Raw genomic sequence first — 571,373 nt, forward strand, 5'->3', positions numbered from 1 at the left:
GCAGCGATTTTGTAGCTATTGCCAGTCATTGACAGCAAGTACAGGGAGTCTTCATTCCTCTGATAGAACCACGTCTACTCCTCCTTAGTCTGAGTAGAGCGTAGCTCTTAAATTTGTTGAAATAAGCATTGTATCATTTGGAAAGGTTTAATTTACTTTTAGTTACCATAACATTTTCTTCTATTTTTGATACTGTATAAAGAAAAGAGGTATCAACCCATGCAGACACCACACTGATACTAACAATTATGGTGCTTTTTCTATCACCCCCTTTTCAGGGTGATAGCGTTCCTTTCTAATTAGTAAACTTCTGGCTAAATACCAAATAAAGACTAATCTTCTACAAACTAGATTGAATTCAACTCCTTTCTTGTTTGCTTGTTTTGGTTTTGTGGGGCTGCTTTTGTTGGTTGGCTTTTTTTTTTTTTCCTGGCTGGCCTGATGTGGCATGATCTGCTTTTGCACATTCCTGGGGATCAATGAGTTTAAGTAAGGACTAAAAATGAAACATGTGAGCCAGGTATAAATATTTTGTTTGCTTAAAATCTTCAGCTGGATTAAGCTAAATCTTTCTCAATTAAATTAATGTAGCTTTTGAGTGCAAGTGTACTCAAATTTTTTTCCGCTTTATTATTTTCCATTTTTGAGTGCTCAAGATACTAATATAATTCATAACTTTTTTCCTCATCCAGCTCTTTCTTATACTTTCTTGGCTAAGTGGAAAGAACTAGGGTTGCTCCAGACTTACTTACGCATTTATACTGAATGGTTTGGGATTGTTTTAATTAAAAAAACACTGTGCAGTAAAACCAGAAACTTTGGCAGTCTGTGCTATGTTCTAAAAGCTTAACTGGAAAGAATTTGTGGTGATACAGTGATGAATAAAATAGCCTGTTCGATAAGGTTATCCTGAGAGAGAGCAGAGATCTGGATCAGTCTGCTTTGCGTAAGTGATTTACGCCTCATTCACTTATGTCTGGGTGAGTGCTCTAATGTCCGGAATGCTAAAGTTCTTGACAAATTTTATGGCAAAAACTTAGAGTCTGTATCAAGAAAAAGATGGAAGAGTAGAAATGTCTGAAATATTTACGGATGATGACATAATTTCCCACCCAGCTAACTCTAGAAAGATTCAGAAACATTCATTGGGATCAGAATGAAAGAAAACCCAATGTAAAATATGGCTTGACAGAGAGTAAAAGCAAAAATATTAATGCAAATATTTGGCTGTAATCATCAGCAGAATCAAGACTTTTAAAATGGATGCGTGGGGAATTGATGAAACACAATCTAGGTGTAATCTCCTGTTGAATTTAAAGCAGAATACAACTCGAAATAATCCCCCAAGAGGTGAAATTTCATTTTTCCATTGCTTGAAGAGAACTTATTGCCTGAAGATAACTTACCAGGGATCATAGAATCATAGAACGGTTTAGGTCACCCCCTTGCAGTGAGCAGGAACATCTTCAACTAGATCAGGTTGTTCAGAGCTCCGAGATTGAAAACGATGTAGAACCAACTGTTTGTTGGTAGAAAGGCTTCTTCCACAGATAATGCCTGGCTCTGCGGTACATGAAGTATAATGAGAGAGCAGTGCTCAAATCACCATTAATACCCTCCCTCCTCTACAGTGTTTTGGTGCTATTTTAGCAGACAGACTGTGAAGGGAGACAAGGCAGACAGTCGCCTTTTTATTTTATTGAGAATGTGATATGAGAAGCAAATTGGACAGTAACTTTTCCTTATTCTTCCATCTTTCTTTTGGTCTTTATTGCACCAGGCTCCTTGTTTCAGTAAAGTGGAAAGGATGTGCTTTGTAGCAGACCTAGTGGGAAAGACATTTTCTGTCTGATTTTCTTAAGTGATAGGGGTCCAAAGCCCACCTTTCACTTCAAAGAGCATTATAGTAGTTTGTACAATAAAATTTTATCCTTCAAATGATCTGGATTGACTGTTGAAGAGACTGGGAAGCCTGCTGAAAGTGCTTTCAGAATCAAAACCTTAAAATTTTGCACATGGAAACATCAGAATGTACTGCTGCATTCACTGAACATGAAACAGATTTCTTGCCTTTTTCTTTCTAGGAATTCTTGTTTCAAGGACTTATAATGTTATATTCACAGTGGCTTGTGAAGACTCTGCACACCATATGGAGAATTAGAGTTCAAGTTTAATGCTCATTTAATTATAATTTTTCCTTGCTGAATGCTAAATTTCATTAAATCTATTTCTCAAATGTTTGCACAAGTTCTTCATCACTCTTAATGTTGTTCAGTGGGAAGAAATCAGTCTAGATAGCTTCCTCGCGCACCCCTTTCCCAGCTCTTGTATTATTGTGTGAGGTGCCCTATCTCAGTAAACAAGAAAAACCCGAGTTCAATCGACTGTACTGACAGTGTGTTTTTATTTTTAAATTGTGCGTAATTTTAAAAGGTTAATGATATAACTAAAGAAAAAAAGGAAAGAAAATAACAATATGAAACTTTATTGGGGAAAAAGGTCTATATTCAGTTGTTCTGATTTAGATGTATTTTTGATAAGCTATATGAGTATTGTGCTTGAAAGAATGCTGTGCCATCTCAAGATATGAAGAGTTTAGGGGTCCGCCCACCCCTCCTTGAAACCTGACTGACTTATTAATTTGGATAAATAAGATAGTAATGCTAGCAGAGCCAGTGTTTCAATATCCATCTATGAAGACATGTATTTTTTTGTACGTTTCCATACATATTGGAGGTGTGTTCAACTTTGAAGAATTTTATTAAAACTGCACAAGTTTTACTAAAACTCTAAGTTTCTACTTGAAGTGCTTTAATATGAGTGAGTACTGTTTGGTGGTAGTTATTGGCACTTAAACTTGCTCAGAATTTCTGCGCTTTGTCATAATATTTGTCTATGTTCTATATTCTCACATTTTAAATGCAAGACTAAATGTAAAATTCTCTCCTATAAATCATCTGGGAAATCTATACTTCTGTATTTGGAAATAGAGAAGTAATTCCTGTCTAACTCATTTAAATTATCAATTTTTTGAATAGATTAATCCCTCTCACTATCTTCATAGAAGAATTTTTAAGAAGTCTCCAGTTTCTTTTTGAAAGCAGAGGCATGTTGGTCACAGTAATGATTTAAACGTACATCTTGCACCTACGTTCCTTCATGAGAATTTGGTTTGTGATAACCTGACTACTAAACATTACCATTCATATTGAAGACAGCATAACCCATATGAATGCTCCTAACTACCTTTTAAAACCTGTTGATATCAGCTGTAAATATGATTCTCTGTTGCTTTTTAGGAACAGGTAGCTTTAGAAAGCCTGTGAAAGTATTTTGATGAATAACGTAAAAAAAAAAAAAAGTAAAATACAAATAAATACCTGTAACATAAATTCTGGTATTATCTTCCTTGAGAACAACAATACTTTTAAGTACAGGTGACTTGATTTTAATTTGTGGGTCCTGATTCTTCATTCTTTATTTGGGGGGCAGCCATAGAAGTCATTTCAGCAATCACCAGTGTTAACGGGACTAAGAGCAAGTAGTAACGACTGTCGGATCAGACATAACGATACTAACCATTTCCACGTTGTGCAGTTATTAAAAGGCATACAGTACATTTTCCCAGATGAGAGATGATGATCATCTCATCATCGCAGAAGATGAGAAAGTGGTTTGTTGTTTTGCAATCATATTGCCATATGGGTTTTTTTAGAAGATGAAGACAAAAAATGAGAAATGTGATCTTAGTCTATCAAACTAATACCCTATCACTTCGAAGATGAGGAGGAGAGATTAGACGAACATAAAATAGATAAAACTGCGTTCTTTTGGGGAGCAGATATGCTGTGCAGAGGCCCGTGTCTTAAGATGTAATTCCTTAGTTGTGATAATGATAGCTTTTCGATACAAGATCATAAAGAAGTCAGTAATGAGGTGCTCCCCTACAAAGTAAGAGCGCAAGATTCTCAAGCAATTTGGACTTCATAATTCTTAAGTTGGGAGAATTAAGGGAATACGAAATTATAAATATCAAGACGTAATAAACTTTCTTTTTGTAAAGTACTCTGCTAAAGGAACAGCCTTTAATATTGGGGTTAGCCTTTGTTTAGAAAACATTACGGAATGAGAACCTTGTATTTCTGCAGGCAAATTGCAAAGGGATCATCAGGTCATGGATGGCGCCAAAGGAACTTTTGTCAATGGTGATGGGATATAGACCTCAGGTGACTTCTGACAGCAATTAATTGCTATGTAATTATTGATAGTTAAAAAATAATAATCATTCCAGTGAGTATATTTAGAGAGCAATATCACTGTAGTGGCAACCCCCCACATCTGACCTAACACACAGAAACTGAAAGAAAGAAAAATAATTAATTAATTGAATTTGCTGAAGTTTACAAATAATACCTATTAGTTTAACAAAAAAGCTGCTTGTTGCCAATGTCTATAGTAACAGCCCAAGAAGACTTTAACAGTGTTTGTTGGTTGGGAATTGTATGTACTGCTCCAACAGTATATTTGAAAAACCTTCAGACCATTGAAACTTTTGCTTTATCCTTAAGTAAAGATAGATAATGAGCTCAAATGAAATATTTATAGTTCTTCGCTTTTGGTTGCAACTCTCTAATCTGTAACACACCTTAATTTTTTTCAAAAGCCAGGAAGTATTATGGAATATGCCAAAATTGAAATGTGTTTTACATTTGGTGATGGTATCTATTTCCTCATAATGTGGGTTACTCAGAGTAGGGTGATTTTCTTGTTGCTGTATTACAGTATTTTGGTTGGAAAGAAACATACAGCAAAAAATCTGTTTATCATTTGTTTGCATTTGTGATGCTTATTTGCACCATGAACCGTGCTATACTTGATTTTTATACCTTTTTAATTGCCTTTTACCACAATATTTTTACATAGGCAAACCTGAAAATACAATTTGTGGTTTTCTATGAAATAAGAGAATTAAACTTGTTCTCAGCTATCCTGTGATGATCTAAAATTATCTGTTTTGCATAACAAAGAATCCTGCAGCATTTTAAAAAGTATTCATGCCCTTCTGCAGCAATGTTTTTCTAATTCCTAGCCACTTGTTATGGAACTGTTTCCAACTGATCCTGCTTACCCATGGCAATGGAAACTGTCACCATTAATCAGTAGAAGGTATTTTACTTGAGCGTAACTGGTTTACAGGGTTTATATTAGAAAGAATTCCATGCCTCTGGAATCATCCCTCCTTCTTCATCCTAGACAAAACAGGAGCTACTATATATACAGAACAGTATCTCCATTGCCAGTATAGTCCCACCAGGGAGGAAGAATTCACTGGGTGTTGCTGGGTAGAAGTATTTAACTGCTTTTTGTAAAATCTATGCAAGTGACATTTCGGCAGCATTTGGAACCATGTATCTGTGTGAGTTATCCTGCTGTTTCCACTCAAAGAAAGACAGATTTATTTTTTTCCTTTCAGTCACTAATAAGGCTTGAACTTTAGCAACACATAAGCAGAGTTAAGATTCTGCTGTCAACGTCAAAGCGGGTGCTTTTAGTCTTTGACTGGGAATAATGCTTATGGTGTGGGGTACTTTTTGGTAGTACTAGAGCTGAGTTTTTTATTTTACACACCCTCCCCACTTTTGAGAGCAACTAATTCAGCTGGTATCAGTAGAGGCTGCAGAATATTAAATTGGCACATGGCTTTCAATATCAGACATGATTTAGCAGCTCTGTTTACTCTCTTGCTTTTGTATATTTATTTAATCTGACTTTCATATTAGCAGATCTTAAATGACACAATGAAATGCATATAAAATTTGTATTTATGGGATATTTAACTAGTAATTCGCATTAGCTCCTCTTTCCATGTCTTTGTGATTTCAGTATGAATAGCCTTGCAACAAGGAATACCAGTTGTTTTACTGATAGGGACTGGAGTGTCTATAAAGAAACGTGATCTTTTTAATAAAAACAAGCAAGAGTGTTTTTTTAATGTATCTTGCACTCCAAATGATCTTTCCTCTGATCCACTGAACCTTCATATTAATTTCCAGCAGAGGGAGTATGTGAAAGGAAGATGAATGAATCTTACTTAGCTTTGTGGTATTAACATACACAGTTATCTGAACATGGAAAGGTATTTCACAGTTGGTTTTACGTTTTGGACACTCTCCACACAGAAGAAAATAGCTTGATGAGATGGATAAAATTTTCACATGACTTAGGTCGACTATGTCAAAACATATGTCCTTATTTCATATCATTGATCAGATCTTTTTTATTAATAAACTTTGAAGAAACAAAGTTTGCTTATAATTAAAGCATCATGTATAAGACATGGCCTGAAATGATGTTTCCATCCAATTGATTTTTTTTTTTGACCTGACTCCCTAATATATTGCCATTTGATTTTTCTTTAGGCTGTCCCACATTTGACTTTTTTTTTTAAATCCGTGAAGCAGGTTAATAATTTATTTCAAGAGATGCAAAAGTCCAAGGTTAGTTTTAAGGCTCCTAGCTTGTGCTTCTCATCTACATTGTATTTTCAGTGCTTTTATTCCCTGAGGTGGGAGAAGAACAAACATTTTTTTATCTTCAATGCAGCCTACACCCAAGCAATTATACAGAGTACACAAAGCAGAAAACTACTTTGTCAGGGCCACAACACAACCTAGCAGGTGAACAATGTGCTTCTCAGATTTCCTTTACATAAGGGTATGTCTTTCCTGCACACGGTATTATTTTTTAAAATTACTGTTGCCAGAATATCATGCACATTTTAAAAACAATGCTACTTAACAGAAATAAAACCTATAATTGAATTTTTTTTGACCCACAGTGGCTGCTCTAGAAGCGATGTTGATATGATTTCTCATTTTAAGACTGAGTGTGCACCAGTTTTCCACTTTCATTTCTGCTCCCCTTACCACTGCCGTAAGAAACAATCAAGCTCCACAGCATTTTTCATTCTAACATTTTTACCTTGGATTGCGAGGAAATGTAGTGTGGTATTTCTTTTTTCAGGCAACACCTCTGTTTTCTATGCAGAACTGCTGTCCTCAGGCTCACTGACTACACCAGAGAGACAGTCTGTAGAGACATAGATGATATGTGCTGAAACTAGAACTCATAAGTTTGAGAGAAATTTATTGAAATAGATGCCAAAGTGGGAAACTATTCCCTTGATGTTATTTTTGTAAAGTCTTCCATCCCAGTGGTGGAAGCTTCAAATACACTATATTGACACCCAAATGTACTACTGTTCACAGCTGCAAGAAACTTCAGCTAGAGCCTTTCGCTCTGATACCACTGTAAGGATCTTGACTGATTCTTAATTTGGGTCTGATCTGCTTTTAGCAGGTGTACCTACTGACTGTACCTATATACTGCAACTACCCCGCCAACTCCAACAGTCTGTCACTCGCTTGAGAGGGCCAGTTGCTGCCCTAAGCCGCCACGGCTGGGCGAAAGGGAAAGAAAACCCAAGGCAGAACGCTCGGGGCGGGGAGAATAGCGCTTTGACAACCGCTGGCCTGCCCTCTCCTCCTCGGCCCCGGCTTCCTCAGGCCGGGTCAGCGTCTTCCCAGGGCCGGGCCGAGGCGGGGTCCCGGGCCGCCGCGCCCCGTACCTCAGCGCCGCGCCGCACCCCGCCCGCCGCCTCCCCGGGCAGCGCCGCCGCCTCGCCTCAGCCTTGCCCCGCGGCTGCGGGCGGGTCCTGCGCTACAGGTCGCTGCCGGCCCCGCCGGGCCGGGCGGGGAGGAGTGAGGCAGGGCTTCGGGCAAGCGGCTGCAGGTCAGCGGCTCCGGCGCGGCGCGCTCGGATGGGCCGGTGTCGCCTGACTCGCTCCCCCGTCGCCTCCCGGGCGCCGCCAGCCGCGGGCACCGCTCTCCGGCGGGCTGCCGGTGCCCCGGGCTGCGCCGCGCTCCTCCCACGGACCCCAGGTGAGTGGAGGCAGCGGGGAGCCCCTCGCCGAGCACCGCCGCCGGCAGCCTGTAACCAAGCGTCCGCGGACCGGGCGGGAGGCCTCGGCCGCTCCGCGTCTTGCCGGCGGCCCCGCACGGCGCCTCCCCCTTGCCGGGCGGCGGCGCCCCGCTGACCGTGTTGGAGCCGCTGGCGGCGGGGGGTGCTACGGTCGGGGAAGGGTTCGCTTCCCCGTCGTGTTCTCCCGAGCCTGTTTTTCAGAGAGTATAGCGACGAAGGCAGACGCTTAATGTGAACCAAACCAGGCGTTTAGCTGGGGGCTGAAGGCACGGGGTGGGAAGAGGCGGGCTCTGGTTGCCACGTACGGCAAAAGCCTCTTCGCGATCGACAGTTTGGGGTTTATCCAAGGTGTGAAGACGACTGAGGTGAACCAGGCTTGGCGCTCCCACCCGCTCAGGAAGGCCGAGTTTAGCTCGCAGCTGCGTCTTCTTGCCCCAAGAGGCCGTGGCTTTCCCTCTCCCGTTCCTCAGATGTCTTGCGAAATGCTAACGGAGCCTACGGCCTGAAACTGCCCTTAAATATCGCGACTTCTTCCCCCTTCAATATATTTTTGGGCATGAGACCTGAAACATCACAAGTCAGGGTTTTTTGTTATATTAGCTTCTATTCACAGACTTTACTGTCAATAGAATATTTAGTCTATTGAATTTTTATTGCCACTGATGGATCTTAGGTCACTGTGTGGGAATCTCTTCAATTAAGCTTTAAGAGTGCAATAAAATTTTAGTTGTGAAGACACCATCCTGCCAGTTTTGCCATACCACTGACTGAAAACAACCCTTATGCTTAATACCAGTACAAATACTAATTATTTGCATATATTCACGCTAGTTAAAAACCTACATTTTTTTGACAGCTAGTTTACTTGTGTTTAATTTGCATAAAATCATGCATGTCTTGGGCTTTATATGCATATAAATACCAAAGCAATATAAATATCAGCTAGTGGACTATATGTTACATCCTTGGTCAGAAAGTAAATTGTTATTCCAGGTTGACACACACACAAAAGATCTTCCAGAAGTTTTCCACTTATCCTGTTTTTCCGTGATAAATCTAACATACCATAACTAGCTCCATAAATCCTTCTTCAGTTGGACGTCATGTTCTCTGCTCAGTGCTGTATATTCTCCTGTATTTGTCATCATTAAAAAGTTCATTTGCTTTATCACTCTCGTATCATTAGCCTCCAAAAATAGTAACCATGCATCAAAGCCTGTTTGATACTGATACAAGGCTGTATATCATCTTTGCATTGGAGTAATTTCTCATTTCTCATATCACTGTGCCAATAAACACTGGGGCACCAGTCCTTTTCCGTGCAACATGATGTGGATTGTTTTTATGTGAATTTTAAGTGGAAGTGAGCTCTCATCAGCAGTTTCTACAGGGCAAAGATTAGATTACGGAAGGAAAAAATGTAACATTATTACTGGTGCTTGCCTTGAAGCTCTTTAATCATTGAAAGAAGGCAGTTTCATGGTAGGAGTTGTCTTATCATTAAAGGAAAGGGAGCAGGTCCATTTAGCTTTATCCGGTGATGAAGCAGGAACTTTCTGCAGTTGTAATGATGGGTAATTAATTTGTTTATGTACAGGTATCAGAGTTTATAGACAGTAGAAGGTCCTGTGTCTTTGCTTTCACAACGACCTTGTGAACTTTACTTCTGCTGTGTTTTTAATTAAAAATGTTTTCTTTAGCATGGAGTATACTTGTGGATATATACAGTCTGATTCTTCTCTGGAAAAAAAAAAGGTAACCTGTGCAGTAGTGGCTGTGGTGGTGTTGCTCCTAAGGTAGTGCACAGGAATACGAGTACCTTCTGCCTGCCACTGAGCTCTCTGGAGAAAAGGGCTCTGCTTGCATGTGACCTGTAGTGGTGCTGACATCCTCTGCTATCCCTTCGTGCAGGACATTTACAGCCGTAAGTTACTTGGCTGGCAGATTTAGTATTTATAGTCATGACAGAAGAGTACCAAAGAGGAGGAAAGAGTGAGCTCCGTAATAGCAGGGACTGGCACTGAACTGTTACTGAGGAACTGAGAATATGATTAAGTTATGGGAATGTCTCAGGCAAATATTTATTGCAGTAGCGAAGCTACATTTCGGATTCAGCAGGACTAAAGTGAAATCATTGATGCTTAATAACACAGAGACAAGTTCTCCCTGTGTTTGTGTGAAGATGTAATAGATGGCTGTCGCCTCTTAGGGCATCCAGCCATTCCCCTCTTGGTTTCAGATGTGCATTGCCAGCACAACCAGTCTCTGACCGGGGCACTAGAACCAAACCATGTTGTGGATAGGGACCCTGCAGAGCACTCTCTGTGCAGAAAGAAAAGGTGTCTCTGAAGTCTGTTTTGACCAGTGTCACAGATCTCTTGTCCAGGTGCCCTGCTCAGCTGGAGTGCATCAGTTCTCTCTCCTTCTGAGGTCTTGCTTCTCAACAGCAAGCACTGGCTCTGGCTCATTAAATGCAGTATCTATCCAACAATGCACAATTCATTTATCTGTACACTTTCAGATGCCTAGAAGTGCCTTTCTGAGACCGTAGGTGCTCATGAACTGAATGTGTCTGGTTTGTATCAGTCTAAAATACTGAAGGACATCCATTTGAACATGGAAATCTTTGTTAGAAGGCAGTAGAATGAAGGCTGTATGTGCCAGGATTGTAACACATTCATATAGAAAAAGCTACTTCATTTCCCAGCTTTGCATACTCCGTAAGAGAGTTAACAATCACAGGAGAGATGGAAATTCAATCATAAGCCACTAAAATGTAATGTGTGCAAGGTATTAAATATACAGTCTTCTCCTACTGAGAGATTTACTGTTCTGTATTATTAAAGAGAAAAGAGAGAATGAGCAAAAAAGGTCCGGGAAGGAGACTGTTTAGTTATCCGTTTTGTTATAGTGAAATATCCATTCATGGACGAAATTGTCCCTTAAAGAAGATGGCTTTATCTGTACCAAAGCATTTCTGTGGATCGCTACTCATCCTAAATTCAGCAGAACTCCCTCAACATTATGTTTCTCCATCCTTCAGCTTTGGATTTGATAAAGTTGGGTCCTCTCAGTTTATGTTTTTCAGTCAGCCAATACTGGCACCAGTCCTTCCCCAGTGCCTTCTCAGTCTAGCACTGCAGCCTCTCTCACTCCATCAGCCCATGCGAAGAGCACTAAGCTAAGATATGCTCATTAAATGTGTGTGATCTCATATAGTCGTTAATGGAAAGATCTTTCTAATTCAGTATCAAGCTAGATTAACATTTTGCAGGTAGATGTGGATAAAACAAAGTGCAATGTAAGAGGCAAAGGGGTCCTTGGCTGCTCTGAAATACATTTAAAATTGAAGATTTTAAAATTAAAAGTGAAAAATGCAATCGGTACAGTAATTCTGGAGTACTTTAATTTTTGGTGTCTATAAAGTGTGAACACTGTGCGTTATAGAATTCTGAGTGCAAAATGCCTACATCTGTTTGATGAGTTATAACAGGGTGAAACTAAAACTCTTGGCAGTTCAAAAACAAGCACATGGGTCTGTCAGCACCTGGGAAAATACAGACAGCAGCCTGGGAGTATAGCATAAATGTATTTGTAGATGTTTCTGCAAAAACAATCAGCAGTGATGTTTTTAATGAAGTTGGGACTTAAATAATCATTGCCTTGGTTTCAAGGGTAATATTTTATTGTGTTCACACCTCTTGCAAGTCCCACTACTCCCGGTGCCCATATTCTGTATAGCCTCAGCTGGAGCCAACAAAATTCCTCTTGGCAGTAGTAGCTTACCCAGTAGCTGTAGGAATTTAGCTAACAGAAAGCTGTCTTAGGGCCCTTTAAACAGCAGATGGTGTATCTGCCTTTGTATATTGTGTTTGAAACGTACCTTGGGAGCAAGTTTCACTGTGTGCATTGGTGATGCCTTAAATTCTGACAATTTTTGAAGTAATTCAAGAGGAAAATTGAATCAATGACTCTGAGAGATATGCGTCAAAACAGGTATAAGAGAGGTGGTAGGATTTCTTAGCACTTTGTCACCAGTGACTCTTCGTGACCTTGAAAGAGTCTAGTGAAGTGTAATTGCACGAGTATTTACTTAGGGCAAACAGGTTTTTAGCCTGTCTGTTGTTGTTCAAAGAGAATGAGATAAAACAGGACACTTCGGTATTTCTTCCAGTACATTTTGTTTCCTAGAATTCTCAGGCCCGTGGTTCTCCGTGCTCTCAGCTTCTTCAGAGCAGACTTCCTCAGTCAGCCCCAGGCGTATGGGAAACCCCTGTGTGTACAAAGCGGTACGTACTTTTGGTGGTGTCCTCTATCTGCTCGTTTTCTGGTGAAGTCTGTTGCTAAGCTAAGACAGAAGTAGCTTTAGAAAGAAACCTCCAAGGAACATACCTTGACTGTGCTGAAGTAAAGCTTTTTCTTTTATGGCACTGCTTACGGTTTTAGGTATGATGTGAAAATCTGAATTTACAAAGGAGACGCACTCTTGAGAGTACACAGAGTTATAAAAAGTGCTTCAGCACGCACTGCTAAGCTAAAGTCTCCATAAACAGTTTATTATATTCTATGGATAAAAATACGCAATAGCTCTCCTTTTTTAAACAGCAAGAGAGTTTGGGGTTATTTTTTTTGAAAGTCAATTTATTTTGAATGGTGTTGTTTAATATTGCTTCCCTGAAAAGCTAAAAACTCAGTGTGCTTTGGGTTTTTGTTTTTGTTTTTTTTTTGTTTGTTTGTGTTTTTTTTTTAATCTGTAGGACATGAAGGTAGCGGGCAGGGGAGACAAGTTGCAGTTTTACCCCTTTGTATTGAAAAGTGATAAGGCGAGATGGGAAGATTACCCAGTTTCTCTTTCTTGGTGTCATTCTTCTTTTATCACATCAGCTTTGGCAGCTCTGCTATTTAAAGAGAAATAGAATAACAAAGGAACAGCTTAATCTTCCAACTCATTGTCTAATACAATGCTATCAGCTACCTGTATTTTAGAATTATGGGGTTTATTTGATTCTACACTTGATTAGATTTCTTTCCTTCTTAATGGAAAATATTCTAGAACTGAAGAAAGAAGCTATAAATGCAAGATATATATAACATGGAGCTTAAAGAAGGACTCAGATGTGTAGATAAAAGGGCACCGTATGCATCAGAATTAGTAACTCCTGAAATCTTAGAGTTGTGACATTCTTTCCTTAATACTGGAATCAGTATCGCTAAGATTTTTGCAAGGTATTAGGGGTTTGGGTGAAAGCAGGGGCTGCGCTGCATCAGCTGACCATGGAAACATGCAAGAGAGACATAGGTACTTGGACAAATTGGAGGTTAAGAAGGTACACACATGCTGTCTGTCCTTCTGACCACTTCCACTCCTAGAAGAAGAATGAACTGCTAATTTCTGTAGCTATGGGCGTTCTGAGTTGGTGTAGCGTTTAATGCATCACCGCTGAGTTGACAGTTTCATAGCTGGGAATGCTGTTCAAAACATCCATATGGCTTAGGTCTCTGCTTGTATGACTCCAAAGCAGAGAGATTCTGAGTTTACATCACTTTGTGTGCTGCCCTGCGGCAAAAAGGCATACAAGTCTGGTCTCATCAAGATCCATTTTGTACTTATACTGTTGTACATAAAAACATTGGGAGAGGAAGAGGAAGAGAATTAATGTCTCTGTATAGCAGTACTGATCAGTGTACAGAAGCAGAGCACGAATTACCTGTATATAGGAGTAGCTAGTGAGAGGTCTCCATCTGGCCTCACAGAAACTTTAGATTTGGTTTCCACCCGTGTCTTCTGCACTGTAGGCTGGTTGTGTACTGTGCACAGGCATGCTCTCTGTTGTTTGGAAGAAGCCGCTCACACTAGTTCGGTAAGCATTCACCTCAGAGTCATCTGTTCTTCTCAGACCTGCTGACGGCAAAGTCTTCATCAGAGAATACCAGAGTGGGCAAACTGGGAAGATCTTTGGGGCTGGAAATCACAGAGGAAAGACAACAAACGTTTGTACCTCCAGTCCTCATGTTTCTCTTTGGTGGGGGGATGGCACTGTGGGTTTTGTCAAAGGATGAAAATGTAATTTTTATAAATTTAAATAAAAATCAAAACTGTGCAGGGGCAGTGCAGTATTCAGAAAGACTATAGGTGGCAATATCGTAATAAAATAGAGTTTAGTTGAAGTCTTCAGCCAAACAGAGATCAGTCCTTAGTTTCTTCAACAGCGTGTCATGAACAAATATACAAAAAGAGTGTGAATCAAAAAGAGCAGGTGAGAAACTTCTTGGGGCTGATCACTGGTTAAGCAGACAGTTAAAACAGGTCAACCAGTCTCTTTAGGTCTGTGTGTCCTCAGTTTTGTAAGCATGAATGAACATGCAGACATGCAGAGATCCTCTTTCTTGGTGTCTTATGTGGTCCATTCAGGCCAACAGCGGTAGCTGGATTTTGCTACACTGGCACATAATCCAAGCATGAAAAAGAAAATGCTGTCCTCACCATCAGTATTATTCCAGGATTTTGAAAGGCAGGTTTTAAAGAAAAATAAGGTAGCATGTTGGAGTGAAGTGTCCTGAATTTTCCTAAATGGCTAGTGTCTTTGGGACACTGAGGGTAGATAGACTCTAAAGACTGATTTTTTTTCAGGGAAGAGTGCTCAACAGTTTATGAAAATGGAGCCCATTTCAGGTATCTTAAATTTGGCTTCCAAGCATGAATGCATCCAACTTACTTTTGGTAAAGACAGACCTTGTTACAGTAAGGAGGATAACATTTTTTTAATTTCTGTCTCTCCTACTTACCATTAAGGTTTATGGGAACAATTAATGTGGTGTATTACCTCGTGTCAGTGTGTACTATCATTTTCTTCTAGTGTGCTAATTGCTTTAGGGCAGATATGAGAAATTTTCTTTCCACAGCCCAGGGAGAACTGTCAGACCCATTTGGCAGGGCACAGATTCACTTTCTTTCTTGTCTAGATGCATCCCTCCAAAATCGCTCAGCCCCAAATTATAAAAGTGAAGTCAGAGGCTGTATCTGATCCATGGGTTTCTTGTTCCTCACCAACCCACTTTATAAGAAGATACTGTTCAGTTTACTGCTCTCAAATATTCACTTCAAATATGTACTTATCTCAAAGGTTACTTGATTCAAAATAATGGGAGCTATGATAGACAATATGTACGATTTTTTTAATCATATAGCCTAGATCTTCTTCACTTCTTTCTGTGAGATGAAAGTAGGAAGAAAGAGTGCTGCAGACTGCAAAGCCAGCTTATCTAATTGCTGCTGAACTAAGGGCTGTGATTCTTTACTAGTTTAGTTTTTTAAAGTGAAGTGATAACTGTATATTGGTGTTTTAAATTGACTGCACAGATTATAGTGTTCTGGATAACATGCATCAGTGAAAGGATGCTGGGGAAAAAAGTAAAATCTCTCTGTGAAAATTATTTGTTCTTTCCAATGATTTCCCTTTTTTGCTTACTTCTGCAAAAACCCTTTGACAGAATGCCAGTGTGAATTAAACTGCTTTACTATTTCCACCCATCTTCTGTCTCACACTACCAGGCAATGTTGAAATTTACCTCAGCAGCTTCCACAGGACTTCCATTTGTTTGCTCAGAGATAGACTTGGAGCAAGATCTCAAAGCTGAAATATGCAGGTGATATTTTTTATTTACCCGTGAGGAGAAAGAAACATTTGCTTGTAGTATTACTTCTGTATTTTTTTTCTTTTGTAAGCCTGCAAAATAAATTAGAGATATTGTACTTGGGTGCTGAGGGACAACAGAGGCATCTCTCTTACACAGAGGCCTTTAACATCTTCAGGGATATAATTCCAGTCAACTGCAATAGGATTGAGGCACCTAACCTGAAAATCCCACTGTACATCTTATCTGCTAATGATTCCTATTCATTGCAAGAGCTGATGGCTCCCATCTGTATCTTTAAGCATTTAATGGCTCTGAAAACTTGACTCTCTAGAGCTATGTATCTAAACAGTGGATGCTTGGAGTACTTCTGAACTTCTGAGTACAGGGTGTGCTATGTCTGTATCATAGCGCTGCCTGGGTGGTAGCTGTATGTGTGCTATTTTCACACTCTTTCCTTGTTCCCCTGCCTTGGTTTCAAGGAAAGGAAATTTGGTTCTGCAAGCCAAGAGGCAGCTGTCATGCAGCTTGGGCACGCCCCAGGTCTGAACAGTTTTGGGGAGCTGGACAGGGAAGATGCATCTGTACTATGAACAGCTCAGGGGACCTTCCTGAGTGAGGCTGTCACTGAGCACCTATCCTCTCAGGTTGTTAGAACAGTCAGGGACACCTGCCTGGTTAGACAGGCAGGTGATGGTTTTCAACAAGCAGTGTAGATGTAGTTGCCTTCTTTCAAGGACTGCGTGAGTTTAGCCATCTGGTTTCAAGCCATTGGCTCCAGTGCCATAGAATGGTCCTGAGAGCATTTCATTTACAAGACAGATGCAGCCTGAGACATGCCACAGAGTCTCCTAAATGTGGGCTAGGCTGTATGAACCATACCAAACAAAATGATTTTGTCCTTACCCTGAGAGATGTCAGTAGGTGAGGGTTTAGTTATATTGATGGGGAGGGGAAATTGCCTCGTCTGTTTTGATGATTTTTTTTAAAGCACAGTTCTGTTTTCTGTGTCAGCCTCTAGTGTGTTTTTATAGCACACTAGGAATGATTTGTGCTTGATCCCACAGTTAGAGATACCACTTCCAGTCTGTAAGGCAGTAGAGGTCATTTATATGTTGCTGTGAAAGGCTGTGGGAGCAAACGCCAAGCTTCTCACAGTCACAGCTGATGCTTCTCTTAACATTTCAGAGCTAGAAGAGGTAAGGTCAGTGGACAGCAGGGTGCTGATGAGGGTGGGAGTTCCCTGGAACAAATGAGTATCCGCCCAGTTGACATTTGTTACTGTCTTATTTTCCCCATAAGATTATAGCCCCTAACCCAAAGGTGATCTACCACAGTGCTGTTCCAACAGCTGCTGTAAACAGAAGACATTCTGGGTATAATTGGGCTCTGTAGACTGATGACTGATCACACGAATCTGATAAATTCTTATGACAGGATTTGTGGCTTTGAGGTTCATTGTAGAAGCCAGATTGTGCCTTATTTGCTGTTAAGGCTTAGTGGAATTGCCCATTGATTTCTCTGCAGCCAGGTCCCCCAAGGAATTTATTCATTCAGGGATTAAAATTGTTCCACGGTTGTCTGATTTGTTTAAAGCTCATGTGTTACTCTTAATTGGAGACAGTGACCTCAAAAATAGCCAAAACCTTCCATTATCCTTCTGTGGAAGAAAAAGGTATAAGAAAAAATCATATTATAGCTAATGAAGGCTTTTATACCTCTACTTTTGTCCCTCCCTACTTCTGATTGCTTGATTCAAAAATGAGTTGAAATATCTGCCTGATGAATTTGTTTGGAGTGGAAGGAAGCCAAGAATTATTTTAACAAATGTTTTAGATTGACACTGAGTGTGGAGGCTCAGTTTGCTAAGCTGGAAAAGTGAATAACTAGGCAGTTTTTTGCGAGGCTTATATAGGGTGTGGGTCATCTTAAATGTCAGTTCCAATCTGTGTTACATATTTGTAGAGGAGCATATATTATGAATGAATTGACACATTCTCCTTGTAAGTTTCATGCTTCTCTGAAACAACTGATTGGTTTTGAGAAACTGCGGCACATACTGCAATCAGCTGAGAAGCCTAAGGGACTTGATGAAATCTGCTCTTCTGTCTGCTGGACATAATTTCACAGGTACCTCCTTCCCCTGTACATGTGTCCGAAGGAGCGCCGTGTTGGGTGCCGTGATGGTGTGAAGGTAACGTGTCTGGTAAGCTGGGCTGCAGAATACGGTGAGGACCATTACTGGCTCCTGTGAAAGATTGTCAGAGTTCAGCACAGGACAAAGGGGCCTTCTAGCACAGCTCCTGCGAGTGTTCGGTCCTGCTGGTTGGTGTGGTGCAGAGCTGTCCTCCTGGCTGTGGCCTCATGGTTGTAGAACAGGCTCACCAGATTCTTTAGACAGGTTTGCCGTTATTAATTCTTGCCGCAGCTGTGAAAGACATCAACAAAACTCACATGAAAGTGGATCTGCTGCTTTTTCCACTTTCACACAGGGATTTGAGAACATGGAGTAGAGTGTAAGAATGAAACCATACTTGGGCAAGACAGAACGAGGAACTGCTGCAAGGTCAGAATTGGGGTTGTGACCCTGAATTCACTTGAGTTCAGGCTGTCAAAACTTAGGTCAAAACCGGGCAATATTTAATAAGTTTTAGCTAATGTTAATTTCTGGTGATGAAGCCAGATCCAATCCTGATAACTTAAAAAAAACCCCACAACTCAAACCTTGTTTCCATGGATGAAGTAGAATTCAGCTAAGAGGAGGGAAGCTTCTCTGGGCATCACTTCCTACTTCGTTCCACCACCAGTGAGGTGGTGCTCTGTCATTAGGTAGGCCTTTTGGGCATGTTTTTCCAACAACTGTTCTTGCTCTCAGACTTTCTGCTGCCTTTCCTGTATTGTTTTCCTTTCCTTTCCTTTCCTTTCCTTTCCTTTCCTTTCCTTTCCTTTCCTTTCCTTTCCTTTCCTTTCCTTTCCTTTCCTTTCCTTTCCTTTCCTTTCCTCTTTCCTTTCCTTTCCTTTCCTTTCCTTTCCTTTCCTTTCCTTTCCTTTCCTTTCCTTTCCTTTCCTTTCCTTTCCTTTCCTTTCCTTTCCTTTCCTTTCCTTTCCTTTCCTTTCCTCTCCTCTCCTTTCCTTTCCTCTCCTCTCCTCTCCTCTCCTCTCCTCTCCTCTCCTCTCCTCTCCTCTCCTCTCCTCTCCTCTCCTCTCCTCTCCTCTCCTCTCCTCTCCTCTCCTCTCCTCTCCTCTCCTCTCCTCTCCTCCCCTTCCTTCCTCCCTTCCTCCCTCCCTCCCTCCCTCCCTCCCTTCCTCCCTCCCTTCCTCCCTCCCTTCCTCCCTTCCTTCCTCCCTCCCTTCCTTCCTCCCTCCCTTCCTTCCTCCCTTCCTTCCTCCCTCCCTCCCTTCCTTCCCCCCTCCCTTCCTTCCCTCCCTCCCTCCCTTCCTTCCCTCCTCTCCTTCCCTTTCTCTCCTTCCCTTCTCTCCTTCCCTTCTCTCCTTCCCTTCTCTCCTTCCCTTCTCTCTTTCTTTCCCACAGAAACATCTCTGCCATACTAATATCTTTATTTGTGATAGGAATTTTAAGGGATGTTCCTCTGGCCCACAACATCAGTTGCTTCTTTGGACTTGCCATGCATCTATAGTTGATGGTTCTGTAGCTCTCCTTATATTGGATAAAGAAGCTCTGCTGCATTTTAAACTTGCTGTGATTTTTAACCATTGCTTCAGTGATGCTTAACTCAATCACAACAATAATTTGGGTTACTAATTTTCCCGTTGTTTTCAGCCTGAAATTTAACAGTGGAAGATGATAGGAGAAAAAGAGGGGCATTTTTTCCTAGAAGCAAGTTGAAATCACGGGTATGTAATAATTTAATACTGCATATCTGATATTTCAGGATCCCCAGGTGGTCTTCAACCCTTGAACAGGCATAGTTCGAAGTTTTTATGGGGCTGAAGGTCGGTCCCTTTCAGAGATATATGAACTAAGTAAATGGCCTGGCTCCTCTCTGACATTTGCAGTGAGTCTGCAGTATACGGCAGGATAATGCTACCTGACCTGCTGTTTTGACAAAATTATGCCCTTTCAGCTGGTTACCATCTCTTGTGTAACTCAGTACTGTTAGCACAAGCATATGAGGGTTTATATTTGGACCCTGGTGGAGTACTTTAAGAAAATGCTATCTGCTATAAAGAGGTTGTTTCCATAACCTTTCTTATGGTGAGGATTTTTTTAGTAAAAGCTGATCCTGTGAATCTGATGCCAAATGAGTCTGTGAGCAGAGAGCACCATAAATTGTCATGTGTACACAAAAGATTTTTGGTCAGTTTTCTTGAAACTTTTGCAGAAATTTTCTCTGGAACTCTTGCAATGAGCCTCATGTAGCAAGTTTCTTAGTCAAAGCAAAACAGATCAATGGGTTTACTGGCAATTAGATGGTAACCTTTAAGTCAAATTCTGTAATTTTTATCCATGTTGCTTCAACTGCCTGGTTTAATAACCAGCTCAGCTGCTTTGCAGTCTTATTCTGAATGAAAGCCACAAGCTGTAGCTCAGCCAGAACAATAATTTGGGTTATAACAGAGGACCATGTGTGCAAATAGGTGCATCTCAGTATGAACCTTCCTTCTGTTGGACTAGTGGGGACTCTGGATCTGTGAATGATGGTGGTGGGAGCCTAGAGCAGGGGCTTCCTACCTTCATCTCCACAAAACAAACTTGCAAATTCCTTTTCCAATCACATCTGCTCCTACAGCACAAAATTTTGTCAGCGGTATCTCTACAATATAAAGCCTCATTCCCTATTAGCTCTTCTTATCTGACTAGTTGTTATTCTATTTCTGAAGCATAAGGCAAAATAAAACTGACCAACATACGGTTGTCATTGTAATATTTATAAATGATTACAGCATTTTATTTTCTCCATCCACGCTTCAGGCTGGAATTAGGCTGGAATTTACAATAGCACTCAGCATCATCCTGACCCTGTTTACTGTGTTATCAAATTTGCAGTAAAGCTGAGTGCTCTTACTAGCTCAGCCCAAGAGTTTGCTGTGGTGTCATCACAGTATTATATTCCACAACAGGTCTGTACATTGTGTAGTGATCTGGAGACAATATCTTCTTTAACAGGTTAAGGTAAGGAAACAAAAGCCATTTGCTAGTGGAGGTGAGAGGGGGCTGCTGCGACAGGAGCATGCAGGTGCTATATTTACACGAGAAGATTCTTAATAAAAATGAACTTCAAATTTTAACTAGTCTGCCTGACGTTTCTTAGTAAACTCTCAGCCACGTCGCTTAGGAAAAGCAGATTGTCAAATACCAGGAGAAACCACCTCAGTTTTTAAATGTTTTAATTAATTGTGTCGGATGTGTAATGTCTGATAACATGCTGTGTGTTAAACCAGAACGCCCTGACAGCTTTGTGCAGACTGCTTGAAAAGAGCGTTATTTACTTTGCTGAGTCAAAGCACAAACTTGAGCATGTCAGAACCAAGGGTCACTGTGCAGCCATAACCTGCCTCTTGCAGGTGGGGTGGACTTCATCACAAGCTATTCAACCTTTTGCCCTCCCACTCAAAGGATGTAAAAGTTATACCACTTGCCGAAGTTAAAAGCAACTGAATATGATGAAGGAAATTAATACAAATAGCACTGTTATCTCACCTCTAATAAAATATCACTGGCTTACAGTGAAAGCCTGAAGGGAAGTTAATCAAGAAATAGAGACAGTGTGTGCTGCATAAATCAATGCTGATTTCATGTAGCTGTAAAAGTGAAGGCGTAAATTGTTTACGTACAGCCATCAATTCCAAGACTTCAAACCCAACTAAAATAGAAAAGAAAATTACTTTATCCTGGGCTTGTATGTCACCTGAGAAGTAAAAGGTACTTAAGCCCCATTTTCTTAAAGACACTGTAGAACTTAAGAATTTGTTCCAGATTAGGAAAGTAGTTTACTCTGCTGTATGATTTTCAAATCATACAATATTTAGTAACAAGACTATGCCCAACTTATTTTAGAACAGACTGTTAGAAAAAATACCCTGTAGATAGTATAGCATGGAAACAAAAGATATATTTAAAAAGGGAAGGAGCTTTTCTGCTCCTGTTTTGATGTTCAGATGGCTTTTTGAGTACATTAGGGCTCTATTGCCTCTGTTTTCTTTCTCTCCCCTTTTCTTTTTGATGTCACTGTTTCTTGCCTCTAGTGAAGCCCAGGGAGAACCTGCACAAGGAATGAGCCAGAGAAATGGACCACGTGCAGAGGGCTGTCAGGCTCGCAAAAGGAATAAAGTGAAATTTGTGGCAAGGGCAGGAGAATAAGAAAAGAAGATTATTAAAAGTAACTAAGTAACTGTACTTGAAATAAATTTTCACCCTGCTACTTCAGAAGTTACATACAGCAACAGGGCAGACTGTGCCTATTTCTCTTGTTCTGTTTGGCTGCCTGCCTGACAGCTTGGCACGCAGGTATCCAGCAGCCAGTCTGCGTGGGCTCAGCTCGGTGTCTGCCACAGCACCGCCTCTTGCCCCAGTGATAACCGGAAGGAAATGGAGAGAGGTGGTTGTTCTGTGAGGGTTGTTTGGGGCACACAGAGGAGTGGGAGCTCAAGGGGTTGCCCTTTAGATCATTCGAGTAATACAGTAGGCACATGTGAGAGGAGACTGGTATTGCTGTGCGTCGTATGGAGATCACAGTCGTTTCATTGCTTATGCAATAGCTCATTCTTTCACTGGACGTTGTCCTTCGATAGTAATAGAACTTTTATGAGTAGTTATAAGATTGTGAGAGCTTGTCTGGAGTGGATGCAATTGCATCACTGTAATTGTATCCAGAACATACTCATATACACAAAGAGAAACGAGCAGTATGGGTACTTCCCACTTAAGTGCTGTATACTGATAGCTGCATAACAGGCCATTATTTCTTTCTTTAGCTTGTGTACCCCAACCGACCAGAGTATGTCTTGGGTACTGTACTGTATTTTGTATGTTATAGTGGGTTGGCTGTAATGTGACTGGGCATGTTTGCATCAACTTCAGACTAGGTGGAACAATAGCTGTGAATGTGCAGAGAAAATGACCACAGTGCAAGCTAGACAAGCCCTCTGAGGACTGAAGATGCTGATGAACCCACACTGTTCTTTCTCCTTATTGCTTATGTTATCCGTGGGTGAACATGGCCCCAGCCTAAATAATCTTGCTATGTAATGTGAAAGCTGTTTAGCCCTATTGCAAAGGGAAAAAGAATAAAGCTTCTTTGTTCCCCATCTCACTGCTCCTTTCCCCAGGAGATCCTCTCTTGGTTACCATGGATATGCAGACTGGTGGTACAGCCTTCCTGTCCTTTATACAGTACACCTACTAACATCTGTACCAGTGCAGCTTTCAAATATGGACCTGGCTTGTGCTCTATCTGGCTAGGTCTGATTCTGCTTTACACATTTCTGTGACACATTGTTTTTGGCTGGTTCTTCAACCTTCTTGAGCAGATGTAACATTTCATAACTTGTCACTGAATTTTTATCCTTCCATTCATGATGGTGACAACCAGAAATCTGATTGTCATTTCTTTGTGAACCACTAACATGAAGTACATAAAGCAGCTTGGGAATTTCAAGGAATCAGCACCACTCCCTTGAACGCTGGGTGGTGTATGAAGTATCAGATTACACGAAGACCTGGAGCAGGCGGGTCAGTGCAATACAGTTCAGTAGCGAAGGAATTTGCTTTGCAAAAGAATTTATATGTCTTCAGTTGCACTCGAGTCTACTTGCACTTGATTTGGCACTCACTGGGTAATTAGGGGATCTTTCTTTTGGCCTCAGTGGGCATTATCAGAGCTGCTGAGACCAAGGACATAGAACAGCTGGGATAGGTTTATTAGTTTCATAACTGAGGTTGGAAGCTCTGGAAAGCTAGGACCAGCTCTGCAATGTCAGCATTTATCTACATGTTAAGAGATCTAGACGCTGCAGACCTCACAGTGTTCCCACTTACTTCACCATGTGATGCAAACCTGAGAGCGGGCAGGCTGTTTGGATGTCAGCTGAGCCACCAAAACCACAGGAGAAACAGAAAAAGGCAAGTGTATATGCAAAGTAAGCACACGGAGAAGCATTGAACTAGGAGTTCTCAAGCTTTTGTTCACTTAGACTATTAGGATAAACTGTTGGTCTTTTGTGGCATTCAGATATGAAATGAAATGAATATTTTTTTCAACAAAAGAATGGTTTTTTTCTGTCTTTAAAATACCTCCAAGAGAGTGCAACGATAATAATGAAAGGATTATAAAATGTGTTTGTTGAGAGTTTTGCTGTGGCTATGATTTGTCCAGAGCTGTGAGAGATCTTCTCAAGTATGGATAGCACCAAGCTTTTTACTGCTCGTATTATTTAATTGTATTCTTGTAGCGTTCAAAGGACTCAGCCAGCACAAGGAGCTATTGTGCTTGGAACTGTGCAAACACTCAAGAGACGGAATCGTCTCTAAAAAATTCTGAGTTTAAAGTTACAAGATGGGTAAAACATGCACGTCCAGGCAACTCAGTAATACCTTGCTGTTAGGCATTTAGGTAAGGTCATTGCAAAGACTTTTTGGCACCGTTCCCTTCCTTCTCCCTCTGTGCTGCCTCTGTCCTCTTCCTCACACCCTTCCCAGCCTGCTGCTGTTGCGGTTTTGCAGGCCCCTGTGCTGGCCTTTCTGCTCTCTCCTGGAGTGCTGCCCATGGGCACGGGCAGGGTACCCATATTCATGTCAGTTGTTTCAGAGTCCCCTTACATTGTCGCTGAGAAGAGCAAGACAGTTGCCGAAGACTCTGGAAAATGATTCGGAGGATCTAAGTCAAGTTTTTTTTCCACACAGCACTTGTTTCTTTTGGAAGCACACGTGCAATTCTCTGCAGCTTCTCAGCAACTATTAGCTGTTGCGCAACATATCTTCTCTTTGTACGAGGCCACACAACACCAGCTGTTGGGGCTGCAAATCCCTGTTCCAGGCAATAGCCATGACACAGACCGCTTTCCATCATCGAGACAACATGGTTGAGTTCTTCTTGGTACTTGTCTTTTGCCCTGGCTTTGTGCTTTTTTCCCTCTTACAGCTTTGCTCCTGCAGAAGTGGCTTTCAAAGGCACAAGAAGAAAATTCCTGTTGGTGGAGCAAGGCCTCACCCAGACCTGCTGGTCTGCCTGCCATACTATTTTGGATGCCAAGTTGACAGCAAGAATGAATCAGTGCCATGAGATGGAAAAGCAAGTGTATCATTTAGCTGTTTGGACCAGCAGATGGCAAATGTAGAAGAAAAAAAATCAATCTAAAAGCCAATCCAGGGAATAGACATTAAATAAAGCCATCTGGCAAACATATGAGGGGAAAGAAGAAGATTAGACCAAGTTCTGCTTTAAATATCTGCTTGCAACCAAGAGGAAGTTGCTGGGAACTCATGCCATGGGAGAACAGACTTTGAACCTGTAAGAAGTTCTGTGGAGTGTCAAAACCTTTGGCAGCATTGAGGGCTTATAAGATAGACCCTAAACTGCCCAGCAGGGAGAGCCTAAGCAGCAGCAGCAGCATTTCTGCCTGTGTGAGATCCTGGAGATACTCCCTGTAGAATAGTGAATACAGGACTGCTCGATGCCCCACGGTGGGACTGCAAAGACCACATCTAGGAATCTGATTTGTAGAAAAGGGCTAAAAAGAAGAGCAAGAAGTAAGCAAAGAGGGTGATCAAATATATCCCAAATTCTGAAAGGCATTGATAAATCTGGTTTTATGCCAATGCCTTGGCAGTTTGTTACTTTGTCCTACTACTTTTATCCTCAGAGAAGACAGATGTATGTGGCTTTGCACTCAGGCTTTTATGTAAAGTTTCCAGAGAGAAGCACAGTTCATTGAAAAGGGAAATGGTAACTTACATAAGTGCCCAGCCTTTCTTTTGGAAACTTGCTCTCAGGGAATGTGATTTCAGAGGCCCAAAGTCTAGCAGATGTTATTACTATTTCTGTTTTACAGGTCAGCGCTTTGGTTTTTTATACTCTGAGAAATGCACACAGCTGCTAGCCTGTCTTTTGCATTATAAGAATAAGCCGATTCTCTATCTTATTCTTAATTTACACATGTGCTTTTTTTTTCCCCCGCTGGTAAAATGGGGGGGTGGGATCTGTGGCACATCTTGAAAATTCAAGTTCTTTAGCAACCAACAGTTTTATTGGCAGACTGTGTCATCTTCTTATTCCGATATAGAGCAACAGTGGATCATTTTACAATGAAGGTTGGTCTTGATGACCAGGCCCATGGCATTAAACAGAACAAATAATCCCACCACTCAATTAGAGGAAAAATTCAGTATTGTAACGTCATTTTTTAATGTCTGTGTGGATAATGAGGCTCGTATCAATGATGATGTGGTAGCTATATTTTGTGCATTGCCACTTTTGGATGCTCAGGTGGAAGATGGTTGCCAGCTCTCACCAAAGAAATTTTTAAAGTGTCTACTTCCTTTCCATCTCATCTGTGCTGCTAGTGATTAGTTATTGTATCTGAGAAAGTTGTCTTTAGTTTCCATCAGCATCTAATAGCCGGACTAACAAAAAGGCAGTATTTCTGTCCCTCTGCTCAGATGAATAATTCATTGCCCTGCACTTCTTGTGTAAAGTAAATTTGAACTGTTTCTTTTGTAAAGATTATTTACAAGAGTGTCGTGGACACACAGAAATTAATTTGCTGCCTTCAGGGATGTCATTATCTTTTTACTGAGAGGGAAGTAACAGTTGATTTCTGTTAAATTTTGGTTAAAGAATTTGCTACATCTAACATTAGAAGGATGGTATCCTTTAATTGGGGAAGTTGGAGTTTGGCAGGTTTTCAGTGCTGTTCTGCTGCTGTTCTCCCCAGCTCAGACGCACAATGGGCTGGAGGGATGCTGGCAGTGTTGCTTGGTTACAATTCATCAGCATGAATCAATGCTTCACGCAGCTCCTTCTGCATCTGAACAACTGGGAGACTTCTCGGTACTGTATTACTGATGTATGTGGAGATGTGACTGGATTACCTACTACCTCAATTACTGTAAAACTATACCTTTGCACAGGGGTTTGGGCAGCAGTGTTTGACTTTCAGTGGTAGAAGTCAGGCAATTTCCAACTGCCTGTTTTACATTGCTTTACAAATATATAGCTGAGCAAAGCAAATTTTTAACAATGTATTTTGTTGCAAGGTGAGTTTGATGTGTTTGGTTCTTTAGCATCCTTCTGTATTCATCAGGAAGATTGAACCCTTCATTAAGTATCTTCCCCTGGAATAGACACGTGCCTTGCTGAAACCTGCCCGCAGGTGAAGCATGTGAGAGGACCTGCTTCCTTCCTCTTAGTGCATTTGGCCAGATCTTAAGCTGGCATAAAATGAAGCTGGTGGAGTCATGCCAGTTTAGACAATAGGAAAATGTGGTAGGTTATTTTTTCACACTATGGAATGGCTTTTCTGTACCCCACCCAGATCCATTTTCCTACTCACCCGTTCTTGCTGCTCAACACACAAACAGAGGAAGTGTTAAGGGGGAGGAAAGGCACCCAGTTTGGGCTCTCCCTCGAATCAGCTTTTCCAGCAACATTTTTCCTGTCTACATCCTTTTTCTAACATTTATATAAAACTGCTTTATTGTTTTGCGGTTCTCACTCGCTTATTGCCTGTTATCGCTCTGCTCCATGTACCATTCACACCCCTTTTTCCGCAGAGGAGAAGTTTAAAACTTCCCATGAGTCTTCACAGTGTTTTAGTTAGGCTTGAAAACACCTAAAACAATCAATGGCTGTACAATAATTGGGAGCTTTTCCAAAAGCGTCAATGACAAATCGCTGACTGAGCTATTTGCTCATCTGTGGCCAGGAGATCACTGGATTCTGGCACCTACCTGAAGGACTGTCTTCATCACCAAGTATCTCCTGTGGCTCCCAACCCACATGACAGTCCTGGTAAATGTCCTGCAGTCTGTCTACAGAAAAATCCAGAAGTATTTTTCTCATCTTCCTCCTCCCATTTCACATCTGAAATTCTTGTCCCTGAAAGGCTTTCCCTTTCCTTCTCTCTTTCAGGCTTAGCAGTTCTCTGTTTCTTCTCAAATCTTCCATACTTGTGTCTTTAAATTTCTTTTTGCTTATAGTAAGGGCATCATTATTAAAAGCTTATAATTGCTGCACCTTTCATTTTGCCAAGCTTCCTCTGTTTTCTCTAATTTCTGTTATTTAGTGTCAGCTTGTTGTGTTGCTGAACATTACGGCCATTTGGAAGAATTTGTAGGAAAAAAACTCACTGAAGTGACATCCACTCCACTTGGTTTGCAAAAGAAGGATCTATAGTAAAAAAAATTAATCTGGCGCTATCTAAAATACAAATATTTCTATGACCATGTTCTCTGCATCTTTCTGCCTTCTGGCGATGGTATCTTTACGATGTCCTTTCATAAAGAAAACTGTTTCAGAATACCTGCACTACTTAAAATACAGTTGCACTGCACAGAGCTATGATTTCTGACTTGCACCATGTTCTGTTATGTGATCAGCTTTTCTTTAGCAGCAAATGAACTTATATTTTCAGTTTGTTTCAAATACCTTAAATTTCTTGCTTCCAATACCTTAGATTTTTAGTTTGTTTCCTCCAAATGTTGCTTGGTTATTGATAAAGATTTTTTTTTATTGTGACTCTCTAAAACCTGGACTAATTCTGCTTTGCTGCTCCTTGGGTCATGACATCTGTAACTATTTTGTTTGGAAATTTAAGTGCTTTTGGGATAGGACTTAACACTGAGCTCTTCCTATTTCTGCAAAAAGATGAGAGAAAGGAAATGAACAAAAGAACGATACTTTTCCTATCAACGTGATGGGCTTTGACTGTTGTTCGGAAAGGTACTTGAAGCACCATAATACTCATCTGCTTTTGGGCAGTTGTAATTGCTGCAGGGATAGACTGATTCCCTGGGTAAATACCGACATTTATGGGGGAGGGAGAGATTTCAAGCATAGCTAAGAGACCATTGCCTGACGCTGAGCCTGTGTTGAACACAGCTTCATTGGGCCACTGTATAACGAAAGGAGAGCCTTTTTGGGGATACACTACACACATCAGCAGTAAACGTTGGGTGTGCCATTGCATAGCTGAGATGGTCTGGCGATTCTGCATAGACACTTGTGTGCATTTCCCTTCCATTAAAACACTGCTTTGTTTTTAACAGATAAAAAGCTTTCGTAAGTTGTGGAGTAATTCCCTTTTAAAGTCATAGCTGGACTTCTCTAGAGATGACAGGCCAGCCTTCCTGTGCCTGAGACATCTCTTTAAAAGAGCTTCTGCTCGTGTGGTGGCTGGGTGGTAGGTATACCTGCTGCAAATCTCGTGCAGAGAGCGTGACCTACAAGGATGATGCTGGAGCTACTGTCCTGGCTGGGCCACAGGTCCTCACAGATATTCCTCTCTGGGACTGGCAGCAACTGCCCAAGCAAAGAGGGAGCCACTCATGTGTGATAACATGCCCAGATGCAGTGGGGGACCATCCAGCTGGATCAAACGGACCTACTTCTGCACTGACACCCCTTGTCCCTCCCAGCCTCACTGGCCCCTCCAGGCTGCAGGAGCCGTGCTGCACGTGGTGTGCGCTGCATCGCTTCTTGACATTATTGCCAAGAGGATGGACTTTCCTCAGAGTCAGTAGAAAGTAAACAGGCTCTTTTTTTTTTTCAGATAATCTGGTCTGTCTGAGACATTTATATTATGCTGCACCTGAGGAGTGATTATTTGCTTTCACTATACAGGATAACTAGGGTCAATTATACATCATGTAAAGGACCCAGAGGCACTTCAGGTCTAATTCAGCTCTTATTTTCCATCTTTTAGAAAAAGCTTGCTGAGGAGGATGAAGCTAAATAGAGTAATTAATACAATGGCGTGGCAGTAACTTAAAATATTTGAAAGGTCAGAAAATACAGAGTTCTTGTATCATCATTAACTTCCCTGATTTGCTTCTCTTCAGATTTTTATGTTATGAACTTGGCTTTAGAATACACTTTGTAGCATACATGTCTGGGATAATCTTAACGTCTTGATTTTTGTATGCTTAATCTTCTGCCATTGCATTTGTTAGAGCTGTGGCTGTGTGCGTGGTGGATGATTTATCTCATGACCAAATTTGAAATACAAAGATATTATTTCAAGGTTAAAAACTTTCTGGTTTCATTGGCATGAAGAACAGAAATTCACCCTCCATTTTTGCACGTGGTCTTCCCATTGTCACACCAACTGCCTTTTGGGTGTAAAAATAGCTCAGCTGCTGTCCTTTTGTCCTGGGTGGTCGTACATGGTGGCCTTTGCAAAGCCAGGAGTAACTTTTCGGCATGTCCCTGCCTTTCCAGGAAGGACCCAGCTAAGCTTCCTGAGCAACACCAGCCTCTGCTAAGAATTCAGGTCAGGATCTCCCTGCTTGTTTCCTAGCAACTGGGGGATACTGGTGCTTTCTCCTCCTTTGGCCTTAGATACAGGGATCATTTGGTGAAGGGATTGGGGCAGTGCTAATAACTCACGCTTCGGAAAGGCAGAGCATAGCCTGGTGCTGGGTAACTGATAAGGTGTAGGGTGCACTGTCCAAGTCGAACCGAACTGAGACATTACAGAATCCTCCCTGCAAACTTGAAAGTGCCTCTGCTGTTTTTGCGACTGCTTAAATGTCTGGCGAGGTGACAGATCCATTTTGAAACACCAGTAGCCTTTTGTGTTACGTTGAATCTGGCAAACAGGAACATATGCAGGTAAGCAGCCAAAGAGAGTTTGTGTCTGAGGTGCTTTAAAGGTTGTTTTCCTACAGGTGTCATGTGTTTCTTGGTTACACAGATGCACAACATTTAGTTGTGGGAGTATTGACCTGCCTTTGTACTTATTGAAGTTTCATCGCATGGTAAGTAAAAAAGTTAAGTAGAAAGATGAGCTGTCTTCCCTAGTTCTTTGTGGTGTCTCTTTACAAAGTGCTGAAAACAACCTTTAAACTTCTCTAGTTAATTTATTGTAGAATTAGCTAATGAGAAATCCTTAGGTGATTGAGAGTTATTGGTTGCCATGTTCTTACTGCAACGGCCTCCTTGTAGCACATTTACAAAATGGAAAGCAGCAAGTTCCTCTAAGTGTTGTTTGCAGAGGCCAGCAATGATTGCCTCTGGTTGGTAACACAATGGGATTTGTTACTGCTTTTTGTTTTCCTTTGATATATTGGAAGTAGAAACCCTTTAACAAATATAAAAAATAAAGGGATGTGTTGTTAAAAAAAATTAGGAAAAAAAAAATTGTTTTCCATGTGCTGTAGCCTCTCTTCTCTACTCACAGATAGCAGAGGTGGTAGGATTTAAACCAGAGGATATTCATATCTTGTGCTGGTACAGGGTTGGTGTGATAGTTTTCTGAAGGACGACTCCTCACAGAAAATACAGTTTTAATATTTTGAAAAATGTGGAAATTAATGTCTCCAGGTGCATACAAGCTATTTAACTTGCCTTTTTCAGACCTCTTTAAAAAATATGTTCCAGCTCTTCAGCGATATGATTTGGCACAGCTCCAATTACCTTCAGCAGAGGCCCGCCAAAAAACGTCAGCCAAAGATCTGGCTGCACATCTCTAGGACAGGTACACTGCAAGCATGTTCATAGCGTTTTTGCACAGGAGGCTGTAGTGGTGGATTCTGAACAGGGACATAAAAGACTGGATTCTTTTTAAGCCGTATATTTTAATTATCTCTGATAGGAAGCTTTTAATTTGAGTGCTGACTCTAAGGCATTCAGGAGCTTATTTCTTCAGAGAGACTGAGTAAGTGCAGTTTCAATTGATATTTTCCACACTTAGTATTCAGAAAACCAGTTCCCAGTCTCTCACATTGCATACCTGATACAGTGCCTGCTTTTCAAAGTGTGCATGTGTAATTCAGTATCCCAAGCTTTTTGTCTTTATCATACATATGGGAGAGCTCATACATCCATTCCTAGGACCCAGAGTGTATATGTCCGCTTAAGAAGAGAGAAAAAGTCTATACTGGGGCAGGATCTTTGTGCAGTTCAGGATGTTCTTTATTACAAAAGGCTCTCCCAAGAGTGTAACTTCACACTACTGCATGTTTAGGTGATGTGGGACAGAGAAGGAGTATCTTTTTGAGGAGGTGCTTCACATTTCATTTAATTGTTCCGGTATCAAGGTCAACAACTTTCAGGAGACAGTTAACAGCAGAGACCTCTTTAGTCACTTTGATCTAGCTGTTTTAGCAAAGCAGCATCCACAGAGGGTAGCATGGGACCCAAGAGATTAAGTCCTCCAGCACTCCCTGATCTTTCTTCTCTTCATAAAGCCTTATGGCGTCCCCTTAGTAATGCTCTTCTGCCAGAGCTGGTAAACATCTCATTCCTTGCCCATTGCCATGAGTCACAAATATTTTCAAAACGTGTGAAAAAAATATTAAAAGGAAAAGGAGGCCCCTAAGCAAAGAGGGTCAGATTTTCCTTGAGCTTGAGCTAGTACGTTTGCCAACTTCATGTAAAAGGCTAAATATTTTCCTGTTGCCCCTATATCAGAGACGCTCTGCACATGTGCAGATGGCTGGGCCTTTGCAAGTCCAGCCAAAGGAACGTACGCTGGTGCTTCGGGGTTTGAAAAGAAGCTGGAATGGGTCCTACAGTCTGGTGTTGGCAGTGAGCATCAGCAGTCTGGGTGGCTGGATGTAGGAAAGAGCCAATTCTAGGGAGGTTATTGGAACATATGGCTTGCACAGAATGGCATTTCTTGATAGAAAATAGCTCAGACATGCCCTTGGATTCTGCAGTAGAGAGCGAGCTAGAGTTGGAAGGTGAATGCTTTCATCTCTGCCTGTCTGCCAACCTGTGCAAGTCTAGCTGGGATCTGAGAAGCGTAAAGCCAGGAGTGACCTTTGTGTCATCTAGCTATAGAGGCCACCTAGGATCCAGTGTCCGATTCTGGGCATCTGGCTGCCAGAGGAGATGAGCTTAGAGTGGGACAGGTGCAGAGCAGGCCAGGAGTAAGGTGGCCAGGAGAATAGAGAGCTTTTCTCTATGAGGAAATTAAGGTGCCATGGCTTGTTTGACTTTACGGATGAAGGATGAAAAGGGAGACGTCAGTCTTCTCTACCCCTGGCAGGAGAGAAAAGCTGCCTTGAGGAAAGGATCACATTGGCACAAAAATGAACAGGTATAGACTGGCCATTTAGCCTGGGAATTTCAGCCACTAGAGTTACAGAGTTCTGGAATAGCATTTCAGTCAAAGGGATGGAGAAAATTGAATAGCTTTTAAAATAAGACTTTAATCAGCCTGTGAAAAGATTATACGGAGTGTTTGCCAGCAACAACAGGGGGCTGAATGCTCAGGAAGTCTTGTCTGGTAGTATGTTCCCAAGTTTTATTCTGACACACCTGTGTGAAGCTCAAAGATTTAAGTGTACCAAAACATGCCATTCTTCAGGAGACTGTGCTGTATGAGAGAATTTTAAAAAGCCCAGCAATGCATGGAGCCCCTGTGCTGGGAAGGGGCTGATAGGTGGGATGCATCTGATAGTGATAGAACTTGCAAAAACACAGAGCTGAAGAGCCTATGTGGGCAAAACAATTCATCACTAAACTATGTAAGACACTGGATAGGTGCTGAGCATCTCTTCTGTTACTTTGGACATGCCCAAGGGATCAGAAAAAGCCAAGAAGTGCTAGGACCCTTCAGAGGTGCCATGAGACTGGTCATTTTGGACATGAGTTTTGATACGTTGCTGTAACTAGCTCTGTACACCCAGATTTTTCACTTGCCTTCCTGGAAAAGCAAACGAAACACAGCAGTTTGAGGCAGGGTTCCCTCCCCAGGAGTGGTGGGATGGCCCTGGAGGTGCCCTGCCACTTCAGTGGTTTTATTCTGTACAACCTTACTTGGTTGGGATCACGGCAGACCCACATGAGGTGGGAGGAAGACCCACCACAAGCAACTTTTGCTCACACAGCTTTGCTTTCTGAGCTCTGATTAGGAATGCTACTCTGCCACCCTGTCTCCCAATGGCGTCCCTTTCGTTCCCCACAGGGAGGTTGTATGCCTCTGCCCCTCTTCCTGTGTCTGGAAGAGCATCCTCTTAAGTTAGATTTTTCTAGCATCTGAATGCCAATGCCATTTAATTTATGAATTCTGCAGTAGATTTTGTTGTGCTCATTTCAATCAGGCAGAGTTTGAGTATTGTACAGTCACGTGTAAAGGTGATGGCAGATGAGAGCTGTTTATGTCATGCTGGATTTCTGCAGCTCACTTACACTGTATCTGCCAAATTGCAGGCAGGAAATTTTTGAATTAATGACAAATATTTCCCAACAGTAGTTAGTTAAGTGCCTGCACATGTTAAATTAACCATAAGAGTCTTGTCGTAGTCATAAATTAATAACCTGCATTTCATTGGGTTTTGAATATTGAAGTAAAACATGGTGTATTCAAAGAAGTGAGCCTGGGGGCAAATGGAATAAGTACCCAAATGGGTCTTTTCCTTTCTGCCTCTTTTATATGTCATTTTCAGGTGCCTGTGTAGCCCTTGGGGCTTACTTGGCACAGGGGATAGGACGGTGGGGTTGGGAATGCAGACCACCTAACCATGAACACTATGTAACAGTGGCTTCCCTCTATCCTCTGCAGAGATGCATCTCCTTGAAGTAAGGTGATTTAAACCTATTATATCTGAAGTGTCTTCTTTTCTTCATTGCCTGGAGGGAGATAACAGCCAGGGACAAATGTGTACGTGAGAGCTTTCTGCCAAAAGGATCTTAAAACAGTGAGGGGTTTCACAAGGGAAGTTTTCCTCAGGTCAGAGGAGGACAGGGAGAATTTCTGCCCCAGTGGTAGAAGTGGGAAGAGACTGAGGGCAAGTGATGATGTGGGAAAGGGGGATATTTCTCCCAGTGTATTCCCCACCAGTGGTCCACGGGACCCATTCCAAGTGAGATTCAGGGAGTGGGATCCAGTTCCCTTTGCCTCCTGCTTTCCACTACACCATGGGGTGCTCTGGGGAGCTGGCCCTGGAACAGAGATGGTACCTCGGTCTGTGCCATCAGCTCCAGCAGAGCTGAACCAAGGGACGGGCTTGGAGCTGTGCACTGCTTCTGTATGACAGACTCACTCTGGTCCCTACTCTGAGAGATGCTTCTTGGAGGGCATCAGGAAAAGCATTTAATCTCTCCATACTTTTGTACCCATCTGTAAAATGCAGGTGCCAACAATTCTTTTCCCCCTTTGGAGAGCCTTTTCAAGTTGTAGGCTGGTTGTCGTCCCAACATTGTATATGTATGGACTGGTGCAGTATAAATTCATCATGGTAGGCTTTGTAGTGGTATGAGTGGAAACAGCTGTACTTTCGTAGTACAGTTTGTTCAAACAGCATGATTTTCTCCACAAAGTCCCATGTGACTTGAGGTCAGGGATAGGTCTGAATCTCAGGTCTTTCAGAGAACCGCAAGAGCTAGCAGCTGCCTCTTTGACTCTCTTTTGTTCTTTCAACCTCCAAGAAAAGCAGCGGCATTATGATAACGTCAGTGTCATTCTCTGAACAGCGGCTGCATTCTTGTAATGCATCCCCTGCTCTCTGCAGGATTTCACGGCTACAGGTGTACTGGCTGCTCAGCTGGCTAGCAAGAGGAACAAGCAACTGCTTTCCTCCTGCTGTTGGCTTTCCTGCGGTGGCAGCTCCACACGATCACCAGTTTTCACAAACCTGGTAAAAGCTTCATAGCTTTGAGATGTGTCTCTCCATCAAACTCAGCTGAAAAAGGCCAATGGCTTCAAGAGCGGTGGGGAAATGGCAAAATGGAGCAGGATAGGCAGTGCAGTCATGTAAGCATTGTTTCCTTAGGAAATTAAACCTAGGGAGTAGCAGCATTGTATAGTGATGTTTATCACCTGTCCTCCTGCACTGGTTTAAGATGAAAGTGCTATCAGGGATGAATCCGTCTGTTTTGCAGATGAGAGAGGATGCACAATCAGTGTGACACTGTGACTGGTAGCATATTATTGTGCTGCTCTGGATAGATAAGGAGCAGGAGCCCTCCCAGTGATTATGTCCCTTACTGTTGTTATAAACACTGCCAGGGAAGGTTTGATCTCTTCAGTGCTGTCCTGTCTTGTATTTTCTCTGGTCCCCTCTCCTCATTTTGTTCTGCAGGTAACATTTTTGCATATAATCTTCTGAATATATGAGCACACATGCTTACTGTTACTTGTTCTGGACAAATTGGCACATGCAAATGCTTTCTACTTCCCAGCCCAGGGCAATGAGTGGGCTCGTGCAGGTGGTGTAGGGCATGCTAGAGGCTTGGCCTTGGACTTGTGACAAGGCAGGAGTAAAAACTATTAAGCTGCATTCAGGGTACTGACTTCCAAAAGTCAGCAAGTCTGAAGTGGCAACTGGAGGTGAAACGTGCAGAGTGACTTGCCAGAAGATATTTTCACTGAGGTTATTGCTGCAGGGGAGGAGCGAAGGGGAAAACAAGAATCGGAGCAAGTGGCTGTTACTTCCAGTTGCTCATATCCTTGTTTTGGAGCGCAGAGTGTTTATTTGGAGCACAGACCTGCAAGTATACGGGCAGAAAAGAGCTACAGGAAAAGACCTCTTCTCTTTCAAACGCAAAACAACAAATATGTCCTGAATGGGTAATAAGAATGAAAAGTTTGCAGCACACGTCTTGAGGGAGTAAATGACAAAAAATTAGGGCTCTTAATTTGTGAAATCCTGATGGTGTTTTTCTTATAGATCATGGAGGAAGGTTCCAAGCAAAGATGAAAGAACTCAGCAATGTTGTTTATTGTGGCGTGGTCGGAAAGCAACCTTCCAGCCTGTTCCCTTAAGAAATTATTTGGGTTAGGAAGACTGTCCAACTTAACTGGACTCCTACCTGAAAGTAGTCATGTATTTCTGTGACCCTGCATTAAAAATCTTGTGCTCTGTTTTTTTCTGGCAGTGATCTGAGTGTTACTCAGGTGGAGGAAGGAGAAAGGAGCCCATGGCTCATCTGTCTCCCATCTGGGCTCAAGAAAATCATTATCAACTGTAAGCCTAGAGGGACTAAAGTAGGAGGGGTCAAAAAAGGCTAAATAAGGTCCTTCCCAGGTAAAAGCCTGTCACATGTACTGCTTCAGAGCGAGTCTTGTACAACAGTTAGACAAGAGGCCGTTCAGCTTTGCATTTGGCCTGTGGGGTTTAACGAAACAGGAATGTGGAATGTGTTTACAAGGTAGCAGTTATTGCTGAAATATGTGAGTGCTGTTGCCCGGGGAAATTTCAGAGGATTGAGATTGCGCTGACAGTGGCTGTACCTCTTGCACAGTTCATGTGGATGTTGAGGAAGAAACTGGCCTCTGAGTCTGCAGCCAGAGCCCTGCAGAGGGAATGCAGGGGAAGATGCTCCCCTTCCCCACCACTTCCCGCTGCTCACCTCCCATGGCTCCAGCTGGATCTCACTCCGTCCTCTCCGCCCCTTCATGCTAGGATGATCCAGGAGGGTGAACCGGTCCTTAGGCTGGAGACATGGCTTCTTGTTATCCCTGCGTCCGAGGCGACTCCAGGTTAGCACATGACTGAAGCTGGTTTGGCAGAGCGATGTGGGCTGAAACGAGGCAAAGCCAAGGGAGTGCTGAGGACTGTGGGCCCCTTATGACACCTTTCATGAGCAGCTCCTGGAAATCAACCTGCTTATGTTCCGGCTAGTCTCAGCTGGTGGGCTGGTGTATCTCTGCCTGAAAGGGCTCAGGCTTTTCTTAGAATATTTAATTAATTCTCTCTGCATTCCCTACATCCTTTCTTTTTTCTCTTCTTTCAATACTCCATATAAAAACTATTCTGCACATGATGCATAGATGATCACAATGCTTACTTCATCTTTACAACATAGGAATTCCCAAGGAAACCAGTAAAGCCCAGCCTAATGTCTTTATTTTGTGCATTTTATTAATTATTTGTGTTCGGCCAAACTGGACTGTATTTTTCATCACATTAATGGCAAAATATTTGGAAGTAGGCCTGAGATATAGCTATATTCTGTGTTCAGATGAATGTGACATTTGCAAAGATTTGTCATTAACATTTAAAAAAACTTAATCAAAATGTTGAAATGACACGCCTTAATACACCACACTTTATGCAGCTGAGACTAAATACTCGTGCACTGTAGATGGGCTCAGAAAGGATGAAAATTGGGCCACATTCAGCTCTGATGTTAGCAATTGCCTTAATTGTCTGGTTAACCTGGCCTACTGAGCTTTCTTCAGAATAGCAGGTAAAGCTGAACAAGGATCTCATTCTGGGTAGTGCTAAACACTGCCTGCATCTTAAGCTCCCATTAACCTCTGCACTGTACAAGAACACGCTTACATTAGGCTAATTGATGGGGCAGCAGGTGTAAGTGTACTGTTCCTCAGGCCTTGCTGTGGTTCCGGGTGATTCTTATTTTTTCTTTGCCACAAAGTAAAGGCGGCGGGAGAGAGAGATTGAGAGAGAGAGAGTGTATGAGTGTGTGCATGGGTGTGAGTGTGAGTGTGTGTGTGAGTGAAGATTTATTGCATTCACGGTTCCAAAAAGCAAAAGAAGGATCAATGAAAGTCCTGTTATGTTTCCTTGAATTTAAAGGCATTGAGACCTTATAACAACATTGAGATTTCTACTCATTCTGAATACCAAAAGACCTGGTATAATTATTTTTGTGAAATAGCTTCAGAAATGTTCCCAGTGCTGAATTCAAGAATAATTGCAATTGTGGCATGTAGAATCAAATGTAATTTTGTTCTACCTAAAGCAAGGCATTTTACTTTCTTTTCTATTGCTTTCCAAGGAGAGGAACAGTGAATTTTTTACTACTTTCCTGACCCTTGACTCTGAGAGACATTAGCTTGCTATTGTACAGGAAAGATTAACTTCTTCAGAACATTATTAGCCAAAATACTCTACGTGAAAACTTGGTATTATTTAAGTTCAAAATACAAATTATTCTTCTATCAGTAAAGGTGGCTGATACAAGCCTAAAATTCCAGTAGTATGTCGAGCTGTTTGTGCTCCTAAATATAGCAGAGGATCTCTAGTAGGGAGCCAGCAAGGGGGAGGTCTTGTGTCTTTGTGTTAAACAGCTACGTCTTTATTATCCCTGTATGCTGAGAAATAAGAAGGAGAGCTGATGTGGCTTTATTACTCTAACAGGTCTTTTAATAATCGTGCTTCCATGTTCGCAGAATAGATCTCCTGGCCCCTCTATTAAATCACAAAAACTAGAGAACTGAAAGAAAGAAGGAAGGGGTTACTCCACAGGAATAAGACATTTCACATGAGTCTGCTTTATTCATTTGCCAGTGTAAACTCCTCCACCCCTCCCTTTTAATTCTTCTATATAGTTGTTTGGTTTGCTTTGTTGGTTTGTTTTTTTTTTTTTTATTTTGTTTTGTTTAAAGAAAGCATGCAAGCTACGGCTTTTCCCAAATATGACTTTGACAAGGTGTATACCCCCAAGTTACTGAGCTCTATCAGGGAAGCAGAGTTCCTTGCACCCTTCTGGGGGACAGCCTATTCCCTGCACTAGCAGGACATCAGGTTGGGCAATCCCAGTAGTGCCTTCTGACTTCTTATGTCTGTATGTTCTGTTGCAATGCACTTTTTTAAAAACAGAAAGCTCACTCTTCAAAGGCTGCTTGGGAGGAAAGTTTATTTTCTGGAGTGTTTCTCATTTCTCTCAGAAACAATGGGGGAAGGAAGGTCTATCAATTTAAAAAAAAAAAACAGGTAGAGAGAGCAGGGTTTTTTTCCTCCTGTCCCTTGGAAATGCATTGTGCTTGTAATAGAGAAAGGAATGTGCTGTTGGCAGGGGCATGGCAGAAGGGCTGGTCAGGATCCAACACAAGAACCTGCATAGCCTTTGGAATAAACAGGGACAGATGCACCAGGGAGGAGTTTGGGCTGGTTAGGTGAAGGAAAACACACACTGCCCAACAGCAGTGAAAGAAGCAAGTGAAAACAACTGAACACTCAGCAAACACATTGAAAGGCTTGGGAAGATGCACCTGCTGCCTCTTCTGTTTTTCCCTGTCATAACTTGTGAGGCCCAACATGCTGATCATGGCAGGTCTCGCCCTGTTTGCACGAAGGCTCGGAAGGGGAGCCCATGCAGTGAGCTGAATCCTGTCTCCCCTCTCCCATTGTCTTTTTTTATTACTTGAGATCCCTTGGTGTCTTTTCTACCAGTGATCACAAGGACATTGGGCACAACCTTATGTTTACACAGTATGCAACGGTGGATTTGAGTGATAGATGTGAGTACTGCAAAGGGAAGGGCTGCTGCAGAGAGAGAGTAGCGTGTGAGTAGTTACACATAGCTAGTCCCTGTGCCACAGCTTGCTACTCCTCCACCAATGTTGGAGGTGGAGGAATAGCAAACTCTGGAACAAGGAGCAGCACTGGAAGAGATGATGTGTTGGTGCGACTAACTTTTGTTAGTCATTTCTGAGAGAAAGGGCAAATCACTCACAGTTAGCTCTATTCATTTTGACAGCGACTGGGAGGAGGATGGGAGGATCCCTAAAAGGCAGAGTTTTAAAGAGGAGGGCATTGACTTCGTGTTCAGGCTAGGTGCTGTCACCTGGATGCCAGCCTAGGACCCACGCAGCCAGGGAGAGGATGCTGGTAGCAAAGCTACTCGCAGCCAGCCTTGTTCGGAGCATGAGGAGCAGCACACAGGCTCTCACCACACCATCGTGGTTGGGACCTCTGTTAGTAGGAGAATATCTGACCAGAGAGCATGTTGAACAGCAGGGTTTCATGCACTGTGCAAACACCTCCGCATCGCAAGCTCTTTACCCTGCTCTCCTACACTTCCTTCTAGCACATCCCATTGTGCAATGTCTTCAGCACATGGTCTTCCCTAGTTGCACAGATAAACCTTTGCTTGGGAGGCAGGTGATCATGACACACTTTTGGACCTGCGCTATGCCAAGGCGTGGTGTCCTGGGGCTGTGTCTGGATGGTGCTCTCGCTAATCCCCGTGCCAGAGAGCTGGAGCATCTCCAGAGGTGTGAAAACTCTGCTGATGTGCCTGCTGCTGGCATGGGATCGCAGTGGGTGCCCTGGGCTTGCTCCCCCAGAAACCTTGAGCTGTCACTTTTCTGTGGTCCATGTGACAGGAGAAGGGGCTGCATGGTCCATGGATGGTGCCTTCATTTCGGGTCTGAGCCCTCAGAGAGGGGGTGGGTGAGGAAAAGCTGCCTCAGTCTTCACCTCTGGTATTTAGGATGTGTTTGGTTTGGTTACTACTGCAGCTAGAGGAGTCTTTCTATTTGGGGTTTCTTTATGTCTCCAGAATCCATGCATTTTCTTTCCTAAATCCACAAGGCTAGGAATTTTAGTGCATATCATGATACTGAAGAGAGAAAAGGGCAGGTCTTCCTCTATGTGAAATAATTTCCCTAAATTTAGATTTTTTAAAATAACTTTAATTCCTGGTGTTTCTTTGCCTACTAGAAATAGAATATTCTTATACGACACAGGAATAACAGGTGTAAATTGCTGTTGTTTGGTTCAGCTGTGATTTTTTTGGATATGTGCTTTTGAGTGTGCTTTTTGGATACATGCTCTTTGAATATGTGCTTTTGAATGTCTTGACATTTGGGAGGGATAGGAAGGGGAATAAACAGCCATTGTGTTGTCATATTCCCTCTCTATTCTCTGCACTCACGTAGTCTCAGCTGTATTTCTTGTATCTTAGCTCATCTGGAAGGGGCATGGGAAGGAAGAAGGAAAGTGGAAAAAGTCTCTGCCGGGAAAAGTTCAATATAGAAAAAATACTGTTATAAGCTCAGGTGATATTTATCAATTTATCATCAGACATTTTGGGCTTATAAAAATCTCACAATAAATTGATAAACCAGCTATCTCTAGTGTTCCGCTGTGAAAAGAACCACACATAAAATGGAAAGGGAAAGAAAAAGGAAGAGGGAAAAGGTACGACTGCCAGCAGTGTGGTAAATCTTGCCCTTGCTAACAGAAGAGAAGTGATGCAGACTGCTCCTCTAGGATGCGAATCCTGGTGAGTCTTCAGATCACAGGGTGATTTAACTTAGTGATGGACTTCAGCAGATCCTTGGGGAAACTGGAAATGAGAAAGCTCAGCAGCCCCGCTATGCAGCCGAGACTCCAGCTCCAAGCATAAGTGCGCACTGAATACCATCCGTGCTGGTGGGTGCCAATTCAGAGCTGTTGGATTTTGTCAGCATTTCATTGCACAGCTATTAAACTTGCAGACCATCATAGATTTTAAGCAAAGCTTTGAGGGAGATAAAATTTAGCTCCAGAGCAAACAATCAAATCTCTTTACATCAGGGGAGTGACAAGCAGTTACAGTCATACCAAGGGTAAATGTTGGCCTCTGGTTTTTTTTCTCCTCCTCTTAAGTATCATCTTTTAATTGAATCTTTTGTATGATGAATGTATTAATACCGGAGGGTTTGTTACAGGCGCAGAAGGAAAAGCTTGAAAGATTGAAAAGTTAAAAAACTGCCTAAAGTTGTTGTTAGAGTAGGTTATACTAAAGGAAAAGGAGAAATATAGACAGAACTGAGTTCATGTGAAGATAGAGTTATCCCATGATGGGTGGTGAGCAGGTGAAAACTGGCATTTCTCTAATAGCGTTCAGCAAAGGAAGAGTTTAAAAGGGAAAACAACTTTCCTCCATGTCAGTAAAAATGTCATCGTAAATTTTAAGGTAGAAATGAATGTGATTGCCTACAGCTAGGTTCGGTGAGACCCTAAGGAGGGCAGCGCCCTGCTCGCAGGGCGATGTAGAGGGATCTCTCGCAGCTGTCTGATGCTCAGCAGGGGCCAGTATCTCTTCACACTGTGTTGGGATATTGCTCCAGTGGAAACCGTCACTCAGCAAAACACTCAAGCAAGTGACTAAGACTCAACTTCAGTATTTGCTTAAAATCAAGGTTTGCCAAAAACCAGTCTGTTAACTTTCAAGCGTATTTCTGAAAGCCTGGCCACCAGCACAGTACCCGTCAAGTGTTTTGCAAGTCCTTCCAGTCCCTCCCCCACCGTCCTCAGGTTAGGGAAGTGGGTGCCCATTCATCCCTTGATGCAAAGAAATCTCTTGGTAATAGCAGCCATGAAACTCCTCCAGCACCCTTGGTGTTGGGTGGGCGGCTGTGCCTTGTGGTCCCTGTCACAGCACATGTTTGCAAAATGTAGTGGCTGCGGTGAGGGCTGCTGCTGCCACATCCTCCTGTGTGTCAGTCAGCTTGGGCCTGGAAGAGTCACATCAAACCCTAGGTTCAGGCTTGCCTTTTGAACTGAAAACCTGGGGTATACCCACTCACAAGGTCTGGGTAGTGCAAGGTCCACACAGTTCCCCAATCCTTGTAATTGCGCGCCGAGTTGAGATGCAGTTTTTATAAAAGCCTTACGGTCCCCCCACTGCAAAACCAGTATTGCCCTTTTGACCCAAAATTCTAGGACTTCTTCACTGTAGTTTAAAATAATCATGTCCCTACTGGGGACATCAGAGTCTCTGGGCTCATGCGCAGGAGGCAGAGGCTGCTGATACTTGTGGCTAGTGCCTCCTCCACCTCAGGTGCCTCTGACCCCCACCTAGGGTCGCTTTCTGCTTCCCTCCAAAGTTGTCTTATGATGTTCCATGTTACTTTCCTCCTCACACACTGCCTGGATCTCTTCGGCAGCTCTCCCACAGCGAAGCAGCCAGCTCTTTCCCAAGGCAACACTGGGCATTTGTCGGGGGATGAATCCAGTAGCAGTGGAGGGAAGTTACACATGCTGGTCACCATAACAGGGTTCAACTCTAGATTTCCACTGAATTGATAAGCCAAAAGATAGATTCCTCTATAAAAGTACTTTTTATTAATCTTGAGCTGGGTGCCTCCGAAGAGGGACCTCGAACAAAGAAATCCCTGGGCAATTACACCCTTACAATCTAAATTCCCCAACCCTCATGTGACAGTTCGCACCAGTAGTAATATTGGGGTCTGGGATCTTCCTGTTCTTCACTGGGTTCTTTCATTGTCTCTAGGTGGGCCGTTTCCTTTCTTATCTGCAAGGTTGCAGCTTATGTTAATGAATGTAGTTTCCTTATCTTCTGGCTTGAACCAGCACTGGGGCCTTCTTTTACTTGACTAGGTAAATGTTCACAGCTTGCAGCCTAAGGCTTCAGCAAATGTAGCTACTAATGCTAAGCCAGTTATGCTAAACAAGTTCTAAGTAATTAGTATATGAAATCACACAACACTGGCCAAGGACCTGGATCCTTCTCACAGGCCGGCACTCCAGCCCTGCGCCCCATGCTGCACCCTTGGAAGAGACATCCCCAAAAGCACAGTGGTCATGGGCTGCCTTCCGCAGGTGTTGGGCACGTTTTGGAAAGATGCACTAAATCTTAAAATGACCTTAAAAAAAGCAAAAACGTGGCAGACCTGAAGAATGCCATGTGAGGTCAGAAGGGGAGTGAGGACCTTGCATCAAGACACACTGCAGGCAAGGAGAGACCTCATCAGGGTTCAGTGTACTGTTTCCTCTAAGTGAGGACATGTATGCTGCACCCCTGGTCATGTACTACCATCCCCAAATGTTTGGTGTGCCCAGTGGAAACGCTCTTTGTGACCTCAGATGTCACAAATCAGTCACATGAATCTTCTCTGAAATTTTGGTGGAGCTAACATTTTTTAAATCGTTTCTATTCTCTAGAAAATTGACTGCTAAGGTTTGGGATGGGACAACAACACATTTCTGGTTTGTCAGAAATATGATGTATTTTCTGCTTGAATTTTGCCAGAGGGAATGTGTTTATACTTGCCTGCATGTTTCAGACTAACATTTCCATTATGTGGGTATTTATCCCCCGGTGGCTTTGCTCTTCAGATCTAGTGAAGTATGGCATATAAACATTAGGATAAAAAAAATACACCCTCACCTGAGTGCAGCCAGATGCAACGGAGCTATGCCAGTGGGCCACAGCTGGGGATCTGAGTTATGGTATCCATAATTTATTTAGAGACTGTAGGATCCCACCTCTGGATGCGTGTAGCTTATAGAGGCTACAGGCCGTGCATATAACAGCTGAAGCTTTAAAGATATTGATTTGTGCTCCTGCCATTGCTATTGCAACATGACAGCATGAATCGGAGACACCCCGAGCCTGTTTAATAATTGACAAGGTATGCCACAGCCCACAATACATATTTATCTGTCACCTCCCAGCAGGCATTTACTTTAACAGTATATGTACCATCCATGTCTGTTCTTTTCTAGAGCTGATTCCTTACCAATTCTCCCTACATAAGGCAGATGCCCTTGACCAAAAGTTGCTCACCCTTGTCTTTGTGTTGAACTCTGATTTCATTTCCCGACACGCGGTGGCAGGGGGTGTTTTACAACCAGCGTGTGGGTCCGGCTGGCAGGGGAGCTCTGGAGTTGCTGGGCAGTGGCGGTGCCTTTGCTGCGGCTGTCATGCAGCCGTTCATCATGGCTCGGCTCAAGCGCTTGCTGATGGCTCAGGTGACACGTCATGTTTTAGACTTGAGTAATAAATGTTTCATTTCCATTTCGCTAACTCTTTGAATTTACGAGCCTCATTACTTAAGTCTGCTGGTACTTCAGGGGATCAAAATAGCCACAGTGTACTCACCCTCCCATCCAGGTTGTGCTGTGAGCATCTGTCACCATTACAGCCCAAAGGGTTACTCAGAAGCATTTAACAGTCAATGGCATCCATTACTTTATTCTGCCTAGACCGTGAAATTACAGCTCTCCAGATGAAGAAAAGAGAGCACAAACAGACTACTGCTCTGGAAATCCATTTTAAATTACAGAAATTCTGCACTCAGGCTTGGGGCATGTACAATTTTGGAAATACTTTTAAATTTAGGAACCTTAATAAGCCAAGTGATATTTTGCTTCCAAAATGCAAAGAAGAGAGAAGAAAAGAACATCAATTGGTTTATTTTTACTTGTGTTTTTCTGTTGTCTATACCAACAAAGTAATAAAAAGAGCTGTTACCTTTTCACAAGTTGCTTAAAAAAGAAGAAAAACTAGAATCTGTAGATTATTTCAAATTGGGTATAAAGAAAGGAAAAATACATGAGGTTCTTTACTAATGTTACTTGTACATGTTACCCAAATGCTGTAATTATCACAGAGACATTTTGTCTGTGCTCCTGAATAGCTGCAGAGAGGGAGAGTCAAAGAAGCCCACCTCCTCTGATGCATCCTTTTAGGAGCATTTGTGAATTTCATCAAATTCAGTTTTCAGTCAGGAGAGGCTAGTCGGTTAACTAAACCATAACGTACTGTTGTCTTATGAAAGTGGAAATATTCTATGGAATTTATTACACCTTAGCCTAATAAGTGTCATCCGATGGGATATTTTTATATTTTATGTATATTTCTATGTAGATATAATACATATATTTAGACATATATGCTCTATGTATTTCAATATAAAAGCATACACATATTATTTTATATTTTTATATTTTAGTAACTTGCCTGCAGATATGTATGCACATGTATAGTGAAGTACTGTTATTTTGTTGATATGACTGACACTTTTTCTATCTCCTTTAGTGACTGTCACATGAGCTCCTCAAGGATAATGGACCCTAAGATGCGAGAGACCGAAGGAGATGGAGAGGACATTTCAGGTAGAATTGCTCCCTTCCCCAGTGAATGAAAAGTGCTGTGACTTCTTGACCTTCAATGCCTTAGCTCTATCACAGAAGTGAATTTGTTTGTTTAGAGAGCACATTCTGCCTTTCTCTTCTCCTGTCTCCAAGAGCTGTTATATTTTTGACATTTCAGGGGCTTGAAATAAGATTTTTTTAGCATCTTGCAGCCAAGTTAACTTTTTTACCCAACAAGATCCAACGGTAAGTGAAATGCTGTCAGGGATACCTTGCGGTGCTGTCATGCCAACTTATATGGGACAGGCACAAGTCATTGGGATGTCTTTCTGCTAATGTAATTTTAAGTAGTTTCCTTCACAGAGCTTGCAACTGATCCTAATTCAGGTCTTTCCTCACTGAGCAGACTAGCATTGCTTTTCAAGATTATTGCTTGATTTCTAGTTTAAAACTTTGCAATCCATTGAGTCTTGTAATTAGCATTCAAAATATACTGGGATATATTATAAAACTGACATTTTAAAAGAATTAGCCTCCGGACAGTGCACATTCCACCTATGTAAGCCTTTTCTACATTTAAAGTGGTTTTGGTAACATTGTCCTTGTCATCACTATTTAGCTTGCTGAACAAAGGCAGGGGGGTTCCAAGTTGTAATTTCTTCTCTGTACCCCAGGCTGTTAATACCAAAATTTTTCTTCACAGTGTAATTATCTCCAGAGGCAAGTAGAAACTCTATTAGGAAAGATTCTACATCATAGCTTATTTCTTCTGTGTCATAAACATTGCTAGCCATTCTCAAAGCTAATAGTAATTTCATGCTATCAGTATAGTTTTGAAAGACATTAACACAAGAGTGGACTGTATTGCATTTTAGAGGAAAAAAATCCACTTATGCAGAAGTTACAAAGGAATTACTATTGTTCTGAAAACTTGCACATGCTGCTGGTTGCATCTTCTTTGTGTTTCTTCACTTAGGAAAGAAAAAATCAAAGTTCAAATCTTTCAAAAAGTTTTTTGGCAAAAAGAAAAGGAAAGAGACGTCTTCTGGGAGCAGCAGTCTGAAGTTATTCCAGTCAACAAGTGATGTCACGGCCTCTCATGACATGCGCGTTAATTATGATTCTGAAGATGAACTTGAGTAAGTCTCTGGGCTCTGGCTGGTAAACACAGAACTGCTACAAAGTTTGTAGGTTAAAGACACCCCAAAATTCCCTCTGCCTCTTGTTCAGAATGCTGCATTCTCAAACAGCTGCCTTTTTCAGGAAAGTACAAATTCAGATGGCTGATGTAAGACAAATCACAAGGGAATTGGATGGGGTACAGCAAGAAATAATAACTAAAAAAGCTTTCATTCAATCATAAATAAGCCTTGGGTTATTGTTTCAAAAGAATGTAATTCCCATCTTCAAAATGAATTAGGTACTCAGCTTGTATCTTACAAGGATTGTCTTATGCCCCTAAAATGTAACTCCTAAGGATTGTTAAAGAAATTTAGATTCCTAACCATTTACACCAGGTTTTGAAGGCACGGAAGGGATAAAGGGCTGACTGCAACTGAAATCAGCAGGAACCAGAGGTTGTGAAGCCTTTATTTCCTCTGTATACTTGGGATTCATCTGACCAAAGGGCAAATGTCTACGTCTGAGTTAGTCACCGGCTGCCTTTTATAATCAGCAGAGAGAAGTCAACATTACTGAGGAAGCTTGTATTGTTCCTGTGTAGATGTCCGAAGTTGTTCAGATGAGCCAGGCTCTAGAAGTGCCTATTTCTCCCCACTGAATGAAAACAGGAGCCAGGGGTGACCAGCTCTGATGCAGATACCTGTGGTTTAACGTCTGAAGTTAGACCAGATGAATCCCAGCCTTTGTACCTGCCTGCCTCTGAAAATCCTGTCTTCATTCAGGCGCTGCCAAAACCGATACCCACTACTGAAAGGTAACCATGAGAAACCCAGTCTAAAGTTAAAATGTATTCCTGGATGGAGAGACAGACTAAAGAGCCCCTTGGCTGCCTAAAAAGCAAGTTCTTGTCCTTGCATTGGTGGACGTTGTGCCTCTCAGAAGAAGCCTCCTGCTCCTCAGGCAAGAGATCCTGCTGTGCCCCGGGGTGGGAAAGGCAAACCATCCCGGCCATTTAAAACGACGTTATACAACGCGGCCACCAGGCAGCGCCAAACATCCAAAGGAAATTATTACTTTTTTTTTTCTTTTTTTTCCTTTTGTGTGCCCGTCTTTTGTGCCATTGGCAGCAGTAATATTAGTACAGCTTGAAGCCCCAGGAGTTCCGGGCTGGCAGCACCAGGTCTAACAGTTGGCTAAACCGTTGTTGTTCGACAACATATTTTTAAGACATGGATGATCAGATTTCCTCTGCCTCGTGCACGACTCAGCAAGGTCGTGTCTGAGTGGGTACGATCTTCTGCTGTTTTGGCCATGTTCCCGTGCCATTACTTGCAGGGTTGTTACATTATTGTTTCTTAATATTTTTTTAGACAGACAAAGACCAGGAAATTCCTTGAAAGGAAGGAACATTAATTTGAACACTCATACTCTGAGGAGACATCTAAGGTACCTCCACTGCACATCCAGGAGGTACGCGTCTGCTAGAAAGAGAAAGCAAAGGTAGCATGCTGGGATAAATGTGCCCATGCAACAGCAGTGCTTATCTGGCTGCCGTTGCAGTCTTTGTAAAATGTCGGTGAGTTGAGCAGCCATCACAGCTCTGACTGGCACTTACTTTGCAAATTGCTATGGATCTGTCTGACCCTGGATGCATTGCAGAGATCACGTTTTCGCTTAGATAAATTGTTCTTCTAACGTCTCTAACGCATTAAGCAGAAGCAGCAGGCTTCCCTTCCTTCTGCAGCAGGAATACAGATCAACTTTTTCCTGCCATTGTTTTATAAAGCATATTTATAGCAGCCGTTACAAGGAAAATATTACTTTCTGCCCTGTTTGTTTGTGTTCCTGAATGTCCCTATGCCAGTATCTAAGATCCAAAAATACACAGTTCTCTTTGTTTTTTTTCTTTCTTTTTTTCTCTAGTATCTGCTCAACTAACTTGATAGTTACATGAACCCAAATGTTTCTGTAGTCTGTACTCTGGTTTGCCATTTCATAGCTGTCTTACTTAAAAAAATTTAAAGAAAGGAGTCGTAGAAGAAATGCCATGTACACGCATTTTTGGTCCCTGCTCAGTTAGGCCATGAGCTAAGCTGAGGAAAATGAGCACAAGAGACCTCCTAGCAGGTAGCTGTCTGTCTGTGGGTCTCCTGTACCATTCCCTTGAGGAAATAAGGTGTTCATGCCCCACAGGTAACATTTGCAAAAGAAGCTATATACCACATGCATCAAAAGTGGGAAACAGAATATGAGACAAGCTACCCACAAAGCATCTCCTGCTTCTTCTCACCAGCCCACAAAGAGTGTCCATGAAAAAATATGACCCCCAGGCTCATAAAGGAAAATCCCAGGGATCTTGATATAGAGCACAGGACCTCATAAGCATCTTGTAAGGATTTATGCAAATGGTTCTGTGCGAGAACTATGTTGCCTGGAATATTTTTCGTAATGACCTGCATGGCAGAGATACATTAAATGCTGTACCACGCTTAAATAGTAAAACGCACTTATTCTTCCTATGGTATTGGTCAGTCATTTGCAGGACACGTACTTACATTAGCAAGAAGTTAGTCCATCTCAGGTACAAGCTCATTTATGTGAACTCCCTTCATTTTGCACCCAGGCTTCCCCGCGGCACTGTCACGCCACCCAGCTGCTGGCTTCTAGCCAAGGAGCTGTAGCTTTTCCATAAGATGTAACACAGTTGCTGGTATTAAACTGTCTTCAATCTTGATTCAGTTTGTTAATGTGACAGATAACAGCATTTGCAAATTTTTGTTTGGTTTTTAAAGGTGTTACCTAGATTAGCCTGGATGACTGTATTGTATTCATGGCGAGGTCTGGAACCTCGCGTGTGATCTATGCTACACACACCTATCTCCCACTCTGTGTTCAACAGACCACCTGGCTTAAGAGTAGGACGACTGGCAGAAGAGTCTGTGTGTTTTCACTCATTTGTTATCTTATTCTAGGACACGTAAAGGTATTATGGGAAGCAGAGCTTTGTCGCATGATAGCATTTTCATTCCTGAGACTGCGCAAGAGCCTGCAAGGCCAGTAAGAGTGTTTTCTCAAGAAAATGTTTCTGATCGGATTAGAGCTTTACAGGTAATTTACACAACATAAGTTTTAAAAGTTTTTTTCAAATGCAAGAGTTGGAATGTCTTTCCAGGCTTGATTTTTTGGGATAATATTTGTCGTTGAACATTTGATTAGTAAGTAATATCTATCTGCACCTTACATTAAATGCTGCATTTGTTAATTAGACAGCAGTATCATATCATGGTTCTACTTATGTGACAGTTGAAAAAATGGATAGGTTGTTTGGCTCCCTAAGAGAACATCTAAAGTGAGATGTTCTGTGCTCTGGATCATTCAGTTGTGAAGTTAAAATAAAGGTAACTCATTGACCTGAGCTAAAAAATATACTGGGGAAACCTCCATCACTATCATGTGCTAATGTATTTTTTGCCACGTTGTAGCTGAAACTCCAGCCTACGATGAAAATGGGACCTCCGCCTCCATTTGGACTTCATGCAAAGCGAACAGAGGATGCTGGGACCAGTTCTGAAGACGACGGATTACCCAGGAGCCCTCCAGAAATGTCTTTGCTCCATGAAAACCTGAACTCAGACACAACAACAAGGGTGAGTAGTTCTGGTGTTGACAAAAATCAGTGTTTAATGACTTGTTTTACGTTTGTGTGGAAGGCAGAATACATTATTTGGTTTGCTATATGTATCACTACTTTATGTCTGAAATGCCTTACTCAAAATGGGAAAATGTTATCTCTCTGTGTAAACTGCTACTTAGAAATTCTGTTCCTGTTAAAATATAAATATCACACCGGAAAATGCAGAACTAGGAAGGAGAGGATGTGTTTGTGTGTGTGCATGGGGATGCTGTGTTTTTTTTAGGGACTACAGAGAGCTGCCAGGCACAAAAAAAAAAAAAAAACCTGAAAAATCTATATTCTCCCGTGAATGTGCTGATAAGAGAGCTATCTTCTTCAATGTTTTTCTAGGCTGTCATCAGAAAAAGAAACATAAAAGAATTTGAAATCAGTTTTTGCTTTTAAATGATAGTTTTGTTATACATTATTTCATTCTTTGTCTGCATGTCTTACACTTTGCGATGTCCTTGCTAATCCTTAAGACTATAGAGAAAAACATCTTAGGTTGTCAGTATCTGTGTGCACTTTGTGTAGATGGTTTCTGTGAGTATATCCATCTCGTTTGTCATCTTTTACTGAAATCTCTTCCTCATTCCATCCCACAGTTCTCTGACTCTCACAAGCACCTTAGCTCTTTGAGTTTAGCTGGAACAGGCAGTGAAGAAGAAGAACAGGTAACTTCTGCCAAATGTATTAAGAGCCAAGCAATTATGCGTAGTAGTCTTTTAAAGAAATGTAAGGCATAAATATTACTTTATTACCCGTCTCTGCAAAAAACAACCTTGTATGTATGTAATTGCATGCCTACCTGTTTGCTTTGCTTTTTTAATGCCTGTCCTTCTAATGTAAAGCTATAATTATTTATCAACATAATTCTGACACCAAGTAATCTCCCATTGATAATAATTAAGCCCTCTAGAACAGCTCATATCCTTTAGCAAACTTTACAGACATGATTTAATCTCCAAACGCGACCAACCAGATTTAGACACTGAAACAGTATCCTTTTTTTTAAAGATGGGAAACTGCAGTAAAGGCTGCTTGGGTTACATGCATAGGATAAGGGAGGAAGCTTGTCGAGGAGCCATGAACAACATCTAGATCCTCTGAAATCTGCCCATCCCCTCACTTCAAGTGCAAGGTTACCACATGCTGATTTAGAAAATGTTTGCCTGCCGACAGCGGCTGACATCGCTGCTTAGGAGTCTGAGGTTCAGGCTTCAGTCAGATTCTGGCCACGTGAGCCAGCACGAGCTGTGAATTTTGCTGAGGTGATGTTTTCAGGACTTGAGTACAGACAAATAGATGGCTTTCTTCAATCAGCAGCCAGCCGTTCTGGCTGATTAAAGGGTGGTTTTGAAAGGATCTGAAGAGTCCCTTTTAGTTGTCCACAGCTGGAGTCATGGTGGAAACAACACAGGGGGTAAAGGGAAAAGCGTTTTCTAGAAATAGGAGGAGGGGCGGAGGGGGATTGCAGAAAGGAAATAGAGAAGCTAGTCCTGAGCTGTCTATTCCTCAGTAATTATGCAAAATGTATTTCAAGGCCAGCTGCAGCAGGGCTCAGCAAAGATTTCTGGCCACACTTGTTAGATTCCACATGAAGCTGTTTGAAAAATTGCTTATATACAGTGAAATTTTAATATTTTAAAGAAAAACAATGGAACACCTGAAGAAGGTATTTCTTGAAAACTGGCATAGGCTCACTGTAAACTTGTCCAGTCCAGGTCCATGTTTGCAAAGGAGGATTTATGTCTCCCTGTTATCCCATTAACATCCCTCTGACTCACTCGCTGACTCCTGAGACATGGTGGTGACTGTACGGTTGCTCAGCTTTTTCCACATGCCCCACCATTTAGCTCAGAGCTCTCTTCATCCAAGTCCTGTATTTTCTGGGGCCCAGAAAGCAGCCCCATCTGAAGGCTTTCCTCCCAAACCACAGGGTCTACTACCTGGCATTTGGAGAGATTAGCCCTGCTTCTAGAAGTCAGAGGAGACCATCTCGCAGGGCTGAGGAGTTTTGCACAATGCAACTCTGAGGTTTTGGGCAGCAGTGACACCCTGCTGTGTCTTGGAAGCTTTCCTGGATCAAAGAAGGGAGAAAGGGATCGCGACTCTCTCATCCAGGCTTTGGGGATGGGGCTCCATCATGGCCCCCACCTTGTGCCACCCACCAGCTGAAGGACAACTGAGCCACGTGCACATGATATTTGGAGAAGGGGGGTCTGCCAGCCATCCCCTCCTCCAGCAGGCTTCACCAGAGCCAGACTTTGTGGGACAGGCAACTTCTGCAGCAGGCTCAGAGCTGGCATTCACTCGGGCTGCTGAAATTCAAGTAACAAACCAGATTCTTGATTTTCCAGTGTAATGGCCAACACTGAGCACTGCCAATGAGAAGACAGGCAAAGTTCTCGAGGAAAAGCAGAAGCCAGAAGAAAGGCAGGCAAATAATGACGTGCCTTGAAAGAGAACATGTGCTGCATCTTTATCATGGAGCTGAAATGAAATGTCAATGTATTCACTGTTAGGTACTAATGTATAATGCAGCCACGTATCGTTTGTTGTACATTAGTCATGTTTGAGTACTAGACTGCAGATATTGTAGCGTGAAAATTAATGAGAGCATCTATTATTCAGCATGGCTGAGCTACTTTTTTTTCTTAAATAGAAAGCATGATCAGAAGCTGTGGATCCAGCCCCCACTAAAATGAATGGAAGTTTTCCCCTGGCCACTGAGGAAGCTGTAGCAGGCCCTCACTACACTACAGAGTATCTTTTGGCTGCAGTGCATAATGCAGAATTCTACTTGCAGAAAACGCTGATGCTTTTTCCCTCCCTAAATAAGACAAACACTATTGTGCCCTTCAGTAAAATACCGCTTCCAGAGAAAGAAGAAAGAAGAAAAGAAGAAAGAAGAAAGAAGAAAAGAAGAAAGAAGAAAGCATGACAAAGGAGGAAAGCTCCTCTAATGAAATGAACTGGAATTTCAAGCCTACAAAGAGAGTGCTGTCACGAGTTGTCAGAAGTCATGTTAATGCCATGACAGATAGTTTAGAAATATTGTTTTGCCTATTTGCGAAAACTGCATCTAAGAGAAAGGAAGAACCCTTTCTAGGGTCATTTTTCATAAATTTCTCAGTCTCCTTTTTGCATCAGCCCTGGGACTAGGGTAGTTTTGGTGAAGCGTGCAGACAAGCTGGATTCCAGCTTCGTGAAAGTACTGCACGCCTTGGAGCACTCAGGAGTTGTTTCTGGATGGGTTATTGGCCTCTAGTAGGAACCGTCCATCATTTCCTTCCCCAGAATAGTCTACAAATGAAGTTTTATGTTTCAGGTGAACTCCCTAATTATTTTGCAGATATAAATACATGAGGAGAAAACGCAAGCTGACTTAAGTGCCAATGCCACTGACGTTGGATTCTTTTGTCTTTAGGAGGGTGTTGTAGAGTTGGAAGGGACATGATGATGTATAGGAAGCTATAGATGCTCCAGTCCAGCATAACTACAGGTAGGAACCTAGGCACAGATGCTGGAGAATAGACCCAGAAAGGAAACTGGCCCTGTAGGTTCTGTAACTGAGTACTTTTCATATATCTGTCTCCTAAAACACACTGTTCATGTATTTGTGTGCTTTAGGTGTTCTAGTTAAGTGTGACTTGGTCCTTCCCTCTGGACAGTATAGCATGATATTCAAGCAGCTAAAATGCAGAATTGCTAACACCAGTACTCCACATGCAACATTAGGAAATGCAATATATTTTAAAGAGGTATCAAAAAGAAAAAGAGGCAAACTTCAAATGCCAATAAACATGTCCCTTTATTTGTAGAATTGTTATTTTCATGTCTTCGTTTCTTTGTTTGATTCTCTATTTGGGGATTATTTTTTTTTCAGGTTACATTGAATCCTTCTAGATCTCACTCTACAGACAGTCAGCTGTTTCCTAGGCATGGAAGTGCTGAAACTGGAGCTCCCCAGATATCTGACAGTACCATCTCGCCTGCAGCCGATTTTGACACTCCACCTGAGCTTTCCTCTTGCCTGGATAATTCTGCTGCTAAACACAAGCTTTTAATAAAACCCCGGCACCAGAGATCCAGTAAAATGAGAAGATTTTCTCAGGTACTTGTGAAAATAAACAGTGTCACCTTTGACGCAAAACCAGGAAGTTCTTACTGGACTTTGTATTTCAAACTCAGATACGATAAGAAAAGTAAGATTGTGGCATGGAGATGTCATTGGGTTTTAATAGCTGTTATTTTATGAGGCAACGTATCTGGAGTAGACACTAGGAACAGATTAAATATTATGAGATCACTTGTTAACTCTCGATGCAGCAGTTTATGTAACAATTTCTTCTTAAATTTACCATGCAGTACAATTTAGCATCTAGTTTGTGATGCAGAAGTTGGGGCTGAGTGCTTCATTTCTTCCTTAAAAAAATTTTTTTGGAGACTGTAATGGTCAACTTGTGTACTTTTCCTAGCCTGAAAGATCCTGTAAAATTTTGAGTTTTTGAGAGACTATTGATGGAAGAGCCGTTTTAATTTCCAAATATAATTCGGCTTATATTTTCAAAAAGTACAGAAAAAATAAGTTGTGAGCTATGAATTGGAGACAAATTCTGTACATTAAGACTGTTTGGAATTCAGCCCTCTCCCTGCTCCAAAACTTGTAAAGCCTTTAGGTGCGCTACAGAGGCTTAAAATAAGTCTCTACAGAAAAAAAAAAAAGGTGTATACTATAAAAAATTTTTTTTAAAACCATCCTTTTAAAACACCATTTATCTGATTCTCTGTCATACCTTATGAAGGACATAGCTTAATTTCTCTTCTCTTCTCTTCTCTTCTCTTCTCTTCTCTTCTCTTCTCTTCTCTTCTCTTCTCTTCTCTTCTCTCCCTCTCCCTCTCCCTCTCCCTCTCTCTCTCCTCTTTTTAGAACTGAAGTTTGCAGCTCTTACTACAGTATTTGCACTTTATTGTTTGTGTTTTCCTTCAATGTTCTAAATACATTAAAGCCATTAAATTGGCTCACTTAACACCAGGAATGTTATTCCCTCTGTCTCTAAATATTACTTACCTGATATTCTGTATTTTCCAAAATCTGTGAGTGATCTTTGGGCTCGGTCGAGCACTGCTGCGAGCAACAATGATGAGGCCAGTTATTTAGAAAAGCATGTAAAGCAGTAACTCACTGATGAAGCCTCCTCTTCCACTGTAACATTGTTACTGAAATACAGTTGCTTTGTCCAGTCTGCCTATAAGCTGCCAGACAACTGAGCCCTCCTGGTTTTCCATGGACAGTGTTCACATCTTTCGATAATACAACTTTTAATATTTTCCTGCCTGACTCTGCCTGTGCACTTCGCTTCTGGCTAACTGATGCCTTCTGCATTTATGATCCTGTGTATATGGATTGTGAATGCAAGCGGCACTGCAGCTCTGTCTTTACAATTGCACTTGCAAACCAAGAAGTTGGAAGAACCCTGAAAGTATCTTCAGAGTGCAAGTTGTTTGTTCTTAGAATTAGGGCCTACATCTGAAGTATATATTTACCCAACAAACTAATCAGTAGCTAATACAGGCACCATCTGGAAAGACGTATTCAGCAGCTTAATAATGTGCTTTCAGGTAATCCTGTATATTTAGCCAGTCCTTACCTGAAGCTTAATCACAAGACCTCACAGATAATTACATATGCATTCATAAACTTCTATCAAATAGTCTAACTTGAAAGAAAAAGAAGACTTCTACACTAAGGAGGCAAGGCTGTAAATGCAGTATGGCAGCAGGATTAGACAGATGGCTGCCACATGGGGGTAGATACTCAGCTGGCATAGAGTGTCATAACCGGATGGACTTGTTAGGTTTCTGCTTTTCCTTCTATGTATCCTTCCCTTTTCAGAGTAATGCAAGAATGGGTTGTTTTATTTTTAATGCTAGTATGCAGTAGCAAAATACAAAGGGACAGATTTTTCTCTTTCAAGTGCTGCTTTTTGCCCAAGAGCAACACAACATATCCAGTATGCTCTGGGGAATCAAGTGCCAAGGACGGTCCAACGGCCATTGTTTTGATGAACTTCCCATCTATAAAGGCATGAAAGCACTAGCTGTGCAGAAGGAAGTGTCCCTGATTGCTTTTATATAGGTTAAATACATTATTCCAGGTTCTGCTTAAATAAAAAAGCATCCAGTATGTAGGTTAAGAAAACAGCGAGCTCAGCATTGGAGGCAAGTACTGCCTTCCTCTGTAAGATCTTGGTTGTAAATGCAATGATGAATAAGAAAAAAAGTAAATCTGTACATGGTGATGGAGCTTTCTGAATTTCTTTTTGCAGAAGGCCCAGTCTGAATCTCTGACTGATTTGAGCTGTACCCCAGAAGAAGAAGAGGATGATGAAAAGGAGATGAAGACAGGCTTGCCAGATGCTGTATTCAAACCCAGCAATCAAGAACCACCATGCGACACAGCTGCAGCACAGGATGTGGCTTCCTGGCCAAAGCCCAGAATGCCTGAGGACCTTCCCCCTGCTTTGAGACCAGCGATGACTCAGCCTACTTCTGAGTCTGCTGCTGTACAGGAAGCCCTGCTACCAGAGAATAAACCAGAGGGCTGCCAACCAACACTGGAAACAACGTGCGTGAAGTCTGAGTCCTCACTGCTGTTAGAAGGCAAAGACTCTTCAACTTCTTCCTACCCCAGTCCAGACAGAGAAGTACAAAAGCAAGAAGATTCCTCAGAAACACTGATTCAATTGTCTGGGGATGTGAGTGATGTGTCAATCAATATTTTAAATCAAGAAAATACGGAGCCTCCTACTGCATTTTCAGTAAATAAAATACCATCTGAAGAAGATATTTCAATAAATAAGAACAGTATTGTTTCCTTGGAAGGGTCAGAAGAAAATATACAGCAGGATGATCAGATAACTCTGGAAATGCCCAGTAATAAAGAGACAAAGATAGAGTTTGCTCTGTTGTCAGAGTCCAGCAAGGAATTTTCCGTAGGTTCTTTCCAGCCCACAGACCCATTCCATATTTCACATCCTGCTTCCTCAATGCAGATGGGATCATCTGCTTCCTGCTCTCTAGAGAAAACAAAGACTGCACAAGAGGCAGCTGCTTCTGGTAAGGAGAACAGTCAGTCACTGGTCTACAAGGAGGAACTTTTGGGGAAGAAAGCTGAAAAAGCAGCCAATGAACTCAATGCCTTGAGAAAGTTTTCTGTCTCCCCTGCACGGGAGAGACCAAGGACCAGAAGCCTACACTTCCCAGAAAGATCAGACTTGGAAAGCACATTAAATACCGGATTCTTCCTGTCCAAAGCAAAGGTCTCCTCAAGAAATGAGAAGTGGAAGGAAGACTTGCAGAAGGGATCAGATCTGGAGGAGGCAAAAAGTAGCAACAAAAAGCAGGCTTTGTTGCCAGAGTCCGACTCGGAGAACAGAGGCCAACCTACAGAAGTTTTGTCTGGCTGCGTTTCTCCAGCTGTTGATGCGGTGCCAGTGCCAAGTGATTCTTCGGTGGTATCTCAGAATCAGCCAAGCTGTGAAGATAAAAGTCCTTTTCAAGTGAAACTTAGATCCACCTCACTGTCCTTGAAATATAGAGACAACTTGTCACCAGAATCAAAAGGGATTAAAAGATACAGTGCAGAGTTTGCTTTAGAAAACGAGGGATTGACTTCCCTTCTAAAAGGTGATAAGGTACAGATCAAACAAACAGTCGATACAAGTATTGGTGATGCTTTAAATGAGAAGATCAAACTCAAAGCAAAGTCGTCTGAACAGCTTAGTAGCAAACCTCCGTTGCCTAAAAAACCAGCCTTGCAAAACAAAACCGCTCCAAATACTACTGCAAACAAGGAGAAGCAGGACAAAGCTATTCCTTCTCCTGAATCCAGAAATGAAGACAGAGACTTGGAAAAAAAGTCAAATCCTTGTAAAGTGCCTGGTAAGACTCCCGATACTTTATAAAGTTACATTAACTTGCAAGGAATGACCTTACCTATGGGAGAGCGTGAGGCAGCCCTACTGTATCAATCACAACACTGGTAAGCGCAAGCTGACGGCTCTGCTTTCGGTGATGTTGCTCCCTGATTCTCCCTTGCTGAAAAGATTATCAGAAGGACAGCAGGGAAGAAGCTGCAGACAGAATACGATATTTTTGCCTGTGATTTTTGCATTTCAGGGCATTATTTAAAGTGACACTCAAAAACTAAAGTGCATTAGCAAGTATCGTGAAACAGAAATATCAGGCCACTAACTGTCCCCATTTAGAGCTGCTGTATGGCAGTTCAGAAGCCAGGAGCACACATTAAGTGCAATGCCCTGCGTGGGATGAGCGACTCAGACCTCTAGACCTTCTTTTTCACCATAGCATTGAGGCAGAAATACTAGTAACTGCCTGGCAGGCTCAACACACCATTTATTTATTGTCTCCTGTGAGCTTTGCTTATTAATTTATCCATATTTATCATTACTCATTTCTTGTTTAAAAACAAAAATTAACTACCCTGCAGCTTCCTGGAGTTTAAAGCAAGGAGAGACTGTAAGATCATGTCTGTTGCAGATTGTTAAATTTCACCCTGTTGTTCTGTATTATATAGTTGGGCTAGAGTTAAAAAAATAAACCCCCACAGTCCTCTGGAGACTGATACATTGTGTGCTACACAAAGCAGAGAACAGAAAAGACTGGAAGTGGCACCACTGTCTGAGGTCTTCGCAATGACAGTAAACAAGTTAGGTGAAGTACGCTCAAGCAGTTCTAGGAGGAGACCTCTGCTCTTCACTTCAGAGAACTGCCAAAAAGAGAAAAAAACCTTTAGGTCTTCTGATATGTGGGAGAAACTTCTTCCCTGCCCTGAATCTGTCTGGTCATGAGTTTGCTGTTAAGAACGTGAGGAGGAGATGCTGGCCAAGCAAATGAAAAGGTTTCTTTGTGCCTTTGCAGAGCTCCCCTCCACGGTTGCTCTTCTCCAGTTGGGGTCAGTCTCTGAGCTGCAGACTGGGGGAACACCAAGCCAAAAGAAGACCTCAGGACACAGCAGGCCACTTGATCTGCTGGGTCACAAAAATCTCTTCCCGGCCCAAAGGCAGCCTGCCGACACCCCGAGTGGCAGCAGATTCCAGGTGTCATCTGCTGCAGCATCGCAGATACTTTTGCAGGGCTCTGGCCATGTTTACAGTTTATTGCTCTCCCAGCAGCCATAAAGGAGGGGATTCATTGCCTCCACGGACAGACAAAGCTCCCACAGTCATCCAGCTGGTGCCTCCCCCACCCTGCGGGCAAGGTGCTCTCCCTTTGTATAATCCCAGCACTCCCTTTAAGGGCATTTTCCCTTCTGCCCTGCCCTGCCTGAGGAGTAGTTGATTATTTGTAGTGACACCCAATCCATTGAGATTTTGGGGAGGGTCATACGGGAACAAGCGAGGAGGAGACTCAGCATGGTAGGGATAGTCTGGCAGAGGACAGGGGAAAGCAGCGGCAATACCAGTGCTCCTGCACACAGAATTTTTTTGCTCTTGCTGAGTCCCAGGGTGCCTGCAGCAGGAGCAGGGTGGAAGATGGCAAGCACTGGAGGAGGGAGAAGGGGAAGAAACAAAGCCGGGCAGCACATTTCTCCTCCAGGCTTCTCCTCTGCTCCTCAGCCCTGAGGCATAGAGGACTCCCTGTCCCCAGGCTCAGGACTGTCCTCTGCAAAATAGGGTGTGTAAGAGCCGTGTCACAGGACACCTGGCAGGGGTGCACACACCTAGAATTTGAACCTGGGGCTGCAGGTCGAGGAGCCCTGTTTTGGACATGTTCCTTTCCACCTGACAGTATTACGCCAAATCTGTATGGCCTGAGGTTGTATGGCATGGTGGTTCAGATTGGTCTGTGATGGTAGTTAGTACTCTTCGTTACCTACTGCCCCACCATTCTTATTGTATCACCTTAAATGATAAAAGGTGCTACGGTTTTCCACATATTTCCAGCTTTGTGTAGCTTTGTAGTGGGTTCTGATATGTGGGCATGCCAGGACTCAGAGTTTAATTCTAAATACAAAGCAGTCTGCTCTGTACTGACCTGAGGTCCTTTCTGCCCCACCACAGACCCTTCTTCTTAGATGTGTGGCCAGGCACCCACTTGTGCTAAGCTGCCATATCAGCCTGAGCTGGCAACCTGAAGTTGTGGGTGAGCAAGGTGTGCCCATCTCCTCTGACTGCCCTGGCAATACACCAGCATTGGTGGGGGGATTTGCACAGTGACCCCAGAAGTGAAACAGAATCACAGAACCACAGAACGGCAGGGGTTGGAAGGGACCTCTGGAGATCATCTTGTCCAACCCCCCTGCTTGAGCAGGCACAACCAGAGTAGGGGGCTCAGGAACGTGTCCAGGCAGGGTTTGAATGTCTCCAGGGAAGGAGACTCCACAACCTCCCCAGGCAGCCTGTGCCACTGCTCTGGCACCCTCACAGGAAAGGAGTTTTGTCTCATGTTGAGGTGGAACTTCCTGTGTTCCAACTTGTGCCCATTGCCCCTTGGCCTGTCATTGGGCACTATTGAAAAGAGTCCAGTCCCATTGTCCTGACACCCTCCCTTTAGATACTTATAAGCATTGATAAGATCCCCCCTCGGTCTTCTTTTCTCCAGGCTGAACAAACCCAGCTGCAATGAGGGCTTAGCAGACCAATACCCCTGCCCAAATGTCATTTTAAGCTCTTTGAAACATTTGCCTGAGCCCAGGGAGTTGGGAGCATGTCTTTGCAACTGCAAGCAGCAGAAATCGGACAAGTGCGACCAGCACAGCCTTTTGTGGATCGCATGGCTTGCCAGCCATTCCTGGCCGCCTGATCTGCTGGGACACCCACTTTTTTTGTCCAGCCACCCTTGCTGGCACCCAGCCCTCTCATACTCCTTGAGTTCATAAGCCCTTTCAAAGAGCTGTGGTCACCATCAGGACACACTTCATGCTGTCAGGGAGTTTCTTCACGTTGCGTGTTAGGAAATCCCTGCACTGAACAAGAAGACAAGCTGTGAAGTGGTGGTGTGAGGGGGTGCGGTTCCCTTCCCGTGCACACTCATCTTGAAGAGGTCAGTTTGCTGTGTCATGGGGTGAGCAGGAGCAATTTGGTTCATTCAGTTCAATTTTCAGCTTTTTAGTACTTATGGTATCAAAGGCAACGGGAAGGCTGGTGTGATGCTGGCTTACCACCCCCGGCAAAAGCAGCACTCCTGCTCTCCAGAGCTTTCTGGAGAACTAGCGGGGGGTTGCCTTGCCTCTGTGAGGCTGCAAGGTAGCTTTTTAATGGCTGTGTGAAATTAGTCACTCCAGGAGGAGTAATTTTTAAGTTTCTGGAGCTAAAGAATTCTTTGCAAGTATTAAAAGGTTAAGCCGTGTTGTTTGGAGCTGTTACACTTTGCTATAAATCCCATAAGGGGCAGAAAAAAATAGCACATACTAACAGGTTAAGCAAGAGCAAAACCATAAGCAATACCTGTGTGAATGTGCATATTAGGATATATAAAAATCAGCAACTGATGAGCTGTAGTTGGGAGACATGCTCTAAGAGAGAAAGGGAACTCAGGGAGGGATGCTGAACGCCACGGTGAAGGAAATTGGTGTGTATTTTCTGGCAAATGCAGGCTCTGAAATGACAAAAATGTTTCTCTACATAAAAAAGACATTGCTTTAATGCTGTTCTGGCTACAGCTGAAAAGAAAGCTGTCTTCTTTCTTTTTTTCCCCCCAAAAGAAGTTGCTTTTTTGGTTGTGTCAGGCTGTTTTGCAATATGGCTGTTTTCCAGCAGTGAAGTATAGACTTTGATGCAAACATAGCAGTTTCTTGTGTCAAAAAGACTCTCCTGGAATTGGCAGTATAGATCCAACCAAAAGTCAAATCCCTTGCAGAGCAGCTTAGAGAAGAAAGAAATTTCAAAAATACTTAGCCAAATCTCTTGGAATAGCTTTGTCTGAAATTAAGGAATTGGGTGTGTACACTGACAGAAATGCACGTGGTGCTTTAATAAAGAAAGGAAAATACGCAGGCCAGGATACAGTAAATGCCGTATGCATTTGTAAATCTCTCCTTAAAATAACTGGTGTTTTATAAATGAGCAAAGATACAACAGTGTGGAATTAAATATACATGCATAAGCAGTGTTGTAAAAGAATTACACTTGTATATGGGGGGGTTATCTCCCTCTGTAAAGTTGTTTGGATTAGTTTTCAGTATGTTTGCTTTTAAAATACGCAGGGAATCCACAAGTTAGCTCTGCTTGCTGTTAGAGGTATGACTTTCAAAAGGCTCTAATATTCTGCCTCTGACCTTTTGTCTGCACAGATGTATGACAAAAGCAACCACTCTGCAGTTCTTGCAGGCATAAGATGTTCACTTTCAGGTACAAGATTTAAATGTTATAAAGAGCTTCTGCTATATTTTGTGCGCTCAAAGGCTTTTAGATTTAAAGAAAAAGGGGACAATATCTGAGGCCATCTCTAAAAAAAACCACATCAATCCCTAAATCTCAGGGTAACGTTTAAATACGACTTTGCTGTGGTTATCTGTATAAGCAGCACACACACACCCAGATACAGTTGAATGCACTGAGTATACCTGCCTGTCAATAGACAGAAATAGGTATGTATTTTCACTTTCTCTGTGTGTGTATAAACCAATGCACAATAACAAGTCAATCATAGATCTCCTTTTGTACACAAAGATAAATGCTTTATCTTCATCTTATTGTTCACACAACCAGTCTGACACACAGTAAAGAATAATGTCCAAGTATCAATGAGAAGTGTACATGTTCATTTCCGTAATATTTAGGCAGAAGAAATTTCACCTAAGAGGTCAGAGCTTTAGTCCGAGAAAAAGAAAAGAAAAAGCTGCTTTAGTAAGACACTGAAGGAAACAGATACCTTTGTTTAATGGGGCTGCAGCGGGGGAATTTCCCCCCCGTTAGGGACCACTGAGGCAGCCAGCCCTGCTGCTGTCACGCCCAGCGGAGGAGAGCTCTGATCTGTGGGAGGGAATTGAGCAGGTGGCTGTGGTTCACTTGGCTTCAGGGCTTATCTTCAGTGGTCAGTCTGGAGGCTGTGGAAACGGTGAAGAACGCAGACGGAGCGGCTGGCCTTGCGAGTGCCCGTGTGTGTTTGGTGACTGTGGGAAAGAGGTGAAGGGGGGGCTTCAGCAGCCTCTGGGTGTGGTTTCAAGTGGCAGCAGACCTTGGCAGCCGATGTTAAATGCTAGTTTTAATATGTGGTGACATTATGCACAGAGCGGCTTGACAAGTTCTGACCTGGTATCTTGCCATTGTCAGTGACTTATCCCCAGGAGAAGAAGAGGCTCGCTTGTCTTTCAAAAAGCCTCAGGCCAAGCCAGCTCAAAGGAAATCAGGGAAAGATGCAATCACAAGGTTAAAACCGAGTGAATGAGAGAAAAATTGCTGCCAGCAATATCCTTTATTAGCTTATGAAGTTATTAAGTAACGAGTTGAATAGCATATTGTTTAACATAACATGTTGTAATAAGAACTGAAGAATATGATTCAGATTTTAAGTTTATTCAGAAAATGTCCCGAATGTAATGTGGAAGCAAGAGGCTCAGCCCTGCTTCACCAGAGGAGAAGTGAAACATGGAGCGTTTGTGGTGGCTGTGGCCTGTCAAACCGGCACAGCTTCCAACGGAGGATGCTGCTGCTTGCATTTCATACTACATTTCCACCCTAAAAGTGGCATTTACCAGTTGACAATTGTTGTGCTAGCTGTTGTGCACATGACGTGCAGCAGAAACAGGAATTAGATTGTGCTTTGGAGTACTTTTGGTTCCATTTGGCTATCTGGTTCCTTAAATGCTGTGCTTAGCCACGTGATGAACTGTAAAAGTGTGCGGACTACTCATGACCGGATGAGACAAGATAGGGAGGGCTTGTTCGAGGTGATCAGACAGTTACTGAACTGATGAAGAAGATGTGCAACCAGCACTTCTCTTGCAAATAGCTGCTTCCTGAGAAAGCTTTTGGCCTCTTGGTGCCCCTCAGAGTACCAAGAGCTTCATAGAACAATCTCAGATAAGCTTAAACTGCCAACTCACTTCCCTGTGCTATCTCATGGATTACTTCACCACTTTTCATTCTTCTGGCTGGAACAACAGTGCACATACACTGCCAAGAAACCACCTCTAGTTGGAGATGGGAGGATATAAAGGACCTCTGGGCAATGGGAAAGATAATAGTGAATATGCCTCTTCTACCCCTTACGGTAATTCTGGCTGACAAATGAGGTAGCAAATCCTTCCGGGGTTGCATCTGATTATTTTTTTTTCTGAAGAGAAGGCATTTGCCCTGCCTTGCCTGCCTGGCTTTCTGCAGCAAAGACTCTCACAGGAGAGTCTTAATTGCTTAAAGAAATAAGAAAGCCCCTCCCAGAAGATCAGCTCTTGACCCTCTTTAGGTCATCCTACTCTACTGTGTGAAGTCAGGCCCATACAGATACATATTAAATCTTTAAAGATGATGATAAAGACCTTTTGTTCCCTACTATCACAGGGACATTCTGATACCATCTTTTATGGGATGATACCTGCCTCTAATTTGGCTGCCTTCTAATTGGCATGACTAGGATGTCTGGCGTCTCAACAGGAAGAATTGTCTGAAGAGTGAAAGTGCTTGATGCCTTCATTACAGTATCTGCCTTGTGAAAAACATCGTTACAGTAGTGGCCTCCAGACATATCACTGTGGGACTGGGAACCCTGCTGTGCTAGGCAATGCACACTGAAATAACAGGAGGATGAATCTTAAATACATGAGGATGACGGAGAAACAGGAGCACAGGTAGAAATGAGACCATTACATGCAGCACAGCCTGGGCATAGCAGTCGTTTTGTCGGTATTGATTGTGTGGTGGGAGCAGAGCAGGGAAAACGTGCGGTTCAGTTGGTGTTTACAGAAAGCTCCTGTGGCGTGACAGGGAAAATGGGACAAAACACAAAGGATGATTTTGAATCACAGAGACTAAGAAGTACATCACAAGCAGCGCCAAGGCAAAAGCCAGGTTCCCAGTATCATGGGAAAGCTGGTGGGTGGATTGAAAAGGGCCTTCAGGGTAAGGATGTTGGTGTTTGTGAGCTCCGAGATACTACAGACAGCGAAGGAAGGTAACAAGGTGGTGGAAAAGGATGCGTGTGGTGTCGTGTCTGTAGCTGTACAGTCAGAGAAGCAGCCCAGTCTTCTCTGACTGAGAAGAGGCCTGTACCCGGGGGAAAGGGTGTGTTTGATGGGATGGATTTACAGGATGAGTTCAGCAGAGCATAGGAGGCTTCAGTGGGGAAGTATCGTCATAATATTGAGCCTAACTGTTGGATAGGCATTCATTACAGGATATAGGGAAATGAGTTGACTAATTTAGACAGAAGGTAACTAAAATGAAAATCTACTTTATGTACTGAGTGAGGGACCCTCACCTCTGAGGAACACTAGGCATCACCATCACTGTCAGTAGTGGCAGTTGATCTGTGCATCACAGTAGAACTGATGAAGTGTGGCACCTGGGCAGTGCACTAACAGGTCCTGTCCAAATTGCTCATGACCTAAAAAGGTGTAGTCGGGTGCAGATGGGTTCAAGGGCATGGTCTACAAGCCAAGGAGGGAACATGATGGCAGATGCATTAGCAGACATCACATCAGTTCAGCTGTGTGGGTTTACTTATGAAGCTCCTAAGAAAGTTTGTCCTAAGATACGCAGAGAGGCTGGGTTAGCAGTCCTTGAGCTGCTAGTGGTTATCTTGGCAAACTGAGGAAGATAACGGAAGGCCCCAGAAGGTGGCACATCTTGAAAAGGGAGGTGAGATGGAGAAGAGAGAGAGGGAGAAGGGGAGTTACATACCACTTAATATAATATGAAATACAGAAGGGAATAATTGAGGTATTTCTAAGTCCATAAGATGACATAGGTATAAGTTCCAACCAACACGGCTTGCTCAACAGCAGTCAAATCAAATGATAACTGGTATCATAGGACATTCCTATAAATTCAGTCTCGGTGAAGCTATTCATTGGGTTGATTCAAAGCTACTGAGTGTGCCAACTAATGGTTTACATATTAGATGGTGGCCATCTTAGGTCTGACACTATTCAGTACATTTAAGGACATGGATGACAGAACTAAGTGTGTGCTTATTACATTTGCAAGTATTACCAAGCTGGAAAGCCTGTGGGCACACTGGAGGACAGGAATAGAAATCAGGGTTATCTAGACTAGGTGACATCTTGAAATCTCTCCTAGCCTTAATCTCTATCATTCTGTAAAATTAGACAAAACAAACTGAGGGTAGCCAGCAAAAAGAAGATTATGGGAGAAACAGCTGCTGGCATGGAAAGACCTGTTGTAGGTAGGATGCAGAGAATTGAAGTAGCTTGCCATGCAGGAGGGAAGGAAGCTCGTTCAGCGTCCAAGGGCCCTGCTTTATCTGTACTGCATTTGCACAGCTGGACTTTTTGGCTTGTTTCTTTCAGAATTTTCCCTGCAAGATCACATGAGGTGAATGTGAAGGGAAATGCAGGCATCAGCTGGCAAAACATCCTGCTTTGGCCTTAAAGCAAAATTTGTGCTTTCTCTTTTTGTGGTTTTTAGCTGACATAGGCTTTACAATATTTTCTTGCTTAAATAACTAGTCTGTCTCTGGTGAGGTGCAACAGTGACTTGAGAAAATCCCTGAGCAAAGAAAGTTTGTGGGCTTTTCATAATGTGCCTGAGTTTGCAGACTGCAGCTCTTGGGAGAGCATCATCCATTTCATCTCCTATGCCTTCATAAGGCATCTCAAACGTGCCTTCAGAGACATTTGCCTGCTTTCCTGATCAGGGCCACTTTCCTCTAAACTAGACTGTAGCCCTCCAGAAACACATCCGACAGCTCCATGGGGTCCTGTGCTGGGTGGCCCAGCTCTATGCCAGCACAGCAGCTGAGCCCCAAAGCAGGCAGGCACACCAGGACAGTAATCCTTCCTGGATGGCTCTGCCATCTCCTGGGTCCCTGCAAAGGATGCTAGCTAGGTAACAGACTTTTCCTAGGGGCAGGACCATGTGTGATTTGAGGATGAGAAGCATAACTTCTGCTGTGAAATAGCCTTCCACAAATTTGGGTATGTTAGTGGCCAGAAACAGCTGGGAAAGCTTAAATCGTCTTTCCCTATGGCCCTGTCATGGCTCTAACACATCTTTAAGGGTGTCAGCACTGTTCTCGTTCCTCTTTTAAACCAAAACATATTTCTGATAATACTGAAAACTGTGCTCATTTAAATGGCATTCACAAATGGATTTAAAAGTAATGGCCTATGGATACTTTCTGAATAGTTCTGCTCTTCATCAGAAACAGTTTTGCAAGGACAGTTCATATTAAGCTGACAGGCCATATCACCTAAAAAAAAGCTATTTTTGTGCAAGTTTTGATGAGCAGAGGCTCCATGTTCTCTGGAAAACTGAGCCCATGAAGACGTGGAGAAGCTGGGGCTGGAGCCAACAGAGGAGCAGAGGTGCTTTTCTTGATCCAGCTCTGCTCACCGTATAGACAGGATTTCCCTTCACTGAATATTTGAATGGAGGGTATTTCACTTCCCCATACCTCTGGGTACTGCTCGTCCCTCGGTAGCAGTTGTGAGGACAGCAAAGTAGCACTTTTGACCCTTTACTCTAGGAAGCGCTTTTTTTCTCTTGTCTTAATGAAGTCTTAGTTCTGGTAGAGCATGATGAAAGTGACGGGCCCCAGAGGAAAGCACAGTCAGTGTCAGCAGGGATAAGTCAAAGTAAACCTTGCGTCAAAAGACCATGAATTAATGCTGTGGTTTTAGCAGTATTTCTGTGTGATGAGACAGACTGTAGTGCTCACACCCACAGTGCATGCAGGGACCAAGGGGCTGTGCAGGGGAGGCTGCTCCTAAAGGGATGGAAGGAAGGCAGGAGCCAGACTAAGGCATTAGCGGCTCTGTTGAGAAGGACCTGGGAGTGCTGGTGGACAGGAAATTGACCCTGAGCCAGCACCGTGCCCTTGGGGCCAAGAAGGCCAACGGTATCCTGGGCTGCATTAAAAGGAGTGTGGCCAGCAGGTCGAGAGAGGTTATCCTCCCCCTCTACTCTGCCCTGGTAAGGCCACATCTGGAGTACTGTGTCCAGTTTTGGGCCCCCCAGTTTAAGAAGGACAGGGAACTGCTTGAGCAACTCCAGCAGAGAGCTACCAAGATGATCAGGGGACTGAAACGTCCCCCTTAAGAGGAAAGGCTGAGAGATCTGGGTTTGTTTAGCCTGGAGAAGAGAAGACCGAGGGGGGATCTTGTCAATACTTACAAATATCTAAAGGGAGGGTGTCAGGACAATGGGACTGGACTCTTTTCAATAGTGCCCAATGACAGGACAAGGGGCAATGGGCACAAGTTGGAATATAGGAAGTTGCAGCTAAACATGAGACAAAACTTCTTTCCTGTGAGGGTGCCAGAGCAGTGGCACAGGCTGCCCAGGGAGGCTGTGGAGTCCCTTCCCTGGAAACATTCAAACTCTGCCTGGACGCGTTCCTGTGCCCCTGCTCTGGGTGTGCCTGCTCAAGCAGAGGGGGTTGGAGAAGATGATCTCCAGAGGTCCCTTCCAACCCCTGCCGTTCTGTGATTCTGCAATTCTATGATCGGCTGCTGCTGTGTGGGCATGGGAAGAGTGGGAGCCGAGGGCCACCGCAGCTGGCAGTGGGTTGCCTTTGCCATGCCACGGTCCGGCTGTGTCCTGCTTTGAATCGGCTGCTGCTTGTCTCTCAGAGGCCATGAAGCAGATGGGAGGAGGGAGCAGAAAGAGAGATCTTGGAAAATAGGTAGATTAATGAACTTTGATTCATGTTTCTGCATCTCTCTCACATGAGGGCAGTGACACTGCGACTGTAACTGAACAAGGTTGTGAAGTGTTTTTCACCAGTAGAATGGTTACTTCAGTGAGCACAGGAAGGTTGCTCTCTGGAGACCAAACTAAACAGAATTCTAATTTACCCAGGCTGGTCACACGTCCTGGGACCAATCAGCATATTGAGCAAGTGCCAGCTAATTACAGCTCTTTCAAATAACCATGTATGTAAAAAATCTGTTGACAGAGAGATACATGCCTTCCCCTGTGGCTGCTGGAGACTCCGGAAGAGATCCCAACAGTCCCACAGAACCAGCCTGGATTTTCATAGCAAGACAGAAGCAGAGGGGCATGCAGCAGGAGCAGGAACTCGACAGAGAAAAACTTGTGGCTCCGGATGTTAAGTCAGATACGGAGAAACAGAATAAAGAGAAGGAACGAACAGAGGTACTTACAGTACAAATTTGTGATGCTTTCATATCACCTTCCTGTAGTAGTCTTTGGACCTACTGCTATATTACCATTCATGCCATAATAATTACAGATACTTAATTAGTATAATAATAAGTAACAGAGACACTGCTCTCGGAAATGTGTTACAGATTCAGAGTTCTCTGATCGTTCAGGTAAGTAATTTTATATCTCAAGAAATCCTGGAACTATGTGAGGTGTGTTAAATTTCTTGGGTGCCCAATACATATTTACCAGATCTAGTGCTAAAATACCCAGATTTACCAGATTTAGTGCTAAATTGTACAGTCTCAGATCTTCCTCAGTACAGAGGGGATAAATTCTCTTTACCTCTCCTTCTAAGCACAGCATTTCATTGAACCTCCTATACCTCCTGACTGATTTAAGACTGAATGAACAGCTTGGTCCCAGAAGCTACTAGGTAACAATTTTTAGAGCCTTGAGAAGTGAAATAGGATAAAAATAACTTTCGCACTTGCAGACAGTGCCAAGATATAAATTCTGGTTCTCTGTATACGGATAACTCAGGCGCCCATGTGGTGCCATGGAATATGGGCTGACGCTGCCTCTTCAAAGATCCCGTGCAAAAGAGGGTGATACCTGTAGCAAGGGATCTTCCCAGATGACAAAGCTGTGCTAGCAGAAGCACTTGGCATTAATCCAGAACACTGACAAGGCTTCCCCGGTACTGGGCTAGCTCACAGAGGCAGCAGCGTGCAAGCGCTGCCTGCATCACCTCCTGCACGGTAGGAACCCTGCACTGATGCAGGAGCGTGTGTGTCGTACACCACTATAGCATTCCCTGTGCAAATGACCTACTTTCTTGATTCATTTGGTGCTGTTAGAAACCCAGATAGCTGTGTTATGCCCTGGAATAAGAGAAGATCTCTAGATGATGAAAAATAGCAGCGGTTAGATTAACAAGAAATAATACCTGATAAGACGTCTAGGCAAGATTATGAACTGCAGTAATGCTGAACATTGTCATAGCACTTAACACACCAAGGGTTTAAATGATCCCAAAATACAGTTTCTGTGTCAGAAGAGGAAACTCCAGATTTTAGCTGGCAATATTCCCCAAAATTCATGCCATGCGTTTTATTTCCCTGTATCAGCTAACAGGGAAACACGCCAAGATGCTCCTGACTGCAGCATGCGAGGCTTGGTGCCACTGCACTACTCCCACTCTCTCCTTCTCCCACATGGCACCAGGCACTATCACTTCAGGGTAGTTTTTGATACTGGCAAGAAAGTCCATGGGAAGACGTGTTCGATTTCTTTTTTTATGGAAAATCCATTTACCGTCAACCCTCCAAAAATACAGTGCCCTAACCCAAAAAATTTGGGAGGTGGAAGGCAAACAGGAGAGAACAAGGCTGTTTCCATATCCTATATATGTTAGTAGAGGTGTGCAAAGGGCTTGAAATACCTTTTGCTTTGAAGACTATAATATCCTACTCATAGATGCCATTACGAGTAAGAGCTGCAGAGGGATAGTTTAACTCTGTAAAGTTGAGTATCACGGACACTAACGCGAAGCCACTGGAGCTTTCTGAACTCAAGTGAGAGGACTGGGACCAATGTGTGAAGAGCGCGTGTGGTTTTGGACTGTGACATGCACCGCATTCACTCCCTTTGCTCGGGTTCTTCTAAATCGGTCTCACTCTCTCTGCATTACTTGGATTTTATCCCTCCCTACACCTAGGGGTCAGTGAAGCAGCAATGGAGCAAACCTGCACACTTGGCACCTAAACCCACTGCTGAAGAACAGGGGAAAGAGGCGAAGTCTGAAGTGAAGGAGCCGCTGCTGAGAACCAATTCACTGTCACATTATGTCCCTGGTAGGAAATAAAATGCTTAAAATGTAGGCTGTTATCTCACCACCTTGTCAGAAGAAATCCTGCTTGAGTGTGCTGGAAAAGGAGCAGGGGCTAGATCGTAATTCCCTCCCCAGCCCCACATCAGCAAGTGCAAACTGTCTTCTCAGCACTCACATCTGGGGTTTTATTTGTTGGCATCTTCTTTTGACCACTTAGATTACAGAACAGTCAAAATTCGTGTTGAAAGAGCTGTGAATCAAGAGTCCTTGGCCATTTCACAGGATGGGGTCCCAAATGCACTATCCCAGTGTAAAACATAAAAAGCACACAAAATTATTTTCAGTAGCATTCAGTTTCAATGTGGTTTCCTCAACATCTGGAATGATGTGATGACAAACTGTCTGCCCATTTGTCCTCCCACAGTAACTTCAAATCTATTTGGTAAATTCAAATTTGAAAGGAGGGCAGAAGTTTGGAAGGTAATAAAATCCCTGTGAGTTAGGGGCTGGCTGAAGGAGGAATTCACAGATGAATGTTCTCGCTAATGAAAAGATTCGCCTTTGTTCGGCGTGGGTGTTAAACACAGGGCATGGCGAGGAATCCAGGTCATCATGTTGGTTTTGGTAAATTTAGGGACCAAAAGATATCATTATTAATAAGAAAGACATTGTATGCTTTTGAGCGTGGAATGGTTATTGCCTCAATAACGTATTGCAGAAGAAGCTTCCATGTGATATGTAAAGAATTTTTACTGTAGGGCAAGCCATGGGAAGTTTTTTAATGAAGGAGCTAGGGGGTACCGCTGCACAGCAAGCAAACATAAAATGTCCGTGTGTTTTATTCACAGTAGCTCCATCCCCAGCACTGGTGGATAAAATGGAAATAAGCCACTTTAAGAAAGCCAGTAATGCTGCTGCGGATCAGCCGTCATGGATGGAACTGGCCAAAAAGAAATCACAAGCTTGGAGCGATATGCCACAGATTATAAAGTAGAACGATGCGAACAAATAGCATCTTTCATAATTAAGTCAACTACTTAACTGAACTTCTACAGACCAGCTAATCACAGTGAAGAATCTCTTGATACAGGAGAAGGGTTTTATTATACAGCTGTGGAGAAAGCGTGCAATAGGTGCAGTCAAAAAGTTTACCTTCAACTTTGTAGCAATCAGGATTGCAGTGGCAATGGATTACTTAAAATGTGCTAAGGACATACTTCCGCTTTGGAAAATAAAACCTTTGCCTTACGTATTGCCTGAATTTTCTGCTTTTAATGGCATCTGCTTCAAAACAGGATCTTTGCTAAACTTTTCTGAACTTCTGTTGTTGCTGGAAACTTCTATTTGTTATGGTTTTCTCTGCTTACATTTATAAATTGTGCACTAACATCCTGATTCTCTTGATGTGCTTCACTGGAATCGCCTGACAATCTTTCTATCAGAGCTGTTTGGACCACAGAGGTATTCATGAATAGCTGCTAGTGAGTACTCCATTAAAATGTGTTGCTTGAGCCATGTGCTTGCCTAGCTGAGCCAAGTGGTCTGGTTTGTGGGCTTAGGTTACGTTTCATGAGGCACAAATATGCACATTTATGCATGGCCATGAACAAAAATTCCTCAGTTCCTTCTGTGAGCAGCCTTGGTCGCACAATGTTTGCAAGCAGGAGAGCAGTAAGGAAACTGAACTGCAGTTGGAAGCTCATCAATGCATTCACAGTTACGTTCCTACCTGAATTTTATCTGGTTGCAACTGGTTTTCCTTGATGTGAAATAATCATTCTTAACTAGGAGGATCGTATTAGTAGCAACGGACGTTATGAATCTAGTTGAAAAATAAGAACTGAAAAGCCTTCAGCTAGAGACCAAACTGAAATGTTGGGGAAAACTGTGAACTCCACTGCAGTGCCAGCTTCACATATCACCCCCTACATAATCTTAATTATTCTTATTAAAAGAATAGTTATGTATAGCACCTCTGTACTTTACTACCTTTATATAAAATTCTCATGCTCCTTGCTCTGAGTCTCCCGCACCAGTTTGGGACTCCCGCTCGTGAAGTCTCCTAGGTTCTTCACTTGTTTAATGAGACTGACAAGAAAAATCATTGCTGCTGATTGACCAAAATCACTCTGAATATATTGTAAGACCTCCCCGTGAGTTAGAGACGTTGACAACAAACCCTGTTAGCTAATTCCTTTGAAATTAAATGCCCGCTGCTAAGACAGACATTTCACTTTGTGTAAGTATATACATGTGAAGTACTACCTTAGCACTGCGCTCCCTAGGTTTATATATGTATATATTCGTGATTTTGTTCTTGTTGCATTAACAGTCTTTTGGGAAAAATGTGGGGAGACGTGAGGAAACCTAGGATTTCCTAACACTTGCATTTGCAGGTTCGAAATCTTGTCTTCTCTAAGGAGATAGGGAGGAAACTCCCTCAGTAACGACAATTGCACTTTGTAATGAGTAAAGAAACAGGGCGTTGGAATATGTGAATATTCAAGACACTGATAACGATTTTCAGACAGGTCACCTTTCATTGTCAAAAACAGGAGGATGGATTGGGTTTGTGTGGCAAGGTTTCGGTAGCAGGGGAACTACAGGGGTGGCTTCCATGAGAAGCTGCCAGAAGCTTCCCCCATGTCCGACAGAGCCAGTGCCAGCCAGCTCCAAGAGGGATCCACCACTGGCCAAGGCTGAGCCCATCAGCGATGGTGGCAGCGCCTCTGGGATAAGGTATTTAAAAAGGGGAAAAAGTGATTGTGTGACAGCAGTTGCAGCCTGAGAGAGGAATGAGAATATGTGAGAGGAACGACCCTGTGGACACCCAGGTCAGTGAAGAAGGAGGGGGTGGAGGTGCTCCAGGCACCAGAGCCCATGGTGAAGACCGTGGTGAGGCAGGCTGTCCCCCTGCAGCCCATGGAGGTTGACGGTGGAGCAGATATCCACCTGCAGCCTGTGGAGGACCCTGGACCACTGATGCCAGAGCAGGTGGATGCTTGAAGGAGGCTGTGACCCTGTGGAGAGAGGAGCCCACGCTGGAGCAGGTTTGCTGGCAGGACTTGTGACGCCATGGGGGACCCACACTGGATCACTGTTCCTGAAGGGCTGCATCCCAGGGAAAGGACCCACACTGGAGCAGGGGAAGAGTGTGAGGAGTCTTCCCCATGAGGAGGAAGGAGCCACAGAGACAACATGTGCTGAATTGACCACAACCCCCATTCCCCATCCCTGTGCGCTGCTGAATGGGAGGTGGTAGAGAAATCGGGAGTAAAGCTAAGCCCAGGAACAAGGGGGGGTAGGAGAAAGGTGTTTTTAAGATTTAATTTTTTATTTTCTCATTATCCTTTTTATTTTCTCATTATCCTACATAATCCTATCACCAATTTGATTGGTAATAAATTAAGCTAATTTCCCCAAGTCAAGCCTGTTTTGCCCATGACAGTAACTGCTGAGCGATCTCTCCCTGTCCTTATCTTGACCCATGAGCCTTTCATTATATCTTCTCTCCCCTGTCCAGCTGAGGAGAAGAGTGATAGAGCAGCTTTGGTGGGCACCTGACATCCAGCCGGGGTCAACTCACCACAGAGGAGGAAATCCAAGTTTTATATTATTTGTCAGAGCCTTCGGATAAAGCCAGTCAGCCTGTGGGGCTGCTGAAATCGGCCGGCATGGCTGCTGAAGGCCTGATGCAGCTGCTGGACTGACATGCTCGTGCCCAGCACAGCAGCTGTCGGTGGTCCCGACTCAAATGGGTTTCTGCCAGCTGTCCCAGCGTTTTCTCCTTCATGCAGATCACAAAAGGCAGTGTGGGCATACCTGCTGAAATCAGAAGTGGCAAGGCAGCTCTCTGCTAAACAGATCCACAACAGAAATAGTAACTTAATTACAGGACATGCAACCTTGGGCTCAATTGCCAGAAGGTTGGTTGTGCAAACAGCTTTCTCATTGCTTCCCTGTGAGCAAGCATGAACAGCCCTTAATCTCGAGTGATTTTTTTTTTGGTATTCAAAGCATACTCTAGGACCTGCAGTAGGTACATTTTTTATAAACAATAAAAACCATCTTAACTCCCTCTCTTTCCAAAACACCCTTTCTGTAATAAATAACTAATTAGCATAAAGTGTAATTTTAAGATATGCTATTACCTTTTGTAGCAATCTTGAAAAAAATATTTCTGTATTATAGGAGTATAATATATAAAAGAAGACCACATTTTTATTCTCTAATTATTGCCACTCCATGCAAGGAGCACAGTGTTTTCAGGAAATGCAGTTAAAGGTGCAGTCTGTCTCCTTACAATTCTCTCCCTGTTTAAGATGATTAAAACTGTGTTGAATCATGACTAAATTCCCGGACCATGACCTGTGCAGCTGTATGGGGAAGAGTACAAATCTCTTGGACCATTTCCTGCTTTCATGGACAGATGCTCAGGAATAACGGAGGCAAAAGGCGGAGGTATCGTGGCAAGACCTGCACAATGTCAAGAACAAGCCCCATGTCCTGCCCCTTGCAGACGTGTCAAGGAGAGGAGGGGGGGACACACCAGCTCTTCATGGAGTGCAGCCCTACTCCTCGAGAAGCATTTGGGATTTGAATTTGGGAGCATGCAGAGGTGGGAAGCACGGGGCGGATGTCAGCCTGCTCTTTGCCACTGAGGGCGATGTGGTCCAGATATCGCTGGCTTGACTCACTTTCAGTTTTTAGCGTGGACTGGTGTGCTGGTTTTGGCTGAGAAGGGGTTAATTCTCCTCACTGTGGGGGTCGGCTACCTTTCCAGCTTCCCGCGCTCTGCCGCGTGGCGGGGGGCGCTGGGAGGGGCAGGGCCATGGTGGGGACGGCTGACCCCGACTGGCCAACGGCAGGTTCATTCCATACCATGTGACACCATGACCAATATATTGAGGGGGGGCAGTGGCAGCGCGCAGGCGGCGCGGCGTCGGGTCGGCGGGCGGCGAGCGGCTGCGGCGCGTGCGGTTTGTTCCGGCGGTTCGTTCCCCCTCTCCCCTCCCTTCCCTTCCCCCCTCCCCCGGGGCTTTGCGCCTCTCGTTGTTCTCCTTTACATTGCATTTCTACTGTTGTTTCTTTTAATTTTAATTATTAAACTGTTCTTATCCCAACCCACGAGCGTTACCCTTCTGATTCTCTCCCCCATCTACCGGTGGGGGAGTGAGCGAGCGACTGTGTGGGGCTGAGCTGCCGCTAAACCACGACAACTGGGTGTGAATGACTGCCATGAGTGGTGGCAGCTGGCTCTGTGGATACCTACAAGCCCATGAGCAACCTCCAAAACCATCTGACCTCCAAAGGAAGAGGCTGCAGCCCTGCAGGTTGCTCAGGCCTACATGAGACAAACTCAGCGTCTTGACCAATTCTGCCATAATTATAAAGTTACTAAGTATCATAAAATATGCTTCAGAGAAGCAGTAACAGTATGTTCTTTTCACACAATGCATAATTACACTGGAACTGATTGCCACAGCAGGCTGTAGACACGAAAGGTTCAGATGACTTCAAAAAGGAGGTAGACGAATCAGGGGAAGACAAAATCCATCAAGTGCCACTCAACATGAAAGACAGGGCCTTGGCCTTTGGCCTGGGAGATCGTGAAAGGCTTTGGGAGGTGGTGTGAGTGGTGGAGTTATCTTCATATTTTCCTACCACTGCCAGTGGCCCTGGCCTTTGTGCAAGAGAGACACTGGGCTACCTGGACCTCTGATGTGACGGCTAGGGGAACTGCTGTTTTCCCACAGTGTCAGTCTGTACCCAGATTTCTTCATTCTAAGTCAAAGGCTCAGGCAAGTAGGTCTTGCTATAGCTGTTTTGTCAACAGGTAGGCAGGAAACAGTTTTAGCTCATTTGTGGCAATGGAAAGATGCAAATACAAATATATTTTTCTTTTCTGTATGGAGTGATTTATGTTTCACACTCAATACCACCAGAAAAGCCTTTCAGATCTGATCGGCTTTCCTAAGGATGTCATTGTACTTCTCCAGCTGAGAAGCAATATGACTGACTCAGGCTGATCCATTTTGCTCTGGCAGCTGCAATATATATTGTTGGTGTATAACGTCTAACAGGGAAATAAAATGTAAAAATTTCCCTTTATTCATGACTCACACACATAAACTAACAGAGTTTGAATTACAGTCGAAGAACAACAACAAAATGGACTTGAAAAGTAAAGTTTCCTCTCCCAGAAGCACTGCATGAGGTGTCTTTGGCTTTCCGTTTAATGAGCAAGGTGACGGTCAGCAAGCCGTTGTCCTTCCCTGCGGTGAAGGACTGCACACAATCCAAATGAAATTGTGTTATCAGGTGTCTTTCAGTGCAAAAACTCTAGACTTGATGACTTATGCAGTTTACTAGTCAGATTATCCTAATTAGCTACCTCCTAATGTTTAGTAATTTTAAGTAAAAAAATTATTATTAACATACAGAAAAGTGTAATGGATTTTTAAGGCCAAAATATCCCTCTTGCCTTTGTTTTGATATGGTGTTTTGCACTCTGTTGCCTTGACAGTAAAAACATTTACTAAATTAGTTGCATTTTTTTACAAGATGAAGAGGAATATAAAATCTTGTTGCCAGTGAAAATACCCACCAGCAGCAAGCAGCAAGCAGCTTGCTGTAATTTTGCAGTGCCATTAATTCCCTCTTAGTCTTGAGGAGCATAATAAACTTGCCAAAATGTTTGCTTTGTATACACGATGAGCACTCTGCTGTGGGTAACAAAGGTTTAATTACAGGATTTTGTGTTTGCGGTTAGAAGATAACTTTTGCACTGTGACAGAGTCCAAAAAAACAAAGCCATTTGCGAACACTGGGCAGTGCTGCATGTCTCATAAAACCCCAGGGGGGAAATGTAACCCTGTGTGATCAAGCACAGAGTGGCTGCATGGGATTAACTCTTGTAGGAGAAGGCACTGCAGTTCCAAGTGGGCACAGGTCTCAGGCTCGCGTACTCCCTATGCTCGCCAAGGTGCTCAAAAACCAACAGGAACCGCTGAGTTTTTATAGCCTGCGATCTTTTATTGTCTTACTTCACAAAATAAATACCACGTGAAGATTTTTATGGATTATTACTCCCAGGTAATTCTCTGCATCCTGTTACGCTTCTAAGGTGGAGACTGATGGGACACGTACTCATAGTCTATTCAGATCTTCTTCCTTTGCAGTATCTTGCAGCATCTTTGCTGCAGATTCTCTGTGTACACTGGCTGTATTCCCAGAAGAAGACCTCTCTAGCTCACCTAAGGTAGCTTAAATGGAGGTCATTCAGGAAAATGTTGAACTGTCTCCCTCTCTGGGATCCCAGACTGCTCTCTTAAGAACTATTAAGAATGCAGCTAAGAGTGCATAAGATATTACTGAAGCAAAGTGATAGAGGGCAATTTTCCTTCCTTCCATCTCACACACCTTCACGTTGACTACTTTCATTGTTGATTTCTGTTTGTTTTCTTTATTTACTTATTTGCATATGAAATGGTATATGTTGCAGGTTCATAATTCTGCTGAAGCCTACTCAAGGATGCTGAGCCAGGTACGGTGGTATCTTAACTCACTGTAGCAAGTAGTTCCCATTTTTTTCCCAAATATGCTTTTATTTCTAACATTTAGAATTGACATGTAATTTATTACCCTGCGTTTGAAAGTCAACTCTGCCTGAGAAACATCTTAATTAAAAAAATGAAAAAGAAAGAAACCTCCGTTCACTGTCTACTGGAAAATGGCACTTTGCACCAACGGGTCCTGCCACGATTACCAGCACACGGCTTCCATGCTGTCACTTGTCACCCATGCCTGGAGCTGCTCCAGGATGACAAGGCAGCCGGGCCACCTGTGCTGCTCTTGGGCCAGACCGTGGGAAATAGCGGCCGCATCAGAGATGGAGAGGGGGCAGAGGAATCCGGCAAGACCCTCCTATTGCCAACCACCACCCGTGCTGCCCTTCCCAACCAGCGGTTGGTATCAGACCGCGTTGAGGTGAAGCAACAGTATATACTTGTCTCTGAGCTCTAACTCCAGTCACAGGACTATTTGTGTGAGTGACAGCCCAAGGTGCTGTAAAGATTTTAGCACCATATCAGCAACTGGAAGCTTCTAAACTGGAGAGTCAAGTTTGCCCCACACCATGCTCTGTTGATCATGTCTCCCACAGAAATCCTATTCCCACGTTACTTTTATTCCTTCCCCCTGTCCCAAATTTAACAAGACTATCAGTAAACCCCTCCAAACCATTGCCTACATTGAAGAACTAGGGATAACTGTCTTGAACGAGCAGAGGAAAACAGGCAGAGTTATGACAGGAGGCAAATTCAGTTAATAACCCTTCAGGAAAATAAAAGCCACCTTTCTCAGCAGAAATAACAGAGACTCCTTAATAAGCTGTTGGCTTATCCTGTCTGCATTCAGCACAGGAGATAATTTTGATGGGCAGGCTGCCTGCAGACGAGGCAGAAGAATAAGGCCCTGAGCCTGTCCAGGCAAAACAGGCATCATCTTTCCCATTTGGCCACTCCTTTAAACATGGGTTGACTTAACTCCTTTGCCTCTTCCTGCAGCACTCGCCTCAAATATGCAAAAGGGATTGCTTTTTGCTTAATGAAGTCTTTTATTTGGTTGATGCCTTTATTTTGAACCCCTCAAAAAAAGAGTCCCAAACAAAAGGAGCTGTGGTGTGAGTCACTCCTTGCACCCCAGCCTCATGGCATTGCAAAGCTCACCCATATGCTCTTACAGACCTCCAGGCTATGTGGTGGTTCAACGGCACAGTAAATCCAGCTCCAGCGCTCACAGGACCTGCTCAGAAACACGGGCCAACCGAGGCAAGGCCCTGCCGGCACTCTGCAAACCATACACAATGCAGTGCAGCACAGAATCATTGAGGTTGGAAAAGACCTCTAGGATCATCAAGTCCAACCATCAACCCAACACCCCCATGCCTCCTAAACCGTGTCCTGAAGTGCCACCTCCAGGCATGGTGACTCTACCACCTCTCTGGGCAGCCTGTTCCAATGCCTGACCACTCTTTCAGTGAAGAAATTTTTCCTAATATCCAATCTAAACCTCCCCTGATGCAACTGGAGGCTGTTTCCTCTTGTCCTATCACTTGTTGCTTGGGAGAAGAGGCCAACCTCACTACCACCTCCTTTCAGGTAGCTGTAGAGAGTGATAAGGCCTCCCCTCAGCCTCCTTTTCTCCAGGCTGAATGACCCCAGTTCCCTCAGCTGCTCCTCATAAGACTTGTGCTTTAGACCCTTCACCAGCTTTGTTGCCCTTCTGTGGACACACGAAGCATCATGCTGGACCATATTATCATCAGGCCTCCCGTGGCCAGCTGGCATAGAAGTACAAGGCGAACATAAATTCTCATGTAGTAACAGGTGGGAAACACGCACGTGAGTGCGCGGTCACCATGGGCTAGATGTGCTGCACGTGCTTTCGTGCAGCACGGTGACTTGGCGGGCACAGTCTGCGTACTGTGATGTTACAATCTTGGAAGGAAGAGAAGCAATGCAAAGAAAAGAAGGTGGAGCTAGAGATAACGGAGGCAACCTTTCCTGCTCAGGAGGGAATTCTTACTGCCCAGTTTCTTTGCTGCTTCCTCCTTCCTCTGTGATCTTCTGTTTGTTTTCCCGGTGCGCTGAGGCAGCGCACAGGCTCCCTGCCGCTGGAGGGTGGCTGCCTTTCTTCAGCATCAGATCCAGCTACTGAGCTTGGTCCGTCAGTGGAGAGCGCGGCATGAGCAGCCTGGGGCAGTGGGTTGCAAGGCACTTTTGACAGTGGATCATGCTGTCAGCTGCTCCCCAGCGAGACATTGAGCTTTTGAATTACCTTTTCATGCCACAATTTCCCCCATTAATGTGAGGATATAATTTATCTTACCTTGCGACCGTGGACAGGAGGCTGGGGAGGCAGGTTTTACTGTGACCTGCTTCCCTAAAGCAGGACGGGAAGGAGGGTTTTGCTTTGGCTTAGGAAAACAGCAGCATTTCCTGTCAGAGCCCGTTTATGTGGGCTTACATTTCATGTGGGGAAAGCAGAGGGTGGTTATTTGAACAGGTAGACTGTGCTGGTTTTCCCGTTTGTTTTACCCCATTGCACAAACAGCTCCTCAAATCTACCCACCAAAGTAAGGTGTATCCTCACCAGCTCCTGTTGGACACGACCCCTGGCACTGTGCTGCAAAACAGTGACGCTCAGATTGAGTCTTAGAAGTTACACCAAGGATCTGGGAGGAGAAGAGGTGATTTCCTTGGCTGCTTTTACATAATTGATGGACAAAAAGGCAGCCCCTTAGCTTATTTGCCTGTCTCAGAAATTGGCTCGAGTAATTTGGAATCCTTGTTAGCAAGTAACAGATGAGTTTCAGAGAGGGCAGAAGGACACAAGCTTAATTTCTTGCATAACGTTATTGAAATAGAACTGAAGTGTAAAGCTGAATTCAAAAGGGAGAATAAAAATATCCATCTTGCTTAAATAAAATAACCTTTGAATTTTATTCTTCTCTTATATGTAAGCTAATAACTTCAAATTCTTAAAATATTTGATTTTAGAGGCAAATGCTTGCTCCCAGGACATAAGACATTCTTCCTCCTAATTTAGTGGGTGATTACACCAATTTCTGGCCCTGAATTCTGCCTTCCCTTCAAGCCGCTTAGTACAGTTTGGAGCTTTTACACTTGGGCACAGAAACTATTTTGATCAAACCGGATTCCAGTGTGTGACAGCCAGTGTCCATCTCTTCCTCTGCAGCCTGTCAGTTTTGCTTGCTTAAAAGAGCCTCCAGTTCTTGCCTGGTGCTGGGGACATCCCCAACGCATTCAGCAACTTCGGCCCAGACTCTGACCGTTCGTTTTAGGGGAATTCTTCTATTTACACACCAGAGTAACTGAGGTCGGAGCCAGCCCCTATTCCGTATCAGCAAACATTGGTTCAGAAATGCTGAGGGAGGAACCCCTTTCCTATGTTGTCAAGGCAGATGTTTTTATACTGTGCCTTTGGCTACTAAATCCTATTTTACTTGTTTTCAGCCTTGTTAGGAGTTGCTTGGAGGAACCCCATGAAGACCCCTCCCCAGCTCCCTGGTCCTACAGAAGGGGTGCAAACGTGGGCCAGTCACCCAGCACGTGGGTCCCACGGCACTCCAACAGGCAGCAGAGCAGAGCAGGAGCCTGCAGATGCCTTCCCCGGGCTGCGGCACCACGCACGTGCCTCCAGCTGACCCCAAATTTTACCTTTCATAGACTCAGGGCTCATTTCAGCTGACTCGGTGTAATTGAGCTGGTCTTCTTAAAATTATATATATTGATTAATGAGTGGATGAAGCAATGGAATTCTGGCTCCCTGACCCCTCCAAGGTACAGCCACTGAACCGTTACACTTCTAATCATATTCCGCTCGGCTGCGTGTGGGAGAAGCTCATGCTGCTGTTTGCCGTGCTTGGGGACCTACTTTGGCATGGCGTATTTCGATTACTGTAGCAAGATGTAGTTACTTGCTTGTTTCTGACTAATACATTTTATGAATCCTCCCTGCTGTTAATAAACATAGTGGTGTTTAATTATTGAGACATTTCATAAAAATGTTTTTGAAAGGAAGACAAATTTTATGTTCTGACTAAATAATTAAACATTATGCAAATGTTCACAACCCCAGCATTCTGGTTATGCAAAACAATACTTGGATGATGGCCTTGTTTGCACACTGAGTTAGTATTGTTGGGCTGTAATTAGCAGCAGATATGGTATTACTGTGATTTAAAAATATAAACAGGTTCTGATGAAACAGCTTGAGCACGAGGGTAAGGCCAAGGGCTGCAGCCATGCTCTGTAAAGGAGAAGATGGGACGTTCTCTCCCAAGAACCACCTACCATCCCAGCTGTGCTCCCTGGGGAGCAAGACCAGCCCCAGCTCACCCTCCTGCAGCTGATAACCTCGCCTAAAGGCAGAGGGAAGAAGTAGGGCTGAGGCTTGTGACACAGCCCGCAGCGTGGGAGGGACGGGGAGGGAAGCCACTGCTTTCCACATAAGCCTTCCTCACCTGTGCCCAACATGATGAGCTCCGTCCAGCGTGATGGTCTCCGCGTGTTTTCCTCTGTGGTGGTCAGGGACAAAACCCAGCCCTTGATGGTTTTAGGGTTTAATTATTCATAAACACGCTCACCTTAAGCTGAGTCGTCCTGAGCCCTGACTTTGAACGCGTCCATACACGTGCCTAACTCTGTAACCTAGGGTTAAGGTGTAATCACCCTAACAACCAAAGGACTCTGCATGTGTCAGCCTTGTAATTTGTTACAGCTCTGTTTCTCTCAGGATAGAATTAAGAGTAACACTACGCGTGACATGCGATTTGCTAGTGATACAGCTATTGCAGTTATCAAACTCATCATCACTGACAATGTTACAAATTTCCGAAAGAGCTTACTAATTGCTCAGCGTGCTCCAGCTGCCCGCAGTACCTCACGGCTTTGATCGGTGTCTGCTCCTGACCCCTGTCCCATTCACTCTCATTACCTGCGTGCTCGGTGGGTGGAATTAGTGTTTGCCCACGCGGTTGCACAGCATGTAGGCTCGCTCTAGGAGACGTCATTCTGAAAAGTACTTGTTGGGAATAAAATAAAATATCCACATATTGCTCTTAAGCTGCTGGTTTCCCTTTGTGCACCAGGAGAGTAATCTGCGTGCAATTGAAAGGAGGCTGAACTCCTAGTTTGGATGTGGAGATGGGAATCTAAAGCTTCTTTTGAGCCTGTGAAGAAAGGAATACGCCGCTTCATTTGAAAATCTGTGTCCTTGGTGTCCTTCCTGGGGGATGGAGCTGTCTGATAGTCCCAAAGCTCAAAGCTCTTATGTTATTACTGTCATTTTTGTTGCCTGTTTGAGCTGCAGCAGTGCCTCGCTTGTTGCTACTTACACGTTATTCCAGATATATGGGTAGGGCTCCTGTCTAAGGTTCATTTCTCTTTTTGCTAAAACCTCAGTATAAAAAGTCCTAAGATGGGGGAAATTGCACTCATCATTTCTAAATGCTGTGACGAATGCTCCTGTCCTATCTACATTTTCCTTGCCATCTACCACCCTCCCACTGCTGCTTGGATAACTATAGGTTTGCTTTGTGGGGAGGAGATGGGATTCTAAACTGGCAGAAAGATAACGCTTGAATGAAAGAAACATCACTAAAGCCTTTAAGGCCGTTCAGAATGACTTAATAGAGCCTGGATCCCTGCTGTGATAGGGCAAAGCATGAGATCTTTTCGTTACAGCAGACTAAGAGCTCCACTAGTTTAAATGGAGAGTGGCTTTGGCATTTATTTTCAGTGCTGCAGAGTTCACACGCTTTCAAGGATTGCCTTGACACTTGCCATGTCTTGGAGGTGTACAAGTTAAGGTTAATGATACGTACTATAGGTAAGTTGAGCAAGTGGGGGGGTGCCTAAAGACATCATTCTCGTATTTCTCCTCTCTCCCACCCCTGCCCCAAATCAACTGCTGACAGAACCACTTTGTCACACACCTTGGGTTCAAATGAGAGCCCTCATCCTCCCTGGGCTGGATTTGAGCCTGCTCATCTGTGGCCCTGCTGCAGTGTGGAATGACATGCATGGTGAATACGCTGCGCAGGGTAAAGTTTAGACTGGGCAGGTTGATGGGGAGACCAAAAACCCCTTACCGATGATTAGGGATGTGCCTAGGATTTGAACTTTTTACCCATATCTGATGTGATGGGACTGGACATGATTAGAAGGACACAAGCTGCAAGGTCATGCTTTGTCGAGGCACTCATTAATCCGTCTCTGCTTCCCTTCAGAGTGGTGATGACAAGCCGGGCTGGACTAGACAAGAAGAGAGGTGAGACAAAGAAAATGATGCAAAGGCTGAAGTGCGGCCAGCCCACCCTTTGGCAGGGGAACCTGCGCCAGAAGTCTGGAGTATAAAGTTTTAGTCTGTGTTTCTTGGCTGTCAGAAGTTTAGTTTTGCGTTGTTTTTTCGGATCTCAGGTCTTACAAATCTCCGCGTCTTTGGAAAATATGCTAAAGCCTTAACTGCACATTATTCAAGTCGGTATTTGGGCATTTGCAGTGGGTGGAGATAAAAAATCTTGACCGTTTGTAACAATTCTGCACAAAATAATTAAGAGTTACAGAGGAGTCACAGTCTCTCTCAAAGCTTCATCTACCAATGAGACAAGGTACTGGATTTTGACAGACCCTTCTAAACACCTTATTTTTGCCTGTGTGAGTTGACTTGGATCCTTTCCCCATGCTGTCTGGACCTATATTTAGTTTTGCTAGGCAAGAGCTAAACAGACCATCAGCAAAGTACTTTCAGAAAACTATACTTGCTGAGGGCCTGATTCAGACTTCCCTTTAACAGCAGCTGTCCCACCGTTGGTGGACCAACCACAAAGTTAATCCCAGGTAAGTGGAAGGAGACATCTATCTTCTCAGCATGTTTTGCTTACAGTGAAGACATCCAATGCACAAAGTCTAGTTCTCAAAATTTCCAGGAAAAAGTTGCTGTCTCTTAAAATTTCCACGAACCGTTAAGCAGGCACGTGGAAAAAGACCTGGCAGTCAAAATCCTTAATTCTTAATGTGATTTCCTTTTGCTTGGACTATCTCTTCAATAGTAACTGTATCTGACTGTTCTTTATCCAGGCGTTGGACCTCAGCTACTGTCAGCAATATTGGCATAATATGAACTTCATGGTTTACAGGTTTATGTAATAGTACGAATGTGTTTAAAAGCCTCTGCCTTCAGAAGAAGATGAATAAATATAAATGTTCATCACCTCTGAGCATATGGCAGGGGCATTTGCAGCTCAGACAGAACCTCCGCAGTGAATAAAATGACAGTGATGTGGGGGTGAGGGTAGAGAAGCATGAGTTTGGAGATCAAGTTCTGTTCCTACCTCCCTGAGAGATGTCTTGGACAGATCATTTGCTCTCTTCCACCTCAGTTTTTACCTTGTTGAAGTGGATCAACAATTCACCTACTGGAAAGGATGGCACCATTGCACCTGACTTTTGGGCAAGACACAGCTCTGTGCGGAGAAGCTGCATCACAACATATAACAGAAGATTATTTCATAACATAGTCACAGAAAAGGCATAATAAAGATTACCTAAATGTGGCATTTTTGGCTACTAAGCATTTGTATCAACAATCATATTTTAATGTAACATTTGACACTTCTTTGTTTGTTGAGTCTTAGCACCAAAATAGGTGCTACACAAGCCACAGGTTAATGCATGAACAGTACATCTAGTAGCTTTGTGTACAAGTTTACTGTACTACAAAAATTAAAACTGTCTTTTGCAAACTAGCTCAGCCACTGAAGCATTCACTTGTTTTGCTTTACATCTGTAAAACTGTAATGAGATTTGAATTTGTATGACCATCAACCCCGTCTGTGAGATGGGAAAACCTTCTGTATTGTTATGCACACATCGTTTTACCTAGTCATAGCAAGGGGATGGGAAAGCTTCCCTTTCCCTTTCCCTTTCCCTTTCCCTTTCCCTTTCCCTTTCCCATTCCCTTTCCCTTTCCCTTTCCCTTTCCCTTTCCCTGTCCGATCCCATCCCCATTAGCCCAGTCTCCTACTGCCCTGCCATGGTGCCAGGTGAGACCTTCACGCCTCCCCTGTGCTGCCCCGGTACTTTAAGCCCAGCCCCTGAACACACCAGGTTTAAGAAGGTGGTTGACGGAGAGTTTGCTTTTCCTTTCACCAGCCATGCACTGCAAGGATAGCAAGTGACCTGACAGCCTGGGGCACAGACAGCTTGCAGGGGCAGCGGGCAAGCATTGCCAATCCTTCCCCGATACACACAGGGTGTTATTTGTGCCCCTCTTTATTGTTAATGTTGATATGGGTGTGCAGCAAAGGCCCAGCAGAAATACTGCTTCACTGAGCGAGGTGCTCAGCTAGCATAGAGCAAAAAGGATACAGTTATGAAAGGCTCATGGCTGACAAAGGCAAAACTGGGGTGAAATGGAGGTAGAATCACTGAGAGCCCCAAGGTGTTTGCTTTGTTAAAGAACAAGGTTAGTGGCAGGCTGGGAATAAATGCCGTCTCTGAGACAGGGTTCAATTGTCAGTCAGGAGACACAGAGAATTTCAGATGGCCATTTTTCAGCCGAGCAACCATTAAGACCTTTTCTGCATCTTTCCTAGTGCCTGGGAAACCCAGAAAATGATCGCAATGACACGCAAGGACAACAACGCTGTCATGCTTCTGAATGTGTCAGGAAAAGTGCCTGGATAAAATGAGCTCTGAATCCGATGAATGGCAACAACCGCGCAGCACTATAGAAATCAGCTGCCCAGGTGTGCCAGAGACAGTCACTGCAGCATACGTGGAATTACGGCAGGCCTGGAGCATCTTTTACCACTTTGTCTTTACTCTGACATTTAGGCAATACCTTAGCAAAAATTTCCCAGCATGAAATCTCCTCTATGTCAAAATATGATTATGTGTTTCTCTCATGCAGTTTTTTTTCCTGCTGGTACAGAATAGCAAGCTCCTGGTCTTCTTTTTCAGCAACCTAACCTGGAACACGAAGGATTTAAACTTCCCATATTTTTAAAGCCATTTTTCCTGCCAAGTCTCCACCATTACAGTTGTTATAGCATTTGCACCTTAACACTTGCATTTATACTCAAAATGTTTGGAAGTGCTTAATCTTCTCCAATTTCAAACTGATACTCCAGCTGAACAGCAGTGGCTGCAGGATGAAAGAATAACTCAGCAGGAAGAAAGAATGCAGAAATTTGCCAGCGTTAAATCTTGTTCAGACCTAAAAGGGAGCTGCCACCCCCACCAGAAGTAAGCGGCATTTTAGTGTGTCAGCCAAACAGCCCCAGCTCCTTTTCTCTGGCAGCTGCAACATTTTCCTTCACCGTGCACTTTTTCCGTGCATTAGGCAGTGGAATATGCCAAGAGGCATTTGATTATTGCTGTAGTAGGTCAGATGAGGGCAATGCCGGCGTTTTTTATTTCCATCTTGAACTTTGCCTTCCTCCTCAGGAAACTAACTTCAGGGGAAGATGTCAGAGAAAGTGAGAAACCACCTCCTTACACTTACTCTGTTGTTTGGGAAAGTTAACAGTTAGTTGGATGCCGTCAAGGTTCCAGTCGGTAAACCTCCCTAACGCAAACACTCAGTCAGTGAAAGAACAAAAAGTAGGAAGGCTCAGACAGCCCTCATGAAATAACTGTCATTAAACTCATCTTGTAAAAGAGTCTTTTCTTCAGCAGACTAAGCTCTCCTGACAAAAGGACTTTTATGTGAAAATGTCTCCACCAGGTTTTTTCAGGCACAGAAATGTAAACATTCATATCCCTAAGCAACACTAATCTATTAGAGGCAAACAATGGTGGCTCTGATGTTTGTAGCTTGTTGGGATCTCTACAATTCTGCTGTAGATGTGTGTGCGTGTGTGCGCACGGATGTGCATGCACCAATTTTCGTTTGAAAGTTATTGTGCTGAATTTGGTTTTTAATAAAAAATCCAATTCATTCTGCTTCCTTATAAAAGGGAGGATTGAAGCATATATTTACATAATAGATTTTCACCACTCAGTGAATAAAATCACAGAACAGCCTGGGCGTCAAGACCTTGCAAAATTCTCCTGAGCTTCTGTTCGTGCTCTGCTGGAGTTGCCACCAGCACCTCTTCGCAAGCTTTGAGAAAGGCAGCAAAAACACTGAGGGGTACTGTGAGGGTACTCAAATGCACAGACAAAAATCCTGTAATGTGTTTAAGCTTTGGAGGCTTGTTAAACATCACTCTTCAGACAGAATAACTAGGAAGATTTTTGCATGGTTTATAAAGTTCTGCTGGGCAACAATTTCACTACATACAGCGTAACAGCCTTAACTGAGAGTAAAAATATCTGCTGTAGACGTTGCCTAAATCAGATGGAAAATGAGAAAAAAAGGCGAAGGAATCCAATCAATCAATCAACTGGATTGAACACTGCTAACCAGTTAGCGCTACTCGGTAAAAGCACAGTTCTTGCAAGGTAGACAGGATTGTACCCTAACCTGAGGGTGCTATTCAGTTTTAACAGGAACTTGCAGACCCCAAAACATGCATGCAATTCCTGGAACACGTGAAACGAACCACTGAAGATCAGGGATTACTTAGAGAACAGAAACATCGCAACCCTAAATAACGAACCCATAGAGTAAAGCTGCCACTGACTTTCATTCACTGGTTGCACAGTGTAGCACTAACAACCCTCTGGAGGAAAGTGAGTTCATTTTCACACCTCCAAAGCCATACCAGTTTAACAGCCTCTGGGGCAGCACACATGCCATTGCAACCTGAACGCTCTGCCCAAGAGCCACGCTTGAACAGTACAAAGAACAGAGGGTTCATTTAGCTGGTGTGAAGCAACAAGCTGCTCTCTAATTCAAACAGTTCTTAATGCAGGCTCCGAGGTAGGATTAGCACAGTATAAACTCAACAGTAAAGTTTGTGACTCTGACTTCGTGTCACTGTCGAAGAAGCGCATCACACAGGGCACCAGTACATGTGATTTGCTCGGCACTGACAGGCAGGTCGAGCAACCTTCTGCTGAGCTCAAGTTCCTTTCAATGCTATAGACACACCCTCACGTGGCAGGCCAGGGGCTCCACCCTGAAATGACCAGGGAGAACCACGTCCGGGACGGACCCCCTGCAGCTGACCGCAGGGCAACGAATAACCAAGGGCTGGGGCAGCTACGTCTTCTTTCGTACTCTTCCAGAACGGTAAACCCCCAAAAGCACAGCCTACAAAGGGGACACGCTGCGGAAAGCGGAGAGCTGAACACAACGCTCCCCTTCCTCTTGACGCGGTTACTGAGTGAAACCTCGCGAGACTGAGCTATTTATAGCCGCAGTCGAACAGAGCGACAGGCAGCTCAGCCAATGAATGGAGCCTTTCCGCGCGGCGCCTATTGGCTGCCGGCGTGGACGGCGCTTGGCCGGTGGGTGGGTTTTTCCCGCGCCGGTGGGCGGGGCGGAGCTCCGTACGGTTCCATGGCGCTCGGGGCGGGGGGGGGGCGGTTGCGTTGCTGACGAGGGAGGGGCCGGCGAGGGGAGCGAGAACCCCGGCGTGAGCCGACACAGTCGGTGTCCGCCCGCGCCCGCCGCCGGCGCCCCGCGGCTCCCCCTGCCGGAGCGCAGCGCGCAGGTGAGGATGGCACCGGCGGTCAGCGCGTCCCGCTGCCCCTCCGCGCCCCCTCCGCCCTCGGACCCGGCATGGGGGCCGGCAGCCGGGTGGCGGCAGCTATCGCCGGCACCGCTTTTTTTTTTGGGGGGGCCGAAGGGCCGGACCCCGCTTCTGTCCGCACCCCCCTTCTCTTTGCAGCCTCCGGAATGGGCGCGCAGCGGAGGCGCTTCCCCTCGCAGCGCCGCGGATCTCTGCGGTGTCGGCGGAGGGAGGGTGGGAGGGCAGACGGGAGGCTGGGGGCTGTCCTGCTCCCCTATCTGCATGCGTGCCCCCTTTCGCGCTCGCATGCACCTGCGTGGTGGTGGTGTGGGGAGCGCTTGCGGCTCCTTCGCGGGACTTACTGCCATCCCCTCCCTTCGCCCTGTGCTTGGGGCTGCCCGCGGGGCGTGGGGAGGGCGGCGCTGGGGTCCAGGGCAGAGCGGCGCTGCTCCCCCTCCTCCGGCTGGGGCGCCCGGGGCAACGCTGCTGCCGCTGCCCCTTCTCTCTCTGTCCACCCTTCCTCTTCCCTGCGTACCGGCAGCCCAAGGGGGCTTCGGCAGAGTTGGCAGTTTCCCGTCCCTCGTCCTTCCCCCAGAGCCTCGCCCCGGTGCACCGGGCGCCGCCGCGCAGCTCCCCGGACCGGCGCTTTCCCCCCCCTTTGGCGCCGTCAGCTCTCGCCCCCTGCCGCCCGGTAGAGCTGGCGGCGGCCGGTGCCCATCTCCCCGCCGGGTTTTTCCGTTCCCCCGACTAAAAACCACCACCGGGGCGGAGAGACATCGGGGAAGGTCCCGACTAACTCGGGGCGGTTTCCGCGGAGGCGGCGGATCCCGCTCACCCCGGGCTTGAGGGGACCGGGCTGCGAAATGGCAGGGCGCCGGCGAGCCGGGGGTGACGGCCGTTAGCGGCGGGTGGCGGCGCCCAACGGCGCGCCGCCGGCTTCGCCGAAGCGTGTCAGTGGAAATAAGGTGGAAAAGCCCCCGTCTAGCAAATCTCCTCCGCCCTTTCCTTCTCGTTTTCTTTCAGCCATGGACCGTTCTCCCATGCCTTGAAGAGCAGCACTTGCTGCCGCGGTGGGTGCTTTTGCATCTCCCGGCGGGATGGGATCCGGGCTCCTCTTTGCAGAAGTCTGGCGCTCTTCGGGCTTTGATCCCGCGCCGCTTAATCCTTCAGCAACTCCGCAAAGAGACTTTGCGGTGGTATTGACGTGTGTCAGTTTTTTATGGTTTGCAGTTGGAAATAAGCATTGTATGTATTCCGGGGGTGTCTGGATACATACAGAAACTTCTTGGTTTATTTAAGATGTGGGTGCTGCTCGGCACCTGGGAGGTGCCAGCTACCATCAGTACCCATGTCCTTCAGCATCTGGCAGGGCCATTCCTGTGTACAGTCTGCAGCAGGAAAGGTTCGGGTCATAACGGCACTGGAAGATTTCATATGCTTCATCTATCTAGTCATACCCTGTCATAACATCGGCTCAAACTGGATTGAGCCCCTCTGTTAAATATGTTTAGTTTGTGTAGTAAATTATTGAACAATCCTAAAGCGACCACCTGGGGGTTAAATAATTTATGTGTCTACACAGGGGTTTCTGCTGTGGTTTAACTGTATGCATTTTTAAACTGGAATGCTTCTGGTTCATGCATGGCCTTGATGTATGCAGTTTGATAGAGTGAAATGCTTGAATAATCATATAAGTACTGCTGAGCTGTAGCTGAGCTGCTGGTGCCTGTGCTGAGAAGAGTGGGTAAACACCAAAAGAGAAGGATAAAAGCAGAACCAGCCAACTCAAAACCATGATCATTATTAATGTGATACAATTTTGTGCGTATTCACTGCTAATTGAATCATATTGCTGCTGGGGTTTGGGGTTGGTTTTTTTGTTTTGTGTTGTGAACTCTTTCAGGCTGTATTTTTTGTGGATTCAAATAGCACAGTGAGAAGCCCTGATCACAACATCTTGATTTTATTGCAGCAAATGTAAAAACGATGCCCGCATTTTCTGGCAAGGCAGGTGATTCACTTTCCTTGCATTACCAGGTGATATTTTTACTTTCCTGGCTGCCCTCTCATTTGCCTGTTGCCCCTGCTGGGATAATCCATCTAGCTTGTAGCCTGGTCCTTCGTGCGTACCTGACCTGCTCCAGAGAGATCTGATTACTGCTAAAATCATAGTAAAAGTAGATTACAGTTTAGGCATCCTTGCTTCAGTGCCACTTTAGCCATGTTAAACTGTTAGTCCGTGTAGGCAGGCCTTACAAAATGTTGGCGTATTGAGATCTTTGCCTCTCCTTGCTATTAAAGTTCACCCAGACTTTCATCTTCTCACTTAATTACTATTGCCTACCCTTCCAGCTTTTTTTATGTCCATCTCCTATTCAAAGTGCTGGTGCTGATGATATTTCTTGGCATGCCGTGCTCTCCGTGGAAGGTTTCTATAGGTCTCTCAGTTGTCTTTATCTTTCGTCGTGTTGAATTCAGGTTCCTCGTATCGTAAGGCCTTTCACAGTTCTTTCTGTTCCTGTTCATTCATTTTGTTTCATACTGAATTTTACTATCCACTCTGTCTGCTTCCCAGTGTACTTGCGTTTGTTCCCTTCCTTGTAGGTACTATGTGATTTCTGAGTTAATGTTAAAGCCGCAAACCTGTCTGTGTGTAAAGTTTTTTTTTTTTGAAACAAAGCACATTACTGGCATTGGGTGTGAGGTAATCTTAGTCCAAAGGTAAACACTTTCTGTAACCTGGATATTGTGACCAGGATTTGAACACAAGAGCATGTAGTTTTGCAACTCTGTTCTCTCCGTTCATTTGTTAACCATGCCTGCTGGTTATGCCTTGTTTGGCAAGCTCTTTGGTAAAGGTAGTGTGTGCTATGGTACAAGCTTGGGAAGAGTAGTTCGGATTTGGCTGGAATCTCGCGGTACCATAATAACAAAAAGTATTTTTTTTTTCCCTGTTCTAGATGCACCCAGGCAAGAGAATGCTTTGAATTTTCCTTGAAAGCAATTGCTGTCAAGTTATTTATTGATGGGTAGCATACTTGTATCGGATGTAGTTTATAGTGGAAAAGAACTGGCATTGCCTTAAAAGAATGTCAAATGTTAATGTTTGAGCTACTGTAAAGGATGATTTAATGCTTTAAAAACAAATCTTCCTTCCCCCCCTGCTCCCTGCTTTTAAAGTTGGTTAATTTATTTCCCCGTTGTCTTTGTCTTGCGCAGTTAGGACAGTGTAGTTAGATGCTGGCTGTGTTTGGCCAGTTGAGGATTTCTCATCCCAGGATATGGAACGTTCATTTGGGATAAAACCAAACTGTAGGTAATTTCTGTTTTGTCCTTGTGCCTGTGTGGTGGAGATAGGAGTGATGTGGTTGTATCGCGGCGTTTTGTGGGGCTGTTGGGTTGTTGCCAGTTGGTATAGATTGAGCAGTCTCTGCATGTGTGACTGTAGCCTGTGCTTCAGCTGCAGCAAAGCTAGAAAAAATGATGTGGATGGATCAAATACTCTTGCATTGTGCAGAGGAAGATGAACTAAGTAGGTTTGTGAATGCTGTTTAAAGCTCTGGTCTCTCAATTTGCTGGGGGCGACTCTGCTGCTGCAGTTACATTAGGCCTCTCTGGTTTCAGAGGGGTTTTGTTGAAGTGAGTACTGCAGAGTGGAGCCTTGAGTTGCTGGCTTCCTGAAAACAGCTCGTGTCAGTTCATAATCTGCCAGAGTGACGCGTGATCTTGCCTTGAGTTTATGATAAAATTGTAATGTTGGTGATATGTATGTTTGTCTTTTAAGGGCCAAATAAATGAGAAATACAGCTCCTCCAGATGTGAGCAGTCTTAACAGAAAACAGGCAAATTAACAAGTTCTATTGCCTGAGCTGAGACTGATGTGGTGTGAGGGGGATGCATGCAAGCCACAGTGATGAGTGTACAGTAGTATTTATTTACTGTATTTTAGTACACGAGGGACTCTTGTAAATATTTTTGGCATAATCTGTTAAAATTTTGTTTCCTTTAAACAGGTCTAGAAGAATAAAGAGAAGTTACTTAGCGAGAACTATAAGAAAGCTTACAACAGTTTGGAATGGATTGATTTATGATACCTCTGATATGTAAGAGCTACATTTCGTGTCACTGTTGGCCAGCTGCTGCTGGTGGACTTCAGCTGACTTCATTGCAGCAAGCCCAACAGACAGGTCGTCATCGCTAATAGAACATAAACAAGTGTGATGCTGAAATGAGATGAGGCTCCGAAATGGAACTGTGGCCACTGTGTTAGTTTTCATCACTACTTTCCTCAGTTTGTCCTGGTATACTGCATGGCAAAATGGGAAAGGTAAGTAAAAGGCTCCAAAACAAAATTGACCTTCATGTGGCTCTATGACAGTAGAATGAACAGTAAGGGCATGTGCGCTGCTGCTTTATGTTAGCAATCTGTAAATTGCTTGTTGACTAGCTCTGCTCCAGAAGGTATCGCCTTGGTGAGGAATAAAAACCTGCTAGTAGATTCAGGAAAATTAATTTACAGTGATCCTGATTTAAAGAGCAAAATACATGTACCTGAAGAAAAAAACAGTGCTGCTCTTGGAGGAAGGGGTTGGTCCAGGCTGAATAGCTGTGTTTTGGGTTTTTTTTTCCTGGTTTATAGTTGTTGGAAAAACATATGGTCTCTGGTTGGGTTTTATTGTTGTGAGGGCTTGTTTTTTTTTCCTTCATGTAACATATGGCCAATGGACCCGGCTGGAGAATGTTATTTTTGGTGCTGCTTTCTGTCTTCCCTGATGATTCAGTGATGGTAGTGGCAAACTGCCAATCAACATTGTTGAAAGACTTTTCTTGCTGTCTTTGAATGAAATGTAAAAAAGCTCTGACAGAGCATGACATAAGAAATAAAGTAATATGAGTAAATTGACCAGGTAATGGGAAGTGCATCTGTTATAATAACATGAGCAATCTCATGAAATAATCAAGTAATTATTGTGTGTAATAGACTTTTACCTTTTTATATACCTTTGCTGATCTTACTGCACTCCACATGAACCTTGGAAAATTCAGTTTTTCTGAGGGTCAAGACTGTTCACCGCAAGTAAGATGTTTCGGTTCTGTCCTTCAGTAAAGCAAATAAACTTCTTCAGCAATGGTTTCTAGAAGAAGAAAGAAATTTTGTTTTTTTTTTTGTTTTTTTTTTTCTTTTATAAACATTTGATCTCTTGAAACATAGTAGACTGTGTCCTTGAAAGATCAGGTAATTTTAAAACACATATTCTGTCCTGGGTGAGATTACTACATGGTTTGTTCTGACTGTTCTGCTGAGAATATTATCTTCAGTTGTGCCTCAGGTCCAATAAGAGGAAGCTGATGTTTTCCAGGAATACTATCTGTTGTAGCATAGCCAGCTCGTAACCCTTATTTAAGCATAAAAGAAGCAGATGAGTTCTGTGGCATATTGATTTTCCCCTCCCCCCACCCTCAAATTGGGCACTTGTCAGAGAAGCAGATGCTTTGTGGTGTGATCTCTGCTGTAGCAGTTGGTTGGTAGGCTAGCCTTCTGAATGTAAGCAATAGGAAAAATGTCAGATTCTTGAGGTTGTGGTGATGTATGTATAGATCTTTTAATTGGATAACAAGAGTGTAGATGTGCCAAAGACTGACAAGAAAAGGATATCTGAATAGCACTGTAAGTGGTATTTTCTTCATTTTGGCTAATACAGTGTTGTCTAGTTAGATTTTGTTACTGATTCATTTCTTGCTGAAGAACCTCACAAGAATTTTGCTTTCGCTTCAGCAAATATGTATCTCTGAAATTTTCTCATGTGTTTTTGCTTTCTTACTTGACATATGATTTACAAGTCTTGTTTTCTTTTGTCAAAGCATAACACAAAGAAAAGTCCCCATTAAAAGAAATTAACAAAATCTGCTCTTTGGAGAGTACTAGTATATATGGCACTTGGTGAGAATTTAATCTTGTTGGTCAGACTGCTCTATTTTTTTATACTTTTTTTCCATCTGAATGCTTAGAATCAATACTTCCTTAATGTTGGTATAAAAGTTCTGCATTTATCTTCTTCCAGATCTTGCTGTTGAGCATTAAGATGGTAATTTGTTAAATAAAAGTCAGTGTAACAGGACGTCAGTACTATGTTAATTGGTCATAAATCACAGTTATGAAACTGAAGTCTTGGTAATTTGCTCTTAAGGTGTTGCTTCAAGAGAAATTTACAGGTAGAATGTTGGTTTTTAAATTTTACTTTTTAACATATGTTTAGCATTTTATTAACTTGCACATGTTTTCTAAAACCAAAACAGATTTGAGTTTGTTTAGTACCATGTTTTCAGTCAGACCTTTCTGAACCAATGGGAAAGGTTCAGAAACTGATGATATGTATTTATTAAGATTTTTTTTTCGTGTTTGATATCTTATATTTATTAAGCAAGCCTTGTGGGATGATATCTTAATTCCTTGATAACATTTTCATTACAAATTATTGGGTGGCTCAATTAGAAGCAAATATAGTGCTTGCTGTTCCCATTCACTGTAAAGCTATGGGATGTCACATACTCTGTCATCATCTTTTGTTATTTATTGCATTTATATGGCATCTACTAGATTCCTGTAGATATTTGTCTGTCTTTGGGCAGCAAAGTAAATTTATGCTCGGAAAGAAAATACTGTTTATGTTTTTTAAAAGAAAAAGCAACCCCCCAAATTGCTAGCTTCTCAGTGATAACTGAAATGAATATTGCTTTTTAAAAGCAGAAGCATAGGGCCTTGTTTCTAACAACCCTAATCCAGTCTTCAAGTGATTAATTTTAATTGAGGAACTAAGATCTTGGATAATTGTCACTTAAAATGCAGAACCATTTGCAGAATAGCAATAAGACTGGAATGATGTGATATTTTTGTAGATCACATCATCTTCTAGTAAATATACCTAGTCCCGGTCTATGCAGGGTAGGATTTAGACACTTGAGAGCAATACAGACTTTGGTACTGGTTTAAAGTGCAAAAAATTGTCTCTGCAGAACAGTGCTTTACAAGCTTTAAGGATATGCTGAGAAGTTGTCAAGAGTTGAAGGAAATACTCTGTCTGAAGTTCCATTACTGGAAACAGCATGGCTTTAGCTCACCCAGTGGTCTGATGATGTAAATAACCTTTCACAGGGCAGATACTGCTATTTGGATGAAAACGAATAAATGGCCAGTTACATGGTTTTCCTTTTAAAGTTAACTGTGTCTGAAGAAGGTTGATTGAAATACCTCTGGTCATTGGAGATAGTCTCTAAAAGTTAAGATCTTTGTAATTTTCTGGACCCCATGCAGTGTCTAGAAGTACTGGAGTTATAAGGAAGCAGTACAAGCCCTGAATACACCTGGGAAAGACCTCTCTTGTGGGATTCATGAACAAGAGTTCTAAGGCTGCTTTCTAGGAGTTAAAAATATGCTGTAGTTAATGCAAAATGAATTAGATGTTAGAAATCAAATATTATCAAAATGCAGATTACTTTGGTGCACAGAAGGAGCACTTTTAAAGGATTTGCAGTCACTTCAGTCACAGGTTGTCAGTTCAGTGTCAGACATCCTTGAATTCCTTGCATGACTGAGCCCTTATGCTATAACTATATTTAACACCAGCCCTTATGCTATAACTATGTTTAACACCATCTCTTTTGACTGAATCGTGCTTTTTGGTACTACTGACCTGCTCAGGGTCACAGGTCACCACCTCATTTGTGAACTACAGAAATGCAGTGGTGTTTTTTTTTTATCCTAAAGGCCCTGCTCTTAAGAAGACCTAACCAGTACAAAACAGCACTGTTTACCTATTACACCACTCACAAAATTTACGTTAAAGCTGTTCTGTGTTATGTAGAGAGTGTAGTCTTGATGCTTTGATCTTTAATGTGGCTAGTAGCCTGAGTACATAATGTTCCAGGAAGAGCATTATGCTCCATAATACTCAAGAACCTCTTTGTCCTGCATCAACAAAATTCCTGATGCCTGTCACCAGCATGGAAATTGGTATGGAAGGTAAATAACCTTACTGAATTAGGGCAGGCATAGTAGGATGAAACTCCTCAGCAAAGCGTTCATCAACCTCCTCACTTTGCTTCCCATGTTAAAGTCCTACTCTGATCCTGCTGCCTTTGATTTAAAAAAAAAAAAAAAAAAGCGCATTTTCTTGTGTAAAGTATGAGTGCATTATTCTCGGTGATAGACAGTAGTTGGCAGTGCCTTGCATCATGTTTGCAAGGCATTTGGCTACTTGAAATGGTGAGGACCTGTATGGAATATGTGTTATGAAAATTTGATGTGACTTAACCCTTCAGGATTGTCTAAACTATGTAGTTTTCAAAGCAAGCTGAAACTAGTAGTGCATGTCATCTTTTTCCCATGCAAAACATTCTTCTTTAACGATGAAGAATTACTTGAAAAAGCTATTTATTTTCAGTTCATCTAAGGGTGGTGGTGTAACAGTAGGATCTCTTCGCTGTATGAAGGTGGCTTATTTTGGTAAACTGATTTAAATTCACATGGGAAGACCTCGTAGAGGACTTTTACTTTTGAGATATTTTGCTAAATATTCCCTCATACTTAAGAAATGATGGTTGAAGCTACTGTTTTAAGCATGATATTTTCTCTCATTTGGAGAGAAAATGGCCTGGGCTGTAGAAGGCTGTTGTCTTTCTCCTTTGGCTGTTTTCATAAAATTGGAATTACTGCACTGTTTGTCAGCCACAATAATCATAAGTGCTGAAAAACACCTAAACTTAACAACAAGCATAATAAAACCTAACTGAGACTAAAACAAAAGGCCTCAGCTGATGGTGGAAAATTTTGGAGTAAGAACCAAGAATATTAATTCCCTGAGGGAGAAGGGTCCAACCGTGAAGGAAACAGGGCAAGGAGGACAGAAGATAAATATATGTGTATATATATTTTTTTTTCTTGGCAGTGGTTATGCAAATAATCTCTTTTAAAATAGATGAGAAATCTGAAAGATACTTGTTAGTATTTTGCAACCATAACCCACCTTAGTTTATGCTTTGATGCTAAGAGAAGCTGTTATTGGAGTAAATGCTGATAACAGTCTTCTGGCTGCACATTCTGATTTTCAGAGTTATGTGCTGATTTCCCTCTGATGTGCATTAAGACTGACCAACCAAAAAAATTAAATGGATTATAAACTGGGAAGAGTGGAGGCAGGGGAAGGGGAGGGATGGGACAGGATGGGATGCTGAAGTAGAAAGCACATAACAGTTTATGCCAGTCAGCTTGTCTGGGGGAGGTGGGGGGAGAGAGAGGGGTCTCTTTTCCTTTTCTGTTAAATAGAAGGGAAGCACTGGTTTCCTTTGCAAATTCTGTTGCAGACCCTTCAGGAGCTGAAATTAAAGGAAATAGGAGTTTCCTTTTTCTTTTTTAACACCAGCACATGAACATTACTCCAGTCTTGGTCTAAAATACACTTCAAGCTTGGTTTCCAAAACTGACAAATTGGCTTATAGCTTACTGATATTAAAAATAGGAGTTGAATTACATTAAGGCCAATCAGGAATGCAGTTTTGGAATGGTTACTGAAAGTCCTGTGCAGGTAGTGAATGTGCTGTCCCAATTGAATTGAGCAGAAGAGGTATGTATCCCAGCTGTTCAGGTGGGCAGTGTTTAGGTCTGCAGTATCTTTGTATCCGTCTTGTACCTGATGCAGCAGAACTCGGACACTGGTGATTTTGGTGAGCTGCAGCGGAAAGGATCACAACCAAAGGGGCTTTTGCAGCACTGCCCTGTCCCCTTGCTTTTTTTGTAACCTGATAGGTAGGTTAGCTCAACAGTTTGTGGTATCCTAAAACTGTGACCAGACTCAGCTAACATCTTGAGCTAGCGCTCTTGATTGTGGCCCAGCCCTCAGAATTGGGAAAGGCAATACTTTTGCTCTGTGTGGCTTCTCTTGATGCTACTTCAGCCTGAGTATTTTATGCTTGCATGACTCCTCCAAAATGGTGGTTGCTCCCATGCAGACACACAAGTAATTTAGCAAACCCAGGAAAGAAAGTTGCATCTGACCCAGCTGCTCATACCCAAACAGCTCTACTGTAAGATATGTATATCTGTGAACGTGTCTACTAAGAAACCTTTGCAATGGATTGTAAGCCAGCATGCATTTATCTTATTGCTAATAACGTGTCTTCGTAGAGTAATTTCACATTTTTAACAGCAAGAGGGGGCTTCGCAATGATCACTCCTGGTTTTGGTGGTGGTTGATATTTTCCTTAGTCAATTTGGGTGGTGAGAGGGGGAGATGTATTACAAAATTTCAAACAGCACCATGCTGGGAGAGAAGTGAAGGTAGGCAGAGAGATTGAAGTTTAAAATAACTTATGCAAATTGGAGACTTAGTCAGGAAGGGGGTGAATGAAGGGTTGAAGGTAGGTGAAAGAGCCCCAGGCAAAATATGAGGTGCAGTAAAGCAGAAGAAAATCAAATGTATACATAAAGAATGGGGAAGAAATTTGATGTTAGGTTTTTAGTTAGGAATAGCAGTTTACTGTAAATTGCACGCTAAGCGTGAGTCACCACATTATTGCAGAAAACAAAAGAAATTGAACAGAAAAGGGTGTTAAGGAAGTAAAGTAGTTTGAGGTCTGCTACTCCAGATAGACACAGGAAATCTTCTTTCTGCTGTGCCCACTTAGGCATGGTGCCCTGCAAATAAAATAGATTCGTTAGGTGGAGTTCAAAGGAGCAACAGGTGATCAAAGATCCAGAAAATCTACACTGTAAGGGAAGGGTCAGTTTCCTGACATTGCTTAGTTTAAAGGAAAGGTATGAGAAGAGAGATGGGAAGATAATTTTCAAATACTTTAAAAGTTCTCGCCAAAAAAAAAAAAGACACAATCTACTGTCTGTGGCCATAGTAAGTAACAGGATATAAGGGACTGAAATTGAAAAAGGAGATCATGGTTAGGTAGTGGAAAAAGTTTTTTGTAATGGCAAGTACAGTTACATGCTGGAGTAGATTTTTGGGAGGGGCGAGGAATTTCCATATAGGCATTTTCAAGAACAAGTTAAACCAAAGATGGCAAGTAAAAGACACCAACACCATATTTGGTACCAACAGAGATTTGGACTAGCACAAAAAGTGAGTTACACTGTTGTTGGTTTTTGTTTTTGTGTTTTGTTTTGATTTTTTTAAACAGTGTGACACTCCCAAAATAAGTCTTAGGTAGGAAGGAAGGACCTACAGCTGGCAGGAATGATCTAACTTTGAACTAGCTATCTTGCTGAAAGTAGTTTTGAGCAGGGGGTTGGACTAGATGACCCCTAGAAGTCCCTTCTAACCTAAGTTATACTAGGTATTCTTGATCTTTGCCAAGATTGTCTTGTCTTGTGCCAAAGGCGTCGTACCAGTGCATTTCAATACTAAATAATATTGTTATTTGCATGAGATATGAGTTGCCCTTTATTATCATAAAATTTGATCCCTTCAAACACATAAAATGTTTTAGCAGATTCACTTAACCTTTTATTGTTAACGTCTGCAGCCCTTGAACTGCTAGGAACCTTGAAAATATTGTGCTAGAAAAAATCTCAAAAAGTGACTTGTTTTTATTTTCAAGTGCGACTTTTTTTTCCTTTTTTTCCCTCCCTCACCCCGATGTTTTAATGGAGTATCTTATTCAGTAACCTTATTCCTGCTGTGTAACTATGACTTTATTTGCTGTCTGGATAACAAAAAAGCTTTTTCCATTGCTGAGACAGTCTTTAGGATTAGAATCCTAAAGTTGTTTCTTTTTAGGATGAGACACTGGTAAGTCTATAATTTAGTTTTGTTTTATAATGCACTATGTTTTGTTCTCCTGAACATAGCAGAAAGTGAATAGAAAGTGGTTTCCTTGCTCACAGTGCAAGGCTTTATTCCAGCTAGTTTCTGCCTAAAAAGCAATTACTCTAGACAGTCTTACAGAGCTGTGCTTCCAGCGGCTTTTCTGGTTGTCTCCTTGGCTTTCACGCTGCTTCTGTCTATTCCTGAAGATGTTTCCCACAGACAACCCACCCATCTATGTAACAGTAAACAACAGAAACCTTGTTTTTGCTTGCGGCAGTCTGTAATTTTACTATCTTATGCTCAAAAAGAATTTAAAAGTTTCCTATGCTTATCAAGCATAAGTATTGCTTTTGTAGCCTGCAGATAGATCATGGTCTCACATATCAATGTCATGAACATCTAAGTTTCCTCAGGCAGTTCAGAGATGGGTTGAACTAAATCTTTTTTCCATTACAAATTACAAGTAAAGTAGTTGTGTGAATAAACAGCCCTCATACTTGGTCACACAGTCTCTAGAGACAAACTGTAGAGGTAATGTTGGAGAGAGATTTGAATAAAACAAATGCGATGGGATCTCATTTGACTTACAAGGTTGTTGTTAAGTTGCAGCAACGTGGGAGCGTGGTGAAGCTTTGATCCTGAGTTGCTTGCAAGGAGGACAAATTAGAAAGAATATGTTCTCAGAAACAGAGCTTGTTCAACAGTTGTCAAGGCACAAAGAAACAAGGAGCATCAGCAACCTCAACCCACTAGCATGTGTGGAAACGATAATCAAAATTCTGCAATGCTTGAATTTTGTGCCCAAGCTAATAAGAATTTCTGAAAGTTTCAGCTCTTAGAATAGCATTGTTAACTGTGAGGTGGTAGCACTCTTCTGACTAGTTATCTTTTGATGGATAACTTTTCTTCTAACGTATTAAAATGTTAAACATTTCGCTGTGGATCTACCATTACTAATCTCATTCTGATTTAGGAAGCTAGCTTTTCTTGTTGTAGTTCCTGGCCTGTATATGTGTATTTTGTTGGTTTCCGAGGGGAGGGAAAGGAATGGTTTAAAGTAAGAGTGTCTTGATTTACACGTACAGAAACTCAGCTATTGACAGTTCTGTGGTAGGAACAAATCATGTTGAAGTTTTCAGAAGCTTCCAGGTTGTCAGAACTGAACGGTTGCTTTTTCTTTCAGTGTCATGGCTCTGCTTTCTTGTGTGCTTTGTTTCCTTGCCACATTGGTCTTTAGCTGAGTTCAATCCATCTGAGAATATACAGAATCTTAACTCTCAAAATCTGAGCCCTGAATGTTCAACATTGTGTGAGCATATAATATGATGATTCATGGAGAAGGTTTGGGATGAATCCACCTGGGTTTTCCTGGGCATGACTTCTTTTTCTTGATGGAAATCTTGCCTGGGCAGAAGGTCTTCAGAGCCTGTTAGGCCTGGATGGGTGAATGCTGCTGCACAGGCATCATGTTGCCAACCAGGTTACTGCGTGATCAGAAATCCCAATTGTGTGCATAGAGATTGTTTATATGTGCACTGTAAGTGACACCTTTGGGAAGTTTTATGTAAGTGCATATTTGTGATTAGTTGCTGAGCAATTGCAGAATAGTCCACATTCTTTTTGGGATGTCTGAGAGGGATCAGCCACTCAGTTACTGCCTGGTTGGTTGGCGTATGTGCTGCAAGTCACATTCTAGAGGATGTGTAGAGGTGTACGTGTTGCAGAGTTTGTTTGTGTGGAAGCGCTGGGATTAAACATTTTCGCTTTGTACAGATGTACCTGTTGATTGGGGAGGCTTTAGATAGAAATAGTGGAGACCTCTCTAAAACTCCTGTGTGTAGACATGTGGTGGTAGAGTAACTGTTTTCTCTCCTGATGTAAATAGGACACACACATTCACAGGTAGAGGTGACTTTTTTTTAGGTCAGTGCTCATTTTCCCCTGTTCTCCTCCACACTGCTTTACTGAGACGGCAGTTGTATACAACAAATATGCAATTTTATAGTATGCGGAGATACTGAAAAGGAGACTAATGCTTGGTCCTGTATTTGTAATATGTTGCTTTAAACCTAACTGTGTTTAACTTAGTTTGATAAGGTCTTTAATTTGGAACAAGCTATAACTGAATGGAAGGCTTTTATCTTGTGTTTTGGGGAGATCAGTTGCATTGGGTTTTGTGGTATTTTAGCTACATGTAGATTGCAGTGGTCAAAGATTTGAATTGGATGAGGTTGAGAGTTTGTCCTCATGCAGGAAAAAAACTTGATGCCAGGACATTCACAATTTGTTCGTATATTCGGTACAAATGAATGGCTTCAAGTTGTTCTCTGGTGCTGTCATAATGGTAAACTAATGACTCAGATAATGAAAGTAGGATGGCTGTGGTTAACTTTTTTGAAAGTTAAAATGTCACTGCAGCTTCTTTTGCCTTAATACATGCCGTTGTATCCTCTTTTTCCCTCTGTCGCTTCTTTGTAATAATTTTTAAGTCTGTCTTCCTCGCTTGGTTCAGATTTGGTGTTGTCAGTAACACTGTATTCCTGTAAATTTTGAGGAAACAGGCTGTTCGGACCAGGACAGAGCCTCTACTTGGTCCCATGGAGGGAAGGGCTGGAGTTCAGAAGCAGTGTTGGGCTCTGATCCACGCAATGGGCGCAGGGCTCTGTCTGCTGCAGCACTGCTGTCTTTTGCTAGTGGTTAAAGGCAGATGCTGTTCCTGTGTGAAAGAATTACATGTATGGGAAGACATACACAGGGGACAACATGAAGAGTTGTGCGCCAAGGGCTGAATGCTGGTTCTGCTGGATGGGGTTATGGTGGCAGAGGAACAGAAGGCCCTGGGGTGTGGACAGGAGCCTTGGGGAAGAGCTGAGGCCACTGGGATAGACGTCCCAAGGTAAGGGGTAGTAAGTAACCTCATGGAACACCTCACGTAAGTGAGAAGGGGTGGAAACAGCTGTAGGAAAACAGATCTGTGAAACTTGTGTGGATGCAGTGTCTATGTTCAGGTTTGGGTGTTCCCTCCCTGCCCCACAATCTTGGCTCTCACTAAGTGCACAAAATTACCGGAGTGCTAGGTGAGAGAGCAGTTTTAAATAAAACTCAAGCAGACTTTTACACATATATATGTTAATCTTTGATTTTTTCCTGATACTGCAAAGTGTAGGACAGGCTCCTTGTGATTGTGTTCATGGGTGTACTTTTGTACTTGGTCCTCTTTTGAATTGGCAAGAATCTGAGCTTAAGCTGTGTTGCTTTTATCTGTGTCTGGTCTTGTGCCTCTTAATGTTTGTACATCTTTACTGTTGTTGTTAAATGTGCCAGCGGAGAAAAAGGCATTGGCTACTTTGCTGTGTTGCTTATTGAGATATTATAGATGCATTTTTCAAATGGAAGTTAAATGTAGGAGGCTGATTGTTAAGGTAAAGGGGGTGGTGGTGTTTGTGGTATTTAAGTGAAACCGTAGAGTTGGTGGCTGATGCAGTTAACTCTACCCTTCATTTTTGAAAAGAGCAGATTGATTTATATACTTCAATAATGGCATAAAAGTAATGGGACACTTAATAGAGACTTCTATCTGATGGCTGTATTGATTTGTATCTTTCAAAAGTAAAAATGGAATTCTATATACAATTTTTGTAATGCAAAAAGTTTTTTAAACAAATCTTTAGCAAAACCCAAAATCTTTCCTGTAAGTAAAAATCAAAATAGTCTTTATTTCAAATTGTCTTTATTAAGATGTGATTTATAACCAGATGATGCTTCTTGGATCTCTTCTATGGAAATAATTCCTACTCTGTGCTAGTTCTTCCATGAACTCTTCAATTCCTTATTACAGAAAGGATTAATATGAAAGCTGTAATTCTACTCAGAAACTTTTATCCCATCTGGAATACAAATGGAACCACATTTCCCTGTGGTGTTGTAGCATCACAAACTAATGTTTGATAATATTGATAGAGTAGTGTAATGGGAAATTAATTAAAATATGTAATTAATATGGTGATTTGGGAAAGTTAAACCAAAATATTAATTTTATGCACTGAGTATTTTGGAGACTCTGACTTCTCACAAAAAACCCCACAAAACCTTCAGCTTCTTATACCATGTGACCTATTCCAATGACCTTAGTCAAGTCTAACTAGAAGCCGAGTAGTGCCTTCTCTAACCTTGTGAAAATGTTTGTTGCTGCTTCTAGACCACTCTTTTCCTGTTTACAGCTTCGTTTGCCACAATTGAAATTCTGATCTGTTAAAGTATATTATTTATTCTAGCAGTTGCATATGATCAAACATGTCTGTTCTTCCTGTCCCCCGCCTTGATTTTTTTAACCTTTTACTCATTTTCTTTTTATACATATGGAAGATCCATGAAACAATGACAAAACAAATATGATACGTGGAGACCATGTTAGATTTGAGATTAAACTAGTTTCAGGTGTCCAGCTAGGGTTGAATTTGGATCTGGTGTAATGCCATAATTTCAGGCTTGAGCTACACTAGTGCTCACAACTGCATATTGATTATGTGATGGTCATCTCTAAAGAATACCTGATTCAGTGGTTTTTTTTCCCTCTTTTTTTTAAATGTAGACCTGTGTGTATTATAATGTTCCTCCTAACTAGAAATTAAGTCTGTCATCAATATTCTCTGAATTATGGTTATTATTTAAGACTTTTGGGTGCTTCCAGAACAGAATTACTAAACTTGCACCTTATTTGTAATTTTTAACCAAGAATTTTTTATTTTATCCTTTGTATCAGGAGGTTCATCAACTCTAGGCACTAGGGAAGGCACTGGCTGGCTTTGGTTCCAGCTGTAAACATTGTGTAATGTTAGCAACATAATTTACTGGTGTAACAAGAGCTGGAGAAGGGGAAAAAAAAAGTTGATTTTTAGATCAGTTAGGTTTTTTTATTTTTCTTATGTGTAGTCCATTATGAATAGAAGGAATAATGTGCATAACTGTTGACTAAAATGTTCTCTTCAGTCTTAAAATATAGCTATAACGGTAGGTGTCAAATCAGGAGGTTGATGTGGGGGGCATCAGATATGTAAAAGATTTTTTTAAAACGTGTAGAATACAGGTTCACTTTATGAATGGCTGTTTGCAAGATGTGAGTGACAGGATTGATTTGACAGGATTGATTGATTTGGAAAATTGGTTTACTATTTGTGCACCATAGTTTGGATAACAAACACTTTCAACAAAAATGTTTTTACTGTGAGCTTTTATGGAAACTTGTTTTCTCTTTCAAATCCGATTTCCAGTTTTAACTTATCAAGTCAATAACAAGGAGAATCAAAGACCCTACTTTCACGAATTCTGTTACTGCAGAGAACACTATTTTAGTAAATTGAATAAGAAATTCAGTAGCTTATAAAAAGGTGGTATGCAGAGAAATATTTTTCATTTAAAAAATATTTAAAAAAAAAAACCTCCAGGGATTTGAGACCACTAGATAGCATGAATATTTTGATTTGATATCTTAATATAGGTATATGTGCTTGTCTGTAGAAAGTAGTGGAAAATACTGTCTGAGGTTTGAGGAGAAGCATGAGATCTCACAGATGACTTGTAGTCAAACTGACTGTAAGGAGCTGAGTTACGTGAAAGGTAACTACATTTGTTTACACTGTCAGCAAATCTAAGTATTTCAGGGGCTGTCTCTTGTTCTCTTTTAACAGATGTGAAAGAATTGTGCTTTACCAGGGTTACGTTTTCCTATTTTTAATGCTGAAATTATACCACACAGAGATGCTGATTGTTACATTATAAAGCCCCACTCTGCTAGGAGCAACATAAGCGGTTATGGCTTCTGTCATATGTTTTGTTAGCAATGAGCGTAATTAGCTATTATGTAGTTTTAAGAGGATATTCTTGTTTATTGGTAGCAATAAAGTGTGTGTGTGTGTGTATACAAACACACTTTTAAACTAAATGATGGAAATGAACATAATAAATGGATGCAACATGTATGCTTAATGCATGCATTTCTGCAGAAATGTACAACAGACTTTTAGTTTAATATGTTAAAAAAATGCAGTATTTTAGTCCTTCAGTGTTGTCAAGAATGCAGGCTAGATATTGACCTGTACTGTATCTTAAGTAAAGTGTGTTTCAGTGCTATGATTGTAACGCTTGCCTGAACTGGAGCTTCATGCTTGCTTGAGCAGTAGATCTGTGTAAGATTTTAGTCAGAGTTGTAGTGTAGTTTTTGATTGGTGGTTAGTTTGAAAAAATGATCATGACATATGATCTTTGTAAAAGCTGTCACTGGAAATTGTGTTCCCATTTTTGAGGTAATACTGTGATGTTACTGTTGACCATTTCCTAGTTGCTTTTGCTGTCATATACTTGGAGTCTTGTGCAAGACAAGTAAGAAATATCAAAGTGGAGGGTTTTGGTGAAGGTCGTTTGAAGGTAACTTTTTTCTGACGCTAAGGAGTTAATGTCCAAATTACTTGAATTCAATGGATTCCATACTCAGCTGAGCTCTTTCATTAATTTCTTAAACTGAACTCTTTGTACTATGTATGTCTAACACAGAAGTTGCAATAATTTTCCTTGTACAGCTTTGCATTTTGGGAATAGAATCTGAGGCTTTTATTTATTCCTGAGTGTTTCTGTTCAGGGCTAGAGAGGTGTTAAATGCTGATTGCTTATTGTGGAACTGATTTAGCGTATGATTTCAGTGACCTTTTTATATGACTCTCCCTTTAAAGAAGAAATGCCAGCAGACTTGACAGTGCTTCTTAGCACTGGGAATAAAGTAAAAACCAAATAGCTGGAACCTGAAAAGCCCTTGGGATTATACTCATCCATAGAGTCCTGGGCAGTGTTTACTAGGTAAAAAAGTGTGAATGCTAGTTAAGTTAACAGTCAGACCAGGACACAGAAATTGCAAATGTGAGATTTTGCCCCCCCTGCCCCCCCCCCCCCCCCCCATCACTGGAGCTTGCTGTTCTTTGTTTTAAAAGAAGACCTTCATCTCCAGTGCTGCCAATAACTCTTCTCAAACAAATCATGTGTTTAATTATCTTTAATGTCTGAAGCCAATGCACAGACAGAACACCATATGCTTCTGTTGACCTGACCTCGTTAGTTGTGGGTGTCTGGATTTTCTGATATATTATTCTTATTCCTTGTGTCCAAAGGAACGTTCAGACCCTCAGTCAGACCTCATCAGTGGAGATTTGAGAATGGTGTCACAGTGGATTTTATAATTTTCTAAATTATGACCTTCCTGTATTGAACAATTTGTATATAGAGTCAAAAGTGAGCAATCACATCTCGGGACATTTAAAACTGTTCCTGACTGCTCTATCCAGCTATTAAAATACCTCTTAAGTAAATCATTGATTAGTTGTCGCAAATCTAGTTTGGCTTCTTTTGGCTTTTTGATTGCTTAGGATTGTTTTTCCTTTAGGAAAATGTTTTATTCTGTAGCTTTTTAGAAAAAAAACCCAAAAAACAACAAAACCAAACATGCCTGATGTACTACTTCATGCTTCCATTTTGATTGTTAAGCTGCAGCATTTTTAGTGTATTTATATTAAAGATATAAGAAATGGGGGGAAAGCAGGTTCTCAGAGTCTGATCTGCTTTGTACTCCAGTTTTTCTGCTTTGTTTATATATGTGGAATCTCTGTGAAAGCAGGGGTTTTTACTTTTTCAAAAGAATGTTTACATGTAAATTGATTCTGAAATTTACATTTAAAATAGGAAGGTTTTACCAGTTGATATTACAAAGGATCATATTCAGATTGCTTTAAATATTTTAGTAAAACCGACTTCAGCTCCTGCTGCAAAGGAATGTTTAAACAAAAGTATCTGGACTGAGATTGGATCAGGCCCTGAAAATTTCAAAGCAAACATTTCAGGCTTGTGCTAGTACATTAGAATTGGAGAGAACAAAAAACATTCATTGGTACAGGTCCTTTAAATGTGAAATGTGAACAAGTTGCAATGAAAAATTAAGTAACTCTAATTCTTGGGTTATTTTTTTTAAAATAAAGTTGGGAAAACCTGCAGAACCTTCACTCAAAAATAAGATGTTCTTCACAGTGAAAGCTACTTGAATAAGCATTTTTAAAAATACTTCTGGTCCTAATAAGTACATTTCTATGTGGAAAACAAGGGCAATAAACAGTAATTCTACCAGATTGTTTTGGTAGATTGAAATACCAGATTGCTGGAGTGAGTGACCTGTCACTTTGAGAAACAAGATTAGGGATAAAAGAATGACTTGCCCACTTGTTTTTCCTAAATCTTGATACAAGGCCTTTTTTTTTTTTATGGAGCAGAAAATATTGTTGTGATTAGTAAGATGCATTTTTTGTATGTAAACCGTCTACTGTCTTCAGTTCCACAGAATAATATAAAACAATTGCATATTCTCTAATCCGTTCAAAATAATAAAATAAGTTTATGAATAGGCATAGCTACAAACTCTCTAAGAAGGCCCACATGATCAAGTGTTCAGAGGACTGATAAAATTTGACCTCGAGCAGTTTGCTTCAGAGCTTTTATTTATAGCATGTCTGTTGTTAGTATGTACAGTATACTGCTTTATTCTGTATTTGCATGGTTGATTACTTTTCTGCTTCGGATTTTGTAACTCATCATAACTCCCTTAAAAGGTTTTAATTTCACTTAAGAGCAAGGAAGCTAATTAGCTTACGGGGGGTAGTCATCCATGGTAATATATTGTAACATTTCAAGGACGCCATGTATCAGCTTTAGGCAGTTTCAAGGCAAAATCAGAATCTGATTTGGAAGTGCACTTGAGATTTAATTTTTGGGGGCAAATTTTGTTAAGACCTTCTTTACTCTTCGCCGTTTGACATTGCTGATTATCAGTATGATTTGTGTCTATGTACAGGTTTTGATGCTTGCTAATTACCTCAGCTTGTTACAATGTTTTGCTGTTTTTGTAAGCCTAAATGTCACAGGTAGATTCTGGAATATCTTTAATATCTTTCTTGTGTGGACAGCGATTTTTGGTCATGCCTGTGTGATTGGTTTGACAATCCCTCTGCTCGCCTCTCCTCAGCTGGAAATCTGAGAATGCAGTGCTTGATATGTGCCCTGTGAGTATCTTCTGAGCTCTGGAGTCACTTCCAAAGGGCAATGGAATCAACGTTTGTATTTCCTCAGTAAATGCCACTTTGTATTTCTTGTCTGTGCATCTTTGCATGGATGCTGAATGATTGTACAGTGCAGTGAGAGCAGGATTTTGTATCACAGGATTGGGTAATTCTATTTACAGTTACTTTTTGCAAAACCCATGCAAAATAGGAAGTAGCCTCTGTCAGATCAAGTTGAAAATTACTTAAGTGCTAGTGTGGTAAAAATGTCTTCCTATTTACTAGAGGAATTCAGTCTTTCTTTTGACTGACGTTGGAAATAATTTGGTCTGCCACATATTAGCGTAGCAGGGTTTTAATTTAAAAGGATATCTGTTTGTGAGGGACGAAAATGACTTTGATCAGATACTAGAAATGTGATAGCTTGCAAGGTACTTAGATATTATGGATCAAGCATGGTCTAAGAAATACATGTTGCATACCTCTCTGTGGGAGTGAACTTCAGGTCAGTGCAGGTATTGTCATGACTTACTGCATACTGACGTACTTGATACCATGATTTCATGGATCACATAAAGCATCTGAACTGATTTTAGGAAGTGCAGAACCTATTTTTTCACTTCATGTAGCTGAAACAAAGAAACATTCCTGTAAAAACTATGCCAGATTGAATTGGCTGGCATGTTGACAAATCCCTAATTCATTGAAGAGTACCTGCTCTTGCCACACCCACTGACTCATATAAAACTCAGTGTGGAAGCTCTCTGTCCATTAAGACATCAATTTTGTATCAACATGTAAATTCATCAACATACTTGATGGAAGTGTAACAAATTAGTATGTGAAGCTTGTGACTGTATCTGACTTGTGGTGTGATGGTAACTACTCGGGGGTTTTAATAATGGGAGTAAATGAGTTGTGGAGTAACTACTCACAAAAGTACTGGAATTAGCACTTACTGCAGTGTATTTTCAGATTCAAACATTTATTGAACAGTGTTGTAATAACTCTTCAACAGAGCATACACAGAAATAGGAGAAATTTGCTGTGGAACCTTTAACTTGTAGCACAATTTGCTTCAGCCAAAGCCTTTTATTTTTTTTGAGAAGATTTTGAGTGAGGGTCTAAAGGGAAGGAATCCTGGGGCTGGAAGAAGAAAAATGAAAAGGCTGTCATTAGGGCGGGCTTAACTGTTCATTGGTGAATTTAGTACTGTTGCCAGTGAAACACTGTTCATTTGAATAATGATTTGGATATCTCCTTCCTGGATAGAGGAAAGGTCCTGCCACATCAGGTATCTGTCCCTGTTTTTACAGGTTTTACTAATTGAATATTTGTGTACAACACATTGTTGTCAACCAATGCCCTCTGTCTGTGTGTCAAATGTTTAACAAACAAAGGGGGTGAAAGGTTTCAAGAATTCAGCTGTGGAAGAGCAGGAAATATAAATCAGGCCTACAATGTGGTAAAGCCTAAGCCCTCTGTATTTGTCTTGCTGTCTTTTATGAATGCCAAGCCTGTGGCTGGTTACCTTTTTCTCTGTGTGGCAGATCCATCACTTTGGGTATTTAGCTGATTTGCAGTTGAAGGAAGGCTCAACTGCCCGCTGTTGATAGGGGAAGGTCATAAAGCTTTTTCTGATCTTGTTGTCTGGTGCATCTGCCTTTGGAGACAACCAGCTGTACCACCATAGAGCTCTTGAGTAAATTATAGCTTGCTTCTGGTTTTTTTTAAAAACAGTCACCTTAGTTCACTTTGTTCTATTTCCAGTTGTGGAAATGGCCTGTGATTTAACATTTTTGTGAACCTGCTTGATTGATAAGATAAATAACAGCTTGCAAAGCTTTCATACTGCTTTTTATGTTGTAGATGGTGCTTCTTTTAGCAGACAGTAAAAGGCTTTCCTTGAGGGAGAATGGCAAGGCTAACTGAGAATCACTGAAACATTCTTGGGTTTGTAAGGGTCTTCATGCAAGTCTGTTTTCCTCTACCTTCCCTCCTCTCCCCCCCAGAAAAAATGGCAGGGGGGCGTATTGCACAGCAGTCAGAGATCCTTTTTTTTCTTGTGGGGAGTGGCAAGGTTTTTACTGGAGTCACAGGCTGTCATAATATGGCCGTTGCAGGCTACATAGAGTCAAACTTTGCAGAGATTGCCAGAAATGCAAAATTCCCTTTTTAGATAGTTTCTGGCCCTTTCGTCCACTCTTTAGCACATTTCCTGAGAGGCATCTCTAGAGGGTCATGAACATCTCTGATTCTGTAGTGCCTGTACCTCCTTTCCCTGCTGCAATGTTAACAAAGATGGATGTGTATGCATATCATCTAAATGCATGCTTCTCTGTGCTACTGTCGAAGATATGTAAATAAAATCTTCTAAATTCTCAAATATTAATATATGTACCGCTTTGGTGAGGACTGTTTTGTACTTAAATGCTCCCAACAGTATTTAATTGCACCTGCAACCTCATTGGTGGATCTAAGTAGTTCTTCAGACTTCTAAATAGTGAATTGAGTATTTTCTGGTGATTTGTTACTTTAATAATACCAATATCTTGACCAGGAATCCTGTTGAACTGTACTTTGTGTTTTAAGATTAATGGCAACATGCACATATGTACAGGTTTCAAAAGTGCATTGTGTTTGAAGGTTAGGTGCTTAGGTTCTTTCTTTGATATTGACCCATCTCTGTTTCCTTTGTGGGTGATTTATGATGAAACTTCAAATAGTCAGAGGCAGCAGAATTTTGCTGATTATATAGATGTCTGTACTCCACTCAACTTAAAAGTGCACCCAAAGTAGTTTCCTCACATCGTTTTCATATTAGAATAGACTATTTCAGTTGGAAGGGACCTACAATGATCATCTAGTCTACCTGCCTGACCAATTCAGGGCTGACCAAAAGTTAAAGCATGTTCTTAAGGGCATTGTCCAAATGCCTCTTAAAAACTATGACAGGCTTGGGGCATTAAAAAACTTCATTTTGTGAAAAAAGTAACATAAACAAAAAACTAAGAGCTATTGATGATTTTTAATGGCCCTGAAGCCGAATAGCCATAGAATAGCTTTGGTTGTGTTTCCAGGGTATTTTTGCTGTTTTGTTGTACAGTATGTGTTTCCTTGGAGCTACGATACAATGAGCATTCTGCCAGTTCAGGTAGTTTACCTACAATTCAGACCTCTTTTGTTATTTTAGGTGAGCTGAGATAATCTGCAAAATGCTTTTGTAGTTTGCTTTCAAACTACAGTGCATTTTCTTGTTCCTTGACTTTGATGCCCTTTTTTTATCCCAAGGGAAAGCCCATGATTTAAAAAAATCATGGGCTGAAGTACATAAACAGATTGGACTAATAGTACAAAACCCAAAACTAAGAAACTAGATGTATGTTGGGATGTTCAGAAGCTCCATGTTGAGTGTAGGAAATTGGCACCTGGTTTAAAACTTATGAGGTGTCTAAATTCGGAGCAAAATCAAATTATGTAATCAAGACTGTCTGTGGCTAGGAGAAGAATGGACTGAGTTTGTAACTTAGGCTACTGGTGTCTTTTTGGAATGACTTTTTTAACAGTTGTTTAGTAGGAGAAGCATAACTAATGCAGAGAAGGAAGAGTAGGCTGAGAGCTGAAATTCCAGCTCTGGTCAAAAACTTGCAATCCTTCAGAGTTTGATTTGAATTTTTAATTTTCAAAATACTGCATCAACTTTCAAGTGAGCTTGTCTAAATTCTAGGTTCTGCATATTTAGGGGAACATCTTGCAACAAGGGAAAAAAGGTTGAGAAAACAAACTACTGAGTGAGTTGACATAGTGTTAACTTTCCAAGAAGTGCATAGCATCAAGCCAACTAAAATATTTAGGTTTTAGCTTCTGGAGTTTTGCTGAAACTACTAGAGTTTAAGAGAAAATGATGAAGAATTAATGCTTTCAATTCTCAAGTAATTTCTTAGCAAGATATTTTCATTTGAAGCATGATGGCTAGTTATTTTTATTTTATATTTTTGCCTTCCAGAGCAAAGTATGGGAAAGCATCACTTTCTCATTTCAGTGTAAAACAGCATTATTCTTAAATAAAAATATGACTGTATGCTGAAACTATTGGAGACCAAATGTGTTTGATAATGGCTACAGCTGCTGTTAAAGGGACATTTTATTTGTCAGAGGACAGATATGTTTGGGGTTCTTCCATCAGCTGTATGAGGCCAATAATTACTGTCTGAATTCTTTCTTCTGTTTTCTTAAATTCTCTAGGTTTCAGCATAATAGGAAGAAAAGTAATTTATAATATGGTAAAAACAAACTTTTTTCTTGATAGTGACCACTGATCTATGTGACTGTTTCCTTTATGGTTTTAGGCTCAGTATTTTTCTTTTTACTCTAACAGGAATGAAAAAAAGTGGTTTGATACTTTTTGACAAGAAATCAGTCCAATTTTATAGGTTTTAGAGAAACCTTTGAACAAAAAACACTAAATGGTTAAATGAGTTTTGAAAATATTGGCTGCACTCTTGACTTTTTTGTATATACAATGCTTACAAGTCAGCTTGTCATAAAATAGGGTAGAATAGACTATTTCAGTTGGAAGGGACCTACAACAATCATCTAGTTCAACTGCCTGACTACTTCAGGGCTGACCAAGCTAAAGCACGTTAAGGGCATTGTCCAAATGCCTCTTAAACACTGACAGGCTTGGGGGCATCGACCACCTCTCGAGGAAGCCTGTTCCAGTGTTTGAGTGCCCTCTCTGTAAAGAAATTATTCCTAATGCCAGGTCTAAACCTCCCCTGATGTTGATTTGAGCTATTCCCATGGGTCCTGTCACTGGATCCCAGGGGCAAGAGCTCAACACCTCCCTCTCCACATCCCCCCCTCAGGAAGCTGTAGAGAGCCATGAGGTCACCCCTCAGCATCCTTTCTCCAAACTAAACAAACACAAAGTCCTCAGCTGCTCCTCACAGGACATGCCTTCCAGCCCTGTCACCAGCTTTGTTGCCCTCCTCTGGATGCATTCAAGTACCTTTAACATCCCTCTGAAATCACAGAATCACACAGAATAGTAGGGGTTGGAGAGGACCGCTGCAGATGACCTTGTCCAACCCCCCTGCTGGAGCAGGCACACTTAGAGCAGGGGGCACAGGAATGCATCCAGGCAGGTTTTGAATGTCTCCAGGGAAGGAGACTCCACAACCTGCCTGGGCAGTTTGTTCCACTGCTCTGTCAAAAATCGTGGGGCCCAGACCTGCACACAGTACTCGAGGTGAGGCCACACCAATGCTGAGTACAGCAGGATAATCCCCTCTCTTGACCAGCTGGCTTTGCTGTTTGATGCACCCCAGGATGCAGTTTGCCCTCTTGGCTGCCAGGGCACACTGCTGACTTGTTGACCAGCAGCCCCATATCCTTTTCCAGCAGGGCTGTTCTCCAGCCACTTCTCTCCCAGTTTATACTTGCTCCCAGTGTTACTCCCTCCTAGGGACAGAATCAGCATTTTGCCTTGTTAAATTTCATCCCGTTAGTCATAGCCCGTTGTTCCAGTCTGCCTAGATCCCTCTGCAAAGCCTCTTGTCCCTTGAGGCAGTCAACAGTGTCTCCCGGTTAGGTATTGTCAGCAAACTTGCTAATGGTGCACTCAACTCCTACATCCAGATCATTGATAAAGATATTGCACAGATCTGGTCCTAGAATTGAACTCTGAGGAACACTGCTGGTGACTGGTTGCCAGCCAGATGTAGTGCCATTCACTACTAGGCCTTTGGGCTCTGCCCTTCTGCCAGTTCTTTACTCAGTGTGTCATGAACCTGCTCATCTCACAGTTAGACAACTTGTCCAGAAGGATGCTGTGAGGGACACTATTAAAAGCTTTACTAAAGTCCAAAAAAAAAAGTGCATCCACTGCCTTCCCTTCATCCACTAGGTGGGTAACCTTATAGAAGGATATAAAATTAGTTAAACAGGACTTTCCCTTTGTGAACCCATGTTGACTGTGCCTGATGATTGCATTGTTCTTTAAATGCCTTTCAGTAGTACCCAGTATAATCTTCTCATAACTGAGAACTGAGGTTAGACTAAGAGGTCTGTAGTTTCCTGGGTCTTCCCCCACACCCTTTTTGTAAAATGGAGAAACACTGGCTACCTTCTGGTTAGCAGGGACCTCTCCAGGCTCCCAAGACCTTTGGAAGATGATTAAGACGGGTCCTACCATAACATCCATTTGCTCCTTGAACACTCTGGGATGAACCCTATCAGGCCCCATGGACTTAGGAACATTCAGCTGATACAGCTGGTCCTTTACACTTTCATTGTCCGCAAATGGGAAGTCACTGTTCTCACACTTGTGGTCCTCTAACTCAGAGGACTGGGCAGTCCAAGGTCTGTCAGTATTTTTAAAGACTGAGGCAAAAAAAGCATGGAATGCCTCCACTTTATCTTTGTTCCTATTAGTCAGGTGACCAAAATCAACAAGTATTGGTCCAATGTTTTCTTTACGCCTCTGTTTGCTATTAATGTACTTAACAAAGCCCTTCTTGTCGTCGGATACAGCACTGGCCAGTTTCAACTCTAAATGAGTGTTGGCTTTTCATCATACATACACATTTCAGAAAGACTGCCTTGAATTTCTGGAGAAGCTTCTACAGTCACTTGCAAATTTTGGTTCCTTCCTCCTTGTGGCGAAAGAAGTGAAATTTAAAATATAGATGGAACTTTTGTGTAATATAGTAACGTGTTCTTCTCAAAGTCCTAATTTTTTCATGAAAAGATTTAGCTTTCAAATGATTTGATATTTTGGAGAGGAGGGCAAAAAAGCAAATACCAAACTTGAGCTAAGTCAAAGTTTAAATAAAAATAGATCGTTAAATTTAATCTGGTAGGCTCATTCCCAAGTACTTAGGAGTCGAGAACTCAAAAAAATCATATTATAATATTTGTAAACTCCTGATGCCTTAAGGGACACTTAACTTTCTAAAGTCAGGGACAGGTCGTGACCACTATTGGTGGTACTATAAGAGCCTAAGAAGTATTTTCTCCTTTGCAAGTGCCTTTCAGTATGAGATGAAGTTTGATATGGCTGCTGTTGTGGGTTTTTGTCTGTTTAAGTAATAAGTATCTGAGCGGTTGATCAGTGCTTTGAAGTACTCCAAGTATGCCAAAGTTAACTGCTAGAAATATAAATTTAATTTGTTTTGTTTCAAAGTACAGTCAGTCATGCTATAAAACAAGTACTAAAAGGCCAAATTACACGTTAATCTCCAAATACATGAAAAGTGTTAGCTTTGTTAGTGTTAGAGAGGTGAATGTTTTAAATTACTTAATGATTTTTACTTCATTTTGTGTAAATATCTAGAAAAATATTCATAAGGTAGTGGACTTATAGTCATATTTTATTTGTGAAGTTAGCATTTTCTAGTTTTACTTTGTTGAACAATATTGTTGCCCAACAAAAAAAAAAATCAGTCATGCATTTTTGAAGGACAGGTTTCACCAGTTTATGTATCCTTTAGAGTAGCCTTCTTAACCCAGATGCCTAGAGGACCTCACCTGTGACAGGTTGCCAGTTTGAAAAGGAGCTGTTTACCACCACACTCTGGGTGCCACCTGTCAGCTAGTTCCCCACCCACTGCAGAGACCATTTGTCTAGACCATAAAACTTTAGTTTTTCTAGGAGGAGGCGGTGGGAAACTGTATGGAAAACCTTGGAGAAATCCATGCACACAATGCCCACCACTCCTCCTACATCAATCGAGCAGGTTACTTTGTTGTAAAAGGGGATCAGACTTGTCAAGCATGATTTGCCCTTGGTGAATCCGTGCTGGCTTCTCCCTATCACATGCCTCATTTGACTTGTGATAGCCCCCAGGAGCACTCATTCCGTAACTTTCTCAGGGACTGAAGTAAGACTGAACCTATAATTTCCTAGATCCTCCTTTAAGCCCTTCATGTAGATGGGGCTGATCCTATGATTCTGTCATTCCATTTTACAGTGCCACAGTTGGGATCCTGTGTTCTTTGCTCAAAAACTGCTATGATAAGTTATGAAAATAAAAGTTTACTTCTACAGATATGATTTTAGATTTCTTTAAAAAGAAACTAATTACCTTTTTTGACATACTATATTAATTGTAAATTAAAGGTGTTATAACAGCTGCCTCCTCTGAAAGTATCATCTCCTCAGTAAGGGATTCTTGTTGGTAGTTCTTAATATGAAACTACAGTTTTCATTTCTTCACGTGATAAAACTGCCTTTTCACTTGACTCTTAAGTTTCTTGTGGTTTAATGACAGAGTTTTAATTTGCTGTGGAATTACAAGGGTCCTGTAATTCCAGTTTATGTACTATGTACCTTAATTAGGGCGGTAGGAAAAGCTTAATCTCTGTTTACAACTGAGTTTAGTTCTAAGATATTTGATTTTGCATTATGGAGTTTGCTAGGTGGAGGTGGCAGAGGAACTACTGTGATTCTCCACTGTTTGACATCTTCCTAGGTAAATTGTTCCCTCTAGGCCTCTGTTGTTCCTCAGAGCACCAGAATCATCAGATGACTGTGTGGGATGTGCTGATATCTTTTAGTTAAGTGTAGGAAGAGGAATGGTCTCTTCCAAGACTTTGTTTAAGTCAAGAGAAGACCACCTGAATCCATCCTACTTGAGGTGCTGGAGCCTGAACCACAGGTTCCATAGGGTTCTCACCATTTTCCCAGAAGTACAGACTCTGCCATAGATGAGTTGAGCCTTTTTGAAGTCAGAAGAACAGAAGTACCAAAGTTTGTCTGCCATCTTGTACCATGAAGAAAGACAAGAAGGGAGGCTTGATGCTTCTGTGACTATCCACTGCTATAGAAGCCCCTGGTAAAACATTGTATGTCCTTTGGTTGCTCACCTGTTCTTCCCCATTTAGACAGAAGTTAACAGGGATCTATATAATCTGCCATCATCCATTCATTTTGGGGAGGGAATATGATTTGCATACTTGTGTGGCACCTACACTAGAACAATTCTATATTCATTTAGCTGTTAAGATGTTTTGTAACGTTACTGTAACTAGTAGACATGGTTCCAAGCAATCTTTGATTTCTTTGGGTTATCATTGGCAAGTAAGAATGTCCTTCATGCCAGAAATTCTGGAAGATTTTCCTGGCCTTCTCAATACTGCTGACTAAAGCACCAAGTCCTGTTTCAAACAGCAGTCTGGATTCAGTTGTCAGTGTGTAGTGTGCCTAGTACCGTATTATGGGCCGGCATCTGTGTTCTGGGTTTGTTGGCACAAAAGCAAATAACCATTTGGTTTTAATGAAAAAAGGAAAACGAGTCTGGCAAGGGAAGTGTTTTTAAGAGGTAGTGAACTATGTTTTTATTTTTCTGTCTTCAAAACAGAGGGCATTTTAGCTAATTATGTTTTCTAAACATAATCAGAACAGTACATCCCAACTACAAGAAAGAAAATAAATGTAAATTGAGAGATGTTGGAGGAAATGCAGCATTATTAACAAGGGAAAGTTGAGTAATTTGGTTTTTACTCCATGTGTTACTGTAATGTAGCAACAGGAAGAGATTCAAATTGCTTGCAAAACTTCTACTTCCCTGCCATTGCAATACTAAAAGGCTGGAAATGGATAGGTAAATAACAAAAAGAAGACATGTCTATGGATGAGAGCTGTGTGGTTGGAATATTGATTGCATGGTATAAAATGACTTAAGGTACTCTGGTTTGTATCTGTAGATTCGCTGAAGGAGAGTGATGGTGGTGGGCAGGAAAATGGAGGAAGTGACCAGTAGGAAGAAGGAAGGATGCACAAACCAGAGATGCTTACTTTGCTGGGTGGCAAGGGCACAGGCAACATATTGGGAAAGGAGTTTTGGTGTTTCCCTTTCCCTTTGGCCTCCTTTCAAAGAAAATATGTATGTATCTAGATTAGCAGGATTTTGATCAAAACTTTGTTCTTGCAAATGCTGACAGTATTATTTAACCCAAGTTAAAACTTGGGTTTGGAATTGGTATGTCTGGAATATTGTAAAATTCCAATTATTCTTACAGAGTATAAAGAGGGGGCTTTCAAAAAGCATAACGTGTGCTTTTGTAAGGCACCGCTCCTATTCTGCTTCTTAAAAGAAAGGGTTTGTGGGCATCTGTTTCAGGAAAAGGTTCAGAATTGCCTTGTGGTGCTGAGTAATGCAGACTCAAAGTTTGCCCCTGTCTGTGGCTACAGTGAGGGGCATACCCACCTCAGTGCCTGCTTTGCATCCCTGTCTGGTGTAGCTCACTTCTCCCTCTGTATGCTGTGTAAATCCTAAGATGCCTAACTCGGGTGGGATGGTGCTGGGCTGCGCCCTTCTTGGTTGAATTTCAGGTGCTGCATAGCTGAGTAGTCCCTGACCCTTGTTGGGTCTGCCTGTAGGTGTTTGCTTCCAAAAATAACCAGGATCATCTTTTTTTTTTTCTCTCCAGAAAAGTTGATTGCCTATCAACGGGAATTTCATGCTTTGAAGGAACGTCTTCGTATAGCTGAGCACCGTACTCTGCAACGCTCTTCTGAGCTGAATGCTATTTTGGAGCAGTTCAGGCGTGCAGTAGCAGAAACAAATGGGAGTAAGAATGCAATGAATAATTTTTCAGGTACATACTGTGGTTGAGCTATTTTTTATAACTCTGCACTACTAATATCTCTTCTTATTACTATAGAATAAGAAATTAATACCCAGAAAGCCAAATGAAACTGTCTAGGGGTACAAATAAAACATCTATAATACCTTATATCTGGTGGGATTTTTTTTTTCCAATTTCTATTCTTAATGATCCACCCACTCTTCATCCATTGACTTTAGGGACTGAACACTTATTCCACAAGTAGCTCCAGAAGTTTGGAACTTCTGGTTACTTATCTAATATACTGAATATATTTTGACAATAATTCACATCACTTTATTTAAATAGTGCTTGAGGGGAAAGGTAAGCAAACAGTGTTTAAGAAATGGATGAACTTTAAGCAATTAAAGTATGTTTAAAAGTCATCTGGAAAATGTAAAAATGTACAGGCGAGCTAAGGCATTGGTTATAATTTGGAAAATGTACAGATAATGTCCTTTTCAATAACTAGTGGTTAAATGTTGAACTGAGGAAGTCTTCTGTAAGCTTTCACCCATTTTGGAGGCTGATGCTCAAGTTTGAGAGCTGTGTTTGGCAATATTAGGAAATGCCTTTGCACTACTCACCAGTTTTGAAGTTAACTTTTAAAATCACACTATTACTGCTTTAGTCACTCTGACTATTCCAGATGGAAAATGAATAATAAATAAATATAAACTTTCTGGTGAATGGTCTGATTTGGTAGGTTGCAGAAATTTCACTGTATTGGCCTAATGAGGAATATGAACCCAAAGATATTTGCAAATCAAAAAACTGGATCAAGCTTTTTGAATCTCTTATCTACTTGCATTTGTGCTATAGCTTACTATCTTCTATAGATGTTGTGGGTTTTTTGGGGTGTGTGTGAGGGTGTGTGTGTGTGTAATTATAGGCCATCAGTGTTGATATTAAGGGTGAATTGCTCTGTCTGACACTAATGGCCTATCCAATCTGATCTCTGTAGCTTCCTGGATCTCCAGGCATGGTATGGATAAAGGTTACATTTAACACAGTCTGTGACTCTTGTCTTCCTCTACTGTGTTTTGCTGGTTTTGCTATTAAAGTAAACAATAGAGGAAGTCATGTAAGTTTGATACTGGATTTATGATTGTTATTATCACATTTATTTCTAAAAATTAGTTAGCTTGCTTATAGACAATATAGTCATATGGAGTTATATTCTGATGGAGCTGAAGTTACTGATTAACATTTTAGACTTTCTTCCATGTCTGGATCCAACTGAGACTTCCTCATTTTTCCACGGGGAGCCATGATGGGAAGTCAGCTGAAATCTGAATTCCTGAGCTTTTGTGCCCTGAACTTACTGTTTGATAGATTAATGTAGTTAAGTATACATAATACTATTTAGTACTTGCTATCTTTGAAGCAGAAAGAATTCCATATTATTTTATATAAATCATTATTCATTAATACAAAGAGTTGCCATATTTTGAGATAACTTTTAGTCCAGCTTTTGCAGTTGAAGCTAAGGGAAATTTTAGCAGGAAAAGTAATATGTACCTGTATTGGAATCTATGAAAATCATCATCTTTACTTACGGCATCTATTTACAAAGGATTTTTCAAGATTATAAGTGGTTAGGAATTTAATTTCACCCAAAAACACTCATTAAAAAGAACCAAAACCCAAAACAAAACTTAAAAGAAAACTGTTCCAGCTTTATAGAAGCTACGCTCAGAATCTGAGAGGAATGACATTTATGGCATTACTTTTCTCACTTCGGTGCAATTCAGGTTTTTTTTTTTTTTTTTGGAAACCATGAGTACAGTTTTTTTACTTGACTTGATATTGTAAAGCCCATAAGTTTTCAAAGGTCCATATGCTATGATATTTGTCATTTGAAGTAAGACTTGTTTTCACACTTGGTGTAAGAAAATCAACACGCACAGCAGGGGAATTTAAAAACTGTTATTTGCAACTTCAGGAGCCACCTGGACATCCTGAGAGGCAGATATTCTAGAAGGAGCAAGAATTATTTTAAGTACTCTAATGGACTAAATTAAATTCATGTTAGCGTTCATTTTATTGCAGAAATACTCAAAATCTTAATGTAAATTTAATGCTATTTTTTAATCTGTATGCATCGGCTGTGTATTTCAATATGTATTTGTGGCTTTGAAAAGTTATTTGCAGTAGCATCACTACATGGTGATGAGCTCCGTAAGCATAAGTAAAAAGTAATATAGGTAAATAAGCCTCCCATTCTGATTCACCAGGGGGAAAAAGTAGCCCCAACCTAAATAAATGGAGCATTCTTCTGTGATTAAACACTAAGTCTTGTGTGATCGGGTAAGTATTAACTATATCTGTAGCAGGGTTACCAAGTGGAAAATAATATTGGCCATAGTTTATTTAAAAAACTTAAAATGAGAAAAGACTTCCTTTGTACAAAAGATATAATGCCTCAGTAAAATGCATAGTTTGTTCTGCTTTCTCACTTAGGACCAAGCTTGGAATATTGTATTATTTACCACTGCATAAAACTTCGTGTTTTTTGTTTTCTGCATTACTGATTTCATCTATGTTTGCAGATGAGACACTGAAATTGTTAAAAGAGCTAACAAGTAGAAAATCTCTTCAAGTGCCAAACATCTATTACCATTTGCCTCATTTGTTGAAAAATGAAGGAAGCCTTCAACCTTCTGTGCAGGTTGGCCTTGGAAGGACAGGAGGTATGCTAATACAATGTTTATTTTATGTGTTATATCTGGAGGACTTGCTAGTTTTAGTAATATAATTTACTGGATTACTTGGTAGATCAAGGACATCTTTAACTTGTGTGATAATGATATCTCTTAAAATTCGCACTGAATCTAAGATGAAAGGAGTCTGTCTTCAGCTGTGCTCTTTTCTGCATAATCTCAGTCACACCCCATGCCATGTTAAGTTACACACTAAGAAGCATTTAGTTTGGATGATTTTTTTTAACTAAGTAAAAGGACAAAGCTCAAGATTCTGAATAACAGATTCTGAACTGCTAATGGACATACCCTTTGGCTTTTCGGATTTGTGGGGCAACCATGCATGGATATAATGATTAGTTTTGATGTTTCTGTTTTTTTGAACCATATATTTCAGTGTATAACTTAGAGTTGGGAGAACTAGAATAATCAGATAAAATTGCATCAAGAAAATTCATTTTTGTGGGGGGGGAAATCAGTGTTGTGCTGCAATACTGTTGATTCCCGCTCTCCCTCCCCCCCCCCTTTTTTTTTTCTAATCCTCACAGATTCTGAGTTTTGGTCATTAGGATAGCTGCATGGAATCCCACTCTTGGAGGTCTAGAAAATTAATGGCATGAAGCCCAACCAAGCTGACACACCTCAAAGTGTGTGCACGTGTGTTTAAGCTTGAAGGCCTCACCAATGAATCCTTGTTTTGCTGTGTGCCATCTGACTTGTGTTATTGTCCACTAGGCCTTTCTTTTTTAATTTTCTACCCCTTCTCGCTTTGAAAGAAGCATTAGTTACTCCTGGCCAGTATTTTTTTTTTCATTACTTTACTAAGTTTGCTGCTTCTTTTAACAGAAGGCATGTCTGTGTGACAAGTATGTGGGCTCCAGCCATAGGGTTATTTTTTTTTGCCTATAAACACAATTTATTTCAATGTTGTTATTCAGGAAGGAAAAGGCTCATGTTCCTTTATTGTTTCAGTTGAAGCCTCTGCTATATCCCACTGGGAATATATGACAGAAGTTTGAAATTACAAAATAGAAACTGGTATCAGGTTTATTTAATTAAAAAGAGGGAGATTATTCTTAGTTAAATTATTTTCCTATCTTCCCCTTCCTGGTCACTGTGCTTTCTGAGTGTTCTAAAAATTCATAACTTGTTAATGTGTAGTTGCTAGGCGAAGCAGGCTCAATAAGGAAGGATAAACAACATTTTTTAATACTTGATTGATTTTTATATATTTATGATGTGGTAAATAGTTTCACACAGATGGCTTGGAATGCTGGTGCTGACTTCATGAAGTCTGCTTTCTTTTACTGTGCTCCTGCTGCTATCTGCTGTGTTCCTAGTAGGTAGCCAGCCCTGGGTACAGGGTGGGGTGCAGAAGAAAGGCTATGGGAAGGTTAAGGAACATGGGAGTCAAATAGCCAGCTGACAGATGGAGTTAATAGCATTGTAGCTGGGGCCAGATTGCTTTGCATTTGAGGTGCTTTTAACAGGGATAAGAGATTTCAATGAGGGATTTCCAGGCAATCCTGATGACGTGGACTTGTTTTTCCAGAAGAACCCAAATCATGTGCAAGGAAAGTAGTAGTGTTTTTTTCAGCAGTGTCATTTTAAAAGGTGGCTTCTTGAAAGTATGGTTATACCAATTTGAAAATAAAACTAAGTTAGGGAGTTTAATCACTCTGTAAGTCTTGGTGCACCTTATCTGATTAATACCATGGATGTTGATTATTTTACCTATGCAATAGTCTGGCATGTCTAGGATTACTTTCTTTTGTTTGCTGTGTTTGCTCTGAGTGTTGTTGGTGATTGTTAATCATGCTCCTGATGGGTGGTATATTTTTAAACTATTTTTAATTACTGTTATCTGTCTTTTAACTTTTTGCATTTCTTAAGCAGTGCTTTATTGTGAGATAAGATTTCTATCTTGTGTATGAAATCACTGAAAGTACATTTCTGGTTTGTTTGATTTCAGTTTCCATTGTAATGGGAATACCTACAGTGAAGAGGAAAGTCAAGTCTTACCTTACAGAAACTCTCCACTCCCTTATTGATAAGCTGTCCCCTGAAGAAAAACTGGATTGTGTTATGGTTGTCTTTATAGGAGAGGTAATCACTTAAATATTTTTACAGAATTTCTAACCTGCCTTTAATCACAAGTGCTGCTCCTTTCAGGAATTGATGGGGATCTACTTGTTCTTCAAGACGTAAACAGATGACTGCCTTCTCCTTCCATGAAAAGGAGACAGTGTCAGTCTTGTGCTTCTGAGAGAAAAGAGCCTCAAGAGCCCAGCTTCTTTATTTATCAAGGGAACAGTGGATGCGGATTCAGTGGATTGGTTATTTTCCAAATCTTGTGATGCTTATACCTGGTGACAGAGATGTGCTAATTACCTTCTTCCTTCAACATCAAAATAATGGCGAAGGAAGTCTTTGGTTGGAGGGAGGATTCTTCCCATTCTCTTCATGCTGCTGCGTAGTCCTTCAAATGAGTGCTGCAGCTTGAAATGTTAGGCACAGATTGTTACTGATTTTATTTTCCGGACGGTGTGGCTATTGTAAGTCCAGACCTTTTTCATGGATTAATTCAAACAGTGTTCGGTTGGTCAGTTTGGCTCTGATTTAGTGGAAATCAAATTTAGGAAAATGATAAAATGCTTTCAGAAATTATTCTGTTGGCTGATGGGAATTGCATATACTTATTTTGGTCTGTATGTTTGTCTCAAAAGCCTGACCTGGAGAGTGGGAAGTTTATATACAGGTGTTTGACCTTCATCCATCTAACCATATAGCCCTCTACTGAAACAGTGTGTTATGAGTCCCCAGATGAAAATTTGAATCCTCTCATTATAACTGTGAAAACAGATTTAATCCTGTGAGCCAGTGTCCATTCAGGGATGAATCGGTGGAAAATCAGATAGGCATTTTAGTGCTTCTAGTTTTATTATCAGCACGTTTTAAAGCTTTCCTTGAAAAGTTTGTAAACCTTTTACCTGTACCTGAGAATGGATTCTTACGGTTTTCTAATACAAATTGCTCTGTTTTCTTCTTCTTGACAGTCAGTCAAAAACTATGTGTCAGCATAGATACTGCTTTCCTGCAGAAAATGCTCTTAAAATAACTCTTGGTTAAGAATACCAAGAGAACAGAATTCATTCTGAATTACTGGAACGATGGGTTTTTCTTCACTGTATTAGTTGGAGTCATTTTATTGCCTTTTAGTGTGGCTACTTTTCAAGGTTTAAAACTGAAGTTTTGTTTTGGTGTTTTTTTTTGCTTAAGGAGGTCTGAGCTATGAAGACTGTGTGTTATCATTGGATTCTCTGTCTTCTGCAAAACTTACAATAGGAGTGAAGAGAATCCACACACTGTCCCCAGCTGTGCAAGTTTCTCTTGTTGCCTTAGACAAGCCATATTGCTATACCCGAGTTTTCCATAACTAAGTAACTTTCTTTGAGGTGGTGTGAAATTCTCTTTCATCATGGGAATGATTCTACAGAAGTAACTGTGAAGGAACTAAACATTTTAACATGGGAGCTATTGCTTCTTTGCCCAAGAAGAATTGTGTGGTTTGCTCTGGAGTGGGATACTGTTGCCCTCTGTATCATATATATCTGTCTCTTTGAGGGCAGCACTATGTGCTTACTCACATATCTGCTATGGGCACTGCAAGCCATGAATGTTTAGGAAAATTTGAGGAACCTAAGTTTAAATTTTTGTCCTGTTATAACTGTTGCTTATATTTGCTTGCATTTTTTTTCTTTACTCCACCTAATTTTGTCATCCCTGTTTTACTATTTCTTTGACCGTGTTTTATATTTTAAGTTCATTATCATATAGTTTGAATTGTAATTGCTACAGGGAACTCTTTCAATGAATACAGTAAACACTTCATCCTGAACTATGTCATGCTTTTTTCTGAGTTATGCTGTATATTTCAGCCTCCTCCTGCAAGATGAAAATTGTAGGTTTATTAAGCATTTTCTCTGGCTGTTTGATGGAAGGTCTTGCTCCCCTGATGGACTTCTGTTTCTTCTTAAACAAAAGGAAAGGCTTTAGCTTTTAAAATATCTTTGTCTGTGGGGTTTCCTAGCATAAAATGTGTTAGACTATTGCTGTTGTTAACATGTGTGCATTACTGAAAGCTTATTTAAAAATATATTAGAACTTTAACCAGCTATGCTTGTATTAAAAATGATGCCATAAGTTTCTGAAAAAAGGTATGGCCTCTGCTCAGTGTTTGTGTAGTTTAAATACAGCAAGAAATTATTGTAGTGTGAGGTTAGGTAATTTTGCTAGTAAGCTTAAAATTACTATCTGTGCTTTGTCTATAGGTTGTACCAACACAACAAAAAAGCGCAAGACTTTACAAAAATATTTTTACGAGAGAATTATATGAAAAATGGTGTTTTAAAAGGATTTTAGTATTTTCTTGCTGAGTTTAATTGAGAAATCAAATTGACAGTGTTTAAAAAGTGTTGCTGGGAGCCGTAGTCATAGACTGTAATCTCTTTGTGCTAAGCACCCTAAAAATCTCCTTTAATCCTGCTATATTTTTTTAGCAGTTCAAAATCACTCCTTGTAAATTTGACTCTTTTTTGCTAGAAAACAAGTTGAAAATTAAGGCTAATGGCCTTCTGCAAACAGCATGAACATGTATAAACAGATGAGTTAGTATATATAGATGCATTATGGTTGCTAAATGAAGAGATCTGCATATTCGTTTACTGTATGGATATTTCTCAGTAATGTAATTATACACAGTAAATTTCCATACTGGAAGTCCAAGGAATTCTAAAATATCTCAGCTGATGTGATATCTAATCACCAATTTAAATAATTACTAGAATTGCTTGACAGTAAACTGTGCAATTTCCCAGTAACTGACATATGTCTGTGTTCTCCAATTTGTTAAAATAACTTTATTGCAGAATAATTTGCAGGTACTCATTAGGATGACTAATAAATAGGCATGCTTCAGTACACCTCTATACTTAAAAATCTTTTTATTCCCCTTTACTATGTAGCTAGTTCATAGGCTCATCAGATGACTTGAAACAAGCAATTCAAATCTCATAAACCTGTTCTGTATAAGAACTTGCTTTCAGAATAAACTATAGGCTTCAGGTTTAAGAAACTATGAACTCCAGCTGAAAATGGTTGTCTACCATTTTTTATTTAACATGGTTTTAATTATAATGGGAAACATGGTTTTGAAGTACTTCACGTCATCATAGTGGAACAACAAACATACATATATAGATATATACATACACACACACTACTGAATATGAGAGAAATTAAAACACTTCTATTACCTCAACAATTTTTTTTTCCAGTGGGGAGATCTCATTTACCATGAAGAAAATGCATCTTAGACTTGTTCTAAATATATCACTAATTATTGTCAGTCCACTTCATTAATCAGTGACTGCACTTAGCACAGCCTTTTGCAAACAGTAATCAGTGTATGTTGGAAGGATTGTAAGCCCTTGATTTAACCAAAAATGTCAGACAAATAATTTCGGTAAGAATTAAAAAACACTACAGGTATGCAAAAGCATTTTGGTAATTCTGGATGCTAGTGATTGCATCTGACTAGGCCATAATTGACCAGCCATTTGTTCTTGGAGCACTAGTCCATATATTACGCTTTCTCACATATTGCTTATTGAAATCTTACTCTGTTTCATGTGTATACCATTCACATAGGCTAGGAAACTTGCATGTCATTAAGATCTTTTACTGTCATTGTGTCATCTCTTTATGTAACCAGTGTCTGCTAAATTAAAAGATGCTGATCTTCAATAGTGTTTTCTCTGTCCCCCTTTTGTGGAGAATCTTTTTTTCTTTATTATTTGTTTGTAAAAGTTTCTGTACTGGTTGGGTCAGTGTGACACAAGCACCCAGTAAGGCACCATCCTGTGCACTGGTGTGAACAAAGCCTCAGCAAATTAAGCACTGAATGCACATACTGGGTCAAACCTTGCTGAACCTGTTTTGCATGTATTAACATTGGAGTCCAATATGGAAAACTTCTCCAGCAAAGTAAACATACCTGTATTTTCTCCTTTTATTGATCTGGGCCTGAATTATACATCTCTCTTATGAGCAGATCTCTTGATAGAAAACAAAGATTTTTGTCGCTCTTGCTCTCAGTGCAGATGTGTTAGTATCATCCCAGCTACAGAGATGTTCCATTCTTTCCACTAATTGTTGAAAACTTGAGAGCAGCCCCTTCCTGGAGCTGCCCTGGAGAATGTATGCCTAGTCCTCAAAAGATCTGGCTGCATATCTCAGCCAGGAGAAAGACCAATAGATCTTAGCATATACATACATATATAGGTATGTAATATGTATATTTTTAAAAAATCAAAGCTAGGCAAGGCTGTTGTGCTAAATGGTACGTTATCTTCACCAGGGAATTTTAAAGGCCTACATGGATGGTAGCCTTTGTTTGGGACATCTCACTCAAAATGATGAGGATGAGCACATCTTCTAGATATACTGTCAGCTCTCGTATCTGGAAGGGTAGCTTGGCCTGTCAGAGAGCATTTGAGATACTTAAGCTGCTGTTGCAATCCCTGCTTCTTAGGCACCTAAGCTTTGATTCCCAGAGTACGGGCTGCTGATACTGGGCACCATCATAGGATTTTACGCTCCTCTTTTCATGATAGTGACTAGCAAAATTTTTGTATGGGATTAAACCAATGATAAAAATCTTTTTTAGGTCTCAGAAAAGATCCTTGACAGAATTTGAAAACTTCCATGTACCTGAGACAATTTTAGTATTATCTGCAAACCAGGATTCATCAGTAATATGCACAAAACTAGTAGAAGGCTGTATGACACTAACATAACTTGTATCTGAGTGTCCTGTTTTGAATTGACCCTTGGTGTTTTTTTGGTGTGGGGGTGGTTTTTTTGTTGTGTGTGGTTTTGTGGTTGTTTTTGTTGTTGTTTTTTTTTTCTTCTCCTGGCTGGTCGTCTTAAAAGCTAAACTTGTTCTCTGATGTGGTGCTGTGGTTCACAGCACAATCCATATGGATGTGTGCCCTCACGATTGAGGAGCTGGCTGCAGGGCACAAGGGTTGGGAGGAATGAGAGTGGAGTGATGCAAGAATATATTTGTATTCCTACTCTTGCACCAAAGGCTTTGCATTGTGAAAGCCTGTCCTGAACTGAATTGGGTTAATCACAGAAATAACTGGTGAGAGAAAGATATTTCTTACCTGTGTGGTAGAGTGAGGACTTTCAGTAAGGGAGAAATGAAGTCATTAGCTCAAGTAGGACACAGAGTCTAGCTTTTGCTTATGTAACATTAGTGAGCTATGTAATTAAAGTATTCTGCATTCCTGATTTTCTGCTTTGCATCTTTTTTTCACATTCCCTTTATTTAACCTGAACTTGCTGCTTCAGATCTGAAAGCAGACACTGTATTCCTGAAAATTTTTTTTTCACCTGCATTTGTTGAACTGATATTATGTTTTTCCACAGGCTTTATTTATATCCATATGCTATTGCAAATGCTGGAAACCACTGCTACACTTTTATTCCTTAGGGCTTTTTCTTCACTGCATAAATATCCAAAAAAAGATCCAAATGATGCTTTAGTGGCAGCTTTTTCCTATGTGAATTTTAATGCCTTGTATGTAGGTAATTATATTCATATGTACTTTCACCATTTCAAGGCAAATATATATGTGCTTTGCCTTTTCTGGAGGCTGTTCAATTTCGCATTGCTTGCTATTTCAAATACATTGTAAAATTATTCCACCTATTCTACAGGGATGATGAAAGATCAGATAAAATTGTAGAAATCAGTAAGCAATGAAATGACGACACTTTGCAGATTAGCATGGTTGTTTCCTGGGGATTCTTTTTTCTTTTCTTTTTTTGGAAGGTGCTCTTGAATAAGTTAAGACTTACTTATAGTAGATTTCATTTAAGAATTAAAATCTGGACAATGTAACAGCCTAGATAAACAACGTTGTTTAGAATGTACTGTACAGTTAATGTCTGAATTTTCCCCCTCTTTCCCTGTAGCTTCTCTTCATGAATTTGTAGCATTTTCATATTCTGCATTTTAATTTCCCTTCCTAGTGGCTTGGGAAAAAAAATGTTTGGAAATTTAGTGTCATCTTTGCTTCTATTTGCACTTATCTTCCTGAAACTGACTCTTTTTGACAACTGAAATAGAAATTTAACCCAAACAAAAATTTGGACTCTTAAGGCAAGATCTGAGATTCAGAGAATCACTGAGATTGGAAGAGACCTCTAGAAGATAGTCTAGTCCAACCTCCTTGCTCAAAGCAGGGTCAGCTGCCAAAAACTTGTACAATTTACAGAGCATTTCAATATGTTTCTTGAAAATTATAGCTTTAAAAAAAGCTAAGGTGGCAAGTCAAACTTCCAGAACAAGAAAATGCTGCAATTATATTGCATGTGCACTGTATCATGGCATTCCATCATGTTTTACTTGCTTTTTTGGCATTTTGGTGGGTTTTTTCCCACCCAATTTGGAGAACCTAATGTGAAAACGAAGTTTTTCACTAGCTAGGTGCCAATGTTGACATATACAGTTTAATGTTTCATGGCAGCTGCTGTTCTGTAGTATTTTATATTGCCAAAGTCCAGTGTTTAGCATTTCTGATCACATCATGTTCAAGCCATGGGAATTGGATTAAGAGTAGTGCTTAGTGGCAAACTAAGGAAAACTTAATTTGTCATGTACCAAGAATCACTATGTAAGTTGTTGCAGGAGGGGTGAGACAGGAAATAAAAGCAGGGGCAGGAATTCCATGCTTCACGATGGAATGTATATTTCTGAATTTAAAGGCTATTTTCATTCCTTCTAGCAGTACCATATCATGTTGGTACTGCTAGAGTACAAGACCATGTCTTGTATGATCTGATGCAAAGTGTTTGTGCGCTTGCTCTGCCTGTGTGTCAGCCTGGCTCCAGCCCTGTTTGGACTCGCTGTTTTGCTTGTTTAGATTTTACATATATGGATTAGAACTGATTCTTGGTTTGACATGGTGACGCAGGTGCAATCCAGTTGCTGCTAAATGAAATTAAGAGGCAAAATCTAAAAGACAGTATTTTTCACTTGGTACATAGCTAAATTGTGGACCTTGTTGCTACTGGATATTGTGAAATACAAGTAAGTAAATGGGTTCTGAAATTAATCAGGCAAATTCACAAAGATCAGATCCAGGAGGAGCTATTGAATGTAATTGTATGGATACCGGTCAGGCCCTAGGAAGTATAAACTGTTGATTACCAAGAACTAGGAGGTATATGAAGGGAAGGAAGGGTCATTCTGTACGTACCCTGTTTATTGCCCTGTACTCTGCACTGGTGTGGCTCCATCTCAAGTACTGTGTGCAGTTTTGGGCACCTCAGTATAAGGACATGAAACTATTAGGGTGTGTCCAGAGGAGGGTGACCAACATGGTGAAAGGTCTCAAGGGCAAAACTTACGAGGAGTGGCTGAGATTACTTGGTTTGTTCAGCTTGGAGAAGAGAAGGCTGAGGCATGTCCTCACCACTGCCTACAACTTCCTCAAGAGAAGCAGCAGAGAGGAAAGTGCTGATGATCTCTCTCTGGTAACCACTGATAGGACACATGGAAATAGTATGAAGCTGGGTCAAGGGAAGTTCAGCTTGGACATTAGGAAAAGGCTCTTCACTGAGAGGCTGTTCAGTCACTGGCACAGGCTCCCCAGGGAAGTGGTCATGACACTAAGACTGTCAGAGTTCAAGGAGCATCTGGACGGTGCTTTTAGTCATATGGCAGTCCTAAACTGCAGGAGGAGCAGGGAGCTGGACTTGATGATCCTTATGGGTCCCTTCCAACTTGAGATATTCTAGGATTGCATCTTTTTTTTTCTATGCGTCTGCTACTGGCTAAGACAGTAGATAGACCTTTGGTCTAAAATGCCATGGTTTTCCTTATGTTTTGAGAAAGTCTACCTTCTGTCATTCTTGAAGGTATGAAGGAGGCAGGATTTAATAGTATGAAAGGTTTAGAATCATAGAATCATTTCTTTTGGAAAAGGCCCTTAAGATCAAGTCCAACCATTAACCTAATACTACCAAGCCTACCACTTAACCACATCCCTAAGTGCCATGTCTACACGTCTTCTAAGTACCTCCAGGGATGGTGACTCAGCCTGTTCCAATGCTTGATAACCCTTTCAGTGAAGTAGTATTTCCTAATATCTAGTCTAAACCTCCCCTGATGCAGCTTGAGGCCATTTCCTCTCATCCTATGACTAGTAACTTGGGAGAAGATACCAACACCCATCTCGCTACAACTTCCTTTCAGGTTGTGGTAGAGAGCGATAAGGTCTCCCCTCAGCCTCCTCTTCTTCAGGCAAAAGAACCCCAGCTCCCTCAGCTGCCCCTCACAAGACTGTTCTCCAGACCCTTCACCAGCTTCGTTGCCCTTCTCTGGAAACGCTCCAGCAATTCGATGTCCCTCTTGTACTGAGGGGCCCAAAACTGAACACAGTGTTCAAGGTGTGGCCTCACCAGTGCCAAGTGCAGGGGCATGATCACTGCCTTGCTCCTGCTGGCCACACGATCGCTGATACAAGCCAGGATGCTGTTGGCCTTCTTGGCCACCTGGGCACACTGCTGGCTTGTATTGAGCTAGCTGGCAACCAACACCCCCAGGTCGTTCTCTACTGGGCAGCTGTCCAGCCACTCCTCCCCAAGTCTATAGCATTGTGTGAGGTTGTGACCCAAGTGCGCATGATACATCTGAGCTATTATGCTGCTTCCTGGGACTGCCCATGCAACTTGTTCTTGGAAATCTGGTCAATACTATGTCCAGAGAGCCCAAGCAATCTAAGGATTCAGCAAAGGAGACCTGAATGTGTTCATTAGATAAAGCCTGCCCCCAAATGAAACAATTGCAGCTACTAATAATGAAAGCAAAGAAGCAACAATCCATTCCCCTTTCTTAAACTAGAAATCTTGGTTTTGTCTGACAGTTGCCTAGCTGTTAATCAGAACTTTCTAACTTCTTGTTCTGTCTGCTAGCTAATATATTCTACTGCTTTGCTATGCGCATGCTCACTCATAAAAATCAATAAAATAGGTTGGAAAGTTCATTGCTGCTCTGGTTCTTTGTATGTTTGTTACGAATAACAATGTTTGTTCAGACAAACCTTAGAATAATTGCAAATTTGAAAGGCAGCCTCACCTAAACTAGAGAAGGTACTTTAGAGAATTGTAGGGCAGCATCTTACAAAACCTGAGGAAATTTAAAAACTTTTTTTCACTGACAGTCTGAAACTTTAGATTGTTCCACAACGGACTCTCAGTTTTCTTTTAGAAAGCACTCTATGTATCTCATCAAAATTGCTGATGCAAGGAGTTAAACCTTAGCTGTTGCCATATTCACAGGCTTATTAAACTCTATAGATCTCATAAGCTAAAAATCTTTTCTTGCTGAAAGTTTAGATAGGCTCAAGGGTATACTGGCGAGGTACCTCAAAGAGGAGTCTCCTGAGGAGTATTAAATACACAAAATCACATCTGTCTCAGGAAATAACTTGAATGGAAGGTAGTTGTAGTGTAGATGGTAGCAGGAAGGAGTATTGAGTATTCTTGCCCTCTTCTAATTGTTCGCTACATATCTGTTCATGGCTGCCACTGCTGGAAGCAAGATCCTAAGCTGGATATCTTTGGTCTGATCTGATATGAATGAAAAAAGGAGGATGTCTTGCTTCAAGTGTTCTTGCTTTCTCTCAGAGATCAGTATTCTCTTATGAGAAAGAAGAAAGAACAGGTGAGAAGATTTGAACTGCTGATATTGAAATAACCACCCCTACTTATGCATCTCATTAGTTCCCAGAGATCCACTTGTAACAGGGCAAACTTGTTTATAAGGCTCCATGTGATTTATTTATAAGATACATCTTTGTGGCTGGCACTGTTAACTCTTTGGTTGTACCCTATCACAAATTTGCATTTAATAGCTTTAAAAGGATTAGTTCTTAAAATGTTCATTTTTGTTTCTTTTGCTTGGGTCCCAAATTCCTAGGGATTATTTAATCTTCAACCTTAAGAGTTTCACTAAGGAAAAATTCTGGTTTCGCTATTGCCTTCTGATTTGGTAGACAAAAATATTCATAGCTGTAGTCTTACAGGTTGTGCTGCTTCAGTTGGGATCACCAGTAGCATTTCCTTTCGATAGTTGCAAGCAGCATTGATATCATGAAAGAGTTCTAAGTTCATTGTAGCAGACCCAGAATTCACCTGGGATCTACCAGATGATCCTCACTGGAAGTCTGAAGAACAGTTACACTTTGTCTTTCATGGATTACTTCCTTTTGATTAATTGGAATTTCTCTTGTCCTGTTTAAGGTTCTTGGAGAAGACAAGGGTATTACTCCTTCTTGTTATATATAGTTCATAATGATTTTCAGCTGTCTTGTGTCCTGCAGGTTGATAAAGGGGACCTTAGGTCTTATTTTGTCAAGGCAGTAAATGCTTTCTTCTTCAAAAATGGGGAATAGATTTTGGTCAATAACAGATTTTTTTTTTCTGTCACTTTTCAGTAACTAGCTGAATTTATTGATACTGTGTGGAAGATTCTTAGGTTAGAGCAATTATCTGGTTTTTCCGGGTTTCCTTCCACTGCTACCCTGAAAAGTCTTCTGTATTGTTAACTCCTCCCTTGGGTATAATTACAGGTTGATCAAATTTATTGCATGTTCTTATATATTTCATGAGGTTGTGTGAAATAACTTACAAATGCCATGTTCCTGGGACATGTCCACAGCTGAAGGGTGTTGGCGAAGATCCCACTTAGTGTTAGGCTGGGTAACGAGAGGAGCTGGTTGCTTCTGGAAGTTCTGATGTGGAAAGATAGCAGTCAACCTGCTGTCCTGAGGCAGGTGTTGAAATCCTGGTTCTGAATCTCCAGTGCTGCTGGTACATATAAATGCAACTGCTTCTTTAGAAATAATGGCAGGATATCGAGTTTTTGATGCATGTGCTTGTGTGAAAAATGGCATCAACTCTTTTAACCTCAGTGTTCTTTTTCACTCTAAAAGTGGCATCTCTTTTTGCATTGTTGCTTCAGAAGGAAGGTTACCTAGTAAACCATCACTGGTATTTGCCATATCTCGTATTCAGTGCAGCTAGACCAGGCTATCTTGACTTTGTGATAGCAGTACAGGTTACAATATGAGGTTGGAAGTCTACAGGCTACATCTCTTTAATGTGAAGCTATTGTGATTGCAGCTCTGACTGGGAAACTACCAACCTTTTGGATGAAGGACACAAACAAATAATGGGAATAATGAAAAAAGCCTTATTCCAGACTTTCTTTTTTTTTCTGTGGTGTCTTCTGTGTAAGTGTGTAAGGTTTTAAAAGCACTAGCAAGGTTTCAAGGTGTATCTGCAAAATAGGTCAAAACTATGTTCACTACAAGGAGACTTGCACTAAGGCAGAGGCTTGTGACCAAATATGTGCTTTCAATTGGGATGAAGTTGTTTTTGCTCTGTGTATGTATATATATTTACATTTGTGTGTATATATGTATAAAATCTTGCAATTTTCTGTGCTGTTTAACAAGCGTTTGAGTTATTAACTCTAAATTGGGTAATTGAGATTTGGCATGCTAACTAGAAATTCAAATTGCCTTTTTCCTATGCTGACTAAACAACAATTTCTGTATTTTTAATGTTTAAAAGTTTTAAAAAAATGTTTCAGTTAAATATTATATTTAGGTAATCAGTGATTTGCAACTGTTGTACACAGCAGAAAACGTTCTGTCTTAAACTCCATCCCAGTAATGAACTGTGCATGAAAAAATCCGTATGTGTATTTCAAAACTTAGTGATATATCAAGGTCCATGTGGACCTGTGCGTCAGCTTATGTGGAAGTCACTGTAGGATGAGTTTTAAATTGTGAACACCTTATCTGCTTATTAGAACTTCGGTCCGGCACTAGGCATAGCACTCAGGACGAAAACATGTCTTAAACTTAAGACAAATGCTTTCTACTCACATGCTCTTCTAGCATTTAGAACCTGCTTTTGGAAGAAGCCGACTGCTGTCCTATTTGGAAAAGTGTGTGTCATTAGCATTATGTGTTGGATGTTATAAAAATAAATCTTTAAAAATAGGAATGGTGATTTTTAAGATCAAAGGGTAAGCACCTTTATCAAACAAGATTAGTGGTTGTCTAGAAACGCTTGGGAGAGATTTATTTTCTGAGTATAATCCTTTAATGATAATCTGCATTACAAATTCATCAGAAAAATTATGAACCGTTACTTTGTTTCCAACATTTCAAAGGCAGCTATTTCTGCAGAATACTCATGAGCCATCAGAATATTGGTTGATTTATAGACTGTAAAATTTTTTATGAAGACTGATAGATGGTGTGTCAAATTATTAGATTATTAAGTATAACAAAGGTTAGGATTTTCAGTCACATCTATGAATTCACAAACTCTCTCTTCCTGGAATGCTTGTGTATGGCCAAGTGAATAGGTTGAATAATCAGCCAGTTCTGGCAAGTTAGGTCATCTAGACTTTTGAGAATGTCATGATTTATATTTTAACCAACAAGGAATTTTTTGAATCCATGCATCTTTAAGAATGGGGTGATTGATAGTCCCTGAAGTTTAATCTCTGATGCAAAAAAGCTGCCCTAGTCAGGAAAACAGCATGTTCATTGCTGTCTGGTTGAGGCATCCATGCTTTAAATGAAAAGTTTAGAAGATGTATTTTTGAAATAAGAGCTTGTGTTCAGTGCCCTGTTTTCAAGAAAGCTTTCCTTGGTAATGTTTTCATATATATTATTATTGTATAACAATAATATGGAGTTCTTTCTACACAAACACTGAGTGCTCATTTTGTCATTAAGATCATGAGAGGTTGCAAGAAAATACCAACAATTGGATTAGAACTGTCTGTTAAAAGCAGATAGGAGGCAAATGCTATTCTCCTCTGTTAACAAAAAACCCCGTTTCATCTTCCATTAGACATAAGACATAGTTACAAGTGTGATGTGTTCCTGTATTACTCAAATATCTTACATGCTGAAATTGATTTTCAAGTGCAGCTACCTCCAATATTTATTTTTTTGTATTCTTCTAAAGTGTACCTCCAAAACTGTTAATTATTCTGTTTGTTTTTTGTGTTTGTTTTTTTCCAGACTGATCTTGATTATGTTAACAGTGTTGTTGCAAGCCTGGAAAAAGAGTAAGTCGTAGTTTTAATGGGGGATTTTGCTTATTGGTGGGTTTGATTTTTTTGTTTGTTTGTTTTTTCCTAAATCAGGTTGTGATAAGTAATACAAAGTATTCTGCAAATAGGAGACGATGCATTTTTGTTTCTTGGGGGTTTGGACTTTTGAGCAATGAAGTAAGAGATGACAAATTAAGGAGCAGTGATTCAGTAAGTTAAACTGTAAAACAATAAATGGGATTAAATTATTTTGTGCAATATAAACAGATGGGATTGGTTTAACATGAATGGAAATTTCTGACGTCTGTGTTGGGACTTTGTATTGCATGTGTTCAAAGAGAACTATAGAGAAAAAAACCCACAAGGTTCTGAAAGAAAGAAAGGCAAAGGTGTTTAAAATTTAGTTATAATCCTGATTATTGGGCAAGGGGCTGTACTGCTCTGAAGAAGATGCTAAGGAAAACAATAATTTCTTATATACTGATTTTATTTTACATGCCTCATTTGAATAAGTCATTGTTGTAACCAGACATCATAACTGTACCAACAGAAAGCAAGGAGGAAGTCTGTAGAACTCAGAATCTCTCAGGTGACTTTAGGATGTTTGTATCGACAGGTTTTCCACAGAGATCAGTTCTGGCTTGGTGGAAGTAATAGCCCCTCCTGCAACGTACTATCCTGACTTGACAAATTTGAAAGAGACGTTTGGAGACTCAAAAGAGAGAGTGAGGTTAGTTTATTCCCCCAGATCTTTTCCCATCTCCTCCCACACCCACGCTTTTGTTTATGAAATGGCAAGTGGGATGTGAATTCTTGAAATGTTTTCTTACTGTAATTCTTGAAAGTATGGAGATTCTAAAAGTGCTCTGTGAATCCATCTCATTCCTATCTGCATGCTGTTTTGTGCATGATCAGGGCCTAATGCTATGCTTGCTTGAATTCTTAGTGTTAAATTTTGGGAGAACTGAGACTTGATATACTTTTTTTTTTTTGCTGTATGTAGACTTTTTTGTTTACCATTTTTCTTCCTGAAATACAGTACAAAATGCAGTAATTCCTGCTGAATTACCGTTTAAAATGCACATGTATTTTTTGTGAAATGTCAGGTAGTTTTCACAAAATCAGATTCAAGTTAAACCAGTTTTATGTCTGTATTAAAGCATAAGGTGAAAGCTTTGTTCCTTTTTTCAGACATAAGATTTCCCGAGAGAACAATGCCAAAAGCATCTGTCCTAACATTTCACTAAATATGCCTCATTCTTCACAGTGAGATTTACTTTGCATGTCCAGCGTGTATTGAAATAACTTTTTTCATAATCCTTAAGCTTTTAATTTAATTTCAGATGGAGAACAAAACAAAACTTGGATTATTGTTTTCTTATGATGTATGCCCAGAAAAAAGGGGTTTATTACATTCAGGTAAATTTATCTTCTTTGTTTTGACACAAGTTTTCAAATGAGTTTCCAGAAGTTATGCTGTTGGACACCTCAGAAGGACCTACCCAGAACAGAGAACTTGATTCCATAGTTGAAGGAGGGTATTAGGTATGGAGGTTATGGTATATGAGGAAGTAATCTGTGGAGGACACTGTCTCTGAAGTAGAAAGCAACTTGTCCTACAAGACTTATTTTATCTTAAGGTGCTTATTAAAAAAAAGTGAAAGGATACAGACAGCTTAACTTACTGTTTTTTTCCTTGTCCCCCAAATGAGTTACCATTGAGTCACCTAGGCAAAAAAACCCACTAGTGTAGTTTTGAGTGGAAATGGAGCTAAAATCCATTTTTACTTTCTTTTGAAGGCAAGTGCAGCATCACTTTAATATATTTTATATACATACATTTTTCAATGTGTTGCTGGACTCGTTTTCTTTTCTAGAGAGGCTTTCAAGAATAGAGTTAAGCAATTCTTCTTAAATTTGATTTAGCTCAGAATTATTTCTATCGTGTCTTGCTGCTTTGAAATAGAAGCCTTACCTGCAGATATAGTGAGTAACTGTGGTTATAATCTTTATTTAGATTTTGGGACTGTGTCCTTTGGGTATAAAGCTTCACTCATCTCATCTAGTTTTTGCAAAGCTATGCTGACTGCTCTCGGAGACCTGTTGGAAACGCTGCTCTCCTGGAAGGTGCACAGTCAATAACGAGACAGTTTTTTTGGAACTAGGCAGTCTCACAAATATTAGTGCCAGCACAAGGGGAAGAGCATGAACACACTGTGACAAAGGACAGGAGAAGCAGGATCCTTAAAGCAGTGGCTGGCATTTACTATGAATTGAAGGGATTGTAGCACCCCATCTTGACAGTTCTGCTGCCCGGACTAGATTATTAGTTTGTACTACGCACCTGTTCTTCTGTTTGGTAGCTAAAGCCAGGTGAAATATATCCCACCTGTGTAGACGACGTGTCTGTTGGCTTCCTGTCTTAGAGGAGAAATTCTTTCAGTGCTGTTAGGTGCGTGAGTAAACAGAGCCATGTTTGTGTACAAGTAATAGAGATGTTCTACTTGTTCTACTGATGATGCCACAGTCTAACATTATTTCATGGATGATTTTTCACAGAAGAGAGAAGCTAGAAAAGACATGTTCTAAAGTAATAAGTTGAGGTACGTTAGTGGAGCCTTACTGCGGAAAGATTCTGGATTATTTCTCCACAAATAGACAGACTGTGATCCCTACAATAGTTACTCTTGGCTATAGCATCTAGGTTTTATAGCAGTGCTTGCATTAGAAATATATGGCTATGTGTTAGCAATATATTATAAATCAGTATTTTCTAGCTGTACTTTTTCCTATTGCTTTGCTGGTGCTTTTTTTATTTATGTTATCACTGCTACCTTCCTTTAGCTTGAAGATGACATCGTAGTCAAGCAGAATTATTTCAGCACAATAAAAAATTTTGCACTTCAGCTTGCTTCTGAAGATTGGATGATTCTAGAATTTTCTCAGCTGGGTTTCATTGGTAAGAAAATGTTTACTTCAGTAGTTTGAAAAAACACATTCATCCTCAGAGTCTGTAAATGAATAGTGATCTGACTTCAAAGTTACCTTCTTTGTACTGGAAATAGACCAAGAAGTAGAAATGAATTGATTTTTTTTAGGAGCTGTGGTTTAACTCATGTTTTTCTTTTTTCCCCAGTTGTTTTGTATACTTTTGTCTGACTGAGGCAAACTCAAACTGTTGGAAAAGAGGGCATTTTTATAACCAAAAGTTAATTTATAAAAGTACTAACAGTTGAACTGCAAGGAATGACTTATTTTGAATTTAGCTGCCATTAAAACAACAATATCATTAAAACACAACTGACTGAAGTAAAAGAAGAAAGCATGAAAACGAACTCTGCCTAAAACAACTTAATTGGTGTTTGTGCCAAAATTTCCAAGAATCAGCAGGCATCAGTTTGTCTTGGTTGCAAGAAGTTATGACAGTCTGCTCCTTCTTGGGTGTCGTCAGAGTCTATCTGTCATTTGCAGTGAACAACAGAGAGACAAGCTAATGGAGCATCTTGGGCTGTTGTGGGTTGACTACCAGGGTGCTGTTGAAATTACTTTATGGTTCTTTGCTCTTACACTAATATGTTTTTTATTGAGAGGTAGTAGACTTAACAGAAAAGCAATGAAAGAGAAGTTTTGAAGGGATTTTACAAATCAAAAGGTTATTTTAAGACTGCAGTGTTATGATCTGTTTAGAAGTGCTAAGTCGGAGATATGCAAGGAAAAATCAAAAGCTAAGGCAGACTGTAGAGATTCCTGTAGGTAGTCAACAAAAATGATTCCGATGGAAAGAAGTTGAGCTCAGAACAGGAAGATGATCCTACATGTAACAGATAAAGTGCAGTCCTGAGTTCTGTCATTCTCTTGGAAATACTTATTGTTCTTTTGGTTTTACTTTGGATCTACTTTCCAGGGAATGGCTTCATTTTTAGCTCAGTGACCCAAAATGGTAGCACTGAGAACAGAGAAGGTTGGTGCTGTGTGAATGCCAAGTACTATCCTGTTTTCAGCTCAGCATCAGGTGTTCTGCTGAGGCAATAGTTCCTTGACTTTTAGGGTCTGAGATATTCACTGAGTAGAAAGGAAGACAGTAGTTACCTCCTAACAAATGCTATGACAGGGTACAAAATGGTACTTCATACATTTGCCTTTCAGTCTAACTTACAGAAACAGTGGAGGGGAGGAGAGGGAATGAGCAGAGGGAAGCCTCCTTATCTAGCTGGCCACTACATAACCGATCTGCTTGGTTGCCTTGGCCTACCAACAGAGATGCACTGTTGCTGAAATAGTTATGGGACTGGTTTTGTGGCCTCAGAGGAAGAAGGAAGAAACAGGAAAAGAAGCTGCCTATCATGGCGAAATAAACATTTAAATAATTTACTGGAGCTTTTGCCCTGAATAGACTTGTCGCTTTGGCTGGGGAGCCTCTGTGATTCTGTGGCTGCAGAGGCTGGCTGAATACCAGCATCTGATTAGGCTTTGTTTCTACTTTTGAACAGTTAAACTTAAATTGTGGGCTTAGTTGGTGTTAGAGTTCTAGCTCCAGTCCTGACTGTACTTTAAATATAAATTCTGTGTGAAGGTTCTAGGCTGCAGAAGTAATTCACATTCATTCTACGTTTGCTTATTTTAGTAGTACAGCATACTTGCTTACAAATTGCAGTTTTGTAAGACTGATGTGTTCAAATGGGCGTAAAACCAAATTACAGTTTAGGACATGCACTGTCTACCCCATGCAGATGCATTTCACATCACTTACTTGTGTATTTGGCACCCTTTTCTATTCTCAGTGTCACTATAGAGGGCACAGTGTCTAAGCCAGGAGGGGTGGGAAGATAGAATCATAGAATGTCCTGCGTTGGAAGGGACCCATACGGATCATCAAGTCCAGCTCCTGTCCCTGCACAGGACAACCCCAAATTTACACCATGTCTCTGAGGATGTTGTCCAGGTGCTTCTTGAATATCATCAGGCTTGGTGCCGTGACTGCCTCCCTGGGGAGCCTGTTCCAGGGCTCCACCACCCTCTGGGTGAAGAGCCTTTTCCTAATATCCAACCTAACCCTCCCCTGGCACATCTTCCTGCCATTCCCTCAGGTCCTGTCATTGGTCACTAGAGAGAAGAGATCAGCGCCTGCCTTTCCTCCTCCCCTTGTAAGGAATCTGCAGACCACGATGAGGTCTTCTCTCGGTCTCCTCTTCTCCAGGCTCAACAAACCAAGTGACTTGAGCCTCATACAGTTTCTCCTCTAAACCCTTCACCAACTTCATAGCCCTCTTCTGGACACTCTCTAGCAGCTTTATATCCTTAATGTACTGTGGCTCCCAAAACTGCACACAGTACTCGAGGTGAGGCCGCACCAGCGCAGAGTGGAGCAGGACAATCACCTCCATCAATCGGCTGCAATGCAGTGCTTGATGCACCCCAGGACACAGCTGGCCCTCTTGGCTGCCAGGGCACACTGTTGGCTCATGTTCAGCTTGCCATTGACCAGAACCCCCAGGCCCCTCTCTGCAGAGCTGCTCTCCAGCGTTCCCCAGTCTGTATGTACATCCAGGGTTGCTGTGCCCCAGGTGTGAAATCCTGCACTTGCCCTTGTTATACTTCATACAGTTGGTGATTGCCCAGCTCTCCTGTCTGTCCAGGTCCCTCTGCAGAGCCTTTCTGCCCTCAAGAGTGTCAACAGCTCCTAGTTTTGTGTCATCAGCAAACTTAATTAGTATCCCTTCCAATCCTGCATCCTTGTAATTTATGAAGACATTAAAGAGTACTGGCCCTAAGACGTTGTTAATACTGAGATTTGACTTAATTGCCTGCACAACTGTTCAAAAATATTTTATAGGGGTTTTTTTTGTACTGTCTATATGCTTTCTTTTTAGTGTAGGCTCTAAAAATAGTTGCAGTAGAATTTAGTTGTTAGCTCCCGCTGCTTGCATCCCTGTTCTTTGTTCCTTGTATCACATTTGCTTGCCTCCTTTTAATTAGATATCAGTAGAATTTCAGATGCATTTATCTATGGCTACACATCTTAATGTTGTTTTTCTACCTAGAAATTTAAATTAGATTTTTTTTCCTCCCAATTTAGCTACTTATTCCGCTTTTAAGTTATGAGAGAAAAATTAGTATTCATGTAAGTGATTAAAACTTCTGGCTTTGAGACACATTCTGCATAGAAATTTTATGCAAGTGATGTAGATTTGCCCTATCTGTGCTATCCCTTTATGGATCTTGATGCAAACTGATACTATGGTAATTCGGTAATGTGGATAGCTATGGAGAAGAGCAAAAGCAGTTGTTTGTAACAGGGGATGAATTTTATGTGTAGATGTCTAACAGAGAAAGTAAAGCACTGAACTGCCTAGATGCTACTGATTTAGAAATAATCTCTCAAAAAGAGGGGTGTGGCTGATTTGCTGTAAGCTGTTGGAAACATTTATCAGCTTGCAAGTTCACTAGGTAGAAATGTTTTTTGTCATAATGTATTTTTGAACTGAAAATCTAATTTATGCAAGTACTACATGAGGAAGTGGCAAATGTAGCTATTTCGGCTGACAGCACGATTATAGAATTCTGTCACCTCTGCCACAGAGCAGAAGTTGCTTCCTTTTTTTTTTCTCTTTAATAGTGAAAGCATAGTCTTAAGTGCTGTCAAGTATCTAATAAATAATGGGTGAGACATGCTGTTTCCCCAAGAAGCTCTGTGGAAGGAGATGCATCTTTTGCTCTTCTGGGTTCTGGTTTCCATTTTGGTCCGTGCTATAACATGGGAAATTCCTGGTAGCTTTTTATGAGAAATATTGTTTTGTCTTACAACTGCCTGTGAGCTGAAATGTTTTTCCAGAGGATCTGCAATACACTGCACTGTAGCTATAATGCCAACTCTCACAGACTGTAAATGGAGCGGTCTGAAATCAGCCTTTTGGTTGTCTAATACAGTTCCTCTGAATCTTACTGTGTTTTAAGGCCTGTTGTTCTGTTTATTTTAAGTTATTCTGATTACAGTTTTGCTCAAGCTGTCCACATAGTTGAAGTTTGGGGAAGAGTAGATCAAGTCAAATATTTGTGATTTAAGTAACTTCAAAGAGGTTCTGGTTTTAATGCCAGTAATTTGCATATCATTAACAGAGAAAGCATTGAAAGGCTTCAACTATGGTTAGAATATGTGCTTGCAGGTATAAAATTATTATTGGTGTAGACTGAATACATTTAATAATGCTTATTATGATGAAAATGAACGATTTAGATATTTGCAGTTCAGAGAACTGTAGAAAACAAAGTTTTTCATATTTTCTCTTGTATTTGCAAACAAAATACTGAGATGGCCAGAACAGTTCACTAAAGATAGCATTTAAATGGACTGAAAATCAGAAAGCTTGGCAGAGGACAATAAATAGCAGAAAATGTTGCACAATATATTTTTCCTAGTCCTGGCTCTTGCTTTTATCAATGCAGATAAAATATAGAAAAAGTCTTCCACATTTTGTAAATCTCTAGGGATTTGTGGTACCAGATTTTGCCTTTGAGTCTCAATTCTTTTGGATTTTGAAGTTTCTTTCCAAGGGCAGGTTCTATCCACCCAGAATCTGAAAAGTCTGAAATTTTGTCAGCAGACCCTCCTTGATTTATGTCTGTTCTCATGCGCTGTATCAAGTACATGAACATGGTGCAAGATGAGCCATTACTTCAATTCTTTCACATTGACTTTGGTTTGAGGCGGTGTGTGTTGACTTCAGTTTTTGCTTAAGTCTCTTTGGATTGATGATTTTTGACTGCATATTGGGGATGGTCAGTGGGCAATTGGTAGGCTGGGTTTGGATGGCATCTTAATGGCTCCATGGCTCATGGTACTTTGCTCCCCTCCAGCTGCAAGGAGGCCACAGGACTGCAGGACCTTGGCAAATGCTTTGTGTTCTTGGGCTATGGCTATGCCCCAGGGAAGCCAGGATGCTGCTGCTATTCTCGCTTAGGAGAGGCTAGGCAAGGGCTTGGCTGGTTTGGATTCAGAGGGGCTGGGGTGTCACATCTGTGGAGTAGAGTTGTACTGGGCTGCTTTCCATCACATAGAGTAGCTCTGGACAGTCAGGGATCCAGAGCTTTGAAGACCTGTTTTACCGGGGGCTTTGCTGAGAGGCCGTGTTTTGAGCTGGTGTAGGAAGAGTGTTCTGGGGAAGAAAAGGGGGACATTGATCCATGGCAGTACTGCTGTGCTGATAGTGTACCGAGACAAATGAGGGATGCTGTGTTATACTGAAGGGCAAGGAGCTGGGGCAAAGCAGTGCCAAGCTGGGTGTGGAAGATGGTGACAGCATTTCAACAAGTAGTGTGTGGACGTCTGTGTCTGTCCTTGGTTACTGAAGGGAGATGAGGGCTTGTCTCGGGAGCAGGGTGTCCCCTGTTCATCTTCGCTCCAATGATCATTACAAAATAAAGTGAGAAGGCTTTGCCTGCACTGTTGAACCCTTCCACAGTGCTGGGCTGTAACATAGAGAGGCTAGTTGGGTCCAAAGATGCTAGTGCAGGTACGTATGCTTACCTAGCATATTCTGACTAGTTGCAGCTGGATGTATCAGAGTTTTCTTTTGTTTGGGGGTCGCGCCCCACCCTGCTGGGGCATCCTGTGACATTGCCATGTTAACTAGATTATTCTCAGAGTCAGGGGTGGTTGACTGCCTGGTTGACAGTAGTACGCTGATCTAGGCCTAGAGGAAAGGGCCTCTGGGCCTAGGCAAGTTTGCCATATGGAAGTAAATTGTTTGTTGATATCCTGTTTCTATTTTAGGTAAAATTAGGATAACTTAAATTAGGGAAAAGCAAATTCCTACGCTTACCTTCAGTCTTGTTCTCTGCTTATTTCACTGTAGATAAGGATCCTGTACCTTAATGTTCAGGTTTTAAGTGACATGGTCTGTGAGTGTCTTTTCACCATAGATGACAACGGAAGACTGTAATCCTTGTGCTCTTCAGAAGAAGAGCTAATCAAAGGAAAAAATGTACAGTGTGGTTCTATTGCTCTGTCCTTTGGTAGAAGAAAAGGATTCCAGAGCAGCATGACTGTATATACCTCCTGGAAGAGGATAAGCTGTCTCTTCAGTCAGTGTGCTTCCACTGAGATTGGAGCAATAATGTGAGGATGATTTTGTCTTCTGCGTTGCATGGTATTGTGCATCTCTGATGCCATGTGGAAAGGAGCGGGTGTGAATGACAGACTACCTCGGCAGGTGTCATCTAGAAATGATGGTTTCAGTCCCATAAACATCCCAGGAATGTCTGGTTAGTCCCATTTTTCAGCTGGTGTTTGATTAGGGTTTCTCATATTTTTCTATTCTCCTGCCCTATGCTACTGAAAGCAGTAGGTGGAGATGAATCACCAGGAAAATTGGGAGCCTGTTTAGTTGGAAGTGTGACAAGCTGAAAGAGCTGTTGTTCTGCATGAATATTTTACACAACATTGTATAAATCATATGATTGTTTCCTATCCATTTTTAAATATTTACTTCCACAAATAATGTTAAACAATATGACAAAAATATAGCTGTACATAGTAACAATATACCAATAAGAAATCATAACATTTTTCTTACATCTTTAAAGAAGAAAGCTTTGCAGTTGTCCCTAGTTTAGCAGTTGTTGTCCCTTGTTTAGTGGGAGCTTCAAATTTTAGTTACAGAGTATTTTCAAGTGGAGATGAGTATTTAAGGACCTTGCTGCAACAAGCACTTAACAAATGATGTCAATGTTTTTCCTTTACAAACAGCCAAATTAAAGGTTTTTATATGGAACAACTTTGAATTAGCAATGTCAGGTCAGTTAAAGTCTTACCACATTTACTTCTCCACCCTACTGTGTGAATGGTCTGCTTTATGAATATAGCATAATTCCAACAGATGAAGTAACTGAAACTTTTGTCAGATGCTTCTTCAATATTTATTGCACTACATCATGATGTAGCCTTGCTCAGACCCCTCCAAATTTACCTCGGAACTCCAAAATAAGTATTATTTCATTGGTTGTGGTGTTATCCAATTTCATACAAGTTGTAAGGGAATGAGATCACATCAGACCTGTTTTCTGGAAAGGATGAGCCCCTTTAGGTGACCTCTTAAGTATTTATCTCTTTTTGAGAAAATAAAGGATCTTGCAACGAGAGATCTTGGTATTCTCAAAGTAAATCTCCATAGGTAAGATTGATACTTGGCAGTGTCAGAGCACATATAACAGGACCCCTGCAACTTTGATGCTTTCCCTTGAAAATATCCTTGTTGCTAATATATGGAAGCTAACAACCTGGTATTCTGTATCTACTCTGAGATATTATACAATGTGCCAGGCTCAGTCACCTGTTTCAGCAGAGAAATCTTCCATCCCTGTTACAACAGGGATTTGAACTTCCAGCTCCTTGTTGTTGTGTTTGGTTTTGGTTGGTTGTTTGGGTTTTTTTTTTTAGTATTGCCTTGCAGTAATCTTCTATGAATTACAGACTTCAGTGAGCCTCAAAAGAAAGAGAAGTAACTGAATGTTTGGCTCTGAGTGATAGTCCACATGCACAGTCGCAATAGAAATGTATGTTCCCCAATCACTTAAGACTAGGTAACTTTTTACCTTTTGTGTATTACTGGTTCAGGGAAGTACTTCAGGAATATCCTCTCTTCTGTTTATATAAATGTGAATATCTTCCTTAACGGCTAAATAAGGTAGGCTGCTTGCACCGTTTCTTCATTTCCACTTGGCCACCTGCTCAAGGAGAGTGCTACACTGCTGATTGTTTTTAAGCTTCATATAAAATGTTCTTCCCTATTTGTCTGTCATCCAGATTAGCCTATACAGCTCCCTAGGGGCCTTTCCAAAGAATTTTGTCTTCTTGTAGGTGAGAACCAAATCCCATTTTCTGATGAGTATGGTAAGTGTGTTTGCCACCCCAGAGAGGAACCTATTCTCAAAATCTACTAAGCTGCTCTTCTGAAATGTAGAAGGAGAAAATATTAGGAGCTGTTCTTAAGGAGACTGTGTTGTAGTATAAAATGAATATTTTGATAGCACCAAGATATATTATAACAAGTTCTTGTTTGAATAGTTGTTTTATTTAGTTTTGCATAGCTGAAAGGTACGGAGTCCTTAATAATGTTGAGATTTCAAGTTGTTCGTTGCTAACATTTCTTGTCTTAGGATAAACTTACTATTTTCTCACTGATTTCAAAAGACAGTGTTATCTTTAATCTAAAATAACTCCAGTTATTCTTAATGTCATCACAGGTAAAATGTTCCAGTCTCCAGATATCACTCTTATTGTAGAGTTCATATTTATGTTTTATAAGGAGAAACCTATTGATTGGCTCCTGGACCATATCCTCTGGGTGAAAGTGTGTAACCCTGAGAAAGATGCTGTAAGTTTGTTTTCATTATAAAGCTTCTAAAATGTTTTCGTGATGGTGAATGAGTTGGTTTTGGTAAGATGCATGTCCTGAAAGAGTCTGTCTTTCTACCAAGACTTTAATCTCAAAAATAACTTTAGAGAGACAGTTCTCAGAGGTGTTATAACTGGTATTGTTTCAGATTTTGGAGATGGATGCAGTAGGATGAACAGCAAAAGTCTAGTTAGCTTCTGTGTGTAACAGTCCTAAAATAAACTCATTCACGTAATCCCCACTGAGGCTCTGCAGAATGCCACTGCTTGGATAGCAGTCACAGAGAGGGTTCTGAATGGGGAATAAACTTCGGGTTTTGGTCCTTCATTTCTCAAGTAGCACCTTTGCTGAAAGACCGAATAAATAGATTCTGTGCAAAAACTTTGAACGGTATTATATTTGCACAGTAGTCTTGGTAGATTTCTGGAATGAAAACAGGAACAACTGGATAAATAGGTCTGTGTTCTTGTTGAGTCTTTTTGGTTCATGTAATATCACATATTTGCATTAAAAACTCAGCAACCTTGTGTTGGTTTTACTAATGTATTGTGTTTTTTTTAACGCCCCCTCTCTTCCAGAAACATTGTGATCGACAGAAATCTAACTTACGGATACGCTTCAGGCCTTCTCTTTTCCAGCATGTTGGTCTCCACTCCTCTCTAGCAGGGAAGATCCAGAAACTCACAGTTAGTAGCTAAAATTTTCCTTACTTTCCAGAGCAGGCTGATTAAAGGAGGAACTTTGTAGCTGAGAAAACAGGCATTTTCTTGCTGTCAGATTTTTCAAGCATGTTGTATTTTACTCCAGTATGAATGAAATCTGATTTAAACGGGTTACTATCAAGTATAAGAACTGCTAATGTCAGTTTATTTTTGTGGATTTTTGCCAGGGGATATTTTTTCTAATTTTTTTACTTTAATGGCATGTTCATCTTATTAATCAGTACATGATCTGATACACCCTAAAATGAGTAATGCAATCATTTTCCATTTGAAGCAAGTTTTTGTTTTAAGTGTAACTGTTTGGGAAAAGAACATAATAAAACAGGTTATCTGACCAGCATGATGTTTGTCTTTCTTTCTATTAGGATAAAGACTTCCTGAAACCATTACTGCATAAAATCCACGTGAATCCACCTGCAGAGGTTTCAACATCCTTAAAAGTCTACCAAGGGCATACGCTAGAAAAAACCTACGTAGGGGAAGATTTTTTCTGGGCTGTCACACCAGTTGCTGGGGATTATATTCTATTTAAATTTGACAAGCCAGTCAATGTAGAAAGGTTAGTAGTAATTTCAATTTGGTCTCATATCTAAAGCTGCTTGTTCATCAAGAATGCTTGAAGATAGAATTTGGGGCTGTTGTCATAAACTAAAGTGAAAGGACATAGGGTCTTTGGAGTTCAGCTGAAACTGTGATCATTAGTTGTCTTCCTTCTAATTCTTTCAATACTGTAAATTTTGTCTTGCTCTTTTAAAAATATTTTTCTTAATTTAATCCGGAGCCTTTTTGATATATGCAATTCAAAACCAGTGCTTTTCTGGCAGTTCATAAGAGAACTGAAAAGAAGCCAATTTGATTCTATTTGTATTTGGTTGGTCTGCTTCTAATTACAGAGCAATTGTACAGCATGGTGTGTGGTACAGTATGTTGTGCCCTGCAGCCTCAGTCCCTTGATTGTCCAGATCAGAAATCTTGCTGGAGCATATCATGATGTTCCCAGACCTGAAAGCTGGGATCTCTGAAGGGTAATATTTTTTAGATGTAGCTTTGGGGCTCAAAAAAAGTCACCAGGCTAGGACTCCAAGTTGACCTATTTTAAAAAATTTAAATTTAACAAAAAAAAAAAGGGGGGGGGGTTTGCCCTTGAAATACAAATATCTGTGATTTGTTAGAGGAGTAAAGGTGACTTCTTTTTAGCTACTAGTCAGATTAAATAAGGATAATAGTTTGCTCTTTAGTGTGTAGTCGTACTTTAGTTTTACTGAGACTCATTTGCTGCTTTGCTTTTTACTGTCTTGCCAACATAGTAGCCCAAGACTTATGAAATAAATTGTTTATTTAGCATCTGTTTAAGTGTTGCTATTTTAGTGGATTCCTTTTTTCTCCCTTCTTCACATACCTTATGTGTTCTTTTGAGGCCGGTACCTATAGTCTGGTAGAGCAAAGTTTCTTTGGATTAGTTTGGCTGGATGCTTTTTGTGTGAAGCAGTCCTTTTTACAGTCCTGAACTGAATCCAATTAGTCAATTTCTGTGCCTTGGTACATAATCAACAGCTAAGTCTTCACCTTGGCTTAGCGCAAGGGTGAGGATCAGTAGTTTCCTTGTTACTATGTTGTTCCAAACGAGTCTGACCTATGAAACTCAAGCTTGTCATTTGAGATGTCAGATTACACTGAAAGACTTTCCTGGTTAGCTTTCCAAGATGCGTGTGTTGAGGAATACAACTGCCATACCTGCTTGCATTAAAGGCAGATTTTTTTTTTAATTCTGTGCCAGTAGTTTAAAACCACATATTTTTCAATTTTGATGTATGAATTAATTGATTTCTTTTTGATCAAATTTTCCTTTTCAGAGTTATGAAGTAAATGTCCAATTTGTGTGTTTGATTTTGTTTTTTAAAAAGAATTATATGCATCTACACTATGAATAGGGTAACTGTAAGCAGCAACGTTGATCTTGGGTGGATTAGGATGGGTCAAATGCACAACTGCAGTTTTGGAAAGCATTGCTGGCAAGTGTTATAGATCATCACTGTTATTTAAAAAATGTCATGCACAGGTCTGAAGAAAATATTTTTTGATGTCTATTACCCTAATGGTTGGGTAAGAGGGGGGATGAGTACTAATTATCTGTGCAAAAAGTGGGAAGATAGGTTTCATTATTGTGCCCTGGAAAATTGTGGCTAGGCCTAAGGTGGTTACGTCTACTTGCTGTGTTAAGAACAGTCCCAGCAGTAGAGGATGATATGATTTTCTTGTTGTTATTTCTATTTTTTGAATAAATGCCTTTTATTTTTAGAAGAAAGGGAACATCTTGTATTCTGTTACTTCCTCAAAGCAAGTCCACCAATTAGAATGATGCTACCTGCTCAGACTTAACTGAAGTTTTACATTGTTTGAGCTATCATTGTAAGCCATTTCACAGTTTATTATGATTTTTAGCTTCTATTGCCACAACGTCCTCAAAAATGCAGTATTTTGCTGTTCTGAAGTCAGTGGCTGACTAGGGCTACAGATGTTGTAATTTCAAATTGTTGGGGACTTGTTTGTTTTCGTCTGCTTAACTTCAGCAGCAGCAGATTTTGGCAGGTGAAGGTCAAGTGAAGCAATGATGTTTCCTAGTATTTCAAGGATGCTTGCTGAGGCAGTCAAAAATAAAGCTGTGACTTGTGTTGGTGAAGGGATGCAACAGGTTTTTAATTTCTTTCTTATTTTTTTTTTTTTAAGGAATAGAGAAGCTCTTTGAGTTTACAGAAAATTTTGTCTACTAAGTCAGTTTGAGGTGTAGCTGCTTAATAACTCCCGCAATAAATTCTTGGTAAACAAGTTTTTCCATGGAAATATTGACCACAGCTCTGACTGAATGAATGGCAGGTCTGTTACACTGTGACAGAGCACTGACTTGTCCCTATAGTTTATTTTTCCAGGCCAAATGTTTTGCTGGACTGAATTTAAATTTTCTGCTGAGTATAGCAGTTCAGTAATTAGCTTTCATTAAGTCTTTAAATATTTAATTTCTGAGATTTGAGAATATTGTCGGGGGCAACACTGGCAAGGATCTCTTAATAGTTTGAAGTGAGAACTGAGCTCTCTTTGCAGAGCAGAAAGTAACATTTGTGGCTATTTTGTGCAAGACCTGCTTGGCAGATCCCTGCTGAATATTGAACAGGCAAATAGATGGTGCTTGTTCTAAATCACACCTGGAGAACAGGGATGTGTTAATTGAAATTATCTAATGCTCATTTTAGTAACAGCTCATGTACTGAACCATTTTAGTTTTTTTCCAAGCAAAAGATCTCCAGCCACAACACTGAAGTCCTTTAATAGTAAGCTAGAATCTCATTTCTGCAATTAGATACATACCTCTTTCAGCAGCATATCTTTGAGAATGAAAGTAGATCCACTGACTTTCCTCTTAAAACCAAATTGCACAGTGGTGTTGAAGGCGTTGTTTGGTTTTTGTTTGTTCGTTTTTTTTGTAAAATAAAGGGATGGACTGTTTTCTAAATGCTGAAAATGGCCTACATTGTAAAGAGGAGAAATACTGGATTTCTGTTCCCTCAGGTTGTTATATAATTATTGAAATCCACTTTGCTGTTTTGGTATATACACTGTTGTTCCGAGCACACATTTAATTATTAAAACTGACTCTTACATTTAAGAGTTTCTTAATGTATGCTTCATAATTACTACTTTAATGCTAGTACTGGATGTAAATTAATTTTCCTCACTATAAACAACAGATACTTCTTTTCTTTACTAGTTACCCTTTTTCTTCAGAGATGTCAGTGAGAAATATTGTACCTGAACAGCTCATTGTGAAGAGGATTTGACTTTAGACATTGCTTTGTTTGAGGGTTTTTTGTATGTAGTAAGCTCTGAAATATCGGTGGATGAGTAGTAAGTCTTGAACAGAGGTATTAAACTTTGAATGTGATCCTGGTTTAAAAAGCCAAAACAAACCCAAACAAACAAACAAAACCAAACCCCAAAAAACTCAAAGCCAAACCGAAACACATCCCAGACAGACGTTCCATTGCAGCACTTAAGCAATGCTGGTGTCCATCATCATCACATATCTTTTTTGGTTGCCTAAGTTTGAGTCCTCCCTATAGATGTGATGGACACAAATCAGATAATAGTTTCAAAGAACACATGCACTAATTATATCGAGGAAGCCCTCGGAAGCACATAGCCTATGGCTGTTTTAATTAGATTATGTTAACACTTGTCAGCTTTTCTGCAATAGGAATTTAGAATGGATATTTATAAAACAGGCTTTGGATCTGTTTCAGTATAAATTGCTTTCAAATGCTGATCTTTATTAATAAAAAAAAGCTGCAGAAAAAGACAAGTATGTATCTTATCCTGTGGAAAGGGAAAAAAAAAACCACCAAAACCTACCCTAACCTCACCAGTGTGTGTGTGTGTATATAACTCTATCTAAATTTCCTTTACGTTTTTAAAATACAAGGCTCATCCTTTCTGGTATGTAACTTCTTGGTAGCATTACCCTGGATATTTTCAAAAGGATTAGTAGAGTTTGGGGTTTTTTTTGGGGGGCGGGTGGTTTATTTGTGATTTGTGCGGTTTTGTTTGTTCGTTTGGTGTGTCATCCCCCCCCGCTTTTAACTCTGTAGTTGCCCCACAGTTATGTTCTTCTTTTAGCAAGTTATTGGGTGGTCACCCTAATGTGACATTGATTATTAATGAAGTGATTTTTGTGAGGTAGAACTTGCTGACAGAATTTAGTCTTTAAACTGAAATCCTAATATTTGACAAACCAGCTTGTAGATTTAATTTTCTACTTTGTGTTCTGATAATGGCATAGATACTGGATGTGCAGTATTTGAGACTAATAATCTAATTTTCCATATTGTTGACTCTGGAATCCTAGGGAACATGTGATGCTAACCTCACCTATATTTTCCGTGGCATCTTCTCACAACACGGAATTCTCACTCATGCAAGAAATATATATTTGACTATTTAAGCTAGAAAATCAATGTATTGAGTGTGAAGAGTATCTTGTTGGGCTTCTGGTAGCGAAGCATACACATTATTTTGTCTGCTTTGAAATTATTGTGACAGTGCTGAAAAACACCTGGATAAAAAGTGACAGTTGTTTGCTTGTTCTTACTGCCACTTCGTTGTAAAGGAAAATAAATGCAGCTTTTAGAACAGCTTTTCTAGCAGTGAAAACTTGAAAGGAATTTATTTTTTTTTAAGTGCAACAAAGTTACAAAACTAAAAAAGAGTATCATAGCAGTTGCTCATGTATGTATCTAAAATGTAGTTAAGTTACAAGATCAAATGCATTATGAAGGAAAAAAGACTCTCTAACAGCTTTCCAAAACTGGCAGTGAAGTGGAACATTCTCATAATTTGCTTTTGCAGTAACAACCACTTAAAACCTGGGGAACTGCAAGATTGTTTGGGTTTTAGATTAGTACAGCAGTAACTTGACTGATGCATAAACTGCTCTTTGTTCATAATCACTGTTCAGTGTAGAAACTCTCCTTCAGCGCAATGCAATACATTGAACCTATCATGGGCAGTTTAGCTGAAGAACTACATATGCACGCACACACACACACACAGAGTGTATGATTTAGAAATAATCTTTATTCTGATTCTAAAGATACAGCTTTTTAAAGTTTAACGACGTCTTCATTTTTATTAAGCTTTAATGGTGTCAGTTGATAGGAAATATTTGAAAGTGTCTGAACTTGTTATTTTAAAAGTTTTGGTGTTAGTGTATTTCAGGTGGGATAGTATTTTTAGTGTATACAGAAAAGAGAATTTGAGGACTTTGGTTTCTGTGTTTGCATAAGCTTCTGTACTAATGAGTAGAACATCCTCAAACGGATGCACTGACAGTGGGGATTTGGCAGGCAGGCTTCCAGCCACTGATGCTGTTTGCTCCAGGCATGGAACTCTGCCCATAACAATGAAGCAAGAACTTCATATGAAAAGGGGAAAAAAACCCAAAGTATGGATCAGAGACTGAAGAAAAGAGCTGCCTGAGCCAAGGACATGCTGCTTCCTCCTTAATGGCACTAATATTCAGGATTTGTGTATTTGGCAGTGTTCCTGGGTTTACAGTTCTTAGTCAGAAATCTTAGAGGCTTAATGCTGTTGCCTAAACATTAGATGTCTAATGCCACTCAAGATACCCTAAAATACTTCACCTGATTTCCAGAAGGGCTTGAGTCTCTCAGATGTCATAACTGCATCTTGCCAGCCTGTGACGAGGTCTCATACCCAAGGGCATCTCAAATGGTGGCAAATGCCTAAGCTTAAGAACACTGAATGGAATTATCTGTGCTTCTGGAGAATTAAGCTGGGAGAAAAAATTCTTTATGTGCACACACATACATATATTAAAATAAAACAAACCCCAAAGCCTTTCTACATTTCACTGGATTAAAAATTCAGTAGAAGTAACCTTGGAAAAGAACGTAAGGGCCTTTTAACTAATATTGATGTGGTGGAAAAATGAGAAAATTCCTTAGAGAATTTCAAAACAGAGAACAGCCCCTCTCTTAAAAACCAACAAACAGCCCAAACAAACAAAAAACCCCAACCCAACCACAAAACTCCAAAAACCCCAAGCAACCTCCAAAATGAAAAATTTAAAATAGTTAAAATGAACATATTGCCAAACTCAGTTCTATTGCAGTTGATGCTCCTATAGTGCAGAGAGCACAGGGCAGGTTTACAAAGCTGATCTCATAGTCCTCGCTGGGAAAGAGAAGGCAAGAGTAGGCCTCGGAATGAGATGTTCTTACTCAGCTATAAATATACATATTGTGCAGCCGAAGAACATTAGGAAATGGTATGTGTAACCTTATTAAAAGATATAGATTGACTTTTAAAGTGGTGGGAGAAAATGAATGTCTTAGGTGTGTGTTGGACAAAAAAGACTCAGACTGCTCCCCAAAAGCCCCCCATCATCTCTTCAGTCAGGCTACTTCATGGTCCTTTGACAAATATGAGAAAGTTCTCTTCTTTTGGTGTGCTGGTTCAGCACTTCTGTAAAAATGGGGAATTCATCCCTTGCAGCTCTCAAACATGCAGCCCAATTTATGTATGGGCAGTTAGACTGGCTGGTTTTGGCAGAAGAAATGAAATCTTACCAGGCATTTTGTATATAAGTTAATGGGATAAATGTTCCTCTCTTTTTCATGTGATTCTTTGAGTTTTGTTTGTTTTTGTTGGTTTTGGTTTGTTGTTTTTTTTTCTCTCTCCCTTAAATTGGTAACTATAACAACAAAATACAAAAAATCCCCTTTGGTTGTTTACCTATTGTACTTGGTCAGTATATATATAGACTGGAGGAATTAAGCAATTTTTGCAAACGAGTGGGTAAGAGGCATAAAGGGTAGGAGAAGAAATTGAGTTTGAGAGAGGGAAAAGAAATTATTCATCTTCCGTTTTATTTTGCACGAGGGAATGATGCATGGTTAATACCGGTTTCCAGTGACAGTAAAATAACATTTCCTAATGAAGATTCTGGGAAAATGACAGAGAGGAGGTAAATTAGACTTCTTTACCACATTTGCATCCAGTGATCAAAAATACTGGATAGAATCGGTGAATAAATAATGACTCCTGCAGTGGATGATAGCATCTGTAGAGAGCCAAAAATCTGCTGACTGAATGTTGCTTTTATAGAAATTCATATCGTGCAGAATGAAAAACTATTATGATGCATGTTGCTATGAATAATTTGCTCAAATGTGGAAGGAAACATTTTCCCTCTGCCTTCCTACCTCTTCCTTTTTTGAAAAAGGGATATACTAAAATATATCAGATTGCTAAAAAGAGATGTAAGGAGAATACGTGGAGAAAAGGATTTGATTTCTGATGTTTACAGAGCACAAAGGCCCGCGTTCATAAGGAGATTCTTAGAATATTTGTGTTTGGCATGAAGTGAGATGTCTTATGTTTCCTTCAAAAAACCCCCCCCAGCTATATTGACAAGTGGATGTGAATTGTGCTTTTTAAAGAATTTTTGTATATTATTTCCTTTTATAAAGCTGTCATAATTTACTGATAAAGTTATTGTGTGCTCTGATCTAATTTTTAATTGCTAAAAAAATAGAAAATACATAGAATCATACTTTCTATATATTAAAAAACAACACTGGCACTTCTATTTAATTAAAGGCAGATTTTTTTAATGCCTAATTTGTTTTCTTTTAGGTAATGGAATAACAGTTTTCTGGGCCTAAATATGCTTTGATGTGAGGGAAAGAAGGGAGATTCGTTCCCTTCATAAGCAAAATAGGAGGAGGGTGAAGAGGTGTGTGTAGCTGGGAATTTGTTTTTTTTTTAAGTACAGGTGATGGATTAGTGCTGCAAGATGGAAAAGTGTAGCTGTTCAAGGAAGATTATTAAAGCACTAACAGCACACATTAGTAATATTGATATTAACTTATACATATCTTTTGGGGGATGTTACAAAAGATGAGAATCTTTCCAGGAGCTCGCTACTGGGATAGTTCTGAATCTGAGTGTAGGCTTCTAAAGTACCGTAACAGTTAACTGCATTGGCAGGCTAATGATATCTCTTGTCAGTGTTTTAATGATAAACATGCTTCTGCCTGCCTCTCCCTTTTTGTGATAGGATGTGTATGAATATTTGTTTCAGCTTATTGGGTTTTGTGGGTTTTTCTCCCTCTACTTGACTTGATTTTATAGGTGATACCTAGCTAGATAGGAAGTCAAACCCTCAGTTTGAGTATATACTCACGTCACTGAATATGACAACTGAAGTTTTCTTTGCAACTTTGACTTGGCTCCATTTTGTTGTTGTTTTTTAAACCTTCAGTGTTCTTTAAATTTTATTATTTGTGTGTTGGGGTTTTTTTGGCCACATGAGATGTTAATGTGTAGCATCCTCTATTCTTCTCATACTACCCTGAGGTGATGACCAGAATCTATGCAAGCTGGTTCATATGTGTAGTAACTTCTGGCATGGGGGAGGTTGTCTCTGGGTTTGAATATCTGTAGTAGGTAGTTATTATTTTTGACCTGAGCATCTTTAAAAAGATAGTGCCAGAGAAAAAGGTTCTCAAAGGTTCAATTACATTAGTATTTCACTTACCAGTTGTAAGTTAGAGTTACTTTTCTGACTTCCTTCAAGAATGTCCAAATGTGTCCACATTAAAGCTGTGAAGTAATACTCCATAAGGTAATAGTAGTCTTTTTTTAAAAAAACTTCAGGTGAATTTGTATTTGTTATTACTATATTTAGAGGTCTAGCACTTTCAGAATTTTAATGTGAAAGAATTATTCAGAAGGTGTTATGTTTGAGCAGCAGGTAGACAAGAATATCTTAGTGATTGCATCCTAAGAAAAATGTCAGTTAACTAGGAGGGGAAAAAAAGCATGGTTTTAGTGTTTAAATGGACTGTCACCTGTACATCCCAGGACGACAGATGTCAGAATAACTTAGCCAAAAGCACAGGTACTTCTGTGTCTTTTAGTCTTTGCATCCAGAAAAATCTTTCATAGTCTGAAAACCTTGAAAAACTTGTAAAACTTGCCTCCCTGACACAATGATAAATCACAAAAGAACAGCTAATGACACTTTTTTTAGGACTTGTAGAATATCTGTCTATTTATAAACTAAATTTTACTTCAAAACAGTTTTTTTAATTTCTAAATTTTATTTCTAAGCAAAAGATTTATCATAGATGTGAACTGTGTATGTACATTCATACTAATATTTTTAATCTGTGTAACTTTTTTCTGTCTAAGTAGGTGTTGTGTCAAACGTTTAAGCAAGGCTCAGATATAAAAATATCCCCTCCATTCTAAATGTAATTTTAAATAAGATGTGACAGATGCATATTTTATGTGTGTGCATATGGGTAGACAGATAGTTATAGAAAACATACTAAAAAAGCAGGTTTGATTACATGGAAATCTGGAAATCAGATTTTATTAATTACTTCCGTAAGTTTTGGCATTGTGCCAACTTTTGAGCGCATTGCCCTAATGCAGTGATTACTGCTTGGGGCAGGAAACCACACTTCGCTTTCAAAAATTGATAGAACGGTAGGAGAAATGGTTGGCTATGGTTGTATGGTCACAGGGTTGTTTTTAAAACAAACAAACCAACCTCAAATAAATAAATATACCACCACCCCCCCACCCCCCCAAAAAAAACCCCAAACCAACAACCCAAACCAATGAAATCTACAAAAAACAACCCACCACCACCATTTTCCTCCTGCCTGCCCCTCCCTTCCTCCCCCCCCCCCCCCCCCCCATCCCAAACCCCTTATCATTCACTGAGAGCCCAGTGATCACAGATCACAGGGAGTTTCTTTGTGGCTTTTTAGGTGTGTCTTCTCAGAAATAAGATTTGTGAACTAGAAAACACTAAGGAAAAGCACTGTGCCTGTGGTTTGGTTAGAGTGACGGCAGCACCCTAGATGTGAGTGTTCGGAGTGTTTGCATTTTAAAATAAGTCTCCTTAGAGTTTTCGGTGTGTTCAAGAGAAAAAAATCCCAGTAATGATTAGGATATCTGACAGACTAAAGGATGGCAAGTTAGGTCTGCTAGGTCAGAAGACAGCAGAATATACTTGTAGTCCTCTTCCGGTTGGCTTTGCCAGGAGTTGTGTTTTTGCTTATTGTTGAAACATAATAAAGGCATCTTCCCAGAAAGGGTAATTAAGTCTGGGGTTTTTTGGTTGTCACTAATGTTTAGGAAAAGTGAGAAGATTTTTTTTTTTTGGAAGAACTGTGGATGTTTTAGGTAGCTTGTGTACCTTAGATTTGACTAGCCTTTACCTTAAACTACAGTGGGGAGATTATTTCTCTTGAAGCACATACAATGCTGAACCTTAGTGAATCCGGTTTTGTTTTCAGTTCAGTCTGTGCAGTTCTGCTGAAACCAGTGCAACAGAAATCAATGTACCTTTCTTATATCAGAGTGTGTGGTTTTACTCCTTTTCTGAGCCTTGATGAAAGAAATGCTATATATGTGTGTGTTTATTTTTGTAAATCACTTCTATTGTTTTGGGATCACAGATGTTTCTAAGTCAGGGTCAGAGTGCTCTGTTTTCTTCTACTTGTCTTGTAGCTATGGAGTACAGATTAATGGCAAGTACTTACCTGGCTTCAGACATACTGCATAAAGGCAAACTGGAATTTACATCTCCAATTATGTCTTAATAAATTGCAAATTGAGCTAATGTTTGTAATTTTAATCAAGTGATAATTTCTGAACTAATTTCGTCCCTGGCTGGTGATGTATTTAATGTCGAAGATGGTGCTTACTGTTAATTTCTCTGAGTTCCAATTGAAGAAAGGTTTGAAATGTGTTGATAGGTTTTTACATATTCATTTAAATATATTGAAAGTAAAATAGGCTTGTTAAAAGTGGCATCTGAGTAGGTGTAATATCTAGGTAGTTTTTGACAGTAATCTGAATAAACTTGGTGGTCCACTAGAAAAAATGGTAAGAGATGAACAATTTTTCAAGCATTGATACCACCTAGTGGTAAAAAATTATTGTTACTTGTTTACATAATATCTATTCAAAAGATCATTAAGTTTGTGGTATAAAGAAGGGAATTAAACTGTCCTTTTTAACATTATCTACACATGCACTGTACTGCAAAAGCTGTGTGAGGGTGGGCAGCTAGAATTTGAACACTTTCACTGCATGGTATATATAGGCATGGTTTTGATAAGTCTTAAACATATTTACCCTGTCCCAGTTAAAAAAAAAAAAAAAAAAAAAAAAGGAAAGATTTCATTAAATGCACAACTGAATGATGGTAACGGGGACTTTGTACAGGTATATATATTAAAAAGGTCCTTTTCTATGTGTGTATACATGTCAAAAACATATGATTTTGTTTTTAAAAAAATCTGTATTTGGAATAGACGTCTGAATTCAGGTAACACTAAGGGTGTGGATACGTTTGGGAATTTTTGGCACAGTCATTAATGAGACTTTGCAGTGAACCAGAGTGAGGAGCTGGTCTTGGGGAAAACTGGCCTGGCAAATGTTGACTTAGATAAGTTCCCAGAACTGCTTCAGAATGGATCTGCAGAGTTCATTCTGTGGGTACAAGGAGGGGGTGGCGTGTGGTGGGGAGTAATGGGGAGAGGCTGAAGAAAGGCAGGGCTCCTCCTTCTGGAGGTGATGGCAGCGCATGCCAGGCCGTAACGACTACAATGTTGGTCACTTTGCCATCTGTCAAGATCAGATTATGGAAAGTGCCTTTCTAAGCAAAATATTCCCCAACTACTCCTCAAAAAATGCAGAACTTCAGCCCTTTCAATTACGGTAGTATGTGGAGCCATCTTTCATTCCTTGTTGCCAGCTGATTGATGTAGGTCCAGTATAACAGTTACGTTTATCACAGTAACATCTGTAATGTGACAGTCTACATACATCACTCAGAATCAGCAGCTAAATCTTGTATGTAGACTGTTTTATTTTTTTCCCCTTTTGTCATTTATAGGTACTTGTTTCACAGTGGCAATCCAGAGCATCCAGGAGACATACTTTTAAACACCACCGTGGAGGTTTTGCCTTTTCAGGTATGAATTCATTGATTTGTGTCTTCTCCATTACAGGATAAAAGCAAAACCTCCTCATTTTATTGACTTTTTTTAACAGGGTGTATGAGACATGGATGCTTTTTTTAAAAAAAACACTGTAGGATCTTGATGCTCTGATGCTCTCATACTTTCTTTAATTGGCTCTTTTAACAGAAAACTATTGTAACTAATCAGATGTTCATTCAGTGTGTAGCCTGCTACAAGTGCTGTCAGTAATTTGGAGGTGAACAAGCTCATTTTCTTCCAATTCACTGATACTGTTAAAAAAAAACAAACCACCAATTTTGGAAAATGGGAAAGCTAAGTCAATCTGCTTTTTGACTTAGTCAAAAAGTCTTAGTCCAGGAATAAACACACATCCAAGCCTTGCTAGATATTTAAATATCTGGACTCTTAAACCAAATGTGTTCCTTTCTCCTGACTACTGTGGTGGTTTGGTTTTTTTTCCATAAATCAGTCTGAGTTTTACCTCAGGAGGGCACTACACTATCTAAAGTATATTTTTGCTTGGAGCCAGATGGTATGGGTTCTTTTTCTTCAACTAGATATTATGGCTAACCATTTATATCACAAAACCCTGTCAGAGGATTAAGACACCACTTCAGACAAGTTTATTTTATTTAGTGTTAAAATAGTAAAGTATTTCTATCTTCTCCCATACACCTGGTGTAGGTATTTTGAAAACTGTGCCTAAATTACCATAGGCTGAATCTCTTTTTCTTTTTGTTTTCCTTTTTTCCTGTTTATTTAAAAAAAAAAAAAAAGTCAGTGATCATGCAGGAGTTCTCCATTCTTGCAGTCTGCCTTTCTGGTAGCGAGCAAAAATAGGAATTTCTGACCACCCTCACACCTAAAAAGAAATTTGTCCGTTTGATTCTAATTATGCAACATGGTATGTGGGTTATTATATCACATTATAAGGTTTATGGGTTTTGTTTTTTAAGACCTTTGGAAATATATTAATATTTCCACATCAAAAGAAAAACCAACACAAAACCCAGCAGCAGCCCTCGCTTCATCTGGGCCCAAGATACCACAAGAATGCACAGCAGAATGAGAAAAAATGTGAATCAAGCATCTCGTTTGGCCACACTTGGCTGTGAAATGTCCCTCAAACTGGAGCATCCCTTAAGGAAGTAATGCGAGCAAGCTTCTATTGCTGTTGGCTCAATTTATGGAAAGGTAAAGACCTGCACCTGGCCCAGTCTTAAGCCATTGGTGTCAACAGAAAATGTCACCAATATGAGGACAGCAGCTGCAGAATGATGGGTGCTGTCCTGAGGGAACAATTTCTCCACCATGGCCTTCAGGAGAGCTGGAAGCCCATTCAGGTACTTCGACCCTGATCCTCCCAAAGCAAAATTCAGAAAAACAAAAAAAAAAACCCTTAGAAACGAGAGTACCGTCAGACCGGATTTGTCTGGGACTTGAATGACATACTCAAAAAAAACCCAACCAACCAAAAAACACAAAACCAAACAAACAAAAAAAAAAACCCACCGCTTTTTCAGCAGCCTCCCTTAAGGGAAGCTTTTAAAAGAAGGAATTTAAATCCATCAGCTTTTTTTTAAATGTTTTTATCTCCCGTTTTGTCAAGCATTTTTAATTGATTCCTAGGAAGCTCTTAACAGTGTGTCTTCTAGTTTTGGATCACGCGATTCTGGTTGTGATTTTCCAGCTGTTTTTGAAGTTCTGGTCTACAATCTTATTTTTCCATGCTTATTAAAGGAACTTATTGATACCCATCCCTCTTTAGTGAGGCAGTAATAAGTGCAGTGCTTCCCTTGCTGGTCTGATGGCTTTTCATCTTGCCCAAATTCTTAACATCAAAAAGTAAGCTGTAAGTTTCATTTGTCCTGTGAGAAATCTCTGGTTCAGCCATAGCAAAAGGCGGCAAGATCCTGCCTTTGCTTTTCTTCTATTGTGTGTGCCAGTATCTGCTATGTTTTCTGTTCATGTGGCAGTTAATGTGCAAGTTACATGGGGCACTTAAAGTGCTTCTTTTTTTCTACTTTGAAGCCAAATACGGTTCAGTTCTTGAGCACTGCTGCTTTTTTTTTTTGTACTGGCTTGTCTAAGGCTATAAATAACTCTTCTAGGATGGTTCGTAATTATTTAGAAAAGGTGGATGCTGAATATATGACAAGAGTGCACACACATTTGTCTTTCCCTGGCAAAGTCATATGTCAAAATAAATGATCTAATTTGTGCTTTGTTGTTCTAGAATGAAGAACTAGTATTAAGCAAAGAAACCAAAGACAAACGCTTAGAGGATGGTTACTTCAGGATAGGTATGTCACAATAGAAAGAAATATTGTTACTATTGCAACAGTTAAGACATTTTCCTTAAAACCACAACAAACCTGAAACTGAGTTTTGATGATTTGGTTTTGGGTACATGAGCTTGTAGGCTTTACTTGATATTGTTTCCAATACTTCTTTTCTGAGACTGATGTACTAAACAAGATCTAGAGTGACTCTCAGTTGTAGTGCAGCTACATCCAACTTCTCTGCCAGAATCTATTGCCTAAATTATTGTTGAGGCATTTCCAGGTTGTATAAGATGGCCTCTTCTGTCCTGTGACTGCATGTGTGCCTGCGTGTGAGCTGTTGTGCTTGGCCTGGATTTGAACGCAGCCTACGGACAGTCAGTCATGTCTCGTCATGGGATGAGATTGGCATTTCCATAGCCAAGCGGCTGTTGGGGAAGGTGCCAGGGTACCTGCTGTCAAGAAAGAGAATTTTTACTCATGGATTGTCTTTAGCTTGCTGGTCATAGCTTGGGCATCCCTGTATAAACAAAAGCAAGATTTTTCTTCTTAATGAATTGCAGTTGCTGTGTACATATTTAAGTGTAAAGTCTAACTGGGCTTTTAAATTGGATTCTTACTCATATAATTGAAGATCCTTTAAATAGGAATACATTAAGCAGGAATGATATCCCTTGTCCTTAATTCTCCTCGAAAATACATAAGCCAGGGGGTCCATGTTTAGTTCCATGATAATAAATGAAAATCTGTGTCAAAATCTTCCCAGAGCTTGAGGTGCTCGTACCCTTAGGCAGTTCCAAAATGTTTATTCATATGTGTAATCCTGTTCAGATTGGTGTGCTCTGATGATACGTCCCATGTTGTTTGCTGCTGCAAAGCTGAATTTAATATCAAAAATCACTGGCTGTCTTTTGTTTCGGGAATGACACCAGTCAACCCTATTGCCACCAGCAATAGGTTTCACCTGAGAGTTGTGATACCACAGATAGATTTTTCTGGACACAGATTTTGTACTCCAGTTCGTTAAACGGGAGTTAATTGAGGAAATACTTCTGCTTCTTTTGCAGGGAAATTTGAAAATGGTGTAGCTGAAGGAACAGTTGACCCCAGCCTAAACCCTATTTCATCATTCCGGCTTTCAGTGATACAAAATTCAGCAGTTTGGGCAATTCTGAATGAGGTGAGAAGTGGTTTAACCTTTTAAAAATAAAACTGGCAAACGTGAGATTTCTTCATTCTGTCAGCATGTTGAAGCTCAAAATATTGGCTAATGCTGAAAACAGTTACCTCTTGTTATGGAGAAATGTAATACCCTAAAACATGACTTCTTTTTTTGTGATTCTCTATTTCAGATTCATATTAAAAAGATTACAAACTGATCACGGAAATCTGCATTAGAGGAAAAAGAAAGAATCCTTGGAAACTTTTCCTATAAAATCTGACATCCTTAGCAAGTCACGAATTGAAAATACTGAGCATGCACCTTATTCCAAATTTCTTTCATTTTCACTTGAACTCTACCTCTTGTGAAATCTACTGTAGATGAGAAGATTGTATTTACCCCTTCTTATCTGATCCATCCAGAAGCTGATGCTCCACACTGATAACGCTCGTCTGAGGCCCAAGTTGTCCTCCACTTCAGTGTGACTTTGCCATCTTATGGTTACAGAACCCTGCTACGCTTAACCTGTACTATTTTGATAGTATGGTAATATAGAGAAGTTGTACATATTGTTACATTCCTTGAAGAAGAAAAGATATAATTATTGTTAAATATGTTTTATGAAGGGGGTACTTTCGGAGTTACATTTATTTTCTATAACAAGAACCCTCTTTTATAGACTGTCAGGGATATATATTAAAATGTTAGGGATATTTAATTTATTAAAATAATTTGAAAAGTACATATTTTTATGCAGTAAAATTTTAAATTGATATAGTTTTTTTTATGAATTCTCTAGTTTAAGTTATCTTTCTACATTTTTCTTTGGAGATGCAAACATAAATTAATACCATATTTCAAATATACTGCCATGTTTAAAAAAAACCCTAGATTAAGTTTCTAAATTATGTAGTTTTGTACACGGAATCTGAATGATGTTCAGAGGCATTAACAGAGTTCTGAAGAGCATTATTCTTTGGGGCTATGAAATTCCGCTATGTACAGTTTGTAGCCACACAAAAAGCATGCTGAAATATCTTGTTTCATATTATGTACTAAATCTGCAGTGATTTTAGACTGAATCCATTGCATTTTAGAAGAGTTTTTTCAATTCCAAACAGTTCTTTCTAAAAATCTTTGTAGACATTTCCTAGCCTTCATTTTCTGTACTGAAAAAAAAAAAAAAAATCATTCTCCAGCTTCGTTTTGGAGTGACAGAGGTTACCTTTTATCAAAAGAATTGATAGTAATTAGATACATTTGATCTGCAGAGGTCTCCTTTTAAAACGTTCTGTTATTGCAGTGTTTATTTTGGATACATTGCAGTGAGTAGTTATGGCTTGTTTTTATTTTCTTCCATTGTTCAAGAACAAGGTTTCACTTTGACTCCTTTATTGATCAGTGTAGTAACTCACACTTACTTTTAATGGGAACTAAATTTGCCCTCAAGTTAGTACTCTGCCTTTTTGTTTCAAGAGAAATGACAGTGATCTTAAATGAATCAAACTTGGTCAGGAACAGAAAGTGGTTTGGATTAAATCCAGAGCAGGATTGTCGCAGTACTAAGGCTGCCGCTGCTCTTAAGAGTTCTTCTGCTTAGGTGCTTATGTGTAAGGCCACAGGCATGGGAAGATTTAAGTTACCCAGTCAGAAATGGTCAGGAAGAAGAGAGGCAGAAATTCCTGTCTTCAATAGGAACGAAGTTCCTGACTGATGCTGGAGGGAGGCATCTACCCTGGCCTGGGGATTCTCAGCTGTGCTGTGAACTGACCTCCTGGAATGGACATCTCAAATGCTGGCCCAGTTTTCCCTGCAGGGTAAAAACCCCCTGTGATCCCCAACATCTTTGTGGTCAGGGCACAGCTGCGCAAAGCCTGTTGCAGGATCCCTGATCTGAGACAGGGTTCTTGAATTCACATCTCCAGCATGAAAGTGCTACTAATAGATTTGTCTCTTTTTCATTACATGCTTGTAAGGAGCAGGAGTCTGACCCTGACACTCCAGCACTGCAAGCTGAAAGCCATCACCACTAGGATACAGAGTCTTTTCTTCTGCCTAGTTAGAAAATTGTGTCGTAGCTTTGACAGTTCAGCAGTATTGAAGTTTAAGAGTTTAACTACTTCTACAGCCCATAGTTTTTTTTGTTCTAGCTGTGTTGTCTAAGTATGCAGGCAAGAAAAGACTTGGGCACAGAGATTAGACCTTGTTTAGACTGACTGGTGTAAGTTGAAGAAAGTAGAAAGCTACCAGGCAGGCCTTGTTGACTGTTTTCTGATTGCATCAGATGGTGTAAACAAAATGTTATTTGGAAAGCTTATCTTCCCCATAGAGGGTGTGGGCATAAGCTAAGCATGGGCCTCAGAAATGGGGTTTATTCTTGCATTTGGGGATGTGGGTGAATAGGCTCAGAATCCTGTGTGAATCCAGCCTGTCGTGGCGCTGCAGCCCAGCTTGTTACATGTATAATGCCGTGCCATCAAATTAGTGCCACGCACACCTTAGCTAGCAACTGTCTAAGAATCTATTTAGGTTTTCTTCTCAGCTGTGCCTGTGAACGAATGATGCAAGTAATGTAAACTATAGCTATTTATTACAATTTAGATTGCAGAAATAGGTTAAGATATTGCAGTTTCTTAATATAAGTAGATTTGCTGCCAGTGACTTTCATCTTCTTCCGTGAGTTCAAAAGTTTACTGGTACCACTTATTAAGAAAGCTGTGTGCTCATTCTCAAAGCATCACCGTTCCCGATGTTTCACAGGAGTTAAGATGAATCATATATCTAAATATATAGAACCCTCACCTCATTGATTGCAGGACTCTGATGATACCAGTCTGTTTGGTTTTCAAAGATGTTGAAATGAAATTTGTCAAAGACAGCAAATTAACTAGTGCTTGGTAAAATATGTGGCTTTTTTCCCCCCTAAAGATTGTTGCATTTTTATTACATTGTTTTAGCGGGAGCTGGAAATACTCTGGGCTGCTTTAGCACTTTAAATGTTCCTGAGCTTATACGCTCCCTAAAAAAACATGCCACATTAATACAAATTATGTTTTGTAGATTCAGGTAACTTGAGAGCTGGTGTAATCAGGCAGTACTGCAAATTTGCTTGGAAATCTTGCTGAGATCAAGAAAAAGCAGCAAAAATATTTTCTATCTAATTATCTCTGCAGACGGCTATTTTGGGCTTTCTACCTTTCAAACTCCAATCCCCAAGTCAGGCTAACGTATGCTGCGAGCCTCCTTCTTGGAATCATGGTCAAGTAAGACTGCTTCGGCTGCATGGCTCAGCAGTCGTTAGCTCGGGCACTGTTTCTGACTGGGTGTATACTCGGGGGCTTGTGTCTTTTACACCTCTCAGCTGTAAGTTACAGTATTACCACAAGAGTTCCTCTTGGCATCCTAAACCTATTACCTGATTTTTTGGGAGTTTTTTCCTATAGTTATTTAATTTCAAGTTATTTTTGTATTGTCCTTAAAATTCCCCTCTAGGCCACTGAATCTTATAGTAACCAAATAATAGAAAGCGTTTCAAAATAAACGGCTTTATCCTATGACCCTATTAGCTCTTTCTGATGTGGTGACAGCTTCAGAAAAGAGAACTTCTGTGAAACCAAAGGCATTACCAGAAACCTTCACTATCTGGGCAAATTATTCTTAACTTCTTACAGTGGATGCCAAACAGGCAGGCTGATAGAAGCACTGGCTTTTCTGAGCTGCTCAGGATTGCACTGGACCAAGGAAATACAAGACTGTCAGTATAATCTCGCTTTGCTCGTTCAGCAGGTAGTCCTACTGACAACTTTGTAAACAATGTGAACAGAATGTGATCCCAAATTAGCACTTTTAATTTTTTCTTTATTTAAAGAGGGTTTCTAAAGCACTGTATAAGGCTTTGCGCTTTTGCAGGCATCTCAACCATGCATTTGCATTGATAGAAAATATTCATATGGATACATTTGGTTTTTCTGAACTGAAAGATGGCTTAGAAAAATTCAGATAACCATATGATTCGTGGACCAATAAAAGACTGGAGACTTCTGTTGTATCGCTGCTTGCCTAGATCTTTCAAAAGCAGTTTTTAAATACATTGAGTCAGTTTAGAGCAAAGCAATTGATACTTTGCCCAAGTGATACACTGTTCCTTGAATGGGCCAGAGTGATTAGTCTTTGGCAAAACAGAACAACTCTGTGATGCTTTCCCTTCTTTTTTTTCTGAGTCTATTATCATTTCAGTAATCTGCTTTTTGTTGGACATATTTGCTCCAGATGAAGTATTGTACTAATTTGTAGTTTGCTTCCAACTTGGAAAATATTATTTTAGTCTTGGGGGGGGGGGAAGAAAGAATTAAGTCTCTTCAGAGCTTGCTTCCCTGCAATAAATTAACCCTAGGGTGTGTTCTGAAAAAGCTAAAGCAAGTGACTGTAGTAGAAAGGGGGGAAAAAACCTTATGTTTTCAAATCATCTTTACCATCACCAGCATGATGCTGAAAGGCTATTAAACAACTGATGTTTTCAGGCTATCATTGATTGATTGCTGAGGTAAAAAACACCCCACACAGACCTGATGAATTGGTCTCCAAGTGTCACTTTTCTGACCTTAGTTGTCTCTTAAGGGTTTTTCTGATTTCTGCTGTAAATGGTGAGCAGCTAGAACTGAAAGGAATAGCTTAATTGTGAGGATGAAGCCTTCTTTCAAAGGGACAGATTTTGATCTTTCTGAAGGGAAGGTACACAGGCCCAAGTCCTTCATTGATTTCAATGGTGTTGCACCACAGGCCCCTAATTATGAAGTATTTTTACTGTTGGACTGAAGTGGGCAACCGCTGGTGCTGGGGTTCCTGTCAGGGAGAAGTTGTACAGCTGCAGAAGCAGCAGCTGCCTGCAGGACAGGAGCTTGTGCTGCAGCTGGGGTGGGAGCAGGTCCTGACTGGAATCCCTTGTCTTCTGTGGGCCAGGGGTTCAGTGCTTTCCTTCTTAAAAGGGGAACATTGCTCAGTGTCTGCTGAGAGGGGAACATGACTCTCTTCAAGCCTTAACAGCGGCTGAAATACACAGTACTGTAAGATGCACTGCCAGCATATTTGGTATTTTAAGATACAGTTTTTCCTTAGAAATCAAATTCTAGTATTGAAATAGTAAGTCTTACTGTAACCAGTTTACTCTTGTGTTGTTCTGGAAACAGAATCCTAGTGCTCATGTTTCATACTGAATGCTCTGTTTTGGAGAGTTGTCATCTTCATTTTCCAGACAGCATTGCTCGTGATGGTCAGTTTATACTCCTGCCTTGTGGACTTCGCAGCTGTAGGCACGGCCACAAGCCCACCGTTGTGGCCAAACTGAACCTGTGCTTTCCTTCTATGTCCATTGACCTGCCACTCCTAGTGGTAGGTGTAATAATACCCATGGGACTTTGAGATTGGGTTTAAAAACTTGCTGCTATATTTGGAAACCTGAGATGGGTCATGTTAATTGTGCCTTTCATCACTGTTCTCCTGTGTGCCACAGCTGTCCATGTATATATTTGAAGTAGTCATTAAAATAAATCTGTTCTCAAGTTCTTTCACAAAAGGAGGGGACAGGTCTGTACCTAGAGCCAGTTGTTGTTTTACCACTGCAACAGCATTAAGATCCCTACTTTCCCCACAGTCCCAAGGCAAGGTATTCCAGTATTATTCTTAAATAAAACTGCTTTTTGGTGTCACTTAAAACCCTAGTAATATAGAGCTTATGCCCATACACGCAAAATATCTGCAGTAAGAGTTATGCTAAATAGACTTGTTGCAGTTAAATTTAAGCTACAGAGATGTACAAGTAACTTGTTTTTAGGAATGTATTGCAAAAGTATTTGAACAAAATTGCTAACATGTTTACTGTTGTAAATATTTTAATAAAAAAGGACACTTCAAACTTTTTTACAGTTATCTACAATAAAGAGAAATTTACAACCATTTACAAAATGTTCTTCACTTTTTTCTTAGCTGTCTTGACAGTAAAGATAGAAGCAAAATAAACAGTAGATACACGAAGTCCTGGTTTTATTTCACTCTGTATTTATAAAAGGAACAAAGCATCTTGGTAAAGTTCCATCCACATGCTAATGAGATCAAATAGAGCATGGTGAGAAGTGCAAATGGATACAAAAGAATAGCTGTGTTCTTCAAAAACGGCAATGCTGAAAGAGAAGCAACAATGAATCAAATGTAAAGTAGTGCTCTCTGTGAAAAGGTGCTTCCTGCAGAATGGGAAAGAGAGGAAGAAAATACAGTACTGATCCCTGCCAGCTGCCTTAGAAGGGTGGGATTGTCATCCCTGCCCTCACCACAGAGTAAAGAGCAACTGAGTTAACTGGTACTGCCCTGGGAGGCTGTTTTAGCCGAACCTATAGTCTTAAACTCACTACAGAACTGTTATGCAATGCAAACGCTTTACAGAGGAACAAGAAAAACAGGTCCAAGGCAAGGGAAGTTGGTATGGCAAAGAACAAATTCTTTGGTTAAGATGTCTGTCCAGGTGGAAACACAGACTGGTAGAAATCTATCAAACAACTTCTATTAGGAAGAAAGAATTACTTCACCACCCAGCTGAGCCTCTGCTTTACAAATTAATAGACTAAGACCAAAGCAGTAGACCGAAGTCACACTCTTGTTTTCAGTCAAACAAGTAGAAAAGAAGTTGCTGTTACTGACCACTGTATCCGAGGAATGTCACGTAGATGTAATAGCCGATCGCAATCAGCCATAATGTATTCCCAACAAAATACCCAATGACAGAATCAGATATGATGACATCTGAAAGAAAAGACTGCCCTCAGCTGTTTTGTTAGAGCATGATTTTGAAGCAGAGCACACAAACTATCCTACTTACAGTTGATGAAAAACAGCTGGATAAAATGCAAGATGACCAGAAGCGGATAGAAGGCATTCAGATGAACATCAAAGGCGTAGCCCCACTCCACATCATAGTCCCTGTTCTGCTGCTTCACCAAGTACTTATTAGAAATGAACCTACAGGGAAAAGATATTTGAGAATATTGTTAATGAGAATCTATAAAGCTGACTGACAAACAGTGGTTTGAGACAGTATGCCATGCATGGTCCTAACTCTGTACCCTGATAAAGCTTCTGCTATTTGGGAGAAAAACATGCAAAAATTACGCAGACCAGCCTATTGGTTTTGTTAAAACTATAATTATATTCCTTTCATTTGACGGGCAGCTGAAATACACTGCCAGTGATACAGCACCAGAACTTTTTTTAAAATAATAGAACAGTGCTACAATTTATCGATGCAGTTACAAGTTCTCAGGCAGCATGCCGCCCTTGCACACGCACAGAGGTGACTTCAGGAAGGTGCTCACAGATTATCACTCCACACACGTGTTACCTCATGCACAGACAGTTTATTTCACCTCTGCAGAAAACGGCACACTTCAAGGGCAGGAAGAGCGCAGGCTAGCGCTCCAGAAGAGGAGCCCGTTCTTAGTGCTGCTTTGCAATAACAGAACCTGCAGTGCCTGGTGTTACAGACTACGGAACAGGCCTCCGGACTTTGTTTTCTTCAGCTAGTTTTGCTGACATCAGAGATTGCCTCCCATTTATAAGAGGAACAAAAAGCCAATACACGCTCAGAAATAAGAAGTAAAGAGACCAGCGCTTTCACAGTAGCTTTCTCTGACTCTTCGTGCCAAGGGCAGGGTCAGGGTCAGGGTGCAAGGTGAAGTGAGGCAAGAAGGGGTTTAGACTCATTAGGAATGGGGGAAGCTGTTGAAAAAAAGGTGAACCTGTGCTGGAAGAAGGGACTTGAACCAAACCGGAGGCAGGTGACCATATTTAGGCCTGTAGGAAGCTGACTAAAGGACAGGGGAAAACCAGCAGATGCCGAAGTCTTTCTGGTTCAGGCGATTGCATCCCAAGTCACACGTTGCTGGAGGACGGGGGAAGCGTTACGATATGCTCTTCCCCAAGGATTTTATGGGTTGCTGTCCCAAACAGGAGAGTAGGACAGATGGATCTTTCATCTGTCAGCTACGCTTCTTGTATGTACCTCATCCTGAACTTTGCCATTACAAGTGGGAGTTCCTGAGGTCACTGAAAGGAATTGATCCCTTTTCCCATCGGCATCAGTTTAAGATACCAGTTCCACTACTAAGAACTCTTTTAAGTCCCCTTGCTTCCTTGTAAATTTTCATTTTCCACCACTACCATGAAAAAGTTCTTGGTAAAATAAAAACCCTTTCTTTGGTGCCCTCCCCTTGCCACAGTGCAGAAGCAGTGACTTCCTGGTGGCTCATGGTTCCCTTGCTGGTGCAGGACACGTTTATAGCATGCTGAGGCCTGGGGTATACACTCACTCAGCACCACCTCTCCCCTTCCATAAGTCTCTGCCATTACAGAATAAAACTGGCAGCGACTACCACCGAAGCAACAAAGCCAACACACAGGAAACAGAACAGATGCTGCTTGTAGTGGAAATAGCTAAAATCTTCAGCAAGAACCATGGGCCAATTGTATATTGCCCTACTTAAACATAATCATCCTCAGCTTTACTCTAGTTCAGCTGTTCAACCAAAATAAGAATTGTTTTTGATCACCCAATTTTTGATTTGGAATTATTGCTGAAGACCAACCAGCTCAAGAAGAAAGAAAACAAGCTGAAACGTTCATCTGAACATCCTCTGTAGGAAATAGTAAAGAAAAGGATGTGTTCTTTTTTAAAGCAGCATTCTGAACCACAATGGCACAAAACTTATAGTCAATACACACTTTATAATTTTGTCCCCAACAGAGAACTGTGTGTCTTGCCAACAGCAGAGGACTCTCAGTGTCCCAACAGCAGCACTGAGCACAGTTTCAGACATCCCACATTAGACATACCACATTAGAGTTGCAATCAGGAGGCCAACGCCTACGCAGTCTATGAAGACAACCCAAAGCAGCAGCTTTATTGTTTCAAAAAACCCCATGTCCAGCACAAATCCAAATCCTACAGTAGACACTGAAAGGAGAAAAAGATTATTAAAGTTAACCATGGAAAAGAAAGGATAAGATCTTAAAATGGTATGGGTTTTTTGAGTATACTGTTATGAAATCTCCAGTTACCTTATTATTTTTCTCCCCAAGACTTCAGTCCAACAGCTCTTTTTTTTCCACCAAGTACTAGGTATAATGCAGTTTATTCTTGACACAATCCCTTTCTCAGATTGGAGAACACTCATCTGTACTTGGGCTTAATGATATAACAGCAAATTGTATTGCTTCCCCCGCTATCCCCCATTTTTTAAAAAGTCACACAATGCTACAATAGCATATTCTCTGTTTTTCAAAAGCTCCTTGTTAACCCAAACCATGCATGTGGTGATATGCACTTTTATTTCAGTGTTAATAGTTTTGATGTTACTAACAGCAATGTGCTATATAACAGAAGATGACTAGGATAATATTGCGTTTACGATTCAGTCTAAAAATTACATGAGACGCTTTGTTTATAGCTTAACTCTGCAACACAGAATTTCACTAGGGCCTTTATTGCTAAACCAGTATTTTATGTGTAATGTTCAGATAAACCAGATATTCAGTATCTTTTAACTAAAGCATTACTGGGTGGCATGGGGTTTTATTACTGTCTGTAGTTACAGAGAACTACATAGTTTGAAACACAATACAAAATTAGTTGCAATAGCGTGATTAATTCAAGACTAGTGTGAGTTATGCCTCCTGTTTTCCAATTCCCACCTTAACCTCCAAAAGGTTAGGCCATTTTCTTCTATTCTACTTTGATAAGAACACAATCCATATGGATTGGTCCTCTGTGTGTGTGTGTATGTGCGCATGTTATTAGAAGGGCCACGAATGTTCACCCCAAAACTTCCCCTCCCTCTCTTTCATGCTGTCTATTCCCCTGCACTCACCACAGAGCCAGATACTGAGAAGTACTAAGAAAGCAGGATCATCTCTTGCCCATTGGTCCTTTGTCTGTTTTCTGTAGTGAAAGTTCCTATAAACCCTCTGTGGCGAAGTAAACAGGTAAAGCATCTGCCAAAGAGCAAACTCAAAGTCCATCTGTCGGAAGTGGAAGAGCCTCCGCAGGTACTTGTAGCGTTTTGCTCCGGCTGTGTGCCTCGCAGCATCTCTGGGGCTCAGCGCGCCATTGCCCTGGCTCCGAGAATTAACTGAGGTGGTTGGCAGCATTTTTGCTAAAGAAGGAATTGCAAAAGATGCATTTGGTTTTGCATGTTAACAGGGAATAAAAACAAAATCACGCAATGCAGGCCACGTCTGTAACAGTGAAGTTACCAGAACAACACACAGGCATATGCTACGACATTTATGGGTGAGTGTGCCATAGCCCGGCAGGCACCTTGCTGGGGGGAGGCACCAAGTGGCAATGGTGTGAATTTTGAGGTTGTCCTGTGCAGGGACAGGAGTTGGACTCGATGATCCTTGTGGGTCCCTTCCAACTCAGGACATTCTGTGATTCTAAGCAGAAAACCGATAGTTGGCACCTCCGCTCCCGGGGCCGCCGGCCCGCTGCTACCGCCGGGCTTCGCGGGCGGCCGAAGGCCGGGGCGAGCACTGGCGGGGGGTTGGTGGCATTGTCTCACCGGCTCCCCCGGTCAGCCCACGCCGCCCGCAGCGACCCCCCGGCCGCTCCCGCTCCCCCACCCCACCGGCAGCCGCCGCCCCCTCCGCAGGACCTGCGCCTCAGCGCCGGGGCAGGAGGCGCCGAACACGCTCCCCCCGCCCACCCCAACGGTCACGCCCCCTCAACGGCCAGGCTCGCGGGCGGCGAGGAGGCGTGGCCTCACCTGCTGCCCCGGTCCGCGGCGCGACCCCCGCCTCGCCTCAGCTACCGGCGCTGACCGCCACCTCCCTTCCGGCAAGGCCCGCCGCGCAGCCGCTCCGGTTTCCTTCCCGCAGCCGCCCCGCCCCTTCCTCCCCCCGCCCCCCCCGCCGCCGGAAGCGGCGGCAGGGCTCCGGGCGCTAAGATGGCGGCGGCCGCCGGTAACGGCGCTTGAGTACGCCGCAGTGAGGTGCAGGGCCTGGTCCCGCTGCCATGCCCAAGTACTACGAGGATAAGGAGGAGGACGGGCGGGCCTGCGGGGGGGTGAGGGAGGACCTGCGGCAGTGCCTGCTGGAGAGCCCCTGCGTCCTGCAGGTGAGCGCCGCCACCCTCCCGGGGCGGAGGCCCCCAGCACCGCGGCGCTGCTGCTGCTCCTGCTTCTGCCGCCCTCGCCTCCCCCCGGGTTAAGCCCTGAGGGGAACGTGCCCTGAGGCCCTTCCTGAGATGGAGGCGTCTTATAGTGGGGGAAGGGGGGTGGAGGCTGCTGCTGGGCCGGGGGGCGCCCCGGGGGCGGGCGGCGGCGGTGGCCTCCCGCTGGCGTGGGCGAGCCCGTGGGAGAAACGGGCTGTTACTTCGTTGTCCCTTTCAAGCCTATTAATTAGTGTTTTAAGCAGGTTAAGAAATGATAGCTTCAGAAGAAAGTGCAAATCACTGTACTGTAGCAAAATCCCGAATAAACCTTGTCTGAAGTATTTTGATGTGTCTTTGACAAGCTGCAGAAATCCGTTAAGTCTTTAATCTGTTATTTTTCATCTGATAGGAAAACAAAAGTCCTAAACAATGTTTGAGGGAAGGACACTGTAGGAGTTTGCAAATGACGTTTTTTGCATGCAAAAGATCAATGGTAAGTGTTTGTAGTCTATTTTCTTCCACTAGCAGCCTTGTTGCTTTCTGTCCTTTTCCCTGCTTTCTGAAGAACACCGCTTAACCACTTTTAACTCAGTAAAACTGGTGGCATTAAGCAGAACAGGTCTTGCCTTTGAATTCCATTTAAAATATGGGTGTTGTATGCTGTTCTCATAAAGAAGAAGTTGTAGACTGTGTACAAGATAGGGAGAAAAGCATATTTAAATTTAATTAGGCTTAGCATGTGACATGTAAATGAGGTAGGAATTTTTTTTAAGTAAAGCTTTGGTTTAAGTAATATTAATTACTTAAAATATTGGTTTAAGTAGATCGGGTAGTTGTAAGATAAGATATTGACAAGTTAATTTTTGTCTATGAACAAAGAACACTAAGTGAAAAGAATGTCCTACTGAAAGAGATTTCCACTGTTAAAGCAGGCTCTTGCATTCATTAATTTTCTTGGAGGGCTTGAAGTGATGATAAAGAACAGTTTTGGGTTTTTTATGTAGTGAGCTATCAAGCATGGTAGTGAGAAGCCAGCTGTAAAAATGTAATTCGATAAAGTTTCTCCAATTTTGATAGGAGTTCCTTGTCTAGAAACATCTTGCTTGTGTGTCCACAACACTTAAAAAATAGTTAAGGTGTAGCAAAGATGGTATTAAAACTTTCTAAGCATGAGTAGTGCAAGGCTCATTTTTATTTTTAGCTGATGTGATACATAAGAATATGCAGCTGAAACTGTACCTAAAATTTTTCTTTCAGTCTGTGTTTTTGCTTAAGCCATAGCAGCTTTCTGTACCTCTCCTATATGAACCATATTAATTATTATTTTTATGGTCAGGAAAAAATGCTGTGTATTTAATGCTTGAAATACCTATTTGATGCTGCAGTAGCAATATATGTATCTCCAGACGATGGGCTTGTATTTCTGTCTGCAGGTTGTTAAGGGAGCCTGATGAAACTAAGTTTCATGTGGGAAGAGGCCTGGCTCTTATGTGATTCTGTTTAACTGCTCCAAGTTTTAAGGCTGAAGAATGGCATTTTTCTTGTCCTGTTAACTCTGTAAATTTCAGTAACTGTGCTCTGCCAGATTTCTTGCTTGGTATAATAGTGAGACTTAAAGGCTATTTAAGAACAAGTTAGACACTAAATGCAGATATAACATACAATATGCTAAAATAATCAAGGATTTTTCCTAGGTGCCATTTTCTTTGAAAGGAAATATAATCTCTTATCAGAGGAATAAACTTCAGTACACTTAAGTTATTGAAGTAGGAAAAAGGTTTGAAGTGGAAGCTGCTTGGTTATTGGACAAGCTGTGCCATCTGGCAGTTCAGCTCTACAAATTTTGCTGCAGTTCTGAATCCTGAAACGAGGGTTAGTTAAGGGAGGTAGAAGGTATGTCCTCAGTCTAATATCTGAATATGGCTGAATTGCAATCTGTAAATGCTGTCTTCAAGACTGACTATCTAAATTCAGAAGAATTCTCCCAAGATCAAAGTATGTTTTTCTGCTGCACTGGGAAAAAACCTGTGGTTTATTTTCAGTAAGCGCTGCACTGTAGCTGTTATTTTAGCTTTACTGCCATTTTTTGCCTCCCATTAAATGCCTTTTTTTTTGTAGCTGGCAAGAAGAGACTTGCAGATTTTACAGGCTGAATATTATTTCAGTTTTTACTGATTTTCTTTTCTTTCCAGATGCTTGTTGCATTTAAGTTATCCCTGTCCTTACTGACATTTGCAGTGACTCCCACTTCAACCCAGTCTGAATTTTCCTTCTTCAGCTTGTCGGTTAAGTTTGGAAAAACACATCTAAGTAGACTTACACTGCCTTGTTTCAATGAGTTCCTTGCCATCCCATGAAGCTGTTCTGTCATTTGTGGTGTTATGGTGTTTATTTCAGAATGCACAGGATGCTTATCATATAATTTTAATTTTGTATGAGATATAAGATAATACAGTGTCTGTTTCCTTGGAAGAGCCCTATGACATGTTGGCTACATCACTGATTTTCTTTACAGTGACTTCTGCTTTATTCTGTGCTTTCTTCTGTTTTATAAAGTGCCAAGATAGCATAAGCACTCTAAAGTAGTTCTTTTGCAAAATGTTTTAATATATTGACTTCAATTTTCAGTTGGATACCAGGGCAAGATTCAGAGGAAGGAAGGGATACTGAAGTCCTTGTGAAGAGACCCAGCCATGGGAAATCAGGGTTCATCAGTACTTTAAGCAAAAGAGAGACTAAAGTAAGAAGATTGTGTCTGCTGCAGCCTGTTGTGCAGTGTTTTCGTGGAAGGTATCTACTCCCAAGTATTCCGATAGATTGATCTGGATGCACGTCTAAACGTTAAAAAGGCAGCGAGCATAAAACTGCAGGTTCTGGCCAAAATGGTACTTGTCACATGCTTGCAATAAAATATGCAAAATCCAGAATAAGCTGCAGAAGTTATCATTGTGCTTCAACGTGAAGTTGTCTTTCGTGGTTTTAGTAATTCTGATCATGTTTTACTATTACAAATAATACAAGATATGTTACCAGGAGTTCGCTCACCTGGTATCCCCGAGGATACCTCAGGGTAGAGGTGTTTCCAGAGATGACAAGTTGACCGAGGTTGTGAAATGTATCTGCAAGCTGCTTCCTCCCCAATGGGTTTGTTACCCAATAAACCTGCACTACTAGGTAGGAGTGGCAATGGTTTTGCAGTCCCAAAGGTACAAGGATAGCATCTTTTTCCTCTTGCTGTGAATTCCTTTCAATGTGATGATTGATGTACGTGTTTATTAACACAGCCTAGTCTCATTGGACAAGTAGATTAAAATTTGGTTACTCTAAATTAAAGGATGGCTGGTTTATCTTTCAGTAATTCGTGTTCTCTTTGTATTGACACAAGCCCAAGAGAACTATAGCATTATTCTAGTCAATGACTTGAAAGCTGTATGCCAGGATGTGGCTAATTATCACCAATCTTTGGATTGGTGAGGAAGGTGTTCCTCAGGCCAACAGTTAAGGAGACCGTGGCTGCTATTACTGTGTTCTAGAAGTACTTACAACCAATATTTAAGTTCCTCTGAGATGACCCTGAATGATCTTTCTTTATTATTTTCCAAGCAAGTGCATCAACACTAATCCAAACAGATGTGCAAACCAGGGATGATGATCTGGGCTTTATTGTGTTCATAGGAAGCTGCGTCCCACAGATTTACTTTGTGAGCATTTTTCTTCTTTTTACTTGATCACTTCTCTCTGCATTTCTGGTTCACATTTATGGGTGTAAAGTGTTCAAATTGCCATTTGTATCAATTTAAATTGTATATAGTTTTTGCTACAAACTTCTTAAAACTTGCTCTTGCTTTAGAATTTTTTTGTGCTTAGTCAAATTTTATACAGTTTCATAAGTTATAAAACAGCTGAAAAGCAAATAAATTAATAGAGGAAAATACTGGTTTGCTTCCCTTTGATCACGGGTGACTGGCAGATCTGTCTGCAGTATGACAGTGTTAACATCTATCAGCTAGTCTCTCTTGACCCACCGTGGTAAGGAAGTGGGGTTTATGGGGGTAACAAGCATTAAATAGTGCTTAAAGTGTGACTGGTCAACACTTACTGCTTCTGTTTAAGAACTTGTTTCTGAAGAATACTTTTTTTCCTTCCTTCAATGTCTCTATCTCCTTCTCTGCCTTTTGAAGCCTTTAAGAAACACATGGTAGTGTAACCCTTGCATATGGAAACTGAAATAACTTCAGACAAGCTGATTAGAAAAAAATATTAGGAAATAGTGAGAGGGGAGAGAGTCATAGTACCTTCTTTTCTTGGCTGGAGCTTATAGCCATGTGACTGATTCACATTTAGTCTGAACAGATGCATCCAACACTTACCATTTGTAAAATCAATGACTTCAGTGAATGAGTGCATGCTGATTATTTAATTCTGTCTGTCTTAAGCAACTGCTCTTTGATCAGTCAAAGTATGTTTTTGTTCTGTGTATCTGTAGGATTTTATTTTTGCAATCATAAATCAACACTGATTTAATGTTTTCATGTGATAGCTAGTTCATTTGTTGAAGGGCTGTAAACATCCTTTGTTTTCCACAACCTAGTTACCATATTGTCCTTTATGTATACTAAAATGATAAATTGATGGGATGTCTATAAGAGTATTCTTAATGTAATGCTCTCATTTCAAAGTATTACTCAAAAGCCTTCTCCATGGTGGTGGGGGAATTTTTAAAAAATGGAGTAAAAATAAATTTAAAGCTACTTGGCAAGTGATTAAATGTCAGTTAGAGAGAAGAGTGGGAATGGTATGTGGTTTTGGTAGTCAAGGACTCTTCCATGGTCGGCCCTGCCACAGGGGACTACAGGCTTGATGCTTCAGGTGATCTGTCCCTTTCTCAGCCATAATCACTGAGCTTCACCTGATGGTGCTGCAGAAACCTCTTTTGGAAAGGAGCAGGCAGATAACAGATCATTGACAGAGAACTAGTTAAAGTTATGTTTAGTAATTGGCTTGATCCAGTTAAGATGAAGTGTTAAAATTAAATGTAGTGTTTGCTACTAGGCATTCAAGGATTTCATAATTAATTTAACAGAATACTTGTATTATTTGATCCAGTAGAATCTCTTAGTGACAAAACTTCCTAATGGTTTACTAGGCTATCTAGGACAATGTAAAAATACATATAATATGTAGCTAAATACTGACTTGCTCGAGAGACTATCATTGCTCAATTCCAATCCTGTGTAATATTCTGTCTAAAAATGACTAATTATATAATTGCCTTGGGACTTTGAGCACCGTCCTACTTGAGAGCTATTAATGTTTCCTGTGTGAAAAATAATTTGTTTCAGTAATGGAAAGCCCTAAGTACTATAAATTTGCATGTGTGATTCCAGCTTTCTTCCCAATACACAAAATGTTTTTGTTTGAGTATGTTATTTTTAAGTCTCATGCCTTGTGCTACACCATGGGCTTTTATTAAAAAATACACATTTCTAATCTCTGGTAGATTTTGCAAGATTCAATGTGTAATGTGTTTGAGTCCATGAAATTGGACTGCTGGGGACAAAAGGTTAAAATGGCACCAAAAGGCTCTTAGTGGCTTTAGAATCACAAATATATGCAGTGCTAATATTTTGTATCAAATAAGCACAGGACGCAATTTGCAAAAACCTTTCACTGCTGCTCTAATTTCTTCCATTTGTTTTACATGGTGGCAGAGTCAAAGCGTGCTGAATGCTGTCGAGATGCATGTCACAGACTGGCTCTGTCGGCGTTAGGACTTGTCTGTGTTACTACATCTGGTTTCATCAATTAACATGTTCTCTCCGTGGTTCAATCCTGCAAACACGTTTGTATGTACGTAGCTGTAAACACATTGCAGAAATACTCACATGTTTATTATGGTAAGAAATAGGCCATAGTCATTTACTCTGGTCTGAAAATTCTTTAGGTCATTAACTGCGTTCTTTTAAGTTAGTATGAAGTGATAAGCATATTGTTTAAGGAGAATCTGCTTAATGAAGGCCCATGTGTATGTATATTGAAAAGTGAGAGAAAGGGGTTGTTGGTTATCAAGTCTGCATGCATTTTTTATTTAAGTTATGCCTCTTAAAAGGAAAGACAAAGCATATTTAAAAAAAAAAAAACCAAACTTTTGAAAGCTTTTGTGCTTCCAGAATGTGTGCATTTGTATTACAAAGAGCTTCATTATTCACTGGTTGGCATAAGAAATCGGTTGCATAGTCTCTCTTCTAAGTTTCTGGGGAGTAGCAGGTTGGATGATATGCTTTTTTCCAAAGCAAATTATAAAAACAATATTATTTCAGTGGAAGCCCGGAACAAACTAGACTGATACCTTCTGCTCATAAAAGAGCACTAAGTGAAATCATCATCTAAAAATGCAGCCACAGATTGTAGGTGGTAAGCAGTATCTGTTGTTTAAGCCTTTGGTTGGAAAACTTAGAAACACAGAACTGTAGCAGCTTTGTTGACATGATGAATTTCACAAGTCCTCAGGCTGCCTTAGCACTTGATACATGGTCATTTAGAATATGTGTATTTATTCTAAATATGTATCTCATCATCTAAAGCTGAAGAGCATGACAGTGTTTAATTTCCATCGTAAACTGTAGTTGACAGAATAATAACCAGAAACCTTAAGATCCTTTCTTCTTTTTCCAAATGTGTGTGCTGATCTGTTTGTCCCTGGCATGGTTGTCCTGCAGGTATCTTCAGAAGATGATTAGCCAGTTATTTCTGTAAGTGGTATGCTCCATGATGACTTGGCTGACACTCAGTAGGAAGAAAACTCTGTAAACATCAAGAGCAGCTTCTTGAAGCGGACTATGCTTTATTTTCAGGGTTTACAGTAGGTCGATTAATAATGTCCTTAAACATTGAGAGGACAGGAAGCAAGTTAGCATTTTAATAGCTGCTTAATGATGCCAGTAGCAGGTGATATATTTCAAATAATGTGGTTTAGTAGGTAAACATTGAAATTATTTTTTATATTGAGCTGAGGTTTGTTTGTCCTGATGAAAGCTTTCATGTGCCTCATTCTTTGCAGGTAGGTAGTAATAGGCTGCAGTGAAATGGAAGGGAATAATTTCTTAAAGATTTTTAGTAACAGAAGAAATTATACAAGAGAATCTCTGTGACTTAGAACAAGAGATCCAAAATATTTTTGCAATATTGCTGCTATTACTTAAGAAGAAGCTAGGGAAAAAACAGTGAATATAGAAAGTCGTTTGTAATTCCTAAGTTCCAGTGATAATCTGTGCTATTGTAGAATTGTATTGTGTTGTCCCTCATTATCATGAAGGATGAGGAATATAGAATTTTTCTGTCAATTTAGGGCAGGAATTTTTAAGGCTTTTTTGGTGGGGAAAGTTTTGAAGTCTCTGTGGTACGTAGGTCACAGAGGTCTAGTATTTGTTAGATATTGCTTGTCTCAGGCTTTTGATTCTGTATCAGCCGTACCTCTCTAATGGCTACAGCAGGGTTGTTTGTGGAAATCTGGGTAAGAACTCTGTTGTAGGGCGTTGGATCGCTAGCATGCTGAGGAAGATGAGGGTAAATAGAAGCTGACTATTGGTTGTCTAAAATTTTGCATTGCTCAATATAAATACAGAGACTATATTAAGTCCTTTATCAGCTAAGTCTGGACATCCAGTGAAGTGTCCCTTTCTTCCTGCTTAATATTAGCAATTAAGGTAAGAGAGCTTAACACCCTTCATCTAATCTGACCTCCCATTAGAGAAGGGCATTGGCTCTTGAAAAAGGTGTAAAATGTAATCTGTGTCTTCATTTGATAGTATATTTCAATAGCTAGTAATCACACACAGAATCACAGAATGGCAGGGGTTGGAAGGGACCTCTGGAGATCATCTCATCCAACCCCCCTGCTTGAGCAGGCACACCCAGAGCAGGGGGCACAGGAACGCGTCCAGGTGGGTGGGTTTTGAATGTCTCCAGGGAAGGAGACTCCACACCCTCCCTGTGCAGCCTGTGCCACTGCGCTGGCACCCTCACAGGGAAGAAGTTTTGTCTCATACAGAGGTGGAACTTCCTGTGTTCCAACTTGTGCCCATTGTCCCTTGGCCTGTCATTGGGCACCACTGAAAAGAGTCCAGTCCCATCCTCTTGACACCCTCCCTTTAGATATTTATAAGCATTGATGAGATCCCCCCTCAGTCTTCTCTTGTCCAGGCTGAGCAAACCCAGGTCTCTCAGCCTTTCCTCATAAGGGAGATGCTCCAGCCCCCTGATCATCTTGGTAGCTCTCCACTGGACTTGCTCGAGCAGTTCCCTGTCCTTAAACTGGGGGGCCCAGAACTGGACACAGCACTCCAGATGTGGCCTCACTGGGGTGGAGTAGAGGGGGAGGATAATCTTGACCTGCTGGCCACACTCCTTTTAATGCAGCCCAGGATATCGTTTGCCTTCTTGGCCACAAGGGCACAGTGCTGGCTGAGGGTCAGCTTGTTGTCCACCAGCACTCCCAGGTCCTTCTCAGCGGAGCCACTTTCCAGTAGTTCAGCCCCCAACCTGTCCTGGTGCCTGGGGTTGTTCCTCCCCAGGAGCAGGACCTTGCCCTTGCTCTTGTTGAATTTCATCAGGGTCCCCTCGGCCCAGCTCTCCAGCCTGTCCAGGTCTTGCTGAATGGCAGCACAGTCTTTTGGAGTATCAGCCACTCCTCCCAGTTTTCTCCCTCTGTTTAAAGTGCATGTCTGTCTCATGATCAGAATTTGAGCTCAGGTACCACATACAGGAAAAGGGGAGGGGATGGTTCTGCAAGAGAGGTTAGTAGTATCTTGTATTTTCTTGCTGGGAATGCATTTAAAACTAAAAAATCGCTCAATGTTTTTTGATTAAATGCGTGGATTGACATCCTAAAATCTTGTGTAATGCTTGTCTTCCTTAGTCCCCTCACAAACTTGTAATCTGCTTTTAAGAAGGAGATAAACCCCTTTTATATTTTTTCAGTGATCTGTATGTGGGAAGAATCTCCTCTTTCTGTCTACGCTATTGATTGTGCTTCCAATGCATGTCACATTTTGTCACAGTGTTAAGTTGGGATCTCATGTTCAGTTCCTTGTCCATTACTACCCCGATGCCTTTTTCAGAGTAAACAGTTTTTTCAGTCTGCTGTTTTCCCAGTGTTCAAGGTGCAGCTTTGTGTTCTTTTCCTGGATGTATAACCTGAGATATGGCTATTAAAAAGAAAAAATCTGAACAGCATGCTTCATCAGCTGTTCCAGAACTCTTACGCAACAGCCCAGTTCTTTTGTTCACCATAGTGCCAGCTTTTGTGTTGTCCACAAATATAATCAGTGGTGAGTTTATACGTGCTTCAACATCTTTGAGGAAAAGGTTGAATAACCTTAAACCTGGTAGTGGTCCCAGGGCAGCTTTCAAGTTCCTCTGCTCTAATACAGCTCCCCTCTGACAATTAGCTTTTTGAGGTTTGTTACTTAGATTTGTTTAAGAAAACCCACAGTCTTACAAAAAAATTAGGAATGTGAAAAACCTGCCTACCTTGTCTGTTCCTACCCTGGCGGCTTTTCTCTTTTTCTTGTCCTGGCCGACTCGACCTGCTCTGCCTATCAGTAAACTGGTTGTTCTCAGTGTCCTTTCTCAATGCTGGCGCAACATAAGCGCCCTTCTGGTCTGGGTTTTAGTGCTGTTTTGATTTACTGATGCTAAGTGAACATCAGTAGTAAACACTGTTCTTCCAGGATCCTTGCTGGGGAGTTGTCCAAGCCTGCTGTTTTTAAAAGGGCGTGTTTTGGTTGATGATGATTAAAATTGTCATCAGCTACAAAAAAACCTACAATGTTTTGTGCTTCTTAACCCTGTCGAACTCTATTCAAATCGAAGAATGCTAGTGACGGTGCTTGCTTGCTTTCTGGCTTGTTCTGTCCAAGTATATTTAACATTTTTGTGAGAGGATGGCTTTAAACTTGCATGGTATGCAGAGGAACTCCTATTTTCTGTCTCCTTTTTGTTTAAAAACATGGCATGGTTCATTAGCTTTGTGCTAAACTGGGACCAAAAAAAAATGCTAAAAATCACATGTTTGACTAGGCATTGAAAATAAGCTCTTCTGAGTTCTCTGTGGTTTTTTTGTGTGTGTGTGAAACGGAAGTGCTTGGATCAGTTCTGTCACACAGCTAAAAATGGAATTTCACCACAAACAGGTGGAAAGAAAAATGAAAAAAGCTGCGTCTCCTGGCTTCTCCATCCAAATTCAGATCGTATCGAGGACTTGAGCTGGCAGCTTCTAGCACCAGGGAACTGTAACAGGCAAATTAAAATTCTTACACTAGAGTGGTGTTGGGACTGACTCAGCTGGTAGTTGGCAGCCGTCCTCTGCAGATCACGCACAGTTGGCCGGAGGCGTCTGGACGAGCGTGTCAGTGTGTCTCCCACTAATGCCCGGCTTCAGTGGGTTTCCTTGCATGCAGGAGCCCTTTGTGTACCTCCTGGGAGCCCCCCAGGGCCGTGGTGAGTCACCTTTCCTCTTGGTATTTGCGCACCATGTAAAAAAATAATAGAATGAGCCAGAGCCGGACTGTGACCTCTTCTTGTGTTTTTTCAAATGACATTTGATGCTGCCTGAGTGAGGTAAATCCCTCACTGACAGCAGCATGATACAGAAATTGATGAAGAAATGGAGGCCGGACTCCAGCTGTACAGCAGTTTCAACAAGCGTAGCTGGTTGAGCCAGCTGTCAAGCAGCTGAGCTTTGGCGGTGAGTAAGGATGAATGGAGGAAACGTGCCGGAGTTTTCATTAGAAAAGAAAAAAAAATACCCTGGATTATTATCTCAAATTACTTTGCCCAAGCTTCATGGCTGCCCTGTGCACGCCTCTCAGGCCCGTGACATTTTCCTTCGCAAAATCCCCGATTCCTGGCTGCAGATGACGGTACAGGCGAATGCCGTGGTGTGTGTTTTTGCGTCCCTCGGACTCGGCGATGACTAAGCCCGAGGGAGCCGGCGGCTCGCTGGGAGGCCGCTGTCACCGGAGGCGCACCGAGCGCTGCCTTATTTCAGTCTTCCCCCGCGTTCTCCGTAACTCGCCGCCCTCGCCGCCCCCACCTGCCCGCCTCCCGGGGTGCGCCGGGGCCTGGCGGGGGGCGGGCGGGCGCAGGGGGCGGGGACGGGCCCGGTGGAGGGGCGGGGCCGCCGCCGCTCCCGGTGCCGTCACGAGCGGGCGGGCGGTCGCCGGGCCGCTGAGGGCTGCGGGGCTCGGCGGCTGCCGCGGGGTGGTGCCGGGCGAGCCGGGGCCGCGGAGGTAAGCGGGGCGGCGGGACGGACGGACACACGGACCCGCCGGCCGGCCGGCCGGTCTCCCTCCCTCCGGGGGCAGCCGGGGAGCTGCCCAGCCGCGTTCTGAGGAGGGGGCCGGAGGGGAAGGCGAGCCTCCGGGGTGGGGGCCGGGCCTCGCCGGGGCCGGCGGGTCTCCTACCGCCGAGGCGGGAGGCGCCGCTGACAGCTCCGGGGGTGGGGGTGAGGGCAGCGCCTCCGCCCGCCGCTGAGCCCCCATCTTGGGGAGGCTCCGGCAGCAAGCCGGGGTTTGCTTCGTGCCCGGGGCGGTTTCGGTCACCCTTGTTGTCATCTTGCAGCGCGCCGCTGCGTTTGGCGGCGGTGTCGGTGTGTCGTGGGGCGCCCGCCTCTCATCGAGCAAGGCTCGTCCTGAGCGCCGGGTGCCGCCTCTAAATAAGGGCGTATAAACAGCTGCCTCGGGAGAAGATGCCCGGTTGAGACATCAAAAAAAAAAAAGGGGTGATGTTGCTTTCGGTGTGTTATTTAAGCGGGTGTTCGGAGGGTCCTGTGCATCCCTCTTTCCAGGTGTTTTTATGAGATCTGTGCTTTTTGGTATTAGCCCGGGTGCTTGGTTGATGGCTTCGTGCCGCGGCGTGGGCTTGTAGGACGGCGGGGTGGCTGGCAGGCCCTGCGTCCCCGAGAAGCTCCCGATCTGCCGCATTAGTCGTCGCGGTGTCGGGTGACCCCAGGGCGAGGTGGTGGGGTTGGGACCGTAAGCAGCGCTACGCCCTCCGCACCCGTGCACTTTGGCACTCCGAGACTCGCAGAAACACCCGTGTCTGTGTGTGTGCAGGAGGCCCCGTCCTGAGGTGGGATCGTCCCTTCGGTATGGGCAGCAAGAGCTTGAAAAAGCAACGATGGGAGGGTCCGTTCGCGATTGCTGCCCGCTGACGCGTGGTGCGTCCGGGCGCTTTGGTGAGCTCCGCTTTTTCAGCAGCGATGCCGTCGTTCAGGGAACGGGGAATTGAAGAGCAGAGCTTAGCGAGCAGGGTGTGCTGTGCAAAGTGGTAGGATGTTTAAGAACATTTAACCTCCCTGAATTTATTCCAGACCAGCTTTTATGATTCCTTTCCCATGTAGAAAAGCCTTAAAGGGAAACAGATTTTATGTTTAGTTGGGTGCATATTTCAGATTTTTGCCCATTTATTAAGCTAGAATATGGTTGTGAAATACAGTAGAAATGCCTTTGCAGTACTGATGCACCATCATCCATTTCACGTGGCTTTGATGGAGCAGGGTAAGAATGAAGTTGTAGATTTGTCCCCGTGGCATACATTTTCCCCCACACAACGAGCAAAGTCAATATATGATGGTCAAGGCTCAGCACGGGCTGCAGGTGCTGCGAGGACGATAGAGGTAGTCAGCCACTCTGTGCTGATAGTAGCTCTCCATCTGCAGGCCAATATCATTCTTTCTGCAGAAGTCTGTAGTATTGAGCCTGTGTACGTTGGCAGTAGAGAGCCAGCTGGGAAGCTCTCGCTGGCTTACTTTTTAAGCAACAGAAGCAGAGGCTCTTCTGTGTTTGCACGCCCTCAAACTCTAAAGCAAGGGAGATGGGCTAGCAGAATCCTGTTGTTCTGGAAACAAGATTATTTGTTTCCCCTTGAGGAGTCACTGTTTGCTAATGCTTTTTCAAAAGTTTTTAATTTAAAAAACTTAGTAAGGTTTTTCCTGCTTCTGAAAATTTTCATTCAGTGGGCTGCATTGCTTCTAGGAACTCACAGGGCCTTCACAGGGAATGCAATATCTTGACAATTTTTTCACAAGTCTCTCTAACTCTCAATGCAAATGTTAGGTGGGAGCAAATGGGGGGGGGGGAACATATGTATTTTTGGCAAGAACCTGAAATTTAGTATTTTTAAGTTTAGAAGTTCTGGCGCTTTCCAAGCTTTGAGGTGAATGTGACCTCTTTTATTCACTGCTCCCTGCTGGCAGTACCAAGTTGTTAGCAAATCACGATTTCAGTGCTATTACCAAGAATATGTATCTAGGCCTTACGTGTTTTTCTTGATACATGACAACTTTGCCTGTTATTTAATTTATTTTTAATGAGCTAATTTTAACTTAATCTATAGTGAGTGGTAGCTTGTAGGGACCCATGGAGAAACAAAGAGCCCTGCCAAAGTGTGGCAAAGGGTCTTCAGAGGGTGTTGGCTCTGTTACTGCAGGCAGTGATCACACCGCTGCAGAAACTTACTCAACTTCTGTCTTGCTGTCAACTGAGACAGAAGGCTATAATCCAACTAGGGTAGTAGAATTTTTGGTTTTAAGGCCTCAGATGTATCGAAGGTTGGACATCCTCAGCCGTATCTTAAGCCTGTTTAGGTCCAGTCTGGTTGCACAGGTGCTGTATTAAATGGAAGGAGTTGAGTGGAGTGAAATGGCTGCTCTGTTTCTTATATGTTCTGGGCTTCTTAATCTCTGTGTTGTTGTACTGGAACTAGGAAATAAAATAAGGCGGCCAAGGATCCCTTTTTGGTTCTTGTTCCTTTGTTAAGATTTAGTTCAGGCTTCTGGCATGTGCTTTGTTACAGCAAACTTTAATTACCTAATTGCTAGTACGTTAGATGCCGCTTTAGAATACAAGAATACCTCTCTAACCCCCTTTATTGGAAAAAACTTCCCCATTTCTTGCCTGGATGTGGAGAGAAATTGCCTTGCTTGGAGATGAAGTTCAAAACCTCTGCCTGTTGTGCTTGACGAGAGATAGGGGGTCAAATAACCTGGGCAGCATAGCTCAGAGCTCTGTCTTGTGTGCTCTTTGCTTCTGCTTGTCACTTCCCTTCCTGTTTCTTTTCTGACAGACTGAATTTCCTCTCTATTGTTGGATTATCTACCTAAATCTCAAACAGACATCCTTTGCAGAAATGTTGGTAGAAAATGTTGTTGACCTTGGAAGAGGAAAGGTTTGGGGTGTACCTACCTCATCCACATGAGTCGGGCAGATAGACGTAGCTTCAAGTGTGTTTAAATCATACCTATTGCTGTTTAACCTAATGTGATAAGCTCTTTACTGTGGGTGAAGTTGTTTCTTCCGGCTTTCACACAAAAGGAGGATTTTCCCTTTCCTGCTTCACTGCCACTTACCGCTGCCGCTGCTCTCCTTCCTTTGCTTCCCACGTTCCGTTCTCTGTAGTGGTCTGCTTCCTGAAAGGGAAGGGACGCCACAGACCGGCAGCACGCGAGGCTACACCAAAGAACAGCCGAGGCAGAGCAGGTTGAGAATGGACCACGTGAAGTTAGGAAAATAACAGGGACGTTTGGAAATTAAGGACATGATTGAGAGGAGGGCGTGTGTCTCGGCTGCACAGGGGAGCGGTAGGGTCATAGCGGCTTTTGTGGTTTGTAAGGCACGCAGTAAGGGAGGTGTGCACGAGGTAATGGAAGGCAGGCTTCCCTGGCAGTTACTGCTGTATTATCCCTGTTTCAGAAACTGGGGTTAATGACGTTGCATCGGCCAGCACAGGTGGACGTCGTGCTTCTGCTTCTGCCAGCCCACTGAGCCAGCCTCTTTTCTGTCCCTCACAGAGGAAAGGCAGGTGCTGGCTCTGCAGAAATATGTTAGCATTTCTTGAAAAAAAAAACCACATTTGAAAGCTGCAGTAAAGTGTAGTCGCTCAGCAAGAAGGCTGTCCCTGGCTGTTTATACTTCCATGGAATGTGAATTTCTTGAATTTATGATATTTTTAGCAAATACGCAATAAATAGTAAATAGAGAAATTGACGTACCAAGGTACATCCTAACTTAGCTAAAACCATCTGGATGAAATATGAGAGCATAACATGGTTTTCCCCCAATCTCCAGGCAATTTGAGATCTTGATCTTAGGTGGAGGCTTTCTGAGCAGCTTATAATACATGACAAAGGATTTCTCTGCTGCTGAGGTTTGTGAATGTGTGTTTGTATTCACTAAAAGTGCTCATTGCATACAGCAGTGAGATTTGCTAAGACCTTGTATGAAATCAGCAGGATATATTGAAGAAGATGTTAACATTCTTGAGCTGTTATGTGTAGGCCTGGCCCTCTCATAAGAGTGTGACCCCTCTGATGTCCTTGCATTTCTCATGAAGGCCTGCGTCTTGTTTGTGGTTTACTGCTCTGCCATGCTAACAGAGAAGCCTGTTGTGTGAGAGATGACGCTCTCTAAATCCAGCTCTGTTCTTCCAGTTTGTTGCAGACAGAACAGATTTTGTGGAGTAGGAAACTGAGCGAGGTGAAAAGGGAGAGCATGGGAGAAAAGCAGTGTGGATACAGAGGAGGAAAGTGAAGGGGAAAGAGCAGGAGGGGATGAGCGGATGAGCAGATGGCCCGTACAGGACAGAGCAGAGAGAGTGACAGAAAAATGCATCTAGTGCGTTTCTGATCTGTGTTTCATAGCATTTGCCAGTGGAGCACTTCGAAGGTGTTGTTTCTGCAAAAAATGTATGAGTTCTGAACCCGCAGCTCCAGGTGGGGTGTGCCTGGAGAGAGTGCAAAACCAGGGGCTAGGCTTTAGGGCTGGGCTTCCCTGGCAGATGCATCCTGAACCTGAGCATATGGGAAGCGAGTGGGACTGTGCCACTCTGAATGGAAACCTGCAGCCGACAGCCTGGAACCGTGTTTGCGTGTTGCTAACTCCCATTGCTAGATAAGATGCTGTAAAGAAGTTGGTGTTGTCTGCTCTCACAAGCAAGGCTATTTTCATCTTGCTGAAGAAAATAATACTCTTTACCACCCATCTAAACTTTTATAAGAGTAATTATTCTTTCCACCATATGACTAATATAGTGTATGTACAGATTTTGCAAATCTTTGGAAGCAGCACAGCTCAATTCCGAGGGGCGGCTTATAGCTAAGGTACCCTTATTGCAGTGCAGCAAACTCCACAGAGTTCTACAAATAAAATCAGTGCCTGTGAATGCCTCTGCACATGCTCAGTTCCTTCCTTTTTTACATGGCTAAGGCGGCCAGATTAACTCTGTGATTGCATAGCTGCTTTACCTGGTGGTACTCTGCTGTATCACTGCGTTTTCTGTAACTTCCTTCCAGCTATGGAAGCACATACAAGCAAAATGAACTGTGCTTTGAAAAAATTTGATGCCTGGAATTTCTCCTTGCGATGAGTAGGCCCAGTCTGTAAGGTAGAAATTATGGCTAACAGTGGGAGGTATAGAGGATACTAGATTTGCTGAGAATTTGTTCTTCCACTCATTCTCTGTCGTTAAATCTACTGTGTTGGGGAAAGGGCAGTGCTGGGCTTGCTGCTAGTGTTAGGCATTGGATCCTTCTGTAATTCTGGTTTGTGTTTGTTTCAAGCCTTAACCCTTGGCAGTCTGAATCTTGGATTCAGGCTTTAGAAGAATTTTTCAAGAATTGTCCAGCCTTTGAGAGTTACAATAGGACTGAAGAATTAAATTGCTTTGTGTAAGGTGTCTTAAAAATACCTACCTGCTTGGAGTCTCCTCTGTTCTTTTTCCAGCTCTTTTTTCTACATTTTCTTTGTGATGACCAGTGTTAAGGGAGTAGTTTTGCATAGTTTGCTAAGCCTCTAATTGTTCATAGTGCTCCTTCAAAAAACAACTTGTGGGTTTTTTCAGTGTTGCTCAGAATAAAGTAGTTATTAATTAGACCCTCTAAAGATTTTTTTTTTTCTTTTCTCTTTTTTTCCACACACACACCCCTCCCCCCCCCCCCCTTCCTTACCCACCTGGATTTCTCTGCATCTTGCTGCATTTTGTCTTGCCACCAACAGTTCTTTTGATCCTGTAGCTACTTTTTACTTTGACTAGGCTGGAAGTTACTGCCTCCCACAGCAGGGCAGGTGGAACAAAATACGTGCCTGCGCTTCAGCAACTTTAGTGCAAAGTTCAGTGGCTTAATTTAAACTGTTGGTTTGACATTTCTGAAGGGAGTTCACTTGATCTGGTCCATTGACTTTGCTTGGGAGGCTGTAAACTTGAATGGCAACCTGGTTGTATCTTCAGTCACCAGCGCTACTTACTGAGCTCTGTGCGCCATTCTTCTGTTATATTTTTACCATAAAACAATAAGTGTTAGTGCGTTGCTAATTCTGATAACAGTTCTGCAGATATCAGAATTTATTGAACATTGCAGTGTGTGTTTAAAAAAAGCTGCTTGCATATTGTCTTGTGGAAGATGATACATATAAAATGTAAAACCTGGGGTAAGTCTTCCTGTCCACGTCCAGAAGCTTGTAGAGCATTTCTCAGCTGCTTTGTGAGTATGGGCATTATCTGCGTGGGAGAATTATACCGTGGGTATCTTATCCCTCCCAGTCTTTATGGGTCACTTTTTAAAGTTCAGAATTGTACAGTATCACACAGACATATATAGCAATGATTAATATGAGACCGGTAGACAATAGTATCCGTAGAACAGTCATGTACATCTAGCAATGTTTAAAATTTGGTGTCACAGCTGGAACCTAGGAGGTAGTGTTGTGTGACACTTAACTCCCTGTGGACTTGTGAACTTGCTCTGCTGTACAGTTGCATACTTCTAGAAACATGGATGAACATAGTCCTTGAGGTTTTCTAGTGATCTGCCAAAATGTGGGTGGATTGTCCGTCACCATTTCTGGGACTGCAGGAAGTGTTCGGCACTGTTGGTTCCATGCTGAATGGAAAGCAATGCTGCCCCATACAAACAAGACAGTTATAGACACGAAGACAACGCTTTAAACCACAAATGACCTACACTGCTGACAAAATAGCTGTCTTAAAAGAGCAATCCGTGGAACCACAGTTTGACCTGATGGATTGCAATTATGCTAAATCCTTAGTTAGGTGATCTACTTTTCTATTTAATGCACAGGAGGGGCCTAATCTGAGGATGAACTATACAGTAAAAGACATCAGTGAGTGTAAAAGCTTTATTTGTTGCGGAAATTGGAAGTTTTACAGCAACCAAAGCAGGTAATTGAAGGAAGAGGAAGACAAGGTTGTTTTCTAATTGAGAGCTTCATCCTTCCAGGGGCCTGGGACACAACCCTGCCATCCCCACAGTTCCTGTGTGGTACAAGGCAAGTCTTTAAAAATTGTCCTTTTGCCATTGCTCAGTACAGTATTTCTCAGGTTTTGGGTGCGTGATTTAAGATATAGTTTCTGTCTCACAGAACTGCTAAGCCCTCCCAGCTATTCCTGCATATATTACATAAAAGACTGTACACTTCCAAAGTTGAATCATGGATGTCTCGAGTCAGACACCCCAAGCTAGTTGATACTTTACTCTTTCTGCAGAAGGCGGCTGGTTCTCCCTTGAAGTCTCTGTCCAGTATCTCTCCTGATCCCACAGCTGGTTCCCAGCCCCCTTGCAGCAGCTTAGGCTGTCACCCTTGGTTTTCCTCCTTATGCTACTTGCCCAGTCTCTTTGGTCTGCCCATACCTGCCTGCTCCTCAGCGCTTTATTGCAATGATTCCTCCTAGCCAAGTAATTTCTGACCTTATTTCTACCCCCAAACCTCAGTCCTGGTCTTCTGACACCTTCATTTTTTTTTAAGCCAGCCAACTTTGCCAGTATTGCTCTTCAGATCTGTTACCTCTTTTCCTACTCCTTCAGTTTGGCCATTTTAACCCCTGTGCTTTTGAATTTGATATTTCTTTCTTATTCCTGAAGGCTTGTCCTAGAGATACAGGTTTTGTTGACTCAGTTCAATGTTCAGTCAAACTGATGTTGAGTGATTATTAAAAGGAAGTGTTTTACGAACCCCTTGGGCTGGAGCAGTGAGTCTGCCTGTAGTGCAGTGCATGTGCAGTTAGGTCACCTGTGGAAATCAAGAGTACTCAGTTTTTTGGCATCTTTGGAGATTTCAGATGTGAGTGAGTCTCTACTGGATGTGTGTTTACTGTGACTTTTTAAAGGATTAGGATAGAGAGACTGCCAGCTTTGTTGGTTTTTAAATTTATGCACAACATTTTTTCTTTAGCCTTTACTGTTGGTGGTAGCTGAACTGTTTTACATGAAACTAATGATTATTCTTGAAAAATCAGTCTGAGGCAAACACTCAGCATGAAAAATTTCTGGGCACACACTTTGGGAAAATATAAGCAACTGAAAACAGCAGTCTTTGAAGAATGGTGGTGAGCAGCCATAGTTACAGGTAGTGGCTGGTGCTACCAGTCCCACCTTCTGAGTGCTCCTCTCTCGCTGAAGGATTACAAAGTGCTTTACAAACTGTTCATTCACTTCATGTGAACCTATGTATCTCAGCTATTCACAGTGACAGAACAGCATAATGTTTGGCATGCAGTGGCATATATAAGGTTTTTAAAATAACGTGGGACTAGTGACGGCATGTGACTAGTCTGTTAGAAAATGGGGGAAATCTTGTGTAGCAAGGATCTACTTTCAATGTAAACAGAGGCTTTCCTACTCTTCCCCTTTTGGTAACAATGGTGGAAATGTTGAAGCGCATCTTTGCTTTGATGTATACCAAAACTCTTTCTCTCCCCAGGCAATGTACCTTTCCCAAACAATTGCGAGGAAACATTTGTTGAGCACTAACTCAAAATGCATGGGTGCTGCCATCTAAGTGGTCTGCATTAATTAGTTTGGTTTTTTTCGTCAAGTAATAGACAGACTTCCTCTTACCAAGTTTACAAGACTTGAGAAAACTACATATGCTCTGATCGAATCTTTTCTACAATATGTTTCATTTGGCGAGCACAGATTACCCAAGAATAGTTATTTTTTCCTCTTAGTTTGACCCAATCTATATTTTAGTGAAATTACCCTTTCCAAGAAGTATCAGTAAGAACTATATTTCTGCTGGAAGTACTAATGGCTGCAGTAGCAGTGCTTGAGACACAGGCTTCCAACATGAACTTCACTTGAGCTAGAGGTGGGTATGGAACAAGCCTTGCTAATTCTACATGAGGTTCACACATAGCTTTCTATCTTTGTTTGCAATTTCTGCATCATGGTGTCTGAAATGTTCTGTACTTAATATATTAATGGTAGGTTACAGTTCTGTGTTCCCAAGAGGCTTTCCAGCTGGGAGCAAGCAATCTGTTATGACCAGAAGGTTATATACTCTCTTTTTATAGAGCACAGCAAAATACAGTCAGTCAAGAAATCTATGTGAAAGCTCCTATAGTGAGTGAATCGGCAATGAGAGTTTTGGATGTGTGTGCTCTATTCAATTCTGAGAACACTTCAGATTAAATATCTAATTAATATATTGAATGAACATGCCTACATAAAATATTCAGCAGTTCTGTTGTACAGCACAGGTATAGCCCAGCTACAGTAGAGAGGTAAGTGTCCAGGTGCTGCCAGAAACTGGGAACTTCAGCACCCTGCAGGCTTGGATGTGAACGGAGCAATTGTATTAAAATCTGACAGGTGAAATGAGCGTGCTGCTAGAAATGGACAGGTGAGGTGTAAATAAAGCCATTAGAAGTCATCACAGGCTCACTGTTGGCTCTTTGTACGTGTACTGTGCTGCTTTTTAATGCCTGTTACTTCTCAGGAGGATAATATTGCCCTAGGAGAAGAGATGCTGGTGGAGTGGAAGCTTCTGCTCTGCTGTGTAGAAGCAGCTCAGCAGTTAGACTAGTTCCTATGCACAGGAGACTTTGAGAGCTGCTCTATAAACACTGCTCTCCGGTCCTAGCAGAAAGCAGGTACATGGAGAGACAATTAGTGGGGAACGAATTGTGAGGATCAGTGTTTTTCTAGTGTGATTTCCCTTCTCACGAAGAGCAGTGAAAAACTCTGTTGTTTTGTTATGTAAATGTCATGTCTCACATAGATGTTTCAGTGGCTTAAGACCTGGCATAGGAACAGAAATTCTTTATTTCTGTGGTTCTCTTATGTTGCCTCCTTGTTCTGTTTCCCTCCTGTTGCTCTAAAGGGACAAAAGCATGTTTTCCCCTGGTTTCCCTTACCTCAGAGTTAACTCAGGGTACTGCAGCTAGGAAAGTAACATGTTAGGTCTTAATCTTGGAACAGCAGAGTGCTGTTGTATTGCCATCTTGCTGTAGCAGTCCAGGGTTGCTTTGAAGATCTTCTGTCTAGCTTTGGAGTGTTAAAATCCCCAGCATGCATTTCCTCCTGGGGTATCTGCTGCTGTGTGAAGAAAGAAGGAAAACAACCTAGTCCTCTGTGCTGACGTGTGTCTGTGAGCAGGATAGTTCGTCCCAGGAGTTATCACTGGAACCTGTCTTCCCTTCCACACCACGTCTGACAGGTTGGGGCTGGAGAGAGACACAGTAGTACGGTAGTTCTTCTGCGAGGGTGCTCCTGAGAACTTTCAGTCTGAGGGCGGATATTTATTTTGCTGTAAGTGCACCTTTTCCCCCCTTCCATTTCCTACTTCCTACTCTGTAAATTTGCATTTGGGACAGGCACCTGGTGAGCTTTATGGGTGAGGTTGGTAGGAAGGGAAGGGAAATACTTCTTTGAAACTGGTTGTGGGAATCCAGTGAAAGGTTCTTTTAGGAGAAGCCATGGTGGTCATGTCTCAAGTAAAATAAGGTCATGAGTAATCCTCTCTTGAACAAAGGAGGTCATGAGGCCTAACTTCTACATGCAGCAGTTAAAAAAGGGTGTCAGGGAATGTGTGTGGCAGTAGTGTTATCAACCTTGGGCATTTGGAAATCACAGCAATACCTCAAAATCGTTAGGGTTGTTCAAACAATCCTTGCCATAGACTTAATCTTTGTCTCCCAGCTATGGGAGCTTTGAGGCAGCTTCCGATCTTGATGGTCCCCATTCAATAATATTGAGTAAAATGGCATGCTGTGTGGTCACATCATATTCTGCTCTTCCGAAAACCCTCATGTCTTTCAATTTTTTGAGCATGTGAATAGTATTGAAGAACTAACATGCATCCTGCCCTCTTTACGAGTTGACTTGTTGAGGCATGTTTGCAAGCTCTATTCTGGTCTGATAAGGTGAAAGGTTTTGTCTTACCTATGTGTAATACATGCTTCAAGGACCTGAGGCTTTCAGGAAAAGGCTGAGTATTGTGAGACTTGGGTAAAATAATCAGAAAGAACAGTGATTCCTGAGGGAATAATTGTTGGAGGTTCTACAAAATCTCTGTTTCTGGGTTTCTCTGAGGCCCTTCACAGTGATTATAAGGATGGGCAAACCGCACTTTTATATGGGGTTCTAAATATGTCTGTATTTGTGTAATTGTATATGGTTCACTGTCTTAGGGATTCATGGTGCAAAATTATACACAGGATGCCAGTTTGATGCCTACATCATTATCTGTATGTATTGCACCTACCTGGAACTTTTAGAAAGTGAAGAATTAGTGAAATTCAAACAAGTCCATTTTGTGGTATTTCTGCAGCATAGCAGTATCAGGAGCTATACAGTCTCTGAACAAGAGGTTTTGAGTGAGGTGTTTCATGGGAAGGCTTTAATTTCAGGCTGCTCCTGTAGCCAGTGCTGTGACCCTCCCTGTCATCACGCATGGCCTCCCAGAAGCATTCTGAGGTCCTGAGAGCGCAGTGTACCCCGGTAGCTTCCATCTGGGATCTGCTACTGAGATTTATAAATTAGAGCTTGCCAACAGTTGGTCTAATTTAAACTGTCACGTCTAAGGATTGGAGGAGGCAAGAAGTGTTAAAAATCCATCTATGTTCTTGCCCTTTTTTTTTTTTGGTTTGTTGTGTAGCAGCTAGGTTGGAGAGCCCATGAAGACATATGCCTCCAGGGAGGGTAATGTTATGTGGCTCTGGAAGGAGGAGAGCTTCAGTTCACCTAAAAAGTGTCAAGAGCTTGGGGAATAAAAAAGAAAATATAAGTGTTAGTTCCATAAGTAGAAGGAAATGTGGATCTTTTCCAATGGCCCCGTTTTCCTCATTGCTGCAGTTATGCTTGCATGTTAGGGCTAGACTAGACTTGAGACCATTTGAAACAGTGAAGGCATGAAGGTGGCAAGAGGTACACCGGAACAGAAAGGCTACTTGCAGAGCACAAGTTGAGAGGCATGGGTTGTCTGTGAAAGTTTGGCAGGATTAGAAAAAGCCATATGTATGAGTTCTAGGCAAACAGACTTTAAAAGACCTTGACATTAATTTGTGGAGAAGATAGGGAAAGTATCATTTATCTGTCATTATTTTTATGATGTAGCTGGTGAGGAGGAGATAATGAACGACGCTCTAGAATTACGATTGAAGATCATGAGAGCATAACTTAGAGAATGACAAGAAGCATGACTTGAAAAAAGAAGAAAAAAAACCAAGAAAAAATAGAAAAAAGGAAGGAGAACTATGAACTCTGAGGGAACTTTGGTACTACTGAATTAACAGAATTAGCAGTCAGAAAGTGAAAGCACCCAGAAGTCTAAAAATTGGGAGATTTGCATTTCTCAGAAAGAAAATGAAAGGAGAAGCAGCCCTCTGCACAATAAATTTTCAAAATACTGAACTAATGCTTGAAAGGAGTACCTTCAAGGCACTGTGTGAGTTAGGTCCAGTACAGAGGCCATGTAGAATTTTTAAGTGATAAGAATTTGCTGTACTTTCAGCCTCCTACAGCACAACAGGAAAAAACAAAACCTGAAAGAGAAACATGAGGTTCCCATATTGACTACTAAAGAACCCTAAATCAAAGAAAACTATAATTGCAGGCGACGCATATAGAAACAATATTTCACTTTGCGTGGTTATCCTAACATACTCTGTCTCAGATGCTTTGATTTTAGTGATGATGATTACTAATATTAAAACTTCTTTAATGGTTACCCTGAGGGTAGAAAGAAATATGCAAATGTAGTTAATTTCCAGAGGGGAAGAAAGGTGACTTAAAAATAAAACCATGGCTGCTCAATTGACTGTCTTCAACAAGCCGCTGACACCAAGGAAATGGCTTGTTATCCTGTTGTTGGTAATCCGCAGTCGTGATTCCAACTTTTCCCATTTCCATCAGCTGCAAGATACATACCAATTTCTTCTGTCTTGGCCCAAATAAAGAGCTTTTTACTTGTGACCGGCCGCTTAGTTAGGATATTTTTTTAAGGTGAGACTCTTCTGACTGTTGTGTGTTGAAGCTGGAGCTTTGATGCATTACTAAAATGTTGGCTTGTAGTCCTTTCTGTCAGGTAGCTCTGAGTACCATGGTATATTGGGTGGAAGGGGTTTTTTGTTTGCTACTGAACCAAAATAACTGGGTAGCATCCCACGAGTAAGAAACAACTCTATCCTCCTCCAGACTAGGCAACATGAGAGTTGGTTCTAGTCAGAGGAGCAGCCTCTGCCTCTGAAGAGCTGCTTCCCGTCGTTCCTACTGTGTAAGCCTTCCCAGGCTGTCAAATGGAAGTCTGCCCCCTTCCTCATCCAGTCACCTGCCTCCCTGTTTATTTTTGAACAGCTGTTGCACCCCTTTACCAGGTGAGTGGGTGTGTGTTGAGGAAGGGTTTGGTTAATAGTGTTTAAATGCCTTGTGCAGGTGAGTAACTATAGGAGAAAGATTTTTTTTGTTGTTGTTGTTCGCTTTTTTAGTGTGGATTCTTTGTAATATGAGTCTTGCATTTCTCTGAGGTTATTATTTGCAGACAGGAATGAGATGATAAAATGATGCAGGATATATTTGTGCTTTCCTGTTGTGGTTTGTGTGGTTGGAAGTAATCTGGGTGTAGACCTGGTTTCCTCCTAAATGACATGTTGCACAGGGCTGAGAGCAGGTGCTGTGAGTAAGGTAATGGGGAGATAGCTGAAGGTTAGAAAGGAAGATAAAGCTACATGTTTCCTTTTTATGGCTGGGTAGTTCGGTTTTGGTTTTTGCATGGGTTTGGGCATTCATTTGAATATTCTTAAAAAAACATCTGGTGAAGATTTGTGTGAGAAAAAGAGACCACGCCTATATCTGTAATAGGATGTGTCCGTATTTACCAAAATACCATAATGGTTCATAACGCTTCTCTTCTTGTGGCAGCCCAGCTCTTGTCCCTCTGATTTTACACTAAGAAACTCTGCCACATGCTGTTCGACCTGATATTCTGGCTCAGCGTGCTTCAGATGCTCAGAAAAGTTCTTTTCCAGAGACCAGCTCTTCTGCCACATTTACTTTTGAAAATGGTATTTTGGTACTGACGGTTGTGTATGACGTTGCATTTATCGGATGCTTAGTTCCTCTGCAACATTCAGTATGTGGTGCTAGCAGGGGTGGAGATGAGGGCAGGGTTTAGGCCCAAGAGGAGAGTTGTCCCTGGCAGCGATGGCAAGTGTGGAAATCTTTGAAATGACACACATGATGAGCAAAGTTTGTAAGATGAGTAGTAAGGGAGTGGTCTCCTCTCTGGAGAACAGGACAGGCATGAAGCTGGAGTGGGAGGTATGTGATGCCCCCATGAAGATGATTTTTACCGGAAAATGTGTGTGGGGAGGGGGATGATCAGAGGGACATGCAACACATTGAAAGGCTTTTGAAATGTGATACTGTCATCTGTTTGCACTGTCAGGCTGACTGCCCTACTTTTCCTCTGAAAAAGATTTGCTAACAACTGTGTGAAAACCCTCCAGAGGAAGGCGAAGCCCCACGTAGCAGCAGTAGTTCCTACCTGTTGGAGCTTGAGTTTGTCTCTTCCATCTGCTTGAATCTGAAATCTGTTGCTGGCAGCATTTCGACCTCCAGGCTTTAACTGAATTTCCATATTCAGAGTGCTAGATGTTGGCTTTCAGATGGAAGCGGAGACAAGTTCTCTAGTAAGGAGTCACAGAAAATCTGCTGCTGTCTGCACCTTCGCTTTGCTGATACCACAGCTTTTAATATCGCACTTTTAATTAACTTTATACCCCGATTCTATTTCTTGGTGCCAGAAGAATGCTTGAAGCAATGTGGGTTTGCTCCTGTTGTTGGAGAACTGATTTCAGGCAAAGTCGAAAGGAAAGAGGAAGTGTGGAGGAGAAACATTGCAGTTTGATAAGACATTTAAATAATTATTATTTTAAGGTGTGATGTATCAAAACCAGTTGTCTATATTTTTACTAGAAGTCTTGGCTTTTAATTTATTAATATAAAAATATTTTGGTGTTATAAAATGTGTATGCAACACTTGAGACAGCATTGCAGAGTGTCTATTTTTAATGCTGGAGTTTTAGCCTCTCTAGAACAGGGTATTTGCTTAATCATACTCTGTTGGATCTTATTTTCTTCTTTTTCCACCCATCTTTTTCACCCACAGTTCAAATGGCTGGCTGAATATTTGTTCTTTGGCTGCATCAGCATGAAATTTTGCAGATGGCCACCAGCCTTAATACATGTGAAGCTGTGATCGCAGTTTTCTAAACAGTGCCAGAGATCCTGAATTATGTTTGCAGTTCTGCCAAATCTCTTTAATCAGTCTTGACTGAAAAATGATGGCATAAATCCCAGATCAGTAATGGTGCTTCACTGAGTCATTAGCACTGGTTGTCTAGATCTAGTTGTAAAAGATGCTTTTTCAGACACAAATGGGCCAGTGCAGGGCAAAAGGGGAACTGCTATGGTATAACTCAGGTAGAGCCATTTTTAGGTTCTTGGGCACATATGCGAAGAAGCTTCTCACCTAATTTGCTCAGCATAGTAATTTGTAGCTGGGCTCTGGAATGCCTCACACTCTGCTGAAAACAATTTCTAACTCAGTAAAGGTGCCGTTTTTCTGTTGTTGCATCAGCTGTTTGAGTTGTGGGACTAGAGCTGAGTGGAGAAATGTGACTTAGCCCAGCATCCTGGTGAGGTGGCAGTTGCACAGCTGCAGGGTCCCGCTAACAGCAGCTGACCAAGGCAACCTGTGTGGCAGGGAGGGAGCGCAAGGGCCTGGAGTGTGTGTGTGCACACGTACGCTTTAGTTGTAGGGGTCAGTATTGGGGACCTTCAGCTTCCCTGTCCCTCCTTTGCTGGGAGTAGGAGGGGAAGGGCCAGGGGTGTTTGTGCATTGAGGCATTGCAGGACACTGCCTGCTCCGGGTGGAGAGCCCCTCTCTGCCACCCACAGCGCGAACAGGTACCAGGGCAGCATTGGGCTGTAGCCAAAGTGCGCAGTAGAAATGTTTGATACTAAACCAAAATAAAAATATTAATCCACAAGGACTTTCAAGCTTGCAGTGTTATCTCCTTAATGAGTATCTTGGGGGATGTTGTTGTTTTCAGGCTATTAACCATGTAAGAGAATTGTCCACTGCAAAAGGCTTTTGTGCCAGCTCTGATGCAAACCAGGTCTCCCCTTGTGAGCCCAAAGGTGTCTGTGAATGTCTCTTTTTTTTTTTGTTTGGTTTGAAGATTTGAAAGGTTGTGTTTTGACAGCTCACAGGCATTAAGTCTTAAACAGTACATAAAGTCTGAGTGACGGCAGCATATTTTTCTTCACTCGGCAGGTCTTGAACTGGAAGGCCTGTTTTTAATGGAAAAGGACGCCTACAGAGAAAAAAAGGCCTCTGTTTAGACCACCTTTGTTTCTTACAAACATTAGAAAGATCATTTTCAAAGCTCCTGTCCAGAAATATTTTTTAAATGTACAGGTTTAACTGAGCAAAGTGATTACAATTTTTCCTTTATTCAGACTAGGAGCTTTATTTGAAAAACATGGAACACTTGTCTTCTACTTGGATTGAACGCTTCTGCTTTTAAAGCAGTCTATTTCTGCTCACTAAACAAGAAACAGGAAAGTGAAATGTGCAGTGTTTAATCCTAGTTGAAAACGTTTGCATGAAAAAGATTGTGTACATTTTTTTCTGGACATGTACTCAGGTTGTAGCAGAAAGGATATAATAGGCTTTACTTTTAGTGGTAATGGTGCATTGCTTATTTTGTGCCTTGCATTTTGTCTGGAAACTTAGAATAGTGATCACTTTTATACGTGCAGACATATATTTTCTAGGATTTTTGTTTAATATGTTACTCTTCTAACTGTCATATTGTTAGAAACAGAATTTTATATTTGTATGCCAGAGTTTCAACATAAATATAAATGAAATATCAATATTAAATTGAATCAAAGTTTCAGTGATACTTGTGATATCATAGACTTTCCAAGTTCTTTAGCAATTGTATGCTTCAAATTTTGGAGAAAAATATTTTCTCAACTGAAATGACTTGAAATCTAACCAGTGGCATGGGTATTACCAATTCTGTTTCCTAACATACTTCCAATAAATGAAAGTTCAATACTATTTTGCCTGTGTTACAGTAGTAAAAGTAATCTGTTTAGTAAAAACTCTGTAAAATCATTAATTGTTAAGTCAAAGTATAAAGTCTTGGACAATAGAAGTACTTGGAGATCTCAAGATGAATCTTTCTCTCTGGGGCTTTCTTTACAAAGCAGATATAGGAAGCTTTGTATTTTTTATTTTCACTGCTCAAATTTATAATTATAAAACAAATAAACCAACAGTAAATATGGCAGGATGCTTATTTCTGTTTTGTGAAGAAAGTGTTTGTCTGGAGAGATTTTATGATTTAAGTTACCATTTTCACAGAATTTTTAGAAATTTCCTGATTCTTTGTTTTTCAGACTGTAAAAAGTAGTTAGTGAAAAACAAAATATGCAAGAAGACCAGCAAGTTTCTGGAGATTGTATAAAAATACATTTTATCAAGATATATGTGACTTTGGGATGTTTTCTTGATGAAAGAAAAGCAAACCATTTCAGAGCAAGCACGGGGCAACAGCGTCTGTAAGCTAGTCAAATTCTTTGTATTTTTTTTTTCTTCTGAGTGGCTGTAGATCAAATAGAAGGGAAAAACTATATTCGCATGTCTAATTAATAGATATCAATGTCTGTGTGCAATAATGGTTTCTACATAAAGTAAACACACATCCTGTACTCTGGCTTTGGGACAGTTATGTACTTCTGTGTGGTTTTATTTTGGTGTGCTGTAAAACTCTTGATTTCGTTTCAGATGCTAAATTTGTTCGGATCATTCTCTTTTTTTTCCCAGACACTTCTAAATGTAATTAAATATATTGCACTGTATGATTTCATTTTTTTTTCTCTTTCATCCTTCCTCCCTTTTTAAGTAAAGAAAACAAATCCCACAAAACTCATTTAATATTTTTGGATTCCCACATCTATTTATGGCTGCTTGCATCATGGGGGAAAAAATGCGACACGGCTCATCGGAGGGTTACATAAAAGGCTGTATGTGGCTGTTGACGGGTGAGAGTTCCAATGCTTTTAGAATATCCCAAGAAACAGTATAAGCACAGACGACATCACAGTAGTTCTTTCGCTTTGGGGGCGGTTTTGTTGATTTTTCTGTGCAAGTCACCACCTGTATTAGAATCTGCAGGTTTTCCTCTCCTTTGTTACCTCTGGTTTTGTCCGAAGTGATTGCTGATGGCAGGGGTGAGCGGCCGCCGGTGGACAGAACCCAGAGCGGGACACCCTGCAGTGCAAGAGGAGACTTGTCAGCCTCATCTAGAAAGCGCTGCGGTACTGGGCTGTGTGTTCAGCATTTCCCTTAGTTCTGGTTCTTAACATGCGGCACAAGCATATGAACTCGTGCTGCGTATGGACTGTTGGTTTCTTCGATGGTTTTGCCGCGTGCTTTCTTTAGTCAGCTGTCTCTTTGCACAGTTGAATGAGGCTGGGGTCCTGAATTTGATAGGTATGTTCTGAAAGTAAGTTTGATTTTAGAGAAGGATATGAAGTGTATGGCAGTTGCTGATTTTTGCAGTGCGATCAATAATGATCTTGCATTCAAAAAAGTACATGTTCTTTCCCATGCAATGTGAATGTAGGCTTTAAGACAGAATTTTCTTAATGCACGAGAAATTAAAATGAGTGCTTTCTTATCACTCAAGGAAAATGAAGTATAAAAAAGGAGACAACTCTTGACAGGAAATTATTGTAATAATTTATTTTCTGGACAGAATGGTTGCTACCCTTGAAATCAGCTTTTAATATCAGTGAAACAAAACAATCGGTAGCTGTCTCTTGTACAGTGTGTTATTCGGGAGCTCTCCAAAAACAATGAAAAGGCCAATCAAAATATTATGGTTTTTTTTTTCTTTTGACCTGTTGGCTGCCTTCCTCTTTGAACTTGACCTAATAATGACAGATTTGCTTAAGATAAAGCTCTGGGAACCTACATTTATTACTTTTTGGCTATGGCCACAGAGAGAGCAAATAAATGAGATGTCTGTAGGTGGTTTTCTGCTAATAAATAGGTGTTTGTATACACATCTGCAGGTGAGAAACATTTACAAATATGCAAACTTACATATGCGTGTAAATTACATATACACACAAACTCCTAAATTTGGCTTTATGGTTGTACTAGGCACGTATTCAGGTACGTAGAGAGAACAAACCAGAAACTTTTGTAGCTAAGAGAAGATAGGATGAAGTGATGTAATATTTTCTGATTTTTTTTTCTTTTTAAAAAAAGAATTTCAAGGTCTGTTTTGTTGAAGGAGCATAAATAGGTCGCAGTGTGTGAACAGAGTTCACGATGATAAGTACACAGAGAATTAAGACTACACAAAACCCATCCTTGTCTGTGGTTATGATACCTGCCAAGTCTCCACCTCAGGAGCCTTTGTTCTTGGCTCTTGTTGGTGTCATTAAAAACTGCTAAAGCCAGACACTAAATTGGTCGGAACAGACATTTTACAACCTGGATATTTTCCTCTTTTTATGGTCTGATTTGTCTCTTCCTCTGACATCAGTGGGTGCTGGACCAAACCTTTATTTCTGTGAAAATCTTAGAGACTGGAGGTGAAAAAAGCGCCTGTAAATTTTTGTATCAGGAGAAAGCGTAAGTAATGCAGGAAGGAAGGAGTACTGTTATTTAAAACAGCCTCATAATTTTGTCTTGGTAGCAATTGTTACATTTGTTGCAAGTTCATTAACTGACTTCCTACTGTGGTTTGTACTGCTTGTGGTTACAGGCAATTAAACCTGAAAGTCTCTTGATCAACACTTGCTGTAGTTTTAGCTGGAGACTGATGTCATCTGTTGAACAGGAAAAGGCCACCTTCTTGCATTGTCACAGTCCTGTAGCCTTGCATTTCCGCCTCTGAAACCATGCAATCTAATGAAAATATATAGTGAACATCTGACCCTTGGAGCGTGCATTTAGACCTCCACACCTATTAATGATGGAAAGTACTACATGTTTGTACCCATTTTGCTGTCTAAGTGCTTTGTTGCAGGATTTGCATTTTACCTGAGTTTCTCATCTGAATGATGTGTAGTAACTGCTCCTGCAACAGTAGAACTTCAAAGTGAAACAGACTGAGGAGGAGGGAAATAGTGTGTAACTAATTCTGTGAACAGACATAGGACACATTGTTCACAATCATAAGAAAATATGTATTTCTCTCTTACAGTGAGCATAAATGAGAAAAAAATCTTCTAGTGGACCACTGAAAGTAATTTTTAACTGAGCTGTTCCCCCCTCCTTGGGAATGTAAATCCCAAGAAGTTTGAAATAGGACAAGCAAACATGAGGAAAGATAACAAGCGATGGACAGAAAACAGAACTACTACTAGAACTTGTAGCTCTTTGGTTTTAGATGAAAAAAAATAATTTCTTTTAAACAAAATGGCGTCATAATCTGGTTCATCAACTAAGTCTGAAAGGTTTAGCTCTTGCAGCTGATAATTGAGGTGGCTGCATATTGCTTCTTTGGGGAATAGAAAAGCCCTGCTTTAGCTTTGGTGCAGACCTTTGGAACTGAGAAATGATTAATTGGAAGACAAAATACAAGGCTGGTAGTTAAGCGTAGTTTAAGCAAAGTTCAGAGGTTTTTGGGTAACTATTGAAAACCAGCTGAAACAGGATGTGCTTGTTTGCATCAGTATTACTGTTTTTGTAAAAGCTGTAAGTGCACTCTTATTTGTCTGGGCTTCAACCCAGTCATCTGCACTCTGAGGGTTGTGAGCCTGCTGCTAGAAGTAGGGTGGGATTGAAGGACTGACTCAGATTGTTTTTTCTCCAGGTTTTACTGGTGAAACCAGCACCAATCTGGCCTGAACCAACTTGCTTGGGCCTCTACGGGTAGGCATGTTAGAAAGTCTTGTAGCAAAGAGGTAAAAAATTATGTGACATGTTAGCAGCATGAGTTTTCTGCTGAAGGCTTATGGGGAGAACAGGTGCAAGCCAGAGGCAAGCTGAGGTCTAAAGGACCGACAGATTTCAGATGGGACTTAGGAATTGCTATCTGAAGGCAACAGATGTAGTCGGATGATGAGGTCTCTGCAAAGTAAAATACTTTTTATTTTCTTAATGCTTTTAATTTGTGGCACTAGAATATTTAAAGTGCTTTTGCTGTATTAAGCATGAAACAAGGAAACATGCTAAGAAGCATTTCTTAAGTAGTCTACATTTTACAGTAGACTTTCTCCAGTTTTGCTGTCACTTTTGCTTATACCTGTCAAAAAAACCCAGAAATGTGGATCACAGATGTGTTAGGCTTTGCTAATATCTCCTTTTGATGTGCCTTGTGTCACCACAGATTCTCTGACACTTCTTTTTAAAATTCATTGCTAAATGAAATATTTCAGCCATACACAAAGTGAAGCAATTCAGAGTTATATATACTTATTTATTAGTGCTTCCTAGCCACTTTCTAAAGGGTACAGATTTGCACAAGACACTTGAGACACTCATGATTGATAATGCATATTGGATTTCTCTTCTTCGTTTGACAGCTGTGCTCAGAGGCACAAACTCCCGCCTTGGGAAACCGAATTGTTCCTGTGCGTCACCCAATCCTACGTATTGAAAACAGTTTGAAGTCGAGCATTGGTGCTTTTCTTGTGCTGAGTAAGCTTTACTGACATCGGTGAAGTTATTTGCGGAGTAAGGAGTTACCTGGCTGGAGACAGTGTTTTAAATAACTTCTGTTAAAGAAATTACTTATAGCCATAGGGAAAACCCATTCTTCCGTGAGCATTTTTCAAAACAAATTGAAAGGACTTACTAGAGGGAAAAAGGGGAGGTGGCTACAGAGTCAGAGGGCAGGAGTAACTGAGTAGAGAGCACCCTGCAATGTAGTAATGCGCAGGAGATGCCTGTGTCTTTTCAGGGGGAAGTCTCACGTTGGTGCTGTTCTCCTGAGAGAAAAGTGCTGTCCTAATGAAGGGAATTGGTTCCCTTTTTCCATGGTTGTGGAAAAGAAAAGGCAAAAGTTCATTGCCAAGACCCAAAAAAACAATACTAGAACTTAAGATGTACAGAAAATTTAGGGTGGTGTCCAGTATAGAGCGCCTAAAAGAATGTTAGAAGTTAGCACAGTACCCGCTCTGATTTTTATTACAGTATCTACTAATTTCTAGCACAGGAAATTTACTTAATGTAACCAACTGAGGAGCCCAAAGAATCACAAATATATCTGCAGAGCTATTAACTGGAAAAATTTCTACCTTATTTATGTAGCTGTCATCTTAATAACTCTCTGTTCCTAGCGTTAGTAGTGGATTAGTAGAAGTGGACAACAGTCTTATTTTCTTAAGAAAACCTCTGAGCAGTAAGTCTTGGTTTTTATCCTTGACTGACCTATCTCCCGACTTACTTTGCACGTGTTACTATTACATTCATATTCACCATGCAGCTGTCACAGGGATAGGCTGATATGTCAAGAGGTGTTCCTTCTTCATGGCTTCAGCAGCCCTCGATCTGCGAACAATCTAGCTTGTCAAAATCAGCCCAGATGCACCTTTCTTTATGCAGGTCAGTGACTTGAGGACCAGGCTCCTTATCCTGTTACTCATGTTTAACAGGCCAGCATACAGTAGTTATCTCATGCAGGCATATTCTTAGTTCGCTGCAGGTGTAAACTTATTTATCAGTGTAACTCTCAGCGGAATGAGGTTAAGCTAAATGACTTTGCTTTTTGTTTGCTGTGGTTCAGCTGATGTGTTATAACTTGTTAAACTTCAGTACTTTGATCCTGAGCTTTTATCTTTATAGCCATAAATGCAGAATATCTGATTGTGACAGGCAGGTCTTCTGAGCCCAAGAATGGCATTTCTGTCTTTTGCATCAGCGCTTTTCATGTGTCTAAGATTGTGTTATGTTATTTTGATTCTAACCAATATAGCCTTTAAAAAAAAAAACCAACCGACCAAATAAAAAAAAAAAAACTGTTTTAAAAGTGTTGCTTTTATAGAATAATATTTGGGTTGGATAGAAAGTATTAGTTGTATCTGCCTTTTGACATTTGCTATTCTTGATCAGTCCCTTAATCTCACTAATTTTTTAAAAGGCATTGCATATTTTAGAAAGAATAAGCTGCAGTTCTCTCTTCCCCATACGCAGGTTAATACTACAAAGTTACTACATGGGACTAAGCCTTACTTGGTTTTGGTTTCTGGATTTAAAAAAAAAAAAGAGAACATATTTCTGTGGTTAGGCCCTAGTCTGACATACTGCAGGCGCAAGTGTTTATATGCCTCTTTTAATTATCACATGCATTTTCACGTGAAAGGCAAGCTGCAGTGCTAAGAGTTTTTTATTTTCTCATGTCTCAAGATGCAAGCTTGTTTCAGATATCATGGCCTTGTTAAAGGGATTAACAACAGGCAAGCAGAAGTCATGGTCTTTTGCTGGGCTAGCTGATTTTTCTGGTCCCATGGCTGAAATGGTGTGGCTGCAAGTTTCCTGGGTCCCCTATCAGTTCATGAAGGATGGCTAGCAGCTCCCTGTGGCAGCTACTCTGTGTCTGCTCTTCTGCATTTCCTTTCCCTTTCCTTTCAAAAGGAACAGAATATTTGGTGGTGTTCCATGGGAACGTGGATTCACCTTTCTGCTGCTGAACCTGGGCTAAATATTTCTGCAGTATTCCAGTCTAAGCAACTGGAAGCTGGTTTGGATGCAGCTGTCTTGCTGACAGTGGTCAAAACTCACTATTCAAGCTAGGTTTAAAGATTGATAAGGTTTTAAATAATCCTAAGGTGGAAGTCCTTCTAACTGAGTTCCAGCACTTGAACTTTTGTGGTTCATATCTTCAGACTCCCTCTGCTAAATCATGACAGAGCAGAGATTTGTCGTGATGTTACTTAGTCTTAGAAGTCAGACCTGAGACTTTTGCCTTGGCTTGGAATGTTAGCAATTGGGCATTTAAAGAAAACATTCAATATCACACAGTTGATAATTCCTGATAGGCTATACAGGTCCACAGCTGCTTTAAAACTTGTGACCCTGCCCCGCCTTGGGACAGCACAATGACAGAGGGTATATCTTGTCAAGGTAATGCTTCTCCCAGCAGTTTCATCCTAAGGTGTTTTTCTGCCTTAATTTTCTTTGCGAACATACCTTTCCTTGGTTTGATCTTCAGTCTCCCAGTGCAGCATTAAGCCAGATGTGGATGAATATGGACCTGTGCAGTAAGATGGGTAGGTCTGTACCTCTGTACTGTCATCTTAATGTATTCACTGTATTTGCTGAACTTAATCTAAAGGGATTCAGGTTTTGTACTCCATTAGCTTCATGTTCTAAGTGACATTTCTTCAAGAAATATATTAAAGGATTTCTTGTAAATGCAAGAGTTACTTCTTTGGCACAAATTTTACATTGCTTAAAAGAATGCCAGGAGAAAACAGTTCCTGCATTTACTTTTAAAAATTACACCTGCCTATAGGCATATTTTTCAAGTAGGTAATTAGCTCTGAATGATTTTTATGGCAGCTCTGTTTTAATCATTTGAAGAGTGACAAAGCCGATAGACTTGGCAAAATAGAGCAAAATGACTAAAAAAACTAGCTGATTGATTTTGGGTTTTCACCTGCAAAGAAAGGTAGGTGCGTGATTTTGGCGTGGGTGTGTATGAATGGGACGTTACCTTTAATCAGCCCCAAGTGTACAAGTCTCACCCTTCTCTAGCACCCGTATGTCAGTCTGTGTGCTGCAAAAATAGATTAAATTTTGTTTGTTCAAACTGGCAACATGATAAAAATTTTCTAGGAGACTGAATACTCTTTTGATGTTTAACTGTGTAATCTCTGTCTAAAATAAGACATGCCAATTTAATCACTTATGTGAAAAAATGGTTTTGTGGTTTTTTTTTTTTTCTTTTTCTTTCTTATTAGGATGGTTAGCTCTCAGGCTTGAGAGATTAAGGGGAGAGAAAAAGGAGTAACAGTAGTTTCCTGAATTGTCTCATTTTTGTGCTTGCAGATGATCATAGGAGCGTTCTGGGACATGATAGCAGTTTAGAGATTATCTTGGAGACATGTTCTGCACCAGCTGTTCTCAGTGCTCTCCCAAATTGAATGCTAAGGATGCTATCCAGTGGTTCGTGTCTTGCTGGGATTATTTTAAGGCTATTTAGAAAAACTAGGGCTGGTCTGCTTTGGTACACAAATTGGGAGTGTGTTGAGTGGTTGAGTGTTATGTGAGCTAAAGACAGTTTTTCATTCTGACTGGTGCTTTATTCTCCACAATGCTGCATCTAAACCAGATTGTCTTGTACTTCTGCTGTTACTGCCTTTAGTTTTTAGAAACTAGGCTGAGACTGGAATACCATAATACTGCTCTCTGTCTACTTTTCCCCACCTTCCTCCACTGCTCTTTATACTGTGAGAAAACTGATAAGAGATTTTGAAGAACAAGGAGGATGAGCAGCCCCCAAAACTTCCAAGACGTAAAGAAGCATTCCTGTTAGTGTTCCCTCCTGTATTTGTCATACATCCCCTCTAGAAGACCCTGTACTTGGTAGTAGCTCCTCCTTATAGAACAAAAAAGCAGTGTGTGGACTTAAAGAGGACAAAAAAGGGCAACTGCTTCAGGCAGCTGTGTTATACATTTCAGGGTGTTGATAACAGAGTAGGAGCTTAAACTTTGCAGTCTTGTTTTCCTTTTTCTGTGGATGTGTGGCTTCTGCAGTATTAGAGGCCAAACCTGCCACAGTACCTTTCCAAGCCTGCAGCCAGTGCAGTAAAATATCCTGTGGAAGCTCTGCGCAGCAGTCTGGAGTTACTGATATTTTTCTTCTTGTCGCTTTTCTGTCAGTGCCACACAATTCTGAAAAATGGCACTAGAGCCAATCGGCAATGCGACACTTGGAGAAAGCTGTAGTGGCTATAAAGGGAGTGTTTCTGTCATGAGCCAAAAGCCCAGGAGTTTCAGGGATGGGTGGCCCAAAACAGCATCCAAGTTCAATGTCATGTGTTTTGTGCAACTGAGCTGCAGCGTGCTCAGGAATCGTGGATGGTTTGCGTAGCTCTCTGTTGCAGCTTCAGTAGCCAAACCTTTAAGCATTGCTTAACAGCAGGCCAGGAGTTTCTGATCTGCAGTCCCTGAAGCGGTGGAAACCTGCATGGGATTGCCTTCCCTTTATTCATTATCATTGCCTTTATGGCATTAAAGGGGCTAAGCAAACCTTAAAAATGCTTCATGTTAAGTAGTGCTTGCTTTGATGGAAGAATTTTTTTGCATGATGGTAAATGGTTAGTCCACTCAACGAGTTGTATAGTTTAGTGTTTTACTCGGGTTCCTGCCAGTCAGACTTGAACTTTCAGGGAGTGGTAGGTTCACATCATTGGTCAAGATGTGATAAGGACCATTTTCCAGACTGAAACCTGCAGAGGTCTGCCTGGCTCTTCAGACACCTGTGTCAGTGGAAGAGGCTTTACCGCAGTGAATGAGTGCAGTTATGTACAGTGAAGTCTTAACAGCCTGAAAACTCTTCTGCCTAAATACAAAACAGGGGAAACAGAGCTGAAAAAAGTTTTAGTTTTTTGTTTTGTTTTTTTCCAGAGACTTGACAAACATCGTTCTTTCTTGCCAAATCACACTTTTCTAAAACTTTCCTGATGATCTCTTCCCAAGTCCTTTTGTCTTCCCTCTCTCTCTCTTGACCGGCCCATCTTCCCCAAGCATCTTGATTTTTTGTGTTTGCTTCTGAGCAGCCTGTCAGCCAGGCAGCTCACTCTTGCAGCTTACAAACGTGTGCCTGTGTCTCTGCCTGAATCACTCCTCTCCTGAATCCACCTTCTTGGATCTTTCTCCGTCATACAGTTAACTGTGCTGTTTGACTTGCCCTGACAGGCTTTCCCCTAAGATGACTTGCCGTGCAGTTTTGCCATCAAGTCTCCATTTCCTGTTCTCTAAACCAGTTTGCCCCATTAGCAAGTGTCATTAACTTCTCTCCTTTCAAGACCATATGCTAGGGACTACTCTCAGGTTGGTTTATTAACTGGAACTCATATCCTTTTGATGGTAACATCAGTCTTTGCCTTGCAAAGAGTCTTGATTCCCCAGCTCTGACATCTCTGTTTCTGTCTGTCATCTTCTAAAAACATCTCCTACCTCACAGCCAAATTCTTCCCATTTATGTTCTATTTTCAGCTCTGCTTTTACTGGATAGTCTACTTATTTAACTTTAGCACTGCAGCATTTCTGTATATCTTCTGCGGGTTTTTTTATTTTTTGGTAGGCCTGATCAGGGCATGTTACTACCAGCAGACTTCATCCCCACTCCAGTTTTAGAGGGAAGTGAATGCCTTCAGAGAAGTGATTCCTGACACCAAACTTAGCAACATAGCTCCTGCCTAGCTTAGGTGCTCTGAATCATCCTCTGCCTGTCTTATTTCTCAGAAACTTGAGAATTTTCTGGCTCTCCTGGATGTTCTTGTTAATGTAGTCTCCTCAGCCTCCACATTACATATAAGGGGTATGCATGGATTGTAGTAATTTTCAACATATTAAAGAGATCAGACACATTAGAGTTTTAAACCACAATGTTTTAATTTATGTTCTTAAATATTCCTTTATTCCTGGTTAGCAGGCTACATCTGTAAGAGGAATCAATAGATTTGTTTCTTTAACGCAATTTTTGAAGTTCCCAATTTTCTTTTTTTTTTTTTTTTTCTTTAATGGGAGATTTTTCAGTGAAAAACTTAACTCTACAGACAATGCATTTCCCGGTTTTAGTACTTAAATTACAGGTTTCTAGCCCATAGTGATATGGAACACTGGAGTATTAAAGCTGAAAAGGCTTCTTTTAAAAACAAACCAACCAAAAGATCACAAGCAAGGCACCAAAAATATGTTGCTTTCCTGTGTGGAAAGCTTTTTATGCAGGTTAAAAAATGATTATTTCCTTCTCACTCTCTTACATAAGCTATAATTGCTACCAATTTCGTGCAAAGTTTGTTACTATTTGTAAAAAAGCTCAGGCAGGTCTCCGTGATATTTTTTGAACCTGCAATCAATTATTTTTTGGGAGGAAGAACTGGGGTGGGAAGAGTGGGTAGAAGTGTGCACCATTTTTGTACAAAAAGAGGCTTGTATTGATTAGCTGCTCTCTAAATTATAGTCTATAGAAAATAAACTTTAAGTTCCTTTATATGAAGCTGACAAAGCATCAGGTCCTTTTGAAATAGTGTCTGGCCAGTATTTCTGTGGTTTCAGCCTATTATATGAATTCCTAAAAAAGGCAGGCTGTTTAGAAACACTAACAGGTGCTGCTTGCATCCTACCCTTTTTTAGACCCTCTGTAAAAAGAAAGACACCCATACTTTTGAAACTGGTTTAATGTGAGGATAGCTTTTACTTGTCTTCCTTTAATTTTAATGTGCCTGTTTCCTTTTTCATCTTAACTACAGCTGTTACACTGAATTACAGCCTGTGTATTTTAAGGGTCCTGAGTTTCCATACTCTGCTGTGCCTGGCTCATGGCAACAGCAGCTCCGTGCTGGTATTTGCCCTTACTTGTGATTTCCTCACTGAACCAGTATTGGGCAGTAGTTAACCAAGCTGGAGATAGTTCAGTGGTTCGCAAGCAAAATGGATGTTTCTGAAGCTCTAGATGGCTATTCTTTGTATTGGAGAGAGAATTTCGTAGTCGGATTGTTTTGAAGAACTGACACAAATAAAGGCTCTGTCTTCTCTGTCTTTGCTCAGTTTGTCTCCGTTCAATCTTGATATAATCAGCAAAGATTAATATACTGTGTTCTATTTCAGAAGCCCTTTCATGGAGGGTTATCAGAATTGTTTTTCCCAAGAGAAATTAACAGAGAATTAATACTATTTTGGACAATAGCAATCGATAAGGTATTTTTACACTACCTGTCTTTATGGCTTTTGCTGACTTAAGCTTGTATTGGTGATCTTTTATTTATAGCCAGCTCTTTTCAATATGTCTTCTTTATCTCTAAAATGATTTCATGAGCGTTTGAAATCCTCGCCTTGCAAAAGTGAATGTATTTTGGAGCGCAAAACACTGTGTGATGCAGACATCTGTAATCTCTGGTCTCCTTTTAGTCCCCAAGATGTCCCATGCAATGAGACCTTTTACCAATCTAGGCAGTGAAAATAATCTCTCTCTATATAGCAATATCTCAGTGCTTACTTCTGGATTATACATAAACAGATGAAACTGATTTTGAAAAATTACAAAGCAACCACTCACAGCTGTGATATACCACCTGATCTTCCAAGAGGTATATGGAAAAAGATGTGGTAACTGGTGTCAGTGCCAAGAAGAAGTGCACAGGGGTCTGTTTGGGGCAGTCTGTATTTTTATGTACCTGGAAAGAAAGAAAATGGTTTATTTAATAAGGAGATTATGAACCTATTCCTACTTTTTTTATTTTTTGCCTTCTCTTATTATCTGTGTAGGTTTGCTGGCTTGTAGTTGACGTTCTTAGAATAAGACATGTAGCCTTTGACCTTAAGATTTTTCCAAACCACATTGAAACACTCAGGTGCTACTTTTTGTGAGCTTTTTCCATGGCCTAATTTTAGGAAAAATCCCAAATGATCTGAAGTCAATTAAGTTCCAAATGTCAAAATTTATATTAATCACGAAAGAAACACTTCCATTATCAACACTTTTAATAAGCTTTTCCACCTTGGGCTCCCACTGGTCTGAATTCTGATACACAATCCAACGGGTACAGTACCTTAATCTTTGAATGGTCCCATTGATATTTGGTGGCATTAATCTGGGTAATAATTTACAACACACCATAAATAAAGGTTGGATTCCCATGTAGTGACTTGAAATTTGTGAGCTTGATAACTCTTTCGGATTGGATTGTTACATAATTTATTTTAAAAGAAGAAATAAAGAATTTTGAGAGACAAAGAAGAAAAATGGTTTAACTATGGCTGTTCTTTTTATTAGATCTGTTACTGGTCATCATTCATTTGGGGAGCCTCTTAGCTTTTTGTGAAGTGCTGTATCATGTTATATTAACAACAGGATTTCTTTTGCATGGCAAAGGCAAAGAATGCCAAGGGTAGGAATAAGAGAATGAGGCCCTTAAACATGTCCAGGTAGGCAGTTCCTTTTCATGACCTCGCTAATGAGGAACAAATCAGAAGATGATTTCCCTGCTAAAAACAGGCTGGTTAACTTGCAAAGGAGTACAGAGGATTTGAGAAGACAAGACAAAGCATTAGAAATCTGTTGTGCAAACACAGAAATCTTGCATTGCAGCTGCTCCTTCTTCATGCAAATTGAGGAGTAAATCTTATAAGAAATGTTGCAGAATAGTAATCAAAATTGCCCAGCTTTACATTCAGTTTTACTGTTTGTTTGGTTTTTTTTATTTAGTTTACCCAGAGCAGCAGATGGACTGAGAAAACAATTAGTCTTTGCATCGACTTTCTCCAGCATTGACAATTGTTCTTTCTGAGGCATTTGAAGAAACTACCAGTCATAGGTCACAAAGGCCAGCATGAGATCTGCAAGTCCTGCATTGTGAAGACAACAGGAAGAACTTCACTCAGAAAATGTATAGAGCGTATTGAATGAGCAAAATGAGTGGATGTAGGCAATTCCCACCAGAGTATAGCATTTTGTTAGACAGTGCGAGGACCCATGATGTTTAAGTTGTGCAGTAACATATGGTTGCCTCAAAATGAGTTTATGCCTGGGTTTGGGCGTCTCTTTTGTTAGGATTCATAGATCAATATTCAATTGAAATTATTGTATGAATGCAGAAAATGGGACATGCTGGTTTGAAACAGAGAGGTAATTGTACATTTTAGAGAAAAATAAAGATTGTTTGGAATCAGAAAATCATGTCTATGTTGACAGAAAAAATTATAATATTCTTGGAAACCTGGAGAGACCAGGTGTTTTCAGACATACTTTCTCTGGTATCCTAAGTGATCTATAAGGCATGTGTGTATAAAATTTGAGATTACAGATGCTTCTGCACTTGCACTGTATAGTTTTTTTAGGGAAAAAAGCAGAACTCTGAGTATAAGGAGAATGAGATTAGGCACATGGTCGTTGCAAATAGTCCATCACTTGATTATGAGTTTTAATGTATCATTAGGATCCTGCTGATCTTTTCTGTCAATGCAAAGCATGGGCAGATGTTGGCATTAAAGAGAAAAAGAGAACAGAAGTGGACAGATGTGAGCAGGCTAGCTACCAAAAGATCAGCGGACACTATGCTGACATCAAGTGCAGTCTAAGGAGTCCTCCTTATCCAAGCAAGCCTTTGCATGCAGCAAATATATCCATGTGTGTCTATGCAGGAGCCACAGCAATATCTAAACTAGTCTGTCATCTGGTCAGTATATCTTTGTTGCTATGAGATATATTTTTTCCTGTCTTGTTTTGGCTGATTTATCTGATCTTAGTCTCTTGGAGTCTCGTTTCATCCGCTGAGAACAGACCATAAAGAGGAAATGGGCATTTAGGTCATTTTGTGCATTTTCACTAGATGTGCAGAAGTACTTCCCTCTGAGATCTGCGTGCAGTATGTTACAGACAGCTTGTCACTTTTTAGTCTCTTTCCAGAGCAGGATATGTAGCTTTGGATTGTTACAAGAGAAATAAAATTTATTTTGCTTGGGTCATAGCTATAGCAGTAACTTGAGGATGTGATCTCAGTGAAGAGATGTACATGTGTGGTATGGTGGAAATTATTTCCCACAGCCTCTTGTGGGCTGCTTTGCTAACTGCTTTTGTAGAGATAAGCCAGATGCTACTGAGACATTGGTGGATGATGTAGTGATGGTAAAAAGTTCAACTCCTCTACTGTGTCTTGTTATTTATCTTCAGAAGCCTTGAGATAAATGTGATGAATAAGTGCATCCTCTTCCCTCCTCCCATACTGAATTGCTAAAGCTCTGCTTTCATGTGTGGCTTCCTCTGTTCATTCTCTGCACAAGAAAAAGGTTCGGGTGCTGATGCTTTTCCCAGCAGGAGTTTTAATTTTCCTGAGAAGCAAACAGTGCTTTTGTCATAGCATAACAAAATACCCAGGAAAGGTAGTTAGCTGGAAGGAATGAACCTCCTACTGAGGTGCACCGAAAGGCAAGTCTGATGGTCTAGTGAAGAAGACACTGAAATCTAGTTTCTGCATTTGGCTTTGATGTGGACATGTGAAGCGGCCTTGGTCAAGCCAGTTGGCTGTGGTTTGTAAGGTGATGCAAAAATATTTTCCTTCTCAATTTTTTGCCTGCATGTCTTTTCAAAATACATGCTTCTGCAGTGGGTCTCTTCTACCGTGTGCGTGCACAGTGCTCACCTCCACATGTGACTGCTCACTGGTGAGGGCTCTTGGAAAGTACTGTAATGCCCATAACAATGACAAAGGGTGTGTAAGCCTGTGCAGAAAATGTGCTCTGGTTTTTATCTTGAAAACATGTGTCAGTCCTTCTCAAAAATTAGTATCTCTGGTCTCCCACCTTTCCACTGGGCTCAGAAAAACAAGGCTACAAAACATTAGGTCGCAGCAGAGCATGCAGCTGATGGAAGGATGACTGAAGGGCTAGGAGGGTGAGGGGGGAAGAAGGAGGGGCAGCGTCACTGTGTATATTGGCAGTGGTCCTCAATCTGCGTCTGTTACTCTATTGCATGGGGAGCCAGCTCTGTCCTTGAAGAAAATGAATGCTGCTCTTTTTTTTTTCTCCCCCTCCTTTCTCCCCCTGGGACGGTACAGCTAAGAAATAAAAAGGCTCCAGAACAGGAGTAGAGGTTGGTGTTCTCAGTAAGGACAATCTGACTGTAGACTGAACTTTCATGAGAAAGCAAGTTAATACGGAATCTGACAACCTGGAAGAGGCTGTGGGAGACCATTTCCATCATCGCTGGCATAATGACGACTTTAAAAAAAAAAATCACAAGCAAACAAATTTTCAGAGACATGGAGATGATGAGTAGGAACAGGATTCTTTAGCCTAGCGTGTTCTGGGGTATGATGTTGAATAGGTACTATAGAAAAGCCTGTGCTTGCTTGTTTCCTAAAGGAGAAAAGGAAAAACTATTCTCTATTCCTTAAAGAGTGTGCAGTAGGCTACACTGCCTTTTAATGCAAAATCTCTTGCAGAAGGGTTTAGTTTAGCAGGCTGCACTAAATTCCTGTTCAAGATTTCATCCGCATCAGTGTAAGTTTTGGGGATTTCAGCTCTGCTGGGGTAAGGAGCTTCAGGTTTTGTCACTTTTAGACCCAGCATTCAAAACCCTTTCTACTGTGGAAGGTCCAGCTAAGGAGACTGCTAAATTAGGCAACACTGAACACAGGTGCTTACAGCAGCTAGATCAGTTCTGATTTGTAGATGAGGTAATTTGCTGCTGAGGCAAGTTTTGTGCATTTTACACAGTGTGTGCTCCCTCTTGGTATGTTTTATCTCTTTGAGGCCTTTAACAGATCTTTGCTTTCAGTCATCTTTGATCCCAATCTGTGCTTTTAGGTGGACAGCAGCACAAAATTGAATGTAGATATCTAGTTGCATGTCATACATTTAAAACCAACCAAACAAGTAACACTCACACACACACACCTCCCCCATTAAAAACCCTCCCAAACCCCCAAACACTTGAAGTACCTTCCAGTTTTGTTTTCCTCTCTGCCATGTCATATATGCTGTTTGGACTGTGGCCATACTGTTAGTTTCCCTGTTTAAAATCTATGGGGTCGTGGTTTGGTTTTTTGTTGCTGCTGTTCTTGGGGTTTCGGTTTTTCTTTTCCCAGGCATGCTGTGGATTTTAGCACCTCTTGCCTATTCAACCATTTCAGAGAAGAAAATAAAACCTTGAAATCTTGAGAGGAACAAAGATTCACTGTCCTTAGTAAATTGAGGGAAAGGATGGGATTCAACAGAAGATATTCCAAGTGATAGAATAGTAATGGTTTTAAGGGAAAGAGATAAGTTCAGTGTACCTTCATAGACACCAGCTATTCTTTATCCCCCTTGTTTATGTTATCTCCGTGACCATGCCTCAGGGATTGTTTTGCTCAGCTTGATTCCTTCTCATCTCTTGATCGCTGCCAAGCCAGTGTTCTTGGCTGCTTTGAGATACATGGAGAGAGTAAACATTCACCATCAGTATTATGAAGTTTGTTCAGCAGCTTTAGTAACAACCATATGCGGTACTGAACAGTGCCGTGCATTTACTTGGATGGGATGGGTGGGCTCACCTTTCATTTGATAGGGCTTTGCAAAAGAAGGAATTCTTTAAAAAGACAAAAACCACAGAACCATGAAAGTCATGCTTTGATATTAGCTTTTCCATGAGAAATCTCAACACAAATCTGTTTATCTGGGTGATAGCCAGCTGGAAATTTGCTAACTATAAGGAAAGATGTTGTGCTGTAAATGCTTTGACACAAACCAAGTGCCTTTTTCCCAAACTATCTGGGATGTTTATATGAATGGCTGTTAAGCAGGTCTACACATTTTAATGGTGGTGTTTCTTGGGCCAGCAGCTTCTTTTGACAATACTTTTTTGATTCATCCCACCATAATTTGTTTCTGTCTGGTTGACCTGCTGGCTCAGTAGTAGAGGGCTTCATCTGTGTTGTGGTTTAGCCCCAGCCAGCAACTGAGCACCAACCAGCTGCTCGCTCATTCCCCCCACCCCAGTGGGATGGGGGAGAGAATTGGAAGGGCAAAAGTAAGAAAACTCACGGGTTGAGACAAGAACAGTTTAATAATTAATAATAACAGTAATATAATGAAAAGGAAAACGAGAGAGAGAGAGATGAAACCCAGGAAAAAAACCCCAAGTGATGCAACCGCTCACCACCCACTGACCGACACTGCCAGTCCCTGAGCCGCGATGGCTGCTTCCCCATGCCAACTCACCCCAGTTAATATACTGGGCATGATGTCGTATGATACAGAATATCCCTTTGGCCAGTTTGGGTCAGTTGTCTTGGCTATGCCCCCTCCCCTCCCGGCTTCTTGTGCACCCGGCAGAGCACTGCTCAGCAACAACTAAAACATCAGTGTGTTATCAACATTATTCTCATACTAAATCCAAAGTACAGTACTATACCAGCTACAGTGAAGAAAATTAACTCTATCCCAGCCAAAACCATGACAATCTGCCTCTTCTGAAGGCTGGATTTGCTCAGCACTGCAACTGCTTAGTATAATGTGCCTTTCAGAAATAAAGTGTAATCAGTACAGCAGTGCATATCAACACTGTCTAGCATTAAGTGCCTGACTTTGGCTTCGTGATGCCTGTTCTCAGTTGTATGTGGTGGGGAGTCTGGCAGGCCTGGGAAATAAATGGGTGATCAAATTGCTGCTTTGACTGTGGTGATTAGTGCCTAGTGAGATGGATAGCCTGTGGGGGAGGCTGCCAGAATTCAACCCCAAACCGCTGCCCCTGTCTGTACTACAGCTATGCTCGTTTCCTATAGGCACTTTTCCCTGCTAAACTGATGTCAGGCCCATAGGATTTCTGCTCAGGTGCATCCCGCAGTCCTTCCTCCAGTTCTTTTATCTCACTGCATTTGAGACTAAATCTGTCCTCCCCAGAGCACTTAATGAAATCAGAGGCACTTTGCTATAAACTTGTGATAAATAAATGGATATTGCCCTAAATACTTTTCTGTTTAGAATCTTTCCTGGGGTATTTGAGTTTTTCCCCTGGTCTTGAGGAGAGGTGTGAGCCCACAGACAACTTGTAATGGAACTCCACCTGGCATACCACAGTATTGACCTGGCTTGAAGAGCAAGCTTTTGCATTCAAGATAAATATATTTGCAGTGAAGAAAGAAACAGAATTGCCATCCTGGAGAAAACACAAAATAAAACATGACTATGTAGAGGATGAAATCAAACTTGCTGCAGAAGGAAGAAGCTGGGCAGTGTGCAGGCATATGCAGACACACAAGCAGCGAGTGCGTGCCTGTGCGACAGAGAGCAGGAGCGAGCGAGCAAGCGAGAGGAAGCTCTGAAACTTAAACTCCTCCTGCAGCTCTGCATCTGCTCTGAGTCACTGGTATGACTCACCCTGACAGTGTTCACGTTAGCTAGCGTTCAGATGGAGCAGCTCTGGCAACAGAAGAAGCAGGTTACATTATTGATTACCTGCTGCAGCAGACAGTTGCGCCAAGATTTTTTTTTTCGAGCACCGATGAAACAGAGGAGGCTCTACTACTAAGCACCGTTATTATTGTTTGCTTAAGGTAGGAATGCCTGTTATTTACTAGAGAAAGATATGAAAGGGAATTTAAAGCTTGTGGAGGCTGAGTCTCTTTCTGCTGCTGCTTATTCTCAGAGGATGCTGATCTTTGGAGCTGCGTTGCTGCAGAGCTTTGTCTCGACTGTTTGCAGTGCCATATGGAGAATCATATGGCTAATGGGCAGTGCACGTCCTAGGAAACGAAACAACTATATTTTCATTCATTGATGTTATGTAAGGCATGGCAGCCATGTTAAGGACAGAAGACCTCTTTCGAAGAAACAGTGCTGCTAGATGGTAGGGCAAGAAAAGAACTAGTTTTTAAGCAGCCCTCTGTTCTTTGGAGAGCGCTGCAGTTCTGTACTTCTTGCTTAAAACTAGATTTACTGACTTCTGAATTTCTGTGTTAATAGAATAAAAACCAGAGGCATTGGAAATAGCAAAACAATTCTTTACCTTTAGAATCACAGTGGTGTTTTGCCTTCAGCGTTCAGGCTGGGAGCGTGCGCATCCTCTGATCCGTGCAGTGCCTGGATGTAAACAGTTGCTTCAAATACTTTAAATGATACTTCCAGATATTAGGGTGGTTTTCATTTTTTTGCCACTAAAAGCCCATAGATATTGACCTGACAATTGGTTTTATGCAAAAAGTGGGTCATAGTCTAGTTAGTGTTGACATACGCAGAGTGGGTAAACCAGTTTTTTGTAGTGGCTTTACTGCTGTTTTATTCACCCTGGTGCTGTAATTTTTATGTAGTCTAGGCTGGTATTGCTAATTATCCTCATGTGGAATCCATTGAGTCTTGAGCCTTTGCTGTACTCCCCACAAGAGGATTTTTTAAGTTAGGGACTCTGGTTTTGAACTGCAATAATGAATTGATTTTTTTTTTCTTTTATTTTTCCTATTTATTTTGGATTTGAACTTCTAAAGTGCATCTTACAGTGAGGTTGGCAGCTGCTTTTAGTAACAAGGGAGCCTGGTAACTTATGTGTATTATTTTCAGGATGAGAGAATGAGGATATATTAAAAAACCAATCATTTACTAGCTTACTTTCAGCTACTTGAAACTAACACTCATTTCCTTGTAGAATTTACATGAAAATTACCACTGTCTTCTCCTCTCAAAGAAATATGGTGCTGTAGTAAGGTTATATAAAAATGATGACATACCTTACATTCTTCTATTTGCTAATTTATAGTATTTGCTGATGCACAGTGTTGTCATGGCTATGAATTAACTAGATTTGGTGTTACTTCCTCTTTCAAAAAAGATTAGGTTTCTTAATAAAATGGAAAGTAAGTTTTGTTAGTGCATTTGTAGTCTCTTTACACTTCTTATGGCATCCAAATTAGAAAATTATTGTGTGAGAGAAGCTTTTAAAACAGTGTCACTTATGGATGCCCATCTCCCAGAGCAAAAATTTTGTTACTAATTTTAATGATTTATGTTTCTGATATAAAATTTTTCTCATGTTACAGCATTTTAAATGCAAGCTGTTTTAAACAATGTTAGGGTTGGTTTTAGGACTGCTCGCTAAGTTCTGGCACATGGCAGTCTTTCCTTCCCCTCCCAAATCCAAACAAGTCCAAATAAAAGTCTTTACAGCCTTAATTTTTCCACTGATTTGTATCTGAATTATTGTTTTCTGAGACTGTGTGTCGGAATTGTGTTTGCCTTCACGTTTGGCTTTACGTATGTATGCATTTAGAGTATAAATTCTGTATTATGTCAAACTGGAACAAATAATATGTTATAATAAAACTCAATTATCTTCAATTGAGTTTACATAATTTCATTATTAATGCGTTGTGGGTGCAGTTAGATAGTTAACAGTTAACATTTTGAAAATAAACTTCAAGAACATGCTTGACATCTAAAAAACAGGATGACAGCCCCTGAGTCAACACAACTCTGAAGACAGCCTCTCCATCCTACTTGTTCATAAACTCTTTGTGCAAGCGCTGACCACCGGAGAGAACTCCCTCTGATTCATCTTGTTCTTGTGCTGCCTGCTGTGTCCCTCTGTCTGTTGCTGGAATGCCACTAAGTGAAATAGAGCGTCAGCTGAAAAAAGAACAAAAAGCCCAACCTTGCAAGATAGCTAGACAGTTTGCCTTATCTGAGTTGGAAAGCTTCTGGGAAGGACTAAAGTAGTTTTAGTGGTGTGTGTTTGTGATACTGTCTTGATAATCACATGCCTTCTTTTGGATATATTAACAAATGACAACTAAAATGTAAATATCCAAGGTAGGAGAGGTTTGTGCAGGGCAGTGATCATAACTTTGTGCTAAGTGCAAAGGAAGCAGCTGCATTTGATGCTTTCATGCAGGGATTTTGGAATAAGTATAATAGGGCTTGTCAAAGTCTGCCCTCTAGGCACCCTGAAAGTTAGTTTTTATTGCTTTAAGTTGGCTTAGCATCAGGCCGTAAAGCCAGCAACTGGCAGAGGCTGTTGGAACCATTTCACCTGTACTTTTGGCAGGACCTGAACTGTGACATTTCATGATCTCTTTGGCCTTTCTTTTCTATAGTAAAGGTTTGTCCAGTGAACCCAAGCAGAAGATCCCAAGTTGCTGTTCTCCCTCCTGCTCCTAACCTACAGGACATCACCGGTGCTTGCGTCGTTGGTTTTCTTGTCTCTGCGTTACTCCAGAGCTTGCTGAAGCTTCTGCTGGCTTCCAGCTGAAATCAAGCCCCCTTTTTCGATCCTCACTTCAGCTGCTCTACTGTAACCCATTTAATCATTCTCTCCCCTTGGTAGGTTTTCCACCTAGGCAAGCCTTAAACGGTGCAAAGCTGCAAACCTCATATAATTCTGCTCTTCCCTTTTGCTCCTGTGCTGCTTGTGTTGTGAACAACAGGTGGGGTGGCCGGCTGTCCTTGTATTTGTTTCTTCCATCGTAAAACCTGCTGCTTTTTTCCATGGCTTCCTTTGTGGCCATCCCCTAACTATGTTATTCTGAGACCTTCGTCTGCCTTCCTGGCATGTGGGAAGCAATGTGGGAATGCTGCTGGATTAGCTCTGATCTCTTACATGTTCTGCTTCCCCAGTGCTTGAGCAGAAGTTTCAAAATGGGCAGTGGCATCGACCTTGTGTATGCTGTCCTACCTCTCCCTGCCGTGGCAGGGGGGATGACTCTGCAGGAAACACAGCTGTTGCTATAGGTAGTAAGTGGAGAAATGAGGGGCAGGGAGAAAATAAAGCATTTCTCCAGAATTGTTGAAGTTCTGAGACCTTCAGTGGGAGGAAGCACCTACTTTCTCATTTTCCACAAAAGCCATGTCAGAAATGATTTATAGTCAGCCTTGCTAAATGGCTGGTGAAAAACTTAGGGGAAAACCAGTCTTATCAAAATGAATTTACATGAATCATCTTTAATATGGGTGATTTTTGGATTGTATTAGTTTTACCTACCTAATGATCATCCCAAACTGGAGCACTGCTGTATCAGATACTGAGTTTTACATAGGGTAGAAGATGGTCCACGCACTGAATAATGTTGGGTTTTTTTTCTTTCACAAAAAAATGGTTGCCATATTTTCTATAGTGATTTGCTATTTGAAGTTAGACTTTCTGAAAGAAGACTCTGCACTTTGTATATTGGTGTTTATGTTGTACATCCTTTTGTCACAGAACAGAGCAGCATTTCTGTTCTTTTTTTGAATGTTAGAAATAAGACCCTAGAAACTGGAGTTACATTGGAATAAAAACCTTGCATGTGAGCAGTACGAACAGCACTGTTTGATGTTGTCTATCTGGACTTCTGTAAGGTGTTTGACACGGTTCCCCACAACATCCTTCTCTCTAAACTGGGGAGATATGTATTTGATGAATGGGCTGTTTGGTGGATGAGGAACAGGTTGGATGGTTGCATCCAGATGGTAGTGGTCAATGGCTCAATGCCCAGATGGAGACCGATGACGAGTGGTTTCCCTCAGGGGTCCATACTGGGACCAGTGCTCTTTAATATCTTCATCAGTGACATGTACAGTCGGATCGAGTGCACCCTCAGCAAGTTTGCAGACTACACCAAGCTGAGAGATGTAGTTGATACACAGGAGGGATGCGATGCCATCCAGAGGGGCCTGGACAAGCTAAAGAAGTGGGCCTGTGTGAACCTCCTGAGGTTCAACAAGGCCAAGTGCAGGGTCCTGCACCTGGGTCGGAGCAACCCTTGGAGTCAGGGCAGGCTGGGGGATGAAGAGATTGAGAGCAGCCCTGTGAACAAGGACTTGGGCGTACTGGTGGATGAAAAGCTGGACATGAGCCTGCAATGTGTGCCTGCATCCCAGAAAGCCAACCATATCTGGGGCTGCATCAAAAGCAGCGTGGCCAGCAGGTTGAGGGAGGTGATTCTGCCCCTCTGCTCTGCTCTGGTCAGACCCCACCTGCAGACAGACCCCAGCTGCGTCCAGCTCTGGAGCCCTCGGTACAGGAAGGACATGGAAGTGTTGGGGTGGGTCCAGAGGAGGCTACAAAAATTATTCAAGGGCTGGAGCCCCTTTCCTACAAAGACAGGCTGAGAGAGTTTGGATTCTTCAGCAGAGAATGCTCTGGGGAGGCCTCACTGCCGCCTTTCAATGCTTAAAGGAAGGTTATAAGAAAGATGGGGACAAACTTTTTAATAGGGCCTGTTGCAATAGGTAATGGTTTTAAACAAAAAGAGGGTAGATTTAGACTAGATACAGGGAAGAAATTTTTTACAGTGAGGGTGGTGAAGTATTGCAACAGGTTGCTCAGAGAGGCAGTAGATGTCCCATCCCTGGAAACATTCAAGGTGAGGTTGGATGGAGCTATGAGCAACCTGATCTAGTTGAAGATGTCCCTGCTCACTGCAGGAGGGTAGGACTAGATGAACTCTGAAGGTTCCTTCCAAGCCAAACTATTCTATGATTCTATAAATACTGAACCATCTTCTTTGTTGGAGAACTCATCTTTTTTTAAAAAATGACAATTTTTATGTCCGTTGTTTTGGGGGTCTTTTATTTGTATATGTGTATACATTTAGAGAGCATCTGCTTTGTCCCTTTTCCTGTTATCTGAATAAGCCATCTTGTTTCAATAAGGTTTATTGCCTAGTTTTAAATACGAGGGGGAAAGAGCTGTTAAATCTTTGTTCATACTGTGTCCTGAAAAGCTCTTCACTTAATCCTGCAGCAGTTCAAGCAGGGAGACACAGAGGGAGGCGGTGAACGTGTCCTGTTTGCCCTGGAAGACCCAAACTATTAGAGGTGCTTTCACCTCATTGCATTGCGTGAGGTTTTACATCACACTGAAAAAGTCAGTCTCAATTTTTGTCTGTTGAAATCTTTGTGTATTCTTGACCATGTGCTAGTGCACAGTGAAGGGTGCAGCCTATACTGTGAATGTAGCAGTGATGGTACTTTCATTTACCTTCAGGGTCTGAGTTTCCACTTGACTAGTCCTTCGTGATGATAGTCCCCCTGGCAAGTCAGAGCTAGCCTATGGATGAGTATAGTTCATTTTTGCTCTGGTTAAATGAGATTGTGGCCTGGATTATGATGATGTGTTATTTCTGTGCTGAGTTCTCCTTGTATTTTATAGGGACACAGAAATCTGGGATTAGCTCAGTTTTCATTTTGGTTTAGTGCTTCATCTTTTAAAGCAGCAGAGTACCTCCTCTGAGTTTGCTGTGCAGGCTTAATTAAATGTCAGTGAATTGGTAGGTTTGATGTTCTCACATGACTGTGAATTGACCTTCTGCATTCAGGTGAAACACAGTTTAAAAAGGAATGGGTTCATGATCCTTAATGCAGATTTACCTTTTAAATAAGTACTTGCTAGTGCCAGATGGCAGAGCTGCTACAGGCAGAGGTGAATAACAGAGCATGTCCATTTTTGTGGGTTATTTGGGCATCAAATCTGATTTAAAAAAAAAAAAAAAAAAAAGGACACTGCAATATTCTAGATTGCACTAAAAAGCCAGTAACTTCATCAGGTTTCCTGTGTGATAGGTAAATGTATTTTAAGCCCCAGATTCCTGAAATACAAGCTGCTATAAAAGATTTCTTCTGTCTCATATCAGAAATAGACAGTAGAGGTCTGACTTTAAAGCAAAAGATTTATTTTTTCCCTAGCATCAATGTTATTTCTGTTGAGCAACTGGGAGGACTTCTCCTGAGGACATACAGACCACCATGGTAAACTGTTGATTCTTTTAATGCACATAGAAGGACGTGAAAGAAATAATACCATGCTGACAGTGTCCTCTGTCTCAAGAAAGCTTGCAAGAAGAGCTTGTTTGAGCTCTGTACGTTAGTATGGGGGATTTGTATGAAAAGGATTGCATCCTGAGTATTACTACTATCACTAAATATTAGTATTGTGGCTGTGAATACATGACACAAAAATGCACCCAGCTGAGCTCGTTAGAATGAGGTTATAAACTTTCTCTCAAATATGGGTGCCTGGGAAAAGTTCATTAATTTATTCTCTGTTCCTGAGAAAAGTGGATGACTTTCAATTGTATTTTAGTAAACAGGAGGTAGTGAGTCATAGGAAGAATGTGGTCTTTGTATTTTTGCCTACATAGAAAGATTTCTAATTATTATCCCATAGCTTTGTAAACTCATTGGTGAGAACACGATATTAAAAAACTGATACTTCTACAGGACAGTGATTTTGCACAGAAAAGTTGCATAGAAAAGTGACTGTTTTGCTGGTACGTATGCAGTGAGGCAGACTTGCAAACTAGACCAGAAATAAACTTTGGAAAGAAAGACTAATGGGAAATTAGAGGGCATTCTTCTTGGCTGCCCTCCTATGAAATCCGTAGTTCATCTGGGGAATAGAAGGGAACCAGGGCAAGTTTGCTCTCAACTTTATGAATTTTGGAGAAATTGCTTGTAATCTTATCTCGGAAAGTAAGTTAAGAGTGCTTATGCTTGCAGATTTGCCATTTTTAGTATTAATGTATGAGAAAGCATTCATACTGTCATGTAATTTGCTTTTTTCTGACACTAGGTATTGCTTGTTACTGGGCAGAATCCAATTACATGAAGTTTTAGTCCTAAGTTTTTCTTGAAGTGATGTGGTGTCTTATAGAGGATCCTATGAGAGACGCTACAGGGTTTTGCCGTCTTTACTGAATGCTCACAAACAGTTTGTACAAACAGTTTATCTATAGTACTTTTACTAAAATACATGGTGAACGGAAGGAACCACTTAAGGGTGGGAGTAAAGTAAGAAATGAGAGTTGAATTGAAGGGATTTGTGCTTGACAGTGTTTAATCCACACTTCAAGGATCCAGACCTGTGGTTTCTGGAGGAAAGCCACGACCACCATTGCTAGAGGTGCTCAAGAGGCTTATTTTATTGAGCTCCACAAAGCCATGGCTGGAGGGATCAGAGTGAAATACAGTCAGAATTGTCTTCGCATGCCATGACCTTAATTTCTCACTTCTATTGCTATATAGTGAAATTATATCTTTTATTGTTGCCTCCCTTTTACCGGCATCTTTTGCAATTGAACGCACACAAGTATTATTGCCCTTTCCACTGATACGATCTCAGAGAGACTGAATCAGTTGTCTGAAGGCTCCTCTGTAGTGAAACTGCAAATGCTGCCCCAGCAGTCAGCTCCTGTGGGCCTGAGTGGGCAGAGTGAGACGCGGCTTTGTTGCCCTTGGGGTGGGCTGGACTGTGAAGGGCAGAGATGTCTGCAGGTGGGAGGCCGAGGAAGCAACAGTCCTCCTGGCTCCTGCCATCCAGCTGCCTTCTCCTCCCCTTCTGCCATGAAAGCCCCATTTCTGCCAGCTGCTCTGTGCCACAGAGAGGGAGGCGGAGGTGCTGGCAGTTTGCATGGGGCAGTCGGTGTGTTTTGCTTTCCCCCTTGAATAAGATGCCTCACAGGATCCTTTTGAAGACACCATGTCATTTCAGTGCATTGGGGTAGTGGCAGGGGTCGAGCACCTTCAGGCTACAGAGAGCAGTGGGAGCGGGGGCCTCACTGGCTACATGGAAGGATAAACTTCCATTTGCACAGGAAGTGCTTGAAGGAAGCGGCTGCTTTTGTGCTTGGAAGTGACAGGAGGCTGCCAGCGTGTGCGCGCGCGTGTTTGTGTGTGAGAACTGAGGAAGGGAGGGGCTTGGCTTCAACACCCATGGTGTCTGAATTTTGACTACCTTGTAAATGCTTTGCCTTTTTTGTGGGAAGCAAGTATTTCCTAATAGCTCAAGAAGAACTGAATGTTCTTTTCTGTGCTCATTAGTGGGATTTATATTTCAGATATGTAAACATCCCCACAGCCTTTGATTTCATGGAAAGTCAGAAAATGTCACAAGGGGCCACTGGTAATATTTTATTGAGGGCTAGAAACAATTTGGCACATGTAACAATTGTCTCTTTAAAAACCAGGGGTGTCTCTAAATACCAGTTTTACATAAAATTTAGCAGACAGACAAATGGAGGGCAGAACATTTATCAGTGTGAAGATCTGCTTAGCTGATATTTGTGATAAGTAGCAGACAAGAACTTGCTAGTAATTTCACTCAATTTGTGTTAAGATTTGATACCCCTTCCTGTCATGAGCAAGATATCCAGGATAAATAGGAACAGTAGTTCCTTCCTAGCACTGCACTTACTTGTCACTAACAACATTTGCAAACCTCTAAAAGACTTTAAAGAGAAAGAAGGGAGGTGGCAAACAGGCATTTGGGAGGGCTGTGGTAGCTGCTGGAGAGTGTACTATTTTGCAGCTTTTTAATTTCTTTAAGTATGACATCTTTCCCAACTTCTCTACAACTTTTGCAACTTCCCTACAACTTGCACTTTTTTCCCCCATTTTTCTGTGATTCATATTTCTGGGACCCAAGAAAACAATGTCTTCACAGCAAATATGTGACTATTTGTATGCAAAAATTAATAGCACAGTCTGGATTTCCCCATATTGTGCTGCTCATTTCACGACTGGAGTGCCCAATGTTCCAATTTGCATCAGGTCTGAAGTTGCATTTATCGGTCCATAAAATATATCTGCATGACAAGGTCAGTGCAATGGATTACCCTAGAAGGAAAACCCATCTTACTGATGACATCTCAGGGATTTGTGTAAAACTGAACACCCTCAGAAAATTACCCTTTGGTTACACTACATGGAGGTAATTTCCACCCATTGCTACTTGGATGTTTAATAATATTATTTATCCTAAAAGCATAGCCTCCTGTAATAAAAAAAAGAGACAGGTATGTGGGCATTTAGTAGATAAGAAAAACATGTCCTACTTTGACAAAATCACAGAACAGTAGGGGTTGGAAGGGACCTCTGAAGATCATCTCATCCAACCCCCCTGCTTGAGCAGGCACACCCAGAGCAGGGGGCACAGGAACGCGTCCAGGTGGGTTTTGAATGTCTCCAGGGAAGGAGACTCCACAACCTCCCTGGGCAGCCTGTGCCACTGCGCTGGCACCCTCACAGGAAAGAAGTTTTGTCTCATGTTTAGGTGGAACTTCCTGTGTTCCAACTTGTGCCCATTGCCCCTTGTCCCGTCGTTGGGCACCACTGAAAAGAGTCTAGACCCATCGTCTTGACACTCACCCTGCAAGTATTTATAAGCATTGATGAGATCCCTCCACAGTCTTCTCTTGTCCAGGCTGAGCAAACCCAGGTCTCTCAGCCTTTCCTCATAAGGGAGATGCTCCAGTCCCCTGATCGTCTTGCTAGCTCTCCACTGGACTTGCTCAAGCAGTCCCCTGTCCTTCTTAAACTGGGGGGCCCAGAACTGGACACAGTACTCCAGATGTGGCCTCACTGGGGTGGAGTAGAGGGGGAGGATAACCTCCCTTGACCTGCTGGCCACACTCCTGTTAATGCAGCCCAGGATACCGTTTGCCTTCTTGGCCACAAGGGCACAGTGCTGGCTCAGGGTCAGCCTGCTGTGCACCAGCACTCCCAGGTCCTTCTCAACAGAGCTTCTTTCCAGCAGGTCACCCCCCAGCCTGTCCTGGTGCGTGGGGTTCCTCCCCAGGTGCAGGACCTTGCACTTGCTCCTGTTGAATTTCATGAGGTTCCCCTTGGCCCAGCTCTCCAGCCTGTCCAGGTCTTGTTGGATGGCAGCACAGCCTTCCAGCTGTGACACTAATTTTAGGTACTGGGCACCATTCATTTACTGTCAACAATATTACAAAACTCTTCAGGCTGATTCACCATGGTCTGGTGTTCTTAGTACACCTCATCTCTTCTGCAGAAGCACATAATAAATGGTTGGATTGATCATGCCTGTAATAGCAAACTGGGGCTTCTGTTTAATATCTGAAATATAATGTGAAATACAATATCCACTTGTGCAAACTGGTTTGACCTTTAGAGTGTATTTTGTAATCTTTGCCTTGCTTCCCATTTTGCAGGACAGCACCCTTTAGCTAGACTGACTTGTGGAGGTGTGTATGTGATGACGTTGAGGAACAGACCTAATGTCAGGGCATGCTGTGGGTTCTGGCTCCATGTTTGTTCAACCTGGGGAGGTATTGGCATGCACTTTCTTTCCATGAAAGTCAGGTGCAGAGCAAGATAAATTGTGACTCTGTTTCTGCCTGAGAAGAAGTTGTGATTCACTCAGGAACACAGCCTAGCGTTAGGAATGCTAAAGCACTGCTGCAAACAGTGATATAGATACAGTCACAGATGTGTGTTTTACTTCTTCCCAAGTGGGAGCTGAAAGTAGCTGAAACATTAATGTTGTGAAAGTACAGGTTGCATACATAATGCAAGCAAATCTGAAATAATTCTGGGGAAGTCAGATCAAGACAAGACAAGTTTCCTCTTTTCCTGTAAGGCGTATTTTGATATGATGGTGATAGCGTCTTGTGTAAGTTAGTACTGTGGAAAGAGTTGCCACACTGATCGCAATAATAATTGGCTCAGAACAAAGAGAGTTTATGTTCTTTAAAATCCTGAAGATTGGTATTTCAAAATGGAGACTACGAGGAAAGACTTCAGGAAATCGTACATAGTTCGTTTGTATTTAAGATTTTAAAGAACACTGCATTTTATTTGCCGCAAGGCAAATGAGAAGACCAGACAGAGATGCAGAGAGTGCAGGATGCACAGTATATTTTACCTTCTGTGTGCTTGAGGTTTGTAGTAGGGGTCATAACTATGACCTAGAAAAAGAATGTGCTACCTGGGTTTGTAGGCTGATTATTACAAACTTGAGCCTTTACAGGAAATGTCATCTGAGCTACCTTGGCCTGACAACTTGCTTTGAATGAGCATTTGTTTGCAGCTCTACTGTCATGTGGTTCATCCTCAGCTGCTTGTCTGCTGCAGAGGTTCCTGCTCCTCAAATTTACCAGCATAAACAGCAAATATAGTCCTTCCCCAGCTTTGTTCTGTCAAAGTGCTTTGGTTTAAATTCTACCTTTTGCAAACTGTTCTCTTTTGCTCTTTTTTTTCTGTCCAAATATTCTAGGTTTTTTGGGTTTGGTATTTTTTTAAAGACATTTAGGTTGTACCAACATGTGCAGTTTTGCTGACAGATAGGAGGAGGGGTAAAGCAAGGACAAGCAATGGGAGGTGGTAGCATAGGTTGGCTCAACTCTCATGGGAATAGTATGGCTGGTGGACTGTGCCTCAATAAAAGCTATCAAAGCTAGCCTCCAGGCAAAGTAACTCTATTTTTCGCTGTTTAACTAATGGACAAAATCACACCTGGTGTCATGGGTTGCAGGTGCGCTTCAGAGATGTTGACAACACATTTAATTGCAAAGGAAAGGGTTAGTTCCTCCCTGGAGTAATTTAGGTGCTCTCCAGTAAGTGAGAAAGAGGAAAGAAGGTAGGGAGGAGGAGAAAGTGAGGGCTTTTTCAATAGGACCATATATACGCCCTGGGTTTTTATGTTTGTTTTTTATCACACTTCCAGGTTTCTCTACAGGCAATGGTGTCATGTACTTCACTTTCTGCAGTATTTAGGAATAATGGTGTGGCAGATTTAATTGAGAACTGGTGTTCTCCTCAGTTTGTGTGGTAACCCTGGTTGCAAGTACCAAGCGACTGGGGGGATAAAAATCTCAGTATCTGTAATTTCCTTCAGAGAATAATCTGAATGGCTTTTAAAGTCTGGCAGCAAGCACTAAGGCTTGAACTGCCATCATCAGTCGATTGCAAAACCATTTCTATGTGGCTTTAATTAAGCAAAAATACACTGCAGTCTGTGAAGAATCTTTTTTTCTACCATCATCATTTCTTAATGCAGAAGGCCAGAGGCACAACATGTCAAGAAGCTGCTGCTTTGGTGTGGTCTGCAGTAGTGCATTACCACACTCTGCCGTGGTCTTACTGCTATTACAAGACAATGTAATTTAAAAACTGTACAACTGTGAGAAAGAGGGGCTTGAGTCGGCACTCAGTTAGAATCTTTGATATGCAAGTGACATTGGATTCTCTGGGTGTACTACCTGGGCATGTACTACTGATGTTCAGTTTAGTTGTTATGGCTAAGGCTAGTACTTCAGTGGTTCTTAATCGGGTACCAAAGCACAACAGCATTGGAGTGCAATTAAAAAAATGTGGTTGTGTCAAAGAGGAGAACTTACAGGCAGACTCTAGAAATGCAGTTGAAGAACCAAAGTTGCTTTTAGAATGGGGTGGAGAGTAGGGCACCTGTGCGAGGTCAGAACTCGCTGGGAGATCACAAGGTAGGATTTGCCTTCTCTGCAGAAGTTGCAGTATTTTTCTAAAAAACTCACTGATGGACTGATTTTAAAACATGTCACACTATAATGTGTGATTTCCAGTGTTGCTCTGCAAAATGGGTGTGACTTCCTGACGGTAGCGAGCAAGGTACGAATATAACTTGCCAGAAGAGAAACTCGATGTAGTTACTAGGTCACGTTGCCTCTATTTTGCAGACAAAATTCAGAGATAAAAGGGATTTGCCTGTGGCCACAGAACTAGTAATTTTTTGTCATTGTATCATAAATACGATTTTTAGATTCCTTTATCATCTCTGCCATTTTCATTTCTTCATTTTAAGTTAAATAAATACTGACAGATTTAAGTATTTATATTAAATGTCCTGAAGGTGAATGGTGGTACAGTATATTACAGGATTATAATGTAGCAGGTCCATTGTATCAGCCCTTGATCTTGTGACTGTGGCTAGCTGTGACTGGCTTTGTGAGTAGCTTTCGCGGTGTCTAGGAGCTTTCACAGTACGTGTCCTGCTTTTAGAATGGAAAAAGAAAAAATAACTATGCTAAATAAATACAGTTGAAGTTACAAAGGCTACCAAATTGGTAAATTCAGTGCAGGCACACAAAGTTCCAAAGTAGAAATTATTTTAAAAGACTTTGCCAAAACATATTGGATATTACATTTAACCCTGAAAAGATCTCCACATAATGTCAGATGTCTCTGTCCTCACTGAGGAACTCTCCAAAAGCCAGAGTAAGTAAAACGCTTTGTAACTTCTCATCTGAACTGACAGTCATAGAAGAGAACTTCAAGTTTGTTCTGCCTTTGCCTTGGACAATGAAAAGAGAAGAAAACTTGAGCTGCCTTTAGGCTGCTTCTGCAAAGAGCTATAATTTTGACAGAAATTTTAGATGCTCTGCTGATGCGTGCATAGAAGTATAGGGCTGGATGGAGTTTCCTGAGCTGTTGAATCTAGTCTTAACAGTGACATAATGCTCCTTTTATATGGAAACCAAGTTTTTCCTTGGCTAAACTAGCTTTCTTGGTTGCTGTTATTCCAGTTAGATTAGTTATTTTTTTAGCATCCTATTTATCTTAATGCTTTTTGCACCTCTTTGGTGTTTAGCTCTTGTCATGTATTTCTGGAGAGCAAATTGTAACTCATCTCAGCCTCCACTTTGCCAAGCTTAACAAGTTTTTGGTCTGCTCTGGGGAGGTTGACTCTTCATTGTCCTCATAAACCTTTCTCTACCCATGTTACAAACTGAGGTGGGCAGTGTTTGTTCCTGACTCAGTCTCGTTGTTTTTTGTAGTGACAAGAGCACATTGTCTGGTACACCCTAACACCGTATTTGCTGTTTTTGTGGCTGCATTGTCTGACACTGAGGTTTTCCTTCTTATTTTTTTCTCAACTGATAAACTCCCAATTTGTAGTGGAAGTTCCTCTTAGTCTGTAGTGTGTTGTTTTGTCTTAGTGCTTTGTAACTTCATCTTATTTCTTTTACTTCAGTCCGGGTTCTTCTTGATAGTTTTGATTTTCCTAATATTTACATACAGCAGTGTAAACTGATGAATTGCATCTTAACTACTGCATTGCAAATCTGAACACTGTTTGCTTTATGTATGAATCTTCCCTGACTTTAATGTTTTAAGCAGTAGAACTGCTTAAACTGATCAGTATATTTTTCTGTGAATTAAAGTTTTAGCTTTCTTAATCCTGCTGTATATATTTATATATTTTTCCCCATCTATATATTTTACTAGAGAAGTATCTTCTCCACATAGGAACGTGCTGCCTTGTCACAGTTCTGTGGTACCATGGTTAAAGATTTCTAACATGCACTGTTGTAGCAAAAACTGGCAGATATTTCCAGTTAAAAATCATACTTGTTCTTGTCCTGGAGAACATATTAGTTGAAGAGCTTTTGTTTTGTCCTTATGATAAAAAATTTGATCCATGGAGCTATTTGCTAACTCCCAGGTACACAGTTAATGTCTTTGTTCTATAATTCTGAGTGTAAATTGACAGGTGAAGGTGTGAAGCTGGAAGATCAATTTGTGTGGTGCATCAGTTGTGCAGTAAGCAAGTGCTTATAAATTATTGTCTTCCTTCCGTAATGCTTTTGGAAACATGAAATAACTGTACTACTCGTTCCAGTGGCACCTGTAACAACAGGTAGTCCAGCAGTGCAACAGTGTGCTGAGAGAGCTTGAACAGTGTCCATCCTTGGAGTTTTTTAAGACCCAACTGGATAAAGCCCTGAGCAACCTTGTCTGAGCTGAGAGATGACCCTGCTTGGAGCAGAAAGCTGGACTATCCTTTCCAGCCTGACTTATTCTGTAAAGTCAGATTCCACTACCTCTTGCTGAGGAACGGATTCTCTCTCGGAAAGAGATGTGCAGTGGAGTAATCATTCAGCAGAGTGTGCTGAACACAGTAGTGTTGCTTTGCTGGGTTTGGCTTCTGTTCTTCTGTAATGTCTCAGCCTGCAAAATGCTGTGATGCTTCAAAGGGGCAATCATGCAGCTAGCTTGCATGGATTCACATAAATTCTTCATTCTGACAGGATTTTCATGTCATTAGAAAAAAAAGAAGAAAAAAAAAAGGATATATCTGAATCATCTGGTTGTGTCTGGGCTATAGCAGGAGAGAGTAACTTCAGTAGGACTGCGTTAGAGGAAGCCTGTCTCTTTCTTGCCTTTGAGGTAAAAGACTGAGCTAGAGTTTTGAACTGGCTGCTTTCTTGGACTGTCCTGTAGCCCAGGTCATTTCCCATCAGATTAATCTGCACTTTGCTCTCCAGTTTGCTCCCTCATCCTGATCCACTGCTTTTTTATACTGTGTTACTTCTGGGTTTGCTTCTGGAGTGAGTGAGTTGGTAGAAATAATTTACGCCATGGGCTGCTCCCCATATGGACAGCACTGTGCCAGGTTTGCCTATGGACCTCGTCTTGCTCTCCATCCCAGCAGGTTTTGCTCTACCCAACACCCCAGCTGCCATCTTGCCAGGGTGCGAGGCACCTGCTCCTAGTTTATCACTCTAAAGCACCATTCTGTTGGGTTCCAACACAGCTTTTGCATCATTTCGGAAACTGTCAACCTGAAAATTCAGAACAGTACTCTCACAAAATAATGTCTTCAGATCACTGTAGGGGCTGAGGAGAGACCATGGGTGAATTATTAAGGCACTGCGTGACAACTGTGTTGGGCAGAACAGAAGCAGCCCAGGGCAGTGTGATGGGGAGCCTCCCCTGCACCTCAGGGCCTCGCTCAGGGACTGACCCTAACAGCTGGTAGATTAAGCGGTGTAGATGTTGGATTTGCCTGGCTATAGAGGGAGCCTAGGCTTTCTAAGGTTAAAGTTAACTTTCAAGTCTAGCTGCCTTACTTTCCTACCACATGGATTGTGTATCTGTTTGACAATGAACTTGGATAAGGATTCTGAACTGATTGATTTAGGCGATAAAACATGGTAGGAAATGTCTTGATTATACTTCTTAAAGGGGAAAAAAACCCACATTAAGACGCCTGTTGCTTAGGAGTGGTGAATGGTGTTGGTATGGCCAAGGACAGTACATTACTTCTCACAGTGGAAGAGCTGTGGGTGTTGGCAGCAAGAAATGAAACTCTTGAATCTCTCTGCCAGCAGCATCAGAATTCAGTGTGGACCTGCAGGAAGTAAAAGTTGCTTGGGGGGCTGGGTTCAGTTGTTAGCATTTCTGTTTTGCGGACCATCCTCTTGGTGAAGTAGATGCAGTGCCGTGTGGTGACCCCAGCACTGACTGCAGCTGGAATGAGCAGATGGGACAAGGTAGCTGCATTGAGAAGCTATGCTGGGAGAGCTCGGTTGTTGCTGGTGACGTGAAGTAGCTATTTTATTGAGCTTCTTTTACCGTAACTGCATTGAGTCTTTTACATACTTAATAGAAAAGTCATTTTAGTTAAATGCATTGTATTTTCATTAATATAGTAGAAGGGAGATATGTATCACAGTCCCTAAGTGTAAATTTTACAGTAACAGTACCTGATTCTGAAATTTGTCTTTCAGCTTTTTGTTCTCTTTCCTCAGTACTGATCCACATTCCAGATTCTGTTTCAAATGGTAAAAAAGCTAAGTTATAAAATGTTAACACTCTGCATTTTTTAACATGTTTTTAGTGATTGTTTTTTTAATTGTTCCTATATTTATTGCTTTCCCCCAAAATTTTATTTCCTATGTTAGTATCCTGTTTATTTGGATCCATTCAGTTAGAAACACTTTGTCCTTTTTGTGTCTTTCAGACTTCATTAAAAAAGAACTGGGTGCACATGCCAAATTTCATCTGTGAAAGATGGAGTAAGGTAATATAATTTCAGTGATTTTTCAGTGATTGCCATCATAATGTGTGAAAATCTGTGGACACTGAATGCAAAGGTTCAAAGATGAAAAAAATTAGAGGCAGACAAACCAAAAGGAACTTCAGCCTCAGAAATAACGGAGTCCTGACAAGATCCTGAGTTCTGGTATCAGTGGCATGCTTACCCTATGTTTTGTACTGTGGGTAATTAATTTAATTTGCCAGAGGTTTTCTGTTATCATTGGGTGCGCTGTCCACAAAAACTCAGGCAGGTCATTAGCTAGTGAGTGTATGATTTATTAATCTTTGAACAAATTATGTGTTTCTGGAAATGTGTGAGATTTACAGTACAGCCTATGCTGAAAGGCCAATATTTGTCACCTGTTTCCACCATAAGAACAAACTGGTGGTTCTTTAATTTTCCTCCCTGCCCATCCTGGGTCAACAAAGATGACAACAAAGGCAGATCTGCCTTTGTCGTCATTGAATATTGCTGTAGCATAGAGCAATATCCTTCAGGATGGGAACTGAATCCTGCTGGGCACTTCACAAACATTTGTCAAGTGTTTACTCCTCCACAGTGAAAAAGCTACTTTATGTTCTGTGACGTGGCAGGGAGCAGAGGCTGGTGGTCACATTACTAGGCCTGAGAGGTGAATGTGTGTCTTGGTGGGGTTCCTGTTAGTAGCAGACTCTTGTGAGAAGACTCTTGCCCACTCATTTCCAAGCAAAGTTCAGCCATAGGACTCCTCTTGCTTCCTTTGGGCTGGAGCAGCTGCACCTGGCTTCTGGGATTTCAGCGTAAGAGAAGTTGTGGCACAAGTGCTGGTGATGTGTGGGATATGCCCATAACTGCAAGGCAGTATGAAGCAGACGCCAATCAAATGAGTCTTCTGGTAGAGGCAGGATGTTTTGCTGGTCTGGGACTAGGAGGTAGCGAGAGGTGAAACGTGATGCTCATGGTCACATGTGATACTCACCGTCACGTGTGTAATCATGTGCAGAAGTTGAGGGGGCACCCTCCATCTCCTCATCTCTGATGTATTGTCCTCAGTGCCCTTTTACAGAGTTCAGTGAAGAATGAATGGTGGAGTTGAGTCAGTGGTGAACAGTAGAGAATTTTTTCCCCAACTCCTGCTAAGAGAGAACAAGCTCATTTGTAAGCTCAAGCCGACAGAGTCAGCAAATGCACTTTCTCATGCAGCATTGCTTTTCTTGTATCAGATGTGTGTCTTAATGCAGACTGAGGATCAATTACTGAAAAGTTGAAAGAGGTATGTTACCACAGTTGTGCCTACATCTGGAATTAAAGCAAGCGGTCAATACCATGGACTGGGTTAGTTAACTGGGGCAGAATGGAATGCAGTGCGCAATGGGATGCTCCAGGGGCTTATGTGTAATTTTTTCCTTTCACCATCTTGAACTGTTCAGTGAGGAATAACTTTGGAATCAGGCATGCACTTACAGATCTTTCTTGGTCCCAAGAAGGCAGGGATGAAGTTGCCAGCAGCAAATAAGCATTGCCAAACCCTTAGCTAGCTTTACTGTGACTTAAAAGGAACTGCAGTAATACTACTCCTTCATACCATCTTTCTTTCTTCTATTAATCATTGTCTGCATTGGAAAAGATATGCCTGGGGCAATCCTGCATCTCCATCCAGTTCAGGGCTGCTTCTTGCTGAAGAAACGGAAAAAGAGTTGTCTGTCTTTCCCCAGACAGCTATGTCTTCTCCCCTGTGGTCTATCTCCACGCTTTTAAAGAAATCCATAACAATAGAGGGAAAACCCAGCATTTGGGGCTCCCCTACAAGGACAGCATATCATCCTAATTAGGTGTTTCTCAAAAATGGCTCCGGCTGTGCAGTCAACTCCATACAGGCAGATCCCAGTATTCATTTGAAGCTTTGTATTAGATGAGATCTGCAGAGAAAAGAGGGAAGAAATAAAAGAGAATGCCACCCACTTCTGTTTGCCTGCTTGCTCGTTATTTTGGTGGGTATTTTCTTTCAACTGATTTAGATTTAGTGGCTTCTTCATTAAAAGTCAAACTCATTGTTACATATGTAAAGCTTTTTTGATTGAGGCTCCTTAATGTGTGTGTATAAAACAGAGTTTATCTCCAGTGGCACCCTTTTTAAGTAGCAGTCCCTGCTTTCTCTTAGTCAGTTCTCTGGGTGACATCTCCAGAAAACATGCCCTGCTAAAGCACATACTCCTATAGGTGATAGACAAACTGTGTGAGTGACCGACTAAGGAGAGGAAATTGTTATTAGCACAGCAAGCAGCTTTATGAGTGTTGTTAGTTTTACTGCAAGTTTACTCTCTGCTTTTACAGTTTGTTTTATAACAAAAACTGGCATTTGCTACTTTGTTCTTTCCCCTCTTGTTTTTCCCTTTTGCCAGTTTGTAAAGTATATTAAAATGCAGACCAGGCCGCATGTGAATGCATGGCTGTGTTAAATGTGCAGTGATCCTGCTTCTTAGACCATCATATTCACCATCCTCTTGTTAGTGCTAGATCAATTGTGTGCACCATGCCAAATTGGTATGTGTAATGGCAGTAACTACATGTGCAGTTATCGTGTAATATGAGGCACTTGGCCTTTCAGTAACATTCTATATTACATTAGGTATTTTTCTGATTCTGTTGATTCTAGTCTGCAGAGTTAACCATGCATTCTGCAGTGAAGAAAGAGATGAAGGACCAAGTCTCTTAAATGAAGGTATAATCAGATTGAGTAGAGCCTAAATGCAGGGAGAGGCACAGAAAGAAGGGTAAGAGGACGTGATGATACATTGCTAATGAGAACAGCTGTAGAGAGCACAGAGCCAGGGAGAGGCAGCAGCAGAATTTCAGATGTTTTAAGTGTCTGGAGACAGCAAAGACCTGTGGCTTATTACTTTGCTTCTTTACTATGATGACTTCTGTCCCTTTTTACAAGTGTTTACCCTACATTATGTTTTGCACAAGCACAAATAGAAATTAAGTGTTTTCTGGAATTAAATGCTGCTCTTACACCAAGGCATTTAAAGTGTTTGGAGCATTATCCTGTCCAAGCTTACATTCAGTTCAATAACATATTCATTTTACTCCTGTGTTTGCATTTTAATTATAAAGCTGTTACAGTGTTTAAACTACAAAATGCCCAGCACCTAGTTGTTATTAATAATCTCAGCATTATCCTTGGGAGATATATAGATGAACTACCATAGATTCATTAGGAAGATTTCAGGAATAATTGTTTCACTAAAACATACTGAGAGGATAAACACTTAATCCAAACCATCTACATCAGCCCTCAAGATTAGCTGCCTACCTTTCTACTTTCATTCTTGGAAACTTTGCATATGAATCATTTCCTACTTCCAGTGGTATTTTCCATATAGCTAGGAAAATAAGATAGAAGTGACCCTCTGGGTCCTCAAGTCCAGACCTCCGTATGTCAAAAGGTCTGACTGTGCAGTACAAATGCTTGCCAACTCTCGGTTTGGCCTCTAAGGCTTGGTGGAATACAATAGCTTGAAGCACTGTAATGAAAGGCAAAAGTCTGCCTCAATAGTATGCCACAGACCGGGGCACGGCTAGCATGCTAGTCTCTGCAGAATAAATAGCAGAAAGGCTCCTAGTAATCTGTAGATTTGATGCATGATTTTTCATAACTTTTGTGAGGGCAAGGCAGATAGGCTTTAAACACCTGAGGTCAAATTTTCAAATACGTACCTTTAATCTTAACTCAGTCATCTCAGGTCTCCCAGGAAGTCAGGTCAGTCTTAAAGTCTACATCAGGAGAAATCTTAACTTGTCTGTTCTTTTCTGCTCATAGTTAGGCATGTGCTCATGTGCTGTCCCTAAGCTGAGTTGCCTTGCTGAACCAGAGTTTATTGAGGTGCCCAAAAGTGTTAATATAAGCAGAGCCCAAGTAGAAGTTTTTAGCTATGATATTCAGAAGGAATCTTAACTGGCTGCCTGTTTTGAACATTGTGTGACATGTACAGACAGCTACAAACCTGCTTCTAAAGCACCAGGATGCACAACTCACACTTCTACTGTTTGAAGAATGAATCAATAAGTAGGTGTCTTAAAATTCAGGCCCAATTTGTCTGAAGGAGGCAACATACACAAATATCACCTTTTAACAAGATGATTACTTTCAGCTCAAGGCATAGAAATGCCAATTTGGGACAAAAAAAAAAAAAGAGCTTAAAATTGCAGACTAAGGGAATGTTTTATGTGCTCTTAAGGTATTTTTTTGCAAATTTTTTGCATGTGTATGGCAAGCAGATAGAGGTACAAAAGTGCTAAAACAACAAGAAAAGGAAAAGAGACAAAAGGTTCTTGCATCCTATTGAACAGTTTTCTTGACTGGGTAATGTATTTATCTTTTCAAAAAGCCTTTACATTTTATCAAGAAAATCATACCTCAGCACAAAAACTTTTGCAGACGTAGCACGCCAACATGTAGTGACCCAACAACTCGGAAAGTCTGCATGAACATATTCAGCAGTTTGTGAATAGAAGAAATCGTACTGAATGGTGGGAATTTAAGGTACTGTGCAGCCCTTGAAACTTGGGTAACGCAGAGCCCAGAAGCACCTCAGATTTGCCCTGGGATTTCCCATATCAAGTTAAACAAGGGCCTAGCTATATCTTGCTGTATATCTTCTGATTTTGGGCTGTCTGGAGCTTTCAGGAAGTCTTAGGTATTTTACTCATCATTTCACATAGCTTTTTGTAATCTCAGAAGCAGCATTCAGGTTTCGCATCTCTCATATTTTAAAAGCAGAGTTTCTGGCTGTCAGAGTGACTTTTTAAGTTGCTTTATAGGTAATTCCCAAATTGGGAATTTCTCAAAGGTACCTTTTTTTATGTGTGATTAAAATATAGATCTGTTACTAAGATTTTTTTTACAGGATTTTTATTACTTGATACTATTGAACATTGTATATATTTCTAAGGAAATGGAAAATGTGATCTAGGCAACTTCAGGCTTGTTAATTTGACCTTAATAGCCTTAGAAATTTTTTTTTAAGGAATTAATAATTAAAGACACAGGAGTTGAGTGGAAGCAGGATGAAACACGATCTATTTTGCCAAGACAAGTCATGTCAGACTGACCTAGTATCTTTTTTTAATAAGAAAGTAGGTTTCTAGAAAAAGGAAAAAAGTGCTGGATCTGGTCTCTCTGGATTCTACTGAACCATTTAACATGGTGCTGATCCAAAATTACTGTTCAAGGTGGAGGAGGATTAGGTTAGTGTAAAACCAATGAACTCAGGCAAAGAACTGGCACAAGAGGAGACAACAGGAGGTAGATATGTGAGATGAATTATTCTGTGGGAGTTGACTTGTTTAGTTTTCTTGAGATTTTTTGGTTTTGTTTTTTTTTTTTTTAATGATTTTGTTGTCGTATTGAAAGCAGGCTGTTGATACTTACTGATGGGAGGAGGACATTAATTTCCTGCATGTGGTTTTAGATGGAATGACTATACAGTTACTTTTACAATTAGGTAATACTAAAGGGATGGAATTCAACACAGCAACGTGTCAGGCCACACACCGGCAGGAACTTACTGAGTTTAACCTTGATGTCAAAATTAGCTGTCTAAGCTCTTATATAATCAGTGGAAAGAGGCAGATTTTTAATTAGGCACTGGACTCCTGCCTTTCTTGACTGTTAGAGCCTAGGCACCTGACTCTGGCATCTGTGCTGAATGCCTTAAATTGGATGGTGCTGCAGCCTCAGCGTAGGAAGTAATGCAACAACTTTTCATATGAACAGGGAGTTGAACAGTGGAAGACTTCGAAGGAGAAAGGCCTATGTGAGGGTGAGTGGCTTCGAGTTTGTCTCCAGTCTGTCTATTTGATACCATCATGAAAATGATGGATGGGATCCAGGGAAGTGTCAGGAGAGGTATTTCTCATTGAGGGAGAGCCTCTCAGCTGGGTGCATCTGGGCAAGGATCTGGAATAAGTGTGCAACACTTCTTGCAACATCCAGGAAACTTCAGTTCAGTAATAGAAGCAGAAAAGAGCTACAGGGATGATCAAAGGAATGATGTTACAAGAGCAGTCTGAAGCAGCTCTGTTGGATATGTCAGGAAGACTAGCAAAATGGGAAATGTAATTGGTGCAGCTATGCCGCCGGAGTCGTGGGGAGCTTTGGAATATGGCTGATATCAGCTAGGTGATAGCTAACAAGCAGGATGTCTGTTGTCCATCAGAGAACTAATGAAAATCCATATGTAACAGGGTGGTATTGTGGGAAGGTTATGATACAGAAACAGAAGTGTCCAGACATATGATTTAAAGATAACATGGACTGAATAAATGCACTTTTTAGTGATTGAAGTTTCTGTGTGTGTACCTAGCATATGGATAAAATATTTAACGTGCATAGATATGCATAGTGATAATCCCATAATATATGACAGTAGTCAGTAGGAGAATGCTCAATGTATGTTTAAGGAAGAGCTTAAAGATTTATCAAGGGCAATAATTGCTTGGATTCTTTGGACTTAGGCTGTTTGGCAGCTTGTGCTTTTTGATCCACTCCTATGCAGTGTGATACTTACCATCTGCTGTATTGCCTTACAGTTTCCCTGCACTGCACTGGGAAAGCTGTGTGATAAATCAGGCATCAAGTGAATTTGTAGGTCTGGCCAAAGGTGTGTTACATTTAGCCTGTGACAAAGATAGGTTTAGAAGCAGACTGCTGGGCAGCAAACTCATGACTAGGGATAGAAAAGCTTACTCTAAAGTGAAAATTGCGGTTGAAGATCCCTGATGTGCCTGTAGTGACAAATGATGGGTGCAGTACTTAGAGTCAGTGACAGCCCCTGCCCAGATATCTCCTTAGTTTGACAAATGTTTAAACTTGTAACTGTATGTTGGTGAAGAACTGTCCTTTGCCTAGATGCTGGTTTGTCCCAGCACCAGGTGCAAAAAGGAACTGAATTCCTTGAGCAAGGGTGAGTAATGTGCTTTCTGCTCTGCCACAAATCCTGAGTTGCTCTAAGTGGCTTTATCCGCTATGAAGACATTGGTCAGGTCATTCTTTAGCAAAATTCTCCATAAAATAACAGGAGGAAAACACCACAGCAAGAAACCTTTTTAATGTACTTCTGGCAAAGCTATGTTTAGTTCTCTAGTTGTTTGTTTGTTAATAAGTGCTTAGCCTGTGTTTCTGAGGTTTTTAAGTGCCTAGAAGAATATCAAGAGAGAATAGGAAGGCTCCTTGCTTCCTAATGAATTATTACATAGTGGTACTAAGCCGTTATTGTATTGTGGTAAAAACAATTGTGTGGTGATCTCACAGTCCTTACTTGGAAGACTGCACAGTAAAGAAAAAGCACTGTTTATGGACTGAATTGTCAATAGGAAGGGGGGGTGTTCTGTTGAAAGCACAGTGCTTGGAATGGCAGTCTGAGAGGATGGGTGGCAAGGAGGGAGGACTGAAAAGATAAGAGTGAAAAAGTGTGAGTGCTTGTTCAGGTTTATTAGAGTCATGATCAACTCCCTTAGATTTAGAATCTGTCGCAGTTTAGGTTTGGCCTTTTTTCTATATTCTAGGTTTTATTTAGCTCCAAGTCATGTTCTTCTGGCTAGCAAACCGGGGGTTTAATTTTAAAATCTGTCTAAGCCTCTTCCTGAGAGACAACGCTTGGAGCATCTCAGGGCCTGCATGGCTGTCACTTATAAGGATGCCCAGAGAAACTGGAAGAATGTCACTTGAAGAGGTTTCTGGAGGAGAAAAGATAATCAGGTCTGAGGGACTCCCGCCTCTTAAGTTTCAGGAAAAGGCATCTCACGCTTCTATTGAGGAAAAAAAAGAAATAGAGGAATTTCTGTCAAACCTTTCCTTCCTATCACAATTCTTTGGGGGGAGTAGGAGGGATGAGGATGGATGAAATAAGCACAAATGAAGAGACAAACAAGAGTATTGTCAGGTTTGCAGTACTTCCCTGGTCTGCCAAAGAACTGTTGTAGATCATTATTAAACATGAGATGTTGGAATGCAAATTTAATCCTGTTTCATAGTCTCTTAAGATAGCTGTTTAAAAGTCAAAGAATTGCCTTTTGAAGGTTCTTATCCCTCTCTACTCAGTTCTAACAAACTGCCTATTTTGCTTAACTTCAGTACAATTCAGTGAAGTGAATCCCATCCAAAGACTATACACCTTCCTTAACCTTTTCACAGCATGGTGTTTAGTCAAGGTAAACACTATCCTCATGGTTTGTTCATGCAGATTCTTAAACAGTAATGAAAAATGAAATATTCTAAATACAATTCAAAAGGGTCTGTGTGAACTGTATTTCTGCCGAACTGTATGCAGTACAAGAGAGAAGTTTGTTCCAACTTACTTGGATCTTTCTGTCATGATACTTTTAACAGTATGTTTTCTGTTCAGATAGATTATATGCTATAAAAACTAAAAATAAAATGTTCCAAGGAATTTTGGGGGTTTGTAGGCAAGCATGACTGAGTTAATATTAATTTCTTCCTCAAATATGTTTATGCTAATTTTGCTTTGAAACAAAAATACATCCATTTGGGAATATTTATGTTCAAGATTGTTCTGTAATTTCCATATTAAAAAAAAAAAATAATCTTAGTTCAGCTCCTGATAGGCTTTAACCCCAGCAATGCCTAGAACACAAAGATAGTCTAAAAGATGTATTGTGGCTCAGGCCCTTACTCTCCTTGAAAGCATTTAAAAATTAAGCTGTCTGAAATTGTACTTTATTGTTGACTTTTTGCCCGGGTTAACATGAGCAAGCAAAGAAAAAAAATTAAAAAGTGCTGCTTAGCTGTTAACACAGAGTTATTTTGAGTGGCACATTTTAACATTGATCTGGTGTTTCTGACAAGAGGCACTTTCACTGTGGTTGTGCACGTTCGCGTTGGTGACTTTCCTTTAGGAGAATCTGCTGGGATTTGTGATAAGGTGATTTTTGGAGCTGTCCCAGGCAGCCGCCAAATATTCTCAAACATTCGAAGTGGAGGTGTAGAGAAAAACTTGTTTTTCTCTTGTGTGGTTGTGTGGAGGAAACTCCAGCTATGTAACCCTACAGGTCTGGTATAATGTCGTGGAAACATCTTGGATAGTGGGGTTTTCATCACTTTGGTTGGGAGCTTCATTCCATAAACTTTGAGATGTCCACCTTGAGATTGTTTTTTTCATTTGTTTGTTATTAGCTGGCAGTCTCATCTTTGTTAATTCCATCCCATAAGGTGAGCCCAGCTCCATTTAAAAAACATGCCTGTTAATACAGATAGGTACCTTAGTCTTCAGTGAAGACTGTTAGGACTAGATGAGCAAGGCCTGACTTCAGAATCTAAACCTGTTTGAGCTAAGGCACCAGCTGTGATTTTAATGGGTGGTGGGAGGGAAGGGAGCCAGCGTGAGCTACTTTTCTTTGGTTTTCCTTTTTTAAAGGTCATCATTGTGCTTTGAGGTGTGGGGTAAAGTTCTTGTCTTCAGTCTAGAGAGGGGAAAATTTTCTCTAGCTAAACTGCTACAGAAACTAAAGGAAAACACTCCTGAATTATTTTCAACACCTTTATTCCCGAAGTAACTGGGATTCCCTGTATTCTGTTTCTTTTAATGCATGAGTTAATACAGGAACTGTGTGGTTTTCTGTGAAGAAGATTAATAACCTTTAGGAAAGGAAAAAAATTAACACCTTCCTTACAGAAATAAAGTAACAGTTTTAGGAAAGAAGACTGGTAAAAACCAAGTTGAAAGCATGTCAGATTAGTGATTGGAATATCATGGTAATAACCTATCGGTAATGGGAATACAGAAAAGATTATAAACAATCAGACGCCATTCTGTTTGGCTCAGTACAATATTGTGCAGCACAAAACAATTTTTAATGTAATCCGCCTTCTATCCATGGTTGCTGGGAGAGGAGTTTCATGTTTTCTAATTTCATGTGTATATGTGTGTGTGTATGCATATATATATAATAGTTTAATTTGGTTCTCCGGCATTTTTTGTGATGTTTTTTGAACATTGTAGCAGAAGGCCTATGAGCATTTTCGTATGCGAGTCCACAAATGTGTAAACTTGGCATAGAATTGCAGTTATTTATCAATAGAAGTGTTTTTCATGTTTTCCTTGTTAGTGAAAAAAGATGTTATTGCCGCCTTTGTTATTTTCTTATAGTTCATAGGCTACATAAATAGGAACTAAGTAAAAAGAGAAATTTGAGTTTTGGGGAATTTCTAATCTCTTGAACAATAAGGTAGGAGATAATACAAAATTCTAGGTCAATTCTAGGCCAACTGATGCGGTCTCAAACAGGTGAGTTATTTGCTAGTGCAAGGGTGAGTTCTTTAACAGTATACTTAAATGGCTGTTGAAGATAAATTCTGAAAAAATGTCTTTTGTAAACATTTCAGACGTGTAGCACTCAGTAACAGGTTGAAAGGTAGCATTTAATTTCTGATTTACAAACTTTAATATTTTTGGCTTATTTCTTTATGAATCAGATTTTAAATCCATATACTATAACAGGAAGAAAAACCTTTTCTACGTTGGATTTATAAGTACGACAAATCAGCTTTGTTTTGTATGGTGCCTGTTGGTGCATTTTATCCTCAGACAAAGAACGGGTTATATGTGTTAACCCGTTTGCTTATATAACCCGTTTGCTTGTAAGTTAGTACTTATAAAGTCAAGTAACGCTGCCACACAGTCTTTTATTTCTTTGAGAAGGGAAGTTGGGAGAGCAATGCTTTTAGATAGTATTTGATGCAGAAGGAGGAAAGGTGGAAAATAAAAGTTCTTGAGGACTGATTTTTCAAGAAGGCACCGCTGGGAGCAAAAGTCACTCAGGGAGCAGTGGTTATGGATCCCTGTGGACAAAACAGCCACCCAGAGCATTGGAAATGAGTGTATTTTACCATATATGTTTGTTGAGATTTATTCAACTTTATGGAAGAATGCACTTGTTGGAACTCCAGATTGTTTGTAATTGAAAGCTTGGATGTCTTACTATTCAGTAAAGGGAAGAGGCAAGCACAGACAAAAAAAAATATTATCATGGTTTTTATTCAAGTCTTAAAGTAAACGTAACTTGTAACTTTTCCAGCACAGTTCCAGTCATCTGGAGCTGCTCTTCTGGGTCTTGTTTAAAAACTCTCCCTTTTCGCCTTCCCCAGGAGTACCAAAAAGTACTTGGTATCCATTAAAAACATCTTCATTAGACTAGACAAAAATCAGTATGCTAAATAGGAGCCTCACAGAATAGGGAAGATCCCTTCTATGACCAGGTGTATCTGTCACTAGAGAGACTGCACTAGCATATTGTAACTTAATGTTTTGGTTTTGAAATTATGTAGTGCAAAAGGAGTAAGATATCTTCTGTCCTGAGGTTAGTTCCCATGTGAGTGATCAAAAACGAAAATCTGAACATGAGAGCTGAAAAGATTGTGGTTGTAAAGGCGCCTGAAAACCAGACACAGCAAGTACAGCATGGTCATAGCTTTCCCAGAACTGAGAAGAAAGTCATAGTATATTTTAGAGTGTTGACTCCTTCACTCTGATTTGTAATCTTGGCAGATTAAAGGGTCCTTTTATAATACAACAGATCACATTAGGAAAGTCCATTTAGATAAGTGTTTGCAAACTCTATTCTCACTTATCCAGGCATGACCTGGGGGTGTCACTGGGGAGGAAAATAGAATATGTTTTAACACTAGTTATTTGAATGCCATTGTGTTCCACTCCCAGGCAATGTAATTTTATCTACAGTTGTAAAAGGCAAAGATAGCTGCAGTTTCATTACATTTGCTTTATGCCGGTTTAACTGCAAGTAAAACTCTCCTTTTGTGTAGTGGTCATATTTTAAAATTTGAATTGTTAATAAATATGTTAACTCTTGCATCTTCTACCTGACTGTACAGTCAAACTTCTATACCTTCTCACCCCCTCTGGATCTCCGAAAACACTCATCCATTTGTAAGGTTGGAGTTTACAGTACCAGTCACTGAATTAGCCAAACTACTTGTGGTGTTTAGGCCATAGAAAAACTTGTACAGCGAAAATGTAGAGAACAGTATTTTCAACAGTGTTCGAAAGGCTGTTTCGACAGCCACAGTGACAGTGGCTTTCACAGTCATTATTGTGAACAGAAGTGGCACACCAGAGGTTGTCTAGCACTCAGATAATTTCACAGCCAAGATAAGGATGCAATTTGGTAGCTTGTTGCACCTGGAGTTCTCCTTAAAATCTGGGTCTGTACTACCACAGAGCCGTCCCTCAGATACCTAGCCACAAAGCTGTTCAGAATGGAAAAGTTAACAAAGTGCTTGTTGAATGCATGCTAATACCACTGTTTCTGCATCATCTTTTAGTAGCGTGAACTTTCGTAGGGATTTGACACTCTTGCTGCTTCAGTATTCAAAGATCCACAGGGCTTGGGTTGGGTTCTACTCTCCTGCATTTCAGCCAGTGGTCCTTGGCGCCATTCCTTCTAGGTAATACCAGGCTCTAATTTTTCTTTAACTCACTTTTTTGGGGGTTAGCAAATTGCTTGTTTGGTTTTTTTGGTCATTGTATACCTCATAAAGAACTACTTGCCCTGTGGGGTTTCAGTTAGTTTGTTTTTATTTTCTGTGTTGAAAAAGATTGATTTTTTTTCCCCCTAATTGGATAAAGAAGTTATTAATAGACTTTCCCTTTTCAGAACTGGAAAATGCCCAGAAAGGCTTTTGCTCACACTTTCCAAATACAAATTTACTTCTGAGACCAAACATGGAAAAATTTAGAAAGTTAGGTGAATATTTTGTGTAGTTCTGAGCAGATGGAAACAATGTAAAATGAAAAAAAAAAAAAAAAACCAAAAATTATTCTTGACAATCATAGCTGATTGGTTCTTACAATGTTTAAGTTAGTGGTTTTAAATTGTCCATGAACTATGTAAGTAAGTTGGTGGGAACTGAGTCAGGAAAGCAAGCCTATGATCAGTAGCTTTAAATTAGGTGGTACCAAAGGGTTCTTCTGGAAAATTTTCAGGGAGTTTTCAAATTAGAAAAGATTAAAAGCTATTGATATAAGAGTTTAATGATGTCCCATTTAATCTGTTGTAGTTATAGCTTGTTTCACTTCAAAAAGTTAAAATGTTTAGGTTTGACATTTACTGTTTTAAAATAATTATTTGACAAAGATGCATTGCACTGATGTCTGTGATTCACAGTGATATCACTGTGGGCAGACGATCGTTTTATGTCTTCAGTGGAAGCAAGTAGATTGTGCTTGGGGCATAGATATTATCCCAGTGATCACAAACTGTCCTGACAATGTTTTGTCTAGCTCTTACTCTTGCATCTTTAATCTGTAAAAATTCTCTAAATGAAGCTGTAGAGATGAGATCTGCATGACCGTAAAAAGTTGGAAACAATAAAACTAGTGCTCCCAACTGTTCAAAAATTTCTCTCCTAAAACATAGGATGACAACAGCATCTGCTGGTACAAGTAAACAGAGAATAATGTCACTAAATTCCACATCTGTGCCATTACGTGCAAAATCTTTTTTATTGGCAAAGATGAAACACACCTTATATCTAAAGGCAAGAAGTTGTTGTTGTAAAAACTACAATTAAAGTCTTTACAGTCTAATCCAGGAATCCTTACTTGTTCAGATCTCATTATTACAGGAAAAGAAAGAATGCTTCTTCTATACAGGGGAAAGACTCAGGAAATAACAATACAGTTAAAAATCACTGAACACACAAAGTGTCTACCTCTTTATCCTGCTGTAATGCTCACCCTTCGCCTGCTCCTCTGGGTCCTAAGGAGGTTTCATTCTGGCGGTGGTGATGTGGAGGTCTTTCAGCAGTTGTCACCATCTAAATGACTTCAGATGCTGACAGGACGAATATGACGTTCACATTGATAGTTTCTTCTTCTTCACTGTAGGATCCACTTGGGGTCATTTTTACGTTTGCTAACAAGCTTTTAAACTTGGCTCTTTCTTCTTTGGTCTGCAGCTCCACATTACGTCCAAGTTTACTATATTGGGAACCTTACATACTTGTTGGATACTATTTCTTTGTTCTGTTTATTACCCCTAAAACCAGTTTTTTTTAATTCTCAAGTCTGCAGTTCTTTAGGTGACCATGGGTGAGCTGTCTATAGCCACAGTGTCTCCAAGTGTCAATTTTGTACCCTATCTCTTTTTATCATATGCTTGTACTCTTCGTCATCCTGTGTCTTCACTTTGCAAGGCCTCTGCTATCATACCAGGCCTGTATTTTTCTACACTGCATCATTGTGTTACAGTTGCAAAGTGATGGTGGTACCATGCAAAGATAAACAAAAGTAAAAACAAATTATCCACAGACATCTGGGCAGTTGGAAAAATTGTTGTTGCAACTAAACCGAGTTTAATTGCAGGCTAAAACAAAGTTGCAGGCAGGTCAAGGAAAGTTCAGACAAAGCAAGCTGGAAAAGCTGAAGTCCTGAGGGTTTGCAAGCCCCCGTACAAGGCTTATGGCCGGTCACTAGTGATGGCAATATAGTATTAACAGGGCTACAGGGTAACAGTGCTGCAAGGGCCAGCAAGGAACTCTGGTAACACATTAGCTGTCATGTTACCACCAGCCGTTAAATACGGAGGTCTTGGCATGATGCCGAGCTCAGAAGGTTCCTAGGGTGCTTGTCAGCTGAATCTGGGAGTGAAAACCCGGAGGTGCCTCACAAAATACCAGTACTGCTCATTATACTGTTTTTCTCAGTCTCCAGCACTGCCTGCTCTCAGAGAGGACTCTAGGCTTGATTAGTCTTGTGCTCTGACCCAGTCTTTATATTCAAATTTTGGTCCCTCCCTTTTGCCAGAAGGTACTGCCTCTCTAGCAGAGTCAGCAGATGTAGGAACGTGTGCCCGCACTGAGATGCAGTTCAGTACCTTCGTTTAACCTGTTGCTGAAAGTGGCTTTGATGAGATGGTGGACTATAAACTTGTGTGGCTGAAATGCGGGTACCTGTTCTCATCTGGGCCAGAAGAGCAAGGCAGGTAACTGTGGGCAGAAACATCATCTCTGCTGCTTTGCCTTGGAAGCTTGACTACCGAGGTAGGCAGTGTGCTTATGAATTTCTGAGAAGGTGTGGTGGGAGGCACCAGGAGTTAGCAGGAGAAGCTGCTGTCGCTGTTGCTTGCCTTCAGCATGCAAAAATCAAGAGTCAAATATATCAGTCGTGAGAGTGAGTTAGTAATGATCTTTAAGAAAGAAAAGTAATTTGGGATGCATATTTCACATTTTCAAGCTTTTCTGTATCCCTGCGAAATTTGCTTTTAAAAACAGCAAGATTCATATAAACTTGACCTGTAGTAATGCACCAGTTTCATAAGGCATGTCAGTGCTTGGAGAATTGACAAAACTCTGACATTTAAGTTCGTATTTTTGAGCAGTGAGCACTGCAAGGAGCTCAGCACTAATATTTGCCCTTTGTCCTTGCATAGCATTTATAACTTTTTGTGGTCATTGCTACCATCACTGCTGCAGTTGTTATTTTTTTAAATAAACTTCTGAAGCCCACTAAACTATGTCAGTTCTAAAGTTTGGTCAGTACTACTTCCTGAAAACCAGCCAGTAGATTGTGGTTACAATTATTTGAAAATTGTTTTTAAAATCCCTGGACTCCAGAAATCCATGGCCATAGCCTATAGGTGTCTTAATTTTTCTCTGAATTTTGATCTGAAATGTTTATTACGTTTGGTTTGTTAGTAGATGAGAGTGAAAGAAAAGTATGTTGTTATAGCAGTATATATATAAATATACATATTTATTTTTATTTGTGTTCATATGTTTGCACGTTTCACACATTAAATCAATCAGGGTAGAAATACCTTTAGTTACTCTTTCCAAAGTTTTGTCTTTTCTGTCTTAGAGCTAGCATGGTGATATCCTCTACAAGACATTTATTTGCTGTAATAGCTTAGTTGTTCAATCACACATCAACAAAGAATATAGTATTTCAGTAAAGTTGATAGTCAAAGCCAGGAAACCTCATGGAAATTTTCACAAGTAGAGGACAATTTTTGAAATATGATATTCTAATAGAAAGCTGCTTGTCTTACATGGGAGAATGATCTGTAATCAAATTCGTAGAAATATTTCGGTGATATTTGGTCTGATTTCCTCTTAAGGGGTCACTTCAAAGACACGCAAGCCACTTATGGTCTGTTTTTCTTTTTTGTAGGTCACATACTTTATTCCAGTTTTGTGTTACTGATTTAGGCCTTTTAAATTCAGCAATCAAATATGGCAAGTTTCAATATATTCCAAATATTTTTCCAGTATGTTTTAAAATGACCCATGTCTGTCAATACATGTAATCTTACTCCCACTCTGCTACAAGTTAAGAATCGATTTAGTACATTATATTGTCAGGCCCTATTAGCAACAGTTCAGTTTATACTTGACACAGACTTAACATTTAGTCCATGTTAAAAGTAGATAGGCAAACATTTTGGTTAGAAAATTTAATTATGTTCCTGGTAAAACTATAGCTTTCTATGAATTATTTCACTGGGCCTTGCTTACATCTTCATATTTCCTTTTTCCTACCTAAATTCTAGACTTACTGTCTGCTGCTGATAATTCTCATCAGCACAGTCACTAAACTGAAACTATTGCTGTCAGTGCTGAAGTGCAGAAATGCTGGTTTCTCTGAAGTTGCCATCTTAACCTGTTTTTTCTGAAAAGCATCAGTAGTGTCCTTCCTTATGATGTGCAGTGGGCGGTTGGGTGACCTTCTGACACCTCTGAAAAAATACTTTTTAATCTTTTCTGGCTTTGTTGAGAAATGAAATTGTGGCTTCATTTTCTGAGAGAGAGATGTCTGCAGCAGTTCCTTGCTTATAGCAGAAAAGCTTGAACAAATTAGTGTATCTCAGACCCTGTCGCTTCATTTCTACTTCCCTTTCTCATTGGCCTTCACCAGAATACAGCTGCTGTAACCGCGTTGTGAAGGGCAGGGAGGATGTGTGTGTGTCCACATGTGTGCGTGTGGGAGGGAGGTACGGGATGCAGGGAGGAACTGGGACAGCACATCTGCATCCACCGACCCAGAGTGCACCTGCTGCACTGGGCAATGCAAACGCAGGGTAACGCAGTCCCTTTAGTCATTCCTGAGTCTCCTCTTGCTCCTTCCCAGTGCTTGTGCTCCTGAATAATTTTTGAATGCGTGAACATTTTTGAGTATATGAAGGTTGCATCTTGGTCAAGACCCACTCAGAAACAGGTTTATTTCTTCTTTCAGTGTCAATCTTGAGGCATAGCTAATGGCTGAGAGGTGATGAACAGTATCTTTTGCTCCACTTAGTCCTGAATCTTTCCAGTTCTTGAGAAGCAGCTCAGAAATCCATCCTTCCTCAAACCTACCAGCCCTATTCCCTTTTGGCTGTTGTCTCAGCTCACATCTGCCTTTATCTGGCTGGTGGAGAACCCTGGGTGAAACTCCATGGTTTCTTCTCACAACTTGGGCAAGAAAGCAAACCAAATGTTGGGGTTCTTTGGCCCAGATCCTAGGAATGTGGACAGGGTTTTCTGGATGAGTTTGAAGTCTTTGACAGAGCCAACAAAATGGGGTCTCCATGCTGTCTAAATAGATTTTCAAGGACAATATTTTTAGAAACTGGCAAGACACTGAAGCAGTATTCACATCCCCCCATTGTATCTTACCGGCTGATTTTACTGTTAACCCACAGGGTAGGATTGGCGTGAAGGAGGATTTCTTTCACTGGGACAGCTGTCCCACTGAGGCGTTGAAATGGGAGTGGTGGTGGGAAGCGTAGACTGTTATTAGCCTGTGTGGAGTTGGGTGCTTATGCTTCCACAGTGCCAGCATCCTACCACTTGTTTACATGACTCCAGAAAGGAATCTAGGAAAGAGCCTTGCAGTCAGCATCTTGGCCCACAACAACCCTCTCTCCCATTGATCTAGAAAGATCAGGGTAAACAAACAAATCATTTTATTTTCCAGGAAGAAGAAATGAAATCAACACAAATGAATGAGATATTTGGAACCAAAAAAAAAAGTTACTTCATTTGAAAAGACATCCAGTATTGTGGCTATTAGGCACAGTCTTGGCATGCATTGTGTAAGAAAAAAAGATATATGGGTCAGAAATATAGGCACAAAACACAGTTCAGGAGTACAAAACAAATGTTGATGGAGAAATACACATCAGCAGATATTTATTAGTAGCATAAGACTCCAGTTTTGCTATGCTGCCTAAATCCTGGTAATAATCTTTGTGGAATATTGCTCCGACACTAACATTTATTTTAAATTTTCTAAATACTTGACACTGTTTCATTTTCTGAGTGAATTAGTTATGTCTTGTTGAAAACACATATGTTGAGGAAAGAATTCATGTGTTTCTGGTTTGTCCTCTAATGTTGCTATGTGTTTTTAATTTATATAAATGTTTCAAACAGTAAGCATAGGAATCCCAGCAAGTCAGAGCAACACCATGTAAAACTGAAGAGTGTTTGGGAGATTTTTCCAGTGTGCCTAATGGAGCTTTCCTTCCCTGTGAGAAAATGTCGTGTAAGGAAAGTAAATGAATGGTTAGTCTGTGACCCTGGAGTGCAGTCCTGTTGCACAGGTGAAGCTCATTGTAATCCAGTGGTTTTAGAGCAGAATGAGAGATCCCATCAAACACATAGAGGACAGAGCTAACTGCTGGTTGTTTTGACCAGAATACACTGGCTTTAACTAGTGCTGTGTTAGTCTGTGAAGTGGATAAGTATTCTATTCAGATAGATCAGATAGTCCTAGACTTTTTGTTGTAATCCGAGCTTGACCAAAACTTCTGATTACAGATCTAGTTTCAGTGCTTTTACCCCCTCTGTCTCCTGTGGTCCCCCTCTCTCATTGCCTGTATGTTAGAGAATAGTTTACTGCCATCCATCTGTAATCAACAGCAATATGAAATCTTTAGCAAATGTCTCACTCCGCCCTAGTGAGGCCACATCTGGAGTACTGTGTCCAGTTCTGGGCCCCCCAGTTTAAGAAGGACAGGGAACTGCTTGAGCAAGTCCAGTGGAGAGCTACCAAGATGATCAGGGGGCTGGAGCATCTCCCTTATGAGGAAAGGCTGAGAGACCTGGGTTTGCTCAGCCTGGACAAGAGAAGACCGAAGGGGGTCTTATCAATGCTTATAAATACCTGAAGGGTGAGTGTCAAGACGATGGGTCTAGACTCTTTTCAGTGGTGCCCAGCGACAGGACAAGGGGCAATGGGCACAAGTTGGAACACAGGAAGTTCCACCTAAACATGAGACAAAACTTCTTTCCTGTGAGGGTGCCAGCGCAGTGGCACAGGCTGCCCAGGGAGGTTGTGGAGTCTCCTTCCCTGGAGACATTCAAAACCCACCTGGACGCGTTCCTGTGCCCCCTGCTCTGGGTGTGCCTGCTGAAGCAGGGGGGTTGGACAAGAAGATCTCCAGAGGTCCCTTCCAACTTGATTCTGTGATTCTGTGTGTCTGGTTCATCTCTGTTTCAGGTCAAAAACAGTTGGGGTTCTTCTTGTTTTTTCCTGCCTTTTTTCCACTACCTCACCCTTTCCTGCAGCAGGAAGAGCTCAGAGAGGGGGTTAAAATCTTTGTTTTTTCCAGGTAGAGCAATACTGTTTCTGCATTCTGAGCATCATGGTTATGATGAAAGAAGGCTTTAGAAGAGGCAAGCTTTAGCAGGATGTCAAAAGGATCATTTAACTCAGAAATGTGTTTCCAGTCTAAACTCCTCAACAGAAAATATGTCTCCTGTTCTCATGGGCTTTTCCATGTCTGTATGGGTAGTGTGAGAGCCTCAGATCATGAGGAGAAAAGTCATCACATGCACAAGAACCTTCACCATGATGTAACCAGCATGTTTGTTGTGAAAATGGTAAAGATTAATTTAGAGTAAAGACCATTTGTAAGCTGTTTCAGTTTCTGTTGGTAAAACAACGGAGGAGGCTGAGAGGGTTGGACTTCAAACTGCTCTGTAGCAAGACTCATTATTTACCATGGCATTATGCTATGCTCAACTTTATAAAAGATGTTCTGCAAAGTGAAACAGAGCTGTGCCTTTTTCTTTTTTAGTTGGGAAATGTGTGTGTTACAAATGCTAACTTCCACCTGTGGGTGTGGATATTTTGTGCTCACAGAAGGAGAACCGAAGAAATAGAAGTGTTATGAAGACAAGTGAAATTAAAACAATATCTCAATAAGAATGCTAATTGTATTTTAGTTGTGAATATAGACAAATAGTCTTAATTTGCACAAAGAAGTAAGTGGGCTAATTTGGAGTTTTCTATTAAAAGTACTTCAATATATCAAAGAGATAAATTTAGGTTTTTAGATTAACTGAATTTGCTGAAGTTCATAGCAGGTGAAGGATCAAGAAGGAAGTTTGTGACTTACAGATTTGTCTTTAAGTAACGGGAGAGGGTGGACAGGAAAGCAAAGAGAAAGCAAGCTTCTTTTTGCTGCTGAAATGGCCTTTTATCTAAATATCACTGAAAGTTTGCATTTGGGGATTTCCATGCTGCACAGATACATTAATTGTATCTTGCGGTAGGTTTGTTTGTTTTTTTCAGGAAGGGGACAGACCAAAGCTCTTTGGCAAAACAGTTGTGGAGGTAAGGCGGATGTTAGCTTGTAGTTGTACAAGCTAATCAGCAAGGGATTATTTTAAGGCCGAGATGGCCATTATTTTTGCTTGAGATCTTGCAGGCAGTCAGAGTGAGACTGAATGTCTTGAAAGCTTCAAGTCCACAGGATGTGGGGCCATGCATCTGAGCAGAGTGCTTTTGCTTCCCATGGCCAGCTGCCAGGACTGAAGGTAGCAGGCCAGAAGTGGTGTCTGATAAAGACCTTTTCTTCTGGCCATATGCTTTTGTGCTAATAAAGCACCAAATGGAAATGACCATTACTGGTATTGGGGGTCAACAACAGCTTTTCGTACTTCTGTTGAAGCCACAGTTGAAAACTGGGGTTGCAGCAAAACTTCATGAAGTGCAAATCTGCTCATATTGCAGGCATCTACTGTCTGCAGTATTAGTAAGGACAAAGCCAAAGGCTATGTGTAGATGCATCGTGCCATTTTCGAGATGGGGTTTGCCTCGACATGAATTACATCAGCCTTTGGGATTGCTGCCTGCAGGAGTGGTACCAGTCTTTGGTACCATCTGAGGAAACTATCCAGTGTGTTAATACTACCTTTAATTTGGCAGGAATCCTACCTCCCTTGGTTTCTATCAAAAACGTGACCATAAAGTTGTAATGATTGAAAATGTTGTAATTCAAGATAGTGATCAGAGCACCTGTCGTTTGGGTCTGTCAGGCTATGCAGTGAACAGAGGGAAGTCATCCCTGCCTGAGCTAGCACAACAGTGGGAGGGATCCAGTTTGCCCAGCTGCAGCATCAGGCCTAAGCTAGTCATTTAAATTCTTTCTATAATTAGAGAAAGAGAGGTACCTTCATGGGGTGATTCATCCCACCTACCCTGGAAAATGGTGACTCATTCTCTGGAAGTGCCTGTGTCTCACTATTGACTGTATAGAGAACCTAGCAGTGAGTTGAGATCAGATACCTGCCTCCTATGCAGTTTAAGTGAGATAAAACCCTTTCCATAAGTGATAAGAGCTCAAACCTATGTTCTTAAGCAGTCTTGGGTAACTGGTAAGGGTTGGCAGTTAAATAAAAAAGCTCTGACTGGAATTCCCCATCTCTTTTATTGTAGTATGGCATACATGGGAGGTCTTAAAAGGCATATCCTGGTAATGCAAATGTACTTGAATGAGACAGTACCACTAGCTAATACAAACCTTCATTTAACCTGTATTAGATTAAAAATAATTCACTTTTCCTGCATGCTTATTACTAGCTGTTCATAGAAGTCTACCTTGCATAGTAATTTCACCCAATGGAAAAAGAGCTCTACATCCTGATCTTTTGAACTTCTGTGTTTCAACACAGGATCTTTTCTCCTGACAGTGGCAATTATAACTCCTCCAAACAGCAAAATTCTGAAAGTTTAACTATACAAAAGCAAGTGTAGTAACAAATGCTGTCTCATACTTATCATATACATTCATTTTTCTTAATAGCACCAAGTCATTTAGTAAACATGTTAACATATGTTTCTTAGAGCCATTCCACCCACTCACCAAATGCTGACCTGAAGTCAGTCCTTTTTAGCATAAGCTTATTTCTTTGTGCTCCTTCTCTGACCAGCTATTGCTATGACTAGTGCTGAGCGAGGTCTGGCAGAGCCTTTTCTATCTTCAGTAAACTTCAGTAAACTTGAATGTGAGAGTTAGTAATCAGAAGTTAAATTTACAGTTATATCTGAGAATGGTGCCTTCCCATTGTTTGTGATTTATGCTGTATAAAAAGATTGCTTATTTATGCTGATTATTTTGTTAATTTTTCAGATGTGGACTTAACTGATGTTATAATATGCAAAATCGCTCCACACATGAGGAAGAGAGACCTCTGTAAGTATGATCAGTGTAAGTAAATTAAAAATGTATCACTAAGTAAGAAATTAGTATTGCAATTTAAATGAATAGCGGAGAACTTAGCCTTTGAAAATTATTGCACTCAGTAATATTTAAATAGAAATAGTTTCAAAACAAAGAAAATACCTATTTTAACTTCTCAAGGATTGACCCTTTTTAAGAATGTCAGCAACCCCAGAAATTTTTAGCTGAAAAACAGCTGGACTCTTTCACCTAACTGTAGCTATGTGAACATGTTAGTTATTCTCTAATAAGGTATTTGTAGGATTTGGGGGAAGGAGCTATGGCATCCTGCCTAAATCTCTGCAAGCACATTCTGTAGAATTCTGTTTCATTAGGCAGTTAGGTTTAATGGACTTACAAACCATTAAAAGTCACATTACATAAAGAACAAGCCAAGGAAAACCTATTGCTGAAAGAGGGAAAAAGAGTTAGTAAAATGGAAAGACTTGGAAACTGGCAAAGAATTTTGGATTAGATGAACTCCAGAGATCCCTTCCAACCTCGACTATTCTGTGATCCCGTATGAACTGGAAAACTGCCTACCTTAATTTTGGCTGTCATAAATTTGATCTATAAGCAGAGTGTTGTTTTGTATGCTGTCACGGAGTTTCAAAGCTTTTGGGAATGGGACATTCAGAGCTCTCAAGTTCTGCTTCTTCCACTCGAGAATTTATTCTTTTCCTATTTGGAATTGGCTTATGACGTGTTGTACAAAACTCAGTCGAATCACTGAGACAGATTATTAGTTCTGAGTAGCAATAGACTGGCCCATCTGGTGGACACAGCCCAAATTTCTTCCTCTATAGAATGAGCTCCCCATTTAGAATCTCATTCCTAAGCTCATGTAGATGTCAAGGATTGTGTTCAATTCAGTTGTCTTAGATACTTAACTTGCATCTGAATTGTGGATGTCCAGCAAACCAGTGCTAGTTAAGAAGATGCTTGAGTTCCCTGTGGAGAGAGGGAGATTCTTTTGAAATCCTCCAGAGGGAGATGCTGACTACTTAAGTTTAGAGGCTTATGTTAGACAGGTTGGATGTTCCTTTGGAGGCCTTCGGACACTTTTAAAATGCCTGTTTAAAGAACAAGTGAAAACTAGGTGCTTTATTTAATTAGAATGCATCTTGCCCATTGTTAGGTCCCTCAGCCTAAGAAGAACTAGTCAGTGTATTGCTACCTTTCAGGTAGAGCAATACAGATTTTGCTCCTAATCTCACGTCCTAAATGAATGGAGTTTGTCATAATAGTATGAAACGAATACAAAAGTTCCATAACTGCAGTGCTAATATGGCTGACAGAAGGAAGATTCAAATTTATCAGCCAAACCAAAAGCACCACATTTAACAACATAACCAAATTTTCTATAGGCTGTGTGCTGCTTTCTTAGCATAATGTTTCACTTTATAGGCATTGTGAGGGGAAGAACAACTGTCATGGAAGTCTGCAGACCAATAAAGTGTAGGGTGAAGGAAAAGCACAGGTGCTGCTGTGTGCCACATCAGCAGGCATCCCCTTTTGCTTTTTCTTTGTATCACCATCCCAGCATTTCATCCTTGCTCTGGCCCAGTAGGTTTTATTTATAGTTTTCAGTATCCTTTTCTCATGGCAGTAGAGCATGGAACGACACAGTGTGCTGACACTAACATTTCCTGCCCTTTTGTTCTGTGTTCTGCCGACCCATTGTCCCTTTGTCCTTATCCCTTGTCGTACCTCTGCAGGCAGAGGCCCCATCTGACGAATTTACTTGTGCTCCCCAGGGATTATGAAAACCAGGAAACTTCATTAAGGACGGTTTAATAACTTAGACAAAGGAGAAGAGCAGCTGGTCTGTTAACAAGTCTCTCTCAACCCCCATTCTCTGACAGAAGAGCCTTTCTTACACGTGGTACAGTCTTCAACAATTTGCAGTGAAACGCTACAGATGTACGGTTCATGCAAATTGAGTTGCTGTGCGTTGGGTCTGCCCTGAGCGTTTTATTTGAATGGCCTGAGGCAATTTTATGGCAGTAGGTTTGCTGCTGCTGAACAGAACGGTGGCTGGTAGTGACCTAAAATTTTGGTGTATGTTCTTGCTCTCCTTATTGCTTAGAGTGGTAATGTTAGAGGAATAGCAATTGGAGACAACCTGCTGCACTCTGCTACTCTCGAAGGCAAACATCAGTAAAGCCAATCAGCAAGAAAAGAGGGGTTCTTCATGACAAAATGACAGCAAGAGAACACAGTCCCCGCCATGGTGCAAAATCCCGCACCGTGCAACGGGCCTCCACCATTGATGTCACCTCCGACATGCTAGGCCTTTCTCTAGCAGGTATGTGCCTTCATGCCAGCTATTGCTTGGTTGCTCCTTTCAGAATCTACCTTGTCCTAACTGTTTTTTCTTTTAATTGCTAGAAGATTTTCATGTGTCTGGTTATCTGGAGGGAATGAGATAAGGCAATTATACTAAAAAAATAAAAATCTCAAACTTACCATTTTTAAAATAGACAAAACATGAAAATTGGAGAAGGAAGGAAAAAATAAATTAAACTAGATTTTGTGTAGTTATGTTTATCAGTCAAAAATAAGCAACAGGGAGAGAAAAAAAAAAGAATGTCAAGGTTGAGGAAGAGTCTTGGCAACCTCCTTGTTTGACATTGTATAAAATTTTCAAAAGAGTTCAGGGAACTGAGAATTATCTCCCTCATCTTTTATGGTGAGTAAATTAGGATTGTAACCCCAGAGGCTTTATTTGATTAGTGAGAGAGACAGGTACTTTCAAACTTCTCCCTACTCACTGATCACAGAGGAGACGTATCTGATTTAATAATTTGGAGTTAATAGTGGCCCAGACACTAAGTGGCTTTAATCCTGTTGTTTTCTACTGAGATTTGGCATTTTATATTCCCATATTCCATATAATCTTGCATAGTTTTACATATTTTAACATGGTTTGTGAAATGAGGTCATCTCAGGTTTTTCAAATCATTTTTAGGTACCAAAAATCAGCTAATAAATATTTTAAACATCAGTCATGGCTCGTTGAATTAAAAATATTTTTTTTTCTATAAAATTTAATTTCTTTCTCTGTAAGACTGCAACTTCAGGAGAGGATTCATGTGACAGTAATGATTGGCTAATCTTATGTTAATTTTTCTGATTTACAGGAAACATTCAGGATCCAGATGAGCCGATTTTAGAGTTCAGTTTAGGTAGGTTTCGTGATTTTTATGCTAATTTTGATGATAAATGCTATTGAGTATGTGTGCGGTTTTTTAACTGTTGATTTTGAAGTGCCTTTCATATAGTACGAATTGAAACTCTGCTTTGATTTTTATGGAGATGTGGTACGGTTTTCTTACAGGCAGCCAGCAGTTTGATTTTGTGATCTTTTTAAAGGTCTGTAATTAAAACACCTGTCCTATAAAATTTTAAATGTTTACTATGTGAATGTTATTTTTAAATGTTTATTTTGTTTATGTGAAGATACAGTGAAACGATCTTCAGCCTCAGTACATCAGTAGTTCAGGTCTTCAAGCAAACTGAAGACTTGCTGGAAACACCATTTTAGGACAGAATATTTTCTAAGTGTTACCAACGATTACACATACCTTCTTTCCTGTGGTTTTTGCTGTCAAGTGATAATGTGAGATGCAGAAGTGACCTAATTCCTAGGATGGTTAAATTTGGACAAGAAGCTTGTGACCTCACTTGAAGAATAAGTGAAAAATACTTTCTTGGTGAAAATTCAGTCTACATTTTCAACTGCAACATGGCTTTCTTGGCTTAATAGTGGGCTGGTGTTTGGAACGTTATGCTCCTAACAGTATGTTTGAAATGAAAAATCAGAAAACTTTCTCAGATGTGTATAATTGTGTTATGAATAGTAATCTTAAGAACTCCTTGGAGCTGAATAAGGTACTTAACTATTTTCAGATAAATTAAAAATATCTAGAACTGCAAAGCTGTCTAGTGTACATTTGAACATTTTGCTTGCCCAGGTAAATTTTAGAATTAACTTTCTGCATCTAGCTGAAGCACAGTCAGACCATGCTGTACTTGCCTGTACCTAGATAGAATTTGGCTCTGAAGTTGAATGTAATTGTGTAGTCACTCACTGAAATTTTTGGTAGTTGTTTCCTACTCGCCATAGTCCCCTCCCAGCAGTTGAACTCAAAATAGCATTTTAGAGGAAATTACTGTCCTTTTACAATTACAAGCTAGTTGTCCTCATAGTATTGCTGCTTGATCAATGTTCAAGCACTTCTGTTGGTTTTTCATGGCAAAATGCTGTTTGGAAACGGGCTTAATGGAGTGTGACTTCAATCAAATGCAGCCATTCTCATAAGATTCCCAGAGGAAAACCCATGTATGTGCACTGTTCTAATGAGCTGAGCCGGGGGTGGATAGGCAGGTGTTAGAAGAGAACAAGTTTAAATTACAGCTCTACAGCTAGGAGCCAGGCTGATCTGATTGCACATTTACTGTTTGCATGCACAAAGGTGAGTGATGTCTGCCTTTATAGCGTGGCTATATGAATATGAATATTAGGCCCTTCATGGCTTTATTGTTCAGGGTGTATAATATCCTTTTACAAAAATGTACAGTCTTACAGCAATACGAAAAAGATCCTAAATCTAATTTCATTTATCTATTGTGTACCTAAAGCTTGCAGTGAGCTGCTAACTCCATCACTAGATCGAAAACCAAATAGTTTTGTAGCAGTGAGCGTAACTACACCTCCTCAGGCGTTCTGGACGAAGCATGCGCAGACAGAAATTATTGAGGTAAGTGCTGAGGTACTCCTGGATTATATTTAAAATTGAAGGTAACGCAAGAAGCATTTCCTCCTGACAAATATCACCTTGCATTAATTCCTGCATTTTTTGCTTATGATTACAGGGAACAAGTAATCCTATCTTTCTAAGCAGCATTGCCTTTTTCCAAGACTCTCTTATCAATCAAATGACACAAATCAAACTCTCCGTGTACGACGTCAAAGATAGATCTCAGGGAACAGTAAGTTTTCTTTCTTCCTTTCTTCTGTTGCATCCCCAGCCAGTGTGGAGCAAGGAAATGAGAGGAGATAAAATTAGTAACTTTTGTGGAAGAAAGCAAAGGGGTAGCAGCATCTGTCCTAGAGAAGGAAACATGGGTAGGGAAAGGAGGGAAAAATGCTGCAGGATGGACTTGGCACAGTGGGGAGCATTGCCAGTTTTCTCAAATAAGACCTGTTAGCAGCAAGTCTGGGAGCCACTGATTTAAATTAAGAGGTTCTGTCACTTGTTCTCTTCTGTTGTGCACCTCTTTACTGAGCTAGATAACAAATGGGATCCAGTACCCCTAACTGAGGCCTCTAACTTGTGCTAAAACATTGGGCCTATTATGAAACAGTCCTTGTAAATGCAGCTACCAAGTTCCGTGTGTAGTAGGCACAGTCTGGTGGAAGTTTTCCATAGGGAGCAATCATGTCTGTCTAAGTTTAGGAACTTTCCAAGTCTGTTTCGGGACCTTGGAAGTCTACTTCTCTCACTGCTTAAAATTTAGATGCAAGCTGGTGATGAAGTCAGGCAGATTAGATTTTACCAGGGGCTGCTACCAGCCTCTAAATCATGTTGTGTGAAATGGAAGAAAGAGAAAATAAAAGAAGTCCCCTGGAGTCCTGGGGGGTTATGTAGTGTTTTTGCGGAGGATCACAAATTGTAAGGTACAGCTTGCCATTAAAGATTTTTAATACAAAATAATGGAAAAATAGTAATTCTAGTATCCAAAACTTAATTTAGTAAAAAATGGGCCCACACTAAAGCCACCTTTTTCTCAGCAAGTGACATGAGTTCAAATTCAAGGTGAAAAAGATCGAGGGAACTTAACTGTTTTGGAGCACCTTCTAATTCATCATGAAAAATGGTTCTTTGTTGTCTCAAAGACACTTATTAGTATCAGTATCTAGAATTCCACAATACCAAAAATTTGTGTTTTTACAAAACAGAAGATTGTTTCTGAATAGAAGGTGGCTTTCAGGAGAGCATCCATGCAGTTGGCTTCCTGACACAGAGATTCTTGGGGTATTCTGCCCAGATAATTTTTTCATGTTGCTCTCAGAAATCCCCCTGCCCTGATTCCATAGTGATTTTGTTTGGGTGTAAGATTTATTCTCTTACTGAAAAAAGTGCCAGCTCTCCCAGGTTACTACTTGGATCTGTGGGCAATTCAGTCTGGACTGTTGTCCAGATAGCTATTTCAATGGCCTCCGCAGGGGTAGCAGGACTTTTCTGTAGAGTCCCATCATGGGAAGCCTCCAGGGAAAAAGGAATACCTCCCAGGGAGGTGCCTTCTTCAGGAGGAGCCAAGTCTGGGTCAGGGGGAGACTATGAAGTGTCAACTCAGTCAGTCTGAGTCCCGCTCAGTCATTGCTTTCAGTGTTCCTGTATTGCTGGCCCTAAGCTTGTATATATGGAGGTGCCTCCCCTCAAATCCTTGAGAAAGAAAAGGGCTTATTGTCTTCTGGTAGAAAAGGGATTTCTGATAAATTACCAAATTTATTAAATTTTAAAGGGGTTTAATGTGCATGGGCATATGAAATTATATTTTTGTTCTCAGACTTTTGTGCTTAATAATTGTATTTTGGACTTTGGTGCTGTGGACAAAGCCTTTGTTCATTGTAAAGGTAAATAAATACAATTTCAGTACTCATCTTCTTCCAGATGTATTTGTTGGGTTCCGGGATGTTCACCGTAAAAGAACTTCTACAGGAGAAGAATCACAGGTTGCACTTAACACTAAGGTTTGTAATGTTCTTCTCCATTTAGGAATTAACAGTCTTAATTCTTGAAAGCATGCTTAAGATGTGATGAAAGCTGTCCATGAGATGTGATGAAAACTTTTTGTTTGGTTGGTTGGTTGTTAAATTCCAGGCCACTATTAAGTAAAAACTATTTTATATTGCATCATAATTAAAACATGTAGGACAAGACCATGGTGAATAATGTTAGACATTGGTTCTAGTTCTACAAGTCAAGAAAGTACTATCAACATCGATTTAAGTTTTGTGCATTTCATCCTATCACCTCAGCGTATGTGTCTGTGAAGAGTCGCAAAATAGAGCATTTTTAACTGTGCAGATGTATAAAGAGCCTGTGATGGGGAGAACGAAACCCATCAAAACAGACGCTTATCTTAGCTGTTTGGAATACCTTGGCTGAGATAAATCTAGGCTCTATTTACTATTTCAATGCCCACCTGTTGCTAAATTGTGTATTTGTTGCTAAATAGTCTATCAATATAATGCACTAGGAGTAGGAGTCACCGCATTAGAGCAAGATTGATCGATGTACATTTCTAGTTTAATTCATATTGGAAACTTTCATGGAAGAAACATGACTCAGGAGGGAGTGAAGAAGAGTGTGTGAGTCTAATACCAATCCTTAAGGTAGTAGTTCTAATCATAGAAATCAAACCACACTCGTAAAAGCCAGTGTGGGATGAAGTTAAGTGCAGGATTGGGGAAGAATCAAGAAAACAAAGTGAGATTAAGAAAAGAGAGCTCTGATGTGTAAATGCACATTGTAGTAGCATGCGTTGAAAGTCGGAGAGGCATCCCCATCAAAGAAGGCAAGGGGAGGTCAGTTGAAGGTGGAGAGCACAATCAGAGAGGCTGAGGATGATGGTGTTGGTAGTATTGGCATAATCAGCACTAGAAGCAATGACTGTGATAAACCTGCAGAAATTTCTGGCCCAGACACAACTGAAAAAACATGGGGAAAGCTTCTCATGCTAAGAGAAGAGATGGGTGAAGTTTTCAGCTTTTCCACAATATACTGTAAAGAAATAATTGACGTGATTTAACGGGGGAGCAGATGAGGGAAATGAGTCAGAAAAGACATCAAAAGTATGATAATAATGGTGGGTAAAATAGTCTGTCATAGGTGCGAAGATGAGGGTCTTTTGAGGGAGAGGAAAAAGAGGAGGAATGTGATGGCAGGAATTTCATGGTTGTGTTAGACATGGTTATTCTGTAAGGTTTATTCTTTCATGACTAAGTTGAAAATGGACTTTATTAAACTTTCTTGTTTTGATATCAAGTGTATTCTGATTATCAGAGCAAAGGGCATGAATATATGCATGTCTTCTCACTGTCATGTTCCCCCTCGCATGTATAAACCGGGTGCTGAGCAATGTCGATATAAACATGCTGCATGACTTGGATACTTGAACCTTTTCCTGTAGTCATCTTGTGTACTTATTTCTTTTGCCTCACCAGTATTGTCTGTTCCAGAGACTTTTTTTTCCTTAGTTGTCGCAGTGTATTTTTACATGTAAACAACAATTTTAAAATACCATTTAGAATCTATCTTAAAATAATAAGGTCTCTGCCAAAATTACTGTGTGTCATGGGTGAGAGAATGAATGCTAGCGGTGGTAGATCTGGGTACTGGTGTGTATTTTAAAACCAGCAAGATTAGAGCTTTTACCCCACTAGGTTCTCCATCTCTGAGTCACTTACTTCTTGCTCAGTCATATGTTCATATGGTCTCAGCTTCCCTCCCCAGCAGGGATGGCTGCTGGTCTGGGAAGGTGGGACAGAAAGTTGTGCTAGTTTGTGCTGTGCAGCTCCTCAGCTGTTAGTGACCTGTCTCAGCTGCTAGTGACCAGCTCCCTGGGGATCTCTGGCATTTGTTTCCACGCACCTCCCTGATCTCCAGGATCTTTCTCCACCTCAGGGATCTTTCCTCCATTGAGAATCTTCACCTTCTTCTTCCCTAGACCACTTCTTTTCAGGATCCTTCTTTTTAGCATCAGCTTTTCCTTCTGGAATGTCAGGCGCCCATTTTTCCCAATCTAAATAGTCTATCTGCAGAAGCACAAAATGTGATCAGCCTCCTAACCAGTGGCTTTGACTGACTTCTCTATTAAGTGGAAGATTTGGGACATGGTACTTCTCTTTAGTCCACCTATTATAAAAATTTACCAGTTGCAACTGTACCAGTTGCAGCTAGCAAGTAGCAGGCTTCTGACTGAGAGTTAAAAGTTCAGTTTCAGACGTTCACACGCACAGGCACACGCACACACATGCATGTACATCCACTTATCTGCTCCCTGTTAATGTTCACAATTTAAGCTGCTTTTGCCTACAACAGGCTAACTGTAAAATCTGAACTCTTTCTGGTTTCACAGTAGAAGTGAAAAATATGCATGGTTTTAGGTTGCCTTCAGTTAGGGGGTCTATTCAGCATCCCTGCAGAAAGAGGGGAGTGTTTTCCTGTTGGAATAACACATTATAAAAATATGTAAAATGAAGTTGGAAAGCTTCCTATTTGAAATGTTCATTAAGTCTGAAGCTTAATAGCCTTTTATAAGTGTTCCCTTGTTGATAAACAGGTCCACCTCCAAAAAAATCTCAACGCAGAGTGTTTGTTGCAGGTCGGCTGAAAGTGACCGCGTAGGTAACATTACAGTTATTGGATGGCAAATGGAGGAAAAAACTGACCAAAGGCCTCCAGTGACAAGGTCACCCGATACAATTAATGGAAGGGTGAGTATGAGCATTGTATCAGCTTCAGAAAGATGCAGATTGGTAGTATTGAAATCAGTTGAGATCTGCTGTCAACTTTCCTGTCCATCTTGGTATTTAGTAGTGTTTTACAGCTTCAAAAAACTGTAAAAAACAGCCTAATGGTGATGAAACAGTTTTGTATTTTGCAGAGCTCTTGGTGCTAATGTTTGTTAAAAATCTTGGGAAAAATTTTAGTTTACAGTGATTAAGCTTTAGCTTCAAGTGCTCATGCCTTTCATCAGAATAGGCTTGCGGTACTGCGCGTTGGCGCACTTGGGGCACTGATAACCAGTTTCACAAAGATGTGGTATTGCACACCTGTGAACTGGAAGGTGGCATCGTGCAAAGCTGTGATGGGGATGCTCAGGGAATTTCCAGAATTTTCACAGGCAACTTTTTAAAAAGAGATACCTTAAAGGATTTTAATAAAACTGAACAGGTTACTTGAATACTGGCTTATTATTCATTTTTTGTGATCCCCAAATATTTGTCTGAGAGCAGATATTTATAGTGCTTTCCCATCCTAGACATATGTCTAATCCTGTAAACCCGGTGTTCTGAATATCCTGGTGATAATTACACTCATATCTGTGTATCACCATCACAATGTGGATTAGTATTCCTTTGTATCCGGCCAGACCTGTAGCTGGCACATAGTGGTGCAATTCCTTTGAGAGCTCTGGAGCTGTTCTAACAAAAAGTAGTTGAAGGGCTGGATGAAAGTGTTTACAGCATTTTGAACTGTGCGGTAGAAGTAAATAGGAGCGCTTAGATTGGAGAGTTTTAGTGTATTTATTTCAGCCTGCAGTATTTTTTGTCCACAGCAAACATTTTTGAAATATTTTAAACGTGCATTGTGTTGACTATTCCTTTCAAGTCGGTATAATAAGGTCATCACTACATGTTGCCCTGGCACCAAAGTTTTATCCTTTATGATTTGGGTTTTTTGTTTTGGTTTAGACTGTGTTACCAGTTGATGAAAGTTTAACAGAATCTTTAGGAATCAGATCCAAATATGCTTCATTACGGAAAGATGCACTACTGAAATCTGGTAAGCTGCTGTGGACTGTAGCAAGTAAGCTTTAGGCATCATTAAAAGCTTATCTCTTGCTGTCTGCCTGTGGCCCCAGGGCATTTAAGCAGATGTTTTGTTTGAATAGGAACAGGCTGCTGATTGAGCAGCCTTCTGAGGGTCATCCAAGAATAAATTATTTTATCATCTGCATATTTTATTTTATCATCTGTATAGTAAAAACAGTGGAAGCAAGCTTTTGTCATTAAGTTGACTATAGTATAAAATTTTCCATGCAATTTGCTAGTTTATTCCAAAGCAGTCACTGGGGGGGTAAGGGGAGGGATGGAGGAAAGCAGTGGCTTTAAAAAAAAATTTCTTCAAGAAAGATTAGTTTTCCAGCAAATCATTGCATTAAAGGAAAATGCACAGTACATTAAAAAAAAAAGAAAAAAGAGTAGTTAAAAAGTTGAATATGTATTTTATTTCCTTACCAGTGTGTTAAATAATTTGGAGGCTTTTTTCTGCAAAGGCTGGAAGAATGTTGATTGCAGAATGACTGTGCTTGGAAATGCTAGACTGATGCCTGGTTAAACCAGATCTTTACGCAGTGTGTTACAGCGCGTTAGTGAATCAAAGCCATTTACTTTACAAAAAGGAGAGGATTTGTGTACTTTTAACTCACACCCTATGCTAAAATAACATGATTTTAATTCTTTAGTGTTTGGTGGCGCCATTTGCCGAATGTATCGCTTCCCAACCACTGATGGAAACCACTTGAGAATCTTGGAGCAGATGGCCGAGAGTGTCCTGTCGCTGCACATCCCTAGGCAATTTGTAAAGCTTCTATTAGAAGAAGATGCCGCAAGGTGAGTTTGGACTGGTTTGCATGTGCAGTAATAATACAGCAGTGATGTGGCGTTATTGAGTTACCAAGACATACCTCTCTGTTGATGCACAGAGGCACTGAAGGAAAAACAGTAAAAGCAGCAACTTGCTGACTGTACAGTTAGAGTGAATGAGATTTCATGTCAGAGTATAGAGTCTGGGCTTGAGTGTGTGGTAACATGAACATACGGAGGCTAGGATGTGAGAGAACTGTTGGCAGAGTGAATGCTTAGGGTCATACTGCACTTATCTGCACTCAGGGGTTATCTGTTCCTCTCACAAAAGTATCGATAAGGCCACAGAATATATTATTCCACAGTCATGTGACTTTATGACGACCACTACGTTAGAATACATAATCTTTTTATATAATCACTTATATACTTCAATACATCTTGTTTTTTAAGTATAGTTTATTTTTAATATAAAGAGAAAAATTAATTTGAATTAAAAATAAAACATATCTTTATGTTTCATGAGTGGGGAGAAGTCTGAATAGATGATACAGCATAAATGAAAGAGTAATAACTCCAGCTGCTGAGAATTTTGAGAAAGGAGCAGAGACTACACAGAAACCAGCTGAGGAGGAATGAGTAATTAGGGTAGCAGACAGAGAAGAAAAATCAGAATTACTTTGAAGGTGAACTTTGAAAAAATCAGTTGACTTCTAGTGCAAAGCAAAGATAGATGAAGGAGTACTGACTCCTCTCAGTGAGTTAAGACATGGCTTTGAGAGTCAGAAGAGTACTTTTGAATGGAAAACAAACAAAATAAAAGCAAGTAAAATGAAATCCTGTAAGACAGTAACGACTTTTTCTCATTTTAGAAGGTGGGAGGGAGAAGGAAATCTGTTGACCATTTTGTAGGTTTATTCTGAATTTGCTTCTTTGTGAAGCAATTAACTCTCTTTCAGGTGATATGCCCATTTAAGACTTTGATTTCCCTGCATTTGTAGGCTGTGATTTGCAAACATGATGGTTTGTGTATTCTTTATAAAAGCCAAGGTTGAGATGGTAAAATGATTTTAGCTGTATTTCTGAGTATTGAGGTTTTATTTTGGCTATGTTTGAATCCACTCCTAGAGGCCTAATTAAGTCTGACCTTAATTAAAAGTGAAATTATCTAGTGCTTTCAGTGTCCTATATTAATACATTTCAATTCCTTTGGGATATTGTGAAAGAAAATCATGTATTAATCCATATGAGCAGGCGGAATTAGTCTATGGTGTTTTCCAGTATTTTCATATTTTGCAAAAATTATAAATTTGGCAGCATATTTTTGTAATGTATGGAAAAACTAATGCATGACATGACTGTTTGAGTTTCCAAAGTTCACATTGATTTTTTTTTCCTGCTGTTGAGTTCTGGTTTTTAGTGATGTGCACTTAGTAAGAGTAGTCAGATTGTAGATTCTAGAGAACGAATGATGTATCTTGCATAGTTGTCCTGCTGCAACCTTGTTTGAGGGGGCTTGGGATATGCCGTTACACATTTAGACATGGGTTATTCGTAGTTTATTTTATATCTTTGGTTCTCTACAGATTTCTTCACAGTATGTTTAAAAGCATCTATTCATTATGAGTTACGGCCATAATATTGTAAAGAGCTGGCAAGCTTACACATTAGGTGCCATCTGTGATGTGTTTGAGGACTTGAAGAAAGTAAGAGGAGAATTTAGGGTGACTGGGAAAAAAAGATATGGCTTCCTGTAAGACTGTGGGCAGTAAAGTTTCTTAAGGTGTTAGCCATGAAATGTGACTGCTCAGAGGCTCTTGCTAAAATCATACAGAGATTGGTGGATGCAGATCATATACAGTTCTGCGTGAATGACAGCCTAGGTGATTGGTAATACAAGTTTGTGTGCTCTGAATTGCATGACTTAAATGTAAATATGACTTTTGTGTAATTAGGAAGAAAGACTCCCTTCCCTCTCTTCAGCTGAGGTGACCGTCAATGCAGAATTCTTTTCTGTCAGTGCTTTTGTATTTCTAATGAATGAATATTTTTTAAGGTGGGTTACTGTCTGTTCATTTTGATTTAGTGCCCTATTTTGTTACAGTGAGGGAAATAGCACAATCACGCTTTTTATATTCATAGGATTTCTCAGATGTGTCCAAGCTCCTTTTCTCCACTCTCTGTGCTGCAGCCCAGAGGAATGCCAGACAGCTACACAAGTGCAGCTGCTTCTGTCTTAACGTCCTAGTGACTTTTAAAATGTCCTTGGATTATCACAACTGGTGCCTCTCACGTAAAGCCCCTCTGGGCCAGAGCTCTTTGAAAGGAAACATCTAACCGGGGGAATATTTTGACTACCTAATTATTTATGGCATGCACATCCCCTGCTGCCTTAGCCCTATGGGACAAACAAGTTAACGTGAAGTGTAAAGCTGTGAATTTACTTCAGGAAGACCTGGGCTCAAATGCATGTTTTTTTTGAGCATGGAGCTTGACAAGGTGGCCATAATAGCTTCTCATGCAGGAGCAGTTTACAAGGTGAAACTGGAAGTGTCTTTTTCCAAGTCACTGATAAATACATACTAATAATTACACTGTTGCCTATTGGCAAATCCGTCTGCTGTTTTTCTTGGAAATTTGCTTCCTTTTGATAATATCCTAAATACTGTCTAGTGCAAATTGTTATGTGAGATGCCTTTCTTAAATTATATACAGAAAATTGATTAAAACACTGGATTAGGGATATTGAGAGAACTGCAAAAAGAACTGCAGGATCCTTTTGACAGGTGATTGTTCTACCTTTTCTGGGGTAACGTGCTGTTGAATTGTGTCTGGTGTTGACTTGTTTACTTTTTTCCTTCTTCCTTTTTTCTAAATAATACCTTAATCCAAGAAGACAGTAATACAAACATGACATGAAATACACTGAATATTTTCTGAGCAGTACTGCTAGGGAACAGTATGTAATACTGGATTGACATGTGGGAATGAAAACCTAGCAGTCAGGGTGCAATGGGAAAGCCAGAGGTTTTCATGTTCCTATCTAAGGGTACCCAGTCATCCTTCATTCCACCTACAGTGAAACTTGAGTGCCTAAAATCCGGAATCTTGGATGATGGTTTTCCTGGCTCATCTTTTCTCTCTCTGAACCCTTATTAATGCTTACGCTTAATGCAGACCCTCCCTGCCTGGCCTTGAAAACAGTGCAGACACTCCTTGTACCTCATGTCATTTAGGTGATAATCTCCCACCTAAACTCTGTCACGGTTTTTTAATTTGACAGTCACAGTGTTTAATTTGAGAGCCACTAAAGTTCAGCAGAGTAGCCTAAAAAGGTCCTCATTTTCCTGAGTCACCTAACATGATGACAGTGCCCGCCATTTTCAAATCATCTTGTAGTTTGGGAGCTCCTACAGAAAGGTGGGAAGCTTTGGTATTGACCAACACCTGAGGTTCCTGGGGGGAGCATGGTGTATTCTGCCTGTGAGGAACCCGTGTACCTTGGGGTAGAGCTCAACAGCTGTGCTTTGGGGCGTATGTTTGGACGCATTCCCAGTCTGGTGACTAGGTTAGACCCCAGTGAGCTGAGAATGTGTCAGCCGAGGATGGTGTTACATTACACAAAATGACACTCGTTCTTGGTGGGCAATGGAGCTAAACACCTCTCTTTTTTCCTTTTTTTTATCTTTTCTTTTTCCCTAGGGTTTGTGAACTAGAAGAATTGGGAGAGCTGTCTCCTTGTTGGGAAAGCCTTCGTCGACAAATAGTTACGCAGTACCAAACAATTATTTTAACTTACCAGGAAAATCTAACTGACCTGCACCAGTATAAAGGTGATTTTTGTTTCATAGTAATGTAATACTTTTTCAGCCGGGATTGTTAGTCCTTCTCTGAAATTGGGAACCCAGAATGTTTTAGTTTGATGAGTAAAAAATACTATTTTTGGATTTCTTTATTAACATTTATGGTGAGTTTGCTAATGATTTGGGAATATTTGTCTGCTTTATTCATTCTCTTATTTTACCCTGAAAGTAGAGAACAATTAGGAACAGTAACGGAAAGATTTTTTTTTTTTTGCTGCTTTACTTTCAGCATGTAGCAGATGATGAATGGAACTCCTTGAATATTTTAGCATAACCAGAAGCAGAGGGGGTTTATGCTTATTTTTCTCCTGTATTTCTCAGGTCCTTCATTTAAAGCCAGTAGTTTGAAAGCTGATAAAAAATTAGAATTTGTTCCTACGAATTTACATATACAGAGAATGAGAGTCCAGGACGATGGAGGATCAGGTATTTCTTTTTCTCTTTCTTCACCTTATTCTGCTACTTTTTTCCCCATTTTTTTGATTTCCATCCTCAACCATATAGCCAAGTTTCTACAAACTGCTCTGTAGTACTAGTGCTAATTGGCATTTTTGTAGCACCTTCTGTCCTTGGATTCCAAATCTCTTTGCAAAAGAAGAGGTGTAAATATAATTATCACTATTCTACAGGTGGCAAAACTAGGTTCTGAAGTTCATTGTACCCTATGTGACGCAAGTCAGCCTGTATACTAGGGAATATATTGGATTAAACTGCTGTGTCCCTTCCAGTCATTTTGGATTGTAGCAGATAGCAAAGGTTCTGTCTGTTGTTTGTTGTTAAACTTGTGCACTTTTTCTCTGGAACCATCACGTACAGTTATGCAAAATCACACCAGTTTGTTGACATCAAGCTTGTTTCTTCATAAATAACCTAGGTTTTCCCTTCCTTTAACAGTAATTCCCACTAACCATGGACACAAGCTTGTCCCATGTATCCATGCGAGGGATCCAGTAATGGCAGGTTTTGTGTAAAGACCAATGTTCAAGGCTTCTTTTTCACTGTCAGTCTTCTAGATTAAGAAACAGAGGACCTGCATTCAAGTCTGGTTCTTTTACCTCAAAAGTGCTTGATGGATTTCCAGGGCCTCTAAAACAATTGAGTTTTCCACGTCCTTCAAAACACTGGCACAAAGTTTTACAAAAATGACTTTCAGAGTAGCTTTTGAACTTCCACAGTTGTTTGTCCACAATCAAGATGACCAGCTTTCATTTGTAAGTCCTTTTTGTCCATCACAGATCAGAACTACGACATAGTCACCATAGGAGCACCAGCAGCTCATTGTCAAGGCTTTAAATCAGGTGGCTTGCGGAAAAAGCTGCATAAATTTGAAGAGGCAAAGAAACAGTAAGTAGAAATGTTGTTGTCAGCTGTTATTGTGCCTTTTCCTCCTGGTCCATGCTCAGTTATTTGGAAAATCATTCCATTCTCTGTTTTTGTTGCACTTCATTCAGTAGTTCTACTATACAATGTGAAGATTATTCCATGGGGTTTTTTTTCCAAAGGAGAGGAAAAACAGTTTCCCCTTTAATTTACCATATAGGTTTGTTAACTGATGGGCCCTTTCTAATAGTCTTTTTAGTGAAAACTTAATTTTTTCCTGAATACTTGTTGGTTCATTTAGTTGAACTATTTTAGGTGTTTGGTTTAGGTTCTGCCTAACTGAGGATTAGAAAATTTGTCTGTAAAACTCAGCTGCACTACATCATGCTTTCAACCCATTATTTTCAGGAGACTTTCACCCCTCTCATAGCTTCAAGGTCCTGTTGCTGAACTCTCTTCAGTACAGAACAGCTGTGGCTGATAGGCAAATTCTTTGTTGACAACTTGGGTTTAGATCTGGGACTACTGCTGGAGGCTTTTCTGTACTGCTTCAAGGTTTATGCACAGATTAGGCTTCTGCATCTGGCCTCGCTCTCCTCTACAGGTAGGATACCTGACCTCCACAGTCCTGTCTTCAGGGACTGTCTAGTGACCTCTCTGGAAGTACAACCATATGTACTAGAGGAAGGGGCAGAAACTGGGAAGATCACATATGCTAAAGGGAGAGACCTGCATGGCACCCACTCCAGCTCCCAAGAAAGAGATAATCCTGCTTGGGTCTACGTTACTTCTACTGCATTATGGAGAGTTTAAGGAACAATGAGAGCAGCAGGACAAAGAGTCGATGTAGCCAGTGGAAAGGAGACCTTGATAATGCCCTTCGAAAGAAAGGATTTGTAGGATTTGGAGCTGATGGGAAGAGAGAGTGACGTGGGAACCAAGCTCTGCCAACTGCAGAATTAGTTTTGGCAGGGGAGAAGTGAATAACAGCATCCTGTGAACATCAGTCAGATATGTACTGTTAAAAAGATTGATGCAAAAATGTGGCTGGTGTAATTATTTCTGACTTACAGAGTGCGCTAGGATGGGACTAGAGGAAACTGTAAACCTGCAAACACTGGTATGCTAGGCTCACCCCTCCCATTCTTTTGATACCACTGTTGCTTTCTGAAATAACCTCCTCCTGTCAGCTTAGCTACTGAAGTGGACACCGCTCCTGCAGTATCTAAGTTGCCATGTCTTCCACTTTTGGTTTGGGCTTTATTTCCCCCCCTCACCCAATAATTAAGCTGATCAGAGACCTTAATTTCTACCCAGTACTTTTCCTCTAAGTTTTACAGAACTGTTCTTTCTGGGTCCATGAAAAGGACAGGTTCAATATTTGAAGAATAACTTGCCTTTTAAGTACTTCTATGTTATCATAAAAGCCAGTATAGTAGAACTGAGATCCATCTCCTCAGTTTCACTGCTACATAGATATTGTTCAGTTCTTTCTCCTATCATTGGCAAAACTGTGCTTGGTGCATCCACAATGTTCCCCCAGAACAACACATGGGCATCTGGCAATCTGTGTTTTTTTGCTTACAAGTTTAATCGTTATGTAGCCGCCGTGTGGAAAAGATGACTCAGATAAGTTATTTCCCCAAACATCCTTTGTTTTGTTTTCTGCTTTTGGTATTTGCTAACAATCTGCTAATTTTATTTTGGTTTTGTTTTTTTTTTTAGCAGTTATGAGGAGTGTTGGTGAGTTTTCTGTTTCTGAGAGTTTTGTAGAGAGGGTTTCTGTTCTTTGGGTTGTTTTATTTTTCTTTTCTTTCTTTTCTTTGGCAAAGATCTGGTGTGTTTTAAAGTGTGCAGGGCTTTTTAATGTCATGCATCATGGCATCCCTAATTGTGCTCTAAGTAATTGTAGCTGCTTTGTAGAACATGTTGTGTGAATGAATTTCATTCCATCTGCAATGTTTATTTGTAATGAACAGCTAGCCTCCTGGCTCTCTCTGATCGTAAGAGGTTAGAAAACTGAAGATCAGAACACAAGGATTTTATATCTTTTCCCCTGTTTTTTCAAGTGAAAATTGCCTGGAGAGAGATGTGTTCTGCCAGAGGTGGAAGATAATTAAGATAACTCCATGTATTTTTAAATCTTTATGGTGATAGATTGGGCATGGTTTATATTTTTGTAACCCGTGTCTTTATTTAAACATTTTCACTTTTGTTTATTTTTCTTAATGTCGTGGTGTTCAGTGCTATGGAAAGGAAACATTACTCAATGGTTCAACAGCGCAGAAGTCTGCTCTAAATTACTTGTATTAAAGGTTGAACCCCTAATTCACTGAGAGTTTAAAGCTGTGTTACAATTTGCTGATATAGTACAAGGAGAGCTGTTCATTTGAAAAAAGCAGTTGCAGGTTGGAAAGTAAATATATGTGAACTTTACACCATAAATTTTTCCCCCTGATCATCCCAGCAAATGTTTGTGATTAAAAATGTAATAATTCTGAATCAGATCTCAATATGCTGCATGGCCTTTCCTGCCAAATACGTCTTTATGCATGTGAACCACACTGTCGTGGAAAGAAATTGCTCAGAGGAATTGACACTAAGATCACCGGTCAATAGAGAGCACAAATCATGAACAGGAAAAGTCCTAAAAGCTGAGATTAATTTGCTCAATGGTGTAGCAGTGGTTTTTCTCTGCTCCACTCAGGTGGATGACCAGAGGGACACAAATAAGGACACTCTTTCAAGAGTCACTTCTGCATTATATCCTTTGAAAACAAATCCCCCATCTTTTCTTGTAATGGAGCTCAGACACACTGGGGTTAAGCTCCCCCCTTGCCTTTGTATCAGTTAAGGGACAAGAACTGGTATTTGTGGCAAAGATTTTAAAGCATGCCCCATGCAACCCTCCTGTCTTACCTCACAGACACGCTGCAGAAATGAACAGCATTGCTCTAGGTGTAGCAGAGGAATTCACGCTCCTCAGAGGTCATGATCTGAGGTAACTGTGCCTAGAAAAGAAACTCGTCCCTGTGTAGTCTCTCAGCATAGCTGTGTTCATTGAACAGTGCTGAGATTGGTGCAAAGAGTAGGTTCTTCTGTGCTGTTACTATGCTGAAGCCATTCATGACTGGAAAAAATGAATAAAATTAAGATAACATACAATTGGTGTCACATCATGAAGGGGCATCTCACTTGTCACAGCTGGAGCTGATGTATAGGCCTTATCTTTGTATAGCTTTCCTACTGGGAGGAAAAACCAGCATATTGCCTGGCAAAGGGAGTAGTGGTGGGTTGGTTCCAAATAGTTAACTAAGAGCACAACTTCAGCTTAAAGTAATTTTCTAAGCTAACAGGCAGCTTTTGTGAATGGCTCTTCTCAGGTAGGATTAAGTAACCCTTTAGAAGTGCTGTTCTCTCCCCAGCAGTTACAGAGGGAGCCCAGGCATCTGTCTTGGACTGGATAAGCAACTTCTGTAGACATCTAAACTTAGAGGACACAAGCTGCTCTCCTCCACTGCCAAGTAAGCAGTCTTTGTGGAGCTGCAGTTTCCCACTATAAAGATATGTTTTCTTGGTGTCGTTTATTTCATTTACTGTTTGGAAAAGGCCAAAATTTGGTCTTGCATTATATTGTTACAGCTGAGTTTATAATAGGGAGAGTCGTATCACGTCCCTAGTTTAGTAAGTGTGTGCTAAAGAAGCTACACCAAGGACAAAGTCTGGAGATATACTTTGGTTTTTATATATCATAAGATTGCTTTTGCTGGTGTAACTTGAATGAGGCCTGCAATAGAAGAAAGGAGATATGAGCAGAAGGATTTTTTGTTAATACCGCAGTGTTTGCATTACGGATCTGGGCGGTGTTTCTGTGTTAGGAGTGCAGATTTTCTTTTCATGGTGCTAGTAGCTATGTGATAGAACAGGTTTGTAAACCAGGCCTCAGTGAAGTGTCTGTGTCGTAAAAGAGGGAGAGTGGGGCAAGCTGTCTCTGCAAATGGTGGTTTTGTATCTGATGGCAGAATCTATCACCCACATTCTCCTCAGCAAAACTGTCCCTCTGGTATACCAGCTCTGCCCACAGCCCCTTGGCATAAGGGATTAGTAAATCTGCATCTGAATGCTTTCAGTAAAGGCAGAGAAGGCTCTAGGATCACGTTCCTGCTGTGCAATTGCCCACTGGCCTTTCACTGTTGATTGCTAGCTTAGGTAAATTTTTGTTGTCTGCCATTAATTCCCCAGCATGCCACTGTAATGTGTGTACCTCTAGACCAATTTTCCCCCTAAAATTAGTTTTTCTTTTTCAGCACTTCAACAAGTTCCCAGTCTATAATATACATCCCACAGGACATTGTTAGAGCAAAGGAAATTATTGCACAAATCAACACCCTGAAAACGCAAGTCAGTTATTATGCAGAAAGGCTCTCAAGAGCTGCCAAGGATAGATCAGCTAATGGCCTTGAAAGAACACTTGCCATCCTAGCAGACAAGGTAGGAGAATAATACATTCCCACACTGAAGCACGGTGTGTTTTTTTTCCTGTCTCTATCTTTAGTAGGTTTTCTTGAAACATCTATTTTACCTTGTACAGTAGTGTATTGTAACATGTACAGTCCTAAAGAAAAAACAAAATCTGACCAGCCTTTAAAATTTGCTGCTTTTTATTTAGGCTGTCTCCTACTTTTCATACTCTTGCCTTCACCTCCTCTTGAGAGTGCAGTGGAGAGCAATGTCCTCTGGTACCCTCTATTCATTCGCCATATTCCAGAAATCTGCATTCTTCACTTTCTTTTATACTCTTTCCTCCATATCCATCTGCTTTTTTTAATGTTCCTCTGAGTCATCTGCCAAGCAGCAGCAACTGGGCAAAACCTAAGTAGATGAAACAATTCTATATTTTTCCACTGGTGAAATAAGGAATAATGGTGACACAGCCTTTGCTTGAATTGTAGTGATGTGAATTGGTTATTTCTTGATGGGTGCTAACAGAAACCGGACCGGACCCACAGCTGAACACAATCTTATTTACAGGGACAAAAAAACCAATTACAGTTTTACTGACCTCTTCTGTCCCTAAAGCAGATCTGAAGGTTGTAAATGGCAGTAGTGGCCAATCAGCTTGCCATAAATTGTCCCAGTGGAGGGGATATGCATACAACTTTGTAGAGCGCTAAAAATAATGTCACCCCATGTAAATGTATTATTTAATATAATATTCACTCTAAATGAGTACAGTGTGCATAACTGATCTGTGGGATTTTCTACAGCTGGACAATATGTATATATAACATAGTAAGGACCTGTTTGTTGTTTTCTTTTTTTAGTAGACACACAAGCCAGACACTTTTCATATTCATGTAACTTACAGAAATCCTTTAATACAGCACCCCTAAATAAGACAGGGAACAAGTTGCATTGGTTACTGGGTTATATCTTCAGCTCTCCTCTTAAGTCTTGTTACGATTTCAGACAGAATGGTGGAGGTTAAGCATGGTTTCTCTGGTGTGGCAACTATTGTGTGGGGTATAAAAATGTCTGCACATTGTTCTAAGATTTCATCAAATGGAGAGTGAAGTGCAAATAAAGGTGAATTGAACATTTATTCGTGAAATTTTCAACAATTGCAAGGCTCATGTAGTAGTGCAGACTTTGGAAATGTACCATTTGTGTTTCAGTATCCTATATTGCTTTTTAAGGTCATTCTGTAAAACAAATTTAAAGGCACCTTAGAGACTCCTAAAGAACAGTTAGTTTCTTTCACAGAATACTAGTTCTTCTTTTTCCTTTCTGTGAAAGAATACAGCATAAACTGTGTACGGAGTAATGAAAAGTTCTTAAAATGTTGGGGGCTTATTGCTTTTTAGACCCGGCAACTTGTCACAGTCTGTGACTGCAAGCTGTTGGCAAATTCAATACACGGACTGAATGCTGCAAGGCCAGACTATATAGCTTCAAAAGCATCTCCAACCTCTGGAGAAGGGGAGCAAGTAATGCTGAGGAATGATCAAGATACACTTGTGGCCAGATGGACAGGAAGAAATAGCCGATCTTCTCTGCAGGTGGATTGGCATGAAGAGGAATGGGTATGTTTGCTTAGTGGAGTGATGAATATTTTCTTCTTTTTAGTTTTTGTTTGCTGTGTTCTTTTGTTTATAAGCTCTGTAACTGCTTAGCAGCTATGCATAGGATGAGTATTTTGCAGGTATTGGTCAACCTGCAAAGACATTGCCTCTATCCTGTGCTCAGTGCTCCTTGGCGTGGGGATACAAACGGGCATTAGTAAAAATTTCCAGGTCTCCTAAACAGCGGAAATCGTTACAGTAGGTGCATAGCTTTTCTGAAGTCGTACTTTGCGTGCATTAGCTATACAATTCAGCCTTCCTGTTTTTTATTCTCATGTAAATATTTAGAACTTGCAGCCTATCTCTGTTTTGATTACGAACAGCGTTTTAAAACCACTTGCACAAAGTATGTAAATGGTTTCCCTTACCACAGTGCCAACTGAAATGAGAATTGGGCTGTGTAAATTCTGTCATTGTGTAATGTAAACAGAAGTTAATTCAATCTCAAAAATAGTCGAGATTAATGAAAACAATTATTAATATTGGGAAATATCAATTTCAAAATGAGATCCAATTCATTTTGGAAATGGATCCTCGCTGATTTTGTTTGTTTTGTTACACTTTGATGTATAATCAAACTCACAGTAATGACACGCGAATAAAGCCAATTCAGTTATTCAGATAGTAATACAATACAGTAACGTTATCTGTTATTCACTGAGTTATATAGGAAAAAAGATATGTGATTATATGCAATTATTATGTCAAACATGAGTTTCAAGAATAAGCAATAGTTCCAACTGGAAACTGGAATAATAGCGCAGGAAGTGCATTTAAAATTGTTCAGCAAATTTACTTAGAAAATAGCTATGCAATTTACCACACAAGTCCTGTCGCTACATAGTGTTGACGTGCTGGCATACATTATTTGTATATCCAGAATTTGTGTATGCACGGATGTAAACATAGCCCAGAGGAATGGTGACTGGAATTACAGGAGGAAATATATTGCCAAGGGATTTGTTACCCAAAGTCTCTTTTCTTTTTAAACTGAGAAAGAAATGTTTTCTTTTAAGGAGAAAGTTTGGTTGAATGTTGACAAAAGTCTGGAGTGTATTATACAGAGAGTGGACAAACTTCTTCAGAAGGAGCGCTTGCAAAGTGACAGCTGTGAAGATGTTTTCCAGTGCGACATCAGCTGTACTAGCAAGAAAGGTAATCGGGACACTCGTGCCTACTGGATAAATCCAGAAGATTTAACTGAGACCTCATCATCCTCACCACCTTCATCATCCTCACCACCACCTTCATCCACACCATCTTGTGCATGCCATTCTCTCAGAAAGACAAGTGCGTATGCCAGACACTGCTTCTCACTGCTGCTCTCCTCCTGTGCGCTGGCATCATTCCTAAGCCCCCGTTACATCCTTCCATGTGTTTTCGGTTCAGTGGTGGTGTTAAGCAATGATGTCAGGCAGAAGGGGCTGGTGGTGTACTGGGAGCTGCTGAGCCCATTACTTATTTTGAAATCCTGATCCCACGGAAATCATTGCCAAATCCATTGATGACAGTGGCACTTGGTTTTCACGCTGGGTGTTTTAAGCTGGTGAAACAGGTGTTTGGGTTAGCATATGTCAAACATCACCTCTGGTAGCTTTCCTGTTGGCTTCATCTTCTTTGCAGCAATCAAAGCTTATTACAGTGAACCTCTATAAAAGATAAATCAAACATGAGAGAAGTGCAGGCACCACTGCAACGCTAATGGTCCCAGCTGGGCTGCCAAAAGCATAGGAGGGGAGCCAAGCCTTGCCATTAGACTGACGTGAACTTGGATGAACCTAAAGGAGTTAAAAGCAAATTTCAACCCAAGTTGTCAAAAGCTATGGTGCTGAGGCACTCAATTAGTTTGACTTCTTGTAGCTGGAAGGTAGGAATTGGCAGTGCAAGCTCTCAGTGGAATAATCCTATCAAAATTTGAGGTAGAGTGGGTGCTGGCCTGAATCTAGCCTAACGTCATGAGCATGTGAATGAAATATATCCTTATCAGTTTAGGTTGACAGTTTTGCAACCGTGCGTTAAATTTCAGGATTATTTCCCCTACGTATGTACTTATTTGACTTATTCTCACATTCTTTACATGTGGTCACTTTGATTTGGCCACTTAATAGAGTGGATGTGCCAAGTTAAGCTCTAGAAGGGTTGATTTGTGTTTTCATTTCCTTTTTCCTGTTCTGTCTTATCATTTTATGGCCCTTTGTCCCTTACGTGTGTCTGTGACTTCATGTCCATCCCATTGTTAATGTTGCAGTGGAAGGCAGTTCCTTCAGAAAAAGAAAGCAAGAAGGAAGTTAAAATAAATGTTAATATATTTTTGTGTAGCTTTGTACATATAACATGATTTGCTTAGTATCTTAAATGACCATGTTTTTCTAGATTAGACTGACATTTTTGTGTATTATAAAGGAATAGGAGAGTTGGCTCTTGTTTCAGAATGTGTTCTCTATTAATAATCTTTGACTAAATTTCTTCTACCAGTTTGATATCTTTAAATGTTTTTATTTGGTAGGTAGTTTACATGAAGTTTTGTATGTAATTGCATGAAAGTTTTATCAGTAAACTTCAATGCACCTTCGTATAAATGATTAAAAGTTGTGGATTTTTAATATTAAAAAGAATAGGAAATATTTCTGGTGGGTGGTATTAGAAGCTTTTCCCAAGACAATTCAACACTGGAAGCATCTTAGAACAATAATTTTCTTTCATGTTCAGTCAATCTTTTAAATGCACTCTAGATCTTGACACTTATGCCACATAAAAGTGCAATTAGCTGCACTTACCTACCAAAAGGTTTGTTTGTGCCAAGAGTTTCTGTAACCTTTCTCTGCTGTTCCTCCAAAATCAGAAAAAAAAATCCATTTAATCCACAGAACCTGAGACAGAAACATTAAATTGAAAAGTGTCACAAGCTTTAAAGCTAAGGGGCTTGCTGCCATTTCCCAGTGCTACCTGAGTGTAAGGACTAGATCTGAAGTCTGACTGACAACCATGTTGGGTGAATTTAACTTCAAAAATTCTGGAGAGGGAATCATGTTTCTTAGGTATCTGGTGCAAACATTGTTCGTAGGTCTTAATGAGCAATTTGAATTGCACTTGGGAAGTTTATTTTAAGCCAGGGCAAGCCAAGTACTTGATCCCATTTTCATCAGCTGTAGTTCCTAATTAATGGTCAGTATTTTTGACAGAGGAACAGGTTCAATACTACAAAAAAAAAGATGTCTTGCTGAAATCAGTGGGAATTTTCCCACTGAGTAACTCTTGTTGACTCCACACCAAACCTGCCCTATTAATTCCCTTTCACTGTCACTTTCCACGACTGATCATGGGAATAATTGAGGGACAAAGAAGGTACTGTCTCTAAGTTCAGAATCACAACATTTTAAACTTTTTCCTTGTCATTTATTCAAAGAACTAGCACTTTTTCTGTTAGTAATTCTGAGTTTTGAATAAGTGACACTGAGCAGAGAGCAATCAGGAATTTTTTTGAGAGCCATGTAAAAACCAGCAAACCAAGATAGTTCCAGAACTGGTAAGAGAGAGACAGTAGAATGTTACTGAAGGACTTTAGAGGATCTCTTCAGAAATTATGTTTGTGAAAGAAAATACTGTCTAAAATAATAGAAGGGGGAGACTTAATAAATTATTTTTAAATTTAATTTTGTTATAGGCTTAGGTATTCATTACTAAAATTGCATGGGGGCATATAGCTTCTTTAATGAACATGAGTTTTAATTTACTGAGAGGTTTTTATCTTGGATTGCCTAGCTCAGCTGATTGTCCTAATGCATACAATTCAATTTTATGTCTTCTATTGTTATTTTCAAATTTGTAATTCATGGACTAGTGAATCTAGATATAAACAACAGAAGTTTAAATCCTGTTAGCTTAATAAACAACTTTTCATTAATGCAAGACTTGCTATAACAGGGCGTGTATTATCTTTTTACTGTTTGTATTGCACTGTAGTGTATTTCCATCTGACAGCTTGTTCCTCCCACTGACGTGTGTGTGGAACACTGACAGGCTTCACTGGTTGTTTCAGCCCTTAATATACAAGCTAATGCTTGTGTTAACTATCTCAGAAATTATAGAACAGAAATTTGTCTAAGGTAGCAAAGTAGTGTTTCTTTACTACTCTTGCGTTGTGGGCGCCTTAACCTCATTTTCTGTTAAGTGCATTGAACTTACTGCTAGTCTTCTGCTTTTCTCTTTAGCAGCCTTACTGCCAGCTTATTGTATAATTGCACTAAACCAGTGGTTCTCAAACTGTGCCCTGTGGATCGCTGGGGATTGACAGTTCACTTGCTGGTAATCCACAGAGAGCCCCTGAGGTAGCGGGTACTGGCTTTCCTCCAAGTCCCCATCCAGGTGTTCCTCTGGTCAGAAACAGCGGAGTGTTGGAGACAGCCCGTGCCCTCGGTGCCCGCAGGCAAAGGAGTATCTCAGCTGAGCTCCTCTTCCCTCGGTGAAAGTTTTTGAGAACCCTGGTGTTGAGCATTTGAGTTGCTTATGTTTAGACTGTGTTGCTGCTCCTTAATCATGCATGTTGCCCCTCCATTTCTGTGCAGATTGCAGCCCTGCTCCGGAAGAATCTGGCCCAGGTATGTGCATTCATGGCTTCTGCTTCTTTGGAAAATTGCAGCGTTCAGTTCATAATTAACAACTGAACAAGTGCCTTGCTGTTAAGGTTGACCATTTTCAAATGGTAACGCTCTGCAATGTCACATGACTTACCTAAGCATATTGAGAAGTTGTTATTTTCAAAAATAATACTGCAAGGGGGTATCTGGTAACTTCTCATGTCCAGGTATGGGAGAGCACTTGTTCATGGTCTCTTTGGTTTTGCCAGTTGATATGTTTTAGCAAACTGTTGTGGGTAAGAATGATTTGAGCCCTGTTCCAAGTGTCACTGAAGTGTGTGGGAGTCTGACATTTCAGACATTTCAGGCATGCCCTTTCACATGTGCTGTTGAGCTGGCCTTTCTGAATGAGGACTTGAGCAGAACACGGGGCAGTCAAAAAGGCTGATGGAGAATCTGTGTTGTGGGTGCGCACCAAGCAGCATTGGGCACTGCTAATGTTTAAGTCTAATGTTTCAGAATACAGACTTTAGGAGACTTGGATCCCACTGTTCGCCTTCTTTCCTCTCGCCTATTACCTCCGCACACTGGTGTTGCATTTACAAGGTCTGAATAATATGCCTCTGTAATACCACTCTCTCCCAGCTAGATGGCTGTAACTTCCCCCATTTGAGAGTAGTTTAATCTTAGTTCAGTGAAAGTTCAGTCTTCAAACTGTTACAGCATGGGCTCCTGCATTTAGTGAAACTAATGGGAAATAAAGCCCCAGTGCAGGTATGATTTTCATCTTCACAAAGTATATTAATGTTCTTCTCAGCTGTCCGCCCTGTTTCCTTTCATCACTAAGACAGTGGTTTTAATCAATAAAAGACTCCACAAATTTTTAATTCTTGGAACATCGCTTTACTTTCTGCAAAATATGAATGTGGTGCATAAATGAATGCTATTTATTTTTAAGATGGGAGTAATTAAAAGCAGTCAGGTTACCCCAACTGGGTACCCAGATATACCCAAAACTGCATCTTAAGTTTAAGTTGCTGAAGCTCCAGTGTAGTGAAGCACTTAATGCTTGATTTCCTCTGAAGTCAAATGTGATGTGACTGTGTGCTTAAGCGGGTTGCCAATTATACTTCACTGGGTCAGGGCTAAGCAACTACCACTTATTTAATAATTCTCAATTTTAGAGATCATAAGCCTTTGCAACCCTGACCTAAACCAAGGGCAACTGCAAGTGCCCAGTACTTTGATTTATGGATGCTAGGGGGTTTTTTAATACAAAAAGACTAAAAATATCTTTTCAGGGCTCTGGTGGACAGTTATTTTAATAATATTTTTATTGCTCTGGAGAAGAGAGACTCTTGGGGGGGGAAAAAGCAAAAACTTTTCCCACCTTTCATTACATCCTTGATTTATACAGGCTTTATGCATTAGGTTCTCTTAATGAGACATTATTTTTTTATAAAACAGCCAGTAGTGTATAGTGAGAGACAGGCCCCTATGTGAACTCATAGGCCTCCCCAGCATCCCTCTCCCCCTACCTGCCTCCCTCTCTCTCTGCCCAAAATGCCACATTCCAAAGTGTGCATTAAAGTGTGACTTTGGTCAGCAGCTGTCATAAGAAAAATAGGGAAGACTTAATGGGGCCAAGTCTGGCCCTTATTTACCAGCCAGAATTCAGTTGTAGCTGTCTGAGTGGATTTGTCTCTTGCTGTACAATATATGGTGCCTAAAGTAAATGACAGGCATCCTGCTGGTTTGTAGAATGCCAGTTTTTAGACAGAATAACTTTTAACATGAACTAGAAACCTCTGATTTAAAAAGCGGGATTTGTGTCTCAGATATACCAACAGCTAGCTTAGACTAGGTCTCTGGCTGTTGTAAATCTGTAACAACTTGTTGCGTCTCCATTGTTTCAGGCCCTGCGCCAAATCATCCGACCTGTGAATCTGCCCAATGGAGCCTATAATAGCTGTAAAAAGTTCTGGTCATTTCATAGAACACAACAGCAGAGATCTTGGTAGATTTCACATTAGAATTCATGCCTCATGGTGTTTGGTGGTGCCATTGATTGATTTGATAGAAAATATACTTTCAGTAATAAAGGTCTGTTAGGAAAATTAATAAGGGGAAGACAGGAAGGATCCAGGCAAAAGTAGAACACTCAGAGCCCTTTCACATTTATTTAAACGCTGCCAGCGAAATGTTCCAACCTGACTGGAGCCTGGGAGTGCAATTCTTTTTACTCCTGTTTGCTGTTAACAGCAACTACCACTGACTAAAAAACTAAAAGAACACAGGTGACACCTCTGTGAAGTAGGTAGCAAAAAGCATTTAGAGTTTTGCAGACTGACAAGGGTTTGGTTTTTTTTCATGGGCAAAATTCTAAACCAAGAGAATACACAGCACAGAGGATTTTTGCTCCTGGATGAGCCATTGTATTGCATGTGAGTGTTGGGAGAAAAAAAGATGTCTAACAATTGCTTTATCTTCAGGCAGGCTGGTATACCACCTGCGTACTTTGTGATTACCACAGATAAACATATCTTTCAAATGAAGTGCTGCCAGACACACTACAATTTTAAATCTCCACTGAGTTAACTGTATACAAGTATGTATATCCAGGCAATGAGATGATGATGATGATGTGCTGGAAGACCTTTTCAGTTCTTTTCATCATTCTTGCTTTTTTTTTATAGAAAAGCTCTTAAATGCAGTAAGAGAAACACTGTTAGTATCATCAGTGTTTTGCTTTTTAAGTGTTCAAGGGGCCATGTTTTCCATCGGTTTTATTTTGAGAGAAAACGCTTAATAGAATATAAAAGACAAGCTGTGATTCCTTGCCTGTTCTTTTGATGTTTCCTGCTTCTTTTTTTATGGCAGTGGAACAGAGCCAAACAACTTCCCCTTTGTGTAGTTTATTAGGTTATCTATCTACTGCATAGAACAAAAGCAAAAGGGACAGTTCTGTTAATCTTGTCAGTTATGTTTCTGTTAGCGGACTTCCAAAGTTCCCCTCTTTGGTTGGTTATCAAAGAAACTTTTATTATTGCTAGCTCTTAGCCCTGCCTTTGAATCAAAATCCCAAACAACTTCCTTCACGGGGCTTGAAGTGCCCCATTCATGCAGGTTCTGATCTGTACATTGCCTTGTTCCTACAGCCAACCGGGCTGGGGGGTTGTGTGTGTTCTGTTTGTGAGCTCTGGTGCTTTTTAAAAATAAAACACATTGTCCTTCCCTTTAAAAAGAGAAGTGTTCTGTTTCAACCTTACATTAAGGAGGGCAAAACCAAAGCTCTGTTCTATTTTCTTTTTATATTGCAGAGAGAATGGATTTTGGTATTGCGTCTGAATAATTTTTCGTACAGTCATGGAAAGGGGATTTTAAAATCAGTGGTTGATTAAGACGAAAGATGGAAGAAGGAAAGAAAAGAAACTGAGCTTGTGGGGCATTTTAAGGCAGAGCAATCTCAGGGAGAGGGAAGGCACAATGTTTGGGGTTCTAAAATAGGACTTGGGCAACCCAGTTTCATTTCTGTGTTTCCTGTGTAGGACCTCGAACAGAGTCCCTCTGGGACGTATCTCGTGTATTTCAGTGGAAGTCAAGCTCTGAACTATTTCCAAGGATCTGGCTAACTTCCATCTAAATGACGATACTTAGTGTTTCTTGCTAGCTAGCTCTAAGCCTTCAAAGCCACTCAGCAGACAGAGGACGCTTAAGAGTACCTACATGAATTTTTCACCTCTCTGCCTTATTATTCCTATGCTGCAAATGGGAGATAAGCGTTGTCTTACTTCACTGAGGTGCAACAAGTATCAATAAGATGGTGAGGCAACTAAATGACACACCTATGAGTCCACAGAAGATTCAAAGGCAGGATAGTTGGGAGAAATCTCATTGACAGAAATGGCTAAGCAGATATTCACTGTTTCTGTTACACGATGGACTCCATACTGTCTGTCCACGTATGCACTGTGAAAGGGTGTGTTTGAACATGCACATGCAGTGATATACACTTGTGTATAAAGATATTAATCTTTCTGTTACACTTTCCAAATCAGTGTATTCTGTGGGCACAAATCTGGGAGCTATTACATGGTCAGGAAAGTCATAACAGTCTTACAGAGTAAAATTCTCCATATTTTCCTCGTGCGATAACCACTCTGTAAGATTACTTAATTAATAACAAGCAGGGTGTAACCAGCCAGCCAAAATAAAACAAGCCTTAAATGTGAATTATCAACAACTTTGACTTGCAACAGGAAGTTTCTTCTTTCAATGCATGTTTGTTTGTTTCAAATAAAGTACCTACAGTGCTGCTATTTTTTTTCTTTTAACCAGGCGAATGGAGCGAAGCTCTTTATCCCTTGCTGACAACACTCACAGACTGTGTAGCCATGATGAGTGACAAGGCAAAGAAAGCCATGGTCTTTTTGTTAATGCAGGACAGTGCCCCGACAATAGGGCTCTGCCTGAACCTTCAGTATCGCAGGGATGTTGTCTTCTGCCAAACTGTAAGCAAGCAAATATGGATGATTTGATTGTGCTTTGACATGTGGTGGGGTTTATATGAAATATAGGACATGACTGTTTTCAGAGTTTTTCAGATCTGCTCTACCCTTGGGTTTAACACTGTGATCTCCTCTCAGGCTGTGCTATCCTGCCCTTACTGGTCACTTACATGCATTTGACAATATATAACTCAAGTGTCCCCTTGGATAGACATTCACTATTTAAAAAAAAAAAATCCAGAACTAGTGAAAATATACTGCTGTCTACAGAAACAACCTTTGCCTGCAATGCTACCAAACTAAAACCAGAAGTACGATGTGAAAGAGGCAGGGGAAAAAGGCCCATGAGCAGAAGGTGTACTCCCTTGGTTACCTTTTGTTGTTTTCTGCATCGAGAAAACCAACAGGACCTGCGGTAACCAAAGACTCCAGCTACAGGGAGAGAAATGCATGCTGGTTTTTGGTTTTTTTTTTTCCCTGGAAGTTCTGTTTCTGAGCCTGCTGGGGTCTCTGACCAGCCACTGACTGCACTAAAGAACCTTCCACATTTCTTCTGCCCACTACGCTTCTGTAGTGTATCTACTTCCCCATGAAAGAAGTATCTCGTTCATTTGTTTCAAACAGCTTATCTCTTTGACATTGTTTGGTAGGGCTGTTGTCCCAGTACGTATTACCTCATAGAGATAAGTTAAGGAAATTTTTCTATACAAAACACAATTCATATTGCAGATAATTTTTAAACTCAGTGCTCTGAATATGTTTACCCATCATAAACAGAACTTTATTAGCTTTTGTTTAATTCTGTAGCAAAGTCATACACCTGTGTACATAGCATATGACAGTCACCTGGGAAATTCCTTTGTTGCAAAAGTCAATCAAGACTAGTCCTAATCTTAGATCTTAGCACTCATCTTAGTACTAGGTCTTCAGGACCTTGTCCTGAATAGCTTGTAACACTAGAGTTTGACTCTTCACATAATGCAAACAGGTATTGCATTTTCAAGCTTTCTAAAAATGTAATTTTTAAAAAAATAATTTATTCATACTGTCAAAATGCATGGCCTGAACTAGCCTTGTTGCTTTTCCATGTGTAACTAAAACAATTCTCCGAGGAGATTTCTGTAGTTTGTAAGTTGTAGACCCTAATACAAGTGATTGTGTCCAGAAAGTGAATAGATGCGAGATCAACAGCAGTGCCGTTATGGGAGAGCTTGTGAGATGAAGGCAGTGGGCCCTAAATCTGATTTTATGAATGTTTTGGATTTTTGTGGATTGGTTTGTCTTCTTCAGCTGCAAGGAAAAGAAGAGTGACATTTAAGGGAGAAGAACATCAGTCTGACAGATTTTATTGCACGTCTTATATGTGATATTGTTTCCGTTTGGGGCTGAAGAGCCTTTTTTTGTCTTGAGTCATTTCACTCTGGTCTGTTTTCTCTCCCACAGCTGACAGCTCTCATTTGTGGTTTCATTATCAAGCTGAGGAACTGCCTGCACGATGATGGATTTCTAAGACAACTCTACACCATTGGCTTGCTGGCACAGTTTGAGAGCCTGCTGAGCACTTATGGTAAAGGCACAAGACAAGTGGGTGGTATTAGATGTTGAGTCAGCAAATCTTGCTTTAAATTGGCTGCAGCAGAACATGAGTGTTTGGGACAATCTGCCGCTCAGCTACAAAATAATTTTGAAAACTTGAAATGCAAAAGCAGATTATATGTGGGGTATTTAATTAGCTAAGAACTCCAAATTTCTTCACATTTAATTGAATTAATTCTGAAATATAAAGTGTATTTGCCTGATGATATAACGGCAAGGGTGTCATGGTTTAACCCCAGTCAGTAACTAAGCACCACCCAGCTGCTCACTCAGTCCCCCACAGTAGGATGGGGGAGAGAATCAGAAGGGTAAAAGTGAGAAAACTCATGGGTTGAGATAAAGACAGTTGAACAGCAAAATCCATGCATGGAAGCAAAGCGAAACAAGGAATTCATTCACTCCTTCCCATGGGCAGGCAGGTGTTCGGCCCTCTCCAGGAAAGCAGGGCTCCATCACAGTTACTTGGGAAGACAAATGCCATCACTCCAAACCTCCCCCCTTCCCTTCCTCTTCCCCCAGCTTTACATGCTGAGCATGATGTCATACGGTATGGAATATCCCTTCGGTCAGTTGGGGTCAGCTGTCCCGGCTGTGTCCCCTCCCAGCTTCTTGTGCACCTGGCAGAGCACGGGGAGCTGAAAAAGGCCTTGACTAGTGTAAGCACCACTTAGCAACAACTAAAACATCTCTGCATTATCAGCACTCTTTTCAGCACAAACCCAAAACATAGCCCCATACTGGCTACTATGAAGAAAATTAACTATCCCAGCTGAAATCAGGACAAAAGGTTTAAAAATAAAATGTATCATACTGATTGTTTTTTCAGAAAAGAAATGGATTTAAATTCCAGTAAGCTGGGAGAAACTGCACTTTAAATATGCTTTTTTAATTTTCTTGACCTGTAATCCTACAGTATAAAGTGAGCAAATCCAGAATACATTGTAACTTTTCCAACACAAAAGGACATCATGGCTGTGACAATGCTGAGAAGTACTTACTAGCATCATCTAAATTGGAAAATCGGCATATAATCTACTTGGAGAGCAGTAGTCTGGACTCTGCTAGATAATTGGTGTTTTCTAAACTTGCTGAACTCATAAAGTCGGTCATGCCATTGTCTGCAGTCTGTAGGCCAAGTTGAAGGCCTGGGATCCAGAGCCTCTTTGTCCATAGAACGTCTTTATGAGAGCGATGACCTACAGTCATCATCAAATTGATAAAGGGAAGTTGTAATGAGTATGATTCACTTTTTCCTCCTTGATTTAGGTGAGGAGCTGGCAATGCTGGAGGACATGAGTTTGGGAATCATGGACTTGAGGAATGTAACCTTTAAAGTAACTCAGGCCACATCAAATACATCTACTGACATGCTGCCGGTCATCACTGGAAATCGGTAAAGAAAAGTTGGGGGAGGAGCAGGAAGTGGGGTGGAACTGCAGAGGGGAGAAGCAGTGATGCTGCACTTGAATTATGTACCTTTGTACTGTGCTGTTTTTCTCCTCAGAACTTCAACGCAATGTTTTGAAGTGGATTTATTAATTTTTACTGATGTTTCATTTTACAGGGAGCTAAGCTGAAAAGGGATATATAGCAAGGCTCAAACCATGGCAGTATTGTTTAATGAATAAGTATCACCTCAACCTAGCCTTCCACAGTCATAAGCCAGAAGTATTCAATCTTTTCTTAAGCAGCTGTGCTGTTTTTGAATTCCAGACTGACTTTTGAGGCTGATCTTATTATCTGAAATTCACCACTGTTGATCAGTTGGTCAGTGCGTTACTGTATGCCACTGAGTAATGGGCCGCCATTAGCACAAAGGGACGCAGAATGAGCATCAGGCTTGATACACATTGGCAGCTGCTGAGGTGAGGCCTATTTAGGTTCAATTTCCAAACTATCAGGGCCAAGCTGGTTTTAACTTATGGATGCTTGTGAAACACCAGGCTGCTGCTATTTTCACCACTAGTCTGAATAGAGATATTTTCAAGTTTAAGCTTAAAAGCAATTTTTGTTTTAGAAGTCTGAAGTAACAAACACTCACATCCTCAAATAAAGTGGAGTGGCAGTGATCTGTTACAGCTTTATTATGATGGGAATCATTTACAACAAACACAGTCAAACTTCAATTTGAATGCCTCAGCCTGCTTATCAGTTGGCCTTGCACTGGTTTCTGACACGGGGCTGATGGGCCCCTGCAATAGAGTTCTTGCCCAGAGCGAGCCAATTCACAGATGGGGATGAAGCTGTGGAAGGACAGAGGCCTCACAAAAGACAATGTTTTAACGTTTCTGTATTTTGGAGTCTTTAGAATGTTTTAGTTTAGAATCTGATTTCTGGAGGAAATAAGGCTTATTTGATTAGTATGCTGTACCAAGCTCCACTCGAGCTTTGCCCAGCTTTGTCCACATCCGAAAAAGAGTTAGAATTCTCAAAGATAAAAACATTTAGAGGAACCTTGTTAAGTTAAGGTTCACATGCAGTGAAAAGTGTCCTGGCTGAGGGAGGTCTGCAGTACAATCATGTATGTTACCAAAGTTGCCGAGACCTGTGGAAATGGCTGACAGCCGACAGGAAATTCCTTTCAAAGAAAATCTTCAGCTGAAACTTGCCATCAGCTATAGGACACTAATCAGCAGCAAACCAGTCTTCATTAGTTTCAGGTCCGATAGTGCTGCTTATTATTTTGCTGTCTAGATTTTACTCAAGAAAGAGAAGAAAGAAATCACGTGTATTTATTTTGGTGCAAACCATTGGAAGCTTTGTATTTAGAAGTGAAAATAGGTTTTTTGGCTTTCAGACGTAGCATAGGATCTGTGTGTCAGATGTGGGACAGACCAATTTTGATTACCTTATTCTATACTTCTCAGATCTCTTTTGCTGTACTTGAGAGTACATGCTGTACTTGAGAGTTCTGCACTGTAAAGACCTGGAGGTAACACTAAAGTATTTTTGTTGATAGGTTAACACACAGCACACAACCGTGGTAACTTGTGTCTTGGCAGTTCCAACATAAGGTAATGTGACATATCTTAGTCTGCACTGGTGTTGTGGGATAAGATAAGTTGCATTATCTCACATTTGCCATGAGATAAAGCATACACAGTGCTCTTTGCTGTAGCTCAGCTGACCCAAGGTAACCTGTTGTGCTGCAGGAACAGCTTGTAGGTCTGAGTCATAAGTTCTGTATCAGTGCTTTTGTTAGCTCCCCCTTCAATTTATGCTTGGGTTGCTACTATCATTGCCTCTATCCTTACACTCACAAATGTCACTACTACTTACTGTATCCAAAAATGTATCCTTTTATGCATATACATCATCACTGGCCTTTATCGCTTTAAAATCAAATATACTTTACTCTTGATGAGATGAGGACATGCCAAAATTCGGCTTTTTCTACCCAAGTTGTACAAGAGCTGCAGTATTAATAAGCAGAGCAAAATCAGCTTTTGTCAGGAAAAAGGCAGATGTGATTGAAATGTCCATGAGGAAGTAAAATCAACATTACAGGTTGCTGCAGGTTTGTTTTTGAACTAGAATAGCTTTTCTGATTAGGAGCAGGCTGTGGCGGTTCCTTAAGTCCTCAGTTTAGACTGATCTTTTAATAGTTGTATTATGTTCTAGATGTTATCCCTCTTTACATAAACAACACGTTCTCAGAATGCAGCTTTTTGATCTTGATGTCTAATAACTGTTTATTTCTTTTCAGTGATGGATTTAATGTAAGGATCCCTTTGCCAAGCGCCTTGTTTGATTTATTGCCGCGAGAGATTCAAAGTGGCATGTTGCTGAGGGTTCAGCCGGTCCTTTTCAATGTGGGAATCAATGAGCAGCAAACCCTAGCAGAGAAGTATGTATCCAGTCATGCAAGCTCAGCTTTAATGGCGGTTCAGCAGTCTCCTGTTTTGATGGAATTATGTCTCTATGGAGCTGCACTGTTGCATTACTAACAGTGATTCAGTTTCTCCAGTACACGAACAAGGGAATATTAAATGAAACTGTCAAATGCAAAACGAACAAAAAGAGTTCTTTCTTCATAAGGCATATAGCTGTAGGGCTCCTTACCTCATGGCTTTGAGTCTAGTGCAGGTTTCTGTGGTTCAGAAGTGAATTTACAAAAGAGGAAATCTATCATGTGCTATTTAACACAGAGGTGCTGCTTGCGGCTTGAGACCTCGGTGAGTGACAGATCACTAGAGTCTGAGAGACCATTCTGAGTATTCCTGTATATTTGCCCTCTTGGCTTAGCACTCTCCCCTAAATTGCCTCTTCTGGCCACTGTGAAAAACCAGGATAATGGGCTTAGACAAACCTTTGTTTTAACATATCGTTGCAGTACTTGTGTAATGCAACACTGCTCTTGTAAAGCTGAAAAATATAATTATGTAATTATATTTGCAAAGGAAACTGTTCAGTTTTGGAAGAGCCACCAGAGCTTCCCTCTGTTATGGCCATACCCTGTACAGAATACACTGGCAGAACACTGCTCTAATGGAGAACTCCAGTGAAGTCAGGCACGTGCATGTTGTGGCAGCAGCCTTGGTGCCCGGGTGGAGCGAGCAGTATGATGGTGGACAACTAGAAAAAGTCTAACAAAGGCATTCCAGTAGTTGCTGCTGTGCTCTGTTGCCTATAGAGGGAGCCCAAGGTGACTAGACTAGTTACAGGTGTCAACACTGTGTGTGCCTATGAAGGTATGTAGATATAATTAGATGAGATGAATCATGGCATTGTTGACAATATTTATTACATTCATGGTTTATTACTCCTTGATCCATATTTCTCATTTACTAATCTGAAGTCAAAGTTCTCCATCCAATCTAATGATGTTATGGTTATTATTAGCTCACGAACTAAGCTAGTAAATCCATTATTAAAAGTTTGAATTTTGGCAAAATTATTTACAGGGTGGGTATTTAATACCGAAAGAGAGATACAAAAGCCAAAGAATTTTAAGTACTATTTTCTACAAGATTTTTCTTTCGTCTTCCTTCCCACTGTTCCTGTCACAATCATATATTTTCTATAATGAATCACTACAACACTTCTCTTGTTACACCTTACTCTGCATTTGAATGGTTTGGAATTTCATGGGATGAATCTTTAAACTGTTTTCTGGTAGTCATATTGCCAAGTGCAGTTGTTTTGAAGAAGAGGAGAAACCTTTTACTTAACTCTTCCATTCTTCTCCTTTTAAAGGTTTGGGGACACCTCACTGCAAGAAGTAATTAACATGGAAAGCTTAGTGCGGTTGAATTCGTATTTTGAGCAGTTCAAGGAAGTTTTGCCTGATGATTGTAAGTATTTGGTAATTAGTAGCAAATTTGATTTAACAGCACGATTGAGGCTGATTTTTTAATTTGTTTGCTTCATGTTGGTTGTTTAAACGTACATGGTACACCAGCATTAGTAATGTCCAAGAAATGATGCAGCTCTATTTTAATACGTTAGTACTAAGAAGAGCACATTCCAGAGTGTTAAAGGTCAGTCTGATTAACTTTCCTCTTTTTAATTTACTTTGCCACTCTTTCTAAGTGGTGTTATGTACTGTATAAACATGCAGCTAGGCAGTTATATTGCCACGAGGCGAAGGTATAAAAGTGACAGGTCATAGCAGCAGCACTTTTATGTGCAGTTTTTGGTCACGTTCTGTATGCTTACAATAACCTGCACAGAGAAAAACTGCCAGTTTTTAGGAACTTAATCCCTTTCCCTCTGCTCATCCTTCGGCTCTTCCCTATAATTGTTGCATCTTCACTCAGTAACAGAGAAGTCTAGCACCTGGAAGAGAAACAGTAGCTACAAGTCTGAATTTTACTGGTTATATAGGAAAAATTTTTTGTTTGTTACTGTTTGTTTGGGAGGCAGTGGCATAAATGTTATTTACGTGTGATGACAGAAATGGTGAAAACTCATTGATTCCTCATTAATAGTATCAAACCTCTTGTAAGCTAGTTTCATGGGTCCCACAATTTCAGTTTTATTGCAGAAAGACAAATGCAGCAACGTGGAACAGGATAGTAAGAATTCTGTCTTTTATATGTTATTGTACTTTCATTTACCCTGGATTTTTTTTTGATGCAGCTGAGAGCAGATGCTGTTTCCCTCCTTCCAGGCATTCATAATCCTCCATAATTAATTCTTTGAAATTCTAGCTGAAAAAAAATTTTTTATTATATAGTAGTCTAGCATCAGACTTCTGTGTAAAGTTCAAAAGTTAATAAATTTAAAGTGATTTTTGTTCTGCTTTTCTCCCTGTTACTTCATGTCTCTGTCCCTAGTCTTCCATAATAATAGTTCCCATTCAGCTCCTTCCTCTTCTGTTAGATTTTCCTGATTTTTTTTTTTTACTTCAGTCTCCTCCCTCATCCCCAAACCCCTTATGATCCAATCATCTTTTAGCTTTTGCCTTTTTCCCGGAAACTTTTTTTTTATCCTGCAGTCTGTTTTATGTCCTGCCATTTGTTCTGCCCCTTTTCATATTTTTTGAACTCTGTTTAACTTTATACTTACTCTCCTCTATTTTTAAAGAGTGCTGGCGCCACTACCTTGAGTTTCTCGTTTACCAGAAACACTCCTTTTACCAGGGGTTTTTCTTCAGGTGACTTGAAGTTGTGAATAAGGTTGGCATGCAGTGCTGGACAGGAGGCGTTAGCATGCACCTTAACAGTGGAAGACAACAAAACAGTCTTGTGTCCACCTGCCTTTTCTCCCTTACTTTGGTTACTTTTCATTACGTGGGTCCCTGCCACGTGACATGAATACCATGAAGGGGTAAAATCTTCCCTCTGCCAAAACTTTCTTCCGCTTCACTGTTTGACCTGGGTAAATGCAGATGTATTGTACCTGGTTTTGCAGTCGAGCTTGGACAAACGGTTTGTGGTTCTAAACATTAAGAAAAAGTTTTGGTTAGAAATGTGAAAAAAATATTGTGGGTGTCCCAGCAGATGTGTTAGAGATGCTCTTTGAAAAGCTGAGACTATATGGAAAAACCTGGGACTGTGCTCGTCATAAGAAAGGTCTGGGGGTGTGTTTTGTACCTCCTTTGTGGTGATACTTAGTATGTACAAAGTGAAACATACTTTTCCACAAACCCTTGTCAAGAGAGAATAGCATTTTACATTTAACTGAAAAACGGGTGGTTATTATGACCAGCCAGCGGTGTTGTCTGTGGTAAGTACCGGCAAAAGCAAAACAAACAGGTCATTCTAGGGGACAAGAGGCCCAGTGAAGTATCTGCTGGCAGCCTGTAGAAAATGTTCCCTACAAGAGCAGCACACAAGGGAAGCTGATCCCTGATCCACTGTCCTTGTCGCTGTGCTCTTAATTCTAAGCAGTGCAGTATTTCTGAGAGATTAATTACTGTCTTAGCTTCATCAGCTCCTTGTCCTTTTTCCATTAATTCTCCTTGTCTTTAGAAATACCTGGGGAGATGATCTGTACCCTCTTTTTGTTTACAGGTATTACTTTCTAGGTGTGGAGTTCAAGCAGAGCAGACCAGGATAGACACAGTATTGCTAACATACTATTTGCTCTGAGAAGAGATGTGGTCCAAAAATAAAACCTCGTGTATCACCCATGCGGGGTTCTTTTTGTCACATAGTAATTTTTTAACAGTGCATGCTGCCTTATTTATCCAGGCACAGCCTTAGTTGGTGTCCTCTGTAGTTACCCCTAAAAAATTTACCTATTTAATACTTGCTGTTGATTGTTTTTGCATATCTTGCTACGTGTGTAAGAGATGATGTGTAACACTTCGAACCTGTAAGACAACTATCGAAAGCATTCTGAAATACTGAAAAATTTCAACCAATTTATTTCCACTTAGTGAAATATTAATAAATAGATCAGGAGAGCATGGTGTCCTATCGGAAAGAGTGTTTCTTGTAACTGAGAACTGGCCAGCTCGCAAGTTTAAAATGGAAAATGTGAGCAGAATATACAGTGATATCTACAGGGTATCCTGTCATCTCTGAGGGGCAATAATACTTGCAGTTACGTTTATATACATTTCTGAACAGTGCATGAAAGTAAGTACATCTGTGACACACAAACCAAGATGTTATACCAATCTTGATCCCTTTGTTCACTGTTACTGTATTGCTGTCAGATTCTGAGCCCCCGAAGTTTTAAATAACCTGAATGTGTATTTCCAGTTGAGTTTAATTAAACTTAAATTTATTTTGGTGGTGGTACTAAGTAGTTAAGAATTGGATTAATTGTTGTAAGCTTTGATAGTTTCAAGAAAACGTGACTGTGTTTGCAACAGGCATATAGGAATACTTTCCATCTAACTTATCTTTGTATAAGTGTTGAATACAGATAAGTAAGTGCAGCTGGTTTTGTTTGTTTTATAGGTCTACCTCGATCTCGTAGTCAGACGTGCCTGCCTGAACTGTTAAGATTTCTGGGGCAAAATGTACATGCAAGGAAAAATAAGAATGTTGATATCCTTTGGCAAGCTGCTGAGGTATTTATTAATCTAAGCACCTCTGCATAGTTCAGTTGATTTTCTGTATGCATATGTCTTTTCCCCTTTTTTATTAGCACTATGTTAGAATTTCTTCATTTGCATGCATGTAGCTTGGAAATACTGCCAGGTTAAACCTCCTCTAGAATGAGACATGGGGAGATAGAACGTATTTTTCCCTAAAACTCATGTAACCAAGTTATGGTCTCTCAATGATGACATCAAAGTCCTATGCAACATTTGTGCCTCTCTAAAGAGGAGAAGTACAGGTGTGTTCTCTGACAGAAGGTTATGCATGAAGAAGGAATGATGAATTGTATATCCCATTTCTAGATATGCCGCAGACTAAATGGTGTTCGATTTACAAGCTGTAAAAGCGCCAAGGATAGGACTGCCATGTCGGTCACCCTAGAGCAGTGTTTGATCCTACAGCATGAACATGGAATGGCTCCACAGGTCTTCACCCAGGCTCTGGAGTGTATGAGGAGGTAAGAGTTTGACTGCGTCACTTATTCCTAAATGAGGAACCATGCAAACTGCAAAGGAGGAGTGGTCTCTGTTTCTATCAAAAGGAAAAAAAAAAAAAAAAGCCAGAAAACTGCAAAATTGACTGCTAGAATTCATCCCTCCCTTGCATGTATTAGTGAGATGCTTATGCTAAAGCTGGTTGTTACCAGATTTGGATCAGATGGGCGTTAGTTTTCGGTAGTGAATAGGGATTTTTCAGGGAAGCATGTAAAAATGTGTTTTCAATTAATGCAGAGCCTACAGAACAGGAAACTGGTGCTTCTTGGAAAGTTGTTTAATGATGAGGTTACCGTAACTGTCATAGCACTGGGTTTCTTAGTTCTAGATCAGGCAGATTTCTCAGGGATGGCCTCTCTTTTGTTCTTGGAAACATAGACACTTGCAGTTTGCACTGGTTTGCCATGTGTATTCTTTAGCAGTGAAACACTGCTCACTGGGAGAAACGTCAGTATGAGTGTTTCACAATACAGCAACCAAATTTCATCACAACATGTCAGTGTGCTGTTGTCGTATCAGTATAATGATGTTCTGTATTCTGAAGCAGCAGAGATGTTTGCAGAATTAAATACTGTACTAAAAAAGAAAAAAGAAAGAAAATCTGTTTACTGTTGTTCAATGCCTTGTTTCAAGCACTGCTGGAAAACTCCGTAACTCACATACCAAAAGAAAGGATAAGAAATCTAGCTTTAGTCTTTATTGATGTAGTTCAACAATGCTGTTCAGTCCTGTTTTTCAACATTCACTCTTACTGAATGTACTGTACTGTGTGTCTTCTCACCAAATTCTCTAGAGTGTTCAATTCTCTTATCCTTTCTGTATGTTTTTGCTGTTTGACCCTTTCTTACTCTTCAGTTACCTAGAAGGAAAATGTCTCATATAATAACACTCGCAGCCTCATACATTAATAATTTGTTTTTTATATCTACATCTAATTGGATGTCACTGGACTTCTTTATTTTCCCTTTTTTGCTACACTTTTCACTGTGTTGTTACAGACTTAGTACAGCACATGAAAATGACATTCAGAGAGTAGTTAAACCTTGGTATTAGAAACAAAGCTTGGAACAGCTTTTTGAGGGAGAAGTTACTAACTTAAAATGAAGCTAAGTGGCTCCCGAATATCTCTGTTTAAATTATGCAACTTTAAATTATTGTCATCTTAGACATCTGAAAGACAAAAAAGCTTTGTTGCACAGTTGTGTATTTAGTAAGAATAAAAACGGAACAAGTATAATACTAGGAATCTTGTTATTTAAGTTAGTTACTGAGTTAATGGGGTTTTTTAAATGCAGTCATGGATACAGTAGAGACAGAGGTTAATAACAACATTGTTTTGGACCTTCAGACTATGAATTTAATGTAACACAGGATCAGATAAAATATTGACACAAGAAACATATTGCTTTATGTTGACCTACACAGGGATATTGAAAGAGGGCCAATTTAATCAAAACCTTTGGTTAGTGTGTTCTCGCAACATCAGAGGCTTGCTCTAACAGGTGAAAGATGTGACTTTCTCTTCAGTTAAATCTTCAACTAAGACAGACATGTGCAGAACAAACACTGACTAGTCCTGAAGCAATACTAAGATTAGGCCATTCTTCAAGCCCATCACTCTTTCTTCCTCACATCTCATTGCTCTTTGGGGTAGGTTGTTGTGTTTCAAAATTTTTTGCCAATTCTGCTCAGGAACAATGGCACAGAATTAACAGTGCTTAACAGAGAGAGAGGCTTACAGAACAAGTACATAGGATTGCAACTCCACCCAAACCCATTTCAACCTGGACAAGATGACCTGACCTAGAGGAGGACAGACATAGGTGAGAGAGTTGCAAATTACTTCCAGGCCATTCAGAAAACTTTTATTTGAGTAATTGTACTAGTAGAGGAAGGCTTGGTTCACTCTTGAAGACTTCTGAAGTTTCTGGGGCAGTTGGAAGGGCAGGGAAGAAGCACTACGAAGTTGTGGGAGTTGAAGAAAGTATTTCATCTTACCTCTACTGGTAACTTTCCAGAGAAGAAGAGCATCCTTGCTTACACTGTTCTTGAAAAGTTAAGAAAGCACCCTCTTTTTCCATATGATGTTGGACCTCAGAGGTGTTAACTCCCACTCATAGTGTTAGTTCCCATCCTCATGGACTTCCTTTCCTTCCTAGTCTTTTGATAATTATGTATCTGTGATAATTATGTTCAGTGAGGATGGGCATCAGGGAGAGAACATCGAGTGCTCCTTGTGGACTCTTGTAGAAATTCACAGATACAAGTTTGTGACTTTCACCTTAGAAACAAATATCCTATTAGAATAAACTCACTTTTTTGTAAATAAGTTGCAGCTTTTCCCATCCCAAATCAAATGCCTGGTAATTTGCAACCTACAAATAGTAAAATCATGGTGATAAATCTGGAAGTCCAAGCTGGAAGTGACTACCTGGCCAGTAAAGACAACTCAGGAGTCAAACTCCGACTGGATCACTTAGCCTATTCCATCTGCAGTGGTGCCCACGCTCCCCACTAGACCCGTGTCTCCCTGCCCTCCCTCCTCCTACCAGATTACTGTCCTGTCACACACACCAGTGGAGCTGTTTGGTTGAATATAGTCTAATCCAGTTTCAGTCAAAATCAGCCTGGGTAGCAAAATCTTTTACACGTTTAAGGTAGCCCAGATAATTTTAATTAAACCAATTAGGAAGTTGTGACACAAGCAGTTCAGCAAACAGAGAAGAGCTGTATCTGATAGGGGAGGGGCTCTTGAAAAGCAGCTAGAAATGGGGGGAGAGAAAAAAATCTCTTGTAGCTGCCACAGTGCTGACTAAGACGACTACATTACAAAGCCCTGATGGTTGTGTTTGGATATGACCGCTCACTGCAATAAAACAGCCATAAAAAGTTTGGTTGGATTTCTTCACTGATTGATCTGCTTTCAGAATAGAATTGCGGTGGGTTGGCCTTGGCCACCTGCCAGATGACCACTCAGCTGCTTTTTCACTCCCCTTCCTCAACAGGACAAGGGGGAGAAATGAAAAGATATTGTGGGTTGAGATAAAGACAGGGACATCACTTGCCAGTTACTGTTACAGGCGAAACAGACTCTACTTAAAATTAATATATTGCTGATAGATTTGGATGGTAAAGACAAAAATTGAAAACCTTCTCTCCACAACCTCTCTTTTCCCAGGCCCATTATTTCACTGCTTCATTCCCAACTCCTCTACCTCTTCCCCATGCTAAACTAAGCAATGCACAGGGGATGGGGAACGGGGGTTTGCGGTCAGTCTGTAACAGCTCCTCTCTGCTGCTCCTTCTTTGCACTTTTCCCCCCTCCAGTGTGAGTCCTTCTGCAGGCTGCAGTACATCAGGATAAACCTGCTCCTGCTTCCCTCTCCACGGGCTCCCGTTTCCTTCAGGAAATACTCCCCTGCTCCACCATGGGGTCCTCCACAGCCTGCAGTGTGGTTATCTGCTCCACCATGGTCTTCTCCACAGCTGCAGGCGAATCCCTGCTCCACCACCTGGGGCACCTCCTCCCCTTCTTCTCTGACTTTGGTGCTCGCAGAGCTGTTTCTCACATCTTTTCCCATCACTCCTCACTGCCACGCAGTGTTTTGTTTTTTCTTACAGACGCTTTCCCCAAGGTACCACCATGGTGGCTGTGGGGCTCAGCCGTGCCCTGCGGTGGGTCCATTGGAGCTGGCTGGGACCGGCTGTGTCCGGCATGGCGCAGCCCCGGCCTCTCCTCGTAAAGATTCCCATATGCAAGCTGGATTAGCAGGGGATTTGCTTTATCTCTTTACCCCGGTCACCTCCTAGATGTAGCCTGCCGATGGATGTTTTGATACAAGACAGTGTGTACAATTTGGTGTATCTGGCATTTCCAAAAGGTGACTTTTCACCCCTTGGGAGAAAGCATCTACGTGGGCCAACAGTGACAGGGGAAGCACTTTCCAGCTTTTGCCTGCATTCCCGCTGTATGTGTCTGTCCGTGTAGAATGGAGTGAGTGCACTTCTTCTAACAGGATCAGGCTCACAGGTTGCATTTAGTTGTTGCTTTGTAAACTAAAAATAGGGTTGGACTGCACAGGGTATAAGAGTGATCCAAAATGAAACACCACACTACAAAGCCTCAGGTTACCTGAAGAGGTGTTCTCCACTATAGGCCTTCTGTGCTCAAAGCAACGTAGGAGGCAGGGGCGTAATGAGAAGGGCTGTGCAGCATGTCTTGCCTTCACATGCATATATTGAGGCACCTGAGAAACACGCATTTTGGAACGCATATTGGAACACACTTGAATTCATGTCGAAGTGGAAAAATAAGTGGGTGGTTTGGGGCTTTTGTTTACGTATTGAGCAGGTAGTTAAGAGGTTAAATTATTTCACTGCAGCCTACATGGAAAGATGTTTGAAAGGGTCAAATACTACAATGGTTATTCATGTTCAGCTTGCTTTTCAGAGCTCCACTTCTTTGCAGCATGCGGAAGCATGGCAGAGCAGCATGGGATATTATTGCTTGGTAATCTGAAAGAATGAACATGGAAAACCATTTATGTTCAACCTACATGTGTTTATTTTCAGTAGACTACAGTACTTCTTTCTTATTTTTCTCTTTTATTCTCTTTCCCTCTCCTTATTTTTGTAATTGTGCTGATACATATTTTTGAGATGTTTTTCCACTCTTTCTTTACTTCATCTTCTGTTTTGGTTGTGCTTCTCCCATGTTTTTTCATTTTCTTGACCACCTTGTGTTACCATCTCTTTTTGTACATTCATTTGCATGTCCGTCTTCCTTTCTGTTTTATTTTCCCTCCTCCCAACCTTCTTCCTTTTCACAGCATTGGAACACGGGAGGTAGTCACCCAGAAGAACTTGAGTGGCTTGGTGCCCATCCGAGATTTCAGACTAGATCCCAGCCTCCTCTACTCTATTCCTTTGCTAGCTCTCAGCCCCAATTTACTGATTGTGTGGCTGTTTCTGAGCATAGCATACCTGGTGGCCAGATTACGTTGCAAGTGAAGATAAGGTTAAAAAACTCAAAAACAAAAAAGTGCTTGAATGTGTATTGCCACTTGGTACCTGCTGGACAAAGGAATGTGTCATAGCGTTGTCTGCCAAGAATTATTATTATGCCTTACAATTTTACGTTTCTATTGTACTAAACTGTAAATATACATCAAATTATTTTATCAAAAAGAGTTGTATGGAAACTTTAAATTATTGTTCTGCTTTCAGTGCTTGTAACATAGTCTGACATTGGCCTGTTACCTCGTTACTTTAGCCGGCCTGAAGATCTCTTACCAAATATAGTTTTGTGTTATTTGTTTCATGTATTCCAGAGAAAGGAACTCTGTCTAAAAGAATTTTTATCTTTTTGTATATTTAAGGTGTATGCTAATCTTGCCTTTCATTTTTACGAGGTATGAAGAGAAAAATAAAAACCAAGGGTGGGGTTTATAAGAAATTTATTTAAAGAAATAAACTAATTTCTACCTTCATTTCAAAGCATAATATCCAAATTACATTACTGAACAATTTGTAGAACCTTAGTCTTGTTCCTTTCTCATGGTTAAGTATGTTCCAATAGACTAGTGTGCCCACTCAACAAACAACTTGCGGTGCGCTGCATGCAGAATTATTTAATTCTATTTGTAGATATACATTTTGTGATGTATTAAAGACATGAAGAGAATGACTTGTGGTTAGGAACAGGATGTAATTGGCATTAGCCTGCTAATGATCCATTATCTGTTTCAGGTGCTCTGTTATAGAACTTATGCTGAAACAGGGTCATTATCATCCTAGAAGTTAAAGATGCTGGTCTTTAATCTTTCAGGCAAGAAGAGGGGGGTGTCAGTTAGCTCCTTCAGTAGGTGGGTTTGAGGTTTTCCATTGGGCTTTGTTTTATTTACACTAGACTAAATATTACTGTTATTTCCATTTTTAAGTGTTGGACAGCTTTAATAAATTCCGATGTTGATAGTGACTTAGAGATAAGTGAATGATGGTAGGTTAACATTTATTTAAGTGGTGAGACTAAAGTGGCTTACCTAGTTTAATCACGCAGCATAATTGCAGGTGAAATGTAATCATCATCTATATAGAACACCTAACTGGGAGAGGCCTGTTTAAACTGAAAGATTTTGTTGATGCAGTGGTCTGGCAGAGCTTGACAATAGCAATAGATGATTAAAAAAAAAAAAGAAACCTAACCTCATTTAATGTAGTTTGCTAAATTCATAAAGGGATTTACTTCGCTTGGTGCCTGAGATGACAGAAAATTGGGCTTCTGAGGAGAGCTCTTCTAGTACTGTGATTTCTATTTTCTACTACTATTAACTTGCTCAAAAAATGTAGGTAGCTATAGCTTTTATTATCAGCTTTAAGGGAATTTGAAAGCTTCTGAGAGAAAGCTTAAAAAAAAAAGCACAGTTAGAATAAAAACCTAAATTTGGTGAATATTCTAACTAAAAAGTGTGTGGTTATATTTGTGTCTTTACGAAATCAGACTGTACAGTACACTATCTCCTGGTATTTTTCCTCACTGTTCTTCCCATTTTGTTCTTAAAAGAAAAAAAATCCCAGAAAAGCAGACACACACACACACACACACACACACATATATGCATGTATCCTATTTATTTTTAGTTGCAACGAATTTAGGTAAAGCCTTCCTGCTGATCATGGTATGATGGTATTCAATGTATCCATGTCCTGTGCTGATATCTAGCACCACTGTGTCTCCCTACAAATCTTCTTTCTAATTGACAGGGGTTCATTTGCTACAGGTTCCGAAATCTACCGTTTTACAAAGTGGAGGAATGTCAGGGTGGGCTGTGGCCTTGTTCTTGCAATGTGCTGAGTGTCCTGGGTTCAGTCTAACAAGTTGTGAAAGCAACTCAAGTAGGAGTGTCTCCGCTGAACTCCCTGAGATTATTAATCTGTTTAAATAGTGTGAAGGCTTTGCTCATGACTATCAGTAGGCCTGTAGTAAGACCGCCCTTAAATTCACCTAGAATGAAAGCCTAGGCTTTTTGAAAACAATGTTGGGTTTTTCTTTTTTTTTTTTTTTTCTTAAACTTTGGTGGGGACAAGTTTCCATCTTTTTTCTTTTTTTCCTTTTTACCTTGGTCTGTGCTTTCGTTCAGGCATTCAGATTTAAAACTGTAGCGCTTACTGCTAACGTGCCTCCAGCAGAAGAAACATGGCACGTGACATGGTGTGTGAAACACATCTTTGTCACCGTCTCTCTGGCCCACCTGTGCCATGGAGGGGCATGTGCAATAACCGGATGCAGTGGAATGAATTATGAACAGAATGATTCTCTTTGGAGCGAAAATGCTTATCCGGCATCCCGTATATGCTATTTAAAGTTATTGTTTTTATTAGTACTCTGAACGATAATTTGTTCACATTTTGGGTGAATCTATTCGACTGCAACAGCCTCTGTGGGGGGTTCTGTAAAATGCAAAACAATGCCATAAAAATAGTGTCATCACGTACGACCCATTCTATGAAAGGCAGTCACAGAACGTGCCCCGGAGACAAATTTCAAACTTACTTAAACTGTTTCTTGGAGCAAAACATTACAATGTTTTATGAAATTAAACTAGGTGGTACATACAGAACACAGTTCCAGTCAGTTTAATTAACCAAAATTAGAAGAACGGTGAGGTCAGTAGGAGCGGAGAGCTTTCAGACTGAACCAGAATCCGAACCCTCCTTTTGAATCAGCTGACCAGAGTTTACCTGGTAGATGCTGAGCCATCTCCAAGACAGGCATATCGTGACATTTCCACCATAAGATGGTGTACTGTACACTTTGCCATGAAGTTCTGGTCTTAAGTCATTGTTTCGGTTTCAGTTCTCTATCAGGGAAAGACATTCTCCTGCAAGCCTAAATTGATTTATTTTATATATATATATCTATCTCTATATATTTAAAAGATAGCGCTTCCTCTTTGTACCTCTGTTTTGGATATAATAAAAGGAACTCTGAAGTAGATTTACAAGTATAAAGAAGCCTTAAAACGGGAGTAGTTTTTTATTGTAGCGCAGAACCTCTTTGTAATGTGGGACAGTTGCACCAAAAAACTGGGTAAAAATTAAATTCTGCTCAGCTTTGTTTCAATGGGCTGATGATTGTCAATGCAGCCAATCTTTTTTGCACCCACACGGAGCTGCTTTTTCATGATTAAGATTTATTTTTTTTTTAGACTATGTTGCTTTTCAAGTCAATTTATGCATGCAGAGGTAACTGGAAAATCTTTTTTTTTTTTTTTGTGTCAGCTCTAATCTTTAAGTACTGATAACACTGACATACAGGGAACAATAAAAACTACCTTAAAGCTCTTACTGAGAGAACGGCAGTTTTTCTTTTTCAGCTTAATATACTGATAAATTAGCAGAACTGCTTGTAAGCAATCTCTTGGGATCCCTTGTGCAATGAAGCGGCGTGTGAACTCCGCAACAGTGTACCCTGAAATACATGAAACCATCATGAAAGAACTTTTTCAGTAGATGCACTGCTGCTTTTTAGAAATGCAAAACTAGCAATCAGACATAGCATGTATCCATTCTGTGTGCTTCTTACTAGCATTGTATGATGAGCCATCATTTTTAAGATTTGCAGTGGCAAATTAATTAAACGCTCATTAAATATAACCAACTTTTTGTTAATGCTGTAAAATAACCAGTTCATTTCATCTTAGTTTAAGTCTTTTTTTCTTTTTTTTTTCCTTTTTACTGCTGTCATTTTTTGTGCTTGTTTTTTTTCCCCAGTGAGGGTTGTCGGCGAGAAAATACAATGAAGAATGTTGGATGTCGCAAGTATGCATTTAATTCCCTGCAACTGAAGGCTTTCCCAAAGTATTACAGGCCTCCAGAAGGAACTTATGGAAAAGTTGAAACATAAGCATACCATGTCCTTTAACTGCTGTTCCATTAAAACATGTGGATACACTCTAGATTAATACATGGTTTTGTCATCCAGAAGAGATAAATAACCTTTTTGTACGTTTCGCTAGGTTATACAGAGCATGTTACTTACAGAATTGGAACCTATAGTAACAATTATTCTGACACCTTAGCTTGAGAATAGTGTGATGACTCTCTGCCCGTTTAAATAGCCTTCAGTGTATGTAAGACGAACAGATATTGTGCTACTTAATAATTACCTATATGCAAATAGCTAGGTACCTCCTGGATGGGCAAGGACTCTAGGAACGGCATTTAGGCAGCTGCTTCACATAACATCTTTTTATACTGAGTTGACTTGAGATTGAGCTTTTCATAAACTTTTTAAAACTGAGAGTAAAACTCAAAAGCTGTAAATAAAAAGGGATTGGATCCTAGACAGTCTCATAACCGTAGAATGCATTGTTACAATCAAGAAACAGAAGTTTAACTTTTCAAAAAGCAATCAGCACAACAAAAGCCAGGAGTGTAAATTGTTTTACTGTATATAGGATGCCATCTTCATTTATGAAATTAACAGCACTTAAAAGGCCAGGCACATGAGGTCTAGTTTCTAGTTCTGTCCAAATAAATTCCTGTCGTCTTGGGCAGATAAGGACTTGGGCACGCATCTTAACTGATTTTAAAAATGTTTCAAAAGCATAATGATGCTTAACCATTAATGCCAGCAACTGTTCCCCCTGCCCCTTCAAACTGTAAGGCAAGTGCAACAAGCAGGTTGCTAATGTTGCACGTGACGTGTTCAGTATGTTCCGTGGTATTGTATATCAGTTAAACACATTTTTTACCCGTAGCTTTTTGTATCACTTCTGGATTGTAAGCATTAGTATCTTAGGGGTTACCTTTTTTTTTGACCAGTGTTTGATTTTTGCCCCATATCGATTTTGTGTGTCAATACAAAAGTGCTCGAAGTGCCCAACGCGTCCCCGTTACTCCATAACCAAAACTGGTTTCTGTTTACCTTTGCATTTTACCTGGGCAGGTGGTCAGAATCCTGGGGGAAAGCGTGACTGTTTTCAGGGTATTTCTGAGGAAGGTAGCGATGCCCCGCGTTGCCAGAAAGGAACTGCTCGTGTGCTACTGCTAATGCACGAGAACCTCAGACGCGTTCTAGCCTACGACTAAGGTGATCAGTTCGATAGTACTTGATAAAAAATGTTCAACAGATCTCCTTGGAAATAATCTCCCAAAGACTGCCTTTGAAGCTACGATACCTTTTTAAAAAGCAGCTAAACATTAATTTCCAAATTTTAACAGGACTAAGTCATCTCTAGCTAGCTTCGTTCAGGACACTGTGCTCTCTCCTTCTTGGTTTCTAAGGATATAAGCTTTAGAATAGAAAACTCTGCTCATTTATACTTGTCAGAGCAGCAACAGCCAGGTAAGTATATGGCTGTTTTCTGATTTCTTTCTCCCCCTCACTGATGTTTGTCTGTGCTGTCACTGCTCTATCAATCAGTCATGTTCATTCTGCTCCCATGTAGGTTTGGGGGTTCCAGGTCTAGCAGTTTTTGCATTTTGCTTTTTGCAGTTCAACACTGAGCAGCACGTCACAAAGCCAGGTCAGAGAGTTCTGCTGAACTAGGTTGTTACCGTTAGTTCCCCCTCTCCAGGATAACGAAACGCTGAGTTCTGTGCAAAATCCGCGTTTTGTAGCACCTACCCCAGGTCTGAACAAACCACCTACAGTAGAACAGTCCCTTGGAAATTTTACAAACCCTGTTAGCCAACTAATAAGGTGTTGATTTCATTTGATTTTATTGCTAATGTGTAAACCATGTACGGTGAAAAACTTCTCAGTGGGATCCCTCTAGACACGTTACTCCGTTAGTTCTGCTCAACCTTCAGTCCCCCCCCCAGTACTAAATGCTACGTTTATTTTTGTATAAACTATACTCTTTATATCCCTTAGTTTTTATGAGTTGATAATTTTATTTTGTATATTTCAAACATAGTTAATTATATTTTAAGTCCTGTATTGTTACACTAAAAATCTTCCAATGTTCAGCTTCAGAAGAAAATAGCAAGAGGTCTGTTGTAACAATTAGCGGAGCCACTCTCTTGGACTGTGGCCAACAATCATTAGACCGACTCTCGAGCTCAGCCATCCTTTATTTATTTTGTATACCGATGTAATCAGAAGAAGTTGCCGAATTTTGTACGTGCACGGTTTTTGCTCACCTTTTTAAAGTGGTGGAATACCAGTCTCAAGTACTGCATTATTTTGTTTGAAATATTCTGATTTCAGTATGCTTACATGTAAAACATCGTTGTCCAGCTAACGTTTTATATATATGACATTGTCAGTACATGCACATCGACAGGCTTGTTTAAAGGGCGCAAGGAACAGTAAGATCTCGAGCAGTTCATCGAAAAAGAAAAACTGTGAAACTTGAAATCCACATAGGACGCTTCACAAGGGTGAAGTAAGCTTTTCTGTTGCACAGGAGAGACGAATTCAAGGATTACTGTAAAAAGAAGTTCTGTCTAATGTTCTTTTTTGAGTACATTTTTTAAATTATAAAACATACAAGGGTGAAAAAAGAAAACTGTTGCCAAGTATGTTCTGTGTATGTTCTGTGAAAGTACCTACAGCACAGTTGCCTTTTGTTTCATTTATATATGTAAAATTATTGTATAATACAACACTGTTTTGTCCCAACACAACTGTATTTGCCAAGCTTTGTGCATTGAAATATTTTTATTTATTTGGTTTTGGGCAGTATTAATATATCATAAACATATGGCTACTGTTTTATATACTCTAGTTCATCCAATCCATGTACACTGTAAATGTGCTAGTCTTTAGGATGAAAACCAATAAAGAACTGACAAGAATAACAAACGGTGGCTTACATCTCCTGCGTTTGTGGTAAATTAAAATAAACACGATCAGGCTCCTTGGCTTGATATGCTTTATCTGTTGGAGAATATGTTAAGCTAAGTTGTGTATGGAGATAACGTTACACAGATAGGCAAGTCAGGAAGGAGTTACTCCTAAACCCTGCTGAAGTACAGCTGCTGTCCTTTTCCTGGAGTTGGGTCAGGCACCAGTTTGCCCCACGTGCTAGACATTCAGCAGCAACCGTTAAACAATGAAGCAGCGTGATGGGTTTTTAAAATTTTATTATTATATACTTTCTCTGTGAATCTTCTACAAGACCTTCCTGAGCTTCGCTCTCTGTTTTTCCACTCTTCCTTCCATTAATAGAATTCCTTCTTGCTGCCGCTTCCCCGTCAGCCAACTCACCCCTCCAGCGGCCTCAGTAGTTATGCTGCTTTTCAGCAGGGACAGGTTGTCATTGTTGAGTGTCGTTTTGATTTCCGATTAAATAAATTTTATCTAGGCGTAGCAGGCAACAATCCAGAGCATTCTGATTTCTATAAAATATGAAGAATAAAACACAAAAATGCACTGCTACTGTCACTGGCTGTTTGAGAACTGCCAAATACAATTTTATTTGCGTGAAGGAGGACCGAGGACCACAGGTGGGGCTCAATGAATCAGTTTTTCTAGTTACACAGAAAGAAAAGCAGTACCAGAAAAAAACCCCACGCTGCTTTTATTCAAAATGCAGAAAGGGATGATGCTTGACAGGTGGGAATTCCCAAATTGCAAATGCAAGATATTCACATGTGTGTGTATATATACATATCTGTATTTCAAAATTTTTAAATTGGTGTCAAAAAAGTATCTACTGGTGTCTTTTTTAGTTTAAAAATGCGAGGTGTTAGAAAGGTGGTTGAAAGCTTAACAACTTCAAAAGGCATTCTGAGGTATTAGAGAAATTGTCACTTGTTTGAAGCTGACGTACGTGTCTCCATAAAGATTGCTTCATCCAAAACCCAAGGCGACCGTGAACCCGGGTTGCCTGTGGAACTGTGACATATGCGTGTCCATGGGTTGTAAATGATGCTATGGGGAGCTGCTGGGAGCAGCGATGCCTGCGTGCCCTGGTGCGGAACCACAACTCGGTCCATCTCTTTGCCGTGGCTTTTGCTGGACGACAGCCTTCAGGCAGGACATGAAGCTCCAGTACAGCGTTCCGTGGTCGGGCACTAGCTGCACCTCGGAAAGGCTCACCTGATGTCGCAAATGTAAAGTCTTTAAGTTTGAAACATGTACTCTGACAAAAGAGAGGAAATTTTAATAGGTACAACAGAAAAAATTGCATGAGATAACAGAAAACCAAGAATACAAGAAAAAATAGCAAAACACTTGTTTAAATCAGAAAAAGAGTCCTCATTGGAAGAAATTGTACGTAATTTTGGTGACCAAGAGTAAGCTTTTTTTAGCGTTTTTCAGTTTGTGAATTCCTAAGCATTTCTAAGACCCACCTCAGAAAGTTTACATCTATGTATTGTTGCTGGCTGCATATGGGTTTAAAATAGCTCTCCCTACAGAATGGCAAGACCTTCAGGCTCTGAATGGGAAGGCTTAACTAACAGCAACCTCTTTTTCTCACATTATTTTAAATGTCAGGCAAACTTTCTGCTCCCGGTTAATGAAATGCTTTGCCCCTTGCAACTAACTCCCTTTGGCAGCTGGGTGGTGACATTTGGAGCTGTGTCTTGCTTTGTTCAGTAGCGTCCATCGAAATCAGCTGATGGCATGAAAACACAGTTTGTATGAGCCTGGTAGCCATGCCAAGCATCCCTGGTTTTTTTTCCTAAGTCATGCTAATAGTAAGCCATATGCTATTTGCCAGTCTGGTCCTAGAATTTCTGATGTTTTCTGTATCCCACACAGACTTCAGCATCAAGAAGTTCTTATTTTTTTTGTGGCGGCTATTATAGTTGTGCATATACCCTAAGTATTCTGAATGAAAAGTTCTGCAAATCTGTATTTTACAGATTTTACAGCATAAGGAACAAACCGCACATCCCCTCACGTAATTCATTGTAAAGTTTTGGTCCTTGCAGTCAGAATGCTTGAGATAATGTGCTGTTCATTACTATAGGCATATCGTTTTGCACCTAAGCCCAAACAACTAGGCTTGTTGACTGTTCCTGAGGGAGCAGGGTGGAGAAGTTACTGCAGCCACCAACAGTAGTGACCCCAGACTGGATCGCTCAGCCCAGAGCCTGTCACTGCCCATCAGGCTCCCCGAACATTCAGTTACTCCCGAAATCGACAAGTTGAAAGGTGAGAGCTTAGAATGGCCAACGGCATCATCTGGAATACGAGCGACTTACACTGTGGCTGAAACTGGTGATCCGGGATGGGAATGGTTTTTGTTTGCTACTTCACCCAAGCTCTCACATAAAGCTTTTTCAATACACGCATCGAAGCATCAATAAAAACCCTACCGCTGCCTAGGCCTGGGCAACTTGTGCGTACGGACGGGTATGGCACAGAGAAAAACTGCTCAACTTGTACCATTTAAATCAAGTCCGGATGGATGCAGTTTATCCATTTATTCATGATGTAATTAGCCAGTGATCAGTGCCTAACGAGTAGCAACATCAGGAGTAATTAACAAGAACAAAATTATTAACCAGGAGCAAAGACCTTGGGTGGTTTCTGCAGCAGGGAGGCCTGGCAGGTATTTTACAGCTCCCCAGAGCCAGCGATGACCGTAACACCCTTAGACACAGAGAGCTCCTGTGGACCCACGTGCGAGCAGGCACACGTGGGAGGATTGGGAGCACCCTGGCACTCTACATGTAAGGTGAAAAGGGCCATCACCCTGCCAGGGGCCTTCTAGCTGCCCCCTCCCCGCTCCTCCTGCAGCCGCCCAGTTCAGCCCCTGTCAGGGAGCCCTTCCCGCCCCACCACCACCCTCCGGGCCAGCCAAAGGGGCCCCGCTGAGCGGGAGTAGTAAGTACCCGGCTCGGCCGTGGTGGTTGTTGGAGCCAGTGAAGGGACGCGCAGCGGTGGCTGCCGTCATCCTCTCGGGGAGGACGGCAGTGAGGGAGGCCGCTGCGCAGCCTGGCTGATCCCTTTGGCTGGGTGCTGCGGGGTTCCCACCCCCATGCAGGTGCTACTCCAAATTATGGTTGCTCAGAAGCCTGGAGTGCTTGTTGGTGCGGACTCTCCCCTCTCACCAGTCCGTCGCATCTCTTTTAGAAGCATGTTAGTGATGTAGTAGTCTTTAATCCAACAGAAGTGAGAATCCTCTTGTAGTATTTGATATATCCTGTGCTTAGATGAAGCTTCCTAAAAATCGTAGTTGGGTACCTGTTTATCTTAGATTTCTGTTAACTGGCATTTTGGTGACTCTTGCAATTTCCATTTTGAAATAGAGGCAAGTTGATCTTTAGAGTGCATAAAGTACTGTAGCAATAAAACATGTTTATATGAAGGAAAGGTAGCTAAGTGCTTTTAATAATTGACTACAAATTTCTTGAACTGTAACCATGTCTTGAAATACTGCTGTTCAGGAATAGTGCAGACTTGAGAAGACCTGAAAAGGAAGATGGAAATAATTTACTCTTTTTTTAAGGTATTTCAGGACATTTATTAAAATGCCACTGATGATTGACGTTGGTATTGGGCACATGATGGCTCTGGCATCTGAGTCAACAGCAGATTGAATCCTGAAGATTACCTGCTGTTACAGAAATGCTCTGTTTGAAAAATATCTGTAAAAATACCCTTCACATCACAGGTTTGTAACAAACATGAGGTGATCTGGACTAGATGTGTGAGAGGTGTCCATCAGGTCCTGAATAGCATTTGTTAGCGATAATAAGGTACAGTCCTTCTGATATTTTTTTCTATAAATTATTTCTGACCTCAGAACTTTGTGATTCAGGGTTACTCCTGCCCTATTGTCTTCCTCTAACCATTTATTTTACATGTTTTATTGCATGTTCTTCACGTTGTGTTTTGACCAAACTTCCCATGACTTTCAGCCAGAGCACATAAAGTCCCATTTTCAGTCAACTTTAGTTTAAGTTGTATGAGAGAGTGGCTGTTCCTTGAAATGCTGTGGCGGTATCCACAACGTCATGGTCTGTAGGCAAACGGATGATGATGCGTATCTTTGACTTCCTCGGTGCCTTGTGAGAGTTGCAATACTTTTATGAAACGTCTAGATATTCCAAAAAAGTGTACTTTCTGTATGAAAAATATGGCTTTACAATACCTATGTGGGAGTAGTCTCTGGAAGTAGCGCTTTGCAGCACCACTGTGAGATATGGCTCATGGCATGAGCTAGAATAAAGCTGATATTGATTGAGAAATATCAGCCAGTGGACGTGCTTAATAATTGAGTTGAAATATGGCAGTGCTACTAACAATCTGGCATATTTTCCTCAGTCCCAGACCCTTTCCTCTAAGAAGGTTCATCAGCTCAGCAGTAATTCAGAAAATGCAGGCGTATTCCCTCATCCGACGGGGGGAGTGGGCACCACAGCGCTTGTGGGAGGTCAGGGTGCGGGAGCAGCCTGTGGTGTGGTGCAAAGCAGCACAGTGCAGCCGACTGGCAGCTGATTCTCGAGGCACTGGTTGACCTTCCCAAGTCACCATGAAAAGGGGTGTCCCCTTAGTTGCCTTTTTCCATAGCCGCAGTGTCAGGGGCTGCCGGCAGCACTGATTGCTACTTTTGCCCTCAGGAGCTGATGCAAAGAGAAGACATGGGATTTGTTTGCCCCCTGTGTCAGGCCAGTGTGTCTCAGCTCCAGCTGTTTGTGCCTCTGCACTTGAGAACATTTGTCTTAAGATGCTTTGCAAAGCGCAGGGAAATGACAACTGTCAGGTGTTATGAAAGGGAAGAGGAAGACACATCAAAGGAGGATGGAAGATTCGTTTGTCCTGCTTTCTTCCCACATGAGCAAAAAAGGAAAACGACCAATGTTTGATTTTACTATGTGTATCTAAATTGGTTCTGTACCATAATGTGGGCTGACTCCACATTTCATCCTCAGCTCCGCGTGCTGGTTCTGCATTGAGTTACACATTACGGATTCCGGCTCCGCTGCTGCCATCAGCAGCAAGAGCCACTTTAACTAAATCAACAGAGGATGCTTGCCACTTTGCTTGCCTAACTTGTAGCTGCCTGATGAGCTTCCTGAGGCTTTCTGTACTGGGAACTGCTAATGAGGAAGAGTTTATCACTGAGACTCACCTCAGCCTGGGCTTCCTTCTCCCACCCCAGTGCTGGGAGAAGAGACAGGGATTTGTACCTCTAGCCTGGCAGGCACAGCCACAGCTGTACCCAGGCCACATCTGGCACACCCAGTCAAGTAACACAGCTTATGGACAAGGGCCTCGGTTGCTGCCTGCGCTCGCTGCTCTCCATTGCTTTGCAGCCCTGAGGAACCGAGTCACCAGTGTGCGCTGCTTTTCCCCTCTAGATCCTACTTGCAGCTCCACCACACCTGGTTGCCCAGGACGCTGGAAGCTGAGCTCCTCTTTGGCTCCTCTGTGTCCCTCTCCCTTTCCCCCAGTCATCCTCGGAAGACAACTCCAAATGCACCAGATGGCTTTTCTGGTGCGTGAGTTATTATCCGCTGTGGCCCTTTCCAGTAAGGCCGTGACATGCTGCTGGTTTAACTTGTGGGAACTCAGTGGGGATTTTACTGAGTGGAGAGAGGGGAAAGTGATTTTTTCATCTCACTAGCAGGGACTGTCACTAAGGCAGGCAGGCTGAGCACCATGGCGCATTTCCAGCTGCAAACTGGTCCTGGAGTGACCCTAACCTAGGTTAGCTACCTGTTTTTCACAGTTGGGGTGAATGCAAGAAGCAGCCTCTTATTTGTAATTCCACAGCCCAAAGGTTCCCCGAGTATAGTGTTCTTGCAGTTAAGCTTATATTTCGTGACCAGTGCCAGCCTGCTGGGGTTTTGTCTGCTCCAGGAACGCCCATACTGGTGGAGCTCCCCAGGGGCCAGAGAAACACTCATTTTCTGGGTCCTGCTTGGGCTTGTACAAGGGAAATGAGAACTACTTCTGGAACAGAAGTAGTTCTAAGTGTCTTGAGAATTAATTAAACAGGCAGTTAATAGGTAAGATTGGGCAGCCAGATAGAGTTGAGGCTTACCAACCTAAATTAGGATCCCCAAAACATCTGGACTTGGTCATAGGAAAAACCAGCGCAGCCTCATGTCCTGTCTTTGACAGTGGCTTCTGCCTTATGACTGTGAAAGGACAGAATAAACATAGCGTGACCTTTCCGGCATGGCTTGTGTTTTCTGAAGTGTCTGTGTCAGAAGTGTTAGCGCTGAATCAATTTATATAGTGCCATTATGGTACTTTCCATTGTGTCACCTCATCTCTACTTCCCCCTCTCTGGGTATTAATTTCTTTCTTTTTGGGCTTTTATTGTTTGAGTCCTCAGAAAAATGAGGATTATGGGGTTTATACAGGATTGTGCATGGTGTACCTGAATTAACCTGTAGTAGGAGTTTGTCTTCGTGGTGGAGGTAGTTAACTAGAAAGTTGATGGCTTGTCACTAAACTGTAGGTTTGGGGTTTTTTTTTCATTTTACTGATACATTCCTGTCTATGTCAGACTATGGCTCTAGCTAGACAGTAATCTGATAAATATTCTTGTTTTCATATTGTAAAGCAAGATTGACAGTTATTTAAAGAACACAGAGCTGTTGAATAGTGTCACTGAAAAAGCAGGCACTGTTCCAAGGAAGGAAAACCTTTGAACTCGTGGTAGTCTCAAAAGACTGAGCGAAGAGGAGACAGCAGCTGCTCTGGTCCCACCACTTACTGATGGTACCAACCTGATGCAGCCCAAAGTCTGCACTTGCCGAGATTGAGAATGACCACATGAGGGCATGCAGGGGAGGCTCAGGGGCACCCACAGCATCAGTACTGGAGTGCCATGTCAGTGTCTCGCAGGTGCAGGGCACTGTGTTAATGCTGTTGGTTGTTGAAGAGCTAAGCCAGGAGTCGGGGATTAAGTTGAGTAGAAAAGTGGTACTTAGAAGGGCAGAAGCGTTGAGGGAACTTAGACCAAGGGTGGTTTTTGCTTTAAAACGATCTTTAATCAATAGTGATTCATGACTCTTGACATATAGGTGACATGTTCTTCATGGGTGAGGCATGAGGCTCTTTCGGATCTCAGAATGACAGGCACGATGGCCAATAGTGTAATAACACTGCCATTTTAATAAGAAATAATAAAACCAGCAATATAGATAGCAAGTACAGCTCACATCCCGGCAGGTACTGGGAACCCTGCTTTCATGCAGCATCAGCCAGACCCCAGATGGCTCCCCCGCGACAAGCTGTGCGCATCCCAGCCCCGGGATGGCAGTGGTCCCTGCCGCACCATGGAGCCTTTTGTCTTGCGTAAGGAACAAACCCATCTATCTCCTCCTGACAGGTAGGAGTCTCCCACCCTCTCTTTCATGATATTCACCAGAGCACAGCACCAGCAGGCACAGGACATTCCAGCATGTCCCATTACAGCACCGCGTATGTGGCGTTATACAGTGGCTACGCGTACTAACCGCTGGGCTTCTCGAGCCTGAAGTAGGAGGCCCAGCAGGGCAGGCATGGCTTGGCCAAGATCACTAACTCCTTGAATATGGCATCTTCTGCAAGGTTCCCAATTCACCCTGAAGAGAGCAGGGCTGCGGCACAGCTTTGGTACTGAAACTAGTTAGTTGGACAGAACAAACAAGAACTGAAATAGTCAGAGGGGAGAGAATGTGGAGCCCTGGCAAAAAGCTCAGCAGAGCTCTTTCACAAGGAGCAATTGGACTGAAAGGCTGGGGGGTGAGGGCAGAAATCAGTGTGCCAGGGACTTGAACAAAAATACACAATAACTGCATAAAATTCCTCAAGTAGATGGTGTAGAAATGAGTAGTTAAAAGTTCTGTGCAAATTGGAGGAGCTGAGGTTTTTGAACACGTACAGAATATCACAGGTTAAAAGAATCAAATATTGGGGAAACAATTTTGTTAGGTGAGCAGATCTAGAGGAAAAGATACTGAAAGCATGTAGAAGGGGAAAGAAAGAGAAGTGCTTCATTTGTAGATAGTTTGATGAAGGAAATATTAAAATACAGGAAATAGTTGGGTCGCATTAGGCTTGTCTGGCGTGTTGTGATACTACACTTGAAAGGATGTAAAAGCTTGTTACAACTAATGGGGTGACCCGATTTGTGGACCTTCACCACTGAACTGCACAAACTTTCCAGTTCCTGTTGGATTAGGGTTTTTTGGCACATTGCTGTTGAGAAATAGACTGGCGGTGGGGAAAGTTGTGTCAATTTTCCCACTGTACTCGTTAAAGCAAAATGCTACCACTATAGCTGAGCATTGTTTTTTTTTAAAGTTTTCAGGAGAAAAAAATCATAGAGGAAATTTAAAGGCCAGCTGACGCTGTTGTGATGGCCGAATGCTGTTTGTAGCCACAGAGGGGAGCTGTTTATCTAAATAGTAGGACTTGCTCCACTGTGCAGAGCGAGGGAATTGCATTACTCAAATTTATTGAGTTAGGGGACGTGTCTTCCAGTTTGCTGATTTAATCAGAATTCCTGAAAGCCTATGGTGATTTTTTTCCCCATGGGTTATTATTGCTGTATAGACTAAATTAGTGACTTTTTGCAAGGAGGCTCTATTTAAAAACAAAGCCAGCACAGTTAAATACTGTCCATTTTCTGAAGCTCTCTGGTGCCGAACCTGCTGACTTCAGCAATATTCAGTTTCTGTTGTTCTAGTAACTGCAGCATATGGACTTTTGTGTGCAGTTGATCGATGCAAGGGCACTAAGTCAGCACACAGTGTGCCTCATTTTCATTCCACCTACCTGGAACCATGGGTTCAACTCATGGCCCAGGTCCCACATTTGCACACCTGAACTTAAGCTCTGCATATTATGATAACAGTGCGACGGTCTGTGTGCCACTTGCAGCATGGACAGTCGCTTTCTGTTTGTGCTGTGGTGAGTTACCCTTTTGGAGCATTTCTTTAGACTGAGTTCAGCAGCTTCAAAGAAAGAAACCCTCTTTTAGCCTGCCTTTCCTCCCTCCCTTACTCACACGTACAAGAAATGTGAATTTGTCACTAACTTTCTAAATGTAGCTAAAGCGTAATGTTCCTCGTGTCTTTCCCCCCCCCCCCAGTATGCCAAAGTATTTAGATACTCCATGGCCTTTGCTTAGTTTAATGGAACCATTAAGGCATTATTGATGCTTTCTTAAGCTCTGTTGGTTTTTACACCCCACCCCTCCCTTGAATTGGAGGCCAAGTCCTCAGCCACAGAATAGAACTGGACAGGCAGGCAAATGTGAGCAAGGTTTGGCAGTTAGACCTGCATCAAAAGCCCATGGGAAGAAACTTCTTTGTTGCTGGTTTGGAACAAGACATAAGTGAATATTCCTTGAAATTACTGTTGTCTGAAAAGATTCCTAGTTTATACAGCACAACAGGAATTTCCTTGTGAGCCATAAGCTGAGTCATACCTGTTTAATGTAGGCTGTTACGTACTTTTTAGGGACTTTCTTCGTCTTTGTTGGCAAACTTGTCAATGTTGGCAGAATTTTGCTGGTAACTAACTTGACTGCCGAGGACAGGCTATACCAGGAGGATGGGCGACGTAAAGCTGAAGGGACTAAAATTCCTTTCCCTTCCAGAAAGCCAAAAACAGCCAGTGAAGAAGCATACCAAGGAGCATTTCAGTCTCTCATCCAATTCCAGCTTATATTTCCCTCGAGAGGCAGTGAGCCATCCTACCCAGCTTCTATTGTCTTCTACATTGCCATAAGGCAGGTTAACATCCTCTCCACAGGAAGTATCGTCTCCCCTGAAAATAACTCCAGAATGGGCCAGTGAGTGATACTGGGCAAGGCAGAAGCCGCTCCAGGTGCCCACTTTCCCAGCTTGCTTCCCAGCAAGTTCCTTGTAACTAAGCCAAAACACCACAAGTGACTTCATCATGCTGTGGACCCATACCAAAAAACGCCCAGGCAACTTTCCAGAATAGCTACCTTTTTTCCCACCCTTGGGAATATTTTATTAGCCCCAGAATTATAAAATGGACACCCTGTACCTCCTTCCCAGAGGCATCTCTCCCCCCTCCCTGCTCTCCCCAGCCACTACCTCTTGTCTCCTGTGGGATGCCGGACTCCAGATCCCCACTCTTGTTTAGGGCAAGTAACTGATCTGCAATTTTTCGCAGCTTGCAAGAGAGTCCAGCTCGCAGCCCTGGCCAGTCTGTTTGCTTCCCCTCCTGTCATGCCACTGTTCTGGCATGCATCCCATGCGAATCCTGTATCGCAGCGCTACACTGCCCGCTCGCTTCCTGCTGCTGCTGCTGGGCTACTGGAGTGCTATCTTGTAAAACTTCAGGACAGACTGAGCACGCACCCCCAAAGATCTCGTATTATCCGGCATTAATGACACTCTCACTCAAACGTTTGCTGCACAGTAGGCAGATAGAGAGTGAAGTCAGGTCTCTGGGTGCTTCCTGAAGGACCTCTATTTGGTGGTCCTCAAGGGGGTTTCCTTAGGAAGTGGCCATAATATCTTCTTGGCGCTTCCCTCCGCTTTGTGCATCTCTCTTGGCACAAAGTGATCTGCTGTTTAAGGTAAACTGATCCTACTGCTGGTTTTGGACCTGAGCAGCTACCTTTACACAGTTCTGCGGCGAAAAAAAACCACCCAGTTTTGTTCACGACAGTCCGCATATGCCAGAAAATATAGTGATATTTGGGGTTTCATTGCCTCTTAAGGCTTAATTTTTATTAGTCACCCAGAGTTTAGGCTAGCACTTCACTGTATTTTCTCTGACTCCTGCAGATGCTTGTGGATTGTTTGATTTCTTCTTTGCTGTGTATTAAACAAAAAAAACCTCATGCTCCACTTGCTGCTGGATCACACAGCATCCAAGTAGCAAACTAGTAGTAGTAGGTACGGCTAGTAGTTGCGTTCAGAGGGCTGCAGAACAGCATGCTGATCCTGTCCTTCCCGAAGACTGCTTCAGTATTGATGTGAATAAAGCACTGGTTGCCCATAAAAGTCCATCCTTGACTGGCGTTATATGGAAACAGGCACTGGGCAAAAGACTGTTTTGAAGCAGGACCTGTTTAAAATGAGGTGACCGAACACTCTTCCAGTTGCAGCAGTCGTACAGTAGAAGCTGGGTTATTTCCAACCCCAGCGTGTGGAAGAGCCACTTCTAACGAACTGACTCACCGTAAGCTGGAGTTGTCATTGTTTCATGAGGCTGAAACGCTGAAGCTCAGAAAACTTGCTCATAATTACAGGTTGGGAAGAGATGAAGCAAAGCTATATTTAGTGTAAAACATCACTCCGGGTGAAACAGTTCCAGTGAAAGGCAGCTCCTTACCCCACGAAGGTAAACACTTGTGTGCGCCCCATTTTACCTCTCACGGGGTCGGGCAGAGTTTTCATGGTCAGCTCGAGTCCAGCGGACAACTTCAGCATGATCCGACTGTGACGCTCCGCTGTTGAGAATCTGCTGTTACTCACAGTCTGCATCCCACGTCACCCCAGCGTCTCCCCCGTTCGGTACTCGTCGTAGAGGGCAGCGGCCACGCTACGGTATGTACCGCTGCTGACAGAGCTGCGGCCAGGGCTGGGCCCGGACCTGCTCATCGGTACGTTGGTTCATTCCAAGCGTCTGTATCTGCGAAACAAACACTAACTGTCCTTTGACTGGAGTTTTATATCCTGTTCTGATAGGGTCTTATACTTAACCAAATCTCTACTGCCTTTCACGAGCTTTTTGAAATAGAGCTCGTGCTAATTAAACTGATTTCACATGTTAAGAGCCATACTTACCTACTTTGGGCTTTCTGATTTAAAAAACAGGCCAGAAACTTCTCAAGCTTTTAAAGTCGATTTGTAAGACTTGGCAGAATAGACCTGCCCTTTTGGAGCACCAAAATAATTACCAAAATTAACACTAATTATTTCTCTTCCTTGCTGGGAACTTTGTATTCCCAGTAGCTTCCAGGTCTGGAAGAGAGGTGACTCACAGTAGCTCGGCCCTGACACTACCCTGAAGAAACATTTTAAGTTATCAGAAGGGATGTGAGCTCCCCCATTTCCAGGGCAGCCCGTCTCCCGAGTGCTTTAAGCTGTTTTTTCCTCTGGTCTTTTTACAAGAGATGGAACTTCCCTCATGCTCTGAGCTCCAGTCTTGCTCATTTTGCTTTTGAAAACAGTCCACCCTGGCTTCCCAGCTTTTGACTTTACTTCTCCCATGTTCTTTAATCCTAACCTGTCCTTCCAGCAGGCCGCAACATTTTCAACCCCTGTCTAGATTTTTATGTAAGACTTTACATGAGCTTTGCCAAAACCTCGGGCTCTTTTGTTTTTACCTCATTATAAAAGGCCAGTCCTCTCCATTATTCCGTGATGTCTGTGGATGCTTCTGGCTCGTCACACACCACCCCCACCACTGCTCAGTTTTCAACAATCTAAAAAGATGTTTTCAATGCATGTAAAGAGTGATGACGCCATAAAAGCCAAGAAGGGGGCGCCTCAGGGAGCAGGCAGCAAAACCTGTGCTGTACATGTATTCACCATAGACAGAAGTTTATTTAGCCATACCCAACTCGTGCCCAGATTTTATTTCACCTAAATTCTGTAAATTACAGTTAGGACTTCTTTTTAAAGGCAGCTTTTTGGCTTTCTTTAACAGAGCAGAGCAGAGTAGAGTAAAGGTGCTCTCCAAAATAACCTTTGAGTGGAGGGAAGGAAGGTAGGACACTCAGAAGTAGGAAGTCTTTAGGCCTATGTAATTTTCCTTAGAAATTTGGGGGAAGAACATGCTTTTTCCTCTCTTACTGAAACTGTGTCAAAGATCTTGATAGTTCAGGTTGCTTCACCCATGGAACTTCAGTAATATTTAATCGGTGCTCAAGAAGAAACCCTTCACAAGCAAGAAGTGAAAATATTCTAAAGGCGGCGGAGGTTATTTGCATAACACAAAGGAAAGGCTCACATTTTTGGGGAAAAAAGTCTAAATTACTTGTGTGTTGCCTTGCCTTGTTCAAAGGAAAAGGTTTTTAATGCAGAACTTTTTTCCTGTCCTCACAGCTGCTGGAACCACTGAGGACTATTAGTACCCTCAAATTCATTTCTGCTGCTTTCCTCCACGGAATCAGTTCAAACCTAAACACCTGCTGGGAAAGAGAGGCAGCGCATTAACTTAAGCGGCTTCTTCCACCTCGAAGTTACTGCTAGTTATCTTCCCAAGTTCCACACACGGAGAAGCAGGCCCTGGCATGCCAGTGGCTTAACTAGTTATTCTTTATTTTGCATGCAGTAAGAGACTTGTTTGCCCAGTTACTCAGAAGAAAATTGCATACAAATCCACGCTGAACATTTTGTGACCTCGCATGGTTCTAGAAATATCAAAATTTTAAGAACAAAGGAGTTCCAGTGAGTTCCCATTTCGGAGATCTGTATCTTCAAGCTCCTGCTGGTGGCAGCAAGAAAACAGCAATCCCACAACAGTTGCAGAGGTTTTGTTTACATAATGCAAGCCTGAAAAGCAGTCACTTAGTCTCATTTATTTAACGCGCATGTTTTGTTGCACACAATATTCCTTGTAGCATAAGGGTTTTAACTAAAATATACAGTTCTTACTCTTGAAGGATGGATTCTGATAAAAAAATGCTGCTGTAAATTTTAAGCCGTGCCACTGAGTCATAAGCAAATTTATGTTGCTGGTGTCTGTTAATGCTTTCTGGTAATGGAAGGGTTCATTTTTACCTGGCTGTAGCTCAGATGAATGTATATAGATGTAGTCACTGGGGCTTGCCTTTCTGTTAACGAAGGGAAACAGGCACCTTAAAGGGACAGGTAAATCGTATCTAAAAATAGTAAAGCTCTTGTTCAGACCTATACAAGAACAGTGTTACAAAGGTACGGGCGTAGCCCAAACAGCAGCAGCGGCTACTACGCCTGATACTTGGAAACTTACGCCGTGTAGACGTTTTTCCAGCATTTTGCTATCCAGCAGATTTTCGAGTGGGTGGCACTGTGTAACCCTGAAAACAATTTCTAATTCTCCACTGCTACACAAGCCCATGCTGTTGAGAAGCCAGGTTTCATCTGCAGTGAAGTTTCTGTTAACATAGGCCCTACGCGCAGCAGATTTTGGCCTGAAGGCTGCCAGCGCCAAGGGGGTTCATGCACGCACAAGTTTTGAAAATACCGGAACAGAGTTACAGCAGACAGATCTTGAAAAAAGCAGTATTTATTTTAAAGTACAACCCAAAGTTGTATCCATAAGAAATGCACAAGATATCTTGTTTCTTCCACAAGTCTTGGCTGTGTGCATTTCAGTTCAACTTAAAAATGCATTCAGGTTTACAAATGTACAAACAGCACAGAAAGTGTATTACAGTCTCAACAGAATGCTCTTACATTCAGCCATTTTGCTCTTAAGGTTTACGTGTTGGTTTTGTTAGTTTATTTGTTGTTTTGTTTGGTTCGTTGTGGTTTTTTTTTTTTTCTTTTTAACATTCTTAGAACCTGTGTTAACAAAGACAGCCTTATTTTAAAAAAATACTCTGCATTTTAGCACAAAGTGCCCTTTGATTTTAAATTAGAACTTGGAGGATAATACTGGAAAAAATTTAAAAACCCAAACCGGTATTTTTCATAAAAGTATTGCATGCCAGGACCGTTTTATAGTTCAAATTGCTTCCTAAATAAAGATGGCAGGTGGTAAAATATGAAACCAGTGAAATTGGTCAGATTTACGGGCTTCAGCTGTAGTTGGGATTTGCGACCACACCCGGACTTCCTCAAGCTTATCTGCAATCTCACACTACCATATTGCAGGACAGACTTTGAAAAGGAGCAAGTGATGAAAGCATGACTGGCAGGGGTGGAGGGGGGGAGAGCCATGACCAGCAACAGCCTGAAAATGATGTTTTAAAAATTTGCATTCAGAATTGCATCATGACCTGGATAAGAGTTCTCTCCTTTTGCTTCACTTCAGTTTTCGTGAGGATAGTGTGAATTAGACCAAGGATCTGAACTTCTTCTTCCAATCGTTGGGCTCCAAATTCTCCAAGGATTGTAGGTCTGTCCCATGTCTTCAGCAGGACTGGCAACGGTGGCAGCAGCAGGCGGAGGAGCAGCAGCGGAGGAGTTTTCATTACCCATGAGATCAATGCCTGGCAACGCATTTGCTGGAGTGGTGAAGGGAAGGCCGCTGTTGAGGTTACTTGACCAGATGGAACTGCTGAACGGAGTGGTGGACCACAGGCCACTTGGGTTGCCAAGGATCGACTGCAGCAAAGATAGAGTCGGGTAAGTAGCAGATTGGTAACCTCTAACCTCGATTTTCACCTTGTTTACAGCCCCCCTGAAAGAAAAGTACCTAAGAAGCAGCAAACCTGCTGTGGAACCCCTTCTCCCTTCACTGCAACATGGAGTTTTGAACTCCCTTTACTAGAGGTAGCCCAGAGGAACCAAGCTACTAACAGCCACCAAACATGTCTGATGACTGAATGGGCTGCAGAGTGCAATTACGCTACCAGCTTTTAAGCTGTTTTCGTTTGAGCTCATACATCCCCATACCATTACTAACTGAAGCACTACTAGTATGCTTTAACACACAAGGGCCGTAAAGCTCAAGCTTAATTAAACTAGTTAGAATCAGGTAGATAAACATGGTTTGAGTATCAGAAAAACAACAAAATTCAAATGTAATGGAAGGTGGCGGCAAAGTCTATTCCTTGATCCTTTTCTGGCCATTTGCAAATTTATCTCCTTGTATTCAGTCATATCTGTTAAAAGTTGTACATTTTGGATGAACCTACCTGTGTTCAGCCCCACTGTACCTCCCCAATATTCCCAGTATATACTTTTTCCCCCACCCCAAATTTCTCCATATGAAGGGAGATGGGATTGGAGAACTGGCCATGGGTCATGGAGTTCCTGTAAGTCTGTCCTGGCTCAAGACATCTGGAAGTCTCTGACGAATGGTCACGGAGCAGATGCAGCTGCACTGCAACACGTGTCACGAACGCATTCGGGACACATAGGACAGATACAGCGAGGCTAGAGAACACATGCAGAAATGAACAAGGCCCAGGTTTTGCCAACTGTTTTGTTAAAGCCCAAACAGTAGCAAGCAACAAGCAGAAGAACCTGACCCATGGTGTGGTGGAAAGTGATACCCAGAAGCAGCCAAAGATGGAGATGAGAAAGGTTAGCATAACTTTCATGCTAATATTAGCACAGAACCTGCTACGTTTAGGCTTAACACACTACATACCTCAGCACCAACAGATTTAATGTACATATGCTGTAAATTCAATTTGCAAATATACAGTAAACTTGATACATCCAGAAGGCAGTGGACTTGTTGAGTATGTGCTGCAAGGTACAAACATCCTTATGTTTGGATTTACTGGGTGGTGAAAGGGCACCCCTTCCCAAGATCTTGGCCCTCAGATAACGCGCACTGAAGGTTAACCAGTATCAGTGTGCTCTGCTCTTTTAATCTGAAGATTAAAATAAAAATCCCTTTAGAAAAGTAAACAAGGTAAGCCTTGCAAATGTCTTCATACCACTGGAATGAAGAAGATATGCTCAGTCTAGTCATATCTGAAACAGATTGGGCATTGCCAAAGGGTCCTCAATTTGTATTGATGGACCATTTTTTTGTGGTCCTTAAAAAGGTCACCTCTAAAAAAATATTCATTTAGATCATGAAATCTAAATTCTACCACGAATTTGAAACCGAGGGCAGGACATGAGTTTTGAGCATTCTTGGGGGTTAACCGGGCCGGCGTCATTAGGACTCTCCAATGTCGCTCAGAAGTTGAGCCAAACTAGGGTCACAGTTTATTACTGTTATATAACTGAATGGTTATATTTAAGCCATAGAAGCATTAGACAACTAAGCCTACAGCAGGAAACACTCATTCTGCTGCTCAGGCACCAACCCGAACACAGTAAAAGTCCATGCTATTTCCTCCTGTGGGCAAGAGCCAGGAACCATTCCTACGTGTCCCAAAAGTGTCTGGGAGAGCCTGACAGAAAGGCAGCTACTGATAAAGTAGAAGCAACCAGGAAAGGAGCTGCGGCGAAGAGTACCTGAAGATTAGACTGCTACTCCCTTTCAAGGCTGGTGGAGGGAGGTACAAAGTGGCCATCAGACAGAACTACACGCAGGGAAACGGAGGAAAGAGGAACAAGGGACTGTGGCTAGAAAGAAACTTGGGGAAGAAGTACCAGCAATGCAGCAAGGCCTGAGGGTAGATGGGACCTAAAAGTCAAATGCTGTTCAGTGCAGAAGCAGAGTTATGCATAGAACGGGAAAGCAGGAGGAATAAGGAAGAACAATCAAAAATCAACTCCCCAGACACCTTCCTAGAACAGAGGGTAACACAGAGGCCACTACATAAGTGCTGTTTGCAAGAACGGCTTTGGCTCTTGTGCCAGAAAGGAGAGAAGGACGGACCCCTGGCCTGGCACCTGCTCTCTTATCTAGCACTTAGAGCAAGGCGGTTTAGTGGCAGGAATAGCCAAATTTTCCTGTTCTGGCTTACCACAAGCACTTGGGAAAAAATCACTATCATTGAAAAGGCTTTGAACATTACAGCTCTGTTTGCTGCTTCTTGTTTATTAAGTGATCTTCTCCTTGAATAAGCTCCTAAAGTGCTTTTCCCCTCCTCCCCCCTAAATCAAAGTATTTAAAGGGAGACACTGACAATTCTTCTATACCGCTTGCCTGGCTTCCGTCTTGATGCTTCCTGAAGCACGCTTACAGGTATTTTTCAGAAGCGGCCAGGAAATAGGTTGGGAGCTAGAGAGGTTGTTCTGGTTGTCTTCAATCCCTCCTTCTATCAAACGCTGAGAAATCTGCCCTCCATGTGACCATAAAAGCAAAAATCTCTCCGTATGTAGCTTTAGTGAGGTCACAGCTACAGTTGTAACTGCATGACAAGGGCGGGATCAGTGAGTGTGTATCTATAAGAAGCTGTGTGACCTTCTTCAGCTCCCCTGCCCCCCGCCTTCCCCCACTCCATCTGAACTGCTACCAGGTGAAGTAAACACTGCTCCTTAGTCACTACAAAAACATTTTCAGAAGACAAGATGAAGAACGATTTCAGCTGGCACTGAAGTCAGCTGTTGTGGTGTAAGTTTTATTCTGACAGACAGAGAGGCACAAGGATGAGCGAGCAGTGTCACAATCTGTGTAGAGGTTGTTTTTTCTTCTTTTTTGGCTATACTTAAGATTAAAATGATCATTGATCATTTGATTTTTGATCTTAAGATCAAAATTAGTAGTCAGTTTAAAAGCTTCACCTTATCCTCAGTCCTTTAGTGTTTTTTTTCTAAGCTGAAAAGAATACATTTGGGGTCATTTAGGTAAGTCTTTTTTGACCTTTTGTTAGTTTATAAGTAGATGCAACACTAGATTTAGGAAGCAGAATCTAAGTCTGAAAGTTACCGTATTGGCTACTTTGCAACTGTCCGTCAAGCTGGAAGCAACAGAGGCAGCGACCAGCCACAGCACAGGAGCAGTACGGCTTTTTCCACAATCTTGAAGCATGGGAGCATGCTTTTGTAAGTGCTGCAAGACGCTCTTGGGAGAAATATTTTTATGTGAAGCAATTTACATGGATTCCTCATCCGCAAGGGAGTGGACTAATCACTCTTTGCCCAACAGCCCTGTCAACTTAACTACACAGAATGATGAATATGTATAGCTTCGTTTTTTCCTTCATTCTTCAGTTGATTTTTTTCTTTTTAATCCAAATGTAAAAATCCTCTAAACGAAGTTAGATGGCAGATACAGAACAGCCTGGTAACAGGACTAAAATGCTGTATTTGAACTGAATACTTACTGCAGTTGTATGCGTCGGGGAACTTGAGCTTGTTGGCCAGGAGGGTACGGAATCTGTAGCTGAAGGATCCCAGATGGATGATGGAACATTACTGAATTCACTCCAGTTTCTTTGAACATCCTGCCCATAAGCAGACCGAGCTAAACCAAGTTTGCTAAAAACCTCTAAAAATGGAATGAGAAAAAACCCGAGTAAATTACTCTTCCTCTTTTTCCAAGAACCACAGTAGACTAATACTCTTCACAGTTATTTCCCATATTTTTCTAACAGGTCCTGTTGCCATGCAAGAACTGAGATTAGAAAAGGTCACACAGTAATAGAGATCTCATCTCACGTGCCCTACAGCAGACAGTGGCTACAAAGTTAGAATCATGGTTATAGTGGGGAAGAGATTTATGTGCTTACTGTGTATAATTCAGTAGCAGCCTATGGGATTTGTTTGGTCCCTGGTATTATTCACTTGAAAGCAAACAACCAGGGGACTGGGCAGAAGCACAGCCCTACTCAGAGTCCTGGCAGTTCCCGGTAACAAGTTAGTTGTAGGTGGAGTAAGCGGCTGGGCTGAAGGAGCCTTTCCTAATCCCAGCGCTCATTTGCCTTGCAGCGCTCCCCTCCCAGGTAACTCCTGGTAGGGGCGGCAGCATTGGCTGTGCCCCAGCCCAGCCCCCGTCTCTGCTAAGAGAACGAGAGGGCAGCACCAGTGCTCATGGTTCGCCTGGTCCCTGTACACAGGTCTCGGGCATCTTACTGCAGTCCCTCAGAGCATGGCACCAAGTGTTGCCGATGAAGATGAAAGAACCCCACGGCAGCAGCTGCTATTGACTGCAGAGCCCCACCATGTTTCAGTAGACAGCATTTTCTCAGAAGACATACAAACCATTTCGCAAATGCCACATACAAAGTTTGCTTTGCTTATCTTTCGCAGACACCTTAAAAAAATACCACGCATCCCCAGACACTGTATACAAATCTACAGTAAGCATGCAGAGCGAGCATCCACGCCCTACAATATAGCCCGCCTGCATCAAGGTCCATCTCAATAGTAAATTCTAGAATGTTTACCTTAATATTTAAATACACGAGTTAATGGCTGGTTTTAGTATACGCCAATTGATTATACAGCTATAGAAATGCTAGAGAAACACACAAGAGGAAAGTAACACGAGGGATGGGCCATTGCCTCGTTTATAGAGCATTGGTTTTTTTCAGGCGTAAAGTGTTCAGGAAACCACAGGCCCAGCAGCACACTTTTGAGACCTACACTAAAGCTTCAGGGGGAGGGATGGAGGGGAGGAAGACTGAGGAAAAAACAAATATCAGTAAGTTTTACTGAAACCAATAAACTTCAAAAACAAGTATTTCCAGCCCAAACACACACTCTAAGAGTTTCCACTCACTCTCTCTGGGTTGAAACACAAAATACACCACCAAATTTTTAACATGCTTTCCTACATAGTCATCCTTTTTGGGGGCAGGGGTTGGAACAGTGCCTGAACTTAGACCAGTGGAATGGAGACACACCATTTATTTACTGGTATCTGAACATGGAAAATATTTGAAAACAAAAACTCACCTCCAGTTAAGTTAAAAGAATGTCCAAAGGCAGAAAATGAATTGAGAGGAGTGAAGTCAGGACTGCTGGGATTGCTGATAGGACTCCACAAACCCGAACTAAATATTATGGAGTAATGGGAAAGCAATACACAACTCATTAATGCAGTACTACCAACAATATTGACTTACTAACCTACATATAAATATATACCTACATTTGTATGTATATGCGTGTGTACATACATATATACATATGTATATATAATAATATATCTATTTACAATAATCAAGAGTTGGGAAATCAGCTTATTTTTGGTTTAGCAAAAGATTTCAATGAAATACCATTTTCCCCATGTATACATCCACTTTGGAGCGATGTACTGCTCTAGATATAATGCTCTTTAATCTGTAGACTGAGCTCCAACACACACCGCAGGATCTCTTTTGCTCAGTTTTTCAGAACATATATAGGGTCCAGGACATAGCGCAGTTTTTTTGACAAGCAGATAAAATTTAGAAGTGCTCGGAAGGGATACAAATGCTCACGCTCCAGCTTGCAGGCAAGCTTCTTGAAAACGCAGATGAGTTAACTCGAACCAGTGATAAACATTTACAAAAACAACACAAAACCCCACCCAAACTTTGCTAAGAAAAGCAAATCCTTTGCGTATTGAAACTTGAATTCAAGTCTCTTTCCTATTCCAGAAAGGTTGCCAGACGTTCACTGCTTTTTACAACCAAGACAGACGTGCACTGCCAAAACACGTCAGAAAAGACAGCGTGCCTTGGGGAACATGACTGAGCGCAGCTGTATTCTGCTCCTCTGCATAACGCAAAGCCCAGTGATAGTTCTGGTCTCAGTGTTAAAGCTGGGAGTGAAAGATACTGCTGTACAGCAAGTTATCCTGCCTGTAAACTATTTCAAGTGACTATTTCACACTCCTCAATTCTGAAAAAGCCAAGCTGCTTTCTCATTGTTTGGATGCCCAGGGAACACAAGATTGTTCAGTTTCTGAGAATGAGGGGGAGAAAGTCACCACCACATCCAGAACATCCTTTTCTCTGCTTTTGAGTCACTCGTAAGTTCTAAATTTTTTTTGCAAAGTAAGAGATGATGTGCCCAGAATTTTAAAGAGTTTGAAAAAAGAAAGAAAAAAAAAAAAGGAACCAGAATGAATTCTGTCATTGCCTTCAAAATGCCATTAACAGCTTACAATCTTCTTTTCTAGGTGCTTAGGTATTTGCCTAGAGAATATAAAAATTACCTGTCAGAGCCATCACTGTCAACAACTGTGTGGGAAATGCTGATATTGCTGGAAACATCTGTCTTGCTTGGACAAACCTTTGGTAAACCACTTCCACCTGCAAGAAAAAAAAAACAAACAAACAAAAAAAAAACCCCAAGTAAAATTAAAAAAAAACAACACTAAAATAATACAATATTCAGAATTATTTAGAAGTCCAAACTGGTTCTAGTACCTGGGCTCTTGTCATAGCCTGCAGCTACAGCAGCAAAAGTGGGGTTACCATTCCTGCCTGGAAGAGAAGCTGCCTTTGCCAGCTTATGTTTGGTACTGTTGGGCTGCTTGATTTTTGGTTCACTTGAAGGAAGGGGGTGGGGGAAGAGAGGAGAAAAAAACCAAAAAAAAGAGTAAGGTTTTGGACTTCAGCAGTTTGGTAAAAAAGCAGCAATTGAAGCTAGCATTCATCAAAATGTTAACAACAGCTCAACTGCTCATGTAATTGCACAAATTTCCAATCTACCGAGTTGTAAGAAACCCCAGAAGAATATAAATAGCATTGTAAAGTATGCACAGTAATATCTGCAAAAAAGCAGTTTCCATGAGAAGAGGAAATGGGTCTGAGAAAAAGGAGACACACCGCATGAAGCACATGGGTTCCACGAGAGTTCTGTGCTTGGGAAATCAGTAGGAGGTGCAGATTTGGACTCACTTGCTGCAGCTGCTGTTCACGATGCTGCTGTAAGTGCCTCCCCGTGGCCCAAAAGCTAAAGATGCAGGAGGAGGAGGAGGAGATGGAGAGGCGGGTGTCGGAGAGGGCTGTCGCTGTTTCAGGAAGGCATCTGCATTCAGGGTTTGTAGAGAGAGTTTATAAAGGTTGTCCGTAGCTATAAAGAGAAACACAAAACACTTCCTGTAGTATTTACTTTAAAACAAAGGCTTCTCAAACTTCTGCTATCCTTACTGTGCAAACACAGGGATTGTGAGAAAGGCTGTTGCCACTCACCAAGGAAGTAGCTCCTTCTCTATATTCACCTATCGTTATTCAGGTTTACTACCTATTTTCAGAGAGACTGTACTGCAATAAAAGCACCAAGATAAACTGATTTCTACAGAAGACAGAACCTTTCTCAGTGAGTGCTGTAGAGACGGATGACTATGTTTGCATGCAACCAAGGTGGTGGTTCCCACAGAAGGACTTCAACAACCAACCAAAAAGCTTATACTAGCGCCCCAGGCTAATCAATGCATTAAGGCATTTTCAGTGTTTCCTCCCAAGGACAAATCATGTAATCACTTTCAACTTTGGCTGCAGCAGACTTGACCAAGCAAAACCCCATCTGCTGTAGAAAATACATTTTGTTTCCGAGCGGTAATTCTCATTTCCTCAATTTCCCCAGCAGCTTCTAAATCCTGTTTGTTGCTGAAGAACTGTGGAATGGCCCACGTTCTGCCTGTGCAAACCCCCCAAATCACACCAGATGCCATCACTGTGAGGCCTACAGTGGAAAACCAGAGCACAACTATGCAGTAAAAAAAAAAAAAAAATACAGGAAGATCTATAAACAGACCAAGCCTACCTACGGATATTCATTGCAGAAGACTAGTTCTGTTACCCTCTAGTGATTACTTACAGCTGCCAGCTTTGTGAAGAGGCACAGAGTCCCACTCTGGCGGTGGAGAATCCTTTTCCCCTTCTGAGCTGCTTGTGTTCCCTAGCTCCTGTCCAGAACCACTGGGGAGAAATTTTGCTAGTACTGACGGCCTGCTCTCCATTAACTTACTGTTTGGACCTACTAAAACAAAACAAGAAAAGCAATTCTGTGGATAGTAAACTGAACAGCTTTCTTCTCACACCAGACTTAGAATTAAGTACTCAAGAAGGGTTACAAGCAACCAAATAAAACTCCCGGGGTATTTATAAAAAATAGCCTCACACTACCTCTCATTTTAGGGAGGTTTCTTGATTTAGACCCATTCGTCAAAAGGTGCTGTGTAGATATCTTGGATGGAAAGGTTTTGCGCTGCTTGTTTTCCAGCGGGGGAGTATAAGACAATTCCAAGGAACTAAATGAAAACAGAGATCCATTTATTCTTAAGCTCTCTGAAGTGCTGAAGAGGAGATTTTATGTATATATGTTAAAAAAAAAATATATATATATATATATATGTGCACCATACAGTCTTACAAACGACTGGTCCTCTGCGGCTTTCTTATGTCAGCCTTGTGCTCATTTTCAAAGCTATTCATAAGCAGAGTTTTGTATTTCTATATGCAACTCCACCCTTCCTAGCCCTAGCTCATTTTCTACCCACACTGCTCCACACATTTATTAGGGCTCACTCACCTTCCAGGAGAAGCTCTCATGCTGCAGCTCTAGGATTACAAAACCTGCTTGACTATACAGAGGCAGCAAGAGACGGCAGCTGCCATTTTTCTGCTTTGCCCCCACACACTCTTGTTAGATCACACGCTCCTGACATGCTGTTGCCCTGAATGTACAGGATCATCTTTAGTCAATGACACAAAAATATTCAAATGCACCACCAAATTCATTTGGCTATGTATTGGTCTTTTTCTCCAGCTATTCGATTATGTCTCTCAAACTTTCTAGGGAGGAAGAATTTTACTCATTTCTTGCAGAAGAATTCCCCACCATCTCTCACTGTGGCCTCTGAATACTGTCACATGTAATGAACTTGTGATTTATATGAGAAAGGGAAGTAGATAACGGAAAGAATAAATAAGATAACGAGGAGACTTTGTGAGGCAACTTTTTCAGAAATATTTTTAAGAAAATTAATTTAGACTAACTACTAGTCCCAGCAGTTTCTTCCCAACAGGGAAAACACAAGCCAATATACCATGCCTCAGTTTGGTAAAGTTTACTTTACTTCTGTGGCACTTGGATACCAATCTGATTTCAGAATTTCAGAATACTACTTCACAATGAACTAGACACAGTAAGACTAAGGTTCTTCATTTTTCTCCTTTCTATCATCTGTAATCAACTGCCTGCCAGCAAGGCAAAAGGGACTGGTGACAGCAGCAGCCTCCTTTAACAACATATCCAAGACTCTGATACAAAAAAGGAAGCTGCACGGCTGCAATTTCACCAAGGGTGACTAAAGGCACTCACGTTAGCGCTGGCTTACTGCGCTGCCATGAGACTCTCCTGTAGAAACATTAACCCTGTTTTGTATATGATACCTGTTACAAAAAGCTTAACATTGCTTAACCTGACTTTCTTCTCATTTATGCACTGTATTCCCATATATAATTTATTATTTACAAGCTTCAGATATTCCCTGATATCAAGAAGGAAAAGGAAGCTGCTTAGAAGTACCTGCTGTTGGCATTAGACAGACTGGCAGCCACAGGAGTCAAATACACAGATTTTTATCAATCCATCTTCCCTTCAAGCACAATACCTTCTCTATTAAAAAGCCTTTATTATGCTCACCTGCTTTTCACATCTACAGGGATTTCTTTCTTGATACTTGTTAGTAGTTTTTTAGTTTTCTGTTTTACTTGGAATACTTCATTTTCAGGTTTTTCTGGTGTAACTTTTCCCTTTTGTTTTTCAGGTTCCTGTAAAAGCCATTAAAACAACATGTTAACATTAATGAGAAGTAAAGTCCCTCTTGCATCACAACATACATAGTATAAATTAGGGCTGAGGAAAGAATGCTATTTGAAAACATCAACAATTTGCAGCATAGAAGGTATCTTTTTACTACTTGGTGAGCATACCTATAAAACGTATCTATTCTTTCATATTTGGAAAAGAAGAAATCAAAATACCTAGCAAATCAACGTGCTTCAAGCAGATCAGATTTTTGCAAATATACAGCTCCTCAGGCCACGGCCTCTGAGTCTACTTAAAAAGGTTCTAGCTCTGTACTGAGACATATACCACATCTGCTGTATTCGGTCCAGGCTGTCTAAACCAGACTCTTCAACAAAGCAAAGAATATGAGCAACTTCACCATTCAATGTGTTGTTTTTTTTAACCACACGTCTAAGACTTTCTGAACACAGTTATACTGTCAAATAGCCTTCCTGAAAAATCAAAGGTAATTTTCAAATGAAAACCTACTAAACCGTAACTTTTAAAATATATGACATGGATTTCTTTTTTTTCCCCCCAGCTAGAATCCCTGTCTCTTCCAAAGTCCAAATTTAAGACATGTCAAAACTTAGGCTTGGTTTTCTTTTCTGTGTGATTACCTTTGCTGTGTTTGGTTCCCTAGCACATGATTTAGGACAGAATATTTAAGACAACCTGACCGCTACTCAAACTGCTAGAGCTTCAGTTTATTACCTAGAAGCATACAAGCCAAAGGAGTAAAATAAAGGTAGGGGTGTTGTCAAAGGTAATTAACTGCCTGCTGACAAGTTACCACCAGTGAACTGACCCTTTGTTACTGATGAAATGCATGGTTTTAGCATGCACCTTAATTATAGAGTAAAATTAGTGTCCATACTTCGGCTTTTCATTCTGCAAATAGAACAGGCTAGGAGTGTGCAGGGAGAGAATTACCACAGTGCTGCTGACAACTGGTGGCTTATTCAAGCCACAGTCATTCAGGCACTGTCAGTCCTGAGACTACATGATTCCAGCATGTTCATACTCACAGAGGAGCAAATTTTATAGCAAAGAAGTGAAGGCAAGGGTTGGGAAAGATAGTTTTTAATTAACATTTTTCCTTTGTTAGGTATTATAGTATATGAAAGCTGGGGGTGAAGTAGGGAGAAGAGACTGCATTCCTGTTCTAACAGGTGACCCAACCAGCTACACAGGAGCCTCCTTTTAGGAGCAGTGCCATACCTCTTTGAGAAGTGGTTCTGTATCTGGGTTAGAAGTTTCGGTTGTGGTTGAAGAACTGTCATCATCTGCCAAGGAATCCTTCAGTTCATCCTCCTGTTGCTTTCCTTTCCCTCTTCTATCCTTTTCTTCCCGCTTCTTCTGTGGCTTAGCCTTGCGCTGAAGTGTTTTCCCTTTCCCTAGGGAGATAAGGATGCTTCAGATTCTCAGCAGCAGTACTCCTGAGATGGGCTAGTTCACCTCATTTTAGAGGCTAACCCACACGATTAGGCCTCTGAAATTTGTCGTCTCTTATGATACACCAACCGTTCACAGCCACTTCACGCCAAACGTGAGCAATAGCATCAAACCTGAATAACCCTGATCTCCACCGTCATATTTATGCTCCTGAGCCCTACCTCCATTGCCTCTCTGTAGACGGTGGGCACCTGGCTACCTCTAATTCTTCTCTGCTCTGTTTCTGGCATTCCTCTTAAACACCTTAGAATCCAATTTGACAGTTTCACCACGAAAGACTAGATTTAAACATGAGCTTCAGAAGCTGGCACAAGCTTTATCATCTGAACAAATGAAGAACAGAAATTACTAGCATGCTTGTCAGTTAAAAACCACAACAACTTGCAGTAAGACTAGGGTGGATGAGAAAAATTGCTAATAGTATTTGTCTAGCAAAGATGTAAAAAACCCGAACCCCCCAGACTTGAAGTCCCACACACAAGTACACTTTCTCCCCTTGACACATTTTATTCTTTCAGAGTGTGCTATTCTAAGCGGTATGACTAAGCTGTATGTAAAATAGTTTGGCTTGACACATAAAAGCATTACTGCATATCAAAGCAGGAAAACAATGCATTAAACACTTGAGGGGATGTTTAATCAATTTTGTTGAAGCAATCCACATATAAATAATGCTACTTAAACAACTGATTATGTTTTTCATGCAATTTCTATGGGCTAACTGAACTGTAGCATAGTACAGGTTCAAAATGTAGAGGTTTAAGAACCTTCAAAATCAAGCCAGAGGTCCTGGCTTGCAAAATAGGCAGGATTAGGCTCCTGGGGAGTCAAAAAGTTATCAAAAAAAGCATCAATACAGAGCAACTGTGCATGCGCTTGTGTGGAGTCATCATCATACCACTGCCTCTTGTTGTTCTCTTACAGAATGAAAGTGTTCACGATATTCTTACATCTTTCATTAGATGTAATATACACCTTTACCAGTAAGATCTTTCTTGGATGCAGCCCTTCAGACTAAGCATTCTCATTGATGAGCTGCACAGTCCCTGCACACAGCTTCCAGGATGGACGTAACAGTTCACTGAAGTAAAGACACAATTAACCTGTGCTGAATAAGTGTATTCAGCCCCTACTGGGATTTGTACCAACAAGTCAGAGCAGAGTCTGGAAGTGCAATGATAGCTGTCATATTTCATTTGGCAAAATTTGTACCAAAACATAACTTTGCCTCCAGTATTTTGGCAAATACCAGACACACATCAAAGAGCAGCGCCTTCAAACTGGCTTCTTCAGACTTAATGTTTCAGTATCAAGAAAAACAAAAATATTGGAGATAAAATTTTCTTTTTAGCATGAATACAAACAAAAGTGTAAATAGAAGTAGAAAATTTCAATAGAAAGATCTAAAGGTTGGCTTCTAGCTTATTGGGGCTATTCAGAAGGCCTCGTTCTAAGATTTGCTTAAAATTTAGTCTACATTCAAGACTGCTAAACGATTTACTGTTCATAATTAGAAAAATCTGTGTTAAATGTTATCATGATGTAAAAATGCATCATAAAGCAGCTGCTTAACAAAATCTAATTTAGGCTCCACAGCAGCCTGCTAGGACCCAAAGATTAGGAATCTGAAACAGAAGACTATAAAGACAGGAGTCCTGCACAGGGTATTGTGCCAGCCAGTTTTAGTCCAGAAACTGAGCTTCTGCAAATGCTGGTGACTAGCTCTAGCTTTTTATTTAAATACAAATATCAGTGTGTGTATGTCAACCCAGAGAGATAACAGAACTTCCCCTATGGTTTTACATTTTTAAAGAGGGCAAATGGAAACGAGAGCAAGTTATTTGATGTGCTGAGCTTTTGAGAGTCAAGTTACGGTCTACAGATAATGTTGGACTTTTTTTTATAAAGCTTGTCCAAAAAGAAGTGTACATGCACATCTGAGTTATTGATCTAAGATGATGAAGAGTTCAAGAAAACTGTCTGGACTGCAAAATGTAACATTCATAATATATTTTGCAATACAGAATATGTTTAAATATTCCATATACCACCACGTCAAAGCACAAATGATGCAAAGCCTCTATAACAGGAGGGAAAATGTGAATTTATCCAAATGAATCTGTAATCAAGAGGACGTTACAAAACAGGAAAATCATGCAAAAAAAAAAAAAGGAACCCATGTAAGTGATTAAGAACCAAGTACTTTTATCAGTGTTTAAACAGCTGTTGATATTGATAGACAAATCAATAGAAGCACCAATCTCAAGCAAGTGCATTTAAATATAGTTGAACAAATGTAATCAGAGGTCTATCAACACTTAGAAGCAGTTATTTGCCAAGACACACTCCCAATACATAGACTGCTAGAAATTTTTATAGGTACAGAAATGTTAACATAGGTACCCCCACATCTCGTGGATCAGGAATATGCTTGTGAAACCAAACTCAATGGTCCTCACATACCACGTAGCAGATGCATCGTGCAGCAGTACTTGAGTGCAAGAGCTGGTTTCTTTCTAGGTTGAACTAACAAATGGAAGATGCAGTCCAGAAGTGCCCCCAGCCCCTTCAGGCATTCAGTTTATGGACTAGATCAGTCCACCATGAAGCCACTCAGACATACCCCACGAGGACATTGCATCCTCACTACCAGCCATTTTGCTTTCCAGAGCTCCAATACCGCATTGTTTGCTAACACAGACGCTACCTACAGTCATGTCATGTGCTGGAGTACCATTTAGCCTTTATGAAATTACTACCTAACAAACTGGTCATAACTCTCAAGATTGATTCCCCCAACCACATCCCCTTGTCTAAACTAAAAATGAAACAGCCCGGAAATAAAGCGGCCAATTTCAGCAGGGTCCCCAAACCTTTCATCACTTCAAAGTCTCCACTTTGAAAGCCCAGGTGCATCATCACATCCACTCTGAACTAATTAAGAACTTTCTGCTCATTACTACTTAAGAGTGAAGCTTTCCTCTTTGGTGGTGGTGTGATCACACAGAGGCTTCAGGGTTTATATGCCTTCCCACCATTCGTTTTCTTAACTCTAATAAGCAACACTGTAGCAGTGCCATTTGTGTAAAACAGTGTTGTTAGAAAAAAAAGTGAAAAATAATTTAGAAATAAACACATTAAAGTTAAATTTACAACAACATAACTCTGGGACACAACTGAAATGGCTAATACAAAAAGCATTATTAGAAGTTCTACTCTAACAAAGTGTTTATAAGAAGTAAAATAACTGACAATTGCACAAGTCTGAATGTATCTAATGTATGAAATTCAATACATTATTTTAAGCATTAGACAACTGAAAAGATGCATACACAACTCAAACTCAACTCTAACCTCCTGCAAAGAAGAATGCAACTTATAAGCACAGATGCCATATATTAATTTGCTGACCACCTGACATCAAGGATTTGCTACAACTGCAAGTCTGGGCATGACGAATTCCATTCCCAAACACCACCCATCTCTCTCTCTTCCCCTCCTCCCTTTCTCCCTGTCTCAGTTCTCATAATACACTAGGACAACTTCCTTTTCCTTTCCTCAACCCCTAGCCCCAAGTACAAGTGATGGAAGTGAGAGGGATGGATGCTAGCCCAAAGGCAAAGGAGTAGCAACCAAAAGCGTCTTTCTTCTTCAGAAGGTCATATGTCTAAATATTTACACTTCCCTTCACCAAAATGTTCCAAAAATTTTGCAGGAAAAATCACCATCTAGCATTGCATGGAGAACCTCACTGCCGTAAAATGAATAAAGGAAGCGTTCAAGACACAGGCACATACAGCAGGGTAGAGAACACCTGAGAAGCTATCACTTTGCACGCTATGAAAACACAACTTTTACAGTTGATTAAATCTTGTTCTGTGGCTTACATAATGAATCATCCTGTTTAAAAAAGCAGAATCGTATTACCTTTGTTTTTTGCTAGTGGAGACGGGGGCTGCTCTGTAAACACATCTGGGGAAGGGGATTCTGGGTGGTCAAAGTCTTTTTCCATAGTTTCTATGAGCCCAGTGAGATCTGAATCCTCCGAGCTGTGCCTTCTGTTGCTGGCACATTCACCATGAGGTGGGCTGAGAAGCGGTAGCTGTTGCAAAGCGCTTTCAGTCTGTTGCTCTTGCTGCTGGGGCCCGGATGGTGGGGGTTGCTGAAGGGGCTGCTCTGCTGAAGTGGGTGCCTGCTGCTGAGTTGGCTGCTGGTTCTGCCTTGTCCCCTTGGCTCTTTTGCCTGCGGCATGAGTCTGAGCTGCTGTGGCACCTGAATCCAAGGTAAAGGGGCCCGCTCTGTTCACTGACTGCATGGAAGCTGCTTGTGCTGAAGTCCTATTAGGTATGCTTGAACTGGTTTTGGATTTGATGTTTTCAACATCAGGTGCATTTCTATTGCTGTGAAGGTGTGCTGTTGCATTGCATTGTTTATGATTCCCTGCACTGGATCGTGAAGACGAACTGCCTGCTCCATAGATCCCTCTGGATGAACTCTGGTTAGAATCTGATCCAAGTGCATTCAAGCTGAAAGAACAAGTGTTTAAATATACTCTACAGTGTTTCCATTCTTCCACAGGAAAAAAGACTTACTATGTCCAAAAGAAACCTTGAACTACACTGTTCTTGGCATGTAACCAACAAAAATGCCTAAAACTTCTCTGACAAGTCAGTGGCCTTTGCCATGGTCACTTGCTCACTGTACATGTGAACAAAAACACAGTAAAATGACAGTCAATATATATCTTGGAGGGAACACTAAAAGGAGATTATTTTTTTTTTTAAGACACCAAGTTCGAACTTCTGGCCTGCCATTTTTCTGCAGTCTTTAATTTTCGAGAACATTAACAGGAAACTTGACAGGTTTTGGTTTTGGTATGTGGTTTTTTTGTGTTTTTTTTTTTTTTTTTCCTATCCATCCTTTCTTTTTTTTCCTTAGAAAATCCTTAGAATCACAAAATCCATCTTTTTATCCAAGCCAACTTCTTTTGTAACTAACTGGGAGGATCTTTATGTATTCACCTGTTCTAAAAGAGCAGTATTATTGTCCTACTAAGACTAAATAAAAAAAAAGGGAGGGAAAATATCACACAAAACCCCCCAACATATACTTACTTTCCATCAGATGAAATTCCAACTATTCTCCTGAGATCAAGTGGCCTTCCCATATCAAAGGGAGGGTTTGAGGCCTCGAAGGACAAGCGTCTCCTAAATGGCTCCCATATTCCTTGAGCTTCTAGATAGGCTGTTCCAATTACCAAGAGAAAGAGTACACTGCAGAGAAGAGAGGCGGTCATCTAAGTTTTGAGCATTTTAAGGTTAATGACGCCAATCACACAAGATAAAAGGTTTATATCTCATACTAAAAAGCTGAAAACTGCATCCAAACCACAACTTCGATAGAAATATTAAATATACAAGTCTAGCATGACATATGCATCACTAATACTGAGAACGGAAGTCAGAAAAGGAAAAGGAAAAAAGAGATATAATTAAAATATTAAAATGGCATCTCAGTGGTCAGCAGCTCTCACAACTTGTTGGTGCAATTCCATTTTAAAAGTAGAGACCCTCTGTAGGGAATTGTGCTGCTGCTCAGAGATGTAAATTTTAAGATCATTATTTCAAGGAGTTTTACAACTAACTGCATCTGCTGCAATACCGTGTTTAGGATTTCTCCACTTACATAATGCACTGCAGTGAACTATATTTTTGAATGAAGCAATAAAACCACTGCAGAGACCTTCACTGCACTGCTATTGATCTCATCTTCTAACAGGTGGGAGTTTCGGGGGAAAGAGACACAGTGACGGTGAATAAAGCTTGCCTTGCCTATTACCTTAGAAAGTTTATAAGAACAGAACATTAAATTAGCGTCTTCTGTTTCTGTTCTCCACCCTGTTCTGACTGCCAGTTTTTCTAAGCCAAGCGTATGAAAACCAGCATCATTTCATACAAAAGGATGAGATACCTCTTGCTTAATTTTAGCTAAAAGAACCTAGTCTAGATATCATCTTTTAAATTTTACCTATTACCAAAAATACAAGCAACTCTGGAGACCAGCTCAGCTGTTGACAGCTAGTTATCAGTGTTTTTTTCCCCTGCCCCAGGGATTAAAAAGGATTCTAGATGCATAACCAGATGGCAGAAGGTAGGAAAGCTAATTTTCATCCACGATGTTAACAAGCAACAGAAAAGTTAAAGAAACAGGGGAATTTTCCAGACAAGCTTACACAAACTGTTACTCAAAAGAGTAATGCTTGCTTTGTGTGCCATGCCATCAAAAAATGGAAGTACCTTTGGGATGTAAGGTATAAGGTATAATCTCTTTCACTTGTTAATTGTAATCCATGACGCTATTTGAAAGTTTCACAAGACTGCTACCAACAAGAGCATCACACCTCTACTGCCACAGTGCTACACATACTTGGGTGGAGTGCACAGGATTTTGGTGGGCTGGGCAGGCACACTCTTCCCCCTCACCCCACAGCACTCCCCTCATGGTATCAATGCTGGGGTCCGCAGAGATTGTACAGGGGAGGCTGCAGCAAAAGGTGACCTTAAGGGCTTCTCTTCTCCCACTCTCTAGGTAAAGACCCTACTCCCTCTACATAAGCCAACCTTGGTGTTATGATAAACAAATATCAGCTTTGAAATGAATATCAGAACAAATCTTGTTTTGGGGTTTTAACTGCACTTCTTGGTTTTGGTATGGTGGTAGTAGGAGCAGTGGTGGTTTGGGCTTTTTACTCTTTAAAAGAATTATTATTTAAAAAAGAAAAATTAACTAGTCTAAAGAGTTAATGTCATTTAAATTACAAAACGATCTTGGTACATCCCTTTTTCCCCCCTCATGTTTTTATCCTGGAGCACACACATGCTTAGTTGGTAAGTTCATCACAAAAAGGACTGGCTCCTTTGTCATGTTTGGACATATGCTATCAGGTTGGACTTCAAAACTTGGAGCCACAAGTATGGTAACAATCCAAACCAACAGTGATTTAGGGAAGGCAACAATAAACATCTTATCAAATTAAAAACATGAACTAGACGAACTCCTAGAGTTATTGATTCCTAGAAATTAAGGATAGCTTTGCCACAATATGGAAATACTGTGTCAGTGGCAACTAGCAAACCCCTAAGTGATAGCACCTTAAAAGTTACAAGGCTGCCTGTGCACAGGATCCTTGGAATATTACAAAATGGTTACATTAGGACTCTTCCCTAGTTTGCTGCTTAAGAAGGATGTTTTGTACTTGTAGGAAAAAGACATAGTGAGGGACAGGATTAGTATTGTTTTGTAAAGTCTAATTAACAAACACTGGACATACAAAATTATCCATGCAAACTACACTTATGAGCTGACAAGCATTATTTACTCTGTCAATAAATTGAAAGAGAAACTAAGCTTATGAATTTCTAGCAAATATACAAAAGAAAACAACTTAAAGTACTTACTAAGCACCCTCCTAAGGAATGCAGTGATAGTTAGGAAACAAAATTTCCTAAGCAACAGCAATTTTGCTGTTACTAAGTAACACTGCATTACTTAGGAAAGTGCTGAAGAGTCAGAAAAGAAAGTTACAGCCTGCTTAATTTTATCTTCTCTATTTCTTTTATCAATCCCTAGAAGGAAAGGCAGCCTAACCAAACATTTGTTTAATATAGTACAGCAAAATGGAAGAGCCACTATCTTAATACGAAAAAAAGGCAGGAATATTACATATCTATGATAATGCTTTGGATTTGCAGCACACAGACCTCCTCTTTGTCACAGGCATCTACAGCAGCAATCCATCTTACACTAAGATAACAAGCTTAACAATAATGAAAACTGCATTTGTTGTTGCTTTTAAGTAACAACTTATTCTGATAATTTCCTATGCTAGGTTTTCTCTGAATAAAGGCAGTGGGGCAATGTGTCTCATATCCAAGAGTTGAGCAGGGACACATTGTTTATAACCTCAGATTGCAAATAAATATAGATAGGTAGAGGTTAGACTAGGAAAATGCAGTGGAATTTTTGACTCATGTTTCAACCAGTCATAGCTAACATACCTGTTGGCTGAGGAAAAAAAAAGTGCATTAATATGCTACTACGTAACCTTTGAGCATCCAGTGTTGCAAACAATGCCCTTCAGGTTCTCAGAAATCCCATTATTAGTATCACCAGTTGTCTGTCACATACAAGTGGCAGCAAAGTTAAATTCATCCAAGGCATCTGCTAAGCTTATTACAGTCACTGCCTCGTTTCTCTCTATAACACAATACTCCAGAAGGATGCTTAAATTTCTATGGAATTCACGGTTAGCAGTGCTTTAATACCTAATTTGGTTCAAGTTTGCCTTAATTATTTATCAGAAAACTACACATTAGCAGGGTTAACAGGAGTATGTATCTCACTTAAGGAAACAGGCCCAAGCAACAAGCAGAAGGTTAGTACTCCTCAGCCTTAAACTGCTTACACTCGATCCATAGGAGCATTTATTAATTTGTTGTCTTTTTCACCTTACCCTATTTTATTTTACACCAAATATAGCATGTACTGAATACATATATACTTCTCTGTAACCTGCATTCAAGCACTGTTAGTTCATGCATATATTACCGATAAGAACAAACCTATACACACTACCTCATTATTCCTGAGATGATTATATACAGTGCCAGTTCCCAGTTGGGCCTGGGTAATGCTTCTGCACACGTTGCCAACATGTGATATGGAAGGGATGCATTCAAGATAAATATGAATTCAGAGCCTCCCGCAGTGATAAATTTTAATTCACGTATGACTCTGGAAGCAGTGAAATCAGGTGTAAACCTGAAAACAAAGTAAAGCACATTAGAATTTCTCATACAAACAGCATGAAAGTTTGAGGTAATTTATATTATTCACAAATAATAATTAAAAAACCCACAGCCACAAGCTCCACCAATTACTGCCATGACTGGCATCCCAATCAAACCTTTATAACAAATAGCCCCAGTAGTATGACTAATAACCATACATGCAATTAGCCTAAAAAATACGTATGAGTATCTTTCAAATACCTCAAAATGTGTTTGACTAAGTTCATAAACACCTATGCTTAATACACCTGATCCACCATATGAAGATACATTATAATAACTGAAATTAAGTTTTGACCAGATCTGTTAAAAGCAAGCTATGAATGCAGTAAAAAAATAACAGCAGCTGTAAGCAAGCAATGAAATGGACCATTATGTGAGCTGTACAATTTTTAAACACTTCACCTTTAAGTCAAAACTGCATGCCTTTTCAAAAACACCACCACTATGTCCCGTCTCAAACTAAGACTGTTGCAGAAATACTAGTGAAGTTTCACCACCTGCAATATCTTGTACTTTCTCTTGCAGAACTTTTTAGATACCATATTCTGAATAGTTAAATTTAAATCCAATCAGTGTTAAGATGATCAGGTTTTGGTGCAGGTAACTTACAGTAAAAACTGACAGAGTTAAACAATCATTGTCATTAAGGCAACAGACAAAATATTCAAGACTAAAATGCTGTGCATTATGGTAATAATCCTTAGACTACAGGCTCTTTTCTACATACCATGCAATGCACCAAAAACATATGTAAATCTAGATCTCATGTGCATTCACAACCCAAATGAAGGAAATTTATAAAAACCCATATAGTAACACTACTCTAACTCAGTAAGTTATACTCACTGGATAGTAATCAAAGTAATACTATAGTCAGTCATGAAAACTTGAAGTTATGTAAAAATCAAATAGTGTTTGTAAGAAGAGAAAAAAATGTCATGTTTTATGTTCTATACTAAAAAAAAAATCTCCAACCCAAAACGCTCAAAGCTGAAGTGAAAAAACCCTCAGAATTTAACCAATAGAGTTTTCCTCCAAAACAGAATTAGGTATACAGAATTCCTATTTAAGACTGTTTAGATGTAGGAAAAAACACTTACAATATGACAATGTCTTTAGAGGCATTGGCACTTAGTGCAAACTCATGACAGTTAACTACTTTAAATCCATATCCTTCACATGTATAGCCACTGATTTCCATAGTTTTCACATTAATCTGCAGCTGCCCTGTATTTTCCACTTTAAATGTTCTTCTCAGTGTGAAATTCGGTTCTTTGTATTTCATTTCTAGAAATAAACAGCAGAAAGTGTTATACTAAACAGATATCCTTCACTACATTCATAATCTACAGTAGAAGAGAGTTCTGCTAGTATTATAGCAGGAAAGGGGCCTAGCGAGGCCCATTGAAATCTTTATGTAACCTGCAGAAGCAGATCCCTGAAGCCAGATTCACATCACTGTCAAGGTAGGGCACTTGTACAATTCCAGAGCACTCTAAGTCGTCAGGGAAAAACCACAAGCCCCCAAATCTCTGATAGCACTGCTGCCTCATAAAAAAATATCATCTAAGCTCTAAAGTTCTTTGATGTACTGCTTAGTGTTGTGGTGGTCTGTGAAGAGTCCCAGCATGAGGAGAATTAAAGCTTTTTTTGTGTGTGTCTTAAAAATAAAATCCATGGCTGAGCTACACATACCTTATTAGCAAGAACATTCCTACACCACAACACGTAAGAGGTAGTGACTAAACTTTACTTCAAGTTTTCTTACTCATCCCTCAAAAAAAGCAGAATAATCTTAGGTTATAATGGCACCTTAAAACTATGTCTGGAAATCTGAAAAGTAACAAAGCAGATTTTAATAACAGATACAACTAAACCTCTTTTACCAGTTCTTTTGGAAATACAGATACTCTTAGCTCTCCTATTGAAAGCAAGTCTGGGGCTACAGAGCTGAAAACCTTTGACCCTAGAGTAGAATCCAGCTGGGATTTAAGTTTCATCAAGGAACATATCCTCCCTTTTCCCTGTTGGCTACGTGCGTACAGATTCCAAAGGTATGGGGAACAAAAAATAAAACCAAACCAAACAAGCTCAAACAAACAAAAAAACCCTCCACCCAAACCAGAAAGTTGCATCTGTGATCCAAATTTGACTTAAATTTAGGAATTAGAGATTTTTCTAGTAAATATACTAGGATCTTCACCTCCATCTTGAATTTTAGTGGATGAAGGGCTTTTGTTTCATCTTTCCTGATTTTCACATTAAAAGGAAAAAGGTAAAATATTTCATTTTCTGCCTAAATGAAGAAGCAATTTTAATGTATTTAAAGGAATTATATTTCTGGGGCACGAGAACAGGGGAAAAAAATTTCCACACATTTCAAGTTGTACATGTAAAATGTAATTTCTTTTCTGTTCAGCATAGTAGCTCAAGAAGTACTCACTTTCTGAACAGTCTTTTAATAATGCTTCTGTGATTTTAAAGCGTAAAGAACTTCCTGCACCAGGAGGTTTGCCTGCCACCTTCAAGCTCTCAGTTGTTCCTTGTCCTTGTACCATTATGGCATCTATTAGAGTCAAATTATTTCTGTGTACAAAGAAAATGGGGAAACATTCATAAAAGGATTAGGCATTCTATTGCTCCTGCAAGCTTCTCTACAGACTATGAAGTTATAGCCCAGATCTGGACAGAAATAAAAGCAGTTCCACAGATAATTCCTCACAATATAGGGGTAAACAGTGGGTATCTATAAAAATAGTGTTTGCAAGACAAAAACCTAAGAAATCACATTACGTACAAATGAAAACTGTACATACAAGTGAAGTACTAGTTAAAGTTTATAATTCATCATGTTAATGTATCACACCTGACACAAAAGTGAAATAGTTATTCAAACAGAGCTCTACTAGAAAGACTGAACTTGCATTGCAGCTTCATCTTGCAAACGGCAGCTATAACTAGAGTCCCTACTTCCAAGATAGTGTAGTATTTAACAATTCAAGTCTCCAAGTACTGGTGGATGAAAAGCTGGACATAAACTGGCAATGTGCACTCACAGCCCAGAGGCCAACCGCATCCTGGGCTGCATTAAAAGCAGTGTGGCCAGCAGGTCTAGGGAGGTGACTCTGCCCCTCTACTCTGCTCTGGTCAGACCCCACCTGCAGTGCTGCGTCCAGCTCTGGGAGCCCTCAGCACAGGAAGGACATGGAGCTGTTGGATCAAGTCCAGAGGCGGCCACAAAAATTATTCAAGGGCTGGAGCTCCTTTCCTACAAAGACAGGCTGAGAGAGTTGGAGTTGTTCAGCCTGGAGAAGGCTCCAGGGAGACCATATTGCAGCCTTCCAATGCTTACAGGGGGCTTTATAAGAAAGATGAGGGCAACCTCTTTAGCAAGGCCTATTGTGGCAGGACAAGGGGTAACGGTTTTAAAGTGAATGAGGGTAGATTTAGACTGGATATAAGGATGAGGGTGGTGAAACACTGGCACAGGTTTGCCCAGAGAGGTGGTAGATGCCCCATCCCTGGAAGCATTCAAGGTGAGGTTGGACGGGGCTCTGAGCAACCTGATCTAATTGGGGACGTCCCTGCTCACTGCAGGGGGGGTTGGACTGGATGGCCTCTAAGGGTCCCTTCCAACCCAAACCATCCTATGATTCTGTGATAACAGTGCATGTACTGAATACAGTTTAACTACTGTAAAACATATCACAACTACATTTAAATTAAATCTGTCTCCATACACATATGATTCTACAATGGTTCTTGTAAAACTAACAGTTTCTTATTGACAGCTGATCACAAGTATGATCTTATATATAAACATAAAACATCAGGAAAAAATCTCACACTCATTTTGGAAATATCTATCATACCTGATAATAATTAATGACGAAACAGTTTTATTATGAACTGGAGTGAACTTTACTTTGACAGACTTTCTCTCACCAGGTTTTAACATTAGGCTTAACACTGAATGACGAGGCAGGCCTTTTGTAAGTCCTACAGTGCTCTGTACTGGCTGGACCTTAAGAGAGTGGGGAAAACAAAGTAATGTTTTTAAAAATAGGAAATTTTTACATGTATTTGATAGAAATATTTTCACTAGAAAATTGGTCTTGTCATTAAAAAAAATGTACTACCCAATGACATGTACTGTTTTTTTAACCAGAAAGTCTGATAGCACAAGAATTTCTCTACTCAGTAAACCATCTGTGTTTATTATGAAGCAGAACAACACAGCAAGACAGAACCAAGCTAAACTACACCCATGTGGATTCATAAAGCTCTAGTAGAAGACAGAGTTCAGAAGTTCTTAAATGTATACTTTAAAAGCTAAATTAGCATTAAGCCTTTACATAACATTTTCTATCCTCAAAATTTTCCATTGTTAAAACATTTAGAATATAGAAAGGGGAAAAAGCAAGCTTAAATTAGAAGAACTATTGAAAAAAGTATATTTTGCTAAGTTTGCCTTTACATACTATGCAAGCATCAAATTGCTAATCTAAAACACTGCAAATGGAGGGGAAAAAAAGTGTATATATTGGATGAGAAAAGAAAGTGTTCAGGATGTGGCATGCTCTGTATGAAAAACCACTCAATGTTGTCCACAAAACTCAAACCATTTAAAATAAAGAACAAAACAATGGAAAACTCAATACTTCGTTAATTTTAGAACTAGCAACCACTACACTGAAGAAAACAATCCAGTATCAGTAAGAGAATGAATAAATGCAGGTTTCCTGTAACTTCCACAATCCTACTGTAATGTAAGCATACAGAAAAAGGGACATTTTAACTGCTACATTTGAAGAAATACTACTTTTCCCAATTCCCTGAAAATATCCAACAGAAGCATCCCATTTTTCACAAACAGTAATACCTAAACTTGAAGACATGTATGACTGAACTCTTATTAAAATAGCTAAATTTAAAAACCTAAACAACATATTGAAATACTTACACAATTTCTGAAGACCTGGAACTCTAGAGTCTTCAGATTGAAATTAGCTGGCTTACTCAAATTAAACCTGAAACAGATATGCAATATTTTTTATTTCCCCAGGTCAGGGAAGATGACATACTTTTTTTAAGGATTTTAGCACAAATCAAGAACTTATGATAGGACTGAAGAAATATGCAGCTGAAAGGATCATTATAATTTGCTTTTCTTATACACCCCCACCCCCGAAGTTAAGGAAGAAATGTAAACATTTTAGCTTAGCAAAAAAAACAGATGTGCATTCAATGGCAATCAGTCTAGATTCAGTTCTCAACTGGCCCAATGATTCAAATTCTAGAAGTGGCCAACACTGTGACTACCAACACAGCTGCCAAATACTGCATGTATTTTTTGTAAAATGCACTTTGCTGTAGAGTGAGAATGCCCCAAGTACTCTAAAACAATACTTACCGTTCTAGCATTTTATCAACAAAGGTGGATGGGTTAGAATACAGAGCTACAGGAAGGAACTGAATATACACAGGAACATCAGCTGGATTTTCTAGAACAATTTCTTCTTCCTATTCAGAAGTACATTTTTTTTAAAGTTTACGTTAGAATTAATGTAATTAGAAATATCTACTAAAATGCAGCCCCTACAAAATGATACTATCAATGAAATAACTTACAGATGAACTGTTTGTGTTGGTAAGAGGGAAGCTTAGATGGCGCGGTGAGCTAAGTACGGAAGGCCAAACCATTTCTGCTGTAATTTTCAACTGGACATCCTTCTGAAGATCTGTGTCTACTTCAAACACAGCATTCAGTCTGGAGAAACAGTTATAAAACTTACTTTACAGGAGTAAAATAGGAAAAGGCTAGAAAAAGCAGAGGGCTTAAAAGCACCCTGAAAACAACATTAGTTTGAGAAATAGCACAGTACATTATGTTCATATACACTTAAAAAAACCCACTGAGCTTTGCCCATGTGTACCGCTATTCAAAAGCACAATAGAAACCACCAAAACATGCTGTAGGAGACCAACCCAAAGATTCTAATGATGTTCTCTGTTAAGTATTCTTGTCAACATCCATCCATTCCAAGTTCTGTTATGGCCTATTTGTGGGTAAAGGTGAGCAGAAAAATGTGGCAGGACTTATGCACTGCATCGTAGATCTTTTGGTATTTATATTTCTCTTAAATCACGGCTCTCTGGACAGTGACGCACAAATTCTATCATTCATTAGGAAGTGCCTAGCTCCTACTATTGCAGAAACAGATTTTGAGAACATAACTGAGATTCAGATCAGTATGAAAAGTAACCCCAAATAGATTTGATAGTTTGCAGAGGTATAAACATTTGAAAGGAAAAAAATATCAGTCCTGCTACAGTCTGCTTCCAATACAACATCCAGACATCCACTATCCAGAACACATATTGTGCCTACACATGTGTTATGTACAGTGAATCTGTATATGTACTCTAGCTGCAATGGATACAGGGATTATGTGCCTATACTCCTGTCTAACAAATCTACAGCAAATCTGAACTAACCACGCTTGGTGTCAGCTACTGTTTCCACCAGTGAATAAAGTTCTTTGCTGTTAACCAACCCCTGCAACGGATTTGATTCCTGTTCCCCTACCAGCTCTCCACCACGAGCTGAAACAAGACTAACAGTACTGAGTTCTCCAGTCAGCAAAACAGATGAAACGCTAGACTTCAAACCTAGAGAAGTATTTTGGAGAAACTCCAAACGGCCAAGTCAGAACCGGTCTGTATTCAGAAGGCACAGTTTCTCCTTTGCTGAATGCTACCTTGGATAGCTGGTTAATTTTAATTCTCTTTAAAGGATACATATTCTAGATTATATTATATACTAAATAATATTAAAGTATTGTATCTTCTAGCTAGAACTGCTACTTATTCAGAAGTAGTTTTTAACAGCATTTTACTGTCCTCTTACTGTAGGTACAGGACATTCTTGAAAGTTACCAGAGTGACTAAACAGAAGAATCCGTTTCGATGAAATTTGTTCAGGAGTTACTAATATATCGGCATTATAATGAAAAAATGACAAAGGAGGTATGCTTTTGTTACTCTATTTAGCTACATACAGTAATTTTGTTTCTCCACAAATATGCATACCTTTTTTTAAATGGTAGCCTGGATACTATCATCACAAAACACACATGCATTTGCTGTTAATGCTAACTTATGTCTCTTGGAGACTAAATCACTTTACGTATGAGAAGGCAGATGTTTAAAAGGTATATAACAGCTTAGAGAGTTTTGCTTTTTCTAAATCTTAAATAGCAATCATTAATCACCTTATGCAGCAAATCTCAAGGAAAAATACCAGACAATTTGATAATTCACTGAAATGTAATGATCTCAGAAGAACAGCAATAGAACACTTCATGATATCTTTGAGGGATATTGAGGGTACTACTTTAAAACAGACTAAGCAGGGATACTACATGAACAGTATAACCTGTTTTCAGAAATTTTCGCAGAGTATAGACTGACTTGCCGTTGCCATCATTTCAAGAACTGCAGCATACTCCAGTGAATAGTAACTTTCAGTGTTGTGTTTGTCTTGAGGAAATTACTACTGTTTAACTTTTCAAATGTTCTCTTTAAAGGTTTTGCAGAGAAGGCCAAGTAACTCCTTCTTGGCCCCCTCTTAAAGAGCACTGCAATATTAAGAAACCCTGTATTTTATAGGAGCACACAGAACACAATTATCTAGTCATTAAATGCCTGAGAAAGTAACAGAGATAAAATACTTACCTATGGCTTGAGTTCTCTCTTATTTCTGTCCATTCTTTGAATAAGTTCTCATGCAAATCCCAGTCAGAATCCCATGCATCTTCTTGCATTGCTACGCTGTGCTGAACTTTAGAGTCCGCTTTAAGAAATAATGTGTTTTATAACTCCTCATGTAAAATCATTGCTTAAGGAGAAAACTCCTTTTTTTTTTAAAAGGATTTTCATTATGAACTTGAACATTACTTACATTTAGATAGAAAAGGCAATCCTACATAACAGTGATCTCCACATTGTAAACCAGGATCAAAATAAATATTTGCAATCTGCAAAACAGATAAGAGCAGATCAATGAAGAAACAGCACAGTATAGCTAATGGCCAAAAGGAAAGAAAGAAGATTTCTGATGACCACAGAAACTTAACATATGCTTGTGAACTTGTAAACATGTAGAAATAAGGCATAAACAAACCTTTGATTTTTTTCCTGGCTCTAAATCTTCTTTATTACTTCTTAATCTCTTATAATAAAACCTTATATCTTCTGACAGGGAGCGTATATGTTGTATTTTCACTTTCTGAGAAAAGGAGTTCATAATGTTCAGGCTCTGGTGAACTACTTTCCCCTAAAGAAAACAAAGAATGAAAAAAGTCTGCAGGATATGCATTTTCCCTAGCATATGTATTTATTTATGCAGGCTGGCAAAGACCACAGCAGAGCTGAAATGTTAAACTGAGATTTTTAACTATGCCATCTTAAGAAAATACCCTGAAGTGTTACAAAGTGACACGTTTCTCTGAAGTTTTATTCTTTCCTCAATCTGATTCCAAACACAATTCATATCTCTTTCAAAATTAAGTAAACTTAAGTGTCTTGAAGCACTAGGACAACAGTTCTGCTTTACCAAATCACGTTAAAAAAGTACCAGAGGATGAAAGACAAGAGAAAACTTGAGTTTTCTGAGCCTCCTATTATAAAAGGGAAACAAGCTTCTTGTAAGTGATCTAGTATATAGTTCTAGTAATTAGAAATAACCTGAAAGGAACAGTAGAGTGAAGCTGCAGATAACAAACACTACAAGTGACAGAGGGCATTTAAACACACAGGCACAACCCTCCTTCCCACTCCCAATGAAAGTAAAACACCAGGCACTAAAATGACAACATTTAAAAAGAAAAGTGCAAGTTTTTGCCCCGCATCTTTACACCCTGCCTCCTCTTCTGAGCCAAACATTATTCTACCTTTAAACCACAGGACATGTAGTTTGTCACGATCAGAATCATTACAATGCTCAAGCTCTCCCCCTGCCCTCACTTGTGAATCAATGGATTCCGTGGCCATGTTTTTTACTTTATCTCAAAACCCAATCCTGACAAGTAAGTGATAAATAAAAATCAAAACAAACTAACCAAACAAAAAAACGCAACTAAGGACCAGTGACAAGATGTCAGAATCATAAAATAAATGAACACAAGCAAATTTATATACCCAAGACTATCTTCTAATGATCATGACTAGAGTTTTTCATGTTCCCCTTAAATCAGTATTTTCAGCTTTCTAAAAAATTTCTCTAAGGTAAGGACTGAAGTGGAGAGATGGGAGAGATGCACTTTTGTAGGCTCGAAATTTGACTGTGGCCTCAGGAAACAGTCACATACTATAACAGTCTCAACAGTAGCAACTGCAGAAGGAAAGAAACTACAAAAATAAATTCTCTAAACAGTATAGTCCTGTTAAAGTGAATACAAGGCATATCTGAGCTTCATCTATGGAATCCTATGAGTAACAAACTGCTATCACTTGGGCAAGATAAAGGTTTGTTAAACTCTGTAGAACAAGTGAACAGTATTTTACTAAGATCCTTATGCAGCATTTAGAAATGAAATGACAGATAAGGGAAGAAGACTTTAGCCATGACTAGTAAGAAAAACAGAGCAATGCTATTTAGCATACAGCTCCTCCAAGAGGAGCTGTGATCAGGGAAGAGTTGAGAGGTGGCACTGTGAGCTAAAAATGCCATCATGAAGCAGAAGTCAAGACAGCTGAGATCTGTTTAAATCAAGACACTGATCTTTACAAGAACTTATAAACTGTTAGTGTATTGCTGAAACTTTGACAAAATACCAGAAAGCGCATTTAAGTGCAAATACACTAAAATGATAAACGGACAGACAGCACTGGGGACCAGGCAGCTGCAGGAGAAATACATCCTACGTATGAACTGAAAAGCAAAGGTTACTAAAATTGTAGCACCTCATTACTCCCAGATGTTATAGCTGTCAAATTTCTCTATCAAACACTGAAACAAGAAGAACTGATGCTATTTTAGGCTTATTTTCATAAGTAATGGAGGCATTACAGAACAAATAGATGCAAGAGTATCATGAATTCAGTGATCACATGTTTAGCTTGAAATGAACCCAAGAAAAAGGAAAAGTAAGGTCTGCTATCAGTCTTGTCAAATATCAGAAGAGCTAAGTGATCAACTGTCATGGTTCAACCCCAGCCAGCAACTGAGCACCACCCAGCTGCTTGCTTGTTCCCTCCCTAGTGAAATGGGGGAGAGAATCAGAAGAATAAAAGTGAGAAAACTCATGGGTTAAGAACCGTTTAATAATTGAAATAAAATAAAATCATAAAATCATAGGATGGTTTGGGTTGGAAGGGACCCTTAGAGGCCATCCAGTCCAACCCCCCCTGCAGTGAGCAGGGACATCCCCAACTAGATCAGGTTGCTCAGAGCCCCGTCCAACCTCACCTTGAATGCTTCCAGGGATGGGGCATCTACCACCTCTCTGGGCAAACCTGTGCCAGTGTTCCACCACCCGCATCCTTATATCCAGTCTAAATCTACCCTCATTCACTTTAAAACCGTTACTCCTTGTCCTGCCACAATAGGCCTTGCCCCCATCCTTCCTATAGTCCCCCTTTACATACTGAAAGGCTGCAATATGGTCTCCCTGGAGCCTTCTCCAGGCTGAACAACTCCAACTCTCTCAGCCTGTCCTCGTAGGTGAGAGGCTCCAGCCCTCTGACCATTTTCACTGTTCTCCTCGTCTGGACTTGATCCAACAGCTCCATATCCTTCCTGTGCTGAGGGCGCCAGAGCTGGACGCAGCACTGCAGGTGGGGTCTGACCAGAGCAGAGCAGAGGGGCAGAGTCACCTCCCTAGACCTGCTGGCCACGCTGCTTTTAATGCAGCTCCAGATATAGTTGGCCTTCTGGGCTGCAAGCGCATATTTTTGGCTCATGTCCAGATTTTTGTCCACCAGTATCTCCAAGTCCTTCTCCGCAGGGCTGCTCTCAATCCCTTCATCCCCCAGCCTGTATTGATATTGGGGGTTGCCTCAAACCATGTGGATGACCTTGTACTTGGCCTTGTTGAACCTCATGAAGTTCACACAGGCCCACCTCTCCAGCTTTTCTAAGTCTCCTTGGATGGCATCCCATCCTTCTGGTGTGTCAACTGCAATGCTCAGCTTGGTGTCACGTGCAAACTTGCTAAGGGTGCACTCCATCCCACTATGTCATTGATGAAGATATTAAACAGCACTGGTCCCAGTATGGACCCTCGAGGGACACCACTCGTCACCAGTCTCAATCTGGACATCAAGCCATTGACCACTACCCTCTGGATGTGACCATCCAACCAGTTCCTTATCCACCAAACAGCCCATCCATCAAATCCTTATCTCCCCAGTGTAGCGAGAAGAATGCTGTGGGGGACTGTGTCGAAGGCATTACAAGAGTCCAGACAGTTGACATCCATAGCTCTTCCCTTGTCCACTGCTTGAGTCACCCCATCATAAAAATATAAAAAATAGTAATAGTGGTAGTAATAATGATAGCAATGTCACTCCTAAAAATGCTACTAAAATAATAATACTAGAATACTACTGCTAGAATAAAGAAAGCAAGTGACGCACAATGTAATTGCGCACCACCATATGACCAATGCCCAGCCAGTCCCCGAGCAGTGGGCCCCCCAGCCAGCTTTCCCCTTGTTTATCTACTGGGCATGATGTCATATGGTATGGAATATCGCTTTGGTCAGTTGGGGTCAGCTGCCCCGGCTGTGCCTCCTCCCAGCTTCTTGTGCATCTCCAGCCTTCTCATGAGAAGCTGAGAAGTCCTTGATTTAACATAAGCACCACTTAGCTACAACCAAAACCTCAGTGTGTTATCAACATTGTTCTCATCCTAAATCCAAAACAAAGCACTATACCAGTTACTAGGAAGAAAATTAACTCTATCCCAGATAAAACCAGGACATCAAGTAACAGAAGTATAGTAAGTGAAGCTTACTGCTCTGAAAAGCTTGGGGCTTGAACACAGAGAACAGTCTAGAATCCTGTTAAGAGTGATAATTATATCTGAATCTGTACTACCAAACAAAATGCAGGAGCCCAAAGGTCCTATGAATGAGTAATTATGTGAAAACATTACTAGAAAAAGAGCATGAAGCCAATAAAAATCTCAGCAGTCTGAGGATGAGAAAGAATGACAACAGCAAGGAAGCTATGCCTCAGAGGCTGAGAAACACAGGTGCTACAAGTAGTACCTGCCAAAACAAAACAAAAAAAGCAAACAAACAAACAAACAAAAAAACACAAAACAAAAAAAAAATCAAGCTGACCAAGACCTTAGGGGCACATAATGAAGCTCTTCAGCCATACCAGTTAGAAGAAAATAAAGGGGGACACGCACAAAAAATTACTTCTTCGTGGCTCAAAATGGAACAAAATATTTCAATGTGGCATTCAAGAGGGACAATGATCTTGCCAGGAATTAGAATGTATAAATTAGCATACAGAATACAGAAATTGCTTTATCTTTGGTGAGAGAAAGGGAAATGGACCTTTTAGTATTTCAGTTTATCAAAGGCTTATGGAGCAGTTCATAGATGAGGTTACGGAAAAGGTAGTCAGTGTAATAAATATAGACATAATGTGAGGCCATATAATCAAATAGGAAACAGATCATAAAGATAAAAAATAAGTGATCTTTGCAACTGTAGGCATGACTGATCTCAAAAACAGCAAAAGACTTCAGAACAATTTGTGAAGTAGGAGATCAGAGGGGAGATGGAATGGATAATGGGGCAAATGTATCAGTGATTTACTGAAGTCCTACTGACTGACCTATCTTCCTCCGGTGAGGCCTACTGCATTACTATTTCAAAAAATTATCATTTGTCTACTAGACATGAGGTAAAGCATTTGATGAAGTGCCAGTACTATTTAAGAGTACACAAATTGTAAGGTAAGCAGGATTAATATCTCCTACTGGACTAGGAGCTATAAGAAGAGGAGATGAGAACAGGTGGTGCTCTATGACAGATTAAGGCTATGCAGGACAGACAAGGAAACAAAAGCCATTTCTACAAACAAGCAAGGAGTTTTGTCCTTTCAGAAAATTGCCATCTCTATCTCCTTTTGCTTCCCCTCCCCAGTTTTCAATCTCTCCCCCTATGACATTCCATCATATTACATTCCCCACTCATTAGAAAGGCACATAAAGTTCAGACTTCAACAAAATACCAATTGCAAAGTCAGTATGCCTTGACTGCACAGGCATCTAAGGTTATGCCGAATACCAAGTGAGAAGGAAGTATTATTAATAGCTTGCTGCTTGAGTCTATAGCCCTGAAAAAAGAAGCTGCTTTCAGCACTCACTGAATAGACACTACTGCAGGAGCAGGGATGAAACAGCCACTACATACTTTTGCAGACAGCTATAGACCCACACAGCTTTTTTCCTTTCCTGTTCAAGTACTCCACCGCGCACCCTTGAGAAGATCTACTTTCAATGTGGAAACAATACAATAATGCTTCCCCAGAGATCAAGGGCTTCTTATACTAAACCGTCAGTTTACTAGCTGACTTTGTTGTCTTTGGTGTTACACTTCAGGAATTTGAAAAATGCATTTGTGCAATTTCACCTCTCCCTTACTCTTCGTGCTAACGCATGTGAATTGGTAATAAACAAGTGACCACAGCTATGTTAGAATGAAGCTGCAAAGAATCAGGTTTGGAATCATATCAGTATTCCAAGACCCCATTCAAGTGGACAGTAGAGGAGATGTAGGGATAACTCATGCCTGGGACATGTTGGGGGAAAAACCAAAAAAACAGCAACAAACTGAATCCTAACAGTTTGGTAGCACAATCTCGCCACCAATTTGACATGCAACAATCCAAGACAATGGTTTCTCTTGAAAAGGACAGATAAATAAAAAACACAACAAGGAAACATTTAATGATGTTACCCAACAGTCTTACCGGAAAAGAAGGTGGAAGAAAAACATGTTTTGGGGAGCAGGTCAGCGAGCCTACAGCAATCACTGCCTTTACTGGTATAGTTAAAATCTGGAAGAAAAAGAAGAAGAAAAGTTTAGAAAAAACGACTTAAATTTCAGCCCTTAAATGTCTCTTCCACTTTTAAGATGCATAAAATAACAATCCCCTGAAATTCTACAATTAATGTAGTCTAGGTTTATATACACATTTAAAACATGGGGCCAGGAATTAAGATTTCAACACATGATCATATTCATAACAGCCATTCCATATTGTCAGGAAGCACACTTTCGCTCAGTCATACTTAGCATCATTCCACATGGAACAAAGGCACAATTAAAATATAAGCTGCCCAACGGGGCATTATATATGTCTCACTTAAATGGGGCTTACTTTGTTCGAAAACAGGAGGACATCTTTCAAGTAAACAAGTATGAGGGAAGAGGATATACCAAACTTCTCAAAAAACATTAGAAGTCATGGTAAGACCTCGAGACAGATGTAAACTTAGAAAAGGGAGTGTGGAAGGGATGGCAATGAGATCCTGTCTGTGTATTATTAAAGCTACCAATACAACTACAATAACTTGTAAGAACAAGTAAGAAAATTAAATGCTTCAGATTCTATAACTGACAGGTCAAATACATGTATGGACATATTAAAAAAGCTTAAAATCTCAGATAACTGTCAGAAATTAGGAACTTCCCATTTTCTGTAGCTTCATGAGAACCATACAATAAACTATAGAATCTCCTGACTCCATAAGCAGTGTCTCTTCTTTTTTTTTCAACATGTGTCACCCAAAGATATTAAATACAGGTTCCATTATGTATTAGAACCTCTCTCTTCTGCTAATTTATTTATTAACAGGAAAGGCATATGAAGTTGAGAATTAACTTCTTGTTCTCTCCTTTACTAATCTTAGTGTAAGAACTCTGTTTCATCAACTGTCAGCAAACTGTAATTTCTCCAAAACAGCCTTCACATTGGGTTTTGACAAAAACCCCTCTGAAACTATAGCTCAATTTCAGTAATTGATAATTTACCAAAGCACACACTGTCACCATGTATTATGCCAAAAGATCCACGCACTGATGCTTGGAGAATGTGTCAAGTCACTGAAGAACCCATATCTCAAAGCATTAGGTTAGATTTAAATGGCTATTTCTGAAAGCCAGATGAAAATCACAATGAAAGCCATTTTCATTCCTTCAGAGAAGACACAGCATAAGTAGCATCACTGTCATTTGATGCAGGGTTAACATGCAGATGTAACTTGACCTCCAGAGGTCCCTCCCAACCTCAACTTTTCCCCAATATTGCAATCTGTCCACTACCCCAACTCTTAAAAATTCACGCTTAAAAATGGAACATATCATTTGGGGAACACCCATGAATATACAATAAACGTACCTCATAGTCCGTCGTGATTTGTACAGCTCCATCATGAATTCCTTCAAGTTCTTTCGCTATTAGTTTTACTCTAAACACAGCATAATAACCTGATGCTAGTATCACCTGTAAATGGTAGTCATCCATTAAATAGAAAGAAATTTCACTAAAAATCACACTCAACATCCTCTTCTATTTCTTTAAATTCAATCAAAATCCATTTGAAAAAAAAGTCAGTGGTAAAGAGAAAAATTCAAACACATAGCTTAGTAACACAAAAATTATCTCTTCCATGAGGCGATAAATACCACTCTTCCCAGATAAGTGATGAGCATCGTCTGAGGGCACGGAGATTACTGTTTCTGAAATTTTGTCTTTCAAAGTCTAACCAATCTGAACACAATACTGCTTCTTAAAATAAACTTTAGAAATTCTACATGCTTTATATCACACTCAAGTTCAGACAAAAATTATGAACTCTTATCCTCCCTCCCCCTGCTAAAATGAAACCGCACGAAGTTGCACAGATTTGTTTCTTTTTTCCCCCTTCCTAAACCTAGCTTTAAGCAATGGATTCAAAGGATTACTTACTGAGGACTGATCGGATGCACTAGCATTTTGTAGTTCATGGTGGTTTGCAATTATCGTTGTTCTGTTTCCCTTTTCAATTGTTAGAAGTTCGATGGCCAAACCATCCCCTATAATATGCCAACTTTTTATAGCCAGCTTAAAAAGAACGAAAAGGTACTGTTTTCAGTAACAACACTGACATAAGTTTTTTAAAAGGTAAACTAAATAAATCCATCCTTACCTCTATTGGATTGCTGTTGATGACTGCAAATAAAATGCTGGTAGCTTCTGTGGCACTCAATATGCCAAAATCTATAAATCGTTCCTCAGTTTTTGGAGGCAGTACAAAGTACTAGAAAGATTGAGAAAAGTACTTTAGCATAAATTAAATGTAAAATCTGCTCAAACTCTAAGCTCATTAATGAATGCATTAATAAGTCTAATACAGCTGTATTGTGACAATCTCAAAATTCTATAAATTTTCTATGTAAAACTAAAGGGAACAAGAAAGAATTTTTCAGCAGTAATTGAAGCTGTTTAAGGAAAGAACTGGTAAAGTTAGTTATTTTGAATTTTAAGAAGCTGTCCTCCCATAGAAGTAGAATAAAGAATTAATTAGACTGAAGTAGCTAAAAAAAAAGGAAAATACTTACATCTAAAAATCCTGTGTATGCTCGGACAGGTAGGTGAAATTTAGAAGCATTGGTGATAAGTAAAATATTATTATCTACATGAACAGATGATGTGGCAGGCATAAAATGAAGTGTAAAAATATATCTGGATTCATTAGGCGGAATTAAGACTGGTTTACTGAAGTTCTGGACCTAGATCAGTGAACAATGAAGATCAATGTTACAATTTAACAAAGTGCAGCACATTTAAATATTTACCATTAGGTAAAAATGTTTCCTGAAACGGGGCTTACTTTAAACATCGGTTTTGCTTCTTCTGGTAACACAACATCATGTATTAGGACTGCAAAACTGAATGTGTTTGTTAGATAGATCAGTCTTTCCACGGAATCAGCAGCACTGTCACGGATGTGAAAGAGTGTGGCAGCATGATCAAATCCTAAATATCTATTAAAAGAAAATAGTATGAATAAAGTAAAGACTTCCCTCAAACAAAGTGTTTTTGTTATACAAAAGACTAGAATTCATTCAATCCAACAGCAAAAAAGGTACACACCCCACTGCACGCTGAAACTATATTATTAGCATTACAGGGACATTGCTAATTAAGTCATTCAAATGAGATACGAAAATACGTGAATATTAAGAGGACTAAAAGGAAGTGTTGAAGTATTAAGATAGTTTGCAAATCATGTATATTCCTTATGAACCAAAACAGGTGCCTGCAGCACAAAAGTTCTAATAGGTAAGGTTTAGTTTGCTTGCCTTTAAAATTGTCAGTTCTGTTGAAAAAGTAGCACCTCATTTCAACAATAACTTTGAAGTCAACTTAGCCATACTTTGAAAATAAATAACAAAAAATAAGGAAGCACTGACAGTTCTTCCAAAATTTTGCTTAAAACAAGAAATATTTCCTCTACCCTTACTTCCTATAGTAATAAAACAGCAAATGCAAACCCAGAAAATTTTCCAATTCTGCATTTTAAAAATGACTAATCTGCAGCCTTCAACTGTTCTGAAAAACAACTCTCTAAGGTCACTTTGAACCCAAGCCTTGAAACCAGCTTATGCATTACTACGGCTACTTCATCTACTTGTGTAAAATCAATAAAATTCAAACAAGTAGTAGTTCTAACTGAGCTCCAGATTTAGAAAACTTGGGTATCTTCTCTTTATTTCCCTTCACCCCCTAAAAAGGCAACATTCCCTGCTACATCAGCTAATTTTCAGCGTTTAGTTTTTTAACTGGGTTCAACTACTGGAAGCTTACCCATCCAACACTTCTGCTTGATATGGTATTTCAAGTTTGGAGTAGCTCTTCTCCTTCGCTTTAACAGTTATTTTCCCAGAAGATTGTGATGCTTTTTTTGCTTTTGATGCTGTACACACGAAAATATAAGAAGTTTATTAAAGTAGACAAAAAAAAAAGACCCAATAGGTTAGACCAGCAGGAATAGAAGAGTAAAAGCATAGAAGAAGCCCAGAGATGAAGTATCATGGAAGAGAAGAATTGATCTTAAGGAAATTTCAGTGAGCAAATGACATGGAGTAAGTCTAGAAACTAAGAGATCTGAGTTTTGAATTCCTCCCCCTTACCATCTGTTAGGTGACCTGCCTGAGTTAATAAACATACCGACGACAGGGAAGCCTGGTTGTTCCTGCCAAATAAATAACTTGGACATGTCCAGATTATAATTCACAGAACAGGTGAGCTGAATTCCCCACTTAGAGTATGGAACACACCTAACCCTCCACTAACAGAACAGAAACTTGAAGTGGCTGGGCTCCTCACTTGTCGAGCAGAACTTTAGGCCAGAAGTGCAGCAACATTTTAATAATGAAGAACTCCAAGCCATGCTACACTTTACGGAAGCAGAATCCATATAAGAGCCCAGACTACACAAGCCCCAAAATGAAGCTCACGTAACTGCTCCACGATCACAGAACAAGCAATGTTACCCTGCCAGAAAAGTCAAGGGATTCAAATAGTAGTTAGGAGAAACCACCAGCCTCTAAAGCCCTTGCATGTAGTAGGATAGCTGAAATAGCAAATATTTAGGGGTGGCTGCTTCACTGAAGAGAATTCATCAAGTCAATCCCTTAAACAGAAATAAGATTTTTGAATTCCTTTTTAAACTTTGGAAGGGGAATCCATGATATATTCTCTCCTCTAATATGTATTACCATGAGGAAGACATCCTAGTTTGTTAGGATTTCTCAAAAACAAATGCCTAATTAGACTAACAATACATTTTAAATGATGTGTCTTAACGTAAGAATTCTGCTTATCTTTAATAGATATATGACGTTCAATCTTTACACATAGAAGATGGCTTAAGAATTCCTTCTTTTCTCATCAGTATTGACCAGTCTAAGTTACTTGCTGATTATGACCAGAGATGATCCCTTCAGAAGTAATTTAAGGTAGAAGAACTGTAAGCCTTCTACAGGTAGGAAAATTCCATTTCCTTCTCAAAATTACAAATAACATTTTGTTAAGAGAGTGGAAAATAATTCATGAAGTTTCAGCAAGTTTTAAGAAGCACTTGACAAGTTCTAAGAGAGGAGCAGTACTTACCATCAAAGCTAATACTTGCAACTTTGGTATATTTACTTTCAGAGGCTTTTAACGTAACTGGCTTGAAATGTACTGTTATAGCTTCATTCTGTGGTGTAGGTCTAACACTCTGCAAACAATCAAAATATGAAGGACCTGTAAATTTATCATTGTTAACACACTGTGCAGCCTTCACGTATCCTTCAAAGTGATCCAACAGCAACTAGTTTTGGCTGAGTTCTTAGAGGGTCTGTCTTTCCTATAACAAAGCAGCATTATGAGAGGCTTTAGATTTTCTTTTGGGTCCTGCAAATTACTAAGTCAGTATGCAGCAAAGTAGGCAATAGAGAGTTCTCCTTGGGAGTGTTGGTTGAAGTGACAGTATGGACAGAAACATGTTAATAAAATAGAAAACAAGCTTTATTTAAATAAAGATTTATTTTTTATTCTTAATGGTGCAGGGCTACAATAGCTAGACTATTTGTTTCTGGTGCACTCATTGAGAAAGCTGTTAACTGACTTGTGTAATTACTGGTAATGATACAGACATCTACCTTGTCTCTGATCCCATGCTAGGTCTGCAGAGCTGCTACAGAGGAGAAAAAAAAAAAATTAACTGTTCTCTATACAGTTTTGTAAATCTAAGATGACCCTCATTCTATACTAACATTTTACAAGATCACCTTTTGTATCTGACGATTACTGTTTTAAACTAAATGGAAAAGATGAATTGGGCATTACTGGAACAGCAATTGTATCAGTTATTAGCCACAGCTGATTTGTACAGATACTCATTGCTGTATAGCAGGATTATGGATTCCACGTCAATACCTGAAGTCTCTATAAAGACTGCTAGCAAACTCTTTATCTAGATTTCATGGAGAGAAACTGGGCATGGAGCATTTAAATGCTCTTATTCTTGTTTCGCTTAAAATAAGGATGGCTGCCACGGTTCCTCTTTCCCAGCTGTCTTCTCCTGCTGTAAGAACAGCTCAGCTGCTCATGTAGCAGCTGTTAAGCTACTGCAAATTACAAGGTGCTGCATTAAGGAAACCGAAATGAGTGCTGGTTTACCTTATACTGGGCTGCAGAGGTTCAGCACCTGCTTCATAAGCAGCTGAGCCTTTCTTGGTCAGAGAGGAGCAAGGCAGACAGCTATGGTACAAACCAATTACAGTACTTCCAAGCTAAGCTGTTCTTGATTGTAAATTAAAGCCATAAAATCATGCATACATAGCTAAGTTCTGCAGGCCATGTGATCCTTAGAGGAAACAAGCAGCACTGCTCCGGCAGCTAACAAATTCTCTCTCTTAACTATAAGTTTTGTATTTTGGATTTATAGTACTGACCTTTGTCAACCATCTGCATGCACATGGTGCAGCTTTTCGCTCTTTCTCCTCATGAGGGAAATTATCACAATTTTCTTCTAATGAAATCCATACTACAAAACTGAGATCTTGGGGTGTCTTTATAAAAACCTCTCAAAGCAGACAAAACCAAAGCCGTAATCAAGTTCATGGTTTTGCATGGCAGCAGGGATAACCATTTCTAGTAGCTCTTTCCATGCAAAGAGCTGGGTTTTTAATTATTGAAGTTTGACATTATGCTAATCTAATTTAGTAAATCATATCGGAAATATTCAAAAGGACAGCGTGCTGACAGAAAAATGGCAGTTTTCAGAGATGCATCTCAAACCACAAGTGTAACAAACCTAGATGTATTTACTCAAAATATCTACAGCTAATGAATTCAGGTAAGGCAGAAATTTAGCACTGTTTTGTAGAAAATTTCTTAACTATATCATGCACATTTCTCATTTGTTGCTTGGTTACGTGCTATAAAAGGAAATACAGAATTAAGACAACTAAAGGAAAAACAAATATACTTAAGAATCCTTCTAACTTCCCTTTCCTCAAATTTTAACCTCTTTCCAATAAAGCCCAAGCAGAACTTAGGTCCTGAGATGTGCCTTAAGAATCATCAAATATGGACAGGTCATAAGAAAACATGCAAAACGAGTTCCAGCAAGAATCTAATACCACCATTTTTTTCAGAAAGTGTCCTGACAGCAACTTCTGTGGGGAAGAATTTAGAAGTAGACACACTTCGTGGCTTTCCCATGGGGTGCCCCAGTCAAGATTTCTGACCCTGCTATATGAAGATACATTCAATATTCAGCATAAGAGCAGAAGCATAAAAGTAGAAAATGAGGACGTTAAATGTTCTAGAGAACACAGAGGGGGAAGAAAACTTTGTGCTACTGCAGCAGTTACTGAGAAAGAATTCAAGGTTTATGGGACTCTCAGGCCATACATTCTAATAAAGCTAAAGAGGGGAAGAGTATGGGTTGAAACACTGGCACGTGTCCATCCATACTGTTTACCTGTCAGCAAGCTCCCAAGCATAGTTTTGCCTTGTCCACCTAGCATGTCGGTCTAAAGACTGAGCAGGCTGTAGACTTTTGTTTACAGAGAGTAAAGACACAGCTACCCTACTGCAAGAAGAAAAAGTCCTGTGGCTATAGGCTGCAGGCTAAGGCTGGTTCCATTAGTGTCAGAACCACCTTTGTACTGTTCTGTTTGCTTTTACAGACACAATTATTTTGTCAGTAATAACTTGGCCTTCAGTTTAAACAGGGACACAACTAACTAACTGAAGTTCACTTTCACCATAAAGCACCACCCAGAACAGCCATGGAAGAAACTCTTACATTTTAATCCTTTAAGGTGACTTTCCCTTGATAATTTTGATATGTGTGCGCTCAAATGTGCAGACTGAAAACATAACACAGAAGTAAACTAATTCTTGTGGGTTGATAAAAAAATATCTACTCTAAAGTACGCAAATTGTGACATAAGTAAATACTTTCTCATACAAACATTTTTATTTTCAAACTGATAAGAACTCAGCTTCAATATACAGCTGTCCTGAAGTTCCCTGTTCTTTATGCATCAAACACAAACAGAAGCTCAAATTTTGAAGTGTGCTTTTGCTTTTAGCAATCAAATGGACTTAAACTGCCTTAAAGAAACACAAAATTTTCATTCTAGACAAGGGATAAAAGAAAGCGTTCAACCACCTACACTTACTAGATTTTTGACAGCATAGCTTAATTGTTGCAGCATGACAACAGTTCATCCAGTCATAAAATAAACATGATTCTCCCTTATAATGGAGAAAACCCTACAAAATGTAATTAAGCAAGTTTTTATGAAGAGTTTTAGAACTCAAAAAAGACAGCTAAGTGACTTGCTTTTATTTTCCTCAACCAATTTGTTGGACCACAGCATGACTAAGTACTTAAAGGCAGAACAACTACAACTCTGGCAACAGTATTAGCGGTCTCTCATACACAGATGACCTGAAGATATTTAGTTCCTCCAGCACTCAGCTTAAATATATGCTAAATATAGCCTTGGCCTTTTCTTCTGACATTAAGATGAAATTTGTCAGAGAGCTCTGTCTCACTGCTTTTAAACCCTAGCTCTAAGGGGTCAGAAATCCGTTTCTCAAGGTTTCCTAGAAGTAAGCTATTCACCAGGTTCCTTCCAAAAATTCCTTACTCTTGCTTACCACTTTGAAATTCCTTGATTGGCACAGCAGCAGAAATTCACATGGTGCCTCAAGTGCTAGAAAGGTTACAGACTTCACAACAAAGCTGTGCCTTAACAAAAAAAACAATTGACTTGATGTGCCATATATGACACACTGAAAAATACATCATATCTGGACTTATGTGGTAACTTCATAATTGAAGAAGTGAGTCCTAAGAGCTTTAAGAACACCGAATTTGCTGCCTTGAAACACTGTAAAAGAATAATTAATCTCTAATAGTTCTGTCATGACACGTATAATGGTTATCAAATGATAGCCTTCCATTAGCCTGCAGTCTATGGTCCAAAGACCATAACTTAAAAAAATGGGTGGGTTTTTTTTAAAGGAGGAGTACAAATTAGGTACTACATTATCAGATATTAGAAGTGATACTGATGGTTTGAATATATGGTTATTTGCATCGTACCTAGGAAGTATATTACACCCTTAAAAAAAAAAACCCAAAACCCAACCCCCAAAAAAACCAAACAAAAAACCCCCTATTCCTATGCCAGAAACCCAGTATATCTAAGAAGATAGACATGATATAAGACAGCAGACATAGCTGGAAAAATAATTTAATAAATCTACCAACCCTCTGATTAGAAAAATCGTTTACAGGTCTTTTTTTAAAATAAAAACTGTCCATGGAAGCTGGTTCATGGCTTACAAGGCCATGAGACACCTTACAGGATCATTGACCTTCTTAGTGCAACAAGCATTAGGACTTCGATGAATTAAATTCTGTTTGCAGTACACTGCGAGTTTCTCTCGACTTGAAATTATCAGTGAACAACAATGCTTAGCAAGCATTGCAAGGGACTATTATCACAGCGGAAAGTTATCCTTGTACTAAAAATGTGTCCTGTTTCTAATTTAAGTTAAAATACTGGAACCTGAGGCTAGATTAAGTTTTGTTAGACCTCTACTATTAAAATATTATTCCCTACAGTTACAGCTATAAGCTTTAAAAACAGAAATGTTCTCCAAGAGCTCAGTAAGAAACCTTTGCCAATCCTTCAGTCATTCTTCTGGCTCCTCTGGTTTCTTTTCAACACTTCAACACTTTTTGAAGTGCACTGGGACAAGGTATAGCTAGCTACACAACTAAATCTGGAAAACAAGGAAGAAGTGAGAAAAATAGTGGGTAATGAGGAAAAATTGCACAGGAAAAAGGTATGAATGAACGAAGGCAAACTACCAGACTTGAGCCAAAATTCTGTAATAAAAATAGAACGTAGAAAATCTAAAACCTAGAATTCTGAAGCTGGCTGCACTTTACGTGCAGCTGCAGTGATCTCACTGGAAAGGGCTCTAGAGTGTTAGCAGGCTTTTTTCTTATTTCAAGCTACAAAGCAGATAACCTCAAGAAAACAAGAGTCATTTTACAGTCTGCTCGACAGCGACTCTTTGCTCGTCTTAAAAGATTATGTATAATGTGGTAGCACGTTATACACTCTCATGGAGTGTGTGATGAGGCCAAACAATCCCAGACTCTGCATTAATCTCCCGTTCACCAAACAGGAGCTACTGTTCTCAGGTATAAAAGCTTGCAAAGGCTCAGATATTGCAGGCACAGCCTATAAATGCTGAAACAGCTGTTCAAGGAAGGCTATGAAGCAAATGAATTTTACCATGCATATAGATTATTTGTCTTACTATTAAGTTACGTTTTCAGTCACACATCACCTAGCTTCTAATTCTAAACACTACATGGTGAACCTGTGAATGATCAATTTGTATTAGAGAAAGTAAACCCAAGTAGAAAGTTTCAAATTGAAAGGAAATAAAACTTACTGTAATTGGCACATCTTTTGTTCCTGAATTTAATAAATGCAGATTTAAAATTTTTGGCAGATCTGTTAAAGAACAAAAAACACACCTGGCTATTAGGCTATTTTAACATTAGAACCTTAAACAAAGTCATCTGCACTAGCTGGTTTCTCATATAAATCCACTGTTGTTCAGTGTTAAAAAGTTAATGACAGTACAGCCAGTCAAAATAGCTAGTTCCAAGAATCTGACACACTTAAAAATTGCATTTTTGTATATTAGTAGGTATTACATGCTTCAGCTAAACCACTTGAATTTCTAACATGTTAAGAAATGAACAGGGTAAAAATACTACTACAATGAATGATTTTCCCAGATGCACCAACATTCAGCAGAAACTAGTCTTACTTAAAAATCTTTGCATGTTAAATAAGTTGCAGGGAAAAGTACTTCAGAAGCTACCTTTTTCTAGTTGTAGTATGATATATACAGTTTTTCTTCAGTAATGAGGCCTTTTTACAGTTTCAAAAGATACCTTCAGTTTTACTCCTTTATGCCATAATTTTTTTATTTCTGTACTCAATACTATTTTAAAATGTAAAATATTAGACACAAATGTATAAGTGGCACTTAAAAGACATAAGTAACAAATTAGATTAAGTTTGCACACTTTTACTATTCCCTGTGTGTGAACATTATTAAAACTTATGCAGAGGTAAAGCAGTCTTTCAAAACAAGTTCACAAATTAAGTAAACTGACAATGGTTTTCAGACTAAGCCATGCACAACTGTGTAAGACTAATATTATTACTAGACTTATAACTGGATGTGCAAACTAGTGTTTGCTTGTACACATATCTCACATATACTTGCAGGTGAATACATTTGTGTACTGTTGTAACACATTGTTGTCCTGCTTTTGAAACTCTGGCTTTTAAAAAGCAGCATTCCACAAGCAACCCTGGATAGTACAAAGGTATCTGGGCTTCCCGCTCCTCACCCTACTCCTTATAAGTACTTTGAAACCTGAAGTATAGTTTACCTTGTGTTCGTAGTGTACCAAAATCTAGCATTTCTGTTGATGAATAGATTCCTGGTGCTTTAAGAAAAAAAAAAAAAGATAAAAGTTACCATTTTCTTATTATACTAGAAGTTAATTAAGCTGAATAACTTAAAAAAACCAAAACCAACAAAAACCCAACCAGTTCTCTACAAACCTGTTGTAACTTCTACTTCAACGGGGAGAATGATAAATTCTGTGTTGTCTGAGGCATTTGTTTTTATTCTAATGAAGGCTGTATGATTATCTGCTTCTCTTGAAGAAAAGCTGGCTCTCATCACTCCTTTTGTTTCATAGGGAGGTATTTCCTGACAAATAATCAAAGCACATCTATGAGAGTACAGTAATTACAAAAAAGCTGCCACACCAAAAAAAATTACAATAGAAGCATTGAGTATAATTGTATTTTTAAAAAGAGCTGCAATAGCAGTAAGAGATAGGCTGCATATTATTAAAATTACCATTAAATTTAGTAAGGATAGTTGTAATCATCTAATACGACCCTGATTAAAAATAGGTATATGCAAGAGGACTTTCACATCCCATTTGATTAAGTTTTATGTATTAAAATTCTGGTAAAGAGACAGTAGACTAAATTGACAGAATCTACCAATAAACAAAATCTATTCATGAAAATATTACTGAGTGCAGTAAATTCAAATACTGTTTTTGCATATTCTAATTGGTCTTTTTTCTCCAATGCAGATACAAGCCATACAGTCTCAGTGCTAAACACAAATTGAAATAGTGCAGAACTGCAAGTAGCCAGAAACTTGTGGAACTGTTTTTTGTTTCTTTGGTTGATTTTTCGTTTTCTTCTAATAGAAGATGAAAACCTTGATTTGAAATTTGGAGCTTCTTCCACTTTAAATGCAAATAAATGTGACAGATAGTAGGAAATTTTGATCAGTAGTCCTTGCATTGATTGATGTTTCAGTTCTTTCTTTTGTGTTTTTGATGAAGGAAACTGGACAGGTCATAATACATATAGACACTGATTGTCTCATACATCCCTTCTGTGCTTTCTGTAGTACAAACTCATACCTATGCATTCAGGAGATCAAGCCATATTTTCCATAGCACAATGACCGTAGATGTATTTTTTGAACACTGTTGAATATCAAGAGTAAGTATTTTTAGCTGCTACTACTTGGTGAGTCCCTCAACTAAAAAGACTTCAAGTTCTGTTTTCGCACTTATTTAGAGACCTAACATAATGCAGCTGTTCATTAATGTTTCAAAGGATGTGATCTGACTCTTCCATATGGGTAAGCAGGGATCCAAGGTTTGTCAGATCCCAGAAGTAACTTTGAACAGTGATTAGAAGAATACTCCTGCATATGCAGTCTGCTTCATCCAATCATCCAAACATTTGGCGCCAAAACAGTTTTAGACAATATGTTGAAGTATCATCATCATATTTCAAATAATTTCTTCTACTCTGCAGCTTTTTCTAACTGCACTGCAGCTCTTGACATAGCCAATAAAATGACATAACTGGGTTTTTTTCTCCTACAGGTTTAATGTCTTCTAATTGCCTTATTGTTTTGAAATACCAATGGTTGATATGAAAACTACGTGGATGAGTGCTGACTAGTATTAACTAACTGCCTTTCCGTGCAATAGATTGGAAGCTTTCACATGCATGTTGTCATTACCTTAACTGGCAACCTGGCCTAGAGAAGCTGAAAAGCTACATGCTCAGGAAACAGAACTAGAAACAAACCAGACATTTAAAAATCTTCTATTCTTTTGTTTGTGGTTCTAACATGTTTGTTACATACCTACTAACAGCTACAGAATTTAACATTCCCCTGGAGTTCTTTTGACAACACGGAAGAGGCTATCTTTAGAAGCAATGCCATTGGACTAAAATGGTGCCAAAACATTAGAGCCTTCATTTTTTAAATCCTTAAGGTTTACAGCTCACCCTCAGCATCTCTTTACTCTTTCCACTGCATTTTTTTAAATGGTCATCATCTGTATTCATAGTGACTTGTTCGCAACTTTTCTATCTAAAACAAAGATACTACCATTCTCATGGACCTCCTCCAGAAAAGCCAGGAATTAAGTTTTGTCATCGTCCTCCTTAGCTCACTTGGAAATATCCTGGCTTTACTTGTTATATCAGATGTAACTTTCAGTGACTGTAATGATACACTTGAGCAAGAGACAAGTTTTGGAGCCCAATGACTTTAAAGTCTCTCCCAGACAAAAAACAGTCATCAAAAAAAGAATTCTAATTAAAGAGGAAAATTGTTTTTTTTAATCTAGTTAGACATTACCAACAGCGTGATATACAGCATGGAGCCAATACTTTACCTTCAAGATGCTTCTGAAAATTTATGTCACTTAAAGATATCAGTATGTGTTACTTCAAAACTACATTAAGTGAAGAACACAGTAAAACAGATTTAAAGGGCCAAACCATGAGTCCGTCCAATCCGCTACACTGTCTCCAGCAGTAGACAAAGAGTAAAGAGTAGCTGCAGGACACGCATATAGGAATATTTTCCAGAACAGCTTCCAGCCACTCTTGAGTCATAATGTAGGGATTTACTACAGCTAGACACACTGCTGTTTTGTTTAGTAATCCTTAATAGATTCTTCTTCCTTAAGTTTGTTCAGCTGCTTTTTCAACCCATGTATGCATTCAGTGATTTGCAGAAAGGACTTTCTCAGTTTAAATAACACACAAAAAAATTTTAAAATTTCCGTATATTTTTCCAGTGGGTTAGATCCACCTCACAGGCCATCAGAAGACTGCATTGTCCTGAATGCTTAGGTAGGTGGAATTCATTCTGGTGGGGATCATCTTATTCCTCTCATTTCAAAAAAGCACCGCTCAATACAGGTGGCTTCTTTTAATTAAACCTTTCCTTCAATTCCCATTACCATACAATTAACAGACCCTGTTATCATTCAGCTTTTATGGGGTACTTTAATGATTTCATGACAAGAAACAAAGTTGGTAAAAAGCCTCAAAACCTAAAATCATATCAAAATAAAACCTCCCTACACAAGTACAATGGATGTTGCAAAACATGACTACTCACCCATAGCTTCCTTGTACCTCCTTGCTGACCTGTTGGAAGCTCTAAATGGAGATCACCTCCACTGGAATACATTTCTACCACCTGAGGGTGGATATCAGGAAAATGTTAGCACTCAACTTTAAAGGGATCCTGTTTTAGTTATCAGGTATTATAACGTGCAATGGCATGGGTTAGCAACTATTTGACCACTGGAGTATCTTATAAATTCACTTTTAAATGATGACATAAGACATTTGCTAGTGCTACACTTTATGAGCTTTCTGTAGCATTTTGGTTTGTGGATCACTTAACAGAATCAGGTCACATTTATCAGTGGACCATTCATTTACTTGTCCAGTTAGGTACAGACATCATCAATCCTGCCTTAACACAAGAATGTTTGCCGACACTACATACTAGGGTACACTGTAAAGACACCTTATGCTATGCAAAATGAGCTGAAGGAAGCTAAGAGGCATGCCTGGATTAAAAGCACAAGATCTATTTTACATTGTTTGCTTCAGTTTTTGTCTTAATTACCAGTGAGATTTAATTCTTTATTTTGCAGTAATGGTGACCATTTTAGAAATGGAAATTTCACAGTAAAAACCTCGATTTAGCAAATTAAGAGATCTGTGAGCATAATCTACAATTTATAGCACAACTGATTTGCATTTGAACAGAAAAACATTTATATAATATAAAAGACTTGGCCTCAAATAGCTTTAAATTTCAAACAGAATTTTAATAAGTACCAAAAAAAGCAAAATTTCAGTTTAATATCATAAACATAAACAAGCATTAATAGTTTTCTCTTAGGCTGACCTGCAAAGGTTCACTGTGAGGGTTATGTATATTTATTATAGGAGAAAAACTGCTATTTACAGGAACTCGTGCCCCAATAAATGGGCGCAATCGATAGGGGTTCGGTACTCCAATGCCAAATACCTGGTTCAGAAAAACAAAAGTGAGCGTAAGTAGCTGTATGTAATTGTTGCAGAACCTAACATATGTGCACCAATTTTTGTAATCTACCAAGTACTCTTTTTCATTAATTTTATAGTATCCTTCTAACCGAACATTTAAAACCATCATCATGGTAAAGCACTAAAATAAAGTAGCTAGTTTAGTTTGCAGCTAAAGGGTATTTCTATGATTACTACGCTGACATATTCAGAACACAGGAAGTCAAAATACCACCCTTTTTTTCTGATACTCTGAAACACTAGATACCAGCTAAAGGTTGAAAAAATGTGAAATTTCCTTTAATCGTACCATTATGGAACAGACAATCCATATGGGAAGCATTTTTGTTGTTGTTTTGAAGACATTGCCATGGTAAGAGTCATATTCTTTCAACAAGAGTATTTCTCTCACTTTTCAGACTTTTCAGACGCTCTCATCTGTCTGGTTTATCTTTCAGAATCTCAAGTGAGTAATTTTTTGCCAGCTTAATGAATAACATTGTCTTGCCACTGGATCAGATGAGTACAGAGCTAAAGAATGAGCTGAAATGCAATGCTCACTGCAATGAGACACTAAAATAACACACACAAAGTTGCTGGGAGGATTTTAAACCCTACATAATTTCATCGATCTGGTTTACAGTACTGCCCTACAGGTATCAGCAATGGTATACCTCTGTGTTACAACAAGCACCAGGGATGGAAATTTCTTCCACTGGGCTGATTAAAAAAAAACAACACTATTGTGCAAATATCCTTGGATGATTAAGCATGCCATAATAAATACTGCTCTGGTTGATTCACACTTCACAACTTTTTCTGAAAGAGTGTAATTCTCTTACCTGATAAGTAAATACCCCATGATTAGAAGTGTTAATAAATAAAGTGTTCTCTACATTTCCCACTACTCTTGCAAGGAAAACTACATCAAAGGACGTGTTCCCTCCTGGAAGAATTTTCTGGAAAAAATGAAAGCAAGCAAGCAGAGGAATAAGCAAAACTTTATTGAAGACATTCCACCTTGCAGATGAAAAATAGTTTTTGTGCTACAGAAGATCTCTGTGTGTTCTTTATGTGAAAACTGAAGTTAGAAAGTCTTGGAAACATACAACAAGATTTAAAAATACCAGTGTTTTATAACTATTATCTAGGACAGGATCATATTTAATTTAATTTTCATGTTGAATTCTGAACTTAGAGTTGAGCTTACCAGAAATATTTTGGACTGACGGTTTACAGAAGGTTGGAGAAAGGCAATTACTGCAAGACTTCTGTAAGTGAGAAAGGTTGCTTATAGACAGGTTTTCTGAAGTTTTTAGTGTTTACATGGTCCCTGCTAAGCCACAGGCCCTGCAGACAAAACTGAAACTAGAGGACTATATCTGGTTAATGTGGTTAAGAGTTAACCCTGCTGACACCATGCTTTTTAACTTGCAAGTTCCTGTAACATGACTGCAGTAGTTATGAGTGCACTGGAGTGACTGCTTCACACTAATACCACTTCACTGGACTTAAAATTTTCAGAAAAATTAAAAGAACAGCTTGTTCCTGTATGAGCTCTAAGGCAATGTACGCTTAGTCACTTCAGCAACAAAGGAGATCTGCTGTTAAACCACCAGTTACAGTCACGCTTCCAGTGTAGTCAGAACTCCTATGAAATATTTCATTCCTTCTCTTCTAGTGGGGTTTGTGTGTTTTTCCATGCTCAGTTCAAATTTGCTTGGTAACTGATTCGAGATCGAGAACTGCAGTATCTTAATATTTTTATGTATGTAATTATTACAGTAAGTAGCTCATTTAAAGAAGGGAGGGAAGTCAAGCTCCCATTTGGGGTGAGGAGGGGGGAAGGAAAAGCTCATTTTGCAAAAGCAGAATTACTTACCCTATTTTGGAAAAATGATGCATGAAAATGTGATGTTGTAGCAGATATTGATACTAATGTAATTGTTTCTTCTGAGCTAGGGTTATGTAGGTAAACTTTTTCCATTTTTGGCATCCCAACTGGCCTGTTGAAACAGAAAGTGAACATTTGTATAAAGTATTAGAATTCTAGAAAACAGAGCATTGGGCTTTGGCCCATTAAACCAGATAGGAACTTAACACTGAGGAACACTGGTAATAGAGCTTGGCATTAAACGTTTTTTCAAGTAACATATGTAAATTCTACCTTCAAGAATTACTTAGTTAACATCTTTTCCATTATTTTATTACTTTTCCTGAAGGCTCACCTAATATCGTATCATCCTCTAGAATGGCACCTATCCAAAATGAAATTTTATTTTTCAGGTTTTCACTTCAGAATCAGAAGCAGTAGAATAGAAATAGAAGTTTTCTATTCCTGTGCTAGAACCTCTAAATAATTATCTTAAGAAAGGTTACACACAGCAACTTAAAATAAACACAACATACCCTAGACAAAAGTCTAAGCACAATTTTTTTCCTGACAGACTGTAAGTAGTCTTAACCAGAACCCAGAATTTTTCTGGTATTATATTTTATAATACGCTCTACAGAATTAAGTAGACAGACGTGTGCTGCAACAACTATTTTATTTGTGTATTGCATTTGAATTCAAATCTTAAGGAAAAAATAAATGGTTGAGATAAATTCTAGAATTTAATAAGTCAGATGTCAAACAGTTAAACAACAGCACACTTTTTTAGTAACACGACACACTAACAATTTATTCAATGCAAGCTTTAGGCTTGTTCTTTTTTGCTTGCAACAGCCAATGTGACAGTAAGTGCTTCAGTTTCACCAATTATTTTTCAGAATTTGGTATTTCTTCAAAATTTTTTCATGCCTTTTAACACATAGGTGTTAAGCATCAGCACCAAAGCACTAATAAAGAGTGTAGATTACAATTTGCTCCGTATTAAATTTTGGAATTTAAAACAGTTAACTTTCAGGCTACACATCGTCTATGTAGCACTCCCTCCCATGTCACCTGATCCAAACATTGCAAGGACTGCAAAACTACTGATAAGAATTACTATCTGTAGTACCTGAAGTCATGGTGACCAATAACAGATGTTCTGCCATCCTCAGTTAACCTTAATAGGTCACATTAATAAGTGCTATTGTTTATACAGTTTTTCAACTTGGGCGGTGGAGGGGGTGTGTCTCTCAATACATAGAGCAACATAAGTTTCTTGTAAATTAAAGGTTGCATTGAATGGAGGATTTAGTGACAGTAACCAAACTATACCACAATTTACAAAGAGATTGCATTAACAGACGGATCCTCCTACTTATGAAACATGGACTAAACAGAAGGATACTAAAGACCATGATATTAATTAAAAGATATAATTAACCTTCTGTAAACTGCATCATCACTAACAGTAGAATATATCTGCACTCTACTACTGTAAGTCTCTCTGCTCTGTTTGCTGAGTACTCTTAATTTCATGACTCCATCAGCAAACACTTGTTGACTCTGTGATTCACTGTCAAAAAACCCTTCATTTTGACTTCTCTAACTTAATTAGTAATGAAGATGACAATTTATCCCCTCACCTTTTAAAACCTGTACAAAATCTAACATCCAGGTTAAGCCATAACATAAAAGTATTTGTATCTGTTGCCAGTATACATGGATATATTAGAAAGGGAAATGGTTTATCAGCTGTGGTGTTTTGCATTAACAGCTGTAACTGCTACAGTGTTGATCAATGGAATCAAACAGTAAACCTACACACCTGTTCTCCATTTGATAGGGAAAAGCTTGTCAGACCAGAGGAATGTGAATGAGAGCCAGCCTTCCAGAGTTCCCCATCTGCAGCCCACCCCCAGCAAAACAGAAACAAAAAAAACCCAACAACAACAAAAAGAGTCCAACTCCTCCAACATTGAAGAAAGCTCTTTCGGTCTCTCCTGAGGATCAGCTGTCTGTTCCCTAGTTCTCACTGTAATTTCCCATTCCCCTCAGTGGAAGACATGCTCCCAGCATCCTGCTGCAACTCTTGCCTGCCACAGTGCAGCCTCTGGATAATTCTCTTCCCCAGACCATGATCAGTAGCTCCTCCTCCATTACAACGCACTCCAACCAGTCTTCATAAAAGGAGCTTAAGAGCCAAAAACAAGAATCAAGCGGAACAGTACTCACCAACCACAACAGCAGGAAGCGAGAGAAGGTGAGGTAGATGTTAAGCACTGTATTTCATGTGAGCAAATGACATGACTAGCATATCACCTGTGCTCTCTACAGGGCTGTGTACTGAAAACTTAAGTCAACTCTGATCTTAAGTGACATTTTTAATGATACCTAATGTGTGAAACATCACAAAGCCAGGAAAACTATGTTGAATGAACTGGTAATACTGAAGTGCCAGCCTGGTCCTGTCACAAAGGTAGTTTGGAAGTAAAACTCATCACCCCAGAAAATGTTTCAAATATTAACAATCTTTTAAGGCCTTTTCTAGTTCTGAAAAGAGGGGAACATAACACAGTATATTTGAGAGGCTAAAGCCTATAAAAACAACTAGTAGGGAAGCAGCCTCAACAGACATCACAGTTCACTAACTTCAGATTCCAGACTAAACCACCACAGTATAATTATAGGTGATAAAGGCAGAAGTCACTATAAAGGAATTCTATTGCTAGGGCTATGTTTTATTTTGTTATTTTGTTGACCATTCTGATTTTGAAACCATGAGTCCAGTGTTATGTCTTGTTCAGACACAGCTTTACTTACATTCTTTAAGCCTGATGTTAGCCAAATCTACACAAATAGGACAAACCTGACTCCTTTTTTTTGCTATCAGACACAGTGAAATCCAGGTAAAGCAGTGTGCACCAAACACCTTTAATGAACTTCCATCCCAAGCAATAATCACGTACGGGATGCTCTCCAGGGCTGTGGATTATCAAGCCAAAATGACCTGCACAAGTAGTGTTAACTGGTGCCAAATTTTACAGCAGAATTTCCCAGAGCAGTCACAGCTAGCACTTTTCATTGCAAGAAGCTGGTACAGACACATACGCCTTCAGGCAGACATGAACTGTCAAAGCACGTAAGATTTTGCTCCTGATCTTTTGTCCCTGAATAATGCTCCGTACACCTACACTGATAAAAAACAGATACCACAACCTAAATGAGAAGATGGTAATTAACAAGGGCGAGGTGCCTGTTCAAATGAGTAAGAAGCCTGTGTTCATGTTCTTTACTGCGGCAACTCAACTCTTTCCAAAGTCTGAGTTAGTATCTGCAATGTATTGTAAGCATGTCCTTGTAATGGAATTAATTGCTGCTCTAGGGATCAGGAGGTAGAATCTTTTAACAAAGGAAACCAGCTCCTGCAAAAGGTTGGGAAGATGAGTCCTTGAGTTATTAGCTCAAACTTGATTTATAAAAATATCTAGCTACTCACTGTGAAGCAAATATGGATTGAGAAAATGCCCTTTCAAAGGAGTAATTATATTTTTTCTTACTGCATATAGCTTAGATGCCTCTGTAAAATGCTCACTTGATTTGTGAAAACCTGATACAGATCTACTACTGAAAAGCAAAGGATATATGAATGAGCAGACACACTCTTCTTCTTCCATCTCCTATTCTTTCTAATGAGATTGGAGAGAGAACTGAAGTCAACCAAAAGCTTCCTACTTAGATTTTGGAATGCTGGGAATATAGACAAAGAGACTCAAAGATTCAATTCAGGTAAACTCCTCATAAATTTGAGAGTTTAGCAGATATGTTTTCCCCAAGTACTTTTTTTCTTCTAGCATCTTTGGCAACTGCTGAAACAATTTTAAGACCAGCTGTTGCACAGAATATCAAAAGCTTCACGTGGGCTAAATCAGTATCCTGTGTCAGGCAGAAGTGAAGAACAGATGCCTAGAAGGCAAAAGTGTAATAATGTGGAACACATACAAAATCAGGTGCTAAGAACTTGGGTGTTGACTTATAATGTATCCAGCTACTTCTAATGAAATGAAATGAGCTGGTCTTACAGAGTTACCTCTAGAGGCTGAAAGGGATAGCATTTTGTACCCCATTCTAAAGAAAACACTAGTTCCTTACTTGCCTGTGAAGGAAGTCTGCATGATGTACAAGACTAGAGAATTAGTGACTAGACCATTCTTCCTGTTTCACATGAAACTGTATGCATCAGTGGTTCAATGACACAGGCAAGTCGCTTCTTTAACTGAAGTTTGAGAATGCAAATTTGTCTCTAACTCGGAAAAGCAAAAGAAAACAGAAGGGGTTTGGTTTTGTATATGCATTAGCCTATAGACCAATTGTTTCTCAGCTTTCAGATTTCACTAGATTTTAGCAAATCAAGAAAGTTCTTTTATATTACACTTGACAAGAAGTTAGTGTCTATGTAAGCTACTAAACAGAGCAACTGCTCCGTTTTATGTTAGAAAGCTAACACTGATCTCATACAACAAATCATACCTTTTCCAAACAGTTAGCAAAACCCCGTATACAAAACACCAGCAGTAGAGTCTTATCCAGTCATGCCACCAACTGTGATTTGAATGAATCTTAGAGTGTAATAAACTATTATTTGCTTTGGTGACATTCTGCAGTCTAGCGTGACAGGCTAACAAAAACAGAGGTAGATCTGGACTAAATCTTAGTTTACTGTCAACAGTGTCTTAATTTTAACAAACTTCAAGGGAAATGAAAATTTCATTTTGCAACATTTCAAAAAAATTCCAGCAATCTCAAATTCTGTTGAGAGATTAGAGTTGTTGAAGAAAACAGACCAATTTGCTAAACTTCCCATCCTCTTGTGTTACTTCAAGTAACATAAGGTCTGAAGACCTTCAAGGAGGTCTCAATATTTGAAAATTACCAAGCAATTGTTTTCAAGGCCAGCTCAAGCTTTCATGGAATATCCTGCCAAATACTAGAGCTCACAAACAAAAAACATGAAAACATTACAAAAATCCCCTACGGATAACACTTCAAAGGAAATGCAAATCAAGATTGTTTATCAACAGAAAACTGAAAAACAGATTTTCAGAATACTGTCTTACTGATGAGAAAACTTTGGCTAGAGAATGGGATCTTGCTCAAATTGAGTGAAGCAAGAACTTCCAACCCACCATAAAAGCATATGTTGATCAAGGATTAAAATATTACTTTTGCTAAAAGTATCATTTCATACATTACCAATCATTTCTATGAAGCAGGGGCCAGATATCAACTTAATCTTTAAAATGATTTCACATTTTAAAATTTTGATGGTAAGCAGTTCTATCTTATATTGTGTTAGTATCCTAAACTACTCAATACCCAAGTATTCCACTACCAAAAGTTACTTCTACCAAAAATTTAATTGTGAAGAACTTACAAACTTTCCTTTTCATGTAGTCAGAGTTGAATTAACACAGATGAAAGCAATGCATCAAGATTGATGAAGACTCAAGTTCTCCCAAAAGTGGATACAAGAACTGAATACAAACTGCCCTGCAACAGTATTCTTCAGTCATCACCCAGATGGGCCAGAGCTCTAATATGAAGACCCATCTCAAATACAGAAAGCCATACAGATAATGACTGTTCTGCCAAAATAGCCTCTGAGCAACTGACTCCCAAAGCTATGGAAGACGACGTAATGGTTACTGTTTGTATGTTAGAACACCTCAATTATTCCATTCCCATTTAACAACCTGGGAGAGTAACAGATTAAAAGAGAGGTTGCAAGGAACAGAATGCAGCTAAGACTAAAGGCAGCTAGTTGTGGAGTTGGTTTTGGGTGGAGGGTTTTTTGCTTGTTTGTTTTCTTTAAAGCCCGGAATCTCTGATATCTAACATGTTGCAAAATCTCTTCCAGAGGAAGACTGCTGTTGCTTCAGAAACACAAGCAGGAGGCTTTCACATTAAATAACCAAATGAGTGTTCCACTTAGTCCAAGCAGTTCCCTGGAGCAGTGATACGCGAAAACCTGCCTCAGTTCCACCCCATTCCCAGAGGCTTAATGTATACAGAGAACATTTGGGATCTCTCCAAGTGAGCTAAAGATTTGCATATTCTACCATACAGCATACATTTCTTTGATAAATGTGAGATTACCTGGACTGCCTTCAAAGTGGTAGAATATGGTAGTATTTATTATATTAAAACAGCATTAAACCCCCTCATCTGTTATAAAACAGAATTACAAGGCCATTGTAATCTCATCTCCAGATGGAACACAGGAAGTGTCTACTGCACCTGTTCATCAGCTTAATGCTGATTTTGATTTTCTGAGATCCCTAGATAAAATAACTTTTCATAAATATTATTTGTGCTCAAGTTGGCATGTTTTTGAAACATCTGATTAAACCCACGCACTCTCACCAGACCAAAAGTGTTCCAGGAAGAATGGGTTAGCTTACAACTGAAATTAAATATTGCAACTAGCTTTAGCCTAGGAATGATACATGTTGATAGCTCAGCATAAACATGAACTTTGAACAAGCTTGCTCTACCAAATGCTACATACTACCTATTAATGAAACACTCTTTAGGCACAATACTTATTCAGAAACTAAATATGCCTTTCCTAAAATCCATTATTAACAAAGAAAGAAAAGCCAGAATTTGAATGTGAAAACCCTGTCTATTTTAAAGGCAAAAAAGCCAAAAGCTTAAATCTGCATTATTTGACTTCCAAGGTGTTTGGCACCTGCAGTTTGTTCCCACCATAAGGTTGAGTTACTCAGCATTCCTCAGAGTTGGTTCACTTTTATTTAAATGCCTAAGTACAGATTTTAAACTTGACTTTGGGGCTCCACATCTAAATCTCTTCTAAAACTGTTTTTGACATCTGACTGAAGTTCTAATAAAACAGAATATGATTTCTGCCTGAGATTATAACCTAAACTACAAACAAACTGAATTATCATATACTGTTGGGGAAAAAATAAAAAAAGGGAAAAGACACCCACCAAAAACCAAACAGAAGACATAATGAACCAAGACCTAACACACAGGTACCCTATTTTAACTGATAGAAGGCAGCGATCCCCCAGTACAGTTCTGCATTTACAGTACAGAGCCCTTCCTAAGTAAGAGATGCACTACTTTAACAGCATACTGATCTACACTATTTCTTCAATGCTTTCAGCTCTGACAAGAACAGCTTACATAAAGCCAAAATATAATGAAGAACAGCTTAAAGTATTTACTATGCTGTCTGGTGTCTATTTTTAGCAAGGAGAAAAAAAAGTCTTTGGAAATCCACAAAGCAAAGCGGCATACGTAGCTTTCTTCAGACCATCATGCAAACTACCGATGACCTTTAAAAGCAAGATATTTCAGAGGACATCACCAAAACACATATCTTCATATTAGAATAAGGAGTATAAAATACATTTCAAATGTAAAATTCTGTAATGGCTATGAATTGAAAGCTTTTACTATTTTAAATCACTTAAAACCAAATCAACAGGTAAGTTTACAATAATTCTAACAAAGAGCAAACTGCTCTACAAGTTTGAGTTTACTGCACTCACCAGTGTAATTTCCTTGCACATCTCTGTAGTCACCACAGTGTACAATGGTCTTTCCTACAGACACAGGGTACTATATTTTTACTAATCATCTGTGGCTTATCTGTAAATAAAGCAGCCTTTCATCTAGCAGCAGTGCTGGCTGAGGATGGGGGAAGCAATACTGCACTAAGGCACACCCTGGACTGTTTTCTTTCTTCCAAGTTGAGCTGTTACCAAAATGTTTGAAGTGTCCTCACTGCAATTTACATTGTGTCAAAGTATCAGTAATGCACAGAAGCCGCATCCATGCACACCAATTCCAGAACTGATTTTGACCCTTAAAAAGAAGTATGATTGTAGCTACCTATACACAGTAACCAGCTACTGATAAGAAAAGTTAACACTGAAGCAGTTCTCAGAGGAACCCATTACAAACAGGTATGTTGTCAAAATTGTTAACTTCCTTCCTCCTCCTTTTCTTTTACTTTTTAGAGAAGTTGCAGATAAGTTTGCTGTAAACCATTATATTCAGCCACTGAGAATCGAAACAGCAACCAGCTGCAAGGTGGAGCACGGAGCTAGGTTCCTGGGAGCTGTTTGTTCCCCTTGAGGCTGTATTTTCACAACTCTACATTACCGTTCCAGTAACTGCAGATCTACTGACGAAGTTTTTTTTGCCACCAAAGCGATAGTAAAACGGACATGCTGTAGTAGATGTTCTCTGATGTGGGTTATGTACAAGCAGAAAGGTAACCTCACCTCAGTACATTAAGTTCTCAACTTAAAACTGTTTCTGCTCTGCACAGCAGCTGTACAAATACCCAAGAAGTAAGTACAAGCACCTACACTACCAAAACTGTGGCAGCTGATGGTCTTAAAGATCACATAGAGACCTAACTACACCAGCTCTCTGGAAAAAGTAACTCAACTACACTTACCAACAATCTGCCAATGCAATTTATGTACACAGCCTTCTCCATCAGTTTTAAACGGTCTTGAGATGTTTTCTTCTATTTGTCTAACTAAACAGGTCAAAAGACTTTCCAACTTACTGTTCATGGAAATCCAACATTGGTGGCTCAAACCGGAGAGGTCGGCAATTTCCCCGATACAGGGATACACTGCAAGAAAAATTAAAATGCTGTTAAAGATACTGTTAAATGATACATTTTTGTTCCCTTCCCATCTCAAATTGCCCTTTCTCAGCAAAATGTTAATTAATACTAATAACAGAGCAACTAATTCCAAAAAAAAGGAACAGCATGACAAACTTGTCCCGTCAGGATACCAAAATTTTACCAGCCACCTACGTGATTATGTGGTGCCTCCAAGAAAGATTATGCAAGATTACTTATCTTGGAAACGGACATAACTGAAGTGTTAGTTTTCCTCTATATAGCGATGGCTAAGTGAAAAAGTAATCTAAATAGGTTTATATCATCCTCCACAGCAAAATCCAAACATCTTCCTCTATGTACAACAGCAACATATACACATCATGAGTTTCTCTACCTACATCTGTACTAGTACATAAACAATCTTGGACCTATTTGATGGTACTGAGGCCACATGGGAGAAAACAGCCTATGTCTATACATGTCTAAAATCTCATAATCTCCAGAAGGCACAGACTCTGCTCTAGAAACATTCCTTAGTTTTGCCTATACTAACCTCCCACTGGGAACTCTTCAGGAGAATGCCAGTAGATGAAGACTAGATCTTAAATACCACTCAAACAATCCAGCAGTGAAAACAACAAAGTATCTGGATATGTTCTCTACTACTCCTTATTTTACCAGTAAAGTTATATAGAGCACAATCAGTAACCCACAACATAAGGTACAAGAAAAAATACAAAAACAGTTTAATTGACTGAAACGTTTTCTTATTCAGAATGATGTGATTGTGACCACACTTAAGTACCTCTGTAGTTCAGTAACACTTTATTTTGGGCTGAGTAAAAATCATTTGTACAATAAAACATAAAACACGGAGACAATAACGTAAAATAAATAAACAGGAAATACTGAAGTATGGCTCAAGATCAATGACTCCTGAGTGGCTCAAGACCAACAGCTTTCCTTTTTCTTTAAATGCTTTTGTTACTAACATCAAAATAGCACTCCTTTTAGATCTTTGTTTTCTGACTTTGTATCAATCCTAGCCGCCCAAAGACATGTACCCTGGGTAAGCAAAGCTGCTCCACAAACCCAGCCAGGGCAGCAGAAACACCCAGTTCTGTCTCAAAGGGAGAACACAGGAGGTGGAAGATGCCCTCAGACAGGCACATGTGGCTCACCTTATAAAAGCTAAGGCCTTGAACTCAATCTAATTCCGTCCAGTATGGTTCCAGGAAAACTACTGATCGATCAAATTCAGATGTCTTTCCATACTCCAGAACCACTTCAACAAGGAAGCTATTTACGGGAGTGAAAATTTAAGAATAGGGTATGAAACCTAAACTGTATTCTGTAATGGCACAAATCTGGGCAACAAATATAACAAGTAAGTATAACAAATCAACAGCTTTTTTTTTTTTAAAATACAATGTCTCAATGACCCAATCTAGTACTCCACAACCAAATCTTCACACTTCAAGTATAACATGTTAAATAGAAAGATCTATTCATGCTGATTGATTTACAGCTTGCTAAGTTTGGATGTCGAAGCATCTTCAGTATTACTTAGAGCTTAGTCAATAAGAATAGCTTTATCCACATAATAAAAGTAAAACACTATTGGGGAAAGAGTAGACATAGTACAGTCAGCCTTAGCGTACACTTACATATGCGTGCGTGTGTGTGCACGCACATGCATGTGTATACATTTGGATATATACAGATCACAAAACAAGTGAAGGTGTAAGACACACCAATAGGAGGAACTACACCAATAGGAAGAACTGTATTCATATCTATAGAAAATTACAATTTTTGCTACTATTAAGTGCTCCTGTGATTCATTACAGTTGTTGAATAAGAGAGCTTGGGTATACTTTCTCAGGCTAAAAATCAAACCTCATGGAACAAGTGCTGAACAAAAATGAAGTTTACAAAGGCAGTGGACATAAGATAATAAAGTTGGAAAATTATAGTACCAGAGATATTTTGAAAGGATTAAACAAGTTGATAATAAGTCTTCAAAGTGATTGTCTCACTTTCCAAAGTTTATGGTCCAATTTCAAAAAACATTTACAGCACATTTTTAAACTGAAAAGGACAAAAAGCTCATGTATCTCCATTGTCAAGGTAACATTAAACAGAAACTACTCTTCTTCAATTATCATTTTTTAAATAGTACTGTCAATTTCTTCCAATTTCAAAACTCTGAACAGTCAGCTAGCACCTCCTTTATTATTGGTCAATATTGGTAAAAGGACTTACCAGTTCCTTTTATGGAAAAGTTATTAGAAAAATTTACAGTATTTACAAAAGCAATAACACAGACCTTTATTTCAAACTCACTGAAAATACAGTCAAGAGTAACTTGACCTAACTGGAACAATCAGGACATACACAAAGAGTTTAAGCAACATTTTCTCAGACTGCATAGCTATATTATCCTGGATAGCCATTTAGACAACACAGAATTTCTAAACGGCTGAAGTCTGGTGAAGGCAGCCAAATCATAATGAATGCCAACTATTATAATAAAAGTAACAACTGTAATAAGATTCAAATGGGAACAAGCAATATTGGAATTCCCAAACTTTGCCTACTGAAAGGCCCAACATGAGTCAACTTGCAGCAGACTTACAAAACGATGATAATGTCTGCTCTGCTGGGCACTTGCTCACTGAAGGCTGGATACACCCATGGGTAGGGCAACTTTACAGCATAATGACATTTAAGTTAATTACTACTGTATGCATGTAGAGCTATGGCTTCCAGTCTTATATCAAAATTTAAACATTTTTCTTTCCCTACCCCTCCAAGTTTTCTAACTTTCAAAGTCAAGAAGAAGAACATGAAAGGGAAAAGATGCATCTGAATGAGAGAGGGCTACTGACCTCTGCCAACAAGCTCCAGCAGAGCAAGAATTGGCCAGGAGTCATCTGAACCTATGAAGTTTTAGGAACAACTAGTTCCTGGTAATGATTTAAGATGATCCCAACACTTTTTCCCTTCTGCAAGAATTCTGATATTAAAAATGAGACTTGAGAGTGAGCTACACACAGTCCCTGACACGATCATTACCCTCACTGTACCATCCACTCTGTAACCCATTTGAGAAGGCATTTACCTCAACTACTAACTACCGTACTGCTGCTACCCAGAAGCAGCCTACCACCAGATGCAATTCACTGAAGTGCAACTTCATGTCTCAGTAAGGTAAGTCACAGATGCAGTTATAAATGTGGTCAAAATTTCAATGCCTGGAAAGACTGTAGGTGACACAGACATCCATCTGTGCTGACAATTTTCTTCTGTCTAGGGACATTCTGCAGCACTTATATAATATTTTGCTGTTTATCACAGAGTACTAGGCACCAAATTTTAAGTAACCCGTGCACATCTCTGCATTTGGAAATGAAGAGAATGCTTGTCAAATACAGTATTTAAAGATTTCTGAAAGTTGGGCAGTAACTGTTTCTGTGTCCCCACTTCACCTTTCTAGGTGTTATGGGATTTCTGGAGGAGGTCTGTGCTCTGTGCAATCTTATCTGTACCATCTTTAATTGCTACTGTGGAAAATTCAAATCTAAGCATTAATCTATATGTATTTTTCCCACATTACTTTACCAGTTGTTTAAAGGGTTTTATATCCTCTCCTGTGCAATAAATCGTCAAGAAATAAAGACAACAGCATTAAACATCAAATAGCAAGAGATCTCATTATTTTATTTAGCAATGCAATCTCTTAGAAAGACACTACTTTGTTATTTCTATTACCACAAGATAGAATGAAAGTGTGTCCAAAAATAACGTTACGATTTTTTAAAATGACAAATAGGTGAATACTTCACAGTGGGTACTTTTTGTGCCAGAACGTCCTTGAAAGAGCCACCTCAAATTTGGACTGAACATTTTTGGCTAAAAAAGTAAGCAACCAATCATATTTCCCTGACTGCATCCATGAATTGTTAATATTTAAAAAGAAGGCTGAGCTGCATATATCAGAAAATGTATTTAAATTTTTATAGTTAGTATTATTTTAGAAATATTGGTATTAAACACAGCCTCAGTGAGAAAGTGAACTCCCACAAAATGTTTGACCACTTCGGTATCTGGCAGTAGCCACTGCTATAATGATGAATGAAAAGACTAGCAACAAAAGGTTTTCATAAACCACACCCAGCTAGTGGTTGGCTCAGTTATGCCAACATTAACCTTGTATCATGAAAATATACTAATTCTATCAGAAGTTAAACTTCAAAGCTAACGTTTCCTGAGGGGGCTGTCTGGGGAAAGGGCGGGGAGAGAACAGGGAGAAGCTTCAATAGATGCACTGTAATCTGACCACAGGGAAGAACAAAACAAATTAAATGACTTCCCTCCTTCCAACCAGTGTTAAAAAGCAGATCAAAGAACCAAATAAAATAGGGAAGAAATATCTGTAAGCTATACCAAAAAGATATGATAATCTCTAATAAGGACAATGAAAGACAAGTCATCTAGAGAAGGTAAGCATGTGGACCAGAAACCTAGAGTTTTTCACAACGCCATTGAAAAAAAAATCACCTAGAAAAATACTTGAAAGAAGGCCCCATGTAAAACCAATAATGATAGAGAAAGAAAAAGACAGACAGCAAATTGGGTATTTACTTTGTAATATGGCATCAAAGAGTTTGCGATGAAGATCTTTATCACATTGTAATTGAACCCCAAATAGACCAGCACCCTGAAGTCAAATGGGCTGTTTCTCCTGGCAAACCTGCGGATTTTTCAAATCTGTAAACCCGTGTTTTATTAGAACACATTTTAGAACACTGAAATTTCAAAGACAGAAAGCAATCTTCTTAGGTAAGAAATCAAAATTTAAAATTCTGAAAGCATATCTAATCCATGACCTCAGTCTCATTCTCAAGGACCAAATTAAATTGTTTTCCTGGGTGACAAAAATATTGCACATAATACATAAGTACCAATAAAGGCACCTTCTTTCTGCCATTGAGACTCAATGATTTGAACAAGATACTATTCCATTTAAACTGTTTCCATAAAGTCTGGCTTTACCCAAGACATAAAATACAGCAATCACGGTTCTCAGAATTTCAACTATCATTCCTAAATTCATGTTTTCATACATGCAATCTGAATGACATACTGCAGCGCATAGCTACAGCTGTTTAAGTTCCTGTCCACAGCTGTGTCCCCTACCATTCTGCAATCCCCTAACAGCCCGTGGAAGAATGCAACAAATACCCTCAGCACAACAGCTCCAGTTCACAACCATGTACAAACCCATCATTGCTGGCAGGATAAAATAAATCACTAGACCATGAACTGCAGCAGCTGGGCCACAGGCACACATATTCCCTTCCTCTGTTCACAGGAGAGAGAATCCTTGGCAGGAAGGACAGGTAAACAAAAACTGGGGTACCAGCATCTTAAAGCACTCATGCTGTTTATGAGTTATGAATGACCAGAAGTCCAGTTGATTTACTATTACAAACCATGACAGGGAAGAACACAATGATCACTTAGTTAAGCTACTTGGCTTATGGAAATTGAAGTTTAGTTTTGGAAGTTAATATTAGTTATACTGCTCTGTAACCTATTTGCTTTGATTGTTTTCTTCCAGAAGCATTAAGGATCATCTTACTGATCTTTCAACATAGAAGAAAAGTTCAATAACAAAATTTAAGAAATTCTTTTACTGCTGTGCAAAGTCTGAGTCCACTACTGGGGAACAAGTGCAGGGCTTCACACAAGCAGTTTAAGATAGCAAAAGCAAATTATTAAACAAATTATTTGAAGTGCATCATTGTAATTTGATCTTTAAAAAGCTATTTTTATTTTACCTTGACCAAAATGTTATTATTTATATGATGACAGCAACCCGGAAAATTAAATGCAAGTAACTCTAAATGCATGGTAACTTAACATGTGGTACTTCATTCTCCTATCACAGTACAGTTACACACACGGAGGTGTATATAGAGTATGTATAAGTAGTTAACAGAAAAAACAGTACTGAATACACCTTTGCAAGGGATTATTTATGGGAGCAGTTTAATGAAATGCATATTCTGCTTGCTTAATCCAATGTTAACAGGCAAGTAGAAAACAAATAGTTTAGTAAAAGCACTGGGTGGAAAGTTTAATTTGAGGGACTTCACAGATGAGAAATAAATGGGCAGAAGTCTTGAAAGGCAGAGAGAAGCCCCCATTGCTGGGGAAGGGGAAAGACAACAGATTCTGGGAAGGTATAGCACCGCAAATTTTCAAGTTTTATGCAGAATTACAAGGCTAAACTTTTTAAATTAAAAAGCAAGTGAGAAGTTCGTATAGTACAAGTTTGACAAAATTCACATTACCATACTACACAAATTGCCTCAAGCTTCAGTTCAAAATATGAAATAACTGCCTTATTTCAATACATAATATTAACTCTTTTACATTATCATGATAATGTGAATTTATGTTTTAATTTCCCTGGACTGAAAGACCTGCCACATCCTCAGAAGGTTCTTCAGCACCTACACGTTCAAACTCCCCTTGAAATCCTGAATTCCAAGTTTACTTAGAAACCTAGTACTAGTTAAGACGAAGTCTATAGTATTTTCATACAATTCAGGAGATTTACATTGCAAGAATTAGGTCTGTATCTAATCAGAAGGCAGCAGAGACTGGAGGCAAGCGATACAAATAGGATCAAGGCTTTTAAGTGTAAAACGAAAAATGTTGCTTTTTTTTTTCAGAGATTTTTCAAAACTTGTTGCAAAGAGAATGCTCTTAAGCCCATGTTTAAGTGACTACATACATAGCAAAATAAGAACCTTTCATAAACCCATCTGAAATGACAGAAGAGTAGTCCTTTTACTAGATTTCCTGGGAAGGAAATGGAAACAGCCTGTGAAAAAAAAATCTAGCTGTATTTACTGAAAATAAGCTATGCTTTACATGACAGCTTATTGAATGCTATTGCATAAGAAACAAGCTTCATTATTACGGTTCAATGTACTCATTAAATACACAGCAGTATTTGAGGAGTCTCCAGAGAAAAATTAGGGACCAGAGGAAAAAGAGGCCACTTCTTTTCCTTCTCAGATACTATACATGCAAAGTTCTTTGATAACAGATGATGTCTTCGGAGGGGAGGACGGGATGATGGGACAGGCGGACGGGGAGGTGGGGAAGAATCTATCGAAAGTAACACCATAAAGTTTTTCTTCAAAAGGATGCAAGCAGGTAAACAAACCCAGGCCTTTCTCAAGAAAGCTTCAGGAAAATGATAAAATTACGCAATTTCTATTTGATCTTGTTTACAATAAAGTTTTATTATTCCTATGAAAAATATCACAAATCTCGCAATAGGATGACTGTATTAAACTTTTATAAAATCATGCTTACCTTTTCTGTTGATATGAACTGAGGCCTATAGTTGTCTCAGTCTGTAAAAGAAAAAAATAATTTTAAATTTAAGACACTGACAGCATTATACTTCCTGTGGGGAAAAAACCCCAGCGACTGTAGCCAGTTAATAGATCAGATCTTGAAAGACAAAAGGAGAAGTTCTGATCTGGAGCAGAAAATGCAAGTTGGCTTTTTTCAATTAATTACTTAAAGAAATTAAGTCTCTACTGAAAGAGACTGCAACTGAATGCAGCGGCAGGAACTCCTTAAGACAAGCTGCAACTTAACAACTTAAACATTGAGAGGAGGAAAAAAGTCCCAGAAATTATAACATTGTAGGGAGCAATATAAAAACCTAGCACAGATGTAAGAAACAAATTACAAAGGAAAGCATACAGAACAAGTAACAGTCAAGCAATTACCTCACCGGTGTAATTGAACAAATAGAAAACTAAGAATGCTATAATCTCCATTTGATTAGGAAACCATCTCCTTCCCCCCTAATGATCTTCTAGCCTCTACTATTCATACCTGTACTAGCACTCTGCTGGACATTACAGTTAATTACCTGAAAACAAGGAGGTTAGGTTGTCTATGAAATTCCAACTAGTTTTCCCTTGCCTAAGAAATCCCAGCTGGTTTAGAAGGCTGCGTATGAAATGTCCTCCTGATACAGCTAATGTTAAGACATACCTGACTTTGAAAAAATTCTGTTTTCCCACAGGATTTGGAGATCAAACTGAGGATTTCAGTCCTTCTCCTAACGGCATTTTATGGCCAAAATGAATATTTATCTTCTGGGCGCAAGAAGAAAGCTTACAGGTCTGAAAATCTGTGATGCACCTTGGCTCATCTGACACAGCTCAACTCTAGTATAAGTTCTAGTATAGTTTGTTTGTTTGAGTGGGGAATGCGAATTTTTCATATCTCATTTCAGAACTAAAATCAAGTCCCTTGGCTGGGCACTTCACTGTCTTCTATTTCAACTACAAATTACACTTTCTTTCCTTGTTTTTTTTTCTGAGATAAAAGCATTTTTTCCGTAAATTTTTTTTATTATTTTTACTTAAAAATTCCTCTAACAAAAGATTCTCTATTTAATTTTGCTTTTTGGAGACACTTCTTTGAAATTTTATAATTATTACTATTAAATCACAAACATTAATGTTTGATTCATGCCAAGGATTAATTCTGGACTGTAAATCTAAGTAGTGTTTCAGATTTAAAATGAAATTATTTGGTTCATTGACCCACCAATTTGTATCAAACTAAAGAAAAATGGCAGTGTATTTTTTATTTACCATTGTAAAACAAAGCTAATCCTTTTGTAACTTGAGGATTTATTTGCAATTTTAAATGTCTAGGCAGAGCACCAATTAGCTTTTTTGTTTTAAAACGTCTGAAATAGAGGGGCAGGCTGCCTTGCTAAAGGCACACTGCAGGAGGAAGGGGCTCACATGAAATTGTGCTCTGCAGTACATTATGATTAATGCAGTTTTTCCTCACTGAAGAGAACGCTAACGGATAAGGTGAGTTGTTTTATATTGCCAATTTTATTGTTCAAGACATTAAGCCAGTGTGCTTTCCTCTAGTTCACAATAGCATAATTTTGTAAGCTCTACAAAAAATGTGTTGCTTATTTTTAAAATGGTTTTAATAAGCTTCAAATAGATAGTTAGAACTACATATGCTTATTCTCATCTATTTTTCTATCATAAAGCTGACAATCATGAATCACTAACTTTCCAATTATTTTTTTTTTAATTACGCAACTATTGCCTACAGCTTGCAGATGTACCCATTCTCTCTAAAACCACATCACACTACACCTGGCTCTGAGGGCTCTGCAAGAGATGCTGCACAGCCTGCTCAGTAGAAACAGACTAGTGCTTATAAGGACTGATCCACCAGAGCTACTTGACTGCAACTGAGAGTCATGCTGATCTTCACCACAGCCAGGTACCACTGATCTAGGCTAACGAACTGCTTAGTAAGTCTCAGCATTTATGAGCTTTTTGCACATCTGATGCATGTAGCAAGTGGTACACTCCAAGTGTTGATAAGGAAGTTTTGGATCTGAAGATCTATGCAACACCATCAGTAATGCAGATGTACCCCAAAATGACCCAAATATACTTGAAGTATACTAACTGAAATCATCTGCTATTCTGCCGTACCAAACAACCTCATATACTTCTCCCTTGTTTACTACAGCAGAGTCATTTAAAGCCATTCTTCTCCTGATTTCATCAGTTCCATTCTTCCATGCTGTGCATTCACACCACTGACTTTCTGCCTGCGGGAGGAAGACAACCAAAAATTGCAGAGACAGTGTTCCTGTGTCATTACTGACACTGTCCCATCCTTGACAATTAGCTCTGGCTCTAACAAGAGAGCATGTTCTATTATGTTTTAAGTTATTCAGTAGAGAAAGTTATTTGCTACCTATGCAAACATCTTAACTGGTAGTCAATACCCCTAATGTTAGTCTCAGTCTAAGACCCCACCCAGGCCAACTTTTAGACAGCGGGCAGTGGAGATCAAATTCAACTCCAGAAAAATACAGAAACAAACAGAAATACACATAATTGACAACAGTTGAACTACTACGTAGCCATGGCTGTAGTTAACTGTTGGGAGTTAAGTTCTCTGGCTGAGCATACACTCAAGGTTTCCCTCTTATGTTCTGAAATTACAGACTGGCTATGAAAATATTAGTCTAATATCTGTACATAAAGTTTAAAATCACAAACTACTTTGGTAGGATACCATACATCTGCAACATTTAAAAGCAAAAATCCAGGGTCACTCATGTAAGGAAAAGCCTGGCTTCTGCTTTGAGATATCTGTTAAATACAGGCAAAATGACAAATCCGTTTCAACCACACTTTTTGTGTTTTGCGCGGGGGTTGTTTGCTTTTTGATTTGTTTGGGGTTCTTTGTGGGTATTTTGTTGTGTGGATTTTGTTTTAGGTTTTTTAGGGTGGTTTTTTCTTTGTTTGTTTTTAAATCAGGGTCAATCAAGAGCAAAGAAATAGCATACCAACTTCAGCACCTCATCAACCATAGCATCATGGAACTAAACCAAAAATAAATCTCATGTGGCAGTTTCTATAATTATCACTCATTTTTATTACATGTCAATCTTTAGTCACCCAGTAAACAAAAACATACAAATGTGTTCAGTTACACGTTCTAAATACTTATTTTAAATTTGATCTTCAAGTAAAATTGTGAACCTACTGCGCTGCAGTCTGGCATGCTATTTTTTCTGTGTGACTGAACAAAACTGTCAAACACAAATGCTAAGAACTAAAACCATGTACCAGATCAATCCACTATTTAAAGTGTAGGTTTTATTGAATACTGATGGTTTATCAGGAAAACAGAAATACAACTATGCTCTTTAATAAATATAGTTTAATCTTTTCTTTTTTAAAGGATACATCTGTAATACAGCAGCATTAGCAAAATACGATTTGTAGGAAAATGTTATTAAATCTTATAGCTATGGGAGAAGTATTACAAATAAAATACTACCTTGTAACGTACAGATCAGGAAGAAGGCTGCATGTGCACACTATTAATATTTCAAGAGACACAATAAGCTAAATTACACAGGGGAAAATTCAATTGGATTAGTTTCCTGATCCAACTGACTGCCTAACAACACAAACTAAGGTCAGCACAGAAGAAATAGAAATATACAACTGAGTGGAAAAAAGAAGCAGAAGAGGGAAAATCACCCCTTTTACCAGTACTGGGGGTTTATAATCCTTCCACCCAAAAGGCTGCACCCAAGTCTTAGTGATAGGTAATTTATCTTTTTTTAATTTAAAGATAGCATATGCATTTAGGCTGTTGCTACTAACAGTTACATGCCTTAATTTACCTCTTATATAACCCTAGAAGGATTAAACTATAAACCAAAGGGATTTCAGAATAAAGACCTTGAGACAACTTGCACACAGGGAGTTAGAAAATTCGAAGGCAGTCAGCCAGCACCAGTTTCAAGACTTAAAACAATTTCTCTCCAGAGGCTCATACCCTCAAGGAAGATTTCACAGAGAATCTGTTCTTGAAGCTCACCTTACACACTCAGTACAGCTGTGGAACAACACCAGATGCCAGTCTGGTGCACATGGAGAATCAAAAACCAGACCTTTCAGTCTGAAGGCTGCCTAAACACATACCCATGGTTGTTAACTGCGGGACGGGACACAACACGGGGACCCCCCAAAACAAACAAACAAAACACCCAACAAAAAATCCCAACAAAAAAAAGAGAGAGAGAGAAAGTTAATTTTAATGTCTCACCAGTTTGTTATAATAGCTATTCTTCACTTCTTGGTAAGAGGTCATATTACCTAGCACTGCATTCAGTCTAAACATAGGCACCTGCTGCCACTTGAGATTAATGTCCTAGGGCAACCTGCCTGCTCTCAGACTGACATCCAGAAGGGCACACTGTTTCTCCTATGCCCTGTGCCATATCTGCCAGGTCCATGTAGATGTCCAGGACAGCCCAGAACATCTCAAATAGCACTGCTTACCTATGTTTAAGCAACTGATTTAAGGCCCTGAAATCCTAAATAAGGATGGTGGCAGGGGCAAGAAGGGAGGCCCTCTTAATCAAGACCTGAGGTTTCTGGACACCAAATACATTTATTTAATGTTACCAAAATTCTCAACAGCCAAAGTTTTCTGTATTCCAACACAAAGTATCCACACTAATTTAAAAGACTCTTAGTTCTAATTTTATATGAACATTTTACATATTGTTATTTGATAGTAAGGCTGGTTCCTTCTTGTAGGAAAGCTACGTGCTGATTGCAACTAAATGTTGAGACAGCTACAAAACCAATACGTAGATGCCAGCTTAAATCTTCATTCCTGCATTCATGTGCTCTGTGCTAATAAGTAGGATAATTAAAAGAAACATAATTAATTATTAATATCTTGCTTCAGGTAACAAAAAAAGAATGCTGTAATCTGGAAGGTAGCTGAAAGTGGACTGAACTGAGTCATTCTTGCCATGCTCTTTCATGACCCAAACTCACATAAGGAAACAAAAACATCAGTTAACTTTAGCTGATGCAACACATGCTATTGACATTGGGCTTACAACAGTCACTCACTCCTGGGCATCAACTAATTATTTTTAAACTAAAGCCTGGGGATGGCAATTATTCCTGCACAAGAAGAAACTGCCATTTTTTTCTGAGCAGCAACAGGACTCCAGCTGCTCACAAGCAAAGGCAATGAACTGAGATGGCTTTTATTCTTTTATAAAATCACACACATTGAAAGGAAGCTCCAGAGGCCATCTAGTCAACCCTTGCTCAGGGGAGGTCTAATTAGCACAGGTTGCTCACAGCTTTGGGCCACTGAGTTCTGGATATCTCCAAAGACAGAAATTCTACAACTTCTGAGAGTAACCTGGTCCAGTGTTTGATCACCCTCAAGTTTAGAAGTTTTTTTTGTTACATGGGTTTGGAATGGCCCGTGATGAAATTTGTGTCCAAAGCCTCCCATGCTTCCACTACGAACAATGAAAAATCTGGCTCTTGTCAACTCTACACTGCCCACAGCAATTAGTTTTCCCCTTTCTCTTCTCTTCTAAAGGCTGAAGAAACACACCCTAACATGAGAAGCATTCCAGCCCCCTGACCATCCTAGTGTCCCTCTGCTGTGCTTGCTCAAGTATGTCAGTGCCTTCCTTGTACTGGGTAGCCCAGACTGGACACAGTTCTCCAGCTACAGCTCCACAAATGCTTAAGTGTGTGTGGGCAGGAAAATCACACCATTTACCTTCTAGCTCCACATCTGTTCATACAGTAGCAAAGAAGGCTGCCAGCCTACTGAACAAGGGCACGCGGCTAACTTACGTTCAACTTGCTGTCTACCAGGACCCCCCAGGCCTTTTCTACAGTGCTGCAGTCTAGCCAGTCACTGCTCAGCCTGTCCTGTTACACAGGTTTATTCTCTCCCAGGTGCAAGCCTTGCATTTGCCTTAGCTGAATGTCATGAGGTTCCTGTCAGCCTGCCAAAGTCCCTCTGAATAGCAGTCTTCCCTTCCAACGTATGAACTACTTTGCCCAATTTGGCAGCATTTGCAAAGTCAGTGAGAGTACTCTCTATCCAACCAGGCTGCTGATGAAAACATTAAGCAGTAATGTCCTCAGTATCAAGCTCCATCATTGGTAACTGACTGCCAGCTGAACCTTGCACTGTAGAGTACACCTATTGAGGTCAATGGTCCAGCCACTTTATTGCCCACTTACACAGTCTGTATCTTAGCAGTTTGGCTATATGGATATTTACGGACATCACGTCAAAGCCCTTTTAAAAGTCAACATACAATATGAAAATTTGAGGTAATAAAAAAATACATTTAAACTTCACACCCTGAAGACAATATTGCTGATCACACAACTGAATGGTTGCCGCTTCTGTTAGGATACTTCTTTACCGTGCTATACGGAATGAAGTACAACTCATGCAGAAAATACTAAAATTCTTCCAGTAAGAGAACAGCATTGGTGATCCGCACGCATGTAACCCAGTCCCGTAGCCTCCTCGTTGCAAAGCTACCACAAGTCACTTCAAGGTTCTGCCTATTTGACATTTAGGACCATTGTAATTCTCATTACCAGCTTTTGTGACTAGCAGTTTACAGCAGTTTATGAACAAAGACAGCAAATACACATTAAGTATATATAACCACACAGGTTTTCTTTTCCCCCTATCCTAGCAATTTTGCAAACCAGTAAGTATCAGTAAAATAATTTCTAGGAGTTCACATGTAAAAAGCATTTTATACACTTCAGATTATTGCAGCAAGGGGTAAGTGTAGTGACTCATGTTAAGAGAATTTGAGTGAAGATTCTTACCATTTCCCTTTTTCATTGTAGGAATACAATACTTTAAAAACACTACTGTGTAAGGAGAAGTACTTTCCAAACACACAGTCTGTATAGAAGATCGCTCACTCTGGAAAACAGTGCCCCAAACGACATCGTGCAGGAAAACAGTAGAAACCCAAGGCAAGAGCTCTCAAAATAAATAGAACCACCTGGGTAACAGTCCTTTATGGACTAAAAGCAAATGTAAAAATTGCTTTGAAAATAAATTTTACTTTACTATTCACTTTTCAAAATAAAGTCCTCAAAATGTGAGCCAGTACGTTGGCTTAACATGAAAGGATAATTTATTAAAAATAACAGTTGTAGTTTATATCAGCACTCCTAATATTTGCAGAGGACATCATTGTCAGGGACTTGAAGCATCTGTCAGGTCTGGACATGGGTTCAAATAATCAAGACACATGGAGGAGATGGCCTGATACTGACAAGGCAAAGTTTAACTGAAGGAGAGCTCAAATCCAAAACCAGGAATCGCTGACTAAGCAGTAGTACACTAAAGAAAGGAATGTGTCTGGAGAGCATAGTGCAATGCAAACTATATGAGCAAACAAAATGCTGTCAAAAATTTACAACTCATTTTGGAATTACTAAAACAAGTGTCATTACACAGGGAAGCAACTACTCAGTCCTTTCTCAAAGCCTCAGTAATGTCCTAATTAAATGCTACGCTTTAAGTAGTGTGTAGATAAATAAAAATCCAGTAAAGAAAGAGTGTTTTTTTAAATCTGCATGAAGAAACTATAGGTGTCTTTTAGTACAAAATTATCTTGAATAGGGGAAAAAATCCAACTGAATATATACTGGAGACAAAAGCAGCTTAGGCATGAAATAAATATGCACTTAAGGAAACTTGCGAAAGTTACTTCTCTAGAGGTTTTAAGAACAGAAGAGTCAAGCATCTGCCAAGGTAGTCCATCTACACACAACGCTGCCTGAATAAAGTACTAGGTGATCTCCTGAGGTCCATTCTAACCAAATCTACGACTCTGAAGTGCAACCAACTATATAGACATCTGCAAATCGCCTGCTATTGAAGAAAAAAACCAAACCCTACATTGCATTGAGCAATGGACAATTTATTCCAACACAATTCTTACCCTGTGTTCAGGACCTAAATAAATTATTTGAAGAGTTCAAAAAGTTGTTGAGCCCTTAAGGGGACTGACTCATGTGAGGAAGACAGAATTAGGAAATTCTTTCATTACTCTAATTTAATCCATGGGCAAAGTAGCATAAATTTATTCAGATATAACCCTTTAATCTAAACATGTATGCTAAAAAGTAACATTCTCCCTTTTCCTCTGTTAAGACAGAGGGCAGAGCTACATCGTGTAGCCCTTTCTGATCCACATAGTGGAAGTCTATACCCAAAAAGTAGTCTCTGCTTTGCTACTGTTATCCACTAGGGTGAACTATGAATAAAATTTCCATTGTCAGTTTATTTTTACTAAATGCAAGGTTTGTTTACTTAAATATTTAAAGATTCTGCTCTTTCAATAAGTAACTGTTTTAAGTCAGTCTGGTCAAACCCAATTTTCCAATACATTTAATTTATTTTTTTCACAACAGAAGTCCTAAAAATGGGATTGTGTGGTTTCATTAGACATTAAGGAATGTTTCACTGATAGTGTGTAGTCCAAATATGTACAAAGAAGAGCATCAAGAGAATATACTCTAACTGGGGGAAGGTGGCAGGAATTCCTAATGATTAAACTATGTAAGACTCGTCATTTCATTTGCCTTACTTGGAAAGCAACTCCTTCAAACAAGAAAAGGGCTTACTTCCACTGTAAAGATACCAAATTCTTTGAGGGGGGAAACAATAAACTAAGACTGGATATGGCTTAGACACTTCAATGATTATTGAGCACTTTAGGCACTGAACTGGCTATTTCTTATATTAAAAAAAAAAAAAACCACCTGAAGGTGACATAACGTTAGACAATACTAAGTTACTACTACATCACCATATTTGTTCTGTAATGATGGATGGCCTACAATTAACAAATATCCGTGAAAACTTACAGAAAGTCTGAAAGATAACATTCAATGACACTTCAGTGAGTTTAAAAATTTAGTAACTGCGGTTCAGAAGATGTAAATCTGTTTTTACAACAATGTATTTGTTTTGGTTTTATTTTTTAATTGCAGTAAGTAGTCACAAGAGGTCACCATATTAAAATCTACAGGAAAAAAAAACCCAAATAAATTGTAACCTAGAGAAAACATGCTGTATCATTCTGATTAAAAAGAACTGGCTTCACTTTTGTATGTATTTTTGGCTTAAGAGCCACAACCACAATATAAAATATATAAACAATTTATTAGAAATTTTGTCTCTCTTTCTTTGTTTTACATCAAATATTCAGCAATGTATTAGGGTAAGCAGCAGCCAAATGCAATCCAAAGCACTGTGAAGTTTACAGTGTGATATCCAGAATTGCTTGACTTTGTCCGACCATAATATTTAAACTAATTTTCCTGCCTCTGTCACGTCTTGCAATAAAGTTGGAAAGATTAACAATCTGTTTTACTTTTCCATCTTCACAAGAATTATTGAGGTGGTTCACAGCAGCACCATTACTTTCTAGTCCTGAGAACTACAGTGATCAATAGAGTGCTAAAATTAATAAATAAGATAATTTCTGATTTGAAAGATTACTTTTACTTAGTTTTAAAAAAAAGCCGGGGGGGGGGGGGGGGGCAGAAACACCTAAAATGTAGATAACTGAATTTGACTACATGATTTTTATCTTAAAAATCAGGCCAACAACTGTCTGACATTCTTATTAAACCACTCTTGTAGAACAAAATATATTCTAATAGAGAAAGAAACTAAACCTAGTGATTTTTTTCACTTATATTTATATTGGTATGTGGTATCTCCATACACATCAAAGAAACAGACTGGGTCAAAACTTCAATAATTAAGCCTGTAATCACTTTATAGACAACTTCCACCATTCCACTCGGTATGTCCAAAAATAAGCCTACATAGGTAACTATTACACGAATGTGTTCAGCACATGACATCTAAACAACTGTTTAATGAGGAACATGGGGCTTGGTTGATTGGTGGTTTTGGTGGTGGTGGATTGTTGGATTTGTTTGTTTTTAACTGCAACCTTTTCTATCACCAGTTTAGATTATTTTGAAGGACATTATCCTTGTACATTATAATCTCAAAATCTGTAGTAAGTTATTCTTGATTCACATTAAGGACCAAGCAGTGGAAGATGGAAAAAAAAAAAAACTAAACAACCAAACAAAAAATCCAAACAACTAAAATTGGTGGGGGGAAAAAGAAAATACACCTTCATAAATCTGAAACAAATAATACTATCGCAAGCCCAGAACTACACAGCTTTTATGTTTGTTGACTCTTCTAGGCTAGATAGGAGGTCAGAAGGGCTCCATTAAAAGGAGTGTGGCCAGCAGATCAAGAGAGTTATCCTCCCCCTCTACTCTGCCCTAGTGAGGCCACACCTGGAGTACTGTGTCCAGTTCTGGGCCCCCCAGTTTAAGAAGGACAGGGAAGTGCTCAGGCAAGTCCAGCAGAGAGCTACCAAGATGATCAGGGGGCTGGAGCAGCTCCCTTATGAGGAAAGGCTGAGAGACTTGGGTTTGTTCAGCCTGGACAAGAAAAGACTGAGGGGGGAATCTTATCAATGCTTATAAATATCTAAAGCGTGGGTGTCAGGATGATGGGACTGGACTCTTTTCAGTGGTGCCCAGCGACAGGCCAAGGGGCAATGGGCACAAGTTGGAACACAGGAAGTTCCAGCTAAACACGAGAAGAAACTTCTTTCCTGTGAGGGTGCCAGAGCAGTGGCACAGGCTGCCCAGGGAGGGTTTGGAGTCTCCTTCCCTGGAGACATTTAAAACCTGCCTGGACACGTTCCTGTGCCCCCTGCTCTGGGTGAGCCTGCTCAAGCAGGGGGGTTGGACAAGATGGTCTCCAGAGGTCCCTTCCAACCCCTGCCGTTCTGTGATTTTGTGAATTGAAAATCAAGCACTGCACTGGTAACTAATGAAGTTAAACACAGTCACATGCCAAGTGTGCTAATAATTTAAACAATTAATTGCTTTCTTCTTTCTCCTTTCCTCCCTCTCAACTACCAGAACTGTAGCTGTACGCTTCTACGGGAGAACTTATCTTGGGCCGCATATCTCCGGGACACAGGGCTCTACCCACCCTGGGGACAGTGATGCACAGACATCAATATGATGGATACAAAATGTCCGTTTATTTAGCTGCGTCACACGCTTATATAGCTCTTGCGCTTCCTGTTCCTGCCACTCCTATGGGGAGGAGTCTATCTTTCCGTCACATCCCGTGATCTTCCGGTCGCCGATCCCTGTCTATTCCCCTACACAGGACTAACATCAAAGAATTTTAACAAAAGATATTGTCAACATAAATACAATCCACAAAACGCATGCGTATGAAATGCCAGTCACTAGAACTTCAGAACTACATAGCTCTGAAGTGTCAAGCCATGATACTACATCTTTCATCCCAACTACTACCACCGTCTCAAAATATCAGTATTCTTTAAAGTTCACTTTTTACCTGCTTTGACTCAATCCAAAAGAAAGCTGACAAGAATGACAAAATTGTACCTGAAAAATTCATATTTGCAACAGCAGTTATCTCACTGCCGTAATTTGAATTTTCTTTAAAACCAGTGGCAACTTGGTCTCAAGGGCCACCTTTACATTTGGGAATCTTGCAACACTTCACAGTTCCTCTAGTTGTGTTATCCAATTGCATCCCAACTCTACATCAAGATGAGTGTTAAACACAAAGCATCCCCCAGGTTTTTTTTTTGGGGGGGGGGAGGAGGAACTCAAACAGGCCAGACAGCACCTGTGGCAAACTCCAAATCCCAACACAAAAGATCCAGAACCTCAAGGACGCAACAAAGCATACCGTTAAAAATGAAGGTCCAAAGGTTTTTTGGACTTACTGAAGTTTAATGTTTCCTTGTTTTCAAAAAATCCACTCACCCATGAGTTTCAAAAAGCAGCTATCAAAAAGAAGATGAAACATTGCTAGTTCAGATGATTTACTCTGACTACATACCTGCAATAGGTCTCCTTCATCAAAACGCAGCATTTCTATTATGCCATCCGACTGGATGAAAGCTGAGAAGAAAAACAAAAACTAAGTTACTTAATGGAAAAACATTTTGTTACTAAAAAGAGCAACTTAAACATCCAAAATCTGCTGTACCTCATTTTGTAGACAGAGCTATGACAAACCAAAATAACAGTGCAGAGTCTAACGACATACCAAACACAAACCTGTGATACTAATTTTCCTCTGAGAACTCCAAGAGGTTCATATTAATAAAGTATGATAATTCAAATCAGTCTTTTGGCATAAAAACGTTTAACTCCAAAGTGAACAACTTCTTCTAGGTTCCCTAAAAAGACTAGCTGTACCAAGCTAACTCAGTATGTCAAGCAATATGACTGACTGGGTATCTAAACAACGGAGTTTAACGCATCTAAACCCACAAAGAATTCTGACACTTATAAACGGAATTTCAGTTTCATTTATACACTTAAAATGTGACTGTGTACCTGGAAAGCCTTGTTCATTGTTCACACTGTTCCCTAATCCTCAATGTGGCAACAACTCTCTCCATCTTGACATTAACATAATAAACTTCAAAACAGTTTAGAAGTGTTCGCACCATATGACTAAACTCGATGAAAACTTCACGCCTCAGTCACAGATAGGATCCGTAAATTAAGCATTCCTCCTCCACTCATTTCCTCTAAATGTTTGGTCAGGCAATTCTTCTTCAATTCCTCTTAAAATGTAGGGAATGCTACTTTCTTTTAAAAACAAAGAAACAAGGGCATTGCCCTTCCTGTAAAACATAACAATCTGTGCAAGAATGAATATGAGTTAAAGAGGGAAGAAAACTTCAAACCGGTCTAAATTTTACTCACCAAAAAACTATTCTCACACACACAAAAAAGCATGTCTTTAGGATAAAATACAGTAACAACCTCAAAGTAGGAGATTGTATTAAAAAAAAAATCCCTATAAATAACTCCTCCCCTATACTATGACCTTTTTCCATGACTGCCATTACCATTCAGCTAGATGAAGCTGAGAGAGTGAAAACTCATCCCTCTTTCTGCAGAGAGGAACAACTTCAACAGGAAGAAGTTAAAGATTTCCCAGCACACAGAAGCATAGTGTGCGCCTCTGGAAGATGGAATTTGAATCCCAGTCTGAAAGAAGGTTTAAACCTTCATCACCCACTTGGAAGGTCAGTGTTCTAACAAGAACAATTATTTTAAGGTCACCAACGTTGCCATAGGATGTTTTAAAAGGTGACATCAGTTTCAGAAAGCAAAAATAAGAGAAGAGCACTCTTGGCAGAGAGGAGTAAGGGCACCTACCACACAGAGAAACACTATTTTTTGACACGTATTTGTACCAAGCATTTCCTCACTGGCTGCTTTAGTGACACTTCACTTAGCACCCAAAGTTTAACCTGCTACTTAACATATTACTGTTTGCACATCCCACTCTGCATCCCCCCCATAATTTGATACCTTCTCCTAAAAGGTACAAACTCCCCAACCTTGTTTTTGTACGACCAAAAGTAAATGTTAACATAAAACAAAGGTTGCTGCTGTCATCTCCAAAAGTCTCTTTTGGTATGCAAAAAAAAACCAAACAAACAAAAACCCAAAAAACCAAAATTCTATACAATTACTTTCCAAGCTACCACAGCTCAGAATTCTAACATTCAGCGACACAGGCTGAGAATGCAGCTCAGCTCATGCAGAAGTGTGAAAATCACCACAAAGGGAAAGGGGGGGCTTAGATTATAAACAACGTGCATGTCCTGCAGTATTAACAGTGGCATGAGTGGTACTAGTCAGTCATGTCAGCAATATCTTAAAAAATTTTTGTGTGTGTTTATTGTTATTACCTTAATGATTTTCAAAACAAACAAGTCATCCTTAATCCAAGAATTGGGAGGTTTGGGCAATCATTTATGTTGAAGAACTATAGAGAACACAGAAGATTTTTTTAAAAAAAAGAACAGAAACAAACCAGCATTTAAACAGCTGTTATTAGATCAAGTCCTACAGCTTATGGAGATTTGGGGTTTTAAAACTTAAATTACTGGAGTAGGTCTATCAATTAAAAGTTTAATCCTAGAAACAAAGAACAAGTGAATTCTTGTAAATTTAACTGGCAATACATCTGTAAGATACTCTGTCTTTAAAACCACCCAAAAAAAAAAAATCTATGAGGGAATTGCAGCCCAAGAAGTAAGAAAATGAAGCTTTGACATGATAGGTTAAAAAGCAAAGTATGACAGTTAATCACAACTTCATAGAAATGTCATGCCTATCCTCTGTGCAAAAAAAAAAAAATAAATTACAGATCAGCTGATATGGAGAGAAAATTATCAGTTTTTAACTTGGGGACAAATCCAGAATGAATTGTTTTCTCATGTATTTAATTTATTGCAAGTTTAACACACACAATAAAAGAACCTATCGATAAAAGCACACCTTCCTAACGTTCAAAAGAATTGCATCTCTAACGTTGGGGGTTTTGGCAATCTTTCGCTTTCTAGCTTTCTGATCTAGAAACAAAGATTACACAGAACTTGACTGTGAAATCAGGCACAAAAGTTCATTAGAAAACAACTTTTTATATTCATAATCTATCATCACCCAGTAGAAGACAAAAGGTTATTTCTTCAAATGTCTGTTTTTACATAAAATTAGAAATTCATTAAATTCTTCTGAGGCTTTTTTCCCCTATTTTAAACATTATACACTCCAGGTACAAAGAGCAGAAAGTAGCAACCATTCTTCCATAACGATAACACACACAAGCTCCAAGAAACAAGCCAAAGCTTTCTACCCGAGCAGCTTGAACGCAGGCAGCCCCGCTGTAAACCCCAAACGCTTTTCAGCCACCTTGCAGTTATTTCATCTTTGTAGCACCTTATGAACAAAGCAACAGATGTTACAGAACATTTTGAGCAGATGACACTGTTAAATTGAAGTGCCATTCATCATTATATCATTTAAGAAATGTTTTCAGAGATCAGATGACAGTTAGTGCCAGGTGAAGTCAGACACACCGCAAAGCTTGGCTGCTGGCCATCTTGCAGCAGTCACATCTCAGCTCAGACGGTGATGAAGTTTCTGTGGTTAGACCTTTTACTTTGTTTTAGACTAAATTTAAAGCCTTTGTTTCTATGTTATCAGTTATTTCATCAAAGCAAAGAAATGACAAGTAAACATCTATACCTTCATGAGATGAAAGCTTGTTTTTGCAACTGACTTCTCAGACTCTCAATTCACGATGAAGCAACGAGTCACCTCATTCAAATGAGGCAAAGCCAATTACATTTTAAAAAAGCTCCACTGACGAGTCATAAACAATCACCCAAATCCCTGTAAGAGCAGCTCTCAAACTGTCCAATATGGACTACAGAGAGGACAAAGGCTTCTTCAAAGTGAAACGCAGACAGTACCCAAAGAGCAGAATGCTGCCTTCTAGTACTTGCCCATTCCAGAACTAGCAGCAGTTGCTCACCGTTTGCACTTCTACCACCTGAGCTAAGTAAGTTCACAAACTTCTGCAGAGCAAGTCCAAAAATATTCTTTTTTGTCCTTTTACACAAAGTATCTATGTCACCTATGGGGATTAGGTTATTACCAATGCCAAAAGACTCTGCAGGCAATTAAATATGAGATCACTTGGGCATGCTTTATTAGGTGAACCATTCCCCATGCTACAGAGGAAGATGACTGTTTCTGCAAAGTCCCCAACAATTTCTCCTGGAAAAACTTCTTCCCAGTCCAGGCTGATACCATCATGCTCCATTATCAGTCTAATACTTTAATAGTCTGGAATAGTAAACTGCAGCAAATTAAGAACTGCTGACTGTGCCATTTTGGTCACCTCTGCCACATGACTGGCAACTGCTATGAGAGGGGCACAACGTTAACATTTGGGGTAGGAAGCATTTCAGCTGTCACAGCGTGATCTGCCCCTGCACAAATCAGCAGCCAAGAAGCCAAATTACACATTAGGAAAATAATTTCTTCCTGACCCTACAGGCAACTGAAGCCCTGAAGGCTGATTTTAATCGTTATTAGTCAAACTTTAAATGTTATTAGCGTGTTTGCAGCCCAAATAAGGAAAAGGATGAAGATTCATATCCACAGATTTCAAGGTCAGAAGAATCAATCTCCTTTCCTCTTCACCCATGCTGAACAGAGTATTTTCTTCTAACATGTTCACAGAGATTCCTCTCAGCAGCAAAACTTTATCCTTTTGAAAGCACCTGGCAAGAAGCAAATTTATCAGATTCATGAGAATCCATGACAATTTCAGTCACTCTCACTACTAGCACATTGAGTGATTTCAGGGTCAAACTTTCAAACTTTTCCAGCTTCTAGCTTGTGTATCCTGGTCTCCTCTTTTCAGACAGTAGGTTACTATCAACAGAAGTGATATAAGTGCCAGCAAATGCTAAAAATACTGCGAGTTTCATTTTCTGTTTGTTTTCAGTTTTCAGCCTTTAAAATGAAACTTCTTTGCTTTTCTGTGAAAAGCCCATAAAAGATATCAGAAAAAGACCATGAATGTAGATCTTTCCACTTGCATCAAAACACATTTTTCTGCAGAGAGCATTTTCTAAGCTTTTATTTAAAAAGTGGCAAAACAAAAACTACTGCCACAGCCACAACCCCTGTCCCCCAGTCCACAGCTTTCTGGAACAGTAAACACACTATGTAGTCATTCTTACCAGTAGATTTCTAAACGCTTTCCCCTGCCCTTTCCAACAACATCACAGTGCCTGATGGTAAACACCTAAAGTAATAAAAATGTAAACAGTGGCCTGAAGAGATACCAAATTCACTTAAATTCCTCAAAGCTTAAGCTGCATCTTCTCACAAGTTTATATAGCTAGCGGTCACATTTTGCTCAAACACATTCCTATTTAATTGTCTCTGGTCCAAGCCTTTTATATTTTAGCTTAAAATATAAAAACTACAGACAGACCTATAAAGCATTGAGTAGCACAAGAAAATTTTTAAATCCTACATGCTCCAAAGTAAACCCAGACTTAATATCAAAATCACTGTAGCCAACACCAGTTTTGAGGTGTGCCTGAATTACACATACCAGAATAAATTTGCATGTAACGCAAGACGACTGAATATGCCAAGACTCTTAGTGCACAATGATAAAAAAAATTCTCTGTGGTTCACAGGTTATGAGGCCTACTCTGACTGAGTTCTGATTTTTAAGGTGGCTTTGCAAATTTTCCTTTCATTTAGCCACTGTCAATTTCTTCATTTCAACAGGAATGTATATTCTGGCATATATGCTCATAAAACCACTATTCTGAAATATTACTTAGTTCTGGAACAGCTACTCTGTAATACAGTGCTTTCATTTATTTTTTTGTTAGTCATCATTACATATTCTCTTACATGCTTTAAGAACTATTTTTTCCCTTAACTATTGACTAAACCAATTTTCTCATTTTCTTATAAGCTGTATTTATACAATCCAGTATCATCTAGTCTATGAATTTTCTCCATATTCTGGAAATAGTGTCCCAACTTACTAAAAGAGGGCCAGATCGATTATTTAAATCTCTCCTAATTTACACTAAGTTTTTTTTAAAATCCAGTTTCTAACCCTTTGTCTTAATGACTAAGCTCACTTCAAGGTAACTATAACCACATGAGCTAATTACAGTGTGCTAAATGTCATTCACTTCTGTATATGTAATTGTAATTACAGCATTTGTATCACTACTGGTTAAACAACACAACTAAAACTAGATGAGTCTGTTTTAAAGCTCGGACTATGAACTAACTGCTTATGCGCAATCACACCATTTCAATCATCCTGAACGGTGGAAAACTGAGCATCATGTGAAATACAGAGAGGTGGATACAGAATGATAAAATAACATTATAATGAAAGGAAAATTACTTTGTAAAAAAATAAATACTACACAGATAAAGAAAAACAGTATTATGCTGTAATGTAAGCAACCATTTTTATCGGCTTCAAGAATACAGAAGTCTGGTGAGCCTCAAGAAATACGTCCCAGTTCAGTGTTCTTTAAACAGCTTTTATTGTGTTGAAAGGCCTATTCTCCAAGATGGAAGAGTCGGTGTAGCTATCAGCCTGAATTTTTGCCTATGTCCCAACAGGTGACTGCTCACTGGAAATGTAAAATACCATTCTTTTACGGGCCAGCAAATCTCAGGCAAGAGGGTCCAAGAAAGAATCACCAGCCAGCAGGCTTCCCTTCCAGCTAAATCCTCTTGCACTTACATACACAATTCGCTTATTTCTTTTCCAGTAGTCCATAACAAAGGGAAATTAGTAATTTTTCCAGCAGACCTCAGGAAGAGCCATCACAGCCCAGACAGTAAATACACACAAAATAGTAAAGATCATATGCAAAAATAACTCACTTTGAAGCCTTTTTACACACGAACACATTCATTCCTTTTTCTTTATTAAAACCCCTAATTACCATCCTTCAAAAAGCTAGCTTGCCAAATTTTTTTTTTCTGTTTACATATTAGAGAGTTGAAATAGGAACATTCCTAGATAATGCACTTTAATCATCATGCGAAATGAAAAATGAATTTATTAAGCTAAGTAACAAAAAGGTAGAATTTTCATTAAAAACCTCATTTTGTACTACTGATTGTAAAAAGTTATTTTTACGACTTTAGACAACACGTACTCAAGTAAGTTCATATGCACCAACCTATGCCCAAGTTAATACAAGCTCAACAGCTGCAGTATCTGAGCATACAACCCACTATTCCACAGCAAGGGGGGAAAAAGGTCAAATTATTTGTATTTCACTTCACACAACAGCACAAATTTCAGTGTGTACACTGTTACCCAGCTAAGTCTTCATAAAATCTTTCGCTAACTCATGTATCATTGCTGACTTCAGATACAAGACAAGCTCCTTCACACAGCAAGACCGTTTCCTAGCAAGGAAAACTGTCACACTGCATTCATCCACTCATCTCTTTTCCACTTAGTTAAGGCTGATGCAGATTTTTTAGGAATTCAGCGATCAATTCAGTGTTTAAAGCCAGCCACAAAACAGAAAGTGATAGCACAATTCTGATTCGGAACACAGGCCCCAGACAGACAATGAATCTACCACTTAGTCTGAGGAAGGAAGAAAGCAGGTCTCCATCCCAAAGACACAGTTCATGCACCTGGCTCATGACATTTGTTTTACACTTTAGAAGATGGTGCAACTGCTTCAAGATTTCTTTTATGGAGTTTGCACTGATTGGATGTGTTGTGTAATAGATATACCCTTGCTATAAAACCATAGAAACAAAAAAGGTCACTGGAAGTAATGTGTACTGCACCTAGCAGTCTGCTTTCGTTTAGTTGTTTTTCTAAGAAAATTAGATGATTTTAGATAGAAAGAAAAAAGAATCACACGTTATTTAAATACCTTTATTCTCAGGTGCTTACTCTGTACTCAGACTGTATTTCCACTTTACAGGAATCTGCATTTTCATCCTCTTCAGCTAGAGCAATTTTTATTTTAAACTGACTTTTTTGTAACAGGAATTCAAAAAGTTATCTGCCATTGACCAAAATGGTCTATTTCAAATGGTAGCAGTAAATGTCATAGAACTCCACTTCAAATCAAATACTACTTTAAAAGTTACTAGGTGATTTAAAATACCTATTAAAAACATTTGCTGCTTTGCTTTTAAACATTTCAGTAATTTTATTTGTTCCTTCAAAGCCATTTAATTGCTGGCTCCAAAATGCTTCTTGGGAAAAAATATCCAACTCTCTTTTCTCACGAAGATTTCATTGGAAGGTATGAATGCACCTATTTTTCATGTAAAAAAAAGAAAAGGATAAATAATTCTCTCATCTGGGGAAAGACGCATTATTTGAAGCTAAAGAGAACAATACTCCTGACACCCATGGAAGCTTCTCATAAATCATTTGAAGAGATGGAAATTTTGAAATGGAAGTTAAAAGAGAAACCAAACATCTGCAAATAGCATCTTTTTTTCTGGCTTTGGGCCATACAAATTATGGCTTTTTATTCTTTCTAATGATGGGGATTTGAAATATTTTAGATTTTCAGTATGCTAAATTAGGTTATACCTCTGTAAATCTGTCATTATTGAACTTGTACAGACACAAAATTCATTGGAATAGCCTCAAGAACAATATAACCTGTCCTGCAATGAGAGAGGGGGAAAACGGCAGCCCCTCCAAACTATTCTTAAATTGTCATCACACTTCAGTTGTCAAATTTTAGATCAGAAATTTCTAGTTGTGGCAGTAAGTTTTACTACTCGTTTAGCACTGCTAACTGATCTGTGCACAGGTAACACGGACTCATTGGAACCCTAACCTTTTCAGCATATAGAAATATTTAATACGTAGTTTACAAGAAATGACAGTTCACAGATTCTGCCGCCTCAGACGAACAATGCATTAACTGACAATAATAGTAACTATCACCATTAATGTCAGCCTTCCAAACTTGCACTCTTATGAAATTAGCCACTGAACAGACACACAAAACCTACTTACTCAAAAAAATTGATTGTGCCAACTCAGTGCAAACACCTACTTAAAACGTACATGCAGGCTGATTAATGGCATTAATAAACCTACAGAAAGAGCAAGAACTGTGCTCTGTGGTGCAGAAAAGAAGAAGGAGGATGGATTTTCAGATTTTCCAAAGAACCCCACAGAACAGGAAGACGACAACGCCAGATACCTCCCAACATCTACATGTCTTGCTGGCAACGTGAATGCAGTCAGGTAAGAGCTACAGCTCATGCTCTGTGGACACTGCTCAGCTTTCAGTCCTTACTCCTAACCTTGCTACCTGCTACAGAGGATGCTTTGTATCACTTATCTTAATCAATGTTATGACACTGAAGCAGTGGCCTACTGAGCAAGAGTTCTGCTCTCCTCCCTACCCTGATTTCCAAACCCTCCCCCCCCCCTTTTTTTTTTTTTTAAAGTCACTTATCAGAGTGGAACTGCACAGATTTATAGAGCAACAACGGAACTTGGACAACGCATTAATTCAGATTTTGCTGCTTAACACTTGCTACTTGGTTAGGACAAAATTACAACCGGAGAGGAGGCGCACTGCAAGGGAGGAGCGCAGCATCTCCACCCTCGCTGTGCTCACGTGGCAACTGTTACTCAAGTGCCCACTGGAAACAGCTATTAAGCCTGGAGGACAAGTAAAAGAGCAGGAAGATAATGCTTAATCAGCTACCGTATGAGGTCTATACATACAACAATCAAAGGTCAGGAAAAGGTAGGAAAAGCCTAATGTTAAAGCCCTAGTGTTAAGGATGTGGCAGTAACACTACTTATTGTTTAGCAAAGCAGCCTGTTGACTTGCCGTGTGGGAACACAGACCACCAGGAAAAAGCTGGCGGCAATGTCTGATAAAGCCAGAAAAGAAATGGGTGGAGAAGAGCAGCTGCAGCATGTTTTGAGAGAAGATAAAATAGAGGGCAAGAAGAATGAAACAAAATAGGGAATTTCAGTTTTGGAGGAAAAAAATACAAAAATATAAATAAGAAATTAAAGGCACAAGCAGGCATATGGAAATGAAACACATATGTTTACCTGCAGAAATTCAATTCAGCTACCCAAAACGCCGTGGAAGCAGTTACCCCTCAGAAGTAAACATCTGATCTCTTCTGGTCAGACTCTTTCAGAAACTGCTATGATGACCAAGGTTGACACTGTCCAACACAGATCACAATTTCACCCAATAATTCCAAACCCTTAGGCTTAGTTACAGAATATGTTTTGGAGAGTCATCTAATTCTACTTTAAAGACTGCAACCACCACTAAGCTGCCCCTTAACTGAGACAACAGTAAATCATCTTCAATCAAAAATACCTCTCGTTTCTACTTTGACATGCCTAGTACCTAGTCCCAACATAAATATGCACACCTTTGCTACATGAAATGGCCCTTCAGCATTAGATTTTTTTTTTTTGGTCCCTAATACAGCTTCTTTTAAAGCACAGTTAAGTAATGCTGAATAAATTTTTTATTCAATGTCTGAGTTCCTTACTCTGATGTCTTTTTCCCTAGAGAAACTGAGTTTAATCAAAGGAAGAATTCATGGGACTCATCAAGTACTGGAACTCTGATCAAATTTTCCCTGATGAACTGGAAGTTTGTTTCAGTCTTTCCTCCATCAGATAATGATATTCAGTAGTACTAATTGGCAGAGTAACTTCACCTGTTAAGATTCAGTCTCTGGCAATGAAAGCTATCTCTCCTTCAGCATTAGATATAATCAGGTTTCCCCAAAACCAAGGAATTTATTAATATTTTCATAATTTGGAAGATATAGTTTAGCCAAAGCTATTTGGGCAGATCATGACCTAGTTAAGCTACATGAAAGGCAACTGATGAGGCATATGATAATGTAAAGGCAGCTATATAACAGTTGCCCCCACATGCACCTTCCTTATCTTCTTACATTTAGGAACAACAACTTAGAGGGCAAGAGTAGTCTCAGTGATTTCTATCACTGAACTAAGTAGCAGGATGGCTGTGGGCAAGGGTCTCACTGGATAACAGTCATTTCTGGTACCACTGGATGGCCCTTTGCTGGCTCCGCAGACTGAAGTTACACACAGGCCCAGAACACCAACACAAACATACGAGAAGGATACGGTTTCCAGTAAGGACCAAGTACTTCATGTCCCCTGTTGAATGTTGCCAAGTTTGGCTGTTTCTTGCAATAACCAGATCTGTCAGTGTTTCCTCAGATACCAGAGTTGCGCAGATTGTTAAGTATTAGTTTAATACATCTTGTATATTAACATGTCAAGCACAATCCAATTTATTGTCACATTACCAGCACCTAGCAAGGATGGAAACTAATGGCTATATTATCCTTCACATGAAGGATAGGATACAAATATTCCTGTTGAAACAAATTTTTCAAGAGAAAGAATGAAAACTAGCAGACAAACAAAGCCTGCATGATACATGACTACAGAAACAAGAAATGGCCAACAGGGTATTTTTTTTATTCTATGATCACAGTTCTTTAGTGATGCAGCAACACGTGACCCTGAATCCAATTACAACTCTGCCTCTATCTAATTTGTATCTAATTTACTACTGTCACAACACTGATTTCACCACGGAGTTACACAGAAACCCAGACCTCTCCCATCTTACAGATATTCCTATCAGTTGCAACAAAGTTATCACAACTTCCTACCAAGTTTTTAAGATCATGAGGGAGCTCCAAAATGCAGACACAGAGCAATTCAGGTTGGAACGGACCTTAAGATGACATCTAGCTCAACCTTCTGATGAAGCCCAGTGAATGATGAATTTGGACGATGTTACTTAGGCTTTTGTTTAGCTGGGCCTTGAAAACCTCCCAAGGTCAGAGATTGTACAACCTCTCTGGGAATCTGTTTCAATGCCTAACTGTCCTCATGGTGAAATATGGAATCATTATGTCAAGCCAGAATACTGTAGTGGTCCTGACTGGAAGACCACACAATACATTAAACAGCCAGCGATGCATGCAAAAGCTAACCTGAATAGGCCCATGCCTGTGCTATGCTGTATGTACAGGCTGGCTTTCGGGCCCGTGCTATGCTGCACACACCTGCTGGCTGCGGGATGAGCCCAGCCAGCTCACTGTAACAGAGGAGCCTGCAGGGAGCTGCCACTTGGTACCGTGGCACCGTTACGCCACCTGGGTGGCCTTGCCTTTATCTAGAAGCGCAGCTAGAATTCTCATGCGAGCATCCTCTCTGCTTGACAGTAGAAATTATGAGTAGAGGTGTTCGCTTGCAAGGAAATCCAACAATAGCTCAAAGGACCAACACGAGGGATCTCTTTTACGGATGGGGTCTGCACAGTACATTGCATGTGGACTGGAGGCTTGTTTGATGCTGCACAACTCAGGGTTCCCAGCATCAAAACAGATGTAAGATTATCTATATTACTCTCTCTTTATAGTGTTAGCTCTCATAAACAGCATTTTCAATTATATTTTACAGTGTCCGAGTACCTTTTTTACTTGATCGTCACAGACCAGCAACTCCTGAGAGAAAACAAACTTTCCCTGTTTCAGTTTATGACCATTGTCTCTCAGGCTACTGCCATGCACCTCTGTGAGGAGTCTGACTCCATTTTCCTCATGACCTCTACTTTAATACCTGCAGGCTGCCACGAGGTCCCTCCAAAGCCTCATCTCCATGCAGCTTTGGGTCCCCCAGCCTCTCTTCATGGGTCACATGCCCACCGACCATCTTTGCGGCCTTCCAGAAGGACAGTAGAGAGCAAAACTGGATGCAGTGGTTTAGGTGTGGTCTATTAAATGCTGACTAAACAGGAATAATCGCTTTGTTCAGTCTAGTGGCTACACTCCTGCATGCTGCCAGGGTACATTGCTGACTCATGTATAGCATTTCCAGCTTGTATTCCCTGCAAGTGGTTATTCTGTCTCACATGAAGGACTTCGCATTTGTCATTTTTTGATGTCATGACGGTCCTGTCAGTTCATTGCTCTGTCCTGTTTATACCTCTCTGAAATGCAGCCCTGCCCTTGAGAATACTGACTGCTCCCCAGATTTGGTACACTCCAACTCCAGATCAGTGACAAAGATATTTAGCAGGACAGGTCCCAGAACAGAGCCAGGAGGAACTCCTTGTAACAAGCCTCCAAGGTAGAGCACAAACCACTGCTGGAAATAAACCAAACACCCCGCAGTTTATGTTTGCCTGGATAGTTTTTATCATCATCTACAAATTCCACCTGCAAATATTTGTACAACATTTTAGTGTAAATCAGTGACAAACTGCTTCTGCATTGCTAGATGATTTCGTATTTATTTACAAGCTTCAGATAACCAGCTTTTACATTCACTTAATGTACTATATCAACATCTCAAATGGTGGACTCAAAAATCCCCTAGTGGAAGCAGATGTAATGAAAAATAGCTCTTTTCTTTATCTCAGTGTCAGTATCTTCTATCGTCTTCAATCTGAACCAGACATTTTCAGTCTGCAGCTTATCTATTACAAAAATAAAGAAATTTCATAAGCCAGTCACCTCAAACTATGCTGAAGCCATCCAATTTCACACTGAGGAAACTACCTTGAGGTGTTTCCAACAGAGTATATGCCCATAAGGAAATGAGAAAGCTTTCTGTTTTTGAAAGCTAAAATTCCCTCTTTAAAAACCACCTCTTTGAGAACTTCTCTCAGCCATTTTTTTCTTCACTACCACCCTCCTCTACAAGGACCCCATTCTACTTCAAGTCTATGGATCTAAAAAGTCAAGTTAATGAAGAACAGGTATACAAGAGGTTTAGTGGAAACAAGTGTTTCAAATTTAAATCAGTACCATGCTTGTCTACAACTTTGTCTCCTACCATCACTCCCTCAAATGGTGAATTAATCTGTTTAACACCACTATCAGCTGTACTTCCTGACTTAACTAAAAAAAAACCCTATGACCAAGGGTTGTTTGGTATTTTAAGTAACTTTTTAAAGTCTGTGCACATTCTATTACACCAAATGTGTACAGTCCAACATAAAGCTAGATGTTCAACTGAAAAAGCCTCTCAGATAAGCCTTAAGGCATCATTGTTGAGACAGATTGCTTTATTAATAACAGTTAGCAGATACATTAGACAAATAACTTCAATAACCTAAGCATGTTGTATTAGAGTCAGCTAAACAGGTCTATTAAATAATGTTCTGTAACTTCATACAGTACCCAGAAGGAGCTGTTAGGTACAGAGTTTCATTTCCTGTACACCTCCTTCCATTAAATTTCATCCAAGTATCCTTAAAACCAGTTCAATAATTATAGTAAAACTCCAGCTGTTCTCAGACAGTTCACTATCACTATGCATGCCAGGTGGTAGGATGAGAGATATTAAAATGCCTCTATGATAGTCTTAGTGAGAAGATTGATCTAAGTAGTATAGCAGGAAAATCTCAAACTAGTGCAAAACTCCTCAATTTTCTTCCTCCTTTTCAGAGTGGAATTACATTACAATTCTTGAGCTCTTTGCGATTTCCCCATTACATCCAAGGTTGTTTTTAAAAACAGAGAGAGTACGCTTGAGTTTAGCCCCTTGTCCCTTTAATATTCCAGAGCACAAGTTATCCAAGCCTACTTATTAGAAAATGTTAAATACAGATTTTAAAAACCATTAAATGCAGATGCTGCATTGCTTCCTTGCTACAGTCGTAGATCACTAATTATTCCATGTAGACATTTCTGAAAACAGAGATATCTCACATTCCTGCATCACATGTTAAAATTTTACCAGCTGCCTCTAATAAGCCCATATCTGACACAGGATTATTTTTTGCCTGTATTTATGACTAGAAAGATAAATACCTCCCCTTTCACTCTCATGGTCATTGGTTCCTCTGGTTTTCTAAATCAGGCATCTACATTTTCAGTTTATAAGCTTCATAAAATGGAAAAAGGGAAGTTCGTGGCAAGAATTAATGCCTCCATATATGGACTGTTTAGTAGCAATTCCTCCATATGAGAAAGATGGGTGACAGTGAGCAAACTAAGTTGAACTATGTTCATATTTCCAATTAATGAGCTAGATCACCAATGCCAAATGAGCCAATTACAAAATAAAGGCTGTTTCAGCAATGCATCAATATATTTCCCATGCAAGAAGAAATTCTGCATCCTCTATCTTGGTATTAATAATTTAAAATGCTGAAATACCAACAAATTTGTTTAGGAAAAAAAAAGGATTTTTAAGATAACTGTAGTGTAAACTTGAATCTGGCAACTACCACAGGTGAATGGATTGCATCAGTTGCTTCTGTAACAAGCACCCAGCGCACCCACCTTTAGGAACCACAGAATAACGCAGGCTGGAAGTGACACCAGACGCCTCCAGCCCAGACGCCTGGTCAGAGCCGATCCAGTTAGAGCAGGCAGCTAAAGGTATTACCCAGTCCAGTTTTAAGTACCTCTACTTATTACCATGAAGAGTACAGATTTACTTCAAATGCTGTGTTCTAGAGAAAAAAAGACACCTTCTCACAGCTACTCCTACACCCAGGTAAGTTCATGCTGTAGACTGACGAAGTCAGAGACACCACACTGGACAGCAGTTACTAGCATGAGAAATAAAACGGATCTTTACTGACTTTTATTCTTGCTGAACCCACAAACACAGAAACAAACCAAACTGGTTCTAGCCTGCACTTCAGCCACACAACTTTTACTGGTTATGCATGAACCACAACATCCACCATTCATTGTCAAACTCCCAGCTCATTTACCAAGTTTATAGTTTGAAAGATTCTTTACACTTGTAAACTTAGTAAATCACACCACGGAATCATAGCACATGTGGCTTTAAGCAGAGTAAATTTTGGTAGGTTTTGAAATAAAGTGACACACAGCAAACATCCAAGCTTAAATGCAAACAGTAGATATGTTAACATGCACAAATCTATCCAAATGACTCAAAGTAACCCGTATTGCAATACTGGCTGGCAATCAATCACAAAAATCAAAACTGAAAGCTTTAATTAATGTAATGCCTACAGACTTCTGCAAACTTCGGAGCGGCTTCATCACACTAGGCACTATACAAATACCTAGTGAGTTCCTTCAAGAGTTTACAATCCAAGGCCCTGAACTGCAGCACACTATCCTTCAATCGACCTCTGCAGGTGCGGGTACCTCAGTCTGCCTCACACATGCAATATAACTGGACACTGGTGAGGGAGAAAGAGATGCAGAGGAGGGAACAGCCACTATTTCAAGATGACACAGAAGGTCACAGAGAGCATGAGGTCTCAACTTCCTGTCCACTGCATTACAATTTTTCCTTATATTTAATTTAGCCCAAAGACTGCAGACAAGTAGGAGACCTTTCAATCCAAGCACGTGGTTAATATTTATCATTCACGAGAGCAAAGACATAGTGCAAACCTTATCAGCTCGCCCATACTTAGGTTTCAAAACCACAGTGAGACAGCATGGTGAATTTTTATTCACTGTGTTTTTCTCACACTGTTCATGATTTTAATGTGCTACTTCAGCTGCTAGAGCCTTCTCAGTTTCACTGAGGTCATTCTTTCTGGATCACATTTTGATTGAAGTCAGGGTTAAAACACCAGCATTAAAATAAATGATAGCATACTTTATACTAGTTCTGACTGTAGGATCTGACAAACAACTAGTATTTGTGACGAGTTTTTTATGATGTTATTTTAAACATATAAACTTCCTTCCCCATCACCATCCAGCACTAGTCTACTTTCGATACTCGTATGAAGTACCCTGGATTGCCATTTTAGATGTAGGTAAAAAGCGAAAAGGAAAAGCTACTTGCCTGAGATTAGACAGCATGACAAAAACAGAACCAGAACTCCAGCATCCCAGTGCACTGTTCTAATGACAACACCTCCCTTCAACTCTTCCATCATTATTTTAGCTATCATTTATACTCAGTAACTATCTTATTCTCTACTAACACCTAGAAACTATGTCAAGCTTTAGAAAAAAGAACATTCCGCATTTTCACTGACCTATCTGGTATCAGATCTTAGATGTTTAAACAGAAATCTTTACCAGATCCAGAGCTAAGATGTAACTTCAAAAGTTACGGCTAGGGATTGAATCTAGCCTATATATCAACCTTGCTCTAACTGCACCAACCTTGTGAGCAGGTGGGTAGGTAAGAGAACTATGAAAATAGTCTCAACAGGCTTCCAGCCAGCTGTCCAAATAAAAAGCAATTTTAAAAAAATTGCTGTTGTATAAAATTAAGGTTTTTTAAAATATAAATAAACATAAATAAACAAACACAAAACAGTTCTCAGGTGAAAAAGCATGCTGTTAGACATTTGTCTTCAAAACATAATAATGACCATAAGGCTTAATGGCATTGCTATGGCTTCCTTCAACCTGAAAACCTGAAACAGACAAGGCTGTTGTTGTGCACTGCTCCCCGCCCCCCCTTCCCCCAAAAACAAACGCCAAAACAAACAAAAAACCCAAAGCAAAAACTGCACATGCTCAAATATGAACTAAAAGTTGTCTTCAATCCATGTGGCAATAGAGAACGTGATAATTACACTGGGAAAGAATGAGCCTACGAAAAGCCTGAAAATCGTATGTATTTGCGGAAGAAACTCTTAAGTTATTTTTGCCCTTCCTAAATGATGAGAGGCTCTTTGAGACTGAATGCAGAGTTTTATTCCTGCCATGTCATTCTTTTGCTATGGGTTCACAGATTTCCTAAGTGAAAAAAAAAAAAAAACCCAAACAAAAATTTTACAGCCTTCTCAGTCTTACTCATTCCTCAGCAATACATGGGCACTGAGGACCCAGCTAGATCAAAAGAAAAAAAAAAAGAAAAGAAGGAGAGAGAAGTCACATCAGTGTTTAGTCTGAAATTGATGTTGATGTTTTAAGTTTTTTTGGCTGGTCCATATGCAGTTTTTTCTCTGCTTTTGTGTTTGTTCAGATACCAGATACTTTCCACAAATTCTGTTTCTCTAGCACAGACAGTATACAGCAGTATCACTGCTCCCATGAGTTTGATTTACAGCTTGTATACACAAAGAATTTAAGTTTTGCTTTTTGCTGTTAGACAAATAGCAAAGATGTTTATGTTACGTTTTTACCCTTAAATTCTTTAACTAAGATTGGGGACCAGAAGCAGTCATGTCAATCTAGAACACTCCAGCATCAATCTTCTTCCTACTCATGACAGCTGCATAAAGAACTGCTTGCTGCTCTATCTCCACACAAGCCTGAAGCTGGCATTACTCTTTTGTGCATCAGCTCCATCTTTCCCCCAGTTTCTCCTCATATACATGCAAGTTAAGAGGAAAACAGTGTACTCCACCTTCATTTTTCAGTCTATTTTGTGATACTATAATCTACCTTTCTCTTGTTCCTATCCAAATACCTGCTTCTACCCATTTTTTTTCTGTAGCAGCTTCTCTGGAATATAGACTGCACTGTGTCTTACTACAGTCACCTTCAACTCAGCAGCATAGAAATAGTACAGGAGCCAGAATGCACAACCTCAGTTCTAATCCCTTTCCACAACTTCCTTCCTGCAGCTGTCCTGAAACGTGTATGCCCACATTTGGGAGATGGAAAGGATATTCCTAGCTATTTCCTTACTTCCAGATTTCTTTTTTTTTTTTTTAAACTGAGTCTTACTATGTTTAACTTGACACAACCTGATAGAAGCTAAGGCACTGAAGGACAGAGCCTGAAACACCCTTCCCTCTTTTCTTCTGAACTCCTGTTTCATTTTGAGCTCCTACCTCAGTCTAAAGGCCCACTGTCCAAGGTGGTCCTTCCCTCCTATGCTCAGTTACTGCCCCTTGCAGACTGGCACTTGGACTGAAGTTTAGGATCAGTGGGACTGGATCTCACAAGTCACTTTTGACTTTGTCTTGCTTTAAAACTCCACTGTTCTTTCATCCAGGGCATAAACAGCCATTGCACTCAACAAAGTGACAACTCTAAGACAACAGTTTTCAATGTGTGACCCACAAATGGATATTATCAAAGAATTCTTCTAAGGAGTCCATAAAAGATGAATTAAAAAAAACCCAACCAGAACAAAAACCCGAAACAGCAAACCAAGACTTAGTGAGTCTAGATGTACTACTCATAAACTATGTTCAAGCAGCAGAAAACTTGGGAAGAGAAATGAGTGTCAGAAATCAGACAAGACTAAAAAAAAAAAAAAAAAAAAATCTCTGTTCTGTGTGAGAACCAAATTCATTTTTTGAAAATGACAGAAGTGTTGCTGGGATAAGTTTTAAGTAATAGACTGTATCAATAGAAGGAAATGGTATCAGTATAAACTATTCTATTTTCTTGTTCCATTCAAACTCTGTGAGTCTAAACCTCCCTTTGTTTATCTAGGAATGCCAAGGAAGTCCATAGAGAAAAAACAGTATCTCCTCCACAAGTGAACAAAACCAGACCGTGGTCCCAGCTGTCACAACTTTTGGGCATGAATCAATTCCACCATACCAGTATATGACATCACTGATAAAGCTTATGAATTCATATAAGCTATTACCTGTAATGGAATGCAATCAAAATCAGAGTTAAAAATAGGTATTTCTGAAGCATTTGAACTTTTCTAGTACCTTAAGACACTACAGACTAAACTGACTGACAAATTCTCATCACTCTGAAGATACTGTATCTTCTCCACAGTATTTTCTAAATGTTAAATTTTCTGAAGACAAGGTCAAGTGAACAAGAGTGGCTGACTCAAAACTGACTGGTGTTTTTAATCACCTTAATATCAACATCATCTTATTTGTAAAGACAAGTTAGTAGGAAATTACTCAAATTGAGCTCTTCATTCAAAAATTAAGGACATAGCTACGTTTATTCTGATATATACATTATTAGGATACATTTTTTCCCCTCAGTTCTGGATCTAGAGACATGAGTGACTACAGCCTCCTCACTAAACTCCTGTTCCTTAGGAATCTTATTCTTTTTTATTCTTATTCTATTTCATCCTCTCAGACCTCACCTGGCCTGAAACATCTCAGTCTCCTTCCAATATACCCTCCTCCAGCGCAGCAACTTGCCTGAAAAGTAAATTCTCGCATCAGCTAAAGTAAATGTGTTTCACCTACTTCTGTAAGGCATTACATTTATCTGCTGCTTGTTAACACTGCCACACAGCCACACTTTTAAGTAGACCATGAGTCTGCACCTTGGAAATGCTTGAAAGCCGTTCTCAGCAATGCTACAGAATATGCTTAGGTGTTTCGCTCGGGGCTTTTTTCCCTTGTTCAACCACAATGAAAAGACAATGTGCCAAAGTCAAAGGCCCTGGAAGTTAAAAAGTCCCCTGTCTGACTTTTCACTGAAGTTTGGAGAAAAGGTCACCGACCCCACGGAGGCGTCAGAGACCTGTCAGAAACCCGGACGGGGGGTGGCGGGGTAACGGGGGTCTCGCCCTCACCCCCGAGCGGGCATTTTTGCCCTTTCCCTGGCAGGTTTGCCCGCCTGTTTGGCTCGGCTCCCACCTCCCGCTGGAAGCCTGCCGCGGGGAAACCAGCTCCACGCGAGAAACCCTGGGGTTCACACACACACGCACACACCCCACCACCACCATTCTCCTTTTTAAAGGGCAGCTCCAGCTCCATCCCCGCCACTGCCGGGGGGCAGAAACCCCACCGAGTCCGCCCCGATGTCAGCGGCCCCCGCGCCACCACACGCACACACGCAGACCCGCCGGCTCACCCCGGCAGCCGCGGCAAGGAGGGGGGAAAGGAGGGAGGGACAGACGGACAGACAGCGGCAGCGACACCCCGCACGGCGGACAGCGGGACCCGGCGGCCCCGCCGAGGGGGAAGGGGCGGCGAGGCCGGGAGCCTCACCAGCCGCCCCCCGCCCCAGACCGCTCACCGCCGCCACGGGGGACCGCCAACGGCCCCGCAACCCCCACGGGAGAAAGAGGAGGGTGCGGGGAAGGACAAGAAAGGAAGGGGAATCTGGGTCTTACCTTCCTTCTCGGCCCGGGCCGTGTGGAGGAGCACGGCCAGGGCGAAGCGCAGCGCCGCGCCCCGCCAGCCGGCCACCCAGCCACCGCCACCACCGGCAGCGCGAGAGAAGGGGGAGCCGGGGCAGCAGCAGCAGCCGGCGGCGGCGGCGGCCGCCGCCTCCCGCCGCGCCGTCATCGCGCTGCCGCAGCCGCCGGTGCGGGTCCGCCGTCTCTCCGGCCGGGCCGCGGCGCGCGCGCGCGGAGGAGCGAGGGGCGGGGGCGAGGGAGGGGGAGGGGGCGGGGGCGGGGGCGGAGCGGGGCGGGTGCCCCGCGGCGCGCTGCGTCTCCTGACGCCTGTGTCACGGGCGGGCAGGCGGGGGAGGGGGATGGTCGGTCAGCGCCTCGCGCGCGCGCCCGCGCCCGCGGGGACATTCCAGGGACGCGCGCGCGCGCACACGCACAGAGAGGCGCACACCCGCTGCCGCCCCGCCCCCGTCCCAGGGGGGCGGGGTTACAGGACGAGGGCGGAAGCAGGCGCCATTTTAAGTGCGGGCAGGCCGCCCCTTTTCCCCTTCTGGGGTAGAGTTCGGAAAGTAGGGGGGTTGGGGTTTGTTGGTTGGTTTTTTTTCCTTTTTCTTTAAAACGTGAGTTTAGGCCTCCTGCAGGCGCTCGCTCGTCCTGGTGCGGTCATCCTGCCTCCTTAATACTCCCTTCTCCCCGTCTCTGGAAGGGTTGGGGTGCCGCCCTCATTGTTTCCCCCACGGAGGGCATCGGGGCTTCTCCTGCCCGCATTGAAGATGGCGGCGGGCTGCCGTGGGCGGGCAGGTCGTTCTCGGCTGGTGTGCGCAGGGCGGTCTGCGCGGGGCGCCGCGCGGCCTCGCGGCTGGGCACGTTTCTCTCCGGTGTTTGTGACCTTTGCCCCGTGCTTTAGCTTCCCGCCACGCGGGCGGGCTGCTGGTGGGGCGGGAGGCCACGGGGCAGGGATGTCGGCAGCCTTTCCTTGTGAGGCAATGTGCCCCGCCGCTGCCGGGCCGGGCCTGCCTGCGCAGCACCCTTGCCAGCAATAAAATGGGAGATCAGCGAGATATTGCACGCCTGAGGCGAAGTGTGAGGCCCTGTGCTAGAGCAAGGGTGTGATGCCTTGTGCCTGCTGCTGCCAAGGGAAGGAGTACGCCTGCCACCGCCCGTTTCAGCGGCACGGGTGGCCGTAGGGCCTTCGTGAAATGCATGAGGTGAATTTGCAGTGGGGGAGAAGGCGTGTTGTTACAAGTACGAGGTTGCCTATCTGTCAAGTGGATGCAGTGTTGTGCTGGCAAATGGGTACGTGTCACCAACGCTGAAAGGAGCCGCGATACCAGGTGTGTGGTGTGGCGAGGTTGCTGATACGAGGTGTGAACTGCAGCTGTGGCATGCTCTGGGTATCGGCTGTATGGGAGCAGGACTGATGCTGCCAAAGTCATCTTGGATAAAGTGGCAGAGGGAAGAGTCTGTAGTACAGATAGCCTCTGTTCACTGATGAACCAGCTTAGCTTTTTAGGGTAAAAAGTTGTATGCACCCATGCTCCGTTCTTAACCATTCGTGTCCCTACATGATCAACATGTTCCATTGGGCTTGAAGTGGTTGAACACATGGTTGAACTTCAGCTGTCACAACAGCATAGTAGATTTGGATAGCGTAATAGATTCGGAGTCTCTAAGGCACTGACTTAACGCACACAGCCTAACTAAAAATAGTAACGTTTATTACAGCTCTTACACAATCATAACATACGCTGCTCTTTGTTGTCAGAGCACCCCAAAGCCACCTTGAAATTCTGGATACCGTTGTTTTGTTGAACTATGGCCGCAGCGTCAACTAGGTTTATTTTCAAGGGAGAAATAGTGAGTTAGAAACATTAGGTTGAATGTTTCCATTCCACAGCAGCAGTGATCATTTCCAGAAGACATGAGGAATCAAGGCTTCTGTGTAACTGCTAATCTTTCAAACTTGCATAATCTTTTGACCACTGCGTTGAAAAAGGATATACATGAATCAGTGACTTAGGAGCATGAGTCTCTGTTCGCAGCTCTCAGAGCCACCCAAACCTCAGTAAACATAAAGCTCGATCACTGCTGTGGGCAGAAGCCCACATGTTGACTTCTGTGGGGGATAGGTATGTACATCAAAGAGCACAATCAAATCTAAGTAAAGAACTTCGAAAGACAAACAGCAGTTAGTGCTGCTTCTTTATTACAGTGGACCCTGTATGATCTTGATTTTACCTTCTTAACTAGGCTTCTGCTGTGCACACATTACTTTTCTGGAAAAAGAGGTCAGCTATTTTTTATTTCTCGTATTTCAAATCCAGTGTTGCACAACTGAGCAGCCAGACTTTCTCGCTCTAATTCATGCTGTAGAGCATCCTACCCACTAAAATGAATGGGAACTCTAATGAAACTAAGATGTAAGGATGGCAAAATCTGCCTTGGAGTAAAAATGGAACTGCCAACTGTGTAATTAGAAAAACAAAAAGCCATGATATAAATGAGAGAACAACTGAGAATCCTATCATTATGCAATGTATGAATCTTAAACCTTACAGCATTAAAATATGGGCAGTTTTTAATTGTTCTATATACAGAATGTCTTTCTCAAAGGATATTATTAGATGTGTAGAAAACAAATTGCTTGTAGCACATATTCTCCCTTTCATCTTTGTCCAGAACTCCCACTGTTTTCTGTGCAGGAAAAAACAATACAATATGGTTCAATGTCTGTAAATGATAAAGCAAAAAGCATTCTGTTAATTTATTTCTGAATTAATCTGGGTCATATTATTTCATACATGTTTGAGGCTCTTTGAGTTGCTTTGTTTGTGCATGCAGTGTATTAACATTTGGCTGTTGCGGTATTGCTTAAGCCTATTGGAAGAGTTTTTTAAAAAACTTCCTATACTAAAAAAACCCCAAACGTCTTATAATAAACTATGCTGACACATAGAAAGACATAGAATATAGTTCTTATGGAAGTGTACTCATATTGATAAACCAAAAATGCATGAATACTTAGACACTACAGTTCAACAGCTGACTCGTCAGACGAAGAAATGCCTTTTTCTACTGGAGAGCACATCAGAAAGACTTTGAAACGGGGAGCCGTACTCTGAATTCTGCAGCTATTGTCAGCTTTGTTAGCATGATTCCAAAAACAGAGTAAATTTAATGCCAGAAGAGGTATGGTCGGTCTACCTTCTGTCTCGCCTACCTCCAGTGGAAAGGTGTGTACCTAAGGACTGCAACATTTACTGACCTATGGTAGTTCACAGTATTGCTCCTATGCACACCCAAGTGTCAGCTTCCAACTGTCAGAGAAGTTACCATCTTTGATAGTTTACGCTCTTTTTCTGGGCAAGGAACCAGAACTGCTAAAATACAGATGTGTGGTTTCTGTCCTGCCACCTTTGCTATGGCGGCAGAAGTTTCTGGGAGAGTGGCTGAGCGGTTAGAAGCCGTAACCTCTTCAACTGCTGGTATTCATTAGAGGTTATCCGTCAGACTCCGAAAGCCATAATCAAATGTTTGAACCACCTTGTCTCTCCTGTAGGAGGTTGCCTTTTCTGTGGAACACAGATCAAATCCAGGTGACGTTGCACTTTAATAAATGAGAAATGTCTGTGGAGTCCCTTTCTCAGGTTCTGCTAGGAGGACAGGAACTCACGGTGGGAAATACAGTCTCTTAAACTGGTGTTGAGGTTTCTGTCATGAATGTGCCCTGGGTTACTTTCCCTTAGCTTTTACCAAATATTGTACATGATCAGTTACTTGAAAATAAACCAAGCAAAGAAAGAAATGGGGAGAGAGGAGGTTGTTGGATCATCCAGTCAACTTTCCTGCTAGTACAGACTTACTCCTCGTAGCTTGTTTATTAGTACTTTTCAAATTCTTTTTTAAACAACCTAACTAAAAGAATTCCCACCACTTGCTCTGAAAAATTTGCACAAGCTCTGCTCTTCACTGCCAACAAGATTTTTTGATATTCCGTCTTTCCCCACTCTCTTGTCATTTACTCCTACTTGTTCCCATATGTATAAGCCCAAGTATTTCCTCGCCATCCTTAAGGTTTGCATTACTTAAGCATTTTCTGGCTGGGGACGTGCCTCCATCTACCTCAGCTTTAACAGAACTAGATGTATTAAGCTCTTTTAACCTTTCTTTATGAAACCGCTCTTCCAGATAATTCTTGCTGCTGTTCCTTAAATTGCCTCATTTGCCGCGACGTTATGATGGATTGCACAGAAATAGTGCACATCCCAGCATTGAGTCTGCTTGGGAGAAGTTGTCCTTTTAGAAATGTTTCAATAAGCTCGAGCTGCCAGAAGGAGTTTGCATCACTTCAGTGCTTTGTGTCACTTGGCTATGTTTTTGAGCACCCTAAAACTGGGTTTACCACCCCGTGGATCTGTCGTGTGTCTTTTACTTGTTGATACTGTGAAGCTCTGGTACTCGGCTGGACCTGTGGGTTGAAGGCAACTCTGCAGTGAGGACAGCTCAGGGCTCCCCCCTCTGCTTCATTGTCCATGCCAGCTTCAAGTCATTGGAGGGCTTTGTTTCCAACATTTTATTTATGGCATTGCAAAACTTGTGCACAAAGGAAATAAAGTAGGTATGATATACTGGGGTTTTAACATTCAAGATTGTCTACAAGATTTATTTCCAGTGATCCCTTGTTACTTTTTACCTAATGACTTTATTTTCTAGATAAGCAGTGGTAAATTTGCTTTTTTATCATGTTTTACTTCTGCTTTCTGTTCACTTAATCACTCATACGATCATACACCTAAACATGTCATATAATTTTTGTTAACCCATTGAGAGAAAATATCCTTCATTTCTTTAAGAATGTTACATTTTGTGAACTAAATGTAATGATCCAGAAGTTATTTTCTCAGAGGAAGGGATGATCACCTTCTGATTGGGCTCGTTATTTATGATACACACTTGCCCAATGACAGCCTGCTTTCAGCTTTGCTATGATAAAAACCATGACACTCTGTGTGATTTTGGTTTACCAGTTTCCTCTAATAAAAGAAATGATGCAGTATTTTGCTGGCAATAGTGCTAGCTGTTGTATCACTATTGTGAACTATGATGTGAACTGTTCCTGGGGATACATACCTGGAAAGTTGCATGCCACAAGCATTAGCCTCATTCATTTGATGATCACTTCACGTTTCCCTACTGCTACGTCAGTGTCATGCAATTGCCATATCACAGCTCCTCTCTCCTGCTGTGATCCTGGCACCAGAAAGAGCGGGCTGGTCTGATATGGGATGACCTAATGAGTTGTGTCTGGCGTATAGGTTTGATATGTAAAAGGTGAAGACACACAGAGGAAGCTGGCTAGAAACGGGTGTTGTGCGGGTGTAGTATAGTGACACAAGCTCTCCGTGCTGAGTGACAGACCACTGTTACGTGACATAGTGCATTATTGGTGTCATCATACCCTGTCCCATGTGGTGCTATGCACAGGGACCTAGCGAGCTTGGGAGATACAACACAAAGGTGTCACTCCCGCCACCAAGTCCAATGTAGCAGAAGACACAAACACCAGGTTAGCCCTGAGCATTAGAGTACTGTCAGTGAAGGGAACTGCTGCCATTCCACTGTGTGTTTCTTAGATGCCTTGCTAGTATGCTCCAGACTTTCCAGATTCATCCCCCAAGGGCGCAGCAATACAGCCCCCTTTTGCTGCCAGCACAGTAGTATTGCCTCCTCAATGTCTGGCAACCTGGCAGAATTTCTGGTGTAGCTGATAGGTATTTTGGTGTGACAGAAAGGTGTGTGATGTCTATTCCTCTCGTACTTCACACTGATTTAGCAATGCTGGAACTTTGTAACACAGGACTCCTCTCAATGACGGTCGGTTGGAAAACCAAGACTGCTGACATGGTACCATAGTGTGGTACCCACAGAATCATGCTAGATAGCTGCTAATTGCATTGTAAATCCTGTATGATGATTTTTTCTTCTGGAAAAGGAGGCATCTAGTGCAAAACCACCCTTGACTGCAGAAATCCACTGATGCATTAGAAAGACAGAGAAAAGAGGAAGAAGTAGAAAATGAATGGGTCCAAACAGAGTGCTGACCAACCAAATACCCTGTTCAGTCCAAAGATACACATAGAACATTCTTAAGTTCCTAAAGCTTTTCTGAGTGTTGAAACTTCATTGTAAACCTGTTCTTTCAATTAAATGGGATTCTGCCAAAATGGTGATATACTCAGCTATGTGTATCTTTTCTGATGAGCACATCCAACAACGTTGCATTGATGTGCCAGTGCCAAAGGGTGTCTGTGCCTGGGTGAAAAGATGTTAGTTAATACCCAGACTGGTGAAGGGCAAGTGATTTTCATGGCAATTTGAAAATGATCAGCACGCTTGATTATTTATCCAGTTGTCTCCATGCAGATTCAGAAGCCCAGCCACAGACATCTCCATCTCAAATTCTTGGCCAGAGTTTATTTAGTCCCAGATTGCCTGCCAATGCACGTGGAACTCAGATATCCCTACGGCATAGGAGGGCATTTTTGTGAGGTGCTGTTGGTTTCAGTTCACAAGCTGAATGGAGCAATAGGTGAAGCATGCAAAGAGGGCACACATCAGGCGCCATGGTTTCCGGTTGCTGCCTGGGCCCTGATCCTCAAAGACGGAGGCTAAAGTCAGAGGCATCTGCAGATGGGGATCAACTTGTGAGATGAGGCAGGATGAAACCCTAATGGTAGAATTTAATTAAATGCCTTAAAATTTGAAAGCAGCTCCATCTGTTTCTTCCTGCTTTATGTGCTTCTGGTGTGTCTTCTTCTCCAGCTTTTAAAAATCTCTCTTCTGGAGGAGCTTGAATAGTTTGATGATTAGCTGCTTCTCTTTGCTCTTCAGACAGCTCTAGATATTTTCTCCATCTTAACTGAGTCATATGCTACATGATATGAAGACTGAGTAGGTGGATGTCTGGATTTTCCTGTCCTTTCAGGTAGCCTACATTATCATTAGTACTGGCATTCTGGGTATAGGCTCTCGGGTGTGCACTTCTTTTTTGGTCTCCTGCTGTCTCTTTCATTTCTGTTTCTGGGTTGGATTGTATAAATGATGGCTCTTCACTGTTGTCCAACTTCCCCTTTGCTGCTGTGGGTAAGCACCTCTTTCGGTTCTGCATGTTAAAATAGAAAAAAAAAAAAGATGAGACCAAAAGCTAGGGTAGACTGTCATGGTGCAGCTTTGTAGCTTTGGAAAGACCTTCTCTGGTATTTTATTGCTGTGGACTGATCGACATCACTTTAACATGTCTCAAAGTGCTTATTATCACATATCTCACACTGGGAAATAAAGGTTCCCAAGAAGCAATACATAGATATTTACAGGTGAGGGTTAGCTCCAAGGTCTATAGACTGTACTAGTATGATCGTTCAAGACTCTATTCCCTCAGCTTCCATGTGTATTTGTGACCTCCCCACCTCCTTTTAAAATGTGCTGTGCTGTCCTTTTTGTGCTGTAGACTCTCAGGGAAAGACTGGGGTTTGCAGAGCTGAGGTAATGGGGTTCATGAGTGTTGTCTCCTCCCTTTCACCCTTCAGGGGAGATACCAGATCTGTTAGGGCAGAAAAAAAGAGAAGTAGCACCAGCTGGGAGGGACAGGAGTAACACAGCTCCTGCAAGAGGCTTCAGTAACAACATGGGGCTGAGTAGTCCTGCAAATGGGATATAGCCCGTGCTTCAGGAATTGGCTGCAGTTTCCCATGCTGGCTCATCCTAAATGGGCTAGCATGTCTTACCGTCCTGCAAAATTTTATCTAGTGTCTATCAGATCCCAGTCTGCATAAGCTGAGATATGGCTGAGTGTGAGACACCGCAGTCTTTTGTTATACAGCAGAGTACAGAGAGATTCAAAAGATGAAGCACTGCCTTGGATGAGGAGTTGCAGTAGGTTGAAGGGCCAAGGAAGCCTGAGCTGAGTCTCCTGAATAAGTAGTTGATTTTCTTGAAGAAGTTTGGTTTTAATAAGAACCAGCTGCTCTTCTTCTAGGTGCTGCTTTCCCATCAGCAACACAAGAGCTGTCAGCCTTGCCTGTCCGAACTGAGGTATAGATGTCTGGGCATGCATCAGGATGGAGGTGGAATTTCATCTAACAGAAAGAACAGGGTGGAGAACTGAGAACGCAAAGAAGACAGAGCATTTGGGAACTGATGCCCTTTCTGAAATATTAAAAGATCTTATACATACCTCAGGAGTTATGTCTACGTGGATGGGTGTGGAGAGTTGCTTGTCTAGTCTTACACTTTGAGCTACTAGGATGCAGGCCAGCTCTGATACAAAAACTGAAACTGCAATGATGTGACACTGTGCTCTCGTTTACCATAACTGCTTTCTCTGCAGGACTTACCAACATAGCTCTGAACTGCTGGTTAACGCAGGTACCTGGTATCCAGACCAGTCTGGCTTACATCCACCTAGCTCAGACCACAAGCAACTGCATGCATCACTCTTCATGGACATTTGGTTAGTTGCAGTAGTCAGCTCTCACCATGGCTTCTGCAGCAGTTGTATGCAGATACAGAGTGAATTGGCAGTCATTGCACAGTGGAAGCAAACTCTTCTTGTGACAGCAACACTCCTAGTATATAATTTCATATTTCACAGTATGTAATCCCTTCAGGTTTTCAATTAAAATGTAAAAATGACAATATATTGGAACAAAGGGGGGGAAAAAAAAAACCCAAAAAACCAAACCAGAGCAGCTCTAAACTGACATATTTAAAATTATTTTGAAATCAAATTAAGCTTTTAAAAGCTAAATGGGTTTCTTGTGGCTCCAAAACAAACAGTAAGCAACAAAATCCAGACTTACTTGTGCAGAAATTATTTAGGTGGCGAATGGGGAGGAGATGGTCATAGAGGGTTGAGCTGGATGAAGTACATTTGCAAGTTCTTGAAAAACCCATGTAGGAGGGAGTCCCACAGAAAATCTATAAACTATGACTCAACTTGATCCACATAAGGTTTTCATAGGGGTATAAATGACAAAACCTCTGATCTTGGTTGCTGTGATAGAAAATTGAGCAATAAACAATGGTTCTGTTAATGTCTTAATCATAGCTTATACAGAATTTTCTCTTGCCAACATTCCTCTGCTTCTTGTACTTTGACAGAGCATGATTGCGTGAGTGTCTCAAGTGAACTTAATAGTTCTCCAGGAGGAGGCCTGACTCCTTGTAGGCCACCAAAGCTGGATGTGTCAGTAGAAAGAGACTAGATGAAAAGCAGCCAAGGGGACTTCCTGGCTGGGGATTGTGCAGTCAGCCATCAGCCTGCTTTCATGGAAACACTAGTAACAGAAACATCCCCAGAGAATCATTTGGGCAAACAATGATGACAGATGGACCTGAGGAGCCCAGCAACATCTTGTGTTGGAAGTATCCAGAAAGCCACACCACACTTAAAAATGAAACAAACAAATAAATCTGCAAGAAGAAGAAGAGCAAACCAAGATGAATTAGCTGCCAAAGTACATACTTGCCACAATAACCTGCATTTTAACAATAAAGCTGCATGAAATGTTGCACAGCAGCAGTCATGCCAGATAGAGAGCAAAGATCATTCAGTATCATAATGAAGAGTCTGATCCCAACGAGGGCTGTTCATGTCCAGAACTTGCAGATATTAAATTCTTTATGCTACTCAAAACATGGTTATTTACTATCCCTTCTGGTTTACCTGCATGTCCCTCCTAAAATATGGGGAAGGCAAAACACTTAAAAATATAGGTAAGTGAAGCTTTGTTAGATTCTTGTGTGGTTTCTAAGTCTTGTGATCTGTTTAAAGTCAGAAAACTGAGATACAAAATGGCTACACTGGCTGAAAGGCAGGAAGAGGGGACACCAAGGCTTTGAATAGAAGACATAGATTTATAAGAAAAGAGATGAGAAAGCATATTTTTGAAACGACTGTCCCTAATAAAAAAACCCCAAACCTAGTGCTACAGTGACATTCTATGAAATTCTCAAACTTCTTACTACAATTGGCCATTGATAAATAAGTTGGTACCCTAGCAGGTACCTATATAGAAAGCTGTGCAAGTTTCTGGAGCACAAGTGAAAACTGAGTTATTCGTAGTTTTACATTTCATTTCTTTTCATGCTTCATGTCTTTGAAACCAGTGTCATTTTTAGTTCTTCAAAATACAGGGGCACCAGTTTTGCCTTTGCAAACCTACATATTTAAAGGAGGGTGTTTAAGCAGTGTTGGCAACTTTGCATTTCTAAATGTTAGTGTTCTGGTTTTCATCTAAATAAAGAAACCAGAATTTGCCGTTGAAAATTAAGTTTGTAAGCTCAAAAAACAGGGATAGAAAAAATATGTGGAAAAACAAAAATGCCAATTAAAAATATCTGTGTTAAAATTGGACCATAACGCCTGCTGCAATGTTACTGTTACCAATGCAGTTGCTGTAGAAAGCAGAGTACCAGGACCAAGAACAGAAGCACAGGAATTAACTTTTAGCTGCTCCAGCAGGGCAGAGCCCTGTGAATCACACTAGGAAGCACAGATCAAATCCTCTTATGTAAACATCATACGGGGCTGGCACTAATACTCCGTGCACCCTAGGAGGACTGCTGATGTGGCATTCCCCAAATGCACATTTGCTTTGTGTAATCGTGGGCAATTGTTCTCAGGCGCAGGAGGCCTAAGTGGAAGCCTTCACATCGTCTGCTCAGGGTGAGCAAAAATAGATGGGGAAACGCAAACTCTGAATGTGGCCACGGGCTCCCAGGGCCACCTCGTACACCTCTTGTAGTCACTGCCCTCCCCAGAGATAGGATATCCTCCCCCCAGCACACTAACGTCCCATGGCTGTGTCCAAGCCCATGGAGAGCCGGGTGGCCCATCCTGGTCCCAGGTCCTGCTAGATCTCCAGAGCCACGTCACTGGCGTCCCCTCAGGTTTTCCAGCAGTTTTCCGCTGCAGTGCAGAGTGCTGAGGACCCATCTCCTGTTTCACACCAGTGTTTAACTTGCTGAATTGGGACTCCATGAACTGATTCAGACCCGGTTTCTGGTGACTAATGCCAGGCACTCCCTTCCTTTTAGGCAGCAGTAGCTCCTCAGTGCTCCCAAGCCCTGTTCAGCCAGGCAGCTACAGGACTGGAGACTAGATATGCTGCTTTCCCCTACTCAACAAGTGATGACAAATAAGGCCTTATTTCACATATAATTTTTTATTTATACAATAGTGACAATTTGTAGTCTGAAGGGGTTTTTTTTGTTGTTTTTTTGTTTTTTTAATCTGTATAGCTATGTGATCATAAACTATAATCCCTGCACACATGGATCTGATAATTTACAGGACTGATCTTCTCAAAGAGGGACTCCTGTTGTTGCTCTTCTCAGTCAGCTGGGATCAGATGTGGAATAAAGCAAATATCTTAGCAATATTTTCAGCATTGAAGACTTTATGATAGGCATAGTTTTATCTGTGTAAAGGTGTCTTCTACCAGGTTGTTTTATCATTCACGCATAGAAGTCCAAGACTTAGAGGAGCACTCTGAGTAAAAGCTCTGGCCCAACTTCCATTTGCCCCTCTTCACCCATCAAGCACAAAAAGTGTAATATAATAAAAACTCAGCAATTTCCCACTAAGACAACCATACAACATCATTGCCAGGCACTCTCTGCAACTTTCCCCTGTTTTGTTTAGCAAGAAAGCATTAGGAGTTTGATCGCTGCTGTGATCTCCATGGTTGCAGGAAGCCCACCTATCTTCACAGGCTCCAGCATGAGACTGCCCACTCAAATCTGGGGGATACCTCACATTCTTCATTCTAGGTTATTGTTGAGACAGAAATGTTTGTTCTGTCGATGAGGCCTATCCATTGCATGCAATTTGTCTCTTGAAGGCTTCAGCCAATGACATCCCCAGTTAGTTAAACCGTTTTAACTAATCTTCTAAAAAAGCTTCAGAAATCTTTTGGCCTGAGCTGGATCTTCCTCCTGTGGGTTTTCGTGGTTGTCTTTGTTTTTTATATCTTGAGTTAGATAGTTTCTTATCCTCTGAAATATGTCTGGTATATGCATAAATATGAAAAGTACTGTGCAGAACTTGTGGTAGTTTTTGCTCTGTCTTAATTTGCCAGCGTCAATGTAGTTGGATGACCCAGACTCCCAGTCAAAACCAATAAGACATTCTGCTCTTGGCTGCAGGAAAGTGTGCTGCTATTTTGAGTTACATTTCTTGTAGTTATTACAAAGCTTTGACTCAGTTGTTGGGGAAGTCATTGAAGTGTTTTTTCTTTAATAGTTGCAGTATGGGAAGCTCAAGGTGGTGTAGATGCAGTCAGGCCATTTTCCACCACTCAGCGTAATCCCTCAGTTATCCACTGTGACAAGAAAAAAAAAATGCAAGGGCACATTGTGGTATGTCACCTGATACTACACCCAGCTGCATTGCTCAAATCCTTGCAAATTTAAGGAAAATGGGTTGTATTAGAGCATTAGCCTCTATTCTTTGACTTCTGTGAGTGTTTCCCTAATTTCTAGACAAAGTGCGATGTTCCACACTTCTTTGCCATGACATGCTGTGAAACATTTGGCTGTTGTCCTTAGGGTTTGGTAAGGTCAATCACATTTTTTGTTCTCTACTAAGAGCTCAACTTTTGATGCCATGTGAGGCAGCATCCTGACAAGGAGAAAACCCGATGACACAGCTGTAGTTTCAAATATTCCAACAGGTTCACTTAGGCATACTATTGCACAGTGACCTAGTTTAGAGCTATCACAGGGAGCAATTAATCTTTGTCATTCCATATGCATTCTAGAAGCACCTGAATCCCGGAGAACTCCCTGGAGCCGTGTCTCTTCCTGCCAGCTTTCTGTGGTGGGTTTCAGTTCTGCTCCAGAACACATTTACTCGCTTCAGTAGCTCAGAATCCCTCCAGGGTCCCTAGATGAAGGCAACTCTCAGCACAATAGGAAAAGGAATATTGATCACACAACATAATCCACTGAGTTTTCACACACACGAAATGTGATGTGACATGAATTTCTTTTGGTGTCTGCATCAGCCGGTCATTAGTAGCTCCCAGTGTTATTCTGGCAGTACGTTTTCTTCCCCTTCAGCTCCTAAGTATTTTTCATGGATCATATTTTCACCAAATCACAGCCCTTTTCAGCTGTTGATTTCTGCAGAGAGCAGCAGGTGCCTGGACAGCTCTTCACACGTGTTGCTCCAGTCACTGTGTGCCAACATCTCTGCAGCTCCTGCTTTCCTGCGTGAGGCTTCTCTCCATGTGGGCAACTCCACCTCCTTTGGCCTTTGTCTCTACATCATCTGCAAATACCATCTGGCCCGGGGCCCCCTTAAGAAACAGCTTCTTTCATCTGACCCATGGGATGCCTATGAATGCATTACACTTGGGCGTCCTCCAACTCTTTAGTTACTTCACTAGGAATGATTCCTTGCAGTGCTGCATCTGGTCTAGATGACTCACCCTGAGGCTGGGAATTCACAGATGATACCTTTAAAAAACACCCTAAATTTCTGTCTCACTGCTTATAGCTCAGTCAGTAGCCTGTCCATGGCATTCTCAGTGTTGTTATCTTCCTCAGCGAACAAACTATAAGTTGCCTCTGTGCAAACTCTTTTCAAAGTAAATGTTAATACAAGAGTTTCTGATGGCCTCCCTCTGGGTATGCAGTCACCCTGTATTACTCGTTCTGAATTCAATACATGAAGTTCTGCCTCACTTAAACCCTCTTCTGACAAGAAGTAGAGGGAAACCCCCAGCAAAAGCTTCCTTAATGCAAATAATCGCCTCTGTGGAGGTTGGCCTATTGCCGCTTTTTGGGTTTCTGTTTATTTGGCATTTCCAAGGAGCCGCATTTCTGCTTTTTTTTGTTCCTGCACTTCAAGAAAAGTTTCATAAGACTTTGCTTTGCAAGATGCACAGCCTACGTATTAAAATTTGTGGCAAATGGCTTTGACCTTGCCAGCCAGCAGCACTGTCAAGATGCTGTCCTCCTTTCCTTTTACCCTCAGAGAGTATTAGCTCAGTGACTGGAAAGCCCTCCTACTCAAGACCAACCAATTTCATCATAGAAGACATGCTTTTTCTGATTTGAGCCCACTGCCACGGGTGCAAAGTACGCAAAGGCTACCAGGAAAAGTCAGTAACATGCCCAGCATGGAAGGCACTGTTGCCTTCCTTTACTGCCACTGGCGCAGAGGCAGCAATTACAGTATAAATCTGCATAGTATGTTATTAATAAAATACAGCACCCTCTTTTGGAGGAGGTGCTGTCTGGCCTAATTATTTTAAGCTACTTATTCCCCCACTTATCAAGGAGAGAGCAGGGACTGGGGGCTGCAACCTAGAGGCATCTGAGCTGCCAGAAAGGTAATGGTTGAATTAAAGCCACGCAGTTTTTGTGCAGAGGAAGGCTTAAGTCAAGTCAAGGCAATGATGAGAGACTCACAAGACTCTTCTGAGCCTGAATCTGGCCTTTGAACAAGACCTGCAGAGTCCTGCTTTTAGGTGACCAGGCGTGCTGCTAATATGCTTTTCCTGGTAAACGAACAGCAACCGAGGCAGTTTGCCAAACTGTCTTTTCATCATCGTCAGAGTGAAAGAATATTGACTCATACCTCTGCTAATTTGGTTTATGGTTGCTCTGTGGTCAAAGATTAGTAGGGTAATCTAAGGCACTGGTCCAGGTGGGTTACCAATACCCTTGCAATAAAACATTTGTTTAAGACTTTGTCTCAAGTAAAATAGATGTTCTTACAAAGATTAATATTAGAATTGTATGTAATGTTTCTTTATTTTCTTTTTCTTTCACAGAAAAGAAAGGCCTAGAATAATTTCTTATTGTGGCAGTACAATCTCATTTAACTTTATAACCTCTGTAATGTAGAATGACTTTCATATAGCATAACAGCTGATGTGGAAAGATTAACAGCATTAATTTATTATTTCTGTGACTCACTTGACATCAGTCCACATTTATTCATGCTTTGAGGAGCATATGGATGGGTAGGAAAATTTGTTCTAGTTACCAAGCAAATGAATATTTTAATTCATTTTATTTATGGTGTATATCTACCACCGAAATAAAATGCAGACATTTAGGGCAGAAATCTTTTCTGAGGCCCGTGGCTTGTGATCTCAGATTTGTAGGCAGCAGACAGCTTTTTTATTCATTTATGTCTGTGGGGGAAACTAGAGTTAGAAATGCTGGTGAAATAACAACTGCTGAATGTTATTTCCATACATTCTAGCAATTATAGCACGTGCCATCACCTGATAACTTAGTTGTTCTCTTGTACAGTCCTCATTCTCATGGTTTCAGATTTTTGAATTCTTTCTCTTTCTCCCAGAGTATCAGATGGCTCTATATAGTGAGTGTGGTCTAACAGGCTCTGTGCAGAAGGGTCTACCTTTTTTCTTTCCCTGAAGGGGAAATTGCTTAATAAGCAGGGCCTTCTGGGCTCATGGATAGAAATACTGGATGCATGGCTGAGACCCCTCTATCTTTGCCTGTCTCCTTCTTGCTGAAGTAAGGCCAGTTCTCTTAATTTTTTTTTGCATCATTCTGAGCGTGAGGCTTATTGATTCCCTGTTGCCAAAGATATCTGAGATCTGCCCAGCCATCTGCCATTCCGCTGGGACTGCAATGCTGCACCTCATGTCCCTGCTGTGTGACTCCAGTGCTTTCCTTTTGCATGGGGAGATGATCCTTTGTCAGCCTTCAGCCCTGATCCCGTCATACCTGGTAATCCAAGTGCCTTCCACTTACCTGGTGTACTGTAAACTTTTTCTTATCAGTAAAAGAGGAACTCAGGATGTTATATGAGGAAAAAAAAGACCCAACTACAAAAGCACTTATTTTCTAAGGTGATGAAGAGATCAGTCATAGACTGTCCCTTTTACTCATTTTTCCAGCTACCAGACACTTCTGCAAAGAGTACCATATAAAACCAATACGCAGCTAAATGCTTCATGTTGCTGAAGAATTGATATATGCGTGTTTCAGCTCTTCAATCTTTCCATTCCTATAAAGCCAGGAAGGAAGAACAAAACCACCTATATTTTAAAAATGCTAAAAGAACTCACTTAAATGCAGCTATTTGAAGTGATGGAAAGGATACCAGCTACAACAGGGAGATCAATATTTTCTGGGTGTTCTGCTGGGCCGTCTCTGGTAACACCTGGGTCAATGAGCATTTCTGAGATACATCACCAACCACAGCATCAGATTTTTCCTAGGTATAAAATGGAAAACAAAGTTCTGCTTTCTGCTCATCTTCCTCTGGTGGTTTTCCCTGTCTCCATTGTCCCATGTCTTTTTGTGCTTGACTGCTGAACAGCTTTTGGTCACGAGCTTCTTTTGACTAAGCAGATACAGCTGAAGTTTTCATGCTGCCTGAATTCTTTAATTGGAAAAGACTCAAGACAAATATGAGAGGCCACTGGATCCCTTCCTGTCATCTGTAAATAATTTGCAAAGACTACAGAGAAAGTTGTAGGCATGTCAAGTTTTTCAGTAATCTCAGAAGGAGGAAGGGAAGATCCTAATGTAAATACCAAGTAGTATGTGTTATCGGTCCTGGGAGGCCATTATGCCGATCTAACTATAAAAATGCTCTTTGGTAGAAAACTGCCTGCAGTTTTAATTAGCTGATTGGTTTTTTTGCAGACAGAGTGCCATATTTACCAGAGTGTAGGGCAACCTTGAATGTAAGGTGACCTCTCACTGTCTGTTTTATCAGGAAAAAAAAAATCAAATATAGTTGTGTGCTGAAAATTCCCTGAATTATCATTGCAGCCCAGAATGATCCTACCTCTGACAAGCCTTCTCTAATGCCTGATGGATATGAGACAATTAATATGGGGCAGGAAGTGTGCTGTTTGTAAGGGCTGGATTTTGCTCTTAGATGAGGCAGACCATGTTGGTTCCACATGAAGTCAAGAAAAAGCCAGTAAATAAAAGTTGTACCTCTTTAAATCTTGAAGGGTATTTCCAGGAAAATTTCTGTAGAGGAGTGTACAGAAATGACAGTAAAGGCTTCTTCAGTAAAAAGCATGCGGTTTTGTGCCTATGATACATGGATAATGACACGAATGCTACCTGTAGGCAATTATGTAGTTTATGGGATTCTACAACATAACCCATACATTGGTGGAAATAATGATACCAGTAATTAAAGGTATACCTTACATTTACATCCTAGGATCAACAACTGCAGGAAACCACAGCGGGTTCAGTATTGGTTTTGATAACGAGGCTGTAAAAGAAGGAACCGTGAGCTCCAGATACTCCTTGCTAGCAGCAGTGCCTTCAGCTGGCATTTCAGGATGTTATTATAAGCAGTACTACCCTAAGAGATCCTTCTGAAACATTTGATAAAGTCGCAGAAGTAATTACATTTTTGTCCAACTTTTTCCAGGAAATAAGGCATCTGGAGACAGTCATGCCTTTCTTGTACGCAGCCAGCCAGATCCCATGCAGAGGAGCTGCCTTCTATTTCTAAGTGCTTCTTTGCTTTCTGTGCAAAGTGTGGTTGCAGCGATGAGAATGAATGTGTGTCATAACAGCTCAAATGTAAAAAGTGCACATTAATTCCAGAGGTCGGATAAAAGTCCTAGACGTGGTACATCCATCCCAAACTCTAAACAGACTGAACATTTCAGCACCAGAATATCTTATGAAAATTACTTCATTTACTTTAGCTGATTTATGATTTAGGCTACAATTTCTTTGGCCATCAGATTAATGCTGGTAAAAGTCTAAATGCCTAAATTTCCAAGGAGAAGTCCTCTCTCTCCCTCCTTCCCCTGCCCTGGTTCCAAAATCTGGAAGAAAAGCCCCCAAATCATTAAAGGTTTTTAGATTTATTTAGATAGAAACAATTTTACTGTATGTTATAACAGGTTGGAATGGAGAGAATATGCAGTTTTTTTAAGTTTCGCAATTCTTGTGACAGATACAAACTTCCCGGAAAGTGCTGAAGACATCCCTCACATATATGGTCCTGATTACGCTCATAATCATGTGATTGCCCAGATTTTGTTGGAGCATTTGGAGTTCCAGCTTGCAAGTAGTTTGTTGGGGGTGATTCCCAAACATTTCTGTTCACCTAGCCAAGCAGGACACAAGCTACCCTTTGAAAACAGGGAAACCGATATAAAATTATTTTGTTTGGACCTGTATCCCAACATCGCACATAGTTAAAGCACTCAGAGCCACATGAAAACATGGCTTTGAGCCACAGCAGAAAAGTCATGGCTCAAGGATGTATTACGCATACGTGAGGACTACACGGATGACTTGACAGCTTACAGATGCTGGGGAGGAATACATTTCAGGAAGGCCAGGGCTGTAGATCATTGCCTGACATCTCTTCATCTCTGTAAGCTGTTCTCTCTGGGATCGGGTTTCAGAAAGGAATGCCGTCACAGGAGATTTTACACCATGACTAAAACTGCTGACTTTCCAGCAGGATGATTAACCTCCCATTCCAGGCTTGGCGATTGCTTTATTTACTAATGCAGCTCCTAGTTGTTACGTAATGGAAAAGCAGGGGTAAACGCTCCGCCTTGGGAGTGTATTTGTGAGTGGAGAAAGTACCGCCCCAGCATTGAAGCCTCTCCTCCAAAACAGTAGGAAGAGCCCTGAGCTGCAGTAAGGGAGCTATTACAAGGAAGGAGCACAAAACTGAATTGGAGTTAGCTGGCAGCTTTGATCCCAGCAGAAAAATTATCTATAGTATAGAGTGTCCCAGGCTACAATATATCTTCTGTTAGGTTCTCTGTGCTGGGAAGGAGGATCTGGACAGTGTCCACTGCAAAGGCAACAGCTACAGGGAGGTTTTATGGCTATGTGGTTCTACTAGAGATGTGGTTTTCTGGTGTCAAGAGACTGACTTGGAACAGCTCCTACAAAACATACCTTTTGCTGTACGGCAAGAAACCACCAGCCAGGGGTCAAACCTTTACCTGCAATTGAACCAAAATATTGTTTTCAGTCAAATAGCTGGTAGTCAATTATTACCCTGAAAGATCAATAATACTTAAATGATGACAGTTTCCTAGTGTTGCAGAAATACCAAGTTTCTTATTAGCTGCTCTTTTGTAGTAGCAAAAACGTAGCTCAGACTACAATAGTTCAAAATGGGAAACTTGTGCTCTGGGCTTGATTCAGTCAGTGCCAATGTTCACAGCTTCTTTGTGAGTGACAAGGTCTTATCTTGAATCCCAGCTTCCTGAGCCATGGGATTTTATGAGATTCTTCCCTCTTGTCCTTCCCCTCCTGTCAAAGGACAATGTTGGCAGCCATTCGTGGAAGTAGTTGAAACCGCAGGCTTCCTGAAGCCTGAAAAGAGAGAAAGCAAACAAACCTGCCTTTAATGTGTATATACATACACACGCACACACCTATACACCCACAGGTATATGTACATATGGTATGGATGGGTCTATCCATGCATATCTGTCTATCAGTATGGAGGATGGGAGGAGGGCAGGGCGAGAGGCATAAACATCTTATGATCCTTGTGAAGGCAAGGATTTTGGTTTTTGGAAGGCAGTCACTGGCAATTCCAGCCCTCTAAAAAAATAACCTTAGTGAAAGTTTGGAGGCATATAGCCAGTTTGCAGAAGACTCAACACGCTGCCAGACTAGGCGCTTTAGGAGAGCACGCTTATGGTTGGGTCTTGCAGGCGCTTGATCCGCTTGAGCAGCTTTTCACATGGATGGAGGTGGTAGTCAGCAGGGAGCATGTGAGGGAGCACAAGAGCTCCGTCTCTTCCAGCGAGAGATTCCAGCACCCTGATACTGCACTTAGTTTTCTCACTCATGGTAGTGAAGTTTGCATCATACTTTGTGAGGTCAGAAGCTAAGGATCCAAAAATTACATTCTTCCTCATGAGTAAGCTTTAGCATGATCTGGAATGACTTACCAGGTTAAAGGGTTGTAAGGCCAAGCCATTTATGAAAACATGCTTTTAAATATTGGCTGAGTTTTCTGAGAAGGTAATTTTGTATAAAAAGCATAAGGAATTGCATCCAGTAGGCGTGAAATAATGAAACCCATTTTTTTTAAGATTTGTAATTCCATATGCTGTAGATTTTTGTATTTGTCTTTATTTTTTTTTCTATATGCCAAAATAAATTTTAAAGCAAAAAAACAATACTTAAATGCTGGCAAATATTCTTACCATCCAGTATATTCAGACTTATTTAATTAACTTGTCAGGCTTGGTTTTTACCAAGCTCTTTCTGTGGCTATGACAAATTATATCTTCCAGATCTGATTATTCATTAAATGTCTACTGTGAATTTCAGGCTCCCTCATGCTTAAAATACAGTGCATGTTTAATGGGATTAAGAATTAAAATATGTTTTGTAATTTTATTTAATATATGACTTAAAATTACAGAATTTAAATTCTAAGGACACTACATCAGTTAACTGTATTGAGCTAATTAACTTTTATAATAATTTTTTTTACTGCAGCACATATATTTTCAGACCTGAAAGAAATGACTGGACTGTTTATTACTGAGCTTATCTTAAAAGCTTTGTTTTGATTTCAGTGGTAGGCACATTTCAATCCAGTTTTGGAGTAAATAATGAATGACTGAATCTTCATTGCATTTATCATAAAGATTCAATGATAAAATTAAACATTATTTTAGAGTATTTTTTTCTCACTGTTTCTTGAGTGGCATAATAAGGTCTAGGGAAGCTTGTTGCAGGACTTTGAATAAGTGAACATCTCACTGCTGCAGTACAGTAAACTTCAGAGATTTTGCTCTCCTGCGGTAGGGGAGCAGGATTAGAACTGACATTCTCAGTAGCTGCTGAGGAGAAACCCCCAAGCCTGGCCCAGTGCATACCGGTGACTATGGGGCAGCTACCACAGATTCCTATAGATTCTGGATTAGAGTGGATTAGAGCTGTGTTGCAGAAATTGCAGTTGGTACGTTATTTTCGTATGCCTGTTTCTCTGTTATTTCAAGTTATTTTATCCTTCTTGTCATGAAGATGACATATCACTTTATTTTTTTTCCAATGAACTATTGTCCTTGTATGGTTGACTTTATTTTCTCCATTCAAGGCTATAAGAGAACCTTAAGCACAAGCTTGGGTAAAATTTGCATGAGAAATTATTTGTAGCATGCAGCCAACCACCACTTCTTTATACTTACAGGAAACTCCCTCCCCTCTGAATAAAGCAAAAATGTAAAAATAGGGCTCTGTATGCAGAGCCTGATGTTATCACTGCTGTCTTCAGCTGCAGTCCTGTCATTTATCACAGTTTCATAGTTTGCACAGCACAGGACTTTACAGGCTGAGAATACGGAGAGAAAAATACAATATTTATGAAAATGCCATTAAAGTAATCAGCAACAAGGAGGACACAGAGTGAAAAATAAGTTTAAAGGATGGCGCAAGCTTCCCTGTGTCATCCCAATAGATCTTTTAAACTGTCTTAACTGGGAAGGAAAATAACCCCTGGACAATCTGCCAAAGATTGCTTCTCCTTCACAAGTAACTTCAAAATCCAAATAAAAGACTTTTCCAAGAGATATTTTCTGCTTCAGCTACAGCTACTGGGCTGGGGAATGCGTTAATTCAAGCAGGTCCTGCAGTTCATGTTAAGAAGACCTCACCAACTCTAAAATGAACTAAAAATCAACAAATCTTTGTGTCTTACTAGGTAAACACCTGTCAGGAAGATTAAAATTTAATGTCAAGAGGTTACATTTCTTGCAGCCCTTTTATCTGGGATATCTTTGATGATACCGTATTGTCTCCTCTCCCTCCACAACACATTCCTCTGTGGCATCCTCTTCTGCTTGGAAGAAGCCCCCCAGAAGAAGATGAGGTCACCTTATCTTCCTGTAATGTGTTTTCAAGTCCCTCTTCTGCTGTGGTGCCTGTAAGAAAACAGCTGCTGTTTAACAGCTTGAGGAGGACTTGTAAAACAGGAGCTACATTAAAAGCATAAGAAACTTGTGGTACAGGGTTTTTTTTATGTTTTACAGTCTCCCTTCTCCAAAATGGGTACGGGGCTTGTTCTCTTAGAGTCTTATCTATGAAGGGCAACTCAAGTGCAACGTGGAGCATTAAGAAGCTGTGGGAGGTTCTTATAAACATTAATTAAATGTTTAAAGATAATAATATGTACGCCCAGCCCCAGTTAACTAACTGAGGCTAGTTACGTAAGAAGCCATTTTGCTGCTGGTGGACTGTCTTCGCTGCTTGGCAAAATAGCTGGAAAATAGGTTTTTCTGATTTGTAAAACTAGCTTGTGCTGCTGCCAGTGTTGGATAGTCACATGAATCCAGTTTTACAATCTGAGATGGAAAGCCTGGTTGAAGCCATGGTAGGCAACAAGCCCTGACTGGCAAAAAAAAGTCCTTAAATGCTAGATGTCCCTCAGTGTTGGATTGAAGGGGCTGCATTTAAGGCACTGCCTGGCATTTCGGTGTTCAAGGTGAATCTTGCCATTCAGTGTTTGAGGAAAGAAATTGGGTCTGCAGTTAGGGATGGTTTCAATAAAGAGCAATTAGGGTACGGCAAAAAATCAGCTATTTCTGTATTCTCTCTCCTGGCCTGGTGACTCCACGCGTGGCTAAACAAGTCATTTGACTTTGGGCAGGAGGAGGTAACACCTACCTCCCCACACTGCCGTGAGATAAGCTTCATGTTTGTAAAGCACTTTGGCAAGATTAGGAACTTAGTGTTATTTGGGACTCCTACACTTCTGCCTCTGACACCACCCCAACACCCAGGGCTTCGGCAGGCGGCGGAAGCACCCGGTGCAATCCAGTGGCAGAGGGATGCGAGCAGCTGCCACCATAGCCACTTTCCTGCCCGTATTAATGTACGAAGCTACCTTTGTGAGGCACTGATGTGCTTTAATTACAGCTTGGTTTACTCTGCCTGTCATTTTGAATATGCAGCTGTATATATTTTGTTGTCTTCGACTGTTTCTGTGGTTATACTTATATTGTATGGGATTAGCTTTTGAGCAGCAGCGCAGATCAGCGGGGATAAGAAAATAGGTTAAAATTAGAAGAGCAGGATTGTTTTACAGTTAGTGTCATTTCTCAGCCGTTTTACTTGCCCACCTCTGCTTCTTTGGGAAATGGGAAGTGTCATTTCTTTTTCTAAGCATCTATGCATTTTCCTGTGCTTGTGGGAAAGGCAACTGGGCAATGACCTAATTCGATGCAAATGAAAGGGATTTCCTAGCAAAGGACGGTAATTTGTGCAGCGCTGCAGGTATGTGAAAGCGCTGAATAGTAACCTGGGAGTACTGAGAGGGGAAGACCTCTGCTGTAACAGAGCTATAATCACCTCACACTTTCACTAATTGCCAAAAGCTGGAGCTTTTAAGTGCCACGTTATTTTTTATATAAAATCTATTAAATTGCTGCATCTTGGCCATTTTCTCCAACTGTTTCTGTCAGCCCTCATTATTGCCTGCCCTCAGTAGTGAGCCTCAGAAATAAACGCAGTCCCTACAGCCCTCCGTTCATTAAACTGATGGTGGTAGAGGACAACCTCTCTGTAAAGAAAAAAGAAGGGTGAACTGCTCATAAAAATATAATGAAATGGGCTGTGGGCCCAGCTTCCCCTCTTGAAATTAAACCAGGAATCATCCTCCAAACACAGTGCTTTACCTGAGAGCAGACTCTTACATATCTTACAGCTGTTATTCCATGTCAGGGGGATGCTGGCGGTCACTCCCATTTACCTTTTCGCATGTTTTCCAGCAGACTGATCAGCTAGGCAGGTTGTCAGGAATAGATAATATGCATTGTGTGTTTTTAATAGTTAGCTTCTTCATTCTCAGATATTAACCTCTTCTAAAGCTTTCTTTTGTTACTTCTATAGGTCTGAGAGATTGAGCATGCATCACTAAAAAAAAATCAAAAGGGACAGCAGAGAGCACACAAGTGAATTTTAGCTAGCTTACAAATGTAATAACATCTTAATAATAATACCTGGGAAGATCCTCAGGTATTTGCTAAATGAACTTATTACTGCACTCCTTCAAATTTTGTCTGAGAAGAGTTTTTATGGGGGATTAGTTATCAGTAGTCATTCCCAGAGCTGTGCATTTTTATGTTAGTTTCACTGAGTATATGGAGATGAGAGAGCGCAACAGCATAAGAAAACCATTAACATTAACACAAATGGAAATAATTGTAAAGTAAAAAATTATGCGTGTTTTTTTCACATTTCTACAAAAAATATAACAAAAGAGAAGACACAGGTCTATACCATTGTAGTTAAAAACAATTTAATTATAAATGCATAATTTGATGAACAGTTTTCCAAAAGGCTGCCAGAGATGTGGCAATGAATAAATAAGAATATTCTACAGTTCCTTAGTCTAGCATATTCCATTTTACTGTGCTTTGCAAATACTAACTGGAGAGTAAATCTGACATCAGCCTGAGATGAATGTCAGTGTGTTTCATTCCGAGATAGTGAGAGGGACTGAGAAACACAGGGGCACGTCCTCATGCTCTTTCTTTTCCTTCCTATGTGGTGTCAACAATGGGCTGAAAAACAGTGTCTGAATTGCACCTGCATGTACATCACGTGTTTGCTTGTGCACTTTTTTTTTTTCTGAATGTTAGCACTGGCTGAGCTATACACCAGGCCATGCATATAATGTTATTTTTATATATGCAGAACTATGAGGTAATGGTCTGCTTTTCTATTTTAAACGACAGCATATTTATGTATTTACCAAACATATCTGTGAGAAAGGAGACATGCAATGAAAAAGATAACAATTACTCAAATTTTGATTTGAGTAATCCAATCCAATCAAAATTACAATGAAAATTAAATCAAAATTATTTAGATGCTATATATATATGGCTGTCACAACACAGAATACTTTCTTCTTGCAGAGCAAAATAATCTTTAGTTTCAGGGAAAGAAAAGCAGGTGTTCATGTAGAAGAATATCTGCGGAGCCTTATTTTGCATGTTTTCAAAAATCTGAAAGCTATTTCTCTCAGGGAGGAAAGACCTTATGACTGAGTTAATCTTCAACCAGAAAAATAACACAGTCTCTTTCACTAAAAGTTTGGTTCCTTTTTCTATACCTGGAACAAATGCTCGCACTTAGCAGTTGATCCCCAAAAAGGTAAATTACAAAAAGTGAAAGGCTCAACTTTCATCTTTTATTACCAACTAAATTACAGAGTTGACTGTTTATCACTACTGTATATTGACAAGTTAAACATTTACATTTCTGTAATGTAGACAAGACACCAGGATTTGACTCTGAAAGGAACAGGGTGTGAAAAATACAGTGGAGAAAGTCTTAGTTCCTTTCAGAGACAGGGAAATCCTTATCATCACTCCAGGTTGTTTTTTCAGACTAATTTCATGTACGGAATTAGAGTGACTTTTCCTCTCACAGAGCTGTTTAGGAGAAGTCCACCTCTGTTTGGAAAGTTTTTTAAAATGTGCTGAAGGGATTCATGTATACAGTCAGTGAAGCATATGCTGAGGACCTTTTTTGTTATTACAATAATATTTTACTGAATAACAAGCAACAACAGGGAGGAAGAAATGAAGGGTGCCCTTTCCTGAATCAGAATAGTGAAGTACCTGAAGATGCTAATAAACTGTGCTGCCTTCTGCATTTTTCTGTCACAAACATTAGCCCTTCTCTGCCAGCTGCCTGAATCTTTTCCTTTCCCAGAAAATTCTGATGATATAGTTCTGTATTCCAAGTATTGATTTCTTCAGAGCGATGGAAATCACAGGACAAGGTAAAACAAAGCAAACGTAGTATCAAAATAACTGAAAGAGAAGACTGTTGGCGCAGTGCAAAATAATCCTTTTTTACTTGCTACATGTGCAGATCCATCCAAGTATGTGGGCTGCTGAGGGGGCAAAATGTGCTTCCATCTTGCTCTGGGCTCATGGGCTGTTCTCATTGAACCCATCAGTTGTGATCCCTCAGTTCAACATGTTTAACAAAGGCTAAAGACTGGATTATCCTGGCTTCTGTTTTCCAGGATGCTGATAATATTTTTCCAAACCAGATACTTTTTTGGCAAGATTCCGGTGCTGCACGTTTACACCGTTTGTCCAAAAGTGGAATGGGGGCTGTTACAACAGTGAGGTTTGTTCTGTTTCTTCGAGGCTGTGCTGGGAAGACCTGAAAGGGGCAAGCTGGTGGAGTCTCTGGGAGAACTCTTCACGAAGAAGTCAAAAGAGGGAGAGCAGGGCTTTCTGTAGGGCCTTACTCAAAGAGCTCCTTGTTTGCCATTGGAGGCAACAGCATTTTCTATGTTTACCATTGTCATATGATGACAATATCAGGTACACACAACTACTCAAAAGTTGTTGTGTTCCTGTCACCATGTGCTTGTTTAAATACTTGTAAAAGTAAATGATTTAGTAAAAAGAATATGAACTCTAAGTACCAACACCCTTTTGCTAGCTGGCTACATCTTAAACTGCTTTTTTTGCTTGCTTTTATGGCTAAACCCCAAACTCAAAACCTTCTTTGGTGTTGAGACCCTTTATTTTGCTGGTACAGACCACAAAAAGTGGGCACAATTTGCAATCATAGCTTTGTATAAATATTCATTGCAAGACCACTGCGAGACAGACAAAATTTAAGTGCATCTGAAGCCAACGTAGGTAGCTGCAGGAAATGGAGTCTGATGTGATTATTGCTTGCAAATGTCCTGAGCACATCAGGGACCATTTGATGGCACAGGTTTTCTTGTTGGAGTGGATCTTTAGTACAGGGTTCACAGCTTTTAGGTGCAAAATGGTGGAAGGTCTTGTTACAGTATTTCCTTAAGCAAAGCAGAATAAAACGCAAAATATACTAGCTCTCTGTAGAAAAATAAACATCCTGGGCTTCAGCACAGTCTTTCAGATCGACTTTCTCCTCATTTCTCTCCTGAATGGTGCTTTGGATAGTATTTGAGGAAGGATGAGGAAGGGTAATGACAACTATGAATTAAGAAAAAGGATGTAAAATTTTTAATTTTATAGATGAGTAACAGCTAAATCACAACTGAGACTTGAATTGGCAGACTCGTCAACTCTCTATTCCAAGTGAAATTCCAAAATAAAGAGTCATTCCAAAACAAAAAATAAACTTTGAGATTTCCCATGGAAGGAGATTTTTGGATTTTTTTCCATGACAGCATTCTGAATGACATATTTATTTGTTCTTTTCAAATTCTTCCTCAAGGTCTTTGAACAGCCAGTGGTTCTGGCTCTTGACCATGCTGTGACATGGGAAACTCAAGAGCAAGAAAACCAGAAAAGCCCGATTTCCTCAGATTTTTGGACTGCTGAGAAACCCAGCTGTTGGAAGTCCTGGAAGAACCTTTGTGTGATCATCTGTTTTGGAACCTGGATCCGGGTTATTGTGGGATAATTCATGCAACAACATAGACTCATCACAAGGGCCCTGTCATTTAAACGCTCCAATTACTTTTTTTCTGCAATAGCTTCTGCTCTTCTCCACATCCCACAGTGCATTCCAGGGCTACTATGTTAATTGGAAGTATATTCCTATGCGTGAAGTGGACTTTAATTAGTACCTAAGGGGCACATTCTGGTATCCTGACTCATGTGGCACAGGGGCGTACCTCAGAGTTGCTCCATGGCAGCCTGTGGGACTGCTCATGAAGAAAGGTGCTTCCTGGTCCAGGCAAAGGCTGGCTCGGGAGCTCCAAGCCACCCAGGTGGGACAAGAGGCTCCACTGACTCTCCAGCATGCAATGCCACGGCCTGGGGCCCTGTAAAACAATAGGTACACTAACTCTTCCAATTATTTTGCTTGACTAATGAGTAATATGAGAGGCTCCAGATTTTAAGTCTGTGAGCAATGGAGGAACTCTGTAAAAATCGGGATCACAGGCAGTCTTGTAATAAATTAATAACTTCGGCTATTACATGAGTCATCTGTAAAATGGGCCCTGAGTTATGAAGACATGCACCAACTGTGGGGGGTATTATGGAAAATTAAAATTAACGTGACATAATACTACTTCAATTACAATAAAAATACTGCAGCTGGAAGAGATGGGAAAAGTGGGAGGGGCATAACTCTACTGATTAGCATAATTACATCCATGCATCTGGTTTCCAAAAGCAGGCTGTGAATTGGTTTCAGCTTGGCATCAGCACCTCCTGCCAGCCATGCATCGAGACAGCCATGAGCAGACATCCTGGATCCTGCTCCATGCAATGAGCTGGCAGCCAGAGTGGAAGGAAACAAAAGGCACTGATTAAAACAAAAAGCCTAGTCGGCAGGTTCTGCAATCAGTACGTAATAGTCACTTTTTTTGCCTTAATGCTATTAATTACCTTTCAAAGGCCTTACAAATCGCACTTCCCTGATGCTACAAAACATCCCCTCCAGCATGAGTTCTCTGGCTCTTTCTTTGTTCTAAACCTACGTGCACTCCAGATCCTCACCTGAAGGACCATGGATGCAGATGTCACTAAATACAGCTTCTTTGGTGGTTACTACAGAATGATGTGTGTCACTGTCCTTTTCATAGGCATCATATGACAATCCCAGCAGGAGGAACCAGGGCCAAGTTATAAATCACCTGGGCAGCGTCCCAGATGCGCTATCTCTAAGAGGCATGTCCTGCCCATAGTGACAACTTGGATTAAAATGTCAGCAAGTACTTCATGAAAGTTGTTATCTATGAACTATGTCATAACTCCATACAGTATTTATGAAAATATGCTGTAAAGAGTTATTCAGACTTGAGAATTATTATCTTAATTGTGCTTGGACTGGAAAAATAATTACAACGCAGAGAGGGTACTGATCTCTTCTGAATGAGCTCAGTAGTAGTAAAATATGTTAAAATACTTTGATGTGAGGAAATAGCTGAAGTTATTTAAACACAAAGTCCTGCCTAAAAATGTTCTGAGCAGCATGTCCATCACAAATTTAATGCAGAAATATATGAAAACGAAAAGGTGAAAAGCATGTCTTAATTACATAACACATTTCTTTTCCTGTGTTATCAAATTGTTATCTAGGATTTTATCAACACCAAATCTATTTTATGTTACTAAAAGACAGTAAAATGTTTTAAAATATAGTATTAGGAGGTTTAATGTCTCCTGTAGAACCTGTGTAACTCATATAATACGAAAAGACTGCGTATCTGCCAATGAAGAGAAAGCCAATCCTTAAATATTCTTCTATATTTTGAAAATTATACACTAGGTGTTTTTTCTATATGAAATAACGGTCCAGTGTACATCCTGCTGGGTCAAGAATTGTCATCTATGATATATTTCTTTTGGCCAACTAATCCTTAGCATGAATGAATGTAGAGTAATTAATTTATTGTTCAAAACACAGGTTGTAGTATAAACTCAGTGACTGGGTATAAATGTTGCTTTCAGGATTGACACGTGTCATCTGTCGGTGATTGTTGATGGACAGATGCTGCATTTACAAATGGAAACAAATCATTTTCCCCTTTTTCAACTGCCAGCCTTGCAATCTCAGTTTAGGATTTAGGGGTCATCTTTAAGACCCTTCCTTTTGGCCCATAACCCACAGCAGCTCGGGTTTGGCAGAGCTGCAAGGCTCTCACCCACGCTGTTGGTCCTGTATCCCCTGCTGCCTTATGCGGGGTTGGTGCAGATGTGAACGGTGGGAGTGTGGCAAATGGCGAGCTCTGTGCTGCTGGGGTGCAGACCGCTGCATCTGAAAGCAGGCTCCTGTCTTAGTGAGACACATGAAGGTGTGTCTGTCTCAGCCACTCGAACAGGTCTGAGCACACTGGTGGGACCACACCTGCCCATCATTCACATCATTTCTAAAGTCAGAGAGACCGCAAACGCTTCCTACTCGGCAGAGGTGCAAGCTGGCACGCTCAGCCTCGGCAGCCAGAGCATGCAAGGGTATGGGCAGATGGCTACCGATCTCTCTCCCCTGGCTCAACAAGTACGGATTGATTAATCACCCATTTCATAGATTAATAAAGTCATGTGAGGCAAATCCCTTTCTGTGGGCCTAAGTGACCAGCAGCATGCCACCTGAAATTCTCGTCTCCAGTTATCCCTTTTGATAACACCACAAATCTATACTCTACATGAAAGTAAGTAATACTATTTAGCTTAAATAAGTTTTCAGGCTCGTGCACTGCCCTTTGCTGTGTGTTTGTTGGTTGAGGAGCAGATGAATCCAGATCAACTTTACCTAAAATGGAAAATCTGCTTTCACTTCACAGTTGTCCACAGTGAAATACCCAACCTGGTCTATATTGGAGCAGCTTATTGATGTAAGCTTTTCATTTGTACATTAAAGTGTTGAATTTATTGTAACATACTAGTACATATCTTCCAGAACTGTAGCGGGATATTTTGGGGCAGCTCCCAGTCTTCTGAATTCCCCTCCTCTGTCTCCTGCTCTGCTTGCTTTCATCTGTAGTTACCTCCTGCTCAACTTCACACCACCTTCACCTGCAGCAGCCATCGCTTCGGGGACTTGGACTTACTTTCCTTAGTTGGTGCCTCTTACCCCACCCTCGCAATAGTTATGGCAGTAATACAATAATATTACAATCTCTCTTGTCTAGGCTTGATTAGAAATCTTAACATACTCACTTTGATTTGCTGTTGCAGTGAAGTTCCTGCTATCTGTTATACAAGACAGCCAACTTAAAAAAAATTTTTTTAACAATTAGTGGGTTTTTTTTTCTGGCATTCTCAACATTCCCTCGTCTCACAGGCTTAGTCACTGTAACAGGACTTCTAGTGAATGCATATTTCTCTATAGAAGGCAGACAACACGACAGAAATATATATGACACCCTGGCAAGCACTTAAAAAAAAAGGCAACAACAGAATTCCTTGTGCATGCATTGATGGATGGATTTGGGTATGAATGGCAGGGTCACGGCACAGCTAGATTGCTATGGGTGCAGTGTGGCTCTAGGTGTTTATAAATAAAACAACCTGAGTTTCATAAAGGCTGTTCTCATTATAGATGAATGTCCTTTGAGTTGGATTCAGCCTCTAGATATTATAAAAAAATTGCCTCCAACCTGGCTGAAATCCCAGGGGCTCTAATGTATCGTGATAACTTTGTCATACATGACCTCTCTCTGCCCTCTCTCTGTCCTTTCACACCAGATCATGACAGATAGATTTTGGTGGTTTTGATGATGCTCACTTCATTTGCACAATTGTTGTTTATTAGTGCGCAACACTGAATCTGTTGGTTTCCATAAACCACTACGTGACTATTACTGTTTCTCCCTAGTGCTTATGATGAGCCAAACCTTCCCTTACCGGAGGAAACTCTTCATTCTCCATCTTGCCTTGGAAGAATGAACTTTTAGCTTTCGCTTATCCTGGTGTATTCAGCTTGCAAAGTTATTTATTATCTTTTAAATGTTTCTGCAGAATGTTTGTTAGATTTTTTAACTCCTCTGGCACCCAAACAATGCATGCATCTTTAGTATAAACTTCTGTCAGTATGTGTATATGAGCTGTCCCCAAATGTCTCTCCACAGTGTTTTTATGATGGTGTAAAATGAGTGTTTGAACTCAAAGCAAATTTTAATAAGTGTTTTACTTCGTCTTATTTCAAATACTCCATTGAAAATTTCCCTTCCAATTCAATTTAATCTATTCATTAATTCCTTCTTTTACTCCTCCTCTCTCTCTGTTTACTCCTTTCTATCCTCTTTTATTTTATATCTTGCATTTAGCATTTTTGCCTTCCTGCTCCTAAGAACAGGTGAATGGGCAGAACCTTCTTGGTCAGTTTGGTCCCTTGTATATCAACCTCTATCTTATAAGTGGTTTGTGTCCATAAATACTCCTTATTGACGTAAGTCTGTTCCAAGTCCTCCTTGTTCTCACATTTAAGAACTTTGTTGTGTTTTCTAAACTAGAGTTATAAATGACTCCTTCATTTGCCTGTTGTACCAGCATTGGACAAAAACCCCTCTCACTTTCTCACTTTAGCTCTACATGCTTCCCAGCCTCTTTACCTGTTCTGGCTTTCCTCATTTCCCACTAAATTATTTCTAGACTACCAGTGTCTATGATGTTCAAAGAACTTCCCAGATCTTCTGGTGAATATGCCCTGTCCTGGATATTAGCCCAAAGGTTATTAGCAGGCAGATGTTAGTGGAAGCAGTCAGGGGCTTTCTACTCATGTTTACTACAGTCATCCTGTGGTGGAAAGACAAAGATGGGAAGATGATAAGAGAGAGATACCATGGCAAATGCGATTATTCCTTGCTGGAATAAGAAACCAATTCCCTTCTTGCCACTCCCCTTAAAAAGAACCCCTTGGTTTGAGGACAAGGTGTAAACAAGAGTGTCTTCAGAAAGGGGAAGACGCGCATCACTGACAATGAACTTGGGGAAAAACAGGAACTGTGTGAACCTCTCCTGTATTTGCTGCAGAGGACAAGAAGCACCTCCATGCAGCTTATGCCTCATACTCCTCCTTTCAGTATAGTCTCTCCAGTATGGGCACGGTGCCTGCTAGAATGCTTTTGTGCTTGTGCAAGCACGCTACCTGGAAAGAAATTAATGTGATATAGGTAAGGCAATATCACCCCATGGCAGTGAGGAATCAGCAGTGGTTTTATCTTTCATCCTCTGTTCCAGAAGACACAAACGCTGTGTGGGTATCAAGGAGTGGCAAACCTCGATGTGCAGTGGCTGACTTAAACACAAAGCTCGTCAAGCACTGCTATCCTTTAAACTGTTTTATTTTGTTTAGTTATTATTTTGAATTCTGATCAATCTGTTAGGCACTATCCCAAGTAGCATTGCTTCTTCAGCGACAAGCTCAGTTCCATTAGCACCTGGTCATGCTACATGTGGTAATTGCAAGACGGAAATTTGCAGGGGCTGAGAAGTTTCTGTTTAGTCCTGTCTGTTTAGAAACACTTATAGTTAAGTATAGATCTAAAGAAAAGTAAACGAGAAATAAATAAAAGCCATGAAATGGTATGTGCATCTGCAGCAACCAACCTTCTTGCAAGACTGCACCTGGCAGATTCGGGAAGCAGCAGAGGATGACTTCATAGAGGAGACATGCACAACTCAAAAAGTTGGTGGGTTGTTGTGGACAGGGTGGGTTGTTGAAGACAACCAGTTGCTGTCCTTTTTTGGAAACATGACTGTCTTTCCTCAAGGCCTGAAACTGGAATTTAAATGTAGGCACTAGACATTCACATGAAATGCCCAGTTTTTTATTTTTATTTACAGCTTTTTATTTTATTTTATTTTTATTTTATTTTTATTTTTATTTATTTACAGCTATTTGGTTAGACCTATGTGCAGTGACATTAGCCTCCTGCTCTCACACCTTCCTCCTCCAATACACTACTCCTACAGGATGCAACTCACAGTTTATCCAGCACACCCAATTTGTTATGCAGATTGTGGGTGAAGGGGTAAAAAGCCCCTATACACATCACCCTTCCAGTCCATCCCTTCCTCATTTTCCTATTGTATGTATCCATGTCTTTAATGTGGATCCCACTTCTACAGCTGGAATTCTTGCTTCTCCCTGCCAATGCACGTCAGTCACTTGTCCTTAGCTCCCCTCCTGTCTCTAGCTTTTCCCCCTAAAGTTTCAGTTTATCCACATTTGCCCTTTCCCATGTCTCCCTTCATCCTCCACTCTCCCACTACGCAGTGCCTGTTATTTCATTTTGTGCCACCTCCCTACAATGTCCTCGCCCAGAGGTGTGATTACTTCTTTCTAAGTTCACATTAAGACAGACAACAGTGCCCATGGGCTGTAAATCAGTCACAGATCGTAGGCTGCATAGTCTTAAAAAACTGAAGGAACAATTTAAGGAATGTCTAGAAACTTAAAATACTTCTCGTTGGGTAAATGTACAAGGTACAGTGCAATGCCATACAAGTGCGATTGAGCCTGCTCTAAATCCAGTTCTTCTGCCCAATGCTTTGTCCTGCCTTGTTTGCCTGGCTTCCAGGCAGGAACAGGCAAAATCCCACACCCATGTCACTATACCACCGCTGACACCAGGGTCAGCCCTTCTACGGCTAACTTATTTACCTCTGACTTTTGCAGACATACTGTGAAGAAAAAAATTTTAGAAGGCTCTTGAAGGGTGGGAACAACATGCACGTGAAAGGCGTATTTAAAAGTTTTCACTTCTTTGACTTTCTTTTTATGCTTTTTATATTCTGCCTGTGCTGATAAACTGGTTTTTAGGTGCATGCATTTTCGTTGTAGACAATCACTGTAAACAATGTGTCTAGTAAAGACAGAACTAAGTCAGCTTCAGTCCACCTTCCTTGTGTTTTTGTCCTTACCCCTTGCAACCTATTCCTGTCTCTCCTTGAGAGGGAGTCAACAGGAAGCATGACACCGCAGGGCAGGATGTGTGACAGCGTTAAACTTCCTGGAGAAGGTGCACTCTTTGTCTTATCATAGCCATAAGCATCAGTGCCATAAGTATCCTTACTTACTGATCCTAGGTGTCACTGCAAGATTAATACAATAGCAGTTAGATTAGATGCACCATGTACAATGCTTTGCATGGATAAAGAACTATTGCAAATTTATGTTAAATGTGTTTTAATTACCTAAAAAAAAGGGAAAATGCTAAAGAGTGTTGGGGTTTTTTTAAACAAATGAAAGACACAGTGGATTGCCTTTTGATTTTGGTTGAAAAAGAATTGTCACAGAAACCAAGCCAACAGTTCCATGTCATAAGCACTAACATAGCAGAAATGCTGACAATGCTGATTTTTAGCCATAAGAAAAAGCGATCAAATGTATTTGTTGGTAGGTGAAATATTCTGGAGTCACAACACAGTCATGCTTGCTAATGCAATCTCAGGCCCACATTACAATACATTTTCTAATGAATGACATAACAACATGCTTTCCACCCATCAATATAACTTTGCCATTCAGCCTAAAGGTCAGATGACAGAATGGCTCAAGATTTACCTTTGTCATCGCTGTATGAGGAGCGAATTTCCACTTCCCAGTTACTTAGATCCCCTCCTCCTTTGTTATTCAGCCTTGCCTCATTTAGCAGGCAGCATCTGGAGAGTTGCAGGGCCAGGCAGCGGCCAAGGCAGGGCTTCTACGTGAACCGGGAACAATGTTTATTTGATCTGCAGAGAGCATCTTATTTTCCTAAGAACTTAAACCAAGACAGCCAGCCAGTTGATCACCAAGCCTGTGGGAGCTAGAAGTAGATTTGCATTTGCCAGCCTTTGCCCCTGGGCTTGTCAGGCGGTTGTACAAGCTGCAATTCAAAGCATTGTAAGGAATGTTTTCTTGCAACACTTTTGGTTTAGCGTAGGCAAGCCTAGAGTGAAGGTTTCTGGAAGACACTTTGCATAGACAATTACAGCATGTACAATCTTTTTTTTCCTTTTAAACTGGTAATTACTACATTTACAGACATTTAGGCATGATGATAGATGGGCTTGTTCTGTATAGTGCAGAAAAAGCTACCTGAGTGAGGCATTTTAGGTGTTTGATAAAAAACTTCTGTTGCTGGAAGCAGCAAAACAAATCAGGAGATTGACAGATCAACAAGATTGATTTTTGGGCATCTAGTTCTACATCCATTGCACTTGCACTTTCAAGAGAAATTTTAAACACATCCTCCCCCTCCCCCCAAAAAATATGTGTCCCTAAAGGACCTTGTGCTATGGCAGTCACGGTGTCCAAAAGGATCCAGAGAGCATTCAGTACCTACTATTTTTAATGATATAATGGGAAATTGTTTCATGCCTGAGAAATAAATGCCTTTTTCCATACCTCAGGGGAACAGTTGTGCAATCCTGAATGATTGCACATGCCTTGCCTAGGCTAGTCTTTAAACCCTTGGTTCCAACTGTACCAGAAGCTGGAGCTCCAGAAAGCCACATTCCCATCCCAACTGCACGCCTTATAAGGAGCTTTTCTACCCTATCGCTGTTTACCAAGCCATGTCGGGGAGCTAGAGCCAATGCTTTGGTGTGCCGCAGGACGGCCCAGTCCGTGCCTGTGGGTGTGTATTTCCATCTGAACCTCAATACGTAGATAAGACTGATCAGTTGATCCTATAAAGTGACCAATCTTTTATTACTTTCTGATTGCATAGTAAACCAAAGCAAAACAGAGAAAGTGCAGAGCTCAGCATTATCCGTTTCTTAGCTGGAGACTATGCTCACAAACATTTACAGCCCAAATACTGCATATACAGACTTGGGTTTCTGGCTATCCAACATCAGCAGGAGCTTTTGATTATCGAGTTCAGGTTCATGACACACTTTTCTTTGTCTATTTTACCACACTAGAGTAATTTCTAGTTAGGCTTCTCCAGGAGCCTGGCAATTCCCCAGCAACGCGTATCGTTCCTCTGACCTAAACAAAGGACATGCGGCTGCTCTTAGTATAAATATTGTCAGCGGCTTCGTCTAAATTAAGAATTAACAGAACCAGAAGACTCGGATCCACTATATATAGATTTCTGTGACTCTCCAAGCTGGCTGGTGTATTTTTGGCTCCCGAAGCAATGAATGCACGCCGTTGTCGTGCCGTCTGTGGAGAACTCATTGATCCCACCCTCCGTTCCCCGCCGCCGGGGCCTGCGGCAGCACTCCCGCCCCGCAGCCCTCGCCTCGCCCTGTCCCGCCTCCCGCCGGTCCGCGGGCAGCGCGGCCCTCCTGCTTCTCCTCCTCCCACGCTTTCGGGTTGGGCCGTGCCGTAGCAACCGGGCGGTCTCCCCGGTCAACAGCAGGGCGGCGGCGGGGCCGTTTCAGGGCGGGCGGGGAGGGCGGCGGCGGCCGGACGCAGGTGAGGGCGGGCGGGGGCCGGACTGCCGTGATCATGAGAGCCCCGGGGCTCCGCGGGGCGGGGGCGGCTTCGCACCCGGGTCGGTGCCGGTGCCGGTGCCGGTGCCGGTGCCGGTGCCGGTGCCGGTGCCGGTGCCGGTGCCGGAGCTCCCAGGGCGGTGGCCGCCCGGGGCTGCTCAGCCCCGGCGCCGGTGGGCAGGCCCGGAGCCGTGGCGCCGGCCCGCGGTCCTTAACCCTAGGGGTCGCCGCTGATCCCTTCGCCGCCCATTTCCATGGACCGTGTCAGGGGACACGGCCGTTGCCTCTGGTGGCGGCTGTGAGGGTGGCTGCGAGGTTGTAGCGCAGCTACCGCTTGCCAACACCGGTAACCCCTCCGGTGTTGGCAACAACCGGCACCGTACAACCCTCTTCCTCAGGCCCCGCTGATGTGGTTTTGCAATGACACCCTCCGCCCTGTTCCCACCAAAGGCAGCTGCGCGCCTTTTGCCTGGGGTTCAGCGCTCTGGCTGTAACATGCCTGGGCTTTCCTTAGGCGTTCCTGTGCCTTGGGGCAGGCTGGTCGTACGGCCTCGGGAAACGCCACCACATCTGTTAAAAACTCGAAGCGCATGAAGGTTTTAGCAGATTGTTTGCACTGGCCGGAGCGGAAGGCTAGAGGTGCCCAGATGAACTCTTGTTCACCTTTTGAAAGTAACCTGGTTTGATACAGACTTTGGGCTGAAGGTTATCCCGGCTCTCATAGTTTTTGAACTCCAAGACTGGAGGTAAACTCGCTGTTCCCATTGAAAGTCGCTTTGTTTCCTTTCAAGTGCCCCTTTTTATATGGTGCCAGCATTTCACATCCCAGTGCTGTTTAAGTGGCTGGGAGTGGTACTGGAGGCTAACGCGAGGGACAACCTGTCACCACACCCCTGGGCATCTGGAACCTGGGATTTGTTCTTTGATGCAGGCTGCTGCTTGAAATACGTCTTGGTTATTACCGTGAGAGCATTGTGGCACTATTTCTGCAGTCTGAGAGAGAAATGGCACAAGTCTGGTGGCTCCCTATGGGCATTGTCTGCTGTGGCTCCTCTGTGTCAAGGGCTCCTCCCTACTGCGCTGGCACCAAGTCACTGCTAGTCAGGGGTTGTGCTGCCAGAGGGGCATCTTCTATACAATGCCTGGGGTGTTAGGGTGCAGAATAGACTCAATTTTTTTAACATTCTCCCTGCCTTTCACACTTGTTCGTATGTGTCTGCATGAGCAGGACAGACACGGGAATGGTTTATACATGTCTGTATGGGTATTTAAACCTGTATGAGGGGAATAAATAGCATGTTCAGTTCTGTAATAAAGGAAGAGGGAGGAGGCTAAGTCTCTGTGGTTTTTATTTTATCCCATTTTTGCTTTTCCCATAGGAAAAGCTGCTTAATGACAATAGCCAGCATCTGGTCTGTTAGTGATTCATAAGTATCCCTCATTCACTCATCTTATTTATTAAAAGAAGAACCAAGTAAATGGCAAAACACTATGTCTCAAAGCAATACACTCAGCCAATATATGCTACCTTGCTTCATCTGGCATTTTGTTTTCTATTCATATGTTGTGTCTTATTCACAGCTGGGCCTTGTACCACATAGATGTACATGTATACACATGTATTCTTTTTCTTTGTGAATCATCCTGTAGTCTTATAGACAAAGTTATGAATCTCTTCACAAAATTGCGTCTCAGATACTCCCAGGTTTAGTCATAAATTGGATTATAGCAAAGGTAAGGTATAATGCAAAGCAATAATAAAACATAATACAACTGGCTGACAGCAGGACAAACACCACACTCATTTTTCTAGCATATCTGTGTGGAAACTTCCACATTGGCTCTTTTTAATGATAATTTAGAGTGAAGGAAGGGAAACCATATTACCAATTTCCCACTTTCCCATTTCTGAGTATAGGGGTCCCTGTCAAACCTGACTTCAGCCTTTCTTGACGTGGGGAGTAGCTGTCCTTTTTCATTTATAGCATTATTTTCCTTGAGGAAAATCCTGATTTCCTCCTTCTGCAGTTTGTTATTGTCTGGGCTTGTGGAGCTGGTCTCCAGCTCATATTGACCTGTGTATGGCGATATTTGAATTTTTTTAAAACATAATCATTCCTCAGATTTTTAAGAAGAAATCAAAGAGGAGCTGCTAATCAAGAGATCTGTCATGACTGGCAATCCATGTAAGAGACTTGCTTGGAGTGACTGTGAGTATTTCAGGACTATTTTTGCATAGATTCCATGTTTCCCTGGATAACTTCCAGTTTAATTTGCAGCATTGCGGTGTGCATGCTGCTAGCTGTGCACAAGCCATTCTGAAGCTGTGCCAGTCTCACCTGTGCTGTATGGGGGTGCTGTGCTGGCCCTTTCTGTGTTTACGGAACAGAAACACAGGAGGAGGAGGAGGAAACTGGGAATGACTGTTCAAGTGGCTATAAACAGTGCCTGACTATGTACAAATCTCAAACAGCTGCAGACCTTCACCTGTCTCTCTCTAGAGTTAACATCTGTCACTGCCACTTCTGTATTGGGTGGAGGAGGAGGGCTGGTAAAATGTCAGCCTCTACAGGCATGCCAGCCCAGCGCCCTGCTTGGAGGACTGATGACTGTGAAAGAGTTGGTGCCAGTCTGCACCCTACAGAAAGCTACTGTCACTGAGAGATGATTTCTGAAGATACAGTCTCATTTCTGTTTTATTAACAGAGGAACAGTCTTATCTAATGAACCTTTGTAACCAGGTCACTTGTTGTAACATTGGATCTTAGCAGAGAGTTCTGATTGTATTCCTTACTAGACTGAAGGTTATTTTTTAGTCATTAAAGATAGAAGTACTTTGTATTTTGGACCAGTTTGATCCATGTGGTTCATTTACAGCCAGCTTACAGTATATGGGCAATGGGGGACTGGGATACTCCAGATAATATTGATGCTGGGAAAAAATTGATAGAAATATTAAAAGTCCACAGAAAATAAGCTTAGATACAGCAAGGGTATTTAACCAACTAGAGCCAGCTTAGCTCATGGAGAGTATTTTGGGAATGAACAGGAAATACCAAAGTCCTCCTAGAACCTCTGTGCTGAGGAACAGAGGCATTACTGTTGTCATTGCTTCCATTTCTGCTTCAACCACTCTAAGCCCTGGGCTGTCTCTGCTGCCAGTTTCAGGTGGAGCTAGCCCAGCCAGCTATACATTGGTGCTGAGATACGTTAGTAGTTCTGTAGAACTTAAAATTAAACTGGACCTTCATGTCCATGATTTCTTGTGCATGCACATGATCCATCACAGCCTGGAGCAGATACTGCCAGAACCATCATTTACACTTGAGGTAAATGGTGCGAGGAGAGGGAGTTTCACCGGCCTTGCAATATAGTCAGGGCCCGCTGCTGGCGCTGCTGTTGCCTACGGTAGGAGTTCAACAAATAATTGTTAAGAAATGCTTGTTTATTTCATAATGCTTCTAAAGCCTATGTAGTGATGGTCTGACAATCTTTGAACGCCTATTATGAGTTCTGATTCCCAAGATTTAGGAGAGAGGTCTTAGGAGCTGGAAGAATTACCATTCGGCAAACTGGACTTAGCTTTCAGAGCTTGGATTTCAACATACGAGAAACATTTTCTTCTTTAATAAATTGAAGGTAAATGTATCTGGATGAATAAAAAGATGTAACAGCAAGTAGATGTGTAGGACTGAGAGCAGCTTTCCAGATTCAGAACATTGTTCAGTATCACAAAATAAAACAAGAGGCAAACTATATGTCTACAGAGTACAACAGAATAAGGGTAAAGAAAGGAGACAATTCAAGAGAATCATTTGGTTAAAAGTATAAATGTTGTGTTTTCCTCATTTCTCTTTACAACAGATGCCTTTGATTCAAAGCACAGACAAGATCCTGAAGATTCCCACGAGGCCCACAAGAAGAAATCAAAAGAGAAGGAAAGGAGATGGGCAGACAGTCAGTGGGACATGGATGTACAGCCCCTCATTTCATCTTGTAAATGGCTTCAAATTCATGGGCTCAAAAGAAACAAATTGTCCCTATCGCAGATTTTGTCACAGATTGGATTCCAGCACAGGAAAGGTACAAGACAAATCAATAATAGAATAATTAAAAAAAACCCTGACTTTGCATAGTGATTAGGGTCACCCTCATTTTGCACCCCAGTGTACACAGAGGTTTTCACGTTGTCTCTTATGAGAATGACAGAAAGGGAAGCTGTATGCACAGTTGCTGACATTGCCAGTTCAGAGAACCGAGGAATTCCATCTCCTTTTGATCTGAGAAGGACTTAGGGTCTGAGAAGGGCTTTCATTACTCAACAGTACTGGTGCTTTACCCTAGGCTCCAGTTCAAATCCTCTCCAGTTTAGCTATAGATAACAAACCATAAGATCTCTGTCCCTTATTATATAATGTATGCCATGCCATAATCTGTGACCTACTAGTTGATCATCAGGGCTAGCCAACCTGCTTGGAAATAATATATTATTTCCAGGGATACCTTTAAGGAAGCAGTTAAATTTGATTAGAATTCAGGCTGCTTTTCATGCAAAGTCAGGCTATAGAAAAATGTTCCTTTGCGGTTATCTGACAGCTGGAGGGGAAAAGTTTGCTAATAATTATTAATCACTGTCATAATAGTGCTTTGCAGAGCATGGTAAGATATTCTTTTCTTTGAAGAGCTTGCCACTTGAGAAGTGGGAATTGTAATGTATTGCAGTTTTTCCAGGTTGCATAATTTAAGATTTTGGCTGGCTTATGTCCATGGGTCATTCAAAGATCAGCAGTGCAGATTCTGAAATCTTGTATGCTGCAGATGAAGAAGAAGCTGTTAAGCAGGGTTAATGTTGTTACAGTTTAATTTTAGGAGCAGAACGTACTAGCTTAGCAGGGCAGCATGCAGTACAGAATAGCTGCTTTGTGATGTTAAATGTTCCCACCCCTAATGTTTTCCTCTCAGTGGAGATCCTGTAGAAGATTTCTAGCTGCTGGAAGAGCAGAGTGCAACCTTTTCCTTAGTTGCACCCGCTTCTGCACCATTTAGTTGTGTAAGAGAACAGTGTTATCTGTACCAGATGTTGTATTTTGTTTGATGGACAAATATTTGCAAGTCCTGTCATGAGGTAAATGGATACTACTGAAGTTGAATTGCCTAAACCTTTCATTTATTAAAGTCTGGTGTAGTTTCCTGGCCTATAAATAATTACATGTAACGGTTTTCCCCACTTCTGACTAAACTGGCAGGGAGCAAGAGCAGGGCTGTGCCATGGGGGGAAAAATGAGCCAGGAGCCAGAGGAGACAGCAGCCCAGGCAGTGCCCTCACTGACCAGGATGCAGTCCTGCAGCATCTAAGCACTGCAGGCAGAGCAGGGTGCTGCTAACAGTGTCCACAGACAGTCCCAGATGCGGTGAGATGATGAACCATGTTGGGGGTCCAGTCAAGGAGCGCAGCCAGGAGCAGCAGGAGATGGAGCCAGAAACAGGACTGGTGACAAGGCCACAGTGGAGGTCTAAGAGCTGCATCCAGGAGACAGAACTGGAGACAAGGCTGTAATACAGGGCTGCGAGGTCTATCCAGGAGAGAGGTCCACTAGCAGAGCTTGGTACCACATAGCTAAACCAAAGGCTGGGTGGGTGCCCAGGCCTTAGCGCCCTGTGAGTTGAATCCCAAGGTGAGGCTGATCAGGGCAATCAAGGCCTGTTGGTGCCCTCAGGGCCCCAACACATACATAGCCAGAAAGAAATGTAAAACAAAAACATTACTAGAATTTCTCTCAAGTTTCTTGCTGTCAAGAGTTCAATCCAGATCCATGTGTCTGACACATGGATGGTATGCACATCCACCTGAAAAATACCTATTTGAAGTAATCTGTATGATTAGCAACTTGATCTTTTGTAACCTTTACTGTAGATTATGTGGCCACCTTGGGGAAACTTGTGGCTTCTCGGTATGCAGATGGTCTGTTTCCTCAATACGAGAGAGCACAAGATGGCAGCGTATATAACGTAAGTGTGACTGACTTGTGGTAATGTCCCTCTGCACTAAGAAGTTATCACTGTAGCAGAATGATGCGGCAAAAAAGTCTCCCTATGGCATGAAATATTTAATTCTTTGTGAGAACTTTATCTTTTGACCATTTTTTCCTATTTTGTCAAACTGTTAGTGATAACAATCAGTGGTAGAGAAGCTAGGTATCTTTTATCTTTTTCTCTTTTTTTTTCCTTGCAAAGTCTTACACTCTTGCCTTGGTGCAGCGTTGCAGTAAATTCTTCCAGAAAAGACTGCAGTTTCTAAGCAACATTTACCCTGTCTTGAAAGAGCGAACACTTAAAAAGAAGATGCTCAGCTGAGTTAGAAAAATAAAATAGTAGTCAATAAAACAAATGGGAATGCTGAAATAAGAAGACATAATGTGCTGCCGTTGCCGATGCAAAGTGCTGCTTTGCCTAGTGCCAATGGGTCACAAAAGGCTCAGCCTACTCTATAGAGACAGCTAGCTGGATCTCTGCCCAGGCTCATGTTCTAAGGAATGTCTTAGCAACAGCTGCTGGCGGCCCCATTGTTAAGAGAATGGATTCTGACTGAAGAGATACGCATGTGATCGAGGAGGGGAGAGAGTTAATTCATAAAGGATTTTACAACAGCAAATGGCTTGTCATTTTTTTTGGTGACTAGAGTTACTTCTGAGGCACAAGGCTTAAATACGGGAAAAGAACCATTTCAGGGAGCCTTTCCCCTCCTTTTTTTCCCATTAATTCCACATTAAATATCTACATAATGTATTTTAATCTTAGGACATATTGGGAGCAGTAGGAAAGACATTTCTGGTAAGATTAAGGTAGCAGTGCCACTATACAATATCTGGTGAGACTTCATTTAGGACATTGCCTACAATACTGTGTACAGTTACCACAGGTTGAAAAGAAGCCATTCAATCCAGATCAGGTACCAGGAAGAGCTAGTATGATGAACTGCAGTGGAGTGCTGATCTTATAAGATGGCTTGGTTGATGTTGACTGTGTGTAAGACTGAAGACGACTGACAAAGGGTAGCATTATTGCCCTTGAATGCCTACAGAAAGGAAAATTACAGGGATAGGGAAAAGCTATAGTTTTCTATGCTAAAAGGCATGCTAGTCCAAGAATAAATGGGTATGAACTGCCATGAATAAATTTAGGCCGGACAGTCAGAAGTTTTCCAGCCCTCAGAGAAATGGGAACCTGGACTGGCCAGCTACAGGTGAAGGGGTGGTGCAAGGAAACTGCTTTATTTTAAGATGGAGTTTGATTGGTGTAGTGCAATAAGCTTCTTTGTATGAGGCTGGCTGTCCTAGGAGGAAACTGGATTTTCTAAGTGCTCCTTCCTGGGCCTACATTCCTTTGGCAGACAGCCTGAGTCTCTGTATCTGGGAGGCACGTTACAGGGCCCTAGCTGACATTAAAGAACAGAGAAAAATACCAATGAAAGAAAGAAGTATTTTGACACAAAAAATATCCATGAGAAATGTTCTTGTTTAAAAACATTTGTATCTCCAAGGTTTTGTACTTAGTTCTGCAAAGGTAGTTGGAGGTGGAAAGTAGCCAGTAAATTAGCTTATATGGGTCAGAGATATTGGGGGAATGTCTTTACCGGAATCTGCGGTGAATTTTTAAGCCCACAAGTCATTCTGCATGGTGAACACACGTGCATACATATATTCATAGGGAGGGTCTGCTGTTTTTCGTTTCATGAATCTAGGTTTTTCTTATTTTACTGATATGGTATGGGAAGTTTTAGTTGTTGATTGCAGTTGTCTGAACTAAATTTGCCCAAGCACCTACCCACAAATAGTTAAGCTGTAATGCTGGGCATTGTTAGTGAAATAATAGTACAAAAAGGAAACATTTTACATTTTCCTTTCAAATGCTAAAGGCAAGGTGGACACTGAAGTGCCCCAGAACCAAACCATAGGCTTCCTTGTATCACTGTGCAAAATTTTGAGAGCCAGTCAAAATCCTAGTGTAAGAAGGTACAAAGTTTCTGTGTCCTTGTTTGTTCTCCCATCTGTTCTGCAGCCCTTTCTACATTCTAGCCTGTGTTCAGCCCATTCTAATTGCTCCCGTCTTGAGACAGACAAGTCAGACAACCCACTGGCACTGTCCCATGCCCATATAAAAAGATTATGAAAAGCAATCAGGACAAAATGCAGTGTCTTTTCTATTATAGCTTAGATGCATTTGTCAAGTATTTGCTCTTGAAATAATGGAAGGAAAATGGGTTGTTTTCACTGCTACCTTGGCTGGCATATCTGGCACTTGCAAACCAGCTATTGCAGCTGTGCTAAGCTTGGGACTGCATTTGTATTATTTGTTTTGATGTTCGATTTCTTTCTCTCCCTTATTTAAATGAAGCTGACAGCCAAAAAAGAACTGATTCTTCATTTTGTGGATTGTCTAATGGGAGCTATTGCGCTATACAAGCAGCGAATGGAATGGTTAACCAGTGAGAGCCGGCAGATATTTGGAGTGATTCAAGAACAGTGCATTGTCATTGTTTTGGATTTTGGCACTGCAGCTCCAACTGAATTTGATCTATGTCGGGATGCACTTTCTATGGTACTTGTGGAACAGGTGACCCAGATCGCCAAATTCAACCTCATTCGGTAAGCAGAAAGAATCATAGAATAGTTTCGGTTGGAAGGGACCTTTAGAGGTCATCTAGTCCAACCCCCCTGCAGTGAGCAGGGACATCTTCAACTAGATCAGGTTGCTCAGAGCCCTGTCCAACCTCACCTTGAATGTTTCCAGGGATGGGGCCTCCACAGCCTCTCTGGGCAACCTGTTCCAATATTTCACCACTTGCATCATAAAAAATTTCTTCCTTATATCTAGTCTAAATCTACCCTCATTTAGTTTAAAACCATTACCCCTTGTCCTGTCACAACAGGCCTTGCTAAAGAGACTGCCCCCATCCTTCCTATAGTCCCCCTTTAAGTACTGAAAGGCTGAAGTAAGGTCTCCCCGGAGCCTTCTCTTCTCCAGGCTGAACAAAGAAGTCCATGTCTGCCCATTGCTGGAGAATAAAAAGGAGTCTCATATCATATAGGCATGTGTTTGAATAATGTGCTTTCTGTAGTGGAAATTGTCCTGATTCATGTCATTCGTAACTGTAGGTTTTCCAGCAAGTTTCACCCGCATGCTGAGCTTGCTACTTCCATTTAACAGAAGACCATTGTTACCCTGAAGAACAGATAAAGAACAGATAAAGACTAGCAGGACCCAAATACTGATATATCTCTTCTACAAATGTAGCACAGAAAAACAGAAAGATAAGGGGGACTTTACAATAGCATTAATGCTCTTCAGGCATCTAAGTATTACAGAGTGAAACAGTGAGGTCCCATCTGACTGCCTAGGCATTCTTGTGTCTTTAAGCATTACATGTTTCTGCCTCACAGCTGAATGTACACTCCCCCAGGTGCCATAGACACATAGTCATTTGTATTTCTATAGATTTCCATGGCCACAGAAATCAGTAGCAGAACTAGGAAACAATACTAGATTTTCATAACAAAAGACAAGTGCTTGTTCCCTAACATGAGGAAATGAATTTGGGTTTAGTTACAAATAGAAGAATAGAACCAGCTATTCAAATTTATGTATCTCTGCACAAATTCCATATATGCATAAAGGCTTGAATGGGTAAGCTTGGGTTTGGATAGATGAGTGGAATTTTGTGACTATGAAAAAAATGATGCACAAATTAGGTCATATAATTTTAAAATTGGTTCCACAATGATAACTTGCAACTGCACTGTGATTCTTAAAGTTGTTTTACCCAAGCTTAGTCCTATAGATTTTATTCTGGTGCCCTATCTTAATTCTCTAGCTTGTGATACAACTGAGATTTGAAAAGTAGAAGATAACTTCTGTAGCTTTTGAGAAGTACATAAAACATTTTCTTTAAGAATGATCTGCAAAGCCAAGTCAAAATTGAGTCATAATAATTGTGTTCATTGATTTGTTTGTTTGTGCAGGAGTGACACAAAGGACAGTATAGCATATTAGTTATTACTTTAAAAGAATCTCGGAAAACATACTTGTCTTTTAGATTTGCAGGAAACTCTTCAAAGTAGTGCTTGACGAAAAGTCACAGATACTGGAAATGCTTGGTCTTTTATTTGCTTTCTGTCTTTTTATGTACAAATACACAGGCATACATGCTCATATGCTTTGTACTTCTGTACTGCCATTAAGACTAAGACCTTTGATCAATTAAAATATCAAAAAGCTTAGCATCATAGGTTTTATTTTGATGGGTAGTTAAATATCAGCCCTACTAGAAAAAAAGCTTTGTCAGTTAAAATGGTCTGACACAAAGGTCATGCAGCAAGTTGTGGAAAGAGACCTGTGGAAGCCAGATTTTTATTTTCATGCACCTATTTTAAAAACCTGATTGTGGTTTTATGTTAAGGGGAGATACGATTTAGGAACTGTTTTTAAAGTACTTTAGCTCTCTTTACCTTACTTTGGAAACAGTTGTCTCAAAAAATGGTTCTTATAAAATTACTGTATTTTTCTAAGGGTTTTATTTTTCCTCTACTTCTTTTATTGCAAGTCTAGATTTAGTATCTCTGGTTTATTGTAATTATTACTTAGGAATATGAAAGAATAGTAAGAATAGCAGAAATCCACTCTTTTGCTCTGCCAGCATTATTCTCACTATTTCCAATTTATAGTTAATATCATTTTCAGGGCTGCTCAGGATCTTACGAAGTGGCAACAGAAATCTACTCCTGTGTCTGAGCACACTATAAAGTCTGCTGTTATGTGGCTTTGGAAGCTGGACCATATGACAGCTGCCAGCCATACCAACTCTGCTGAAGCCCTGCTGGAAGCCATGAGTGATGAGGTGGTAAGCTCATACATCTTTTCAGAACCCTCAAGTAAATCCAAGAATATTCAGTGCCAGACTGGCTACTGTGACTCGCCCTGATGAATATTGCAAAGAAAAATATTAATGACAGCATTTGGAAAGTTTTTTTCCCCCAAGTGTAGCTGCATACTATGTTTACTGATGGCCTGTTTATATAAATGTACTGTATTCTGAATGCAGAAACTTGTTTATTTTCTTTTCTGGAGTACACAGAATAAATAACATATTCAGTCATCAAAGGAAAGAGGAAACATCTTCCCTTTCACTTTCTTTGCCATATATGTTTTTCAGGGCTTCAAGTTTATGAGAAATTTGCTAGTATCAACATTATTGAAGACAGGGAAACCATTTTTATTTTGTTATGTATCCAACATGCTTGTGAAAAATTAATTTTAAAATCCAAAATAATAAGTACAGAGATTTACTTAAGCAGTAACTCATGGTAGGGTATGGTATGCAAATCCTTTTCCATCAGCCAGGTTATAGCTAGAGTTTCTTCCAGGGCAAAAAGACAGAGCATGCGCAGGTATTGCTGCAATTAAATTCAGTCTGTTTCTAAAAGTACCATTACTTTATTCATTATAGCAGAGTCACAAGACATAAAACATATATGCCATCATTTCAATGAGTCACTAAAAACTTGTGTTGTTAAAGAGATATTTTATGAAATTTGCTTACCATGTACATTGCTTCAGTTCCCTAACACCCAAATTTAATGGAAAACTGGGCCTACTGTGTGTGGACTAGAATCATTGGTTTTCACTGCCATTTAAGAGCCATCCCTGTGAACAGATCCAGTCCTAACTCCTTTGTAAATCTCATTCTGACACACTGTGTGAACGAGAAGGTAAATTTGGCTTGAGTTTCCTTCTGGTTCCATGTGCTGGTGGATTCTCATCCAGATGAACCTTGATGTTTGGAAACTGATATTAAAAAGGAACTGGGTGAGGAACAAATTGTACAACAGTGAGATTTTTTATTACTTCTTTTTTAAATGCCTCTTTCATAAATTGTATTAACATTTTCAATTTGAAGTAGATTACTGATTTCCTGGTGGGAAATGAAAAAGATCGTGTTTAGATTTCAGTACTGTCTGGATGAAAAAAAGCCTTGTTGGACCTGGTGGATCTGCATATGAATAAACAAATTAAAATCCATCCAACAGTGAGACTTTTTTTTTTCTGGACATTGGTGGGCTAATGGGTAGTCTGGGGGAGTCAGTTGTGGCAGGTGCTTAACAGAAAACAAACTTCAATTACTCCTAAATACAGTCATTATCATTCATAAATGACAGTTCACTTGAGTGCAAGCTTCACTGTACTGCAGTCTGGGGAAGACCCCATTCAGGCCAAAGCAAAAGCTGCATACTCACTGAACAGTCATAAATGACTCATTCCTCAGAACTGGCTTCATCAACAGAAGTTGCTCCAAAACAATAGCTCTTTTTCCCTAAGCTTGGCTCTTCCTGTCATTCCTTTAGCGGAGCTTTTCTTCCCATGTGTGGTGACTCCCTAGATTTCCTTTCCTCGTGACCTGCCAATCTGAAGCTCAAGATGACTCTGCTGTTGCAATCCTTTGAGCTCTACCTACCACAGATGCATCTGCAATGTTTAACTTGCAGTTCTGTACAGATGCCAGTCCACAAAGCGTGGGTCACCCATCCAAAACATACCTCCCCACCACGGTAAAGACTGTGAAGAACTGTTCATGTTGTTCTTCCTCATGTTCTTGTGTGAAGTTTGTTTGCTTGTTTAGATGGCTGCATAAATTATAATTTTCAAAATAGGAAGGACTAAATGGAAAGGCTTTAACCTTTCCCCAGTAATCTGTAAGGAACATTTCCTTTGTGGTATAGTATTGCTGGGTGTATAGGTAAGTGGAGTGAATTGTGGTTAGCAATTTTGTTTATTTTCTTGTGAGTAGTTGGTTCTGCATCAGCTATGCCCAAGAAATGTCAGCATTTTAAAAGCTGCAGAAGCAGGCAGTAAATCCTTCAGAGGAAGTGTGAAAATTGATATCCTTATTGAATATCAAGTTTATTAATTATTGACAGTCTTAGGAGGGAGGGGGAGAAGATGTGAATCTGAAGGAACATAGGGAAAAGTGGTTGTGCAATATGCATGCATTCCCCCAGGTCAGAAGCCTCTTCAGCAAAAGGAATAGGTGTTGTCCAAGGACTGGGTCTCAGCTGGGAGAGCTGTGTGCATGCTCAGTTAGCTTTTTAGCTGGATGAAACAGAGAGGGAACCTTGTAAAACTGAACTAAAGCACAGATAGGCACACGAGTTCTTTCATTTTGTTTCTGTGCACCTTTTTCCAAAGCTAATAAATATCTTGTTAATCTTGCATGAAATGCATTCATTCTTTTTAGCCTTAGTATTTGTCTAGCATTAACAGTGATGCCAGGATACCTGGCTGACCACAGACCTGCTTGCTCCCAAGCAAGTGTGGTCTGTAACTATGAGCCCTGCCTCCCACATGGAGTGTCTCGCCCGGTCTACAAGATCCAAGGGAGGCCCAAGGTAGCAAGGTGCTGCTTCATTAATTTGCCTGGTCTAGCCTGAGATTGAGTTGCTGCTTGGGAGAGATGTCTTCCAGTGCTGAGGATTAGCCCAAGTGTTTGTGGTAAAAGGTAGAGGAGGGAGAGAGCCTGAAATTCAGAGTCCATGTCGGTTTGTATCAACATGCTTATGATGTGGGACAGTACAGGGATCCTATAGTCTGGAAGATTGGAGTATAAACTGGACAAAAGATGTTCATGTGCCAGTCTGTTGGCTCAGGGAGCTGAAATATTAATCAGTATCAAAGGCAGTAGTGGAAATGCATGAACACACTTACAGGTGATACTGAATTTGCTTTACTACCGCATGAAATTATGTAGATGCAGAAACATTTCCTTAGTGCCATCCCAGACTCAAATAGTTGTCTTTTTTGTGGTGTGTATCCCAGGATTCCTAGTCATATTCAAGTGTATTTTTTTCGGTTAAACAACTATTTATCAGATATTTATTGGTTGGTATGTACCATGCCATAGGACTGATATGCTGTACTTATTGTCTTGAACATCATCATGGGGTAGCTGCTGTTACATCTTTTTTTAATGAAAGTGAAAATTCAAGAAGAATACTTACCGTGAGGATTGTTAGCATGGATAAGTGCAGGTAACATCAAATCCCTCATAACATAATGCTCAAGCAATACCTAAAGGACATTTCTTCAGCTTCTCTCTCTTCTTGCAATAACATTTTCAGAATATAAGTGTGTGTGGTCATAATAAACCTGCCAAGCTCCCTCTGCCTCGGGAAGTATAAAAAACATGAATTATCTGTAAATAGCAGCAGTAGCATTCAAAGAATAATGTATCTTTCCTACCCTCAGAATACATGCTGCCAGTAAAAGCATGTCTGGTATAAAAGTTCCCACTGATTTTCAGCCCTGGCAAGGCACCAAGATAGCATCTCTCTTCATAAAAGTGGAATGTGGCACAGAGCCTTGTCCTGACTAATACTACAGTTGCCCTTCCTTACACCTCTCTGGTTTTGGTTAACTTCTGTGGAAAGGGGCTTGCATTGGGCAGAATCAGACCCAGGGGCCAGGTTCTCTTCTCACTTCAGGAAATTTTGTGTGGACTTCATGTGAATTACTAGTGTAAATGAGAGTGAAAACCAAAGATCTGAAAATCTTATAGCCCAAGTAATGCATAGGTTCTACCAAGTTTTCATACCAGTACTCAGCACAGGACAGTGCTCAAACAAGTACTAGGCATCTATGTAAAACAATGTCTTCCAATTCCCTTTTTTTTCCCCTGTTTAATACAGGTTGAAGCCATTTATTACTTTGCTGTGGGTGATGTTCCAGTGGACACAAAGCAGCTACTCCTTGAGAAGGTTTCTGATGGTCCCTGTCCAGTAAACACTGTATCCTTCAATGCTAGGGAAGATGACACTATTATTTTTCTGAAAGACTTGAGCCGCTTGGCCTCTGGCAGGTACTACAAAGAAGCAGCACAGTAATTTCAGTACTTGTAAAGTGCTTTGCTGTTAGAAATGGTATCAAAAGATATCTGAATACAATCTCTGTTTTACTCATGAGGAAAATGAGACAAAGCAGTTCAGTAAGCAGTCTGGGGAAACTAGGGAAATAGTCTGAGAGCTATGACTAAAATGCACGACCTACTTGAACAGACCAACTTCTCTCCAAATATGTGCTCACTGGCTTGCAGAAGGGGCATTCCTTTTTTATATTCTAAATCATCTGTCATCCTCTATTTGAAGTCTGAAAAATTGTTCAGGGGAAAGGGTCACAACATAAACTAAAGCAAGTTTTTATTGTATTGCTTTGTACTCTGGTAATATCCACAGACACCAGCAAAGGATCTAGAGTTTTGTTGGATCAAGTACTATACAGATATGTACTGAAAAGGGAATGCCTGTCCTGAATGGGCAGTTCCTGGAACAACAGAAAATTGATGTGGTGTTATCCATCAGGCCCGGTTGTGTGGAAATGCAGTTTTGTACCATGCTTTCTAGCATCTATTTGGTATGACTGGTAGAAAGTGCTATATTCCACATGGCTTGTTGGCTACTTTATCCTGGGAATCAGCTGTGTGGTGAGAAAGAGCCTTCAGTAGAAAGGAATGATAAAACTTTAATCTTGATTCTGATCTCCAAATAAAGAAAACAAATGAACAAACACAAAACCCCACAATACCAAACTCATGCTGAGCAGCAGGAGGGCAGTAGGAGTCAGTAGGTGTTTGTCTGCTTAACAGAAGTCATAGAGCTGTGAAATGGCTGCTAGCTCCTTCTGTTTCACTGTTGTTTGTGCAAGAGTGGGAAGACCTCCAACAGTAGAAATCTCCCAAATGACAGCAGAGCAATTGGTAAGATGGCAGCTGCTTAGCTCTTTTATAGCCATCTGTGTTTAGAAGCAGCTTTTAAGAGATGGAGTGTCTGCCAAAAACCAAGACTGTGGTTAAGTGTCATGTTTGCTCTGGTCTGATGTGTGTCTAAAATGACTGTGGTCATTTCGAACCATGGTACTTCCATGATACCAGGTACGTTGCCAGTCACCATCCTTCATTTTCTTTTGGCAGTGTTTTTACCTCCTTTATAAAAGGAAGGTGAATGTTTCTTGTATGGTAGAGAAAGAGTCAAGAAGGATTGTGGCAGGTTGCTGAGGAATCGTTTTGGTTTATATGATCCCCACTATCTTCTTTTTACATGAGTCTGGCTTTGGTGCAGAGACTCATTGAGACAATATCTTGCTGGGGGGTATTTGCCTAATAACCGTCTATAAGTTTAAGTCAGCTTTCCCACAGGAATGGCCAAGTTTATGGGCTTTTCATGGCTTAAGCCTGTTTCTAGTGTAGTTCCATTTTAGAAATGCATCTTTTTCCTGCTCTGAGAGCTTTTCTGTTTTGACAATGAGGGTAAATGAAGTCTGCTTGACTTCCTGATTTGTATGTCGATAATGAAACAAATGTTCCTGTTGGGGTTTCAACAGGGAGGATAATCTGATAAAAAGGTGTTAGTGCCATCTCAGTCATCTCGAATCACATGCTTGCTCAGCATGCTAAAAGCATTAATTAAAACTAGAGTTCCAGGAGATTGAAAAGGAAGGTGCCTCAGAGTAAATGATGCCAAAACAAAAGGATGTTCTTCATGAGAAGACTTCAGAAAGTACATAAATATATATAAAAGGTTTGGTAATATTCATAGTATTGTTGTAGTTGAAGATTTAGATATCTTGAATAGATAAGCAAATAATTCCAAAGTTGTGTATGTGACATCTTGTTACAATTAGGAAAGTGTTTATGTAGTTTACGTACTGGTGGAAACTCGTTTTGTATTGCAGATTCCATGCTTTTGCTGAGAAGAATGACTATAGAGATGCTACTGGACCTGCGCTAAAATGTGAAGAGGATGGAAATGGTCTAATTGCTCTGAATTCCAGAAAAGTGAAAGGGCGAGTTCCACTAGGTAGGCAATATAAAAACCAAGATGATACTGATTTTCTCAATGAGGTTTCAGAATAGAAATGTAATATAGGAAATTGTTAAGGTTAAAATAAAAAGAAGCCTTCTGTAGGCATGGGTGGGGTGAGGACAGGACTGATCAAATGGAAAGCCTGTGGGTGGGAAGGAGAGAGAAAGGAAAAGAGAGAAGTGAAGAGAGTAGAGGATGTGCATATGAGAATGAAAGAGAAGTGAAAAAGGGAGAAGAACAATCTTTATTTAGGCAGATGAAGAATAGTGCTGGTATGCTTATGCCAGTGACCTTGTGGAAATTTATAGAGAAATGGCTGAAAGGAAGAGGAATAGTGTGGGAGATCATCTGATATATCATCCACATCCATACAGGCCAAGTTCATATGTAATATAAGGGGTCAAATCCACATGAGGTTGACTTGCTTCTCTCAAGATCTGGAGTTATAAAGACAGGCAACAAGCACAGTAAAATAATCATAGAGAAGAAGGTGCAAAGGGGTGTGAGGGGGAACTGATGAAAAAAAAACCCCAGAGGAAACAAATAACAGAAGGAATCAGTTTTACTGGGGGTAGAACTGGGCAGAAAGCTCTTTCTGTGTTTTTTATTAGCCACAGTGCTACTTCCTCTGGGTAAGTCAGGCATACTGTTCAGTGGGACTGGACTGGGGTTTCAGCCAGATTGGGAGGAGAACACCTTGTGGTGTGAAGTGAGGCTTTGTATGTCAAGTCTGATATCTTTATCAGCAGGACATTATGTTAAATAATGATTGCTTTTAAATATCAGGAGGCATAAGGCTTCTTTATTCTAATGGCTCACATCCCCATTATGCTGGGGGGCATTAGCATTGCCCTAAAGGTAGAACAGCGTTTGCTTCTTACTGCTAGGGAATGTATGGCATACGGTGGATTTAGTGACTCACCTAAGGTCGTTTATCAGTCTTGGAGTCTGGCCCATATTTCCTGGGCTCTAGTCTAGTTCCTTTTGTGCTAACCTATCCCTCACTGGGACTGTGATTATAACAGCATGAGAGAACTGTAGTGGGGGGCCAGAAATAAGAGAGTGAGGTATCTCCTGTTTTTTTTGCTTTGCGAAGGGACACTCAAGCCTCACACACACAGGATTTAGAAACTAACAGTAGAGTATGCTTCAAAACCCTATCTCTTCATTTCATGCTAATTCAGAACAGTATAATGATTGCCTCCAGCCTGCTACGAGTGCTTCTTTGCTGGACTCCATTTGGGGGTGTGTGTCGGGGGAGCTGGCTTCCTCTTCCCCCAGGCAGTCAGCCTGTTTGAATAGATGGGCCTAGAGCTCCTGTATGACTGAAATTACTTCCTCACCACTGTTTCTAAAGCTGAAAGCTGAATAGCTTTAATCGCTCAAAGGGGCAGTAATCCCCTTGAAGTGCATTGTCTGTTGTGTCTTATTGCTATAATGGAGTAGAATTTACACATTAAAAAGGAACACGATTAGCTTTCTGCATTTACTGGGTATTATAAGCACAGTCGTGACATCACTGGCAGCCAATCGGAGCGTTTTAGTCATATGCAGGATCTAAAGTCCTTTCATAAAAGAAAATACATTGAAGACATTATTCTGGTTTGTGTCTGATGTCTCTTGTTTCAGAGACTCCTTCAAGGGTGTAGAAGGTGATAATAATAAAAGTGTTGATTACTCACTGATGGGCTCTGAAACTGGTTCTTGGATGTGTGGCATAAACTGTACAAGGAAATAAATAGAAAAAGAACCAGAGATTTAATATTCCAAATGTGGTGTTTCCTGAAAATAAGGGGAGGCACAGGAATATTTTGATTATGTTTCTTTTTGCACCATAAATGCAACAGCTGGAAACTGAAACTCATCATTATGTTTTATGGACTGGAAAAGCTGTTATAAGGACATCTGATAGTTTTCTGGGTATTCACTGAATAACAGCATTTTGCAAATACAGGATACCTTCATATTCACTCTTTTTAATCTGCTTAACCAAAACAAGTCGGAAGTGAACTATTTAAAACTTTAGATAAGAGCTCCATTCTCCCCTGTTTTGCATCTTGAGCAGTCATTTAGAAAGCAAGTGTGAGAAACTGCCAAATTTGAATTTTTTTTACACTCATTTTGAGTGGGTGCTTGAGATTAAAACAGGTGTAAGCCAGTAAAGAATTAAGGTCCTTATGTTGGTAGACTCAGATTTACTTAAGGCAGAGAAATGCGTTTACATAAAGAATTTACATAATTTCACCAATGTGGCGATATCTCCTCATCCAGCACTGATTTTCCTGATACCATGTCTGCCTACGTTCTTTGTGTAGCTTCTTCATCTGCAAAAAGCTGAAGAATTAACCAGTCCTGTTATGTAGTTTAAATCATAAGTGGAAGGGAGGTGAAATTTAAGTTGAAACTTGAAGACATAGAGGGCAAGAGATGGTGGAACCTGTGGAGAAGAAGGATCTTGCCGAAAAGGGGCACAGTTGTGTTATCTGCTTGGAGTGACAGGGAGATAAGTGCTAAACAAGGCTTGAAAAGCAATGGCATTTTGAACTAGATCTGGAAATGAAGAGGAGGTCCTCGGCTGAAATATAAACAACAGTAAATCTCTGTGTAGTGTTTTTCTGTGTGGTGGAATAGATGAGCCGGTGTGTGTAAAGAAAATGCAAATGGACTGAAATCAGGATTTGACTGATGTGAAAAATACAAAGAGGGATCTGTCTGACCTCCCTGTGAAAAACGTAAGGCTGTATTCATAGGTGTGCTTGATTTTCCACATTTACCTGCTGGTCACAGGGAAAATTTCAGGTTGTGTGTAAAATGGGGACCATAAGAGTGCTAGCCTCCTGTATGGCATTGAAGTCAATGAACTCTGCATTGTTTGTATACGCAGACATGAGAAAGACCAAACCCTCCCTTTGGAGAGTGAGGATAATGACTTAGGAGTAGCTACTTTGCCTACAAGCTGTAGCAAAGATCATTGCCTCTGCTTTTTCCTTGCATATTCTTTGTCTAGTCTTAGCAACCTAACCTTGGCCTGGCAAATCTCCTTGCTAATGTGTAGAGAGTGATGCAGATAGCCACTCTGCGATATCACATGGGGTACAAAGTTCATTTGCTTTGTCCATTTGCCCAGTGTGAAAGGGGCAGGATTGGGCTGTGGAGAGTTTCAGTGATGCTTGACCTGGCAGCTATGCAGGTAAAACTGTGTACTCCCCTCCTGTGCTCCTTTGTACCTCCATTCATCCTCTTCTAAGTAGGGATTTAAAAAATCAATGCTTCAGGGAATACTGCTATGTTCTGCTGCCACGCAGAGGCTGAGAAAGGGACCAGCAGTGAAAAAATAAAATTGCCCATCTTGCCTTGCAGGCAAATGAAGTTAAAAATAGATCTTATTCCATTATATTTGGATTTGCTTGCTTCCACTGTCTAGGTCAGATAATCAGAGAAGTACGAAATGCTTCTGTTTTCCATGAGTTCATGAGTTGCCTTTGTATTGGTACTTGCTTGATATTTCAAAGATATTGTAGATTTTGCAGGCTTTTTTTTCCTGTGTGTGTATGGGCTTTTTTTTTTCTCAGCGGGTTTTGTATCTTGAGTATGAAATCAAATGGGTTACAGTGACTTGTCAAACTGGATAAGATTGTCTGCTGGGAGGTAGGAGTGGAAAAGCAGCTTCTTTTAAGATTGCCTGACAGTGTTAAATAACTGGGAAATGTAAATGAGGGCGGTAATGAGTTTCCGTGTACAAGTTGTGTTTGTGTTTTCACTTAGACCTACCATCTTGCTTCTCAATTTGCTGGTGTCAGCAAAATGCCTCTGCCCCTCGCCACAGGCTCTCCCCGCACCCTTCCCCATCCTCTTCATCTTTTTCAGGGCCTCCTTCCTCCACAGCAGAAATGCCATTTAATCAAGGCCAGGGCATGTCTGAAACATTACCCAGCATGAGGTGCCCTGCAGGGACGAGATGGCTGTGGCGAGAGCTGAAGCCGACCAGCTGGGCTCGGCACAAGCTGGGGGCAGGCAGCAAGGCATTAAGGCTGGTTCCCTCGTGCGTGTCTGGTGGCCACCCTCTTGCCGTTGCCCTGTGGCGGTTTTTGAATCGGAACCAGGGGGTCCCCAGGGGTGTGGCCGTTAAACTGCCAACCAGGGCGGCTGGGGGGTAGCGATTCATGGCGGGAGGGATAAGGAGGGCCCTTTCCCTCTGAGGATAAAGCGATTTTTTGAGACAAGGTCTTTCCTGGGGTGTGGATGCCTGAAGGCATGCAAAAGCCAGTGGGCCTGGAGTGGTTGCGGACTGTACCTCCCAGGGGGGTGGCTTTCAGCTGCTTTTTGGTTTGTGGCCCCCAAAAATGGCACAGCTGAAGTGTGAGCACAGGGAATTTAGACTGAGGAGAGGTTTGTGCTTTCTTGGTCATTTTTCGCTGATGTGCTTTGAGGGAGAGGCCGCAGATTGAGAACCACACCTGGAAGATGCTATGTGTTGTATGTGTAGGTATATGTTGAGTTTTGGGGCTCAGTTTTGAAAGGCATAGCTTTTCCTTCCCACTCGTCCTTAGCTGGAGAGGAAAAGAGGCTGAGGTGTACAGTGGAGTACATAAAGATGGAGTACATAAAATGCTTCTTTTTAATGAAAGAAATTTGAGATGTACAGTCAGGTTCAGGTTGTGCAGTTCACAAGCATGGGGGGAAGAAATAGACATGAGTTCAATGCGTTCAAAACAGTCAGGAAGGGAAAGGTTTAACCAAGGTGGAGGTGAGCCTCCTGTGTAGAGAGAGAAAGTTGCTTCAGTTGTCCCTGCTTGCAATCTGCTCTCCCAGTTGAATTCAGGAAAAACTGTTGCCAGATAAAAGGTTTTCTAAGCAACTTGGCCTTCACAACGTGCAGTTGCTGCTGCCTACATTTGTTCTGTATAATAAGTGCCATCAAACGTACTTGCTTTGAAAGTGCATGCAGTTTTACTTTGCTGTGCTACAGCGTAAATAAGGAAAAAATGTGTTCTTGTGTAATGCCAATTCAATACACATATCTTACTGGTGACAGTAACAATAAATATGTGTAAATCTGATGAGTCTATAGCATCAATTTAAGGGGAAATGAAGCAAAACAATGATATCATCAGTGTTGTTTTAAAGGTGGTTGAAATATTAATACTTCTTTCAATATTTTCAAACATAACATTAAAAACATTCATAAAATTCAGTCTGGGTCCTAGGATTTGATACCTTATGGAGGATATCCAGATTTAGTTGGGGACAGATCCACTGGAATTGCATTCTCAACAGGCTTAAGCTTAGAAATATGTGCATTTGTGGTGTGAATACATGTGTTTTGTGGTTTTAACTGTGACAACAGGTGTGCATATATATATTCAATGGCTGACTACTCATCAGAAAACCTCTAGTGCCCTGCTTGCTGGAATCTTGCCAATGCTCAGATTTTGTATGTTTTGCATTTCTGGGAAGGGATTGTTTATAAAAGAAAAGTTGACTTCTTTCTGAAGTATTTGAACAGAATACTTTTCTTAAAAGCTTATGATAACAGACTGAGTTTTTTTCTTCCCTTTTTGTGTTTTGTGTTGTGGACTGATCTGCTTTACTAAATCTTTTGGTGATTTAGGAAATTTTGATGTTTGTCCTAATGGCTCAAACAGATGTTTTTGAAATGCAGGAAGGTCCCAGGAGATGGCAGTGTACAATAACACATTTCAAAATATTTCTTGGAAACTATAAGCATTTCACAGTTAAAACTGAGTTGTTATTTTGTAAAATGTCCATATTATTATTATTTCAGGGAAGTTTATCAAAGAACATGATTATCAGGTTTGTTTACTGATAGCCTACTTTAGTAGACAAGTTTGAATCTCTTATCTTTTATACTGTGAACCACCACTGTATATTAACTGAACCACTAGACGATAAGATATAGTTTGCCTTGTTCAGCATCTTTATGTGAAATTCAGTAATAGATTGTAATCTGCAGTAGGTTGTAGCCTGCATTTGTGGTTAGGATAACTCATGATTCAGTTTCTCTTATATTTTTGCTGTAACACTACACTCAGTTTTTCTGTATTGTCCTATATTGAAATTCTCTGAGACTCTGAGACTAACCTAATTTAACATATTTTTCAGTAGTGTTCATACTGCTTAAGAGTACATGATGCCTCGATTTTAATAATTGTCCTCTACTAAATAAATACATATTTTAATTTTTTAAATCAAGACAAGCATATATATTGAGATTAAGAAAACTTTGTATCAACTCCAGCTTTGGATTTTTCCATTTTTTTGAGAATATATCCTCACAGTCAAACATTTTATATTTTTTAACATTTATTTATGACTGTTGAGAATTGTTAGGATGAAAATAAACTTATCTTAGCAAAATTTCATCACATACTCTTCAAGAAAAGATTTCATTTAAAATAAAGGTATTTATGTACTTTAAGGGAATTGAAATAATTGAAAATATCTTCTCTAATTTAGAGTTTCAAAGTTGGGTCTAATATTTGGAGCCAGGTTTCTACAATGAAGTCCAGGGGACAACATGTGAATTTCTTTGTGAAGTTTCCTTATTATTAATCAAGAGTGTTAAAAAGGACGTGCTTCTTTTGTGGGAACAATCTGTGGCCAACTCTGGAGGTTACTTCTACTGGGCTAAGCACCTCTCATGTCCTGGTGCCAGCTCTGAGCTCTTTTTTGAAGTCTGTCAAAGAACAGCACTTGTCACTGCAATGGGACCTCAAGAAAACAAGTTATGTAGCAACATCTGGATGAACCCAATGACTTTGTGGTAATTGAGGAGTTATAAAAAGCAGAAATTGTCTCAAAATGTCAAGTTCTTTTTATGATTTCTTTTGCAGTAGCTGGTGTCCGTGAAGATGTCTTCTTGATCTGGAAGGAGTTGGAGGAAGCCAGGAGTACAGTGAGACAAGTTCAGAAAATTTTATCAGAATCTGATCAGCCTGCTTCTCAAGATGGTATTGTTTATGTTTCTTTGAAGGGAGTTACTATAATATTCATGATCAATATTTTATTTGTGAACAGTTTTGATTACATGTCAATTTGGGGATGATCTCAGAAATGTAGCACCTGTATTTGGCATCTAAACTTAAGGTTGCTTAAAAATTTCCATTACAAATCTGTATTTACTACTGCTTAAACTTGCTGAACTTTGACAGCTCAGGCTGAAACACACCATTTTTAGTTCACCAGTGAATAGGTTTGGAAATTGCCTAGATTTCAAGATGTTGAAATTAACTTTTTGTTGTCTCTCCCTCTCTGCCTGGGCCAGTAAATCTTTAACTGTATTCTACGCAGTGCTGGGGAAGTACCTCATCTCTCTCCTGTCATGGCCTTCTTGGGATAGCCTCCAACCTGGTAGCTAGTTCATTCCCCTAAAAGGGAAGATGTATGGTTTGAATTCTCTTAGTCAAAGGTAGAGGACTGAAACAGATTCTGGATGAGTGCTCTGATGGCTTTTGTGTTAAGAAACACGGAGGAACACACATATTTGTTCATTAAACTAATGAACCCATTATGTTCCCACCATTATGTTTGGCCTAGAACATGATCCATTTGTTGTTCTGTGCATGTCGATTGGTTTGAGCCCTGCTGAAGACAGAGCATACCCAGTTCCCGAGTCTCTGGAAGGCTTAAACAGGGGATGGTGAGAAACTACTCAGTCCTGCTAAGATGCTCTGGGCATTCTCTGGAGCAGAACGATCTCACTGACAAGATTTAAATCCTGAAAACTTAGGAATCTGTAGAGTCTAGGCAGCTTCAGTGTTCAACTGCAACTGAGGGGGTGGATTTTCAGGATCACGGCTGTAATTGGTAGTGCCTATATCCAGCAAAGTCCTGGTTTTAAGGTACTTACATAGTGTCTGGTGATATTTTTTGCATAAGCTGATCTAAGATTCAGGTTGAGTTAGCACAAGTCATCAGTAAATTTGTGTAGCTCCTGTATTGGTGTTGCAGTGTAATTGCTTTTGCTTTGGCTAAATGGAGGCGGGGGCCAGATGCCCTTTTTTGGATGACCTGCTGATGAACACTTTGTACAGTCAGTCGGTCAGTCACCTGAACTCTCAGCCATGTGTTGTCAGGTGGTGAGAGTGAAGATTTGAAGCTGGGAACGTTCTTTGCCTGCACTGGCTTTGAACATCTGCCAATAACATAACTCTGCAGGACTTACGGTTGAGTTTATTCTTCTGTGAAGGTGTAATATAGTTTTTGTACTGATAATAGCATCTTCTGAATTAGCAGGACTTCCCGTATGAAGTTAAACAGCTATACCATAATTCATATGAACAAAAAGACCACAGTAAAGCTGCAAGGGCAGCCATAATTTCAGCATTTATTTATGTGCGCCTGACTATGCAGCTTTAATGTTCTTTTAGTGTTTGTCTTAATAGATAATAATTTCATAAATAAATGAAAAGAAATGAAATTACAGTGTGATCTGTTTTGTCAGTTCTTCAGCATTATTTGACTGTTGCTTATTGATGCAACTAACTGCAGCCTTTTTGTTTGCCTGCATTTCTTACCAGTTTTGCCTTCCTGATCTCTTTAAAATGCTCTGCTGCAAAATGTAGTTTGTTCTAAAGACTGCAATGTTCTTCAGGAGAAGAAACAGAGAAAAAGAGACAAATTTCCTGCTGTCTTTCCAGATAACGCACTAGTTACCTGAACTGAGGCATGGCTTTTTACATAAAGCATGTAGAGGAAAGAAAATGATAGTTTTCTGTTTAAAATTATGTGAGTGCATTTGTGACACTTGCCACACTGGCTGTTCTAAGGACCATAAGCAATCAGAAAGCAAATGTTTCCACATGAACAGGCTCCAACCCTGCACCTGCCCTGATGCTGGTTGATCTCTGTCTGTGTTAAGGCAGTAGATGTCTCCAAAGGTTTGTTTACAGGCTCAGGATCTCAATACTGTTGTCACTGTAGCTGCATCTAAACAGAGTAGATATTTATGCCACCTAGGTCCACTGAAATTGAAGTGTGACAAAATAAATTCACTGTGCTATGAGACCCACTGCTGCGTCATTTGGTTTACGTGTGGTTTATTGAGCTATTGATGAGTGAGTGTAGAGCCCTGTAACCTATTGCCACAGATGTGCAGTGCCCAACCTTAAGATGGTCCTTAGAAAATTTCTAAGATTATATAACATAAAAGGGTAAACACGAGAACAGTCATACCAGGTCAGCAAAAATTACCCTGTTTCTTTCAGTATCAATTAAATATGCTAAATGGAGGGTGTAGAACTAGAGAAAATAGCAAGATGGTACGCAAGTGATTTGTGAGATGGGATACATGGTACAATATTCACCCAATAAAAAGGCAATATTGCAGAGAAACACAGTAAAATCTCTTCCAAAGACATTGTAGTTTGCCTTTTACTTTAAATGGCCTTCTCTGAAAAACACCAATGGCAATGTTAGCTGATGTTCTCAACTGCATTTTCAATTAAATTTTCTGTTGTTTCATATTCTCAGATGATTCTCCTTTAAGTTAGACATCTTATACAGGAATCTTTTCTGGCATTTTGTAATTCAACCAGTATGAAGGTTAAGTGAACCTTCATACTACGAAGAATATTCCCTTTATACATTGACCCTGTAGCTATTTATCTTCTTTAATGTCTTCTGATGGGTTTGTTCCATTTACAAAGGGATTTATTGCAAATAAATGCCTGATGAGAAAAAAAAAAAAACAAATCAAAGCACAAGCAAAGTAGAGAATGTTAAAAATCAGTCAGAAATATCCTCGTGCTCCACAGCTGTCAGTGAAGCAGAACACGTTTGAAAATTTTGACCGCAGCATCATAGCCTGTTCTTGAAAATACCTTATCCGAAAAGAACCATGTTATACAGGAGGTTTTGTTTGTTTTATTTTCTTTATTAGCAACCAAAGCTAATCATCCATTACAAAAGCAAGCATCTGACAAACATATGTCTTCTGAGAAGTGGTTGCAGAAGTATGGCTTGAAAGCTCAGAAGCTCACACTGTACGATGCACTTGCTGATTGTACTTTTCGGCATGCAGATGGGATTGTTGACATAAAAACTAAACCAGAGGATGAGTCTTCACAAACTGATGCTGTGAGTATTGTTAATTTTCCATCATGTCCTGTGAGTTGATTGATTTTTCTTTTAAAACTTTAAAACTTCTGATAGCTGAATTTATGATAAAGTGTATGCTTTGCTGTTATCTAATTTTTGTTAAAACCAGCTTATTAGTGGAATGGGAAAAAGACAGTCATAAATAAAATTGTTTCAAAGGGCTGTATGAAAATGACTGTTTCAAGGACTCCTTCCTTGTCAACATATAATCTGTAAGGAAGAATCAGGGCTGGCCTAAGCAATGCCTTGTTCTTCTGTGTATTTATATGGGGTAGGGTAAAGATTACTTGTCATCTCTGTTTTTCCTCAGAAGTGGTGTTGATCTCAGCTTCTCCAGTGTTTGCAGGTCCTTAAACAATTTTGGATTAATTTGTCTTCTCTTTTTTTCTCAAGCTCTACCATTAAATTGTTTGATAAACTTCTGTTGTTACTAGCTACAAGAATAAAAACAGTTTCTACCAACTTTTGCTAGGAGCAAATCCTGTGGCCACCCTATCGCATGTCTATTTCTGTACCTGTTCATGTGCAACAAGCATGTATCTTTGAGATTTGTTCACCAAATATTAGAGACACTGCAACATTATGTGTTTTGGAACATGAAACGTGTTTTTCTTGGCTGTAGGAAACAAAGAGGAAGGTAATCCATGCAAAATACTGTGACAAGTTTGTACATACCTTCTGGAAAGATGGATCTGTAGTTCATGTATATGTTAGTACAGAAAAGTATAAGCAGTATGAAGAGAAAATGAGGACAGCTCTCAGACGAGTGGAAGGAAGGTTAGTGTGTTGTCACATAAAATCAGTTTGTATTATTTTACATTGGTGTTGAAACTTTTGACATTTACTGTCATAATAAGCTGGAGTTGTTGGTAAACTGCCAGTAGCAGTACTAAGCCAGAAATCAATTTTAGATCAGAATCTTGTGTGTAGGACTTCTTAGTAGCCGTATAAGAAAACCAATGAACAGTTTTATCTTTTGTTCTCCTTCTGAATGTGACAGCCAGTCTGCATGTTATTGAAATACTGCTGAAAGTGCCGAAAAGCACTGGGACATAAGGTGGCATAGAACTTCTAAAATCATCAATAAAATTTGGTAAACATTCCATCCTGTGCACCTAGGATCTCTTCTGATACCTCTGACACCGAGTAGTGCAGCTTGGCTTGCGCCCATGCTGATAATGGTTACCTGCTCTTTTTTGCAGTCTTGTGTTGAAGACAAGTTTGAAGAGTCTAGATCAGAGTCAGGGCATGAGCTATTAAGTAGTGCATATGATCATAAGTTCAGTGCTCAAGCTAGCTCCCTGGTTTACTTTTCTGCAGCTGTATAGATACACTCTTAGATTTTGCAGGACTTCTACAAAAGAAGTCCTCAGGGAATCTGAGGGTCTGATTCATCTGTCCTAAAGACACCCTAAAATAAATTGGCTTTTATATCTACATTAGGAGAAGAAAGAAGCTTTCAAAATGGACATTGTAGAACTGAGAGAAAGAAAAAATGTGGCGCTCTCTTTTGTATATTAGGACAATGAGATTTCTCACTGAAAAAAGCAAAATGTGAATTTTCATTTTATTGCTGCTTCTATAACAAAAGTATAATAGCCTGGTTACATTTAGCAAGGTCAAACAGTTTTGTTATTCCTTTTAGTTAATCTTGCTGTATTTAGGATAACATTAACATACTGTGAAAGGGAAATTTGAGGTAAAGGGTTTTGGTGAGTATATATTTCTGAAATCCAAGGCAAGATCATGGGCTTGCTGTTTTGAATGGTTCATCTCGTTAAAAAGTCTTGGTAGACCTCATCAAACATTTTGGGGGAAATAGCTAATGACAAAATAGCTATCAGTAGCAAATGTAGTAGGATCCTTTAAGTTTCCATGGTATAATTTTTCTTCAACCTCTGTGGAGATGAGTAATATTTTTCCCAGGGCCATTTTATTCTGTCTGTTAAATGTCTCTGTTTCAGAGTAGACAAGTAGTTTACAACTCTCAAGGGAAATCAGATTTGGACCTGCTGCAGCCATTACTGAGGAAATGTTCTTGTACACAGCAGTATGTGTGCACGTATTTAACTGGCAGGCATGCTTAAATTCTGTTTAAAATGTAAAACTAAGTCTATTTAAGGCTCAAGGTCAGCAAAGCATTGAAGCATCTGTATTATATTAAGACTCTTCAAAGTGCTCAAGTTCCTTGCAGAATAGGTTCTCAAGTGGTTTACTGAAAAGGGAAGCATATTAGCATATGCTTAAATGATTTCCTGAGTTTAAGCTGGAGAGCAGTTACAGGGGCAATAGTTATAGTTACTTCCACGTAGGATTTCCCAGCTCAAACTAACTGATAATTGACTCTATAAAGGTGCTGTATTGCTTTGTCTGTTTTGTCTGCCTTGTCTGTCTCATACTGAAATCAGGAAATAAAAATGCCTTGTGTTATGTAGTGACAGAGGATTGGTTCATCAAGGCCAATATACTGCTCCTGCAATGACTAGTAACGGGTGTTTAGGGGAAGAGAATAAGAAGTACAGCAGTGATAAAAAGATCCTTCCTGTTAGATTCTGATACACAAAGCTCGAAAGATCGTACAGACCAGGTTTTGATTTTATTTTTCCTCCCCAGAATTAAATGGCTTCAACAAGGAAGCAGAGGGCTCTTTGGGAATGTGTTTGAAGATGATGTCTATATTCTTATTGATACATCCCAGTCTATGAAGGACAAGCTGCCACTGGTGAAGGAGAAAGTATTTCAGCTCATACAGGTATGATAAAGTCATGATTCTGAAGGCTGAGGAGCATTTTAGAGTAGGCTGATCTTGTCTGCATGGTTGTTACTCTAAGCTTTTTTTTAAATGTCATCCAATTCCACTGGCATGTTGTGATTTGTAACGTGTTCTAGATTCACTTTCATACTTTTACAATAGAGGGTATAGAATGTTTTGAACTCGCTTCCAGCTTACAGTGATTCAGAGCTTTGCAAAGGGACTTGCAAAGTGCAGAAGCACCTCAAAAGCAGCAAGTACTGGGAGACACACCTAAGATAGGATTTATTTCACCTAGTTTTAGAAATCTATAATGATGTCACCTAAGATTACATTAATATTTGAGAGAAACAGGCACTGTTAAAACATGACTAATCTTAAAGTTTTTAGACCTGGGAGGAGTAACTGACAAATAAAAATTCCATCAGTCTGGCATTGATAGCAATGATTAGTAGGGCTAGAAAATTTAAAACTACAACAGCGAGGTTTTTGAGCTAAGTGCATAAGTGATAGGACATAGTACAATGTGGTCCTCTAGACAGATCAACACTAGAAAATTCTTAGATACTGTGCCAGGAAGTTTCACAGGCAGCTGCACAGAAATGATGAGGAAAGGGAGACAAAGATTCCAGGCTCTGCAAGTTAGTACTAGCTTGCACAAATCTTCCACTCGTATAACTTCTGTCCAAAAGCAACATCAGCAAATTCTTAACTTAATTCTCTCTTGCTGTCCTAGTTCCCTTTGCCAGTGGTCTACATTTGATTCTTATTCTCCTCCTCTAAATGATGTCTTACTTTGATTTTGATTTCAGTTTCTTTTGGTAACCAGTCATAATCTCTTCTTTATACCACTGCTCATACCCAGTTTTCTCTCTCTGTCTCTTTCTTGCCCTCCTAGACATTTGCTGTTCAAGTAGTTTGAGAAATATGAGTAAATGGACACTTACACTGGGAAGTTCAAGTAATTTTAATAATTGCAGGCAATAATTTTCTCTGTATCTGTATGTCTCTATATCATAACTGAATATTATTATTATTTATTGTAACCATATAATAAACTATACATTAATTAAAACAACTCCTATTAGTCAATATTTCAGGATACAAGCATTCTTTAACACTGAGTAAAATTCAGATGCTGTCTCTTGCAGGAGCAACTGAGACACAAAAAGAGATTTAACTTTGTGAAATTTAGTGCCCAAGCAGTGGCATGGCAAGAGAAGCTTGCTGAAGTTAATGAGGAAAATTTGCAAGATGCTTGGCTTTGGATAAAAGGGCTTGAGGTAACACGGGAACTAACTATCATGAAGCATGTTTGTACAAAGTTGTATTTTTGTCTTCTCTTTCTGTATGGCTGGGCTATTTTTGGATTAACTAAGTGTTTGACTTGAGTAAGCTGAAAGTATAGATGATGTATAGACTTCAGTAGATCTGAGTACAATGTATTATCTGTGTCCAGTATAACAATCTTTTAACAGTAGACCTGTTTATAAGACCATATTAGTTCAACTCACAGCCTGCTATGTTTAGTAGCCACAATGCAAACACAGGCCAATTTGCTTTCTGTAGGAACCATGACAGTGCTCAGACCCCGTGTCTAAGTTTGTCACTCTTGCTGCAGGGATGCTGCACGGATGAGGGCTGTCACTGACAGACTTACAGCTCAGAGGTGATGCAGGGAACGGGTGCCAGCGAGCTGGAGGAGCATTTCTAGTCCCTTTTGGTGCATAGATAGACAGTTGACTTTAGCCTACATGAGAACATGATAGCAAACTCAGACCAAACATCTGTGTACCTACACAGTACACTTTCTCTGACAGTGGTCAAAATCTGAGGATTTTTCCCTGAAACAGAGTAGAAATGTTTGTAGTCAGCCACAGTCAGCCACCTGACTGTAACTGTCAGCAGCTTTAGGGCCATGTGTCAAATGTGGACAGCAGTGTTACGAGCACAGGACTGAAACTCAGCCATACAGCAGTACAGATATATCCCATGTTGTGTTTTCTAACACAAAAAACATGTTTATATAATAAAACTCCTCAGCATTATGACAGCTCTTCCTCAGACTTAATCATGAAATTCGTAGGGAATGGGGAATTGGGGAAGCTACGTAATACCTCTGAGACTACAAAGCAAGATAAATAACTTGGTATTCTCAGAAAATACTAACAGACAAACACATGGAGAAAAGAAAGTATTAGTGTGGCTTCACTGAGTAGTTGGTGAATACTTATAACTGAGGTCAGTAAACTTCTACTGCCTTCCTTGAGACTTGAAAAGTTGGCTGTGTTTAAGCCATCTATGTAGTACAAAATCATCCAAATTCAACAATACTTTGAACTACTGTAATCTGATACCATCTTATATGTACATTTAGGAATGGCCTTTTTCATCATTATTCATGAAGTTGTGAATTGTTGATTATAGATTTCCTTCTAAGATCAGATCTAGATATCTGAAATGGTACAGAGAATGGTACAAGAACAGTTTACCTTTTTTCAGGGATGACATCTGCTGCTGACCTTTTAGTCTGTTTAAAGCAGTGTGGGCATAAGCCTGAGATCAGAAAGCTGGCTTTACAGTGAAGCTGAAATGAAGATTGCTTGCTCTGGAATATTAATCAGAATAGATCCTTTGATCTCATTCATACACTTTGGTCCCAGGATGTTGAATAAGGAAGCTGAGCTATAAACAGTAACTAACTGTTCCTTACGAATCCTTTAGGGATTATAACATTTAAAATTTTGGGGGTGATTATGGCACGTAGTTGAAGCATGTCAACTTTGTGTAAACACTGATAAAAACAGTGTTCATTTGCAACAGTAGCAACTGAGAAATGTAAAATTAACAGCTTTTACCATAAGGTACATGGTTATTTCCCTCACATCATCAGCATCCACAGTGTTTTCCCATGATATAGTGGAAGAAGTTGTTTTGTTTCAAATCAGGTCAAAACCAGGTACCATTACTGAAAAGAGCCAGGATGGCCAATTTACACATAACAGTGAGTAATGTGTGCTTAAAACTTTATAATGCTTACTAAAACATTAGGAATATTAGATATATTTAACACAAAGAAAATGGCTTAGGCTAGTTATTTCTTATGAGTGGGTACTGGCAAGGATAGTTTGTGAATTAGAAGATGTATTATAAAGTATGATCTGAGCTATCTTGTTGCCTGTCCCGTACATTCTTACGCAGCCACGCAGAGTCTCTCTCAGAGTGTACCTCCTATTCCATTTCACCTGATATACTTACTTTGCCCTTTCTAATAGAACTGTTTGCTGGTGGAATGAACTGGAAGAAGTTTTAACACAATTAATAGGACTGAAGAAGTAATGCTATCTCATATTTTTGCATGTATGGGTCAATGTTAGTGATTTATATTCATCTTCTGTAATGCATTACGTATATGGATCCTGAGTCTCTTCTCACATGACTACAATCCCCTCTGCCTTCCAGAGCAGTACTCGGGTGATATGCTGGCATAAAACAGACTCATATCTTTTCAGGGGTTTTGCTTTGCCCCCAGTAAAAAATACTAGATTTGATGAAACACTTTTCCATTGTGATAAAACCTTACTTTTCCCTTATATTTGAAAGTTTTGTACACTGAATGTTTGAAAGGTGGAAATCTGAAGGCATAATCTGTACGTTTTATGCTCCTATAAGCCATGAAATGCATTTTGGTGAGTTTAGAGTTGCATTTAGTCTAAAAAGAAAAAACACAGATCATGATCCCTAAGTATGTGGATGACACAGGAAAAGTGCTGGTATTACTCAAATATGAAGTTTTAGAAGGCACAGTATTGCTTTGCTATGTATTTTTTGTAGTTATAGCTAACTTCTGTGCTAAAAAATAAATGATGTTTACACTGATGTGCTGAGGGGGTAGATGAGAGATAGTCTGGAAAAAAAATTGTTCAGAAACCCAGGAAGTTCTTTACCTATTTTTGAGAAATAAATTTGTGCAACTCTTTTGTGGACTTTCTGAATTATTTGTTTAAGTAAAATATGTATTTCAAGGAAGTGTGATGAGTTGGTAATCAGCAGCAGCAGTGGGAAGATATAATAGAATGTATCTTTTATACTACATCTGTTTATAGTCTTTTAGTGATTGCTTTTGCTTCTACAGCTCATATTTCTGTTGCCAGCATTTTGCTTATGTGTGTTTGCATAAGCACTGAATACCAATTTGGCACCAATTTATGCTACTTTGACACTTGCTTTGGTTTTTCCAGCCATTTGACATAAATATTTTCCCTGTTTCATTACTCATTTTGGTGCTGTAATATTCCTTGAATCAGTACACTGTCATTATTTATTTACGAACAGAGGCAAATAACTGTTAGTGTTTATAGCTGTTTCTTTGTCTTTTTCTTTTTGGTTTCTTAGGTTGGAAGTTCCACAAATACACTCAAAGCTCTCCAGGTTGCTCTTGCCGATACTGATGCTCAGGCTATTTACCTCTTGACTGATGGGAGACCTGACCAGGTATTTCTGAAATGGTAAAAGAAAAGATGCAGAGCATGGTGTCAGAAGGCCGAAGCAAATGTATGAGATGAATATCATACCTGCACAGCTGAGTCTCTTGGATGTTGTCATAATATTGAAAAACTGTATCTGAGAAATGTGCTGTTTGTTAAGCGGTTTTGATTAGAACTCTGCCCACAGTCCAATCTTTGGTGCATGATAACTCATTACATTTCTCATGAGTTGTTTTAAGGATCTGGCAGTGGATTAAACAGTAAAGCTTTATGTTAGGATCAAGGTTAGGATTTGTGTTAAATAAAATCTCTCCCTAACTTAGTACAATTATCTAATGCATTAAAAGATAAAAAAATAATGATGGTTCCATGACATGTTTGGATTTAAATATTAAAACCCGGCAATCTCATGTGGTGGCTTGGAAACATAAAAAGAAAACAATTGATAGCAAAATAAAAAACCCTGTTTGTGTTCAACATTTTTCCCTAAAGAACACATCAAATATATAATTAGGTACCTTCTTACATTCTGTTGCAGAACTAACACAAAGGCTATGTCATGTCTGAGGAGTTAGGGCCTAATTATTAATTCACATTATTTTCATATAAAGACATTACCATTAATGTTGTTCCATTAGGTCTTGTATGATTCCATTTTTATCCTACTGAGTCAAATTTGATCTCATGTAGGTGCAATTCTCAAGTAGCAGCAGCCTGGCATTAAGTCTCGGTTTAAGTGGATAACAAAATCAAAACTATGATTTTATTTTTGAAAGTGTTGTTACCATGGCTTAAAATGATGCTATTTCATGTTATATCGCATTATATAATGCCAACTAAAAACTGGAAAAGCCCTACTTGTTGATCAGATACAACGATGGAATTAGGTAGAACTGAGCTTTGAAGCTGTAATGCGTGGTGAAAACTAGCTGGTGTGCTGAGAATGGCATTTTACAAATACTTTATTTGCCCTTGAAAATTTAGCTTGGATGTAATGGCAGATACACAGCAAAACCCTGACTTAGGTAAATAGCTGGGCTGAAGTGAATTTAATTTAAATTTCAAGTAAAAAAAGTAAATTTCAAGTAAAAAAGTAAATTCCAGCTGGCTGAAATAAAATTAATTTCAGAAGCATATACAATAAATCTAGGATTCAGAAAGCATCATAAACCTGCAGAAATAATTTATTTATACATTGATATAGAGGAAAAATGCTAAAAGCTCACTGTTCCTTTTGTTCTGTTTTTCTTGATAGAAGTGGCCCATGAGAAAGGGTGGATTTATATGCTTCAAAGTAATTTGAATATCAAAATATAATCCTGATTTAAATTAGCAGATGAGAAACTCTGACTTACATCTTCTAATGTAATTTTTAATTTTTGTTTTAATATTTGATATTTTCTAAAGACAAGTTGTTGTTGGCTGTCATTCATTAAAACTCAATTTACAACTGACCAAAATCTTCGCATTGTTTCATGCTCACTTTGCTAGCTAGGAGCATATATTCATATTTTATTAAAGAACAATTTGGCTTAACATACACTTATTCAGATTCTTAATCCTAATATTTTATTAAGTTAGAAATTAATGAACACTTCGTTTCTTTTTACCTAGGTGATAACAGCTGTTATGATTTATATTATACCTTTTAGATGAAAAAGAGATGTCAAAGATTGTTTTTAGCTATTAAAGTACAACAAATAAATATATTGCAAATATCAGGAGAAAGCTAAATTTGTCAAGATTTGTGACAGTATTCTGAACAACTGAAGCATTGTCAGAAGTTAGAGAAATGAGCCAATTTTTTCTTTCTATCAGATCCTGCAACATTTTGAGACATGGTAGATCTTTTACGTTCTCACCTAATTTTTTTTCTTTATTGGAGGAGGAACACTAGCTTTCCTATTTTCTCAGCCTCTATTTTGTTTCCTGGTATTGAATCAACTTGTCATTGAACTAATTTAGCTCAATAAAAATATCAAGTTACATGCATCCAAAAATATTCAGTTATATACATCCAGTGATACTAAACACCAATCCAATAGTTTAATTTCCTACACTTCAGCAATTCCCTTTAAGACTTCAGAAGCAAAGTCTACTGGTTACATTATAATTTGTATTTTATTTTTTTAGAATGTCCTGTGCCTTAATGCATTATCAGTGTTTCAAATGCAGTTGTAAATTAGATCATTTTATATAATTACGAAATAGCAATTCATATACAGTGTATGCTTTCAACTTATCTATATCTGTCTCTAAGCAACAGTATGAGTGATTAAATTCTTACAAATTCCCCATCTTTTGATAAATACACTTCCAGATGTCACATGTTTAATATATATTTTTTTAATTTTCAGCCTCCCCCGATAATTTTGGCTCAAGTCCAGCTCCATCGTAAAATTCCCATCCATACTGTATCCTTCAACTGTGATGATATAGAAGCTAATAAATTTTTGTATGAACTGTCTACTGAAACAGAGGGGCGATTTCATTATTACAACATTTATTTGACTGATCCTGGTTCTGCAGAATTTATTGTTGTGAGTATCTGAAAATAAATATGTTAGTTTCTTCATGCTGTTGAAGAAACCACAGGACTCACATTATTGTGATTTCATATTACAATAGATTATTAAAAAAAGAGGGTTAATCCTAATCAGCTTTGAAGTGATGTGGAAGCAGTGTGAGACACTTTTTGCATACGAAATTTTATTAGATCACAACTAAAATGCCCAAATATCACGCAAGTACATTTGTAGTGCTACTGTGAAAAAACAAACAAACAAAAAAACCAAACCAAACCAACCAAACCAAACGAAAACCCCCCAAACCAACAATGAAAACCAAAAACCATATAAACCAAATTCAACTCTGGAAGAAACACAAGTGATCTCTGCTCTCTCAGAAATAAGTTACTGTTTAAAATGAAACTATGGTTTGTATCCTGTTAATAAACCAGAGAATGCAGAGCTGACTTTGAAGAGGAATGAATGATTCTATGAATTTTGCTAAAAGTTTGGTCTATAATAGCTACTGGGATCTATAATGAGTAATGACTAGAACAGCAGTGACCTATCAAGTGTGACAGAGCAGCTCAATCTAATAATGCCCAATAGGAAATTTCTGAATAGACTAACAGAAACACCCATTTAAAGCATATTTTTGTTTTTAATTAAAGTTAATACTCAGTTAATTAGTTTCACAAATTTTAGAAATGCTGGTAGTGGATCAATAAGAATAACCAGCAACAAGACAGTAGTAGGAAATTTAGAACTTTGCAGACACCCATTAGAAGGAAGATGTGAAAATACCCCAGCTCTTGAAAGATATCAGAGAGCGTACCGGGCAATTTTGGTGATTCTGCCCATGTGGACTGTGTGACACTGCACATGTGGGAAAGATGAGGACCAGAGTCCATGTTGTGCAGCTCCAGACTTCTGGCCCTGTGGGAGTTGTAAAGGGATCATTCTTGGAATTTCCTTCCTGTTTCCTGCTGTAGTCCAAATGATTCCCAGTCAGTTCCAACATTTACTTGAAGAGTATGCATTTTACTTCCCGTTTTTCAGGGACAGTATGTGATAAAGCTGTGATCTGTAGAGAGACAGGACAACAGTTGTAATGTACATATATTGTATTTTACTTCAGTTATTTACCTATTTATTTGCTTGCTTGCTTGGAATGAGGGGAGCTACTGAATGCATTACATTATTCAGAAATATGGCTGTTCAGATCTCAAGGGGTAACTAGCTTGTTAAGGAATGCTTGTCCTTTTCCTAAAAATGAAGAGTAATTTGAAAGGCTGTATTGCCTAGCACATTTTAATCTTGTTTTCTATAAGCTTTTTCATACATACAGAAAGTGAACAAAGCAAACTTTGATTTAGGAAACAGAGAGACTACCTGAAAAAGAGTACAAAATTATGCAGCTGTCCCAGCTGAGTCCTTATTCAAAATTATTATCACAGCTTACATAGTTTCAGTTCAGAAATGAAACATGTTTAGGAGCAATTGCAATAAAACATTTTATTTTCTTTTTGTTAGAGTGAAGACATTCATCTTTTGAAAAGAGAGATTGAACAAGGAGAGAGGGACCTAGAGAGAGTGAAAACCTTTCATGCCAAATGTCTGATGATGGATTTTTATAATGGAGAAAATGAGCCAGAGAATAAGTATGTCCTCATACTGCTATTATGTTAATAAGAGATAGGAGCTATCTGACATTCTCCTCTTTTAAAAAGAAAAGTTGTTGTTTGTTGGTTCTTTTTTTTTTTAACAGTTACAGTAATGAAAAAGAAAAATCTGGAAAAATACACTAGTACTGTGATGCCTGAAACAAAATGATCTCAAATATCTCAATAGTCTCAAATTATTAGGAATAATTAAAGCAAAGAGGTGAAAATATTTTTCTGTCTCCAGCATATGGTACAGTTGCTCCCTCTGACCTGGAGAATTCATGAAAAATTATTGTCCTATTGGTAGAGCTGGCTTGGTATTTCATGACTAAATTGCTAGTCATTGGGATATGCTGATTGAAACATAAATTATATACAAAGGTATTTGTTTAAAAAATGGCAAACACCAAGACTGAAATTCAGCTTTCTTCTTTTGACAGTTTTGATTTTACAGTGTGTATCTGTATGTTCATGCCATATTTATCCTTGCTTTGTATCAAAAGATAAGTAATCTCATAATTAAAAATAGTTTTATGTTCAGCCTCAGTTGAAAAACATATTGAAAATCTCACAGTGCTAAGAATGACTGTTCAAAAACAGATCCTTTCACAGCATACTGAAGGCAGACCCCAAGCAACTGTGCAGAAGTTTTTGCATGTCTGATTATACTGAGTTTCTGTGTTGGGGAACAAACACAGACCTAGCTTCAAACATGAAGTTACTTGTAATCCTTACAGGAGCACAGCCTTAATAAAAAAGAGCTTGCCTGGTGCCTTATTTTTCTTTGCAGTAATAGTAGAAAAGCAAAAAATTACATTAAACCACCCCCCCACACACATTTTAAAGACAGAAATCTGTTAAAAACAGTAAGTTAAAATAAAGGTATTAAAAATAAAGTAAAATAAATTAAAAGTGGAGAGTCCTGTGGAACAATTTCATATATGTGGAAGGGCAGGTAGGATGTCCAGTATAAAAATGTAAATAAGTGTTTATTTCAGAATTAGCATACTTTTTATTAATGCTGGAATACAGGTATTTACATTTTTGTGTGTGTGTGTGTATATATATATATATATGTGCATATATGTGTGTATGCTGATTATTTGCATTGCTGATGGTAGGTTTACCCTTCTCCCCAGGATTCAAAGTGGCTATTACAGAACATTCTGACCTTATTAAAATCATATGAGGGTGTTGCCTTAAAATTAATTAACAACTTTTAAATAGATGAAGAAATTACTTCTAAATAGTTTAAAAAACAAAGAATATTTTACCCTCTTTGAACTCCCCTTTGAAATGCAGACTAGGATAATAAAATATTTTGCACTGTTGGAAGCATTTGAAATGAATATTTAAATTAGCAAAAGACTTCAGCGTAACATTTTTTAAACCAGTGATACATGTTTTAAGTAATTTCTTGCTTGTTTCTTCTTTTTGTCACTCAAAAGCAGTAATCGCAAGCAGACACATACTGTGTCTTCCATAACAGGACACGCTGAAGAGCCAAGTACTACTCTTAACAGGCCGTGCTGTGCTTCAGAAGAGCCAGCACTGACACCAAGTCAGCAAACCTGGCAAACCACTGCTTACAGTCCAGCCCAAAGGAAGAAAGCATTATATGCGGGTAAGACTGAAATGAACTGTAGTTGTTGGCAGAATTTATTCACTAACTTGAAAAGATCTGTTGAAAATAGCAAAAATCATCCCTCATTGTAGGAACAAATGAAGCCTTTGATGATTTAAATAACCACCTTTCTGAAATTCTAAATAACTTCACTTTTGCTTTTTGGATGTCTTACTCATTTGACCCCAAAAGACAGACAAATGTCTGCTCATTTATGCTTCATCACATGCCCTGTGATGAAAGATTAACCATTTTGACAGAATGTTTTAAAAGCTCTGTGAGCAGTTTTTTAATAGTAGATATTAAAACCTTATTTGTTTTTATTCTAAGTAAATACATCACCGGCAAGAATGAAGAGCTGATCTATGTTTCACTAGTTACAGCATTACTTACACTAATATTTCTCCTTACTACACCTGTAACACTGTGTTTCTCTTTGAAGTACCCTATGTATGTAGTCTGAAACTAAGTTTACCCCGCTGATGTGAAAGAAGTCTTCATCCTTGGGAAAGTACAAAGTACAAATTAGTGCTGAAGTAATTTTGTGTTTGAGGTCATGTGTAGGCAGTCCCTTAAAATTTGGGACTGAATACCAAAGAGGAATTAAAAAATCCCACACATGTATTTGAGCAGTAAGTTAGCTCTTCCTTTCTTTCACTTTCAACACCTACAGAGCAAACAAAGACCAGTCTGCTGCGAATCCTGAGCCATAGTGTGAAATATAGGGAAGAAAGCCCAGAGGAAGGAATATGTCCTGAAAGAAAGAGTTTTTCTGTCAAAAAGAGCATGGAATGTGCAACCATTTTCAAAGGCAAGTTGACAGAACAAGAACCTCTGGGTGGGACAGCTGATAACATTTCTCCTGCTGCGTTTGTAACTAATACCACCTCATCTGAGGGAAAGACTGTGCAGACCTGCAATACAAAGGACCAGAACACAGCAAAGATGCAGAGAGCTGGACACGGAGGATGGTATTGTAACAAGGTCTTTACAGCTGTGGCCAGGCTCCTGCCAGTGCCCAAACTATGTAGTTTACCACAGCTTAGTTATGTCCACAGTATGCGGCAACTGTGATACAGCCATGCCTTAGACTGCTGAAAGGAGACCACAGTTGCTTCTTCTCAACAGAATAAATAGATCTTGAGAATCTTGTTATGATACAGTGATAGACTGTTGATACAGTGATTTGTAATTATCTTCAGTGTTGAGGTTAAAGCTGACAGTGGTGGTTCTAATTCTGTGGTACCAATGTAAAAGGAAGTTGCAAAAAACATGCTCTCTGGGACAGAGGCATGTGTAGAGACAAAAGTATTTCCAATGGGGCTTGGATATACCTCCAGGTAGTTTTCATTTCTCTCAGTAATTTATGCAACTCTGAACTTTATGATAGGTCCTTCAAGTTGTTCTAAAACCTCACCTATGATACTTAAAGCCGTTTGACATTTTTACATTTCAGCATCTTATTTTTCATTCTTTATATACCTTTTATACAGATGTTCATAGTGGTATACCTTGAAGTAGCCACTCCTGGCCGTCTCATTAGGGATAGTACTTGGTATCACATCTTTCGTTTGGGAATAAACTGGTTAATCTTTCTTTCTGAGTTATAAGAAATAAATGCATACAAAGTTAAATTAAAAAACTAGATTATTCCCCACCTATTTTATAAATTTCCTCATTGATTAATTAGGGCTTGTGAGGCATGTAGTAATACTGTTATTATTGATCAAGCACCAAGAAACACAGGGAAACATAATTCTCATTGATTAAATTAGCAATAGACATTATTGTGTAGTCTGTGACACCACTAGTAGGCTGAAATGTTTAAAAATGATGCTGTCAGCTTGTTTATGTATACTTTTGTGTGCACAAAACCTGCAAAATAATGAAATGGAAATGTTTTATCTTAGATCTGAAAATGGAGAAAGCTGTGAAAAGGCCATCTAAAAGGTATGTGTGTGCATATATAGATACATCACAAAAATTATAGTTGATATTTTTCTTCAGTCACTTCAAACTTCCCAAATGTATTTCTACCTTGTGCTACATCTTACATTCTCTTTTTTCTAGTTCTCTAGATATCTCTTCGGCTCTTTGGTTAAAGAGTCATGGCTTGGTTGCTAGGCGACTCACCATCATGGATGCCTTAGCTCCTACAGCTGTCCCTCATGGTACCAAATACATCCCAGTTCTGGACAAGCATATAGTTTCTAAAGTATTTGATGAGGTAAAGCTCTTACGCCATTTCAAAGCAAACATAAAAGTTGGTACTGTTCTCAAAAGGACTTTTTAATTAATCTCTAGAAATGTCATAATTGCATTCTCTAGTGTTCACTGCAGATGGTTGATGTGCAGTAAATGTATAATGCAGATATGAATGTTCATTCATGCATCAGTAAGAAGAAAAAACTGATAGTTAATAGTATTTATTGCAGACTTTATGCTTAAGTTTTAGAGCTATATATTTTTCTTTCACAGTTACCAGCTGATGGCAGTGTGCAACCATCAGGTGTTCAGCAATTTCTTGAGCACCACAGTCTCTACTGATACATATTAATTCACTGGAGTATGTATTTTAGCTCCATAAAGTAATTTGGAAAATCGTGCATGTGCACAGTTTGTGGATTTGTGCATTCTTGAGGTTTATATGTGTCCACTAAGACCTTTTGAAAAATATTGGAATTCAGTAATTAAAATGTTATTCTGACAGGTGTGGACAATTGTGAGATTGGAAAATTCATGACGAATTGTGTATCATGAAGCTGCAATTGCCACTCCACTTAAAGGAAATCCATTTTGTGGCAAGTTGCTCTAATTCTTCTTGTGTAATGCATCCTATGAGAGTCCTATGAATATGTTGCAGCTCATTTTAACTAATAAAACCTGTTTTTTTAAACAATACTCAAAGAAAAAGTTGAACAGGATCTGTTTAAATAATAAGGGGTGAGCAAGGGTTTTGGAATAGGATGTGATAGAGAACTAAATAAAATATTTATAACAAATGTTTATAGCAAACATTTGTATGTTTTAAAGTATTCATGTTTGTTTGTTTAAATTTAGGAATGGGTATTTTTGCTATAGCAAGCAGATTGTGGAAGCAAAACCAGATCTTCTGTTTAGTAAAACCAAGTCAAAATCAAGATATTCAAGGGTTTTTTTGAAGCATGAGATATTTTTTATATGTAATAAAAAGATGGCTTTTTGCATCAAAAGCATTAAAAAGGTACATTTTAGGATCTCAGATGTAAAACAGCCATTTTTCCAGAAAATATAGATATTCAATAATTACTAAACTCTACAAAACAATCCACTGTGAGATGTCAAACAAAAGATATTGTGACTTGCACATAACTCCTACGTCTGATATCTGAGCAGTCACCTCTTCTTTTCCCATCTTCTTCTGAATGTGCCTACTAAGCAGAGCTGTCTGCCATGCTTCTAAATGGAGACCCCTTCAAATCCTTTCCAGACAATCCTGAGCTGCATTGAAACTGCTATTTGCAAAAACACTAGTCTGTAAAACAATGGTCTTTGGAAATAGTCAAAGCTACAGTTCAGCAAGTGCTATGTACAGATAATTTTTAATAGCAGTTCATGGGAGCTTATGGTAGTCTAGTTCAGGGCTGAATTAAGCTCAGTGTTCTTAGAATGAACAGCTGCTGTACAGAATCTAAACAATGATCCATGGGCTTTCTTTAGATTCAGGGATATAAACACAAAATAATATAACATTTTTACCACTTTTTGGTACCTGCTAGTCCCCATTAGAGACACTCAGTGTCTCAGGCAGTGGAAAATTATTATTGTATGTGTATAGGCACAGATTTTTTCTGGATCTGAAGCAGACTGTAGAAAGGAAAAAGAAGGTTGGTGGTTGCACACGAGGTGGAACCAGTAGAATTTATGAGCTATGGAACCCACTGCCCTTCAAGCTTCACGCCAGCATATCAAGGAAATGCAGAAAATAGGTTCTGAGACTAGACATAAAACTTGAACAGGAGACATTAACAAATTGCTTATGAATCTTGATTATTCCAGTACTTCAGGAGACTTAATTGAAGGTAATAAATGTACAGACATTTTTGCATTCTTCTGAGACCTTAGGTTTTTTTCATGTGGAATGCAGACATCCTTGTTTGCTTTTCATGGGATAGTGTAATTTTTTTTTTTTTTGGCCTTTGCTAGCAGTGATGATGGAGTAACCATGAACAGTTTTCTCACCTTGGAGATGCAGCAAGCAAAAGGTTTCCATGACAACTGTTCATTAACAACAGGCTGACCTGTTGTTTTCAGTTCTATGTGACCCATCAGTTTCACCTGAGTTATTTCAAAAAGGTTAATTCATTAGACTACGCATCAGTTTCATATCCAGAAAAAAAAAAAAAAAAGGCTTGGGGGCTTGTCTAAATTACACTATGGTGGCTCTGGAGCAAACCTTTCCTATAGAGTCATGTGAGTATCTGTTGCAGATTGTGGCATCTTAAGTACAGCTTTGCAAGTCATGGAGTTTTGACTCAATGCTTTGCTCAAAAGAAACATGTTCAGATTCAGTCAACAAAAGCATCTTTGTTTCATCTAAAATAAGAAAGATTTTTCTAGGTTTATTGTGCTTTGGTTTTGTCTTTAAAAATTTGAAATTTTGGTTTTGAAATAAAAGCCATTTTGAAACACGTGAATTCTTTTGATATGACGGTTTAAGTATTTAATTTAGAAAATGACAGAACATTTTGGCACTAAGAAAGATTCCCTTTGATTTCTTTCGGTTGAATCTGTCAAATTTTACTTGTCTTCATGAACAGTTTTCATTGCTTTCAAAGTATGCATAATATTTAAAGTTTACTGTTTGCAAAGAATACATTCCATTCTGGTTTTATTCTTCAATACTGTAATAACATGTTAATGTCTGCCTGCCCCTCATATTCCATTCAAAGTATTTTATAAACTGCATTAAATATTCATTTTGCAAATTGTGCTGTTTGTACTTGGAGTTACTCTGGGAATTTGTAAGGGAATGTAGAAGAGGGCATCTACATGGTGAAGTCCTGCTAAACTTTTATTAACTTGGTTTGAGTGACATAGCAGACAACAACCGTGGCAGTATGGGACTGGAAGGGGGGTACTCTCAGTTCCTTGCCTTTCACCCTTCAGACTCCACCTGGAAATGACAGGTAGTCAGATTTCATGGCTCACCGTTCTGGGCAGAGACTTCCCTCATCTGTCTCTGGCAAGATACTTCACTGACGTGTTCCCGTTAACTTTAGCTTCTAAGTGATCTTAAGATTAATTTAATATTAGGAGCTCTGATGTGGTCTGGCACTGATATGACACAGATTTATTAATCAGAGAGAAGACATCCTCAGAAAGAGAGGGGAATATAAACTTACACCACTGCTCCTGAAAAAATGGTCATACCGCAGTAATTTGGAATCCAGCTAGGCTATGGTGATTCAAACACAAATAAAACATCACTGAAAAAATGTTCTCAATTAAAGAAGTTTTTTATTGTTTTATTTTCTGATTGCTTGCATTATTCCCCCAAAAGGGGTTTTAGTTTTATTGAAATTGAACCTCATCCATCTTTTTGTCATCTATATCCTGATCTCAGACAGACACTAGAGAAGTTCCCCCTCAACCATATGTGTTGAAGGCAGTTTTAGGGAGAGTAACATTCTCGGTCTTCTTAATTTCTTTCCTGAATTTTTTCTGTTTATAATCATCATCAGAGCACTGATATATAAAATAGCTGTTCTTATACGAACTGCTGAGTAATTTAAGAGGCTGAAGGATGATGGGAGTTTGGACTGAGAGATGGGGAGGCATTTTTCCTCCTCTTTGTCATCCCTTTCTACCCTTTTCTCTGTCTGTTGAAGATCTACTTCTAAGTGTGTGACTTTCTATATTATAATGAAGTTGACTTATATAGATGCTGGATTGTGAGATTTGAAAGGTATTGAAGTCCTGATTCTGACCAACCTGGTTCCTAAGCCTTATTGTGGTTAATTAAGACTAGTTTCAGTGAGCAATATCCACCTCATTCACTGATTAGTGTGATGGTGAAAAATTTCTCTCTCCATCTCCTGTACTGTAATTCCTTTAGAAAAGATAGTCCTCTGGCATAAGAGTATTAAATACACTTAAAGAAGTAACTACCACACCTGTATGCTAGAATTAGATGCTAGTAAGTATAAGAGTGTTGTTTTAAAGCAATACATACTGGAATATGGTCATGATCTGGAGACATGCTTGTCTCCCTTCTGACCTACCCTTCCATTATTAAAGCAAGTATTTTGACAGTACTGATTTAGTTAGAATTAACTAGTAGTTAGGAATCTTAATTTGCAACTTCTGCATAAAGGGACTGTGTAATTTTAAAATATTTTATTAACAGGCTAGAAACTGTCTTAATTCTGACATTTCTTGGGGTGCTCAGATTTTTCTTTCTGCAGCCTTCCCGTGTTCTGGTCCTTGGACATGGACTCATGGGCATTCAGTTCTGGTGGAGGAAAAGTTGTATGATAAATGAAGTCTTTGTCTTTTATTGTGTAATAGATGTTACCATTGGCCCATGTTAGCAACGACAAGAAGCAGATCGCACTAATTAATCCTCAGGCAGTGAATCTTGATGCCTATAAAGAGAAGCTGGAACAAGCAATTAAATCCTATGAAAGGCAAGTCTACTCATTAGAAATTTATCATGTTTACAGTCTATTTTCAGATTTTTCTTATGTAGTGGGTATTTGCTCACATATGTTTCATTCAGTACTGGTAATTCTACACATTGATACATTCTAATCCACCATCAACCTGTAGGAGAAATGTTTATTTTCTTTAAAAAAATGCAGAATGAAAAAACCGGTAATAGGCAAGGAGATAATACATAGCATGTTGCTCAATAAAAAAAAAAATTCTTACACTTTCTGGGAATAAACCTGAAAGCAATTATCCCTGGGGAGGAATCTCCCATAAACGTACAGTGCTAGCCAGGCTTTTAACTTACAGTTAAGGTCCTAAATGCATAGACGGTCATTTACATTAGTGACCTGCTTTTTGCTGCCAGCAGCCTAGTGCTTAACTATGGATGCAAGAGTGTAACTGAGGCACCTATAAGATAATGACAATTTAAATTTTTTTTTTTAGAGAGATGTACTGTTCTTATTAATTAAATGTTCTAAAAGCACATTGAAGTAAACAAGACAAGGACATTAGTTCTCTAAGCTATTTCTTTCCTTGATCTTAGTGCTAGTGCAATTATTTGACTATCAATGCCATTCAGTAACCTTATAAGAGCTTTGGCTAGAATTGTTTTAATAAATAAGATACCATTTTCAGGCTTTATTCTAATAATATTCACAGATGTAATTATTTTATATAACCAGAAAAACCTTGATGGCAAGTGTTTAGTCTTTATTTTTTGATGAATTCCACTGAGGATCTTTAAGGTTTTTTTTCCCTCTGTAGCTCTATGATCATACCAGTTCTTTTTAAGGCATATAATAGCTCTGTTTTTCATTCCCATTTCCTATTTCTAAACATATCCATCTTTTGTGGTAAAAATCAAGCATTATGATTTGCAAATGCTGCTTGCTATGTCTCATTATTAATGGAATTCAGTGAATAAAAATCTATCGTTTTTGTGTGCTCTGTCACTGAGACAATACTGTTATTATCAGGCTGATGAAGAACTCATAGAAATCTGGATTTGTCACTCATTTTGACAGAAGGTTCAAGTGGTGTATTTTTGATGGTGACTTCTGAAAAAAATTCAAGTTTTTCATTGCTGTGCCGTACCACTGAATATTTTACATTTATTTACTTCAATTTTGAGGGAAAGAAAAGTGTTTTCTGGTTAAACTCTCACGATCTTCTACTGACAGCATTTTCACAGTCTCCCTAAACCTCTGGTGATTGGGAGTACTGTTTACTTATATTTAACCATAGAGGTCAGTGTATTTGCAATAGTAAGATTGATTTCTCTACTGCTGTGAAAAAGGTGTATGGAAGAGAGATCTGCCTAAAGATCCCTAGAATTGGCAATGTAAAAAGGACTTCTCATTGCTTTGCCTCTACATATGAAACAGCAACCCAGTCAAATTTATTTTGCTGTAAATACCCCAGTACTTTTCCAGTAACCGAATTTGCAAAGGCTGCAGTTCAGCTTTGTGAATAGTGAGTGGTCACAAATTTATTCTATCACCTATAGATGAGACAATACATCAGGGCATGCAGGTTTTGAGAACAGAAGCAAGCATGGCAATATCTTCCCCATATGTAGATTGACCTTAGCATCAGATTTAGAGGGAGAAAAGTGGCAAGGGCAGAGATTTTGTGTCCTGACAAAAAGGAATATCCAGTATTGAAGGAGAAAAATGCTGGAAGCTTCAAAATGTGTATGATCTTGTATAGTCAGAAGCTTTTACAAATGAGTTAGCTATGAGTGTGCACATTAGAAGCATGAAATAGGCAGTGGAGCATGCTGAGTCTGCAGATTGTGAATGAATTAAGTAATTTACATTCTAAAAATGCTGGGATTTGGTTTCTAGTAGATAAAATGAATCATCAAGAAATTCATATTCAAAACCTGGTGTTAATGAGGTTTTTTTGTACATGCACCAGTAAATCTGGCAAGACTGTTAAAAGTCTAATGGTTACAATCTGAATTTTTCCTAACAGTGAATTTGTTCTTGTATTTCCAAAGGAAGCTTGGAAATTTTTCTGGAATTACAGCAATTAGGATCATTAGTAGAGGTTTATTTCTATAGTATGAAATGAAGTAATTGAGTGATGGCTTAATTGTTTGAGATGTTAATAGAGAAAACTGTAAGCTAGATGACCTAATGAGAGTTTATAATTTATGTCAAAAAAGCAAAAGCAGAATGTTTAGTGGTGCTTTTAAAAGATCTCAGAACTGGATTTCTTTGGGATAATCAATTCTGTTTTACTGTCAGTAGTTTTTCTTTGTAGCCAGAGTTTAATGAAGTAGAAACCTGAATGGTACGACTGAGGGGTTATCTTAGCAGAAAAAAAAAAAAAACCATTGCTCTTCATGTGTCTTCAGGCTACAGTTTTCTGAAACTGTTTAATTGGAGCAACTGTGCTTAGCTTAACTGGTATTTAATCAGTTTTGTTATTTGATTTAGATTGCTGGTGCTGAAAAGAACCATCCACAGAAAATCCTGGCAGGAAGCAGCAGTGATTGCCATTAATCCTTCTGTGACCCTGAAATAGTCATGCTGCTACTTGATGGAAGATGCTGTTTTCCCATCTTCTCTTGCAGTTGATAATTTCATAGCTGAATGATGAGGATACAATTTGATGATACAGTGCTCTTGGAATACAAATCAGTGCAGATATCTTAAGAAACTGTTTATTTGCTAGTTTTGAGATGCTTAGATGCACAAGGAACTGCATTCCCCCAAAAACTGCTTTTCTTTCTTTAATAGGCGCCTAAACCTAGTTATTTGGAGAGCACTATCTCAGGAGGAAAGAGACAAGTAAGCTATCACCTTTTGGTTTTCCAACTTACCTCTGAAAGGCTGGTCATAAATATTTGATATTTTTTACCACTATTTCTGTAACCAACTGGTTTTATTTTCAAATGTTTCATAATTACACCTTACTTTCGAAAATGTGGATATGGTAAGGAGTCATATTAAATTCTGGGCCTTATTGTAGTGCTGATTATTTTTATAGGAAAGGGCTTGCATTCCATTTGAATGGTGCTGGTCTATTCTTAATGTGTCAAATGGCCCTGGGAGGGCAGCATGTCATTGCCTTTGGCATCAAGGTAAATATTCTCTCATCCAGTAAAGAGTACTTCAGTGGCTGGTTTGTAAAGGTATAATAAGCACCTTCACAGCATGTGCTGGAACTGCATATCACACTGGAATTTTGTGCTACTTTAGCTTATTTCTGTATATTGATTTAGAAAACTAGTGACTGTATAAACAGGACTGACATCAGTGAAGTTAGCATCTGGTTACTTCAGAGAATAAAATGAAAACTGAGTGGGCGTGAAATATTTCTTGGCAGAAAAATGGAAATGAAAACTAGAATGCTTTTAAGAAGACTTAAGCTAATGAGCAAAAAAATACAGAGTTCTGTGATCAGTAAGGAGAGCTAAAGCCCCATTCCGGTGCAGAAAGGAAGTGGAGGCTGTTAAACAAAAGATCAGCATATAATTAAAAAAGAGGAAATAGAAGTCTTTTGATAGACAATGAGTTGTAGAGTATAGAAATTTGTCGGGATGGTATCTGAAATATGTTATTGTTGGTAACATATGGCCAATTATGTATACAAGGAAAAAAAAGTCCTAGCAATTGCAGTCTGTTGTTAGAGAGGCATATTAAAATTGTTAATATTGGTGCATGCAAATTGAAGTATTTGATCTATTTCTCTTCTAAATTTACAATTTGGATGATCACATTCATGTATTACAAATGGATGACAGCATACTTTCAAAATCAGTCATCTGGAAGGAGAGAGTAACAGAGTCTACTAACTTGGTCACAGGAGTCCTGAAATAATTAGTTGAGGAGCTTTCTGTTGTGCTCCTATGTATCAAAATGTTATCTCAGGTGCTAGGGAAATTCAGATTTTCTAGAGAAGTGGTAATATTTTGCTTGTATTCAAGACGGTTGAGAGATCCAACTCAGGAGATAAGTTAGCTTGTCATTGATTATACATTAATAATGGATTTGGATAATACAGAACAAAATCTAGCTAAATAACTATACCGGTCAGGTTAACTTCAATACAGAGCAGTTCCTAGAGGAGTAGTGAGGTAAGCAGTGACAAAGAATAAGGCAATGTGGTAGACATCACCACGGTTGTATGTGTTGGTAAGACAGACACTTAAATAGGTTTCATGGTTTAAATATTGGCAGAGCTGTAGAGAAGAGCCACAAAACAGCTACTTTTTGAGTACTAAAAAGAAGTTTGTTACTTCCAATTGGAGATGTAAAGAATTCTACCTGTTCTGGATTTTGGAGGGTTCAGCTTGGGTTTTTTTATCAACAAGATGATTGTATCTAACTCACCTTTTGGTCTGTAAGTACCTTCAGTGTGTAGTTTAAACTGGCTCCTTACTCTAGTGGATGTGACATGGATGGAAGCAAACTCCTGATCACTGAGTGAAACTGAGCAGTGGAGGACTCACAGAGGAGTAAACAGCAGGAGACTGTCTCTTTTTTATGTGACCAGTCAAGACTGATGTGGCAAATCATGACTTAGTAGGTGTCCAGTGCCATTTTAGATTGTCTAGATGCTTGCCACTTCACCCTAGTTGCTGCTCCAGAAGGGCCATGGATTTCCATAAATTCTCAGCTTCTGCAAGTTCTTTACTGATGCCTCACATATTCAAGGACATCTAAAATGGCACCAGATATCTATGCTCAGCCACCTGAATTGCTCTGTAGATGTCTTTCTATGAGATATGGTTAAACCAGATGTGATTGTTTGACTAAACACAACTGTAGCTGGATGAAACACAAGAACTTGTGGCATACAGAAGATAAATTGGATGAATCTGATATTTTATTCTGCTTTGCGTTTTGTAATTCTATTTGTAAAGTACTGCCAAAATTAAAACTTTTCCTACCTGTGATTACTAATTTTTAAATTTTTTTTTAAAGATTTAAAGAGGATGGGCCAGTTCGATACATGCAGCATAAAGAAGCTTTGCTAGAGGCTTTAGAGAATTTGGGATGGCCCGTTTCCTATGAAGATGTAATGTTGTTAGAAGATGAGATACTGGCAGCATTAACATGTATACAACAAGCCTCTGATCTTCAGGAAGCTGTGAAAAAGGAAACTGAGAGAAGCTCAGAATCACAGATAAGCAACAATAAAAAGGTAACAGATTGGAAGGGATTTCCAATCCCCGCCCCCACCCACCCTGCCCCCAGATATTCCTCTTCAGCATGTGCTTCTGGAATAATTTTCTTCCATGGTTATAGCTGATAGAGCAGGCATATAACATGGTGCTAGAAAAATGGATAGAGGAGTGAAGGTAGTTAAAAAGACAGCAAGTGTTCAATGACTTTTTCAAAGTACCAGGGAAGCAGAAGTTCTGAAGCTGAGTGCCACAGAAATCGAGCCTCTTAGAAACAAATCCGAGCAAAGTATATTTATCTCCTCTGTAACGACAGCAGAGAAAGAAGAGAAAGAAGAGGTATATTAAAGGCAATTATGATATATTAGCTAGCAGTGTGCCCAGGTGGCCAAGAAGGCCAACAGCATCCTGGCTTGTATCAGGACTAGTGTGGCCAGCAGGAGCAGACAGGTGATCGTGCCCCTGTACTTGGCACTGGTGAGGCTGCACCTTGAATATTTTGTTCAGTTTTGGGACCCTCGGTACAAGAAGGACATCGAGTTGCTGGAGGAGCGTGTCCAGAGAAGGGCAACGAAGCTGGTGAACGGTCTGGAGAGCAGGTCTTACGAGGAGAGGTTGAGGGAGCTGGGGTTGTTTAGTCTGGAGAAGAGGAGGTTGAGGGCAGACCTTACCGCTCTCTACAACTACCTGAAAGGAGGTTGTAGCGAGGTGGGTGTTGGTCTCTTCTCCCAGGTCACTAGCGGCAGAACGCGAGGAAATGGCTTCAGACTGCATCAGGGGAGGTTTAGGTTGGATATTAGGAAAAATTTCTTTACTGAAAGAGTGATCAGGCATTGGAACAAGCTGCCCAGAGAGGTGGTGGAGTCAACATCCCTGGAGATATTTAAAAGATGCATAGCCATGGCACTTCAGGGCATGGTTTAGGAGACATGGTAGCGTTGGGTTGATGGTTGGACTTGGTGGTCCTAGAGGTCTTTTCCAACCTTAATGATTCTAAGATTCTAAGATTTGTGGTTGCGTTAATATCTGATGACTAAAAGATCTTGTAATGTTGGAGTAATTCAGTGTAATCTTCCATGGTATCTTTCATGTAAGAGAAAAGATGGAGAGAAGTAGTGGGATTCAGCTTCATGTTCAGATGCTAAAATTTAGCTGTCCATTAAATGTAGGCATACATGAACTGGTGTCTAAGCTCACAGTGACGTGAATGGAGTCAGTGATATCTGGAGCTTGTCCTGAAGTGGAAACCTACTTTTGGCCAGACAGAGTGCTCTCTCCACTCCATCAATACCTTAGCAGAAAGTAGCCTAGCTACTCTGAAGTTTGTGATTGAAGTTTGTGATTGAAGTTTGTGATTTTTGATCTATCTATATATATGATCCCCAGGTGAACCTCTGATTTTACTTGGAATGCTATTGAGCAATTTAATCAAATGCCTATGGAAATACATGAAGCAACAAGTATAAAAATAAGGCTAGTAAGCTATTTTAGGCTGCCCTACTGGAAGAGAGAATATACTTTTTCATTTTAGCTTTTTCTGTGGTGATATATATGGTCAGAAAACATATTTTAGGTTATTATGTTGTTTTCTCCTATTATTATTTTCAGAACATTCTTGAAAATGAATTGATTCTACATTAATGGTTTTACCTTCAAGATATACATATGAATTCTCAAGGAAATTAAGAACAGGCTTTTAAGTTTTTAAAAACGCTTCAATCTTCCCCTGTGGAAAGATTTCTGTATATACTATTGATGCTTTAAAATTCAAAGTACTTACCTCTGAAAAAACTAAACCATTTCTCTTACTCGCTTTCAAGTTTTTTAATCTAAAAGCTTCATCAAACTGTGCTTCACTGGGAGTGCTGCTGCCTCTGCAGAGCTGCTGTCTAGGTAGAGTGGTACTATGATAATATTCAAATAAGCTCTCTAGGAAATTAATAAGAAAGAAAATATTTTCTCAGACCTCTAAGTTCTAATAGAGGATAAGTAAAAAAAATATAGAATTAATAATAAATCTCATATATTAATATGTTCCTTTCCTCTTTCATTGTTTCATAGAATTGGGTGAGGGAAACTACTCTTTGACTGAACTTGTGGTATGGTTGGCCTAGTTGCAGTGAATGCTGAGGGAAGTCCTAAGCTTTGCATTATGTAGGAGGCATAATCAAGTGATCATAGTAGTTCTTTTTTGCCCTGACATATGGATGTATACGTATACAAATATGTGTGTGTGTATACAATTTGAAGAGGTAAGCTAAGTGAAACTCAAATAATCACAGTATGAACCTGTACTGTGAGTTCTCAGAGATGAATGGGAAGGTACAATTGGAATTTGCAGCTGCAAACTATGCCAACTATCCACATTCTCTGCTTACCAGAGTATATCAAAAATCTCCCGATTTGTTTGGAAATTTCTTGACTGAGAGATACCTCTCTTTTCATCAAGATGAACAATAGTTTTCATGATGAGCTGTGGCCTTTTACATACTATGACATAATTTATAACAAAATATTTGTGTTAAATTGAATAGAATATATTGTGATAGCACAGGCCGTGTATGTGAATAAGTGGTTATGGAAAGGATCACATTCGGTTTTCTGTAGTTTTTCAGAATTTTTTTCCATTAAGCCTGTACATTTGAAAACATTCTAATGTCTTCAAAAACCAGATGATCTTGATTCATTTCACATGCTAATGCAGCTATTTTATTGATTTATCTCTGTCATATAATGTCCCAATACAAAAGCGGCAGAAACATGTTCATGTTTCATTTGTTGACTGTAATTTTACTGTTGCCTTGAAATGACCAATGTGTGCTCTCAGACATGATGTGATTAACATTGTGCAATCACTTATCCTGAGTCAACCTGCTTTAGGAACCTAATCAGAGCAGCATCTTCAGTAATTGCTAATCTGCAACTGAAAGGCTTTAAGAGTGAGAGGCAGAAATGCAGATGTAATTAGAGTTCTGTTTATGTGGTGGAAAAACAATGAAAAGAAACAGAAGAAAACTGGGGAGCTTTTTAAAAATGCTGTCAGAGGTTTCTCCAACTGTGATGCCTGACTACAAAATAGGTATAAAAAAATAAACTGCCAGCTGAAATACATTACAGCAAGGAAACAGCTGATACACCACTGAATGAAAATTGTCATTGCAAGATGTTAGAAAAATCACAGTTATCCTGGAGGTCTACTCAACAAAGCAGACTTTTAAATTTCCTGCTAATATTTTTTCATTAAATTCAAAATAAACCCCCTTAGTTTTTAGCTTTTAAGGGTTCCTAATTACCTTTACGACTTCTTAAAAGAGTTAGTAATCCTTTTTGGATGTCCTTGCTCCAAGAGCTTTCTGATTAAGCCTACAACTGAATTAATGGTCTGGTTATCCTTCCTCTGTGCTCTGACCTTCTCTGGGAGTTGTGTTCAGGCTGCTGTGTTGCACATATTCATGAAAGGTAGGGTGTGCCAGTGCCTTATTGGAGGAGGTTGAAGTAGACATCCATCTGCGCAGAGCCATGAGGTGATGGAAGACCTCAATGCAAGAATTAAATGCTTTGGGAAATGAGCAAACACATTTGGTTATTATCAGGCAAAATATAAAGCACTGAATGTTGATGGTTACCTAATTGGAGGGCTAATTGTAGACTGTATTTTACTCAGGTTACTCAGTTCCTTTTGTTGTACGGATTAAATCATGGGTTGACAAAAGTCTTCCTCTTCAGGCTGGCACTCAGCTTTCATCTGAAGATATAAAAAATGAGGAATGTATAATTTACTTTGGTTTTTTTTCCCCTAATAAGTAACTGCTTTGACGTAAAGTACTGTATCTCTCTCCTATTTTGAACTCATGAGGCATAACAGCCATCATTTCTTATTATGTTTTTTTCTCACTGAATTTTAAAGCTGTTTACAACATGATGTCAGCTAGTAAAAGGCATTGTTCAGGGTCCCATACCCACTTCTCATTAGACAGCCTCAGGTCTGCTGGAGTCATGCCATTACTGTTCTCCATAAATGTTAGCTTCCCGGGCAGTTTGGTGCATTCTGTTAACGGCTGTAACATTTTCATGTCAAGTATTTCTTTCCCCAGTGTTAAAATCTGGTCTTTGAGAGTGGTGGAGAACATTTCTTCTCATACTAAATATTTCTGTTTCTGCATATGAATGGACTTCAGATTCTGCAGAGAAATAAATCTGCATTCATTGCTAAGGATTAATTCTCATTAAGACTATACTTTTTAAAGTACTGTGTTTCCCTCAGGATAAGCTCAAAAGTGCAAGGCTTGTGTGACCCTGCTGAATGGTCACCATGTGATTAAAAACAACTTAAAATTGTTAATAAGCATAATGTGTTATGTAAAGCATGTTTATTTGGGTGGAAAGGGACCTCTAGTGGCTCATTGAGTCTGTTCTTTCTGAAAATGTGTTTCATATGCAATTGATTTAATTACTCCTAATGAAATATTTATAGCTGAGACTTGATTCTTTACATGAATGGCAATTCTGGATCTCCCTTGGCAGTTTCTTCTATTTCCTGGTTTCCTAATTCTTACACTCCACATTCTTCCTCACTGTTTAAGGATTACTAATCGCTGTCTGTTGATACCTTTTTTGCATTCATATGTTTCCTAAACATCTTGGCAAAACCCTGGCTTTGTTCTTGTGTCTCTTTAGGGAGACAACAGAAAACAAGCATCCCAAAACAACAACAAAGAAGTTTTAACTACCTAGAAATGTTTGGTCAGATTTTCCATTGTCATCACAGAAGTAACCTGCTGGACAGACAGCATGTAGCTACAAAAAATTAGGGTCTTTCATAAAAATGGACTGTGGTCTACACAGAATGGGGCTTGTTGCCACTGACAGCCTGGGAAAAGCAGTGGTTGCTTGGCTCTGGAGATGTCAGGACTGTGGAAAGCCGAAGTTAGAGCCAAGATACATGGAGATCTGCGTATAGTCGTCCAATCTGTTCTCACTTACAGTAGGAAAGTGCAAAAACTAATCTCTTTGAAAGCAAATTTTAAAATGCAGCAGGTATTGGCAGGGAGAAACATTGTCTCCTTCACCTCATGTGGTTTAATGCATTGCCTTCAACAGAGGCAGAACTAAACAGGGCAAAAATCTCTGAGAATCAGACAGGGCTCTTCTGTAATAAAAATACTGGAGACTGATATCTCAGAAAGGGGCACTCTGGCAGTGCCTGGGTCAGTCATGCTGAGCACCTAAAAGCTGTATGAGAGGAAGGAGAGATGGATTTAAATTTAGATGGTATTTCTGAGCCACCTGAATTCTGCAGGACTCGGCGTCCTCATTGTGGATGCTTGCGCAGTCTTTAGTATTTGGATTAATGCGGAGTGCTGGAAGTTGCCCAAGTTATTAGTCAAGCATTACAAATTAGTCGATAATAAATATGCAGCAGCAGCTGTCCCTTTGGAACCTGAGGAATTAAGTAAATGGTTTACCCAAACACCTCTTTGTGTCTGTGGAGCTGTAAGTCTTTGCACTCAAATCAGTCTTTGTTAGGTTACACTTCAAGCAGTCAGTTAAGCGCTGTGAAGAGCCTCTGTTTCAATTGAGTCTGAAAAACAGAAGTGCTGACATCATTTATATTCTATAGGGGTAAAGAATAAGCTAGAAAAAACCCTCATATCTCCCATTTAAATATCTCTTTGATTTTTTTGTGTGTGTTTATTGCTTATTTTTAGGACTTCTTTTAGGGTTGGTTGTGATTTTTGAGTGGGAGATTGGAAAAACAGGTTGTGATAGTTATAGTGAAACTGAGAACAAACAGTTAAGTCAAAGTTATTCCATCTTTTCCATCATTTTTGCCTGTTAGGGAAAATAGAGGATCAAAATCAAATATATCTTTTTAAGAAGAATAATGTTTCCAGACAAGGAAGTAAGCAGGTCATATACACCCTAGCAAGGAGGGGATTTTAGGAGTCTGTGAGTTATGGGGTTTTTTTCAGAACAGGGAGTAGATGTGTGGAAAAGTTTGAGATTTCAAGCTGTATGTTTTTGTGATTCAAATGAACTGTATAAGGATAGATGCTTGCAAATTTTTTACGAGGTAAGCTAATAAATATGTGGTTTAAAAATTAATGCGAAAACATTTATTTAACTTTGCATGCTTATAATTTATATTTAGAAGCATTATTTTGAGCAACACGGAGAAAATAATAGACTTTTTCAGGGATTAATTTGCTATTGTTGTAGTAAATATAAATTACACTGTTGTTCCAGAGGATTATTAAAATGTACTTATAAAAAATACTGGGACTATGGACTTCTTAATATGAGAAAGAAAATGTTTTTATATCATCAGTTTTCTTAATTTTCTCAGAAGACCAAAATATAAAATGTTCTTTCACATTCTGACATATACACATAATAGTCTGATCCTCTCAAAACTTCCTGTAAGAAGATGCCCTAAATGGGAAGAAATTATTTCTTCTAGAAAAAGAAGGGATTTAAGAACACAATTTACTTTAAAGGGAAATAACACTGAGACTCCATAAAATATTAATGTGAAATATAAAAGGCTTTAAGGTAAAAGAATGTGGTGACTGTAAAGTCAAGTACACAGAAGCTAAGAAAGCCTGATGCTATATTTTCACGTAAAGCCGCTTGTGATTTGTGAGTCGCTGACTATTTTTCACATACTGTGTTTCCCACAGCCCCCTGCCTGAGTTGTAGTGTGAGAGCCATTGTGCCTTCCTCATTCTTCATTCAGTTCCTACTAACTGCAGTCACTGACTTCAGCTGGGAGTTGAGTAGGTCCACAGCCAGCCAGCCCCATTGGTATTTCTGTTGTCACCATCCTTTGCGTAGTCCCCCAAACTTATTGATGAGCAATTCAACAGTAAGCGCCGGTGTTCTTTGTGGCTGTGGTACATTACAGGACCTGTAGCCTGGGGAGTTGCCCCCACAGAAAAGAGTTACTGTATGAAGAACCCAAACTAGCAGGGCAGAATGATGGACAGTGGCAGCTCTAGAAGGTGCGGTTTAATATTTTACTAAGCTGGAATTTTTAAAGACTGCCGAAAATTTTAATTTTGAATTTGTAGTTTGAAAATAAACATTTTTTCAGGCACTTCAAGATTTAAAAAACCCCTTTGATTCTTTATTTGAGTTTTTTTTAAATCTGTCATTCCATACAGTGAGGTACTTCTAATGAAAATAAGATTATTGTGAAGACCCACCTATCTGAACAAAATGGAAGGGTATAGCACCTACACTTAGTCTGCCAAATCAGTTGATTTTTCCTTACCTCATTCTTGAATATGGATTGTACAACTCTGTAAAATTTTTTCTAGGAAAACAGCAGCCAGGACCGTAATTCATCAAGGTAAATTTCTGCCTGAACACTTGAAAATATAGGTATTGTTATGACAATGTAAACCAGGATTTTACAGTGAAAAATTTTATAAGATCTTCTCTATAAATACTTCCTGTAACGTAGCTTCCTCTGTTTATAACAATTCTGAATGTTTAGAATAATTCCAGTTTACTGTGAACTACCTGCAGAGGCTATAACATTATGTTGCCTAAATTTTTAATTGATTCCAAAGGATAGACTGAGGCTAACTGGCTCAGTTGTTGTGGAAAAAATAATTGCATCAAATTACAGAGACTTGAAGAAGAAACTGTGAAGTCAAAGTCTAAAGAAAGACAAAAAGGCCAAGTATCTGTGACTCACAAAAGCCAAAAGGTGATTGCAAGATCAGACGTCACAGGATTTTATTATCCAGGTATATATTTCTGTCCACATTTTAAGTATTTTTTTAGAGTTTATTAATACTCATAAAACATTAGTTTCGGTTGTAATTAGCTTCTTCTGCCTAATCAGATTTAATATTACATGTGCATATTGATGAAAAATAAATACATGTCCTGTGTGTCCACATGTATACATTTACAAAAAAACCCCATACATTTCGTAATGTTAGAAAGCAACGCTGATGTGCTTCTGATACATTTATATAAGAAGAGTATGGAAGGAAATCCTTTTAAGTAACTGAGTATCCAAGAGTATCAACCTATCCCTCTGATGTCTCCCTTGAATGTTTCTGTTGAGCATTTGGCAAAGGCCGAGCTTCTGTGTGTGTGTGTGCGCATGCGCGTATGCGTGTGTTTTCAAAGAATTCACTAAATGCTTCTGCCTTTTTTGTTGAGTTTTGAGCCAGAATGCTTAGAAGGTAAAATTGTATTCTGTTGTTGCATTAAAGAAGTGTGTGTGTGTGTGTGTGTATTTTTGTTACCTTCACTTGTTTGTTTTTTTAAATTACCTATCTTTAACTGTGGTAATAATTTCATTATGTCACCAATCATCCACCTGATCAACTTACAAATTTCAGACCTGGGCTTGAAAATTTTTCTTTGTTTTATTTTTATGGCATTATTAAGAATGGTTACTAAGACTGTATTCTTTCCAGGTACAAATTTCTCTATTGCCCTAGCACAGCTTACCCCAGCTAAATGAAAATGAAGAATGTATAGTATAGATATGTTTGACCTCAGTGATGTGTGACAGCTTATGGGATTTTTAAAGAAAATTTCCACGAGAAGTAAAAGAAAAATAATTTGAATATTTTATTGTGTTGTTTTTTTAGGAACTGTCATAAAGAATATCAGTTCTACCTGTACACTTGTTGATTTCAACAACGGGGAGACCCAGGTTGTGCCTGTGAAGTTTGCTATACCTGTGGGAGGTGCTATGCCATGCCCATATCTGCAGGTGAAAAACTGCATTTTTTAATGACAGAAAATATGCATTTTAAATTTTGTTCATTTGGTCACACATAGAATAAAGGATAGATTATTTTTTTTAATCTTTTAGATACATCTATTTTAAAGAAGAGTTTTTATTGATAGTAATATCATGCTATTTTCAACATGCTATTTTTCATTTGTTTGGACCTCGTTTTCACTGTAATACTATTCCTTAGTTTATTAGAATTCTGTTTTATTTTCTTTATAAAGTGTGACTATTTGGCCACCTGTATAAGAAAGGTGAGCTAATTACCAGCAGAATGATGGTTTCCTAGCACACAGACTATGAATCAAGGAGAGCCTTTTATACACAATGTGACATACAGCAGGTTATAACCATTTGGTTTTCACAACATATTTTAAATCCAGCAGATAACCTCATACTAAGGCAAAAAACAGTAATTAAAAAAAAAATCACTCTTATTCCAGATCTGTTTTTATTTAAAATTTGTCAGCTGCTATCTGTAATCACAGTTGTTTTTTCAGGTGATTCTTATTTTACACATGAGAGTGATGGTGGATACAGAAAGGATACAGAATGGATGCAGCTCTTTTGAATACAAAAAGTATTTTTATAACTGTTTTGTTACACTTAAATCTTAAGACACACCTTTTTTTCCCTTTGAAATGAAGGCAAATCCTGACCAGGTAGTTCCTGATATTCTCTAAAAGGACCATCCAATTCTAGAGAAAATCTGCAGAATTTGATAGAAAATTGTGACTTCTGTGTTTACTGAAAAAATTTAAATTTGCACTCAGTTCAAGGGGCTGAAGAGTTATACGAGTTTCCTCATTCTTTTTGACTTGCTAGTTGAGCTCTGGTACATTTAGTAGGGCTCTGTTGTTTATTTTTGCTTTGTGTTCTCTCCGTGATTCAGTGGAAATTGTGAGTTATTGGTACACGCAAGGATCAAGTTTTTTTTCTTTTAAAGAGCCATGTTAAAGCATGAGAATATGTTAGAATGCTGATTCATGTAAAAATATCTTAGTATTTCCCTTACATGTTTTGTAAAACTTACAAGTTGCACTGTTCTTGCAAACTGACGCTTTCCTGGTGTGCAGGTTGGAGACTATGTGTTTGCCAGAACTGGGACACAGGCAGGAAACGAATATTATGCACCTGCCATTGTCATAGCAACACCAAAGAGGGTGGAAATGGGTGATAAACTCTACACAGTTCTGATGTTCAACAACAGGAAAGTAAGTGAACCTAGAAGATGATACCCATTTGGCAATGGTATTACCATCGTTCTGCTTCTGATGAGGCAGATATAATTTTCCAGGCTAATGAGCTCTCTGTCCCAATGCCTGTCTCCAGCTAACCAAAGTAAATCAGATTTCAGGGCTCAACAAAGAGCTCAAGAAATTCTGTAGGATAATTTATTTTTAATCATACTCTGTTCTTTCCTCTTTAATCCATTTGGTGGCTTTCACAAGCTCCATGCTGCTAAAATGAGAAACATAGAGGGGTTTGTCACAGTCAGTAGAGTCTTCAGTTCATTTCATCATGTTTGTTTATTTGTTTGTAAGCCGTTATGATAATTTTACTGCATTTTTCATAGTGCATATTAAGAAAATGTACTCTGTACTTGAAACTTTAATCTTCATTATTTAGAGGCTGATTACAGTTACATTAAAACGGTTTTTTATACATATGTATCTTCATTGTTTCTGAGATGTAGATTTAAATGAGGTGAAAGTTGATTGCATTATTGCAGGAACACTCTGTAAGGAGTGGGCTTATTAAAATCAGCCAAATGAAGTATGCCTTTTCCTGTCACTACATAAGAATGGCACAGATGGTGGATTACATGATGTGAGTATGCTTGAACATAGAAGTATAAAAGTAGTTTTACTTGAATCCTAAGTGTTGCATGTTGGGTTCAACTATGCTGTCAGGTTTCCACATGTAGTACTCTAACTACAGTTGTTGTGAACTGGCTTGCTCTACATATGCAACCAAGTGATTTGACCCACAAGTGTGTCAGTCAGACTGTCTGTCCAACCATTTTATTACCTGGCAATTTATTACCCTATATTCATTTTGGAATGAATTTGGGATGTGATGGTTTGAAGCTTAGCCCCAGGAAGCTGTTAGAGGATTGATGAAAGGGAAGATGAAGTTTCTATTTGTTGTAGACCTTATTTTTCTTTTAAGCTATTTATTGTGATAAAAAGCTATGCATTAAATCACCAGTTGTTTCTAAGATACTGAATCTTCTACTGGGCTTAAATCTGGAGAATGATGTAATCTCCATACATCTCCATACAGAGAGCATGTAGGATGAATATGAACTCCTGCTTAAGTTCTGCAGAACTTTTGTACAGCAGGGGTACCATTTTTCTCATGTGAAGTATGTGCCAAACGTGCAGTGGTTCCAAGTGATTGTGGACTACTTTTTCATTTTGTATTAAGTTCGAGTTTAATCCATTTGAAATAGCATTGGATTATGATAACCTTCAGAGCACTAACAATCTCTGACAGTAAGCAACAACAGGTCTGAGGAAGTAGAATAAGATCAGAATAATAATCTATGGATATTTCTCCAGAATGCATTCCCAACCTCCAGCAGTTTGTCATTTAAGGATTTTCTGAAGCACAATTGGAGTCTCTGTCTTAACAGCCTTGATGGATTTTTCTTTCACAATTTTTTTGCAGTTATTTTTTTGAACCCATATAAGCCTTTATCATCCATAGCCTCTTCCCAGAAGGAGCTGTGCAGTTTCACATTTTGTGTGAAAAAACATACTTTTGTTTTGAATCTTCCATCTGTCTTGAAATCCTGTAGGGATTCTAGACTGAAGGGTTTCCTCTTCCATGTATGTCAACATAGTATGGGCACTGCTGCCAAAGAATTGTATAATCTCCAGCGTAGGAGATTTCTTCCCAAGAGGTTGCATGAACAGGACAAATCCCACCTTCAGAGGCAATTTTAGAAGTTCTTCATTTATATTGAAATGCTCTAAAATGATGATCAGTGTTAAAGATTACATCTAAAAATAATGGGTGAGGGTTCCAGTTGTGGGTTGATCTATGGATACCCTAAGAATGATGGAACAAAAAAGCAACACTGATTCAAGCCCTGTTTTCCACGCATTTTCTAGTAGTGATTCCAGCACGGTTTGAAACTTGCTGTCCTGCCAACTTGCAGCCACAGCACATAAACAAATAAATACCCCCACGTTACTGAGCAGAATTCCAAATCTGAAAATACATCAATGCCTTTTTCCAGGCCCGATTAGATACATGATGGTAGCCTCTTTTCACTGAAAAGTAAACCTGAAGACCATGGTTTCCTACTTCATGCATACAAACAGTTGAAAAGAGGCAGGTATATGATTGACCTGAGTTCCAGCCAAATCAGTGGAAGTCTTTTCCTTCCGCTGAGTTAGATTATATTCTAAATGAGATACCTTATTAAGACAAGATGTGACTAAATGCATAAGCAATACGAGTGGCTTCCATTCTACATGCTTTGTTTCATGACTGAATGCTTTAATATAAATTTTAATATTATTCTCCAAACAGACTTTACTAGCAAGCTGACTTGCCATTGTTGTGTACAAACGATGAGAAAATTGAGTTATTCACGGGCAAACAGAGGAATTCTTTGGAGAACTGACTGAAATGGATACACTACATTTTTGCAAACAACAAATAAATGTACTCATTAGATCTAAATTTTAGGTGAAGTGATATCAAATCTGACAGATCTCTGGGTAAAATAATATGTGAAACTGCATATTGAAGTCATATTAATTGTGAATTTATATATAGTTTATATATATATGATATATATATATATAAAATCAGCTAACGAACACTGATTTGGTTGTAAATACACTGGCCAGTTTGTATAGCAGATGATTGAAATTAAATTAATGAAATCTAAATAAATATTCCAAACAATATTGTTGCCACAACACAAGATAATGGACTCTCAGTTAAGGCATTCATTTTATCCCCTTTAAACCAAACTTAAACAGTTTTTCACATGGCCTGGAATAGAGCATAAATTTTACAGGCATGATGACTGAGCACACCAATGTCTTACAGTTGTTTTAAGGTCTGAAGTTTTCACTATATTGTTTATGGTTTCTTCACAACAATTGTATATTTTAGAAACAAACCACCGTATTTGAAATGACACTGTTTTTACTGCAAAAGGTCTCTATTTTTGAAGATGGCACTATTCAGATTGTCCTCAAATTACCGCCATTAAAGGGGCATGTGAAGCGCCTCCAAACAATATTATGTCAAATGCTATTACTTACATCTGATTCTAGTGTTTTAAAGACACCAAGGCCCAGATACACAAAGGGACATTTTGGGATTCAGGGCAGAAACTCTTGAGCATTTGGCAGCTCTGAGATTGGAATTTAGGTACTTCACCTCCATGGATGTATATTGAATGTTGAGATTTATAGTGCAGAGTACAGTGAAATGTGTAAAGCAGCTAATAAGAAATTACAAAGAAAGCTGAGCATCTGAAACTGAGACTCTTAACTTAGATGCCCACTTACAGCCCTGACCTAGAAATGTTTGGTCCTTTGGGATTCCCAGGGTCCTCTGTTGGCATTGGATAAACTACATAAATAGTAATTTTTAGCATATAGGCAACACAGACCAGGTACACAGATGAAGTGCATTGGAGTGCCAATAAAAACCTCAGTGATTACTACCAATCAACAATATTCCACAATTTGCTGCCAGAATCACAGCACCTTCTTTTGTACATTCCCAACTTTATAATCTACTGCAATATATTTCTCTCCATCTTTTCCACATTATGTATCATATCTGGTTCTGCTGATCTTTAGTGTCTTTCCAAGAATTAACAATAGAAGCCTGGTACTATAGAGTTTTATAGTTAAGAGTCTTTTAAGTTTCTTACTTCTTGGATCTATAACTCTCTACAGTAAATTGCTTTGTAAGATTTGAGCAGACAGTCCCTAACAATGCACTTAATAATTCAGAATGTTTGTCTTTTGCTTGTAACATTCTCAGCTAGGTTTTGAGTTCTCTGTAAAGCCACTTACTTGTAAAGTGAAATCTCATTCCTTTCTTGCTGCTTTACGTGTCACTTCAGTATCATATAAACATACGTAATGTCCTCTTCTGGGCATTGGCTACATGAACTCAGTGGCTGCATCACAAAAAGCTGGTACTGGTGGTGATTTTACTTTACATTTGTTACTTCGTGTAACTGCCATGCCATGTTGAATGTGTTTCATTAGTTACACATTAATCAGTTACTAGTATTAGCAATGCTATGGCAGTGCTCCAGCCCAGATTGAGTTGGAGTTTCCATTAGAGCCCCTACCTTTTAGAGGACATGGAAGTGTGCTTCCCACTGTAACTTCTTATTTATTATATTCTAAAATAGCTACCTACCTCCCATGTCATACTTATCAGAGGGAAACAGTGCACTATATTGCACCTGAGTGTGCACAGACCTGATGAGAACATGCTGACATTGTTGATAGAAACAAAGTAGAAGCATAATTTAATCACAGAATCACAGAACGGCAGGGGTTGGAAGGGACCTCTGGAGATCATCTTGTCCAACCCCCCTGCTTCAGCAGGCACACCCAGAGCAGGGGGCACAGGAACGCGTCCAGGCGGGGTTTGAATGTCTCCAGGGAAGGAGACTCCACACCCTCCCTGGGCAGCCTGTGCCACTGCTCCATTTAATCAGAAAGGAAACAAAAAAGTTTGAATGCAATACAATATTAGAAGCTCAAAAAGAGACAATCTTTGTGTGCTAAGTCCTGTAGAAGTAAGGAAAAAAAAGTAAAAGGGATAGCCCAGGCTTCCCTGTTGACAAGGGGTCCACAGTGCACATAGATGTATTACAACAGCTTGGCTAACTCTTCAGCTCTGGGTTCTTCGGGATTGTATTTTGATGTTTTTATGGTGTGTACTAGGCATTATGCTTAATTCACTGATCTTTAGAGGTACTAGTATAGCTCTTGTCATTTTAATATCAAATGCTAGCATCCATTTGGGGTGTTTTCCTGCCATCACAGTGGCAGGAAATAATTATGGCAGAACAAGCACTCTGCAAATGTAACTCATAAATTCCACATGCAAAGTAAAAAACTGTGTTCTGGGCCCACACCGTAAAAGACAATTATTGCCCAAATCCTTCTTGGACTCATAAGAGGTAAACAGAATTAGGGGCCAGAGCCCTGTTTTAGGCTATACTTTACTTATTTACTTATTTTGTAAATAAAAGGGAAACTGAATTGTAAGACATCTATAGCCCGGACAAATGGTCAAGCATGTGATAAGTCCTCCTCTTGTCAGTACTGTGAGATGTGGGAAAGGATGAAATCTATATAATGTAAAAAAGGATTTAAAATAGTATACGATATGTGTGCTTTTACATTAGTGAATTTACTTGTCTGATTTTCTAGCCTGGACAGAGAGGCCACAAGGCCCTCTGCTCGCTCATCTGTGGAAGATGAAGGGGGAGAAGAAGCAAAGAAAAGTATTGTGAAAGAAGATAGGGGAAAAAAGAAAAAGAAGAGGAGACCAGGAGACAAAAGACATCCCATGGAGAGGATGCTGGACTCTGAAGTAAAACAGAGAGGAAGAAATTCACTGCCTAACAATGAAGAAGAATTTGAAGGTAAAAAAGTAGCTCTGGAAAATTATAAATATTAGGGATTAAATGGATCTGATGGGCCTTCAGTTAATACCCACACAAGGAACCAGGTTTCTGCATTTCTGGGTGTTAAACTAGCCTGCTTTCTCACGTCCTGTGTGACAAGGTTCTTTCACCTCCTTTGGAAACCATTCTTCACACTGATCATTCTCAGCACGTGTTTTCCCAGCAAAAGGAAGAACTGAAAAAAGCATATTCCAGCATATGCTACCTTAATTTTCCAAACACTTGTAGTAGCAGTTAAGATGCAATAACACCAACCTTAGAACCTGCTAGTAACCAGAGTATATGTTCCAGTTTGTCTACTGTTTGTTCCTTGTTGGATTAAAGGTATGTCTATGTTGCAGGCATTAAATGATTTCATATGGAGCTCAATGCTTGTGGTGTCTGAGCTAGCTCAATTAAAGCTGTCATCAATATCTGTACTCCATGTCACTCTGCAGCAGAGACCTGGGCTACTGTAGGCATGCCATTACATGCCACAGTCAGCTTTTCACACAATCACAGAACGGCAGGGGTTGGAAGGGACCTCTGGAGATCATCTTGTCCAACCCCCCTGCTTCAGCAGGCACACCCAGAGCAGGGGCCACAGGAACACATCCAGGCAGGTTTTGAATGTCTCCAGGGAAGGGACTCCACACCCTCCCTGGGCAGCCTGTGCCACTGCGCTGGCACCCTCACAGGGAAGAAGTTTCTTCTTGTGTTTAGCTGGAACTTCCTGTGTTCCAACGTGTGCCCATTGCCCCTTGGCCTGTCGCTGGGCACCACTGAAAAAGAGTCCAGTCCCATCATCCTGACATCCTCCCTTTATATATTTATAAGCACTGATGAGATCCCCCCTCAGTCTTCTCTTGTCCAGGCTGAACAAACCCAAGTCTCTCAGCCTTTCCTCATATGGGAGATGCTCCAGCCCCCGGATCATCTTGGTAGCTCTCTGCTGGACTTGCTTGAGTACTTCCCTGTCCTTCTTAAACTGGGGGGCCCAGAACTGGACACAGTACTCCAAATGTGGCCTCACCAGGGCAGAGTAGAGGGGGAGGATAACCTCCCTTGACCTGCTGGCCACACTCCTTTTAATGCACCCCAGGATACCGTTGGCCTTCTTGGCTCCAACGGCACAGTGCTGGCTCACGGTCAGCCTGTCCTGGTGCACCAGCACTCCCAGGTCCTTCTCGGCAGAGCCACTTTCCAGTAGTTCAGCCCCCAGCCTGTCCTGGTGCCTGGGGTTGTTCCCCCCCAGGTGCAGGACCTCTGCTGACTTCATGTACACATTTCTCTGTTATATGAGGAAGTAAGTTATCCTGAACTTTAACGAGCATTGCCCCTTACAGAGATGGATTTTTGTGCTCTCTAAGATAATGTGGATTCAGCTATATGGCTCTTAAATAGGTGGTTGATGAGGCCTTATATTTCCATGAAGCCTTATATTTCCACAGAGCTGTGCGTCCTCTATGAATTAATGGAGTATTTTGGAATGTTGTGGTTTGGTTTGTGCTTAGCTAAAATAGTCCTGATAGTTTGGAGGAATCAACAACTCATTCCTGTTATTCCCACTCAGGCAAACAACGTGAAGAGAAGTGAATAAAGACTAAGTAATTGTGTTAGTTATTTAGTGTATATTAACTTCATTTTGTGTTGATGTGTACTTTTGTCTTATTTATTCCAGAACTATTATATTTAACACATTACTATTTTAATGTGCGCACCTACCGCTCCTATTGTGTTAGTTACTTCTGTGTGTTTATGAGAGAGTGAATGAAGTCCTGGCAAATTCCCACTGTTAGTGGGCCAATGGTTCTTTGTCTAGGTAACTCAAATAAAACTATTTGTTTGAACAAGATCACAAATACTTAACTCAATGGTTATTGCAATCATTGTTTTTATAGATACTTTAAAAAACATGTATTTGTTTATATAGAAAAATTCTTCTCCCTGTCTTACTGCCTAAAATCAATGTTCATTTCACATGATTTCCTTGTGGATTTTCCAAAATGGTGATCTAGTAAAAAACTAAATCAGAAAACAATTCAGAGTGAAGTACAGGTATGATACATAGTAATAGACTGCATTGCCTGATGCATTAGCAAATCCTAGCTAACAGTGCCCAAATCTGCTTTTTAATTTATAATGAGATGTGACTTGAAGCAATTACACTGATAATTACTGTAACTGCCAATATGGGGTAGGTGGGAGACCTTTGAAAATGATCATTTTCTATCATTTTCTGTGGCAAATCTAGTTCCTCTGAATTGGGTTCAAGAGTGTAACAGCTGTGGCACCTGGCAGTCTAGTGGATTGGCTGGGTTTCCCACAGTAGGATTTCACATTTTTAGCACCCACTTGTTTTCCAGTCTCATTTTCTAGATAGTTCATTCAACGTTTGGAGAAGGCTCTCATAATAAAGCAGTGTTCCCATCTGTTGGTCATGGCTTGTTTAATAAACAGTTGATGTCAATTCAATTATGCTTGCATCTGTACTTACTGCAGCTGTGTGTTGTTAAGGGCTCCCCAAGAGCCTCCAGATTTGGCTTTTGTTTTTCTGTTGATAGCATGTTACAGCTTGGCCAAAATGACTCTTCTGTCAGCATTGTCCGCTCGTCGAAAGAGGAAAGCATGTTAAACTTTTCACCCCTTTCCCCATAAAGAGTGGAACATGGAGACGCGCAAGGGAAGACAGTGCAGTTCCTTTGGTGTAGGAGGCATGTGTTGGGGTGCCTGAGCGGGGAGACGAAGGGTGATTCTGTCCAGATTCTGGGAGTAAGACCAGAATGGTTTCTTTCAGTATCTTGGGAAGCTACATAGGGAGCACGTGCGCTGGGTAAAGAAAAGGAACAGTTTGTGAACTGCACGTGATGGGGAACGCTCATTTAACAGTGCATCTTTCATTTTATTCAAGGCAGCAGTATGGCTGAAATACCTTCCAGTATCATAGTCCAGCGATGTTTTCATACTGCAGACATACCATCAGCTTATAGGATACAGTAAAGAAATTTCCTGAACCTCACACAGGTGAACTCCAGATTCCTGTCTCTTAGGTTCCCCAGGAAGAATCAGAATGTTCCTTTTGTATATCTAAGTGCTGATGTTGTGCGTGTATAAGACAATTTCCAAAAGCATTCTTTTGATTTTTAAACCCTCAGCTTCAGCGTTTTCAGTGGTAGCTATGGATGATCAGCATTCCTGAACCCAATCATACTCATGTCTCATACTCTCTACGTACTCAATCCGTGCTGTTGCTTCCCCACTCTGTTTATCATAACTTTATTCTTCAGATGCTTCCCACAGATTTGTTTTCTGCGACACAACTGTTTATTACACAATCATTTAAAACCCCCAAATCCCCCCCAAAGAAATATATGAAGCCAAATAGATCTTGCAATTTTGTTTAGTTTGTTTCTTCCTATTTTATTGTTTTTCATTTTTCCTGCTGCTTCTGGTCTTTTGCCATTCATTCATTACGATTGTCATTGTTTTGTGCCAGGAGTGTGCCTAGGAGTTGGAGGTCTCATTTGATATGATTGCAAAAGGTGACTTTTCAGTGACACAGTATTGTTAATAGCAAACCAGAGAAGATAAGCATGGTTGTACTGGGCCAGACCAAGGTCCATGTAGCCCAGACACTGTCGTCAGCAGTGTCTAGAAGATTATTCCAGAGGAAGGGTAAGAACAGTTGGCATGTGAATAACAACAGCTACAAGGTTAGAAAATGAGAATAGCTAAGAAGCAGACTGGTTTGAACTTATGAGGAAGAAAGCAAAAAGGAAGGCAGTGAAAAGCCTCGTTACACAAGACTATCGCTCTGTTACCATAGTCATGGAGTCATTTGTTCCATGATAAATTTGAGGACTGGGGGGGGCTGTTGAACTGCTATGTCCAAGCTCATGGTGGGTCAATATTTTCTCTCACTAAAGGGTACCTGTTCTCTCCTAGCATCTTCGTTCTCCATTTCATCGTCCTGGCATTCAAGGCAAACTCTGCAGTCACCAAGCGCTTCAACTCCCAGCTCACCACAGCATCCCTGTTGCTTGCACAGTCCCACTGTAGAAAAGTCTCCAGAGCCTGGTGAAAGCAACATCAACAGAATTATTAGGGTCAACGTGGAGCAGCAAGGATTGGCAAGACAGCCTCAGCACCGCTGCGCAGAGGAAAGGAAGCCACGTTAAGGGTGCGTGGTGAAGGAGCTTGTGAGGAATGGATGAGGCTGCAAATAGGAAAGATTTTTAGCACCTGTAACTGTAAAATTTTATTCATCGAATTAAAAATAAACAGACTAGTTAAATTATTTTTGACTCTGCAGACTTACTTTGGAGGTATGAAAGAGAAACAGTGTCAGAGGTTCAGCTGTGCTGCTGAAAACTCAATATGAGAAGAGAGAATGAAAATTGTATTTGTCTGAGTACCCTTTGTTTGCAGTAGACCTATTTAATTTATTAACTGTGGCCTTTCTTATGAAATGCCTTTTCCCAAGACTCCTTTTTCACAGACTCAGTCTGTAAGGCATCTGGGAAGACCCGCTGCAGGGAGCTTACCCAGTTTTCCACTGGTGCTGGCTTTCACTTATATCTGTCCTAAAGTTTTTCCGCTGCTGGGGATGTCCCATGAGAATAGAGAGGAGGTGCTTTGCCCTCGAAGACTAACCTCTTGGTAACACAGACTTAGTCCAAGGGCTGAATTCTTCTTTATGATGTTTGATATAAAGCCAGTGCTATTCTGAAGGCAGAGGAATTGCTCCAGTGCTATGGCATTATAATTGAAGGTAGGAACTGCACCTAGACACATTTAGAAGCATCTCTACTCTTAGCTCCCAAAACCTGGATAGGTGACAGAACCCAGTGAAAAAAAAAAATCCAAATAAAGATTAATTTTCTCTAACACATGTAATGTGATGTTCACTGTCTGAGACATGACATTTGAAACGGCCCACAGCTGGGGGGATGTAGTGTGTTTAGCACTGAAGATCCTGACCTCAGCCGAAGTATGACTTGTGGGTGTAGTCACATAATCGTGTGCTTGTCTTGGGCTTTCTGTTAAGCAGGAGGAGATTGATTCTTAATATTTTTGGCATATCAAGGTGACTGGACATTAAAAATTCTCGCAAGTTTGCCTTTAGATACCTATGCAATTTCCAGGCAGATGTATGTATTCATCTTTACGCTTGAAGTAAAGTGGAGTTGAAAAGATACACTTAACCAAATAGAAACAGAAAATGGCCAATTAATGTATACATATGCAAATACTGTAACCCAGTGGTACATTTATATTAGGTGAATTCCAGCTTTTATGGTAGCCAGTTTAATCACAGACCTTTTTGTGTTTCAGATAAATGGCATATTTGTAAGTGGGTCTGACTGCTAGGATATTCTTCTGCTTTGATGTAGCAGTACCATCTCAGGTCTTGTCTTTTCCTGTATTACCTCCTCTACACTTTGATTCTTCTCTTTCTAAATGTCTTTCTCAGATGAACGCTATTCTTAGATTAATATTGCATTATTATTACATTCCACATATCTTTCTGAATGAATTAGCAAATATTAAAGATTGCTGCATGATTAAACAAAGAGTAATAGAGACAGTTTCACCTTACAAGACAGTGTCTGGCTGTCCTGGCTCTTCTGGATGCCCGGAGTGTAACACCGTTGCTGCAGATTTCAAATGGCAGTGCCAGGAGTGCTGTGCTGGCTGCACCCAGGGACTCTAGGGCCTGACAGCCAGTGATGTGGTGAACCAAGGACACCTCTGCAGCTGAGCATGGATTTCTGCATGCTGTTAGGGAGGCTTTTGCACGGATGTATGGGGAAATAATTTCCATCAGTGGCAAAATGACTGGGACAGAAATACAGAAGATATTTTCTCTGCTCAGGAAAGGTTATTCTAAGTTGGGATTGGCTGAAGCCCAGGCGTTTTACCATACGGCTTCTCTTACAGTCTTCCTGTGTGTTTGTGTCTGTTTAGAATAATAGCGAGGAAATGCCTTCTTTGAGTGAGGGATCTCTATTTCGTGCAGCACACTTCTTCTGAGCATGAAATATTTCACTTAGCACAACATAAGCATGGTGAGAACCTTGACTTTTTGCCTCTGACATCTAAAAGAAACAGAGCAATGATCAGAGAACGTCCCAAACACCATGAAATTCTCAGCTCTCGCCAAAAAGTCTTTCTGTGTTGCTAGTACCTATACCTTGCTCTTGTGAGGTAAATTCCCTGCACAATGAAGCAGGTGAAATAGTCTGTTTTGATTTTACAGATGCAGGAGAGTCACATTTGATTTATGGCAAAGCTGGTAGAGTCTCCCTTGAGGCTAGTGTGGAGGCGCCACCTGGAGCTTCTTGCAGCGCTTATTAACAGATCTCAAGGAGTCACCCAGAGGAGGACAAGGTGCGGCATTATTTTCAGAAAAATGGGTGTCCCCTGCTGTCGGAGAACTGAAAGTACTATACTTAATACCCCGCTTCTCTTGGGCTTGATCTGTCGGCTGTGCTTCTATGTACAAGCACACCAAAAATCTCAAGTCTGTGCTTCACATTTTTAATGGCCATTAATATGAAATGAGAATAGCCTGATGCCATCCTCTAGGAGAGACTATATATATATTAAAAATTATTTCTATAGGCAATGGAGGCAAACGGAGTCTTTGAGGATATATTTTAGGCACCTCCCCTCGAGCACTTCCTTTAGGCATATCGAGGTGCCTACTCTAGGCAGCCAGTTCAGGTGTACACTTGGCCAGGACAATCCTACCCACTGTCTGTGTGCGTAAGTGTTTGCCAGGAGAGCACTGAGCCATCAGGTTTGGGAAAATTTTGAGGTTTTGATCCCTGATTCTGTCTCAGTGTGGAGAAAAAAAGAAAGAAACCATACAGATATTTTTCTTCAGTAAAGGAGAATTACGGAGTCTGTGTGGCCAGAATGACCTTGCAGCCAGGATACTGCAGTGGGATGTGAGAGAGATTGTTGAAATTTCTGCCTAGCGTGATTCAGGGAAGACTCAAACCTGGGGAAAAATTTAATTCTGAAATGGTCTATCCTGGAAGTTGCAGTTTGGATAGTTCATGTTACCTTCTGTTCTGCAGCTCAGGCTCCTTACTTACTCCATCATGCCCTGGAGTTTTCTCTTGGAGAATGGAACTGGCACACACGTGAGTCCCTGGTTACAGGGAGTCACTGGCGATCTGTTCTACCCAGAGGAATAACGGGTATTAATATCATTATACCACAGCATCCATGAAATGTTAAGCCAGGATAGCTAGGAAGAAATATTTTTACTGTGGAGATGAACATTTTGGATTTCTGGAGGAAATGGCACTCCCAATGAATGGAAAAGCCCTATAGATTTTGGTAGAAAAGATATCTCAATGAAAATTTTGAACAGAAAATCTACTTTGCCCCCAAGAAGGGCTTTCAATCACATGGACTTTGGAATCTACCAGCTCGCATTTTTAGCAGAAGAAGATACCTCTCATTCAGACTAATTCAGCATTGACATGATCATCTCACCCATGTCTCCTGTGATTACTGTCTGTTCGGGGCTGAACACGTGCAATTGCAATGACACGAACAAAATGGAGTGTGGGCCAATTTTTTTTAAGTACATATTGTTCAAGTAAGTGCAGATGGATCGTATGCCACCCCACAGCGACAAAGCCTGCGATCCTCTTGGAGAAAATGGCTGAAGAAAACTTACCTTAGTATTCCACCGAGTGCGATACACATTTGTCAGAAATACAAACAGGAACTTTAACCAAGCGCAGGATCAAAATTGGCAGCACAGGTAGTCTGAATGGTGAATCCTTCCTCTCTGTAAAGGGCGATCATCAATCACTGTTGGTTCTTTAGACAAGCTATATTTAAAGACTAATTTATTATGGAAATACAGATGGTGATGGATGAGTTCCCTTTCACTTGTTATTAAGGATCCATTTCACTGTTCCTTTCTGGGTGTGCAGTCTGACCTCAGGAAGCACCTGTCATGGGATAACATTCATTGATTTTCCCTACTGCGGCCCACAAGGCTTTTTTCTTGCCTGAGTTTGGTTAAATGTTTTGTTGCTTTGTGTTAAGCCTGAGAATTGTCAGGATGATTTATTCTTTTCATTCGAACATTCCTGTTGGTCAGTTCGCACAATGTGAGCTCTGTCCCGGGTTCCATACCGTGCTGCAGATGCACAGGAGGTTGTGTTTTCTTACGCTTGCTTCTTTCTACTGATCTGTTTTAAAGACGCAGGTAGTATTCTGGTGGTCTGTCAACAAGATGAATTTTCCAATTAGATTTGCCAGATGGCTGAGCTTGACCAGGACGGCCTAATTTCAGCTTCTGTCAATAGAGCATAACCAGATCACCGAAAATCCAGGTTGCTGGTTCCTTGCGCTGCTCCATACAAAGCTGGGTTTGGGTTGCCTGTCTGGCTTTGGGACTGGCCAAGGCTATGCTCAGAGTTCTTCTTTGTGATTCTTTTCCAACTACTAGGAGGTTACTTTTCCTATTCATTCCGCCTGTCCCCCGGCTTCTGTTTCTTTTCGATAAAGAAAGATAGTCTGCAAAACAAAACAAAACAAAACAAAACAAAACAAAACAAAACAAATTAAAAAAAAAAAAGGAAAAGATTCATATTCACCCCCACCTGTATTTGTCATTGTGGATCAAACTCTGGACCCCAGGGGTTGGGGCTCAGCCCCTGGCACTCAGCATTACCTGTATTCATTGGTGCTGCACAAGAAGGTAAAAAAGAAATACTTTATACTGGACTGCTTGGTTGAGCAAAAGAAAAGCGTAGGAAGAGAACACCTGCCAGTTAGCTGTCATACTGGTAGTGTGACCATGAAAGTCTCGAGGCCCAAGGGAAGTAAGGATAAAGGTGGAAGTGAGAGTGAAGGCTTTTATGAGACGAGCTGATTGAACTGGAGGAAGTGGAAAAGCTTCTGAAATTGAATTCCTTTAAAAAGACATCAGTAACCTCCTACTCAGTTGTGAAACCATGAAATCAGATCAATGTCCTATCTTCCAAGAAAAAGGGCAGCTTTGTAGAAGAAGTTTGTGTAGCAAACTTTCACTCAGTCTGCACAGGTATGGAAAGGACCTTTTCCTCCATGGCTATTTCCTCCTTGCCTAGTGAGAACACTGCTAGCTGGGCTGCTGCACAAATGCAACTGAGCTCCAAAGGGCTCAGACCTTGGATAACCAACACTGAGACAGATCACACAGCTGCTCTTAACCATACATCCACACCGCTCCAAGTGGATCTGGGGCCACCTGTAACCACCTCCTGCTGATAAAATGAGGTGTTAGCATCAAACCTGAGGTTTTCCCTAGCTATGAGGTACTTATCCTGGGGAAGAGCGTGCTTGGCAGTAAAGGTGCAGGCTTACGCTGAGTGCTCTAGAAATCTAAGCAGTTAGCAATGCCAGTCACAGAATCACAGAATCACAGAATCACAGAACGGCAGGGGTTGGAAGGGACCTCTGGAGCTCATCTTGTCCAACCCCCCTGCTTGAGCAGGCACACCCAGAGCAGGGGGCACAGGAATGCATCCAGGTGGGTTTTGGATGTCTCCAGGGAAGGAGACTCCACAGCCTCCCTGGGCAGCCTGTGCCACTGCGCTGGCACCCTCACAGGGAAGAAGATTTCTTCTCATGTTTAGCGGGAACTTCCTGTGTTCCAGCTTGTGCCCATTGCCCCTTGTCCTGTCGTTGGGCACCACTGAAAAAAGTCCAGTCCCATCATCCTGACACCCACCCTTCAGATATTTATAGGTATTGCTGAGATCCCCCCTCAGTCTTCTCTTGTCCAGGCTGAACAAACCCAAGTCTCTCAGCCTTTCCTCATAAGGGAGATGCTCCAGTCCTCCCCACACTCATCCTGGAGCCAGGCCAACAGCACTAAGCAAGTGCTGCCCTAACCAAATCACAAGATGAGGTCTGCTGATGAAGCCTTGCTGCTTCTGGAGAAACACACCTCAAACCAGCTTAGTAGTACCCAGGTTCCAATTTAACAGAGAACATGCTGAAGGGCAAAACTGTGTGAGGGTTGATTTCAGCACATCGTAAGCTCAGTCTTCTAATTACAGAGCTGTAAGAAAAGGTTAGAAGCGAACAAATACAAACACATCTGTGGCCTAAGCTGAACACCAGCTTTTACTGCCCAGTTCTTCCACTTCAACCAGCTCTTAGGGTTGGGGCCTCAGCACTGACAGTGCCACCCCTTCCTCTGAAGGTTGCCTCACATGCAGGTTCAGAAGAGGTAATCGTCCATCTGCAGTGGCATTCCCTGCTCCGGACAGTTTCTGCCACAGGTAACTCAGAGCTGAGCCCCGCAGCATCTGTGCAGCTGACTCTCTGCCTCCCTGTTTTCCACATGATCTTTAGGTGCCTGAGGCTTTTGCGGACAGGATGTAGGGAAATTTGGGACACCGGCTGTGACAGGCAGTCACAGCTACCTAGATGCACTGGTCTTGAGCCCAGCTTTGTGACTGTAAGCTGACTTTTCTCTATGTCAGACAGTGATGAGGAGACTGGCGATCCCTGTACACCTCATCTTTGTTTTATGTTGTGTGTCTCTAGCTGAGAGGAAAGTAGGTCAAAAAGGCATGGAGACTTAGGCTAGGAGATGCAATAGTTTTCAGGGAAGCTGATGAGGCAAGGGTATTTTAGAACTTTTTTTCAGGCTACTCATGTCTTTTTCCTCTGGAAATAGCCTTTTGTCTGGAGAGAAATGGTTATGGACTGGTATACTAGGTTTTCCAGGGAACCATTTTATGTTTCAGTATAAAAAGAAGTATGGTGAGGTATTACAGGGCCTCATTTGCCAAGGTGGTCTATTTTTTTCCCCTTCCTAGAGCTTGCCTTTGATCTCATTGAAACATTTATTCCCCAGCATCTGAGTGGGTCTTCTGTGACATTGCATTGGGACTATTGTCCTCAGTTTCAGTAGTTTAAAAATATAATTACTGACATTGAATTTCACAGGAATGGTTATGGCAGGATTAGATGGAAGACTTTTGATTTTAAGGCTGTGGCTAATTCCAACACCTTTAGTCCCCCTGAGGTAAGCTGTGAGTTTCAGGATCAGCAGAGCCGTAAAGCTCAAAGCTAATGTGAACGGTCTGGCAGGCGTTCCCTGGTTTTGCTGTAAAGATACAGAACAGACCCGACTTATTCAAACCTGCGCCAAGCTTTCATCCCAGGAGCTCAGAAGCTCCAGCCAAGCTCTCCGGAATCCTGGAATGTATTTTGAGTTCACAGAATGGCACATCTGACTTCATAAATAGGTTACAAGTTTTTTGCCTCTCCCACTTATCCTTTTTAACTTTTCCAGGCAGACTTCTGCAAACAGCTTTGCCAGGGCCCTAAGTCAGCCAGAAGCCACATGAAGGTGGCTATTGCAGCACTGAGCCTGTATTGATCAGCCCTACCGATAAGCAGCCTGCATCAGTGTGGGATCCACCCTGCACTGCTAGAGCTACACAGCTACTAGGAGGCTCAGAGTTATAGCAGAGCTTGGTTGCTTCTACCTGAAAACAAAATCTGGGTCAGCAGTAAGTAATAAATACTTGTGGATGCTGACATTTCAAGCTCAGCGTTCTCCTCAGATTAAATCACTAACATTATGTCCTACTTGGATTGTCCTGTTAGCATCTACTTGAAGCCACAGCTGGCGCAGTACGTGGTGCAACAGTGCCACTACCCCACCTGCACTCCAGGTACTGCGCTGGCCAGAGCTACTGCAGGGTCTAGCTCTGCGGTGCGGGGCCCTTCGGTCTTTGGGACATTAGTCCCCCTGCTTGCTGAGATGAAGTGGGACTGTGTTTGCTAGGAACATGAGGGGAGGGGATTTCTGTGGGGGGATAGTCACCTTACATACCAGCAATTCGTAGAATTGCTATCTCCCCATGCTCTTTCCGATACAACATACTGTGAATCTACTCACTTTTTGTTGGCTAAAATGGAAAACCAAACCTTTTGCCAAGACTAGACTAGAATAGAATAGCCTAGCCTAGCCTAGCATAGCATAGCATAGCATAGCATAGCATAGCATAGCATAGCATAGAATAGAATAGAATAGAATAGAATAGAATAGAATAGAATAGAATAGAATAGAATAGAATATTCCAGTTGGAAGGGACCTACAACAATCACCTAGTCCTACTGCCTGACCACTTCAGGGCTGACCAAGCTAAAGCATGTTATTAAGGGCATTGTCCAAATGCCTCTTAAACACTGACAGGCTTGGGGGCATCAACCACCTCTCGAGGAAGCCTGTTCCAGTGTTTGAGTGCCCTCTCTGTAAAGAAATTATTCCTAATGCCAGGTCTAAACCTCCCCTGATGTTGATTTGAGCTATTCCCATGGGTCCTGTCACTGGATCCCAGGGAGAGGAGCTCAGCACCTCCCTCTCCACATCCCCCCCTCAGGAAGCTGTAGAGAGCCATGAGGTGTGGGGAGGGGAAGGAATTCAGGCAATTCAGTGGATACAGATGGGGAATATAGCTGAAAATGTTTTGTTTTCTTTCTACTATTCTTCATGTTTTCCATCTTTTCTGTCTGTCTGCAGAGCCTGGCTTTGTTCTGAAAGTCTTTTCACATGTAGTGCATGCATTTACCACCCACAGATGCTGCCTGTTTATTCTTTCCTGTTGTTTTCATTCATCTAAGATGAAAGTCACCTTGAACTGAAAAAGCTTTTCCCCTGCTAGGCATGCAAAGTATTAAAAAATATAAATATGAAAATAAGCATACAAAATACAGGGGCTAGGCAAGTTTTTGTAGGGATTACTGTTGTAGGACGTCATGGATACTGAATTGGAGTTGTCCATAAAAAGGCAAGATGCCATTGGATTGAATAGGTAACTCACAGAATGGTGGCAGACTAGATACCTGTGTGTTATATCTTTCAGTATTTATTCTGGTATCCATTTTTTTTTCCTGAGCAGAAGCATATTTGGGTACTTACTGCCCAGTTTTTTTATTCACATCAGGCCAGGTGACATGGGTCAGTATGTAATTTGCCTGTGGATAGATTATAAGAGGTTTATCACCAGAGAAAAAAATCTTTTGCAAGAAAATTCCTGGCAAGGTTTACCATCAACCCTTCTTTCATGCAGCTGCTTTACAGATGAAGGAAACTCAGACCCTTCCGTGCCAAACAAGAGGCAGCAGTTCAACTTAACAGCTTGGTATTGAGTGCTTAAATATTTTTTGGCACATGAATTTAAAAATATATTTTCAGATAATTACATTGTGAGTATGCCTGCAGTGCTGGCAGCTGAGCATTGGCCTGTTTGTTCTCTTAATTAAATATATGGCTAAATGCATTTAGCCATGTTAGCGTTGGCTGGGACAAGAGGTACTGTGCTTGCTAGTCCCATGCAGCTCGGCCAGCCCTCGTGGTCAAAGAGCAGCTACATGCTGTGGGACTGTGTGCTTTCATCCCAAGCACAAAAGCTACATGTAGACTTCTTTCATGTCTTCCTTGACAAAATTGATGTTCTTTGCCACTTTCTCCTTTTCGTGCCATGGATATTCTGCTTAATTCTGGCTGTAACAGCAGCAGGAGGCTCTGTGTTTTACTGCCACAGAGAAATGGGTTACACTCAAGGGAAAAAGCTTAAAAGGATGTGCTTTTTAAATGGCACAAAGAGCAAATCCCCATAATTTTCTGTTGCTGGTGGGCATTTGGGGCATCCTTTCTCCTGTGACTCTTTGTGCAGGGTAGAATCTGGTCCACTGGGAGGAACTTTCCCAGTGGCAAGCTGATGGCTGACTAGTAACTTGTGATCTGTTTTTCTTCCTGTTCCAAGCCTACCCACCCTGTATTGCTTAAAAAGCAATCAATGGATTCAAATGACCAGCCTGACCAGTTTTAACCATAAATGTGACTGCCGCAGCCTTGAGGTTCACAGCATGCCAAAGCACTGAACACATTCCTCACCTCCCACCATCAACAGTGTCTCCTGCTGAAATTTTTATTCCTGTATGTAAGTGAACTTGTGTGTATGTGGTTTGTGTGTGCTGTGGCAAGAGCTTTTTGACTTCAAAGTAGTCGGGTCCACTCCTTCACAGAAACAGGCAAAGGCAGATGTGAGACATAGCTATGTGGTAGCTCAGGTGGAGTAGGTGATCAAAAAGAAAGTTTTTTTATTATACATCATATCTACATGCACATCTATTGCTGTTTTGCCTTTTCTTTTTTCTTGAATTAGATTATGAGTACTTCTACAAGGGCTTGGGACTTCTTATAAGCTGTATAATATTGAGCTCAATGGCGCTGCAGTTTTAATCTTTCCAGCAGTGGCCCCGGATAACTTTAAGGGGTTGTTGTTACAGGCACTCTAGACACCAATGTGCATGACTTCAGTTAACTCCCATAATATTCCCCTGGTACTTATTATTATATAATACTTTAAAAATGTGTCTCACTTCCACCTAAATGGGTTTTTATGAACCAAAATGTACAAAAGAAAGTCAGTCGAGTCAGTGGTAAGACCCACGCTTGACAATTTTCATCTGAGAGTTGAAATACAAATGCAAGCACTTGGTGAGAAGTACACGTGTGTCCAGGATCCCAGTTTAGCATCTAACTGAGCTGAGCTAGAGGAAAATCCAGTGAGTCAGGATGTAGATGTGATGCTTATGAATACTGTAGCCACAAATACACTTCCTGAGGAAGTCTAAATGAATTAAGGAACTTTAAAAATCTCTCTCTATTTTTCTCCTCTTCAGACCACAGAATTGAAACTATTAGGATGAAGTCCCATTGCCTAGACCCATCTGTCCAGTGCTATCTGAGATACTTAAGGGTCTCCAAGACATCTGTTTCAGGCTGGCATATATGACACAAGACTTACGGAGGACTCGTTTGGTCTGGCTGCTAGATGCTGGGTGAGATAATCCACAGCATCTAAAATAGCACTGAGCCCTGTCAGCGAAGTCATTCCCTCTGGTGAATACTGCAGGAGAGGCTTAGGTTTGTCTGTTTATCTCCGTTACCATTTATATCTGCTTGATTATGTGAAGAATGGAAGAAATAATTTTGCCCTTAGAAAGCTTTAGAAAACAAAGGCACACGTATTGATACCAAGCCATGTCATAAAAAATCTCACAAAAAAAATTTTCTGAGCTGCTACTGGGAAACCATAAAAAGAACATTTATCCATTCTGCATGGTACATTGAAAAATCATTGAAGTCTATAACATAGTCATAAATGACTTAAAAACATTAACAGAGCTACTATTCTGAAACTTGCTGGTGGCAAAGCCCAGTCTTTTAGCTGGACAACACAGAGAAAAGCTTCCTGGCTGAGGAAATAGCACCTTTTTTAAACTGCTGCAGCCTCCAGGTGCGTTCAGCTGTGCGTGGCGTTTCAGGCACTGTCAGTGCCTTTCTCCCTGGCCAGCCTGCTTTTGTGCTTGACACATTTGCTCTTTGTGTTTGTTCAAACAGTACTTCACGAGTGGAAGAAAGAAGCGCCCATGGCTCTTTTCTCCTACCTGTGTGGCAAAGCAAATGAGAAAGGGAGTTCCTCTCTCTTACCTTAGAGCACTGGGGCTGGTTGCTGGGTGCTTAGCCCTGCCAGGGGCCAAACGCTCCTATAAGGTGGCTCAGAGGCAGTGCAATTGCATGCCCTGGGGTGCATCGAGGTGCCTAAAGAGACATCACCGAGACATTCAAAAATACTTATTTCTTGCTGATTTAAGTGGCCAGTGCTCCCGAAAAGCCCATGAAATGTGTAAGTAACCCTAAAACCCTGGCCCAGGGCTCCTTCGGAGGGTAAGTGACTTGCGGGTGCTGGCGCTGCATGTGCAGTGCCTGGCACCCGGCAGGATCCAGCCCTGAGCCCTGGTCAGGCCCCGCTGGGCAAAGCCCTTCCCAGCCGCAGGGCTGCAAGGACCGTGCTGGCTGCCCGAGCCCGGCTGAAGCCTGAGCTTGCCCTGCTGAATCATTACAATGTGAAGTCACAAAAAACCCCAGCCACCCCAGCTGGACCCTCTTGGGACACAAAGAATTTGTGGAGCAAGTTTTGAGGTGGGAAGAGGGCCTTGTTTGCAATTGTTTTATTTCTTTATTTTGGTCTTGAAGGAGAGGTGATGGGCACATTCCCCAGTGCCATTTACACTGAGCCACAGCTGTGCTTCCCAGCACCTGACTTTTTTGTTGCAAACTGTGGCAAACAGGACACATGCCATACAGTGTGCTCAAGTTTTCCTTTAAGCTAACACCCTCTGCTGTTCACTTCTGCATATTATGCGTAAACAAAATGTAGCCACAGTTAAGGCTACTGACTTCTGAGTGATATTGTGATTTCTTGAGTACTGTTCTGGTTTTTTTTTTAATTTTTTGAAACCAGTATAGCTGTGACTTAGTCACCTGACCTAGCTTGTACATCTTTAAAAAAAAAAAAAAAGCAGCACTTTTCAATAATTTTCATGTAGAATACAACTTCGGGATTTATTTTTAAAAGTATGTGTGATTCCTGTAGCGCCAAGAATGGCCTGATCACACTTTGATGCTGTTCAATGTTGGGGCCTTAGTTTAGCAATCAGAAGTTTGTGAAGTTGATTTTCTTATTTTTTATGCTATATTTTTATTCGATGTAGTTGTGGACGTTGAATGGAGTTTTGCGGTGAACGGTGATTGCTCACATTTCAGAAGTTTTGATTTTGGAGAAGATGCTCCTTTTCTGTGTTTAAAGAATCCACGTGAATGCATTAGCAGACTCTGAAATACCATGTAAGACAGACATCTGGGCTTGCCTACCTCTGAATTACAGGCATGTGCCATTTACCAGCTGTTTATGCAGTAGTGTAGTCATACTGATCAGCCCTTGCTTTAAGGATACAGTCAAGGAAAATTAAATATCCTGTGAATAACATATTATTTGTCACTGGAAGAAGGGTGCTAAAACCAAAAGGACTTATTTTGTCTCTGAAAAACAGCTACATGGCAGTGGAAGAGGCAGGAGAAACTGCTGCGCTCTCCTCCCCGCTCTCCCAGTAGCATGACACAAGTGTCTGAAACTCAGTTGCAGTCTCCTTATTTCTGCATAAGAACACCTAGCGCGTCACGCAATGCCCATCTCCCTTAGCAAGGAAAGGGTTTAAGGATAACCTAAATTTAGGAATGCTGTTTTCCAGGGGCATGAAACTCGTCCTTCAGTGCTATGTAAGGCAATAAATGGGGAGCTATCCTTTAGGACTATAATCTGCCAAAACATTCCATTCCCGCTCACCATTACCAGCGTCAAGTCAGCTGTATTTGCTGCTCTGTGCACAGGCAGGTGCAAGCATGGTTAATTCTTATCAGCCACACCGGATTTTAGCAGGATTAATCTCACGAGTTCTTCTGCCTTACTGCCAGCCTCTGAAGCTATTTCCAAAAGCTCTCCGGGTCTGTCTCTTGCCCTCAGGTTTGCTGACCACCCAAAGTTTCCCCTGAGTTTCCTCTGTGATGAAAAAAAGAGGCCCCATCCTGAGAAATCCCTTTGCCAGTGGCAGCTGTGCTGCCATTTCTCATTTGACTTTCCAAGAGGCATCAGAAGATTAGTCGCAATCTCTTTGCAAGCTGCCGATCCAGAGCGCTGTATTACAGTGCCTTGCTGTCCCTCTGGATATGACATGAAGTAGACAATAAACGAATAGTGTTTATAGGGGCTACAGCGATATTAGTAAAGATATATTGATACCCATGCCTCGAATACGACAGAAACAGTTGTATCACCCCCAAGACAATTCCATAGACATACTCAGGCTGAGGCACAGGGTGACGCATAACCCTCCTCATTCCTTATGCACGGGCAGCATCAACCTTCAGACTTACGTTTTGCTGATAGTTACTGCTACGGAGGGTCTTTGGCCATTGTATAGGATTTTTAAATATGTTATTAGTTTGCTGAAATAAAACTCCTGTTGGTATGGAACTAGGACAAGCTGACCCCAAACTAGGATGATTTCATTGTCTTGATGAATATATGCATCCTGATAAGCTATATAGGCTATGCCAGTCCCTGGTAAGTTATCATGCCTTAACCGTGTGTATGTGTAAGTTAAAAAGAGTAAGGGCATAGGTAGCCTAGCACTCACACTACAAAAGAAGAAATCTCCTCCAAACAGAGAGAGAAGAGGCATCTAACAAGAACCTCTCTCCCCCATCAACAGAGCAGTGAGAGCCTCACTTGTTCAGTCCAGGTAAATAAGTGAGGGAGCACGTTAATCATTGCCCTGAGCTCTCAGACAGCTTGTTTGTTTGTGCAAAGCTTGAGTAGAGTATGTTTTCATCGGCAAAGATTTCTAGTGTCTTTGCCTTTGTTGTCTGTGGTCGTCTTGATATCATAATACAATTCCCATCTGCCCAACCAGTGATATTTGCTCTTTAAAAGCGTTTCTTACTTTCTTCAGTACTTCAGCTTTGCCTCATCTAATTTGTGTGAGCTGGGGTTGGCCATATCTGCCAGTGATACCGTAGTCTGAGTACTGCAGGTCTGGCTGCGGGTTGTTCATATGGCATCACGTCAGACTGCTGCTGCCCTGCTTTACTCTCTGGTCCACAGAAAGTCATATAAAGACATTTAACAGTGCCAAATAAATGAAGATTCATCAGGACTCAGTGCTCTTTACTGCAATATTGAACCTTTTGTCACATTTCCAAATGCTTGCTTTTTAGGGCTATTATTGACACCAGTATTAGCGAGGCATACTTTACACCTTGAGCCTTGTATAGAGTAAATGGAAATAAATGGTGTTGGCTAAAATAACTCCAAAGCAAAATAAAGATGATAGGAATTTTTTTTTCTGCTCCTCTTTGCTCAGTGGTTGAGGTAAATCACTGCTTTCTGATAGGAGGCATCAGACCTCTCAAAGTGCTGTTGAAGTGAGGATCAGCGCATGGACACTTGGAGCTGTTAGGCCCTGGTAGCTTCCCCATATGCTTTCTTTAGTTCTTCAGTCCTAAGTTCACAACTTGGCACAGCACTTACAGAAAGCCACTAGAGACCTACCACTCATAATTTGTCTCATGTATCTCAGCACACTTGGAGTCTGGGCAGACTGTTATTAGATCTAAGTAAAGATATTTATGAGTCCATTAAAGAGACATCTTTAATCTGTGATTACCAACATTTGGCTGCTGAATCTCAGCTGAGTTTCCTCCAACTCATCAGTGAGGCCCAGCAATGACAGTAACTGCCTTCATATAGCATGATGAGAAAAGCTTTTAAGCCCTGCTTTATATTTCACATAGGTGTCTCTCTTTCCTTGTGCTTGCTGCTAATGGACCACCATTCTGTCACTGAAAATGCCAGTTTATTCTGTTTGGAGGAGTTGGGCTGTATCCCTATCAGTGCCTCAGGCTTGAGTAGCATTTTGCTGAAATTACCCTAGAGAGAGCAGGATAGTTTTATTTTCACTAAGAGATAGGATTGTCCTGAGAAGCAACATAAAACCTAAGTGTACTTCTGTACACTTGTTATCCCAAGCTAATCACCTGGGAAGGATTAACAAGGCTGCATTTGCAATCATGTTTGTTTAAACAGAGCAGCATGAAAATTCACAGAAAAATCTTCACAGCTCCCTGAGCACCTGTAGTGCTTCTGCACAGCTCCCCGAGCCTGCATCTTCAGCCAGTTTGACTCACACAAGCTCGGAAGTGAATTCACAAGTAGGCTTGCAGTCAGCAGGAGTTTCCACACCTCCCTTAGGCCACGAGCGGTGACCCTGCTGATCAGTGACCGTGTGCTCCCCACCCCTCAGGGAACATGGCACCAGCAGGTACTTGCTTTTCTGTTAAATGCTCTGTAAACGGGCTGTGCTACAGAAACGATACAGCTGAATGCTCGCTGGGGCAACAGGCAGGAAGGTTCCTTATCTATCTGTGCATTGGCCTACCCTTATCAAATGCCTCTATTTGCCGAACACCAACCACCAGACAATATTCGACGCTTACTGTTCATTCTTTGGAATATTTAGCCTGTAAGAGCTTGTACTGTGATTTTGCTTGTAAAAATGACTGGCTCTAGGTGGATGTTAAGGCTTTCATTTATATATCAAGGATCCAATCCAGTCACACCCAAATGTGTGGGATGCTTTCCATTTATTTCAGTGGGACACAGGGCCCACTGCTGTGTATTCAGCATTTATTTTTACGCAAACCAAGGAAAAGTTCATTCACTTTGGGTAAAAAAGCCCTGTCCTTCCCCCTTACTGTACTTCTCCCCACCATGGTGCAGATTAAGGTAAAATAAATTGAGTTTATTCACTTATAATCACCTTTTATAAACCCTCTTCCTTTTATTTACCAGGACATCTCTCGCTCTGGTGGGGCTAGTTTCCAAAAACAGCTTGGCCATGTTCAGTTTTCTACAGCAGTCAGTTCTTTACAGGATTAGGCTGTTTCAGAACTGTGAAAATACCTGTGATGTGGATTTTACCTGCACCATTGGAATGTTTCTATTCCTTGTTTCTGTTTTTTTCTGTCTTTTGAATCTTTTTGTTTTGCATTTGCACATGTGAACTGCATGGCTTTGTTCAGCTGTAGCTCAGCTCCGAATCATAACTCAAGCGCTTTAAATGCAAGTGGCTTTTTAAGGCAGATCTAATCAGTGCTTCTCTTGGGAACAAACCCAAATGAGCTTTCCTCAGGTTTGCAATTCAGTGCAATTATTTCACAGATCTTTGTTCATTTAATTCCTCTGAAGTGGAACAATATTAAGAAATGTGTCAGAACGGCAGTGCAAACAGGAAATTATGATTTCTCAACCTGAAGAAAACGAGATTTTGAAATGTATTTATTTATTTTAAAAGCCTTATTTTTCTGTCATGCATCCTGATGGTGCTTTATTGCAGACCATAGCAGTCTTGAGAGAACTATTAGAACAATGTCAATACCCCTTATGGCAGAACCATGTAGCAGGAGCCTTAGGTACTGTAAACAAGCTCGGCTCTGTTGATTGCATTGGACCTACACCAGCTTAGGGCAGCTGAGAACTTTGAGTTCAGTGGAGTGAGTTACAAGGCTATTGTAAAAGGATGAGGGCTCACTTCTTGGATAATATCATTACACGTGGTATCATTAGACATCTAACAGACTCAGGAGACTTCTAGCAGCACCAATTGCCACTAAGCACTTACTCACTTTTGACAACAAAGGAAGAAAATATGTCTCATTGTCAGTTATATCTCACTGAATAATATGTCACTGACAACCCTTTCAGTGAAGTAGTATTTCCTAATATCCAATCTAAACCTCCTCTAGTACAGCTTGAAGCTATTTCCTCTCATCCTATCACCTGTTACTTGGGAGAAGAGACCGACCCCCACCTCACTACCACCTCCTTTCAGGTAGTTGTAGAGAGTGATAAGGTCTCCCCTCAGCCTCCTCTTCTCCAGGCTGAACAACCCCAGTTCCCTCAGCTGCCCCTCACAAGACCTGCTCTCCAGACCCTTCACCAGCTTCGTTGCCCTTCTCTGGACACACTCCAGCACCTCAATGTCCCTCTTGTAGTGAGGGGCCCAAAACTGAACGCAGTACTCGAGGTGCGGCCTCACCAGTGCTGAGTACAGGAGGGGGACGCTCACCTCCCTGCTCCTGCTGGCCACACTAGTCCTGATACAAGCCAGGATGCTGCTGGCCGCCTTGGCCACCTGGGCACACTGCTGGCTCATGTTCAGCCAGCTATTGACCAACACCCCCAGCTCCTTTTCCGCCAGGCAGCTCTCCAGCCACTCCTCCCCAAGCCTGTAGCATTGCATGGGGTTGTTGTGACCCAAATGCAGGACCCAGGACTTGGCCTTGTTGAACCCCATGCAATCAACCTCGGCCCATTGATCCAGCCGGACCAGATCCCTCTGTAGAGCCTTCCTTACATTACATTATCTTTAGACATAGTACAAGATTTTGAAACTTCAGTGGACAGGGAACTGCAAAACACAGGCAAATCAGTACATAAAGGACTGTGATACAATCAGTTTTGGAAACTTAACTCTCACTAGCAGGTATTAGGGGATTGTAGTTTGTTATCATTTTTATGAAGTTACAATATTTCTTCCTGACAGCGGCTTCCATATAGAACTAACTAAAATGCCTCCCTTTGAATAAGGATTACACATGATAAGAAGTACAAGCGTGAACATCTCACAATACTGACGTTAAAATGTCCAGAGATGTGCTTACTCCTTCCCATTACCAACCCTGGAAAATGGCAGCGTACTGCTTTGAAATGTTCATCTAGATAATTTCTCAGTTTTAAGACTTTTTTTTCCTTTTTTCCCCACAGAAATACAGATAAATGTGACTGATAACTGAACAGATATCAGGAGATGTGCACACTGCCAACTTCTTATGAGTACTCATGAATTCAAGCTCCTCTTGGCTTGCAGAGCAGCGTGCACTCAGTGTGAACTTGTCCCAAACTCTGGAACTCCCCAGAGGGAAACCAGTGGGCATGCGTGGCACACCAGAGCGAACCCAAGCTCCTCTTCCTGCTCCCTATGCAAAGAAGAAATGATCAGGGCAGATCACTGCTATCACGCCTGAACTCCTCATCAGTGCTCTGTGCCCAGGCGAGCAGAGAACAAGGCAGATTTACAGAACTGAAGTTACAAGTGTCAGCTGGCTCGATCCTCTTCTCAGATCTACTTTTTGCCTCACAGATTAGACATTTCCCAAAATGCTGTCCTGCTGCTGGATGCAGGAGGACACTGCCCTTCCAGCAAGTGATGAGTTTTGAATTCTTCCAGTCTATCTATCCTGAGCTCACGATTTCATTCTATGATGGACTAAGTCAAGGCCCTGAAAACTCCTGTTGCAATTAACTCCTATTTTTCTGGTGCATTTGGGAAAAGTTACTGCTGCATCACCTGCCTTTTTTTCTCTTTATTTCTCAGAGGCTACTGGTGATTAACCTGAGAACTCACAAGCCAGTTAAAGGGAGCTTCAACTTGACAGACTAACTCTGGAGAAATAGAAAACAGCTGGAGAAAGACATCTGTGTGAAATTCTTTCTTTCTCAGAAGATTGACAAAGTACATGTTATAAAATTGCAATTTATGGACTCAACAGTTGTGATTTTTTCCCCCAGTTTTCTCTTTTTTTGATTTTAAAGAAAATAGCTCAAGATTATGTAAAATTTTTATGGTCATTTAGCCATTGTGTTATTGGCAGTATTCCTCTAACTCACAGGTATCTAATGAGTACAATAAAATGGACCTATTTAAAGACCACAGCATGGTATGAGAGGCAATTTCATTGTATGCAAGTAAAGGCAAATAACAAGACAGGCAGTGTCACAAAACACAGAAGAAGGGGGAAGGCTGTTTCCCCATTTTCTCTCCTGAAAATAGTCTAAGCCGTGCACCACAACTAACTTACTGAAGACAAAGATTTCCTAAAATATGTTGTTTGAAAAAAAAAAAAGATTGATAGGAAATATTTTGAGACATACCACCTCAGCTCACCAGCCATCTTCTAGCAGCTCTAGGGTTTTTAAAGCACAGATATTCACTCTGAATTGGTGTCGGAGAGATTGCACTTTGTGTGTTACACTCGGAAGGAAGAAATTGTTACTGCAAAGCTAGAATGGGAGAGCTCTAAGAAGCAAATCTTTCCAGGGGAAGCCTAAGGAATGTGCACCCATCATCATATCCCTCGGGTTGGTGCAGAATGTTCCTGCAGCATCTGCTTTGCTGACTGGCAAGAGGATGAGAACATTGCATCTTGGCAAGGTCTTTTGACCAGAGGTTGCTAGCGAGGAAAGGCCCTGTTTTCAGGACGCATGGACTGTTATTGTAGTTATTTGTAGAAATATATGTGCATTCGGATGAAAATTTTCTCAGTTCTCCAACTCAACAGCCAACTGGTCTGAAAAGTGGATGGAGTAAGAATGAATTAAAAAGTTACTGGACTGCACTGACATTCAAGGACACGAGATGCCTGCCACTCCTGAGGGGGCCATTGCTAGCCTCATGCTCCTCAAGTCTCTGCTGGATAAGACTGAGAAATGCTTGTTTTTGAGGTGGACTGCTGAGAAGCCCTGCATGCAACAGAAAACTCTGTGATGCCGGTCAAGTTTAGTCGGGAGCAGATGTCTGATACTGTCTTCCTGGTGGTGGCTGGATGCCTGATCTTCTCTACTATACCTGTGTTCAGTAATTTGTGGATCCTCGTGGAAGTTCATTTTATTACTGGTGGTATGCACAAATGCATATGAACTAGTTTTCTTCATTTTACTAACCTGGCTGTTTAACTCTCAGATATTTTCAGTTTTATTTTTCTCTTGTGCAGCAAGCTCATTGCTTTTTTAACAGTAGTCCAAGTGCAATAATTTTCCTGCCTGTTATCTCTTCTGCTACCAGATATGCTAAGATTTAACTGAACTTCTATACTTCGGTTATAGGCGTGGAACAGAATTTCTTTTCCAACCTGTATAGCTACTACACCGGTGCAAGCTGCCACACTGATGCTTTACAACTTTGTGGCCTAGTCTGAGTCTGTTAATTTTTTTTTTCTGCCCAGCTAGATTTATAAAGTCAATCTTATTAAAATTTAAGCTCTGCCTCAAATTGTCTGGAACAGTACAAATTCCAAGTTAAAAAGTATCAAGGATTTTTTTGCTGGTCCTGGGTGGTATGGGGAAGCTGAGGGAAGGCAGCATATATATGAGATTGCAGAAGTGTGGCTGAAGGCAATAACTCTGAGTGGAGCAGAAAGACTTGAAATGTTAATGACAGGGCAAGGAAGAAGGGATGACTTAAAGGTGTAGTAGAAATGAGTTTCTTCCATGAAGGAACACCCTTCTTAACTGATGTCTCCCATGGGTACTTGAGGGTTAGAGCTGCAGAGGTATTTGATTTCCACAGGAATTCAATGCCCGCATATTTGATTGCAGAGACAGACCTGAGTGATTTGCCACAGGTCACAAGAATTTTCTCACAGAGGAAGAAACTAAAGCCATTTCTCAAAGTGTGCACCTAACCACTGGGCTATGTTGCTGCCTGTGTGCAGCAGCTGAAGTATTATTCCTAACAACTAATACATGTAACTAGAGCTATTCTGGTAATATTTCTAAGGTGGCAAATGATTCTCACTTGAAAACCACTAACTGAGGCACAGAAAGATTTGTGAAAAAGCAAAGAGCTAGAGTTCAGATCTTCTCTGGTCCAGCTGGTGCCTTACTGAAAAGTCTTGTCTCCAAGGTATCTAGGAAGCAAATCCTGAACGGCAGCAGGCATCAGCAGCAGAGGCCTAGTGTCTAATAAAATAAGTTTCTAGATAGAAAGGCACTGATAAAGTATTACTTAAAAGTTAGTATTTTCCTGGACTTCAAAATAAACCAGGAAAGTCTTGAAGTGGATATTGGCAGCTATGTTCTAATTTTATTAAAGAGAAGGTAGAACTAAATATACAGTGAAGTCAGACTAGAAATCTGGAAAATTGAATTCTTGACACAGTAACAAAACGAGAAAACATGAAAGAGAGATGTAGATGGGCACAGCTGAACAGGGCCTTGAGGGTAAGTATGAGAAGTTCTTGACATGTAAGATGAAAGGAGACAAGAGGAAGAATTTGGAGAGTAGACTGACAGCTGAGGAGTTTCACTTGCAAGCTGTAAATAAGCTGGAAAAGAATAAAATGAGAAAACAAGCTATGAGAGAGAAGACTGTGTTTAATAACCAGGTAGCTGAGGATTGAAGCATGAAAGACCATAACATACAGGGCTGCTTTTTCTCTCCTTTTTTTCCCCCTTCTCTTTGCTACTTTGAGGTGCTGGAACCCCAGATTTTCCCTTTCTTATTAATTATAATTTCCAGTCACGAACTATCACTGACACTTAATTGTGGTCAGAGTGGAACAAAATTAATACTTAACTTGTACATAAAACTGCAAAATACTTTGTGGAAATTAGACATGGTTGCATTTTCAAGAGGTGTCTATCAGAGACCACTAATTTTAGGTCACTGACTTAAATCATCAGTAGTGCCTTGCTGAACATAACTATTTGGATGGATGATGTCTTGCAGCTGTCAGCATGTTGAACCTCCTTGTTGATGGCTCTCAAGAGGACAGGTTTAATGATTGTACAAATGAAGCATGAGCTCAACTTGGAAATAAAAGGTCATGGAAATTAGGCAAATGTTGGAAAGAGGAATATTTGTTCCCTGAATAAGCATGTTTTCACTTATATAGACCAATTCAGAAAACAGAGGAGTGAAAAGGTATTTCTTTTTTCCTGCCGTCTTCAGTACCTTGGCAACTGGCCAAACTCTGCCATTGATCGGTTGAAACCTGCAAGTTGGTTTGGATAAGAACACAATTAGCACATGGGAATTAATGTGAGAACTGGAAAATGTTGCCAAATTTAACTACAGCACTCAGGATGATCTTCTGCCTCTCAGTGCCTACTACTCTGACAATGGCTGATGACCATAAACAGCAATTAAACACTTTTGTCAGTTTGCTGTGCATACTTCGTGCTATTAGCCAAGTACGTTTAGAGCGTTAGTGGTTCCATAACAACACCTCTTCATTTTGTCTGTGTAGCTCTACATTTTAAGTGTGCTTGTTCAATCTCTTTTGGGGATTGTCTGGCAACTTTGCAACTAGTTACATTTCATTTCAGACATAATTTCAAATATCATTTTTAGCCATATCACTGAGGCTGCCTCTGAAGAGGTATAGTCCCGATACCAATGTTTGGAACAGGCACCCATATTTAGAAAAGAGTTATATTTAGCAAACCAGATTTTCATTTGGGTAAACTTATGCCAACTAAAAGACTGTTCTAGCATCTTTAGTGAATTAGCTGAACATTGTGCTTCTTAGGAGTTGTACAAAGCCCTCAGCAGCACCTGTGCCTCGGAAGCAAATGATGCAAGAGGATCAGAAGGAGCGGCAGCTGGTTCAGCAGCTCCCTACCGTGCGCTGACCACACCATGCCAGAGCACAGAGAGTGCTGGAGCCAATTTGGTCCCCTTCTCGCCTTGTGCATGTCCCCAGCACACACTTTGTATGTATGGTGGAAAGGGGCTCTTTTGTTTGACTTGACATGTAATGGGTGCACGCACAATAAACCTTCCTAAAATTGCAGCAAGTTTAAACCTTCTGTTGACATTTTTGGGGGTTTTTCAATGCCTGAGCGATGAATCCTTTATAACAGTGATTCTGTTTCTTGCTGTAAGGAGCTTTGCTACCACTTGTTCTTTTCATGAACTCCCAACTAATCCTACCTCCCTGATTTTCTTCCTTGCCATTCCTTATTCTCTCCAGCAGCTTCATCCCCCTCTTTGCTCCATGTTCACCTCTGTTATTGTCATGCTGCTTTAGTGAGGCATGCTGTGCTGTCTGGACACCAAATGGTTTTATAGCATATTTTTCTGGGAGGTGGTATGTAGCACCCTGTCCCAGCTATCCTGTGCTAGCAACAGTAACTGCGCTGAGCAGCTTCTCACCCCAAATTGTCCCTTCAGTTGGAGAGTGGTTGGACACTCTCAGCCCTATTTTATGCTCTGTGAAGATGTATCCTATTCCCCAGGGGAGCATAGCAGGTGGTGACTGGTTGATAAAAATATCAGTGAACTATTGAGAACTTAACTAAGTCTCCTCTTCTGTGATTACAATCAAGGAATAGTTGACATGGAATCTGTGACTGGAGGACCTCCAGCTTTTTTTGACAACAAGGGACCTGTAGCTGGAAGCAGGAGCTGGCTAAGCACAGTTACATGGTACAGGGGTGGGAGGGAGGGGGCTCATGGGGAGCCAGTGGTTGTGATTTGTTACCAGTGACAGCTCTGTCCTTCCAGGTAGTGGCCTGTTTGAAGGGAGAAACTCGCAGTGTCTCTCAGTGAATGCAAAGTCTTGAAGAGGACAAAAGGGCTTTGCACAAATTTGAAGAGTAGGTACTGTTTCCCCTGGTGCTACTACGAATTATATATTTGCAGATTTTTTTTTTAATGTATTCGCTCTGCAAAAGCGTTTAGTGTGGGGAGAGCTGTTTGTTCTAATGCAACAGGAAAGCTTAATATTGCTTATGTCTTCAGTATATATTTTAACAACCTACAGAAAATGAAGAATATTGGTGTTGGAATTTTAGGTTTTGATTAAGGCTTCTACCCCTCTACAGATCTGTAAGTGTAAGTTTGGTATTTCTACAGAGAATGACAATTCCAAGAAGAAACCAGGAGAGAGAAAGGAAAACAACCAGTGCAAGCTGTATATTTATACACTGAGAAATCAACTACCTATTCTAAAATTTATATAATTCAGCTTCACCTAAAAACTGAGAAATAATTCTGTATTTGTAAAAAAGTTGTTATGTTGACAATGCATTACTGTCTTGAATAGAAAATAGTATTTTTAAACAAATGTACATGTTCTTATAAATACTTAAAGTTAGTTAACGTTTACCTTTATGAAATATTTTTTCTCTCAGAGATTTAGTTCTATGACATAAAAGATCTGAAGAGACTTAACTTTGATTAAGGTAGGTAAATCGAGGTATTGCAAAGATGTATTATAACTTTAACATAGTATATTCTCTAAATTTTCTTACTCCAATACCACTGAATACTACCAGACTTTGGAAAGTGATGCGTTCTAGATGTGGACGTTCATTTTTGTTGATTCAGCCTGATCTCCTCATTGTCCGGGTCTGGGACCTTTTGGAAATCTCCACAGCTTTTTCCTGGATTCCCTTCCCAGGCTTGCTTCACATAGCAACCAGAACACGGGGTCAAGGTATACAACTAGACCTTGTCATAGTAGGAAGCCAGGACCTGCAAAGGGTGCGTACCTACATGTAGCACCTGGAAGGTGAAACCAGCGCTTGAGCCTTTTGGGGGACAAGAAGCAACGTGGCACTTGGTGCACGCCTGGTGGCTAGCTCTCCCCACAGTGCCTCCAGGACACTGCCCACAGTTCTCCTGCGGGGGAAAATCCTGCAGGAAAGGAGAAGAAAAAGCATGCTTTTCAAATGCTTTCTGCCTTCCCAGGCTTTTCTGTTTCAATCCCCCACAAAACTGGTACTCTGAAGACCGATGTGATAGCTGCCCAAGAAAGGGACCTCGAGTTCCTGATGGGGTTTTAAAGAGTTTTAGGCGTGGGCTTTTCCTCTGAGTAGTGCTTGTTGTGTGATGTCGTTCATTTCCCATATGTAAAATAATTCTTAAGGAGTGGAGAGCAGTAACTCTGCCTCTCCCCAGCTCCCAAGCACATAAACGCATTTCTAGTGTCACGTTTTGTTCAATCTGTCTGAATTGACATTGTGCTGCAGCAAAGCGCAGCAGCCTCTCCATTACAAATGACGTGGCTTCTTCTGATTCTTTTTCCAGCTGAAGAATCATTTTATGGAGCTTTTGTACACCAACTTTGTGTCCGGCTGTTCTGGACCCTGCGAAAAGCAGAACCAGAATTGAACAGGTGAAGTTCCGGGGAGTGTGAAAAGGCCTTCGGGGCGCTTCAGCAGAAGAAGATGAGGGAAGCAGGCTGCCTGGCGCAGCTGGGAGTCAGGGCGAAGGTGAGCTCCCTCCAGGAGAGGGAGGGAGGGCTGAAGTGTTGAGGACGACACCTGTTCAGCGGTACACTGAGGAGAAACGCCTCTTCATCCAGGAGGCGGCCCCGGTCCCGGCAGCAGCGCTGTGACCGGCTGCGGGCACCATCCCCTCACGGCACCCCTGAGGCGGGGTGTGCCGGGGCGGCGGGGCGGAGAGCAGCCCCGCTCCGAGAGGGGAGATCCGCTCCCTGACGGCTGCCGCGGGGGACGGGACACGGGCAGGCGGACGGCACAGGCTTCCAGCTGGCAGCGGCGCGTCCCCCACCCGCCTCCCTGACGAGGCTCCGCTCCCCGACCGACAACACCCGCCGCCGCCCTCAGTGGACCGCCGCGCCCGGCCCTGGCCCCGGCCCCGCCGCCCGGTCTCTCCCCCGCAGCACGGGCGGCGGCGGCGGTGGCTGAGGGAGGCAGCGGCGG

General features: G+C 40.5%; 7 protein-coding genes and 1 long non-coding RNA gene across 26 annotated transcripts; 6 read left to right on the forward strand and 2 right to left on the reverse strand.

Moving 5' to 3' along the window:
* Positions 1 to 7,709: 7,709 nt before the first annotated feature.
* On the forward strand, positions 7,710 to 73,655 carry CRACDL (CRACD like). Of its 3 annotated transcripts, none has more exons than XM_075093138.1 (11): positions 7,710 to 7,940; positions 46,263 to 46,339; positions 47,295 to 47,457; positions 50,413 to 50,548; positions 50,923 to 51,087; positions 51,719 to 51,787; positions 55,003 to 55,230; positions 57,446 to 59,060; positions 70,218 to 70,417; positions 72,147 to 72,282; positions 73,109 to 73,655. In XM_075093138.1, exons 2-11 carry the CDS (start codon positions 46,273 to 46,275, stop codon positions 73,252 to 73,254), a joined length of 2,925 nt encoding a protein of 974 aa, XP_074949239.1. In that variant the 5' UTR covers positions 7,710 to 7,940; positions 46,263 to 46,272; the 3' UTR covers positions 73,255 to 73,655. The 3 variants fall into 3 exon arrangements, with proteins under 3 accessions (XP_074949239.1, XP_074949259.1, XP_074949250.1); XM_075093149.1 differs by lacking the exon at positions 7,710 to 7,940 and adding an exon at positions 30,376 to 30,404; XM_075093158.1 differs by lacking the exon at positions 51,719 to 51,787.
* Positions 73,656 to 91,329: 17,674 nt separating this feature from the next.
* Positions 91,330 to 169,614, forward strand: MGAT4A (alpha-1,3-mannosyl-glycoprotein 4-beta-N-acetylglucosaminyltransferase A). Its single transcript, XM_075093313.1, has 16 exons — positions 91,330 to 91,452; positions 95,484 to 95,797; positions 122,807 to 122,974; positions 125,536 to 125,676; positions 127,658 to 127,791; positions 140,868 to 140,914; positions 141,516 to 141,629; positions 142,243 to 142,318; positions 143,744 to 143,858; positions 152,141 to 152,271; positions 152,871 to 152,978; positions 153,380 to 153,573; positions 165,508 to 165,586; positions 167,832 to 167,898; positions 168,945 to 169,057; positions 169,230 to 169,614. Exons 2-16 carry the CDS (start codon positions 95,704 to 95,706, stop codon positions 169,254 to 169,256), a joined length of 1,608 nt encoding a protein of 535 aa, XP_074949414.1. The 5' UTR covers positions 91,330 to 91,452; positions 95,484 to 95,703; the 3' UTR covers positions 169,257 to 169,614.
* A 5,295-nt stretch (positions 169,615 to 174,909) lies between these two features.
* UNC50 (unc-50 inner nuclear membrane RNA binding protein) lies at positions 174,910 to 179,975 on the reverse strand. The gene is made up of 6 exons (XM_075093320.1): positions 179,848 to 179,975; positions 178,951 to 179,235; positions 177,917 to 178,037; positions 175,908 to 176,047; positions 175,730 to 175,831; positions 174,910 to 175,215 (listed from the first exon to the last, which is right to left on the reverse strand). Exons 2-6 carry the CDS (start codon positions 179,228 to 179,230, stop codon positions 175,079 to 175,081), a joined length of 780 nt encoding a protein of 259 aa, XP_074949421.1. The 5' UTR covers positions 179,231 to 179,235; positions 179,848 to 179,975; the 3' UTR covers positions 174,910 to 175,078.
* Positions 179,976 to 179,982: 7 nt separating this feature from the next.
* COA5 (cytochrome c oxidase assembly factor 5) lies at positions 179,983 to 185,732 on the forward strand. The gene is made up of 3 exons (XM_075093335.1): positions 179,983 to 180,197; positions 180,643 to 180,726; positions 182,862 to 185,732. Exons 1-3 carry the CDS (start codon positions 180,096 to 180,098, stop codon positions 182,901 to 182,903), a joined length of 228 nt encoding a protein of 75 aa, XP_074949436.1. The 5' UTR covers positions 179,983 to 180,095; the 3' UTR covers positions 182,904 to 185,732.
* Positions 185,733 to 191,411: 5,679 nt separating this feature from the next.
* Positions 191,412 to 321,517, forward strand: INPP4A (inositol polyphosphate-4-phosphatase type I A). Of its 15 annotated transcripts, none has more exons than XM_075093171.1 (27): positions 191,412 to 191,524; positions 244,761 to 244,820; positions 267,255 to 267,317; positions 269,434 to 269,652; positions 270,488 to 270,532; positions 271,989 to 272,107; positions 272,223 to 272,339; positions 274,025 to 274,104; positions 276,699 to 276,852; positions 277,834 to 277,924; positions 278,607 to 278,754; positions 282,430 to 282,560; positions 282,912 to 283,016; positions 283,826 to 283,934; positions 285,636 to 285,653; positions 288,218 to 288,401; positions 289,775 to 289,993; positions 291,049 to 291,322; positions 294,598 to 294,630; positions 298,948 to 299,120; positions 300,561 to 300,684; positions 301,980 to 302,106; positions 304,420 to 304,560; positions 305,910 to 306,007; positions 309,068 to 309,180; positions 309,514 to 309,668; positions 318,478 to 321,517. In XM_075093171.1, exons 4-27 carry the CDS (start codon positions 269,547 to 269,549, stop codon positions 318,608 to 318,610), a joined length of 2,997 nt encoding a protein of 998 aa, XP_074949272.1. In that variant the 5' UTR covers positions 191,412 to 191,524; positions 244,761 to 244,820; positions 267,255 to 267,317; positions 269,434 to 269,546; the 3' UTR covers positions 318,611 to 321,517. The 15 variants fall into 15 exon arrangements, with proteins under 15 accessions (XP_074949272.1, XP_074949364.1, XP_074949300.1 ...); XM_075093263.1 differs by having other exon boundaries at positions 291,049 to 291,187; XM_075093199.1 differs by having other exon boundaries at positions 285,639 to 285,653.
* Positions 321,518 to 335,796: 14,279 nt separating this feature from the next.
* Positions 335,797 to 437,470, reverse strand: TMEM131 (transmembrane protein 131). Of its 2 annotated transcripts, none has more exons than XM_075093356.1 (41): positions 437,227 to 437,470; positions 416,695 to 416,756; positions 404,680 to 404,720; positions 397,216 to 397,284; positions 388,614 to 388,737; positions 387,574 to 387,690; positions 386,592 to 386,714; positions 385,788 to 385,868; positions 382,889 to 383,039; positions 382,714 to 382,770; positions 381,696 to 381,757; positions 376,326 to 376,434; positions 375,018 to 375,126; positions 374,041 to 374,194; positions 373,769 to 373,939; positions 373,357 to 373,467; positions 373,137 to 373,271; positions 372,567 to 372,671; positions 371,136 to 371,222; positions 365,326 to 365,478; positions 365,104 to 365,179; positions 364,878 to 364,995; positions 362,772 to 362,910; positions 362,554 to 362,663; positions 362,104 to 362,170; positions 361,013 to 361,164; positions 359,584 to 359,726; positions 358,241 to 358,427; positions 356,923 to 357,108; positions 353,403 to 353,561; positions 352,216 to 352,814; positions 348,055 to 348,230; positions 346,687 to 346,814; positions 345,165 to 345,289; positions 344,857 to 345,015; positions 343,935 to 344,109; positions 343,461 to 343,582; positions 343,247 to 343,343; positions 342,001 to 342,098; positions 340,428 to 340,591; positions 335,797 to 336,855 (listed from the first exon to the last, which is right to left on the reverse strand). In XM_075093356.1, exons 1-41 carry the CDS (start codon positions 437,399 to 437,401, stop codon positions 336,559 to 336,561), a joined length of 5,673 nt encoding a protein of 1,890 aa, XP_074949457.1. In that variant the 5' UTR covers positions 437,402 to 437,470; the 3' UTR covers positions 335,797 to 336,558. The 2 variants fall into 2 exon arrangements, with proteins under 2 accessions (XP_074949457.1, XP_074949449.1); XM_075093348.1 differs by having other exon boundaries at positions 344,857 to 345,018.
* Positions 437,471 to 462,366: 24,896 nt separating this feature from the next.
* On the forward strand, positions 462,367 to 465,271 carry LOC142052108 (uncharacterized). The gene is made up of 3 exons (XR_012658714.1): positions 462,367 to 462,408; positions 463,292 to 463,398; positions 464,488 to 465,271. It is a non-coding gene; the product is annotated as an uncharacterized LOC142052108 (long non-coding RNA).
* Positions 465,272 to 476,218: 10,947 nt separating this feature from the next.
* On the forward strand, positions 476,219 to 545,712 carry VWA3B (von Willebrand factor A domain containing 3B). Of its 2 annotated transcripts, none has more exons than XM_075093370.1 (28): positions 476,219 to 476,308; positions 477,963 to 478,181; positions 480,013 to 480,107; positions 482,493 to 482,743; positions 484,836 to 484,995; positions 488,834 to 489,003; positions 490,872 to 490,996; positions 497,857 to 497,973; positions 500,904 to 501,100; positions 501,744 to 501,898; positions 503,735 to 503,873; positions 505,025 to 505,156; positions 508,269 to 508,367; positions 510,718 to 510,900; positions 512,401 to 512,528; positions 513,980 to 514,155; positions 514,829 to 514,966; positions 516,066 to 516,105; positions 516,226 to 516,382; positions 520,705 to 520,823; positions 523,596 to 523,646; positions 525,786 to 526,005; positions 533,619 to 533,739; positions 534,601 to 534,725; positions 535,823 to 535,960; positions 536,479 to 536,576; positions 541,181 to 541,395; positions 545,362 to 545,712. In XM_075093370.1, exons 1-28 carry the CDS (start codon positions 476,269 to 476,271, stop codon positions 545,592 to 545,594), a joined length of 4,041 nt encoding a protein of 1,346 aa, XP_074949471.1. In that variant the 5' UTR covers positions 476,219 to 476,268; the 3' UTR covers positions 545,595 to 545,712. The 2 variants fall into 2 exon arrangements, with proteins under 2 accessions (XP_074949471.1, XP_074949482.1); XM_075093381.1 differs by having other exon boundaries at positions 513,983 to 514,155.
* Positions 545,713 to 571,373: the final 25,661 nt, after the last annotated feature.

The sequence above is a fragment of the Phalacrocorax aristotelis genome, chromosome 1 (genome assembly GCF_949628215.1).
Source record: "Phalacrocorax aristotelis chromosome 1, bGulAri2.1, whole genome shotgun sequence".
Lineage (NCBI taxonomy): Eukaryota > Metazoa > Chordata > Aves > Suliformes > Phalacrocoracidae > Phalacrocorax > Phalacrocorax aristotelis.

Coding starts and splice junctions, on each gene's coding strand:
- CRACDL (XM_075093138.1), top strand. CDS start 46,273: ATGAGCTCCTCAAGGATAATGGACCCTAAGATGCGAGAGACCGAAGGA. Junction 47,458..50,412: donor GATTCTGAAGATGAACTTGA/GTAAGTCTCTGG, acceptor ATCTTATTCTAG/GACACGTAAAGGTATTATGG. Junction 51,088..51,718: donor ACTCAGACACAACAACAAGG/GTGAGTAGTTCT, acceptor TCCATCCCACAG/TTCTCTGACTCTCACAAGCA.
- TMEM131 (XM_075093348.1), bottom strand. CDS start 437,401: ATGACGGCGCGGCGGGAGGCGGCGGCCGCCGCCGCCGCCGGCTGCTGC. Junction 364,996..365,103: donor ATTGCCTTTTCTATCTAAAT/GTAAGTAATGTT, acceptor TATTTCTTAAAG/CGGACTCTAAAGTTCAGCAC. Junction 346,815..348,054: donor CAGAACCACTTCTCAAAGAG/GTATGGCACTGC, acceptor TGGCTTTTACAG/GAACCTGAAAAACAAAAGGG.
- VWA3B (XM_075093370.1), top strand. CDS start 476,269: ATGACTGGCAATCCATGTAAGAGACTTGCTTGGAGTGACT. Junction 533,740..534,600: donor CACAGGATTTTATTATCCAG/GTATATATTTCT, acceptor TTGTTTTTTTAG/GAACTGTCATAAAGAATATC. Junction 536,577..541,180: donor CAGATGGTGGATTACATGAT/GTGAGTATGCTT, acceptor CTGATTTTCTAG/CCTGGACAGAGAGGCCACAA.
- COA5 (XM_075093335.1), top strand. CDS start 180,096: ATGCCCAAGTACTACGAGGATAAGGAGGAGGACGGGCGGGCCTGCGGG. Junction 180,198..180,642: donor AGAGCCCCTGCGTCCTGCAG/GTGAGCGCCGCC, acceptor TTCATCTGATAG/GAAAACAAAAGTCCTAAACA. Junction 180,727..182,861: donor TTGCATGCAAAAGATCAATG/GTAAGTGTTTGT, acceptor TTCAATTTTCAG/TTGGATACCAGGGCAAGATT.
- UNC50 (XM_075093320.1), bottom strand. CDS start 179,230: ATGCTGCCAACCACCTCAGTTAATTCTCGGAGCCAGGGCAATGGCGCG. Junction 178,038..178,950: donor TCTCAGTATCTGGCTCTGTG/GTGAGTGCAGGG, acceptor TTCTCCTTTCAG/TGTCTACTGTAGGATTTGGA. Junction 175,216..175,729: donor GACATTCCTCGGATACAGTG/GTCAGTAACAGC, acceptor CTTCTCTTTCAG/CATTGCCGTTTTTGAAGAAC.
- INPP4A (XM_075093171.1), top strand. CDS start 269,547: ATGACAGCAAGAGAACACAGTCCCCGCCATGGTGCAAAATCCCGCACC. Junction 294,631..298,947: donor TCCGGAAGAATCTGGCCCAG/GTATGTGCATTC, acceptor TCTTTTAACCAG/GCGAATGGAGCGAAGCTCTT. Junction 302,107..304,419: donor CCGGTCATCACTGGAAATCG/GTAAAGAAAAGT, acceptor ATTTCTTTTCAG/TGATGGATTTAATGTAAGGA.
- MGAT4A (XM_075093313.1), top strand. CDS start 95,704: ATGAGGCTCCGAAATGGAACTGTGGCCACTGTGTTAGTTTTCATCACT. Junction 152,272..152,870: donor GTAACCCTGAGAAAGATGCT/GTAAGTTTGTTT, acceptor CCTCTCTTCCAG/AAACATTGTGATCGACAGAA. Junction 153,574..165,507: donor AAGCCAGTCAATGTAGAAAG/GTTAGTAGTAAT, acceptor TGTCATTTATAG/GTACTTGTTTCACAGTGGCA.